The 468,863-nt window shown below is 44.2% G+C and overlaps 1 protein-coding gene across 1 annotated transcript; it reads right to left on the bottom strand.

The window, feature by feature from the left end:
- Positions 1–115,396: 115,396 nt before the first annotated feature.
- SYNRG (synergin gamma) lies at positions 115,397–419,234 on the bottom strand. Its single transcript, XM_040424188.1, is given in 20 exon segments — positions 115,397–115,819; positions 153,890–154,000; positions 176,787–176,935; positions 190,281–190,377; positions 191,869–191,922; positions 192,204–192,361; positions 196,324–196,854; positions 221,400–221,475; positions 221,477–222,318; positions 271,431–271,555; positions 310,812–310,933; positions 321,317–321,556; positions 323,058–323,254; positions 350,968–351,048; positions 356,514–356,625; positions 360,895–361,000; positions 365,708–365,838; positions 377,705–377,829; positions 401,554–401,594; positions 419,138–419,234. Coding segments are annotated over 20 exon segments (3,471 nt in total). The 5' UTR covers positions 419,179–419,234; the 3' UTR covers positions 115,397–115,687.
- Positions 419,235–468,863: the final 49,629 nt, after the last annotated feature.

The following is a 468,863-nucleotide window of genomic DNA, read 5'->3' as shown; positions in this document are numbered from 1 at the left end:
GTTCATAGTGTAATAATCGGTGAAAGGTCCTCTTTAAATAAAACATCCATGTTCTATGCTATGTCTACCTTATACCATAGGGGGCTGGCCAAAACAGGGAAGCCAAACGCTCTGCTGTCTCAGACAGCCCCTTACACTCAGATGGAGAGAACAGTTGTCCCTCTGACTGTAGTGGGCTTGCCAAAACAGGGGAGCCAAACGCTCCGCTGTCTCAGACAGCCCCTTACACTCAGATGGAGAGAACAGTTGTCCCTCTGACTGTAGGGGGCTGGCCAAAACAGGGGAGCCAAAAGCTCCGCTGTCTCAGACAGCCCCTTTAAAAAAAGTTTACAGTCCTTAAAAATATTGACCTTCTTGGTGCCATTGTCTGTCATAGGAACCCCAGGGCCGAAGTATGGATGTATGTGGTCCCTGAGGTTCCTCCGGAGCCACTTGGGGCTTGAACCTCCTTGTTAAAATCCCTCCTGAAGCGGTCCCAGATAGATCGCCAACGCGTGGTAACCAGTTTGACTATAGAAAAAAACATAAAAATAAAATTTAGCATGATGTAAGTAAAAGAACAATATAAATGTAGTAAAATACATATTGTTGTACTTACCATATTTCTTCTGAGCCGCCGCATTTAGATCCCCCTAGGTCTCAAAAGGTTGCGAACATATGTCCCTCCAGAGCCGCTGGGTCTGATGATGATCAGCCTGGTGGCGGTCGGAGTGGTCCCATAATGATGTACGCGCCTCCACCAGTTGGATGAGGAGCTGGTTATCGATGGTAGGGACCCCGAACTCCTCATCTTCCCTGGTGGAGCCTCTGGAACCCTGAAAAAAAGGAAATACAAAATTAACTGTAAATCCTAATACAAAATGCAAATTAGAACTACTTAATCAAGACTTACACGTCTACGACCGCCACGCTCATTTCCACGGACTCTGGAGGCGACTGGGGGATCCTCGCTGGCGGCTCTAGGTGCAGATTGCTGAAACCAAAAATGTTTTAACCAGAATGTATTTAAATAAAAAAATTGTTATATATATATATATATATATATATATATATATATATATATACACACACACACACACACACTTCTTGACAGCACCGGTCCGGGCTTGGTCCACCTCCCCTGGACGCTGGCGAGTCCACCACTGGTGAGCGGGCCCCGGCAGGTGAGCCGGCCACAGCAGGAGAGCTCTCCGATGATGATGAAGAAATCTACAGTATAATAAGAGCACATACTGATTAATGCAACGAATTAAACAGTACAAACTCCAAGCGTTGATTTTATACTTACCGGCCACTGAATACGACGGCGCCTTCTGGGTGGGTGTTTCCAATCTGTGGTTGGTTTCTTGGATGACATATGTACGCAACATAATACCAGACAAAATGCATATAACGTTAAAGGAACTTGTTTAGAGCACTATTTCCACATATATCAACAAAATATATATTTTTTTAATACTTTTTACAAGATATATTGGTGCTTGCCCACCTCAGAACTTTCTATACATTTTTCTTTTTTTTTTTTGACGACCCTAATAAAATGATTAAAAAAGTCAGACAGGAGACATAATCCCACCAAGTGCCATAATCACCCCCAGAGACAGCAGCCCCGCATAGTGTCTGCAGCCCCCCACAGTGCCATCAGCCCCCCAGTTCCAACCAACCCTCCCACAGTGTCCGCAGCCCCCACAGTTCCAGCCACACACACCCCCGCAGTGCCAGCCGACCCCCCAGTTCCAGCCCCCCCCCCCCGCAGTGCCAGCAGCCTCCAATGTTCCAGCCACCCCCCCCCCCCGCAGTGCCAGCCGACCCCCCAGTTCCAGCCACACACACCCCTGCAGTGCCAGCAGCCCCCAAAGTTCCAGCCACCCCCCCAGTGCCAGAAGCCCCCACAGTTCCAGACACACACATCCCCGCAGTGCCAGCAGCACCTCCGCAGTGCCAGAAGCCCCCACAGTTCCAGCCACAAACAGCCCCGCAGTGCCAGCAGGCCCCACAGTTCCAGCCACACACACCCGCAGTGCCAGAAGCCCCCCCAGTGCCAGAAGCCCCCACAGTTCCAGCCACAAACAGCCCCGCAGTGCCAGCAGGCCCCACAGTTCCAGCCACACACACCCGCAGTGCCAGAAGCCCCCCCAGTGCCAGAAGCCCCCACAGTTCCAGCCACAAACACCCCTACAGTGCCAGCAGACCCCACAGTTTCAGCCACACACACCCCCGCAGTGCCAGCAGCACCCACAGATCCAGCGACAAACACCCCCGCAGTGCCAGCAGCCCCCACAGTTCCAGCCACACACCCCCACCAGTGCCAGCAGCCCCCAACGCCAGTGCCAGCAGCCACCCCCAGAGCCAGTAGCCCCCATAAAGGCAGCCCCCACCCCCAGTGCCAGCAGCCCCCACTGTTCCAGACACACACAGCCCCCTTCCCAAGTGCCAGCTGCCCCCCCCCAGAGATAGATAGATAAATAGAAAAAAAGAAAGATAGACAAACAGACAAATCTTCATATACTTACCAGTGTTCAGCAAGTCGATAATCCAAGATGGCCGACGATGAGGGGAGGGACAGGAAATTACTAGGCATGCGCAGGCACGTGAACGGTTTCAAACGGATCTGTGTCAAAGCGGAGCCGTCCCCATTGACTTCAATCCGTTTGGCTCCGCATCGTCAGACGGCCATGAAGACGCAGCAAGCAGCGGAGCAGTGACCAAACGCAGCCCAACTGATGCATTCTGAGCGGATCCTTATCCATTCAGAATGCATTGGGGCAGAACTGATCTGTTTTGAACCGTTTGTGAGATCCCTGAAACGGATCTCACAAACGGAATTCAAAACGCCAGTGTGAAAGTAGCCTTAGTTTTACTCTCTTTGGAAAATATCATCTCTGTCTCCAGCTTGGCTGCTCTTTTACATATTCTATTTTTCCTTGTCGTCCTTCAGCAGCAGCACCAATGGGGATTTCTGATCCTCCTGAAAGACAAGACAGGAGATGTAAATTAACCCGATTAAACTTTTGGACCTATAAGAACTCCTAGTGAGATACTGCCCATTGTGGTTTTTTTTTCGTTCTTTTGGAAGAAGTGTCTCCCTGGATCAGGAAGACCACAGGATATGTTGGGAAGGTTTGCTTTTAAATTATATTCTCATTTGATAATATTCTATGGGCCTGCTGCATTTTAATCGGCTATTATTTTCTATAATGTTTAGCAGGATAGACTTTATGGCAGCCTACCTCTCAGTGCCTCTGGAGGTTTCCACCTTCCCCCTGCGAGCGTCAGGTGCGTGTGGGTCTCATGTGCAGTTACGCAGGGAGAAGGGGAGGTACTATTTAATCATAGTGGCGTCCTTTTGTACTGCCACCCTTGCTGCCTCTCTTCAAAGATTACTTCTGTGCTTGGTGCTGCCTCAAGTGTTACAGTTTGGAGAGGTTTCATCTCCAAGCCATGGTAACCTGCCCTGTTATGTCTGTCTCTGTAGTGCAGGTTTTGGGGCTATGTTTCTACAAGGCTATGTTATAATATCTATCTCTTGAGGTTGCAGTTGATCACGTAGGTGCCTGGTGTGTAGTGTCTTGCAGCACATTATGTTTTATATCTTAATTGTTTCTACTGGGACACTTTTTGGTGTTTTTTTACTCTCATTTCTATATAAGAGATAGGAATGGAGTAGAGTTATCTGTAACAGATCTACTCTGCCCAATTGCAGATGTCTAGGTACTCTGGTGAATGTAGTGCTCCTGGCAGGAAATCCTCTGGGAAAAGAAAACATGCAGCCTGCAGATCTTCTAATACACCTCTGCCAGATGGCAGTGAATATTATTTTTGCTCAGACTGCAGAGCAACTGATTTTCCTGTGAAAGACCAACCTCTTTCTAACAAAGATATGTTGCTTTGGATGAAGGATTTTGTGCATGACACATTTGCGCAATTTAGACAATCGGTTATATGTGAAAAGGAAGACCTACAGCCATCTAACAGAGAGGAGGTGTGTGCATCTCCCAGAGAGCCAGACTTATTAGAAGAATATAATATAATAGATGAAATCTAGACATCTTCCTCTGGAAAAAAAAAAAGTAATCAGGAGTTAAATCTCCTTCCACTACAAAAAATGTCTAGACTTTTTAAGGCATTGGATTCAGAAGCTGTAGTTCAGAGAGAGATGACGGAGTCGCTAAGAAACCCAGAGCATTTAAGGTTGACGGTATGGTAAAGAGACTGATGGCCAATGAATGGAAGACCCCTGATAAAGGGCCTATATTGAATAAGAGATTTAAAACGATGTGTATGATAGAGCCAGAAGAGGATAAACAGTGGGGGGATCCCCCTAAGTTAGATGTAGCGGTATCAAAGTTGTTTAAGCATATGCTAGTAACCTAGTGAGGATGGCTCCATTTTTTTTTGACCCGATGGACCAGAAAATAGCGCTTGTCGCAGGGGTTATCTCATGGCCTCAGCTCAAGCTAAGTCAGCGATTTCTTCCTATACAGTTGCGTAAAATCTCAGGTCCTGGCTTCTCCAGATGGAGAAGGACATTGATAAAGGAGTACCAAAGGATTATATTCTTTTTTTCTTTTAAAAGGATTGCCCTAGCCTCGGATTTTCTCTGCGATATGTCTGTTCAACAGGCTAGATCTTCTGCAAGATCTATGTCTCCATCGACAGCGGGCAGAAGATCTTTATGGATTAAACTGTGGGGGGCTGATGTTCTCTCCAAAAATACCTTGTGTTCTAGGGAACTATGTCCTAATAGACTGTTTGGTCCTGAATTAGATTCCTTGATGGAGAATCTCTGAGACAAAAAAGAAAATCTCTCCCTTATCCTAACAGGCGAAGGTGGTCTTCCTTTCATTCTTCTCTCAGAACAGATTGGAGAAGATCAGACAGAGGAGAAGCTTTAGTGGCAAGACGTGGAGCTTTTATAAAAGGCCAACCCAGCAGAGAAGAGGGTGTTCAAGAGGAGGCTTATCCAACAGCTGTGAGCTTCAGTTCTGATGTCAGAAGTATGCCTGTCGGGGGAAGACTGCATTTTTTCTACCCACAGTGGGAAAAAGTGGTAAAAGACCTGACATTCATCCCCCAGACAAGGTACACTATGACACCGAGATTGTCTACACAAAGACAACTCATATTAGAGCAGGCAATAATAGAATTCATTCACATGAAGTTACTGGAAACAGTCCCTTCATCAGAGATCGGGCACAGAGTTTACTCCACGGTATTTTTAGTTCCAAAACCTCAGATGAGGTGCAGGACCATTATAGATCTCAGATTCCTAATTCGGCTTATAAAGAAAAAGAAGTTCCGTATTGTTACGGGGATATAATGCAAATGCTTTATATAAAAGATAGGATCAAAGGAAAATTTTCAAAGGGAGTTGATTCTAGAGGTGGACATATAAAACACCTCAAAAAGAGATAGTTGTTAATTTAATTATGTTGTGCAATCAGTAAAATAAGGTACAAACGTCTATGCAAAAATATAAATGATTTATTATACAATGATTTAAAATGCAATCAAAGCTTAATGAATGTGATATGCAATAACACATAGTGATATGCAGTACCCAAAATTCGCCTCTAGATGGCTCTAATATGACTACCAGTGTTCCATATCACCTCTCAAACATAAAAATGTAATACAAGCGTCTCAACGACAATTATGAGATATACATTCAATAGTGATGAGGACAGATACGAACCCTTGCTCTGCTCAAACTATGACCAATCTCGGATATCGGTTAGTATTGCTACATAAGTTATAAATTATCAAGCCTGATATGACTATGGAATGAATATTCCAATCAGAGATTCCCTCTTATATCAATATTAGATCTTTTATTCAGTAATATGCATCTTTACTTAATAGTGATAATATTGATGTAGTACATCTAACATTACACATCCGCAATAAAGCAGGGATTTTCCTAAGTATCAAGCCAATTAATTCAATCAATACTACACATAATAAAGTTATACGTTACCGGAGAGTGCAGTTGATATGCAAAGTCTAAAGGAAGTCAGCTCTGAAGTACGTTCTGATCTTTGGGATTTTTCTCCTGGGGTCTCTCCTTTCTTTCCTTGTTTCTCTGTGTCCTGTGTCTTCTGTTGCTCCCTGTTGTTGTTCCTTTTCATTCATGCGTTGTTACCTATTCATGCAATGTTCGTGCAATGTTACCTATTCATACCTAGGCGGCACTATTGCATAAGCTACTAGCATCATCACTGTTTAGGGTTAACTGTCCAGGTCTTACATTCTATACACATAATATATGGAATCCTAAATCAGAGCTAAGGGATTAATTCTGACACAAAAAACAATTAAGGCATAGACTTTGTGGTACCATTTAAACTTTTCCAATACTCTCAAATTTATGTACCGATAAGAATATAATGGACCTTATACTCTCACAGACATGTGTGTCTCCTCTGTTACTCCAACGGTTGATTGATACTTAGTTAAAATAACACCATCTTCCCTGAACGAGGACTCATTAACACAGTCTACACTTTAAATTCCTCTCATCATGCTTGAGGAGTGTATGCGTTCCTAGTGAGAAATATATAAGATAATAGCTGCATTGACGTCCTTCATAATATTCAACAATATAAAACATACATATGTCCTATTGATTATCTTATACTAAAAACTTAAATGTTCATTTTATATATATATATATATATATATATATATATATACACACATATATATATATATATATATATATATATATATAAACACACATCACAGATTTTCTGCTTCATCAACAGACATTAAACTATAGGGATAATTAGCACCAAATGCATCTAGAAAATATCCTTATCTCAGTCATAAATCCACAAGGAGACAAGAATGACTCTTCTCAGATTGGTACATCTACAGAGAGAAAAAAAACTACATGAACTGTTTCCTTTCCATGAACCTCTTTTGGCCTACTTTAAAATACATACACAATGGTGACTATAACACAACATGGCCTATTATATATCAAATCCACTATAATTAGGATATTTTGATATAAATGTTATATACCTATGAAAAGGCAAGACAGTATAGAATCAATACAGTTGACACTAAACATATTGCAGCCTGGAGATTACCTTGCCACGATCTATTTAAAAGACGCGTAACTGCACATCCCTATACACAAAAAACACAGAAAATTCTTACGAATTGCGGGAAAACTCTATCATCTTCAGTTCACATCACTGCCCTTCAGAATCTCGTCAGCTACGTTCACAAAGGTTGTAGCAGCGAGTCTGAGAGAACTTGGGATTTTTATAATCCCCTATTTGGGCAACTGGCTGGTGAAAGCAGACAGCGAAGAAAGTGTCCAGCTACAAATTATTTTCCAGAGACTACAGTCATTGGGTTGAATCATAAATTGGCAAAAGTCCAACATAAAGCCAGCTTAACAAAAATAGTTTCAAGGATTTATCTTAGACACGACAATGACTGCATCTCTTTCTCCACAGAGAGTGAATGTTCTGTTACAGAACATACAGGTCTTGAGACAAGGCCGGTGTCACTTTGTCAAATGATGAAGACCTTAGGTCTCATGACAACCGCCAGTCGAGCAGTACCATGGGCGAGATCGCATATGAGACCACTGCAGTGGGAACTGCTGTGGAAATTAAATTGAGACCTCAATTCCCTAGACGAGACAACAATAGTTTCTCAGGAGCCAAGAGAGTCCTTGAGGTGGTGGCTGGCACTAAAGAATGGCAGATTATTTGCTCTACCGACATGCACCGAGATGACAGACGCCTCGATATCAGGATGGGGTGCTCACATGCAAGGCCAGTTTGTGAAGGGCATCTGGTCATTAATGGAGTGTTCTCTACCCTCCAATCTCAGAGAAATGAGGGTAATCTACAATGCACTCCTGCAGTTCCACTCCTCCCTACAGACGCAAGTGGTGAGAATAAAGTTGGACAATGTCACCACAGTCTCGTACATGAATTGTCAGGGAGGTTCCAAATCCTTAACTCTCCTCAAGGAGGCGGGACGATTCTGTTCTCTGTTCAAGGAGCACAATCCCTTGGCACTGGATGCCCTCTCAGCTCCATGGCACTTCAAGCTAGCCTATGTGCTTCCGCCCATTCCAATGATCCCAAAGGTCTTGCAAAAGATCAAACGGGACCATACTGGCCCAAGTGGGCATGGTTCACATCTCTGATAAAGATGATCTGCAACACGTTCTGAAAAATCCCAGAAATCCCACACCTGGTGACCCAGGGCAACAGATGTTGTCCACACCTGCGCCAGTTACAATTGCCTGGAAGTTGGCCACTCAATTTTGATTAAAGAAGGTCTTTCAGAAGCGGTGGTGAACACTTCATTACAGTCTAGAACACAGAATAGAAATAAGGTGTACCTCAGTGTTAAAAGAGCCTTTCTTGCATGGTGTGATAGAAATCATGTATCTGCAGAACATCCCTTGAATCAGGATATTTTGAATTTCCTGCAGCAAGGCTTTGAAAAAGGGCTAAAACCAGGAACGATAAAGGTTCAGACCGGACTTATCAGCTGCACTAGATAAGAAATTATCAAATGAGCCTCTAGTGCAAGGATTTGTGAAGGCAATACAAAAGATCAGACCCCAAGTCATAGCCCCGGTTCCGAAATGTGACCTTTCGATTGTACTAGACCAGCTGTGCAATAACCCTTATTGTGGAAATTTTATTATGCGGACATTTTACTTTAGGATGTGTGTGTGTTTTTATAAATTGTCATCTGTCTCCCTGTGTCTAATTTAGCCAGGGAGCGCTCTAGCAGAGGGTACTTTGGCTGAATCGGGACCAGTGGCAAAACCGTCAGTATGAAAACCTTCCCGTGGGCTTGGAGACATATCTGCCTTTAAGACATGCATATCTGCCTTGTCGGTATACTAGTACCGTATACTGACAATAGCCGTAGCAATGCCTCGCAGATAATTTCAAACCTATGGGAACCAGTAGAATGATCTTTATTAGATACTGATCACCTTTGAGCAGTATTGAATGAGGTCCATGCTGACAATGATGGGGGGTGGGCGGCCACCTGGCTGATCAGACAATGGACATGACTCATCCTTCCTTATACAGGGAATGGGCGTGTGCATTGTCTGCCTAGCCACATTGATTGCCCCGTCCTGTCCTTTGACATCACTTCCTGCATGTTATAACTTCCTGTATCCTTGTCTTGGGCCAGCCCCTTTTACACCTTTTGTTAGTAAATAAAAGGTGAGCAGACTGAGCAGGGCGGGAGGAGTTTGCTCAGAGTGAGTGTCCAGGGCAGGCCGTGGGTGAGTAGGAGCAGGGTCCAGCAGGGTCGGTGGTGTCCCCTCAGTAATACCCCGTGTAGGGCTAGCCGCAGGAGAATGGATCTGGGATATATCCCTCCCGGGAGTGTGCCTTGAGCCATTTAAAGCAGAGTAAGGCGCGTAGGTGCAGGCTTGCAGGCCTCTGTCTTCATTAGGCCCCAATCTCACCTGAGAGGCGGTGTCTGGAAACTCCGGCGGATACGGAGCTGCGTGGCCTAGCGGGGAACCCGGTAGGGCGGCGATTTCACTCAGGGAGGCCGGGGCTGAGCGACATGTAAACTGCTCACCCGGGTGCTGCACGCTGGTAAGCAGGGCCTCCGGAGTTGGCGCCGGAAGAAACGGCTGTGCCGCAGGCCGCAATGATGAGGAAGCGGCGGCCATTATGGGCGACTCTGGGTCTCCTTGCTGGGTGGAACGGAGGAACCGGCCTATAGAGTGCTCGGGAGGGACCGCGGGTTGGCTCCTCGACCTTCTCCCCTTAGTCATGGCCTGTCGGAGGTGAGTAAGAAGGAGCTCTCCTTACATGCGTCCTCACGCCGCCATGCCGAAGCCACGCCCCCGCAATTTCTTTTTTTAATTTACATTTTAATTTATTTATTTATTTTTCATTTTTATTATTTTCACTTTCTTTTTTTATCAAGTCCCTCTTGGATCATGAAGATCCTGTGGGGCTGATGGCTTTACTATACTTTGCAATGCTCTTGCATTGCAAAGTATAATACTATTAGATGCCCTGTAGGTGGCAACACCGGACGCCTTTGCAAAGCGTCCAGTTACCATGGCAACCATCGGGTGCTGCCATCACAGCGCTGCAGCCCCGATGGTTGAGAGAGGGAGCTCCCTCCCTCTATTAACCCCATGGATGCCGCAACCGCGGCATCCATGGGGTTACAGCAGAGTGTCAGCATAGATACCTATTCAACGATTGAAGCAAACGTATTATGAGGAAGGGGAAAAGGCGGGCAGATTGTTAGCTCTGATTACTAGGGCTCAGCAGCAATCTAATTACTTGGCAGCGCTGCGCGACGCGGATGGTACGGTGCAAGTGACCACAGAAAAAATATCCCAGGTACTGTCAGGGTTTTATCAAAACCTATATGCATCCAAAACTGTAGCCTCGGAAACTGACATAAAAAATTCTCCATCCCCTACGACTGCCCACTCTAGGTCAGGACCAGAGGGTACTCCTTGATAGCCCCTTTACTCTGAAAGAACTAGAAGTAGCGTTGGGAGACATGGCTAACAACAAAGCCCCAGGGAGCGATGGCCTACCTGCCGAAATTTATAAACAATTTGCCCCGGTTTTACTGCCCCAGTTACTGGAAGTATTTAATGAGGCTTTGCTGGTGGGCAAGCTGCCTGACACGATGAACGAGGTGATTATAGTTGTTATACCAAAGCCGGGAAAAGATCCGTTGGAGGCGGAATCATATCGGACCATTTCGTTGTTGCAGGCGGATGTTAAGCTGTTGGCAAAAATATTGGCTAACTGTCTTAACTCAGTCATTGCCTCACTTATAAACAAGGACCAGGCAGGATTTATGCCAAACATGTCGACCGCAGTGAATATCAGGAGATTATACTTAAATATTCAGGTGGGCCAGGTCGCGTTTTTTTACGGGAAATTGCATAGGTGTCTCCCAAAAGATAATAAGACGATGTACAAGAGGCATTATTGTGGAAAAAAAAAACATTTCTCAGCTTTTATTTACATTCGAGCAAAAAATACAAGATGTTCCGCACTGTGGAAAATCTCAGAGGACGTGGTCGGAAGCCAAAAGTGACACCTGTGCTGGCCAGGAGGATAGAAAGGTGGAAAAGAATCCAAAGATCACCACCAAGGCCATCCTGGTGAATCTGGGCTCTGCTGGTGGCAATGTTTCAAGGCAGACAATCCAACGGACACTGCACACTGCTGGGTTCCACTTCTCCAGATAAGGCACACAAAAGCTCGCTTGGCCTTTGCAAAAGCTCATCTGGACAAAGAAGAAGACTTCTGGTCTTCTATGTTATGGTCAGATGAAACAAAAATTGAATTGTTTGGTCACAATGATGTTTCCTTAATTTGGCGTAAAAAAGTAGAAGCCTTCAACCCAAAGAACACCATCCCCACTGTCAAACATGGTGGTGGGAACCTAATGCTTTGGGGGTGTTTTTCAGCCAATGGACCAGGGAGCCTAATCACAGTAAACGGCACCATGAAAAAAGAGCAATACATGAGGATTCTCAACGACAACATCAGGCAGTCTGCAGAGAAACTTGGCCTTGGGCACCAGTGGACATTTCAGCATGACAATGACCCAAACAACAACATTAATGTTTTGGAGTGGCCCAGCCAGAGTCCAGACTTGAATCCAATTGAGAATCTATGGAGGGAGCTAAAGATCAGGGTGATGGCAAGAAGCCCTTCCAACCTGAAAGAGTTGGAGCTTATTGCTAAAGATGAATGTGCAAAAATACATGTGGAGGCATGAAAAAGCTGGTCTGCAATTATAGGAAGCATTTGATTGCTGTAATAGCCAATAAAGGCTTTTCTATTAAATATTGAGAAGGGTATGAATAATTTTGGACTGGACACTTTTTGCTCAAATGTAAATAAAAGCTGAGAATTTTTTCCCCCCACAATAATGCCTCTTGTACATCGTCTTATCATCTTTTGGGAGACACCTATGTCATTTCCCGTTGAAAAATTACTTGCTAGTTGAATAAAAGTAACTTTAAGTCAAAATTTGCCAGGGGTATGAATAATTATGGGCAGCACTGTATGTCACTAAGACTCCATGATCCCATAATTAGCTCGTCTTCATCAGGAAACATAGGTTTTAATTGATGACTTAAAGACCTCTATTTTCTTACCAACAGTACATCAATATTCAAGGTGACTCTTTAGCTAAACTTTAATTTAGAAATATAAAATGTCTGACTAAGACAACATGGCGGACCATCAAATCTAATCCTGATTCTCCAACCTACGCTACATGTGTGGTTAGTACCACTCATTCCTACACTTAGGTAGATCACCTGATTTCATTGCCACCTACAAGCTCAATGAAACATGTAGAATAAGGATATCTTATTTTGGAAGCGGTCACTGAATTCGGTCCTACATGTGTCTGCAGCTGTGCGAGTCATATGTGAATGAGACAATACGCAACACTTTACATTGTTGCAGCACATTGAGGCACTGATATTTTGTTATCTAAATGCACCTTACAACAGTCAGGGCTCACAACGGATTGTTGCCTTACTACCCCCTGACTTGCTACACTATCATTGGTATGGTGCATAGAATGACATATTCACCCTGACATATTCACCCTGACAGTAAAGAGCGGATTAAAATTTCCCGCAACACGCTGCAGGGTTGAGGCACGTTTTTGACTTGGGGATTAGGTCTGTTCCTTCCAGACCTTTTTATCATTCTGGTCTGGTTTAAGGGTGAATACGCCAATATCCATAGATTGCACCCTTCTTTACAGACCCCTAAACCTGGTTACGATATTGGTAGCATTATTTCATAAGCTCCAAGATCTTCTTGGCTAAAGGTCCCATCGGCCTTTTTATGTATTATCACCAAAGGGTAAAGCCAGTCTTGTGCAGGCAGTGAGCTGATACTCAATGAGGCAGGGAACTGACTGGGTTTATACACAGTTGAGTTACATTATTATGACAACCAAATAATATTTAGAGTAACCGCCGTGTGCAGCAAGGACAGCAGCTAGACGGGCTGGGAGTGACTCAGTAAGGTCCTAGTAGGTTGTCTCAGGTGTCTGGAGCCATGCTGACTGCAGTGCATGCCATAGATGCAGGAGGGTGTGTGAAGGAATGAATTATACAGCAAACACAATGATTGGGGTGGTCTTATAGATGGTCAGTTAGGTTTAAGTCTGGGGAACTAGGGGGCCAAGGTAGTAATTGGAATGGTCATGCTCTTCCAACCAATGTCAGACATTTCTAGCTGTGTGACATGCCGCATTGTCTTACTGGAAGATCCCATTCGCCCAGAGAAGACAATCAGTATCTATGGGTGTGATCTGCAAGGATGGAGTCATACCCAAATTAGTTGAGAGTACCTTCCACATGGATGAGTAGGCCTAGAGAATGCCACAAAAAATTACCCAGACCATAACATTGCCACCACCAGCTTGTATTCTTCCAGCAATGCCTATAGGGTATTTGTTCTCTGTTGTTTCTCGCCTTCCATGCCAATGCCCATCCATTTGAATAAGCAGAAAATGTGGCTCTTTGGAGAAGACAACACTTTGCAAATCAGTGGAGATCCAATTCCGATACTGCTGTAAAAATTGAAGCCCTTGCTGCTAATGCAACTTCGTCAGCAGAGGTGCAGCGACCATCCGTCTGCTTCAGAGCCTCATATGTTGTTTTAGACACACTTCTGGTAGCCCCTAGTTCATTTTGGAGGTGAACTGTTCCACTGTAGCATGTTGTTCCGCCTTCCACACCTTCGTACCTGATGTTCACTTCTCACATCAATGGCGCGTGGTACTCTGCAGTTTCCACATCATTTATTCACAATGGTACCATTTGTCCGCTCATGATACACTTTAACTACAGCAGCATGCAAACAGTTCACAAAGGGTGCAGTTTCAGAAATACTGACACCATTGCTGAAAGCTGATAATTATCCCTTTAGCAACTCTGATAAACAGTCCCTTTTACCCAAAACAGCAACGAGGGATACAAGTGTAGACAGCCTATAGCACAACTTATATACTGTGTTTTTCGCCCTATAAGACGCACCGGCCCATAAGACGCACCAAGAGGACAATAAGAAAAAATATTTTTAATTAGACCTCCGGTCAGACCACCAATCAGACCCCCAATGTTAATCAGCCCTCAGCTAACAGCCCCAATCAGACCCCCAATTTTAATAAAACCCCAACAAGACCTCAGATAAGACCTCAGATAAGACCCCAATGTGAATGACCCCCAATCAGACCTTAGTTAAGACATCAGCCCCCAGCAGTCTCATATCAGCCACCAGCAGTCCCCATTGCCTCATATGAACCCACAGTAGCCCCAATTGCCTCTCATATTAGCCCCCAGCAGCCCCTATTGCCTCTCATATTGGCCCCCATTGCCTCAGATCATCCCCATATTGCCTCAAATCATCTCCCAGCAGCCCCATACTGACTCAGATCAGCCCCCAGCAGCCCCATATTGCCCCAGATCATTCCCCCAGCAGCCCCACATTGCCTCAGATTACCCCCCAGCAGCCCCATATTGCCTCATGTTTTATCAAATAAAAAACCCACTTACCTCTCCTGCCCTGGATGCAGCTGCTTCTCACCACCCGCGATCATCTTCCTCCTGCTGTCAACTGTGCTGGGAACTGGCGTGCACAGCGTGAGGTCACAGAGCACCCTCAAGCTATGCGCAGCCACTGCACAGCCGAGGACCAGGAAACGGTGAGTACAGAGCCTTCACCGCTTTCTGGTCCTGGAATCGCTCATTAGTATTAGCCCCATAATACGCAGGGGCATTTTCCCCCAACTTTTGGGGGGGGGGGAAATACGTCTTATGGGGCGAAAAATACAGTACGCACCAAGCCAGTTCATAATATGTGACTTCCTTCATGAGCTACGCACTGCCAACATTGGAAATAGGAAATGGTCATAATACCATGACTCAACTGTGCATAACAGACCAGCACAGTGCTGAAGCACAGAGTAGTCACAACAAAACTCTCATCACTGTCCATGACATGTATAGCATGGATTAGCAACCTCTGGCACCCCAACTGTGTGTATAAATGCACACTAGCTCAATTGTTCTTGGAACTCCTATAAAAGTGCATGGAGCATGTTGGGAGTTGGAGTTTGAGAACAGTTGCGGTGGAAGAAAATCAAATCTCAGAACAGACCCCAAATCTTCATCAGACCCCAATATCAGACCTCAGTTCAGATCACCACATCAGACCCCCCATCAGAGCTTAATTAAATAAACTTACCTCTCCTTCTCCTCCAATCTGCAGATACGACTGTCATTCCTGCACTCATCGCTCCCTGGTCTTTTTTAGCCCACGGTGCACTGTGATGTGACTGCATACAGTGTCAGGTCATAGTCAAGTGTCAGGACACGTGCACTGCGGAGCAGAGGAAGATTAGGGAGTGGTGCATATTAGTGAACAAAACACCGAAAATTAGCACCAAACACATGTATATATAAACATGAAAGAGTCTTTATTTAACATACATTAATTTAACATGTATAAAAATATACTTTATAAAAACAGCAGCAAGGAAGGGGGAAACCTTCAGTGAGGAAAAAACAACCCTAGAGGAGGCTGAGCGGTCAACACACAAGGGTATGTAGATTGCGGAGAGAAGCAACACACAAGCAAGCCAGTAAGACAATAGAAGCCATCAGACATAAAAATCCAAAAGTAAGGCATAAACAAACCTATGCGTGGAAAGGATAAGCAAATAACTACCAAAGAATGAATGTGGAACCCTCAGCCGCCTCCTCCCAACGTCGTTTCGCCAGTAACAACTGGTTTCTTCCGGGGATAAGAAACGATTACACAAACTCCTCTTTTTATAGCGTCTTCCCATAATCAAATAAAATAAAATTGGTATGAGATGTGTCCTGGAACAATGCTTTCCAATCAGGCATCGCATATCAGATCATGTGATTAAGAGGAGGGCCAAACAGGCAAAAAGGTATAAGACCTGGCATTAAGCAGCGATGATGCACTGATCACCAGGGGTACATGTGACCATTACATCAGTCTGACATCACCCAGGTCCTTAAACCATTATGAGTACTGGAGCATCATAGTTATAGTTATAAAGATTTATAAAGAAAGCAAGGCTACATGGACATCGCATCATTCATAAAGGGGTAGCAGGACAACTATAGATACAGCCAATGAATACACATATAAATGTTATATACACATATCACTGCAAGTTCCAAACCATAATAAAAGTAGCACACTGAATAATAAAATTGCAAACACATAGAGCACCTATAATCAGCGTTTAAACGCCACATCACCTGATCCTAGAGGGCAAAGAGAGGCCACTAGTAAATAAGTAAATAATTAATTGTTATTATTATAGTGCAAGAGAAGTGAGAGATGTGAATAGAGTGCACCGTGAAAAAGAAGAAGGGAAATGAAAGGAAGAGAAATAACTTTTGCCCTGTGCAGGAGAAAAAAGTATAAATATTGTCTGCCAATATCATCCTGTATATAGTGCACATATAAAACAAATATAAGTTACAATGTGTGGTCTATCATATTCAGAAGCATAATCAATACAAAAATACTCAAACCTATAACACACTCTGTTCAAATGATGCAAAAACATTGCATATATTTATAATTGTGCAAATTAATAGAAAATATTGATGAATAAATCATTTACATATGGTGACATAATTTATATAGTGTTAAAAACAAGTAGTTCATATATTGTATTAAAAAAAACGTATAACCGTTGAAAGTAGCGTGTGCTTTATTATTATATCCTATAATAAACCCTCCCTGACCAGGGAAAACAGGAACATGTCCGGCCGATTGAACGACCCCTCCACTAGAGCCCCAAAGAATACACGAGGCAACAAAAAGCCACGAAAAGGACTGCATACAGCTACGACTTTGTCCAAACTATCCATCCGGCCCTCCGAAACACACCACGGGCAAGTAGGTACTAAGGAAAAAAAAGAAAAAGGGGAAGACAATCAATTTAAAAGCATATGGAATTTAAAACAAAAACAAAGGGACTAGGATGACCAGAAAAAAAGAGCTCAAAGAAATATGTGTCCAAAAAACATCATATTATACACTCACCTAAAGAATTATTAGGAACACCATACTAATACGGTGTTGGACCCCCTTTTCCCTTCAGAACTGCCTTAATTCTACGTGGCATTGATTCAACAAGGTGCTGATAGCATTCTTTAGAAATGTTGGCCCATATTGATAGGATAGCATCTTGCAGTTGATGGAGATTTGAGGGATGCACATTCAGGGCACGAAGCTCCCGTTCCACCACATCCCAAAGATGCTCTATTGGGTTGAGATCTGGTGACTGTGGGGGCCATTTTAGTACAGTGAACTCATTGTCATGTTCAAGAAACCAATTTGAAATGATTCGAGCTTTGTGACATGGTGCATTATCCTGCTGGAAGTAGCCATCAGAGGATGGATACATGTTCTCATTCTGTTTACGCCAAATTCGGAATCTACCATTTGAATGTCTCAACAGAAATCGAGACTCATCAGACCAGGCAACATTTTTCCAGTCTTCAACAGTCCAAGTTTGGTGAGCTCGTGCAAATTGGAGCCTCTTTTTCCTATTTGTAGTGGAGATGAGTGGTACCCGGTGGGGTCTTCTGCTGTTGTAGCCCATCCGCCTCAAGGTTGTGCGTGTTGTGGCTTCACAAATGCTTTGCTGCATACCTCGGTTGTAACGAGTGGTTATTTCAGTCAACGTTGCTCTTCTATCAGCTTGAATCAGTCGGCCCATTCTCCTCTGACCTCTAGCATCCACAAGGCATTTTTGCCCACAGGACTGCCGCATACTGAATGTTTTTCCCTTTTCACACCATTCTTTGTAAACCCTAGAAATGGTTGTGTGTGAAAATCCCAGTAACTGAGCAGATTGTGAAATACTCAGACCGGCCCGTCTGGCACCAACAACCATGCCATGCTCAAAATTGCTTAAATCACCTTTCTTTCCCATTCTGACATTCAGTTTGGAGTTCAGGAGATTGTCTTGACCAGGACCACACCCCTAAATGCATTGAAGCAACTGCCATGTGATTGGTTGACTAGATAATTCCATTAATGAGAAATAGAACAGGTGTTCCTAATAATTCTTTAGGTGAGTGTATATTATAGATGGAGCAAAAGACATGTCTTCATTCAATCCCCTAGGTGTCGTGTAGTCAAGTTCGTGAATCCATCTTACCTCCTTCTGCGCCAATATTTTCTTCCAATTTCCGCCACGTGCTGTGATGTAAACACGGTCAATGCCTCTGACCCGAAACTTGGTACTGTCGCAGTTGTAAAATTGCTTGAAATGCCTAGGGATAGGTTTAAGCAATGTTACATCTTTCTCTTCCTTAGCTGCCTCTATACCTAGGACATGTTCCTGTGTTCGTCTTCTTAGTTCTCTTGTGGTCATGCCGATGTATACACACCGGCAAGGGCAAGTTGCCAAGTAAATCACCCCTAAGGTGTTTCACATGATGTTATGGGTGATAGTATATTGTCTATCACTCTTAATTAGGTTACAGAAATGTGAGGCCCTGTCGATGTTAGGACAGGCCACACATTTCCCACACGGGAAGCAGCCCCACTTGGGGCCCCTAGAACCAAAGCTTCTCTGTTGACAGGGGCCAGGATAGTAACTTTGGACTAAAAGGTCTTTTAGATTTTTAGCACGCCTATATGTAATCGAAGGGCGGAGGGGGAGAGACTTGTCAGGATGGGGTCAAGATGTAATACCTCCCAATATTTTGTTAAGGCATTTTGCATCAAGTGCCACTGAGGGTTATATGACATGATGAAACGTACCTTATCGTCTTGTATCTTATTGTAAGGTTTATGACGGTACACTAGTAGTTCGTCTCTTTTCGCCATCTTGGCCTTATTGTATCCTTGTGAGATCTTCATTCTGGGATATCCACAGTCTAAAAACCTCTTCCAAAGATCCTGTGATTGTGTTTTTCGAACGATTGTTCCGACTGTAAGGGATCGTCTCTTTTCAGGGGGTCACACTCACAGATATCTCACCAGACAATGGATTTTCATGTCCAAACTGTGCATTTATTTTGACAGTCTTCTTATAAAGGATAGTCCAGTTATACATCACTGGGTGGGGTGAGGTTCCCGCACCGCCAACACTTAAAACACAAATAAACTCCTGCCCGTCTAGGTGCTACCTGAACACAATACGTCCCTACCTCACTCATAGAGCTCAGTTCACACATGGACAACATATGCAGCTTTCCTCAGCCAACATCAATACTGCAGACTCAAGGCTGTGGCAACTCCAGTACCTTTTGGGGGAGTGTGGCCCAGTATTCCTCCAGGCGCTGGGCATGCAACCCTCGTTCTCTAGGTGTCGCTAGGTCCTCCAAACATCAGGCTATTCAAAGCCTTGTGGCCCCTCAGTCCTCCTGACTGAGACCACACACAGAGCCTCTGCTTCACAAAACAGTCTCGCTCTCCCTCCTCAGACTGACCTACTCTGAGGCGCTTTTTGCAAGCCTGATTACAGCAGGCCTCACCTGCGATCACCTCAGGTAGAAAGAAAAACCCGTATTGGAAGAGTGTGGACTGGGAACTCCCTCTACCAAGCCTAGCCACCAGTCCAAGTAAATCCAGCCCAGAAAATGTATACAAAAATGTCTCAGCAAACTATGCTTTGCTGAGACTACTGACACTCTCTGGATTTTATCTGTCTCACCCATCTGAGGTACCTGAAGTGGAACAACACACCTTCCAGCACTGTTCACATTACCACATATCCCCCCCCCCCTTCTTCAGACCGGAGGTCTGGGGATTTTCCCACATCGTACCATGCCCTCTGGAAGATGTGGTCAGTGTCACATATTTCTCTCTATTCTGCCACCCCCAGGCTAGCAGAGCTCGATTTTTCATAAACACTGACTTTCTACCTAGCAGACAGTGTCTAATGGACTCCTCCTTCTCCTCTTTGCTGCAGAACTTTTTCTTAGCTTTCTGGCTTGCTCCTTTTCCAGATTTCTTCTTAGGTCCACGACCTCTAACTTCTGCAATCTTTACAGCCGTGTTTTCCATGAGGAGCTCCCGCCTCCTCCTTTTGTTGGCTATCCGGCTGGTCAGTTTTATACCACCCTTTAGCCGCTCTGGTGTCACCTGGTGTTCACACTCGCTTTGTTTCTCTCTTCTATCAACAGATAACACTTCTCTTTTTTCTTTACTCCTCACAGGGTTTAGCTCAGGTTTGCCTTCAGTTTCAGAGTCTTCTGCTTCTTCAGTAGCTCTGCCCACTTCGGCAGACTCTTCTTCAGCCTTATCTTTGGTCTGTGGTACATCTGAGAATTTCTCCCACTCCAACTCATCGGCCTTAGCTTCTTCAGCCTTTGAGTCTCCTTTGGAGTCTTCATTCCCTTTGTTGACCTTCTCATCGTTCTCGGACACTTGCATTCTTAACCCCTCCTCCTCTTTCTCATCAAGGTTGGAGGTACTGGAGACACCAGGGTCCTCATCAGACTCTTCTGCTTCTGGAATTCCCTCCAGAGGGTCACCCAGGATATTATTCTCCTTTCGAGCAGGCGCTAGGAGAGCCATCTCACAGTAGTAGACAACATCTGTATACTGACCTTCTGTCTCCTCATATTTCTTGCCCAGCAGACCGCTGGCTTTCTGGAAGGCATTGACGGTAGAGGGGACATCTTTCATGACCCGGTCCTGGCTACTCACTGCCATGAATCTCTTGACTTCTGCCTCCACATCAGCTTCATCAACTTGTTCAGAAGAAACTTCTTCCATCTTCTCTGCCTCAGCCGGCAGTGCAGTACCACAATCTTCAGGCCCATTCCTAACAGGCTCTGACTTCTTGGCATCTTTCAGAGGATGCTCCTCTTCAGGTTTCTCATTTTCCTTTGATTGAGCCAACCTGTCATCTCGAGAAGCTCTTGCCTCTAACTCGACAAGCTTAGTCTTTCACTCATAGACGTTCTTCCCGACGTCATCCTTTGAGCTCATGAGATTCTCCATCTCTGCTCTAGGTCGCTTGCTCAGCCTCTCATATTCACCTCGCTCCTCAAGCGCTTCTTCAAGGGCTCTAACCAAGGTCTCCTTCACCCGAGCATCAGCCTCAGCTCGGTCACGTTTTTCGGCATATCGGGCCGAGCCGTATTTCTCTATATGAGACATAATTTGCCTCTGGTGGTCCAGGTCCACCATCAGATCATCAAATTCTCGCTGAAGTTTGTTCTTGGTTTTGCGCACAAACGTGATGTAAGCTCCCTGCTCTTTGGCATCCTGTTCCAGCTGCTCCCCGCTTTGCTCTGCTGCAGCAGCAGATGTAGGAGTACCACCATTCTCTTTTGGACACCCTGTGGGGGTTCTACCCAGAGTCTCTTTAAGCACATTGTCCATGTCTACCTCAGTTTTCTGTGCTTCTTTGGAGCCTTTACTCTACACCTGGATATCAGGCAGTAGATCCTTCAGCTCACTCATCTCTTTCTGATTGCAGCTGTATTGACACGTCTGGTCATCTACCACTGCCTGGTTATAGGTCTCAGTCACCAGGCTGACGACTCCCCACTTAACTCTCGTCACGTCAGGTATAACTATTGTCTGGTCACTACTAGCAACCACTTTAATTTCGCAAGACCTTGACCGGGTAGCTTCTTTCTCTGAGTTGCTATCGGCCACGGCACATGTGTCACCTATATTACTTGCATCATCATTATCAGTTCTGACCTCTAGGGGCACCGATGCGCTAATCCCCACATTGGACACTTCCCCAGCAACCATAAAACCCTGTGGGTACTGCATATCCACCTCTGGTACGTGTGGTACACCCTCTGGGCTCACCACATTAACCAGCATTTTTGTATCATATATATTTTTAGCAGGAAGGGGCACTTCTCTCCTGATCACATCCTGAAAGGGAAAAGGCATGTCATCATCATATACTTCACATGAACTCACATTTTCATTTTTCCCTTCAACTACATCACTGTTTTCAATGGTCATTTCCCTTACACGTTCACTTAAAGGGACAGGTACAAGTTCTGCAGGAGTTTTTGCACTCTCTGCAGAAGTGTCTCCATTACTCCACAACTCCCAAAACAAGGGGAAATCACAGCCCAAAACGACATCATGCGTAAGCTTATTTGCAACCCCAAACATATAAGTCCCAGTTCCCACTGGAGTCTCACACTCAGTGAGAGCCACCAGATAGTCCTTACTATCCGCATGATTGTTCCGCACATAGTCCCCAGCTACCAAGCTGGCATGTACCAGGCTCATCTGGCACCTTGCGTCCAACAACGCCTGGACTGAACTGCCATTCACCACAATGTTGCACATTTTCGGCGCAGTCTCTAGTCCCAGTGTCTCAACACCTCCTGGCCCAGCATATAGCAACTGCCGTTGGCTCACACCACAGTTCACGGTCTCTGAGGTACCAGGTCCCTGGTCAGTCACATGCCCAACCTCTAGAGCCATGCTCTCTGTCACGTGGTCTGCTACACCAGCAATTACAGGAACGATCTAACCCATTGTCGCCTCGGGTTCGTCCCTCTCACGTGCGATACGTCCATCTCCACAGTAGACATCATCCTTTTCCAGGATGTTGGGAACCTCCCATCTTGGATTGCTGGTCATAGGACAACCAGGTGCACACCTTCCCACTTGGCGACATCTCCAGCAGCACTCTCCCTGTTGCCGGACAGCTGCATGCTGTCGAGGTTGGTTGCTCTTAGCAACAGCATTAGGGCATCTTCGCACATCCTCTCTAGGACTCTGTACACCTTGGCAGAAAACACTTGAACTCTTGATAGCCGCACGGCTCTCCATCTCACTCTCTTTCCGTCGGTTGCCCTTGGCAACGGCATACACCACCTCTGCATCCAACCGCATCCTGAGAACCTGCAGTTCTTGGCTCCTGGTCACGAGGTCACTGCCCAGTTCCTCCGCACAGCGGTTACCATGGGAAACGCCTTAGGTTAGGACGTCTCTTGGTTTGTCCAACCCGCACATGAGCTTTTCCAGCTCCTGTTGCCACATCATTTGCCTTTGGCTAGCCTTCAGATTGGCCCACATCAGCTGCTTGGTGAAATCCTCCATTCACCCCATAGCAACAGATAGTCCTCTCTAGCAACACAGCAAAAGGAAAAGTCTCTTTTCTGGTCTTCTGGCCCTTTAAATCTCTGCACCACAGCAAAAAATAGTCCACAATAGCATGAGCAGCCCCTGCTCCACCGAATAAACAGGCTTCCGGCTCTTTAAACTCCAGCACAGCAGGATTCAGCAGCATCTGCTCTTTCTCTTGTTGTTGCCCCTAGCAACCGACTGTTGCCCTTTTCTCATGGACAACTTGCCCGCATCAGACACCATATGTAAGGGATCGTCTCTTTTCATGGGGTCACACTCACAGATATCTCACCAGACAATGGATTTTCATGTCCAAACTGTGCATTTATTTTGACAGTCTTCTTATAAAGGATAGTCCAGTTATACATCACTGGGTGGGGTGAGGTTCCCACACTGCCAACACTTAAAACACAAATAAACTCCTGCCCGTCTAGGCGCTACCTAAACACAATACGTCCCTACCTCACTCATAGAGCTCAGTTCACACATGGACAACATATGCAGCTTTCCTCAGCCAACATCAATACTGCAGCCTCAAGGCTGTGGCAACTCCAGTACCTTTTGGGGGAGTGTGGCCCAGTATTCCTCCAGGCGCTGGGCGTGCAACCCTCGTTCTCTAGATGTCGCTAGGTCCTCCAAACATCAGGCTATTCAAAGCCTTGTGGCCCCTCAGTCCTCCTGACTGAGACCACACACAGAGCCTCTGCTTCACAAAACAGTCTTGCTCTCCCTCCTCAGACTGACCTACTCTGAGGCGCTTTTTGCAAGCCTGATTACAGCAGGCCTCACCTGCGATCACCTCAGGTAGAAAGGAAAACCCGTATTGGAAGGGTGTGGACTGGGAACTCCCTCTACCAAGCCTAGCCACCAGTCCAAGTAAACTCCAGCCCAGAAAATGTATACAAAAATGTCTCAGCAAACTATGCTTTGCTGAGACTACTGCCACTCTCTGGATTTTATCTGTCTCACCCATCTGAGGTACCTGAAGTGGAACAACACACCTTCCAGCACTGTTCACATTACCACACGACGAACAAATCCTCTTAGCCGTCAGAAACTGACAGTATGGTATATTTTGAATAAGGTTTGATGGATGACACGAACTGGCGTGCAAAACCGAATTCGTAGACGTTTCCTTGTAAAAAAGGTCAATAGATATTTTCCCTGTTTCATCCACTAGGATGTGGGCGTCCAAGAAGTCCAGATGCGTTTTGTTGATCCTGTGGGATCACCCCTAAGGTGTTACACATGATGTTATGGGTGATAGTATATTGTCTATCACTCTTAATAAGGTAACAGAAATGTGAGGCCCTGTCGATGTTAGGACAGGCCACACATTTACCACACGGGAAGCAGCCCCACTTGGGGCCCCTAGAACCAAAGCTTCTCTGTGGACAGGGGCCAGGATAGTAACTTTGGACCAAAAGGTCTTTTAGATTTTTAGCACGCCTATCTGTAATCGAAGGGCGGAGGGGGAGAGACTTAGTCAGGATGGGGTCAAGATGTAATACCTCCCAATATTTTGTTAAGGCATTTTGCATCAAGTGCCACTGAGGGTTATATGACATGATGAAACATACCTTATCGTCTTGTATCTGATTGTAAGGTTTATGACGGTACACTAGTAGTTCGTCTCTTTTCGCCATCTTGGCCTTATTGTATCCTTGTGAGATCTTCGTTCTGGGATATCCACAGTCTAAAAACCTCTTCCAAAGATCCTGTGATTGTGTTTTTCGAACGATTGTTCCGACGAACAAATCCTCTTAGCCCTCAGAAACTGACAGTATGGTATATTTTGAATAAGGTTTGATGAATGACACGAACTGGCGTGCAAAACCGAATTCGTAGACGTTTCCTTGCTAAAAAGGTCAATAGATATTTTCCCTGTTTCATCCACTAGGATTTGGGCATCCAAGAAGTCCAGATGCGTTTTGTTGATCCTGTGGGTCAGTGTGATGTTACGGTTATTTTGATTTAGAATACCCACCAGCTCAGTGAATCCAGACTGTGGGCCCTGCCACACAAATGTCATCAATGTAGCGGGCCCCGTCTGGATCCCACCAATGATGTCTACAGTGTCTGTGAGAAACACCTCCCTCTCCCACAGCCCCAGGAACAAGTTGGCAAAGGACGGCGCACAGGCCGCCCCCATCGCTGTACCCTGGAGCTGCAGGTAGAAGGTGTCCCCAAATAGGAAATAATTATAGGTCAGGGCAAATTCCAACAGTTTCAAAATGAACTCACCCATATCATCATCTATGTCTGCCATTATCAGGAAAAAGCGGACTGCCTCATGGACAACATATGCAGCTTTCCTCAGCCAACATCAATACTGCAGCCTCAAGGCTGTGGCAACTCCAGTACCTTTTGGGGGAGTGTGGCCCAGTATTCCTCCAGGCGCTGGGCGTGCAACCCTCGTTCTCTAGGTGTCGCTAGGTCCTCCAAACATCAGGCTATTCAAAGCCTTGTGGCCCCTCAGTCCTCCTGACTGAGACCACACACAGAGCCTCTGCTTGACAAAACAGTCTCGCTCTCCCTCCTCAGACTGACCTACTCTGAGGCGCTTTTTGCAAGCCTGATTACAGCAGGCCTCACCTGCGATCACCTCAGGTAGAAAGGAAAACCCGTATTGGAAGGGTGTGGACTGGGAACTCCCTCTACCAAGCCTAGCCACCAGTCCAAGTAAACTCCAGCCCAGAAAATGTATACAAAAATGTCTCAGCAAACTATGCTTTGCTGAGACTACTGCCACTCTCCGGATTTTATCTGTCTCACCCATCTGAGGTACCTGAAGTGGAACAACACACCTTCCAGCACTGTTCACATTACCACACGACGAACAAATCCTCTTAGCCGTCAGAAACTGACAGTATAGTATATTTTGAATAAGGTTTGATGGATGACACGAACTGGCGTGCAAAACCGAATTCGTAGACGTTTCCTTGTAAAAAAGGTCAATAGATATTTTCCCTGTTTCATCCACTAGGATTTGGGCGTCCAAGAAGTCCAGATGCGTTTTGTTGATCCTGTGGGATCACCCCTAAGGTGTTACACATGATGTTATGGGTGATAGTATATTGTCTATCACTCTTAATAAGGTAACAGAAATGTGAGGCCCTGTCGATGTTAGGACAGGCCACACATTTACCACACGGGAAGCAGCCCCACTTGGGGCCCCTAGAACCAAAGCTTCTCTGTGGACAGGGGCCAGGATAGTAACTTTGGACCAAAAGGTCTTTTAGATTTTTAGCACGCCTATCTGTAATCGAAGGGCGGAGGGGGAGAGACTTAGTCAGGATGGGGTCAAGATGTAATACCTCCCAATATTTTGTTAAGGCATTTTGCATCAAGTGCCACTGAGGGTTATATGACATGATGAAACATACCTTATCGTCTTGTATCTGATTGTAAGGTTTATGACGGTACACTAGTAGTTCGTCTCTTTTCGCCATCTTGGCCTTATTGTATCCTTGTGAGATCTTCATTCTGGGATATCCACAGTCTAAAAACCTCTTCCAAAGATCCTGTGATTGTGTTTTTCGAACGATTGTTCCGACGAACAAATCCTCTTAGCCCTCAGAAACTGACAGTATGGTATATTTTGAATAAGGTTTGATGAATGACACGAACTGGCGTGCAAAACCGAATTCGTAGACGTTTCCTTGCTAAAAAGGTCAATAGATATTTTCCCTGTTTCATCCACTAGGATTTGGGCATCCAAGAAGTCCAGATGCGTTTTGTTGATCCTGTGGGTCAGTGTGATGTTACGGTTATTTTGATTTAGAATACCCACCAGCTCAGTGAATCCAGACTGTGGGCCCTGCCACACAAATGTCATCAATGTAGCGGGCCCCGTCTGGATCCCACCAATGATGTCTACAGTGTCTGTGAGAAACACCTCCCTCTCCCACAGCCCCAGGAACAAGTTGGCAAAGGACGGCGCACAGGCCGCCCCCATCGCTGTACCCTGGAGCTGCAGGTAGAAGGTGTCCCCAAATAGGAAATAATTATAGGTCAGGGCAAATTCCAACAGTTTCAAAATGAACTCACCCATATCATCATCTATGTCTGCCATTATCAGGAAAAAGCGGACTGCCTCATGGACAACATATGCAGCTTTCCTCAGCCAACATCAATACTGCAGCCTCAAGGCTGTGGCAACTCCAGTACCTTTTGGGGGAGTGTGGCCCAGTATTCCTCCAGGCGCTGGGCGTGCAACCCTCGTTCTCTAGGTGTCGCTAGGTCCTCCAAACATCAGGCTATTCAAAGCCTTGTGGCCCCTCAGTCCTCCTGACTGAGACCACACATAGAGCCTCTGCTTGACAAAACAGTCTCGCTCTCCCTCCTCAGACTGACCTACTCTGAGGCGCTTTTTGCAAGCCTGATTACAGCAGGCCTCACCTGCGATCACCTCAGGTAGAAAGGAAAACCCGTATTGGAAGGGTGTGGACTGGGAACTCCCTCTACCAAGCCTAGCCACCAGTCCAAGTAAACTCCAGCCCAGAAAATGTATACAAAAATGTCTCAGCAAACTATGCTTTGCTGAGACTACTGCCACTCTCCGGATTTTATCTGTCTCACCCATCTGAGGTACCTGAAGTGGAACAACACACCTTCCAGCACTGTTCACATTACCACACGACGAACAAATCCTCTTAGCCGTCAGAAACTGACAGTATAGTATATTTTGAATAAGGTTTGATGGATGACACGAACTGGCGTGCAAAACCGAATTCGTAGACGTTTCCTTGTAAAAAAGGTCAATAGATATTTTCCCTGTTTCATCCACTAGGATTTGGGCGTCCAAGAAGTCCAGATGCGTTTTGTTGATCCTGTGGGATCACCCCTAAGGTGTTACACATGATGTTATGGGTGATAGTATATTGTCTATCACTCTTAATAAGGTAACAGAAATGTGAGGCCCTGTCGATGTTAGAACAGGCCACACATTTACCACACGGGAAGCAGCCCCACTTGGGGCCCCTAGAACCAAAGCTTCTCTGTGGACAGGGGCCAGGATAGTAACTTTGGACCAAAAGGTCTTTTAGATTTTTAGCACGCCTATATGTAATCGAAGGGCGGAGGGGGAGAGACTTAGTCAGGATGGGGTCAAGATGTAATACCTCCCAATATTTTGTTAAGGCATTTTGCATCAAGTGCCACTGAGGGTTATATGACATGATGAAACATACCTTATCGTCTTGTATCTGATTGTAAGGTTTATGACGGTACACTAGTAGTTCGTCTCTTTTCGCCATCTTGGCCTTATTGTATCCTTGTGAGATCTTCGTTCTGGGATATCCACAGTCTAAAAACCTCTTCCAAAGATCCTGTGATTGTGTTTTTCGAACGATTGTTCCGACGAACAAATCCTCTTAGCCCTCAGAAACTGACAGTATGGTATATTTTGAATAAGGTTTGATGAATGACACGAACTGGCGTGCAAAACCGAATTCGTAGACGTTTCCTTGCAAAAAAGGTCAATAGATATTTTCCCTGTTTCATCCACTAGGATTTGGGCATCCAAGAAGTCCAGATGCGTTTTGTTGATCCTGTGGGTCAGTGTGATGTTACGGTTATTTTGATTTAGAATACCCACCAGCTCAGTGAATCCAGACTGTGGGCCCTGCCACACAAATGTCATCAATGTAGCGGGCCCCGTCTGGATCCCACCAATGATGTCTACAGTGTCTGTGAGAAACACCTCCCTCTCCCACAGCCCCAGGAACAAGTTGGCGAAGGACGGCGCACAGGCCGCCCCCATCGCTGTACCCTGGAGCTGCAGGTAGAAGGTGTCCCCAAATAGGAAATAATTATAGGTCAGGACAAATTCCAACAGTTTCAAAATGAACTCACCCATATCATTATCTATGTCTGCCATTATCAGGAAAAAGCGGACTGCCTCCAAACAGTATTTTCTTCTGCACTACGGTATTTGGTGCTGCTGGGGCAGTATTTTGTTCTGCACTGCAGTATGGCTGGCTCCGCCTACTTCTGTTATCCCTGCCTACGTGTTGTGGCCCTGTCCACTTGTGTTTCCCGCCTTCTGTCAGTTTGGACCCACCTATAACATGGATCCACTTTTAGTTTTTTTTCCAGGGCCACTTTACGTTCCTAGTCCTCCCCTTATCTAGAGCAGAGCTGGAGCAGACGATCCACCACACATCCAGAGCTCACAGGAAAAAACTATAACCCGCACAGGCCACTGGGAAAAGGAGGGACAAATAGCCTCACTAACAATCAAACCAGTACATCTGAGGGAAGGTGGATCCAGATCAACCCAAAACAAACAGAGAAGTCAGACATGTGCAGCCAATCTGACAGACCTCTGCACATTCACAGGGCAAGGCGTGACAGTACCCCCCTTCTACGGGTGCCCTCCGGACACCCTGGACCAACTTTATCCTTGTGTGCCCTGTGAAAGGCCCTCACCAGGTGGCTAGCACTAACATCAGTAGCCGGAACCCACATTCTTTCTTTGGGACCGTATCCCTTCCAGTGCACCAGGTACTGAAGGGAACCCCGAAGAACACGTGAGTCGAGGATCCTAGAGATCTCAAACTCCAAATTGCCATCCACCAGGACAGAGGGAGGTGGCAATGGAGATGGTTCCACATATTTCTTCAATAAAGACCTGTGAAACACATTATAGATCTTCCAGTTCTGCGGAAGATCCAGACGAAACGCCACCGGGTTGACAATAGCAGAGATTTTGTAAGGGCCAATAAATCTTGGACCCAATTTCCAAGATGGTACCTTCAGCTTAATGTTTTTAGTGTACAACCACACCGAATCACCCACACACAGGTTCGGACCAGTCATACGTCTCCTGTCATCCATCCGTTTATCTCTTTTACCCATCTTTTCCAAATTAACTTGGATCTTCCGCTAGATAGATGACAAGGCGGAAGAGAATCTCTCATCTTCTGGCATCCCAGAAGATCCAGTCCCAGAAAAAGTACTAAACTGTGGGTGAAAACCATATGCGCCAAAAAATGGTGACTTATCAGTGGACTCCTGTCTACGGTTATTCAAGGCAAATTCGGCTACAGAAAAGAACGAGGACCAGTCATCCTGGTTCTCGGCAACAAAACACCTCAAATAGGTCTCCAGGTTTTGGTTAGTGCGCTCTGTCTGACCATTCGACTGGAGATGAAAAGCCGAAGAGAAAGACAGTTGAATTCCCAGACAAGAGCAGAACGCCCTCCAAAACCTGGAAACAAATTGTGTCCCCCTATCAGACACCACCTCAGAGGGAGTGCCATGTAGTTTTGCAATGTTATCGATAAAAACCTGAGTGAGAGTTTTGGCATTGGGCAAGCTAGGTAACGGTACAAAGTGCACCATCTTATTGAAGCGGTCCACTACCACCAAAATCACAGTTTTCCCAGAGGAACTCAGTAAATCGGTAATAAAGTCCATGGACAAATGCATCCAAGGACGAGACAGGAAGGACAAAGGAAAAAGGGATCCTGAAGGCCGAGTGTGAGCCACCTTCGCACGTGCACAGGTCTCACAAGCTGCCACATAACCCTCCACACCCTTGCGCAATCCTGGCCACCAGAATCTCCGGGAAATAAGATCTATGGTGGATTTGCTTCCAGGATGTCCCGCAAGGACCGTATCATGATGTTCCTTGAACACCTTGTATCGCAGTTCAGCAGGAACAAACAACTTGTCTAGAGGACAAGAATCAGGAGCCTCCTCCTGGGCCCCCAACACCTCCATCTCCAACTCGGGGTACAGAGCGGAAACCACCACCCCATCAGCCAAAATCGGAGCGGGATCCTCCGAATCACTACCCCCAGGAAAACTATGTGACAACTAGAGTTGAGCGAACACCTGGATGTTCGGGTTCGAGAAGTTCGGCCGAACTTCCCGGAAATGTTCGGGTTCGGGATCCGAACCCGACCCGAACTTCGTCCCGAACCCCATTGAAGTCAATGGGGACCCGGACTTTTCGGCACTAAAAAGGCTGTAAAAAAGCCCAGGAAAGGGCTAGAGGGCTGCAAAAGGCAGCAAAATGTAGTTAAATCCCCTGCAAACAAATGTGGATAGGGAAATGAATAAAAATAGAAATAAAATAAATAAAAATTAACCAATATCAATTGGAGAGAGGTCCCATAGCAGAGAATCAGGCTTCATGTCAGCAGAGAATCAGTCTTCATGTCATAGCAGAGAATCAGGCTTCACGTCACCCAAAACTGGAACAGTCCATTGTCATATATTTAGGCCCCGGCACCCAGACAGAGGAGAGAGGTCCCATAACAGAGATTCAGGCTTCATGTCAGCAGAGAATCAGTCTTCATGTCATAGCAGAGAATCAGGCTTCACGTCACCCACCACTGGAACAGTCCATTGTCATATATTTAGGCCCCGGCACCCAGACAGAGGAGAGAGGTCCCATAGCAGAGAATCTGGCTTCATGTCAGCAGAGAATCAGTCTTCATGTCATAGCAGAGAATCAGGCTTCATGTCACCCACCACTGGAACAGGCCACTGTCAGATATTTTTAGGCCCCGGCACCCAGACAGAGGAGAGAGGTCCCATAACAGAGATTCAGGCTTCATGTCAGCAGAGAATCAGTCTTCATGTCATAGCAGAGAATCAGGCTTCATGTCACCCACCACTGGAACAGGCCACTGTCAGATATTTTTAGGCCCCAGCACCCAGACAGAGGAGAGAGGTCCCATAACAGAGATTCAGGCTTCATGTCAGCTGAGAATCAGTCTTTATGTCATAGCAGAGAATCAGGCTTCATGTCACCCACCACTGGAACAGGCCACTGTCAGATATTTTTAGGCCCCGGCACCCAGACAGAGGAGAAAGGTCCCATAACAGAGATTCAGGCTTCATGTCAGCAGAGAATCAGTCTTCATGTCATAGCAGAGAATCAGGCTTCATGTCACCCACCACTGGAACAGGCCACTGTCAGATATTTTTAGGCCCCGGCAACCAGACAGAGGAGAAAGGTCCCATAACAGAGATTCAGGCTTCATGTCAGCTGAGAATCAGTCTTCATGTCATAGCAGAGAATCAGGCTTCACGTCACCCACCACTGGAACAGTCCATTGTCACATATTTAGGCCCAGGCACCCAGGCAGAGGAGAGAGGTACCGTACCGTGGGTCCAGCAGGGTGGCAACCCAGTAGTCCGCACACGTTAAAATGTGGGCAACTCTGCTGTCGTTGCGCAGGCACTGCAACATGTAGTCGCTCATGTGTGCCAGGCTGCCAAGAGGTAAGGACAAGCTGTCCTCTGTGGGAGGCGTATCGTCATCGTCCTGCGTTTCCCCCCAGCCACGCACCAGTGATGGGCCCGAGCTGCGTTGGGTGCCACCCCGCTGTGAACATGCTTCATCCTCATCCTCCTCCACCTCCTCCTCGTCCTCCAGTAGTGGGCCCTGTCTGACCACATTTGTACCTGGCCTCTGCTGTTGCAAAAAACCTCCCTCTGAGTCACTTCGAAGAGACTGGCCTGAAAGTGCTAAAAATGACCCCTCTTCCTCCACCTCCTCCTGGGCCACCTCCTCTTCCATCATCGCCCTAAGTGTTTTCTCAAGGAGACATAGAAGTGGTATTGTAACGCTGATAACGGCGTCATCGCCACTGGCCATGTTGGTGGAGTACTCGAAACAGCGCAACAGGGCACACAGGTCTCGCATGGAGGCCCAGTCATTGGTGGTGAAGTGGTGCTGTTCCGCATTGCGACTGACCCGTGTGTGCTGCAGCTGAAACTCCACTATGGCCTGCTGCTGCTCGCACAGTCTGTCCAGCATGTGCAAGGTGGAGTTCCACCTGGTGGGCACGTCGCATATGAGGCGGTGAGCGGGAAGGCCGAAGTTACGCTGTAGCGCAGACAGGCGAGCAGCGGCAGGATGTGAACGCCGGAAGCGCGAACAGACGGCCCGCACTTTATGCAGCAGCTCTGACATGTCGGGGTAGTTGTGAATGAACTTCTGCACCACCAAATTCAGCACATGCACCAGGCAAGGGATGTGCGTCAAGCCGGCTAGTCCCAGAGCTGCAACGAGATTTCGCCCATTATCGCACACCACCAGGCCGGGCTTGAGGCTCACCGGCAGCAACCACTCGTCGGTCTGTTGTTCTATACCCCCCCACAACTCCTGTGCGGTGTGGGGCCTGTCCCCCAAACATATGAGTTTCAGAACGGCCTGCTGACGTTTACCCCGGGCTGTGCTGAAGTTGGTGGTGAAGGTGTGTGGCTGACTGGATGAGCAGGTGGAAGAAGAGGAGGAGGAAGTTGAGTAGGAGGAGGAGACAGGAGGCAAAGAATGTTGCCCTGCGATCCTTGGCGGCGGAAGGACGTGCGCCAAACAGCTCTCCGCCTGGGGCCCAGCCGCCACTACATTTACCCAGTGTGCAGTTAGGGAGATATAGCGTCCCTGGCCGTGCTTACTGGTCCACGTATCTGTGGTTAGGTGGACCTTGCCACAGATGGCGTTGCGCAGTGCACACTTGATTTTATCGGATACTTGGTTGTGCAGGGAAGGCACGGCTCTCTTGAAGAAGTAGTGCTGGCTGGGAACAACATACTGTGGGACAGCAAGCGACATGAGCTGTTTGAAGCTGTCTGTGTCCACCAGCCTAAATGACAGCATTTCATAGGCCAGTAGTTTAGAAATGCTGGCATTCAGGGCCAGGGATCGAGGGTGGCTAGGTGGGAATTTACGCTTTCTCTCAAATGTTTGTGAGATGGAGAGCTGAACGCTGCCGTGTGACATGGTTGAGATGCTTGGTGACCAGGTGGTGGTGTTGGTGGTACATCCCATGTTTGCTGGGCGGCAGGTGCCAACGTTCCTCCAGAGGCGGAGGAAGAGGCAGAGGCGGTGGTAGCAGCAGAAGAGGCCGAGGCGGCAGCAGCAGAAGAGGTAGCAGGGGGAGCCTGAGTGACTTCCTTGTTTTTAAGGTTTTTACTCCACTGCAGTTCATGCTTTGAATGCAGGTGCCTGGTCATGCAGGTTGTGCTAAGGTTCAGAACGTTAATGCCTCGCTTCAGGCTCTGATGGCACAGCGTGCAAACCACTCGGGTCTTGTCGTCAGCACATTGTTTGAAGAAGTGCCATGCCAGGGAACTCCTTGAAGCTGCCTTTGGGGTGCTCGGTCCCAGATGGCGGCGGTCAGTAGCAGGCGGAGTCTCTTGGCGGCGGGTGTTCTGCTTTTGCCCACTGCTCACTCTTTGTCTTTTGCTACGCTGTTGGCTCGGTCTCACCACTGCCTCTTCCTCCGAACTGTGAAAGTCAGTGGCACGACCTTCATTCCATGTGGGGTCTAGGACCTCATCGTCCCCTGAATCGTCTTCCACCCAGTCTTGATCCCTGACCTCCTGTTCAGTCTGCACACTGCAGAAAGATGCAGCAGTTGGCACCTGTGTTTCGTCATCATCAGAGACGTGCTGAGGTGGTATTCCCATGTCCTCATCATCAGGAAACATAAGTGGTTGTGCGTTAGTGCATTCTATCTCTTCCACCCCTGGGGAAGGGCTAGGTGGATGCCCTTGGGAAACCCTGCCAGCAGAGTCTTCAAACAGCATAAGAGACTGCTGCATAACTTGAGGCTCAGACAGTTTCCCTGATATGCATGGGGGTGATGTGACAGACTGATGGGCTTGGTTTTCATGCGCCATCTGTGCGCTTTCTGCAGAAGACTGGGTGGGAGATAATGTGAATGTGCTGGATCCACGGTCGGCCACCCAATTGACTAATGCCTGTACCTGCTCAGGCCTTACCATCCTTAGAACGGCATTGGGCCCCACCAAATATGGCTGTAAATTCTGGCGGCTACTGGGACCTGAGGTAGTTGGTACACTAGGACGTGTGGCTGTGGCAGAACGGCCACGTCCTCTCCCAGCACCAGAGGGTCCACTAACACCACCACGACCATGTCTGCGTCCCTTACTAGATGTTTTCCTCATTGTTACCGTTCACCACAATAAGAAGAATATTATTCAGGCCAATGTATTGAATTCAAATTCAGGCCTTTTTTTACAGACACCTAACACTATCTGGCTATCTATTTAGGTACCGTATTACACTAATACAGGCACACCAGTAATGACAGATTTAGCTGAATATAAATTTGAGGCCTATGATTTAGGCGCTGGGTGACAGGTATACGTTTACGGACAGAATTAGACTTGGATCTGCACAGTAGCGTGTGTGTGAAGTTATTGAGAATTACCCTATCAGCACCTTGAATCTAATATACCCTTTTAGGGATAGATTTAAAGTAGGCCTGATACAGCAGAAACCACTAATTTAGAGAATTGCAAAATTGGGAATTGTATTTCAACCCAGAACAAAAACTATGCTTTGACGGACACTAAATAACTTGACCAGCTAAAGCAGTAATGACAGATTTGGATGAATATAAATGTGAGGCCTATTTTTTAGGCGCTGGGTGACAGGTATACGTTTAATCACAGAATTAGACTTGGATCTGCACAGTAGCGTGTGTGTGAAGTTATTGGGAATTACCCTATCAGCACCTTGAATCTAATATACCCTTTTAGGGATAGATTTAAAGTAGGCCTGATACAGCAGAAACCACTAATTTAGAGAATTGAAAAATTGGGAATTGTATTTCAACCCAGAACAAAAACTGTGCTTTGACGGACACTAAATAACTTGACCAGCTAAAGCAGTAATGACAGATTTGGATGAATATAAATGTGAGGCCTATTTTTTAGGCGCTGGGTGACAGGTATACGTTTAATCACAGAATTAGACTTGGATCTGCACAGTAGCGTGTGTGTGAAATTATTGAGAATTACCCTATTAGCACCTTGAATCTAATATACCCTTTTAGGGATAGATTTAAAGTAGGCCTGATACAGCAGAAACCACTAATTTAGAGAATTGCAAAATTGGGAATTGTATTTCAACCCAGAACAAAAACTGTGCTTTGACGGACACTAAATAACTTGACCAGCTAAAGCAGTAATGACAGATTTGGATGAATATAAATGTGAGGCCTATTTTTTAGGCGCTGGGTGACAGGTATACGTTTAATCACAGAATTAGACTTGTATCTGCACAGTAGCGTGTGTGTGAAGTTATTGGGAATTACCCTATCAGCACCTTGAATCTAATATACCCTTTTAGGGATAGATTTAAAGTAGGCCTGATACAGCAGAAACCACTAATTTAGAGAATTGCAAAATTGGGAATTGTATTTCAACCCAGAACAAAAACTGTGCTTTGACGGACACTAAATAACTTGACCAGCTAAAGCAGTAATGACAGATTTGGATGAATATAAATGTGAGGCCTATTTTTTAGGCGCTGGGTGACAGATATACGTTTAATCACAGAATTAGACTTGGATCTGCACAGTAGCGTGTGTGTGAAGTTATTGGGAATTACCCTATAAGCACCTTGAATCTAATATACCCTTTTAGGGATAGATTTAAAGTAGGCCTGATACAGCAGAAACCACTAATTTAGAGAATTGCAAAATTGGGAATTGTATTTCAACCCAGAACAAAAACTGTGCTTTGACGGACACTAAATAACTTGACCAGCTAAAGCAGTAATGACAGATTTGGATAAATATAAATGTGAGGCCTATTTTTTAGGCGCTGGGTGACAGGTATACGTTTAATCACAGATCTAGACTTGGATCTGCACAGTAGCGTGTGTGTGAAATTATTGAGAATTACCCTATTAGCACCTTGAATCTAATATACCCTTTTAGGGATAGATTTAAAGTAGGCCTGATATAGCATAAACTACTTATTTTGAGAATGGCAAATTTGGGAATAGTTTTTCAACCCAGAACAAATACTGTGCTTTTACGGTCACTACAAATAATTTGACCAGCTAAAACAGTACAGATTTGGTTGAATAGAAATGTGAGGCCTATTTTTTTTGCGCTGTGTGACAGGTATACGTTTAATCACAGAATTAGACTTGGATCTGCACGGTAGCGTGTGTGTTAAGTTTTTCTGAATGACACTATCAGCACCTTGAATCTAAGATATCCTTTTTGAGATAGATTTCAAGTAGGCCTGATATATATAGCATAAACTACTTATTTTGAGAATTGCTAATTTTGGAATTGTATTTCAACCCAGAACAAAAACTGTGCTTTGACGGACACTAAATAACTTGACCAGCTAAAGCAGTAATGACAGATTTGGATGAATATAAATGTGAGGCCTATTTTTTAGGCGCTGGGTGACAGGTATACGTTTAATCACAGTGTAAAGGAACCCATATAATACAGATGAGCCCTTATGCAGCTTACTCCCGAACCCACAGCCGAAAATCCGAAATAAGGCGAATAGAAGATCCCAGTCCCCCAAACATGCGCCGAGACTCCATGAAGGGGTAAAATCAGTGTGTTTTATTAGCAGTTGAATCATCCCTTTTATGCCCTCCTCCCATGCAAGGTGTCACGGAACCATGAACCAGACGTACAACAAGAGATAAGTGAAAATAAGAAGGCTTTATTGAAAATAAAGCTGTAAAGCAAAAGTCCAAACGAATGGTGAAACCGAAGCAGAGTCTTTGAGAGGCCAGGGATCAGGAACCAGAAGGGTAGTCAGACGAAGCCAGGATCAGGAACCAGCAGGGTAGTCAGACGAAGCCAGGATCAGGAACCAGCAGGGTAGTCAGACGAAGCCAGGATCAGGAACCAGCAGGGTAGTCAGACGAAACCAGGATCAGGAACCAGAAGCAGCAGCAGTCTTAGAAGCATGTGAACACAGGAGGACCAAGCAAGGAACTGAAGCCACAGACCTCCTATATATATGAGCTAGGCATCCAGCTCCTCCCAGTGGGAAGGAGGAGCCGCAGGGTGGAAGGCTACAAGAAACCCAGAAACCAAGATGGCCGCCAGCACATGTCAAACGAAGGAGAACAGCAAGAAGGTAAGACCATGACAGTACCTCCCCCTCAAGGGCCCCTCCTCCGCGGAGCAAAAAACGGTTTCTGAGGGAAGCGTGCGTGGAAGGCTCGAAGCAAGGCAGGAGCATGGACATCTGCGGAGGGAACCCAGGAACGCTCCTCTGGACCATAACCACGCCAATGGACCAAAAACTGCACCCGACTGCGGACCAGGCGTGAGTCCAGGATATTGCTCACCTCATACTCCTCATGATTGCCCACTCGGACCGGACGAGGCCGAGGAACCGAGGAAGTGAAACGATTACACACCAGTGGCTTCAACAGGGAGACATGAAACACGTTAGAGATCCGCATGCCAGGAGGAAGCGCAAGGGCATAGGCTACCGGGTTTACCCTGCGAAGCACTCGGAAGGGACCAACAAAGCGAGGCGCCAGCTTGGGAGTGGGCACTCGAAGGTTGAGGTTGCGGGTGGACAACCATACACGGTCTCCGACCTGGTAGGAAGGAGCAGGCGCTCGTCTGCGATCAGCCTGGAGTCTCTGGCGCTGCGCAGAGGCCTCAAGGGACTTCTGGATCTGTACCCAAGAAGCACGTAGGACGGAAAGGTGATCCTCCACCGCCGGAATATCCTGGGGAGAGAATACCTCCGGTAACACGGCAGGTTGGAACCCATAATTGGCCATGAAGGGAGACGTCCCAGAGGAAGAGTTCACCGCCGTGTTCCTGGCAAACTCAGCCCAAGGCAGAAGGTCAACCCAATTGTCTTGGTGATCGGAGACATAGCAACGAAGGAATTGCTCCAAGGCCTGATTGGATCGTTCTGCGGCCCCATTGGACTGAGGGTGGTAGGCCGAGGAGAAGGAGAGATGAATCCCCAACTGGGAGCAAAAGGCGCGCCAGAACCTGGACACAAACTGACTCCCCCGATCCGACACAATCTCCTTGGGCAAACCGTGCAACCGGAAGACCTCCCTGGCAAAAATCGTGGCCAACTCTTGCGCAGAGGGTAACTTCTTGAGAGGAACACAGTGGCACATTTTGGAAAACCGATCCACAATCATGAGAATGACCGTATGGCCTCGGGATGCAGGGAGGTCCACAATGAAATCCATCCCCAGGTGTGACCATGGGCGCTCCCCGGTGGCTATGGGTTGCAGAAGGCCCAACGGAAGGTGCCGAGGGGACTTACTCTGGGCACAAACGGAGCATGCCGCTACATATGCGGCGATGTCGGAACGTAGGGAAGGCCACCAGAACAGACGTGAAACAGCCCAGGACAGCTGATTCTTTCCAGGATGCCCCGCGGTCTTGGAGTTATGGTAGGTTCGCAACAACCGAGTGCGCAACTCCTCAGGCACAAAACATCTGCCGTTGGGTCTCCCAGAGGGAGCACCAGATTGAGCCGCCAAAATCTGCTCACCCAGGGGAGAGGTCAGGCTGGTGCGAATGGCGGCCAGGATCTGATTCGGAGGTATGACCGAAGTCGGAATCGACTCCTCCCTGGACAGCTCGGAGTACTGCCGTGATAGGGCATCCGCCCTGATGTTCTTGGAACCGGGTAGGTAGGAGACCACGTAATTAAAACGTGACAAGAACAGAGCCCATCTGGCCTGACGTGGTGTCAATCTCTTGGCCTCAGAAAGGTAGGTCAGATTCTTATGGTCCGTCAGGATGAGAACCGGAACCACCGAACCCTCGAGCAAGTGCCTCCATTCTTTAAGGGCCTGCACGATGGCCAATAACTCCCTGTCACCAATCTGATAGTTGCACTCCGCGGAAGACAGTTTCCGGGAGTAAAACCCACAAGGAAGCAGAGGACCCTCTGGTGTTCTACGCTGAGACAGAAGGGCGCCTACTCCCGTCTCAGACGCGTCCACCTCGAGGACAAAGGGCAACCCAGGGTTGGGATGCGACAGAATCGGAGCCGACACAAAAGCGGACTTTAGGGCCTCAAAAGCTCGGATGGCCTCGAGCGGCCAGACCTGGGAATTACTGCCCTTCCTGGTCAGATCCGTGAGAGGCTTGGCCAGCATGGAAAAGTCCCTGATGAACTTCCGATAATAATTGGCGAAGCCCAAAAAGCGCTGCAGGGAACGAAGACCACTGGGCTGGGGCCACTGTAAGACAGCCGAAACCTTCTCAGGATCCATGGAGAACCCCTCAGCGGAAATGATGTAACCTAAGAAGGTTACCTGGGATCGGTGAAATTCGCATTTCTCAAGCTTACCGAACAGCTTGTTCTCTCGTAACCGTTGCAACACTCGTCTGACATCCAGAATGTGGGCCTCCATGGATTCAGAATATACCAAGATGTCATCCAAATAGACCACCACACACTGCTGCAACAGGTCACGGAAAACATCGTTGATGAATTCCTGAAAGACTGCGGGCGCATTGCACAACCCAAAGGGCATAACCAAGGATTCATAATGACCGGTCCTGGTGTTAAACGCGGTCTTCCACTCATCGCCCGCCTTGATCCTTACCAGGTTATATGCCGCCCTCAGGTCGAGTTTGGTAAAGACCGTGGCCCCTTTAAGGCGATCGAACAGCTCGGAAATCAAGGGTATCGGGTAAGCGTTCTTGATCGCGATGCGATTGAGACCCCTGTAATCGATGCAAGGCCTCAACTCACCGCCCTTCTTTTTCACAAAGAAAAATCCAGCCCCTGCCGGGGACGAGGATTTGCGAATGTGTCCGCGTGAAAGCGCCTCCCTCACGTACTCCTCCATGGCCACATTCTCCGCTACCGACAGTGGATAGACTTTGCCACGAGGAGGAACGGCACCGGGTTGTAACTCTATGGCACAATCGTATGGGCGGTGCGGAGGTAGGGCAACCGCGCGCACCTTATCGAATACATCCCGGTACTCCTCGTATTCAGGAGGCAACAGAGAGTCCGAGGAAGTACACAGCAACTTGACAGACCCATGGATGCAACTAGCCCCACACTGCGGTGACCACGAGAGGATCTCGGCCGATCTCCAATCGAAAGTCGGATTATGCTTCTGGAGCCAGGGGTACCCCAAGACCACCGAGTAGTGTGGAGACGAAATAACCTGGAGACAGACCGACTCTCTGTGAACGGCACCAATGGCTATCCCCACTGGAAGGGTCTCATGAGTCACGTGTGACGACAGAAGGGGTCTGCCGTCTATCGCCTCAAGAGCCAGTGGGGAACCTCGAGCCTGCAGAGGAATGGAATTGGCGGCAGCGAACACACTATCAATGAACAAACCACCAGCACCAGAGTCCACCAACGCCTGGGTCGTCACCGAGCCCCCGACCCAGGAGAGGACAACAGTGATCAGTGGTTTGTCAACACGGGAAACCGGGGACGAGGAGACTCCACCCAAGATCTGCCCCCGACAGGATCTCAGGTACGAGCGTTTCCCGGACGGTTCGGACATGTCAACCGAAAATGCCCACCGAGACCACAGTACATGCATCGACCCTCGCGTCTCTGGAGTACCCTCTCCCCCTCGGACAGGCGAGCAAACCCCAGCTGCATGGGTTCACCCCCAGACAAGTCATCCCCAGGAGGCGTGGGAGGAGAGGGAGGCACGGGTGGGACAGCAAACGTAGGCGCCAATCTGTTAGAAGACCTCCGCAGGCTCTCCTTAAAGGAAGGTCTCTCCCTGAGTCTGGTGTCAATCAAAATCAGGAAAGAAATAAGAGACTCGAGCTCCACTGGTAGGTCCTTAGCTGCAACCTCATCCTTCAAGGCATCCGAGAGACCATGAGAGAAAGCAGCGACCAGAGCCTCATTATTCCAGCCCACCTCTGCTGCCAGGGTACGAAACTCAATGGCGTATTCAGCTACGGATCGTGAACCCTGTCTGATGGACATAAGGAGCTTCGCAGCAGAGGCAGCACGAGCCGGCACATCGAATACCTTCCGAAGAGAAGCAACAAAACCGGAAAACTCGGCAACCACCGGATTGTTGTTCTCCCATAAAGGGCTGGCCCAGGCCAAGGCCTTGTCCGAGAGCAGCGAGATCAAGAAGCCCACCTTTGATCTCTCAGTAGGAAAGGCATGTGGCAGCAACTCGAAATAAATGCCCACCTGGTTAAGGAAACCTCGGCACTGAGTTGGCTCTCCCCCAAAGCGCTGTGGAAGAGGGGCAGAACCGGTCATACCCCGAAACACCGCAGGCGCAACAACAGGTGTCGGGGTAGACTCTGGCGCAACAACCGGAGCGGCAGTAGGAGCGGGCCCAGGAGCGACAACCGACCCATCGGCAACGGGAGCGAAATGAGCCGTGCGTTCAAGCAGGGTTTGCAACGCCACAGCGAACCGACCCAACAGGTGATCCTGCTGATCAAGTCTGGCAACCAGCATGGGTAGCGGGGATGGCCCTGTACCGTCAGAACTCATGGCTTGGTCCTAATGTCACGGAACCATGAACCAGACGTACAACAAGAGATAAGTGAAAATAAGAAGGCTTTATTGAAAATAAAGCTGTAAAGCAAAAGTCCAAACGAATGGTGAAACCGAAGCAGAGTCTTTGAGAGGCCAGGGATCAGGAACCAGAAGGGTAGTCAGACGAAGCCAGGATCAGGAACCAGCAGGGTAGTCAGACGAAGCCAGGATCAGGAACCAGCAGGGTAGTCAGACGAAGCCAGGATCAGGAACCAGCAGGGTAGTCAGACGAAACCAGGATCAGGAACCAGAAGCAGCAGCAGTCTTAGAAGCATGTGAACACAGGAGGACCAAGCAAGGAACTGAAGCCACAGACCTCCTATATATATGAGCTAGGCATCCAGCTCCTCCCAGTGGGAAGGAGGAGCCGCAGGGTGGAAGGCTACAAGAAACCCAGAAACCAAGATGGCCGCCAGCACATGTCAAACGAAGGAGAACAGCAAGAAGGTAAGACCATGACACAAGGGAGACACCCACAACAAATATGCATTAACCCATAACACAAGGTTACAACCCACATAGACTCCTCCCCTTGGCCCGTGATATAATCATGGTAAACCATGGTTAACATAATCAACACAGGCAGGACAATACACACAGAGAGACAATGGAACAGACATAACTTACTCAACGTATACAATGCCCCACCTTTTACAATACACATAGACGTTTAACATCCCAACAGGGCACGAATTAGTAAAAGTAAGCAGAAACCTCCCTTTCTCCACATAGCTCCCCCTTAGTTCCATGGGACGGCATACCCGCCTAGACCCTAACGGGTTGGCTTGGGGATGTCCGGTGTTAAACATAGTTTTTCCAGTTCTGTTTGCCGAGATAGCCCATCTGCATTGGCATTCTGCTTCCCTGGCCGGTACTGCATTGTAAAATTATAGGGTTGCAGTGCCAAGCTCCACCTAAGCAGTCTGGGGTTATCTCCAGCCACCCTGTTGAGCCAGATGAGGGGGTTATGATCCGTCATAACAGTTGAAGATCGTCCGTATAAATAAGGCTGTAATTTCTTGAGGGCCCAGACCATTGCTAAACATTCCTTCTCAACGGTGGCATAACTGACCTCTCTGGGTATAAGTTTTCTGCTCAGATATGCCACCGGATGCTCCAGTCCATCATCCCCCACTTGGCTTAGCACGGCTCCCAGTCCAAACATTGAGGCATCTGTGTGAACGAGAAATCTTTTAGCGTGATCCGGTGCCGCCAATACAGGGGTTTTACTTAAAGCAAGCTTGAGTTTCTGGAAAGCTTCCTCACACTCTGGAGACCATACTACCTGCCTAGGTAAGGACTTTTTGGTAAGGTCGGTCAGGGGTTTGGCTATGGTGCTATAATCTGACACAAATTTCCTATAATAGCCAGCGGTCCCTAAGAAAGCCATAACCTGAGTCTTGGTGCGGGGTTGAGGCCACTGAGTGATAGCCTCAATTTTAGCGGGTTCAGGCCTCTGCTTGCCTGACCCTACCCTATGGCCTAGGTATTGGACCTCCGCCATGCCCACATGACACTTTTCTGGTTTCAAGGTTAATCCGGCCTCTTGAATTCTCTTGAGTACTACCGAAATGTGCTCCAGGTGGGCCTCCCAAGTGCTGCTGTAGATGGCTATGTCATCTAAATAAGCACAGGCGAAGCCCTGAAATCCCTCTAGGAGCCGGTCTGCCATCCTTTGAAAAGTGGCGGGGGCATTCCTCATCCCAAATGGCATGACCTTAAATTGGTACAAGCCAAATGGGGTGACGAATGCCGACTTAGGAATAGCATCAGGTTCCAAGGGGATTTGCCAATAACCTTTGCACAAGTCAATAGTGGTCAAGTAATTCCCTCCTGCCATACGGTCTAATAGTTCATCTACCCTGGGCATGGGGTAGGCATCCGTAACTGTTCGGTCATTAAGCCTGCGGTAATCCACACAAAACCGCATGGTACCGTCTTTCTTTGGTACTAACACCACTGGGGAGGCCCAGGGGCTCTGAGAGGGTTCTATAACCCTTAGGTCTAGCATCTCCTGTATTTCCTTGAACATGCTATCTCTAACTGCCTCAGGAATTCTGTACGGTTGCTGTCTCAAAGGGACCTGACCTGGGGTCTCTACCCGGTGTACAGCCAGGGTGGTGTAGCCTGGAAGAGTAGAGAACATATCTCGAAATTCCTGCAATAGCTGGGTAGCCTGTGCCCTTTCCTCTGGCTTTAGCTCTGGCCCTAATCCAACCTGCTCCACCCCCGTGGGTTCTTTGTGGAGCAAATTGGGTAAGGGTATACCCTCACTATCCTCAAACGCCGGAGCGCATACGGCAGAGACCTCCTCTGGTCTCTCTAAGTAGGGTTTTAACATATTGACATGAAATGACCTGCGAATCCTTTCATTGTTACAATCTGTTACTATGTACGTGGTATCGCTGACCCGGGCTAATACTTTGTAGGGCCCTTGCCAAGAGGCCTGCAACTTATCGGTTTTTGTCGGTTTGAGGACTAGCACCTTTTGATCTATCTCTAGGATACGATCTCTAGCTCCCCTATCGTACCAGTGTTTTTGTCGCTGTTGAGCCGCCTGCAGGTTTTCTCTTACCGATTGAGTAAGGGCCTCAACTCCAAAACAAATGGTACTATAGGCGTGCCTGATTCCCCCATATCCCCTTCCCAGTGTTCGCGGACCAGGTCCAGAGGTCCTCGGACTCTCCTTCCATATAATAGTTCGAAAGGAGAGAATCCGGTGGATGCCTGGGGTACTTCCCGGTAGGCGAACAGTAGGTGGGGAAGGAATTTTTCCCAGTTCCGACAGGTCTCTGCGAACGTGATTAGCATCTGTTTCAGAGTGCCATTAAAGCGTTCACAGAGTCCGTTCGTTTGGGGATGATATGGAGAACTTAGTATGGGTTTTACTCCGCAGCTCTGCCAGAGCTGCTGAGTAACTACCGCCGTGAATTGGGTCCCTTGGTCAGATACTATTTCCCTAGGGAACCCCACTCTAGTGAATACCTGGATGAGAGCTTCAGCTACGGTTTCAGCAGTGATATTAGGTAGGGCTATAGCTTCCGGGTAGCGAGTAGCATAGTCCACCACTGTAAGAATATACTTCTTACCTGATGGACTAGGCTTACTAAGGGGTCCTACCAAATCTACTGCTACCCTGAAGAAAGGTTCCTCTATTATGGGTAGTGGGCGTAGTTTTGCTCTGGGGTGGTCACCCCTCTTTCCAACTTTCTGACATACGTCGCAGGTTCTACAATAATTTTGCAAATCTCGGGTAACACCTGGCCAAAAAAATGTCTGGGTCAACCTATCCCGGGTTTTCTTGATCCCTAAATGTCCTGCTAACGGTATGTCATGGCTAATCCGTAATAGCTCTGCCCTATATTTGCGGGGTACCACTAACTGCTTCTTTATTACCTGTCGGGCTCCTCCCCCTGCCCCCTCTGTTAACCGATATAGTAAACCTTTCTCCCATTGGAACTTCTCATGTCCTATGTCTCCCTGGGGATTATCCGCCTCCCTCCTGTACCCACTTAACGAGCTATCCTCCCTCTGTGCTTGCCCAAAGTCTGTGGGAGTGCCCCAATACATGTTAGGACTAGAATTTACGGCAGCATTATCAGTGCCTACCTGGTCATCCGAGGAGTGTGAGGTACCCATAGCGCGTGCCTGTTGTCTGGTGGAGACTGGGAGTGCTCCTGCTGTAGTCGGCTGTACAAATTGAGACGTCAAGCACCCCAAGTCATTTCCCAGCAAAACCTCTGCTGGTAGCTCTGGCATGATGCCCACCTCCACAGCCTTAGCCCCAGTACCCCAGTCAATGTGTACCATGGCGGTGGGTAACTTGTGAATAGCCCCTCCGGCCACCCTTACCGCCACAGATCGCCCGGTATGTTGGGACGGCTTAACACGGTGAGGTTGGACTAGGGTGATCGTAGCTCCAGTGTCTCTCAGTCCTCTGGCTTCCTGCCCATTAAGGGTCACGGTCTGTCGATGGTGTGCCCGGTTGTCATCTGCTGCTTGCACTGGATTGACCTCATGTAGTATGGACCAATTCTCAGATGGATTGCGGTCCCCCCCTTGTGTAGAATAGTTGTAATCCTCTTGTACACAATGAGCAGCTGCTCTTGTTGGAGGGGTTGGTGCTCGCCCCCATCGATCATTATAACGGTGGGGACAATTAGGTCTGATGTGTCCCACTTGCTTACACCCAAAACACATCGGTGCAGTTTTATGAACCCCAGTGGCGGTAGGTTGACTCACCGGTGGTACTGGTTTCGGTTGCTGTGTTGGGGCAGGAGTGTGATACTGTGGTCGAAATCCTGAGGCAACCCGGTTGTTATCTGCCCGTCTGCTTTCGTAAAATTCGTCTGCTAAACGTGCGGCTTCTTCTACTGACGGTGGTTTTCTGTCCTTGACCCAATCCCTGGTATCTGTAGGAGTGTGGTCAAAAAACTGCTCTAACAATATTAACTGTAATGCATCCTCCAGTGTAGTCGGCTGGCATCCCTGCATCCAATTACTGGCAGCGCGGTGCATGCGGAATGCCCACTCCGTGTAAGAGTCTTTGCCCTGTTTCCGTAGAGACCGAAATTTTCTCCGGTGTGCCTCTGGGGTAACTGCATAACGGGCCAACAATATCTCCTTCACTTTCTCATAATTTTGCATGTCTGCACCCGGTACCGCTCTAAAGGCTTCTGCGGCTCTGCCTGAAAGCTTGCTGCTCAATATCGCAGCCCAATTAGTGTTATCCACATCTTCTAATACACACTGTCTTTCAAAGTCCTGCAGATAATTGTCAATATCCATTTCACTTTCTATGAAACTTTTAAAAGCAGCATAATTTATCTTACGTGATCGCCCCATAGATGATCCTGGTAGTGACAATATATCCATTTGCGGTGATCTTTCTCTGGCCTCCCGTGCTTCCCGGCGGCTTTCTGCTTCCGAAGCTTGTGCCATAATCTGTACCACAATTTCTGGTGTAGGATTCGGTCCTATCAAACTGAGTCTCCATCTCACATCTTTCTGAAACTCTGTTTCCTCTGTGTTCGCCATTGGCACCTCGCTGTTTCGGTCGCTCTCCAGTAATTCGGCTATTATCGTGGCTTTCGGCTTGTTGCTTGCCACTATGCCTCGAGCTTCCAGCAGGTCTTTAAGTGTTGTTCGCTTCAGCCGTTCGTATTCATGCGCCATTCACTTTCTTTTCGGTTAAATGAAGTAAATCCATTCGGGAGAAATCCCGCTGCTGCCACCAGTGTAAAGGAACCCATATAATACAGATGAGCCCTTATGCAGCTTACTCCCGAACCCACAGCCGAAAATCCGAAATAAGGCGAATAGAAGATCCCAGTCCCCCAAACATGCGCCGAGACTCCATGAAGGGGTAAAATCTGTGTGTTTTATTAGCAGTTGAATCATCCCTTTTATGCCCTCCTCCCATGCAAGGGAGACACCCACAACAAATATGCATTAACCCATAACACAAGGTTACAACCAACATAGACTCCTCCCCTTGGCCCGTGATATAATCATGGTAAACCATGGTTAACATAATCAACACAGGCAGGACAATACACACAGAGAGACAATGGAACAGACATCACTTACTCAACGTATACAATGCCCCACCTTTTACAATACACATAGACGTTTAACATCCCAACAAGGCACGAATTAGTAAAAGTAAGCAGAAACCTCCCTTTCTCCACACACAGAATTAGACTTGGATCTGCACAGTAGCGTGTGTGTGAAGTTATTGGGAATTACCCTATCAGCACCTTGAATCTAATATACCCTTTTAGGGATAGATTTAAAGTAGGCCTGATACAGCAGAAACCACTAATTTAGAGAATTGCAAAATTGGGAATTGTATTTCAACCCAGAACAAAAACTGTGCTTTGACGGACACTAAATAACTTGACCAGCTAAAGCAGTAATGACAGATTTGGATGAATATAAATGTGAGGCCTATTTTTTAGGCGCTGGGTGACAGGTATACGTTTAATCACAGAATTAGACTTGGATCTGCACAGTAGCGTGTGTGTGAAATTATTGAGAATTACCCTATTAGTACCTTGAATCTAATATACCCTTTTAGGGATAGATTTAAAGTAGGCCTGACACAGCAGAAACCACTAATTTAGAGAATTGCAAAATTGGGAATTGTATTTCAACCCAGAACAAAAACTGTGCTTTGACGGACACTAAATAACTTGACCAGCTAAAGCAGTAATGACAGATTTGGATGAATATAAATGTGAGGCCTATTTTTTAGGCGCTGGGTGACAGGTATACGTTTAATCACAGAATTAGACTTGGATCTGCACAGTAGCGTGTGTGTGAAGTTATTGGGAATTACCCTATAAGCACCTTGAATCTAATATACCCTTTTAGGGATAGATTTAAAGTAAGCCTGATACAGCAGAAACCACTAATTTAGAGAATTGCAAAATTGGGAATTGTATTTCAACCCAGAACAAAAACTGTGCTTTGACGGACACTAAATAACTTGACCAGCTAAAGCAGTAATGACAGATTTGGATGAATATAAATGTGAGGCCTATTTTTTAGGCGCTGGGTGACAGGTATACGTTTAATCACAGAATTAGACTTGGATCTGCACAGTAGCGTGTGTGTGAAATTATTGAGAATTACCCTATTAGCACCTTGAATCTAATATACCCTTTTAGGGATAGATTTAAAGTAGGCCTGATACAGCAGAAACCACTAATTTAGAGAATTGCAAAATTGGGAAATGTATTTCAACCCAGAACAAAAACTGTGCTTTGACGGACACTAAATAACTTGACCAGCTAAAGCAGTAATGACAGATTTGGATGAATATAAATGTGAGGCCTATTTTTTAGGCGCTGGGTGACAGGTATACGTTTAATCACAGAATTAGACTTGGATCTGCACAGTAGCGTGTGTGTGAAATTATTGAGAATTACCCTATTAGCACCTTGAATCTAATATACCCTTTTAGGGATAGATTTAAAGTAGGCCTGACACAGCAGAAACCACTAATTTAGAGAATTGCAAAATTGGGAATTGTATTTCAACCCAGAACAAAAACTGTGCTTTGACGGACACTAAATAACTTGACCAGCTAAAGCAGTAATGACAGATTTGGATGAATATAAATGTGAGGCCTATTTTTTAGGCGCTGGGTGACAGGTATACGTTTAATCACAGAATTAGACTTGGATCTGCACAGTAGCGTGTGTGTGAAATTATTGAGAATTACCCTATTAGCACCTTGAATCTAATATACCCTTTTAGGGATAAATTTAAAGTAGGCCTGATACAGCAGAAACCACTAATTTAGAGAATTGCAAAATTGGGAAATGTATTTCAACCCAGAACAAAAACTGTGCTTTGACGGACACTAAATAACTTGACCAGCTAAAGCAGTAATGACAGATTTGGATGAATATAAATGTGAGGCCTATTTTTTAGGCGCTGGGTGACAGGTATACGTTTAATCACAGAATTAGACTTGGATCTGCACAGTAGCGTGTGTGTGAAATTATTGAGAATTACCCTATTAGCACCTTGAATCTAATATACCCTTTTAGGGATAGATTTAAAGTAGGCCTGACACAGCAGAAACCACTAATTTAGAGAATTGCAAAATTGGGAATTGTATTTCAACCCAGAACAAAAACTGTGCTTTGACGGACACTAAATAACTTGACCAGCTAAAGCAGTAATGACAGATTTGGATGAATATAAATGTGAGGCCTATTTTTTAGGCGCTGGGTGACAGGTATACGTTTAATCACAGAATTAGACTTGGATCTGCACAGTAGCGTGTGTGTGAAGTTATTGGGAATTACCCTATCAGCACCTTGAATCTAATATACCCTTTTAGGGATAGATTTAAAGTAGGCCTGATACAGCAGAAACCACTAATTTAGAGAATTGCAAAATTGGGAATTGTATTTCCACCCAGAACAAAAACTGTGCCTTGACGGACACTAAATAACTTGACCAGCTAAAGCAGTAATGACAGATTTGGATGAATATAAATGTGAGGCCTATTTTTTAGGCGCTGGGTGACAGGTATACGTTTAATCACAGAATTAGACTTGGATCTGCACAGTAGCGTGTGTGTGAAGTTATTGGGAATTACCCTATAAGCACCTTGAATCTAATATACCCTTTTAGGGATAGATTTAAAGTAAGCCTGATACAGCAGAAACCACTAATTTAGAGAATTGCAAAATTGGGAATTGTATTTCAACCCAGAACAAAAACTGTGCTTTGACGGACACTAAATAACTTGACCAGCTAAAGCAGTAATGACAGATTTGGATGAATATAAATGTGAGGCCTATTTTTTAGGCGCTGGGTGACAGGTATACGTTTAATCACAGAATTAGACTTGGATCTGCACAGTAGCGTGTGTGTGAAATTATTGAGAATTACCCTATTAGCACCTTGAATCTAATATACCCTTTTAGGGATAGATTTAAAGTAGGCCTGATATAGCATAAACTACTTATTTTGAGAATGGCAAATTTGGGAATAGTTTTTCAACCCAGAACAAATACTGTGCTTTTACGGTCACTACTAATAATTTGACCAGCTAAAACAGTACAGATTTGGTTGAATAGAAATGTGAGGCCTATTTTTTTTGCGCTGTGTGACAGGTATACGTTTAATCACAGAATTAGACTTGGATCTGCACGGTAGCGTGTGTGTTAAGTTTTTCTGAATGACACGATCAGCACCTTGAATCTAAGATATCATTTTTGGGATAGATTTCAAGTAGGCCTGATATATATAGCATAAACTACTTATTTTGAGAATTGTTAATTTTGGAATAGTTTTTCAACCCAGAACAAAAACTGTGCTTTTACAGTCACTACAAATAACTTTACCAGCTAAAACAGTACAGATTTGGTTGAATAGAAATGTGAGGCCTATTTTTTTTTGCGCTGTGTGACAGGTATACGTTTAATCACAGAATTAGACTTGGATCTGCACAGTAGCGTGTGTGTGAAATTATTGAGAATAACTTGGTGACTGGCTCAGCTTGCCCCTGATGTAGTATATGGCCAAAAAATAACCACACTATTGATGGTTAAATGCACTTGATGACAGCTTGACCCTGATGTAGGATATAGCCAAAAAATAACCACACTATTGATGGTTAAATGCACTTGGTGACAGGCTCAGCTTGCCCCTGATGTAGTATATGGCCAAAAAATAACCACACTATTGATGGTTAAATGCACTTGATGACAGCTTGACCCTGATGTAGGATATAGCAAAAAATAACCACACTATTGATGGTTAAATGTACTTGGTGGCAGCTTGTGCTGGCGCACCACAAGCCACAAAATGGCCGCCGATCACCCCAGAAAAAAGTGAATGAAAAACGCTCTGGGCAGCCTAAAAACAGTGAGCAATTGAAAAGCAGCAGTTCAATGATCCACAGCTGTAGATCGATCACTGAATGAAGTCTTTTGGAGGAGTTAATCACTGCCTAATCTCGCCCTAACGTCGCAGCTGCAACCTCTCCCTACACTTGTATCAGCAGAGTGACGTGCAGTGCTACGTGACCCAAGCTTATATAGAGGCTGGGTCACTTGCTGCACTGGCCAATCACAGCCATGCCAATAGTAGGCATGGCTGTGATGGCCTCTTGGGGCAAGTAGTATGATGCTTGTTGATTGGCTGCTTTGCAGCCTTTCAAAAAGCGCCAAGAAAGCGCCGAACACCGAACCCGGACTTTTACGAAAATGTTCGGGTTCGGGTCCATGTCACGGACACCCCAAAAGTTCGGGTTCGCTCATCCCTAGTGACAACGCATCTGCCTTGACATTTTTAACCCCAGGGCGAAAGGTGATCACAAAATTGAACCTAGTAAAAAACAGTGACCATCTAGCCTGTCTAGGATTCAGGCGCTTAGCAGACTGCAGGTAAGCCAAATACTTTTGGTCAGTATATACCTTAATAGGATGAGTAGCCCCTTCCAACCAATGACGCCATTCCTCAAAGGCCAATTTGATGGCCAGTAATTCTCTATCTCCTACATCATAATTTCCTTCAGCGGCCGAGAGTTTCTTGGAGAAAAAAAGCACACGGACACTATTTGCTAGGGGATGGACCCTGCAACAGAACTGCTCCGACCCCCTGCTTCTGATGCATCAACCTCCACGACGAACGTTTGAGACACATCAGGTTGCATCAGAATGGGAGCAGACGCAAAACATTTCTTAATAGCAGAAAAGGCCTGTAATGCCTCATCTGACCAGACAGAGAAGTTGGCGCCTTTTTTAGTCATATTTGTCAAAGGTTTTACAATAGTGGAATAATTCAAGATGAATTTTCTGTAGTAATTGGTAAAACCCAAAAACCGCATCAGAGCTTTCTGATTCTCAGGCTGCTCCCATTCCAGTACCGCCCGGACCTTTTCGGGTTCCATACGAAAACCAGTCAGAAAGCAGGTATCCCAAAAACGGTAGCTCCTGGACAGCAACACCTGTCTCGTGTGATCCTGATGGGTCTCCAAATCGGGTGAGTAAATTAGTATGTCATCAAGGTAAATAACAATGAACCTTTCCACTAAATGATGGAAAATATCATTGATAAATCGCTGAAAGACGGCTGGCGCATTAGTTAAACCAAAGGGCATGACAAGATTCTCGAAATGACGTTCGGGTGTATTGAAGGCCGTTTTCCACTCATCTCCTTCCTTAATTCTGATCAGATTATAAGCTCCTCTTAAATCCAACTTGGAGAACACCTTGGCTCCGACAATTTGATCAGGTCACGGACCGTAATGAGAATGAATTCCCGGAAATCTAAACACGGTTTAAGTGATCCTTTTTTACGAAAAAGAAGCCGGCGGTAACATAGCTTATTCAGCTTCCTAAAATCCCTATTATGTGAGAAAAAGGAAACCAGGCCCAAATGCATAGGCTCCTCTCCTGCCCTAGATTCAAACGTCATATTACCCAGGGGAATAGGTGGGACGGATCCACTTTCAGACGGGACCCCCCGCTTGAGAGGAATCTTATACCTCTCTCTAAGACGTCTATCAAGCCGCACTGCCAAAGACATGGCCGTCTCCAATGAATTGGGATACTCATGAAAAGCAAGGGCATCTTTCAACCTCTCAGATAGCCCCTGAAAAAACTGACTCCGGAGTGCAGGACCATTCCACTCCGAGTCAGTTGCCCATCTTATAAATTCTGCACAATACGACTCCGCAGTACGTTCTCCCTGTAACAAACTGTGCAACTTAGATTCAGCCATAGAGACCCATTCTGTGTCATCATAAATCAAGCCCAAGGCTCTTAAAAATTCATCGACCGACTGGAGGGATGGAACCGGTCGGCAGAGAAAAAGCCCAGGACTGCGCGTCCCCTTTGAGACGAGATATAATGATCCCCACTCTTTGATTCTCGTCATCAGATGAAATCGGCCACAGACAAAAATACAACTTGCAGGACTCCCTGAACCGAATAAAGTCATCACCACCCACTGAGAGCCTATTAGGGAGAGCGACTTTGGGCTCTAAGCAGACCTGATTTCCTCCAACGGCGCCAGATGCCAGAGCATTCTGACACCGTGCAACAGAACTGCGGAGGTCAGCAACCTCCAGCGATAATCCCTGCATGCGATCAACCAAAGCATACAGTTTTTTGGTGGGTTATAATGTCACGATAGGTAGGTAAGCGGGGAAATAACCAAACACAGGAAAACAAACAGAAAAAAATGACTGTAGCCAGTCCGATGTTACAGGCAGCCATCGTACACAACAACAAGGAGTGACAGAACAGCAATGCCATACAAACACAAATGCATCCATACTCAGACCCTGTTAACACACAAGGCCGCAGCCAGCATGCATCACAGAACCCGCATACATGGGAACACTCACAGTCAGTACACAAAGTACATGAAGCCAGCCTGCATGACACCAGTGACAGGAGACACAGAAATATGGAAGTGGGGAGACACAAACACAGGCAACAGTTCACACACACAACACTACAGCCAGCATGCAGCCCCAAGCAACCAGCACACACAGGTGTCAGCCTACAGCCAGTACGTGAGAGAGCATGCTGCCAGCCTGCACGACAGAACTGTCACAGTGAACCGAAACCCTGACCGTTCTATATCATGTTTCATTTGCATCATTCCAGAAAGGTCAATATAACGACAGAAAGCGGGGCCTACAATCTGGTACATATCACCCTGGGATGTGATTAAGTAATCTAGCACTATAGTATGTTGGTTGGTCACTAATGCTAGTTACCCAATAATGGTAGAAGCGATATTCAAGGCATCAAAAACATATATTGTCACATTTTCAAATAGCTCCGCCAACTTTTCTACATTGTGTGCATTTGTACTGACAATTCCTTAAGTGTCAGTGACAACCCAAATTTCTCTTGCGGTCAGTGGAGTATACTGGCCGGAAAGTCGGGGTCATGTGCATCCATGGAGACGTAAAAGACTATCCCACCGCCCTGGTGTCTCTAACCACAGGGGCTGGCAGATGGACAAAATTTACACTACGAACTTATAATAGGGAGAGACTTCCCGGCACTGTGGCCTACTATGAGAGTCACTGATACCCCTGAGACAGGGGTAACCCTAGCAGAGTGGCCCAGCTCAGGGGGGAGACCAGTACCCTGGAAACCTGAGACCAAAGGGCCAGCGGTAGGGGTGACCGCCACTTCAGTGAAAGAGGGGGAGACAACCCCGCTAAGTGTGATGGTGGGAGACGTGGAGGACTTGCCGCCGGGTCCTGAATTGGCAGACCTCCATGTCTCTGGGGATAATTTTGGTACCGACCAACGTCGGGACCCAACCCTATCCCGCGTCTGGGAAAATGTGAATGGTGAACCACAACAACCTGGGGCAGAGTCAGTGTTTCCCCGTTTTGTGGTTCATCAGGATATGTTGTATCAGGTAAACCAACTACGGGGGGAGCTTTTTGAACACTTGGTGGTCCCCAAGGCTTATCGCAAGCTTGTGTTTGCCCACCAACACGTTCTCGGGGGTCACCTGGGGCTGCAGAAAACTCAGGATCGTATTCTACAGCGGTTTTACTAGCCCAGCATATTCGAAGAAGTGGAAGAGTTTTGTAAGTCTTGCGCTACCTGCCAGATAACTACCCCCAGCCACATTTCCGTAGTCCCCTAGTACCTCTCCCGATTATTGAAGTACCGTTTTACCGAATAGCTATGGACCTCATAGCCCCAGTACTGAAGTCCGCCAGAGGGCATCAACACATCTTAGTCATTCTAGACTATGCCACTCGGTACCCGGAGGCGGTGCTACTGCGACATACCTTGGCCAAACTCATAGCTAAGGAGTTTATGGAGATGTTTTCCCGAGTAGGACTACCTAAAGAGGTTCTGACGACCAAGGGACCCCTTTTATGTTCAAGGTGATGAGGGAACTCTGTAAGTTGCTGCACATAAAACAACTACGGACATCCGTTTACCATCCGCAAAAAGACGGTCTGGTAGAACGGTTTAGCCAAACATTAAAAAATTGGTTGAAAAAGGTAGTGTCTAAAAATGGGAAGGACTGGGACCTCCTTCTGCCCTATCTCATGTTCGCAGTGCGAGAGGTACCCCAGGCCTCTACTTGGTTCTCGTTCTTCGAACTGCTATATGACAGACACCCTTGCGGTCTCTTGGACGTGGCCAAAGAGACGTGGAAACAACAACCCACTCCACATAAAAGTGTCATTGAGTACGTTACCCAAGATCGGATAGAGACAGTGTTGTCCCTTGTTAGGGAGCATATAGAGGCAGCCCAGAGGCGGGTCTATAATCGTTAGGCTCGGGTCTGGATCTTTAACCTGGGTGATCAGGTTCTGGTTCTGGTGCCAACCGTGGACAGTAAGTTCCTGGTTAGGTGGCAGGGGCCATATGAGGTACTCGAGAAAATTGGAGATGTAGACTACAAGGTACACCAGCCGAAGCAGGTGTACCATGTGAATTTACTCAAACCTTGGAAAGATAGGGAAACCTGTAAAGAAGACAGCCGGCAGCCGGGTTTTCTAGGAGATGAGGTATCGGCCCCTCTGTCTGATAAAAGAGAGGCGGTTGCCACAGTAAAAATTGCTGACAGCCTCCCCTCTAAACAGACTCAGGAGGTCAGGAAGTTTGTTAGTTGGAACATGGATGTGTTCTTGGACTTCCCTGGATGCACTTCCATAATCCAGTATGACATTGTCACTGAGCCTCAGGAAAAAGTCTGATTAAAACCATATCGGGTACCCAAGGCTCGGTTACAAGCCATATCGGAAGAGGTGCAGCTAATGTTGTAGCTAGACGTCATTGAGGAGTCTAAAAGTGAGTGGATGGGACTTTGCGGTTTTGTAATGACTTTTAAAAACTTAACAAAGTTTCCAAATTAGATGCGTATCCCATATGCCCTGGGTAGATGAGCTCATCGAGAGGTTAAGACAAACCCAGTATTTTTCTGTTTTGAATGGACCTCATGAAAGGGTACTGGCAGGTGCTAAAGAGAAAACTGCCTTCATCACACCTGAGTGGCTGTATCAATATAAGGTCTTACCCTTTGGTCTGCATGGCGCCCCCCGTCACTTTTCAGTGACTAATGGACATTGTGCTTCGTCCACATCGTCGGTAAGCTTCAGCTTACCTGGACGATATTGTTATCCACAGTATCGACTGGGAAAGTCACCTACCAAAAGTGCATTCTGTAGTGGACTCCCTTCGGAAAGCTGGCCTAAATGCTAACCCAAAAAATGTGCGATAGGGTTAGAAGAGACTAAGTACCTGGGGTATGTCATTGGGCGCGGAGTCATCAAACCCCAAGTGAACAAAATAGAATCGATACGGAATTGGCCCCAACCTGTCACCACTAGGCAAATAAAGTCATTCCTGGGAATGGTGAGCTATTACATGAGGTTTGTTCCCCGCTTTGCTACTTTAGCCGCATACCCTTGACAGGGCTCCTGAACGGACGAAAATCAGTGATGGTTCGCTGGGATGATCGGGCAGAAGAGGCTTTTGCCGCTTTGAAGTTGGCCCTGTGTAGGTCACCGGTTTTGGTGACGCCCAACTTCAAGAGGGAGTTCGTGGTACAAACGGATGCCTCCGAAGTAGGCCTCGTGCTGTACTGTCTCAGGAAGTCAACGGGGAGGAGCATCCCGTTGTCTTCCTAAGCCGCAAGCTTACCCCAGCCGAAACCAGGTACAGTATAGTGGGGAGAGAGTGCCTGGCTATCAAGTGGGCACTTGAGCCTCTCAGCTACTATTTGTTGGGGAGAAAGTTCCGCCTGGTGACTGAACACTCCCCTCTCAAGTGGATGAGCCAGATCAAAGAGAGATATGCCCGAGTCACCAGGTGTTTCCTGTCCTTACAGAACTTTAAGTTCTCCGTAGAACACTGGGCAGGCCACTTGCAAGGAAACGTGGATGCCCTGTCCCTAGTGCACTGTCTGGTGTGTGTTCACCCCTCAGGTTTGAACAAAGGGTGGAGGTATGTAAGAAGGTACAAGGAATCATCGTAGATGATAGGTATGTGTCACTGAGTTTCCTGGCCTCAGTAGAGTAGGAGACAGTTTTTTGTGTCAGCAGCAGTTACTGTTTGACACCTTGCTAGTTAGTATTGCTGGAAATAGCTGATCCGGGACGGCTCTTACTGGGAGTAGTCAAAGTGCTGGGTGGGTGACTACGCCCCACGGTCCAGGCCGGGTTTTGGCAGCACCTGGCTGTCCTTAAATAGGCAGCTGGGCTCAGCAGAGATGTCTCTGTTTTTGGGATCTGAGGCTTTGTGCCATGCTGGAGGGCTGAGAACCGCACGCTGGGGAAACCGGCCCCCTAAAGCCTGCTGTGGACTACTGGAGGCATAACTGCCAGCAAGATGACTTGTGTTAATGAACTTTCCATTGCATGTGAATTAACACCAAGACTGCAAAGTTACGTGCTGTTTTGTGCAATTGCCTCCAGGGTGAATAAACATTGACGTTTTGAGTTAAGAACTTGTATTTTGTCTTTGTACTGCGCCCGCTTACCCTATCTACCATAGAAAAATAATGCAATAATGACAGTCAGGTGGGAGCACATGTTATGAGCGGTCAGTGATGTGGGGATGAGACTGGTGAGGGTGACATAAGTGACAAACAGACATTAGTGGACACACGTGGGAGCCGGGTGAAGAGAGGGCATCATCATTAGGGGGTAAGGGTGGCAGCATGCTGATAAGCCAGCAGGGTGGAAGCAGTCGGAGATCTGGAGCCAAACACGCCCTGCGTAGACCATCTACTACTCAGGAGCCTATCTGTCAGGAAACAACTAGCGTTGCAAGGGGTTCATAAGGGCAGCAGCATGCAGTCAGCATGGAATGGTGGGGGTAAAATGCAGATACTTGGCAGTGAGGGAATTTTTTATCAAGTCGCTGAAGGACATTAACATGGAAATATGCAGGATATGTGTGCAGAAGGTGAAGCGTGGTCAGGGTGCCAATGTTGGCACTACGGCCCTGCATCAACACATGGAGTGTGTCCAAAAAATGGCCTGGGAAAACTGTGGCACTAATGTAGTGGTACAGCCTGATGCAGCAACCTCTGCATCTCCCAGCAGCCTGTATGCCTTCTCCAGCAGTCAGGGCTCCTTAACCTCAGCAGAATGTCAAGTATTTATTTCATATAAGATATGAAATCATAAAAATTATGATTTCATATTTTTATGAAATATGAAAATTGAAAAATGAAAAATTTAATTGGCGGACATATAAATGCCAGTTCTTTTATTGATGAGATCTAAAGTCAATTCGTGCAGCTAATGAAACAGGGTGCAATTAATTATACAAAATATAATTTATTACAAATATATACTGTAAAAATGGCATACAAATTAATACAAGGATAATATCAAAATTGATCACAAGATGGTGCTCCACCGTTTATGTCGGGCTCACTTAATTTACTACACCAAGTACAATACAATGTTACTCAAATTATTACCGATTATTGTACTGGTTATCAAAACATTATAATGCAACAAATAAAAAACAATAGAAATGAATCTGTGGAAAGTCCCTTATGCTCAATCAAAGCATATGGCAGTAAGAGACACCTTATAAATACGCCTGTTGGCCTAACTACGGATACTAAAATCCGATCAGACTCTGATAGAAATATTACAGGAATTCCAATGATGTGCACGTTCATAAAAATTTCCCATAAAATTACTGTTTTAACACTATTGACCCACTAATAATGGGGCCTCAACTATATGCCCAATGGAGCAATTTATAATTACTGCAAATGAAATAAATTATACTTTACCCCTGGCTTTGGGATAAAGAGCTTTTAGAAGGGACCCAGCTTTTCAAGATTTAGATCTGTCAGTTTCTTTCTGCCAGTCTCGGGTGTGTCCCTGGAAGAACTCCTTAGTGAAAGAATATATCCCGTCTCAATGCACCGTGATTTCATCCTTTGTCCCCGAAGACAGACATCTGGAGAACATGTCAGTGACACAAGCAGTATGATGTCAGTAACAGTTCTATTTATTGTTTTGTCATACAGGCCTTACAGGGAGTGCAGAATTATTAGGCAAGTTGTATTTTTGAGGATTAATTTTATTATTGAACAACAACCATGTTCTCAATGAACCCAAAAAACTCATTAATATCAAAGCTGAATATTTTTGGAAGTAGTTTTTAGTTTGTTTTTAGTTTTAGCTATTTTAGGGGGATATCTGTGTGTGCAGGTGACTATTACTGTGCATAATTATTAGGCAACTTAACAAAAAACAAATATCTACCCATTTCAATTATTTATTTTTACCAGTGAAACCAATATAACATCTCAACATTCACAAATATACATTTCTGACATTCAAAAACAAAACAAAAACAAATCAGTGACCAATATAGCCACCTTTCTTTGCAAGGACACTCAAAAGCCTGCCATCCATGGATTCTGTCAGTGTTTTGATCTGTTCACCATCAACATTGCGTGCAGCAGCAACCACAGCCTCCCAGACACTGTTCAGAGAGGTGTACTGTTTTCCCTCCTTGTAAATCTCACATTTGATGATGGACCACAGGTTCTCAATGGGGTTCAGATCAGGTGAACAAGGAGGCCATGTCATTAGATTTTCTTCTTTTATACCCTTTCTTGCCAGCCACACTGTGGAGTACTTGGACGCGTGTGATGGAGCATTGTCCTGCATGAAAATCATGTTTTTCTTGAAGGATGCAGACTTCTTCCTGTACCACTGCTTGAAGAAGGTGTCTTCCAGAAACTGGCAGTAGGACTGGGAGTTGAGCTTGACTCCATCCTCAACCCGAAAAGGCCCCACAAGCTCATCTTTGATGATACCAGCCCAAACCAGTACTCCACCTCCACCTTGCTGGCGTCTGAGTCGGACTGGAGCTCTCTGCCCTTTACCAATCCCGCCACGGGCCCATCAAGACTCACTCTCATTTCATCAGTCCATAAAACCTTAGAAAAATCAGTCTTGAGATATTTCTTGGCCCAGTCTTGACGTTTCAGCTTGTGTGTCTTGTTCAGTGGTGGTCGTCTTTCAGCCTTTCTTACCTTGGCCATGTCTCTGAGTATTGCACACCTTGTGCTTTTGGGCACTCCAGTGATGTTGCAGCTCTGAAATATGGCCAAACTGGTGGCAAGTGGCATCTTGGCAGCTGCACGCTTGACTTTTCTCAGTTCATGGGCAGTTATTTTGCGCCTTGGTTTTTCCACACGCTTCTTGCGACCCTGTTGACTATTTTGAATGAAACGCTTGATTGTTCGATGATCACGCTTCAGAAGCTTTGCAATTTTAAGAGTGCTGCATCCCTCTGCAAGATATCTCACTATTTTTGACTTTTCTGAGCCTGTCAAGTCCTTCTTTTGACCCATTTTGCCAAAGGAAAGGAAGTCGCCTAATAATTATGCACACCTAATATAGGGTGTTGATGTCATTAGACCACACCCCTTCTCATTACAGAGATGCACATCATCTAATATGCTTAATTGGTAGTAGGCTTTCGAGCCTACAGTATACAGCTTGGAGTAAGACAACATGCATAAAGAGGATGATGTGGTCAAAATACTCATTTGCCTAATAATTCTGCACGCAGTGTATATACAATCCATGCATACATAAGAGAATAGCTGCAGCTCTCATTACAATAATAGTAGTTCCTTTTACAGACTCTTGTTATAATAATGCTGACTAGAAACTTTTCCTTATAGAGACAGGAGGTACATGTAAATATAGTCACCCTTCAATATGATGTCACCCAACCTCCTGTCCTTCATACAGATCATACAGCTAATTCTTGTTAACCCTTCAATCCCCTCTTAAGTCATGAATATGACTTATCTTCTTTTTCTCATAGAGAGGTAAGTAGCATATGATTGTCCAGGATCTGTGGGTTTTGGACACATTCCACAAAACATCTGTATGAGGGAAGGGATACACTGGATGCATCAACATATGACAATCAAGGAAGCAATAATAATTATAATACTCATCGATAATGTTCTAAACCAACTCAAATCCGGCAGCCAGCTCAATAACCAGTCCCACCAAGAGGATGACTCAACATCTTTCCTGATATTATTAGCAATTTCATGTAACCCTTGTATATGGGACTGGATTGATCTGGAATGATCATCTAAATTAAAGTAACACATTCCTTTAAAATCTTGACATCCTATATTATGTTTCAGTAACAGATAATCTACAGCAAATCTAGTTTCTAGCACTGCTCCTCTTATGCCTTGTATATCTAAAAGCATGTCTGATAAGGCGATAGAGGTATTATTCAGAGATTTAGCTAAATCACATGCAATAGAATTTATAGTACGAGTATTATATATAGCCAGTCCAGGCACTCCTAATATAGAGGCGCCCAAACTTGTATATTCTGTACGGCTGAGAAGGGGTAAAGTAGAGTCACATTCTTCTGATAAAGTCTTGGTAACTGATCTGTAAGCTCTCCTGATAGGGGGTTGACTGGGAAGAGCCAAAGTCAGCCTGGATAACGCACAGGGACCTCCAATAACATTAGCAGGAATGTAATTGTAAATGTTGTTACCACAAGACAAAAACCATCCCTTAGGGAGCATTATATTATAGATAAAACTGGGAGTCCCAATGGTCTTATTACAACTCATGGAATTATCCAGGGAGCTAGCAAGTCTACTATTCTTTTTACAGGTGTCGTCAATATACTCATATACACTATTCTTAGGTAATCCACTTTTTATGTCTCTATCACAATATAAAGTCATATCCTGGGAAAAGGTAAAACCAGTTTCTGCTGCAGTCACGTTAATAGTAGTTATTCTAATATTATCCCTGCTATTTCCTAATTTCTGACACTCCCCACAGAGGTCATACACGGGAATAAAAGATTGTGTATTGTTAGCCATCGACCAGACTTCAAGGAGGGATTCATCGGGTGTAGGCACAGCAATAACACGTTTGTATAAGATCCCGTGGGCTCTGTAAGTCTTTAAGGCACAATGAACTAACATTTAGGGCATTTGCCATCCTGACTATACTATTCTGTTCAGAATAAAAGGGGACTGGAGCCAAGGGATCTTGCTCCTGAGCTCTTTTATATACTGGCCGATTATTTGGTGCACCGCAGAAGAAACTCATCTCCTCTGGGTGATAAATACATGTAATAAGCCAGACTGGCAAGAAAATGTTCTGGTTAAGCTGCCAGTTCGGTTGATGTACTGCTCCAAATTAATTAATGTACGTGCACGGAGAGATCAAACTGAGTCAACCCACAGCACGGAGATAAAACAGTATCTCTGGTTTATTTTCTGAAAACAGCAGACAATACATAGGTTTTACGACAGGAAGAAGTGGGAGGGGGGGGGGGGGTGAAAGATAGAGTATATCTTTTCTATTGGCTACGAACTCTATACTTTTCTGTAACCTTGACGGCCAGAGGGAATTCCTCCCCCCTCCCCCCTTGCTCGTGGGTGAAACCGTTACTTCTTCTTTCTTTGTAACTGCTTGCTTGAGCTGAACAGAAACCACAAAGAAACACATGATAAAACACAAAGTAAGATTCTAGTTTATAGGTGTTGGCTGAATGCCTGGCCGCCATCTTAGCTAAACATAGTCCTCAACAAGCAAGTATCCATTTTGTATCAATAGTCCATAACAGTCCCCCCTTGGAAACTTGATTGTAGACTTTCCCTTCGCCTAGCGAATCCCCTGGGCATACCATTCGTATCCTCTTCACCCGCAGTGGCGACAACCTACCCCTTATAGGTAGGCTCCCGGTTGCTCGGACTTGTGGTAATACCCGGGGATTCATCTCACCTTATCTCAGCCAGGCATCATTGTGAGGAGGGGGAGCTGTGTTGAACGATGTTTCCTTCTGTCCTTCCTCATCGTAGAGGAGCATAATAGGTCGTTCATCAGTTTTCTTCATTCTTTTTGAAAAGCGGGTCACACAAATAAGAACGAGCTTAATCACTACATATATCACCAATATTATTAGGGCTACCTGCAATATTACTTGGACAATTCCCATGAGCCAACCCCCAATACCTTTGAACCAGTTATTGGGGTTAAGGGAAGAGAAGGTATCAGACCACCATGTATCTTTATCAGCTTTATGTGCATCCAGCCATTTATCTCTTAAATCCGCCATCTTCTCTATATCCACCTTAACTTGCAAATTACCCTGCGGGTCTATGTAATGGCAACAAGAGGGTCCCACAATCTGGCACATACCTCCATCTTTAGCTGTAACATAATCTAGAACTAATGTGTGTTGGTTGGTGACGATGATTAACTGGTTTTGCACAATGTTTGAGGTATTCATAAGTCTCATCACCTCCCATATTTGGTCATCCAGGTAGTCTGTTGCTACTACCAGATGATCCCACATCTGCATTATCATGGGATATATGAAGATGGAACTAACAATTTTGTTGGTAATGCTCATCTCTACTACATGTGGCTTGCCATTTGGTCTGGGTGTGTTATCTTTGGCCCTACGATACAAGGTGTGTTTAGGTACTGCATTTATGTCAATTTCAGAGTGTGGTACTATAAAGGTAGCAGGAGTAAGCCTGGCGATGGTGCACAGTCCTGTGACATTCTCGGATAACCATTTGTATGCTGTGTCCACAAACTAAGTATATGTCGTCTGGAACTGCTACTGCTGTGCCATTGAATAATCGGGTAATTAGTTTGGCTAATTGTGTCCCTTTCGCCAACTCATATCCTTTTGACTGACTTTCGGTGTCGTTAGCTAATATACCTGTCCGGAGATCCTGTACAGTACGGTTGTTACAGGGCAGATCCTTTCCGTTCTCAGCATCTACACCAATACACTGCACGTGGCTGTCTGTTTTTGAATCATTGCAACCTTAGTGTATGTCTGGACTAAATGTCATACCTTTGGTTTGTACTTGGAGACAATAACAGTGTGTCCAGCTAGGAAAACATGTGACATTAGCCCAGTGTCCCTCTTGCCAAGGAGTAGAGCTATAATCTACCGAGGGTCCTGATCTGTTTATCATGAGCCATGGGGCATCTGCCCACCCTGCAACAGGTAAGGCTACTTCCCTGTCCTTGTTTGTACTGGATTTACCTTGGTGTATACTAGTGAGAAAGATGGTAGAATTAGACAGGTCAATCAGTTCAGAAAGGTCCAGGGGTATTGCAAAATAAGGCATACTGGTTGAACTCACGGGACTGTGGGTACAGATCCAACAATCTCTCAGAGTTTCAGTCTCCTTCAACCCCTGGACTAAAATTTGATGATGCCGTATCAGTGAATTGTCCCATTCATCACCCAGTGGCGTGAATACTGCAGATATGCCCACTGTCAAAGTCATGATCAGTATGTGAATCCTCATGGCTTATGGTTCCTGGGACGGAGGGACAGCCTTTACTCTTTTACAATGTGAAGCGTGGATCCAGGTGGGTCTCCCTTAGAGTTTCATAGAGGTTGGGGTGGTCAGCAACACCTGGTAAGGTCCCTCGTATCGTGGTTCGAGGGTGCTTCTGACGTGTTTCTTGACCACCACCCACTCTCCAGGTTTGAGAGTGTGGCTTCCCTTCAGGGAGTTAGGATCTGGAATGGAAGAGAAAACTTGTGCATGTATATTAGACAATTGCTTGCTCAAGGCTATCACATATTTTGCAACAGATTCATAATGCATTTGTAACTGTTGTGGGAAATACTGTCCCATTCTTGGCCCTGTTCCAAATAAGATCTCATATGGGGTTAGTTTGTGTGGGGGCCTTGGTGTATGCCTAACTGAAAAGAGGGTTATAGGCAAACACTGAACCCAATTAAGCCCCGTCTCCCTGGTCATCTTCAGCATTTTAGATTTTAACACCCCGTTCAATCTTTCGACTTTGCCGCTGCTTTGGGGCCTGTATGGGGTATGATACGCCAGGTGTGACCCTACCATCTTCCAGACCTCTTGGGTTAGACTAGCAGTGAATGCTGGGCCCTGATCACTCTCAATGACCTCAGGTACTCCGAACCTACAGACAAGCTCCTGCATCAGTTTTTTTGCAGTAGTGGTTGCTGTCTGGTTTCAGACGGGGTAGGCTTCTGGCCACCCAGAGAACAAGTCTATCACTACTAGCAGATATTGAAACCCTTGGCACATTGGCATCTGGATATGATCGATTTGTATCCTCTGAAAGGGATATAAGGCTTTCGGGAGACATTTTCTGGGAGTGGGCTCGGTTCTGCCAGGGTTACACTCTGCACAGATGAGACACGCTTGAGTATGTCTCACCAGGAGAGGGGTTATCCCTGGGGCCACCCATATTTTGTCAATTAGTTCTTTCATGATGGTTTTGGATTGGTGGGTGGGCCCATGGGCCACTGAGGCTATTAGGGGATAAAGAGCTCTGGGTAGGCAGACTCTCTTTCCTTGTGTCCATAGTCAAGATTCTTCTTCGAGGGCTGATTCTTTCAGCCAGATTTCCTTTTCCCTGGGAGTGGCCTGTTTCTGCATTTGTTTCAGTAGGTCCCATGTGATTTCTTCTTGTTCCAGGTCTTCCTGTGTTATCATAATCTGGTCTGACTGGACTCTTTCCTCTTTCACTGCTGCTTCCTTGGCTGCTTGGTCAGCTAGGGCGTTTCCTCTGGCCTCAGGGGTGTCAGCTCGAGTATGGGCCTTTACTTTGATCACTGCCACTTGGTTGGGCAGGAGTACTGCTGCCATTAGGGCTGCTACTGCTGCAGCATTCTTAATCGGGGTTCCTGCAGCTGTGATGTAATCCCGGGCCTTCCATATTAGTCCAAAGTCATGAACCACTCCAAAGGCATATCTAGAATCTGTGTAGATATTGGCGGTAGAGTCTTTTGCCATGAGGCAGGCTTCAGTGAGGGCAATGAGTTCAGCTTCTTGTGCTGACTGGTCTGGGCGCAATTGTCTTGCACACAGCACTTCTTCATGTTCACTTGTGACTGCCATGCCTGTATGGAACTTCCCCTTGTCATCGGCGTACCTTGAGCCGTCCACAAAGAGAATCCAATGAGGGTTTGTCAGAGGAGTGTCTTGGACTGATGGTGGTGTCCCTACTTCAGCTTCCATCATTGTGATGCAATCATGTTCTTGTTCCTTGTAAAGAGAGTCGGTTGAGGCCCATAGTAGTTCTTCCTGAAGATCCTCTTCAGCATGTAGATCAATAAAATCTTCAGAATCTCCATTATACTCCCCCCTTGGAAGAGGAAGGAGTGCAGCAGGATTGAGGATGTGGCACCTCTGAATGGTGACATTATCTGGCAGAAGCAAACTACACTGAAGCTGGAGGTGGCGCTGTGCAGTGAGGTGTTTAGGTTGAGTCTGCTGGAGGATGGCAGAAATGTCATGGGGAGCCAGAATAGTGAGGGGATGACCCAGCACAACGTCAGATGTGACGTTTAGAAGAGAGCTGGCAGCATGGATAGCTCTGACACAGGAAGGGGCAGCTCTGGCTACCGGGTCAAGACGCTTAGAATAGTAACCCAAGGGTCGATTGCGGCCACCATGAGTTTGAGTGAGGACTCCAGTGGCGTGACCTTGGCGTTCCATGACATACAGCCGGAAAGGAAGGTTGTAGTTGGGGATGCCAAGAGCAGGGGCAGATGCAATGGCGGCCTTCAATGACTGAAAAGCTTCTCCGGCCTCCATTGTCATCTGGAAAGGAGTAGCAGCATTACGAGTCATATAAGGGCTGCATGAGGACAGAAGCATCAGATATCCAAGACCTGCTTTAGGAGATGAGTCCCAGAAAGGTTTGCAGCTGATGAGGAGTGTCCGGGAGTTGGATGTCAGAGATAACCTTCTTCCTCACCTCAGTTAGGTGCTTGTGACCTTGAGAGATGCAATGACCTAGGAAGACAACTTTGGGGAGACACAGTTGTAGTTTGGCTTGTGAGACTCGACATCCAGCAGAGGCTAAAAACTGGAGAAGTGAGACAGATTTTGTTATGCAGATTTGGGGAGAGACCGCACAGAGGAGAAGGTCATCCACATACTGGAGGAGTTCCACATCCGGGTGATCTGCTTGCCAGGGTTGCAGAACAGAGGACATAGCCTTGCTGAAGCAGGAAGGGCTGTTTTGAGCCCCTTGAGGCATAACAGTCCAGGTGTACTGTTTGCCTGCATGTGTGAAAGCAAAAAGAAACTGACATTTCTCATGTAAGGGAACAGAAAAGAATGCATTGGCCAGATCAATGACAGTGAAAGTAGTGGCAGTGGGTGGAATGCCAGCAAGGAGTGTGTGCGGATTGGGGACAATAGGTGTCTCAAGAACAGTAGCCTCATTGACAGCTCGGAGGTCCTGCACCATGCGGTACGTTGGAGGCTGTCCTTATTCCCTTTTCTTCCGTACTGGGTAAAGGGGTGAGTTACAGGGAGAAGTAGTGATCTTGATTGCCCCATTCTGCAGGAGGGCCTGCACCTGGAGGGTAATAGCATCCTGTTGTGAGAAAGAAAGCGGATATTGCGCTTTGTATGGCAGAACCTTGGGATCCTTCAGGGTCACAGTGACCGGTGGGACATTGAGGCGTCCGATATCATGGGGTCCTTTGGTCCAGAGAGTATCGGGGATGAGGTGCAAAATGGTTTGCAGCGAATCCCCTTGTTCATATGAGTCAGCGTCCTGAAGTGTGGTTAATGCCATAAGGAGGCAAGTATCCTCCGGGTGTAGGGCTGTACCGAGGGTGACTGTTCCATCCTCTTTGAACTGTATGTTAGCCTGGATTTTCTGAAGAAAATCAGAGCCTAACAGATTGAAGGGGCATGTTTGGCTGACAACAAACTGCGACATGACTCCTGCAGGGAGGTGGAGTTGGGGGGTTTTAGTCCGGGAGAATCTAGGAGAAGTGACTGTGAGTGGCTTGGTCACAGAGTTATGTTGCACAACCCCCTCTAGTCCAGAACAAGGTAATTGAATGTCAGTGAGCCAAGAATGAGGTACGGCAGTCTCACATAATACACTGCGGGCTGCACCAGTGTCCACAAGAAATTAAAGTTCCTTCCCTGCAACCTCGAGAGTCACTCGAGGGGTGGGACCGGTAGGAGGGGTAGAGACTGTCATATATGGAATGTCCCCTCCCTGCACTGGTTTGCCAGCGTCCTATTGCGATGAAGGGGGCTGAGTGCCCCCCTGTCGCCGTTGATTGGTTGGCCACAGATGTTTGCTACGGCAGTGCCGTTTTATGTGTCCGGGCTTGCCGCACCCATAACAGACATAAGGGGGTGGGTGTTCTCCACCATCTTCTCCTGACATTACGGCTATCACAGCAGCACGGGTTTTCTTTGTGTTACTCTCTAGACCCTTTGCAATCTGCTCCAACATATCTAGTGTCAAGGATTTCCACTCGGAGCGACAGGTCACAAGGGCTTTGTTTATCTCTGGTCGTAGACCATCGACAAACGAGCAGGCCAAGAGTCTGAGATGAACAGGCTCATTCTGACTAAAACCCATGTCTTTGTAATTTTGTTTAATCCTCTGAGCAAATTTCTCGACAGTTTCAACTTTTTCCTGTGTCATATCCTGTAATGTCGTGGATTGGTCTGCTAATCTTGCTTTCGCCCATTTCTGTAGTTGTTCTATAAAGAATTCTCCAGACTCATGATCCCGGGGGTCAAAGTTAGCACCTTTAAGTTCAGGGATGTGGATTTGATCCATTATCAGTGTGGAGTATTCACCTGTCTTGTTTTCCACTATACTTTGCAGGTCCGACCATGTGCACCCATAGGTTTGATGCACTTGGGACAGTTTCCTGAAAAAGGGCATGGGATGGGTCTCAGGGTCAGGCAGTAAATTCACTATGGTGAATAACTGTTGTGGGGTGAAAGACACATATTTTGGTGGTCCCTGTGGCCGGTTAAGTGCTAGGGCTTCTTTCAGTGTCTCAAGGTTTCCCTGCTCAATTTTCTGTAAGTTCTTTTGTAACTCTGTAATCTGACCCTGCAGTATTTGATCTTGTGAACGTCGTGATGGGTGCACGACCATGGGCACAGTCCACTGTGGTGCCAGGGATAAAGTTGGCGGATCACCGTAGTCTGTCGGGGTACCCCGCGAAGGAGTCTGCATATTACCCGGTGCATTTTGTATGCCCATTGTGGATTCTGCAGCACCGTCTGCATCCCCCTGTTCTGCTTCATCAGGTTGCCCTCCTACCATTATAGGAGTAAGGGTGGCAGGTGAGTGTGGTAGCATGAATGTACCGTCCGGGTTAACCATGGGGTACAAGGTAGTAGGAAGGGGCAAGGGTGACATAGGAGTGACGGGGGGGTCCAGACCGAATGATATTAAAGGTCCGTTCATGGGCGTTGCCTGGGGACAAGATGGTGCTGTAGCTAAGACGGGAAGTGATGGGACGTGCTGGGGAGTAGTTACCAAGGTGTGGTTTTGTGGGTGGGGAACCCCACAGGGAAGGCACGTATCACGGGAGGAGGGATTCTGTTGACCACATGTTTTGCAAGTCCACCCACCTGCTTCCTTCCCGGCGCCATTATAGGGTGGTGGCAAGTCATGTATCAATGCAACACCAGGCTTACAGAAATATCTCTGTCTTTTCTCATCAAAATTTAGTTCCCCTCCGGTCTGTTAAAATTCTTTACTACAGTCCAACCACACACGGACCATGTCTGTCAATTTATCATCTTCTAACTTCCCCCTCTTCTCGTTTAACAACACTTGCCAGGTGGCACTACATAGGATGCCTCCTTTACAGACACTATAACTCTTCTCCAACTTAGTTAATCCTTTTATGAAACGTTTGCCTCTCCTGTCCGCCACGTACTGTTCAGGTGAACAGTAGCCCTTCGGGACACTTTCCTCATTTCCCATTATCTCTCGTACCTACTGAAGCCGCCTAAAGACCTCTGTATAGAGTAATCACTGGACGTGAAGACCTTTGAGTCCCGGTCAGCACACTCTGGGCTACCGCGAACCGCTCTCCCCCCTTCTGTGATCGTCCCCTTTATGGAGATTCGAGTCAGACACCGGGCTGAACTCCGATACAGGCACACAGGAGAACTCCGTGTCTCAGTCAGTGATACTTGTCAACAGGGTCTTCACAGCTTATAGGCACAACACAGTACATCAAGACTTTAAAAAAACATATGGGGTTCTTACTTTCATGCCCTCGAGGATGTCCCAGACTGCTGCCGCACCCCTCCCTCAGACGAACACCAAGAGGCTACACCAGGGGACACTTTATGGGCAAGATGACTCAATTTTCTTACCTCATATCACGGGTTGCGATCCCGGTGTCCGTTAGTGCGCCTCTCCTCGTCTGGTCTCTGGGGGTACGGGAACAGAGGGTCCAATCCTCGAGCCCCACGTTGGGCGCCAAAATTGTTCTGGTTCTGGCCAAGCTGCCAGTTCGGTTGATGTACTGCTCCAAATTAATTAATGTACATGCACGGAGAGATCAAACTGAGTCAACCCACAGCACGGAGTTAAAACAGTATCTCTGGTTTATTTTCTGAAAACAGCAGACAATACATAGGTTTTACGACAGGAAGAAGTGGGAGGGGGGGGGGGGTGAAAGATAGAGTATATCTTTTCTATTGGCTACGAACTCTATACTTTTCTGTAACCTTGACGGCCAGAGGGAATTCCTCCCCCCTCCCCCCTTGCTCGTGGGTGAAACCGTTACTTCTTCTTTCTTTGTAACTGCTTGCTTGAGCTGAACGGAAACCACAAAGAAACACATGATAAAACACAAAGTAAGATTCTAGTTTATAGGTGTTGGCTGAATGCCTGGCCGCCATCTTAGCTAAACATAGTCCTCAACAAGCAAGTATCCATTTTGTATCAATAGTCCATAACAAAAACACCAAGATTAATAATTATCAGCAGACAAACAAATCTCCCAGAATATTGTGGGGTCATCATCTTCAGCCTGTGGCAAGGCACTTTTCAGGGAAACTTCTTCTGAGTTCCCCTCTTTGTTCAGGGATTTCACACCTGCTTCACCCTCTTTGTCTTTGTCTGTCAGCGGAGAAGAAGCCCAAGGGACCCTTTTCACTCTGCTAGCGTGAATCCAGATTGGAGCCTCTTCTGCGAGAATCGCTGTTCTGGTGACTGCTACCACTCGGGTGGGTGGTCCAAACGGGAACTCAATCTGTTTTTGTCTTTTTGCCAGGCGCTGGACTATCACCACGTCTCCTGGTTGGAAAGGATGCGTAGGTTCCTGTGGAGAGAAAGGAGAGGCACAAGCAATATCTTGTTCAATTTGATCTAAGATTTATACAAGTTTCCTCACATATTCTGCCTGTACTACTTCTAGATCCCCTTTTTCTATCACAGGGGCCTTTGGACCCTAAGGATTGGGGAAGGTCTTTCCATTAGGACCTCAAATGGTGAGTAACCAGTATTCTTATTAGGCTGCATCCTAATTTCTGCTACATATAATACACCGTAAAACATAAGATTGCACCTTTGATCTAAGACCTAGTATAAAAAAATCTCTCTGAATGAGGTCAGTGGTTGCCTGTGCTCCCCTATGGCCAAGACCATGATACTGTGCAATTAAAATCGGGGCGCTTGCAACTGGGATACATGGCTTCCCCTCTTTGCAGATAAGACCCGTATTAGGGTCTTGTACTGCACCTACCGACTGCCATTCCATTTTGTCGCTACTGGGAGCCAAATCCTGGAGGCTGAGCAATAGAATGTCAGTAAGGGTAATGACTGGAACTAGGGAGGGCATTTAAACTGTTGCTGCCGTTCTAATAGCAGCCTCCTTTGCTGCCTGATCAGCTAGGGCATTCCCTTTAGCTATGTGTGTTTGGAGTCCAGTATGTGCCTTACAATGGAAAATAGCAACTTCGCTCGATAATTGGATGGCGGCCAGGAGATCATGTACTAGGGTGGAATGTGAGATTTGTCTCCCATCTGCAGCTATGAAGCCTCTCCTCTGCCAGATTACCCCATGATCGTGTACAACCCCAAAGGTATACTTGGAATCAGTGTATACATTTACATTATTCCCCCTCAAAAAGACAACAAGCTCTAGTGAGGGCAATCAGTTCATCAGCTTGGGCCGAACGTGGCTGCTGAGTATATGATATGAAGTTGAGGATTAGAGAGCAACAAAACTTCACATCCACTCAGTCTTTGTGCTGACATATGTTGCGTATGTATTTTCTTCAATAGGGCCTGAACATTGTGTGAGATATGCAGAGTGGTGGGATGACCTAGGGTGATAGGCGTGGCCATCTCAGCAACCATAGCACAGGCTGCCAAACTCCGGAGACACACAGGCATGCCCTGAACCTGTACGGGAACCACTTTTGAGAAAAAAGCAACAGGGCGGAATTTACCTCCATGATCCTGCGCCAGGACTCCTGCCATGGTTTTACAATTGTCCCTGGCAAATAAGTGAAACATCACGCCATAGTCGGGTAGGCCCAAACCAGGACTTTAAACTAGGGTTGTCCCGATACCGATACTAGTATCGGTATCGGGACCGATTCCGAGTTTTCTCGGCGGTACTCAGCCGCCGATACCCCGCCCCGATACATAAATAGAATACTATGGGCGTAACTATGGGCGGGGCCCGGTGCAGTCACTGTACTCTTACACCGGGCCCCGCCGCTCACCAAAGTATTTATAAACGTGAATCCTTATCCTGTTATTAAGTTGAACTAACGCTGCCCTCTCCCATGTTCCCCTGTATCCCCACAGCACTTACTTAAGCTTCCATAGCAGGCAGAGCAGACGGCAGCAGTAACGTCACTCACTGACGTAGAGCGCCTGCTCCGCCCACTTTATGAGTGAAGCAGGCGGAGCAGACGCGCGACGTCAGTGAGTGACGTTACTGGTGCCGTCCGCTCTGCCTGCTATGGAAGCTTAAGTAAGTGCTGTGGGGATACAGGGGAACATGGGAGAGGGCAGCGTTAGTTCAACTTAATAACAGGATAAGGATTCACGTTTATAAATACTTCGGTGAGCGGCGGGGCCCGGTGTATTGGGGGACACTGTTATGAGGGGGATCTGTGGATGACATATAGCAGTGTCATCCACAGATCCTCCCCATAACAGTTCCATCCACAGATCCCCTATAACAGCACCATCCACAGATCCCCCACCAAATAACAATGCCATCCTCAGATCCCCCCACCCCATAACAATGCCATCCACAGATATCCCACCCCATAGCAGTACCATCCACAGATCCCCATAACAGTGCCATCCACAGATCCCCCATAACAGTGCCATCCACAGATCCCCCATAACAGTGCCATCCACAGATCCCCCATAACAGTGCCATCCACAGATCCCCATAACAGTGCCATCCACAGATCCCCCATAACAGCACCATCCACAGATCCCCATAACAGCGCCATCCACAGATCCCCCATAACAGTGCCATCCACAGATCCCCCATAACAGTGCCATCCACAGATCCCCATAACAGTGCCATCCACAGATCCCCATAACAGTGCCATCCACAGATCCCCCATAACAGCACCATCCACAGATCCCCATAACAGCGCCATCCACAGATCCCCCATAACAGTGCCATCCACAGATCCCCCATAACAGTGCCATCCACAGATCCCCCATAACAGTGCCATCCACAGATCCCCCATAACAGTGCCATCCACAGATCCCCCATAACAGTGCCATCCACAGATCCCCCATAACAGTGCCATCCACAGATCCCCCATAACAGTGCCATCCACAGATCCCCCATAACAGTGCCATCCACAGGTCCCCCATAACAGTGCCATCCACAGATCCCCCACATGACAGTGCGTCATCCACAGATCCACAGATCCCCCAAAACGGTCACATGACATTTAAAAAAAGTATCGGTATTCGGTATCGGTGACTACTTGAAAAAAAGTATCGGTACTTGTACTCGGTCCTAAAAAAGTGGTATCGGGACAACCCTACTTTAAACCATTGCACATTTCAAATGACTAAAAGCTTGTAAGTTGTAACATGTCATCAGACCATTTGATGGAGTCAGGCATATCAATATTAGTGGCTTGTCTCAGAATATTATCATAGTAGGAACAATCAGCAATCCATTGGCGGCAGTAACCAATCATGCCAAGAAAGGTCAACATGTCTGTCTTGGTTTGTGGGCGGGGCAGACCCAGAACGGCGGTAATTCTGGCATGGCTGATTTTCCTCTCACCTTTACTGAGAACAAAGCCCAAATACTCAACACTTTCCATACACCATTGTAATTTCTTCCTAGAAACTTTGTGACCATTTTCACATAACCACAGTAGTAAACTAACACAGTCTGCCTGGCAGGCCTCCCGAGTAGAACTACATATGAGGAGATCATCCACATATTGTAGAAGGACAGAACCATGAAGGGCCGTCCAAGGGTGCAGTGTAATTTGGAGGACAATGGAGTAGACTACTGGGGAGTCTACATAACCCTGAGGCATTCTACACCATGTAATGTAAAAGCAAAAAGTGGCCGTGTCTCCTTGTCAACTAGGACAGAAAAAAAATGCATTCTTCAAATCAATAACAGAGAAAAACTCTGCATGGGCAGAAATAGCTGATAGCAGAGATGGTACGACTGGAACCACAGGGGCTATAGGTATAATAGCAATCTTATTAATAACATCTACTTCAATAGGTTCCTTTAACAAGGTGACCCCTACAGTCATAAAAGTGAACTGTTCCTCAAGGTCACTGTCCACATCATGATGTGTATGTTCAGGTTTGGGAAAACATTTTTTTGTGATCTAAGGCGCATGGGAGATATGACATCTCTAGTGTTAGAAATGTGTGAATTGCATTCTACATGTTCTCGTATCTCCAGGACAACAACTGGTCAATCCCAAACGGTCAGAAACTGCATTTTTAGCTCAGGAGCCATCCCCCCCTCCCTTTACTGCTGTCACTTGAAGCCTTGTGTATGTAATGGACATGAGGAGAAGGGGGGGAGGGAGCTGCGCTGTGGGCAGCGTCTGAACTATCACCCAACAGATGCTTTGAAGAAGAAGTGTGTACTGTGAAAAGGGACTCTAGAGTGTCAGCTCTCCTCCTCCTATATTTTTCCCTTTTGAGCCAATTTAATAATGCCTGGGCCTCAAAGTACTTTTTAATCTAAGTCATCTTTTAGAAGGGACGGATATATCTGTGGGATATTTCCTAAATAGTGAGGAGGGGGCTTCTGGAGTAAACTCCTTGTCAATTCTTTTTCTAACTCATGTTTCTTTTTTATATCCCTCCTGGTTCCCTGCCTTCTGCTTGTGAACCTTATGATTTCGTCAATCATACCAGTATGGTGCATAAGTAAGGCAATTTTCCCCTCTTGACTGCATATACTGCATGTCCCACTGGGGGTCTGGACCATAATATGGGTAAGCTTCAGTGTCACCCAAACATAACCTTTCTCACCATTTCTATATGGAAGGTGTCATTAGCCCCTTCCAGAGGGAACGAATTTATACTCTTTATTGCCTCTGTCCATCCTGGCATATTATCTACCCAGGGAGGAACTAAAGAATAATCAGTCCCACAGACCCGGGCTACATAATCCCTACATGTTTCTCCTACATTCGGAGGAGGTGGAGAGACCTTTCCTTGCTTTGCACCCATTACTTAAAACTTAATTGAGATGGAGGCAGAGCAAAATTTTCCCCAGGACCGTGAAGGACTTATGTCTATGCACAACCTCCTGCTCAACTGTCTGTTAGTATAATCCCTTAAAATAGTTACTTGCTTTCACCAGTTGCTGGGTTAGAAGGTCATCCAGGACACACACAATAAAGTTAGTACATTTTTCACAGTATCAATTACTGCTTACCTTCAGCATAAAAAGTACTTAATGCTTCATAACATCATAACATAACAGAAAGCAGAAGAAAGCGACAGAAAAGAAGCAACAGACAGGGGGTGACAAGAGAAATCAAGGTGCAGAGTCTATATGAAGTCTTCCCAAAAGCCTCTGGTATATCCTTCCCCAAAAGATATATCTAATAAATACTTCCCCAAAGATTTTTTATCTGTGTGACCTGGCCAGGAGTCTATTTACAGTCTATCTTTCCTAAAGACAGACACCATTATTTTTCATTCTATCTTCCCTAAAGACAGACACCATTATGTTTCATTCTATCTTCCCTAAAGATAGCTACCATATCTTTCAGAATGTCTAAAGCGGATTCAAAATAGAAGCAACAGAAAATTTTACGGAAAGTATCGGAATGTCCCCAGTCGTTAGACAGGAATGTTCCGTTACTTACCGAATTCCTGTATTTTATAATACACGGACGATCCCCCAACTGAAAGAATATATCCCGTCTCAATGCACCGTGATTTCATCCTTTGTCCCCGAAGACAGACGTCTGGAGAACATGTCAGTGACACAAGCAGTATGATGTCAGTAACAGTTATATTTATTGTTTTGTCATACAGGCCTTATATACAATCCATGCATACATACGAGAATAGCTGCAGCTCTCATTACAATAATAGCAGTTCCTTTTACAGACTCTTGTTATAATAATGCTGACTAGAAACTTTTCCTTATAGAGACAGGAGGTACATGTAAATCTAGTCACCCTTCAATATGATGTCACCCAACCTCCTGTCCTTCATATAGATCATACAGCTAATTCTTGTTAACCCTTCACTTAGGGTGTAGGGAGCTTTTTTTTAGGACTGGAAGTGGTGAAGATGTTCTGTGATCTGTGACGTCCTGTGGTACGTTCCTGACGTGTGAAGTGATGATGATGATGATGAATGAATCTTGTGCAGTGATCCCCTGATCTCCAAAACTGGATCAGATATTCTAATCCTAATCTATGCCCATCCCCTCTTGGATTAGGGATTTCCAATTAGATAAGGTGGGTGTGACGTATGTTAATCATGGGGATGATGTCATTTAATTGGCATTCCTTAGAAACTTCTGCCCATCTACCACTTGATGGCACTGTTGTTTCATATATGAAATTGAAATGTTCAGGAATGCCAAATGCACACATATCTAACCTGTTCACATGACTTTATTAACCTTTTCCCATTAACTCAACCAAAGAGGTACTCTGACACTTTGCTCAGACCGACTGGCGGTATTAGAAGTTTCCCTAATCCTTGAATTTATGGGGTAGATAAGAATACAATAGTCCTTAGAAAGTTTTACCCAGTTTGTGTATCTTAGCCATCCAAATGACTAATTAATTGCCGTCTAAGATAACTGAGCTCTTCTCTAAAATAACATCCTCTTAGTAGAAAACCAGCTTATATGCTTCTACAGAATATATTCTATTAATACATATGTGGCATAATATATATATATATAAAAATGGATACAATGATACATTATCAATAACTAGATATGAATATACAAACATTATATATATCATCAGTTAAAATATATTAAATTACATACAATCACATGTGAATATATACTTTATACTGGTGATTACATGGAATAACGCTGCATACCAGTGTCTTAAGCAATAACCTCGCTTGACCCCAGTTGTTAAGACAGTTTATGTGAGACCCATTATATTCTTTAAGATACCACATCTGTTTGCAATAACTTTTAAAACCATATACATTGCATAGAAAAAATGTGGGGGATTCAGTCAGCACAACCCTGTATGCAGGTGCACATCGCTATGGCGAAATACATATACAAACGCAAAATACAAATGCAATAGCACTCTGCAACCAGCACTCTGCCCTGCCTCTATGCTGGATGTTGAATGAGGCATTGGTGTACATTTTGGCCAAAGCGTAATAAGCCACTCACCACGTCAAGGTCGCCTCTATGAGTGGTCCCTAACATTAGTTCCTACCTGTTATGGGCCATGACAGCCACACAAAGTCCAGGGAGTGCAGGTACAGCATACACGCCAAGCACACTCTGATTTTAACCCTGTCTGGTGCCAATACAGCTTTCATCGGATCCAGGGATGCAAGTACCAACATGCATGCTGAGCCCACCATATACTTCTCCTGGAGCCAAATGGCTACTGGTAGGTGCTATATAAGCAGACTCAGTTTTATACTGACTTTAAAACCAGCCTCCAGGGCAGACTAACTGGTCAGGTGTGCATGACTGCATGGAGATCGCCACGCCTCCAATATATACTACAAAGAAAAAATGTGGGGGATTCAGTCAGCACAACCCTGTATGCAGGTGCACATCGCTATGGCAAAATACATATGCAAATGCAAAATACAAATGCAATAGCACTCTGCAACCAGCACTCTGCCCTGCCTCTATGCTGGATGTTGATTGTAACCATAGCTTGGCTAAAGTTCTTCTGGAGAACCTTATCTAACGCATGACTTGGATGGTCAACAAACTCAAAGATCCCATAGATCCTGCAAAACAGGATATAAGTTCGATAAAGGTTTGTTTTGATTCTCCATCTCCACATGAATGTTTAATAGGTTCCCTTTCAATGAACCAACTTCAAATTCCAATGTCTTGATAGAGATGGAATCGGCAACTGTCACACCGGTAGTAATAACAGTGCACACTACGCCAAAGATTTTGGCGGCTACGATTGCAAAAAAAATGAATAGCTTTGGTCTGTAGAAAACTGTTCTCTGGTTAGGGTTTTCCTTGCTTGTTCCAGGATCTGCGTAATCCGTTCTTGGAAATATCTGATGTGCATCTGATACCAGCTAGGATCCAGGCTGATGTAGACCTTCTGGGATAATATCCTCTTGTTCGTCAAGATGAACCCCACTGTATCTTGTAGCATGATTCCGGATGAAGGACCTGGCACAGCAATCGGCTCAGCATGGAACTCCTTCCCCAAGATCAAGACAACGTAGATAATGGCAATCTTTGATGACATCTTACGCCTATAAAATATTGTATGACACATATGAGTACATACATTTTCCAACTTTATCCTGCAAGAAAAGAGTTACTAATACCATATACCTCTGATTGGCATAAGTTCTTTTCTTGGACAGAGTAAGTTCTGGTTTCAGAGGTGAGTTAGGAGACATTTTGTTACAGAGGAACTGTATATCAGGATGGGTTAGTATGAGTTAAAGATGTATAATAATAGATAACACTTTTCCGTTCATACGATACCAATCCTTATTTCCGTCTTTACTCTTCACCTCTTTTCATCCAGCTTCTTCAATCTCTCGGAGTCATGCACTAGGATGACAAACACGTAGCTGATTAATGTGCACCCATTTTTCAATAAACTCATCCCCCTTAGGGATTTTGATCTTGTAGACCACTGGAGATAACTTGTCAGTGATGACATAGGAACCTTTCCAGGAAGATTGGAATTTTCTCTCCTTCACTTGATCCAGAGCAAAGTTATAGAGATACACCCGATCGGAAATTTGATACTCCTTCTGTGTAGTCTTCAGATCATAGTATGTCTTAGCACTCACTGCGGCTTTCTCTATATTCTTCTGGGCGAACGCAAAAGCATACTGAAGATGCTTGCGTAAATTTTCCACATACTGATGCGATGTTGTAGCATTGATCAAGTAATAGAGATACACCCGATCGGAAATTTGATACTCCTTCTGTGTAGTCTTCAGATCATAGTATGTCTTAGCACTCACTGCGGCTTTCTCTATATTCTTCTGGGCGAACGCAAAAGCATACTGAAGATGCTTGCGTAAATTTTCCACATACTGATGCGATGTTGTAGCATTGATCAAGTTATAGTCTGTTGTCTTATAAAGTAAATGCTGGGGTAACACCATCTTCCTTCCCGTGATCATCTCGAAGGGAGAAAGCTTAGTTGCTGCGCTTGGGGTGGCTCTGATGGCCATAAGCACCAAAGGCAACTTGACATCCCAGTCCTTACCAGATTCATTGACAAACTTTTTCAGGATGTTCACAATGGACTGGTTGTAACGTTCTACTTCGCCACTAGAGGCTGGTCGATAAGCTATATGTAGCTTCCTTTTTACCCCCAGGATTTCCCACATCTTTGTCATCACTTCACTGGTGAAGTGACTTCCACGATCGGATTCGATGCGCTGGGGAAGACCAAATTTAGAAAATACGTGGTTAATGAGCAGAGATGCACATACGCTTGAACTGCATGTTTTGTACGGCAAACATTCCACCCATTTGGTGAACAAACAAGTCACGGTTAACATATACTTGTTGCCTCTTGATGAGGTTGTTACTGGTCCAATGAAGTCAATTTGGATGTCTGACCATGGCATGGACATCCCCCTTTTCATCAGCGGTGCCCGATGAGTGGGTCCTTGTGGCTGGAATTGAGGGCAGATTAGACATCCCTGATAATATGTTCGCACATCTTGTAACATATGTGGCCAGTAAGCGTAGTCCCGTAGTAACTCGTATGTTATTTTATCACCTTGATGACCAGCTGTTGGGGCATCATGTGCATGTTGCAACATCAGACCTCGGTATGCTGCAGGCACTACCCATTGCGTGATACCGTTCTTAGAGGTTCTTATCAGCAGTCCATCCTGTAATGAGAATTGGGACTTACCTTTCATCAAAATTCATAACTCCTCCTTACCCACACAGTCTTCCATGGTTATGGGTACAATAATTGTATCCCCCTTTTGGCTCGCAATGAGATCCTCACCAGGGGAATCTTGGCTCCACTGCGCCACATTGGCTTCAGCTCCCTTTTGGGCCTGACTCCTTGTCATAGCATCCACTTGGATAGTTCCCATGAGGTCATCAACGTCAAAGACTTCTCCGTCAATGGCTGCTTGCTGGGCAAGAGAATCTGCTAGGTCATTCCCCTCTTTATCCACGCCTGGATATTTTGAATGACCTCTTACCTTCTTCCAATAAATGGTAAGACTGTGGGCGGTAACCATCTGATAAATTTTACAAAACATCTTACCATGCTTTACTGGCTTGTTATTACTTCTCACCATGTCGGATCTTTTCCATCCGGGAAAGTACTCCACAAAGCTGTTACGAATATAATCAGAATCTGTGATGATTACAAATTCCTTAACATCATATTTGATAGCCATTTGTACGGCTTTGTACACAGCAGTAAGTTCTGCAACCTGGCTGCTTTTGGAACCAACTTTGTATCCAACGAATACACCTAGGAATGTATTATTCCACACGACTCCAATACCTGCAACCAATATACGTTCGGATCCTTCATCGGCATGAAAGGAACAGCCGTCTACGTACACACATGGTAACGATTTGCAATACTCCTCTTCATAAGATTTATATGGGGATGATTGTTCCTCCAGGAAATCATTTTCCGTTGACTCACTTTTACGTTCTGTATTGGTACAGTCATGGAGTTCTGCTAATCCTTGAGCAACTGGGTTTTTATTATTTTGTTTGTACCTGATTTACAATGGCCATCCCATTAAGGACATTGTCCAGGCAGTTATCCTGCTGTTTGACAAGTTTCCATCTCTTATACGATCACTCTGCAAATATTGCAGTGGCTGGTGTGCGGTCTCCACAATGATCCTTTCGCCTTGGATAAAACTCCTAAAATATTGCTGAGCTCACACAGTTGACAATAATGCTCTCTCACAATTATTGAATTTTACCTCAACCGGTGACAATGACTTGCTGGCATAGGCGATGATCTTGTTTCGGTTTTCTTGTTTTTGGAAAAGAACTGCACTTATGCTTTTATCAGTGAAACCTGTTTCCACGAAGAAAGGTTTTCCCCCTTCTGGATAAGCAAGGCATGGAGCCTGGATAAGTTTGGCCTTGAGCTCGGTTACAGCTTGCTCATGACGCTCACTCCATTCCCATTTTACTCCTTTTTTTAGCAACTGCAAAAGAGGTTTTGTAATTTCGGCATAATTATCTATGAACTTACGTTAGTTCATCATGCCCAGGAATGATCTCAACTCCTTGAGATTTATAGGAGATTTTGTCTTGGTCACTGCTTCCACCTTACTTTTCTGTGGGTTAATTCCATCCGCAGTGACCTCATGACCTAGGAAATTAACCTTGGTCCGGCACTATTGAGCCTTCTGCAAAGAAAGTTTTACACCTGCTTTCCTCAGTTGGGTTAGTACATGCCTCAACTCCTGAATATGTTCCTCAAAAGTTGTACTTTTTATCAGGATGTCATCCACATTCTCGTTCAGCGGCATCAGGCATTGTCTTATGCATGAACACTGCAAACTCATTGCCCGCATTTATGTACCCGAAGGGCAGTCGGGTCCATGCATATTGTTGTTTGCCAAAGGTAAAGGCCAGTTTGTACTGATCCCTTTCATCCACCTTAATCGTCCAATATCCTTGTGCACAGTCAAGGGCAGTGAAGATTTTGGATCCTTGTATTTGTGCCAAACATTGGTCAATATATGGCACGGGCCATCCGGACATATAAACACGTTTGTTTAACTGTCTTAGGTCCGAGCAGAGACGAAATTGACCGTTAGGTTTGAGGACTATCGGATGATTGAATGAACTGTGTACTGGACGGATGATACCCATCTTCTCCAAGTTCTTGACGATTTCCGATAGTGACTCGTAAGCCGCCAGCGGTAGTCGATATTGTTTGACAAAAACTGGGGGTGCATCGGGATCTGTCTGGATTCTTGTAACGCGTAGGTCTGTTTCCCCACAGTCATAAGAATCCTTGGCGAACATCTCCTGGAACTCTGTGAAGAGCTCCTTTAACCGTTGACGCTTCGACTCTTCGGAGCATGCGTCAGCCATGGAGACTTGTTCTTCCACCCGCTCCTGAAATTCTGGGAAAATTTCAGGCTGACTTAACTCGTAAGCTTCTTCAAGCTCACTAGTTAAATTGTTCTGGGTGTAGCGTACCTTATCCTTTCCTTGCTGGTATGATTCATACTCTTTTTTCATCGATCTCATGTTTGAAAACCAATGATGACTCTTCGATGTGTCATGTACCTTCTTCAGAGCTGAAAGGATAAACAGAGTGGATGTTAAATAACCCCTCAGGGGTTGAGGAAAAATGTTGTTCCACTGTTTGTTCCTCTGTCAGGTATTCATCAGGAATTATTCCAATAACATAATTTTGGAATCCAAATGTGTAGTATTCCGAATCCATAGCTAAACCAATTACGGTGTCCTTTTGTAAGGATATGCTATGGGGAACCATGTTATGAATTACCATATGTAACGGATCCTGATGGATATTTATCAGGGGAGTAGGCTTTACCTTTAGGCCGAGTTGCTGTATTCTGTTGGATAAACAGATCAACGCGTCTGCGTTCTTCAGCTTCTGTCCCTTCTTTACTTTAATGGGGAGAAGAAATGGTTTGCATCCTTCAGGAATTTCAACTTTCTCAGCAACCATGATACTTACGGCATAGGGCATCTGTTGTCCCCATCGTAAGGCTTGTTCTACATCCTGGAATCCCTCTGGGTTTCCCGGCAATCTGGACCAAAAGGTGTTATTCACCAGGTCAATCTGTACGGCAAATCGGTGCAGGAGGTCATTACCTATATACATTTGATACCGTGGTTCATTTATCACGATGAAAACGTGCTCCGTAGTTTTACTTCCTATGGAGATAGACAAAACGCATCTTGCAACCACATTATGACTTTGGGAATCTCCATCCAGATCATGAACCCATTGGTCCTGTGGAGAGAAACTTTTAATCATTTTAGGATTGGTGACCTGTTTTAAGAGTCCTAGGCTTATGTAACTTGCTTCGGATTTCAAATCCAACTTGGCAAATTTCACCCGGGCTATATTGTTTACCTGTACGGGAATCAATAAATTGTCATTGACCTTTTCAATCTGTACAATCGATTGAACGTGCCTGGTCAGGTCCACGACTTCGTGATTCCCCCTTTCAAGAGAAATGGTTAATATATCATCATCCAGAGTTACCTTTTTGATTTTGTCCCTGTCGATGGTAATGATGTGAGCGGCACCATTGACACCTACTCGGGCTTACCATTCTTCAGGATTGTGACCTCCGGTATTTGATTGTTCCTGAAATGCACTTCAATATTGCTAGGTTTCTCTTCAATCACATGACAACTGCGTTGTGCTTGTGTGTTGCAAGAGTATTCATAGGCAATGGGTGCCTTCACCTGAGTCCATACTGCTTCATTAATGAAATCAACTATGGGACTCAATCTTTTTAATAAATCGATTCCTATGATCATCCGATCATATGGAAGATCCACAATCAATGTGGGATGTCTAATTGTTTTCTTGCCAATCTTAAATGTCAACCAGTATGTTCCTTTTACCTGTAAGGCATCTCCACCTACACTTATCAAAGAGCCATCAAATGACCTTAATCGTGGCTTCTTTGATGTTAAATCCAAAACCTGTTGGAAATAAGTGCAAGATAAAATAGTGGCTTGTGATCCAGTGTCTATTAAGCCTTTGATCGGTCCGATAAGTTCATTTTGGAGATATATATTCCACAAAGTATCGGCCATCCACCTGAAACAAATCACAGAGAAAGTTAGGATGTTTACCCATCTGCTGTCTGATAGGTTGACCTCTCTGCAGCTCCATGACCTCTGCATTCCTGAGTCTCCCAGGACAAGCTGGAGGAGCAGCGTTAGCCACCCCCCCTTTGGGATAAGCTGTGTGACACCACAAGTCACAGCTGGCTCACGGCTAGATGCTGGAACGATGGGATTACACACTGGAACAGACGCATGGTCGCAGGGATCGACATGATTAGACTGCAAGACAAATAACATACAAAACAATAGCTGATCTTAGGGAGACCAGCTACAGAGAACACTGTGGAGCCTCATTTAAGAGTCTCGACACAGCAATCCAAAGTGCAAAGCTCCCTGGGAAACAGTGATATGCAAAATAACCGTGGAGCCCCAGTTATGGGTCTTCAACACAGTGAAAGCCAGATATCCCTCAAAGGAAGGAAAACCGAGCAAAGGGGTGTCCCCATTACAGAGATCACCAAATCCACCATATTAAGTGGCCCCTATGTCAAGATCTCGCTCTTTTACAAGCTTTAAGGATGTGACGGGGAAAACCTAAGCCAGTTATCCATCCACAGACAGCTGTTTCGGGGTGTTACCCCTCATCAGTGTGGAGTAGGATTCTGGCTAACCTAACATATTAGACACCTCCTCCTTGGCCCCAATCTCAGGGTCAGGGGTACTGCAAGGAGAAATGGTAGTAGTAATCACATCAGATTCTTTCACACCCATTTTAATAGCCTTGCAGTGGCCTGGGTTCTGACCCGGCCCAATCTGCTTTATGATGTTAAACCGCTGGGACCGGCAGTTGCCCCTAAAAAAGATTTAGGCTGTTTTTCTGGGGATAACTGGGACAATTTACTTACCATGTCGCTCAGCTGGGCCACTTGCTCTACCAGCTGATCAAACCCGTTTGGTTTGGGCATATTTTGGCTTTGCTGGGCACCCTGGTTATCGGTAGGTGACCTACTCCTGGGTGAATTCGAGGATTCCTGCCTATCTTCCTTCTGTTGTCTGGGCCTATTATTCCAATACCTATAACCCTGGTAACCCCTATTGTTATAGGGCCTATATCCCTGGGGACCCCTATTGTAATAGGGACGGTAGTAAGACTTCTCATTAACCGAATTATTCCCCTCTGATCCATTTAAATTTTGGGGTTTGGTCTGTTTGGGCGGTCCTACCTGTTGTTGCTGGGCTTGTTGGGCAGGTCCTGTAGACTGAGGGAACCTTCATGGCTGGCTTTCAAATCCCAAGCTAGGGTTTACCTTAGCTTCAGCTACCTTTTGCTCTGGGGATTTTTTAAACCTTTTCTCATCTGTTGCATGGCACTCACTGATATTATATAGCGTGGTGGCAGCCATAACCAACCTATCCAAGGGGGCATCAATATCCAGATCTCTGGCTAAGTTAAGTTTGATCTGGGTTGGCATAGCGTCATAGAATAACTGTTTGAATTCTTCAGATTCCCAATTTGGGGATCTATACACTGCGTGCAGAATTATTAGGCAAATGAGTATTTTGACCACATCATCCTCTTTATGCATGTTGTCTTACTCCAAGCTGTATAGGCTCGAAAGCCTACTACCAATTAAGCATATTAGGTGATGTGCATCTCTGTAATGAGAAGGGGCGTGGTCTAATGACATCAACACCCTATATTAGGTGTGCATAATTATTAGGCAACTTCCTTTCCTTTGGCAAAATGGGTCAAAAGAAGGACTTGACAGGCTCAGAAAAGTCAAAAATAGTGAGATATCTTGCAGAGGGATGCAGCACTCTTAAAATTGCAAAGCTTCTGAAGCGTGATCATCGAACAATCAAGCGTTTCATTCAAAATAGTCAACAGGGTCGCAAGAAGCGTGTGGAAAAACCAAGGCGCAAAATAACTGCCCATGAACTGAGAAAAGTCAAGCGTGCAGCTGCCAAGATGCCACTTGCCACCAGTTTGGCCATATTTCAGAGCTGCAACATCACTGGAGTGCCCAAAAGCACAAGGTGTGCAATACTCAGAGACATGGCCAAGGTAAGAAAGGCTGAAAGACGACCACCACTGAACAAGACACACAAGCTGAAACGTCAAGACTGGGCCAAGAAATATCTCAAGACTGATTTTTCTAAGGTTTTATGGACTGATGAAATGAGAGTGAGTCTTGATGGGCCAGATGGATGGGCCCGTGGCTGGATTGGTAAAGGGCAGAGAGCTCCAGTCCGACTCAGACGCCAGCAAGGTGGAGGTGGAGTACTGGTTTGGGCTAATATCATCAAAGATGAGCTTGTGGGGCCATTTCGGGTTGAGGATGGAGTCAAGCTCAACTCCCAGTCCTACTGCCAGTTTCTGGAAGACACCTTCTTCAAGCAGTGGTACAGGAAGAAGTCTGCATCCTTCAAGAAAAACATGATTTTCATGCAGGACAATGCTCCATCACACGCGTCCAAGTACTCCGCAGCGTGGCTGGCAAGAAAGGGTATAAAAGAAGAAAATCTAATGACATGGCCTCCTTGTTCACCTGATCTGAACCCCATTGAGAACCTGTGGTCCATCATCAAATGTGAGATTTACAAGGAGGGAAAACAGTACACCTCTCTGAACAGTGTCTGGGAGGCTGTGGTTGCTGCTGCACGCAATGTTGATGGTGAACAGATCAAAACACTGACAGAATCCATGGATGGCAGGCTTTTGAGTGTCCTTGCAAAGAAAGGTGGCTATATTGGTCACTGATTTGTTTTTGTTTTGTTTTTGAATGTCAGAAATGTATATTTGTGAATGTTGAGATGTTATATTGGTTTCACTGGTAAAAATAAATAATTGAAATGGGTATATTTGTTTTTTGTTAAGTTGCCTAATAATTATGCACAGTAATAGTCACCTGCACACACAGATATCCCTCTAAAATAGCTAAAACTAAAAACAAACTAAAAACTACTTCCACAAATATTCAGCTTTGATATTAATGAGTTTTTTGGGTTCATTGAGAACATGGTTGTTGTTCAATAATAAAATTAATCCTCAAAAATACAACTTGCCTAATAATTCTGCACTCCCTGTATGCCAACCCATAGGCATTTTTGAGGACAGAGAGGAATTCACGGGGACTCTGATTGGGTCTACACGTAAAGTTATATATGTCCTGTTTTGCAGCAGTGGTGGTTCGGTATGGTCCGAATTCCAATTTAACCTCATGCAAAACACTTAGCCAATTTTGAACTCCTCTCTCCTTAAAGGATGTAAAGTAATGACGATATTTATCATCAAATGCCCATGGAAGGAATCTGATCCGGTCAGCATCAGAGTACAATTTTAAAGAATCCATACAGTTCTAAGTGATTGGCTATCTGAGAAGAACCTTTCTTGGAAAATTTGGATACTGTAGTATTTAAAAACTTAATTATGCTGGAGGAGCTCTGATCCTTGTCTGAATATTGGGATTTTTTTTCCCTAGAAACCACCTCAGCATATGTTGGTCGCCTGTGATCCTGTGGCAAGGAATAAGTCACATGCTTCCCCACATCACTGTCAGACTCACATGCACTTTCACAACTTTCATAAGACTCATACGACACAGGTGATTTAACCCTAACCTCTCTCCTCAGGGGAACATGTGGAGAGGAACTTCTAGGGGCTTCCATGTTGCTGGCGCCTAGTAAGGCAGTTACAGTTTGGAATGCCCGACTTAATTGGGTCAATGCCTCCTGTGTAATCATGGCATCACTTTCGGGTGGCTTAGGGTCTTGGATGGATCCTGCTTTAAGAGCATGTGATGATATGTCTAAATGCTGGGGCGTAAGATTTGGAGGGTCAGGAGATCCCACAGTATTATCTCTATTAGCATTAATCACAGTATGGCTTGATTTGCCCGTCTGCTGAATTTTGGAATATCGGAGGTGCAACTCCTCTAAGTCACTTTTTGCCTTTTGGTATACATCATGGCTATGATCAAGGTTGTATTTTAAGTCCTTGATCATGTCCTCTGCGGAATTTAGTTCTGCTTCTATCTGGGCTATATGGGTTTTCGTTTCCATTATGGATTCATATCTCTTTTGTGAAAGAGTACTGACCGCCAATAATGCATATAAAACAGGTGGCAATGCACATAAGAGGTGTTGGTCCCTCTTGGTATTATCATTTGCCAAATCCATATATGTCAGGTATCTATCAACTGTGCCCCCTAGTATCCATACATCACAACGTTCTGCAAAGGCTCTTATCCGCATCTCATTAATCCATTCATTCATGTCCACTTTAAACCGGGAATAAAGATATTTGATAATTTTCTGGATTATCTCTTCCGGGTATGATGAACTATCTGCTGTAGCATGGCCATTACCCGAGTCACTGCCTGTTGCACTCTAATCAATAACAACAATTTGACTTGCCAATAAGGATTAAGGAATATTTTCACTAATTGCACAAATTGGTTATAGAAATATCTCAATCAATCTCAGCAGTGCCTCCAAATATGTCAAGTATTTATTTCATATAAGATATGAAATCATAAAAATTATGATTTCATATTTTTATGAAATATGAAAATTGAAAAATCTAATTGGCGGACATATAAACGGCAGTTCTTTTATTGATGAGATCTAAAGTCAATTCGTGCAGCTAATTAAACAGGGTGCAATTAATTATATAAAATATAATTTATTACAAATATATACAGCAAAAATGGCATACAAATTAATACAAGGATAATATCAAAATTGACCACAAGATGGTGCTCCACCGTTTATGCCGGGCTCACTTAATTTACTACACCAAGTACAATACAATGTTACTCAAATTATTACCGATTAGTGTACTGGTTATCAAAACATTATAATGCAACAAAAAAAAAAAATATATAGAAATGAATCTGTGGAAAGTACTTTATGCTCAATCAAAGAATATGGCAGTAAGAGACACCTTATAAATACGCCCATTGGCCTAACTACGGATACTAAAATCCGATCAGAGATCCCACTCTGATTGAAATATTACAGGAATTCCAATGATGTGCACGTTCATTAACATTTCCCATAAAATTACTGAAGTGATGATGATGAATGAATCTTGTGAAGTGATCCCCTGATCTCCAAAACTGGATCAGATATTCTAATCCTTATCTATGCCCATCCCCTCTTGGATTAAGGATTTCCAATTAGATAAGGTGGGTGTGACGTATGTTAATCATGGGGATGATGTCATTTAATTGGCATTCCTTAGAAACTTCTGCCCATCTACCACTTGATGGCACTGTTGTTTCATATATGAAATTTAAATGTTCAGGAATGCCAAATGCACACATATCTAACCTGTTCACATGACTTTATTAACCTTTTCCCATTAACTCAACCAAGGAGTTCCTCTTTCTGACACTTTGCTCAGACCGACTGGCGGTATTAGAAGCTTCCCTAATCCTTGAATTTATGGGGTAGATAAGAATACAATAGTCCTTAGAAAGTTTTACCCAGTTTGTGTATCTTAGCCATCCAAATGACTAATTAATTGCCGTCTAAGATAACTGAGCTCTTCTCTAAAATAACATCCTCTTAGTAGAAAACCAGCTTATATTCTTCTACAGAATATATTCTATTGATACAAATGTGGCATAATATATATATATATAAATGGATACAATGATAGATTATCAATAACTAGATATGAATATACAAACATTATATATATATCATTGGTTAAAATATATTAAATTACATACAGTCACATGTGAATATATACTTGATACTGGTGATTATATGGAATAACGCTGCACACCAGTGTCTTAAGCAATAACCTCACTTGACCCCGGTAGTTAAGACAGTTTTTGTGAGACCCATTATATTCTTTAAGATACCACATCTGTTGGCAATAACTTTTAAAACAATATACATTGCATGCCAGTGACTTTCCGTGCCAGTTAAACTTATCCTGACCCTTTCTAGCCTATTCCAACAGAGTTCGGCCTCTTAAAGGTAATGTGAATCTCCATTTTGGTTCTAATATTGTCAGACCTTAATATGCAGATATAAATATGCCCGACAAAAAGGAAGCTGTTGTTCCTTCCCTTCGTCTATTGCTCCTGATGCTCCTCCTCATCATCACGTGTTTCGCCAGCAATCGGTCGCCGAGGCTTTGCAATGAGACAACAGTATGCATGCACTCATCCAACGGCGCAGAAACTGAACAAGCACCTGGACAAGTTGCTGGTACTGTAGCCCCCCTTTTCATGTTGTAGACATTTAAAAAAACTGATGGCTTGTGCCCACCCAAGGTGGAGTACAAAACTGTCATTACTTCTCTAAAAAAGCTCTACCAGCCCTGCACATGTACATTGAGCAGAAGGTGGGCCAATCCTTTAACCTGTCGGTGACTTGTATAGTTCATGCCAGCGCTGTCATGTGGAGCTGTAACTATGGCCAAGGACATTATATGTTCTTTACTTGGCCAGGTGATGGCAATGCTGCCTCCGTGTTGCAATTGTGCGCCAATGTTCTTCTCATCCTCCACCTTTTCCTCAGCTTCCACTGTAAACACAGTTCAGAGTAGTCCTCCAGCATACCACTTATGCAAAGCAAGGCATTGTCACGCAGTTCTGCACCTGGTCAGCCTGGGCGAACTGAGTCACAAGCTTTTCTGCCTGGCCAGTAGTGTGGCATCAGAGCGGGTGTTTAGTGCGGCAGGTGGAATAGTTTCCCCAAAGAGAACTCGCTTTTCAACACAAAATATTGAGAGACTAACCTTTAGAAAGATGAATCAGAACTGGATCAACCAGGATTTCCAGACAACAGTGCGTGATACAACAGAGTAGATCATTCTGGCAGTAATGATCTGACTGTAGTGTGCTGCCTCACCAGAACATTGTGACAAATGGCCTGTTATTTCTGCCGATGTCCTGCTGCCACAATTCTGATGCAGTCACCAACCTGATACCACACATCTGCTGCCTCTACTGCCAGCATCTTGTGCTGTTACTGCCACTGCTACTGCCCACCCCCCTCTGTTCTAGGGCTACCATTGTGACTCTTTGTGCTGTTGCCACCCTCACCATTCTGTTACGGGGCCAATAGTGTCCCTGTTTGGCTGGGTCCTGTCGTTTGAGCTTTCAAAAGGCCTCTATCACTTGGTCAATATTTTGCATCAGGATTTGATCATGATTTGGGAGACAAAAGCAGGACTTTTAAGGGTCTTAAACACAGAAGACATGCAAATATTTCCATTACATGTTATCTCTGTTTTGGACACACTCCTGTTTTTGCCTTACCAATACTGATCAAATCCTGATCCGTGTGATAAAGGCCATTAAAGACCTGTATGCAGAACTTCTTTTCTATCTGAATAAAGCCGATTTCAGAGCAAAGTGGCCAAAACCCACACAAATTGAGCATGGGGCCTCTATGACACAGTCAATATTTTGCATCAGGATTTGATAATTATTTGGAAGCCAAAAGCAAGAGTGGGTTCAAAACACAGAAGACATGCAAATATTTCTATCAAATGTTATCTCTGTTTTGGACCCACTCCTGTAACCTTAGTAATACTGATCAAATGCTGAACAAATACTGAAGGTGTAAAGGCGGATGCTCAAACTACAGGATTCGCTATTTTTGGGCTGTTCTTCTGACTTATCAGAAGAATGGAAAAATAAAGTGATGTCAACACAGCCTTACTGCTGACGCCCTCCACACTGTCACTTCTTTAACTTTGGGCTGCAGCGCGGTTAAGTCCACACCGCTATATTAGACCTGACGCTAACATTAGAACTGTAAATCGGAGGTCCCACTTCTGTTATTTGGTCAGTTATTTCCATTCAGGAGCCAAGCCTACTCTATGATTAGATATCAAGAATAGATCTGCACCTGTTCTGTGGGTTTGACCTGTGCCTGCTTTGGGATGACAAGTACAGACCAAATAAGTGAAGTGTGAACTAAGCCTAATAGTGAAGCACAGTCATTCTACATCTAACAGAAGGTATTTAAACACATGTGTTTGTGCTGACATAACATGGATTAAAAGAACCTTTTTTTTCTCCACTACATTATTGGCGCTGCCTCCATGTCCTTATTTTGTTCTACTAAACAGTCATTGGGACACCAAAAGGGACGTGCAGGTTTTTTTTTTCTTTACTGAAGGCTTCCATTGCCCAGGCCTCCTATCTCTATAATGTGTCATCATAGGATTTTCTCTTCTTGTAATATTTACCACCCCAATGGGCTTTGACCCACCCTATCAGAATAGAAACACCGGTATTAATCCACTCATTCACTTCATATAGGGATAAATTCCAGAAGTCTGGTGTCATTAGCTCCTCCTCAGAAAGAGGAACAGAAATGTAAAACATGTTACTGGAAGCTATTGGGGAATGTGTGCATATCTAGCAGTCAGTTAATTGGTCATTTGTATAATCACCTTATGATGCTTAATAAACATGTTGTCCTTCAAAAGGTCTTCAAAAGTCCAATAACTATTAGAATAATAATGCAGAACCTCAAGACCCACATGGTGGCTCTTCTGAGCTAGAGATATATTTTCAGTGGCTAGCATATATCCAGGTAGGTTTGCTTTAACTTCCCTGATGTTGGTATTGTTATCTGCACCTTGAATGGACCATCAAATTGAGGATCCAGACTTTTCCTCACGTGTTTCTTAACACATACTCAATCGCCAGGTTTGAGGGAATGGGTAGCAGCCACTGAATTCGGATCTGGAAGAGAATCATATACACGTTTATGTACAACAGTTAAATGATTTTGTAGGGCTCCAACATAGGCAGTGAGGTCTGAATTCAGCATCTGGGCCTGTTGAGGAAAGTATAACCATGTCTTAGGACTCTGACCAAAAAGTATCTTGTAGGGTGATAAAGAGGTGGTTTTCTGAGGAGCGTTTCTCACTGAATACAAAGCTATGGAGAGGCATTCTGTCCAAAGCCTTTTTGTTTCTACCAGGGCCTTCTGAATTCTTAATTTCAAGTTTCCATTTAATCGTTCTACTTTTCCACTACTTTGAGGATGATAGGGAGTATGATTTCTTGCATCACTTCCCCAATAAAATGGGTTCCACTATTGCTTTCCACAGTTTTTGGAGCCCCATATCTACAAACCACATCGGTCAGTATCTTCTTAGCTTCAGTCTTCGCTGTTGCTTTCACTACAGGCCAGACCTCAGGCCATTCTGAAAAGAGATCAACACAAAGACATATGTATACTGTTCTACCTTAGGTAACTGAATGTAATCAATCTACAGTCTCTGAAATGGGTAAGATGACTTGGGCATACAGTATGCCATCTTGGAACTTTCATGGGCCTCCCAGGAGTATTACACAAACATTATTTATACCAAGGCCAAAAGATAGGGTATTAGGCGTTTCTATTACTTGTATAAATTCACTGCCACAGGAAACGCTAAAATAAAACAAAAAACACTTTATTGGTGAACAATTAACATACATAAAAGGGTAGGGTAATTTCCTTCTAGCTTCAGTGTGAGGTGCTCGGCACAAAGAAAGGATATGTTTTTATATATTGTCGCAATATCCGGGCCAATGAGCAGTGCTATGTGACTCGGTTTCTCACGTTTAAATGCACTGAAAAAGCAGGGTATATGTCATATACCGTCACACTATCCTGACAGATAACCAATGCTATGTGTGACTCGGTTACTCACACTAAATGCACGGTGTTAACAGATTAGGGCCAATGCTGGGGGTATGTAACTGCAACTGATTTATGAGCCTACTGTTGGCCCCTATGTTCAGAGCCTAAGGACCTGCTAGGGTTTATAAAGATAATGTGCATAGTTGGTGGAAAATACAGACCCTTGACACATACTTGAAAAATAAAATTGTTCCAAAAGGTCTTAGAATCTCACTACTACCAGCAGTTCGGGTAAGATCGGCTGACTTTATACTCAAGTGGGAAAAAGAGTCAATTGAATCCTCTCTGCTTGATGGCCCGCTTTCTGGAAGAGGAAAAAGCTCTATTTGGAAAAAAAATGTGTAGTGTAGAGCTTCAGGAATAAATTGAGGCCATAAAAAAGTTTTCCACACATACTGAATTTGTCAAAAAAGAGCAAACACTTGAACAGGCTATCCAACAGTTCACTTCACAACTTAACGCAAACATTCCCAATATCTGAGGGATATCACTGATTTTAAGGAGGGACACCCGTTTGATTATATAATCAAACAAGCAGGGCTCTTGAAGTGGAAACGGAACCCTCATCCTTAGAGGGTGAATCCGACGATTCCTCCTTTAATACCCATCATACATCTTTCCCCTTGCCACAAAGAGGGAGTAATAGAGGCACGGGGAGTTTTTTTTTTTTAGGAAAGGGCCCTTCTCTATCGGCATACCTGTTGAGGGAACAAAAGTGCCAATAACAGGATTGTATCAACCCAAATTAGACGACCTCCAGATATTAAACCTCTCAGATGGGCAAGTCAGTATGGCAAACACAAATATTCTAAAGGGTTCTCTTTTTTTTCCAACTCATACTTTCAATCTATTCGAATGGGTTAAAAACCTTAACCTGTTTGTACATAAATTGAAATCGAGGAAATTCTTCGATAGTCATGATAGATGTCGGTGTGTAAAAATGGGAATTGAGATTGAGGATCTCCCTGACGTCACTAATCTAGCTGAACTCTTAGAGGAGAATGAGAGAGTTCCAGGAGAGAGGCCATTTACCAATTTGCGACCACCATCATATTTGAATACCCCTATTAATGACAAAACTCCATTAGATGTTTTTTTTTTATTAATAACCTACAAAGAAAAAATTAGCCCAAAACAGTACCCTAAAAATATAATAAAGCTTTATTGTGTATACAAATATCATAAAAAAAGTTTTTATTAAAAATAACATGATGCACGGACAGGTGGCAGAAAAAAAACATCCTCCAGAGACCACATAACTTACAAATGGGGGTGAATATGGAAAGGTGTGTATATTATATTGCATGGTCTGGACTACACCCACTGGAATAGTACTCTGTAAACAACATAGCTACAAATAGTTGGGGTCGCGCCCAACATTGACCACAATTTCAAATGGGCGAGTTTAAATATTGGTATTCGTTTTTTATACTCTGGTCTGGACAAAGTTATTACTATTTATTCCTGGCACTATTTGTAGCTATGTTGTTTACATAGGGCACTGGGAGCTACACACACCAAACCAGTGTTTATGTAGATCACATTTCAAGGCCTTTCATTTTTGCCCTGATTTTTACGGCGAAGACAACCCCAGACCATTCTAAAAGAAGCTTCTCACCACTCTCTAGGCTGTCATCAGGAGTCATTATTGAACCCTAAAAACAGGGCGGTTGCGAACGAACCAGTCCATATTGAGGCTACTTTCGATCCTGCCCATAGAGAGATACGAGATCTGTTGACCAACTACTGGGGAATACACTCCAACTTGACCTGGATGTGGGAAACCTAGTGGGGCTTGGTCTGGCCATAACATCTTGCAGTAGTCGCAACCTTAGGGACAGGCTTGTCCGCAGTTTCTTTTAAAAACCACAGCCATCTACCAGGCTTAGTACGTCTATCAAAGGCACAATTTATCTACTGTAGCTAACATTTGCATAGCAGCTGCTGCAGCATGCTCCTCAGTCTCAGAATACAAATATACATATTCACCATTCATCTGTATCCATGCCTCAGCTTTCTCTTTCACACCTTTCTTTGTTATCCACTTACCATTTCCATCTCTGAATTCCTTCCATTTAGTCAAATTTAAACATCTTCCCTTTGGCATTCTTTGTCAACTTCTCTATACCCTCTCGGAGATCTCTGCAGCGGTCATACCCCATTTTATTCACTTTTGGACCGGTGTGCCCCCATGATACTAATAGGAGTCGATGACACTTTCAATATACAGAAGCCCCTCTGGCTTCAATGACTGCGCACACCTACACTCAGGAACTCCTTTGTCTGACCTCATAGACAGTCTCACTCACAATCAATCTGGGGAGCCTATATACAGGTCTTATACCATTTATGTGTTAACTAATGTACCATTAATCCATCAACATAACTTTACTTGCTCAAACCAGTCTATGAAATGGTCATTAAGGGGGGGCGTGGCTAGTAGGCATGGCAGTTAAACGCAAGTTCTGAGAGCTCTGTGCTGCCAGATTACATCCCTGCTTATCCTGGCAGTGCTTTATCTTCCAGAGCTCCATCCTGGTATACTGTCCTCTGGGGGACCTGGTCTGCTCCTCTTGGAACCCTCGGCCCCCCTGGAGTGCAAGTGCAACCACCCGCCAGTTGGCGGCCTAAACACGGCCAGTCTCTGCCCGCCACTTGCAGGTCACTCGATCTGTATGCCCTGTTGAGAAGGGAAAGAAAATCACTGTATAGGCAGTGCAGTGTCCAAACCGCCTTTACCCGGGGTCCTTGCTTTGCACGAGTGCTTAGGCGCCATTATCAGGAGGATGAGCTCCTGATTCCTCCACAGCTCCTGAAAAAGGAGTCTTCCCGGTGGGAGTCAGAAATTTCCCAGTGGGAAGATGCCTAGGGAGCCACCTGAGTCCTCCTCACGGCCGCCATCCAGATACTGTAAGCAATGATTTCTCGATCCCAGAGTTAATTAACGTTGGGGGCGTCAAGTAGTTATGTACCTGGCTAATGACCACAGGTGCCCTCTTGACTCCTGAATTCAACTGCATTGCCATCCAAAGGCAACAGGGGTAGGGTGGCAGCTGGCATTGGCTACCAAAGCGGGGCAGCTTCTGAGGAGGTATTTTGTACTGTACTGTGGTTTTTGATGCTGCTGGGGCACCTTATTGCTTTGCATTATTGTCTTCGGTTTTGCTGGGGTGGTATTTTGTGCGGCAATATGGCATTGCTGGCCTGCCAATTTCTGTTGGCCCTGCTTTCTGTCAATTTGGACCTGCCTACAACATGAGGCCACCTACAACATGAGGCCACTTAGTTTTTTATTTGAGGGCCACTTTAAAAGGCTTTTCCAAGATTTCTTTTTTTTTTTTTTACTGATGACCTATTCTCTGAATTCATAGTAACATAGTTTGTAAGGCTGCAAAAAATAAATAAAATTTTTTTTTAATAAAAAAAATAAGAATAAAAAAAATTACATCTGTCTATCCAGGGGGGAATAATTCCCGACTCCAATCAGGCAGTCAGAATAACTCCCTCTCCAGAAATGTAATAACTATAACGTATAATATTATTACACATGTAGTATTAAACATTTTATAGTCATTGGCAAAGTTTTGCCACAGTATGATGTGTATAATGATGATTGGCTACCTTTTCCATAATGTTTTCACAAAATAAATGGGTCACTAGCTGCCTGACCTTTGTGTTTGGACCTGACCATATCTTTGTGTTGTGTCTGCTACTCTCCACTGATCACTGTATGCCTTTGTGCATTTCTGATATACAGAGAATTACTTTAACAGGAGCATTTTACTCTGTGGTGCAACAAATGGGGCATAACTACCCATTGAGTGTAATAAAGGGGCATAACTACTATGAAGGGGGCACTAAGGGAGCATTCTACTGCGTAGAAGCAGAAAAGGGGATAACTACTGTGTGAGAGAGCAAAGAGGACTGGGTGGAAATGGGCGTGTAAAGAAAGAGTTAGGCTACTTTCACACTTGCGTTCAGAGCGGATCCGTCTCGGGTCTGCCCAGACGGATCCGCTCATATAATGCAGACGTTTGTATCCGTTCAGAACGGATCCGTCTGCATTATAACTTAGAAAAAATTCTAAGTGTGAAAGTAGCCTGAACGGATCCGTCCAGACTGTACATTGAAAGTCAATGGGGGACGGATCCGTTTGAAGATTGAGCCATATTGTGTCATCTTCAAACGGATCCGTCCCCATTGACTTACATTGTAAGTCTGGACGGATCCGCTTGCCTCCGCACGGCCAGGCGGACACCCGAACGCTGCAAGCAGCGTTCAGGTGTCCGCTTGCTGAGCGGAGCGGAGGCTGAATGCCGCCAGACTGATGCATTCTGAGCGGATCCGCGTCCACTCAGAATGCATTAGGGCTGGATGGATGCGTTCGGGGCCGCTTGTGAGCCCCTTCAAACGGAGCTCACGAGCGGACACCCGAACACAGGTGTGAAAGTAGCCTTAGATGTATGGTTCAGTGTAAAAAAACATGCTGCAGAATTTTGCGCATGCCGCTGCTGTCGTCCCTAATTGGTCTTTTCAAAACTTGATAAGTATGGTTAAAGGGTGAAACTGAGCATGTGTGACCTAAGTAGGTATACATGCACATTACTAGAGGCGTCAATATAATTAACTAAAGAGAATATCTCACAACTACAGAATTTTTGTAACAGAAAGTAAATTATAAAAGTAACTCATTTTAATGCTGAATTATATTAATATAACACATAATAAAGGCACAACCCGTTTAAGCAGAAATGCTGTTCAACAAATATTGTGTGCTCCTTTATTTACTCTTATTATATTATTATATGTAGATTTTCACATTTGAAAAACACAAATAAAACTGTTAAACAGAAGTGAACAATAGTAACAAAGGTGTATTTGCACATTTTTTTTTCTAGATTAGATTCAGCTTTATTGTCTTTGGCAAGTACTAGTACACTGTTGAGCAAAAAGGTTACATTATTTTGAACTTTTGACTTTCAGGCTCCATATCTCACCATTACAGCTTTAAATGAGAGACTACCACAATTTTATAGACAATCATCCAGCTTATCAATAGCGGTATCTAGGCAAAGAAAATTGCCAAACTGCATCATGCGAGTGCTATGATAGTTGGAAGAATATGAAATAAATTCCATCCATTCCAAAGCTAAGAGGTGGCTGTCCAGGCAAAATATTGGAGTTAACAAGTTGGCTCATCACAAAGTCCATCAGTTCCGGTGCAACAAACACGGCAGTGGAGGTGGCTCGTATGCTTCATAATAGTGAGATCACAGATGTCCATGCAAGCACCGTGCAACACACATTAGACAAGTCTGGAATGGTGGCCTGAAAAAAGGTGAAGAAGTCTCGACATCAATATCGTCATAAGAAGCGTTGGCTCGAGTTTGCAAATAAGTATAAACAGTGGACAGTAGAGGATTGGAAACCGGTGCTTTGGAGCGATGAGACAAAAGTCAATAGACTGGGCTCTGATAGGTGCAAATAGGTCTGGAAGAAACAAGATAAAAGGGGTCTAACAGATTGAGAAATTGAAGGTACTGTTCAGTGGAGGAATCCTGATGATATGGACTTGTTTCATAGCCAAAGGCATTGGATACTTGAACAGGATTGATGGTGGGTCTCAATGCTGAGCTACATTTGAGTATCCTACAAGATCAGTTACTTTGTACACTCGAGTACTATGGGTAAAAAAAAAGGATGACATAGTGTTCCAGCAGGACAAAGACCCAAAGCATATATCGAGATTAGCGAAGAAATGGTTCAATGACACTGAAGTAGAGGTGCTGGATTGGTCCCCAGACCTCAATTCAAACACTTGTGGGTAGAGTTGAAAAAGCTGTATTCATACCCAAGTGAGTCGACCAGTATGCACCAACATTGGGAACGTGTAGAAAAGACCTGGGAACAGATTTCGGTTGAGACATGCTTGAATCTGATCAAGAGCATGCCCAGAAGGATTCGGGCAGTGTTGAAAGCCAAAGGTGGATTTAGAAAATACTAGCAAAATAATAAAAATGAAAACTTTGAATTTTAGGAGAAAAACAGTAACAATGCAGTTATGTGACAAGAATCTGCATAACTAATCATATGCTAAATAGTTGCGAGTTCAATTTATGCATAAGATAGCCAAGAGGATTGTCTATAAAATGATGGTAGTCTCACATTCGAAGCTGTAGTGGATGGTGAGATATGGAGTCTGAAAGTCAAAAGTTAAAAACATTGTTACCCTTTTGCTTGTCAGTGTATATAGGCAATGAAACACAGTTAGCACCTAACCAGGATACATAAACAATATTTAGTTGACTAAGTAGACTTTTCTGAATTCAGCAATATCACAGCTTCAGGGGAAAAAAAAACCCTCTTCCTTAATCTTCTAGTATTGCATCAATGACACCTATAACGCTGACCCCATGACAGGGTAGTTTGGATAATGACTGTCCTCTAAAATCGCTCTTCCTTGGCTCAATCATTGCTTATGACAAAGATACTCAAAAGGTAAATAAACACATATAATACACTGAGCAGTTTGCAGTTATAGAATAATTACTGTACCATACAGCAGTACAGTTAGTAAGTGTACTCTCAATGGTGCAGCGATACAAATCTACAAAATTCTGGGGGTTCAGACTACGGTGGTAATTGAGAAATCTTATGCTTACACCAGACACAATCTAACAGTTGCAATATTCATTTTAAGGGTGAATTACCAAATACAATGCAGAAAAAAACCTACTTAAAGAGGACCTTTCACCTATTCTTACCCTATGAACTAAGTATACAGCCATGTGGAGCGGCGCCCGGGGATCTCACTGCACTTACTATTATCCCCGGGCGCCGCTCCGTTCTGCCGCTATGCCCTCCGGTATCTCCGTTCCCTAAGTTATAGTAGGCGGAGATACCAGTCCCTAAGTTATGGTAGGCGGAGTCTGCCCTAGCGCTGGCCAATCGCAGCGCAGAGCTCACAGCCTGTGAGGTTATTTTCTCCCAGGCTGTGAGCTCTGCAATGCGATTGGCCAGCGCTAGGGCAGACTCCGCCTACCATAACTTAGGGAACGGAGATACCGGAGGGCATAGCAGGAGAACGGAGCGGCGCCTGGGGATAATAGTAAGTGCAGTGAGATCCCCGGGCGCCGCTCCACATGGCTGTATACTTAGTTCATAGAGTAAGAATAGGTGAAAGGTCCTCTTTAAAAAAGGTTTTCTGAGATTAGGAGAAAGGGTGTACCAATTTTAAAAGTGTGGTCATAAAATTGTTGATGTTTTATTCCCCAAATCATAACAAAAGGTTTGTCTAAACAAATCTAGGGAAGCAGAAGCAACTTCACAGAGACAGCAGGTTACACATCATAAACCCTTTACTGGCATTAGAGATTCCTCAGAGCCCCCTAGACCTGGTGGAGCCATTCGAAAGGTCAAGCAGGTAGAGGATACCATGACCTGTAGAAGGCGTCATGTATCAAAAAACATACAGATGAATAGTCATCAAAGAAATAATGGACCTAATCCATAATTTGGCCATGTGCAGCTCACGATTGGAATTAGGCCATCCAGCGACATCACCTGTGTTAATGTCACCTCAATCAGGACTTTGCAAGGTGTGGTAATTAAAGAACACCCCCCGAACTGCCACTAACCCCTCCATATTTGATATGCATGTGTATGGAACTTCATAATGGGTTTGGATGAAAGTAGCATGAAGTCACTATGATGCCTACAAGAAAATATGTCTTAGCGGACAAATTCTGAGCCAATAACTTACATTAGCCTATACACTAGCTTCTCCCTGACATTGGAGGCAGGGGGACTAGTGGTGGAATATGCTGGCCTTCTTAAGGTATGCGTCTCTGTCGCAATTGGTCATTTCTTTGAGGGACAACTCGTTTGATGATCTGCCCAACTTTTCTGCTACCCCAAGGCAACCAGACTGTCTTGTAACATATAAAGTTCTGTTTCTTTTATCCTTTTTCTTCTCAATCTGTTATTTGTTGCATTGTATTTGTATGTCATTGTATCATTACCTTGTTTAATAAGAACCTTCTTGTGTCCTAAATGATTTCACAACATCACAAGAAATGTTATGTATATTGGTGTAGTAACCCTGTGAATGGTAGAAAGAGTAGTGGGTTGGAGTGGGTAATTGTGAGTTAACTACACTGCGTGCAGAATTATTAGGCAAATGAGTATTTTGACCACATCATCCTCTTTATGCATGTTGTCTTACTCCAAGCTGTATAGGCTCGAAAGCCTACTACCAATTAAGCATATTAGGTGATGTGCATCTCTGTAATGAGAAGGGGCGTGGTCTAATGACATCAACACCCTATATTAGGTGTGCATAATTATTAGGCAACTTCCTTTCCTTTGGCAAAATGGGTCAAAAGAAGGACTTGACAGGCTCAGAAAAGTCAAAAATAGTGAGATATCTTGCAGAGGGATGCAGCACTCTTAAAATTGCAAAGCTTCTGAAGCGTGATCATCGAACAATCAAGCGTTTCATTCAAAATAGTCAACAGGGTCGCAAGAAGCGTGTGGAAAAACCAAGGCGCAAAATAACTGCCCATGAACTGAGAAAAGTCAAGCGTGCAGCTGCCAAGATGCCACTTGCCACCAGTTTGGCCATATTTCAGAGCTGCAACATCACTGGAGTGCCCAAAAGCACAAGGTCTGCAATACTCAGAGACATGGCCAAGGTAAGAAAGGCTGAAAGACGACCACCACTGAACAAGACACACAAGCTGAAACGTCAAGACTGGGCCAAGAAATATCTCAAGACTGATTTTTCTAAGGTTTTATGGACTGATGAAATGAGAGTGAGTCTTGATGGGCCAGATGGATGGGCCCGTGGCTGGATTGGTAAAGGGCAGAGAGCTCCAGTCCGACTCAGACGCCAGCAAGGTGGAGGTGGAGTACTGGTTTGGGCTGGTATCATCAAAGATGAGCTTGTGGGGCCTTTTCGGGTTGAGGATGGAGTCAAGCTCAACTCCCAGTCCTACTGCCAGTTTCTGGAAGACACCTTCTTCAAGCAGTGGTACAGGAAGAAGTCTGCATCCTTCAAGAAAAACATGATTTTCATGCAGGACAATGCTCCATCACACGCGTCCAAGTACTCCACAGCGTGGCTGGCAAGAAAGGGTATAAAAGAAGAAAATCTAATGACATGGCCTCCTTGTTCACCTGATCTGAACCCCATTGAGAACCTGTGGTCCATCATCAAATGTGAGATTTACAAGGAGGGAAAACAGTACACCTCTCTGAACAGTGTCTGGGAGGCTGTGGTTGCTGCTGCATGCAATGTTGATGGTGAACAGATCAAAACACTGACAGAATCCATGGATGGCAGGCTTTTGAGTGTCCTTGCAAAGAAAGGTGGCTATATTGGTCACTGATTTGTTTTTGTTTTGTTTTTGAATGTCAGAAATGTATATTTGTGAATGTTGAGATGTTATATTGGTTTCACTGGTAAAAATAAATAATTGAAATGGGTATATATTTGTTTTTTGTTAAGTTGCCTAATAATTTTGCACAGTAATAGTCACCTGCACACACAGATATCCCCCTAAAATAGCTAAAACTAAAAACAAACTAAAAACTACTTCCAAAAATATTCAGCTTTGATATTAATGAGTTTTTTGGGTTCATTGAGAACATGGTTGTTGTTCAATAATAAAATTAATCCTCAAAAATACAACTTGCCTAATAATTCTGCACTCCCTGTAGTTTAAGGTATCTTGTCGCTTAATATGACAAGTGGTGGCAGCTAATATACCTCAGATATGGATGTCAGATAGCTAAAGGGGGAAGATTTAGCCTGTGGCACATAGTAGCAGAGTGGGAGGTTGATGTTAAAATCTGGGTCGTGATCCTGACAACTGCTATTAACTCTTAAACATTCAAGTGAATTCAATACCAGGCATAGTCCATAGATACTCACAGTCAACCTCTGTAAGGCCCTGTGCACAAACATACAAACAGAGTGATCCAGCATGGCATCCGCTCAATAAAACCGGATCTTCTTTAATTCAAATTAACCCCTTCTACCCCATGCCAGTTTTCACCCTCCTGCCCAGGTCATTTTTTTGCAAATCTGACATGTGTCACCTTTGTGGTAATACCTTTGGAACACTTTTACTTATCCAAGCCATTCTGAGACTGTTTTATCATGACACACTGCACTTCATGACAGTCATACATTTGAGTCAATATATTTCACCTTTATTTATGAAAAAATCCAAAATTTACCAAAAATTTGCAATTTTCTAAATTTCAACTTCTCTACTTTTAAAACAGAAATTGATACCTTATAAAATATTAGTCATTTTATTTTTATTTGTGTAATGTGTAGGGGCAGTGACGCTGACCATTTTTGTAATATACTTTAATTACTGAAATCATACATTTCTGTTAGAAAAATAGCTCTAAAGTGGCCCATTTTGAGCCTTAGCAACACTCCTCTGTCTTTTGTTTACCTAAGGCTCTTTCACACGAGCGTGTCCGGATAAGGTCCGGATGAGTTGCGGCAAACCCGCGCGAGTAGGGTTTTGACTGCGATTGCGTTCCGTTGTTCAGATTTTATCGCGCGGGTGCAAAGCGTTTTGCACGCGCGTGATAAAAAACTGAATGTGGTACCCAGACCCGAACTTCTTCACAGAAGTTCAGGTATGGGTTCAAGGTTGTGTAGATTGTATTATTTTCCCTTATAACATGGTTATAAGGGTAAATAATAGCATTCTGAATACAGAATGCATAGTACAATAGGGCTGGAGGGGTTACATTTTTTTTTTTAACTCACCTTAATCCACTTGTTCGCGCAGCCGACATCTCTTCTGTCTTGTTCTGTGAGGAATAGGACCTTTGATGACGTCACTACGCTCATCACATGGTCCGTCACATGATCTTTTACCATGGTGATGGATGATGTGACGGACCATGTGATGAGCGTAGTGACGTCATCAAAGGTCTTATTCCTCACAGAACAAGACAGAAGAGATGCCGGCTGCGCGAACAAGTGGATTAAGGCGAGTTAAATTTATTTTTAATTTTTTTAACCCCTCCAGCCCTATTGTACTATGCATTCTGTATTCAGAATGCTATTAATTTCCCTTATAACCATGTGAAAAACTCACGCATTGCACCCGCGCGGAAAACTCGCCCGTGTGAAAGGGGCCTAACAGTGGAGACTTGCTTACAGTAATGGTCAGTTCGCAGTGTTCGCCAGGGAACACATGCGGGCTGCAATCTTTAGTGAGGTAGACAGAGTTTTTTCGCTAACACATCAAGGGTTAACAGACAAACAAAACTCAATATCTATTACCCTGATTCTGCAGTGTACAGAAACACCCCCCAAATGGTGGCAAACTGTTGTAAGGGCACACGGCAGGGCGCAGAAGAAAAGCAGCGTTGTATGGTTTTTGGAAGGCAGATTTTGCTGGGACATGTCCCATTTGAACCCCCTCAATGCACCCCTACAGTAGAAACTCCCAAAAAGTAACACCATTTGGAAAATACATGATAAGGTGACAGTTTTACTGATATTATTTTGGGGTACATATGATTTTTGATCTCTCTTTTTTTTGTGAAGTAAGGTAACCAAAAATGGCTGTTCTGGCACAGTTTTCATTTTTTGTTTTTTTACAATGTTCATCTGACAGGTTAGATCATATGCTATTTTTATAGATCAGGTTGTTACGGACGCGGTGATATCAAATGTCAACTTTTTTTTTTCAGTTTTACATAATAAAGCATTTTTGAACGCCTTATTTTGCCAATCGTCTTGTGCAGGGGCTCGTTTTTTGCAGGAAGAGTTGATGTTTTTATTGGTACCATTTTTGGGTACATATGATTTTTTGATTATTTAGTATTACACTTTATGGGGCAAGGTGACCAAAAAATTTGTTGTTTTGGCACAGTTTTTTTTTTTTACAGCGTTCATCTGGTAGGTCATGTGATATTTTTATAGAGCAGGTTGTTACTGATGTGGCAATATAAAATATGTATACTTTTTCTTATTTATTTAGGTTTTACACAATAAAAGCATTCTTGAAACAAAAAAATCATATATTAGTGTCTCCATAGTCTGAGAGCCATAGTTTTTTTTATTTTGTTTTTTGGCCAATTGTCTTAGGTAGGGTCTCATCTTTTGGGGGATGACGTGACACCTTTTTGATCACTTGGTGTTGCACTTTTTGTGAAGTAAGGTGACAAAAAATGGCTTTTTGCCACTGTTTTTATTTCATTTTTTTAACAATGGTTACCTGGGGGATTAGGTCATGTGATATTTTTATAGAGCAGGTCGTTACAGACGTGGCAATACCTAAGGCTGAGTTCACACTTCCGTTATTTGGACAGTTATTCCTCACAGAACAAGACAGAAGAGATGCCGGCTGCGCGAACAAGTGGATTAAGGCGAGTTAAATTTATTTTTAATTTTTTTAACCCCTCCAGCCCTATTGTACTATGCATTCTGTATTCAGAATACTATTAATTTCCCTTATAACCATGTGAAAAACTCACGCATTGCACCCGCGCGGAAAACTCGCCCGTGTGAAAGGGGCCTAACAGTGGAGACTTGCTTACAGTAATGGTCAGTTCGCAGTGTTCGCCAGGGAACACATGCGGGCTGCAATCTTTAGTGAGGTAGACTCACCCGTCCGGCGATGCACAGGTAAGCCCTTACCTGTGCCGGGAGTCGGTCTGAAATCAAATGCGGTCACCGGGAGCAGGCAGTTCCGAGAACAGCCGCCGGGGGCCTTCTTGGGGCTGTTCTCGGAACTGCCTGCTCCCGGTGACCGCATTTGATTTCAGACCGTCTCCCGACACAGGCACAGGTAAGGGCTTACCTGTGCATCGCCGGATGGGTGAGTCTACCTTACTAAAGATGGCAGTGCGCATTTGCGAACTGACCATCACTGCTTGCTAACAATGATCATGTTATGTAAACAGAAGACAGAGGAGCATTGCTAAGGCTCAAAATGGGCCACTTTAGAACAATTTTTCTAATAGAAATGCATGCTTTCAAAAATGTAAGTATATATAAAAAAATTGGTCAGCATCACTGCCCCTACTACACATTACAAAAACAAAAATAGAATGGCAGTTACACTTTAACATTCCCCATATGTCTACTTTATGTTGGCATCATTTTGTAAATGTCATTTTATTTTTTTAGGACGTTAGAAGGCTTCGAATTTTAGAAGCAATTCTTAAAACTTTTAAGAAAATTTCCTAAACTCACTTATTAAGGACCAGTTCAGTTATGAACTCACTTTATGGGGCATACATAGTAGAAACCACCCATAAATTACCCCATTTTAGAAACTACACCCCTCAAGCTATTCAAAACTGATTTTTACAAATTTTGCTAACCCTTTAGGTGTGCCACAAGAATTTAAGGACAATGGAGATGAAATTTCTACATTTCACTTCTTTAACAGATTTTCCATTTGAATAAATTTTTTCGCTAACACATCAAGGGTTAACAGACAAACAAAACTCAATATCTATTACCCTGATTCTGCAGTGTACAGAAACACCCCCCAAATGGTGGCAAACTGTTGTAAGGGCACACGGCAGGGCGCAGAAGAAAAGCAGCGTTGTATGGTTTTTGGAAGGCAGATTTTGCTGGGACATGTCCCATTTGAACCCCCTCAATGCACCCCTACAGTAGAAACTCCCAAAAAGTAACACCATTTGGAAAATACATGATAAGGTGACAGTTTTACTGATATTATTTTGGGGTACATATGATTTTTGATCTCTCTTTTTTTTGTGAAGTAAGGTAACCAAAAATGGCTGTTCTGGCACAGTTTTCATTTTTTGTTTTTTTACAATGTTCATCTGACAGGTTAGATCATATGCTATTTTTATAGATCAGGTTGTTACGGACGCGGTGATATCAAATGTCAACTTTTTTTTTTCAGTTTTACATAATAAAGCATTTTTGAACGCCTTATTTTGCCAATCGTCTTGTGCAGGGGCTCGTTTTTTGCAGGAAGAGTTGATGTTTTTATTGGTACCATTTTTGGGTACATATGATTTTTTGATTATTTAGTATTACACTTTATGGGGCAAGGTGACCAAAAAATTTGTTGTTTTGGCACAGTTTTTTTTTTTTACAGCGTTCATCTGGTAGGTCATGTGATATTTTTATAGAGCAGGTTGTTACTGATGTGGCAATATAAAATATGTATACTTTTTCTTATTTATTTAGGTTTTACACAATAAAAGCATTCTTGAAACAAAAAAATCATATATTAGTGTCTCCATAGTCTGAGAGCCATAGTTTTTTTTATTTTGTTTTTTGGCCAATTGTCTTAGGTAGGGTCTCATCTTTTGGGGGATGACGTGACACCTTTTTGATCACTTGGTGTTGCACTTTTTGTGAAGTAAGGTGACAAAAAATGGCTTTTTGCCACTGTTTTTATTTCATTTTTTTAACAATGGTTACCTGGGGGATTAGGTCATGTGATATTTTTATAGAGCAGGTCGTTACAGACGTGGCAATACCTAAGGCTGAGTTCACACTTCCGTTATTTGGACAGTTATTTCCATCAGTTATTGTGAGCCAAAACCAGTAGTGAAGCCTCCACAGAGATCAGGTTAAATGGAAAGATCTGCACCTGTGTTTTTCACCAGCACCTGGTTTTGGATCACAACAACTGATGGAAATAACTGACCAAATAACTGAAGTGTGAATTCGGCCTAATATTTATACTTTATTAATTTTTTTACACAATAAAAGCATTTTTGAAACAAAAAAAAGAAATGTTTTAGTGTCTCCATATTCTGAGCCAAAGTTTTTTTTTTTTTGGGGCGAGTGTCTTATGTAGGGACTCATTTTTTGCGGGATGAGTCATGGTTTGATTGGTACTATTAGGGGGGGGGATACAATATTTTGATCTCTTGGCGTTGCACTTTTTGTGATGTAAGGTGACAAAAATTGCGTTTTTTTGGCAGTTTTAATTTTTTACGGTGTTTATCTGATGGGGTAGATTATGTGATATATTTATACAGTTGGTCGTTACGCATGTGGCGATACCCAATATATGTTTTTTTATTTTCTTTTATTATAGATTTTTATTTTTACTTTATTTATGCCCCACTGGGGGTTTGATCCCTTCTGCAATGCATTACAATACATCTGTATTGTAATGCATTGCCTGTTATTGTATGAGACTGACTACACTAACAGGTTGCCTAGGAGACCCAGCCTGGGGCTGGATCTCGTAGGCTTTCAAAGAAGGCAGATCACGATGCCTCTGCAAGGCATTAGGCTGCCTTCTCACACATCGAGTCCCAGTCACCGCAGCACAGGGACCCAATGGGATCCCTCATCAGCCGCAAACACCATCTATGCCGTTGTCAGCGCTTAATCTGCCTGCATTGGCTTTTACAGCAGGCACCGGAGCGGTAATAGTACATCAAATTGTGGCAAGTCACCTGCCGCTATGATGTACTATTAAGTCATGTGTCATGAAGGGGTTAATGAAGATCCTGTTTTATTGAGCTGATGCAGTGCTGGATCAATCTATTTGGATGTGGCTTGTGTTCCAGCTCTATCCGTGTCACGCTTAGCTCAAAAGGAAGCAGAGAAGCTGTGAATCCACTGAAGCTCGTGCTGGGTGCAGAGTGTATCTGACCTGTACAAAAACAACCATTTTATCTGCTTTAAAGAGGACCTTTCACCTTGAAAAACATTGTGAACTAAGTATGCTGCCATGGAGAGCGGCGCCCAGGGATCTCACTGCACTTACTATTACCCCTGGGCGCCGCTCTGTTCTCCTGTTATCCCCTCCGGTATCTTTACTCACTAAGTTATAGTAGGCGGTGTCTGCCCTTGTCCTGTGGGCGTCTCCCCCTCCTAGGCTGCAGCGCTGGCCAATCGCAGCGCACAGCTCACAGCCTGGGAGGTTTTTTTCTCCCAGGCTGTGAGCTGTGCGCTGCGATTGGCCAGCGCTACAGCCTAGGAGAAGGAGACGCCCACAGGACAAGGTCAGACACCGCCTACTATAACTTAGTGAGTAAAGATACCGGAGGGGATAACGGGAGAACGGAGCGGCGCCCAGGGGTAATAGTAAGTGCAGTGAGATCCCTGGGCGCCGCTCTCCATGGCAGCATACTTCGTTCACAATGTTTTTCAAGGTGAAAGGTCCTCTTTAAAGTAGCCTGAAATCTGATGCTAGTATTCACATAGCAAAATAACAAAGACAGGTGCACTCTGCGGTCTTACTAAACCCTCAAACGGATTTTAAAATTGAGAGATTAGCCAACATGTCCTACGGTGTAGGACATGTCTGAGCCCGAGCACCGCGCCAAGGTTTCTCAAGTAGCTCGGGACCTAACACTCACCTACCTGTGCCATGTGGGCAATACCAGGGGCCAGTGGGCAAATTACAGGAGCATGAGGCCGACTCACAAACAACTCACCAGTTACCTCCAGCATGTAACCATGCTTGCAATGGGAGGAGGGAGGAGTCTGCGAGTCCCACTCAAGACTGGCTGATATGGCCCAGGCCTCACAGGTGCACCTAAATGTAGCCTGTAGATGGAAAGCAGGCACATTTAAATTCGAGTTTATACACCTCCAGGCATCTCTATATATACAAACTGAAAAGAATGGCGTGGTATTAAACAGGCAGGACATGTTGGCTAATCTCTCAATTTTAAAATCAGTTTGAGGGTTTAGTAAGACCGCAGAGTGCACCTTTCTTTGTTATTTTGTTATATTGAGTATCACATCCACATAATTTCTATCTTGTGTAGGATGTCTTTTGTGGTACTTGTGGTTCGCTGCAGGCATCCTCCACTGTATGCATTTTTGCTGGGGATCGTCATTAGCAACGGGCCACAAGTGCAGGATTTGCTCCCCTGTATATATATGCACAACTGCATGCGGGTTTGAGCATTTCCTGCCTGTTTAATACCACGCCATTCTTTTCAGTTAGTATTCACATAGGCAGACTGGAAACAGCAGTATCCTAGTATAGCTTGTTCCTAGCCACCTCTTCGGCCAATATATAACACAGTATCTCACAAAAGTGAGCATACCCCTCACATTTTTGTAAATATTTTATTATATCTTTTCATGGGACAACACTGAAGACATGACACTTTGATACAGTAATCATTGTAAAGCTTGTTTAACAGTGTAAATTTGGTTTGCCCTCAAAATAACTCAACACGCAGCTATTAATGTCTAAAACGCTGGCAACAAAACTGAGTACACCCCTAAGTGAAAATGGCCAAATTGTGCCCAAAGTGTCATTATTTTGTGTGGGCAGCATTATTTTCCAGCACTACCTTAACTAGAGTGTCACAGGTTGCCACTGGAATCCTCTTCCACTCCTCCATGATGACATCATGGAGCTGGTGGATGTTAGAGACCTTGCGCTCCTCCACCTTCAGTTTGAGGATTCCCCACAGATGCTCAATAGGGTTTAGGTCTGGAGACATGCTTGGCCAGTCTAGCACATTTTTTTACAGGTGTGTTTGGGGTCGTTATCATGTTACTGCCCTGTGTTTCAGTTTCAGAAGTAAGGGGATCATGCTCTGCTTCAGTATGTCACAGTACATGTTGGCATTCATGGTTTCCTCGATAAACTGCAGCTCCCCACAGCTGGCAGCACTCATACAGCCCCAAACCATAACACTCTCACCACAACACCATGCTCGACTGTAGACAAGATACACTTGTCTTTGTACTCCTCACCTGGTTGCCGCCACACACGCTGGACACCATCTGAACCAATTAGGTTTATCTTGGTCTCATCAAATCATAGGACATGGTTCCAGTAATCCATGTCCTTAGTCTGCTTATCTTTAAACTGTTTGCGGGCTTTCTTGTGCATCCTCTTTAGAAGAGGCTTCCTTCTGGGACGACAACTTTGCAGACCAATTGTATTGTGCGGCATATGGACTGAGCACTGACAGGCTGACCCCCCACCCCATTAACCTCTGCAGCAATGCTGGCAGAACTCATACATCTATTTTGAAAAGACAACCTCTGGATAGGACGCTGAACACGTGCAATTAACTAACTTGGTTGACCATGGTAAGGCCTGTTCTGAGTGGAACCGGTCTTGTTAAACCACTGTATGGTGCTGCATCTCAGTTTCAGGGTGTTGGCAATCTTCTTATAGCCTAGTCCATCTTTATGTAGAGCAACAATTTTTTTTTCAGATCCTCAGAGAGTTCTTTGCCATGAGATGCCATGTTGAACTTCCAGTGACCAGTATGAGTGTGTGTGATAGGGGTAACACCAAATGTAACATACCTGCTCCTCATTTACACCTGACCCCTTATCACACTAAAAAGTCACATGAGAAAATGGCTAATTGGGCACAATTTTCACTTAGGGGTATACTCACTTTTGTTGCCAGCGGTTTAGACATGAATGGCTGTGTGTTGAGTTATTTTGAGGGCACACCAAAAGTATACTGTTATACAGGCTGTACACTGACTACTGTACATGTATCAAAGTTTCATATTTTCAGTGTTGTCCCATGAAAAGAAGTAATAAAATATTTTAAAAAATGTGAGGAGTGTTCTCACTGTTGTGAGATACTGTATATATACACATGTACACCAGAATACAGAAAATGCAACATTGCTCCAGGCTAGAAAATGTTTCCCTTTGTATAAAAAAAACAAAACAAAGCAAGGGCTAGGTCTTAGCAGTGCGCCACACCAGGTTGACTAATGGCAAGAAAATATGGTTTGCAATCTGATGCATTCTCATGATGCATTAAAAAAAATTACATAAAATAAGGAGTTATCACTTTAAGCAAAACAAGATTTCTGAAATATGCTGCAAAAAAAAATCTTACATGTAGATTTTGCAGCAGACTTCTCTTATTCCATAGCAATGGGTTAAATACATGGCTAAAAAAATATACAACAGAGCATGTAGAGGATTTGAAAATCTGCAATGTGCTCACAAATCTGCATAATTTTCACATTTCTAAAGAGGACCTGCAGACTGACAACAGCCTTGTACATGGCTGTCAAACAACTGAGGGTTGAGGTTCCAGGGCTTACTGTAACCCAGGTTCTAAATCAGGTAACAGTTGGAGGGGTTTGCTATTGAAGTAAGCTGTCTTGCAGTCAATACAGGTATGATCTAAGCTTTGTGGAGAAGGATAAGAATATGGATAATATTCTGGAAACACACGGAAGAATTATTCACATACTTTTCAGTCTTTATTGTAATATACAGCAAAAGACAGGACAGAATGAGAGCATAGCACAGTCTGCTCAAAACTTACACAGCGAAGCAGATTTACTAATGAAAATGTGCATTCCACATTTGTTAAGTGTCTTACACATTTTATGCACTGAGCAGGACAATGGGTATAGACTATAATGTGACACGATGTCAAAATTATGACGAATTTCAGATGCAAAGTAAGCCAACTAATAGGTGGTATCAACTTAGACTAAACAGTCCAAAGTAATGCCAAATTTAACATCCAGTATCAGCTACTGCAATAAATCTGCCACATCTTTAGACTGTCTAGTCACATTGTCTAAACATTCGATAGAATTAGTAAATCTACCCCACTGTGATTTGACAAGTGTGGGGTATGATGAAATGTCATCTAAATAGATATATTATGAAATCAATCAGCATACCATTGCTTTGTCCTGTTTTTACTAAAAACAAACAAAACAAAAAAATGCAATAGAAACATGTTAACTGGCATATAACTTAAAGGGTTATTTAAAAGGTTCCCCAAAGTAGGAATAGTCAAAATAATAACAGAACATATGTTCACCTACAGTGCCACTTCTCCAATCCTCCCCTACAGACTTTATTTGGCTGCAGCATGTCCATATGCCCCATGTGACTGCTGCAGGAAAATCACTGGCATCAACGATCAATTAGTTAATGTCATGGCTGCAGCTAGATGCTAATTCCTGCCTCGTGGGAAATATTTTGTATAACTTAGACAACCCTTTAAATTATGGTTTATCTCATTTTGCTACATCATTGAACATAATATAGCGTTCACTTAACGTCACATTTCGAACTGGGAAGTAGTTGACTGCAGTGTATTAAATGAGATTATTAAAAGAGATTGTCAGGTACTACTACTACTACTTTATCAAAGTCTGAGACCATCCAGAGACACTGACATAAACAAAAGTGAATATTAGGAACTTATTTTTTTATTAAAACATTTAATAGAACCCCTTTAAAGAAGATCATATTAAAAGGAAAGCAAATTGCAATAAGTCTGTCAAACTATTGTACTAAATGGCAAACTAGGACTGTACTATCTGGCCGAAAGAATACAGCATACTCAGTTCTTACTATGCTGTATTCATGAACCAGTCACTTCCCTTGGCTCCTTCTCCTCCCTCAACATGACTGATGGCCACATACAAATATGTACATGAAGCTTTTTATATTGTTCTGATGTGGATGGAAAGCCTCCTTAATCATGCTTTGTCTCAACTTTACTTTTTGGATACAAACTGTAATGCAAAGCTGGTGATCTGGACAACATTTTCATTTATTTTTATATAGAAATTTGTATAGGCTCCAAATTTCTCCAAGTTTACTTCATGTAACACAACTTTACTACAGGGCAGTAGTCAAATAGTAGTGCATGGTTTTAAATAAATAAAATGACATTTACAACGCAAGTATAATTCAGAAATAAAAGGAATGTATTGTGATGAAACTTGCAGTGAGGATTATGAGGCCTCTTTATGTTGCAGAATTTTTAATTCATTTTCTGTAGATAAATGTAGAATTGCTTACTTTCTAGAGATCTCACAAGATGGTCTGAAGTCATAACTGCAAGGTAGCCTTAAAACAGTCACTATAAATTACAATAAATCTGGCAATAAAAGACCAGGAGGTTTAGGTTCAACACAGTTAATCCAGAAATTTGCACAACTTGCATGATACTGGTGGCCTCCATATGAAAGTTTAAAATGATCGGTTTCGGAATTAAATGCCTGTGGAAACAAAGCACAAATCAAAACCGTGCAAAGGCATTTAAACAGCAATGTATAATCAGAAAATAACATTTAAAATCGGGTTTTTATGAAAAAAATTGTTTTATCCAAACTGAAAAAACAGACATATTGCAAATAAGCCACTGGGAGCTAACACACAAGACAAAAATCGCCCATAGTCTGAGGCATATTTATCAGTTTTGCTATGTAGCTGGGACAGGGTCAGCAGAATTATCTCATTATCAATAGAGGGTGGGTATTTAAAGGGAATATACCATTTTATAATGTAGAGATTAGGAAATCATACAGCTTTCATATATACATGTGTTTACAAATGGTCACCTAGATTTCTTATGCCAGCACGGCAGCCTGTGTCACAGTAGAATGATAAATTAGCCCTGTGTAGTCCTTTGTAATACATTCACAGGCTAACTGAAAAGGATTAAACCTGGTGTCAGTAATGTAACACACACCATGGCACACCTGGCATTCAGTTAGTAACATAGTGAGTTTCATAGCATACCTATGCTTTGTCAATTTATAGGTCATATTCTTGGGAAAAGACAATAGAACTAATAGTCAAATGCTGGTGGTTTATTTGCATGACAAAGTTGCAGTGGTGGACTAAGGGCTGTATTGGACCTGGAGATAGTTGGCCAGATCACTAACAAGCGTTCTTAGGAACGCTCGTTAGCGATGATCTGCCTGTGTAAAATTGCAGCGGATTACCTGATGAACGAGCAAACGTATGTTCATTGGGCAATCACAATTTTTAAGCAGTCTAAAAAAATCTTTGTTTGTTGGTGGCAGATTGTGCTATCTAATCATGCTCTGCTGCCAGCAAAAAATTATTTTGTATGGGGACGAGTGATGGCATTAGCGATCGCTCCGACCCTTACTGTGGATGAGAACGCTGCATGTAATAGCAGTAGTCTCCTCCACTGACGAGTAGGCGATGAAAGCTTCCTTCCCTACAATAGTTAGCCTCATCTGCTGGTCTAATACAGTCCAAAGTACAGTGCCTTGAAAAGATATTCATAGCCCTTGAACTTTTCCCCATTTTTTTCACGTTACACCCACAAACTTAAATGTATTTTATTTGGATTTTATGTCATAGACCATCACAAAGTGGCAAATATGTGTGAAGTGAAAAGAAAATAATACATGGTTTAAAAAAAAAAAAAAAAAAAAAAGAACTATCTGAAAAGTGTGGCGTGCATTTGTATTCAGCCCCCTTTACTGACACCCCTAAATAAAGTACAGTGTGACCATCTGCCTTAAGAAGTCACTTAATTAGGAAATAGAGTCCACCTGTGTGTAATTTATTCTCAGTATACCTACAGCTCTTCTGTGAAGGCCTCAGAGGTTTGTTAGTGAACATTTGTGATCAAACAGCATCATGAAAACCAAGGAACACACCAGAGAGGTCAGGGATATGTAGAGAAATTGTGGAGAAGTAGAAAGCAGGGTTACGTTATAAAAAAAATTCCCATCTTACAGAGCACTGTTCAATCCATCATCCGAAAATGGAAAGAGTATGACACAGCTGCAAAGCTACCAACACATGGCCATCCAACTAAACTGACAGGCCAGACAAGGAGAGCACTAATTAGAGAAGTAGCCAAGAGGCCCATGGTCACTCTGGAGTAGCAGAAGAGATCCACAGCTCAGGAGGGAGAATCTGGGGTGGAGGTTCACCTTCCAGCAGTACAATGACCCTAAGCATACAGCCAGATCTACAGTGGAATACATTCATGTGTTAGAGTGGCCCATCTGAAGTCCAGACCTAAATCCCATTGAGAATATGCGGCAAGACTTCAAAATTGCTGTTCACTGACGCTCTCCATCTAATCTGAGCTTGAGCTCAGAAAAAGCTTTGCAAGGAAGAATAGGCAAGAAATTCAGCCTCTAGATGTGCAAAGCTGGTAGAGACATACCCCAAAAGACTTGTAGCAAAAGATGGTCCTATAAAGTATTGACTCAGGGGTGCTGAATACAAATGCATGCCACACTTTACATATTTCTATTTATTAAACATTTTGAAAAACTATGTATCATTTTCTTTTAACTTCACAAACACTTGCTACTTTGTGTTGGTCAATCAATAAGAATCCCAATAAAATACAACTAAGTTTGTGGGTGTAATGTGAAAAAATTTGGAAAAGTTCAAAGGGTATGAATACTTTTTCAAGGCCCTATATACCATAGGACCCAGGCTATTCCACAAACTTGGGCCCCCATCCTCCCTCCCCACAGCTGCTCTGCCATGAATATAGTTAACAAAACCAGTTTAAATTAATCTGTTGACAGAGTTGTGTGATCATGTTTTATTCTGTTTTTGGGAAGAGTGATGAACAAAACAGGACTTCTATAAGTTTTGTTTCAATACAACATTCAACATGTGGTATAATTGAGACAGTAACCTTATTCTGTAGATCAACACAATTATGGTGACACCACATTTATACTTCTTTTCTGTTTTACCATAATTTTTTTTTCATGGAGGGTTTGTTTTTTGTGTGGGGACAACCTTTAGGGGCACATTTATTAAGACCTGCGTTTTAGACACCTGTCTTAATAAAGCCCTAGCCTGGCTGTGGTTCCGCCGAAGTTATGAAGAGGCGTCAGCCTCTTCAGAACTTCGGCGGATTCTCCGCCAGTTCTAAATGTAAGACAGCTGGCAGCTCCCTTTGACGACCAATGATGTTCCAGATGTCAAACCTTAGTAGCACATTTAGGCTATGTAGGCTGCTCACAGCATCATTAGCAACATGCAGTCTGCCATTGCCCTGTTGAAAAACTGGTCCTGGTACACTTTGGAGAAATGGCCATACCACTAGTCTCATGTCATATTAATGTAATGCCGAGCTGTTAGTGTACCTGAAACTAAGACTGGAGGGGTCTGGCTATCTCACATTATGCCACCCCACACCATAATCCCAGGAGTAGGACCTGTGTGACGTTCTGTGAGGAATATGTATCATTATTTAATGGCAGCCATGATATTCATCTGATTCACCTTTGTCAGTGTACCTGCAAAATAAGTTCTTACTTCAACCCTCTGCTTGTTAGATATAAAAGGTAGTGAACTCCACAGGGATTCTGGCTTCAAGGAGGCCACATGCGTACGAATTCACACCTCAACTAGCCAGTACGGAGGCCAGCTAATCCTACAGTAAAACCTCTCTGGGTCTCAGCCCTTGCCCAGATCTATCATTTTCCCCCAGACATCATGGAACCGGCGGTTCATAAGGAATTATGAATCGCCCGTCCATCCCAGACAGAAGTCAAATATATTTTTGCAATCCTGGGGTAAAGACGAATATGCCCATGGTCATAGGTTGGAGGTCGTCCAGGGGGGTGCCAGGGAGAGGAGATATACATATCTCCCCACAGAAACTAAATAACGGTACCATGCTTGGACTCTACAAGTTTAAAAGGCTTGTGCCAGCAAGTGGGTGTGTCTTTCTCTGAAAGGAGGTCATATCGTGCCATGTGTTTGGAGAGACCTGGAAACTGCTGACATAACTGCCCCCACGTGACCACAGCCTAGGACTATTCCACCATCATAACCCAAAGGAACATTCATCTACCCGGTAACTGACTTGTACTCTGTGTAATCCTGTTTGTACCATACTACCTGTATTCGTAACCTCAGACCACTGTATATATTCGTTGTGTATAGTGTGTTATCTAGTGTGCCCTTAAGGCGATTAAATATATAATTTAATCTTGTGCTGTCTTGCATCTCGATCACGAATCCCCACATCCGTGTTTCGGCCTAGTTACAAGCTACAGTGGGTTGGTTTCTCACCCTATATAATCCCGTTAGCGGACCAGACTTATATCAAACGAGAAGCTGGGGCAGTGACCAGGCTCCCTCAGCTTGTTGCCTCTCTGTGCCCGTGTGGACAGGAGGAGTCGCTGTAAAGTGTACCAAGCTGACCTTACATGCTCCTCTGGGAGGGCGTAACGTCACGTCTTGGTAACCAGAGACCATACTGCGTCTTGTGAGCTCGATGTAGTTGCCGTCAAGCGGGCGTCGAGGTGTGGTATCCCCCACACGTTCCCTTGTGAAGGCCTCTTCATGGCTTGCCCACATGGTCTCAAGACCAATCTCTGGCTATAATTGCATCCAAGACAAATGTAGGACTCATCACTGAAGAGGACAGACCTCCATTCCCAACATGCTGTGGTGGCGTCAGGTAAACAGAAAACATGTAGCTGGACATCTGGCTCAAAGTCATGCAAACGATTTCTGACAGTGATGTCCAATTTTACTCGAAGTACAGACTGGATGCGACACCCAATTCATCTAATTAGATGATCAGTCTGTGCAGAGGTTCACCTCTGTGCACCTCTTGCTATCGTTTCAGTTTGTCGATAATCCCCCAACCACCAGGACACAACTTTTAACAGTGCTAATATCTGTTGGCATAGGTGCATGGCAATCTGATGGAGTGATAAACTAAGATTTCTCAGTTTAAGCATTCTGTCCCTTTCAGTTCGTGACAAATGGTGATAACTGGCACAATTATCCCACATGACTTGATCCAATTTTTGAGGTTTCATTTGGCTAAAAATCATTGTAATTATACACAACCAAATACAGATGGTTAAACTGTTATTATATATTATGAGCTAGACCCTTAAATTCAATAGTACTTAACAAATAATGGGTAGCTTTATAAAACTTAACGTTTAATAGTCTTAAATAAAATAATAGGCCCTTGAAGTTAAAAAGTGTTGCATTGAATACAACTAAAGAACTGCATGCGTGTGTTAACCTGCAGTGTGATCAAAAATAGGGAAGGGACCCGATATAGGGATAGTGATAATGATAGAGTGAGAAGAAGAGTTTAGACGGAAGGACACAATGCTGAGTCTCAAACCCTAAGGCCCCTTTCACACGGGCGAGTATTCCGCGCAGGTGCAATGTGTGAGTTGAACGCATTGCACCCGCACTGAATCCGGACCCATTCATTTCTATGGGGCTGTGCACACGAGCAGTGATTTTCACGCATCACTTGTGCGTTGCGTGAAAATCGCAGCATGCTCCTCTTTGTGCGTTTTTCACATAACGCAGGCTCAATAGAAATGAATGGGGTTGCGTGAAAATCGCAACCATCCGCAAACAAGTGCGGATGCGGTGCGATTTTCACGCACGGTTGCTAGGTGACGATCAGGATGGGGACCCGATCATTATTATTTTCCCTTATAACACGGTTATAAGGGGAAATAATAGCATTCTGAATACAGAATGCATAGTACATGGAGGGGTTAAATTTAAAAATAATATATTTTAACTCACCTTAATCCACTTTTTCGCGCAGCCGGCATCTCTTCTGTCTTCTTTTGTGAAGAATAAGACCTTTGATGACGTCACTACGTTCATCACATGGTCGGTCACATGATCCATCACCATGGTAAAAGATCATGTGACGGACCATGTGATGAGCGTAGTGACATCATCAAAGGTCCTATTCCTCACAGAACAAGACAGAAGAGATGCCGGCTGCGCGAACAAGTGGATTAAGGGTAGTTAAATTTTTTTTAACCCCCCCAGCCCTATTGTACTATGCATTCTGTATTCAGAATACTTTTATTTTCCCTTATAACCATGTTATAAGGGGAAATAATACAATCTACACTACAACTAAGCCAAACCTGAACTTCTGTGAAGAAGTTCGGGTCTGGGTACCACAGTCAGTTTTTTATCATGCGCGTGCAAAACACATTGCACCCGCGCGATAAAAACTGAACATCGGAATGCAATCGCAGTAAAAACTGACTGCAATTGGGTACCTACTTGCGCGGGTTTGCCGCAATGCACCGGGACGCATCCGGACACACTCGTCTGCAAGGGGCCTAAGTGTCCCTAATTCTGCCTGTATCTCCTCTCACTTTTTAAGCCCTAGAGCGTCCCTTCCTTAATTTAGACTGCCCAGCTTCGTCAGACAGATATGAACAGGTCCTGATCACTCCTGACGCCACTGATAGTCAAATACAAACAACTGACAGAGAATAAAGTTCGCAACACAGTGTTCCTGTCTGACTTAATCAGACCTATGTTAGTAAACACCAGTGTCACCCAACATAATAGGGACCTTACGGTATCCCTTTTAGTAATAAAACATTACCTGACGCGTTTCATCAGTAGTTACCAATTCCTCAGGGGACTAATATATACTTATGTCCACAAGATGCCAAGTCATAATTCGAATTGGAGTAGTCAAAATTCCAAAGATATATTGTATCAAATAATCACAGATCAGTTATAATCAAAGGTGATATGATATAATCAACCCAGATCAACTTTTATCAATGCTCAAAATCCATATAGTGTTCACTCCTAAACACTGAATCAGTCATTATGGTCAGATGTTGCCAATAAATGTTTCACTACTATTCAGTAAGGTGTGCCCAAGTGCTTTGCAGCAACAATTCGAAGGCACAGGATCACTATTTTGTGTAATTATCTGTTCAATGTTAGGTGAGCATTGTTCACAGAAGAATGGTGCGGGTGTCCTCCATGGCGTCCTGCGTGTGGCAGCAGCGGTATGAATACACGGGCGGCTCGTTTAAAAAGCCGCGCTCCTCTGCCCAATCCACGGCCCTTCTGCGTCACGTGACCCGATCACATGTTAAGTCATGTGCTCCTCTCGTGGTCACGTGATCCGACGGTTCCAGGAAGCGCTCTGGATGCAAACACACACTTACTACCTGGCAACCGCTCCACGTTACTGATGTCACAGGTGGGCGGGACAGTCGCAATGCATTAGGTTGACCTACTGGGCAAAGCTAGTCAATCCCATACAGCGCTCAATAATGAACATGCCCTGGGGATTCGCCAAGTTAGCGGTCCTCAGGGAGATATTGCAGAGTTTATAAGGCCGATTTCTTGTAATTTCTGCCATAGCAAAAATTACCTACAAAACGTACTTCTCCCAGCAGCTATCATATCGGGAAACCTAAAAATAGGTAATCATCCAGTTCATGATCAAAACCAGAGTGAATCACATCAGAAACATCAAAATGCGAGACACTGATTGCTTTATGGAGTATTGGGACAGGAGGGGAGGTGGTTCCAAATCACTGGTAGATTTGGAACACAATAAAAATTTAACTATTAAACCTTCTGACAAAAGAGGGAATATAGTTTTGGTGGACACGGCCGATTACAAAAAAATGTGTCAGGTCTTGTTAAGTGATAGAGAAACATATGAGAAACTGAGCGGAGATCCAAATACTCAGTTTCAGAAAGAACTAGCTCTCATTCTACGGACGGCGAAGGCAGAAAATCTAATCTCAGAGGATGAACTTGATTTTTTTAATAAAAAAACACCCTACGGTAGCCACCTTCTACAGTCTGCCAAAAATTCACAAAAGGTAATGTATCTCTAAGAGGACGCCCTATTGTGTCAGGGGTAAATAGCCTGACCCAAAACACGGGGGTCTATTTAGACCGCATTTTGGCACCTTTTGTGAAGACATTCCGTTCGTATCTGAGAGACACTAGCGATCTCTTGGGCCATCTTGAGAGAGTCTCACTGGAGAATGATACATCATTGCCCTCCATTGATGTAGAGGCACTGAATTCCTCCATTCCACATACATTAGGATTGAAAGCAGTTGAGACATTCCTCAGCACAAGAGGACGACAATACCAGTCTCATAATGTATTTGTACTGCGTCTATTGGAATTCATTTTGACGAGAAATAATTTCTTATTTGATGGGGTCTTTTACCTCCAGCTCAGGGGCACTGCAATGGGGAGTTCCTGTGCCCCATCGTATGCAAATTTGTTCCTGGGCTGGTGGGAACGAACCCTGGTATTCAGTGATATACCCCAGAAAAATATCACAAGAGTGATTACATGGGCCAGGTTTATAGACAATGTATTTGTCGTCTGGAAGGGTGAGGAAAAGGATTTTGTTGACTTTGTACAGGACCTGAACATCAATTCAATTAATATGAAATTTACATCAGAATTTAGAACGAATGTCCTCCCTTTTTTAGACATTGAAATATCAAGGGGCCCAGAGGGTGCGATTCAAACGAGAACATTCAGGAAGCCCACCTCTAAGAACTCCCTTTTATACTGGAGTAGTCACCATCCACAGCCTCTTAAAAGAGGGATCCCGATGGGGCAGTACCTGAGAATCAATAAGAACTGCTCCACCAGGGAGGATTTTAAACAACAAGCTGATGATTTACGATATAGATTTCGAGAGAGGGGCTATCCTGATTCAGTTCTTAGGTCAGCATATAGAAGAGCGTCTGACAGTAATCGTGATGAATTACTGTATCCCAAGCCCAAAAAGACAGATAATGGCCCCATACGTCTTATAGGGACCTTCGATGGGGCATCAGAAGAGGTGAAGGAGGTTCTGAGGAAACATTGGGAAACTCTTCAACTTGACCCTGATATCAAGGAAGTGATCTCGGAAACAGCAGTGGCTGTGTGGCTTGTCCACATATCACCCAGGGACGTTCCTTTAGGAGTAATGTCACGAATAAAGAATACCAGATTAGACACTTTGAAAATTGCCGCAGTAAGGGGGTGGTCTATAAGGCAAATTGTGACTGTGGCCTGGATTATATAGGCAAAACCACCCGCGAATTGCGGCGCCGGGTGGGGGAACACTTGGGTGATATAAGAAATAAAAGGGAGACACCGCTGGCGAAGCACATTAACAGTGTACACAATGGTGATTTCTCTAATCTTAAATTTATAGGGATTGAGGTAGTCCCACGACCAGGACGAGGAGGAGACTGGGACAGGAGGGTTCTTCAGAGAGAAACGTGGTGGATCTTTCAACTTAAGATGGTGCACCCAAAGGGGCTCAATGACCAATTGTCATTTAGCTGCTACATCGATCCTTGACCAACTGTCTGTTGCACAAGGGAGCCACCCAAAGCTCTAATAACCACCTCCCCTCCTGTCCCAATACTCCATAAAGCAATCGGGGTCTCGCATTTTGATGTTTCTGATGCGATTCACTCTGGTTTTGATCATGAACTGGATGATTACCTATTTTTAAGTTTCCCGATATGATAGCTGCTGGGATAAGTACGTTTTGTAGGTAATTGTTGCTATGCCAGAAATTACAAGAAATCGGCCTTATAAACTCTGCAATATCTCCCTGAGGACCGCTAACTTGGCGAATCCCCAGGGCATGTTCATTATTGAGCGCTGTATGGGATTGACTAGCTTTGCCCAGTAGGTTAACCTAATGCATTGCGACTGTCCCGCCCACCTGTGACGTCAGTAAGTTGGAGCAGTTGCCAGGTAGTGTATGGTTTGCATCCAGAGCGCTTCCTGGAACCGTCAGATCACGTGACCACGAGAGGAGCACATGACTTAACATGTGATCGGGTCACGTGACGCAGAAGGGGCGTGGATGGGGCGGAGGAGCGCGGCTTTTTAAACGAGCCGCCAGTGTATTCATAGCGCTGCTGCCACACGCAGGACGCCATGGAGGACACCCGCACCATTCTTCTGTGAACAATGCTCACCCAACATTGAACAGATAAGTACACAAAATAGTGATCCTGTGCCTTCGAATTGTTGCTGCAAAGCACTTGGGCACACCTTACTGAATAGTTGTGAAACCTTTATTGGCAACATCTGACCATAATGACTGATTCAGTGTTTAGGAGTGAACACTATATGGATTTTGAGCATTGATAAAAGTTGATCTGGGTTGATTATATGATATCACCTTTGATTATAACTGATCTGTGATTATTTGATACAATATCTCTTTGGAATTTTGACTACTCCAATTCGAATTATGACTTGGCATCTTGTGGTCATAAGTATATATTAGTCCCCTGAGGAATTGGTAACTACTGATGAAACGTGTCGGGTAATGTTTTGATTACTAAAAGGGATACCATAAGTTCCCTATTATGTTGAGCGACACTGGTGTTTACTAACATAGGTCTGATTAAGTCAGACAGGAACACTGTGTTGCAAACTTTATTCTCTGTCAGATGTTTGTATTTAACTATCAGTGGCGTCAGGAGTGATCAGGACCTGTTCATATCTGTCTGACGAAGCTGGGCAGTCTAAATTAAGGAAGGGACGCTCTAGGGCTTGAAAGTGAGAGGGGGATACAGGCAGAATTAGGGACACTTAGGGGTTGAGACCCAGCATTGTGTCCTTCTGTCTAAACTCTTCTTCTCACTCTATCATTATCACTATCCCTATATTGTGTCCCTTCCCTATTTTTGATCACACTGCAGGTTAACACACGCATGCAGTTCTTTAGTTGTATTCAATGCAACACTTTTTAACTTCAAGGGCCTATTATTTTATTTGAGACTATTAAACGTTAAGTTTTATAAAGCTACCCATTATTTGTTAAGTGCTAAAAATCATTGCTTACAATCTGGCTTTTATACTCCACATGCCCAGATCCTGGTGCAGTAATTTAACCCCTTCCCGACACATGACGTACTACTACGCCATGAAAGTCGGTGACTTACCGCACCTTGACGTAATAGTACGTCATAGTTAAATCCGGTCACCGCACCGCGCGGTGACCGGAGTAAGCTGACTGCACTAATCTGCAGTCAGCCATCTTAGCTGAAGAGGAGGAGGAGTTTTTCCACCCTCCTGCAGCCCCGATCTCTGCGATTGGCCGGTTACTGAAGACCGGCCCATCGCAGCGCCGGCAATGTATGGAGCTGCAGGGGGGCTCGGCTAGAGGTGGAATAGGCTGATGACATCAGCCCATGTCTCCTCCTAGGTCAGGGAGGGGACACCAGACACAGGTGTCCCTTCCCAGTGCTGCGATTGGCTGGAGCAACGCTTCAGCCTATGTCAGCGCTATACTACAATCAGCCAATCTGTGGTGCTGCTGGTGGCTGGGACGGATGTGATTGGGGCTGATTACATCAGCCCATGTCACCTCCGAGGTCAGGGAGGGGATATCAGACACTGATGTCCCCTCCCAGCGCTGCGATTGTCTGGAACAACGCTCCAGCCAATGGCAGCGCTATGTAGCAGAAAGAACTGTTGGTGCCTCTCTGCAGGCAGCCATTCTAGCTTGGTGACTGCTTGCAGAGAGGACCTGTGCCCCTCTGTGCTGCTCGTTGTCAGCTGCGACTTGCGGTACTACCACATAAATCTCTGCTTTTCACTCAGAAGAAGAAGAAAAAGAACAACATCTGGAACAGCTGTAGTGATCTTTGGCTCATCTGCAGCTGTTTTAGATCCCCATTCCCCGTCCCCCCCTCCGTTTTTTTTTTGTGGCTTTTTCAGCTCTGCACCACTTTTTCTGTGCGAGCTGTGACTGGCAAGTGCTGATCAGCACTTGTGTTTTTTTTTGGTGCCAGCTAGATATACAGTTAGGTCCATAAATATTGGGACATCGACACAATTCTAACATTTTTGGCTCTATACACCACCACAATGGATTTGAAATGAAACTAACAAGATGTGCTTTAACTGCAGACTGTCAGCTTTAATTTGAGGGTATTTAAAAATCAGGTGAACGGTGTAGGAATTACAACAGTTTGCATATGTGCCTCCCACTTGTTAAGAAACCAAAAGTAATGGGACAATTGGCTTCTCAGCTGTTTCATGACCAGGTGTGCGTTATTCCCTCATTATCCCAATTACAATGAGCAGATAAAAGGTCTAGAGTTCATTTCAAGTGTGCTATTTGCATTTGGAATTTGTTGCTGTCAACTCTCAAGATGAGATCCAAAGAGCTGTCACTATCAGTGAAGCAAGCCATTATTAGGCTGGAAAAACAAAACAAACCCATCAGAGATAGCAAAAACATTAGGCGTGGCCAAAACAACTGTTTGGAACATTCTTAAAAAGAAGGAACGCACCGGTGAGCTCAGCAACAACAAAAGACCTGGAAGACCATGGAAAACAACTGTGGTGGAAGACCGAAGAGTTCTTTCCCTGGTGAAGAAAACACCCTTCACAACAGTTGGCCAGATCAAGAATACTCTCCAGGAGGTAGGTGTATGTGTGTCAAAGTCCACAATCAAGAGAAGACTTCACCAGAGTGAATACAGAGGGTCCACCACAAGATGTAAACCATTGGTGAGCCTCAAAAACAGGAAGGCCAGATTAGAGTTTGCCAAACGACATATAAAAAAGCCTTCACAGTTCTGGAACAACATCCTATGGACAGATGAGACCAAGATCAACTTGTACCAGAGTGATGGTAAGAGAAGAGTATGGAGAAGAAAAGGAACTGCTCATGATCGTAAGCATACCACCTCATCAGTGAAGCATGGTGGTGGTAGTGTCATCGTGTGGGCATGTATGGCTGCCAATAGAACTGGTTCTCTTGTATTTATTGATGATGTGACTGCTGACAAAAGCAGCAGGATGAATTCTGAAGTGTTTCGGGCAATATTATCTGCTCATATTTAGCCAAATGCTTCAGAACTGATTGGATGGCGCTTCACAGTGCAGATGGACAATGACCCAAAGCATACTGCAAAAGCAACCAAAGAGTTTTTTAAGGGAAAGAAGTGGAATGTTATGCAATGGCCAAGTCAATCACCTGACCTGAATCCGATTGAGCATGCATTTCACTTGCTGAGGACAAAACTGAAGGGAAAATGCCCCAAGAACAAGCAGGAACTGAAGACAGTTGCAGTAGAGACCTGGCAGAGCATCACCAGGGATGAAACCCAGCGTCTGGTGATGTTTATGTGTTCCAGACTTCAGGCTGTAATTGACTGCAAAGGATTTGCAGCCAAGTATTAAAAAGTGAAAGTTTGATTTATGATTATTCTTCTGTCCCATTACTTTTGGTCCCTCAACAAGTGGGGGCTGTTGCTGCAAATGGGCCTGGTAAAAAAGATCCGAAATGAGACAATATTGGAGTTCAGATGTCTTGTACCACACTCCAATTTACAATATGGCCATATCCCGCTCAAGATTTGAATCCATTTTAAAATTCCTACATTATAATAACGCACAGTTGCCCCCCAAAATGACCCACATTTTTACAGTCTATTCAAAATAAGACCCCTCCTGGAGCACTTCACCTCAAAATTTTTATTTAATCCTTTATGCGCCCTGTAATATTTCCATATCTCTGATTTAGTCCACCTCACTTGCATACCCACTTTCCAACAACCACTACATAATCTTTTCTGTGAGACACCTGTTTGGTAAAAAGTACCCTCTCCACCACTAAAAATGTTCGTACAGGGGTGCTCTTTCCGAAATGGGGTCACTTCTTGTTTTTTTTTTTTATTTCTGGGGACCTCAGAAAATTTTTAAATGCGATATGGCAGTTAAAATCCATGTTTGCCAATTCAGGCCTGCAAAAAACATATTTTGCACTTTGCCTCTAAAGGCCTGCTGTGCACCAAAACAGCAGGCTACGAGCACATATGGGGTGTTCGCAAAATGGGGAAAATATACTGGGGTGGATTTTCTCCTTTAACCCCTTGTGAAATTGAAAAATTTGGGTCTGCTAGTAATTTTTAATTTTTACAAATGTGTGCTTTGAAATCCTCTCTATAGTATTTCTGCCTTCTGTGAGACACCTGTATGGTAAAAAGTACACTTTCCACCACTCAAAATGTTTGTACGGGGGTGCTCTCTCCAAAATGGGGTCACTTTTTATTTTTATTTTTTCTGGGGACCTCAGGAAATGTTTTAAATGCGACATGGCATTTTTGCCAATTCAGGCCTGCAAAATCCATATTTAGCTGTTTGTATCTAGAGCCCTGCCTTGCACCCATACATAATTTTTTGAGCACATATGGGGTGTTGGCGTATTCAGGGGTAAATGGGGAACAAAATGTGGGGTGCATTTTGTTCTTTTACCCCTTGTGAAAGTGAAAAATGTGGGTGTAAAGCAACTTTTTGGGGAAAAAAATGAAATTTTTCATTTTCACAGCCAAGCGTTTCCTAATTCTGTGAAACGCTCGATGGATCAAAGTGTTCTCTACACACCTTAAAATATTCCTTGAGGGGTGTAGTTTCCAGAATAAGGGTCACTTTTTGGGGGTTTCCAGTGTAGGGCCACCTCATGATGTCTTCACATGCGACATAGCTCCCAATTACCATTCTAGCTAAATCCGCTCTCCTACAGCCATATGGTGCTCCTTCCATTCTAAAGTCTGCTGTGCGCCCATACTTCAGTTTTTGAGCACTGATTCAGGGTAATGGATTTTAAATTTTGTTTGGCTGTTAACCCTTATTGTGTTGAAGAAAAAATTGATTAAAATTTAGAATCTGCTAAAAAAAGTTACATTTTGAAATGTAATCCCTATTTTCCTTTAATTCTCGTGGGGCACCTAAAGGGTTAACAAAGTTAGTAAAATCCATTTTGAATACCTTGAGGGGTGTAGTTTCTAAAATGGGGTGATTCATGGGTGGTTTCTAATATGTAAGCCCGAGAAAGTGACTTCATAACTGAACTGGTCCTGAAAAATTTGGGTTTTGGAAATAGTTAAAAATTTTAACTATTTGGAGGTATTACTATCTATTATACAAGTAGGGGAATTGAAATTGGAAAATTTGCTAATTTTTCAAAAATTCTGGTAAATTTGGTATTTTCTTTGATAAATAAAAATTATTAATGTTTTTACTCATTTTTACCACTGTCATGAAGTACGATATGTGACGAGAAAACAATCTCAGAATGGCCTGTATAAGTAAAAGAGTTTTAAAGTTACTACCACATAAAGTGACATGTCAGATTTGCAAAAAATAGCTGGTCCTTAAGGTGAAAATAGGCCCGGGGTTGAAGGGGTTAAATGTTGCGGAGTATATATATATACATACACACACACACACACACACACACACACACACACACACATCTACACACCACATACATTATGTAAATTGGATTTAAGTGTTAAGTGATTTAAAAACTATTTCCTGAACTCAGGTTCGGGAAATGGTTTTTTACAATACAAATAATTTAAGTACAAATTAATTTATGAAGTTATTGCGCGAAGCAATAACTTCGGCTCATTGGAGCCAATACATTCTAATACTGTACGGAGCTCTGCTCCGTACAGTATTAGAATGTATTGGCTCCCATAAGCCGAAGTTATTACTTTGCGAAGTCTCGCGAGACTTCACATAACTTCAGAAATTGATTTATACTGTAAAAAAACATTTCCCGAACTCTGGTTCAGTTCCAAGTGTATCATCCAAAGTTGATTCACTCATCCCTAATGGTGATGAAAAAAGTTTTAATTTTTTTTTTTCCAGTATTAAAACAAGAAAAGATACACAAATTTGGTATTGCCATAATCGTACTGACCTGGAGAATGAAGAGCACAAGTCAGTTTTACTGCATAGTGAACACTGTAGAAAGAAAACCCATAAAATTGTGGCAAAATTTAATTTTTTTCCCCAATTCCACCACATTTGGAATTTGTTTTCCCACTACATCATATGCAATATTGAATGGTAGAAAGTGCAACTTGTCTTGCAAAATACAAGTCCTAAAACGGCTATGTGACCAGAAAAAAAAAAGTTATGGCAGTTGGAAGGCAGGAGGTTAAAAATGAAAATGCAAAAAAGGAAAAATCGCCATTCCTCATCAGGAAGAGGTTAAATAGGCAGACTAATTACAAGTTGGAGGACTCTCCTTAGTTTAACCCCTTCTACCCCGGGCCAGTTTTAGCCCTTCTGCCCAGGCCATTTTTTGCAAATCTGATTGGTCACTTTATGTGGTCATAGCTTTGAAACACTTTTATTTATCCAAGCCATTCTGAGACTGTTTTCTAATGACACATCGTACTTCATAATAGTCATAAATTTGAGTCAATATGTTTCACCTTTTTCATGAAAAATAACAAATTTACCAAAAATGTGTAAAAATTTGAAATTTTAAAAAATTTCTAATCTGCTTTTAAAACAGAAAGTAATACCTCATAAAATATTTATTACCTAACATTCCCCATATGTCTACTTTATGTCGGCATAATTTTGTAAATGCCATTTTACATTTTTAGGACATTCGAAGGCTTAGAATTTTAGAAGCAATTCTTAAAATTTTTAAGACAATTTCCAAAACCCACTTTTTAACCACCTCAGCTCCCCTAGCTTAAACACCCTTAAAGAGGACCTTTCACTAGTTTAAAAACTAAAAACTAACTATAATCAGTGGGCAGAGCGGCGCCCAGGGGTCCCCCTGCACTTACTAGTATGTCTGGGCGCCGCTCCGTTCGCCCGGTATAGGCTCCGGTGTGTGCCGCTCCCTCTGTTGCACGGGGCAGAGTTTTTGTATTAGGGTTGTCCCTTGCTGCAGCGCTGGCCAATCATTGCGCACAGCTCATAGCCTCTGCCCACTGATATAGTTAGTTTTTAGCTTTTAAACTAAACTAGTGAAAGGACCTCTTTAATGACCAGACCACTTTTTACAATTCTGCACTACACTACTTTCACGGTTTATTGCTCGGTCATGCAACTTACCACCCAAATGAATTTTACCTCCTTTTCTTCTCACTAATAGAGCTTTCATTTGGTGGTATTTCATTGCTGCTGACATTTTTACTTTTTTTGTTATTAAATCGAAATTTACCGAAATTTTTGCAAAAAAATTAAATTTTTCACTTTCAGTTGTAAAATTTTTCAAAAAAGCTACATTTCTATATAAATTTTTCTCTAAATTTATTGTTCTACATGTCTTTGATAAAAAAAATGTTTGGGTAAAAAAAAAATGGTTTGGGTAAAAGTTATAGCGTTTACAAAGTATGGTACAAAAATGTGAATTTCCGCTTTTTGAAGCAGCTCTGACTTTCTGAGCACCTGTCATGTTTCCTGAGGTTCTACAATGCCCAGACAGTAGAAAACCCCCACAAATGACCCCATTTCGGAAAGTAGACACCCTAAGGTATTCACTGATGGGCATAGTGAGTTCATAGAACTTTTTATTTTTTGTCACAAGTTAGCAGAAAATGATGATTTTTTTCTTTTTATTTTTTTCCTTACAAAGTCTCATATTCCACTAACTTGTGACAAAAAATAAAAACTTCCATGAACTCACTATGCTCCTCACGGAATACCTTGGGGTGTCTTCTTTTCAAAATGGGGTCACTTGTGGGGTAGTTATACTGCCCTGGCATTTTAGGGTCCCTAATGAGGGAGAAGTAGTTTGAAATCAAAATGTGTAAAAAATGCCCTGTGAAATCCTAAAGGTGCTCTTTGGAATGTGGGCCCCTTAGCCCACCTAGGCTGCAGAAAAGTGTCACACATGTGGTATCGCCGTACTCAGGAGAAGTTGGGCAATGTGTTTTGGGGGTGTCTTTTTACATATACCCATGCTGGGTGAGAGAAATATCTCTCTAAAAGACAACTTTTCCCATTTTTTTTATACAAAGTTGGCATTTGACCGATATATTTATCTCACCCAGCATGGGTATATGTAAAAATACACCCCAAAACACATTGCCCAACTTCTCCTGAGTACGGCGATACCACATGTGTGACACTTTTTTGCAGCCTAGGTGCGCAAAGGGGCCCAAATTCCTTTTAGGAGGGCCTTTTTAGACATTTGGATTCCAGACTTCTTCTCACGCTTTAGGGCCCCTAAAATGCTAGGGCAGTATAAATACCCCACATGTGACCCCATTTTGGAAAGAAGACACCCCAAGGTATTCCGTGAGTTGTTTTTTTTTGGCACAAGTTAGCGGAAATTGTTTTTTTTTTCTCACAAAGTCTCCCTTTCCGCTAACTTGTGACAAAAAGTTCAATCTTTCATGGACTCAATATGCCCCTCAGCGAATACCTTGGGGTGTCTTCTTTCCAAAATGGGGTCACTTGTGGGGTATTTATACTGCCCTGGCATTTTAGGGGCCCTAAAGCGCGAGAAGAAGTCTGGAATATGGTGAGTTCATGTGAGATTTAATTTTTTGTCACAAGTTAGTGGAATATGAGACTTTGTAAGAAAAAACAAAAACAAAAAAAAATCAATTTCCGCTAACTTGTGACAAAAAAAAAATCTTCTATGAACTCACTGCGGCGCTATAAAGATCACTTTTGAGGGGCATGGCGAGTTCATAGAAGTTTTTTTTTTTTGGCACAAGTTAGCGTAAATTATTTATTATTTTTCTTATAAAGTCTCATATTCCACTAACTTGTGACAAAAAATAAAATCTCACATGAACTCACCATACCCCTCACGGAATCCAAATGTGTAAAATTTTTTAGACATTTATATTCCAGACTTCTTCTCACGCTTTAGGGCCCCTAAAATTCCAGGGCAGTATAAATGCCCCACATGTGACCCCATTTTGGAAAGAAGACACCCCAAGGTATTTCGTGAGGGGCATGGCGAGTTCATGTAAAATTTAATTTTTCGTCACAAGTTAGTGGAATATGAGACTTTGTAAGAGGGAAAAAAAATAAAAAAATCATCATTTTCTGCTAACTTGTGCCAAAAAAAAAATATTCTAGGAACTCGCCATGCCCCTCACAGAATACCTTGGGGTGTCTTCTTTCCAAAATGGGGTCACTTGTGGGGTATTTATACTGCCCTGGCATTTTAGGGGACCTAAAGCGTGAGAAGTAGTTTGGAATCCAAATGCGTAAAAAATACCCTGTGAAATCGTAAAGATTCTCATTGGAATTTGGGCCCCTTTGCGCAGCTAGGCTGCAAAAGAGTGTCACACATGTGGTATCGCCATACTCAGGAGAAGTAGGGCAATGTGTTTTGGGGTGTATTTTTACATATACCCATGCTGGGTGAGATAAATATATCGGGTCAAATGCCAACTTTGTATAAAAAAAATGGGAAAAGTTGTCTTTTAGAGAGATATTTCTCTCACCCAGCATGGGTGACGTGGTGCAATGATGGGCTCCGATATTTTCCTGACCTGAATATATTGGCGAAAGTCTCAGCTTTTAATATCTGCATTCATGACTAGCCAGTATAGTCAGTGGCATATCCGTTTGGTGCATTTTTTCTGTGATTTATATGATTGTATTTACATCCGCACAATGCTCCGTTTTGTGTAGGATGCTCTTGTGGTGCATGTGGACCGCGCCGACATCCTCCACCGTATGCATTTTTTGCTGGGGATAGTCGTTTGCTGCGGTCCACATGCGGTGGGGCTGCTCCCCCAATGTAAAACACGCTACAGTGTTAGGGGTTGAGCCGCTCCTCCAGTATTGCCACTATATTTCTGTGTTTTTGTACTTTTACATATACCCATACTGTGTGTGAGAAATATCTCTGTAAATGACAACTTTTTAATTTTTTTTATACAAAGTTGTCAATTTACAGAGATATTTCTCTCACCCAGCATGGGTATATGTAAAAATACACCCCAAAACACATTGCCCTACTTCTCCTGAGTACGGCGATACCACATGTGTGACACTTTTTTGCAGTGCGTAAAGGGGCCGAAAGTCCAACGAGTACCTTTAGGCTTTACAGGGTTGCTCACAATTAAGCCCCGCCCAAAATGCCAGAACAGTAAACACACCCCATAAATGACCCCATTTCGGAAAGTAGACACCCCAAGGTATTCGCTGAGGGGCATAGTGAATCCATGAAAGATTGAACTTTTTGTCACAAGTTAGCGGAAAGGGAGACTGTGAGAAAAAACAACAAAAAAAATTTCCGCTAACTTGTGCCAAAAAAAAAAAAACTTCTATGAACTCGCCATGCCCCACACGGAATACCTTGGGGTGTCTTCTTTCCAAAATGGGGTCACATGTGGGGTATTTACAGGGAGTGCAGAATTATTAGGCAAGTTGTATTTTTGAGGATTAATTTTATTATTGAACAACAACCATGTTCTCAATGAACCCAAAAAACTCATTAATATCAAAGCTGAATATTTTTGGAAGTAGTTTTTAGTTTGTTTTTAGTTTTAGCTATTTTAGGGGGATATCTGTGTGTGCAGGTGACTATTACTGTGCATAATTATTAGGCAACTTAACAAAAAACAAATATATACCCATTTCAATTATTTATTTTTACCAGTGAAACCAATATAACATCTCAACATTCACAAATATACATTTCTGACATTCAAAAACAAAACAAAAACAAATCAGTGACCAATATAGCCACCTTTCTTTGCAAGGACACTCAAAAGCCTGCCATCCATGGATTCTGTCAGTGTTTTGATCTGTTCACCATCAACATTGCGTGCAGCAGCAACCACAGCCTCCCAGACACTGTTCAGAGAGGTGTACTGTTTTCCCTCCTTGTAAATCTCACATTTGATGATGGACCACAGGTTCTCAATGGGGTTCAGATCAGGTGAACAAGGAGGCCATGTCATTAGATTTTCTTCTTTTATACCCTTTCTTGCCAGCCACGCTGTGGAGTACTTGGACGCGTGTGATGGAGCATTGTCCTGCATGAAAATCATGTTTTTCTTGAAGGATGCAGACTTCTTCCTGTACCACTGCTTGAAGAAGGTGTCTTCCAGAAACTGGCAGTAGGACTGGGAGTTGAGCTTGACTCCATCCTCAACCCGAAAAGGCCCCACAAGCTCATCTTTGATGATACCAGCCCAAACCAGTACTCCACCTCCACCTTGCTGGCGTCTGAGTCGGACTAGAGCTCTCTGCCCTTTACCAATCCAGCCACGGGCCCATCCATCTGGCCCATCAAGACTCACTCTCATTTCATCAGTCCATAAAACCTTAGAAAAATCAGTCTTGAGATATTTCTTGGCCCAGTCTTGACGTTTCAGCTTGTGTGTCTTGTTCAGTGGTGGTCGTCTTTCAGCCTTTCTTACCTTGGCCATGTCTCTGAGTATTGCACACCTTGTGCTTTTGGGCACTCCAGTGATGTTGCAGCTCTGAAATATGGCCAAACTGGTGGCAAGTGGCATCTTGGCAGCTGCACGCTTGACTTTTCTCAGTTCATGGGCAGTTATTTTGCGCCTTGGTTTTTCCACACGCTTCTTGCAACCCTGTTGACTATTTTGAATGAAACGCTTGATTGTTCGATGATCACGCTTAAGAAGCTTTGCAATTTTAAGAGTGCTGCATCCCTCTGCAAGATATCTCACTATTTTTGACTTTTCTGAGCCTGTCAAGTCCTTCTTTTGACCCATTTTGCCAAAGGAAAGGAAGTTGCCTAATAATTATGCACACCTAATATAGGGTGTTGATGTCATTAGACCACACCCCTTCTCATTACAGAGATGCACATCACCTAATATGCTTAATTGGTAGTAGTCTTTCGAGCCTATACAGCTTGGAGTAAGACAACATGCATAAAGAGGATGATGTGGTCAAAATACTCATTTGCCTAATAATTCTGCACGCAGTGTATACTGCCCTGGCATTTTAGGGGCCCTAAAGCGTGAGAAGAAGTCTGGAATCCAAATGCCTAAAAATGCCCTCCTAAAAGGTACTCATTGAAATTTGGGCCCCTTTGCGCAGCTAGGCTGCAAAAAAGTGTCACACATGTGGTATCGCCGTACTCAGGAGAAGTAGGGCAATGTGTTTTGGGGTGTATTTTTACATATACCCATACTGTGTGTGAGAAATATCTCTGTAAATGACAACGTTTTAAATTTTTATATACAAAGTTGTCAATTTACAGAGATATTTCTCTCACCCAGCATGGGTATATGTAAAAATACACCCCAAAACACATTTCCCTACTTCTCCTGAGTACGGCGATACCACATGTGTGACACTTTTTTGCAGCCTAGGTGCGCAAAGGGGCCCAAATTCCAAAGAGTATCTTTACGATTTCACAGGGCATTTTTTACGCATTTGGATTCCAGACTTCTTCTCACGCTTTAGGGCCCCTAAAATGCCAGGGCAGTATAAATACCCCACAAGTGACCCCATTTTGGAAAGAAGACACCCCAAGGTATTCCGTGAGGGATATGGTGAGTTCATGTAAAATTTTATTTTTTGTCACAAGTTAGTGGAATATGAGACTTTGTAAGAAAAAAAATTTAAAATAAATAATTTTCCGCTAACTTGTGCCAAAAAACAAAATATTCTAGGAACTCGCCATGCCCCTCACAGGTTACATTACTCAATGTTGAGTTAATGTAAAATTAAATTTTTTGTCACAAGTTAGTGGAATATGAGAACCTCAGGAAACATGACAGGTGCTCAGAAAGTCAGAGCTGCTTCAAAATGCGGAAATTCACATTTTTATACCATAGTTTGTAAACGCTATAACTTTTGCGCAAACCAATATATATACACTTATTGCATTTTTTTTATCAAAGACATGTAGAACAATAAATTTAGAGAAAAAATTATATAGAAATGTAGTTTTGTTTGAAAAATTTTACAACAGAAAGTGAAAAATGTCATTTTTTTGCAAAAATTTCGGTCAATTTCGATTAATAACAAAAAAGTTAAAATGTCAGCAGCAATGAAATACCACCAAATGAAAGCTCTATTAGTGAGAAGAAAAGGAGATAAAATTCATTTGGGTGGCAAGTAGAGTTGAGCGAACACCTAGATGTTCGGGTTCGAGAAGTTCGGCCGAACTTCCCGGAAATGTTCGGGTTCGGGATCCGAACCCGATCCGAACTTCGTCCCGAACCCGAACCCCATTGAAGTCAATGGGGACCCGAACTTTTGGGCACTAAAAAGGCTGTAAAACAGCCCAGGAAAGCGCTAGAGGGCTGCAAAAGGCAGCAACATGTAGGTAAATCCCCTGCAAACAAATGTGGATAGGGAAATGAATTAAAATTAAAAAAAAAATAAAAAAAAAATGAACCAATATCAATTGGACAGAGGTCCCATAGCAGAGAATCTGGCTTCACGTCAGCAGAGAATCAGTCTCTTCATGCCATAGCAAAGAATCTGGCTTCATGTCAGCAGAGAATCAGTCTCTTCATGCCATAGCAGAGAATCTGGCTTCATGTCACCCACCACTGGAACAGGCCACTGTCACACATTTAGGCTCCGACACCCAGACAGAGGAGAGGTTCATTCAACTTTGGGTTGCCCCGCAATATAATGGTAAAATGAAAATAAAAATAGGATTGAATGAGGAAGTGCCCTGGAGTAGAATAATATATTGTTAAGGGGAGGTAGTTAATATCTAATCTGCACAAGGGATGGACAGGTCCTGTGGGATCCATGCCTGGTTCATTTTTATGAACGTCAGCTTGTCCACATTGGCTGTAGACAGGCGGCTGCGTTTGTCTGTAATGACGCCCCCTGCCGTGCTGAATACACGTTCAGACAAAACGCTGGCCGCCGGGCAGGCCAGCACCTCCAAGGCATAAAAGGCTAGCTCTGGCCACGTGGACAATTTGGAGACCCAGAAGTTGAATGGGGCCGAACCATCAGTCAGTACGTGGAGGGGTGTGCACAGGTACTGTTCCACCATGTTAGTGAAATGTTGCCTCCTGCTAACACGTTCCGTATCAGGTGGTGGTGCACTTAGCTGTGGCGTGTTGACAAAACTTTTCCACATCTCTGCCATGCTAACCCTGCCCTCAGAGGAGCTGGGCGTGACACAGCTGCGTTGGCGACCTCTTGCTCCTCCTCTGCCTTCGCCTTGGGCTTCCACTGGTTCCCCTGTGACATTTGGGAATGCTCTCAGTAGCGCGTCTACCAACGTGCGCTTGTACTCGCGCATCTTCCTATCACGCTCCAGTGTAGGAAGTAAGGTGGGCACATTGTCTTTGTACCGGGGATCCAGCAGGGTGGCAACCCAGTAGTCCGCACACGTTAAAATGTGGGCAACTCTGCTGTCGTTGCGCAGGCACTGCAGCATGTAGTCGCTCATGTGTGCCAGGCTGCCCAGAGGTAAGGACAAGCTGTCCTCTGTGGGAGGCGTATCGTCATCGTCCTGTGTTTCCCCCCAGCCACGCACCAGTGATGGGCCCGAGCTGCTTTGGGTGCCACCCCGCTGTGAACATGCTTCATCCTCATCCTCCTCCACCTCGTCCTCCAGTAGTGGGCCCTGTCTGGCCACATTTGTACCTGGCCTCTGGTGTTGCAAAAAACCTCCCTCTGAGTCACTTCGAAGAGACTGGCCTGAAAGTGCTAAAAATGACCCCTCTTCCTAATCTTCCTCCTGGGCCACCTCCTCTTCCATCATCGCCCTAAGTGTTTTCTCAAGGAGACATAGAAGTGGTATTGTAACGCTGATAACGGCGTCATCGCCACTGGCCATGTTGGTGGAGTACTCGAAACAGCGCAACAGGGCACACAGGTCTCGCATGGAGGCCCAGTCATTGGTGGTGAAGTGGGTCTGATCCACAGTGCGACTGACCCGTGCGTGCTGCAGCTGAAACTCCACTATGGCCTGCTGCTGCTGCTCGCACAGTCTGTCCAGCATATGCAAGGTGGAGTTCCACCTGGTGGGCACGTCGCATATGAGGCGGTGAGCGGGAAGGCCGAAGTTACGCTGTAGCGCAGACAGGCGAGCAGCGGCAGGGTGTGAACGCCGGAAGCGCGAACAGACGGCCCGCACTTTATGCAGCAGCTCTGACATGTCGGGGTAGTTGCGAATGAACTTCTGCACCACCAAATTCAGCACATGCGCCAGGCAGGGGATGTGCGTCAAACCGGCTAGTCCCAGAGCTGCAACGAGATTTCGCCCATTATCGCACACCACCAGGCCGGGCTTGAGGCTCACCGGCAGCAACCACTCGTCGGTCTGTTGTTCTATACCCCGCCACAACTCCTGTGCGCTGTGGGGCCTGTCCCCCAAACATATGAGTTTCAGAATGGCCTGCTGACGTTTACCCCGTGCTGTGCTGAAGTTGGTGGTGAAGGTGTGTGGCTGACTGGATGAGCAGGTGGAAGAAGAGGAGGAGGAAGCTGAGTAGGAGGAGGAGGAGACAGGAGGCAAAGAATGTTGCCCTGCGATCCTTGGCGGCGGAAGGACGTGCGCCAAACAGCTCTCCGCCTGGGGCCCAGCCGCCACTACATTTACCCAGTGTGCAGTTAGGGAGATATAGCGTCCCTGGCCGTGCTTACTGGTCCACGTATCTGTGGTTAGGTGGACCTTGCCACAGATGGCGTTGCGCAGTGCACACTTGATTTTATCGGACACTTGTTTGTGCAGGGAAGGCACGGCTCTCTTGGAGAAGTAGTGGCGGCTGGGAACAACATACTGTGGGACAGCAAGTGACATGAGCTGTTTGAAGCTGTGTGTGTCCACCAGCCTAAATGACAGCATTTCATAGGCCAGTAGTTTAGAAATGCTGGCATTCAGGGCCAGGGATCGAGGGTGGCTAGGTGGGAATTTACGCTTTCTCTCAAATGTTTGTGAGATGGAGAGCTGAACGCTGCCGTGTGACATGGTTGAGATGCTTGGTGACGCAGGTGGTGGTGTTGGTGGTACATCCCATGTTTGCTGGGCGGCAGGTGCCATTGTTCCTCCAGAGGCGGAGGAAGAGGCCGAGGCGGCGGCAGCAGCAGCAGAAGAGGCCGAGGCGGCAGCAGCAGAAGAGGTAGCAGGGGGAGCCTGAGTGACTTCCTTGTTTTTAAGGTGTTTACTCCACTGCAGTTCATGCTTTGCATGCAGGTGCCTGGTCATGCAGGTTGTGCTAAGGTTCAGAACGTTAATGCCTCGCTTCAGGCTCTGATGGCACAGCGTGCAAACCACTCGGGTCTTGTCGTCAGCACATTGTTTGAACAAGTGCCATGCCAGGGAACTCCTTGAAGCTGCCTTTGGGGTGCTCGGTCCCAGATGGCGGCGGTCAGTAGCAGGCGGAGTCTCTTGGCGGTGGGTGTTCTGATTTTGCCCACTGCTCCCTCTTTTGCTACGCTGTTGGCTCGGTCTCACCACTGCCTCTTCCTCCGAACTGTGAAAGTCAGTGGCACGACCTTCATTCCATGTGGGGTCTAGGACCTCATCGTCCCCTGCATCGTCTTCCACCCAGTCTTGATCCCTGACCTCCTGTTCAGTCTGCACACTGCAGAAAGACGCAACAGTTGGCACCTGTGTTTCGTCATCATCAGAGACGTGCTGAGGTGGTATTCCCATGTCCTCATCATCAGGAAAAATAAGTGGTTGTGCGTTAGTGTATTCTATCTCTTCCACCCCTGGGGAAGGGCTAGGTGGATGCCCTTGGGAAACCCTGGCAGCAGAGTCTTCAAACAGCATAAGAGACTGCTGCATAACTTGAGGCTCAGACAGTTTCCCTGATATGCATGGGGGTGATGTGACAGACCGATGGGCTTGGTTTTCATGCGCCATCTGTGTGCTTTCTGCAGAAGACTGGGTGGGAGATAATGTGAACGTGCTGGATCCACTGTCGGCCACCCAATTGACTAATGCCTGTACCTGCTCAGGCCTTACCATCCTTAGAACGGCATTGGGCCCCACCAAATATCGCTGTAAATTCTGCTGGCTACTGGGACCTGAGGTAGTTGGTTCACTAGGACGTGTGGCTGTGGCAGAACGGCCACGTCCTCTCCCAGCACCAGAGGGTCCACTAACACCACCACGACCATGTCCACGTCCGCGTCCCTTATTAGATGTTTTCCTCATTGTTCCCGTTCACCACAATTTTGAGAATGGCAAATTTGGGAATGCTTTTCTGGGTTCAACCCAGAACAAAAAGTCTGCTTTTACGGTCACTACAAATAACTTGACCAGCTAAAACAGTGCAGATTTGGTTGAATAGAGATGTTAGACCTGTTTTTTTTTGCGCTGTGTGACAGGTATAGGTTTAATCACAGAATCACACTTCTATCAGCACGCTAGCGTGTGTCTTAGGTTTTTCTGAATGACACTATCAATACCTTCAATGTAAGATTTTCTTTTTGGGATAGATTTCAAGTAGGCCTCAAATACCAGAAACTAGTTATTTTGAGAATGGCAAATTTGGGAATGCTTTTTCAACCCAGAACAAAAAGTGTGCTTTTACGGTCACTACAAATAACTTGACCAGCTAAAACAGTGCAGATTTGGTTGAATAAAGATGTGAGACCTGTTTTTTTTTGCGCTGTGTGACAGGTATAGGTTTAATCACAGAATCACACTTCTATCAGCACGCTAGCGTGTGTCTTAGGTTTTTCTGAATGACACTATCAATACCTTCAATGTAAGATTTTCTTTTTGGGATAGATTTCAAGTAGGCCTCAAATACCAGAAACTAGTTATTTTGAGAATGGCAAATTTGGGAATGCTTTTTCAACCCAGAAAATAAAAGTGTGCTTTTACGGTCAATACAAATAACTTGACCAGCTAAAACAGTACAGATTTGGTTGAATAGAAATGTCAGGTCTATTTTTTAGGCGCTGGGTGACAGGCTCAACTTGCCCCTGATGTAATATATGGCCAAAAAATAACCACACTGTTGATGGTTAAATGCACTTGGGTGACACAGGCTCAGCCTGCACCAGATGTAGTATATGGCCAAAAAATAATCAGACTGTTGATGGTTAAATGCACTTCGGTGACACAGGCTCAGCCTGCAGCTGATGTAGGATATAGCACAAAATAACCACACTATCGATGGTTAAATGCACTTGGGTGACACAGGCTCAGCCTGCAGCTGATGTAGTATATGGCCAAAAAATAAACAGACTGTTGATGGTTAAATGCACTTCGGTGACACAGGCTCAGCCTGCAGCTGATGTAGGATATAGCACAAAATAACCACACTATCGATGGTTAAATACACTTGGGTGACACAGGCTCAGCTTGCAGCTGATGTAGTATATGGCCAAAAAATAAACAGACTGTTGATGGTTAAATGCACTTCGGTGACACAGGCTCAGCCTGCAGCTGATGTAGGATATAGCACAAAATAACCACACTATCGATGGTTAAATACACTTGGTGATAGCTCGTGCTGGCGCACCACAAGTCACAAAATGGCCGCCGATCACCCCAGAAAAAAGTGATCTAAAAACGCTCTGGGCAGCCTCAAAAAAGTGAGCAAGTCAATAATAGCACTTCAATGATCCACAGCTGCAGATCGATCACAGAATGAAGTCTTTTGGAGGAGTTAATCTGCCTAATCTCGCCCTAACGTCACAGCTGCAACCTCTTCCTATACTGATCATAGCAGAGTGACGTGCGGCGCTACGTGACTCCAGCTTAAATAGAGGCTGGGTCACATGGTGCACTGGCCAATCACAGCCATGCCAATAGTAGGCATGGCTGTGATGGCCTCTTGGGCCAAATAGTATGACGCTTGTTGATTGGCTGCTTTGCAGCCTTTCAAAAAGCGCCAAGAAAGCGCCGAACACCGAACCCGAACTTTTACGAAAATGTTCGGGTTCGGGTCCGTGTCACGGACACCCCAAAATTTGGTACGAACCCGAACTATACAGTTCGGGTTCGCTCATCCCTAGTGGTAAGTTGTAGGACCGAGCAATAAACCGTGAAAGTAGTGTAGTGCAGAATTGTAAAAAGTGGTCTGGTCATTAAGGGGGTTTAAGCTAGGGGAGCTGAGGTGGTTAATGACCCCAATTAAAGGATAAGAGGAAATGGCCCTGTTTCCATCCCTAAATTGTTCCTGGAGGGCATGTCTGATCTGTAAATATTTAAAAAACTGGGTGCGTACTATCCCAAATTGCTCTTGAATTTGGGAAAAGGAGCGTAAAATTCCACCTTGATATAGATCTCGCAATACAGTGATCCCAGATGTTTCCCAGGTATGTGTTCCCTCTATACCTTGTAAGTGGGGGAACAATGGGTTATCCCACAAAAGTATGGTGTCGGCCCAGTCTTGATATTGTCGTAATTTGGCATCTCTCCAAACCTGCTGCGCCAATCTGTGGATCTGCAACATTTGCCCCGATAGGGATCCGACTTTTTCTACCACTGGCCACAAATTGGATAGACCTAGGTATTGTTGCAAGTAGTACTCCGTATTCTGAAGGGGTTCCCCATTGACCCATTAGCTAGAAACCTCAGCTGTCCTGCGAGAAAATACAAATGAAAGTTTGGTAGCGCCGCACCTCCCTGTATCTTAGATCGTTGCAGTGTGTTCAAAGCAAGTTTGTGTCTGGCCTTTCCCCAAATAAAGTTAACTATTAGAGAATGAAGGTGGTCAAAGAAGCTCCGGGATATCGGGGTGCAAGCATGCTCCAACATATTTTCCCTTTGGGTAATGAGATCATTTTTATTAGGTTGATCCTACCCATGATGGACAAAGGTAGGGTTTTCCACACCTTAAATTTGTCAGTAAAGATGGCTTCTAAAGGGGCAATGGTCCATTACCTTGAGATTGTGGTGAACCTCGGACCAGTCGGATCGCCACAGTGGCATCAGGGCCGACTTAGCCCAATTTATATGTAACCCTGAGAAGTGCCCACATTTTTCTATGGTGGTAGAGAAATGTCCATCTCACTCATAAATAATATAAGATCGTCCGCATACAGACCGACTGTCCTCTCTCTCCCCTAGCGCCACCCCTTTAAATGTCAAGTCCTGCCGAATTCGTAAAGCCAGATGTTCAATGGCAATTGCAAACAGTAGGGGAGAGAGAGGACAACCCTGCCTCGTACCCCGCTGTAGCGTAAAAGAAGAAGAGGCCGTACCGTTGACCAGAATACTGGCCTCAGGATCCCTATATATTATTCGTACCCATTGTAAGAATCTAGGTCCAAAGCCAAACTTCTCCAACGTTTTCATTAGGTAGGGCCATTCCAATGAGTCGAAGGCTTTGGCCGTATCTAATAAAGCCATCGCCCATTGTCTGTCGTGATGGGTTCCAATTTGGGCTATGACTTGTGCCCTGCGGATATTACTGGAAGTCGACCTTCCTGGTATAAAACCAGTTTGATCGCTGTGTATTATGCTAGTTATTATTTTGTTCAACCCTTTTGGCCAAGATTTTTGTCAGAATTTTGTAATCTAAGTTTAATAAGGATATCGGCCGGTATGAGGCACAATCCAGCGGATCTTTGTCCGGCTTTAGTAATACTACTATTGACGCCTCATATAAGGAGTCTGGTAATTTGCCCATCCGCCATGCCTCTTTGAACAGCTCTTTCAGCTGGGGACCAAGGATCTCTACATATTTGGAATAAATCTCCAGGGGCAGCCCATCAGGACCAGGAGATTTCCCGTTCGCCAGACCGTTAATTGCCTCCTGTATCTCCTCCAGGGTTATATATTCCTATAACAAATTGCTGTTTTCGACTATTAGTGTTGGGTAAGCTATCTCATCTAGATAGTACTCAAGCTCCAGCTCCGAGTATGCCACTCGTGATTGGTATAGATCACAATAGAAGTCAGCAAAACCCGATACAATGCCTGGGGCGGAGTCTCTGATCTCACCACTTGGGATCTGTATGCGTAAGACTGGTGGAGCAGATGTATTTCTGTGGACTATATGGGCTAGCACTCTTCCTGCCTTATCTCCCAACTCAAAGGCCTGTTGTTTATAGAAAAATAACTTGCGGTTACTTTTTTCATGTAGATGGACCATGTACATCCTACCCTTCTGTAACCAATCCTGTCTATTTGCTTCAGAAGGATCCGAGACAAACCTTGCCTCGGCTTCCTTGACACAGACACTAAAGGGAGTCCTCTTTTTTCCGAACGTCCCTTTTAATGTAGGAGATGGAGGATTTAAGGCACCCCTTGAGATACGCTTTCAACGTATCCCACAGTAGCAAGGTATTCGTATCTACGTCCTGTAACTCTAGGAATATTTGTAATTGGTCTGGGATCCTATCTTGATCCTTCAGGAGGGTGAGCCAGAATGGATGTATTCACGTTTTCAAGCGAACATTGAACTGTGGAACATTGAACTGTGCTATTAAGGGTGCATGGTCAGACACACCTTGGGGGCCATGAGATATAGTTGATAGTTCTAAGTATACATCAGGGGAGCCAAATATGTAATCGATCCTGGATAATGCTCCACAAGAGGGAGTGAAACAGGAGTACTCCACAGACCCTGGATGTTTCTCTCTCCACAAATCAAACCACCCCATTTCCTCAATCCAGGCTGACAACAAAGTGGGCAGGCTGTAGACTGAGGAAGTCGGGCAAGCATGGAAATGATCCATATGGGAGTTCATGACCATGTTAAGGTCCCCCGTACATATTAATTTAGCATGCGGATACTGAGCCGCAAAGGTGGCCGCAGTCTGCAAAAGCGATAAATTAGCAGGAGGGGGATAGTAAATGTTCAGAATCACATATGGAGCACAGTTCACGTGTGCATACACAAAAATATACCTCCCATCCGGGTCAATCTCAACCGTATGCGGTTCCCATCTAATGGAGCGATGAATTAGAAGAGACACTCCCCTAGAGTGTGAGGTGCCATATGAGTGACTTGACCATTGAACCCATGGTTTCTGAAGCCTAGTGGCCGTTTCGGCCGTCAAATGGGTCTCTTGCAAGCTGAGTACAGGGAGTGCAGAATTATTAGGCAAGTTGTATTTTTGAGGATTAATTTTATTATTGAACAACAACCATGTTCTCAATGAACCCAAAAAACTCATTAATATCAAAGCTGAATAATTTTGGAAGTAGTTTTTAGTTTGTTTTTAGTTTTAGCTATTTTAGGGGGATATCTGTGTGTGCAGGTGACTATTACTGTGCATAATTATTAGGCAACTTAACAAAAAACAAATATATACCCATTTCAATTATTTATTTTTACCAGTGAAACCAATATAACATCTCAACATTCACAAATCTACATTTCTGACATTCAAAAACAAAACAAAAACAAATCAGTGACCAATATAGCCACCTTTCTTTGCAAGAACACTCAAAAGCCTGCCATCCATGGATTCTGTCAGTGTTTTGATCTGTTCACCATCAACATTGCGTGCAGCAGCAACCACAGCCTCCCAGACACTGTTCAGAGAGGTGTACTGTTTTCCCTCCTTGTAAATCTCACATTTGATGATGGACCACTGGTTCTCAATGGGGTTCAGATCAGGTGAACAAGGAGGCCATGTCATTAGATTTTCTTATTTCATACCCTTTCTTGCCAGCCACGCTGTGGAGTACTTGGACGCGTGTGATGGAGCATTGTCCTGCATGAAAATCATGTTTTTCTTGAAGGATGCAGACTTCTTCCTGTACCACTGCTTGAAGAAGGTGTCTTCCAGAAACTGGCAGTAGGACTGGGAGTTGAGATTGACTCCATCCTCAACCCGAAAAGGCCCCACAAGCTCATCTTTGATGATACCAGCCCAAACCAGTACTCCACCTCCACCTTGCTGGCGTCTGAGTCGGACTGGAGCTCTCTGCCCTTTACCAATCCAGCCACGGGCCCATCCATCTGGCCCATCAAGACTCACTCTCATTTCATCAGTCCATAAAACCTTAGAAAAATCAGTCTTGAGATATTTCTTGGCCCAGTCTTGACGTTTCAGCTTGTGTGTCTTGTTCAGTGGTGGTCGTCTTTCAGCCTTTCTTACCTTGGCCATGTCTCTGAGTATTGCACACCTTGTGCTTTTGGGCACTCCAGTGATGTTGCAGCTCTGAAATATGGCCAAACTGGTGGCAAGTGGCATCTTGGCAGCTGCACGCTTGACTTTTCTCAGTTCATGGGCAGTTATTTTGCGCCTTGGTTTTTCCACACGCTTCTTGCGACCCTGTTGACTATTTTGAATGAAACGCTTGATTGTTCGATGATCACGCTTGAGAAGCTTTGCAATTTTAAGAGTGCTGCATCCCTCTGCAAGATATCTCACTATTTTTGACTTTTCTGAGCCTGTCAAGTCCTTCTTTTGACCCATTTTGCCAAAGGAAAGGAAGTTGCCTAATAATTATGCACACCCTATATAGGGTGTTGATGTCATTAGACCACACCCCTTCTCATTACAGAGATGCACATCACCTAATATGCTTAATTGGTAGTAGGCTTTCGAGCCTATACAGCTTGGTGTAAGACAACATGCATAAAGAGGATGATGTGGTCAAAATACTCATTTGCCTAATAATTCTGCACGCAGTGTATATGTGGGTTATACCTACGGACATGTGCAAAAACAGACATTCTTTTACCCGGGTTACCCAACCCCCTCACATTCCAGGACATTAACGATAGGGCGGCCATATTGTATGTGACATATCTGGAAACAAATCTGCCCTTCTGCTGTGCTGCAGGAGAACTTTTCCACATCGAAACGCCAAGCACATATATAAGACTGCTTACATGTAGTGATCTACCACATTGTGCCCAAACAGAGTAAATAAACTGAAAATAGAACAAATAATGCCATAAAGTAACATTGAGATAGTATAAGCAATGCCAAATATGGGAGAATAACCTCCCTGTGGCTGAACAGTCAGGGACCTGCATAGTACAAGGTGGTGAAAGTCTATGCAGGTATCTGACCAGCTCCCTCTACATGATACAGATCGTGCTGACACCCAGCCAATAATGCACACATTAAACAATAAAACTCACTCCGGATCAACTGTGCGCAACTATTACGGAGTCCATAACGATATAACGGTGCCTGGATCGGATGACGAATTTCCTCAGACATCGCTGGTATTGTGCCCTGTTAGCTGAGTCCTCAGGCAAAGGGTGAGATGTCGGTGCCGTCCCACACATCAAGATGGCGACAATCTGTGCGACTTCTTAGCGATCCAATCATCCGCTTCCTTGGGATCCGTGAAGAAATTAGATTTTTCCCCTTCTACCACACGCAGCCTGGCGGGGTAAGCCATAGAGTATGGTAAGTTCATGTCGCGGAGCCTTCGTTTAACAGAGACGAAGGTCGCCCTTTTCTTTTGAAGCTCAGCGGAGAAGTCAGGGAACAAGGATACTTTGGCGTTTTCATACGAGATGGACTGCATCCGCCTTGCCTGGCTAAGGATAAGGTCTCGGTCTTTCCAATTTAACATGCGAGCCAAAGGTGGGGCCCCAGGTGGTGGTGGGCGAGCTGGAACCCTGTGGGCTCGCTCTACTGCATATGCCATAGAAAAGGCTGCCTCGTGGAAGGTAGACTTGAACCAGGTCTCCAAGAAGGCGGCAGGATCCGAACCCTCTGTTCTTTCGGGCAAGCCCAATATGCGCACGTTATTCTTCCTGGCCCTGTTCTCCAGGTCGTCACACTTTTGCTTCCATAAGGAGACTGAGTCTTCCAGGGCATGGATCTTGGCAGGTAAGGGACGGGTGAGGTCCTCTAGCTCAGAGATCCTCTCTTCCGCTCCCCGCACCTGTTCTCTGAGTTGTTGGACATCTTGTCTGAGGAGGCTCAAATCCACACGTATCTCAGCAATCTTGGTAGTGAGAGAAGTTTGGCAGGCCAAAATCGCTGACATAAGCTGCTCATGCGCCTCTTTCAGTGTAAGCTCAGGCGCCTCCGACTCATCAGTGGCTGCTTGTTGTGCCTCTTGTCCGCGGGTATGTTCAGTGCGAGGTGTACTGGCTGCAGCGGCGCCATGTTGGTTGTCTTGGCGCGCAAATTCTTTAAGGCGTTCTGCTGCTGCTTGAGCCTTGCTGGGTCCCATTATTAGGTACTGTGGAATCCCGTGGCGTTGCACACCTTGTAAGTTGCCAAGTTAGCAGTATCAACACTCAGGATGGAGCAGGATGGTAATCGGCAGTTGGAGAGCAGATCAGATGCAGCCGTTCATGCCGGCAGCTAGCCACGCCCCCCCTGGCATATGCCTTTTTGATCGCTTGGTGTTGCACTTTATGTGATATTGCGTGACAAAAAAAAAATGACTTTTTGGGCACGGTTTTTATTTTCTATTTTTGACAGTGTTTACCTGAAGGGTTAGGTCATGTGATATTTTTATAGAGCAGGTTGTTACGGACGCAGCAATACCGAATATGTCAACTTTTTTTTTTATTTCACTTAACACAATAATAGCATATTTGAAACAAAAAAAATGATGTTTTAGGGTCTCCATGTTCTGAGAGCTATAGTTTTTTTTATTTTTTGAGCAATATTCTTATGTAGAGGCTTATTTTTTGCGGGATGAGATGACGGTTTTATTGGTACCGTTTTGTGGGACATACACCATTTTGATCACTTGGTGTTGCACTTTTTGTGATGTATGGTGACAAAAATGTCTTTTTTTGACACTGTTTATTTATTTTTATGGTGTTTATAGAATGGGGTGGTTCATGTGATATATTTATAGAGCCGGTCGTTACGGACGTGGTGATACCTAATATGTGTGTTTTTTCCTTTTTTTTCTATTTTTTATTCCAAAATCAGGGGCGTTTTTTTACTTGAAACTTTTTTTTTATTAAAAACACCTTTGTTTTTTTTTAAAAACTTTATCTCTGTCCCACTCTGTCTCATCTGTATTGTAATGCATTGCCTGTTAGAGTATTACACAAAGTAATACACTAACAGGTTGCCTAGGAGACCCAGCCTGGGGCTGGATCTCCTTGGCCCCCGTAGAAGGTAGGTCCCGATGCCGCGCAAGGCAACCGATGGGCTCCCTCATCCGCAAAAAACCCTTCTACAGGGAGTGCAGAATTATTAGGCAAGTTGTATTTTTGAGGATTAATTTTATTATTGAACAACAACCATGTTCTCAATGAACCCAAAAAACTCATTAATATCAAAGCTGAATATTTTTGGAAGTAGTTTTTAGTTTTAGCTATTTTAGGGGGATATCTGTGTGTGCAGGTGACTATTACTGTGCATAATTATTAGGCAACTTAACAAAAAACAAATATATACCCATTTCAATTATTTATTTTTACCAGTGAAACCAATATAACATCTCAACATTCACAAATATACATTTCTGACATTCAAAAACAAAACAAAAACAAATCAGTGACCAATATAGCCACCTTTCTTTGCAAGGACACTCAAAAGCCTGCCATCCATGGATTCTGTCAGTGTTTTGATCTGTTCACCATCAACATTGCGTGCAGCAGCAACCACAGCCTCCCAGACACTGTTCAGAGAGGTGTACTGTTTTCCCTCCTTGTAAATCTCACATTTGATGATGGACCACAGGTTCTCAATGGGGTTCAGATCAGGTGAACAAGGAGGCCATGTCATTAGATTTTCTTCTTTTATACCCTTTCTTGCCAGCCACGCTGTGGAGTACTTGGACGCGTGTGATGGAGCATTGTCCTGCATGAAAATCATGTTTTTCTTGAAGGATGCAGACTTCTTCCTGTACCACTGCTTGAAGAAGGTGTCTTCCAGAAACTGGCAGTAGAACTGGGAGTTGAGCTTGACTCCATCCTCAACCCGAAAAGGCCCCACAAGCTCATCTTTGATGATACCAGCCCAAACCAGTACTCCACCTCCACCTTGCTGGCGTCTGAGTCGGACTAGAGCTCTCTGCCCTTTACCAATCCAGCCACGGGTCCATCCATCTGGCCCATCAAGACTCACTCTCATTTCATCAGTCCATAAAACCTTAGAAAAATCAGTCTTGAGATATTTCTTGGCCCAGTCTTGACGTTTCAGCTTGTGTGTCTTGTTCAGTGGTGGTCTTCTTTCAGCCTTTCTTACCTTGGCCATGTCTCTGAGTATTGCACACCTTGTGCTTTTGGGCACTCCAGTGATGTTGCAGCTCTGAAATATGGCCAAACTGGTGGCAAGTGGCATCTTGGCAGCTGCACGCTTGACTTTTCTCAGTTCATGGGCAGTTATTTTGCGCCTTGGTTTTTCCACACGCTTCTTGCGACCCTGTTGACTATTTTGAATGAAACGCTTGATTGTTCGATGATCACGCTTCAGAAGCTTTGCAATTTTAAGAGTGCTGCATCCCTCTGCAAGATATCTCACTATTTTTGACTTTTCTGAGCCTGTCAAGTCCTTCTTTTGACCCCTTTTGCCAAAGGAAAGGAAGTTGCCTAATAATTATGCACACCTAATATAGGGTGTTGATGTCATTAGACCACACCCCTTCTCATTACAGAGATGCACATCACCTAATATGCTTAATTGGTAATAGGCTTTCGAGCCTATACAGCTTGGAGTAAGACAACATGCATAAAGAGGATGATGTGGTCAAAATACTCATTTGCCTAATAATTCTGCACGCAGTGTATGGCGCGGTCAGCTTTTATAGCGATGCCGGCGAATACAGCAGGGGCCCGGCTATTAGGGACTGCGTGCCCCTGCAGTGATCGGGCGTGCACCGCTCAGTGCTCCGGTGCCCGCCCGATCACCTTCACCATGACACAATAGTACGTCAAAATGCGGCAAGTCACTTGCCGCCATGACGTACTATTACATAATATGTCGGGAAGGGGTTAATATGTCCCTATGGAGTACCATCATTTTTGTCCAGGCCAGTTTCATTAGTTTGCTTCTTAAAATTATTCTGTTGAACCATAATTCAAAAGCAAATCCTGATTTTCAGTAAAAAAAAATATTTATTATTACTTTTGTCAGTTTCAAGTTATTTCAGAGGTTATTGTGGGTTGTTCTGTAATGTCTTATTTCTTCTTGGGATAGACATTGTGTACAATGATATCTAGTTATTGTAGTATCTACATCAACATGAAATTATAAACTTTGTGCTGAGAAAGGAGGCAATCATTGAAATGGGTATTCCATCTCAGACAGCATGAGAATATGGCCCTGTCCTTCATTTGTCTAAAGTCATTTACTGCATTAACACAAACAAATTTACAGGGAACCTGTCATCAACTTTATGCTGCCCTCATCCAGAGCAGCATAAAGTAGTGATAGACGTGCTCATTTCAGCAGTGTCACGAATGAGCTATAAGTAAGTGGTTGCAGAGAACCAGCAACATAATCATTGCAGCACAGGCCTTGAAGAGAGTCAAATCTACCTGAGAAGAGTCAGTTATTCATAATCTCCTGCTCTCCCCACCCATTTGCTGATGATTGGCAGTCTTATAGGGAGAAAAGTAAGGAGAAGACTGTCAATCACCAGCAAATGGGCAGAGAGAGCAGGAGCTTATGAATAACTCTGACTCTTCTCAGGTAGAGTTGACTGTTTTCAAGGCCTGGGCTGTAATGATTATGATGCTGGTTCTCAGCAACTACTTACTTTTAGCTCATGAGTAACACACCCCTGAAATCAGCTCATCTGTCGTTACTTCATGCAGTCCTTGATGAGTTCAGCATAAAATCGATGACAGGTTCCCTGTCACACTCAATATACTGCTGTTTTCCCAAATAATGTAATGGTTAACAGTTTTTATGAAACGAAAAAGACATCTGCCTTTTTGGTACTCAGCTCCAAGCAATACAAAACTTTTTTTTTCTTAAGGATTAAAATGTACATAAACAATAAATGTATTTTAACATACCTTGCTTCGAGAGTCAACATTTAGCAAACATACACCGCATGCTAATTCTTGAGCATTTTTTATTCCTGGTCGTAGCAAACAAGAGGCAAAATCCAATGCACTTTCATCTGGCTGTAAAAAAACAACAAAAAACAAAAACAAACAAAACATAAAAATGTATTTGCGGCTATGATGCAAAAATATATAGACTGAAATTATGCACGCAAAATCAGGGAATTTACTGATATAAAACTAATTTTATAACATTTAAAAAAATTGATTCTTAGTTAATTTTGCGTTTTAGACCTGGGTGTCAGTATACTGATGGCAGAAGTGCTGTATTGTCTCTACAGAGCGGTGTAGCATTGTGTGTGTGTGGCCAAATGCACAAGGAGTGTAGAATGGTAAACCAGGGTTTTGTTTGACTACATGGTATGGTGGCTTTGATTAACAAAGTTTGTGAGAACATTTGGCAATCTTTGCGCACTGCTGTGGATGTAGATGCTGCTGCCGTCTATCTCTCATGCCTAGTATCACAGTAGACATGGAGGAAAAATAAAAAAAAAACATGTGCTGCACTGTTGCCTCTGCACCTATACTACTTGGCATGCATTAGTTTTTCTCCACACCTGATGTAAGAATGGGGTAGAAAGGAACGGTGCAGTGATACTTTAAAGGGGTTGCCCTGTGTTTTAACTGTCATGTTTTCATCAAATAATTAATTTTAGCATATGTTACTGCTGCAGCAGCATTATGCATAAAGCAATCTTTAGTTTCTTCACATACCACCGATTTCCTTGAATTTTCCCCTTAGTTATGGCTGTCTTAAATCCTCTCAAGATGGCTCCTCTGCCAGTTCTGAGGCCAAAACTGCCTTCACTTACTTCCCATACACACTTGCTGTAGCCAGCAGCTTCCTGACAGCCAATCAGATTGGATTACTGAAAGACACGCCTCCTCACTTTGAAGCCTAATGCAGGCATGCAGTGTGAAGGACCGCCCCTCTGACTTCTGTTTACATTAAGTTGGGAGACAGATGAGCCCTAGCAATGGTCTTTTAAGGGAGCAGTGGAAAGGGACATGAGGCATTAATGAAAGCTGTCATTATAAGGTAATTACAGATCTTTTAGCAATCACTGACAGACTAACTCAGGTACACATGCCTAGCTCTAATAAACTAGCAAATAAAAAATAAATATGACAGTTATCCTTTAATAATTTTTATTCCCCTTACCACACCTGTGGAGGGAAGCATACCTGTTCCCTGCCACTCAGTTCCAGCTCATTCGGTCGATCACTGCATTCCAGTTCCTGCTTGTAAATTTCCAGCAGAAAGGAGGGGGGGCATGTGCACAGCTGTAGCCAATAACTGGCCACATGGATTACATGTCTTCTGGTCATGTTGGAAGTTTACAAGTAGGGACTGGAGCACAGTAAATGCAGTGGGGGACTAAAAAAGTGGAACTGAGCTGCAGGGAGCAGGTGAGAATGCATCCCTCCGCAGGTCTGGTGAGAAGGGTGGGAGACAAAAAAGTGTTAAAAAGCTTGACAACTCCTTTAACATTATCAAAAAGCAACAGTAATATAGAATGCATGATGTGGCTACACACAAGTCAAACTATGGGGCAGCAGTTATATCAAACCACGGCAATAGGTCTCCGCATAAGCTGTATGCACAAAAGCTTAGGGTATTTTTAAATGAGAAAGCTTGGACTAGGGGAAAATGTGTGTTTATGGGTAAGTAACTGGCTCAGTGATAAAAAACAGAGGGTGGTTATTAACGGTACACACACGATACATGGTTATTAACGATACCACAGGGGTCAATATTGGGCCCTAATCTCTTCAATATATTTATTAATGATCTTGTAGAAGGCTTGCACAGTAAAATATATATTTTTTTTGCAGATGACACTAAACTGTGTAAAGTAATTAACACGGAAGAGGACAGTATACTGCTACAGATGGATCTGGGTAGATTGGAGGCTTGGGCAGAGAAGTGGCAGATAAGGTCTAACACTGACAAATGTAAGGTTATGTACATGGAAAGGAAAAATACATGTCACCAGTACATACTTAATGGTAAAAACACTGGGTAACACCGACATGGAAAAGGACTTAGGAATTTTAGTGGACAGCAAACTTAAAGGGGTTGTCCAGGTTCAGAGCTGAACCCAGACATATCCCCTTCATCCAGCCAGCCCCTTTTAGATGAGAATGGGGGCATTTCACACTCCGGTGCTCTTCTTTGCCCTGCACTGCATCTCGCAGGGGAAGGGCTTTTTCATTAGCAGTGTTCCCGGTGATGCCAGCGACACTAATGGGTGGGCTTTAGAGCTGCCCTAGGCTGTAAAACTGCTAGGGCAGTGCTAAAGCCCTGGGAACACTGATAGGCGAAAACTTCCGCCTAGCAGTGTATGTTTGTAAACAAAAAAGCCCTTGTCCGGCGCTATACAGGGCAGGGCAAGGGAGAGCATTGGAGAATGAAATGCTACGATGCTTATATCAGAGGGGCTGCCTGGGTGAAGAAGGGCATATCCCCTTTAACTGTAGAATCCAGTGTCAGGCAGATGCTGCTAAGGCCAATAACAAAACCCTTCCTGTATGTGGGCAAACATTACCCGCTGAAAAAGCTGGAAGCCCTGCCATGAGAGGCAACACAATGTTCTGCACAGAGCGCTGAGCTGTTAGTGTCCCTCGTATCACTACTAGGAGTGACTGACTGTCACATGTGATGGCTCCCCAGATCATCACATTAGCAGTTGGCGGCAATATGTCATTTTACAGCAAAGGTAGGATTGAAGCAATTACCATACTTGAACCTAGTTGTTGATGTATCCCACACAGTACCTGGGATTGTCACTAAATACAATATGGTTCCAGTTGTAGTAGTCCAGGTTTCTCGTTCACACCACTGATGCAAATGAAGGTAACAATAGCAGGATTTCAAAGTCAGGACACTTAATAGGTGCTGTGACACCAAATTTCCTTTTGCTAAGGTAATGGAAATGGTCCAGGCACAGACAAGGGTGTGCAATGGAGGTGTCACCTGTGTCTGGATAGTGGACAATGAAACTGTGGATTAAGCTATGCTCTCTACTGGTGGTCTGTTTGGGCCATCTACTCGCAACACCTCCTAATAGCTAAATCAGAACGGCCCAAATGGCAGGCAATTTGTCAACGCGACCATTCTGCTTATCTCAGTCCATTGATGCGCTCCCTCTCAAAGTCTGTCAAATGGGTAAAATGTATATGAGTGCGTAGTAGATGCATGTATAGCAGCCAACAATCTCTCACCCAGAGGTAAACTATCCAAGAGTAGGCTCTGAGAGCCTTTTTATATGGTAACTGGGGAGGCACTTTTTTTTTTAAACTATTTTACTAACAGAATAGAAAAGTACATACATTCCAGTATATATCGTAGTACAATAGGAATTAACAATACATACACTTGTCAAAAAACTTCAGATATGTCAATAATTCCATACATTCAGTCACCCATTGCACCATTGCCTCTTCCGTTGGGTATTCTTACATCCTAAGTGTCTTTCAATATTCCCATTAAACTGATTGAACCATGGATCCTCGAGCTGTTGATATAGCTTGTCGCAGTCTCGAGGATGAGTATTGAGTATGTGGGGATTCACACCACCGACCCCATACCTTATCAAATTTTTGTGGTTTATTACGGTGTTTAAACACCAGTACTATATATGGTAGAATCTGATTTATTTGTTGTTTCCATATGGCTAAGTTCGGTGTATTGGGATTGTATCATCTTAAAGCAATACATTTTTCGAGCCATGGATAGAGACTCCTTTAAGAATGTTGTCATATATTGATCCCAATTGTCTTCATTTAATATTCCCAATAGGCAAATTTCAGGGTTACAGGCTACCGAAACTGGCAACAAATGTGAGAAAAAGGCCGTCACTTCTTCCCAGAATGCGGCAATTGGACAGCACCTCCAGATCATGTGCCAAAAATCCACCTCCAGTTCCCCGCACCTTGGGCATGCAGTAGATGATGCTCTACCCATTTTGTACAGCCTAGTGGGTGTTAGATATGCTTCATGTATAATGTTTAATTGTATTATTTTATTATTGACTGCTGGCAACACCTGTAAATGCGATTCTAATAAATCTGCTATAGAATCTGTTGTAAGTATGGGTATCTGTTTCTTCCATTTTTCCATAATCCTAAGGGATTGGCGCTGACCTTTGGTTGCACTAGGTGTGAATAAATTGCTGATCCCAAACCTCTGGGTCCCTGAGTTTTAACTATTATTAGTGGGTATTTGGGGATTGTACTGCTTGCTGATGGAAATACATTTTGTATGACCGATCGTAGCTGTAAGTATGAAAAAAAAATGGGTTCTGGGGAGTTGATGTTTCTGGGATAGCGCTTCAAATGTCATTAACACTCCCTGGTCATATATGTCCCCTAGGGCTTTAACTCCCACCATTTGCCATCTGTCCGCCCCCATCACTGTCTGCATTTGTGGTAGTGACTGGTTAGCCCACAAAGGTATGTCTGAAACTACTTCTTTAAAATGGGTCAACACTTTTGCTTCCCTCCAGGTTGTTTGTGCCAACTAGTGTATTGGTAACAGTGGTTTCTGGGACACATTTCCAGAACTAACCATAGTGTTTTACAATTTAGGTACAGTTGTAAGAAGTATTCTGACATGGGCATTTTTTCAGAAGAATACCAGGTGCTGATGAGCCTCAATTGGCTTGCCAAATAGTATATGTAATGATCCGGTAGCGCCATGACTCCTCCTGTTTTAGGGTGTTTTAGTGTGTCCAAACTTAATTTGGCTCGGGATCTGCCCCAGATAAAAACCCTAGTCAGAGAGTCTATTTTTCTAAATACCAATTTGGGTATATGTACATCTGAATGTTGAAATGCATACATAGCTTTGGTTAGAATGATCATTTTGATTAGATTGATGTGGCCTGCCACCGAAATACGCAGAGTCCTCCAGTTTTGAAGTTTATTTAGTATATGACAAATTAAGGGATATATGTTAAATCTCAGGGCCTGAGAGTGTATTTTTTACTACACTGCTCAAAAAAATAAAGGGAACACTTAAACAACACAATGTAACTCCAAGTCAATCACACTTCTGTGAAATCAAACTGTCCACTTAGGAAGCAACACTGAGTGACAATCAATTTCACATGCTGTTGTGCAAATGGGATAGACAACAGGTGGAAATTATAGGCAATTAGCAAGACACCCCCAATAAAGGAGTGGTTCTGCAGGTGGTGACCACAGACCACTTCTCAGTTCCTATGCTTCCTGGCTGATGTTTTGGTCACTTTTGAATGCTGGCGGTGCTTTCACTCTAGCCCTGTGCTCTTCACAGATGAAAGCAGGTTCACACTGAGCACATGTGACAGACGTGACAGAGTCTTGAGACGCCGTGGAGAACGTTCTGCTGCCTGCAACATCCTCCAGCATGACCGGTTTGGCATTGGGTCAGTAATGGTGTGGGGTGGCATTTCTTTGGAGGGCCGCACAGCCCTCCATGTGCTCGCCAGAGGTAGCCTGACTGCCATTAGGTACCGAGATGAGATCCTCAGACCCCTTGTGAGACCATATGCTGGTGCGGTTGGCCCTGGGTTCCTCCTAATGCAAGACAATGCTTGACCTCATATGGCTGGAGTGTGTCAGCAGTTCCTGCAAGACGAAGGCATTGATGCTATGGACTGGCCCGCCTGTTCCCCAGACCTGAATCCAAATGAGCACATCTGGGACATCATGTCTCGCTCTATCCACCAACGTCACATTGCACCACAGACTGTCCAGGAGTTGGCAGATGCTTTAGTCCAGGTCTGGGAGGAGATGCCTCAGGAGACCGTCCGCCACCTCATCAGGAGCATGCACAGGCGTTGTAGGGAGGTCATACAGGCACGTGGAGGCCACACACACTACTGAGCCTCATTTTGACTTGTTTTAAGGACATTACATCAAAGTTGGATCAGCCTGTAGTGTGTTTTTCCACTTTAATTTTGAGTGTGACTCCAAATCCAGACCTCCATGGGTTGAAAAATGTGATTTCCATTTTTTTATTTTTGTGTGATTTTGTTGTCAGCACATTCAACTATGTAAAGAACAAAGTATTTCAGAATAATATTTAATTAATTCAGATCTAGGATGTATTATTTTTGTGTTCCCTTTATTTTTTTGAGCAGTGTATATTTACTCCAAGGTATTTAAAAGTTCTCCACTACCTTCAATCTCCCCACATGAGAAGAGCCTGTCCAGTTTGCTCTGCCCAGAGGCATATATACAGATTTCTCCCAGTTGATTTTTAAGCCTGAGAACTCCCCAAATTGATTTATCAATACTGTGGCTCCTCTAAGAGATGCGCTAGGTGATGACAGATATAGTATCAGGTCATCTGCGTATAAACCTATGCGGGCTTCTTTTTCCCCCATGGTTATTCCTGTGATGTCGTTACTGCTTCTCACCCTAATTGCCAATGTCTCTATGGCCAGGGCAAACAAGCGTGGGGACAGAGGACAGCCCTGTTTCGTGCCTCTATGGAGTAGGAAGGCTTCTGATAATTCCCCATTTATTAATAGTCTACTTATCGGTCTGGAATATAAAAGAGTGACCCATTTGAGGAACTGTGGACCAAATCCATATCCCCTTAGGCATTGATGCAAATAAGCCCACTCTATGGAATCAAATACCTTGGCTGCGTCTAATTTAGGCAAGAGCCCAGTCTGCATTCAAGGAATGTCACAATTGTGTAACCACATGAACCCTTCTAATATTTTCCATAGTAGACTTCCCCGGCATAAATCCCGTCTGGTCTGGATGGACCAGTGATAAAAGGACCCGGTTCAATCTGGTGGCTAAAACCCTAGTTAGAATTTTATAGTCTGCATTCAGCAGTGCAATGGGTCTATTGGAGCTGCAATCTATGGGATCTTTGTCAGGTTTAAGCAATAATACAATGGTGGCCTCCATAAAGGACTCCAGCAGACTTCCTGCTTCCAGTGCTGCTTGTAGAGTGGATAACAATTGTGGAGCTAAAATCTCTGAATATCTAGCATACACCTCTTTAGGGAGCCCATTCGGGCCAGGCGACCTCCCATTATTGAGATCCGCTATGGCTTCTGTTATTTCTTCTAAACTGATTGGCTGGTCTAGTTGGGCACTTTGAGTTGTGGTAAGTTTGGGAAGGGAGATACTCTCTAGGTATGTAGCTATCTCTATTTCTGATGTTGTTATGCTAGATCTATATAGTTCTTGGTAGAAATGTGTAGAGGTCTGAAGGATTGAATCTTGCATACTACACTCTTGACCTGCTGAGTTCCTAACCGATAATATTGTTGAAGATGGTAGATTATGTCGAATTAGTTGGGCCAAAAGTTTAGCTGATTGATTCCCTAGCTCAAATAGTTTCCTATCTGCTTTGTCTTTTAGTATAGTTAGGTAGTGCCTGCCTGCTTGGAGCCATGCATTTCTATTAGCGTCTTTTGGATGACTAATGTATTGCTGTTCCAGTATTTTACATTGGGATTCCATCTCCATCTCCAGGTGCTTAGTGTCTTTTTTAATGTAAGAAATGCTGGAGTGTAGGGACCCACAAAGAAATGCTTTTAGAGTATCCCAGACTAGGGGTGTATTAGGCTCATCTATGTGTATGTCCAAGAATTATTTTATATGGCAAGCTGTCCCATCTGCTGAACCCAACAAACTCAGCCAGAACGGATGTATACTCATCCTGTACATTACTGAGGGGGTGCCCCATATTAGAATGCCTAGCATTGGTGAATGGTCTGATATCCCCCTAGTTAATTATGATATGGAGCAGAGGTTTAATAATGCTAGCTCATTGCCTAGTATAATCTATATGGGATAGGGAGTTATGCCCACCGCTTTAGCAGGAGTACACCCTATATCTGGGATGTTTGGTCCTCCAGAAGTCAAACCACCTGAACTCAGTCAGGAATCTGTTAAGTTGTGAGGGGCTCCCTGTACTGGTTGGGTCTGCTATGTCCGTGAAGCGGTCTAGCAAGGGATCCATCATCATATTTAAATCTCCCATGCAAAATAATCTAGAATGCGGGTAAGTGGTTGCAAAGGTAGCCGCTAAATGTAATATGTGCATAGATCCGGGAGGGGGGTTTATAGATACCTAGTAATGTATATTGTACATTGTCAATTAGAGAGGGACAAAAATACATATCTGCCTTCTGAATCAACAGCAAAGTCTTTTACCTCCCAGCGCAATTGTTTGTGAATTAGTAATGATACCGCTCGTGAAGAAGAGGTGTGATAGGAGTGTGCGGCTCACTGGACCCAGGGTTTCTGGAAAACTTTAGAGGTTGTGCTATTCAGGTGTGTCGCCTGAAGATACAGGATTTGTGGGCTAGAATTCCAAATAAAGGACAATGCCATAGATCTCTTTTGTGGTGTACCTAATCCCCTAACATTCCATGATAAGATTTTTAGCTCGGCCATGGATTCAAAGGCAGACATTGGTTGTCAGATGTAAGGCTCAGCACAACAGATGGAAATGTAGACAGCATTACTACAAAAATAACTGCATCTAACCAATAAAACATTGTTGTTTTAAATTCAAACATGTCAGTAACGGTATACTAACTATGCATGTAGTGATAGCTCTGAAGTGACGTCTCACTCCAGAATACAGGCCAGTGGGACCGAGATGCTTCCACCTACGGTGGTTATTAGTAGAAGCATGCGGGCTGTGGCTACAATAATGGTATAACCATTGAACTAATCAAGAATAGAACTTAACGCCGTATAGCTTTGCCTAGCATGAAACTAGATATAATCATATAACCATCTAGAATATAATAAGTAAACTGAACCAGCTTGTTGCGATCAATTGTTGACTAGTCCCTAGGAATTGTGGGAATCTCAGCGTCTGGGGGATCTTCTACTTAAGATGATGTAAAGAAGACTGCTCTGTTGCCGTCCACCACTCTGAGCCTCGCTGGATAGTCCATGGAATATGGGCTATTCGCTTCTCTCAGGCGCCTCTTTACATCAATAAATGTGGCATGTTGTTTCTGCAGTTCCATGGAAAAGTCTGGAAAAATTGATACTTTGGCACCATCGTATTTGATTTCTTGCCGTCTTCTAGCCAGAGCAATTATCTTGTCCCTGTCTTTACAATTGAGGAACCTGGCAAGCATGGGACGAGGTGGAGCCCTGGCGGCGAAGGTTTCGATGGTACTCTGTGTGCCCGTTCCACTGCGAAGGCCGAGGAGAACTCTGCATCCGGAAAGAGTTCTTTTATAAATTTTTCTATGAACTCGTCAGGTGTACGGCCCTAAGCTCTTTCTGGCAATCTGATTATTCTGATGTTATTTCTGCAGAGCCTGTTTTCTAGATCGTCTTCTTTTTGTTTCCGAGACTCCGCTTTGATATTGAGATCAGATATGGACCATGGAACCGTGGTGGTAACATCTTCTATGCGTGAAATACTCTCTTCCACATGCTGTACTTTCTCCAGTAGGCTATGTAGGTCTTGGCGTAGCAGCCCCAGGTCAATTTTGACTTCATCTAGTTTCCCTGTGAGAGAAGTCTTGCACGCTGTTATGGCCTCCAGGACTTGGGTGGTTACTTGTTTGAGCATAGGCTCTTCTCGATCCTCCTCAGCGGACGCTGTTGAATCAGATGCTGTACTTGCCCTAGTGTGAACATTTCTCTGTGGCAATGGCAATCGCGTTCCTTTGTCAGGTTGTCTGGCAAATTCATGTATTTCTTTGTACAGACAGTTTATTGACCAGTGCGGTGATCTGCTTCAGTAATTTGGCAGTCTGCAATACTATTAAATAGTGTGCCCAGTTATATAGAAGAGGGTTATTGTGCCCTCTGCTGATTTAAGTGCCTGCGCCGCCAAGATGGCTGACTGGCGGGAAAACAGGGGTGCCTGTAGTGGTGGCTGGCTCTCACTCCTTCCTCGATGTTATTTCACCCGCTGCCTTCTTATGCTCCCCCTTTCTTCTCACCAACTCCGGAGCGTTCCTATGTTACTCCTCTCCGAAGGTGGATCGCGCTTCTTATCCTTCTCCCTTTGCAGGGCTCCCGTTTCGGAGCGCAGCTCAGCTTCAGCGTGCGCTCCGTCGGGTGGACTTCTCTGGCTCCAGGTATCGGGATCTGCTAGTGGGGCTTGATAAGGAGACTGGTACCAGTTAAATGGTGTTATGGTCAGCAGGATTTATCACAGAATGTAGATTTGGCCACGGAGCTCCCTTTAGCTGCGTCCAGCCATCTTGGTTGCTGGCCACGCCCCCTTGGGGAAGCACTTTTATACCCTCTTGTAACAAGGCCCAGTGTCTAATCAAACCAAACCTGTAATCATTTACTTATGTGCCTGAGCTGCATTAGAGTTTTTCCACATTTCTATACTTCTTTGATAGCACAATTGCAATTTAGAACTGACTAATTATCACTCATATTTTTTATATATTCTTTTGTATCTATTATTCCGTCCATTAACATTACGTGTTTAGCATGATTTATTTTGTGGGAATATTCTTTAGCCGTCCCGCCCCTCTGTGAAATTGTGTGTACAGCTTGACTCACTGTATTAAAATGCACCGGAGTCCCGGACATCCCCTCTACCTCCCCTTCATCAACTTGCGCGCACTGTTTTGGAGCATGTGATCATGCGTCAGTGCGCTTGCTAGCCCTTTCCCGTACGTGCTGTAGGTGAGTGGTTGTGCCTGGGGGTATGTTTTCCTGGGGCACGAGCAGCATGCGCCATGTAAGTAGATGGTGAGTTCATTAAAGGGGTTGTCCGAGTTATGGGAAAAAAAAATATAGCACTGTAAATCTGATAGTCAGCAATATATAATTATATATTAAGCTAAGGCCTCTTTTTTTCCCGTTTACATTACTTATTTGCGTACCGTATACGAACCATGATTTCAATTGATCCGCAAAAAAAAAAAAACGGAAGGTACTCCGTATTTCCGTTCCAATATAGAACATGTCCTATTATTGTCCGCATAACAGACAAGGATGGTACTGTTCTATCAGGGGCAGCTGTTCTGTTCCGCAAAAAACGGAATACACACAGACTTCATACGTATTTTTTGCAGACCGCAAAATACTGAAAAAGACATACGGTCGTGTGCAAGAAGCCTAAGCGAGTTTTAGGCAAAAAAAAAAATCTATTTTCTCATTTACCTGGTAATCTTCTGGTCCTTTGTTTACCTGTAATAACAACAATCTCTGAGGTTTTTCTCAATGATATTTGTGCCCCTCTCCCTGATCTGCAAAGGGAGTGAATATAAAGGCTGCCTTAAGTGAAATATCTGACTACTGGGATACTCAGCAGCATGTTGTATGTGTAGGACTACAAGTCCCAGCTGTACAATGACACTGCTGATAGACACAGGATATTCCCCCTACCTGTTCTTGTGCAATGCTCTGCAGAACTCCTCCAGTCTGTCAGCTCTGTGTCTGCAGAATGAGGAGGGAAGATACTGTGTCTCTTCATTGCCTGCAGCTACTCAGTAATGGCTCCAGACCTGAGTGTGTGCTGCAGAAGGGGTTAAGGTTTCCTGAAGAATCCAGGGAGAGGGCAGACGGCAGTGCAGGGGGCACGGCCAGCACAGTGATGTCTCCTGTACAGACACAGACCTGCTCTCTTAGGCTTGTGCACGAAACCTCACCAGAGCAGGCAGAGAAGCTGAAATCACAGGTCATGGGACCCTCAGTGAAATCTGAGAAAGGTGCCACTGCAGATGAAGTAAGTAAATTGTAAACTCCTTACATTTGCCTAGTTAGAAACTTATAAAGAACAAAAAAATAAGAGTGGGTTCACACTAGCGTTAGGGATTCCATCATGGCTTTCCGTTATAACGGAATGCCCAGACAGAATGCAAAATGGAAGCCTTTAAAAGGCATTCCGTTTGCTTTCCGTCCTAATAGAAGTTAATGGGAAAGCATAAGGGATCTGTCTGGGTCCATTATGCAAGACTGAAAACAAAGTCCTGTCGACCGGACTGTTTTCCGTCTTACATAACGGGACCCAGACAGATCCGTTTTGATTCCCATAGACTGCTATTAGGACGGAAAGCAAATGGAATGCCTTTTAAAGGCTTCCGTTTTGCATTCCGTCATAATACAAGTCTATGGGCAGAAGAACGGATCCGTCCTTCCGTCTTATGGATTCCGTTATTTTCCGTTATAACCATGTTATAAAAGAAAGCCATAACAGAATCCCTAACGCTAGTATGAACCCACCCTTACTCTGACAACCCCTTTAATACTTCTGCTGTGCATCTGGTGTACTTTTTAGCAATTGGTCTTTCTTCCTAATAAATGGGCATTAGACGAAGGCATCTGCAGAAACGCTCCTTGATTGTGAATGCAGCTTCCTCTTTTGACTTTAACCATAACCAAGGGTTAGTCAACCATAATCATGGGTCTATTTGGTCTTTTTAAATATATATTTTTTCCTTTGTTGCTTTTTTTTGGGTCACACCCACCTCTCACTAGTTGTTAAATTAAGTATTTTGGTTTGGTGCTGTATCTTGCCATTGCCATAAATCTTGATTGATAATAGTGAAGGCACAAGAGAGTGTATTCACCATATACTTTTTGACCAGCGATAGACCTCATAAATACATATGTATCTGTTTTATATACTCATTGTTGGGGCTTGTGGATTCCATTATTTGCAACTGTATGTTGTCTTATGTATTAGGGAATGTGGTCCTTCTTTATGCAGTGTGACTTATCTTTTATGCATTTTTTATGTGTTTTTAAGATATTCCAATAGCAAAATTGTAACATAATTAACATAGTAAAGCATGTTTTTCTTTTATATTTTTTGGGGCATATGCACAATTTTTGTTGTTTCTTTAGCTGGTGGTGCAGTCCGGTATGTATTTAGTTCAGGCCATAAGATAACAATCAATTCTCTTTAACTTTATTTATTACCACTTAACATAAGTATGGTTGCTTACTGCTCATTTTTGTGGTGTATGCCTCAGAGTTTTGCAGCAATTAGACATTTCTATCTTGGTGCATTATATTTTTTTGTCAATGAATGTATATGTATACATCTATATAAAACAAATAGGCCACATCACTGCAGTTGTAATGAAAAACCTTCAATCCATTTATTCAAAGCAGGTACAGCCTCTTCCAAAAATTCAACGTTTCGGCAGTCACAACCACCTTTATCAAGCATATAAAATAGCGTAAATTACATATATATACACTCCTCCCCACAATTCAATTGGTCATTACATCAGTGTTCCCCATATACAATCACCATGACAACCCCAAAATGCATCATGTTATTAGGTTACAGTGTGAAATATATTGATCTACATAACACATCTCTACCCAATAATGTATACTAAAACAAGGACGCATACGTATACTAAAACTATGATGACACATCTGTAACTCACACACAGGCTCTTTAACAATGGACACATTTATAATTATTTTACAACGATCGTAGACATCCTGCACAGGATGGGAGATTATGGATCAATATATGAACTCGTCCTGTTTTGGTATACACTATTTGGGTAGAGATGTGTTATGGAGATCAATATATTTGACACTGTAAACTAATAACATGATGTATTTGTCATGGTAATTGACTGTATATGGGGAACACTGGTTGTAATGAACAATTAATATTCTTGACAAAAGGTGGTTGTGACTGCCAAAATGTTTTATTTTTGTGACTGGATGTACTGTACCTGCTCTGAATAAATGGCTTGAAGGTTTTTCATTACAACTGCAATGCTGAGGCCTGCTTGTTTTGGATATTTTTCAGAGCATGTGAACCAACATTTTATAAGATGTGAACTACCATCTTGCAAGGAAGTGACTATTCAGTTCTTCCAGTGAGTTATCTCCTATCCCACTCATTACAGCGGAGCTTGAGTGTGTATTGCCGCTGTGATGCTGCTGACCACCAGGGCATAGTGATAGTGCCCATATGATCAGGCACTGTAATAGTACGGCATTGGACCGTTGAGGACTCCTGCCAATGTCATACTATAATATGTTTTCTTCCAGAACATTACTATACCTGTCCACAGTACGTGCCTGGTATTGCAGCTAAGCTCCACTACGTTGGATGTGACAGAGCTGCAATACCAGACAAAACCCACATACAGGTCTGGCACTGTTTTTGGAAGAAAGCAGCTACCGTATTTTTCGCCCTATAAGACGCCCCCCCCCCCTTCCCCCAAAAGTGGGGGGGGGGGGGGAAATAGCAGTGCGTCTTATGGGGCGAATGCTGCTGTTTACACTGATACACCGCCGACCGCATGCTGCACAGCGCGGTCAGAGGGGTATCAGCGAGGAGGGGCTGGGGGCCGGCATCTAGTTTTCTAATGGCAGCGGGGCCCGGTGCAGTCATTGTATTCTATTGCACAGGGCCCCGCTCACTGTACTAATAGTATCTAACTGCAGGCAATGTTTAACTATAGAATATCTTCAATCCAGCACCCTGTACTTACGTCCGTAGCAGGCAGGAGGCTGGGTGGGTGGGCACTGGCAGCGCAACTCAATACGTCACGCGCCTGCTCCGCCCACTTTATGAATGAAGCAGGTGGCACGGGCACGTGACTAGTGAGTTACGCTGCCAGTGCCCGCCCAGTCTCCTGACTGCTACGGACGTAAGTACAGGCTGCTGGATTGAAGATATTCTATAGTTAAACATTGCCTGCAGTTAGATACGATTAGTACAGTGAGCGGGGCCCGGTGCAATAGAATACAATGACTGCACTGGGCCCCGCTGCCATTACAAAACTAGTGTAGATGCCAGCCCCACCCCCTGTATTGGGGGTCATTCACAATACACAGGGACACTGTTATGGGGGGGGGGGGGGATCTGTGGATGACACATAGCATAAGATGCTATTTATCTGTCATCCACAGATCCCCCCATAGCAGTGTCATGCCATCCACAGATGCCCCCATAACAGTGCCATCCACAGACGCCCATAACAGTGCCATCCACAGACACCCATAACAGTGCCATCCACAGACCCCCCATAACAGTGTCATCCACAGATCCCCCCATAACAGTGTCATCCACAGATCCCCCCATAACAGTGTCATCCACAGATCCCCATAACAGTGTCATCCACAGATCCCCCATAACAGTGTCATCCACAGATCCCCCATAACAGTGTCATCCACAGAGCCCCCATAACAGTGTCATCCACAGATCCCCCATAACAGTGTCATCCACAGATCCCCCATAACAGTGTCATCCACAGATCCCCCATAACAGTGTTATTCACAGATCCCCCATAACAGTGTAATCCACAGATCCCCCATAATAATTCACAGGCTACCATTAGTTCAAAGCCCACCAAAAGCACACCTTTTGGTTCAAAATATTTATTTTCTTCCTCAAAAACCTAGGTGCGTCTTATGGGCCGGTGCGTCTTATAGGGCAAAAAATATGGGTATGTTTTTTTTCTAATCCTGGACAACCCCATTAAATTCAGCAATGTTTGCATTATAGTTTTTAAAATATATGGCAAATGGTATATGTTACTAATATAAAAAGGTATATACAGAAGCTGTAAATGTTTTTTTTTTACCACAGATTATGTTGCATGTCCATAGTAAAATTTGCATATTACACAGATGCTGTGGTGTGTCCTCAAATTTGCAGAGGAAAAGTTCCTCTGCTCTCATAGAATAGAAACATTCCACAATACAAAGAGAATTGAATTAACTAGATGGTGTCGTTTCTGAAGAAGAGAGAGATATAAGCAAAGTCTGTTTAACCTGGTTTATTAAAATTTGAACTGTGCCAAATTTAAGGACCCTGCCATTAACAGTCTAAGAGTGGCGGCAATTTAAATTTTCCCATATAAAACGAATGGCTGAAATGCGATTGGCCTCTGGCTTCAAAACTGTGAGAATGGCAGTATTTAAAAGTTTTACATTAAAGTCAATAGGTGAAATCTGATTGGCTGTTTTAGGCCCCACCCACTTTTTCTAAATTTTTACCGCAGTCACCCAGTGAGCAATTGTTCTAAGTTTGGGACACTTGGCGTTTAAACTGTGATAATAGCAGCAGTTTATCTGTTTTTCATGAAGGTCAATGGGTGAAATCTGATTGGCTGTTGTTTTCCCGCCCATTTTTTTTCCTAATTGTGATCCATATTGACTAACACGTTAAGGTTTGGGAATTATGGCATTTAACGTGTAAAAATGGCAGCAGTTTTATTTTTTTTCTACTGAAAATCAATGAATGAAATTTGATTGGTTGTTGGTGGCTCCGCCCACTTTTTCTAACCTTGAAGTAGAAACACCCAATGACCACATTTGTGATATTTGAGGTCCTTGACATCAATAATGTGAGAATGGCAGCATTTTACATTTTTCCCATTTAAATCAAAGAAATCTGATTATTTTTGGCCCCACCCACTTTTCAGAATTTTAATCCCAGTCCTCCGGTGACCATCTGTGCCAAGTTTGAGGACCCTGCCATTAACAGTCTAAGAGCAGCGGCAGTTTAAAATTTTCCCATTTAAACAAATGGCTGAAATTTGATTGGCTGTTGTAGACTCTGCCCACGTTTTATTAATTTTAACCCCAATCACCCAGTGACCCACGGTGCCAAGTTTGGGTACTCTGGCTTAAATACTGTGAAAATGACAGCTTTTTACATTTTCTCATTGAAGTCAATAGGGAAAATATGATTGTTGTTTGTGGCTCCGCCCACTTTTTAGAGTCCCTCAAAATTTTCAGGTTGACCCCATGACTAAGTGACCCAAGTTTGGCAAGTTAAACTTCAAAGCTGTATGAGTGGCAAAAGTTTACAATTTTCCAATGAAAGTCTAGGGCAAAAAGTGGGGTCTTCGGGGGGCCGCTCCATGGGCCCGGAGGGAGGGATCGGTTAACAAAGCACAAGCAACCTATTCGGGTATGTGTCGAACAAGTGTGCAAAGTTTGGTAATTGTACTCCTAAAACTGTGGGAGGAGTAGCGTATAGAAAATAGCTAAATTTTCATTGGCCATTGCTAGCTCAGCCCACTTTGGGTGTCCCCTCAAAATTTACCCTTTTATTTCGGTTGACACCAACAATATGTGGTCCGGGGTTTGGGGAGTGTAGCTTCAAAATTGTGCGAGTAGCAACGATTTGAAAATTTTCCCTGTCAAAGTCAATGGCAAAAAAGGGGTCTTCGGTGGTCTGCCGCAGGGGCCTGGCGGGTGGGATCGCTTATTAAAGCAGGAGTAGAGTATAGAAAAAGGGGGGCGGAGAAGAATAATAAAACTGAATTATAAGCTGAAACAATCTGAGAACAGTATGTGACAGGAGAACAGTATGTGACAGGAGAACAGTACGTGACAGGATAACAGTACGTGACAGGATAACAGTACGTGACAGGATAACAGTACGTGACAGGATAACAGTACGTGACAGGATAACAGTACGTGACAGGATAACAGTACGTGACAGGATAACAGTACGTGACAGGAGAACAGTACGTGACAGGAGAACAGTACGTGACAGGAGAACAGTACGTGACAGGAGAACAGTATGTGACAGGAGAACAGTATGTGACAGGAGAACAGTATGTGACAGGAGAACAGTATGTGACAGGAGAACAGTATGTGACAGGAGAACAGTATGTGACAGGAGAACAGTATGTGACAGGAGAACAGTATGTGACAGGATAACAGTATGTGACAGGCCTTTCAAGCCAACATAATAAACATACTTCTATATACAATACTGTTGTCCTCATTTTTTGTTGTTGCTCAAAGGGGTTGTCTGGGACTGAATAAAATTTACAGGGCGGCTGTAGAGGGGTTACAAGAAAACTAAAGCTCACCTTTTCAAAGTCGGACTGGAAATGGTGATGTGTCATATATAAGGAAGCTACAATAGTAATGGTCAGCACTCGATCTAAATGTTTGTGATGTTCGCTGGTAGGCAATTAACAATATTGTCACATAGGTAGATCCCCAAAATTGAAAAGAATTCTATTGCAGTTGCTGGGGATCTTCTTATGTGATATATAAGCATGTGACCACTGTGAGCCAATCAATGAACTGAAGCAGGGATATGGCAAATTTTTTTTCTTTTTTTTCTTTTAACCACTTTCCAACCATACTACAAACTTTTATTCAGTCTTGGACAACCCCTTTCTTGTGGACTGAGGATATTCCAAACAGGACATGTTCACATGCTAAGGCTCCATTCACAATTCTGCAAAATGGGTCTTGCGGAACGGGTGCGGACCCATTCATTTTCTATGGGGACGGAATGGATGCGGACAGCACACAGGTGCTGTCCGCATCCACATTTGCGGTGCGCGGCCCCGATCTTTGGGTCCGCAGCTACGCAAAAAGATAGAGCATGTCTTATCCTTGTCCGCAGCTTGCGGACAAGAATAGGCATTTCTATGGGGGTGCCGGGCTGGTGTGTTGCGGACCCGCAATTTGCGGGTCCGCAACACACCACGGACGTGTGAATGCAGCCTTAAAGGAATTAGGTGCAGATTCCTAACAATCCACTGCCAGTGCATGTGAATGCAATAGTTTATATCCTATTTACACGCTCACAAAAAGAAAAGTATGGCTGCAGAGAAGGATTTGGGTGCATTGTAGTAAAAGAGGTATGGACTCAGAAGACAGGGACGCAATATTACCACTTTACAAATCTTTGGTGTGATCTCATCTGGAATATGCAGTTCAGTTCTTGGCACCAGTCAAAAGAAAGGATGCCTTGGAGTTGGAAAAAGTAGAAGAGCAACTAAGGCTACTTTCAGACTCGCGTTTTGGGTGGATCCGTCATGGATCTGCAAAAACGGATCCATTACAATAATACCATTGCATGCATCCGGAATGAATGGATCCGTTTGTATTATCTGTAACATAGCCAAGACGGATCCGTCATGAACTCCATTGAAAGTCAATGGGAGACTGATCCGTTTTCTATTGTACCAGATTGTGTCAGAGAAAATAGACCATCCCCATCGACTTAGATTGTGTGCCAGGACGGATCCATTTGACTCCGCATCGTCAGGCGGACACCAAAATGTTGCAGGCAGCGTTTTGATGTCCGCCTCCAGAGCAGAATGGAGACTGAACGGAGGCAAACTGATGTATTCTGAGCGGATCCTTTTCCATTCAGAATGCATAAGGGCAAAACTGATGCATTCTGAGCGGATCCTTTTCTATTCAGAATGCATTAGGGCAAAACTGATCCGTTTTGGACAATTTGTGAGAGCCCTGAACAGATCTCCCAAACAGAAAGCCAAAACGCGAGTGTGAAAGTAGCCTAAACTGATAAGGGGCATGGAGGATCTATGGTATGAGGAAATATTAAAATAATTAAACCTATTATGGGGACATGACTAACCTATATAAATATACAAAAATAATTACAATAAACCATAAAAAAATATGGTGAAAAGCCCTTCCATGTAAAATTTCCTCAAAAGACAAGGGGATACTCATTCTGGAAGAAAATGTTTAGTCTCTGGAAGTGACTAGGCTTCTTCACCATAAGAGCTGTGACTCTGTGGATTAGTCAGCCTCAGGAGGTAGTCACAGCAGTAAGAGTGTGACTAGGCTTCTTCACCATAAGAGCTGTGACTCTGTGGATTAGTCAGCCTCAGGAGGTGGTCACAGCAGTAAGAGTGTGACTAGGCTTCTTCACCATAAGAGCTGTGACTGTGGATTAGTCAGCCTCAGGAGGTGGTCACAGCAGTAAGAGTGTGACTAGGCTTCTTCACCATAAGAGCTGTGACTGTGGATTAGTCAGCCTCAGGAGGTGGTCACAGCAGTAAGAGTGTGACTAGGCTTCTTCACCATAAGAGCTGTGACTGTGGATTAGTCTGCCTCAGGAGGTGGTCACAGCAGTAAGAGTGTGACTAGGCTTCTTCACCATAAGAGCTGTGACTCTGTGGATTAGTCTGCCTCAGGAGGTGGTCACAGCAGTAAGAGTGTGACTAGGCTTCTTCACCATAAGAGCTGTGACTGTGGATTAGTCTGCCTCAGGAGGTGGTCACAGCAGTAAGAGTGTGACTAGGCTTCTTCACCATAAGAGCTGTGACTCTGTGGATTAGTCTGCCTCAGGAGGTGGTCACAGCAGTAAGAGTGTGACTAGGCTTCTTCACCATAAGAGCTGCGACTCTGTGGATTAGTCTGCCTCAGGAGGTGGTCACAGCAATAAGAGTGTGACTAGGCTTCTTCACCATAAGAGCTGTGACTGTGGATTAGTCAGCCTCAGGAGGTGGTCACAGCAGTAAGAGTGTGACTAGGCTTCTTCACCATAAGAGCTGTGACTGTGGATTAGTCAGCCTCAGGAGGTGGTCACAGCAGTAAGAGTGTGACTAGGCTTCTTCACCATAAGAGCTGTGACTGTGGATTAGTCAGCCTCAGGAGGTGGTCACAGCAGTAAGAGTGTAACTAGGCTTCTTCACCATAAGAGCTGTGACTGTGGATTAGTCTGCCTCAGGAGGTGGTCACAGCAGTAAGAGTGTGACTAGGCTTCTTCACCATAAGAGCTGTGACTCTGTGGATTAGTCTGCCTCAGGAGGTGGTCACAGCAGTAAGAGTGTAACTAGGCTTCTTCACCATAAGAGCTGTGACTCTGTGGATTAGTCTGCCTCAGGAGGTGGTCACAGCAGTAAGAGTGTGACTAGGCTTCTTCACCATAAGAGCTGTGACTGTGGATTAGTCTGCCTCAGGAGGTGGTCACAGCAGTAAGAGTGTGACTAGGCTTCTTCACCATAAGAGCTGTGACTCTGCCTCAGGAGGTGGTCACAGCAGTAAGAGTTGGAGGTTTGATAAGGGCGTAGGTAAATTCTTACAATCAAACGTGTATGTACGTGTATATATACAGAATCCTGGCTTCGCACTCCTCTTCTCTTAATTTGCATGCCTTTGTTGCAATTGGACATATACTTACTATGTAATAACGAATGCATGTGGATTTTAAGTTCACTATTGCCACAGATTAGCTAAAGTACAATGGGGTTATTTTGCAGATGGATTTTACACAGATTATTTTATTAAAAAAACACAGCAGATATGCCACTGGCTTAACCACCTGGGATACTAAGATGAAAAGATGTACGGCTCTTGTGTGAGTGCATAGTGTAAAATTCCCATAGACCTGTATTGCATGTAACTGTCATCAGTCACTCTAAGCTGAATGTGCCTGCACTCATCAGATCGCAGATATTACACGGCTTAAAGGATAACGGTCATATTTTCACAAAAATTTCAATTTTCATATATGTTGTTGCTGTGGTGATAATCTATAATCACAAATTATTGTGTTCACTTACCACTTGTTTAATAAGATTCTGTCCATAGCAACTGCTCATTACAAGACTTCTTTCTAATTATCTTCTCAAGATGGCCGCCGATGCCCTTACCCTGAGGCTAAGACCTCCCTCCCTAACTACCCAGAATTCATTCGGCTCATCTCGGGAACGCGCAGCCCCACCCCAACCAATCGGCTTTCTCCAGACTTAAACACGCCCTCCTGCTCCTGAGTAGTTGATTGCGAATTTTTATCGCGAATATCGGCACTATCCCAGTCCGACGGGAGCGCAAACGCAGCGTTCGGGACTGCCGACTACTACGTCCTTCGTCTTCTGTATATAGAAGATAGGAGACGGAGGACACCTAGCTACGCTGTTTTAGCTGCACCACTGAAATTCCTGGGGGAGCAAAAAACATGCTGCAATTACTAGGTAATTCAATACCTATACAAAAGTATTAACTAGGGAACTAAGGTGTACTTATTGAGACCAATCCAATTACATTACAGAAATATATGACAGTTACCCTTTAAGTACCAGCTTTGAAGACTGGCTGGGAGTCCCTGGTTCCTTTGCCCTCCTCTCCTAGAGGAAAGAAGTTTTCTACATCAACACAGAAAAGGATTCTTTACTGTAAGAGCAATGAGACTACGAAACTATGGAGGTGGTGATAGCGAAGAGAGACCTGGGTGTATTTCTGGAGTGTAATAATATTACAGGTTATAGTTATTAGATTTCTGGAGAGGTCATTGATTCAGGCAGTTATTCTGACTGCCTAATTGGAGTTGGAAAGGAAATTTTCCCCCTAAATTGAGGAAAATTAGCTTCTACATCATGAAGGTTTTTTGCCTTCCTCTGGATCAACTTGCAGGATAACAGGCTGGAAGTATGTCTTTTTTTAGCCTTAGAAGTTATGTTACTATGTCATGTGACAACAGCAGATCACAAAATGTTCACACTATGGGGGAGATTAATCAAAACTGTTAAAACTGGCTAAGTTGCCCATAGCAACCAATCAGATTCCATCTTTCATTATTCAGAGCTCCTTTGGAAAATGAAAGGTGGAATCTGATTTCTTGCTATGGGCAACTAAGCCAGTTCTAATTTACACCAGTTTGATAAATTTCCCTCTATATCTCCATACAAGCAAGGCAATCTTTAGATATTAAAAGGATTTTACTACTGATGACCTATCCTCAGGATAGGTCATCAGTATCTGATTGGTGGGGGTCTGACACCCGGGACCCCTGACAATCAGCTGTTTGAGAAGGCATTGAAGTTCCTGTGAGCGCCGTCGTCTTCTCTGTGCTTATCTAGCACAGTGGTGTACATTGTATAGCGGCTTGCTTGGTATCGCAGATGTTCAGCCTTCACTTCAATGGGGCTGAGCGCGATACCAAACACAGCCAATATACAATTTACTGCGCTGTGCTTGGTTAAGCACAGGAGTGCCGGTGACTTCTCAAACAGCTGATCGTCAGGGTACCACGGGGTCGGAATCCCAACAATCAGATACTGATGACCTATCCTGAGGATGGGTTATCAGTAGCTAAATACAGGAAAACCCCTTTAATGTGTGGGTTATGAAACTATTTACATGCTGAAATGGCATACAAACCTACACAAAAACTTACCATGAGGGAGGCTAGAGACATGAATCCAATCAGGTTGTTCCAGAGCTTGTCAATATCTTTTAACAAGAACTGCAGTTTTTCACTGCACACTGCAGTAGATTTTATACCCAATTCGACTCGCTTGGTTACCCTGTACACCTCAATCACACCTGGATAAAGCAAAGCAACAATATGGGTAAAGCACTCGTTGGGCTGACAGATTTTTACAAGGACATGGTGCATAAAGAAGCAGTTAAAGGGAACCTGTCACCAGGATTTTGGGTATAGAGCTGAGGACATAGGTTGCTAGATGGCCACTAGCACATCCACAATACCCAGTCCCCATAGCTCTGTGTGCTTTTATTGTGTAAAAAAAAAAACTGATTTGATACATATGCAAATTAACCTGAGATGAGTCCTGTCCCTGACTCATCTCACGTACAAGACACATCTCAGGGTAATTTGCATATGTATCAAATCGGTTTTTTTTACACAATAAAAGCACACAGAGCTATGGGGACTGGGTATTGCGGATGTGCTAGCTGGCATCTAGCAACCCATTTCCTCAGCTCTATACACAAAATCCCGGTGACAGGTTCCCTTTAAGCTATCTAACGTAATAATGATTTTAAAGAGTACCTGTCACCTATAAAGACATGTCTGTTTTAGTAAACAATAACCGCTCTGGAGCATCTTTTCATATAGCTATGTTGTGCCATTCCTCTATTACTCCTGCTAGAGGTTTATGAATTAATTTGCAGCTGGGTGTTACCAATCTGATATTGTGAGCACTGATTGGAAAGTGCCATGTGCAAGGACACACTACCAACACCCTGTTGACAACTGATTCATTAACTTTTAACAAGAATGTTTTACGGTTGCTAAGTCAATAAACGGTTTACTAAGCATTGATAAAGACATATACAGATCACATGTATCACATACAGCATAAAGAAAAGGAACAATCACTTAACCTGCATTCATATCTTGGGAAAGATTAGACCAAGCAAGAGACAAGGTAGTTTTCACAAAAAGCACATTAATCAGGCACTTACAAGGTGATAGGGCATGACAGTCCACTGTGACACGCATTTACAATGAACTTTTTTTTCTGCTCTTCAGATGTCCCATGTGGAGCAGAAGAGCACACGCTTGACCTGCAGGACCCCTCGTTCTCTGGATGGGTGAGGCGCCCAGTGGTTGGACCCCCACTGATCAATTATTTATCCCTCATCTTAAAGTACCAAGCCTATTTATTTACAGGAATTTTTTTTGTGTTGGTGCATTCAAACAGCAAAAGTTTTTATTTATGGTAGTAGTAGCATATGAGGGCTTGTTTTTTTTTTTAAGTTGAGCTGAGTTGAGTTTTTCCAATGGCACTATTTTGGGGTAAATCTTTCTGGGTGGGAGGTTGTAAAAAATATTTGGCCATTGATTTTGTGTTTGTACTGTAAGGCTGGGTGATTATCCCCTTAATGAGCAGGCCTGAAAATTCAGGCCTGGTCATTAAGGGGATAATCACCCAGCCCTACCTGTGCTACATCATAATGGCAATACAAAGCCTCCACAGTAGCATGCATAATGCACAAAATGTGCCTCCAAAGGGAATGTACGGTCAGAAAATGACCTATTGCTAGTATCACATTTTTATATTAAACATGTTTTTATTTAGAAGTTTTACATTTAACAGGATTGGTGGTGGTCCCAGCAGTAAGACCCCCATGAGGGAGGTTTCCTTTAACCACCTCAGCCCCTATAGCTTAAACACCCTTAAAGACCAGGCCACTTTTTACACTTCTGACCTATCCTACTTTCACCGTTTATTGCTCGGTCATGCAACTTACCACCCAAATGAATTTTACCTCCTTTTCTTCTCACTAATAGAGCTTTCATTTGGTGGTATTTCATTGCTGCTGACATTTTTACTTTTTTTGTTATTAATCGAAATTTAACGTTTTTTTGGCAAAAAAATGACATTTTCACTTTCAGTTGTAAAATTTAGCAAAAAAAACGACATCCATATATAAATTTTTCTCTAAATTTATTGTTCTACATATCATTGATAAAAAAAAAATGTTTGGGTAAAAAAAAAAAAATGGTTTGGATAAAAGTTATAGCGTTTACAAACTATGGTACAAAAATGTGAATTTCCGCTTTTTGAAGCAGCTCTGACTTTCTGAGCACCTGTCATGTTTCCTGAGGTCCTACAATGGCCAGACAGTACAAACACCCCACAAATGACCCCATTTCGGAAAGTAGACACCCTAAGGTATTCGCTGATGGGCATAGTGAGTTCATAGAACTTTTTATTTTTTGTCACAAGATAGTGGAAAATGATGATTTTTTTTTTCTTTTCTTACAAAGTCTCATATTCCACTAACTTGTGACAAAAAATAAAAACTTCTATGAACTCACTATGCCCATCAGCGAATACCTTGGGGTGTCTTCTTTCCAAAATGGGGTCACTTGTAGGGTAGTTATACTGCCCTGGCAATCTAGGGGCCCAAATGTGTGGTAAGTAGTTTGAAATCAAAATGTGTAAAAAATGACCTGTGAAATCCGAAAGGTGCTCTTTGGAATGTGGGCCCCTTTGCCCACCTAGGCTGCAAAAAAGTGCCACACATGTGGTATCGCCGTACTCAGGAGAAGTTGGGGAATGTGTTTTGGGGTGTCATTTTACATATAACCATGCTGGGTGAGATAAATATCTTGGTCAAATGCCAACTTTGTATAAAAAAAATGGGAAAAGTTGTCTTTTGCCAAGATATTTCTCTCACCCAGCATGGGTATATGTAAAATGACACCCCAAAACACATTCCCCAACTTCTCCTGAGTACGGAGATACCACATGTGTGACACTTTTTTGCAGCCTAGGTGGGCAAAGGGGCCCATATTCCAAAGAGCACCTTTCGGATTTCACCGGTCATTTTTTACACATTTTGATTTCAAACTTCTTACCACACATTTGGGCCCCTAGAATGCCAGGGCAGTATAACTACCCCACAAGTGACCACATTTTGGAAAGAAGACACCCCAAGGTATTTCGTGATGGGCATAGTGAGTTCATGGAAGTTTTTATTTTTTGTCACAAGTTAGTGGAATATGAGACTTTGTAAGGGAAAAAAAATAAAATAAAATATCATCATTTTCCGCTAACTTGTGACAAAAAATATAATATTCTAGGAACTCGCCATGCCCCTCACAGAATACCTTGGGGTGTCTTCTTTCCAAAATGGGGTCACTTGTGGGGTAGTTATACTGCCCTGGCATTTTCCAGGGGCCCTAATGTGTGGTAAGTAGGTAAATGACCTGTGAAATCCGAAAGGTGCTCTTTGGAATGTGGGCCCCTTTGCCCACCTAGGCTGCAAAAAAGTGTCACACATGTGGTATCTCCGTACTCAGGAGAAGTTGGGCAATGTGTTTTGGGGTGTCATTTTACATATACTCTATGCTGGGTGAGATAAATATCTTGGTCAAATGCCAACTTTGTATAAAAAAATGGGAAAAGTTGTCTTTTGCCAAGATATTTCTCTCACCCAGCATGAGTATATGTAAAATGACACCCCAAAACACATTGCCCAACTTCTCCTGAGTACGGAGATACCACATGTGTGACACTTTTTTGCAGCCTAGGTGGGCAAAGGGGCCCACATTCCAAAGAGCACCTTTCGGATTTCACCGGCCATTTTTTTTTTACAGATTTTGATTTCAAACCACTTCTCAAGCATTCGGCCCCTAAAATGCCAGGGCAGTATAACTACCCCACAAGTGACCCCATTTTGGAAAGAAGACACCCCAAGGTATTTTGTGATGGGCATAGTGAGTTCATGGAAGTTTTTATTTTTTGTCACAAGTTAGTGGAATATGAGACTTTGTAAGGAAAAAAAAATAAATCATCATTTTCCGCTAACTTGTGACAAAAAATATAAAATTCTACGAACTCGCCATGCCCCTCACGGAATACCTTGGGGTGTCTTCTTTCCAAAATGGGGTCACTTGTGGGGCAGTTATACTGCCCTGGCATTTTCCAGGGCCCCTAATGTGTGGTAAGTAGGTAAATGACCTGTGAAATCCTAAAGGTGCTCTTTGGAATGTGGGCCCCTTTGCCCACCTAGGCTGCAAAAAAGTGGCACACATGTGGTATCGCCGTATTCAGGAGAAGTTGGTCAATGTGTTTTGGGGTGTCTTTTTACATATACTCATGCTGGGTGAGAGAAATATCTCGGCAAAAGACAACTTTTCCCATTTTTTATACAAAGTTGGCATTTGACCAAGATATTTATCTCACCCAGCATGGGTATATGTAAAATGACACCCCAAAACACATTCTCCAACTTCTCCTGAGTACGGCGATACCACATGTGTGACACTTTTTTGCAGCCTAGATGCGCAAAGGGGCCCACATTCCTTTTATGAGGGCATTTTTAGACATTTGGATCCCAGACTTCTTCTCATGCTTTAGGGCCCCTAGAATGCCAGGGCAGTATAAATACCCCACATGTGACCCCATTTTGGAAAGAAGACACCCCAAGGTATTCAATGACGGGCATGGCGAGTTCATCGAAATTTTTTTTTTTGGCACAAGTTAGCGGAAATTGATTTTATTTTATTTTTTCTCACAAAGTCTCCCTTACCGCTAACTTGGGACAAAAATTTCAATCTTTCATGGACTCAATATGCCCCTCACGGAATACCTGGGGGTGTCTTCTTTCCGAAATGGGGTCACATGTGGGGTATTTATACTGCCCTGGCATTCTAGGGGCCCTAAAGCGTGAGAAGAAGTCTGGAATATAAATGTCTAAAAATTTTTACGCATTTGGATTCCGTGAGGGGTATGGTGAGTTCATGTGAGATTTTATTTTTTGACACAAGTTAGTGGAATATGAGACTTTGTAAGAAAAAAAAAAAAAAAATTTCCGCTAACTTGGGCCAAATTTTTTTCTGAATGGAGCCTTACAGGGGGGTGATCAATGACAGGGGGGTGATCAGGGAGTCTATATGGGGTGATCACCCCCCTGTCATTGATCACCCCCCTGTAAGGCTCCATTCAGATGTCCATATGTGTTTTGCGGATCCGATCCATGTATCCGTGGATCCGTAAAAATCATACGGACATCTGAATGCATCCTTACAGGGGGGTGATCAATGACAGGGGAGTGATCAGGGAGTCTATATGGGGTGATCACCCCCCCTGTAAGGCTCCATTCAGACGCCTGTATGTGTTTTGCGGATCCGATCCATCTATCAGTGGATCCGTAAAAATCATGCGGACGTCTGAATGGAGCTTTACAGGGGGGTGATCAATGACAGGGGGGTAATCAATGACAGGGGGGTGATCAGGGAGTCTATATGGGGTGATCACCACAGTCATTGATCACGCCCCTTTAAGGCTCCATTCAGACGTCCGTATGCGTTTTGCGGATCCGATCCATCTATCAGTGGATCCGTAAAAATCATGCGGACGTCTGAATGGAGCTTTACAGGGGGGGTGATCAATGACAGGGGGGTAATCAATGACAGGGGGGTGATCAGGGAGTCTATATGGGGTGATCACCACAGTCATTGATCACGCCCCTGTAAGGCTCCATTCAGACGTCCGTATGCGTTTTGCGGATCCGATCCATCTATCAGTGGATCCGTAAAAATCATGCGGACGTCTGAATGGAGCTTTACAGGGGGGTGATCAATGACAGGGGGGTGATCAGGGAGTCTATATGGGGTGATCACCACAGTCATTGATCACGCCCCTGTAAGGCTCCATTCAGACGTCAGTATGCGTTTTGCGGATCCGATCCATCTATCAGTGGATCCGTAAAAATCATGCGGACGTCTGAATGGAGCTTTACAGGGGGGTGATCAATGACAGGGGGGTGATCACCACAGTCATTGATCACGCCCCTGTAAGGCTCCATTCAGACGTCCGTATGCGTTTTGCGGATCCGATCCATCTATCAGTGGATCCGTAAAAATCATGCGGACGTCTGAATGGAGCTTTACAGGGGGGTGATCAATGACAGGGGGGTAATCAATGACAGGGGGGTGATCAGGGAGTCTATATGGGGTGATCAGGGGCTAATAAGGGGTTAATAAGGGGGGGGGGGGGGGGTGTAGTGTAAGCACCCGGATTTCGATATGGTTTTCGGTCACTTATAATTCGGACTAACGTGTCCGATCAAGGCATCAAACAGGTAAATGTATAAATGAATTCAATACGTATATTCGATAAGTTATAAAAATATTCGGTACGTATATTCACTACGTTACCCTTCTACACGTCACTTGCGATAGAATCCGGTCTAGGAGGATCAAACTATCGCAAGTGACGTGTAGAAGGGTAACGTAGAAAATATACCTACCGAATATTTTTATAACGTATTGAATATACGTATTGAATTCATTTATACATTTACCTGTTTGATGCCTTGATCGGACACGTTAGTCCGAATTATAAGTGACCGAAAACCATACCGAAATCCGGGTGCTTATCGATAGCCTTAAGGGTCATTCATTGACATTCTACAACTACATAGTACTGCTAACCTTCGTTGCACAGACTACTCCTATAACCCCTTGTGGATTAGCATTCATTTTGTAACATTGAGGACTGGAACATACTGGTCTGTCATGACTAAAATGTGAGGACAGCCACAGCAATCCTCAATTTGCAAACCACTGCCTTTCTAAGAATTCTCGGAACATATGACTGCGCATATATATGTTTATATATTTCCATATATATTTACATTTTTTATTCATTAGTGTTTTATTTTAACAGAGTTACATCTAGTGGTCAATCTAGAGTTTTATTCAGGGTGATTAGATTGTGTAATTTAATGTATTGGCGCCTTTTATCAATTGTGATAGCAATTTGTGTTTTAATGTGGATGTAACTAAATAAATTTTCTAAATATATATAATAATATCCATTGGTTCGAGATAGTTGAGTGCCCCCTGACTATTTACTTTATTAAAAATATGGAATCCTTTTTTTGTACATAGCCGAGATACCGGTACTCTACTAGCTGCCTGTGGATTTTCTGTCTTCCATCAGTTGGGGAGCTGACAGGCTCCTTATCTCTGCTCTCTGACATTATAAACACTCATAGCTCAATCCTCATCTTACTGATAAGAATGTGGCTTAAATAAGTGTTTATGACCTCTCAGTAGTTTAGAGATAAGAGTTATTAGATGACTGGCACAAAGTGAAAGTAAAAGTAACAGTCACACAGTTAGAAAAACAGTTAACTCTTTGTGACAGAATGGCTCAATATTTTTAATAAAGGCCAATTGAAAATATGATTTTTAGGCAAAAATCTGTAAAATGCAATCATAAAAATAAAAATAAAATTGCCTCCAAAGATGTACATAGCCTATAAGAACAAGAATGGAGAGTCTGCCTGTGCAGGGGAAATGCCTAGCTTCTTGTAGCTTCCCTTTGAAAAGGAAAATCAGCTGTTTGTTGGGGGTGCTAGAAATGAAATCGATAGCAGGCAGATGACAATTTCAGCACATTCTCAAAGGGATTGGCTCTAATGGGGCAACCCCTTTATCACAAAACAAAATTATTACTTTGTCAAAATCATCATTATACATAGCACAAATGACTGTAGAACATTTAAAGGGAAACCAAATAGTTTCCCATGTGAATTATACCCTGTATAATAATGATGTCTGCACAGTGGGGTGGGCAGTTTTTTAAAATTCGGATAATATGGGCTAGGTTTGGGAGGAATTTTCTGCATAGTTCTCCATTAAATACATACAATTTGGGATTCAATAAAATTAGTAATTTGAGGGGGCGGAGCTTGCTAATGGCGGAGTAGGCAGCACGAGTCCTGGGCTCCCGAACATCTCCAACTCTCTCACAGCATACAGGACACAGCCGGCAGCCTAATCCCCATGAAGTAATGAAGGAGGAGACCCTCTTCCACACCTGCCCCTACAGAGCGCGATCCAGGAGCTATCTCCCTCTTTTTCACGCCAGTCAGCCTGCAGAGATCACAGAGGCTGACGTGCGCAGAAAGATGGCGGCGGCAGCGTCCGAAGCACCACTCCCCGCCCGTACCCAGCAGGCTCCCGCTAAGAAACACGGGACACAGCCAAAAAGAGACGCATTCCCCTGGATCGCCGGTCTCATATGCGGCATATGCATATGTCCAGGCACGTGGAGACATCACCAGGATCCTCTTCCCAGCAAAGAGGATCCCCGGCAGGGACCCCCAGGTCAGTAAAATCAACATGAGAAGACCAAAATCCTGACTGGGACTGGAAGCTGCACCTCAAAGCTCTCCCCACAAAATCAGAAATTGATGCCCTATTCGTGAAGTTGGAAAACTCTCACAAACAAGACATGGAGGCCTTACACCAAGATATTAAACACGTAGGGCAGGGGGTGGAGAAGATAGAAGGCCTACAGGAACAGATCCTCACAACTCTGGACTCACATCATCAAGTCCTAAATGACCATACAGAACAAATACAGGACATTTTATCCCACTTGGAAGATATGGAAAATAGAAACCGGAGGAACAACCTCCGAATAAGAGGGCTTCCTGAAAAAATACTACCACAGGACCTGGAAGCCTGGGCACAGGACTTCTTTGGTAAAATATTGAAGAGCGCACGTGAGCAACCTATTGAAATTGACTGAATACATAGGGCCTTGGGCCCAAAGACGGGCGAGCCATCCAACCCATGTGACATCATATGCAGAATCCATTTCTATAAAGACAAGGAAGCCATTCTTAAAACGGCAAGAAACTCAGAGGCAATCCTTTTTGAAAATAAGGAACTCATTCTACCAGATCTTGCGAGACGCATCTTGATGCTACGCAAAGCGCTGAAACCCCTTCTTGCCATTCTTAGGGACAACGACATAATCTACAGGTGGGGATTCCCGTTTCAACTGTTCGCTAAGAAAGAAGGGAAAACGGCTGTTTTCAACTCCTTAGCGGACTTGCCAAGACTACTGAACACCTTTGAGCTTCCACCCTTGGAAATCTATGACTGGCCCAGAGCAAGACCAATCTATTCCATGCCGTAACTCGACAGATGGCAGACATGACCTCCTAAGCAACGGAGATCTCGCAGATGACCGCAGACACCGGCAGATGGAGAACACAAATGACTTAATTTGTCATCTTCCTGGCTTTTTGTCTTCCTCTATTATGTTCACTTGTATACAGATAGATATTTAAGGATGCCATGTTAAGTAGAATCTGCTCTCAAGGTATAGGACCTGTGTTATATTTGTCCTGAATCATTTAGAGTTAGACGTTTTTCACTGTTGGAGACTAACTTGCAGGATAACAGGCCGAACTGGATGGACAAATGTCTTTTTTCGGCCTTATATACTATGTTACTATGTATAAGTAGGGTTGCCTTTTGGCCCTTAGCTTCTCCCACCCTCAATTAGCGAACACAGCATATAGTGCCGACTGTGAGGTCACCATTTAGGATAGCACTGAGTTGACCTAATCGGCTCTCCCTCTCTTTTTTCCACCTCTATTTTTTTTTCTTTCCCCTCTTTCTTTTTTCTCTTCTCTCCTTCATCAACTCTATCCCTCCTCATGAAAGCTATGTTCTTGCCCTCTCCACTTGGTTTCTGTCTCTTCCCTCATGTGTCTCCCCTTCAGGTGATGTCACCGTTATGGTTGGGAGCCCTGTCTAGCAAAAACTATGGTCCATCCACTTACCTGCCATGATGACACCCCTTTCATTGCACTTATAATGCTAAGGGTCTTAACAAACCAGAGAAACGTAGCCAAATTCTACATCGTTTCCACAAGAAAAGAGTCATGCTGACCATGTTTCAAGAAACAAATTTTAAAACTGCTTCTATTCCCAAATGCGAGAGCAGATACTACCCGGTTTGGTTCCACAGCCCCAAACCAACCAAAAAAGCGGGAGGGGTATCCATTGCATTCCACAAGGACTTCCACCCCACAGTCTTGTCCTCAGACATCAACCCTAGTGGCCAGTTTATATTTCTTAAGCTCTCAGTTGATAACTTCATTGTAACAATTACTAATGTCCATTCTCCCAACCAAGGAGAAACGACCTTTCGATCCAAAGTCTTGAAAAGATTAGCCAGATTCGCAGACGGTTCCTCCATCATCCTAGGAGGAGACTTCAACACGGTAATGGACCACTCCATAGACTCCTCAACAGGTAGGTCCTCAATCACCCCGATGTCCTCACGCATACTCAGGGCTCATCTCGCTGCACTCAGACTGGTGGACCTGTGGCGGGTTCTGCATCCAGGTGTCAGGGACTACAGTTTCTTGATTACTTATTTGTCTCTCACAAACTCCTAGATTCAGCTCCCCGATGCTACATGGACAACCATGCCCCGGTGTATGGCCTATTGTTCGACTGTCCCACACGCCCGCTTTCATACACCTGGAGTTAAATGATAATCTCTTGAATGATCTCTTGTGTGTGTCTGACATTCGAAAGTCCATAACAAATTTAATCAAAGACCACCAGATACTTCTGCCCCGCCCATGAAATGGGAAGCTCTCAAATGCGTTCTCAGAGGATTGTTCCGGTCCCATGGAGCTAGACTTAAAACTTCTCAAAGACTTAGACCACAAGGAGATTATAAACAAGACATCCCCTTCTGACCAACTCAAGGCAGATATTTCCTCCCTACATTAAGAAAATACGCCAGATATTAGATAAAAAATCCTTGTGTATTCAAGACAAAGTCAAGTATGGCTTTTACGAATACGGACATAAAAGTGGCAAGTGGTTGGCGAGGGCACTCCACCCCGAGATTACCCTAAAACATGTGTCATCTATAAACACGACCTGAATAGGGGCCTAGTACACACTCCAGTGGAGATAGCCTTCAAGTCATATAGGTTAGCATAGTAGGTCTGAAACTCGGAGGTTAAGTGAGAGGCCAAAAGTAGATTTGTCACGGAAGACGTGAGACATTATTTAAGTCAATATGGTCCTGCTCGCAATCCAGATGCCTCCTCCTCTAGCATGCAAGAGGATTTTAATACCTCAGAACTCCTACCCATCATTAAAGATCTCAAGAATGGGAAGAGTCCTGGCCCTGATGGTCTGACCCCACCACTTTTATAAAAAATTGGGGAAGAACTCACCCCAAAAATACTAAATGCATTCAATTTGATCTAAAAAAAATGCCCCTTTCCACATCAGACTTTACAAGCTCACATCACAGTAATCCACAAACCGGGCAAAGATGCCTCTTTATGCGCCAGCTACCGACCTATTTCACTACTTAATGTAGATTTAAAGATATACGCCAAACTCCTTGCCTTGAGGTATATCCACACATTCCTTGCTGCATCCACAGGGAACAAGTGGGCTTTGTCCCGGGTAGAGAGGCCCGAGACAATACACTAAAATCTATAGGCTTAATTGCTAGAGCGAGGATGCTAAAAACTCCTTTATGCTTACTCACAGTCGACACTGAGAAAGCATTCAACAAAGTAAATTGGGAATTTTTAGAAGAAACGTTAGCCCATATCGGATATCGGTCTAGGAGATAAAGTGCTAAATAGGATCATGGCACTCTACTCATCGCCGTCAGCTAGCGTACGAGTCAACAGCACACTCTCTGATGCCTTTAACATACGAAACGGGACACGGCAGGGATGCCCTCTCTCCCCATTCCATAAAAGGACTACAAATAGGCAAGTCCAAACATAAACTAAACTATCAATGTTTTCTAACGACCTCCTCATATACCTGACCTCTCCCAGACAGGGACTACCCTCGGTCCTTAGAGAATTTGAGACCTTTGGCTGTCTTAGCAACTTCATGGTAAATATCCAGTAATCAGAAATTCTAAACATTACCCTCCCACAGTGAGAAGTTACACAACTTAAAGAAGCTTTTTCCTTCAAGTGGGCCTCACATTCCATTAAACACCTGGTAGTCCACGTGTCAGCAGACCCCTCTCAGTTATTCAAGCTTAAATACACACCCATGCTCAGGTCTATCGAGGCGAGCCTTCTGAGATGGTCCTCTCTCCAGATCTCTTGGTTTGGCAAAATCAATACGCTTAAGATGGACATCCTACCAAGACTATTATATTTATTCCAGACATGAAATAGCTCCACATTTGGGTACTTTTTGGCTTCCATTGAAGACTCAGACTCAACTACTTAATTCTCAAGTCTCTCCACTTCTGCTGTTCTTGGCGAAAATTTGGGGTGGATTCCCTTCCGAACCTTAGTCCACAGAATACGAGTTCAACTAAGCTCAGAGACCTATTTAACACCAATGGTCTGCACACACTCAGCGAACTGTCCCATCTTATACCACACACTACTTGACGCTGGTTTCTTTATTTTCAATTACATAACTTTATCAAGTCTCTGGCACCTAGAATGCAGCTATGTACCTCTTTAACATATTTTGAGAAGCTGTGTGTAGCGGATTCGGCCCCAGACCATGCCATTTCTCTCATTTATAACATGTTGGGCACCAGGAGATCTGGGCACGGGGACTCAGAGACACCACCACTAGAATATAAATTTATGCATGCATGGGAAGAAGAGATAGGGACCACTCTCAGCAGAACAGTGGAAAAATCCCTCCTATTTACACATAAATCATCAACATCAAGTAGATTACAAGAACTTAACTATAAGATATTAACGAGGTGGTATATGACTCCGGTAAAACTTCACCAATTTTATCCTCTTGTCTCTGACACCTGTTGGCGGTACTCAAAAGGAGTTGGCACAATGCTTCATATATGGTGAGACTGCCCAGGAGTCGCTCCGTTGTGGCGGGAAGTTATCACCCTGTACAACTCTCTTTACCGGTCTACCATACATCTCTCACCTACAAATGCCCTGCTTTCTGTCTTCCCGGGTAGGACACAACAGGTTAAAAAAGACACTCTTAGATTCTTTATCATGGCAATGAGACAAATAATACCCCGCAGGTGGAGGTCGACTGAGAGCCTTCAGAAATTGACCTGGGTAACTGCTCTTGATGTCTTAACCCGCATGGAGGAATTGGGTGCAGAGGATAGAGGCACGGTGCCTGCCTTCATGAAAATGTGGGGACCATGGTTCCAGTTCCCCAATTCTTCTCAATTCTCATTTTGGCTAATCAGTGGCACTACAGCATAACCCATTACTTAAAGACCATCGCTCGAGACTTGCAGCTAGCTCTTCATCCTTCTCCTTCCTCCCTACCTACTGTTTCAGTCACGTCTCTTCCCCCTTATTTGTCTCTGTCAAATCTACACTTATGATGTTCAAAATATTCTATTAGATTGAAGAACATTGTAATTGGGAATTATCTCTCTTATGTATGCCTACATTGTTTTGCACTATACTTTGTACAGACTTTTCAGATTGTGTTAATGTGTATCCATACAATACCTTAGAAGTTCCTTGCTCTAGGGCAAATCAAGACACACAATCGTTTGTAATGTTTTATTCTTATAATACATCAATAAAAAAGAGATTGAACCATAAATTTGTAATTTGAAGTTCCTTTCAAATATCCATTGAATCTTACCTAACAGATATTCCATTCCATGAGCAGATTGGATAACTTCAGTACAAACAGAGGAACTGCTTATTCCATTGAGAGCATCATTGGCTTTCTTAACGACCTAAGAAATAAAAAATCATATGTAATTTTGCAAAATTTCTACAGTTTTCTTCTATAGCTTTCACTTTCACTGTATCTTCAGACTATTGCTTCCCTCTACTCAGTGACTGGACTGGTAGCTTATCTTTGAACTGAAGCTGATAAGAATTTGGCTATAATGGGTTTTATGAGCAGTTAGGGAAGTACAGATAAAGGCTACAGATGGAGTCACTGTGAAGCAGAAAGCAACAAACTGAAAGCTGTAGAGGAAAACCTTAGAATATTTTTAAACCCTTAGTGACCACTAATACACCTTTATACTGATATAAACAAATTTTTTTTTTTAGCTAAACAGCTGGCTTTAAAAGGTTTCTATCACTTCGTATGACATAATTAGCTCTCAGACACTAGCGATCCGCTAGTGTCTGCTCTGGCCAACCATCCTAATATAACAACTTTTGGGGCAGCCGTTTTGCTAAAAAAATAACTTTTATAAATATGCTAATGAGCCTCTAGGTGCTATGTGGGCGTCATTAGCACCTAGAGGCTCCGTCTACCTTCATACACAGCCACCGCCCAGCGCGTCCCTCCAGCCCGCCCATCTCCTGCTGAATGCGATCCTCCGTGTGACGCAGCAGACGAATTCTCGCGCATGCGCCGTGCGCGGCTGTATTCGGCGCATGCGCAGTGAATGTCTGACCGATTCCCTGCTCAGACATCTCCACTGCGCCTGTTCCTTGGAGCACTATGACGTCATCGGCGCAGGCGCAGTGGAGATGTCTGAGCAGGGAAGCGGTCAGACATTCACTGCGCATGCGCCGAATTACAATATCATGGTAATTATCAGGTCATTATATCATGAGCTTTCAATTATCTTTAATTTTGGATGAAGTATCTTATCAAGCTAGCTGTGGCAGCAACTAGTCTTTGTATTACAGATAAGCTCCCACCACATTTTCATTAGCATATTGATTATATAGCCATTGATAGTCATTAAAGGGGTGGTCTCACTTCAGCAAATGGCATTTATCATGTAGAGAAAGTTAATTCAAGGCACTTACTAATGTATTGGGATTGAAAAATGAATAAGGAGACAATATGGACAACCACATTTTTCACTGCTTGGTTCCAGTGGTTACGACCACCCTGTAATGCAGCAGCAGTGGCAGTGCTTGCACACAACAGGAAAAAGCTCTGGCCTTTCTGTGCTGGGGACCGTGGAAGTGGGCATATGTATGCATGGACAGCAGCTCCTCTACCGGCCACCTCGTATCTGCGCTGCATTGGTGGCTATAACCTCTGGTTACAAGCAGTGTATAATGTGATGGAAAAATGTATAAAGACAGCAAAGGAGGCAATATGGACAATCACAATACATTAGTAAGTGCCTTGCATTAACTTAGTCTACATGACGAATGATATTTGCTGAAGTAAGATAACCTCTTTAAGGGAATTATATTAGTGCATAAAGATATGAAGAAGCATTAAAGGCACAGAGAAACAACATACTTACTTGTAAGGCACTTTCTAAGCAACGTTGCCATTCATAAGCATATCTTTCACTCTCCTAATAAAATGATAGAATTATTAAATACACTAAGTATGCAGAATGTTTTCCGTGTTAAAATAATTCATTGTCTAAATGATTTGTATAGGTTTATACAGAGTGTTGTTTATAATAAAAGGTACAAGGTTATCCAACTGATGTCACTAAACCTCACTACACAATCAAAGGAAATTCCAGAAAAGAAAAATATTAGTTTGAAAAATATGTAAGATAAAGGAAACCGGAAGGAGCATATACGTTTTCAAAAAACTGCATATAAATGTGAACAGTTTAGTCTTCACCTCCACTTCTCCTGTAAGATCTTTGTACTTGTCTCGGATTACAGGTAAAGTAGGTTTCTCAGTAACAGTATGAGAGCGGTCTCTGAAAGGTTGCTCCACGACAGGTGGAATTCGATTTATTTCTTTGTCTCCAAGACTATGGCTCCTCTTATGAGATCCTGTATGGATATATGTCAGAAAAATTAATGCACAAACTAATAACAGAAATATACTGCAGACTGCCTGGTTTAGGCCTAAAAGGCACCTGACAAAACTTCATATGTTACATGACAAAACTAATATGATAACCATTACATTATTTATGCACACCAAACCATTTTTATTGCTAACATCCCATGAGTTAAGACTCATTCAAGCGACCGATGCTTAAGTCTGCAACTGATCCGCATTTTCTGTGGGTCAGATGTGGAGCCATTTACTTGGTATGTCCATTCAGCGGCACCCACAAAAAAATAGTTCTATTATGGGCTGGACGCACATGGCCGGTAACTGTGTTTTGCAGATCCATAAAAAGGTCTGCAAAAAGGATGTGGCCGTGTGCAAGAGCCCTTAGTAACATGCTACATATTCGCTCTCATTATGCAAGGAAAAACAGAGGAATATCTCCATGCAGATTACCCTTATTGAATCGGGATAATGCTACTGCAGATACTCAGCAAATCTAATTGCACTCCCACTACAGAATTTAATGAGTCAGGCTCACACTTCTGCCTTGGATCCTCTATTCAATCTGGAAAGTGTCAATTAGTATTTTACACATAGACCTATCAGAATGTCTTCTACAAGTAGAACATAAGGAGCTGATTTTCAAATAAAGTTATTTAAAAAATTTCAGATTTAAATTGTTATAAAACGTTGTTCAATTACCGCTGACCGCGACATAGAAGAGGTTTGTGTCGGGTGAGGGAGAGCATCGAGTCCCCGCACTGCTGTGGCGGGGACCTGATGCAACACAAGGCAGCCCGATGCCGTGCAGAGGCTGCCCAATGCCTTGCACGGCATCGGGAACTGCCTTCTACGGGAGCCGAGGAGATCCAGCCTCAGGCTGGGTCTCCTAGGCAACCTGTTAGTGTATGACTCAGTGTCATACACTAACAGGCAATGCATTACAATACAGATGTATTGTAATGCATTGCAGAGGGGATCAGACCCCCGAAAGTGAATGTCATAAATAAAGTAAAAAAAAAAGTGTTTTTAGTAAAATTAATAAAGTAATAAAATTAATAAAGTAAAAAAGAAAAAAAAAAACGCCCTTTTTCCCTTATTTTATAATAAAAAAAAACAAAACAAAAGCCACACATAACTGGTATCACCGCGTCCGTAATGACCGGCTCTATAAATATATCACATGATCCACCCTGTCCGATAAACACCATAAAAAATAAAAATAAAAACGGTGTTCAAAAAAAAAAAGCCATTTTGTCACCTTACAGCACAAAAAGTGCAACACCAAGCGATCAAAAAGGCGTATGCCCCCCAAAAAGGCATCAATAAAACGGTCACCTCATCCCGCAAAAAATGAGCCCCTACCTAAGACAATCGCCCAAAAAATAAAAAAACTATAGCTCTCAGAACATGGAGACACTAAAACATCATTTTTTTGTGTGTCAAAACTGCTATTGTGCTAAAGCGAAATACATAAAAAAAATATATACATATTAGGTATCGCCACGTAGGTAACAAACAGCTCTATAAAAATATCACATGACCTAGCCACTCAGGTGAACACCGTAAAAAAAAAATAATAATGTGTAAAAAAAAAAGCAATTTTTGTCACATTACATCACAAAAATTGCAACAGCAAGTGATCAAAAAGGCGTACGGCCCCCAAATTAGTACCAATCAGACCATCACCTCATCCCGCAAAAAATGAGACCCTACCTGAGAGAATCGGTCAAAAAATAAAAAAGCTATGGCTCTCAGACTATGAGACACTAAAATATCATTATTTCGGTTTCAAAAATGCTATTATTGTGTAAAACTTAAATAAGAAAAAGTAGACATATTAGGTATTGCCACGTGCGTAACGATTTGCTCTATAAAAAAGTCACATGACCTAATCCCTCGGTTAAACGCTGTAAAAATAAAAAAATAAAAACTGTGACAAAACATCAATTTTTTTGTTACCATGCCTCACAAAAAACATAACATGGAGCAATAAAAAATTATATGTACCCCAAAATAGTACCAACAAAACTGGCACCTTATCCCGTAGTTTCCAAAATGTGGTCACTTTTTTGAGTTTCTACTGTAGGGGTGCATCAGGGGGGCTTCAAATGGGACATGGCATCTAAAAACCAGTTCAGCTAAATTTGCCTTCCAAAAAACATATGGCGTTCCTTTCCTTCTGCGCCCTGCCGTGTGCCCGTACAGCAGTTTAAGATCACATGTGGGGTGTTTCTATAAACCGCTGAATCAGGGTAATAAATATTGAGTTTTATTTGGCTGTTAACCCTTGCTTTGCTACTGGAAAAAATGGATTAAAATGTAAAATCTGCCAAAAAAGTGAAATTCAGAAATTTCATCTCCATTTTCCATCAATTCTTGTGGAACACCTAAAGGGTTAACGACGTTTATAAAATCTGTTTTGTACACCTTGAGGGGTGTCGTTTCTAGAATGGGGTCATTTTTGGGTGTTTTCTATTATGTAAGCCTCACAAAGTGACTTCAGACCTGAACTGGTCCTTAAAAAGTGGGTTTTGGAAATTTTTTGAAAAATTTCAAGATTTGCTTCCATACTTCTAACGTTCCCAAAAAATAAAATGTCATTTTCAAAATGATCCAAACATGAAGTAGACATAAGGGAATGTAAAGTAATTACTATTTTTGAAGGTATTACTATCTATTATAAAAGTAGAGAAATTGAAATCTGGAAATTTGCTAATTTTTCAAAATTTTGGGTAAATTTGGTATTTTTTTATGAATAAAAATGTTTTTTTTTTAAACTTATTTTTACCACTGTCATAAAGTACAATATGTGACGAGAAAACAATCTCAGAATGGCCTGTATAAGTAAAAGCGTTTTAAAGTTATCACCACATAAAGTGACACATGTCAGATTTGCAAAAAATGGCCTGGGCAGGAAGGTGAAAACCGCCCCGGGGTTGGACATGTATCACTTTATGTAGTGACTTTAAAACGCTTTTACTTATACAGGCCATTCTGAGATTGTTTTCTCGTCACATATTGTACTTCATGACAGTGGTATATTTGAGTCAAAATATTTCATTTTTATTTATAAAAATAAAATAAAAAATTACCAAAAATGTTGAAAAATTAGCAATTTTCAAATTTTAAATTTCTCTGCTTTTAAAACAGATAGTGATACCTCCTAAAAATTATTACTTTACATTTCCCATATGTCTAATTCATGTTTGGATCATTTTATAAATGACATTTTCTTTTTTGGGCCGTTAGAAGGCTTAGAAGTTTAGAAGCAAAACTTTTTAAGAAAATGAACAAAATCCAATTTTTAAGGACCAGTTCAAGTCTGAAGTCACTTTGTGAGGCTTACATAATAGAAACCACCCATAAATGGCGCCATTTTAGAAACTACACCCCTCAAGGTATTCAAAACTGAGTTTACAAACTTTGTTAACCCTTTAAGTGTTCCACAAGAATTAAAGGAAAATGTAGATTAAATTTCAGAATGAATTTTTTTTAATTTATAACCCTGATTCTGTAGTTTACAGAAACACCCCATATGTGGTTGTAAACTGCTGTACGGGCACACGACAGGGCGCAGAAGGAAAGGAAAGCCATATGGTTTTTGGAAGGCAGATTTCACTGGGATAATTTCAAGTTGCCATGTCACATTTGATGCACCCCTAGAGTAGCCGGCGTATTCAGCAGGGACCTGGCTGTCAGTGACTGCTGGGTCTGTGCCGCTGATCAGGTATGCGCAGCTCCTGCACCAGCCCGCCGTACATGTACGGCGCTGGTCCTTAAGTCACGTCCATCAGCGCCGTACATGTACGGCGAGGGTCCTTAAGGGGTATAAGCTGCATGTGGATTCTGATATCCAATGTTTTAGATAATCTTAACTGCATGAAAACTCATGTACAAATACTAAATCTATAACCAAGTATACATACCAACTACAAGAGTGAATCCCACATACCTTGAGCACAAAGATCCAATGTTTCAAGCTCTGTCTTAATCATTTCTTCACTTGATTTCACTTTTCCTTGAGATGTGGCCAAGAGAAAGTCAAATTTACTTATTTTGGGTTTTTCACTTTGGAATTCCCCAAAATCATCATTATTTCGGAGCTCTAAAGCAACAGTAGGGCCTGAGGTGGTAATGGTGTCGGTACTAGGTGCCAGTGCAACTGAAGAAATACTGAGACCACTCAAAATGTCATTGTTTACCTTTGCAGTACACCCCTTCGAGCTTGCACCATCTTCTGAAGCTTGGATGTCACCAGAAAAAGTAGTTACCTTTGATATGGTTGTCATAGTGAGATTTTCACTACTTCCAAAGGAGGTTTCCTTTTTTGCAAACAAAGATGTGGAAGAGCCTGCACTGTGATCAGGGCTGAAAAAAAAGTCAGGCTGTTTTTTGGTTGCGTGTACGTTGTCCTCTGACCAGTCAGAAATTGTCAAACTGCTTAGTAGGGAGCAATTGTTGTCACTTGAGTCTTTAAAATCATCTACATGCAAAATGACAAAAAAAGAACGAATATGTAGGATACTGCTAAAATTATAAAAACCACTACCATGTAGTGGCAGAAATCATCACAACAACTTATATCTACAGCACATGCATTTCTCTTCTAATACTTGTTACCGAGATACTAAGGTGTAAAGAAAATAAGTCAATACTCACCTGACCGATTCCCCGCCACTTTCATTCTGAACTGTTAAAGGCTAAGAACACCTCTGAGGACGATTTTTTTTTTATGATTGCATTTTACTCATTTGGGCTGAAAAATCACTTTTTCAATTGGTCTTTATTAAAAATATTAAGCCGTTCTGTTACAAAGGGTTAACAGTTTTTCTAGCTGTTTGCATTCTATTTTCATTTTCACTTTGTGCTGGTCATCAAATAACCCTTATGACTAAATTACTAAGAGGTCATAAACACTTAGTTAAGCCACATTCTTATTAGTAAGATAAAAATTGAGCTTTGATGAGTGTTTAGAAGGCCGGAGAGCAGAGATAAGGAGCCTGACAGCTCCCTGTCTGACAGAGCACAGAGAAAATTCAGATCCTACTAGTAGAAAATCTCAGCTCTGTACAGAGAAAAGGACTCCATATTTTTAATAAAGACCAATAAAAATAAAAAAAATGTATAGCTCTTAATGTGTACTAATGCACTAATAAATAAAAAAATTGCCCCCACAGGTGTACATAGCCTTTAAGGTTACCCAAAGCATTGACCTCGACTGAGCAGTATTTTCCGAGAGAACAGGAAGAGAACAGTGGGGCAGCATGGAGCTTTGAAGTGGAGATGAGCACGGACTTATTTTACACATGGGGAACTTTTTTTTTTTTATATATAAACAGATTGACCACCCTTTTAATGAATTTTAGAATAGTGAATATTTCTAAACCATAGGCTTGCCTTTGAATTGCATTTTACATCTAGACATAGCTGGCTTCTGCTCTCATACACACAATCAAGAACTTCTGGTTCAGTGTCTGCACAGAGAATGTTCTGGTTATTTTCAAGTTTGGAAATTTGGTCACCACATAGTAATCTGATGCAGAAACCAAACTTTCACAATAAAACACATCTGCGTACATTGGATTAACTCTAATATATACATTTTGTCCTAATCAGCATAGTGGCAGCCTGTGAACGGGACGGAGGGAAAAAAAATTAGTGCACAGCTTGAGGAGGCAGTGTATGACACAGGGTGATCTCTAGGTTTGGTGCTCCTTCAGGCTCAGAAATTAAGTATTAGCTGTGCACTGAGCATTCTGTTAAAATCTATTTGGACAACATACAGTAACCATCTTATCTCTGCTTATAGGGCAACTTTCATACCACATTTTCAGTTTCTGGCATGGAATCAGTTTTTAACAGAAACCACATCGGTTTCAAAAACTGAAGCAAACTGAGGTTATGATGGATCCAACAAATAATTGATCTGCATCAGATTTTTTTTTTTTACTGGAAGGAATAGCACAGACATCTGCTTTTCCCATCCAGTTAAGAAAAACAAGAATGCAAAACAGAGAACACTTATACACTTTTGACATGTGTATTCTATAGAACCTACAGTATGCATCAGTTAACACTTTCACCTCCAGAGGATTTCACATTTTTGAGTTTCAGTTTTTTACTCTCTGCCTTCCTGGATCTATAACTTTTTTATTTTTCCTTTCATATAGCTTGTTTTTTGCAGGACTTTTCTCATGGCACGATTTAATATTGCATACAATGTAGTGGGAAGCGGGAAAGCATTCAAAATGGGGTGGGTTTGTAAAAAAAAAAAAAGAAAATTCACAGCTTTATGGGGTTTGTTTTTATTTTAATATATAGTTTTCTTGTATTTTAATACTGAAATAAAAAATAAACTTTAGAAAAAAAGATTCTTTTCATCGTCATTATGTCTACGTAGCTGTGTGAGGGCTTATTTTTTGCAGGGCAATTAGTAGTTTTTATTGATACCATTTTGTAGTGTGTATGACCCGGCAGCTATGGCCCTATCTTTAAAGACCCAACTTTCGCTGTACATGTATGGTGGTGGTCGTGAAGGGGTTAAACAATGGATACATTTAACAGAAAACAAAAGACCTAATGTCAATTTTCATCCCATTAGTCTGTAATTCTGACCTCTCATAAGCCAACTGGTTATCTTAACAGTATAGTGAAGGAAACTTGCAAATATATTTTTTGGAAAATAGTCAAACAAATATATGTAATTATGTAAAAAAAAAAAAAAAAAAGAAACATCCCTGCAGCCTAAGGCCTCTTTCACACTTGCGTTGTCCGGATCCGTCGTGTACTCCATTTGCCGGAAGTGCCCGCCGGATCCGTAACACCGCAAGTGAACTGAAAGCATTTGAAGACTGATCCGTCTTCAAAATGCGTTCAGTGTTACTATGCAGCCAGGATGCTATTAAAGTCCTGGTTGCCATAGTAGTAGTGGGGAACGGGGGAGCAGTATACTTACCGTCCGTGCGGCTGCCGTGGCGCTCCAGAATGACGTCAGAGCGCCCCATGCGCATGGATGACGTGATCCATGCGATCACGTCATCCATGCGCGTTGGGCGCCCTGACGTCACTCTGAAGCGCCCCTGGAGCCGCACGGACGGTAAGTACACCGCTCCCCCGCTCCCCACTACACTTTACCATGGCAAACAGGACTTTAGCGTCCTGGCAGCCATGGTAACCATTCAGAAAAAGCTAAACGTCGGATCCGGTAATGCGCCAAAACGACGTTTAGCTTAAGGCCGGATCCGGATTAATGCCTTTCAATGGGCATTAATTCCGGATCCGGCCTTGCGGCAAGTGTTCAGGATTTTTGACCGGAGCAAAAAGCGCAGCATGCTGCGGTATTTTCTCCGGCCAAAAAACGTTCCGTTCCGGAACTGAAGACATCCTGATGCATCCTGAACGGATTTCTCTCCATTCAGAATGCATGGGGATAATCCTGATCAGGATTCTTCCGGCATAGAGCCCCGACGACAGAACTCTATGCCGGAACAGAAAAACGCAAGTATGAAAGAGCCCTTAGCCACTAATTAGCTAGCTGCCAGTTTATATTTTAATAGTTTGAGCATTTTGGGACACAGCAATGCTAATGATTATTTTCTTTATTTTTATTACAGGGAAAGCGGTAATTTGAACCTGATCGCTGCGCGGGGAGCGCACAATAACGTCTTCACGATCCAGGAAGCAGGCACAATGATGTCATTAAATGCTGCCTGTGCCAAAATACAGTGAATGCAAGTGGAGACCACAAGAAGCTTGTGGCCGGAGTCAGGAGAGTTATTTTTTGTCGCTTGGGGCTGATCTGCAGTCTGCATTGATTTTTTTTGGTCTGGAGGACTGTATTAATTTATTAATTCATTCCAGGAGTTTCTTAATTTTGGGGACTCCTGTATTAGAGGTGGTTTTCCAAGGCAGAATTGTTTTATTTTCCATTTCACTCCACAAATAATATTTTTCCCATTTTCCAATACAAGATATACTAAATCAAATGGTGACATTAAAGTTACAACTTGTCCCTCAATAAAAATGAGCCCTCATATGGTATGTTAACAGAAAATTATAAAGTTGTGGCTATTGGATTGCAAACAAGGAAAGAAAAATAAATAGCAAAAACAAAAATTGTCCTAGTTCTTAAGAGGTTAAAAGACTACTGTATTTTTCAGACTATTAAGATGCAATTTCTTTCCCTCCAGAAGTGGGGGAAAAATAGCAGTGTGTCTTATAGTCCGATTGCTAAGGACCACTACCATTATGGAAGCAGTCATTAGCATGCAGGAGGCGCGGGATACTCAGCCCTGTTAAGTTTGAGTCTTGACCTGAGGTTTGAATCTATATTGGGGTCTGCTCTGGGGTTTAATGCATGGTGTACTGGTTACAGCAGACTGCAGAACATCCCATGCATCCAAAATGAAGATCAGCAGAAGTTAGAACACAACAACCATTTACATCTGTATATAATGCAGCAAGTTGCAGCGTTATACATGTAGTGTTATATACAGAACAAGTATTCTGATGACCTTCATTTTGCTGCATGCATGGTGTTCTGCAGTAGAACACCATGCCTTCTACAAAATAAAGATCAACAGTTGCAGAAGTTAGAACATGCTGTCCATTTACATCTGTATGTAAGGCAGTCTGTATCTCATTGCATTCCTCTGCTGCAAGTTGTTGGACTACGTTTACAGCCTTCAGCAGCCTATAGAAAGGACTGAAGGTACATCGTACTTCACAGCCAGGTAGCAATACAATAATAAAAAAACAAAACAAAAAAAAAAATTAAAATAATTCTTAAATTACTGCTAATAGTGGTAGCTACCGGGCTGTTCAGAGTTGTGAAGGAGAGTTGGTGTTAGCTGCAAACTCAGTCTATAGGAAGCATTTTTACTTGGGGTCTTCCTATTTTCGGCAGCCCCATAGAAATGAATGGAGGGCGGTCGCGCATGCGCATTGCACCCTCCAGTGCTTTCCCCGCTCCGTTCTCCGTGTAGGTGCGGGTCCCAGAGGTGGGACCCGCACCTATCAGACAATGGGGGCATATCCTAGTAATATGCCCCCATTGTCTGCGATGGTAAAACTCCTTTAAGTTTAATTAGAGACACTTTTTTGAAGAAATACATTAAAATGGTTGTCCATGATTAGAAACACCACCCGCCTGTCTATATGATATGGATATCATTGTAAAAAAGCATATGCTTCTTTCTAATCCTAGACAGCCACTTCTAATGTTTTCTTATAACACTGTTCATAGAGGTGGCTACTGGGCTGTATAGGCAACATTGTTAAAGTCAGAGTTATTTGAGGTTTCGGGGGGTATTGTGCAGTATCAGTGGAGGAAAGATGTACTAGAATAGCTTGATGACATCAAAGTATGTAGTACGGTCAGTCTATGGAAGAGGTCCATAAATTACAAGCTGACTTGAACACTCATGGGCATCCAACTTGGTAAATGAGATTCAGTGTGTAAATGTAAATATTTATCTGGCTAGTAATAATCTATGTGCATTATATGTCCTAGGGTGAGTAACACTGGGAGAGTCACTTGTAGAAAAGGATTTGGGTGTCCTTGTAGATGGTAGATTAAATAACAGCATGCAATGCCAATCAGCTGCTTCTAAGGCTACCAGGATATTGTCATGTATTAAAAGAGTCATGGACTCGTGGGAGAGGGACATAGTATTACCACTTTACAAAGCTTTGGTGTGGCCTCAACTGGAATGTGCAGTTCATTTCTGGGCCCCAGTCCATAGAAAGGATGCCCTGGAGCTGGAAAAAGTACAAAACAGAGGGAATAAAATGAAAAGGGGTGTGCTGGGTCTTAGTTATGAGGAAAGATAAAAAGAAATGTATTTATTCTTCTGAAAAGCCCCTACAAAAATATGATGACATTTTTCAGTCTATAGAGGTGACAAGGCTGCCTCACCATAAGAGATGTGATTCTGTGGAATAGTCTACCCCAGAATGTGATCACAGCAGGAACAGTTGACGGTTTAAAAAAAAAACAACAACTTAGAATTACATAACATGATTGCTTAAGTAAATGTGCAAAAAACTCTTCTCACTTCCCTTCTTTTAATTCACATCCCATCCATCCCTCGGTTGAACTTGATGGACTTATGTGTTTTTTCAACTCGTACTCAACCATATTCTGTGATATGTAAAGGAGTTTAAAGAACCTCTTACATTGAACATGGTGTGTGAGCTGCAGGCAGCTTGTTATAGAGCAAGAAGCGCTGAGAAGATTGATACCGTATATAGTTTTGTGGGAGATTAATTACAACATGTTTTTGTACATTTAAATTCCTGCTTATTATGGGCTTTGAAGTCAAGGAGACGGTCCTACCAGTAATTGACAGCTATCTCTGTATATGCAGTCACAAAGGAAGGCTGTCAATCACTGATAGGACCGTCACAGCTCAGAATGTGCAGGGATTTAAATGACTGAAATACAAGTTTTACTGAATCTTTTCCCATAAAACTATATCAATTTGCTTGGCTCCTCTTGCTCTATAACATGCGGACTGTAGCTTACATTGCATTTTCCGTAGGACACATGGATTCAAATAATCTGTTGGTGTTCTTCTGTTCACCATTGCCTTTCACTGCTTCAATCTTCTATGAAGTAATTTAAACCCAATGGACCTATTATTATGAGTCAGTGGGAAGGACTCTGATGACATGAATAAAAGTATATTTATTCAACACACGAAAGCTTGTAGTCTGGCTGCTTCTCCCTGGATAAACGGGTATATCTGTGGCTGAAGTGCAGAAAAAAAAATCTGTATACACACATGCCAAACTATGCGTCAGTAATATTGGTGCTCATAAATAATTCTATCTAACTTTATCAGAGATGGCGACAACAAGGTTCTTTTATGGTGGAAATATCCAATAACCAAAATAGGAGTACCAAGTTTAAAGGCACTGGGACGTTGGCAGTTTACTCTTCCAAACAATGCCGATGTAGAGTTGTTCTGCACCGTACATGAGGCCTATTATTCTGCAGGAAGAGTAGGACTGAGCAACTCTGAAGGCAGAGTGAGGGACTGCCCAACTGGCAGACGGGATACAGACAAATGAATGTTGCAGTTTTCTAGTGGGAATGACTGTGCTATGAACAATACCGGTAAATTGTGGATGTGCGACTTGCAAGCCTTAAGGATTGAATATTTAAGATGACTTGTGTGCACAACATGTACATGTTACCATCTAGACCAGTTGTGGCGAACCTATGGCACGGGTGCCAGAGGCGGCACTCAGAGCCCTTTCTGTGGGCACCCACACCCTGGGAAAATTCTATGGTGTACCAATATGCCTTAGACTTTTCCTGCCATTCTTCAGCGCCGGGTTCACTATGAATCGCACCGGCAGTGCACTGAATGTAGGCAGGCTATTATAGCTACATGATAAAGTACATGGAAGATATACTATATTGGACTGTAGTATTCAGGGTAAATTGCCGTGTTGGCACTTTGCGATAAATAAGTGGGTTTTGGGTTACAGTTTGGGCACTCAGTCTGTAAAAGGTTCGCCATCACTGATCTAGACGGTGATGTGCAGCAAAAATGGACTTTCAACAGCCAGGCACACCTATTTATACTCACTTTCTATTTATGTACTGATCATTGGAATGTGTATGGCAATTTATTTTTTATGATTGCATTTCACTCATTTTAGGCAAATATTTTTTTTTTTAAGTGGTCTTTATTAAAAATATTGAACCGTTCTGTCACAAAGCGTTAATTGTCTAGCAGTGTGAATGGTACTTTTTATTTTCAATTTGTGCCCGTCATCTAATAACCCTTATCTCTAAATTACTAAGGGGTCATAAGCTATATTCTTATCAGTAAGGTAAGAACTGAGCTATGAGTGTTTATAATGTCAGAGAGCAGAGATAAGGAGCCTGTCAGCTCCCTGTCTGACAGAGCACAGAGAACATTCAGATCCTTCTAGCAGAACATCTCGGCTTTGTACAGGAAAAAAGGATTCCATATTTTTAATTAAGATCAATTGAAAAATGATTTTTAGCTCAAAATGAGTACAATGTAGTAAAAAATAATTGCCCCCAAAGGTGTACATAGCCTTTAACATCCCTTTGGACTAACTGATCTAAATCAGGTTTACCAATGTTAGTCTCAAGGATCAGGGCACCATGACTCAATCAGCTAGTTTCATGACTTCCTAAACTTCTGCCATATAAAATGGGTATGTTCACTTATTGAGGTCAAACTAGGAATTTAGCAAGGGCATGGTATAAAAATCACAACACGTGACCACACAGCTTAAAAGTCGCAGATTGAATAAAAACACTGGCAGTTAGCTTAACATCTATAGCAATTTATTTATGAGCCAAAGAAAGAAATACACACGAGAACTGGATTAGGAAATGGATGTAGGGGAGGAACAAAAGCTGCTCCAATACCATGCTGTCAGGTTATAGCAACTGCAGTGAACATACTTCACCAGTAATCTCATTTAGAAACAAATATAGAAATACCAGAAAGATTGAAAAAATTAAAGAGAAACTACACATGGGTACAACAATCCCTTCCTTCAAACAGTGGAATTACAAACACAAGTGCATCAATGCCCTCACTTTTGCAGTGGTATAGGAACAAGGATAGCAGTTCTTCCCCGCTAACAGAAGAAAACAAAGCACATTATTAAATAAACATATTAAATACTCCTTAAATACATAAATACAATAAAGAACAATGGCATTTCCACCAATAAACAGCCCATGAAATCAAGGTTCATTACAGGGCAGGAAATATAAATACAGATCATGGCAATTCATAACGTATCCATACATAATCCATGAGAAGTCCAAAACTAAGAAATTAAAAATGGCACAGGATGTATGGTCAAAGGCACTATAATGGACAAATAATACTGTGGAAAAGGGGGAAGAGCTAGCAAGCAAATTAAATATGCAAGACAATGATACAAACAAAACATGGAGGGAAACATCACTAAGGGAAGCATGGAGCTAAATTACATGTACTGATGGCATAGAAATCATCATTAACATGCCTGCTTAGCTTTGGGCATCTTATTTCGATTAAGCGGGTGAGATAAGCAAAATAAGTAAATGCAAGACATCTATGGCAATACTTATCTTGAATGGAACAAAGGATTAGCCATCATAAAACTCAGACTGGCAAGTCCTGGTTTCTCCCAGTGGCAGAACCTTTGGGTTCTAACCATATGCGCCCCATTGTTGGTCAATCACAATGTTAAAAGATTATAGACGTGTGATTGGTGAAATTCTGACCTCCAGGATCCATACTCTTGAGAAGGTGGTGTCACAGCCCCTTCACTGCAGTATTGATAGAGCACTGAGCTAGCCTATGCAGCTGTATCTGATATCGTACCACTTACAGCCATACATATATGGACTTGCTGTTTTATGTTGAAGTCAATGGCAGCCAAAGAATTTTACGATTCTTGAAAGAAAATATCTGCCTAATTATGTGCTCAACGAAGGTACTATTAAAGGGGCTTTTAAATAATAAAAGATGAAAGACAGGAACGTTATTAAAATAAAGGAATGCATGCTAACAGTTTCAAACTCCCTTTGCTCCACCACCACCATTCTCTCTCACCTGGATGGGCTTGTTAATATGACTGCAGCAGTGACATGGCCAATCACAGGATGTATACGGATATTTTTTGCCCTTAATCTCAACACGGGCCTAGTCCCCGAAACGCTTTATTTGTACATTTATGTTTTACTTGCACTAAATCAAAAGTTCTTATCAATGAAAGCGCTGGTACCAAGATCCTTTTTTCACTTTAGGACTACGGTACATGCACATGTCACTGCTGCAGACAACATGATGTCATGGTTGCAGCACTGTGGAGAATCAGAGTGGAAAAAGGTTTGAACTAATTAGTATACATTCTTAAAGGGAACCTATCAACTTTATGGTGACCTCACTGAGGGCAGCATAAAATAGTGACAGAAATGCTGATGTCAGCGGTGTGTCACTCAGCAGCGAAAAGGAAGTGGTTGCTGAGAACCAGCATCATAATCACTGCAGCACAGGCCTTGAAAAGAGTAAAATCTACCTGAGAAGAGTCATGGTTATTCATAATCTCCTGCTCTCCACGACCCATCTGCTGATGATTGGAAGTTCTCTCCTAGAGAGAAAGGGAGAAAACTAGGTAGAAGCCTGTCAGTCATCTGCAGGTGGGCGGGGAGAGCAGGAATTCATGAATAACCAGGACTCTTCTCAGGTGGCCGGGACTCTTTTCCAGGCCCAGTCTGCAATGATTGTGATGTTAGTTCTCGTCAACAACTTAATTTGAACTTTTAAATGACAGACCGCTGAAATCAACACACCTGTCTCTACTTTATGCTACCGTCAGTATGGACAGCATAAAGTTGATGACTGGTTCCCTTGCCTTAAAATTTTTTTTACTCTGACAACCCCTTTATGTACCGCATGAACGGGAGTTTCAATTCACCTGAGGTATAAGAAACATGTGAAACAGCAATCAGAGGCAAGAACCAGCAAGTGGGGTTGTTGTGTTGACTGACAGCAATTTCTGATAATTATAGGAGGACCAAAATTCCTATAAATCTGCAGGTCCTTTACACACTCTGGAATTCCTACATCTGGCTGTGGGCACTTCTATTCAATGTAGAAGATGTAACACAAAATACATATTGAAATAAACAGATCACCTATTCATTTATTTATTTGCCAGAAAGGCCTGACATCTCAGATAAAAGGGACATCTTCTCAATAACATTTTCTGTAGTGTTCCTTTGCTTTCCAAATGCGAAATTAATTAACTTTCTAAATAGTCTTTATTTTGGTAGCGGCTCTGCTACTTCTGACATACATCCTGGCTGAGTTGGTTCTCGGCTTTAATGTGTAATTGTCATGTTTTCATCAAAAAATCTATGTTAGCATATGTTACTGCTGCAGCTGCATTATGCATAAAGCAATCTTTAGTTTCTTCACATACCACTCTTTTCCTTGAGTCTTTCCCTTAGTTACGGCTGTTTAAACATTTACAATATGAGGACCTTCTCAAGATGGCTCCTCTGCCAGTTCTGAGGCCAAAACTGTTTTCCCTTACTTCACATACACACTTGCTGTACGGTAAACGGAAGTTAAGGCTTGTTCAGACGACCGTGCCATTTTTTGCGGTCCGCAAATTGCGGATCCGCAAAAAACGGATGCCGCCCGTGTGCCTTCCGCAATTTGCGGAACGGAACATGAGGCCCATTATAGAAAGGCCTATTCTTCTCCGCATAACGGAAAAGAATAGGACAGGACTCATAATTTTTGCGGGGCCACAGGACAGAGTAACAGATGCTGACAGCACACAGAGTGCTGTCCGCATATTTTGCAGACCCATTGAAATGAATGGTTCCGTATACGGACCGTATGTGGAACGCAGAAAAAGACCCGTATACGGAATGCAAAATACGTTTGTGTGAACGAGCCCTTACTCTGTGTGCATTCCGTTTCCGTATGTCCGTATTTCTGTTCCGCAAAAAAATAGAACATAGAAGCATAACGGACAAGGATAGGACTGTTCTATTAGAGGACAGCTGTTCCGTAAAATACGGAATGCACACGGACGTCATTCGTATTTTTTGCTGATCCGTTTTTGCGGACCGCAAAATACATACGGTCGTGTGCATGAGCCCTAAGGCTGCAGTTTTTGTTCAGCCAATTCTCAGCATATGTGCCAGGTTGCTGTCCGGATCTCAGCCAGACCCCATTATAGTTTAATGGGGCTGGGTTGGAATACAGTGTGAATAGATCCCTAAAGGGGTTGTCCCTTTAGAAGAACGTATCCATTACCAACATGATAGGGGATATGTCTCTGATCGGCGGGTGTCCAGCCACAGCTGATCACGAGAACAGGGGATCATGTTCCATCCCTGCCATTCAACTCTATGGGACTGCCTAACATGGCCAAGCACTTATACTCCGCTATCTCTGGCAGTCCCATAGGCTTGAATGGTGCAATGGACAACTGGCTGCAGCAGAAGCCTGCCTCCTCAATCCCATGAGCAGTCAGACACAAAGTTTGTTAAGCCATGCCCCTCTGCTAAGCTAATTACTAGCCGAAAATTAAAGTGATCAACAAGAAAATTACCAGTGTTCTCTGCAGGATTTCTAGAAGACTGTTTCAGGAACACGCAGGAAATTCTTCAGACAAACTGCACTAGCAACTTTTCCTCACTTTTTATCACTAATTTCTACGATCAGTGATCCTACATACATACTGTTTTCCAAACATGGCTTTAGAGCCAAGACTGTGGGGACTGCAGCTATCTTTTAAGTCTGGAGGTGGTCATAAACAGACTCAAATCGAGCAAACATCTAATGTGTATCAAATCTTCAGCTGATGTAGGGGGACAAAAGGATCAGTCATGTTTAATTTCAACAGCCCCCAGAGGTGTCTGGCAGTGGTTTATCTCCCATTTCTCATTGACATAGCTGGCCATATGAGAGTTCAGCTGACTGCTACTGAAAATGTATGGCTTGTTGCCCATAAAGAAGCAAAGCGATTCATAGACCTGGAGAGGACAACTGCAGAGCTAAGTAAGTAGAGAGAAAAATGCTCTTGGGCACATACTACCTCTGCTAACCATAAGGAAAATATGCATCAGTTTACACTAAGGAAAACACAACAACAGGACAGAACTAGAATCTTTAAGCGCCCAACTGCAGATAAGCTTGGAGGTAGGACTGCTTCTGGAAAGATTAGAGGAGCAACATGGGCAGGTCACAAAAACCAAATTCAGGATAATGGGGCAGATTTATCAAAACCAGTGTAAATGAACTTTCTTAGTTGCCCATAGTAACAAATTCCACATTCCAAAGGAGATCTGAAAAATGAAAGGTGGAATCTGGTTCCTATGGGCAACTAAGCCAGTTTTCCATTATACCAGTTTTGATAAATCTGTCCCAAAATCTCCAAAACAGATATGTGGTTCGGACCGTTTTACACAACATAAATTCTACTAATCTCCAAAGTGGATGGTTTTATTGCAGTGAAAATAAAGTCTATGGGCCTGTCTAGATTCAGTCTCCTGAAGCAGGGAGTCTCCTTGTTCTAGCAATCTCAGTATTCAGACTCCCACCGATCAAAACCTTTGAAATGTGTCTAGGACATATCAAAAGTTTTAATCAAAACTCAGTGACCCCATAAGGCCACATGCACACGGAAAATCTGCAAGTAATACAGTACAGGCTATTTTTGGTGCGGATTTTGAAATCCGCAGCATGTCAACTATTTGTGCAGATACTCAGTGCAAATTTCACTCTTTGCAATGCAAAGCGCGATATCTGGGGCAAGTAACACATGAGGATTTTACTGAAAATCCACATAAACTATTCTCCTGCATACATGTACCTTAAGGCCCCTTGCAGACGAACGTTCCTCCCGCAGCAAGTCCGCAACACAGCTCCCGGCCTCACTTCCCACCACTGCCGGGGGTCACATAGCATTATATTAATTTATGATGTTATCTAACCCTTAGGCCCCTTTCACACGGGTGAGTATTCCGCGCGGATGCGATGCGCGAGTTGAAAGCATTGCACCCGCACTGAATCATGACCCATTCATTTCTATGGGGCTGTGCACACGAGCGGTGATTTTCATGCATCACTTGTGCGTTGCGTGAAAATCGCAGCATGCTACTCTTTGTGCGTTTTTCACGTAACGCAGGCCCCATAGAAATGAATGCGATTTTCACACACGGTTGCTAGGAGACGATCGGGACGGAGACCCGATCATTATTATTTTCCCTTATAACATGGTTATAAGGGAAAATAATAGCATTCTGAATACAGAATGCATAGTAAAACAGCGCTGGAGAGGTTAAATTTTTTTTTTTAAAACTCACCTTAGTCCACTTGATCGTGCAGCCGGCATCTCTTCTGTCTCCTTCTTTGCTGATTGCAGGAAAAAGGCCTGTGGTGAAGTCACTCCGGTCATCACATGATCCATCACATGATCTTTTACCATGTTGATGGATCATGTGATGGACCATGTGATGACCGGAGTGACGTCACCACAGGTCCTTTTCCTGCAATCAGCAAAGAAGGAGACAGAAGAGATGCCGGCTGCGCGATCAAGTGGACTAAGGAGAGTTTAATTATTTATTTATTTTTAACCCCTCCAGCGCTATTTTACTATGCATTCTGTATTCAGAATGCTATTATTTTCCCTTATAACCATGTTAAAATAATACAATCTACAGAACACCGATCCCAAGCCCGAACTTCTGTGAAGAAGTTCAGGTTTGGGTACCAAACATGCACGATTTTTCTCACGCGAGTGCAAAATGCATTACAATGTTTTGCACTCGCGTGGAAAAATCGTGCATGTTCCCACAATGCACCCGCACCTTTTCCCGCAACGCCCGTGTGAAAGAGGCCTTACAGTTCTGGTATGTATTGGATAACACTGGCATAATGCTGCCAATGTTATCCAATACATTCCAGAATTGTAAGGGTTACATAGCATCATAAATTAATATAATGCTATGTGAAGATGTGAATCACGTCAGTGCTGGGAGGTCAGGCCCGATGCTGCGATGGGGACTCGATGCTGGAGGAAAGCTTGTCTGCAAGGGGCCAACTTTGCCAACGAAGTGCCCACAAAAATGTGAAGCCGGTCCTAGTTTATTCTAATGTAGTGTCACAATGTCAAGTGTATTTTGCAATTTCTTAAACCAGTAAATGTTGGCAGTAGGATTGAATACATAAAAAGGATGCCACAGTTCAAAGAAGCACTCCCACAAAATATTTATTCTCTGATCTGTTAGAAAGGTACAGTGCTGCCCATAATTATTCATACCCCTGGCAAATTTTGACTTAAAGTTACTTTTATTCAACCAGCAAGTAATTTATTGACGGGAAATGACATAGGTGTCTCCCAAAAGATAATAAGACGATGTAAGAGGCATTATTGTGGAAAAAAAATATTTCTCAGCTTTTATTTACATTTGAACAAAAAATACAAGATATTCCGCACTGTGGAAAATCTCAGAGGACGTGGTCGGAAGCCAAAAGTGACACCTGTGCTGGCCAGGAGGATAGAGAGGTGAAAAAGAATCCAAGGATCACCACCAAGGCCATCCTGGTGAATCTGGGCTCTGCTGGTGGCAATGTCTCAAGGCAGACAATCCAACGGACACTGCACACTGCTGGGTTCCACGGATGCAGACCAAGGAGGACGCCACTTCTCCAGATAAGGCACACAAAAGCTCGCTTGGCCTTTGCAAAAGCTCATCTGGACAAAGAAGAAGACTTTTGGTCTTCTGTGTTATGGTCAGATGAAACAAAAATTTTATTGTTTGGTCACAATGATGTTTCCTTCATTTGGCGTAAAAAAGGAGAAGCCTTCAACCCAAGGAACACCATCCCCACTGTCAAATATGGTGGTGGGAACCTAATGCTTTGGGGGTGTTTTTCAGCCAATGGACCAGGGAACCTAATCACAGTAAACAGGACCATGAAAAAAGAGCAATACATGAGGATTCTCAACGACAACATCAGGCAGTCTGCAGAGAAACTTGGCCTTGGGCACCAGTGGACATTTCAGCATGACAATGACCCAAAACACACAGCAAAAGTGGTGAAGAAATGGTTAGCAGACAACAACATTAACGTTTTGGAGTGGCCCAGACAGAGTCCAGACTTGAATCCAATTGAGATTCTGTGGAGGGAGCTAAAGATCAGGGTGATGGCAAGAAGACCCTCCAACCTGAAAGATTTGGAGCTCATTGCTAAAGATGAATGGGCAAAAATACCTGTGGAGACATGCAAAAAGCTGGTCTGCAATTATAGGAAGCCTCTTGTACATCGTCTTATTATCTTTTGGGAGACACCCATGTCATTTCCCGTCAAAAAATTACTTGCTGGTTGAATAAAAGTAACTTTAAAGAGGATCTTTCACCGATTATTACACTATGAACTAACTATACAGACATGTAGAGCGGCACCTGGGGATCTCACTGCCCTTACTATTATCCCCGGGCGCCGCTCCGTTCTCCTGCTATGCCCTCCGGTATCTCCGCTCACTAAGTTATAGTAGGCGGAGATTCCAGTCACTAAGTTATGGTAGGCGGAGTCTGCCCTTGTTCTGCTCTAGCGCTGGCCAATCGCAGCGCAGAGCTCACAGCCTGGGAGGTTATTTTCTCCCAGGCTGTGAGCTCTGCAATGCGAATGGCCAGCGCTTCAGAAGAACAAGGGCAGACTCCGCCTACCATAACTTAGGGAACGGAGATACCGGAGGACATAGCAGGAGAACGGAGCGGCGCCCGGGGATAATAGTAAGTGCAGTGAGATCCCCAGGCGCCGCTCTACATGTCTGTATAGTTACTTCATAGTGTAATAATCGGTGAAAGATCCTCTTTAAGTCAAAATTTGCCAGGGGTAAGAATAATTATGGGCAGCACTGTACATTATGTAAATTATAGTGAAGTTAATCTTCTTACCAGTTACTGTATTTGTTAGTTATAACCTCCCTTCTGATGCACAGCTGTGTCATGTGACCAGCACTCTGATCTCCAACTGACACAGGACAGGGAGTCAATTATTTGTCTATTTATTCCTATTCATTCCATAGGAATACATAGAGAAACTGGATTCTTATCCACACATAAGATGCTGTTATTTGGAAAGTCAGTATTGGTCACCTGACACAGATGAGGATCAGAATGGAGGTTATAACTGGAGAGAGGATTACCTTTACTACAGTTTACATCACTTACCTTTCTAACAGGTCAGAGAATAAAAAATGTATATGGGAGTGCTTCATTAAAAAAAATTAAAAAAAGTTGCAGGAGCTTCACAGAATATAAACCTCATTGACCACATAACCCTACTGAAATAGGCATGAAACTTGGAGAAAGTAAACTAGTGTATATTTCTGGAAACAAATGGCATTGATGCATAATTTCTAAAGCATAAGTCCAGACAGAGTCTCTGCTGACATGCTGCTCAGTGCGTTTTTCAAAACTATAGTTAAAGAGGCTTTGTCACCAGGATTAACCCTATTGAACCGTACATACTGCCTGGTAGAGCCCATCATACTGATTAAAACTATAGCATTCTTTTGTCTGTACGATAAACAGCTACAGAGATATCAGCTTTTTATTCATATGCAAATGAGAATTTCGAGCACTCAGAGGCGGGGTTGAATATTCTGAGCACTGCTATGTAACGCCCCCAGTGCTCTGTGCTAGTATGAAAATATCACATACACTATAGCTTCACTACACGGAGATGTGCGCAGAAAGCTAATCTACATATATAGTGATTTATTCACAGGCACAATATATGATTATACAGACACCAGTAATATGGTGTTAGCTTATAGGCATAAAAAGACAGACATCTTTATGTGGTAATTATTATAGCTTAGTGGTTAAGTGATTGGTTTTGAATGTAGAGATTGCAGGTTTGAAAAGTCTATGTCCTTATCATATTGAGAATAATGTTTTTTTTTTTAGAAAGCTAATAAATATTACTGGCTTCTTTATAATTATATATTATGTTTGTGAATAAACCAGTAATAGGTTTTAGCAAAAAACCAACAAAAAAAATCATTTTTCTCAATATAGTAAGGTTTTATTATTATATATTATTTATTATAGTATAGCCTTTTAATATAGTTTTAAATAAAAGAAAAAAAAATAACATAAAAAAATGGATTTCTCTATACCACTGAGCTATAGCATTACCTCGTAGTGTTTCTATATTTATAAGTTAACATATATTACTGCTATCTGTATAATCATACATTGTACCTGTGAATACAGCAGTAATATGTAGATTAGCTTTCTGAGCAGATCTCAGTGTGGTGAAGCTATAGTACATAGTGATATGCTTTTGCTAGCACACAGCTCTAGAAACAGCTCTGCCCTCAGCATGTCTAGCCCTGTCAATAAATGTTAAGGGTGGGGAGTATGTAGAGTACAGGGGGTGTTACACAGCTGTGTTAAGAATATTCAGCCCCGCCTCTGAGTGCTTGAATTGCTCATCTGCATATGAATAAAAACTAATATTTCTCTGCAGCCATTTATCATACAGACAAAAGAAAGGTACAGTTTTAATCAGCATGATGAGACCTACAAGCCAGTATGCCTGATTTAATAGGGTTGATCCTGGTGACAGAGCCTCTTTAAAGGCACACCTTTGGGGGCACTTTTTATTTTTATTTTTTATTAGTGCATTGTACTCATTATGAGCTAAAATCATTTTGTCAATTGGTCTTTATTAAAACATGGCGTCCTTTTCTCTGTAGAGAGCAGAGATGCTCTACTAGCAGAATCGGAATTTACTCTCTTCTCTGTCAGACAGGGAACCGACGGGCTCCTTATCTCTGCCCTCAGACCTTATAAACACTCAAATCTCAATCCTTATCTTATTTAAAGGGACACTGACAGGCCCTATAAACATATTTAGTTATTCCTATGCAGTCATAGATCTATTAAAGTGTATTCCAATGATAGAAGAGTACCCCCTGTCCGCATTGTAAACCATGTAAAAACAACTTTATATTGATCTGTCAATCACATTTCTTTATGCCCAAGGGGCGTTTTTTCACATTTCTTTATGCCCAAGGGGCGTTTTTTCTCCTACCTTCGAGCCCAGCCGCGCCTCAACTATCGATTCCTAGCGCCGCCCAGCTCATTATTATTCACTGCGCTGGGCGGCTCTTACATTCCCCGATCCTGTCAGTTGCCGCGCATGCCGATAGATTCTTATGGGGCATCGGCCTCAATCGGACCATCTGCGCATGCGCCGGCACCTCCCAAGCCTGTAATTGAATCCAGCGCCCGAGAGAAGAGCGCTGGATGCAATTACAGCTTGGGAGGGTGCCGGCGCTATGCGCAGATGGTCCGATTGAGGCCGATGCCATAAGTATCTATCGGGCATGCGCGGCAACTGACAGGATCGGGGAATGTAAGAGCCGCCCAGCGCAGTGGAATAATAATGACTGGGCGGCGCTAGGAATAGACAGTTGAGGTGCGGCTGGGCACGAAGGTAGGAGAAAAAACGCCCCTTGGGCATAAAGAAATGTGATTTGACAGATCAATATAAAGATGTTTTTACATGGTTTACAATGTGGACAGGGGGTACTCTTATATCATTGGAATACACTTTAATAGATCTATGACTGCATAGGAATAACTAAATATGTTTATAGTGCCTGTCAGTGTCCCTTTAAGCCACATTCTTAACAGTAAGTGTTTATGACCTCTTAGTAATTTAGAGATGAGGGTTATTAGATGACCAGCACAAAGTGAAAGTAGAATGCACACAGCCAGAAAAACAGTTAACCCCTTGTGACAGAACGGCTCAAATTTATAATAAAGACCACTTGAAAAAATTATTTTTAGCCCCAAATGAGTAAAATGCAATGATAAAAAAATGACCACGGAGTTTGTACATAGCCTTTAATGTTCTGTGGGAAAAACAACAGCTATCTCCACAATTTTGCAGCTATTAATACAGTATCTGACAATTGGAGAACAAAAAAAATAAATACAGAAGGAAATGCTATAAAATTCAAAACATTATTCATCTTTCTAGTGCCTCGCAACAGCTCTCCCAGCTTACGTTTAGCATCCTCTGCAGGTCTCGTGCCATACTACCACCATTATGGCTCCAATTAATGAACCATGATAGCGACTGTTGAAATTTCTGAATGCTTGCAGAGGTCATGTGCCAGTTGCTTGTTCGGAGCATAGTCAGAGTATCTGCACTGGAATGGCAGAGGAGTTTTTTAATTTTTTTTTATATAACCCTTTAATGACCACAAAATTATGCAGGTAAACAGCAAGTTTATCTGCACAACAGTGCAGACAAAGCGGACCTGGTCATCCTTTCTGACACGATTGTGTTATTAAATGGGGAAAGCAAGTGGTTAAAAACAATTCTGGGGCATCTTTCCATATAAATGTTGTGCCATTTCTCTATTATTTTTCTAGAAGTTATGAATTGCCAGCAGTCGCAATAAAGGTCCAACTGGGTCTGTCTGGCAGACTGTATAACAGAAGATTGGCACAACAGAGTTATAAAACTAGAAGCTCCACAATTATTACACGAGAAAATGTATGTAGTTACTAAAACAACTCTTTAACAATCAACTTGAAAACCACACTAAACAGCATATTGGTGGGCTTTTCAGCACATTTGGTCGCCTGGCAGCAGCTCTGTGTCGCTTTCCCCCAAATTATAAGTACACAGCTTGCAAAGCCAGTAATGTTGAGAAAAAACACCTTGACCCACTGCACTATTGTTCTACAATGTTGACAAATGTGGAATACTGATATCATTTCACCTGGCAAGTTCTTACAAAAGGAAAATAAAGAAAAAAAACAAAAAAAAACAGACATGGGAGTGGAAATGGTTCTAAAAGTGCAAGTGTGAACACATAAGAAGCAGCAACAGAAATGTTAAAACATTTTAGTACCAAGAAAACAGAATCACAGTCAAATGTAACACTGATGTGGCTGCGGAATTAGTAGTCTTCAGAAGTACAATATTTGTAAAGTAGTATTACCACTTCGTAAAATACAAGTGAAAAGTAAGGTTATTTCAAATAGGAATACTGTAACACAAAACATGTTGGATATATATGCATGGGGTTAGGGTGCTGCCACACAGCGCAGTTGTGATGCATTTACTGGATTAACAGACATACATTCACAACACATTTATACAATTTAGCCAGTTTAGCAGCCTAATTAATCACTAGTGTTCTGCATAAGGGCCTATGCACGACCGCTGGTGTTTGTGCGGTGCGCAAATTGTGGATCATCAAAAAACACAGATACCGGCCGTGTGCATTCTGCATTTTGAGAGGCGGACACAATGTGGCTGGGCAAAATCCTCTGTGTGAGTGGGCAGTTTGAGTAGGGTTCACACAGAGGTTTGTTTTGCCACAGGTTTTGAGGCAGAGTTCCCTTCAGGTTTTTCAGCCAAAGCCAGAAGTAGATCAGGTAGGAGAAGTATAAGGGTACCTGTGTGGATTTGAAGCAGATTTCTACACAATGGCGAAATGCATCCAAGAAAAATGCAATAACTGACAAGCTGCAGATTTCAACATCCACACAGTAGGTCAATTTCCGCACCTAAGAAAAAAAACCAAATGCACAGCAAGCCGCATTGTGTACAGGCAACCCAAAGTGTCCCTGCACACGTTGCGATTATTCATGGGTTTTCCATGCAGATTTCCAGTTTTACCTGGAAATTTCAGCCTTTTCAAATGAAGGGGGAGATCTGTGATAAAACTCCATCAAATATATGCATCAAAAACAATGATGGGTACATAAACGCACATAAATCTGCATGGAAATTCGTGCAAATCTTCTGCATGTTCACCCGTGTGCAGGTACCCTAAGGGTACTTTCAGATGAGGATGGAAACCACGCTTTTTTCAGAAACTTTCCCAAGTCCTTCCTTTAGAATTCTGATTCCTGAAGGGAAATCTGCCTCAAAACCTGCTCCAAAAGACTCCATGCTACCCTTATTTAGTGTGGTCTCACCAAAAACCACCGCAGCAAGGCCATTTTTCTACGTACTAAAATTCTAAGGCTCACACATTTGTTGCAGACGTTTATCACAAAAGAAAAACAATGTGCCCAAATGCTTTAACAAAACAGGGCTTGAGAACCCTATTCACCTGCTATATGGATCTGGAGGCAAGCTGACTATTTTCCTCTAGTCTGGTGGAAATGTCAGAAATTTTACCCATCACTGAAATGACATGTTACACAGATACAGAAAATTGGCATCAAAATCAAGTCAATAGCTGAATGGAAAACATAAGGCTCTGCTCACACCACAATGTGTAGGGTTTCACAAGTGTGATAAATAGCATTTCATAAAGAAAAAGATACTGATCAGACAGAAACCTATGTGAATGGTTTCAGTGTATGCTTCTCTGTGGTGGGAATAGTGTCTTACATGGTTAAAGAGGACCTTTCACTGCTCCTGACATCTCTATTTTAATAGCTTCTTGCATTTCCCATGTAATAACAAATCTGGAGCATGTATTCTCATGTCTGTATGATGTCCCATTGCTCTATTATTTCTACTAGAAGTGATGAATGAATTGCTGTTAGCCTTCAGTAAGGGAACAGAGGGGAGGTAACCAGCACTGATTGGATAGAGTGAGTCTGTGCAGGGACACCCCCCAACTGGTTACCTCCCCTCTGTACCCTTACTGAAGGCGAATAGCAATTCATTCATAACTTCTAGTGCAAATAAGGCTACATTCACACGACCGTATAAATGGATCCGCATCCGTTCTGCAAACTTGCGGAATGGGTGCGGACCCATTCATTTCAATGGGGCCGCAAAAGATGCAGACAGCACACCGTGTGCTGTCCGCATCCGTTGTTCCGTTCCGTGGCCCCGAAAAAAAGATAGAGCATGTCCTATTCTTGTCTGCAACCACGGACAAGCTTAGGCATTCTCTATATAGCGCTGGCCATGTGCGGTCCGCAAATTGTGGAACGGACCGGACCGCAAAACACATATGGTCGTGTGAATGTAGCCTAATTAAGGAATGGCACAACATAGAGCCATAAGAATAGATGCACCAGAATTGTTAGTACGTGGGGAATGCATGAAGCTATTAAAATAGGCATGTCAGGAGTGGCGACAGGTCCTCTTTAAAAAACAGTAATGCCTGGCAAATACTGAAGTCAAGAATGCTTTCATACGCAATCCGTGTACAGGCCGAACATGAAGCAGCACTAATAAGGTATTTGGCATGCTACTCCCTTTCAGGGCTCATGCATATTACTGTTGCCTGTTTTGCAGTACGCAAACTGAGAAATAAATTTACCAGATGCTACAGGTTATATATAGCATGATTCAACTACTTTAGAGGACATACAAGAAAATCAAACAATTCAAGGCCTCATTCACACAAATACGGATACAAAATACAAACCAAAATATGTAAGCCAAAACTAGAAACGTAAGCAGAAAAAACTATAAGGGTACATGCACACGGCAGTGTCGTTTATGCAGATTTCCCCATGGAATTTGAAATCTGGATTGAAAATCCGCACAAACAATTAATATTCTGCGGATTTCTAAATCTGCACGGCAGTTCATGTTCCACATGTAAAAAAAAAGAGGAAAAAAACAAAACCCCTTGGTGCTAACTTTTCTGGTTAAATACACTGTGGATTTTCTTACAAAGATCCGTGTGGAAATATTGTGCGTAATCCGTACCGTGTGCATGTGGCCTAATAGAAAGATTTATATTCTAAATGTTTTGGAGCAACTCATGGTTTTAGTTTACAAAATACTGATACCGATGCTAAATACTGACCTAAATACACAGTCGTCCAAGTCACAGCTTGGCAACAAGATTTGTACGTACCTATTGAATACTATGTCCAATTCAATGAGCATTAAAGTACATTACTAAAGCACCCCTATCATTAGGCCATCTGCAGCCATATTAGGGGCAATGACAAATCAGAATGTTAGCTAAATCTACTAAATTTCTAGCCATTTTTTCTTATTCATCGGATACATTTTCATTTATGCCAGCTAAAGGAAGGTAAGTCCCAATGATTAATAAGAGTTAAAGGAATTATCCAGTGCTTTTAAGCCTTAAGGGCCCTTTACACCTGGCCAACAATTGAACAGATCATTGCTAACCAGTGTTTACTACTACTGCTCGTTAGCGTCGATCTGGCGGTGTAAATGCAAAACGCTCGTTCATCGGGTAATTGGATATTTTGTGTAGCACAAAAGATCATCGTTTCCCAGTTGCAGATCATGCTGTGTAAACACGATCTACTGTCGGGAAACCAACGAGACAGTATGGAGAAGAGCGATGGCATTCAGCGATCGCTCCTCCCCATACTCTCCAGAAGATTGGTGCATGTAAATGCAGTTCCTCTGCTAGTGATCAGCAGATTGTTGAGAAGGAATGCTTACTTCTCAACAATCTGCTAGATCGCCGTCCCATGTAAAGAGACCCATTATTCACCCATCAGTGTTTTGGTCAGTGATTTCCATCAGTGATTGTGAGCCAAACCAGTATTGGAGCCTCAACAGACATGAGGAATAAGGGAAGATCTGCACCTGGTTTTAGCTTAAAAATCACTGATGGAAAATCACTGACCGAACATGGATGTGTGAATAAGGGCATTATACTGATAGCCCAGGCTTAAGATGGGTCATCAATATCTGATTGGTGGGGGTTGGATACGCTGTTCTGCTGAAGTTTCAGCACCGGAATTACACAACTCATTCTTTGTGCAGTGGACGGAGCCTTTTTACTGCAACTCTACTTCCAATTGATTTAACTGGACTAGTGGCGCTGCAGTAACCATCTCCGTCCAGTACACATTGGCCAGAGCTGGCACTTCTGATGCCGAGTTCTGGCGCTGAAGCTTACTGCAGAACAGTTCTCAGGGGAGGGTCGGGGGTTGGATCCCCACCAATCAGATTACAAAAGGCCTGTCCTGAGAGTCAGTGAGGAATAAATTATACCCATGCGTTTCATGGATTATGCAAAGAAAATCAGATAAGTGAAAAGATGTAATAATGCTCCTTGAATAACTATCAATGGTGTATGCTAAGGCTACTTTCACATTAGCGGCAGCCTTCTCGGCAGGCGAACAGCCTGCCGGATCCGTGCAGCTGCTAGTGCACACGTGCCGCCGGAAGTCCGCTCCGGCCCTATGTCGTAGTTTTATTCCGGCAGCCTCTCGGCCTGTTGGGGCCGGAACGGACTTCCGGCAGCACGCGTGCACTAGCAGCAGCACGGAGCCGGCAGGCTGCTCACCCGCCGGAAACAGCCTGTTGCTACATGTGAAAGTAGCCTAACTGCACCAATACAACATGCAAATAGCTAAGGTGTTCTATTAATACTGGCATAAAGATATCCTTCATTCAATTTAACAGATCCAGAACTGAGAAATAACAACTGCGTGAATTTTACAATATCACCTACTGTCTTTATCAGACCTACTTCATCTTTTACCAAAGGCAATCTAACCCAATTCCTCACCTGCCGCGGGTGGATGCTGACCACTAACCGTTGGCAAATCCAGAGAACTATCAGACATAACATGCTTCAATTCCCCCGCCCATATCTGATAGCTTCATGTCAAACTGGATGGAAAGTGCATCTTCAGAATCATCTTTTCCAAAGCTGCTGCCACCAATAGAAGGAAGATCCAGTGACTTAATAGACACAGAGTCCTCTTTGGCTTGTTTAAGAGCCACAAACTTATCCACAAAGGACTTTTCAGGGTGGTCGCAAGTGGTGAACTTGTCATACTGGAAAGTAAAGTCATTATTTTTTGTAACATAGCTGAATCCTTTGACTCATCAAATGTCGTTTGAAGTACTTTCCAGGGAAAGTTTATCAAATAATTCGTATTTATTAAATGAACCTGATGACGTGGGTTGAAGGTTTTGGGGAACAGCAGCAGATATTACTGGGTCAGCCATGCTGGCTTCAAACTTAAAGACATCATATTTGTCATCACGGTTTTGCTCAACAGAACTGGTATTACTTGTCAGAAAATCAGCAAAGTCATTCTCACCACCAGCAGTAGTGTTGCTGGATGGCCCAAAGAGCGTAAAGTCTCCAAAGTCATCAAGTAGAGAGGAACTTTTAGGTGCAGTGACAAATGATGATGGTAACAATGGTGATGGAGATGATAATGAAAGTGGGGGGACAGGCAATGGTACAGGTTTGGATAAATGAAATGTCTTGGGAAAGCTTTTACTTATTACCAAAGAGGCGAATGAATCAAGATCAGAGGATGGTTTTACTTGAGTTGGCGATTTCTGCTGAGTGGCAAATGTAAGTGATGATTGGGTTTCTTTTAATGGAGTATCTAGCGGTGAGATGCTATCTGCAGTCTTAAAATCTGTGAAACCATCATCGACACCAGACTTGAAGTCTGTAAAACCATCTCCTGCAAAAACAAAATGGGGAAAATAAGTGAGGATTTAGGTCATATTAAATAGGTAATACTTTGTGTATATTCATCTATGGATGAAGCTACCAAGGGAGCAGACATAATTCGGTTGTTAAAGAGCCTCTGTCAGCAGGATCAACCTAATAAACCAGGCATACTACCCGCTAGGGTTAATCATGCTGATAAACCTTTTTGGCAGTATATTATTAAACAAGCTAAAAACAGAATATCTACATTTCTATCCATATTCAAATGAGCTTGTTTGAGCACAGGGGGACAGGGTCTGAATCCCTGGAGCACTGCCTGTGCCCCCCCCCCCCCCCAATGATTGACAGGGCTATATTTCAGCATGTCGAGGCTAGACCTGTGTCCTAGTACATATCATATACACTACTTACTACAATCTTATGTTGGAATATAGGTTTTCTATTCTCAGTATAGTAAGGCCTTTTATTATGGGTTAAATGAGGGAGAAAATCGCAGCATGTTCTATATTCTGCATTTTTCATGCAACACAGGCCCCATAGAAATGAATGGGTCTGTGTGAAATCCGCAAGCAAGTGCGGAATGCGGGTTGATTTTCACGCATGGTTGCTAGGAGATGATGTAAGTAGATTGAAAAGTCAATTTACTGTATTATTTTCCCTTATAACATGGTTATAAAAGGGAAAATAATAGCATTCTTAATACAGAATGCTTACTAAAATGTGGCTTTAGGGGTTAAAAAATAAAAAATAATTAACACCTCATTCTGTTGTTCGCGCAGCCGGCATCATCTTCTTTCTTCTTCTTTCAGGACCTGCCAAAGGACCTTTGGTGGTGTAATAGCACTCACCACGTGGTGAATGAGATTACGTCATCAAAGGTCCTTTAGCAGGTCCTAAAAGAAGAAGAAAGAAGATGATGCCGGCTGCGCGAACAACAGAATGAGGTGTTATTTTTATTTATTTTTAAACACCCCTAAGGCCACATTTTAGAAGCATTCTGTATTAAGAATACTATTATTTTCCCTTATAACCATGTTAAAGGGAAAACTATAATATACCAGAACACCTAACCCAAACCCGAACTTCAGTGAAGAAGTCCGGGTCGGGGTCTGGGTACCACAGTCAGTTTTTTATCACGCGCGTGCAAAACGCATTACACCCCCGCGCGATAAAAACTGAACATCGGAACGCAATCGCAGTCAAAACTGAACTGCAATTGCGTACCTACTCGCATGATTTTCCATGATCGCAGACGCAACGCACCTGACCTAATCCAGACACGCTTGTCTGCAAGGGGCCTTAGGCTCCATTCCACACGTCCGCAACGTGTTTTAACGGAGGCCGCGGATTCGCAAAACACGGAAAGCGGCAATGTGCATTCCGGACCGCACATTACTGCCACTAATAGAATATGCCTTAATAGGACATGTCTATTTTTTTGCGGAACGGAAGTGCGGATCAGCCATTCCCATGTCCGGCAGTACATAGTGCTGCCCCATAGGAATGAATGGGTCCGCAATTCCGTTCCGCAAAATGCGGAAAGAAATTGCGGACGTGTGAATAAAGCCTTACTGGGCTGCAACATGCTAATTTGCATATGAATAAAACCACAGATATCTCTACAGCAGTTTAATCTACAGACAAAAGAAAGGATATTGTTTTTCATCAGCGTGATCAACTATACCAGGCAGTATGCAAGTTTTAATAGGGTTGATCATGCTGACAGAGGCTCTTTAAGGGCATCCAGTAGCTACGTGGCCCATTTCCACTGAGAGGTGGACAGCAGAAAGAAGGAAAGAGATCAGTGGTAAAAATATAAGCAACAGTATAAGGGCTCATGCCACACAACCGTATAGCCTTTTTCAGTGTTTTGCGGGTCGTTTTTTAACGGATCAGTTTTTCGTTTCAGTAGCGTTTCCGATTCCGTTTTTCCGTATGGCATATACAGTATACAGTAATTACATAGAAAAAATTGGGCTGGGCATAACATTTCCAATAGATGGTCCCGCAAAAACGGAATGGATACGGAAGACATACAGAGTACATTCCATATGTGTTATTTATTTTTTTGCGGACCCATTGACTTGAATGGAGCCATGGAACATGATTTGCGGGCAATAATACGACATGTTCTATCTTGGAACGGAACGGAAAAACGGAAATACGGAAACAGAATGCACACGGAGACACTATAGTTTTTTTGCTGACCCATTGAAATGAAATGGTTCAGTATTAGTAACGCATACTGAACTCAAAAAAACGCCCAGTATACTGAATGCCAAAAACGTTCGTGTGCATGAGCCCTAAGACATAGAGACCAAAATTAATCTAACATGGTTGAAAATAATGGAAAAGTAAAATAGTCAATGTAGACTACTGTCACCTTTTATCAACACATTTCCAACTTTAGCACAAATATGCATTTCACACTGAAATCCATAGATTAGGGATGCTCAACCTGCGGCCCTCCAGCTGTTATAAAACTACAACTCCCACCATGCTCTGCTGTAGGCTGATAGCTGTAGGCTGTCTGGGCATGCTGAGGGTTGTAGTTTTGCAACAGCTGGAGGGCCGCAGGTTGGTCATTGCTGCATTAGATGGTATGACAGTGGGGGCTTAATGTATTTGATCTAGTTCTTATGAAATAGTTGCTATCCCTTTTATAATAATTTCTAGTGAAACGAAAAACCAGCATCTTACATAAAATCAAGACATCCTTTATTAAATCTTCAAAAGCAGCACAAAAGTAGAAGTATACCTTGCCTACATGTTTTGAGCCCTCTTGAGCTCTTGTTCACTCAGTATTTAAAAACATACACTAAGGTGAGTCAGTCTCAGCATTTTACCGAGCGCTGAAGATGCCTTTTCATAAAGAGGCTTCCAGCCACATCTTGTAACTACCCCAGTCCTTGACTATGTATATGGCCCTAACTATATCAGGTCTATCACCCTGCCTATCTGATTTGTTACAGGTGTCTTCAGCGCTCAGTAAAATGCTGAACACGGACTCTCTTTAGCAAACCTTCAGTTAGTGCTTTGTGAAGAAGACCCTTTTATTGAAACAAAGAAAAGTCAACAATTCTGAGTCCCAAGGCTGCACACCAGTGAATAAACACTCCTTATTATTATTCTTATTTATTATTAAAGCGCCATTCATTCCATAGCGCTGTACATATGATACAAGTTTACAGCCATAGTCATCAGACGTTACTGAGTAATATTACAATTCTAAGATAAATTATCAGACTGACCGTGATAAGCAAAGTAAGCCCGGCACCACTTACTCACTTGACTAACTATGACAGCATTAAAACTAATATTCGGTCATGGTGAGAAGTCATAGAACTAAGGATAGCAAATAAATACAATCAGCTGCACAGTGTCTGGAATCTGGATTAATACACAGCCTGTGTTTCAGGTTACAAAATGGTAGTTGCCATGCTGTAAAGCACAATCTGAAGTAGTATAGTTTGTTAACCCTTTCATGACCAAAGGTCATTGATGCCCCAGTGTCCAGGTCAAAATTTACAAATCTGACATGCGTCACTTTAAGTGGTAATAGCTTTGGAACACTTTTACTTATCCACGCCATTCTGAGATTGTTTCTCGTGACACATTGTACTTCATGACAGTCATAAATTTGAGTCAATATATATCTCCTTTTTTTTAAAAAAAAATCCCAAATTCACCAAAAAAAAGTAAAAATCTGCAATTTTCTAAATTTCAATTTCTCTGCTTCTAAAACAGAAAGTGATACCCTCATAAAATATTTATTACATAACATTCCCCATATGTCTACTTTATGTTGGCATCATTTTTGAAATTTTTTTTTTAGGACGTTAGAAGGCTTAGAAGTTTAGAAGCAATTCTTAAAATTTCCAAAACCCACTTTTTAAGAACTAGTTCAGGTCTGAAGTCACTTTGTGGGGCCTACATAGTGGATAACCCCATAAATGACCCCATTGTAGAAACTACACCCCTCAAGGTATTCAAAACCAATTTTACAAACATTATTAAACCCTTTAGGTGTTCCACAAGAATTAAAGGAAAATGGAGATGAAATTTCTAAATTTCACTTTTTTAGCAGATTTTCTATTTTATTACATTTTCTTCTTTAACACATTAAGGGTTAACAGCCAAACAAAACTCAATATTTATTACTCTGATTCTGCGGTTTACAGAAACACCCCACATGTGGTCGTAAACTGATGTAAGGGCGCACGGCAGGGCGCAGAATGGGAGGAGCGCCGCATGGTTTTTGGAAGGCAGATTTTGCTGGATTGGTTTTCTGAACGCCATATGTTTTTTATTTTTCTACCGATCGTCTTGTGCAGGGGCTCATTTTTTGCAGAAAGAGTTGAGGTTTTTATTGGTACCATTTTTGGGTACATAGGATTTTTTGATCATTCATTATTACACTTTATGGGACAAGGTGGCCAAAAAATTGGCTGTTTTGGAACAGTTTTTTTTTTTTTTTTTTTTTTTACAGCGTTCATCTGAGGGGTTAGGTCATGTGACAGTTTTATAGAGCAGATAGTTACGGATGTGGCAATACCTAATATGTATACTTTTTCTTATTTATTTAAGTTTTACACAATAATAGCATTTCTGAAACCAAAAAAATGATGTTTTAGTGTCTCCATAGTCTGAGAGCCATAGCTTATTTATTTTTTGGGCGATTGTCTTAAATATGGGCTCATTTTTTGCGGGATGAGGTAACGGTTTGATTGGTACTATTTTGGGGTATATTCGCCTTTTTTGATCGCTTGGTGTTGCACTTTTTGTGATGTAAGGTGACAAAAATGGCTTATTTTTTTACACCGTTTTTATTTTTTTATGGTGTTTATTGGACGGGGTTGATGATGTGATATATTTATAGAGATGGTCGTCACATTTTTTTTTATCATTTCCCTCTTGGATCTTGAAGATCCAGTGGGGCTGATGGTTGTATTATACTTTGCAATGCTCTTGCATTGCAAAGTATAATACAATCAGATGCCTGTAGGTGGCAGCACTGGACGCCTATACCATGGCAACCGGACGCCTTTGCAAAGCGTCCGGTTGCCATGGCAACCATCGGGCGCTGCGATCGCAGCAGCCCTGATGGTTGAGAGAGAGGGGGCCCCCTCCCTCTATTACCCCCATGGATGCCGCTACTGCGGCATCTATGGGGTTACAGCAGTGTCAGCATAGAGCTGACACACGCCGCTGATGGCGGCGGCTCAGGAATGGAGCCGCCGCCATCACACACACACAAGGGGGACCGCATCGGGGGCAGGGGGCAGCGCTGGAAACGGGGGAGGGGGGGGCAGCATTTTACTTACAGATCGGGGCAGGAGGGGGCGGACCGCTTCGGGGGGGCAGGATAAGATGATCGACACGAGAAGATAAAAGAGAGACAGGAGGCAGCGCCTCATGTGTGGTGTTGTCCAGTAAATTGGTAGGAGGTATGTATAGAAACTCTTACCAGATTGTGTTGTGAAGAAGTCACAACACCATTAGAAGCTTGTGCCGATTTTCCCGATCGGCATGCGGGGTGCCTGCGCTGCTGCCTAGGTTCCAGCCCGTGCTTGTGAAAGCATTCGTCGGGTAGAGATAGTTGTGCAGGAGGAGAAAAATACTGAACCTTTTTGGACGGCGCTGTCAGCAGGAATCGGATAGCAGGTAGGTAATGATAGATATAATGCTTTTTATTTTCAGTCTACGCGTTTCAGGGGCGGAGAGCCCCCTTCATCAGGACAATATACAGCATAAAGAGGCATTCACATGTAGCGATTATTTAAACACAAAAAAAGGCGCGTAAGAGACAACAGAGGTGGAGAATGGGAAGGGGGCGGGCGGTGGGCGTTTGTGTTAGACAATGAGGAACCCGTCTTCTAGAGTTTAATTCTATATGACCTATTTGCTAGTAGAATATGTAGCTTTTTCCTATACAGCAAATACATGGTTATATTCTAGTATACATTGGGGGATGACAAAGGTGGAGTGGTCAGAATGACCATGTTATGGGATGTTTTCGGCTGAATAGATCTCATACTCCTGCTTTTTTTTGTTAGGAGCCGGCAGCGGTAGTGTAAAGCATGGTGGTTTATTTTGTTTTGTATTCAGAATGGTACGGGAAGTTGGCAGGAGGAGTATTAAATGATTGGCAACTAGTATATAAGGGATGATTGATGATCACAAAAATGACTAAAATAGGGATAAAGATAAAAATGATAATAATAATAATAATAATAAAAAAATAATAAAAATAATAAATAAGACCAACAAGTAGGGGGTAGGGGTGTATACAGATTATACAGTGTAAAAATTACTGTGTGGTCTTTTTTGGGTGCATTCCTTGCACATCTTTGGAATACCCCAAAAAGACGGGTGTAGTGGGAGTTTGCAGATGTTTATTTTGCTTTCCTTTGTATTAATTTATATGTAAATGTTGTTTTTTTTTTTTGGTTTTTTTTATTTTTTTTTTTTTATTTTTTTTTAATTTGGTTTCTCATTTTGATATGGGATACGGGTAGAGGAAATACCAAGACAAATATCCTCCTGAGGTTTAGGAATCAAGAGTATCCATATCATGTGATGGTTGTATTGTTACTTTTTGGGACTGTATCCATTTTTGTCATGGACACAGTTTCATGTGTGTAAAATAACAAGGTATTTAGGCAGTGTTGTTGGCCTGCCAGTATATATTGCATAAAGGTAGTGTTTGCACTTGCGCAGTAGGACAAGACAAGACAGAAAAGGAACGAAGGGATTGAGCTAAAAGATGGTCTCATTTATTTCATTTAATCCCTGTGGCGCAAGGGTATCTAATTGGTACATCCAGTAGACTTCTCGTCGCTGCAGGGTACTAAAACGATTGTATGGGTTTTCTGGTATGTAGTCTATTGGTGTAATTTTGATTGGATGATTTTTTCCTTCTGATGTAGAGGCACAATGTCTGGAGAGGCTATGTTTTAGGTAGAGTTTCTGGATATTGTGTCTATGCTGGTTTAGCCTGCAGTGTAGCTCCTGAGTGGTGCGGCCTACATATTGAAGGCCGCAGCTACACTCGATTAAGTAGATTACGTAGCTGGATTGGCATGTTAGGTAATGCTTTATCGCAAAAGTGGTCCCATTTTTATTTGATGAGAAATGTGCACATTTATTGGTTATTACCTTGCAACATAGGCACCGACTTTTTCCACATTTGTAGCTACCTATTTTTTTCGGGGGTAGGGGTGGACCAACTGTAGTGGCTTTTTTGTGTTGTTTTGGCTTGCTGGGGGCGAGGAGGTTCTTAATTGTCGGGGCTCTCCTATAAATCATTCTAGGTTTGGGGGGTAAATGTTTGGCGAGGTATGGATCCTGTAGTAAAATATACCAATATTTGGAAAGGATTGTACGTATGTTATTGTTAGATGTGTTGAACTGTGTGACAAAATTTGTGTTCATTTTCGTCTGTATCCCTTGTCTTATTTTGGGCTGTAGGCAGGTTTCCTGTGTGTCTGTAGTGGTTCTACTGTAGGCATTTTTTATAAGCTTCCTCGGGTAGCCTTTTTCGATAAACCTTTTTTCCAGGATTTTTGCCTGATTTTTAAAATCGCTATCTAGAGTGCCAGTTTCGTCGAATCCGTTTATATTGGCTGTATGGGATGTTTTCCAACCATTTTTTGTTATGGAAACTTGAAAAAATTGATGTAGCTATTTGTATCTATGGATTTGAATAGGTTTTAGTGACCAATTTGTTGTTTCCGGTGGAGATAATGATATCCAAAAAATCGATCTGACTTCTATTGTATTTGGCTGTAAAGTTAATTCCCCAGCCTGTGTTACTCATAGTGTTGCAAAAGTGTGAGGCGGTGTTTTCGTCGCCATCCCATTTCATGAAAATGTCATCGATATACCTTTTGTAGTAAATGAGTTGAGTTAGTGATCCAAAATTTTATCGATTATGAAAAGGAAGCATTAAACATTTTGAATGATACAGCCTATTATGAAAAAGTGCAAAATAACCCCTTCCAGGTATAAACAAAGACCTCACAAAAATAATAAAGGATGCCCATGATAGAAATTATATAAATAAAAAGAAAAAAACTTCTTAATGCCTAGAGCCCCCTGCACCCCTTACTTTTATCACCTCCCAAAAATACATAAAAATGGAACACACCCCCCCGGTAGACCAATTGTATCAAACACCAAATGTGCCACAAGTAATCTCTCACACTACCTGGATCTATTTTTGCAACCGTATGTACGCACACTTCCCAGCTACCTCCATGATTCCAGCCAACTTATCCGGGAACTCAAGGACATCCCCTGGAAAGACTCATATGCATTGTTCACTATGGATGTCACAGCCCTATATTCTAACATCCAACATAATTTAGGCATAGAGTGCATAAAAACCATCCTAGAGGGAGATCCCACTCTAAAACCACCCCAAGTAAACTTTCTTCTAGAGGCCCTACGTTTTATTTTGGAGAACAATTTTTTTTATCTACAATGGGGTAACATACCATCAATGCAGGGGTACAGCAATGGGGACGAAAGTGGCGCCATCTTTTGCAAACCTGTTTATGGGGGAATTTGAAAGGCTACATATTTTAAATACCACACCCCCAATCCAACAACTCATTTACTACAAAAGGTATATCGATGACATTTTCATGATATGGGATGGCGACGAAAACACCGCCTCACACTTTTGCAACACTATGAGTAACACAGGCTGGGAAATTAACTTTACAGCCAAATACAATAGAAGTCAGATCGATTTTTTGGATATCATTATCTCCACCGGAAACAACAAATTGGTCACTAAAACCTATTTCAAATCCATAGATACAAATAGCTACATCAATTTTTCAAGTTTCCATAACAAAAAATGGTTGGAAAACATCCCATACAGCCAATATAAACGGATTCGACGAAACTGCACTCTAGATAGCGATTTTAAAAATCAGGCAAAAATCCTGGAAAAAAGGTTTATCGAAAAAGGCTACCCGAGGAAGCTTATAAAAAATGCCTACAGTAGAACCACTACAGACACACAGGAAACCTGCCTACAGCCCAAAATAAGACAAGGGATACAGACGAAAATGAACACAAATTTTGTCACACAGTTCAACACATCTAACAATAACATACGTACAATCCTTTCCAAATATTGGTATATTTTACTACAGGATCCATACCTCGCCAAACATTTACCCCCCAAACCTAGAATGATTTATAGGAGAGCCCCGACAATTAAGAACCTCCTCGCCCCCAGCAAGCCAAAACAACACAAAAAAGCCACTACAGTTGGTCCACCCCTACCCCCGAAAAAAATAGGTAGCTACAAATGTGGAAAAAGTCGGTGCCTATGTTGCAAGGTAATAACCAATAAATGTGCACATTTCTCATCAAATAAAAATGGGACCACTTTTGCGATAAAGCATTACCTAACATGCCAATCCAGCTACGTAATCTACTTAATCGAGTGTAGCTGCGGCCTTCAATATGTAGGCCGCACCACTCAGGAGCTACACTGCAGGCTAAACCAGCATAGACACAATATCCAGAAACTCTACCTAAAACATAGCCTCTCCAGACATTGTGCCTCTACATCAGAAGGAAAAAATCATCCAATCAAAATTACACCAATAGACTACATACCAGAAAACCCATACAATCGTTTTAGTACCCTGCAGCGACGAGAAGTCTACTGGATGTACCAATTAGATACCCTTGCGCCACAGGGATTAAATGAAATAAATGAGACCATCTTTTAGCTCAATCCCTTCTTTCCTTTTCTGTCTTGTCTTGTCCTACTGCGCAAGTGCAAACACTACCTTTATGCAATATATACTGGCAGGCCAACAACACTGCCTAAATACCTTGTTATTTTACACACATGAAACTGTGTCCATGACAAAAATGGATACAGTCCCAAAAAAGTAACAATACAACCATCACATGATATGGATACTCTTGATTCCTAAACCTCAGGAGGATATTTGTCTTGGTATTTCCTCTACCCGTATCCCATATCAAAATGAGAAACCAAATAAAATAAAATAAAAAAAAATAAAATAAAAAAAAAATAAAATAAAAAAAATAAAATAAAAAAAACAAAAAAAAAAAACAACATTTACATATAAATTAATACAAAGGAAAACAAAATAAACATCTGCAAACTCCCACTACACCCGTCTTTTTGGGGTATTCCAAAGATGTGCAAGGAATGCACCCAAAAAAGACCACACAGTAATTTTTACACTGTATAATCTGTATACACCCCTACCCCCTACTTGTTGGTCTTATTTATTATTTTTTTATTATTATTATTATTATCATTTTTATCTTTATCCCTATTTTAGTCATTTTTGTGATCATCAATCATCCCTTATATACTAGTTGCCAATCATTTAATACTCCTCCTGCCAACTTCCCGTACCATTCTGAATACAAAACAAAATAAACCACCATGCTTTACACTACCGCTGCCGGCTCCTAACAAAAAAAAGCAGGAGTATGAGATCCATTCAGCCGAAAACATCCCATAACATGGTCATTCTGACCACTCCACCTTTGTCATCCCCCAATGTATACTAGAATATAACCATGTATTTGCTGTATAGGAAAAAGCTACATATTCTACTAGCAAATAGGTCATATAGAATTAAAATCGACACGAAGGAGGCACAGATCGGTGCAGGAGGGGGCGGACCGCATCGGGGGCAGGACAAGAACAAGGAGGGGGCACAGATCGGGGCAGGACCGCATCGGGGGCAGGACATGAACAAGGAGGGGCACAGAGGGGGCTTCAGGACACATTACCGATTTCAGGCTGTGATCTGCAGAGCGCAGATCAGAGCCTGAAACCGGCATTTTAACACTGCCGCGATCCGATTGGTTAGTCTGCACAGACTAACCAATCGGATCAATTGCCGGCAAGGGGCCACTCTGATTGGCCCCTTGCCGGCATTACCGCACTGTATGCTGTCCGTGACAGCAGCAGGACAGGGGCAGAAGCTTAAATCCAAGCGCTTTGCAGCGCTTGGATTAAAGAGCTGCCAGAACGTGTATATACGTGGTAGCTGCACGGGGCATGTGCAGCTATCACGTATATATACAGATTGCAGTCGTGAAAGGGTTAAAGAAGGCCATATTCCCCATGCCTGAATTCGTTTATTTGGACAGTTGCTATGTTTATCTCGTCTCACATGGGATAATATGATTTATTTGGCATTTCCACATTGCTAAGTTGGGGGTAACAGGGCTGTACCAATGTAGTGCTATACATTTTCCTGCTATGAACATTGTTTGTATTAAACATATTTTTGTATAATTAATACCATACAACTAGGTCTAAATTAGTTCTAAAGATGATAAACGGGATACTCAATTACTATTATCTACACACCAAAAAAATGAGTAAACTTAATTCCCAAAAGTTAAAAATTTGATATTTATTCAATAACAAGATAAAAGGGCCCTCGTCTGTGTGGTAATGACTGGGTTTTTCAACAGGACAACGCTACAGTACACAATGCCTGCAGGACAAGGGACTTCTTCCAGGAGAATAACATCACTCTTTTGGCCCATCCTGCGTGTTCCCCTGATCTAAATCCAATTGAGAACCTTTGGGGATGGATGGCAAAGGAAGTTTACAAAAATGGACAATAGTTCCAAACAGCAGATGGCCTTCGTGCGGCCGTCTTCACCACTTGGAGAAATGTTCCCACTCACCTCATGGAAACACTTGCATCAAGCATGCCGAAACGAATTTTTGATGTGATTAACAATAACGGAGGAGCTACTCATTACTAAGTTCATGTTTGGAAGTTGGATTTCCGTTTTTTGTGGAAGGGGGGGGGGGGGGGGGGTAGTTTTTTGTTTTTTTGGAGGTGTGGTCCTAAACTTTTGATCAGCTGAAAAACAGCCTGTTTTAGTTTATTCGTTGTTTTCATTAAATTGAATGCTCAAAAAATGTTTTGTCTCACTCCCATTTCTTCTTGTTGCATGTTGAAGCTCTACTTGGAACCTTGTTAAGATCCAGCCATGCTAAATATGATTTTTTGCCATTTTTCAAGTGGTCTTAAACTTTTGATCAGGACTGTATAAATATATGCACTTGCACTTTGTAATTAACTTGGCTTGAGAAAGGTCGTTTTTGTCACCATCTACAGAGGAGTGCCGTGGATTTCTTTTGCTATTCATACACCCAGAATCAAGGGTTAAACTCGGGCACCCGGATTGCACGTACAAGGAGTGCTGCCCCACTTTTAAATTCTTATATATAAATATATATATATATATATATATATATATATATATATATATATATATATATATACACACACACACATATACACAACAAAGTATTAGTTTAAGGGTGTGCACACGTCTGCAACGATATTTTATTTTTATATTTTATCTTCCCTCCACTAGAGTTGAGCGGACACCTGGATGTTCGGGTTCGACCGAAATTCACCAAAAAGTTTGAGTTCGGGACTCGAACTTGACCCCGAACTCCATTGAAGTCAACGGGGACCCGAAATTTTGAGCACTAAAATGGCTCTAAAGAAGTCATGGAAAGGGCTAGAGTGCTGCAAATGGCAGCAAAATGTGGTTAAGAGCATGGAAAGTGCTCTGCAAACAAATGTGGATAGGGAAATGACTTCAAATAACATAAAATACGTAAAAAAAAAAAAGTATCATCTTGATCTAGGAGGAGGAGGTCCATATGGAGTAGAAGGTTGAGGAGGCGGTGGAAGCGGAGGAGGCAGCAAACACTGGTTTTTGTTTTTTAATAATATATATTTTTTGGTTTAAATTTGGGTAGACCCCAAAACATTGGGAAATAAAACCTGTGATAACCCCCTCCGGCCGTGCAAAACAAACGCTCAGACAATACACTGGCTGCAGGGCAGACCAGCACCTCCAAGGCGTAAAGGGCAAGCTCAGGCCATGTGCCCAATTTAGAGACCCAGAAGTTGAAGGGCGCAGATCCATCAGTCAGTACGTGTAGGCGTGTGCACATATACTGCTCAACCAAGTCGCACGTCTCCGTGACCTCCACGATCCAATTGGATATCTTCTCTATCAATTTTCGATGTTCTTTTTTGCGCCTACCATGGTGATCACGGGTAGCGGGGAATCAGGGCTCCAGGCCGGAGAGGGAGCCTGTGAAAGGGATACCACATCCAAGGGAGGTCAATGGATGAAATTAAATGTGATCGAGCGGAAATGTGGGACAAATTATTGTAGCCGAAGCTTCCGACTCGGGGAGCTAGTGACGATAAATAACAATACAGGACTCTTAAGATGCCCTGTTATTGGAATGATTAATAAAAAATTACAGGGAATGTCACTGGGGTATTTTGGATTTGGAAACGTTAGACAGGAGAGGCCCTGCTGCCGCTTTGTTGACTCTAGATAACTTCTGCCTGATAGCACGTCCCCGTGACGTCCATGATCCAATTGGATATCTTCTCTATCAACTTTCGATGTTCTTTTCTGCGCCTACCATGGTGATCACGGGTAGCGGAGAGGGAGCGTGAGAAAGGGATACCACTTCCAAGGGATGTCAATGGCTGAAATGTGATCGATCAGAAGTGTGGGACAAGTTGTTAAAGCAGAAGGATCGAATGAAAAGAGGTGGCACGCATCAATTAAAGACGAATTTTTGAAATTTAAGTCCCTGTCACCTATGCAAAGCAGGGGTTTATCATTGGCAAAAATGGGTTAGTGTCACCCACCAATGGAACAGACGATTTTGCAAAAATTTGGTCCCTGTCACCTATGCAGAGCAGGGGTTTGTATATGGCAAAATTGGTAAAATGTTACCCGACAATGTAACAGACAATTTTTTGAAATTTATGTCCCTGTCACCTATGCAGAGCAGGAGTTTATTCACGGCAAAAATGGTAAAATGTCACCCAAGAATGTAACAGGCACTTTTGCACCCTGCTCCGTCTTTTGCTGTGCTGGTGCCTCTGTGTGACCACCGCCTCTTCCTCCGAACTAGACAGGTCGCTCGCATGACCTTGATTCTATGTGGGGTCTAGTATCTCATCATCCTCCACATCATCTTCCACCCACTCTTTACCCCTGCCCTTCTTGTCGGTCTGCAGACTGCAGAAAGCCGCAGCAGTTGGCACCTGTGTTTTGTCATCATCAGAGACGTGCTGCCGTGGTCTTCCAATGTCCTCATCCTGAAACATAAGTGGTTGGACATCAGTGCACTCAATCTCTTCCACTTCTGGTGCAGGGCTATGTGGATGGCCCACGGAAACCCTGCTAGCAGAGTGATCAAAAAGCATAACAGACTGCTGCATGACTTGGGGCTCAGACTGCTTGGCTGATTTGCAAGGGGGTGAGTTGAAAGACAGATGGCAATGGACTGTAGGTGCCAACTCTGATCTTTCAGCAGGGGACTGGGTGGGAGACAATACAAAGGAACTGTAGGCACTGTCAGCCCCCCAATCTACTATAGTCTGTACTTGTTCTGGCCTCACCATTCGTACTGCATTAAATTCAGTGTAGACCGCAAATGTACTTTCTAGCGCAAAAGATGAGCATGTCACCCAACAATGTAACAGACAAATTAGTGAAATGTATTTCCTTGTCCACTAGACAAAGCAGGGGTATATCACAGCCAAAAATTGGTGAATTTCACCAAACAATGTAACAGACAAATTAGTGAAATGTATTTCCCTTTCCACTATGTAGAGCAGGGGTATATCCCAGCCAAAAATTGGTGAATTTCAGTCGACAATGTAACAGACAAATTAGTGAAATGTATTTCCCTGTCCACAATGTAGAGCAGGGGTATATTCCAGCCGAAAGTTTGGGATATGTATCCCAACAATGTATCAGACAAATTAGAGAAATGACTTAAAATAAAATACGCAAAAATTAAAAATAATAATCTTGAACTACGAGGTGGAGATCCATATGGAGTAGGAGGTTGAGGAGGCGGTGGACGTAGCGGTGTAGGTGGAAGCGGCGGTGAAGGAGGAGGTAGCCCACACTGGTTTTTGGTTTAATTTTTTTTGTGTTTAAATTCGGGTACACCCCAAAAGAGTGGGAAATATCAAAAATACAACAATGAGCAATTGCGCTGGAGTATAACAGTGGCTGGGTAAGGCCGGTATACATGTCTATTCTGTATAAGGTACGGACATGTCCTGTGGGATACATGCCTGGTTCATTTTAATGAACGTGAGCTTGTCCACATTGGCTGTGGACAGGCGGCTGCTCTTGTCTGTGATAACGCCCCCTGCCGTGCTAAACACACGTTCAGACAATACACTGGCTGCAGGGCAGGCCAGCTCCTCCAAGACGTAAAGGGCAAGCTCAGGCTATGTGCCCAATTTTGAGACCCAGAAGTTAAAAGGGGCAGACCCATCATTCAGTACGTGTAGGCGTGTGCACACATACTGCTCCATGTTCCTGAAATGCTGCCTCCTGCTAAGACGCTCCATGTCAGCTGGTGGTGCTGATTGTTGTGGCGTGCTGACAAAGCTTTTCCACATGTCGGCCATGCCAACCCTGCCTTCTGAGGTGCTGGCGGTGTCCCAGCTGCATTGGCGACCTCTTCCTCCTCCTCTGCCTTCGCCTTGTGCTTCCACTGTGCCCCCGCTGTCAGGTGGGAAGGCCACCAGCATCACGTCTACCAGCGTGCGCTTGCACTCACGCATCTTACGATCACGCTCCAGTGACGGAATTAAGGACGGTACAAGTTAAAATGTGGGCAACTCGGCGGTCGTTGCGGAGACACTGCAGCATGTAATCGCTCATGTGTGCCAGGCTGCCCAGAGGCAACGACAAGCTGTCCTCTGTGGGAGGTGTATCGTCTGTGTCCTCTGTATCCCCCCAGCCACACACCAGTGATGCCCATGAGCTGGTTAGGGTGCCACCCTGCTGTGAACACGGTTCCTCCTCATCATCCTCCAGAACTGTGCCCTTGCTGGACAATTATGTACCTGCCGTTTGTGGGTGCAAAGAACCCACCCTCGGAGCCACTTGTGAATGAATGGCCTGAAACCCTTGGAAATGATCCCTCTTCCTCCTCCTGTGCCACATCCTCTTCCATCATCACCCAAAGCGTTTTTACAAGGAGGCATAGAAGTGTGATAGTAACGCCGAGAATGGCGTCATCGGCACTGGCCATGTTGGTGGAGTACTCGAAACAAAGCAACAAGGCACACAGGTCTCGCATGGAGGCCCACTCATTGGTGGTGAAGTGGTGCTGTCCCGCAGAGCAACTCACCCGTGTGTGCTGCAGCTGAAACTCCACTATCACCCTTGCACTCCTTGTCGGTCTGCACACAGCAGAAAGCCACAGCAGTTGGCACCTGTGTTTCGTCATCATCCGAGACGTGCTGCGGTGGTCCTCCCATGTACTCATCCGGAAACATAAGTGGTTGGGCATCGGTGCACGCAATCTCTTCCACTTCTGGGGCAGGGCTATGTGGATGGCCCTGGGAAACCCTGCTGGCAGAGTCATCAAAAAGCAGAAGAGACTGCTCCATGACTTGGGGCTCAGACTGCTTGGCTGATTTGCAAGGTGGTGAGGTTAAGACTGATAGCCATGGGCTGCAGGTGCCAACTCTGATCTGGGTGGGAGACAATGTGAAGAAACTGGAGGCACTGTCAGCCACCCAATCTACTATCGCCTGTACTTGTTCTGGCCTCACCATTCGTAGTGCTGCATTCAGCCCTACCAAATAACGCTGAAGGTTCTGTCACCTACTCGCACCTGAGGAAGGTGTTTCACTTGTGCGTGTAGCTGGCACAGATCGACCACGTCCACTCCCTGCAACAGGAGCTCCACCAGCAGCACCACGACCGGGGCCACGTCCCTTATTTGACGCTCTCCTCATTCTTTGCGTTCACCCAAAAAACGAACAGATGGTTTATGTCAGGTGACAATGTAACCACCAATAGTCAACATTAAGTTCACTGAGAGTAAGGCAGTGCCGGTGTCATAAAGAGGAAAAATTTCTTGAGGTCACACAATAGTCACACTAATTTTATACAAGTACTTCACGGTCACAAATTTTTTTAATTTGTCAACCAACAACGTAACTGCAGTACTGACTGGTTGTATTTGACTCTGACAAATGAGGTAGGGTCTTGCAAAAAATTTGTATTTTTTTAAACCCAGAATATAACTGCAGTATTTAAAGTTTGTATTTGACTGTCACAAATGCAACAAAGGCCACAAATGTATTATCTTGCATAAAATGGGTGTTTTTTTAAACCCAGAAAATAATAGCAGTATTTAAAGCTTGTATTTCACTGTGACAAAAGTAGCAAAGGCCCCAGATGTAGGGTCTTGCAAAAAATGGGTGTTCTTTTAAACCCTGAATATAACTGCAGTATTTAAACCTTGTAGTTGACTGCACATATGCTGTGCTGGTGCACTGAACTTGCACAAAATGGCCACCGTCGACCACCTAACAGACGGATAAAAGTTTTTTTTCTGTGTCACTGGGCTCAGGGCAGGGTAAAAAAAAATTGTGCACTGCACCCACAAAACAAAATCGCTATAGATCGCAGAGTTAACGAGCACTTCTGATAACAGATTCTTTCCTATTCTCTCGCTCACAGCAGCAGCATCCTATCTCTACACTAGCCAGAGCAGAGTGACGTGCAGCGCTACGTGACTCCAGCTTATATAGAGGCTGGGTCACATGCTGCACTGGCCAATTAGTAGGCATGCCTGTGATGGCCTCTAAGGGCACACGAGTTAAACGCTTGTTGATTGGCTGCTTTGCAGCCTTTCTAAAGCGCCATTAACTCGCCGAACACCAAACTCAAACTTTTACTGAAAAGTTTGGGTTCGGGGTCCAAAAATCCTAAAGTTCAGGACGAACGCGAACTTTACAGTTCGGGTTCGCTCAACCCTACCCTCCACCTAAAAGATTTCAGTTTGTTCCAGGATGACCACTGTATGTTGAAACCGTTGTAACCCAAGTCCGCAACACTATGAAAAACCAGTAACTGTTTTCAAAGCCCAAAAATGTCATCCAAGAATAAGAAAAAGTGAAGTTTTAAGAAAAATAAGCAGATAACCAAGACATATATCAAGTTCTTAAACAGACAGAAATAGATGCTGAAGGCTGTAAATGACTTTCTATGGTGAGGGCAGGAGCTTCTTCAGGGCCTTGCATAGTACATACAAGTACCAGAAAAATAAAATGGAGTCGCCGCTCAACTGGTGCCCAAAGGAGCAGCTCATCTTGGCACAGACAGGGAACAGTACAGGTGTTTTATCAGTGAATTGGCAGTGTTGCTTGGTTGGAGTGAGTCTGAGGCATTGTATGTGCAGTCTAGGTTCAACTTACGATGGTCCAGAAAAGACCAATGTATGTTGAAAATATTGCATCCTTAACCCATTTAGGACCCTGCCATATTTCACCTTAAGGACCAGGCCGTTTTTTGGAAATTTGACTTTCACTTTATGTGGTAATATCTTTGGAACGCTTTTACTTATCCAAACCATTCTGAGATAGTTTTCTTGTGACGCATTGTACTTCATGATCGTGGAAAATTTCAGTCAATATTTTTCATTTTTATTTTTATAACAAAATGTACAAAAAAAAAATTTGAAAAATGTACAACTTTACAAATTTCTATTTCTCCGCTTTAAAAACAGATAGCGATACCTCATAAAATAGTTATTACTTTCCATTTCCCATATGTCTACTTTAGGTTTGGATCATTTTGTGAATGCCATTTTATTTTTTGGGGGACATTAGAAGGTCTAGGATTTTGTAAGTAAATCTTTAAGAAAATGTCAAAAACCCACTTTTTTAACACTTTCACGCTCAGCGCCGTACATGTACGGCGCTGGGCGGGTGTTTAAAGATGGCCCCTGCTCCTGCCTGCTGTGGGTGCCATAGCCGCGGGTGGCCGCCTGCTTCTTTTAGCAGACACACGCAGCTTATATCCGTAACTGGCAGTAATGCTGATTGCAGACATTTAACCCCTCAGATGCCGTGGTCAATCCTGACCAAGGCATCCAAGCACGCTGAAACCGAACGTGCGCTCCGGCTCCCCTGTGCAGCGAGCGTGTATGCAGCAGCCCCTGTCTTTATGAATGACAGGAGGCTGCTGCATAGTATTTCCTATGGAGCCCTTGCCTGTAATAGGGCTCCATAGAAAACTAGTAAAATCATCATAGATTCCAAAGCAAGTGCATTGGAATCTACGATAATAACATACAAACAAAAATACACATCATGGGTGTCGCAATGTGCGCTTCATGGATGTCGCTTAATTTTCTAAAAAAAATGTAATTAAATGAAAAAATTTAATAAGTGATCAAAAAGTCATACACACCCCAGAATGGTATCAATGAAAAGTTCTCGCCCTGCAAAAAATTAGACCCCATACAGCTCTGTAAACATAATTACAAAAAAAGTTATAGCAATCAATATATATCAAAACGCAAGAAAAACTACACATATAAGATATCCCCGGATTCGAACTGACCTGTAGAATAAAAGTAACCGGTCAGTTTTATCGCACATCGAACGTCCTAAATTAAAAAAAAAAACTTAAAACAGTGGTGGAATTGTTTTTTTTTTTTTGGGCAATTTAACCCAATTTGGAATTTTTTTTCTGCTTCCCACTACATGATATGCAATATTAAATGGTGGTGGTGTTGAAAAGCACAACTTGTTCCGCAAAAAACAAGCCTAAATATGCAAAAAACAAGCCTAAATATGTGAACAGACAAATAAAAAAGTTATGGCTCTGGGAAGGCAGCGAGCGCAAAAAAAAAACGCAAAAAAAAAAAAAAAAAAGAAGAGGTTAAGGACCAGTAGTTCAGTTATGAAGTCACTGTTGGGCTTACATAATAGAAACCATCCATAAATGGCCCCATTTTATAAACTACACCCCTCAAGGTATTCAAAACTGATTTTACAAACTTGGTTAACCATTTAGATGTTCCACAAGAATTAAAGGAAAATGGAGATAAAATTTCCGAATTTTACTTTATAGGCAGATTTTCCATTTTAATCCATTTTTTCCTGTACGACAGCAAGGGGTTAACAGCCAAACAAAATCAATATTTATTACCCTGATTCTGTAGTTTACAGAAACACCCCATTTGTGATCGTAAACTGCTTTAAGGGCACACGGCAGGGCACAGAAGAGAAGGAGCAATATATGTTTTTTTGGAGGGCCTATTTCACTGGGATAATTTTAAGTTGCCATGTCACATTTGAAGACCAGCTGATGGCACCATTGTTTTTTTCAAGGTATTCAAAACTGATTTTACAAACTTGGTTAACCATTTAGATGTTCCACAAGAATTAAAGGAAAATGGAGATAAAATTTCCGAATTTAACTTTATTGGCAGATTTTCCATTTTAATCCATTTTTTCCTGTACGACAGCAAGGGGTTAACAGCCTTACAAAATCAATATTTATTACCCTGATTCTGTAGTTTACAGAAACACCCCATTTGTGATCGTAAACTGCTTTAAGGGCACACGGCAGGGCACAGAAGAGAAGGAGCAATATATGTTTTTTTGGAGGGCCTATTTCACTGGGATAATTTTAAGTTGCCATGTCACATTTGAAGACCCGCTGATGGCACCATTGTTTTTTACAATGTTCATATGACAGGTTAGATCATGTGCTATTTTTATAGAGCAGATTGATGCAAAATAAAGCATTTTAGATTTTTGAATAGGGGCTTGTTTTTGCGGGAAGAGTTGACATTTTTATTGGTACCATTTTTGGGTACATATGATTTTTTTGATCATTTAATATTACACCTTTTGGGGGTAAAGTTTTTTTTTTTTTTTTTTTTTAACACCATTCAACTTAGGGGGGTAGATCATGTGATATTTTTATAGAGCAGGTCATTAACGGATGCAGCGATACCTAATGTCTATTTTTCTTTAATTATTTTAGTTTTACACAATAAAAGCATTTTTGAAAAAAAACATGTTTTTGTGTCTCTATATTCTGAAAGAAATGTTTTTTTTTTTTTTTTTTGAGCAGTTGTCTTATGCAGGGGCTCATTTATTGTGGGATGAGATGACTGTTTGATTGGCACATATGCAAACTGTTGTAATTTCTACACCGTTCACCTGATTTGGATGTAAATACCCTCAAATTAAAGCTGACGGTCTGCAGTTAAAGCACATCTTGTTAGTTTCATTTCAAATCCATTGTGGTGGTGTATAGAGCCAAAAATGTTAGAATTGTGTAGATGTCCCAATATTTATTTATGGACCGGACTGTGTGTGTGTGTGTATGTATGTATGTATGTATGTATGTATGTATGTATGTATGTATGTATGTATATATATATATATATATATATATATATATATATATATATATATATATATATAGCGCAGGACAACTCCTTTAACATTAAACATGAGAAATGTTACGTGAACCCTTTGCCGTTTTTGGCAGTCCCATAGTAATGAATGGAGGGCGGCCGCCACAGTGTGGTCCGCTATCCTTCACTTTGCAGGCTCTGTTTTAGAGATAGCTGCAGGGCCCAGAGGTGGGACCTGCCTGCAGCTATCAGACATTGAGAAACAGCCACTTTAAAGGAAATGTGTCATCAAAAAATATATCTGCCAGTTAAAAAACAGATAGCAGTACATATCATTTATTTCTAATGTGTTTTTAATTTCTGATTGCATATTTTTTTATTCTATTTCCTGAACATGATTATGGGGGCGGCCATATTGCCTGAGCTGTTCTTAACAGCATTTAGAAAGCATTAAAATTGCTTTACGGCAGCTACATGGGCGATAAACGCAATGGTCAGGAATAGGGATGAGCGAACTTCAGATTTTGAAGTTCATGTTGGGGTTGGGGTACTGTATATGCTGAATTGCGTTATGGATCCCGTTACCACGGACCATAATGCAATTCCATGACAGAATGCATAACGGAATCCCTTTAGAGGCATTCCTTTATTCATTCCGTCATAACAGAAGTCTATGGCCAGCATAACGGACCCGTCCGGTTTTCGTTATACTGGAGTCCTCTCCTGTGACCTGTCAGAGAGGTCATTGGGCAAGGAAAGAATAGATAAGCTCTGACAATCACCTATTGAAAACAGATCTATCCTATAATGCTTTAAGAAGGGAGCTCCAGCTTTACAAATCTGGTCCATACCCTTTGTGCCCAGGAAGCTGCTAACGCTTTAGTGGAATGTTCTACGAAACCTAATTAAATTTTTAGCCCTACAGAAGTATAAGCTAATTTAATTGCCCTAGTGATCTATCTAGCCAAAATATGACTGGCAACCTTCTCTCCTTTATTCTGTGCCTGAAACTGGACAAACAACCGCAAAGTCTTCCTCCACTCACTAGCAGCCTCCAGGTATTTACATACACACCTTCTCACATCTAAATTGTGAGACCTCTCCTCCCCAACATCCTAAGGGTTCTGACAAAAGGAGGGTAGGACAATCTTCTGAGACCTGTGAAAATCGGACACAACTTTAGGAAGAAAGGCGGGATCTGGTTTGAAGACAATTCTTCTAAAAAGTGTGGGGAGGGGAAGCTGACAAAGAAATTTCCCCTACTCTCCTAGCTGAAATTATGGCAACCAAAAAGGCCATCTTATAAGAGAGCATTTTAATCAGAATGGACACATTTGGCTTAAAGAGCGTTTGCTTGAGACTGGACAAAACGAAAAGATTTAAATCCCACGGAAGTGTAGAAACTCTAACCAAAGGCCTTAGTCTGGAGGATGCCTTAATAAATATTTTAACTCAAGGGTGGTCCCAAACTAACATAAAGGTCTAAGATTATTTTTAAGCCTTTCCTGTAGGAATTCAAGTATCAGTGGGATAATACGAGACATAGAAATATCCACCTCAATTTTAGTAAAATCCAAAAAAGCTTTTCAAGTTCTTAGATAACTCCCTAATGTTACTTGCTTCCTACTTACCTGAAGGGTGTTGATAAGCTCTTCCTGAACGGCCCCTAGACCTTAAAGGGAACCTGTCACCGGGATTTTGTGTATAGAGCTGAGGAAATGGGTTGTTAGATGGCCTCTAGCACATCCGCAATATCCAGTCCCTATAGCTCTGTGTGCTTTTATTGTCTTAAAAAAAACGATTTGATACATATGCAATTTAACCTGAGATGAGTCCTGTCCCTGACTCGTCTCACGTACAGGACTCCTCTCAGGTTAATTTGCATATGTATCAAATCGTTTTTTTTGACACAATAAAAGCACACAGAGCTATGGGGACTGGGTATTGCAGATGTGCTAGCGGCCATCTAGCAACCCATGTCCTCAGCTCTATACACAAAATCCCGGTGACAGGTTCCCTTTAAGGATTACCTCTCAATATCCATGCTGTCAGATGCAGCTTTCCGACCTCCAGATGTAAAAGAGGAACCTGAAATAATAAATCCTCTCTCTGGCAGAATCCAGCGGTCCGACACAGAGAGTTTCCTCAACCATGTGATCCACACCTTCTTGACCAATATGGGGCAATAAGGATTACTGTAGCCTCTTCTCAGGACGGAGACAGGGCATCTATGCCTAACGGACAATCTCTGGGATTTAGAGAAGAATTTTCTGCACTCTCTGTTCTCCCTGGAGGCAAAGAGGTCTATCAAGGGATCCCCCCCTCCCCCATTAGATACAGTACAGACCAAAAGTTTGGACACACCTTCTCATTCAAAGAGTTTTATTTATTTTCATGACTATGAAGGCATCAAAACTATGAATTAACACATGTGGAATTATATACATAACAAACAAGTGTGAAACAACTGAAAATATGTCATATTCTAGGTTCTTCAAAGTAGCCACTCATGTGTATTACTCATACAGATTCTGGGGCCTGTGAGATCCAGGGGGCTGGATCTCACAGGCTCGTCACCGGAAGGCATTGCGCTGCCTTCCATGCCATCGGGTCCCCCGCACAGCCCCATGGGGACCCGATGGCATCGCCCGGCCGCAATAGATAAAAGCCGCAAACCGCAGGTCTGAATTGAACTGCCCCCCGGGCATTTAGCCGAAGTGCCTGCTCAATGATTTGAGCAAGAACCGGCTTCCGATCACCGCCCGCTGCGCAGCGGTGATCGGAAATAAACAGGGCATACAGGTACGCCCTGTGTCCTTAAGTACCAGGACATAAGGGCGTACCTGTACGCCCTATGTCCTGAAGAGGTTAAAGTAATGATGGCCACTCGTTTTTCTTTACTTAGAATTTGTTTTATGGCAAGAAAAAAGCAGCTAACAGTCTATTCAGTAGGACTATCAGCTGTGTATCCACCTGACTTCTCCTCAACGCAACTGATGGTCCCAGCCCCATTTATAAGGCAAGAAATCCCACTTATTAAACCTGACAGAGCACACCTATGAAGTGAAAACCATTTCAGGGGACTACCTCTTGAAGCTCATCAAGAGAATGCCAAGAGTGTGCAAAGCAGTAATCAAAGCAAAAGGTGGCTACTTTGAAGAACCTAGAATATGACATATTTTCAGTTGTTTCACACTTGTATGTTATGTATATAATTCCACATGTGTTAATTCATAGTTTTGATGCCTTCATGAAAATAAAGAAAACTCTTTGAATGAGAAGGTGTGTCCAAACTTTTGGTCTGTACTGTACATTTCTGTACGAAAACTTCCTGATTCAGACACCAGTCCATCTGCCTGATCTCTGTCTGCTCAGGAAGTCTGCAGACACATTTGCTGATCCCTTCAAGTGTAACACTGAGAGAGACAGGCATATTTTTGTGTCTGAAAGTGTTTGAGACTTTATTCCCCCCTGCCTGTTCACAAATGCAGTAGCACGGTCAGAAAATATTTTTACATGCCCGTCCCTTTATTTGAGGTATATATTGGTTTAGTGCACATAGAGTTGCTCTTAGCTTTCTTGCATTCTGAGAGAAAGTTCACTGATCCTGAACGTATCCCAGAACAGAATGTGCTGCCCATCCTGATGGACTGGCATCTGGGGTGATAATCAGGGGATTCTCTCTGGACCATACTACTCCTGACCTTAAGTTCTATGGTAGCATACACCAATGAAGCGATTTTATCAATGAATCTCAGACCGGACAACTCTTTTCTAGGGAAGATTGGATGCCCACTGTGTTAGAATCTGGGAATGCAAAAACCTGGAATGCAACTGAGCCCATTTTACTGCCGGAATGCAAGATACTGACATAGCTTCCCTTATAGTCACTTCCCTGTGCTGCATCATAGCTTGAATTGTTTGAAGGATGTTGCATACATTCCTTTGTGGAAGGAAAGACATCTGGTATTTGGAGTCTAACTGGATCCCTAGAAAAGTACAAAGGCAATTTGGAGTTAGAGAGCACTTCTCCCAATTCACCAACCACCCCAAGTCCTCCAGGATTTGGAATTTTAACTTGTCGGGGGGAATGCCCTACTATGAAAAGATCGTCCAGGTAAGGAATTATAATAATCGCCATGCGCCATGACCTCCGCCATCAATTTGGTGAAAACCCTTTTAGCTTGGGATATACCGAATTGTAGAGCTCTGAACTGTAGGTGCAACACCCCTTCCTCAGACTGAACTGCTACTCTGAGGAATTTCTGGGATGACTGATGTATTGGCACATGGTAGTATGCATCTTTTATATCTATTGATGCCATTAAACAGTTACTGAATTGTCGATGATATTGACTCCATACAGAACTGTAAGATATAGGGTTGCATCGGGTATCGAAATTTCCCACTTTTATACTAGTATCGATTCGGTGCGCAGCCTAGTATCTCCTCTTATGAAAGAACATGGGTCTCGTTGCGCGCTATGTTCTGTGGCCAGACAGTGGGGAAGGAGGGAGGGAGTTCCTCCCTCCTATGACGTGGCCGCCGCTGAGCCCAATGAAATGAGCGGGCTCTGAAGCTGCCTGCACCACTGCCACCAATGAATGTGCAGCCAATTAAAGCAGGAGGGGGGACGGGGGAGGTATTAAACTGCTGCACCGTCTGAGCTAGTGAGCTCTGCGAACGGCAGCAGCCTCCTTCTGAGTATCGTATCCTCTCCAGCGTCAGCCCGAGCTCCATAGTCAGTGTGCACTAGTGCACTGAAAAGCAGCCAGAATAGCAGGTACCCGGCCCACACCCACACAGTGCAAGAGTGATTAGCCTGCCTAAAAATAAAGGCAGTCAAAAAACATATGTATCAGGCAGCCAGCAAGATTGGGGTTAATGTGACTCATTAAACCCAATCTTGCCACTACCATATTGTGCGCATGTCAGGCTGGGCACATGCTTTTGGACTGGACCACATGTGCCTCACATTAATAGTAAGTGATCCCCAAAGTACCATCTCACATAATGGGCAACATGGGGTTAATGCGAGTTATAGAATACAGACCACTTAGGCTACTTTTCCGGCAGGCTGTTCCGGCGGGGGAACAGCTTGTCGTATCCGTGCTAACACTAGCCCACCGTACCGCCTGAAGTCTGCTCTAGACCCATTTACTATAATGGGTGCGGGCTGGAGGTCCGGCCGCAGTACCGCAAACAGGTCGAGAGGCGACCAGACAAAAACTACAGCATGCTGCGGTTTATGTCTGGCTGCCTCTCTGCCGTACTGCAGCCGGACCTCCAGCCCAGCCCCATTATAGTGAATGGGTCTGGAGGGCTAGTGTTCGCATCGATCCGGCAAGCTGTTCCCCCGCCGGGATAGCCTGGCAGAAAAGGCTACCGCAAGTGTGAAAGTAGCCTTATTAATATGAGGCACATGGATTGAATTCTGTAGACTGTGCCAAATAGCAAGTGACTGTTCATGTAGCTCATGCATTAACCCCATGTTTCCCATTATGCAAGAATATGGATACTTGATAGGGTTATTATGAGGCACATGGGGGTTTTATCACTAGGATCAGTTGGACGTGTGCCTCACAATTACCCTATCATGTATCACCTTGCGTACACCAGTTTAGTACCACAACACTTAGGGCTCATTCAGATGGCCATGTTGTTATGCATATCCGCAAAACACGGATACCGGACGGGTGCATTCTGCAATTTGCCGACCGCACATAGCCACAACCGTAATAGAAAATGCCTATATTTGTCTGCGACTGCGGACAAGAATAGGACATGCTCTATCCTTTCCACAGAGCAGCAGAACGGAACCAAGGTTGAGGACAGCACAGCATACGGTGTGCTGTCCACATCTTTTGCGGCCTCATTGAAATGAATGGGTCAGCACCCGTTCTGCAAAATTGCGGAACAGGTGCGGACCCATTCATACGGCCATCTAAATGGGCCCTTAGAGTGAGGGCATATGGAGTGGCAATTTGGGACAGCAAACAAAGAACTGCTCCATCTGGGTTAGTCCATGTTCAGTCACACACAGTCTCATCGTGTATGTCAGTCCCTTCTTAGGGTCCATATCCGTTCAGCGATTTGTGCTGACAATATGTGCTGTCCGCATCCGCACTTCCGGATCTGCAATTCTGTTACCGAAAAAATAGAACATGTCCTATTCTTGTCTGCAACTGCAGACAAGAAAAGGCATTTTCTATTATAGTGTCGGCGATGTGCAGTCCGCGAAATGCAATGCAATGCAATTTGCGGACCGCAAAACACCTACGGTGTCAGAATGGAACCTAAAAAAATGAAGCAAAAATGGATCCTGCATTAGTGCATTTTAAACATTAGTTATGCACATATTTATTTATTTATTTAATGCATTTATATAGAGCTACTATATTCCGCAGCGCTTTACAGAAATTATCATCCAACTGTCCCCACTGGGGCTCACAATCTAAGGTCTCTATCAGTATGTCTTTAGAGTGAGTGTGGGAGGAAACCGGAGTACCCGGAGGAAACCCACGCAAACACGGGGAGAACATACAAACTCCATGCAGATGTTGCCCTTGGTCAGATTCGAACCTAGGACCCCAGCGCTGCTAGGCACCAGTGCTAACCACTGAGCCATCGTGCTTCAGCCATTTCCACCTGAGATTATTTTTATTTATTTATTTTTTACGGAAAAAAAATCTGACATGGTCATGCAGGAGTTTTCCCTCTAAAATAACAGATCTCGGACGGAAATGGCTGAAGCAGAGGCCAAATGTGCTTAAGGTCTCATGCACATGTTCCGTGCATTGGGGACTGCAATTTCCAATGCACGGGCAACATCTGCGCGGATTCCGCCGATGGATCCAGACCTATTATACTTGAATGGGTCTGTGATCTGTCCACACACTCTGCGGTGCAGAGGCATGGAGCGAGTTTCTCTCCAGTGAATGGGTTTGCATCCGTGGTGCGGGGTGCACACGGCTTGTTTAAAATGCACTTATACAGGATCTGTTTTTTACTTTATTTTTCTATTTTTCTGAAGGATAATAATATACACAGTGTCAGTGATGCGTGAACATGGCCTTATGTTCCTCACGGTATTCTGCTTTCTTGTGCATGTTGTCCGGCTTCTACATTTAGCCTGAAAAGAGCAAAACTTATGTGGGGGTGATGTATCAAAACTGGTATAAAGCAGAACTAGCTTAGTTGCCCACAGCAACCAATCAGATCCTACCTTTCACAGCTCCTTAGGAAAATGAAAGGTGGAATCTGATTGGTTGCTAACCAGTTCTACTTTACACCAGTTTTCATAAATCCACCCATGGAGTTCTTAGATTTTTAACCACCACCCACATTCATGGTGAAAGTTTGTGCAGTTCTCAGGCAAAATGAAACAGCTTTCCCTGGCCAGGACATGTGCGATCTATTAGAAAATCACAACAAAGAACGAACATATGTCACTCCTAACGGGTCCCCAGCACCACAATGTATATCATGTAGCAGCTGACCTCACACATTTACAACCCCAATCTGTGTGGATTTTTATGAAGAAGAGGTACGAAAGCAAAAAGTTGCAACTTATTCTCAACACTGCCACATATCTAGATCCAAGATTTAAGGATTCATCTGTGTCTATTGAAGATTAAGTAAAAGAAGAGCTTCTGCAGAGAACTTCCATTCTTCAGCTACCAGCAACTAGCGGAGCAGGACAGAAAGACGAAGAAGAAGATGCAGTGGCACAAGTCACTAAGAAAAAAAAAAAACATCTCAAAAGCTTTTTGGCTAACATTGCGATGGAAAAAAGGGGGTCAGCAGGTTGTTCTGTGGGTACCGAAGATATATCATCTGACAAAAGCCCTACAGCAATGCTTTGCAATGACTTCTTCTTGTACAAACAGATGAAAGAAATTAGTCCAGAAGACGACCCACTAGCCTGGTGGAGGAGAAATGCCTCAAGGCTACCTGTTCTTGCCCATTTTGCAAAAGCGTATCTAGTTGTGCATCAGAGCGAGTATTCAGTACTTTGGGCCTAAATCGGCAGTCCAAGAAGAATGAGATTGACTGAAGACCATATCAACACACTTGTTTTCCTGGCTAAGAACCTCAAATAGGCAAAGAAATTGCCAACCCAAGCTTAGTGTGTCATTTCAGAATATGCCATGTTTTAGTTTGTGTTATTTATTTTTTGTAGTTTTATTATAGCAGGGTGCATAGAAGGGTTTGTCTGGGATTTTGATATTGTTGGCCTATACCAAGATAGTGTCACAGACCCTCCAGTGACAGAGGTTAGAAGATCTGAGAGACTGGCTGCACGTTAGGCTGTCACATGACCTATCTGTTTTCACAGATTGCAGTGTTGTTGTTGGTAAGGACCACAACTCTGGTCTCAGGTGTAGCTTGTGGTCATTACTGCTCCTCTATTTAGTCTGGACTCACACTTCATACCATGCAGTTGATATTCTCTGCCTGGAATTGGAAGACCTTGTGTGTGGTCCTCATCTGAGTTCCTGCTCATCCATTTTCTATTGATAAGTGTACTCTTGGTATTTTGTTGCTCCCATTTGCTCGTTGTTTCGGAGACGCTGGTTCGTTCATCTGGGAAGGAACCAGTAGTCTCAGACCCTGTCACTAATCCTAGGGCTTTTCAGGGTTACTAGGGTCTAGGTTTCCGATGTATGAATATTCCCACCTTCAGGGTCTATTCATAGTGACAGGAGTCAGGGCTAGGTTTGGGGTTTCCTTAGGTTGTCACCATTTCCATTTCCCTAGCCTTGATGCCTAGTTCCTGGTCATTTTCCTTCTGTTGTCATTCTGGTGTTCCTTCCCTCCCCCTACACTGTGACAGATAGGTCATCAGTATCTGATTGGTGGGGGTCTGACTCCTGGCACCGCCACTTACTCTTGATCAGCTGTCAAGAGGCTGTGGCACTCTGGTGAACGCTGCAGCCACATAGTTTACCAGGCAGGCACAGACTCACCAGAGCTCCATCTCCTCTTCAAACAGCTGATCAGAAGGGGGCCTGCCAGGCGTCAGAAAATGGCCAATCAGCTACTGCTGCCCTGAGGATGGGACATCAATATCCCAAACCCTGACAACCCCTTTAATTTAAATTACTTGTTATGTACAAAAAGGGTGATAGTACCCAGCCTATGGGGGGGATCTACAGGAGAAGTGGAAACGAGACAATAGGCTTTATCTAAAGAGGACCTACCTCTAGTATAGGGATCAGCAATCTTCAGCTGCTGTGAAACTACAACTCTCAGCATGCAAACATGATCAACTGTTCTTCTAACTCCCACAGAAGTGAAATAAGCATTCTGTGAGTTGTAGTTTCTGAACAGCTGTAGTGTCGGAGGTTGCTGATCCCTGCTCTAGTATGACAGTGCTCAGTTTTAGTAATTTCAGTTTTTTGCAAATCTGGCTGCACAGTATAATTCAGGAAGACCATCTTTTCATACAACATATCTGGTTTACTCTTTATTATTCCTGCTGGAAGTTTATGAATAAAGGTGCAACTGGGTGCTACTAGTCCCATCCTACATGTACAGTCTGACACTGGCAGCATCATAGGGTTATAGACTGTGCCAGTCAGAGTGGGAGTCTTTGGAGGGACACTTGCTCAACTCGTAACACCAAGCTCCAATACAAACTTCTAGATGGAATAATAGAGGAATAGCACAAAGTTGAGTTTGTAAGAGATAGAATATATGCTCCAAATTATTTGCCTAAAGAGGAGTCGGGACAAGAGAGGTGAAGGTTCCTCGTTAGCATTGTTACATTGTCAAATTCAATATCGAACTCTGACAATCTTGTGCAGTATCTGGTGCAGGTTTTTCTGTTTAATTCAATAAACGGTTTACGTTTAAATAATCAACAAGCTTTTTTTGTTTTATTTTATTTTTGCGTGATATCGAATGGTATGGAGTATCGCAATACTTTTTTATGGTATCGAAATCGAATCAAAATTATGGTATTGTGACAACCCTAGTCAGATACATATTGAAGTCTTTTAAACTCAGAATAGATCAAAAAGTCCCATTTGGTTTCGGTACTAGGAATAGGGTTGAATAAAATCCCTCTCCCACTTTCTCTTGAGGTACTGGAGTGATTACTCCTTTTTGTAATAGTTCTGAAATTTCCTTTAGTAATGCTAGTGGTCTTGGAGAATTTGATCTTACGTCAGTTACTCTGACTTTTTGGAGGGGGACTTCTGAAGCTTAATTGATAACCCTCTTTTATGATACTTCTTATCCAAGAACTTGTCAAAATATTTTGCCAAGCCTGATAAAAGTAAGAAGCCCTCCCACCCCCACCCAGGACCTGGTATCATTGCTGATTAGGGTTTGTGGACTGGGATTGGGATCTGAAGAGGAGGCCAATAGATTTATTGCATTTTCTCCAATCCCCTGTTTTTCTCTGATATTTGGAATCTTCTTATCTTCCCCTAAAACAAAATGGCTTCCTTCCCTTTGAGAAGGTGGCCCCAGGAAAGCCTTTTTTTCTATCAGAGGCCTTTTCCAAAATGTTATCTAAGGTTGACACAAGAGAAACTTTCCCTGACATGGGTGGGTGCCATAGCTTAGATTTTGAAGCAATATCTCCTTTCCATCCCTTTAACCAGAGAGACCTCCAAGCTGAATTGTATAACCTTAAAGCATCTGCAGATGCGTCAGATATGAAATCCACCGGGTTTGTCAAAGTAGGTATAGCCTAATTGGGTGAACCATACTTTAAGAGATCTTGCGATCGAGGTTGCAGCAGTATTAGGCTTAAAGGATGAAGTAGAGGCCTCCCAGTTTTTTCTGAGGTATGCATCAGCTTTTTTACCCATTGGACCTTTTAGTGACTCAAGGTCCTCAAATGGTAAGGCTGTTTTTTTTATTAATCTTAGCCACCAGCACATCTACCCTAGGGACACTAATCCAAATAGAAACACCCTCTTCATTGAACAGGTACTTTTGCTTTACTGACCTAGGGATACAGAACTTTTATCTGGTTTATTCCACTCCCTATTCATTAGATCCTTAATATTTTCTAGTAATGGAAAGACCATAAATTTCCTAGGTCTGAGACTCTCAAAAATAAGGTCCTGTCTAGATATCGATTACCTCTCTTCTTCTAGCTCCATAGTGGATCTAACTGCTCTTAATAATAGGTCAGTATCCTCCACACCAAACAGTCTCCCCGTTTGGTCATCCTAGGATAAGTCTTCCACTTGCACTTCCTCCTCTGGGTCAGAGTCACCCAAGCCAGATTCCATTAACTGGACTTTTTTCGGCTTGGATGAATAGGGTAATTCTCTTTTAAACTGCTCCATAGATGAGCGAACCTCGGATTTAATCAAATCCTGTATGTTCTAGAATAAGGAAGGGGACTCCTCCACAACCACTTTATACAGACACGACTGACAACACACTTCCTGGTCCCGATGCTGCGTTCCGAAACTGCTGCTGCCTCCTGCTGCAGACACGATGCCATGTTTTTGCAGGAAGGAGGAGAGATAACCGGCTCCTTTACTGCTGGAACACCACCCAGCTGCAGCAGAAATGTGAAGATAAGGAGACATACCAGGCATCCCCTTGGGTAAATGAGGAAGAGGACCGGACTTAACAGTGGCTTCTAGTGGAGTCTTCCACTCACAGGTAATCTCCTAAGGTACCGATTTGACCAGAGACCCTGTAGCCCCAACTCTTGGATCATGGAGAGCTCCACCTTGTCCTATGGACAGGAAACAGGAAAACTGAGGAGGAAGAGGTGGATCATTTTAAAGATCTTGGAAAGATATTTATGACTTATCCTCAGGATAGCACAAAAGAAGTGTTGTAGAGCAGCACAAATGAACCTCTCGACCAATCACGGAATGCACCAGCCGCAATGGAACCACAGATCCACAGCAGTCCAAAGAACAATAATAGATAGCAAAAATCACAGCAGCATGTCCGGTGTGTCTGTTTATTGGAAGCCTAGAGTGCACACAAGTAAAGTACGACGTTTCGGCTACGCATGATAGAGCCAATCACCTGGAGGCTCAACCCAATCAACACATGTGTATGTATTAAAAGCAGCCCAAACTCCGGTCAGGCTGTCTGTTACTCATTATAATACAAATGTGTACCTGATCCATATTAGGAGTTTGGGCTGCTTTTAATACATACACATGTGTTGATTGGGTTGAGCCTCCAGGTGATTGGCTCTATCATGATATAGGAGTGGTCACTTATGTGTATTTATGGTTGCCAGTTTTATCATTTGTATACTTGATAAAGGCTACTGCGTAGCCGAAAACGTCGTACTTTACTTGTGTGTCCACTCTAAGCTTCCAATAAACAGACGCACCGGACATGCTGCTGTGATTTTTGCTATTATTATCCTCATGATAGGTCATCAGTATAAGATCTGCTGGGGGACTTCCGGTTACGGCGCTGGGATGTAAGGCGGTGGTGTGAGGAGCTCCGCAACACCCTCTCCCTAGACCTGCAAAAAATCTGCTGTACAGTCATCAGCGATTATAGAAGCTGTGGCTATACGTCCCCCTGTCATCTTGGAGGACATCACATGGAGATATTCGCTCCGGAGTAGCGGAAAACCGGCAAGTGTAAAGGGAAGGACCAAGAACGGTGAGAAGAAAATGGCGCCGGGAGACCACGATTTATTCATAGGAGATACAGAGATGAAAGCCCCAGAAACAATGGGATCCTTGTTAGACTATAAAACACTGGATATTGAGGTAGCTAAACATCTTGCCCCGGAGATTAAAGACTCCTTCATATCTGTGGTATCGGCTTCTTTACAAGAAATACAAATGGAGGTAGACTCACATTCCTCCAGGCTTGGGGAAGTAGAGCAAAGAATATTGAGTCTGGAGGATGAGTCGACTGGAGCGTATAATATCATAAAAAAGCTATCACAGGAAAATGCTACCTTGCGTGATCGCATGGAAGATGTAGAAAATAGATCTCGCAGGAACAACTGGCGGATCCTGAGTGTGAGAACGCATCAAACCCACTCACTTACAGAAACTATGTGAAGAAGAGATTCCGCAAGCTTTGGTTTTGATTGAGCTCAAAAGAGTAGAAAGAGCACATTGTGTGGGTCCTGCCAGGGCTGTAACCACTACACCAGCTCAAGGGTCCAAACCACAAACAAACAAGCCCAGACAGGTTATTGTAAAGTTTTTGGACTATAATCATAAAGAAGAAATCCTGAGAGCATTCCGTAACAGGAAAACTCCCCTGGAGCTACATGGAGAAAAACCTCTGATATTCGCAGACTACTCTGCAGATGTGGCAAGGAGAAGAAGGGAGTATAGTACGGTGCTCTCCACGCTATATGCCAAGATGATAACATTTCAGATGCAATACCCCGCAATATTGAATATACAAGTGGCGGGAGAAGCCCCGTATATATTCAAATCACCGAGTGAAGCAAGGAGCTTTGCAGAGGCCCAGGGATGGATGGCTGAGAAGGCATCGGATAAAGATAGTGCTGTGCCCAGGAAGTACTCGCCACAATGATGACGTCAAGGAAACACAGAAATGTTCAGGTATATATCTGAAACTTTTCTTTTTATAATGTTCCTTATTTTTATGTTCCCAATAGAACCCATCCTGAATCCCATATGTGTTCGGTCTGGCAGACAGAGTCATAAGGCATAAAAGTGCATAGCTGAGCTGGTGCACTTTAGACATATACAAAAACTGAAACAGAAACATATATAACATTTTAGTGAGAATGTCCTCAACTTGCATTTGGTGACTTAAACAACACAATGTAACTCCAAGTCAATCACACTTCTGTGAAATTAAACTGTCCACTTAGGAAGCAACACTGAGTGACACTCAATTTCACATGCTGTTGTGCAAATGGGATAGATAACAGGTGGAAATTATAGGCAATTAGCAAGACACCCCCAATAAAGGAGTGGTTCTGCAGGTGGTGACCACAGTCCTCTTCTCAGTTCCTATGCTTCCTGGCTGATGTTTTGGTCACTTTTGAATGCTGGCGGTGCTTTCACTCTAGTGGTAGCATGAGACGGAGTCTACAACCCACACAAGTGGCTCAGGTAGTGCAGCTTATCCAGGATGGCACATCAATGCGAGCTGTGGCAAGAAGGTTTGCTGTGTCTGTCAGCGTAGTGTCCAGAGCATGGAGGCGCTACCAGGAGACAGGCCAGTACATCAGGAGACGTGGAGGAGGCCGTAGGAGGGCAACAACCCAGCAGCAGGACCGCCACCTCCGCCTTTGTGCAAGGAGGAACAGGAGGAGCACTGCCAGAGCCCTGCAAAATGACCTCCAGCAGGCCACAAATGTGCATGTGTCTGCTCAAACGGTCAGAAACAGACTCCATGAGGGTGATATGAGGGCCCGACGTCCACAGGTGGGGGTTGTGCTTACAGCCCAACACCGTGCAGGACGTTTGGCATTTGCCAGAGAACACCAAGATAGGCAAATTCGCAACTGGCGCCCTGTGCTCTTCACAGATGAAAGCAGGTTCACACTGAGCACATGTGACAGACGTGACAGAGTCTGGAGATGCCGTGGAGAACGTTCTGCTGCCTGCAACATCCTCCAGCATGACCGGTTTGGCATTGGGTCAGTAATGGTGTGGAGTGGCATTTCTTTGGAGGGCCGCACAGCCCTCCATGTGCTCGCCAGAGGTAGCCTGACTGCCATTAGGTACCGAGATGAGATCCTCAGACCCCTTGTGAGACCATATGCTGGTGCGGTTGGCCCTGGGTTCCTCCTAATGCAAGACAAAGCTAGACCTCATGTGGCTAGAGTGTGTCAGCAGTTCCTGCAAGTCGAAGGCATTGATGCTATGGACTGGCCCGCCCGTTCCCCAGACCTGAATCCAATTGAGCACATCTGGGACATCATGTCTCGCTCTATCCAACAACGTCACGTTGCTCCACAGACTGTCCAGGAGTTGGCAGATGCTTTAGTCCAGGTCTGGGAGGAGATCCCTCAGGAGACCGTCCGCCACCTCATCAGGAGCATGCACAGGCGTTGTAGGGAGGTCATACAGGCACGTGGAGGCCACACACACTACTGAGCCTCATTTTGACTTGTTTTAAGGACATTACATTAAAGTTGGATCAGCCTGTAGTGTGTTTTTCCACTTTAATTTTGAGTGTGACTCAAATCCAGACCTCCATGGGTTGAAAAATTTGATTTCCATTTTTTAATTTTTGTGTGATTTTGTTGTCAGCACATTCAACTATGTAAAGAACAAAGTATTTCAGAAGAATATTTAATTAACTCAGATCTAGGATGTGTTATTTTTGTGTTCCCTTTATTTTTTTGAGTGAAGCAAGGAGCTTTGCAGAGGCCCAGGGATGGATGGCTGAGAAGGCATCGGATAAAGATAGTGCTGTGCCCAGGAAGTACTCGCCACAATGATGACGTCAAGGAAACACAGAAAGATCTTCATTGGCCGGACAAATTGTTATCTCCTCAACACAGATAGGAGCGGAATGGGGAAAAAGTCCAGGAAAAGGACTACAAGCCTTGGACAACAGTTAGTCTCCCAAGACAAAACGGGAGCAGAGACCGAATCGTTATGAGTCATTGGCGGTGGACTGATAAGTATAGAAAACTCATTACAAGTGTTGCAGCAGTATTGTAATGGATATTTGTTAGTCTGTTAACTTGCCTTCCATACAGGTTTTTTCTCTATGTAAGGCCTCTTTCACATGGGCTTGTGCGCCCCGTGGTCGTGCTGCGGGCCGCAATGCACGAGCACAGTCCGTGGGGCAGCCGCAGCGGATTGCGGACCCATTCACTTGAATGGGTCAGCGATCCGGCGGTTCCGCAGAAAGATAGCACATGATCTTTTTGCGGAACGGAAGTACGGGACGAAACCCCACGGAAGCACTCCGTAATGCTTCCGTAGGGTTCCGTTCTGTGCTTCCGTTCCGCACCGTTCCGCATCTCCGGATTTGCGGACCCATTGAAGGGAATGGGTCCGCATTCGTGATGCGGAATGCCCACGGAACGGCACCCGTGTATTGCGGGTCCGCAATACGGCAACGGGGCGCACACACCCGTGTGAAAGAGGCCTAAGCAACATTGCTCTTTTAAGGGTTCAGCCATATAGTGATTATACTATTGGGGAGGTTTTAACTACTGAGAATTTCAGCACTCAGGCAGAGAGCTCAAACGACAAGGTGATAGACAGGAAGGGGCATGTGATAGCAAATATATGGGGGGGGGGGGGATGGGAGAGGTGGTAATTTGGAAAAACAAATGTCTTAGTTCCAGAAAAAGTCAACTGACAGTCGGAAGATGGAGGACAGGAGAGGAGGAGAAAGTCACCAAATGCAAGTTGAGGACATTCTCACTAAAATGTTATATATGTTTCTGTTTCAGTTTTTGTATTTGTCTAAAGTGCACCAGCTCAGCTATGCACTTTTATGCCTTATGACTCTGTCTGCCAGACCGAACACATATGGGATTCAGGATGGGTTCTATTGGGAACATAAAAATAAGGAACATTATAAAAAGAAAAGTTTCAGATATATACCTGAACATAACAGACACACTATACAATAATGCGTATAATAACATGGAATGTTAAGGGGCTTCGTACCCCTGAGAAAAGATTGATGGTCCTGCGTCACCTTAAAAGTCTGAAGGTTGACATTGCATTGCTGCATGAGACGCATCTAGGTGCAGGAGAATGGAAAAGAATGTGTAAATTATGGGTGGGCTCCGCTTACAGTTCCCCAGCCAAAGGCAGAACGGCAGAGGTTATTACTTTAATACATAAATCTCTAGTACATAAAGTGCTCTCTGTAAAACCGGATGATGAAGGTAGAGTGCTACATTTATCTGTTGATACACCATGTGGCTTACTAGATATATTTAATATCTATGGCCCAAATAGTGATCAGAGAGACTTTCTTCTGAAACTGGAGACTCACATGGTGTCCCAATCAGCAGGATTAAGAGTGGTAGGAGGGGATTTCAATTCCGTACTCGACAAAGATATTGATAGGAAAAGAGATCTGAAGCTGAATAATCAATCCCGTTCCACAAAGTGTGATGATATGCTTGGTCCTTTCATAGAATCTGTAAACCTAGTTGACTCCTGGAGATGCATGCACCCTGAGGGAAGAGAATACTCCTTTTCTCATGCCCACTCCTCATGGTCAAGAATAGATTATATGTTTATATAATCTATTCTTGACCAGCCCTCATGGTCAAGAATAGATTATATGTTTATTAGTAAGGGTCATTTCATCAGAAATAAAGGAGATAATCATATCTGATCATGCCCCTCTAATCTTGACTTTAGCGGAAACTCAACAGAAAGGGAGTGATATTCTATGAAAATTTCCAACCTATTTAGCTAAAGACAAAGAATTTGCCTTACTCTTGAGAGGATGGTGGGGAGAGTATGAATTAGACAATATGGGTTGATGAAGCAGGAAAAATAACAACAGATCACAAATGTATAAATAGGATTTTGGGTAACTTTTACAAAAACTTATATGATGACACCCCTGATCCTATTCCACAGACCACAATACTGGATAAAATATCTCTCCCTAAAGTATCAGCTGAACAATTAGCTATTTTGAATGCCCCGGTGTCAGAGGGGAAGGTTTTGGATACTATCAAATCCCTAAATTCGAACAAATCACCAGGTCCTGATGGCTTGACAGGGGAGTTTTATAAACTGCTAAAGGACCAAATAGGGAGCATTTTAACAGCAATATGTAATTCTGCGCTAGGAGAGGGGGTCCTCCTCAATCACCTTCTCTGGCTTATATTAAGCTATTGCTAAAACCTGGAAAAGATAGCATGCATCCGGGATCTTATAGGCCCATTTCCTTGATAAATGTTGACGTAAAATACTATAAAAAATTATGGCAATGAGACTGGGTACCTATATGCCGACTCTAATAAGCCCTGTACAGGTGGGTTTTAACCAAGGCAGAGTAGCCGTCACTAATATACGAACGGTATTAGTGATCTTGGATAGAGTTCAGCACTGCCCCCACCAAGGAGAAAAGCCAGCACTGCTGACGCTAGATGCAGAAAAAGCTTTCGATAACGTGAGATGGAACTGGTTGGGGTCAGTGCTGGACAAACTGGGTTTTGAAGAACCTTTCCGTCAGTTACTGGGGTATATACACTGCTCAAAAAAATAAAGGGAACACTTAAACAACACAATGTAACTCCAAGTCAATCACACTTCTGTGAAATTAAACTGTCCACTTAGGAAGCAACACTGAGTGACACTCAATTTCACATGCTGTTGTGCAAATGGGATAGATAACAGGTGGAAATTATAGGCAATTAGCAAGACACCCCCAATAAAGGAGTGGTTCTGCAGGTGGTGACCACAGTCCTCTTCTCAGTTCCTATGCTTCCTGGCTGATGTTTTGGTCACTTTTGAATGCTGGCGGTGCTTTCACTCTAGTGGTAGCATGAGACGGAGTCTACAACCCACACAAGTGGCTCAGGTAGTGCAGCTTATCCAGGATGGCACATCAATGCGAGCTGTGGCAAGAAGGTTTGCTGTGTCTGTCAGCGTAGTGTCCAGAGCATGGAGGCGCTACCAGGAGACAGGCCAGTACATCAGGAGACGTGGAGGAGGCCGTAGGAGGGCAACAACCCAGCAGCAGGACCGCCACCTCCGCCTTTGTGCAAGGAGGAACAGGAGGAGCACTGCCAGAGCCCTGCAAAATGACCTCCAGCAGGCCACAAATGTGCATGTGTCTGCTCAAACGGTCAGAAACAGACTCCATGAGGGTGATATGAGGGCCCGACGTCCACAGGTGGGGGTTGTGCTTACAGCCCAACACCGTGCAGGACGTTTGGCATTTGCCAGAGAACACCAAGATAGGCAAATTCGCAACTGGCGCCCTGTGCTCTTCACAGATGAAAGCAGGTTCACACTGAGCACATGTGACAGACGTGACAGAGTCTGGAGATGCCGTGGAGAACGTTCTGCTGCCTGCAACATCCTCCAGCATGACCGGTTTGGCATTGGGTCAGTAATGGTGTGGAGTGGCATTTCTTTGGAGGGCCGCACAGCCCTCCATGTGCTCGCCAGAGGTAGCCTGACTGCCATTAGGTACCGAGATGAGATCCTCAGACCCCTTGTGAGACCATATGCTGGTGCGGTTGGCCCTGGGTTCCTCCTAATGCAAGACAAAGCTAGACCTCATGTGGCTAGAGTGTGTCAGCAGTTCCTGCAAGTCGAAGGCATTGATGCTATGGACTGGCCCGCCCGTTCCCCAGACCTGAATCCAATTGAGCACATCTGGGACATCATGTCTCGCTCTATCCAACAACGTCACGTTGCTCCACAGACTGTCCAGGAGTTGGCAGATGCTTTAGTCCAGGTCTGGGAGGAGATCCCTCAGGAGACCGTCCGCCACCTCATCAGGAGCATGCACAGGCGTTGTAGGGAGGTCATACAGGCACGTGGAGGCCACACACACTACTGAGCCTCATTTTGACTTGTTTTAAGGACATTACATTAAAGTTGGATCAGCCTGTAGTGTGTTTTTCCACTTTAATTTTGAGTGTGACTCAAATCCAGACCTCCATGGGTTGAAAAATTTGATTTCCATTTTTTAATTTTTGTGTGATTTTGTTGTCAGCACATTCAACTATGTAAAGAACAAAGTATTTCAGAAGAATATTTAATTAACTCAGATCTAGGATGTGTTATTTTTGTGTTCCCTTTATTTTTTTGAGCAGTGTATATAGAAAGCCACAAGCAAGGATTCACACAGGTGGATACTTGTCAGCACGTTTTGAACTGAAGAAAGGCACCAGACAGGTATATAAGGTAAATATGTCAAAATGTGAATTTTTGGATTTAGGGGGAAACACAGGTGAGAGGGGTACCATATTGCATAGGGATTGTGGTATTGCTCCTCCAAGAGACCACATCAAGTACTTAGGAATAAAGATAGGTTGCTTCCCTGCTTCCTTATATAATTTGAATTACAAACCCATACTAGAGAGAATATTATCAGACTCGAGAAGATGGTCCCAACTCCCATTAAATTTGATGGGAAGATGTCACTTAGTTAAGATGTCATGTTTTGCTAGACTTCTATATCCACTACAGGCGATTCCATGTTGCTAAAGCATAAGGATATAACAATACTAAAGTCACATTTTGTGACATTCCAATGGTCTGGAAAGAGGCCTAGGATAGGGCTAGATAAACTTAGATCTAAATTAGAGGGGGGAGTAAACTTTCCAAACGTGAGAGGATATAATCTAGGTTGTTTAATGAGACATATACTGGATTAGAGGAAAGGAACTAGTCATTATTCAAATTTAACACTAGTGAAAAGTATGGGGTCCCCATGGGACTTAATGGCGTTGGTGCATTCTCAGATCTCCGACTTACCACGGGAAATAAGAAGATCTATCTTACTTAGGGATACCATTATTACATGGAAAATCACGCGGAAGCTATTTCATCTATTTTACCAATATTCCAAGCACCTACCCTTATGGGGAGCAGCAGAGTTCCAGGAGGGTCAAACAGTTTGTTTTGGAGTTGGAAGGGGAAAGGAATAGAGAGAGTAGGAAACCTGATTCATGAGAAAGAACTAAGATGACATTAGAAGAACTATGTGATAAATATATTCTGAAAGGCCGTCAATATTTCCCATATAAACAACTCCTACATTTTTGCAGAGCAAAGTTGGTGGATATTAAAACGCTTTTGATACCCTCCTATCCTCAAATACTAAACATTCTTTCAGATCTTTACGCTTTTATAAAAACTAAGATACTTCCAGGGACATGTCATTCCATGTTCCAGGGATGGGCAAAACAATTAGCGATAAGAGACATAAGAAAGGAGATTCTTAGTGGGTGGACGGATTTTAGACAGCACATAATATCTGAAAACAGGAGAGAAACTCAGTTAAAAATCATGCACAGGGCGATTTATGCATTTACTATACCACCCTTGGCCTATAGGCCAGACAGACAAACAAAATGCTCAGAATAAAAATCTGACTTATTCCACGGGTTATGGGGCTGTCAAGAGTTGAAGGCCCTATGGGATGATAAATACACTTTACTCAAAAGATCTTGCTTATAAAAGGTAACGATAAATGGTACATTGATATTGTTTCATACGGGAGGAGGGGACTCAATCACTTTAACAGGAAGGGCTAGTCATTTACCTCCAATAGCGCACACTATTATTATGGCAACAAAAAAGTGTATTTTAACAAATTGGCTACTACCTCAGCCCCCATCCATAAGGCCTCATGCACACGACCGTATTTTTTTGCGGTCCGCAAAAACAGGTTCCGTTTTTCCGTGATCCGTGACCGTTTTTTCGTCCGTGGGTCTTCCTTGATTTTTGGAGGATCCACGGACATGAAAAAAGTCGTTTTGGTGTCCGCCTGGCCGTGCGGAGCCAAACGGATCCGTCCTGAATTACAATGCAAGTCAATGGGGACGGATCCGTTTGACGTTGACACAATATGGTGCAATTTCAAACGGATCCGTCCCCCATTGACTTTCAATGTAAAGTCAGGAGTTAATATACCATAGGATCGGAGTTTTCTCCAATCCGATGGTATATTTTAACTTGAAGCGTCCCCATCACCATGGGAACGCCTCTATGTTAGAATATACCGTCGGATTTGAGTTACATCGTGAAACTCAAATCCGACAGTATATTCTAACACAGAGGCGTTCCCATGGTGATGGGGACGCTTCAGGTTAGAATATACTAAAAGAACTGTGTACATGACTGCCCCCTGCAGCCCCCCCCTGTAGTTAACTCGTTGGTGGCCAGTGGGCCCCCCCTCCCCTGTAGTTAACTCGTTGGTGGCCAGTGGGCCCTCTCCCCTCCCTCCCCTACTGGTAAGTGACATGACCTGTCACTTACCAGTAGGAGGAGCTCCCGGCTGGACGCAGACATCGCAGCTCGCAGGTAAGTATAATGGTTCTACAAATTGCTAAGTAACCATGGCAACCGGGACTGCAGTAGCGTCCTGGTTGCCATGGTTACCGATCAGAGCCCCAGCGATTAAACTGGGACTCCGATCGGTACTCTCCGCTGCCACCAATGATAGGGGGGGAGATTTTAATTAGGAGGGGAGGGAGGGGAGAGGGCCCACTGGCCACCAACGAGTTAACTACAGGGGAGGGAGGGGGGGGGCCCACTGGCCACCAACGAGTTAACTACAGGGGAGGGAGGGGGGCCGGCCGCAGTGGCCACCAACGAGTTAACTACAGGGGAGGGAGGGGGGCCCACTGGCCACCAATGAGTTAACTGTAGGGGAGGGGGGCAGTTCTTTTAGTATATTCTAACCTGAAGCGTCCCCATCACCATGGGAACGCTCAGCTATGAAAAAGCTTTTATGCAGATGGATCTTCGGATCCGTCTGTATAAAAACTAACCTACGGCCACGGATCACGGACACGGATGCCAATCTTGTGTGCATCCGTGTTCTTTCACGGACCCATTGACTTGAATGGGTCCGTGAACCGTTGTCCGTCAAAAAAATAGGACAGGTGCATTTTCCGATTTTTCCACGGACCCATTGTAAGTCAATGGGTCCGCGAAAAAAAACGGAAAACGGCACAACGGCCACGGATGCACACAACGGTCGTCTGCATGAGGCCTAAGTCAAATACTGATAACTGTGAAGAAAGCATTATAGCTAGAACATACAACAGTCACACACAATAAAGAGACTCAGACAAGAAAATGGAAGTTTTTTATTATAAACTATTGTGATGACAAGGAGAGGAAGTCTTTAGTGGACCCCTTTAGATACACTAAATGGTATTTATTGGAAAAGTCAAAGGCACCATAGGGAAATTGGGAGAGGTAGCTCCCACTAAATAAGAATATCATAACATAATAACTACCTGATATAGGTTTTGGTTGCTAAGTCAAACAAGGTGGCAGAGTCAAAGGGCTTTTATAAGGTTATAAAATATCTAACAACTCATGTACGCATTGTTGAATAGCTAATTCATTTACAGATATACACTGCGTGCAGAATTATTAGGCAAATGAGTATTTTGACCACATCATCCTCTTTATGCATGTTGTCTTACTCCAAGCTGTATAGACTCGAAAGCCTACTACCAATTAAGCATATTAGGTGATGTGCATCTCTGTAATGAGAAGAGGTGTGGTCTAATGACATCAACACCCTATATGAGGTGTGCATAATTATTAGGCAACTTCCTTTCCTTTGGCAAAATGGGTCAAAAGAAGGACTTGACAGGCTCAGAAAAGTCAAAAATAGTGAGATATCTTGCAGAGGGATGCAGCACTCTTAAAATTGCAAAGCTTCTGAAGCGTGATCATCGAACAATCAAGTGTTTCATTCAAAATAGTCAACAGGGTCGCAAGAAGCGTGTGGAAAAACCAAGGCGCAAAATAACTGCCCATGAACTGAGAAAAGTCAAGCGTGCAGCTGCCAAGATGCCACTTGCCACCAGTTTGGCCATATTTCAGAGCTGCAACATCACTGGAGTGCCCAAAAGCACAAGGTGTGCAATACTCAGAGACATGGCCAAGGTAAGAAAGGCTGAAAGACGACCACCACTGAACAAGACACACAAGCTGAAACGTCAAGACTGGGCCAAGAAATATCTCAAGACTGATTTTTCTAAGGTTTTATGGACTGATGAAATGAGAGTGAGTCTTGATGGGCCAGATGGATGGGCCCGTGGCTGGATTGGTAAAGGGCAGAGAGCTCCAGTCCGACTCAGACGCCAGCAAGGTGGAGGTGGAGTACTGGTTTGGGCTGGTATCATCAAAGATGAGCTTGTGGGGCCTTTTCGGGTTGAGGATGGAGTCAAGCTCAACTGCCAGTCCTACTGCCAGTTTCTGGAAGACACCTTCTTCAAGCAGTGGTACAGGAAGAAGTCTGCATCCTTCAAGAAAAACATGATTTTCATGCAGGACAATGCTCCATCACACGCGTCCAAGTACTCCACAGCGTGGCTGGCAAGAAAGGGTATAAAAGAAGAAAATCTAATGACATGGCCTCCTTGTTCACCTGATCTGAACCCCATTGAGAACCTGTGGTCCATCATCAAATGTGAGATTTACAAGGAGGGAAAACAGTACACCTCTCTGAACAGTGTCTGGGAGGCTGTGGTTGCTGCTGCACGCAATGTTGATGGTGAACAGATCAAACACTGACAGAATCCATGGATGGCAGGCTTTTGAGTGTCCTTGCAAAGAAAGGTGGCTATATTGGTCACTGATTTGTTTTTGTTTTGTTTTTGAATTTCAGAAATGTATATTTGTGAATGTTGAGATGTTATATTGGTTTCACTGGTAAAAATAAATAATTGAAATGGGTATATATTTGTTTTTTGTTAAGTTGCCTAATAATTATGCACAGTAATAGTCACCTGCACACACAGATATCCCCCTAAAATAGCTAAAACTAAAAACAAACTAAAAACTACTTCCAAAAATATTCAGCTTTGATATTAATGAGTTTTTTGAGTTCATTGAGAACATGGTTGTTGTTCAATAATAAAATTAATCCTCAAAAATACAACTTGCCTAATAATTCTGCACTCCCTGTATAGGTTATTGTTATTTGATTGTGATATTACTTTGTAAAATCAAATAAAATGTTTTTTGGGGAAAAAAAATATCTGCTGGGAGGGGCAACACCGGGGATCTCCTCCAATCAGCTGCTAGAAGAAGCCTTGAGCGGCGCAGCCTCTTCCTTCCAGTGATATCACTGTACATCGCCTGTACATCACATTGCCTAGTTGCAGCTCAGCCTCATTCAAGTCAATAGGGCTGGGCTGCAATGACAAGCACCGCCAATTTACTGAAAACATGTTTACTCAATACATATGTACAACATTTACCATATGTTTACTTTATGTTTGTATTATTTTGTAAATGTCAGAAGGCTTAAAAAATTAGAATTAACTTTTAACATTTTCAAGAAATTTACTAAACTAACTTTCTATAGGACCAATTCAGTTATGAAGTCATTTTATGGGGCTTACATCTTAGAAACTATACCCCTAAAATTATTCAAAACTGATTTTACAAACGTTGTTAACTGTTTAGGTGTTCTACAGGTATTCGGCTACTTTCATAAATGCGTTTTGGTTTCAGGTTTTAAGATTCGGTAGAGGATCTGAAAACCTGATGCAGTCCTCCCCTGCATAACGGAAACGGAACAGATCTATTTTGTAGCCCATAGACTTTTATTATGACTGAATAAATAACTGAATCCATAACGCAATTCACCTTTAAACAACAAACGAAGTGTGAATGAATTTCATATGTGGAAATTCACTCATCGCTAGTATCTATGCTCATTTTATTATGTGCTGTTTCCTTGACACTCACCGTCCTGTTACCCCTTCATTATATTCTATCTACATTAGCCATTATCTGCCTGCCTCAGCCATGTACAGCTCACATGCTTTATTCAACTTCTTGAATCATCTCAACCCATCATGTCCCAGAGTGTAGGACAATAAACACTTTTACAAATCCCAGAACCATTTGCTCTCTCCTTATACTTTTGCTTCTAAGTTTAGGGGATCTCTCTCCTAACCCTGTTCCACCCTCTTATAATTTTAACTCCTTCCCAGTCACACATAGAAATCCTGCTAATCTCATTAACTTTCACTGTATGTCTTCAACTATGCACCCTGGAACTTGGGAACTTATGGTCAGTATGCAACTAACTCCCCTACATTCATGACCTCTTTCACGTTCTCTGGCCCTCATTGAAACTTGGATTCAACAATCTGCTTCCCCTGCTGATCTCTCTTATGGTGGCTTACATTTTCTTCATACTCCCAGACCTAAGAACAGACATGGTGGTGAAGTTAGCATACTTCTTTCTCCACAAGGCACTTTTCAGGTCATTCACCCAGCTCTTACTCATTACTTATATAGAAACATATTCTCATCTTTTAAAGTCCACACCCTTGGAATATTTCACCCACTCTCCTTCATCCCCATAGACAGCCCTATATCCCCAACTGCCTCCCAGCTTTTATCTCTAACCTGCTTTCATGGCCTTTCACAACTTTCTAACTCTCAGACCGTAAGACACTCAACCTGGTCTTCTTCAGGCTCTGCTCGGTTTCTGACTTCAACCCTGCTCTCACGTCCTCTCACCTCAACATTTTCTTCTTTACTATCGCCACTTCTCATCCATCTTAGCACACTCCTACTTATCACACATTCAGATGTCTACAACCCATTAACCTTCACAAACTTAAACTCTACAGTTATCATTGTCTCCAATCTCCTCCCTCTTGTGTCTTGATCTGGCTGCAAAACGGAATACTGACACTCTCAGAAGCACCTTGTATGAAGTGACACTTCTACACTCAGTTTCTGTAAACAGACAAAAGCAACCCTGATACACACCTCAAACTTACTTTCGCCAGTGATGCTCCAGGATTGCTGAACGCTTATGGAAAAAAAGGCATGCACCAGAAAAATTTCTCTATTACACATTTATAATTTATAATTCTGCCCTCTACTTAGCTCAACAGACCTATTTTACATCTCTTTACTATCCAATTAAAAACAGTCCAAAAGTGCAGGTGTCTATTACAGACCTCTCTACTTTAAAGAGAAAAGTGAAAACATCCAGCATAAAATGCCAGCCACCTTCATCGATCCCCCTCTCTACAGCACTTCTCCAGGTTTACTTTCTACATTCAATCCTGTTGCAGAAGAAGCCTCTATGATCCTCTCTTCTTCTTGCACTATTGACCCTATATCTTCATGCCTCTTCCAGTCTCTCTCACTAGCTGTCATTACCCACCTAAGTTAAATTTTTAACCCCTCTCTCTATTCTGGTATCTTCCCTTCCTCTTTCAAACATTTTGTCATAAGCGCATTATTAAAAAAAAAATATGGTATCAATAAAAACTACTGTTCATCCCGCCAAAGACGACCCTTCATACAGCTCCATTGACAAAACTATAAAATATTTATTGGGGTCAGAATATGGTGATGAAAAGAACACAAAGAAACACAACAAAAACTATATAAATATGGTATGGCTGTAATTGTACTGACCCAGATAATGAACGTAGTGGTCAGTCTTACCACATAGGGAATGCTGTTAAAATAAAACCTATAAAACGGCGGAATTGCATCTCCCCTCCTCATTTCAACTCCATGCGAGTGCAACCTTCTCTTATTTGTATACCAACTCACCATCAACCGTGCAGCGGCGAGCAGGTGCAAATACAAGCCACCCCACCCATTTCAATTAGACGGCTCATTCCTATACACTTGAATAGGAACAAGCTGTCCCATTGAAATGAATGGGATGGCTTGTAATTACACCTGCTCACCTCGGCACTATCGACGGCGAGCAGGTAAACAAACAAGGGAAGGCTGCGCTGGCATGGAGTTGAAATTGGAGGGGTAAAAAAGCAATTCCCCATTTTATGGGTTTTGTTTTTACAGCATTCTATGTGGTAAGAATGACTACTACGTTCATTATCTGGGTCAGTACAATTACAGCCATACCACATTTAGATTGTTTTTTGTTGTGTTTAACCACTTCCTTTCAATCAGCTGATCGGTGGGGTTGCCAGGTGTCGGATACATAGATGAACAATATTAACATTTCGGAAAAAGCCTTTAAAAGATATTACAAACGTTATTAACATCATTATCTCTACACTTTTTTAAAGGTGAAATGACAGTTAAATGTTAAAAGCCAAAGTCAAACGTTTATAGAATAGCAAGAAGTAAACACCTTTCCTCTATCCTTTAACTTCCTTCCATTACTGGCATAAGCTCTAAACACTGCATCAAAAACTGCAACTATAAATCCAGTCAAATGATTAATTGCATGAAATGTACCTGTAAAGTTACTGGTAGTTTCTGTATTGCTTTGCACGTTGAGGGTTTTGAATACTGCATATTTATCAGTCACAGCAGGGGTGCTTGATGTAGTTCCAGACACTGCAATTAGTGGAGTGGGTGCACTAGGAAAAAAATTGAATAAAGTTTATTTAATATAAGACATTCGCAACTTGAATCCTTGAATAGAGAGACAGCGTTTGAAGGTCCACAACTGAACACTTGGCAAGATGAATGCACTATAGAAAGGAGGGGGTCAAACACTAGGGGACAAGAAAAAGTGATGCGTGAGCAGGGCCAGATTAAAAGGAGGGCACATGGAGTACACAGTACAAGGCCTGCACCACTGCACAGGAAGGGGGACCTCCACATTCTAGAGCTGCCCTCCCTCAAGCATGCCTGCCCTCCCTCAAGCATGCACGCTCAGGGGAGTGGGAAGCTCTGGGTAGTGACACCTGCAGCACGTAGACAGAGAAGTATTCTACCGATGGGATGCTCTCTTATTCTGTTCTGTCCCTGTGTCTTGTTTCCATCCAGCTATGTAGAAACTTCAGTGTGGGGCGACCTGGGGGGGGTTTATATACATCTTGCTCTATTCCTGTCTTTACACTACTGGACAGACAGTCGGGGGGGGGGGGGAAGCAGACTGAGAAGACTAATCCTGCCAGGTTAGCTTACTGTACCTCACTTCCTGACCTCTTCTCCAATCTGGTTCTTGCTCGGCCACACAGCTATACTGCAAAATATCCCCCACTTCTTGACCAAGCTACCCTGCCAGAATGAGAAAAGTCCAGCTATCTGCAAAAGCTAAGGATATAGATTTGTATATACTAACTGGCTGTCTATCTTTGTAAACCTCAGTAACATAGATTGTTTTGCATGTAACTCCTTCCATTTCTTTACAGTGTGGATACCTTCAATGTGCATTCTACATTTTTATCACTGCAATCAACACAAAAAACATTATTCTCGTCAGTTTGATAAATCTCCTTTAATTGGGCACCACTGGCTGCCCATTTGGTGACCACATAGCACTGACAGTACAACTGATGAATAATCCATTGAGATAAGGGGGATTGCTGTCTGCCATCTACAAATGTACTAGTGACATAAGGTTTGATGGGTCTGATGAATCGGGGAGATGAATCCGGGAGGTACTAAATATCCCCTCCATACACACACACACACACACACACTTAATTTTCCTCTGTTCTTTAGTCAATGTTTATCAGGATCCGCTGCTTTTGATCCACAAAAGATTCCAATTACTGCTGGCCCTGTGTTAATCTTAGGGGATGAGATATAGTGCCACATGAGTAGTGTCTGCAACTCTGTATTCAGGTCCGGGCTCTCTTTAAGGTCTCCTGCACATGACTCATTAGTTAGTCCCCCCCTTACCCGGACAATCTCACCCAGTTGAGCCAGTACTCTCTGCTCTGCACTGATGAGGGGCAAACACCCCAAAACAGCTGTCTGCAGATGAGGTGCTGACCTATTTAATATCCAAGTCATGTCTCAAGGCTTATTTTAAGAGCTGAACACTGACTTATGGGATAGCTGCCTTTTACATCTGGTGGCATTAGAGGCAGAGCTTGTTAAGAGCTCATTTGCATCCCTTCCCTCCCATTAGTTAGTCCAGCATGTTCCACAGATGCTCAGTTGGATTCAAATCTGGTTGATTCGGAGCCTTGGTCATATTCCTCACATAAATTTTTTGTGGTTTGGCAGGGAGTGTTACCCTACTGAAAAAGGCCTCCACCAGCTTGCTTTCTTAAGGTATGTTCCCACATGGCATAAATTATGTAGATTTGAGTGCAGCAAATTTTCAGCATTGTGGATGGCAGGAGCATGTGGCAGCATGAATGGTGTAGGTGATCGAAAGAACAAACTGCGGTTAGCTAGAAATCAGACTGTTGTACAGGGAGCTGTGAAGAGACCTCAAAAAAGGAGTGAGCTGAAAAGGTTTGCAGTCTTTGGCTGATGGAAGAAATGACTGCTTCAGTGGCAAGCTATAAAATATATGAGTGGGAGCAGCACCTGGCATTTGCCATGGTTGGAAACAGTTTTCAGTAAGAGGCCAGTCTTGAGATGTTTGTACATGGCAACACGCCATCATTGTGAGATTTTTGCTCTCATAACCTAAAAGGTAGTTTGGTGATGAAAGTAATGACTGACCATTGAGGATGCAATGAAAATGAATATTCCCTTACGTCCTACCAGCAGCACAGATGGGGTTAACTGCCCCCCGTGGACTGGTAGGACCGGCAGAATTTTTAATGAGCCCAAAGAATAACCAATAGAAGAACTCCAGCTCCCTTAAAGGGAGGGGTTCACCCCCCAGCCCACCGTGTTTTTTTCTGTCCTTTGGACAGGTGGACTGGCGAAGCTCTCCCTCTCTGGGATTTGGAGACCATTACCACTATGTTTTTTTTGGTCTCTTCTTGTTGCTTTTCTCTGCGCTTCTTTTTTTCTTTTTCCTTCTCCCCCATTCAGCTGCTATGTCAGCGTTACCTGGGGGCGGTGTTCCTCTGGTGACATTAGGCTCCCCTCCTGGATGCATCGGCTCGTTCCGATCCGGTGTGGTATGGGCGCCGCCATGACCGGAAGCGACGCGTGGTTGCTGGCGGCGTCACTTCCGGTCTTTCGGCTGATCTCGATTTTTTCTCTCTTTGCTTAAAGCAAATTAGTCTGACAGCCGGAGGTTTTTGTTCCCACAGGAGGGGTGGGCCATGTAGAGGCAAATTAAATGTCTTTCTTTACCATAGTAAGGTTTTAAGCAAATAGCTTTACAATGACTCCTGGGGAGAGCTATTCCCTACTTAAGCTCCATGATAGCTTCAATCTGTCTCTGGTTGCGCTGCTTTAACAAGCTAGCTCCAGAGTCTCCTGCGTTCAGTGAGATATTTTGCTATCATCCGAATTCTATTCAGCTCTATCATAGTGCTTGACTTTGCTCCTCTGGTTCGTGCCGCTAACTAATGTTTGTTTCTCCCTTCGTTTTTAGGGATGCTTTTAATTTTCTTCTTTCGTTTCAGCTATGGCTTCTCCCAGAGAGTCAGACCAGCAACGGAAGTCAGCGGCCAAGAGGAAACACTTGGCCTGTTACGATTGCAACACGCCTCTTGACGACAGTTGCCCTTTTTCCAGGTACGACAGCTGCCGTTCCGGCACTGCTACAGAACCTACTATGCAGGACATGTACCAGTGAGCTAAAACTTACGTAGACGACTCCATCAAGGGTGTCGTACGCCTGCTAAATGAGAGGTTACCGGTTCCCTCTCAGACTCTGATGGAGGTTGTCGCTTCCACTGACAGACCTATGCCCCTTTCTGTGGGGTCATCATCCTCTGATGAGGAGGAGTCAACTTCATGTTTCTTTCCACCCAAAAAGACACAGAAGCTACTAAAGTCCATCAGGTCGGGGGACCATGATGTTGACGTAGGGGAGTCTTCCGATCCCGCCTGCCGGACCCAGCGGGTCTTTAAGGCAGATGAGACCCTTCTTTCTGTGATGCGCACAGAATGGAAAAAGGCGGAGAAAGGTCCAGTCCTTACCCGGAAATTTAAGTTAATGTTTCCGATGGCTAAACCCTTAGTGGAATCATGGGGTTCCATTCCTAAGGTGGACATGGCGATAGCCAAATTGTCCAGGCGCACTTTGGTTCCTGCAGACGATGGGTCTAGTCTGCAGGACCCTCTAGATAGGAGGGCAGAAGGTACCCTAAAAAGGGGCTACTCGGCGGCCGCAGCCTCTGCCTCGACATCCATTGCAGCCACAGAGGTCTCTTCTTTCTAGATTGAATCAGATCCAGACGGATGTCGACCAAAGTGTCTCTCGGGACGATATCCTCGCCGCCTTCAAATCCGTCAATCTGGCCATGGATTTCCTGTGTGACACATCCCAGCTGAAATTGGCGGCCAAAACAATGGCTCTAGCGTCTGCTGCTAGGAGACCTCTGTGGCTAAAGCCCTGGAATGCGGACAACGCATCCAAGTATAACCTCTGTGGGCTTCCCTTCGAACCGAACCGTCTATTCGGTTGAGAGTTAGACACCATCATGGAGGGTCTCTCAGATAAAAAGGGGAAGAGTCTCCCCCAACAGCCCTTTCGGGGCAGGGGTAGACAAGCTCGCGGGGGCCGACCCGGACAGCAGGCTGGACGTAGAGAATGGGGAGGGCCATCTAGAAAGTTCTCTAGACGCTCCCGTAAACCCACCAGGGAGGCAAAACCCTCCTGACTATGGGCCTCCCAGAGGCTCTTGGATAAACCCTGCTACCCCTGTCGTTACGCCTCTAGATTTTCCCGTACCCCTCCCTCACCTTTCTCTTTTCCAACACGTATGGGCCCAGGAAATCTCAGATCCCTGGGTCCAAAGTATAGTAACTACGGGCTATCTAATAGACCTTGTTTCTCTCCCCCCAGAAAGATTTATTGCTACGCGCAATTTTTTCCCGGCCAGACAAGGGATCATAGAGTCCTATATCCAGGACTACCTTTCCAAGGGAGCCCTGGAGGGGGTACCGGCAGGGGAGAGGGGTCTAGGGATTTATTCTCCAGTATTTCTCGTACCCAAAAAGACAGGAGATCTCCGGATGATCATAGATTTGAGATTCCTCAACCGCTTCGTAAGGAAAACCAGGTTCCGCATGGAAACCATAAGGTCAGTCAGCCCCCTCCTCAGCCCTGGGGACGTGATGGCTACTCTGGACCTCAAGGATGCTTACCTCCACATCCCGATCCATCCTTCCTCCCGGAAATTTCTCAGGATCGCGGTCCAGATTTCAGGAGTGCGCAGGCATTTTCAATTTGCCACCCTTCCCTTCGGAATCTCAGCTGCCCCCCTTATCTTCACCAAAGTGGTAGTATCGGTGGTGGCAGCTCTGAGACTCCAGGGTCCGACCATTGTTCCTTACCTGGACGATTGGCTTCTTCTTGCCTCTTCCCTTTACTCTCCCATCATCTTTGTGTCGCAATTTCCTTTCTGCTCCGGCTAGGCTGGATTATCAACTGGCAGAAGTCGAACATGAGCCCTTTAACTTCTATCCATTATCTAGGATTCGTAATCTACTCTCTGGAGATGTCCCTCCAGTTGACGCCAGAAAGAAGAGCGCGGATTCAGGACCTGGCAAGGTTCCTTTACGTACCACGACGAGTCTCCATACGGACTCTCATGAAGATGTTGGGGCTCATGTCAGCGGCTGCGGATGCAGTCCCTTGGGCTTTATGGCACCTCCGACCTCTTCAGTCGGAGGTCTTAAACAAATGGAACGGCAGCCCTGCGGGGCTAGATTCCCTGTGCTCCCTATCCATCCAAACCCGGAATTCCATCAGGTGGTGGTTCCATCTACCAGCAGGGAAGTCTATGACCCAACCAGTTTGGCTCATATTGACTACCGACACGTCCCTTGTAGGCTGGGGCGTCCATTTAGACAGATCCCCGGTTCGGGGATCTTTGTCTACTCAGGAGCGGCATCCTTCTTCGAATCTCCGCGAGATGCGTGCTATCCGGCTAGCCCTCCTTCACTTCGCCCCTCAGATTCGGGGCAAAGCACTGAAAGTTCAGTCAGACAACATGACTGCCGTGCTTTACATAAACAAGCAGGGAGGCACAAGATCTTTACACCTTCTTTCAGAGATTGGGGTAATTCTGCGGTGGGCAGAGCTGAACCTATCCCACCAATCTGCCACTCACATCCGAGGCTCCCTCAACATTATCGCGGACCGCCTATGCTGCGGCTTACCGACCATGGAGTGGTCACTGCATCCGGAGACCTTCAAACAGCTAGTCCTCAGATGGGGTATGCCAGAGGTGGATCTCATGGCAACCAGGTTCAACGCCAAGGTACAGAGGTTCTGTTCCCTATACAGGGAGGACAACCCCCTGGCGATAGATGCTCTGACAATACCGTGGAGGTTCAGGCTGGCATACATCTTCCCTCCTTTTTCCATGATTCCGAGGGTATTGATGAAAATCCGTCAGGATCAGGCTTCGGTAATAGCCATCATACCATTTTGGCCCAGGAGATCCTGGTTTACCCAGCTCATTCAGATGAGTTGGGGACAATATTGGAGACTCCCCCCTGAGCAGACCCTGGTGTCGTGGGACACTCATCTCTGCCCAGATTCAACCTGACAGCCTGGAGGTTGATCAGTCCCTTCCCAGAGTGGTTGGGCTCTCTGAGTCGGTCCTGAGAACTTTGTCGCATTCCAGAGCAGAGTCTACCAAGAAGGCCTACTCCCGAATCATGAGGATCTTCACCTCTTGGTGCAACTCCAACCAGGTGGCGTTTGCAGATCCGCCCCTCTCAGAGATCTTACAATTCCTCCAGGATGGGATAGACAGAGGTCTCTCCCCATCTACCCTGAAGGTCCAAATTTTTGCTATCTCGGCCTGTCTCAACAGGCCATAATCTCGGGACCCGCTCATCAAACGCTTCCTTAAGGGAGCGGAAAGACTGAAGCCTACAATACTGAAACCCGTTCCCCAATGGAATTTGTCAGTAGTTCTCAGGGGGTTATCATCTCCCCCCTTTGAACCCTTGGAGGAGGCAAGCTTTAAATTTCTAACACTCAAGGTGGTCATTCTTCTGGCCATAACCTCAACCATAACAATTTCAGAGCTGCAAGCTTTCTCCGCTTTACACCCATACACCATGTTCTTACAGGATAGGGTCCTTCTAAAATTTCTACCTTATTTTAGACCTAAAGTTCCAACCTTTCAAAATATCAATCAGGTAATCTCTCTACCTGTATTATTCTCCGCCTCCTCCTCTGATGTTCCAGTCCGACATCCACTGGATATATCGAGATGCCTCCAGATCTATGTGGATAGATCCAGAGAATTCAGGATAGATGAGAACCTCTTCATCCTGTTTGCCGGTAAGTCTAAAGGCCGTAAGGCGTCTAAAACTACTATTAGTCGCTGGGTCAAGGAAGCCATTAGGGAAGCTTTCACCTCCCAATCCTTAGATCCTCCAGAGTTTGTGAGGGCCCATTCTACTAGGGCCGTAGCTACCTCTGTCACGGAGAGAAGTCTTCTCCCCTAGAGTTGATCTGTAAGGCAGCTTCCTGGAGCTCTGAATCAACCTTCATCTCTCATTATAGAATAGATGCTAAGGTAGCAGAGTTTTCGGCCTTTGGGCAGACAGTTCTTACTTCTGCCAGGCATGAGGACCCTCCCTAGGGGATTCTTCTTGCAATCTCCCCGTCTGTGCTGCTGGTAGGACGTAAGGGAATCGTTAATTTCTAACGATAATTTGTTTTCCCTTAGTCCTAACAGCAGCACACAAATTTTCCCACCCTAAAGTACTTTCTTGTTATAGACACGGTGGGCTGGGGGGCGAACCCCTCCCTTTAAGGGAGCTGGAGTTCTTCTATTGGTTATTCTTTGGGCTCATTAAAAATTCCGCCGGACCTACCAGACAAACTTTTGTCCCAGAAAGATAAGGAAAATTTATTTTGGTGGGCAAGAGATAGAGATGCCCAAACTGGAGATTAATGGGACTCAAGATGGTATATGAATGGTATATCCGGATTACTATATAAAAAAATAAAATAATTGGATTGCCACTGTTTATTTAACCCCTTCAGGACCGAGCCATTATCCACCCTAAGGACCAGGCCGAAGTTTGGAAATCTGACTTGATGTGGTAATAACTTTGTAAGGCCCCTTTCACACGAGCGAGTTTTCCGCGCGGGTGCAATGCGTGACGTGAACGCATTGCACCCGCACTGAATCCTGACCCATTCATTTCAATGGGTCTGTGTACATGAGCGTTGTTTTTTCCACATCAGTTCTGCGTTGCGTGAAAATCGCAGCATGTTCTATATTCTGCATTTTTCACGCAGCCCTGGCCCCATAGAAGTGAATGGGGCTGCGTGAAAAACGCATTGCATCCGCAAGCAAGTGCGGGTGCGATGCGTTTTTCACTGAAGGTTGAGATGTTGTTTGTAAACCTTCAGTTTATCACGCGCGTGATCAAAACGCATCAAAACACATTGCACCCGCACGGAAAAAACTGAACAACTGAATGCAATCGCAGACAAAACTGACTGAACTTGCTTGCAAAATAGTGTGAGTTTCACTGAACGCACCCTAAACGCATCCGGACCTAATCTGTCACGCTCGTGTGAAAGGGGCCTAACACTTTCACTTGTTCAACCGATTTTGTGAATGTTTTCCTGTGACACATCATACTGCATTTTAGTGGTAAATGAGTCGATAAATTTTACCTTTATTTCTTAAAAAATAAAAAAAAATTCCCCATTGGTATGTATTAGTACCGGATCCGGCATTAAAATTGCCGCATTGATGGATCCAGTCTTCCGTTCTGCGCATGTTTAGACCTTTAAAAATGTAAAAAAATAAATACCTGATCCGATGACACCGGAGAGACGGATCAGATACTGCAATGCATTTGTTAGATGGATCCGCATCCGGATCCATCTACAAATGGTTTCTGTTTGCATACAGCTTGCCGGAATCCAGCAATGCAAGTGTGAAAGTACCCTTAACCCTTTAAGGAAAATAGGAGACATTTTAAAATGTCACTTTTTTGCAAATTTTCCATTTCAAAACAATTTTCCTGTAAAACAGCAAGGTTTTACAACTAGGGATGAGCGAATCGACTTCGGAAGAAACATCCGAAGTCGATTTGCATAAAACTTAATTCTAATACTGTACGGAGCAGGATCTCTGTACAGTATTAGAATGTATTGGCTCCAATGAGCCAAAGTTATTGACTTCGCGCAATAACTTCATAATTTGTTTGTACTGTAAAAAACTATTTCCCGAACTCTGGTTCGGTTCCAAGTGGTACTTTGGAACCGAACCAGAGTTCGGGAAATGTTTTTTTACAGTACAAATTAATTTCTTAAGTTATTGCGTGAAGCCTCTCGAAGCAATAACTTCGGCTCATTGGAGCCAATAAATTCTAATACTGTACAAAGCTCCTGCTCCGTACAGTATTAGAACAAAGTTTTATGCAAATCGACTATTTACAACCAAACAAACCCCAACATTTATTACCCTGATTCTGCAGTTTACAAAAACCACACCGCTGGGCTCAGAAGGGAAGGAGAACCAAATGGGATGGAACTGGGAAAAAAACAACAACTCAATTCTACCACAGTTTTGTGGGTTTTGTTTTTATGGCGTCCACTATGCGGTAAAACTACCACATATGTTAAAGCTAGATAGCAACACAATTTTTTTCTTATCAGGGGGGAAACCATCTTGCCTTAAAACTGCAGGAGTTTATGTTTTTTTTTTTTATATAATGATAATGGACATGGAAAATTAAAAACATCAAAAATTCTTGAAAAGTATCTTAAACATAAAAACGGGATTTAAACAATAGCTTATTTTCTGATGACACATTCCCTTTAAATACTTAAAAAGCAAAAAAAAAATGTAAAAAGTATTTATATTTATCACTCATTTTTTGCAGGACAATCTGTAGATTTTTTGAAGAACATTTGGGGTGTGTAAGACTTTTTCATCACTTTTTATTCAATTTTTTGGGAGGTAATGTGCAGGGGGAAAAAAGCTAAATCAGCCATTTTTATTTTTCCCCCCAGTTACCGTATATACTCGAGTATAAGCCGACCCGAATATAAGCCGAGGCCCCTAATTTTACCCCCAAAAAATGGGAAAAATTATTGACTTGAGTATAAGACTAGGGTACATATAGCATCTTATGCTGGTCCCCCTCATGGCCCTATGTGTCCCCTCATGTGTCCTAAACTGCGCACATAACTGGCTTTGTGTGTAAAGTATTTTACTAGTGTGTAAAACAAGCTCTCTCCTATTGATAACATGGCCGCCTCTGTACTCACTGTCACTATGAATGCACTACAGCGAGCGGGAGCGAGCTGGCCGGCGTGTGACTGACGTCACTTAGTAACGCTCCTCCCACTTCAGGAAGCAGGAGCGTTACTAAGTGACATCAGTCACGCGCCGGCCGGGCCACTCGCTGCAGTGCATTCATCGTGAAAGTGAGTACAGAGGCTGGACCTGTTATGAATAGGAGAGAGATTGTTTCACACACTAGTAAAATACTTTACACACAAAGCCAGTTATGTGAGCGGGGCCCCTTCATATATAATCACAGCATTTTCGGGTCGGCCAAATCGCTCCTACTGGGAGCTTAACAGAGGTGCCCCGCGGACGTGCTGGGAGCTGACCGGAGCAGCTGTAAAAGGTAAGTAACAGCTTCTCCGGCCCCCAACATGTCATGGTCTGTATTATGGCAATGTAAGTTGCCATAATACAGACCTAGACTCGAGTATAAGACGAGGGGGCTTTTTGAGCACAAAAATATGTGCCAAAAAACTCGTCTTATACTCTAGTATATACGGTACGTCATTTACCGTATGTGATAAGTTTTTATATTTTAATACTACAGGCGTTATTGCACGTGGTGAGGCCTATTATGTTGATCTTTTTTATTGTTTAAGTATTTAGATTTTATAGAAGGGAGGGGGGTGATTTGAATTTTTAGATATTTATGTTTTGTATATTTTTGAAAAACTTAAAAAAATAGCAGGAACACCCCCACAAGACCTGCTATTAATAAGCTGCTCAGACAATCAAGCCAAGTTAATCTGGTACTTGCCAATGTCACTCATGGTTACGCTTGACCATTTTTTTCTGCTTCCAACACATCAGCTTCAAGAACTGACCGTTCACTTGCTGCCTACTATATTATTACTATTACTACTTATTATTAAAGTGCCATTCATTCTATGGTGCTGTACATATGAAAAGGGGTATACAGAGGTCGCAATAACGCCCGTACAAGCGTCATAGACGCCTATTCAGGCCATTTTACTCCTTGAAAAAAGACTCATGCGTATTTTTACGCATGGTCTTTTTCTAGTTAGGAGCGCTGTATCAGGTGTGCCAGGTGGGCGCAGTGTATGGCCGCGCCAGGTGGGCGCTGTGTATGGCCACATCAGGTGGGCGCTGAATCTCTCTGTGGTATGGCAGAAGTGGTCTTATGTTTTTTTTTTTCTTATTGCTATTTCTGCACAGAAGACATTATAGAAGAGACTAGTAATGGTTTCCCCGCAGAAATAGCAGCCTCATAGTTATGTAGGACTATGTATTATATAAGTGAATTACCGCATAATTTTTACTCCTCCTCCGCTGCATTTGTATTTAGGCATAAACTATATTCACTTAAATTAATGTGTTAATTATATTCATTGGTGGCGGCCCCCCAGTATTATAACTATTATAATCATTGGTGGCGCAGTGGCCACAGGCCCCCCCCATTGTTATAATCATTAGTGGCAGTGGCCACAGGGTCCCCTCCCCTCCTCCTCATTGGTGGTGCAGTGGCAGCTTCTGATTGGAGCCCCACCAGTGTAATTGCAGGGCTCTGATCGGTTGCCATAGCAGCCAGGATGATACTGAAGTCCTGGCTGCCACGATAAGCTCCCTGCTGCTGTGTGTACTATGCAGGAGAGTGTGAAGTCCTTTTCACCCTAATAGATCTCTATGAGGGTGGAAAGGACAAGGGATTAAAAGATCCCAGGTTCTAGCCCCTAGGGGGACTAATAGTTAAATAACTAAATAAAAAGTAAAAAAAAAAAAGTATTAAATTTTTTTTTTTAAATCACCCCCTTTCCCAATTTTAAATATAAAATATATAAACAATAAAAAATAAACATATTACATATCACCACGCCCGAAAAAGTGCGAACTATTAAAATATTTAAAAATATCGCCTATGCGGTGAACAACCGAACAGAAAAAATAAAAAAAGTGCAATTTACCATTTTTTTGTCAACCTGTCCCCCCAAAAATAGGATAGGACTGTTCTATCATGGTCCAGACGTTCCATAAAATGCGGAATGCAAGAGGCTTTTTTGGTGTTTTTTTCGTGTGGTATCGAGTATCGCAAAACTTTTTTATGATATCGAAATTGAATCAAAATTTTGGTATCGTGACAACCCTAGGTAAGGCATGTCTTTTTTTTTAATTTATTTTTTTATTATACCGTAATTGGGGGCATGGCCTGACGAGGAATGTGAGCAGACGTGCGGCGCTCGGCTCCTGGCTGAGAATCCTGTATTTTACCTTTTACCCCCGCTCATCTGGGGTTTTCATAGCCACAGATCGGTCTGAAGCTGGTCCCCTGTGCCCCGCTCGCCTCCTGCTGCATTATGAGGAGTCAGAAAGCAAAAGAAAAGGAGGGCAAGGACAATGATAGCGCTACTCCGGCAAAGCAAAATGGCGCCGGACAGGCACCGAAGCCGTCGGATGTGGCGGCACGTCTAGAGCGATTCGCTCACACAGCGGAACCAACGACTCCTGCTCCGATTCCTGAGGCTCAATCTGCTGCCGATAGCCATAAACTTACCTGTGCCTTTCTCCAATGATGACTCCTCGGCTGAGGACATTGAGGTCAGTAATGTTAAGATGGCCGCTGGAGCGCCTGAGCCTACCATAAAAGATGTATTTTCAGCGATGTCACAATGCAATCTTGCACTGGCTGCGCTCACTACTAATGTGGGAAGGATGTGCGGCAGGATGTGCAGCAAGTTAAAGAATGCATAGGCAAAATGGAGGGTTGCTTAAGTGACCTGAAAGACCAGATGCCACCGGTTAAACATGAAATGCAACAGGTGATTCACAATGTTACCATGCTTATCTCCAAAGCTGATGATATGGAGAACAGATTGCGCCAGAATAATGTACGCATGATTGGTGTCCCTGAACGTACTGAAGGCGCTGATGCTGTAGCGTTTGTGGAACAATGGCTGACAGAGAAGATAGGCAAAAACAAGTTGTTGCCACTTTTTGCTGTGGAACGCGCACACCGGGTTCCGTTTCGCCCTCCACCACCTGGGGCGTCAACGCGTCCTTTGCTGCTTAAAGTTCTTCATTTGCGAGACCGTGATGCCATATTGCGAGGCGCTAGAGACTTCGCCGACCTTACAATCAATGGAAACCAGATCGCTCTATTTCCTGACTTTTCTGCGGAAGTCCAGAAGAAGCGAGCACGTTTTCTTGATGTCAAACGCCGGCTGCGACAACTACAACTACAGTATTTCATGATATACCCCGCTAGACTGCGGGTGGTAGCGAAGGATAAATCACACCTATTTGAGGATCCAGCTGCAGCTTGTCAATGGCTGGACTCTGTTAAAAAAGGTTCTATGTAGCGGTACCTGAACTGGTCTGTACTATAAGTGGTTATGTTGATCTCTGATATCTCTCCTCTTGCTTTAGGAAGATGGGCAACCGGGGAAAGTTAATCTGCCATTACATTGTTTGCTGTTTATTCCATGTTCTGTAATTGAAGGTATACTGGGCATATTTTTGCATTTCTGATGGCCGGAGCCTTAGTTACTCTGTTACTCCAGTTAGCAATTAATAGCTATGCTAAAGCGGGTTAATACAAAATTTGCTGGTAATGCCGGGTTTAGAAGCTGAGCGTTATTGCTGAATAATATATTTCTGATATTTCAGGTTTGATCATATTTCTTGATTCAGGAATTTATTTTCCCCAGTTCCTAATTTATGTGGGCAATGCCTATATTAGTTACTCTTTGGGTGGGGTGGGATGGGTTATACAGTTGTTTTCAAAATTATTCAACCCCCACTGAAATTTTGTGTTTTGGCCAGTTTGACATTGATTTTGATCATTTCAGTCATCTTGTTTACAATTAAATCAAAGAGGCACTTGTAAGTCAGACAAATAATAACATAACATTTATAATGAAATAACCACAAATCTCTTTTCTGTGCTCACATCATTATCAGTTTTATTCAACCCCCAAGTGACATTCAATCTTAGTACTTAGTACAACATCCTTTTCCAGTTATAACAGCTTTTAAACGTGATGCATAGCTTGACACAAGTGTCTTGCAGCGATCTACGGGTATCTTCGCCCATTCTTCATGGGCAAAAGCCCCCAGTTCAGTCACATTCTTAGGCTTGCGCACTGCAACTGTATTCTTTAAGTCCCACCAGAGGTTCTCAATCGGATTTAAGTCTGGTGACTGCGATGGCCACTTCAAAATGTTCCAGCCTTTAATCTGCAACCATGCTCTAGTGGACTTGTAGGTATGCTTGGGATCATTGTCCTGTTGAAAGGTCCAACGTCTCCCAAGCCTCAGGTTTGTGACGGACTGCATCACATTTTCATCCAATATCTCCTGGTACTGGAGAGAATTCATGGTACCTTGCACACGCTGAAGCTTCCCTGTACCTGTAGAAGCAAAACAGCCCCAAAGCATGATTGACCCCCCCACCATGCTTCACAGTAGGCAAGGTGTTCTTTTCTTCATAGGCCTTGTTCTTCCTCCTCCAAACATAGCGTTGATCCATGGGCCCAAACAGTTCTAATTTTGTTTCATCAGTCCACAGAACACTATCTCAAAACTTTTGTGGTTTGTCCACATGACTTTTGGCATACTGCAGTCGACTCTTCTTATTCTTTGGAGACAGCAAGGGTGTGCGCCTGGGAGTTCTGGCATGGAGGCCTTCATTACGCAGTGTGTGACTTATTGTCTGAGCTGAAACTTCAGTATCCACATCTGACAAATCTTTTTTCAGTTCCTCAGCAGTCACACGGGGACTTTTCTCCACTTCTTCTTATAGCCATTGCCCTTCTTGTGAAGAGAAATCACCTCTTCTCTTGTCTTCCTGGACCATTCTCTTGACTTCACCATGTTTGTAAACACACCAGTAAATGTTTAGAAGGAGCTGAGTATCACAGTCCTTTTAAATCTGCCTAATTGGTGCTTATTATGCTTGATTGCTGCTCCTTGACATCCACAAGTGTTTTCAATACCTGATCAAAAACATTTGAATGAACCTCTGTTCTAAGAGTGGTAGTCTTTAAGGGGTTGAATAATTGTGTCAATGAAGAAATCACAAAAAAAAACATTTAATACTGTATTACAAAAACAATTGATGTCATTTTAGTTGCATTTGGTTCTTTAACCTCCTCAGGACCGCCGTACGCAGGATTGCGTCTTTGCGGCGGTCCTGTTGTTCTGGGTGGACGCGCCGGTGCGTCCTCTCGCGAGACGCGAGATTTCCTGTGAACGCGCGCACACAGGCGCGCGCGTTCACAGGATCGGAAGGTAAGCGAGTGGATCTCCAGCCTGCCAGCGGCGATCGTTCGCTGGCAGGCTGGAGATGTGATTTTTTTAACCCCTAACAGGTATATTAGACGCTGTTTTGATAACAGCGTCTAATATACCTGCTACCTGGTCCTCTGGTGGTCGATCCAAACAAAGGGGACCACCAGAGGACACAGGCAGCTCAGTAATATGTTGCACCAAGCACCACTACACTACACCCCCCCCCCCCGTCACTTATTAACCCCTTATTAGCCCTTGATCACCCCTGATCACCCCATATAGACTCCCTGATCACCCCCCTGTCATTGATTACCCCCCTGTCATTGATCACCCCCCTGTAAAGCTCCATTCAGATGTCCGCATGATTTTTACGGATCCACTGATAGACTGATCGGATCCGTAAAAATCATACGGACGTCTGAATGGAGCCTTACAGGGGAGTGATCAATGACTGTGGTGATCACCCCATATAGACTCCCTGATCACCCCCCTGTCATTGATTACCCCTCTGTCATTGATCACCCCCCTGTAAAGCTCCATTCAGATGTCCGCATGATTTTTACGGATCCACTGATAGACTGATCGGATCCGTAAAAATCATACGGACGTCTGAATGCAGCCTTACAGGGGAGTGATCAATGACTGTGGTGATCACCCCATATAGACTCCCTGATCACCCCCCTGTCATTGATTACCCCTCTGTCATTGATCACCCCCCTGTAAAGCTCCATTCAGATGTCCGCATGATTTTTACAGATCCACTGATAGACTGATCGGATCCGTAAAAATCATACGGACGTCTGAATGCAGCCTTACAGGGGGGTGATCAATGACAGTTGGGTGATCACCCCATATAGACTCCCTGATCACCCCCCTGTCATTGATCACCCCCCCTGTCATTGATCACCCCCCTGTCATTGATCCCCCCCCCTCTGTAAGGCTGCATTCAGTCTTTTTTTTGGCCCAAGTTAGCGGAATTTTTTTTTTTTTCTTACAAAGTCACATATTCCACTAACTTGTGACAAAAAATAAAATCTCACATGAACTCACCATACCCCTCACGGAATCCAAATGCGTAAAATTTTTTTGACATTTATATTCCAGACTTCTTCTCACGCTTTAGGGCCCCTAGAATGCCAGGGCAGTATAAATACCCCACATGTGACCCCATTTCGGAAAGAAGACACCCCCAGGTATTCCGTGAGGGGCATATTGAGTCCATGAAAGATTGAAATTTTTGTCCCAAGTTAGCGGAACGGGAGACTTTGTGAGAAAAAAATAAAAAATATCAATTTCCGCTAACTTGTGCCAAAAAAAATAAATTTCTATGAACTCGCCATGCCCCTCATTGAATACCTTGGGGTGTCTTCTTTCCAAAATGGGGTCACATGTGGGGTATTTATACTGCCCTGGCATTCTAGGGGCCCCAAAGCGTGAGAAGAAGTCTGGTATCCAAATGTCTAAAAATGCCCTCCTAAAAGGAATTTGGGCCCCTTTGCGCATCTAGGCTGCAAAAAAGTGTCACAAATCTGGTATCGCCGTACTCAGGAGAATTTGGGCAATGTGTTTTGGGGTGTCATTTTACATATACCCATGCTGGGTGAGATAAATATCTTGGTCAAATGCCAACTTTGTATAAAAAAATGGAAAAAGTTGTCTTTTGCCAAGATATTTCTCTCACCCAGCATGGGTACCGTATTTATCGGCGTATAACACGCACAGGCGTATAACACGCACCTTCATTTTAAGAGGGAAATTTCAGGAAAAAAATTAAAATTTGAAATAAAGAACTTTGAAGCAAAATAAGGGTAGCTCAGAACTTTTTTTAATTATTATTACCACTTATAAGGTAAATAATGTAAAAGGACAGTAAAAGCAACTGTTTTAACAAAGAAACTTGGATATTCTGTTTTTACAAAAGTTTACTCAGAAATCGCTATCTGGGAAACCAAGAAACTCTTCATCTTCACTGCTATCTTCAAAATCGCAATGAACACTGCTGCTTTCACTGCTACTATCTTCATAAATCAGCTCATCTTCTTCACCATTCAAAGCATTACTTATGCCACATTTCTTAAAAGATTTGATAACAATATCTTCTTTAACTGCGTCCCACGAAGTCTTTATCCACTGACAAACTTTTGAAATGCCAGGTCTTTTCATTCGCCCAGAATTCGTAACTTCATGTTGGTTTTTATCACACATGTATTTATTCCATTCTTCACGCATAAAGGCTTTGAAGGGCTTGTTAATGCAAACATCCAATGGCTGCAATTGTGATGTAAGTCCTCCTGGAATGACTGCTATTTCTGTTTTGCACATTTGAAATTCTCTCTTTGTTGGTTCTGTAAGATGAGATCTGAATGAGTCCAGTACTAACAAGGATGGCTTCTTTAACAAAGCACCTGGGCGCTTCTCCCACACATTTCTAATCCAAAGCTTCATGCCTCCTTCATCCATCCAACCTTTGGGATGAACATGCACCTGTATGCCACTTGGAATTTTCTCCTTAGGCAAAGTTTTCCTTTTAAAAATGACCAATGGTGGCAGCTTGTTTCCATCTGCAGTGACAGCAAGGACCACGGTATAATGATTTTTTTCATGCCCTGAAGTTTTAATTGTTACTGTCTTGGCACCTCTTGCTTCCACAGTTTTGTTTGAAGGAACATCGAAGGTGAGTGGTACTTCATCCATGTTGCCTATTTGACCAATTTCAAAATTTTGTCTTTTCCTTTGTTTGATAATAAAGTTATGAAAATTTACTATCTTCTCTTCATAATCATCTGGCATACGCTGGGCAATCCTGGTTCTTGTTCGCATCCGAAGCTCATGCCTCTTCATGAATCTTTGGCACCATGATGCTGTTCCTTTAAAATCATGTATTTGCAACTCTTTGCTGATTTTCACTGCTTGAATAATGATCATTTTTGTTGATATAGCAATACCAGCTTTTCTATGATTAAGTACAAATTCCTTCACCTGTTCTTCTAATTTTGGCCATTTAGCAATACCGCGTCGAAAATTGCATTTTGTTTTTGATAATGTCTTGAGTTTTTCTTCCATTTTTCGCCACTCTCGTATTGTGCATTCTGTTGGTGGCTCTCCAAAATGCCTTGCTGCAGCCCTATTTCCATGTTGCTTGGCATATTCCACAACCTTCAACTTGAAAGCAGCTGTATATGCTCCACGCTTTTGTTTTAAATCCATTAGGGATAGTAGTAGGGAAATACCGTAAGTACGGTTATGAATGCAGTTTTTTTCAGCGTCAGAGTGTCAGGATGAGTCACACTGCAGTGGTATAGGTACCGTACTTTTTACCTAAGTTTAAATAAAAAAAAAGAGTAAGGTAGTATCAGGGGTGTGTAAATTTACGGTACATTCTGCACAACACCAATCATAAGTAGTGAGGCATTTCCCAAACGTCAGCTTCACATACACACGCTACCTATGATTGATGATGTGCAGCGCTGGATCCTGTGTGATGAGGGGGGGGGGGGGGGGTCCAGTTTTTGCACATATGGGAATTAGCATGTTGTATACCGTAATTATTTTATAGAAAAACAGAGAAATGGACCTCCCTGCGCTCCCTTGGAGTAAGGTTAGAGTAAAGGTCAATGTGTCACCAGTGGGTGATACTGGACATAAGTGCAGGAAATACAATCTAAACGGCTACTGATGCTGGGTGAAAGGGCTGGATAGACTGGGGAGGCGACAAAGAAGGGGAGGGGGGACAGTGTGCAGGCAAAGTGTAGAGGCAAACATGCTACACTTTGCCTGCACACTGTCCCCCCCCCCCCCCTTCTTTGTCGCCTCCCCAGTCTATCCAGCCCTTTCACCCAGCATCAGTAGCTTGTATTTCCTGCGCTTATGTCCAGTATCCCACGGGTGACACATTGGCCTTTACCGTAATTATTTTATACTGTAATTGCCGTACCATATATTTTATCGGTTAATACCGACAGTTGTTACGCCGTACACTATACTTTACTTGTACCTGACGGGTACAAGTTCTCCTGCCTCAGACAGCAAACTCTCGCGAGTGAGTCTGCAAACTCTCGCAGAGCGTTACCGTGGTTACGCTCCGACGGCCGCGAGAATTACCATACACGTGAGGAAGGCGCGGGTTGCCTGCGCTTGCCGTTGCCTACCGATTGCCGGATCACACTCCACACGCTGCTACCGATCCACTCGATCCACTCGCTGCTGTGCGGTATGTACCTACATTATATCGGCGGTGTATATGGAGTATACTGTAAAAACATGGCTTATTTCGGCATTATATCGGCGTATAACACGCATACATCATTTGCCCCCTATTTTCAGGGGAAAAAAGTGCGTGTTATACGCCGATAAATACGGTATATGTAAAAAGACACCCCAAAACACATTCCCCAACGTCTCCTGAATACGGCGATACCAGATGTGTGACACTTTTTTGCAGCCTAGGTGGGCAAAGGGGCCCACATTCCAAAGAGCACCTTTCGGATTTCACTGGTCATTTACCTACTTACCACACATTAGGGCCCCTGGAAAATGCCAGGGCAGTATAACTACCCCACAAGTGACCCCATTTTGGAAAGAAGACACCCCAAGGTATTCCGTGAGGGGCATGGCGAGTTCCTAGAATTTTTTATTTTTTGTCACAAGTTAGTGGAAAATGATGATTTTTTTTTTTTTTTTTTTTTTCATACAAAGTCTCATATTCCACTAACTTGTGACAAAAAATAAAAACTTCCATGAACTCACTATGCCCATCAGCGAATACCCTGGGGTCTCTTCTTTCCAAAATGGGGTCACTTGTGGGGTAGTTATACTGCCCTGGCATTCTAGGGGCCAAAATGTGTGGTAAGGAGTTTGAAATCAAATTCTGTAAAAAATGACGAGTGAAATCCGAAAGGTGCTCTTTGGAATATGGGCCCCTTTGCCCACCTAGGCTGCAAAAAAGTGTCACACATCTGGTATCTCCGTACTCAGGAGAAGGTGGGGAATGTGTTTTGGGGTGTCATTTTACATATACCCATGCTGGGTGAGAGAAATATCTTGGCAAAAGACAACTTTTCCCATTTTTTTATACAAAGTTGGCATTTGACCAAGATATTTATCTCACCCAGCATGGGTATATGTAAAAAGACACCCCAAAACACATTCCCCAACTTCTACTGAATACGGAGATACCAGATGTGTGACACTTTTTTGCAGCCTAGGTGGGCAAAGGGGCCCACATTCCAAAGAGCACCTTTCGGATTTCACTCGTCATTTTTTACAGAATTTGATTTCAAACTCCTTACCACCCATTTGGGCCCCTAGAATGCCAGGGCAGTATAACTACCCCACAAGTGACCCCATTTTGGAAAGAAGAGACCCCAGGGTATTCGCTGATGGGCATAGTGAGTTCATGGAAGTTTTTATTTTTTGTCACAAGTTAGTGGAATATGAGACTTTGTAAGAAAAAAAAAAAAAAAGAAAAAAAATCATCATTTTCCGCTAACTTGTGACAAAAAATAAAAAGTTCTATGAACTCACTATGCCCATCAGCGAATACCTTAGGGTGTGTATTTTCCGAAATGAGGTCATTTGTGGGGTGTTTGTACTGTCTGGCCATTGTAGAACCTCAGGAAACATGACAGGTGCTCAGAAAGTCAAAGCTGCTTCAAAAAGCGGAAATTCACATTTTTGTACCATAGTTTGTAAACGCTATAACTTTTACCCAAACCATTTTTTTTTTACCCAAACATTTTTTTTTAATCAAAGACATGTAGAACAATAAATTTAGAGCAAAATTTATATATGGATGTCGTTTTTTTTCAAAATTTTACAACTGAAAGTGAAAAATGTCATTTTTTTGCAAAAAAATAGTTAAATTTCGATTAATAACAAAAAAAGTAAAAATGTCAGCAGCAATGAAATACCACCAAATGAAAGCTCTATTAGTGAGAAGAAAAGGAGGTAAAATTCATTTGGGTGGTAAGTTGCATGACCGAGCAATAAACTGTGAAAGTAGTGTAGGTCAGAAGTGTAAAAAGTGGCCTGGTCTTTCAGGGTGTTTAAGCACTGGGGGCTGAGGTGGTTAAAAAGTCCTTGTAAGATTTCATTCTGAACACAATTACAAATGTACACTAAATTCCCTAAAACCCTTTACAGCATTGGGGATTGAATAATTTGGAACACAACTGTATGGGTTTTTGAGACTTTATGTTCTAGAGACAATCAGATTCCTGTGGATTGGGAGAAGGCAGTGGTAGACAAGTTATTTTATGGTTCAGGAGTATAAATGGGTACCCTTAAAATAATCTCATGGAATTTGAGGGGGCTGAATCAATCCATTAAACGCAATGCTGTATTTCATGTTCTTCAAACCCACCAACCGGCAATCTTATGCCTCTCTGAAACTCATCTTCTCCCTGAAACGACACGTTTTGTTCATAGGGCTTGGGTGGCGCAGAGCTTTCACTCTACCCACTCTGCACAATCAAGGGGGGTGAGTGTCTTGGTACATAGAACCCTCCCCTTTAGCTCTAGAGAGGTTTATGTGGTTGATTTAGCGTCTCCCACTCCCGCACCACCTCCTCGTCTCATTCCCTCTCTGTTGGTGTCCCGCAAGGCTCTGTCCTAGGACCCCTGCTCTTCTCTATCTACACTTTTGGCCTGGGACAGCTCATAGAGTCCCATGGCTTTCAGTATCACTCCTACGCTGAAGACACACAAATCTACCTCTCTGGTCCAGACATCACCACCTTACTATCCAGAATCCCACAATGTCTATCTTCTATATCATCCTTCTCCTCTCGCTTTCTAAAACTTAACATGGATAAAACAGAATTCATCCTCTTTCCCCCATCTTGCTCAACCCCCCCAACAGACCTATCTATCACGATCAATGGCTGCACACTCTCCCCGGTCAACCAAGTCCGCTGCCTTGGAGTGACCTTGGATTCTGCCCTCTCCTTCAGACCGCACATCCAAGCCCTTTCCATCACCTGCCGCCTCCAACTCAAAAACATCTCCCGCATCCGTGCTTTCCTTAACTTTGAATCTGGGAAAATGCTTGTACATGCCCTCATCATCTCCTGTCTAGACTACTGCAACACTCTACTCTGTGGCCTTCCATCTAGCACCCCTCCAATCTATCCTCAACTCTGCTGCCCGACTAATCCACCTCTTACCCTATTACTCCTCTGCCTCTCCCCTCTGCCAATCCCTTCACTGGCTCCCCATTGCCCAGCGAATTCACTTCAAAGTACTAACAAATACATACAAGGCCGTCCATAACCTGTCCCCTCTCTACATCTCTAAGCTACTTTCCCGATACACCCCCACACGCACTCTCTGATCCTCACAAGACCTCCTTCTCTCCTCTTATCGCCTCTTCCCACAATCGCCTCCAAGATTTCTCCCGTGCATCCCCCATACTCTGGAACTCGCTACCCCAACAGATCAGACTCTCACCTACAGTGGAATCCTTCAAAAGAAACCTGAAAACCCACCTCTTCAGACAAGCCTACAACCAGTGACCCTGCTGCCTCCATACCGCCATGACCAACTTCACCCACACCTACTGTGTCCTTCTCCCATACCATGTAACATAGTAACATAGTACATAAGGCCGAAAAAAGACATTTGTCCATCCAGTTCGGCCTGTTATCCTGCAAGTTGATCCAGAGGAAGGCAAAAAAAAACCTGTGAGGTAGAAGCCAATTTTCCCCACTTTAGGGGAATAAAAAATTCCTTCCCGACTCCAATCAGGCAATCAGAATAACTCCCTGGATCAACGACCCCTCTCTAGTAGCTATAGCCTGTAATATTATTACGCTCCAGAAATACATCCCGGCCCCTCTTGAATTCCTTTATTGTACTCACCATCACCACCTCCTCAGGCAGAGAGTTCCATAGTCTCACTGCTCTTACCATAAATAATCCTTTTCTATGTTTGTGTACAAACCTTCTTTCCTTCAGACGCAGAGGATGTCCCCTCGTCACAGTTCTGGGGATAAATAGATGATGGGATAGATCTCTGTACTGACCCCTGATATATTTATACATATTAATTTGATCTCCCCTCAGTCGTCTTTTTTCTAAAGTGAATAACCCTAATTTTGATAATCTTTCAGGGTACTGTAGTTGCCCCATTCCAGTTATTACTTTAGTTGCCCTCCTCTGGACCCTCTCCAGCTCTGCTATCTCTGCCTTGTTTACAGGAGCCCAGAACTGTACACAGTACTCCATGTGTGGTCTGACTAGCGATTTGTAAAGTGGTAGGACTATGTTCTTATCACGGGCATCTATGCCCCTTCTGATGCAACCCATTATCTTATTGGCCTTGGCAGCAGCTGCCTGACACTGGTTTTTGCAGCTTAGTTTGCTGTTTATTAAAATTCCTAGATCCTTTTCCATGTCAGTATTACCGAGTATTTTATCATTTAGTATGTACGGGTGACTTGCATTATTCCTTCCCATGTGCATAACTTTACATTTGTCATTGTTAAACCTCATCTGCCACTTCTCTGCCCAAGCCTCCAATCTATCCAGATCCCTCTGTAGCAGTATACTGTCCTCTTCAGTGTAAATTACTTTACACAGTTTAGTGTCATCTGCGAAAATTGATACTTTACTATGCAAGCCTTCTACAAGATCATTAATAAATATATTGAAGAGAATAGGGCCCAATACTGACCCCTGAGGTAGCCCACTAGTGACAGTGACCCAATCTGAGTGTGTACCGTTAATAACCACCCTCTGTTTTCTATCATTGAGCCAGTTACTTACCCACATACAGACGTTTTCTCCCAGTCTGAGCATTCTCATTTTATATACTAACCTTTTATGTGGTACAGTGTCAAATGCTTTGGAGAAGTCCAGATATAAGACATCCATTGATTCGCCGCTGTCAAGTCTAGAACTTACCTCCTCATAGAAACTGATTAAATTAGTTTGGCATGACCGATCCCTCACGAAGCCATGCTGATATGGCGTTATTTGCTTATTCCCTTTGAGATGCTCTAAGATAGCATCTCTCAGAAAACCTTCAAACTGTTTACCCACAACAGATGTTAAACTTACCGGCCTATAGTTTCCAGGCTCTGTTTTTGGACCCTTTTTGAATATTGGCACCACATTTGCCATGCGCCAATCCCGTGGGACATTCCCTGTCAGTATAGAGTCCGCAAATATCAGAAATAAGGGTCTGGCTATGACATTACTTAATTCCCTTAGGATACGGGGGTGTATGCCATCCGGTCCTGGCGATTTGTCTATTTTAATCTTTTTAAGTCGCTGATGTACTTCTTCCTGGGTCAGACAGGACACTTTTAATGGGGAATTTATTTTTACATTCTGCATGTCATCTGACAGTTTATTTTCCTCAGTGAATACATTGGAGAAAAAAATATTTAACAGCTTTGCTTTCTCCTCGTCGCTCTCTGCGACTCCCCCCTCATTACTCTTTAAAGGGCTGACACCTTCAGATTTATACTTTTTAACATTTATATAATTGAAGAACATTTTAGGGTTAGTTTTACTCTCTTTGGCAATTAATCTCTCGGTCTCTAGTTTGGCCGCTTTTATTTGTTTTTTACATGTTCTATTTTTTTCCTTATAATTTTTCAGTGCTTCCGTGCTACCCTCCTGTTTTAGTGATTTATATGCTTTCTTTTTGTCATTTATTGCTTTCTTTACAGTTCTATTTATCCACATTGGTTTCTTTTTGTTCCTTAACCTTTTATTCCCATAAGTATGTACCTCTCACAATGAGATTTTAGGATGTTTTTAAAGATATCCCATTTTGTGGCTGTATTTTTATTTTTGAGGACTTTGTCCCAGTTAGTTAGGCCTATGGCCTCTCTTAGCTGGCTAAATTTAGCTTTTTTGAAGTTTGGTATTTTTGTTCCTCCCTGTAGAAACGCTCTTTTGAATGATAATTGGAAGGTTATTACTTTATGGTCACTATTTCCCAGGTGTCCACCAACCTGCACGTCTGTTGTTCTGTCAGGCCTATTGGTTAACACTAAGTCCAGTATGGCCGTCCCTCTAGTCGGGTCCTGAACCAGTTGGGAGAAGTAATTGTCTTTGGTTATTGCCAAGAACCTGTTTCCCTTATGAGATATACAAGATTCAGTTTCCCAGTCTATATCTGGGTAGTTGAAGTCCCCCATAATAACCACCTCATTACGATTTGCCGCCTCGTCTATCTCGTTTAGTAGTAGATTTTCTGTGGACTCTGGTATATTAGGCGGTTTATAGTAAACTCCTATTAGTAATTTATTGTTGTTTTTAGCTCCATGTATCTCTACCCACAGTGACTCCACATGTTCATGTCCCTCACTTATATCTTCACGGAGACATGGAGCGGTGAGAAGGTTAGTCTATTCACTACCACTCTTGGTCATATTGCGGTCCGGCGATATATGCGATTTGGACAAAATCTGTATCGTTGCACAGATTCATATCGTCCATATCGCATATATCGTCCACCCCTACCGACAACCTGGACTTATATACCTCTTCATAATGAACATGAAAAACACCCATGATATTGTCATCACCCGTTACCAAAGAGCCCAGCGCATTTGTAATAGCCGACACACAGGATCGGCCGGATTGAGACTTCACTATAGTGGCTAACAGATGACCAGCACTTTCCCCCTCCATAAAAGAAAGTTGCTTTTTAAAGGATAACTGTCACCGCGCTGTACTGTAGTTCCCAGAACGTGGCGTACACACAGCGTCAGCCCGCTGGCTGACGCTGTGTGTGACGTCAGGTCCTGCAATGCATGCTGGGAAGAAGACGCGACACCTGCGGAGTGCGGACTGCCGACTCGCCGAGCACCCTGGCCTGCAGGATAGGTAAGTATTAAGTATAGCGATTCTGGGGGGCAAATGCCACATGGGGGCTGATGGCACTGGCTCTTCTGGGGAACATATGGCAGGCAGATGATGGCAAATGCCACATGGGGGCTAATGGCACTGGCTCTTCTGGAGGACATATGGCAGGCAGATGATGACAAATGCCACATGGGACTGATGGCACTGGCTCTAGGGGACACATGGCAGATGATGGTAAATGCCATGGGGCTTGGGGATGATGGCGCTGGCTGGGGTACATGTATGATGACACTTGGGCATATCTATTTACTAGTGAGATTGCCTGGACTACATGCTGCATGAGCTAGTCCGTAGGTCATATCACAGGTGCCACGGATGGAAGTGACTTTTTTGGATCCACCTACGTTTGGGATCCCTACGCATTGTGTCCCCACAATAGGTGGAACGTCATCCATTTTGATCTATAGGGACTCACAAATCCATTACCTCTGATTAGTACTGTATGTGCGGTGCTATTTATGTTTATTGTGTTTTATTGTGTTTTTATCGTACTATGTGCCTTACCCAGGGTTATTAAATATCTTATTCCACACGTCCTCTGTTGTCCGGTGCCCCCTGATATTTGAGTGCCCCTCCATACGTTATATCTACATACCTCTTGGACTTGGGTGATCTTTGAGGAGTGCACCTACCCATAGTGGTTTCCCAGGTGAGTCGTCATTGTCCAGCCTTCTATACATGTATGATGATGGCAAAGGCATGGGGCTGATTATTTATATAAAAATATTGTTTTTAGAAAGCAAATAGCAATACGTTAGTAATAGTATAAGAAGGTTTGGTCTTAGAGTACTCGATTAATACTCGATTGCTAAAATAATAATTTCCTGCAGCCCAAGCTGTGCAACTCGCAAGCATGGAGGAGCTTACACCAGTTACACGTGGGGTGGAAGAGGAGCAGGTGGCTTGTAAAGAAGACCGGTGCGATGTCGGTCATATGGACCTGGTTTGGGTTTAGGAGTCTGATGTTGAGCAGAACAATATAATCTGCAAACTATGCTGGGCGAGAATAATAGCGAAGAGAGGGAATACAACAAATTTGTTTTATATCTCAAAATGAAGCACGTTTTGGAATACAAAGATAGCCAAAAACTGCGCCCTCCACAAACGGCCAGTCAGTCAAGTGGAAAGAAAAAAGGTGGCCCTGCCCACCAGCAGACCGATATTTTAAAAGCATTTTCTAAAGGGACTCCGTATGACAAAAAAAATCAGCGGTGGATTGAAATTACAAATGTCATTACCCTGTACCCGTGTAAGGATATGGTGCCGTTTCTTACAGTGGAGAAAAGCGGCATTCAGAATATGATTAAGACACTCGATCCACATTACGAGGTACCTAGCCGCAAATACTTTAGCCAAACAGAAGTGCCCAAACTGTATGACAAAGTCCGCGAGCAAGTGAAGAAAGAACTATGGAGCATAAAACACTATGCAACTACTACAGACTTGTGGTCAAGTCGCACAATGGAGCCTTACATTAGTCTCACAATCCACTTCATCAATGACTAGTGGAAGTTGTGCAGCAGATGCCTACAGACATCTTATTTTCCAGAGGATCATACGGGCGAACTGATATCTCAGGGATTAAAAGAAGTGCTGGAGTCATAGGGACTTAAGAGTTACAAGTCTGCATAACCACCGACAATGGCGCAAATATTGTGAAAGCAGTGGAATTGAACGGCTTGACAAGACTGCAGTGCTTCGGCCACAGGCTCCACCTCGCCATCGGTAGGTAAATGTTTCTTTTAGTCCTAGACTAGTTCAACATTATGCAGGGGTTGTTGACTGTGCTAATAATATCTTCCAATTTTGTCCTTAGAGAGAAGTGTGAATGACGCCCGTGTTGAACATACAATTGGCAAATGCAAGAAAATAGTGAGTGCCTTTTCTTACACTTGGAAAAGGAAAAGACAAATGGCTAATGCCCAGGCTGAGCCTCCTCACCGCCTTACCACTGAAACACCAACAAGATGGGGGTCTCGACAACAGATGATTCAGCGGCTGCTTGAACAAGAGAAGGCCATATCACAGGTCCTGAAAGCAGACAGGAAAACCAGGCAACTGGTACCCACCTGGCAGGACATTGATGTGTTAGAATCTATGAACAAGACCCTCAATCCCCTGTTGGAGTTCACAGATGCTCTGTCTGGAGAAGAGTATGTGAGTGTCGTATGTGAAATCTGTGCTCCACCTTCTAAACACCACAGTTCTTCCTCTAGCTGATGATGACATTGACACAGACCTGACGAAGGACATGAAGAGAGCCATCCTTAAGTATTTAAATGAGAAGTACTCAGACGCTGAAACTGACGACCTCCTGGAAATGGACTCCTTGGTCGACCCACACTTCAGATCATCATATATAGCAGATGACCGAAGAGAGTTCATCTTCACAAAAGCAGCAGCAGAAATTCAGGCACTGCTAGAGACGCAAGCTGTGTCTGCCACAGAGTAACCACCATCACACACAAGCTCAGGAGCTGATGGAGTAGGCCAGAGAGAACCCAAGAGGAGTAAATGAAGTCTGGGCAGCTTTTTCAAAAAGGCATCCACTCAGCCTGGCCCAGCTGCCCTCACTGGCAGAAAAGCGATTGAAATTGAGCTTAAGAGTTACCTGCAGGCACTGGATGTAGAAGGAGAAGCTGACCCACTAGAGTGGTGGAGGCTGCATCCGGCAAATTTTCCCAGGGTGGCAAGCCTAGCCAAGAAATACCTTTGCATTCCTGCCACAAGCGCCCCCTCAGAAAGGGAATTCAGCACCAGTAGCAACATAGTAACAGCAACATAGTAAGGCTACTTTCACACCTGCGTTTGGTGCGGATCCGTCTGGTATCTGCACAGACGGATCCGCACCTATAATGCAAACGCTTGGATCCGTTCAGAACGGATCCGTTTGCATTACCATGAACAAAAAAAAAAAATAAATTTTTTTTTGTTCATGATAATGCAAACGGATCCGTTCAGACTTTACATTGAAAGTCAATGGGGGACGGATCCGTTTGAAAATTGAGCCATACTGTGTCAACTTCAAACGGATCCGTCCCCATTGACTTACATTGTAAGTCTGGACGGATCCGTTCGCCTCCGCACGGCCAGGCGGACACCCGAACGCTGCAAGCAGCGTTCAGGTGTCCGTCTGCTGAGCGGAGCGGAGGACAAACGCTGCCAGACTGATGCATTCTGAGCGGATCCGCCTCCACTCAGAATGCATTAGGACTGGACGGATCCGTTCGGGGCCGCTTGTGAGAGGCTTCAAACGGAACTCACAAGCGGAGCCCCGAACGCTAGTGTGAAAGTAGCCTAACATGCCACCGATCTGCACTGAAGCCCGAGACTGTGGACAAACTTGTGTTCCTGGCAAAAAACCTTGTCTGATGTACAAGAAGTTTAATCACTGCACGCAAGGAGCATAAACACTCAAGTTCAGTCACGTTTGTATTTGCACTACATATTGATTTGCAAGTTTGCAATTTCGTTGTATATTTAAAGGGAACCTGTCATCAGCTTTATGCAGACCTCACTGAGGGCGGCATAAAATAGTGACAGAAATTCTGATTTCAGTGTTGTGTCACTCATGCGCTAAAAGTAAGTGGTTGCCCGAGAATCAGCATCACAATCATTGCAGCACAGGCCTTGAAAAGAGTCAAATGTACTTCAGAAGAGTCATGGTTATTCATAATCTCCTGCTCTCCCCGCCCATCTGCTGATGATTGGCAATTGTCTCCTAGAGAGATAGGGAGAAAACTAGGTAGAAGCCTGTCAGTCATCAGCAGGTGGGCAGGGAGAGCGAGCAGGAATCCATGAATAACCATGATGACTCTTCTCAGGAGGCCATGACTCTATTCCAGGCCCAGTCTACAATGATTGTGAAGTTGGTTCTCGCGAACAAATTACTTTTAAACTACACAGACCAATTAAATCAACTCACCTGTCTCTACTTTATGCTGCCGTTAGTATGGGCAGCATAAAGTTGATGACAGGTTCCCTTTAAAGGGTTTCTACCACCACATTTTGACCTAATTAGCTGTCTGACACTAGCGATCTGCTAGTGTCTGCTGTACGTAACCATGCTATTTTAATACCTTTCAATGCAGCGGTTACACTAAAAAACAAACTTTTATTGCTATGCAAATGAGCCTCTAGGTGCTATGGAGGCGTCTTTTCAGCACCTAGAGGCTCCGTCTACTCACCATGTCTGCCGCCCAGCTTGTCCCTCCAGCCTGCCCATCTCCCCTAGATTGACAGCCTCCATCGCATCCATCGTGGCCGAATTCTCACGCCTGCGCCCTGTGCGTCTGTATGCGGCGCAGGCGCAGTGACTGTCGGACCGCTCCCTGCGCCGGCATCTCCACTGCGCCTGCGACGATGACGTCAGAGTGCTCCCAGGAACAGACGCCCGGCCTCCAGGAGAGGCACAGGCGCAGGGAGCGGTCTGACAATCACTGCGCCTGCGCCGAATACAGACGCACACGGCGCAGGCGCGAGAATTCGGCCGCGATGGAGGCTGTCAATCTAGAGGAGATGGGCGGGCTGGAGGGACGAGCTGGGTGGCAGACATGGTGAGTAGACAGAGCCTCTAGGTGCTGAAAAGACGCCCCCATAGCAACTAGAGGCTCATTTGCATAGCAATAAAAGTTCGTTTTTTAGGGTAACCACTGCAGAGAAAGGTATTACAATAGCATGGTTAGGTACAGCAGACACTAGCAGATCGCTATTGTCAGACAGCTAATTAGGTCAAAATGTGGTGGTAGAAACCCTTTAACAGAAAATAAACCTGTTGAACTTGAAGGGTTTTTAGTTCAAATATGTGCAGCTATATATTTTTGTGCAATATAAATAAGTAATCAGGACAGGAGGAAGAAATGTAACGTTTATTTTTTAACATTTTGCACTTTATTTTCAACAAATTTGTGTTTTACTAACACTTTACTTCATCTTTACATTGTTTGGAAAAAGATCTGTTACTGTTTCACAATACACATTAACCCCTTCCCGACCTTTGACATACTGTTACGTCATGGGAACCACTGAGTTCCCGCAATTTGACGTAATAGTACGTCATAGTGATCGCACGGGCACCGGAGCGGTGCGCGCGCGATCACTGCAGGGGCCCGGCAGTCCGTGGTAGCAGGGCCCCTGCAGGGCCGCGGTCCGCACTGACCGCGACATAGAAGAGGTTTGTGTCAGGTGAACGATCGCATCGAGTCCCCGCACTACATCGGGAACTGCCTTCTATGGGAGTTGAGGAGATCCAGCATCAGGCTGGGTCTCCTAGGCAACCTGTTCGTGTATGACACTGAGTCATACACTAACAGGCAATGCATTACAATACAGATGTATTGTAATGCATTGAAGAGGGGGGTCAGACCCCCAAAAGTGAATGTCAAAAAAAGTAAAAGGAAAAAAAAGTGTTTTTAATAAAATTTAAAAAGTTATAAAATTAATAAAGTAAAAAAGAAAAAAAAAGCCCCTTTTCCCTTATTTTATAATAAAAAAAAAAAAAAAAACAGGAAAAAAAACTGAAAAAAACCCAAAAACCCACACATATTAGGTATCGTCGCGTCCGTAATGACCGGTTCTATAAATACACTGCTCAAAAAAATAAAGGGAACACTTAAACAACAAAATGTAACTCCAAGTCAATCACACTTCTGTGAAATCAAACTGTCCACTTAGGAAGCAACACTGAGTGACAATCAATTTCAAATGCTGTTGTGCAAATGGGATAGACAACAGGTGGAAATTATAGGCAATTAGCAAGACACCCCCAATAAAGGAGTGGTTCTGCAGGTGGTGATCACAGACCACTTCTCAGTTCCTATGCTTCCTGACTGATGTTATGGTCACTTTTGAATGCTGGCGCTGCTTTCACTCTAGTGGTAGCATGAGACAGAGTCTACAACCCACACAAGTGGCTCAGGTAGTGCAGCTTATCCAGGATGGCACATCAATGCGAGCTGTGGCAAGAAGGTTTGCTGTGTCTGTCAGCGTAGTGTCCAGAGCATGGAGGCGCTACCAGGAGACAGGCCAGTACATCGGGAGATGTGGAGGAAGCCGTAGGAGGGCAACAACCCAGCAGCAGGACCGCTAACTCCGCCTTTGTGCAAGGAGGAACAGGAGGAGCACTGCCAGAGCCCTGCAAAATGACCTCCAGCAGGCCACAAATGTGCATGTGTCTGCTCAAACAGTCAGAAACAGACTCCATGAGGGTGATATGAGGGCCCGACGTCCACAGATGGGGGTTGTGCTTACAGCCCAACACCGTGCAGGACGTTTGGCATTTGCCAGAGAACACCAAGATTGGCCAATTCACCACTGGCGCCCTGTGCTCTTCACAGATGAAAGCAGGTTCACACTGAGCACATGTGACAGACGTGACAGAGTCTTGAGACGCCGTGGAGAACGTTCTGCTGCCTGCAATATCCTCCAGCATGACCGGTTTGGCATTGGGTCAGTAATGGTGTGGGGTGGCATTTTTTTGGAGGGCCGCACAGCCCTCCATGTGCTCGCCAGAGGTAGCCTGACTGCCATTAGGTACCGAGATGAGATCCTCAGACCCCTTGTGAGACCATATGCTGGTGCAGTTGGCCCTGGGTTCCTCCTAATGCAAGACAATGCTAGACCTCATGTGGCTGGAGTGTGTCAGCAGTTCCTGCAAGACTAAGGCATTTATGCTATGGACTGGCCCGCCCGTTCCCCAGACCTGAATCCAATTGAGCACATCTGGGACATCATGTCTCGCTCTATCCACCAACGTCACGTTGCACCACAGACTGTCCAGGAGTTGGCAGATGCTTTAGTCCAGGTCTGGGAGGAGATCCCTCAGGAGACCGTCCGCCACCTCATCAGGAGCATGCACAGGCGTTGTAGGGAGGTCTTACAGGCACATGGAGGCCACACACACTACTGAGCCTCATTTTGGCTTGTTTTAAGGACATTACATCAAAGTTGGATCAGCCTGTAGTGTGTTTTTCCACTTTAATTTTGAGGGTGACTCCAAATCCAGACCTCCATGGGTTGAAAATTTGATTTCCATTTTTTTATTTTTGTGTGATTTTGTTGTCAGCACATTCAATTATGTAAAGAACAAAGTATTTCAGAAGAATATTTAATTAATTCAGATCTAGGATGTGTTATTTTTGTGTTCCCTTTATTTTTTTGAGCAGTGTATATCGCATGATCTACCCTGTCCGATAAACTCCATAAAAAAAAAAAAAGATAAAAACTGTAAAATAAAAAAAGCCATTTTTGTCACCTTACATCACAAAAAGTGCAACACCAAGAGATCAAAAAGTCGTATGCCCCCAAAATGGTATCAATAAAACCGTCACCTCATCCCGCAAAAAATGAGCCCCTACCTAAGACAATCGGCCAAAAAATAAATCAATACTATAGCTCTCAGAACATGGAAACACTAAAACATCATTTTTTTTGTTTCAAAACTGCTATTATTGTGCTAAAGTGAAATACATTTAAAAAAAATATACATATTAGGTATCGCCATGTCCGTAATAAATAGCTCTAAAAAATATTACATGACCTAATCACTCAGGTGAACACCGTAAAAAAAAAGTGAAAAAAATAAAACATTTTTGTCACATTACATCACAAAAATTGCAACAGCAAGTGATTGAAAAAGGTGTATGCCCTCCAACATAGTACCAATCAGACTGTCACCTCATCCCTCAAAAAATGAGACCCTACCTAAGAGAATCTGTAAAAAAAAATAAAAAAGCTATGGCTCTTAGACTATGGAGACACTTAAATATGATTTTTTTTTGCTTCAAAACTGCTATTGTGCTAAAGTGTAAAAAAAAAAAAAGTTAACATATTAGGTATTGCCATGTCCGTAACAAACAGCTCTATAAAAATATCACATGACCTAACCACTCAGGCGAACACCGTAAAAAAATTTAAATAAAAGGTGTCAAAAAAGCCATTTTTGTCACATTACAACACAAAAATTGCAACAGCAAGTGATCAAAAAGGCGCCCCCCAAAATAGTACCAATCAGACCATCACCTCATCCAGCAAAAATTGAGACCCTACCTAAGAAAATCGGTCAAAAAATAAAAAAGCTATGGCTCTTAGACTATGAGACACTAAAATGTCATTATTTCGGTTTCAAAAATGCTATTATTGTGTAAAACTTAAATAAATAAGAAAAAGTAGACATATTAGGTATTTCCACGTGCACAACGATCTGCTCTATAAAAAAGTCACATGACCTAATCCCTCAGGTAAAAGCTGTAAAAATAAAAACGGTGCCAAAACATCCATTTTTCTGTTACCTTGCCTCACAAAAAACGTAATATAGAGAAATAAAAAATCATTCTGTACCCCAAAATAGTACCAATAAAACTGGCACCTTATCCCGTAGTTTCCAAAATGTGCTCACTTTTTTGAGTTTCTACTGTAGGGGTGCATCAGGGGGGCTTCAAATGGGACATGGCATCTAAAAACCAGTTTAGCTAAATTTGCCTTCCAAAAACCATATGGCGTTCCTTTCCTTCTGCGCCCTGCCGTGTGCCCGTACAGCAGTTTATGATCACATGTGGGGTGTTTCTGTAAACCGCAGAATCAGGGTAATAAATATTGAGTTTTATTTGGCTGTTAACCCTTGCTTTGCTACTGGAAAAAATGGATTAAAATGTAAAATCTGGCAAAAAAGTGCATTTTCCATCAATTCTTGTGGAACACCTAAAGGGTTTAACAAAGTTTGTAAAATCAGTTTTGTATACCTTGAGGGGTGTAATTTCAAAAATGGGGTCATTTTTGGGTGGTTTCTATTATGTAAGCCTCACAAAGTGACTTCAGCCCTGAACAGGTAGGTCCTTAAAAAGTGGGTTTTGGAAATTTTCCGAAAAATTTCAAGATTTGCTTCCATACTTCTAAGCCTTCTAACGTCCCCAAAAAATAGAATGTCATTTAAAAAATTATCCAAACATTAAGTAGACATATGGGGAATGTAAAGTAATTACTATTTTTGAAGGTATTACTATCTATTATAAAAGTAGAGAAATTGAAATTTGCTAATTTTTTTAAAAATTTTGGTAAATTTGGTATTTTTTTTATGAATAAAAATGTTTTTTTTAACCTATTTTTACCACTGTCATTAAGTACAATATGTGACCAGAAAACAATCTCAGAATGGCCTGTATAAGTAAAAGCGTTTTAAAGTTATCACCCATAAAGTGACATGTCAGATTTGCAAAAAATGGCCTGGGTAGGAAGGTGAAAACAGGCCCGGGGTAGAAGGGGTTAAAAATTTCTTGAAAAATTTTGTCATTTGTATTTTTTGTATACATACAGAAGAAAATAATATAATCGCAATATATAATCGCACATGCTTCAAATTATATCGCAATATAGATTTTAGGCCATATCGCCCACCCCTAGTTGTCGGTCACCCAAGGGCAAAGGGAATGGTATTTACATTAGATCCAAAAGCCCCAGTTTGTCAGAAACAGAGGGAAATGCTAGATGGGGACATTCAACTAGAAGAACTAGAATTGGTGGTGCAATCTCTCCCCAATGAAAAAGCGCCGGGTGGGGATGGTCTGCCAGGGGAATTTTATAAAAAGCATCAAAAGGTTTTGCTTCCACACCTTCTAACTGTTTTCAAAGATTCTTAGACCCCTTTCACACGGGCGAGTATTCCGCGCGGATGCGATGCGTGAGTTAAACTGAACATAGGAACACAATCGCAGTCAAAACTGACTGCAATTGCGTTCCTACTCGCGAAGGTTTGCCGCAACGCACCGGGACGCATCCGGACACGCCCGTGTGAAAGAGGCCTTATAGGGCAGGTGTATTACCAAGCTCTATGAGAGAAGCTGTTGTGGTGGTACTTCCCAAACTTGGTATTTTTTTTATGAATAAAAATGTTTTTTTTAACCTATTTTTACCACTGTCATTAAGTACAATATGTGACCAGAAAACAATCTCAGAATGGCCTGTATAAGTAAAAGCGTTTTAAAGTTATCACCCATAAAGTGACATGTCAGATTTGCAAAAAATGGCCTGGGTAGGAAGGTGAAAACAGGCCCGGGGTAGAAGGGGTTAAAAATTTCTTGAAAAATTTTGTCATTTGTATTTTTTGTATACATACAGAAGAAAATAATATAATCGCAATATATAATCGCACATGCTTCAAATTATATCGCAATATAGATTTTAGGCCATATCGCCCACCCCTAGTTGTCGGTCACCCAAGGGCAAAGGGAATGGTATTTACATTAGATCCAAAAGCCCCAGTTTGTCAGAAACAGAGGGAAATGCTAGATGGGGACATTCAACTAGAAGAACTAGAATTGGTGGTGCAATCTCTCCCCAATGAAAAAGCGCCGGGTGGGGATGGTCTGCCAGGGGAATTTTATAAAAAGCATCAAAAGGTTTTGCTTCCACACCTTCTAACTGTTTTCAAAGATTCTTAGACCCCTTTCACACGGGCGAGTATTCCGCGCGGATGCGATGCGTGAGTTAAACTGAACATAGGAACACAATCGCAGTCAAAACTGACTGCAATTGCGTTCCTACTCGCGAAGGTTTGCCGCAACGCACCGGGACGCATCCGGACACGCCCGTGTGAAAGAGGCCTTATAGGGCAGGTGTATTACCAAGCTCTATGAGAGAAGCTGTTGTGGTGGTACTTCCCAAACCGGGCAAGGACCCTGCTTTGGTAGATTTGTATAGGCTTATCTCTTTTAACGGTGGACATAAAACTGTTAGCTAAAGTACTCGCTAATAGACTTTTGACTGTTATCTCATATTATTCATGAGGTCCAGTGTGGGTTTATGCCTGATAGATCCACGTCCTTAAACCTCAGACGGCTATTCCTCAATCTCCAGATGGTGGGCGCAGGGGGGGAGGGGTGTCCTGCGGTGGTTTCACTTGATGCTGCCAAGGCTTTTGACAGTGTCGAGTGGGACTATCTATGGGCAGTCATGTTAAAGCTGGGGTTTGGCCCTGTATATATTGGTTGGGTGAAATTAATTTATAGTCAGCCGAGAGCTAGGCTAAGAATTAATGGGAAACTGTCCCTGACGATGGCATTGGAGAGGGGCATCAGGCAGGGTTGTCCCTTGTCGCCCCTCCTATTTGCCATTGCGATAGAACTTTGGGCATGCATTCTGCGCTCTACTCCTATGATTCGAGGCTTGGGTAGGGGGGGGATGTAGAAGAAAGAGTTTCGCTTTACACGGACGATATGTTGTTATATGTAGGTGATCTGGCTGCATCCATTTATCCCATTATCTCCTTAATATCAGACTTCGGGAAACAATCTGGTTTAAATATTAATTGGAACAAGTCTGTCATTCTCCCGCATTCCCCCCTTCCGCAAGCTCTCTGTTTAGATCATGTAAATTTGAAAGTGGTCTCATCCTTCAAATATCTGGGCATCAATGTTTCGGTTAACCCCCAATTGTTTATTACAGATAATCTGCAACAGTTAATGGAGAAATTTAAAATGAAAACGGATGCTTGGCATAAACTCCCTCTCTCTGTAATAGGTAGAGGTAACCTTCTTAAGATGATTTTCATGCCGCAGCTACTCTATATCCTACACAACTCGCCAGTTTGGATACCCATGCACCATTTTTATAAGCTACAACAGATATTTCGTCTGTTGCTGTGGGGGGAAAATAAATGTAATAGAATCAGGTATGAAACTTTACAACGCGATAAAGAAATGGGTGGATTGGCCTTGCCTAACCCCTTCCTTTATTTCCTAGCGGCGCAGTTGCAGCATTTTAAAGGATGGGGGGCACTGGGAAAGGTTGGGAGGACTGCGGAACTGATAAAATGGGTGTCCGGGTTTTGCCCCCCTATGTCGATTTTGGAAAAAAACATATCTAACCCCGTCAAATCCCTTCCAATTATTAAACTAATGAGGAATTTTATAAATATCTCCAGAGGCACGCTTTAAGCTCACAATTTAAAGGGTCTTTAGTGCGATTTGTCTCCCACCAAATACTTACAAAACTGGTAGAATCAGGCTCTGCAAGGGGCGCTATCTCTGGCACTTATAAAGAACTCCTAGGTGAATATTTAAAAAAATTCCCACTTAAGATTAAAGTGAAATGGGAAGAGGATGTCGGTCCTATCACTGATACCCAATGGGAAGACGTACTTGCACTGACTCCAACGCTGTCCCTCAGTGAAGCTGCTAGATTGTCACAACTTTTTATGTTACATAGGATCGATAGAACCCCAGTTTTTCTATGGAAGTTGGAATATAGATCGGATTCTTCTTGTCTGAGATGTGGGGGGGGGGGGGGAGGAGAGAGGAAAGAGGCTGGTATATTCCATATGCTGTGGAGCTGCAAAACATTACAGAGATACTGGACAGGTGTTATTAATCTGATAAATAAAATTTATAGTGCCAGCTTTTCACTGGATCCTAAAATGTGTCTGGCTTATCATGGTTGGAATTAATAGACTTCTGCATCAGGCACGTAAAACTCTAGCTGCTAAGTGGATGTGGCCGCTTCCCCCGAGCGTCTCTGAATTTACTGCAAGGATGAATGTGGTTATCAGGCTAGAAAGGGGGATATATATGAAGCGTAAATGTCTTTTTAAGTTTGAAAATATTTGGGGTCCTTGGATAGATAAGTCGGGAGTTTGTAGCCCATGGTTATCCCTTCATAGTGGGCTCAGGGTTATTATGGGGTGACTTTAGTGGGGGTTATTAAAGGCTGCTTATAAGGGTACTTTTCTGGTTTTTACCTGTTGTTACTTCTATTAAATGGTATATTAGTCTGCCACTGCCTATACTTCTCTGTAATCAGTTTTATATACTGCATGGTCGGGACTTGGTCCCTAGATATATGACAAATGTTGACATTTTTAACGAATGTCTCAACTCAGGGGATGGGGGGTTTTGTGTTGGGGTTTGTATACAAAGAAATATTTGGATGTTAGTCGCTCTGAGTTTTGTAAACAATATCATTGTATTGTACTGGATGAAGCAATTGACACAAAAACTTGTGATATGTCATGGTTTATTTTTCATAACTGAATAATTATCTGATTTAAAAAAAAATTATACTTAATTATATGTATTTTAAATTTGCCAACTAAAAATTTCATTTGGCTCCTAAATTTTTCAGGTTAGGATCCAATGGCTCCTTGATATTTTTTTTGTCTGGAGCGCTGAATAATGTGACTCAACTGTGTAGAACACAATAGTCATGTTAGAAGCAGCTTTACTAGAGCTTGATCCTACACTGCCAAAGAATTTTGTAGGCTTATCTAGGTCCAGGAGAGGCAAGTCCGATACCGTTAGGTTCCCATCTGCGGAAGCCACCTTGTCATTGGTAGTTTGGCCAGACATAATTTTGATTTAAAAAAATAGGCACAAAGAGGTTAAAATTTCAAAATACTACATAAATTTCTTACCTGCTAAAAGAAGAGGTGGATTTCACATTATTACTCTGGAAATCAGAGAAAGAATCGTCTATCGATCCAGATTTAGAAGCATCTTGAAAATCTTGGAAATCATCATCATCTGCTTTAAATAGCTATACAAGTAACAAGAAAGACACTTGTGAGATAGCACTCCTTTAAAGCTATATCTACCATGGCAACCATTATTTTTCCAATCTCAATGTGTATAAAATAAAAAATGAAGCAACTTTGCAATCAGTCTTCGGCCTCATGCACACGACCGTTGTGTGTTTTGCGGTCCGCAAATCGTGGATCCGCAAAACACGGATGGCACGGACAGCCTTCAATATAAATGCCTATTCTTGTCCTCAAAGCACGGACAAGAATAGGACACGTTATATTTTTGATTCGCATCTTTTGCAGCCCCATTGAAGTGAAACCCAAACAACGGCCGTGTGCAGGAGGCCTTCATTAAAAATTTCTTATCACTTTGTATACAGTATAAAGATCCTATACAAAAACAACAAAATCTGCTGCTTACTCCCCCTTGCATGTAGAGGGCAGACAGAAGGGAGGATGACCGCAGGATCAGACTAAGGCCTCGTTAACACGACCGTTTTTTTTTTTCCGTTTACGGGCTGTTTTTTGCGTTCCGTATATGGAACCATTCGTTTCAATGGTTCCGCAAAACAAAACGGAATGTACTCCGTATGCATTCCGTTTCCGTATTTCCATTCTGTCGAAAGATAGAACATGTCCTATTATTGCCCGCAAATCACGTTCCATGGCTCCATTCAAGTCAATGGGTCCGCAAAAAGACGGAACACATATGGAAATGCATCCGCATGTCTTCCATATCCGTTCCGTTTTTGTGGAACCATCTATTGAAAATTTTATGCCCAGCCCAATTTTTTCTATGTAATTACTGTATACTGTATATGCCATACGGAAAAACAGAACAGAAAGACGGAACAGAAACTGAAACACAACGGAAACAAAAAACGAAACAACGGATCCGTGAAAAACGGACCGCAAAACACTGAAAAAGCCCTACGGTTGTGTGAAAGAGGCCTAAAGGTCCTTTTACACGGACCGAGATTATCAGGTATGAGCATGTGTATAAATGCTGGTTCCATATAACTGGGCTGTGTAAAAGGTGCCGGAGATCCCCTGACTAGTAGACCCACATTCACTGGGCGATCGTGTCATTCTCCAGTACTAAAAATCATTGTTCTTGTGAAGCAAATCATACTGTCTAAACAGCATTGTGCTACCCAAAAAAGTGATTTTCTACTGGGACAAGTGATCACTGCAATGATTGCTTGTCCCACACGGCAGAGATGATTGCTGCATGTAAATTCAGCCCTCGTCTCTGCTCACAATCATTCATCAGGCATGGCTGGTTCACTACCAATAATTGCTTGATACATAAGATTATTTGGAGAAGTAACACCGATATTGAACTGCTTCTCAAAACAGTGTCTTGTTAAAATTTTAAAAGGGTTATCCGCGACGCTTCTGATGCCCGCATGGCCGCCTATGCATCTCCACTAGGTAGGCTTGTCCCTGCTAATGGCCATCAGAAGCAATGTGGGTGGCAGGGAGCAGGGTAAGTATAACTGGTATGAGGGGCATTTTGGGGGGCATTATAGGGATTGGATAACCCCTTTAGGACACAGCCTTATTTCACCTTAAGGACCAGGCCATTTTTTGCAAATCTGACCAGTGTCACTTTAAGTGGTGATAATTTTAAAACGCTTTGACTTATCCAGGCCATTCTGAGATTGTTTTTTAGTCACATATTGTACTTTATGAAACTGGTAAATTAAAGTGGGGCTATCCCAGGTGGGCTATACCCTCTCCACAGGCACGAGGCTATTCAGTTTCTACCAAAAGCAGTAGGAGAGAAAAGAAAAGCAAGGAACCAACAACTCCTGTACCGGGAAAGATCAAGAGACCAGCCCGGAGAAGAGGAAGTAAAAACATAGGGTGGGATCTGTGTCCCCCAATGCCTACTACGAGAAAAGGATTTTACAGTGAGTACAAAAAAATCCAATTTTCTCGTGCATGGCATTGGGGGACACAGCACCATGGGACGTCCCAAAGCAGTCCCCGAGGGTGGGAAAAGAACAGCCATGCCACCAGTTGGGCATAACAGGTGCAGGAAAACCATGTGACCCAACAGGAAAAAACACGGAATGGGCAAGAGGTTCCATAACCAGGAAGAAACCTCAAGGAAGAAGCAGTGAAGACTGCCAACATCCCAGGACAAATGCCTGGAAAAAAATCCAAATTGCAAGAAGGCAAAAGGGAACACCGAGCTCAGCCAAGGGCTGGAGAAAAAAAATTAGGACAGCACCGCGTGTTGGAACTACCTAACGCTCTAAATTGTCTCAGACCCAAAGAGCGAAAAAAAACTGTGGCCAACCCCTGACAGGTCAGGGGAGAAAGGAAACAGGGAAGCACTGGAGGCCAAACGAGTGAGGAAAGCCATAAGCAAGGCTCACATGTGAAGGGAGCAGGTCTCCTCTCACCGCAAGTTAAGCACCCTATTGAAAGGTGAAAACCCAAGGCTGCTAGAGGAAACCGCCAATCCTTGGGGAAGGAGGGGGTTGTAGGTAAAGGCCAGGAAAAGAGAATGATAAGACCTGCGTCCCAAAAACAGGAGACGAGGCGCGAGCCTTTGAAAACAAGATATCACTGAGAAGCGTAAGACCAGAGAAAACTCTGGGCATATGAAGTATCAGGGAAAAAAGGAACCAGATACAGGCCCAGGAAATCTCAGCAGGGACACACTGGACTGAGAGACATGGGAGTAGAAGGAGAGTACTCCAAACAGCCTAAGGAGGAAAGGTTCTACAAAAGGAGGAGGTCCCTCCCGAAGGAGACCATACGTCAGAATTGCAAACCGTAGCACTGAACCACTCAATACCAGGTACTTGGCGTGGGAGGATGGGAAGAGAGACCCGAATCCCAAGAGGACCACAAGGCTGTTCCCTTTATGGGTTCTAATAATCAAAGAAAAAGACAGGTGCACACTACAATCAGGTAGGTGCAATGACAACTGAAGGAGGCCCTCTATTTCGCCTGAAAAAAAGGGAAACAGGGCCGCATAGTACACCATAGAGCCAGACAGGTGTAACGGCTGCAGCATTAGAGACGGTGCAGGAACTCTACCTATGAAGGGAGTAAGATGGCTGTTTGGTGTACACTATGATGAGGTAGGTGCAATGGCCACGGCAATTGGAGGAGGCCCTAATATCTCGTCCGGTAAGGGAGAGAAAATGCCACATGGTACACCATAAAGCCAGACAGGAGTAACGGCTACAGCATCCGGAGATGGTGCAGGTACTCTACCTATGAAGGGATCAAGGTGGCAGCTTGGTGCCCACTAGAACCAGACAGGGGCAATTCTACGGCAATTGAAAGTGGCCTCTATATCTCGCCCGTAGGGAGAAATGTTGCCGCATGGAACACAATAGAGCCCGCCAGGGGTATTGGCTACAGCATCTGGAGATGGTGTAGGTACTCTACCTATGATGGGAGCAAAGTGGCTGGGAACAGACAGGTGCAATTGCTACGGCAATTGAAGGCAGTCTGTATATCTCGCCCGGAAGGGAGAAATAGTGCCGCATGGAACACCATAGAGCCAGCCAGGAGTAATGGCTTCAGCATCTGGAGTAGGTGTAGGTACTCTACCTATGAAAGGAGCAAGGCGGCTGGAAACAGACAGATATAATTGCTTTTTACTCACCAACCTACAGAAGGCGTTTGCCTGAGCTAACAGCTTGCCTAGAACAGGAACCCCCTGTAATGAGGTAGAGTGGCGAACACCAGCACCAGGATGGGGACCCTGTGGAAACACTCAAATGTGTAGAGCATAGCCCCTGGTATAGGGGAACCAGGAAGGCTTGTCAGGTACAGCCTTTGGCAGTGGTGCAGGTACCCCCCTGTTAAGGAGAAGGCATACGTACCAGAGACACCATGTAGGTGGCTCAGTATGCTAAACACGGGGACGGCTGCCTTACCTGTGCGGTTGAATACCTGTGCAGTCATGGGAGCACCATCCGAAAATCCACTAGAGGGGATACCAACCCTGGGTAGGAGAGGTTCCTCCGTGCACGTTAGTCTTGACCTCCCAGAGGGCTTCTGTATGGAGGAAGACCGCCTGATGCTCTGTTTCGAAGGAATCGGTGCAGAGGTGTCCCCAGAGGCAACGGATGGGGTGACAGGAAAGGATTCGTCACCAGCCTCAGGCCTGTCCTGGGGAGGACCCGAGGATGCCGAGGAGGGGTGGAACCCTGTTGAGACCACCCAAGGTTTTACTGTGAGCTACCCCTTGCCGGACCCGGTATCTGAGCGTGCCCCATCTGCAAGGAGGACCCTGGTAGGGCAGAGGTGGCCGCAATTTGGGTAGGTAGCGGTCCAGCGACTCCGCCATGGATTGGGAGAGTCGGACAAGGTTCCCATGGCTTTGACAGGGAGGGAGCCCATTCAGGGGGGGGACCTACACAGAAGGATTGGTCAGGGAACGCGATGGGGTCTGGGAAGAGGTACTGGACACAAGCAGGGACAGGCTGACCGCATGGCAGCCTTCGTAGACAGCGGCCGCACGTGAAAACAAGTGGCGATCCAAGGAGAGGCTGGGAGAGGAGACCCTCATAGAGCAGCCAGCAGAGGCTGTCTTATCTGGACCCGGATGCCATGTTCCCCAAAGAGGTGCTGCAGCAGCTATAAAAGGTGGTCAGGAGGGCTGCAGGAGAAATAAACCAATTGAGGGCGGGGGGGGGGGGGGGTAGCCACCCCCTCCAACAGAAAACCCATGTTAGACCAAGAAAGGGTGGAGGAGATAGCCCCTCCCGAGGGCAGGCCAGGGTCAGAAAAGCCCGGGAAGCAAGGAGGAGTGGCCGGGAAGATCGCGGCCTAGCAGGCCCAAAAGCCGGGGCCTCGATTTATGAGGCGGCCGGGAATGGAGCGAGGGGGGCGGGGCGAATCGCGGCCGACCGAGGGCCCTCCGGACCCACAAAACTAGGTGAGGACGGTAGGGGGGAGAAGCGACGCCTGGGGATGGGCGGATCAGGGCAAACTGAGCACCTGGGAGCCGAGAACGGGCCATGGAAGATGAGGCCTAGTCCCGGCAGAAGCCGGGGACTAAAGTAGCGGGGAAGGCCGGGGAGAAGACTGTGTGGCCAAGGAGGAGAGAAAAACCAACCAACCAAGGGGGAAGAGAAAGGAGGGGAAACAAGAATATAACCCCCCCACCAAGAAAAAAAAAGGGGGGGGGGGTTGGCTTGGAGCAAGATGGAGGCTTCCCAGGACCCCCAGCTAAGGTGGATCCCACCCCCCTGGCCACAGGAGGGAACCTAACCCTGGGGCAGGGACACCGGGACAGGGGAATATACTCACCGTCCGATATACTCACCATCCGATGTCTTCGGGCGCCGCAGGGTCACCCCTTCGGCAGACTCAACACGGGAACAGTGAGAATGCCGGCAAGCCACTGCGGATACAGTCTGTGGGGAATGGCTGACCGGCGATGGTACCGAAGTATGTGCCTGCAGGGGGGGGGGGCAACTAAAGTGGAACACGATGGAGCCCCAGCCTGCAGCAGGTATAACGGTGGAGATCACCGAGACCTGCAGAAGAGAGAAAAAAAAATAATAAAAATAAAAAAACAGCAGGACCTGCAAAAGAAGCAGGGCAGGTCTGCCTCCTACGGACACTAGACTAAAATTGAATAGCCTCGTGCCTGTGGAGAGGGTATAGCCCACCTGGGAGGAGCCAACACTTTTTGTGTCTAGTGCCTCCTAGTGGTAGTTGGACGTATACCCATGGTGCTGTGTCCCCCAATGCCATGCACGAGAAAATAGTTATTACTTTACATTCCCCATATGTCTACTTCATGTTTGGATCAATTTGGGAATGATATTTTATTTTTGGGGGATGTTACAAGGCTTAGAAGTTTAGAAGCAAATCTTGAAATTTTTCAGAAATTTTCAAAAACCCACTTTTTAGGGACCAGTTCAGGTCTGAAGTCATTTTGTGAGGCTTACATAATAGAAACCACCTAAAAATGACCCCATTCTAGAAACTACACCCCTCGAGGTATTCAAAACTGATTTTACAAACATCGTTAACCCTTTAGGTATTCCACAAGAGTTAATGGCAAATGGTGATAAAATTTCAGAATTTGGATTTTTTGGCAAATTTTAAATTTTAATAAATTTTTTCCAGTAACAAAGCGCCGTATGGTTTTTGGAAGGCAGATTTTGCCGGACTGGTTTATTTACACCATGTCCCATTTGAAGCCCCCCTGATGCACCCCTAGAGTAGAAACTCCATAAGTGACCCCATCTAAGTAACTACACCCCTCAAGGTATTCAAAACTGATTTTACAAACTTTGTTAACCCTTTAGGTGTTCCACAAGATTTAATGGGGAATAGAGATACAATTTCAAAATTTCACTTTTTTGGCAGATTTTCCATTTTAATCCATTTTTTCCAGTAACAAAGCAAGGGTTAACAGCCAAACAAAATGCTATATTTATTGCCCCGATTCTGTAGTTTGCAGAAACACCCCATATGTGGCTGTAAACTACTGTACGGGCAAACAGTAGGGAGTAGAGAGAAAGGTGCGCCGTATGGTTTTTGGAAGGCAGATTTTGCTGGAGTGGTTTTTTTGACACCATGTCCCATTTGAAGCCCCCCTGATGCACCCCTAGAGTAGAAACTCAATAAAAGTGACCCCCATCTAAGAAACTACACCACTCAAGATATTCAAAACTGATTTTACAAACTTTGTTAACCCTTTAGGTGTTCCACAAGATTTAATGGGAAATAGAGATACAATTTCAAAATTTCACTTTTTTGGCAGATTTTCAATTTTAATAATTTTTTTCCAGTTACAAAGCAAGTGTTAACAGCCAAACAAAACTCAATATTTATGGCTCTGACTCTGTAGTTTACAGAAACACCCCATATGTTGTCGTAAACCGCTGTACGGGCACACGGCAGGGTGCAGAAGGAAAGGAATGCCATACAGTTTTGGAAGGCAGATTTTGCTGGACCGTTTTTTTTACACCATGTCCCATTTGAAGCCCCCCTGATGCACCCCTAGAGTAGAAACTCCAAAAAAGTGACCCCATTTTAAAAACTACGGGATAGGGTGGCAGTATTGTTGGTACTAGTTTAGGGTACATATGATTTTTGGTTGCTCTATATTACACTTTTGTGAGGCAAGGTAACAAGAAATAGCTGTTTTGCCACAGTTTTTATTTTTTTGTTATTTACAACATTCATCTGACAGGTTAGATCAGGGCTTGACAAATTTCCTTGGAATCTAGGAGCCAGCTAAAAAAGTTAGGAGCCAGGCGGAGCCGCGTCATAAAGCCCCCAGTAGGTGCCCCCATAGTGCTTCCCCCCCACTTCTCCATAGAGCCCCCCCAATAATGCTGTATACCATGTTACATATACCGCCGCTCTGTCCCCGGACCCTATTGACTATAATGGGGACGGGGGTGGAGCTCCGGCGCAGCATGGCAGTTCGCGGTGAGAGGCCGCCGGACTAAAAAGTTGGACATGCAGTACTTTTACCATGCACTGCCGTGCTGCGCCAGAGCTCTGCCCCCATTATAGTCAATGGGGACAGAGCTGCGGTCCGGCGAAACAGCGGAAGGACGGATCTGACAGGGTGAACCGCCTGCCAGATCCATCCTGCCGCAAGTGTGAAAGTAGCCTTAGTTCTATAGCTACTGAATGAGACAGAAGAAGGGATGCCTTTAACATATAGATCTCCTTGAGAAGCCAATTTGATCCTAAAGGGTTAATTCACACTGTAATCTAAACTGTGTCCTGTCACTGTCTTATCACTGCTGCAAAAGCATCAGCACAGCCTCAGTGTAACCTGTTCTTTTAAAGGGCTTCTGTCACCCCACTAAAGTGATATTTTTTTTTGGGGCTAGTTAAATTAGTTATATAGCGATATATGAAAATATAATTGTGTTACTTACATTGATCCAGCAGTTTATTCAAAAAACGAAGTTTTATCATATGCAAATTCGGTCTCTACCAGCAAGTAGGGCGGCTACTTGCTGGTAGCTGCTGCAGAAATCCGCCCCCTCCTCTTGTTGATTGACAGGGCCAGCCGGGATCTCCTCCTCCGGCCAGCCCTGTCGGCATTTCAAAAATCGCGCGCCTGTGTTGATTCGGCGCAGGCGCTCTGAGATGAGGAGGCTCGTCTCCTCAGAACTCCCTCAGTGCGCCTGCGCCGATGACGTCTTCTATTTCGGTGATGTCATCGGCGCAGGCGCACTGAGGAGACGAGCCTCCTCATCTCAGAGCGCCTGCGCCGAATCAACACAGGCGCGCGATTTTTGAAATGCCGACAGGGCTGGCCGGAGGAGGAGATCCCGGCTGGCCCTGTCAATCAACAAGAGGAGGGGGCGGATTTCTGCAGCAGCTACCAGCAAGTAGCCGCCCTACTTGCTGGTAGAGACCGAATTTGCATATGATAAAACTTCGTTTTTTGAATAAACTGCTGGATCAATGTAAGTAACACAATTATATTTTCATATATCGCTATATAACTAATTTAACTAGCCCCAAAAAAAAATATCACTTTAGTGGGGTGACAGAAGCCCTTTTAACTCAAAGAATCGAATGAGTCACTAACTAAGTCGGATCTTTAGATTCTTTTAACCTGTGACTCATTCGATTCTTTCTTACTTAGACTCCCTGTACTTGTGTCAGTGACTCAGAGCTGCTAGTGCTTGCCTTGCCTCAGCTCTGATTGGTTGGTGGGCGGGGAGGGGCTGGCAGAAGCAGCTTACACTCTAGGATCAGATTACACTCCTCCCGAGCCCCTCCCCTCCCTGCTGCCAGCGTCTCTGCTATTGTGTGCTGTGACGGAGCTGTTTCAAACGGTGCTGCCTCCGGACAGAACGGCAGCTCCGCACCCATCGCCCGGGCACCTTTGAAAACGGGCTGACAAATACCCAAGCGCCAGGACTAAATTCCTGGTCGCCATGGCGACCTGGCGCCTGGGATTTGTCGAGCCCTGGGTTAGATCATGTAATATTTTTATAGAGCAGGTTGTCACGGACGCGGCGATACCTAATATGTATACTTTTTCTTATTTATGTAAGATTTACACAATGATTTCATTTTTTTTAAACAAAAAAAATCATGTTTTAGTGTCTCCATAGTCTGAGAGCCATAGTTTTTTCAGTTTTTGGGCAAATATCTTGGGTAGGGTATGATTTTTGCGGGATGAGATGACTGTTTGATTGGCACTATTTTGGGGTGCATATGACTTTTTGATCGCTTGCTATTACACCTTTTGTGATGTAAGGTGACAAAAAAATTGCTTTTTTTACACCGTTTTTTTTTTTACGGTATTCACCTGAGGGGTTAGGTCATGTGATATTTTTATAGAGCGGGTTATTACAGACGCGGCGATACCCAATATGTATACTTTTTTTTATTTATGTAAGTTTTACACAATTATTTCATTTTTGAAACAAAAAAATAATAATCATGTTTTAGTGTCTCCATATTCTGAGAGCCAGTTTTTTCAGTTTTTGGGCGATTATTTTACGTAGGGTCTCATTCTTTGTGGGATGAGGTGACGGTTTGATTGGTACTATTCCTTTTTTGGGAAGTAAGGTGTGCAAAATTTCAATTTCATCATAGTTTTTTATGGCGTTCACCGTGCGGGTAAAGTAACATGACCGTTTTATAGATCAGGTCGTTACGGACACGGTGATATAAAAAACATGTGTAGGGAATTTTATTTTTTTTAATCAATGATAATTGTGTTTTTAGATTTTTATCACTTTAAAAAAAAAAAATTAGACCCAGACCCACTTTGTTTTTGAAGATCCAGTGGGTCTGATGTCTGTATAATACAGTACACTATATAGTGTACTGTACTGTATTTTCACTTTACAAAGTCTAATTAGACTTCCGCCTTTAGCAGAAGTCTAATCAGTACCATTGACAGCTGGACGTCTGTGAAGGCGTCCGGTTGTCATGGTAACCATCACTCACTGCCACAGCAGAGCAGTGGGTGATGGGGAGGGAGGGGGCTCTGCAAACCGCTCGGCTATCCTGAGAGAGGGGGCGGGCGAATGATCGCATGCCTTCCCGCCCCCCTAAGCACCCCCCTCCCCTGCGCTCGCCGGCAGATAACAAAGAGGGCAGCGGGGGGGGGGTTAAACATTAAAATAAAGGTTATTTGAAGTTTCTGATCCCCCGCGGTCTGTCAGAAACTTCCGAAACCGCTGCAAACCGCAGGTCTGAATTGACCTGCGGTTTGCTGCGGCGCATTTAGCCAAGGTGCCTGCTCAATGATTTAAGCAGGCACCGGGTTCCGATCACCGCCCGCCGGTGATCGGAACTATACATGATGTACTGGTACGTAATAAAGTTCCAGGACAACATGCCGTACCGGTACGTCATGTGTCCTGAAGAGGTTAATGTGCACCATACATGAAGCAAGAGGTTAAATTGGAACTTACCGGTTGAGCGAACGAGGATGGCATGAAAGCCTGCTTTGCAATATCGCCCAAAGCACTTGATGTACTTTTCAGTGTTGGCTGGCTAATTTCAACAGGTTTAGCCACAGAAGGCCTTGATGGTGCTACGTGCAGTGGATTCATGGTGCTTGGAAAAGTTGGTGGAAAGCTACTTAAATTTGGTATAGGTGCACGTGTAAACTGATTCAGCATATCCACGTTCAAGGCACAGTCTCCCCTCTGCTTGTAAAAAAAATAATAAATGAAAGATAGCATCCATTAACAATTCTGCGCTGATCAATTTTTTATATATCTTTACATTGGTTCTCATGCAGAGCAACAAGTCCCCTCCATAGGCATAGAATTAAAAGATAATGTGCTGGCTGCTTGCAGTGAACACTTGGATTACATTACCTATTCAATCTGATGACAAAGGCGCAAAATAACTGCCCATGAACTGAGAAAAGTCAAGCGTGCAGCTGCCAAGATGCCACTTGCCACCAGTTTGGCCATATTTCAGAGCTGCAACATCACTGGAGTGCCCAAAAGCACAAGGTGTGCAATACTCAGAGACATGGCCAAGGTAAGAAAGGCTGAAAGACGACCACCACTGAACAAGACACACAAGCTGAAACGTCAAGACTGGGCCAAGAAATATCTCAAGACTGATTTTTCTAAGGTTTTATGGACTGATGAAATGAGAGTGAGTCTTGATGGGCCAGATGGATGGGCCCGTGGCTGGATTGGTAAAGGGCAGAGAGCTCCAGTCCGACTCAGACGCCAGCAAGGTGGAGGTGGAGTACTGGTTTGGGCTGGTATCATCAAAGATGAGCTTGTGGGGCCTTTTCGGGTTGAGGATGGAGTCAAGCTCAACTCCCAGTCCTACTGCCAGTTTCTGGAAGACACCTTCTTCAAGCAGTGGTACAGGAAGAAGTCTGCATCCTTCAAGAAAAACATGATTTTCATGCAGGACAATGCTCCATCACACGCGTCCAAGTACTCCACAGCGTGGCTGGCAAGAAAGGGTATAAAATAAGAAAATCTAATGACATGGCCTCCTTGTTCACCTGATGTGAACCCCATTGAGAACCTGTGGTCCATCATCAAATGTGAGATTTACAAGGAGGGAAAACAGTACACCTCTCTGAACAGTGTCTGGGAGGCTGTGGTTGCTGCTGCACGCAATGTTGATGGTGAACAGATCAAAACACTGACAGAATCCATGGATGGCAGGCTTTTGAGTGTCCTTGCAAAGAAAGGTGGCTATATTGGTCACTGATTTGTTTTTGTTTTGTTTTTGAATGTCAGAAATGTATATTTGTGAATGTTGAGATGTTATATTGGTTTCACTGGTAAAAATAAATAATTGAAATGGGTATATATTTGTTTTTTAAGTTGCCTAATAATTATGCACAGTAATAGTCACCTGCACACACAGATATCCCCCTAAAATAGCTAAAACTAAAAACAAACTAAAAACTACTTCCAAAAATATTGATATTTGATATTAATGAGTTTTTTGGGTTCATTGAGAACATGGTTGTTCAATAATAAAATTAATCCTCAAAAATACAACTTTCCTAATAATTCTGCACTCCCTGTACAGCCAGACACACCTAACTGACTCAAACTGGGATCTGTCAGGCTCTGTTGTTTTGATGTAAAAAATTAAGCTGCATGCAGTGCTATTCTTTTCTGTCCACCTCAAAAGTCAACCAAAACAAGAGATGCTGATAATAGTTACCTGTGCAATTCCAATCATAGCAAGGACAATATACAGTTCTTCTTTTGTTAGTTTTCCAGGAGTTGTCTTATTTGCCATTGCCCAAATCTGCCCTAAAGTTTCCCGAGGAAGCCCAGATGACAGGAGAATTGGATACAACTTGACTGTATCGATCCCTGATGTAGAAAGTGTTGATTCTAAAATATTCTTGTAAAGATCTATTTGGGATGGTGGAAAAAGTTTAAAAAGTGTAAATGTACAGATCATATGTAATTCTACCTTTCACATGTACGCAAGAAGTCATTTGAAAAAAGCAACCTTGACTGAGAGTTTTCAAAAATCCAATTCATTTCTAGGACTAAGGCCTCTTTCACACGGGCGTGTGCGCCCCGTTGCCATATTGCGGACCGCATTTGCGGATCCGCAATACACGGGTGCCGTTCCGTGGGCATTCCGCATCACGGATGTGGACCTATTCACTTCAATGGGTCCGCGAATCCGGAGATGCGGAATGGTGCGGAACTGAACCACTACGGAGTGCTTCTATGGGGTTTCGTCCCGTACCTCCGTTCCGCAAAAAGATAGAACATGTCCTATCATTTTGCGGAACAGCCGGATCGCGGACCCATTCAAGTGAATGGGTCCGCGATCCGCTGCGGTTGCCCCACGGACTGTGCTCGTGCATTACGGCCCGCAGCACGACCACGGGGCACACACACCTGTGTGAAAGAGGCCTAAGTGTTTTTTTTTTTTTTTTAAAGAATAACTAAGCTTTTAAACAACTTTATTTAAAAATGTAAATATCCCAAAAATATTTTTGTAATACAATTTATTAATGGAATTTGCTTTTGTGCTAAAGAAATAGGCAGCTGAACTTGCTCTCTCCTAGGTGCTTTAGAACAGGGCTCCAGACAAAAAAAATATCAAGGAGCCATTGGCTCCTAACCTGAAAAATTTAGTAGCCAAATTAAAAAATTCTGTCGCCAAATTTAAAATAGATATAATTACGGTATAATAAATTTTTTTTTTTAAAAAAACACATGTCTTACCTAGGGTTGTCACGATACCACTTGATTTCGATACCATAAAAAAGTATTGCGATACTCGATACCACGTGAAAAAAAGAAAACACCAAAAAACCTGTGTACATTCCAGATTTTATGGAACGTCTGGACCATAATAGAACAGTCCTAACCTAATTTTTGTCGGGACAAGGTGACAAAAAAAATGGCAAATTGCACGGTTTTTTAAAAAATTTTCTGTTATGGCGTTCACCGCATAGGAGATATTTTTAAATATTTAAATAGTTCGCACTTTTTCGGGCGTAGCGATATGTCATTTTTTTAATGGTTTATATATTTTATATGTAAAATTGGGCAAGGGGGTGATTTAAAGGTGCGGAGGAGGGGTTAATAGCGGCGGATCGCAGCGCGCAGTCATAGAGGCTGGATGCCGGGTATGGGATATGGCCGGCACCCCCAGCCTGCGTTTGTATTCAGGCATAAACTATATTCATTGGTGGTGCAGTGGCCACAGCCCCTCCCCTCCTCCTTGCTTCTATCAGCCCATTGGTGGCAGCAGCGGTACAGGGGGGAGGGACTGCCTCCTTCTCCCCTGTGCTGTTGAGAAGAACATGGCACGCGCTGTCAGTTTAGTGTGAAAGCGGCAGAGCAGCGGAGGGTCTAGGCGCAAATGGCGATACGACTACAAAGTCTTGTCGCCATTTAGCAATTCTAAGTCGCATTGGCGACCATTTTGGTCGCCATCTGGAGCCCTGTAGAATCGCTACATTTGTACAGATTCCACTGTACTGTGGAATGGGGCCGCAGCAAGCACTGTACGGGTCGCCACTCCTGCCTAGGTCCGCTGATCTTGGCACAGCACTTACCGATGCGATATGCCAGGATTTAGCTGAGCAAAGCAGGCTCCTGCCTGAGCCTGCTCCACTTACTTCAAAGTCCTGAATAGCACATTTACAGAACAGCTTTCAGCTGCACGAAGCAAGAGCCTGCTCTGTGCAGCTGAAAGTTCTCCTTTAACAATGTGTTATTCAGAGCTTTCAAGTAAGGCTACTTTCACGCAAGCGTTTTGGCTTTCCATTTGTGAGATGCATTCAGAGATCCAAAACAGATAAGTTTTGCCCTAATGCATTCTGTATGGAAAAGGATCCGCTCAGAATGCATCAGTTTTGCCTCCGATCAGTCTCCATTCTGCTCTGGAGGCGGACACCAAAACGGATCCGTCCTGGCACACAATTTAAGTCAATGGGGAAGGTCCGTTTTCTCTGACACAATCTGGCACAATAGAAAACGGATCCGTCTCCCATTGACTTTCAATGGTGTTCAAGACGGATTAGTCATGGCTATAGAAGACATACTACAACCGGATCTGTTCATGACAGATGCATGCGGTTGTATTATTGTAACGGAAGCGTTTTTGCAGATCCATAACGGGTCCGCAAAAAACGCTAGTGTGAAAGTAGCCTAAGTGAAGCTAAATCTGGGCATGGCGCATCGATAAGTGCTGTACCAGGATTTTGCCAAGATCAAGGGGCACAGGCAGGAGTGGTGACCCGCTTGCTGTGGCCCTATTCCACAGTACAGAAAATCCCTACACATGTACACTGCTGACACGTCATCGGTGTACAAAAGTAGTGATTCTAAAGCGCTTAACACCTTAAGGACCTGGCAATTTTTTGCAAATCTGACATGTGTCAATTTATGAGGTAATAACTTTGCAGCACTCTTACTTATCCAGGCCATTCTGAAATTGTTTTTTCGTGACACATTGTACTTCAAAATAGTGGTTAATTTGTGTCAATATGTTTCACATTTCCAGAACATTTAGAAAAAATAGCATTTTTCAAAATTTTAATTTCTCGGCTTTTAAGACGGATAGTTCTGACTTAACATTTCCCATATGTCTACTTTATGCTGGCATCATTTTGAAAATGTTATTTAATTTTTTAGAACGTTAGAAGGCTTTTTACAACCCATTTTAAAAATGTTCCCAAAAATTTCCAAAACCCACTTTTTAAAAGGACCAATTTAGTTTGAAGTCACTTTGTGGGGCTTAGGCCTCATGCACACAACCGGTTTTTTTTCACGGTCCGCAAAACGGGGTTCCGTTGGCCCGTGATCCGTGACCGTTTTTTCGTCCGTGGGTCTTCCTTGAATTTTGGAGGATCCATGGACATGAAAAAAAAAGTCTTTTTGGTGTCCGCCTGGCCGTGCGGAGCCAAACGGATCCGTCCTGAATTACAATGCAAGTCAATGGGGACGGATCCGTTTGACGTTGACACAATATGGTGCAATTTCCAACGGATCCGTCCCCCATTGACTTTCAATGTAAAGTCAGGAGTTAATATACCATAGGATCAGAGTTTTCTCCAATCCAATGGTATATTTTAACATAAAGCGTCCCCATCACCATGCGAACGCCTCTATGTTAGAATATACCATCGGATTTGAGTTACATCGTGAAACTCATATCCGACAGTATATTCTAACACAGAGGCACCTGATCTCTTACAGGGGGCTGTGATCAGCACAATTAACCCTTCAGGTGCCGCACCTGAAGGGGTTAATTGTGCGTATCATAGGCCCCTGTAAGAGATCAGGGGCTGCCAGGCAGCAGACCCCCCTCCCTCCCCAGTTTGAATATCATTGGTGGCCAGTGTGCGGCCTCCCCCGCCCCCCCCTCCCTCTATTGTAATATCATTGGTGGCCAGTGTGCGCCCCCCCCCCGCCCCCCCTATTGTAATATCATTGGTGGCCAGTGTGCGGCCTCTCCCGCCCCCCCCCTCCCTCTATTGTAATATCATTGGTGGCCAGTGTGAGGCCCCCCCTCTATTGTATTAATATCATTGGTGGCCAGTGTGCCTCCCCTCCCCTCCCCCCCCCCCCCCCGATCATTGGTGGCAGCGGAGAGTTCCGATCGGAGTCCCAGTTTAATCGCTCTGGGGCTCCGATCGGTAACCATGGCAACCAGGACGCTACTGCAGGCCTGGTTGCCATGGTTACTTAGCAATATTACAATATTAGAAGCATCATACTTACCTGCTGGCTGCTGCGCTGTCTGTGTCCGGCCGGGAACTCCTCCTACTGGTAAGTGACAGGTCTGTGCGGCGCATTGCTTAATGATCTGTCACTTACCAGTAGGAGGAGCTCCCGGCCGCTCACAGACAGCGCAGCAGGTAAGTATGATGCTTCTAATATTGTAATATTGCTAAGTAACCATGGCAACCAGGCCTGCAGTAGCGTCCTGGTTGCCATGGTTACCGATCGGAGCCCCAGACGATTAAACTGGTACTCCGATCGGAACTCTCCGCTGCCACCAATGATCGGGAAGGGGGGGGGGGGGGGGGGGGGAGGCACACTGGCCACCAATGATATTAATACAATAGAGGGGGGGCCTCACACTGGCCACCAATGATATTACAATAGAGGGAGGGGGGGGCGGGAGAGGCCGCACACTGGCCACCAATGATATTACAATAGGGGGGGGGGGGGGCGCACACTGGCCACCAATGATATTCAAACTGGGGAGGGAGGGGGGTCTGCCCCCTGCTGCCTGGCAGCCCCTGATCTCTTATAGGGGGCTATGATATGCACAATTAACCCCTCAGGTGCAGCACCTGAGGGGTTAATTGTGCGGATCACAACCCCCTGTAAGAGATCGGGTGCTGCCAGGCAGCAGGGGGCAGTCATGTACACAGTTCTTAGTATATTCTAACTAGAAGCGTCCCCATACTATGGGAACGCCTCTGTGTTAGAATATACTGTCGGATTTGAGTTTTCACAAAGTGAAAACTCATCTCTGAAAAAGCTTTTATGCAGACGGATCTTCGGATCCGTCTGTATGAAAGTAACCTACGGCCACGGATCACGGACTCGGATGCCAATCTTGTGTGCATCCGTGTTCTTTCACGGACCCATTGACTTGAATGGGTCCGTGAACCGTTGTCCGTCCAAAAAATAGGACAGGTCATATGTTTGGATCATTTTGTGAATGACATTTTATTTTTTTGGTGACGTTAGAAGGCTTAGAAGTTTAGAAGCAAATCTTGAAATTTTTCTGAAAATTTCTAAAACCCACTTTTTCAGGACCAGTTCAGGTCTGAAGTCACCTTGTGAGGCTTACACAATAGAAACCACCCAAAAATAAAGAAAGAATTAATGGAAAATAGAGATAACATTTCAAAATTTCACTTTTTTTTGCAGATTTTCCATTTGAATGAATTTTTTCCAGTTATAAAGCAAGGGTTAACAGCCAAACAAAACTCAATATTTATGGCCCTGATTCTGTAGTTTACAGAAACACCCCATATGTGGTCGTAAACTGCTGTACGGGCACACGACAGGGCACAGAAGGAAAGGAATGCCATACGGTTTTTGGAAGGCAAATTTTGCTGGACATTTTTTTTTTTACACCATGTCCCATTTGAAGCCCCCCTGATGCACCCATAGAAACTCCAAAAAAGTTACCCCATTTTGGAAACTACGGGATAGGGTGGCAGTTTTGTTGGTACTATTTTAGAGTACATATGATTTTTGGTTGCTCTATATTACACTTTTTGTGAGGCAAGGTAACAAGAAATAGCTGTTTTGGCACCGTTTTTATTTTTTGTTATTTACAACATTCATCTGACAGGTTAGATCATGTGGTATTTTTATAGAGCAGGTTGTCACGGACGCAACAATACCAAATTGGACTACTTTTTTGGGTTGTTTGTTTCAGTTTTACATAATGCATAAAAAAAAAATTATTCTTTAGTGTCTCTACATTCTGAGAGCCATATTTTTATTTATTTTTTGGGCGACTGTCTTGTGTAGGGGCTCATTTTTTTCGGGATGAGATGACGGTTTGATTGGCACTATTTCGGTGTGCGTATGACTTTTTGATTGCTTGCTATTACACTTTTTATGATGTAAGGTGGCAAAAAATTGCTTTTTTTTACACTTTTTTTTTTTTTTTCGGTATTCATCTGAGGGGGTTCGGTCAGGTGATATTTTTATATAGAGCAGGTTATTACAGACGCGGTGATACCTAATTTGTCTCCTTTTTTTTTTTTATTTATGTAAGTTTTACACAATGATTTCATTTTTGAAACAAAAAAAAATCCTGTCTTAGTGTCTCCATAGTCTGAGAGCCATATTTTCTTTTAGCTTTTTGGTCGATTGTCTCATGTAGGGGCTCATTTTTTGCTCACTTTTATTACCTTTTTTGGGAAGTAAGGTGGGCAAAATTTCAATTTCATCATAGTTTTTATTAAAAAAAAAAATTATGGCTTTCACCGTGCGGGGAAAGTAACATGACCGTTTTATTTTAATCAGTAATAAATGTGTTTGTTTTTTTTTTCACTTTTTTTAAAAAAAAATTTGACCCAGACCCACTTCTTGAAGATCCAGTGGGTCTGATGTCTGTAAAATACAATACAGTACACTATATACTGTACTGTATTTTCACTTTACACTTCGTCTGATCAGACTTCTGCCTTACCATGGCAAACCAGAAGCCTGTGAAGGCGTCCGGTTGCCATGGTAACCATCACCCGTTGCCACAACAGAGCAGCGGGTGATGGGGAGGGAGCACAGCAGCCCCTGATGAGAGGGGGAGGGAGCTCCCTCCCTGTTAACCCCTTCCATACAGCGGTCCCTAAGCACAGATGTCAGCCGTTTCATGCAGAGTGTCAGCAATGAGCAAAACCCTCTGCTAACCGCTCGGCCATCCTGAGAGAGAGGGTGGGCGGATGATCGCGCTTCACTGAATATGACAATTTTAGTCAAACGAACCTGTACGCCCAACAGTTCATTGCTCAACACCCAGGTTCCTTTTTGGCTAGGGCCGGTGGCTGGACTCCGGTCAGTGCAGCCGAGATGAGGACGTTTTGGGGCCTCGTGCGGCATATGGGCCTAGTCAAAAAACCCAGTGTCAGGCATTACTGGAGTGGGGACGTCCTCTACCCGACCACACTTTACAGTACGGCCATGACACGTACCCGGTTTGAGGCCATCCGGAAATGCCTGCATTATGCAGATAATGCAGCATGCCCCCCCAAGGTGATCCTGCCTATGACCGCCTGTACAAAATCAGGCCGGTCATCGATCACTTTGGGGCCAAATTTTTGGAGGCCTATGTACCTGGAAGGGAAGTCGCTGTTGAAGAGTCTCTCATTGCTTTCAAGGGGAGACTCATTTTCCGCCAGTATGTTCCCTCTAAGCGGGCGAGGTATGGCGTGAAGCTGTACAAACTTTGTGAGAGTACCTCAGGGTGTGTACGAGGGGCGAGATTCCCATATTCAACCCCCAGAATGTCCCCCCCACTCCGGGTGTTAGCGGGAAACTTGCGTGGGACCTTATGCACACACTGCTAGATAAAGGTTACCACCTGTACGTGGATAACTTTTATACTAGTATCCCCTTGTTCCAGTGCCCTTACCAGTGGAAACCTGTTGCGGGTCAGATATAAGGACAAGAGGGATGTCCTTGTACTGTTCACAATTCACGGTAACGGCATCACCCCTGTCCCTGTGCGAGGTAACGCGGCAACGGTCCTCAAGCCCAATTGTATCGTCGACTACAATCGGTATATTGGAGGAGTTGATCTCTCTGATCAAGTCCTCAAGCCATATAATGCCATGCGCAAAACCCGGGCATGGTACAAAAAAGTTGTGGTCTACTTGGTACAGGTTGCCTTGTACAACTCTTTGGTGCAGTTCTATGAGGCAGTCCTCAAGGCCCTGATCTTTTCTGACCAGGAAAGAGCAGGCCGGAGTACCTCGGGAACTGGAGGCGCCTGGATCATCCCTGGCCAACACTTTCCAGGTGTGGTCCGCCATACTGGAAAGAAGGGACAGTCCCAAAAAAAGTGCAGAGTGTGTCACAGGAGGGGGATACGGAAGAACACCACCACTCAGTGTGACACGTGCCCCGATCATCCGGGCCTCTGCATTGACGGTTGCTTCAGGGAGTACCACACTTCCATGGAGTACTAAATTTATAATCCCCTTCCCCAATTTTAATTCCATTTAGCAACTGACAATCGGAAAAAAAACTATGGTTCTCAGACTTGAGACACTAAACTAAAATAAATGAATAAAGTAGACATATTAGGTATCGCCGCGACCGTAAGAATCTGCTCAATAAAAATACCCCATGACCTAACCCCTCAGATGAACACGGTCAAAAAAATAAAATAAAAACGGTGCAAAAAAAAGGTATTTTTTTTGTCACCTTACATCATAAAAAGTGTAATAGCAAGCGATCAAACAGTCATATGCCCCCCAAAATAGTGCCAATAAAACCGTCCTCTCATCCCGCAAAAATCGAGCCCCTACCTAAGATAATCAGCTAAAAACAAAAAAAATTAAATGTCTCAGACTATGGAGACACTAAAATGTTTTTTTTTTTGTTTATAAAAGGATAATATAGTGTAAAACCTAAATATATAAATAAAAAAGTAGACATATTAGGTATTTCCGCATCCGTAAGAAGCTACTCTATAAAAATACTCCATGACCTAACCCCTCAGATGTACACGGTCCAAAAATTTTTTTTAAATGGTGCCAAAACAGCTATTTTTGGGCAAATTTTCCATTTTAAACCGTTTTTTCCAGTAACAAAGCAAGGGTTAACAGCCAAACAAAACTTCATATTAATTACCCTGATTCTGCAGTTTACAGAAACACCCCATATGTGGTCGTAAACTGCTGTATGACCAAACGGTAGGGCGCAGAAGGAAAGGAACGCCGTATGGTTTCTGGAAGGCAGATTTTGATGGCCTTTTTTTTTTTTGCACCATGTCCAAAAACTCCATAAAAGTGACCCCATTTGGTATTCAAAACTGATTTTACAAACTTTATTAACCCTTTAGGTGTTCCTCAACAGTTTATGGAAAAGGGAGATGAAATTTCAGAATTTCTATTTTTGGTAACCTTGCCTCATAAAATGTAATATAGAGCAACCAAAATTCATATGTACCCTAAGAATAGTCCCAACAAAACTGCCACCTTATCCCGTAGTTTCCAAAATGGGGTCAGTTTTATGGAGTTTCTACTCTAGTGGCGCATCAGGGGGGCTTCAAATGGGACATGGTGTAAATAAACCAGTCCAGCAAAATCTGCCTTCCAAAAACCACACGGCGCACCTTTCCCTCTATGCACTACAGTGTGCCCGAAGAGTAGTTTATGGCCACATATGGGGTGTTTATGCAAACTACAGAATCAAGGCAATAAATATTGAGTTTTGTTTGGCTGTTAACCCTTGCTTTGTTACTGGAAAAAATTGATTAAAATGGAAAATTTGCCCAAAAATTGAAAATCTGAAATTTTATCTCCATTTGCCATTAACTCTTGTGGAACACCTAAAGGGTTAACGACGTTTGTGAAATCAGTTTTGGATACCTTAAGGGTTTTTAGTTTCTAGAATGGGGTCATTTTTCGGTGGTTTCTATTATGTAAGCCTCACAAAGTGACTTCAGACCTGAACTGGTCCTTAAATAGTGGGTTTTTAAAAATTTCTGAAAAATTTCAAGATTTGTTTCTAAACTTCTAAGCTTTCTAAAACGACCACAAAAAATAAAATGTCATTCCCAAAATGATCCAAACATGAAATAGACACATGGGGAATGTAAAGTAATAACTATTTTTGTAGGTTTTACTATGTATTATAGGAGTAAAGAAATTGAAACTTGGAAATCTGCTAATTTTTCCAAATTATTGGTAAATTTGGTCTTTTTTAATAAATAAAAATGTAATTTTTTTTACTACATTTTACCAGTGTCATGAAGTACAATATGTGACGAAAAAACGGTCTCAGAATGGCCTGGATAAGTCAAAGCGTTTTAAAGTTATCACCACATAAAGTGACACTGGTCAGATTTGCAAAAAATGGCCTGGTCCTTAAAGGGTTTCTACCACTTCGTTTCACATAATTAGCTGTCAGACACTAGCGATCCGCTAGTGTCTGCTCTGCCAAACCATCCTAATATAATTGCTTTCGGGGCAGCCGTTTCGCTAAAAAAAAGAACTTTTATTAATATGCTAATGAGCCTCTAGGTGCTATGGGGGCGTCATTAGCACCTAGAGGCTCGGTCTACCTTCACAAACTGCCGCCGCCCAGCGCGTCCCTCCAGCCCACCCATCTCCTCCTGAATGCGATCCTCCCTGTGAGCGTATGTATTCGGCGCATGCGCAGTGAATGTCTGACCGCTTCCCTGCTCAGACATCACCACTGCGCCTGTTCCTCGGATCACTATGACGTCATCGCGCAGGCGCAGTGGAGATGTCTGAGCAGGGAAGCGGTTGAACCCGGTCCTTAAAGGGAACCTGTCACCAGTTTTATGGTGTCCTAACTAAGGGCAACATAAATAAGTGACTGATTCTCTTAGCACAATGCTGGGTCACTTTCTTTAATTGACCCAGTCAATCTGAAAACATCTTGTATTGAAAAGCTCCAGCTGATAACGATGAGTCATGAATATTCATGAGCTCCTGACTCTCCCCGCCCACCTGCTGCTGAATGACAGTTTGTTTCCATATGAATCAGCAGCAGGTGGGCAGGGGAGTGGCTATAGCTCTGAATTAAATATACGCTGGACTCAATGACATCACGCCGGACTCAAATCAGCTCATTAGCATGCGGCATCTTTGTGTGTATATTATGAGATAACCATCTGTCACACCAGTAAGTGAATACATCTAAGGTACTTTTTAGTAGTTAATGATTGTATATAATTAGTTAGATTATAATCAAATATCCATATGACAGGTTCCCTTTAAGAAGTTAACATTGACTACCCCTTTAACAGTGAACTCCACAGTGCCCGCCCATTTAACAGTTCCCTCCACAGTGCCCGTCCCTTTAACAGTGACCTCCACAATGCCCACCCCCTTAATAGTGCCCGCCCCCTTAACAGTGACCTCCACAGTGCCCGCCCCTTTAACAGTGACCGCCCGCTTAACTGTGACCTATTGGCTGATAAGGGACATGTGACCGTGTGTATGGCATATGAAGAGAAACACTTACAAGCTTGTATTGGCTAATGCAGATAATTTCTTGGGAATATCTCAGAAACAGTATGTCCTAGAGAGCCGAGACCCGGTCTAAAACCTTCCTGGACATCTGATGTACCTGTGTGCCAAATTTGGTGAAGATCGGTCCAGTCGTTTGGTCGTGCATAAAGAACGTCCAGACAGACAAACAGACGTCTAGACAGACAAAAACTCATTTTTATATATATAAGATACTAGCAAAAGGACACGGCTTCGCACGGGTATATTTCATCTATTTCATTTTACGTTTCCGTGTGTCATAAAAAGATATCAACAGTTTCCCCCATAACAGTGATCTAAACAGTACCCGCCCCTTTAACAATGACCTCCACAGTGGCTGCCCCTTTAACAGGGACCTTCACAGTGACCGCCCCTTTAACAGTGACTTTCACAGTTGCCGCCCCTTTAACAGTGACTTTCATAGTGCCCGACCCTTTAAAATCTGTGATCTCCACAGTACCCGTCCCTTTAAGCAGTAAAGAAAAATGGCTGGGTTGTTATGGAAACCTGGAATAAAACTATGTTTATGGCAGTTGGGATTTGAAGAGAAAGACTTGCAGGCTTGTATGGGGGGGGGCAAATTTTTGGGGAATATCTCAGGAACGGTACATCCTAGAGAGCTGACACATTCCCTAACACCTGATGTACCTGTGTGCCAAATTTGGTGAAGACCGGTCCAGTCGTTTGGTCACGCATAAAGAACGTCCAGACAGACAGAAATTCATTTTTTTTATATATAAGAGACTAGCAGAAGGACCCGGTATATTTAATCTATTTCATTTTATGTTTCCGTGTGTTGTAAAAAAATATCAACAGTTTCACAAATAACAGTGACTTTCACAGTTGCCGCCCCTTTAACAGTGACTTTCACAGTTGCCGCCCCTTTAACAGTGACTTTCACAGTTGCCGCCCCTTTAACAGTGACTTTCACACTGACCGCCCCTTTAACATTGACTTTCACAGTGGCCGCCCCTTTAACTGTGACTTTCACAGTGGCCGCCCCTTTAACTGTGACTTTCACAGTGGCCGCCCCTTTAACTGTGACTTTCACAGTGGCCGCCCCTTTAACTGTGACTTTCACAGTGGCTGCCCCTTTAACTGTGACTTTCACAGTGGCTGCCCCTTTAACTGTGACTTTCACAGTGACCGCCCCTTTAACAGTGACTTTCACTGTGACCGCCCATTTAACTATGACCGCCCCTTTAACTGTGACTTTCACAGTGACCGCCCCTTTAACTGTGACTGCCCCTTTCGGCAGTAAAGAAATATGGCTGGGTTGTTATGGAAACCTGGAGTAAAACTGTGTTTATGGCAGTTGGGATTTGAAGAGAAAGAATTGCAGGATTGTATTTGGGGTGGGGGATTCATTTTTGGGGACTATCTCAGTAACGGTATGTCCTAGAGAGCTGAGACCCAGACTAAAACCTTCCCGGACACCTGATGTACCTGTGTGCCAAATTTGGCGAAGATCAGTCCAGTCATTTGGTCACGCATAAAGAACGTCTAGACGGACAGACAGAAACTAATTTTTATATATATAAAAGAGACTAGCAGAAGGACCCGGCTTCGCACGGGTATATTTCATCTATTTCATTTTATGTTTCCGTGTGTCGTAAAAAGATAGACAGTTTCCCCCATAACAGTGACCTCTACAGTACCCGCCCCTTTACAATGACCTCCACAGTGCCCGCTCCTTTAACACTGCCTGCCCCTTTAACAGTGACCTCCACAGTGCCCACCCCTTTAACAGTTACCGCTCCTTTAGCATTGACCACCCTTTTAACAGTGACTTTCACAGTGGCCGCCCCTTTAACAGTGACTTTCACAGTGGCCGCCCCTTTAACAGTGACTTTTACAGTGGCCGCCCTATATCTATATATATATATAACGTATATATGTGTGTGTGTGTGTGTATGTATGTATGTATGTATGTATGTATGTATGTATGTGTGTGTGTATGTTCTGCGAAAATGCAACCATCCATTTCAACGAAACTTGGTATACACATCCCTTGCTACCTGGAAATAAATATTGTGGGGGTCTCGGCTCTCTAGGACGTGCATTAGCCAATACAAGCCTGTAAGTCTTTCTATTCATATGCCAACTGCCATACACACGGTCACGTGTCCCTTATCAGCCAATAGTAGCTCGCAGGCCCTTACTCTCCACATACACATAGCTTTACTCCAGGTTTCCATAATAACCTGGCCAACCCAAGTCGAATGACACATAGGGCACAACAACGCTGCTACATGCATCCATCTTGGATGGATTTTTTTGCAACTGTCGTGTCGCAGTCGCAACATGTCGCAGTGCGACACCATAGCCTATCATTATAAAAATTGTGGAGACAAAAAGTCGCACAACACATGTCGTCGTGTAGCCCTAGCATTAAACGGGTAGGGCCCTGTGGAGGTCACTGTTAAATGGGTGGGCACTGTGAAGATCATTGTTAAAAAGGCGGTCACGGTTAAAGGGGCGGGCACTGTGGAGATCACTGTTAAAAGGGGCAGGCACTGTGGAGGTCACTGCCAAAGGGGCGGCCACTATGAAGATCACTGTTAAAACGGGCGGGCACTGTGGAGGTCACTGTTAAAGGGGAGGTGTCACGTCCATGTTTATGGTCGTGACTCCTGATCCGCATGCTGTTGCCTGCGGTTTTGGTTTTATTGTTCAACCACTGGTGAGTGCTGTTAATATGTTGCCTCACGTGTAGTTGCCGCTGGCAACATGATTGTACTTGGCAGTATAGCAGCCTGAGCGGTTGCTAGGCAGCTTGCTGTCAAACCTGGTTGGGTGTGTGTGTATGTATGCACTTTGTATGTCTGGTGTGCACAAGGTTTATGTAGGTGTGCACTGTGACACTTCCCTTCACTTGTGGCTGCCCGTGGCAACGTGTTGTATTGTGTACATGTGGTGGCAGTGTCTCGGCCTTCTGGCTGACTCCCAGGACATGGTTGCCACGCATGTCGTTGCCTGCGGTAACAGCTGCAGTGTAATTGTTTATTGTACACTTCCCCTTTAAGTGGCTTTTTCCCTTGCCTGGTGTAGGAAGGGTTAACTCCCTTCTTAGTGTGTGAACACTGGGTGTGTGTGTGGGTGTGGCCACTTGGGCTATTTAGCTTCCGCTGGATGCCTGTATCTGAGGGGTACTTCAGCCATGGTTAGCTGGAGGCATCCTTCTGGTTATATACCATCTGCCAGTGAGGGCCACCCTTGTGGTCATAAACTTTATGTCTGATGTTTGAAGATGTCTTTATGGTCTTTCGGTTTATTGCAACTATGGATGTCCTGGTTACCTGTGTGATATGTGTTGTGTTCTGTGTCCTTCATATGTTTGTGGACAGCAGTAGTTATGCACGGGTTCCAGTCAGCGTGGCTGTGGCAGGCAGATTTGGAACTGCTTTAGTTCACCTGCCATATTTATAAGTTGTATTTGTTTCCCCTTCCTTGCAGCTTGGCCTGTGAGACTCCTGTTCGTCCGCATCTAGGAGGAACAGGTCATCTTACCCTGATCCTAGTTCAGGGCCACCCTGAGGGCTAGTAGGGACCCCAAGGTTCCGGAGTATGAGCCCTCCTACCATCAGGGTCGGCTCATACAGCTAGGAGTCAAGGTCAGAACTAGGGACGTAATAGGAGGTGACCTGCTCCCTGATTCCTGTCCTGGCCTAGCAGCGACCATCATCTTCAGTCATCGCACGGCTGTGGGTTTTCCCCATCCTCAGCCGTGACAGTCGGCCACTATGAAGGTCACTGTTATTAAAGGGGTGGGCACTGTGAAGCTCACTGTTATTAAATGGGCGGGCACTGTGGAGATCACTTATTAAAGGGGCGAGCGCTATGAATGTCCCTGTTAAAGGGGTGGGCACTATGAAAGTGACTGTTAAATGGGTCCTCAGTCTTAAAGGGTCAATCACTGTGGAGGTCACTGTTAAAAGGACGGGCACTGTGTAGATCACTGTCAAAGGGGCGGGCACTGTGTAGATCACTGTCAAAGGGGCGGGCACTGTGTAGAGTTCACTGTTATGGGGAATACTGTTGATATCTTTTTACGACACACGAAAACATGAAACGAAATATACTTGTGCGAAGTCGGGTCCTTCTGCTAAATATATATATATATATATATATAGATAGAAGACAAAAATCGGACTGCACTCCAAGCGTATCTTCAAAAAATGTGTTTTATTCACCCATTTGGTGGCAAAAGCGACGTTTCGGCTCAAGCTTGAGAAAGGCTCATGCTTGAGCCGAAACGTCGCTTTTGCCACCAAATGGGTGAATAAAACACATTTTTTGAAGATACGCTTGGAGTGCAGTCCGATTTTTGTCTTCTATAAGTGGGTAAGCACCTTTTACCGTACTTGGACATTGCACCCGTCTATTTTTCCATACTTCTCAGGGTGGTGCTGCCAGTGGTTTCTTTATATATATATATAAAGCTAGCCTACAATACTAATATCTATATTTTACAATTTTTTTTTTACAACAGCGCTTGAAAAATCAGCGCAGGAAGGTGTTTTCACGCTCTATGTCTACATGCGTGTTTATGTGTATATATGTATATAGATCTACCTAACACACACATATACATAATATATATATATATATATATATATATATATATATATATATATATATATATATATATATATTACGGCACTGGTAAAAATGAGTGTGGAAAGTAGGGTGCACGTCCCAAGGGGAATAGGCTTCTTACCCCAATTTAATCACCCAGAGGTGCAACGTTTCGGCTCTGCTCTTGAGCCTTTTTCAAGCAAGGTTCACTTTTCTTCATCCAACGGAGTGCCGCTCGTTTTTCCAATATATATATATATATATATATATATATATACATACACACACATATATACACTGCTCAAAAAAATAAAGGGAACACTTAAACAACACAATGTACCTCCAAGTCAATCACACTTCTGTGAAATCAAAATGTCCACTTAGGAAGCAACACTGAGTGACAATCAATTTCACATGCTGTTGTGCAAATGGGATAGCCAACAGGTGGAAATTATAGGCAATTAGCAAGACACCCCCAATAAAGGAGTGGTTCTGCAGGTGGTGACCTGACCACTTCTCAGTTCCTATGCTTCCTGGCTGATGTTTTGGTCACTTTTGAATGCTGCTAGTGCTTTCACTCTAGTGGTAGCATGAGACGGAGTCTACAACCCACACAAGTGGCTCAGGTAGTGCAGCTTATCCAGGATGGCACATCAATGCGAGCTGTGGCAAGAAGGTTTGCTGTGTCTGTCAGCGTAGTGTCCAGAGCATGGAGGCGCTACCAGGAGACAGGCCAATACATCAGGAGACGTGGAGGAGGCCGTAGGAGGGCAACAACCCAGCAGCAGGGCCGCTACCTCCGCCTTTGTGCAAGGAGGAACAGGAGGAGCACTGCCAGAGCCCTGTAAAATGATCCCCAGCAGGCCACAAATGTGCATGTGTCTGCTCAAACGGTCAGAAACAGACTCCATGAGGGTGATATGAGGGCCCGACGTCCACAGGTGGGGGTTGTGCTTACCGCCCAACACCGTGCAGGACGTTTGGCATTTGCCAGAAAACACCAAGATTGGCAAATTCGCCACTGGCGCCCTGTTCTCTTCACAGATGAAAGCAGGTTCACACTGAGCACATGTGACAGACGTGACAGAGTCTGGAGACGCCGTGGAGAACGTTCTGCTGCCTGCAACATCCTCCTCCATGACCGGTTTGGCATTAGGTCAGTAATGGTGTGGGGTGGCATTTCTTTGGATGGCCGCACAGCCCTCCATGTGCTCGCCAGAGGTAGCCTGACTGCCATTAGGTACCGAGATGAGATCCTCAGACCCCTTGTGAGACCATATGCTGGTGCGGTTGGCCCTGGGTTCCTCCTAATGCAAGACAATGCTAGACCTCATGTGGCTGGAGTGTGTCAGCAGTTCCTGCAAGACGAAGGCATTGATGCTATGGACTGGCCCGCCCATTCCCCAGACCTGAATCCAATTGAGCACATCTGGGACATCACGTCTCGCTCTATCCACCAACGTCACGTTGCACCACAGACTGTCCAGGAGTTGGCAGATGCTTTAGTCCAGGTCTGGGAGGAGATCCCTCAGGAGACCGTCCGCCACCTCATCAGGAGCATGCACAGGCGTTGTAGGGAGGACATACAGGCACGTGGAGGCCACACACACTACTGAGCCTCATTTTGACTTGTTTTAAGGACATTACATCAAAGTTGGATGATGCGAACCGCAATATATCTGCGGCAAGTCTCCACTTTGCCATGGTACATGGTGGAGATGTCTCATATATGTCAGCACAAGGTATCGAAAAAGTCAAAAAACCTTTAAGAGGTGGCGACAGAAAACGCAAGCTTTTGAACAGAGAATCTTATTGGATTTTCCAATTAGAAAGTCGCCAACCTCATGGTCTTAATAAAAGACTTGACCTCATCTTACAATATTAACCCTCAATTTATTGTTCATCCACTATTCATCCCTTTCTTATATTCTTTACCCCGTTCCTTTATTCTTCTGAATATGTCATTTTTCTGAATATGTTGTTTTAATGAACCACATCAATTTTCGGTATGTTTTTAATTAAGTGCAGACTTGTGGATGGAAGTGGTTGACCCTCACCCTAATTACCTCAGGTGAGGAAGTTATTCCCTCCCCTCTATAAAAACACCTTGCAGTGTATTTGAAATTGTCATGAGTAAGGGCTGAGATTGTATTGTGCCCGAAACATGTAGACCTGCATTCTTGTACCTGGATTTTATTGAATATTGAATAAAGCCTTTTGGATTACCACGAATACAAGCTGGACCAACCAATCTTTTTTCTTCATAAGTGTGAAAGTTAGTCAGACGGATCCGTCCAGACTTTACATTGAAAGTCAATGGGGGACGGATCCGTTTGAAATTGCACCATATTGTGTCAACTTCAAACGGATCTGTCCCCATTGACTTACATTGTAAGTCTGGACGGATCCGTTTGGCTCCGCACGGCCAGGCAGACACCCGAACGCTGCAAGCTGCGTTCGGGTGTCCGCCTGCTGAGCGGAACGGAGGGCAAGCGGAGCCAGACTGATGCATTCTGAGCGGATCCACATCCACTCAGAATGCATTGGGGCTCTACGGATCCGTTCGGGGCCGCTTGTGAGAGCCTTCAAACGGAGCTCACAAACGGAACCCCAAACGCTAGTGTGAAAGTAGCCTTATTCACACAGCACTAGGGAAGGGGTATGGGTGTCTGAAGGGATTAACTCTGCACCTGAGCGGGAAGGGCAGGCTAATCCACAGCTCCGATCTCTTCAGCACTGGAGAAGAGAATTACGAGCAACTCCTATCTCCTCAGCACTGCAAAGGGGGGTTTAGTGCACCGAGGGGGAATGTCAGGCTGCAGCTCCGATCTCCTCAGCAATTAGGAGTATACTGCTGAGTATTTATAGCTATCGATCTCTTTATAGCACACACTCTCGATCTCCTCAGCACTGTCACAGTAATGACAAAACGGAGAAGATCGGAGTTGAAATAGGCACCTTTAGCTGTGATTGGTCAGTCTGTATTGACTGACCAATCACAGCGATCATCAGACGGGGACAGCTGTGATTGGTCACAACACCTGTGACAATAAACTGTGAGAGCTGTTGTCACTGTCCTGTCACTGTGCGTTTACTCACATTGACAGTTTAACCCTTTCAGGACCAAGCCATTTTTCACCTTAACCACTTGCCATCTGGGCCATTTGCCCCCTTCCTGACCAGGCCAAATTTTGCAAAACTGACATATATCACTTTATGTGGTAATAACTTTGGAACGCCTTTATTTATCCAAGTCATTCAGAGATTGTTTTCTCGTGACACATTGTACTTCATGATAGTCATAAATTTGAGTCAAAATATTTCACCTTTATTTATGAAAAAATTCCATATTTACCCAAAAATTTGAAAAATTTGCAATTTTCTAAATTTCAATTTCTCTGCTTTTAAAACAGAAAGTGATACCTCATAAAATATTTATTATTTAACATTCCCCATATGTCTACTTTATGTTGGCATCATTTTGGAAATGTCATTTTATTTTTTTAGGACGTTAGAAGGCTTAGAAGTTTAGAAGCAATTCTTCAAATTTATAAGAAAATTGCCAAAACCCACTTTTTAAGGACCAGTTCAGGTCTGAAGTCACTTTGTGGGGCCTACATAGTGGATATCCCCATAAATGACCCCATTGTAGAAACTACACCCCTCAAGGTATTCAAAACCGATTTTACAAACTTTGTTAACCCTTTAGGCGTTTCACAAGAATTAAAGGAAAATGGAGATCAAATTTTTAAATTTCACTTTTTTGGCAGATTTTCCATTTTAATCAATTTTTTTCTTTAACACATCGATGGTTAACAGCCAAACAAAACTTAATATTTATTACTAGGGTTGTCCCGATACCGATACTAGTATCGGTATCGGGACCGATTCCGAGTTTTCTCGGCGGTACTCAGCCGCCGATACCCCGCCCCGATACATAAATAGAATACTTTTTTTTTTTTCCGCAGAATCCTTATCCTGTTATTAAGTTGAACTAACGCTGCCCTCTCCCATGTTCCCCTGTATCCCCCTGTATCCCCACAGCACTTACTTAAGCTTCCATAGCAGGCAGAGCAGACGGCAGCAGTAACGTCACTCACTGACGTAGAGCGCCTGCTCCGCCCACTTTATGAATGAAGCAGGCGGAGCAGACGCGCGACGTCAGTGAGTGACGTACGTTACTGGTGCCGTCCGCTCTGCCTGCTATGGAAGCTTAAGTAAGTGCTGTGGGGATACAGGGGAACATGGGAGAGGGCAGCGTTAGTTCAACTTAACAGGATAAGGATTCACGTTTATAAATACTTCCTTCGGTGAGTGGCGGGGCCCGGTGTATTGGGGGACACTGTTATGAGGGGGATCTGTGGATGACATATAGCAGTGTCATCCACAGATCCTCCCCATAACAGTTACATCCACAGATCCCCTATAAGTTACAGCACCATCCACAGATCCCCCACCAAATAACAATGCCATCCTCAGATCCCCCCACCCCATAACAATGCCATCCACAGATATCCCACCCCATAGCAGTACCATCCACAGATCCCCATAACAGTGCCATCCACAAATCCCCATAACAGCGCCATCCACAGATCCCCCATAACAGCACCATCCACAGATCCCCATAACAGTGCCATCCACAGATCCCCCATAACAGCGCCATCCACAGATCCCCCATAACAGTGCCATCCACAGATCCCCCATAACAGTGCCATCCACAGATCCCCCATAACAGTGCCATCCACAGGTCCCCCATAACAGTGCCATCCACAGGTCCCCCATAACAGTGCCATCCACAGGTCCCCCATAACAGTGCCATCCACAGGTCCCCCATAACAGTGCCATCCACAGATCCCCCCACACAACAGTGTCATGCACAGACCACCATTAATTCAAAGCCCACCAAAAGCACAACTTTTGGTTAAAAATATTTTTTTCTTATTTTCCTCCTCAAAAACCTAGGTGCGTCTTATAGTGAAGTTTAATATTTGTATATATATATAGGTCTCACTTGTGTTATTGGGCAACGGGATGTTGGGGGTCAGCAGTCATGAAACAACAATGTTGTTCTATGAAACTGTACGATTTTTTTTTTTTTTTTTGATGCGGCCCACATAAACTTAAATTTTGTTTTTTTGGCCCATGTTAGCCTTTGAGTTTGACATGCTTGCTGTATGCTATTTAATCTTTCATTTAGTTGGCGCAGCTGTCCCCTTTTCCTGGAACCCAAGAAAGGCTTCTTATTCATGTTTCTGTTTTTTTTTTTAAAAAAGGCACTGCAGTGATTAAATAAAATGAATACCACCAAAATAAGCTCTATTTGTGTGAAAAAAAAAAATTATAAAAACAAAAAAAAGGAAAGTACGGTGTAGCATGACTGCGCATTGCGCAAATATCACTCAAAGTGTGACAGCGCTGAAAGCTGAAAATTGGCCTGGGCAGGAAGGGGTGAGAGTGCCACTGCCCGATAAAAAAGTAGTTAAACAATGGATGCTTATTTTTTTTATTTTGCCTTTTTCACCCAAGGTCGTGCAAATTATCAACTCCTTTCAGTTCACACTGCACAGAGACACCAGCAGAATGTCAGCTGTGTGGAAGTATTTTAAAATTAATGAGGACAACCGACGGATTGCAGAGTGTAAACTTTGCTCTGTAAAATTATCGAGAGGAGGTACAAAAATCAGCTCTTTCAATACCAGTAATCTGATAAAGCATTTGAAAATAAAACATAAAACTGAGCATGCAGAGTTTACCGCCAGCACTAGCACTCAGCAGCCAACTTTGCAACAAACTTTTGCCAGAAGAGAAAAGCTGTCAAGAGACAACCCCAGAGCTGTAAAGATAACAGATGCCCTCACCAAATTTATTATTTTGAATGATCAACCTCTTTCCGTTGTTGAGAACATGGCTTTTCAGCAATTTCTTAACGTGTTAGAGCCAAAGTATGACATTCCCAGTCGCCACTACATAACGGACGTCATCTTACCAAAGATCCATGGTGCGGTTCAAAAGCACATTACCATCATGTTGCAGAACGACATTAAGGCAATTAGCTTCACAACAGACATCTGGAGCAGCAGTGTGAGTCCACTGTCTCTTATCAGTTTAACGGCGCAGTGGATAGACGGCGAATTCTCTCTGCATCAGGTCATGCTCCATGCTACAAAATTTGAAGGCTCCCACACCGGTCAAGCAATTGCCAACATATTTGAGGAAATGCTTCAGAATTGGGCAATTCCAAAAAGTTTGGTTCATGTTGTGGTCCGGGACAATGCCAAAAACATGATAAAGGGTATGGAAGATGCTGGACTTCCCAGTATTTCATGTGTTGCGCACACATTGCAGCTTGCCGTCACAGAGGGACTGTTGTCACAGCGCAGCATTTCAGATGCTGTGGGAGTCGGGCGCAGAATAATTGGCCACTTCAAGCATTCTACTCTGGCATACTCTCGGCTGCAGGACATCCAGAAAGACCTTGGTCAGGCAGTAAAAAGACTCCAGCAAGACGTGCAAACTCGTTGGAACAGCACATTTTACATGCTGAAGAGTCTATTTGAGCAGAAACGTGCCCTTGGAGTCTATTCGTCTGAACATGAGCTCCCTGCCACCATTACTTCAAACCAGTGGAACCTAATAGAGAAGTTGCTCAATATCTTGGCTCCATTTGAGGAGATGACCCGCCAAGTCAGTTGTTCTGATGCTTTCGCCTCTGATGTTATTCCTGCAGTAACAGTGCTACAGAAAGTTTTGTCAAAAGTGTATGACGACCAGGGCATCAAAACAATGAGGAGCACTTTGCTTGCTTCTTTGCAGAAGCGCTTTTCTGATACTGAGAGAAACCCCCTTTACTCTATCGCAACTTTACTGGATCCAAGGTATAAAGATCGATTTTTTGGTAATTCAGAAACTTCCAGGGAGGCAAAAGAAATGTTATTACAGGAACTGCAAAACTTTTTTGATGAGACAATAGTATCTGAGGATCATGAAGAACAAGCTTCCAAAAGACCTCACTGTGACCAGCCAGGTACCAGTCTGTCCAGTGTATTTGCGGAAATTGCTGGTGAAGGTTCATCTACATCGGAAAGCAGTGCTCCAAAAGCTGCTACTATACAGCTGGAAGCTTACCTGGGAGAGATCACCATACCTCATTCAGAGAAACCCCTGAAGTACTGGGCAGTTCACAAAGTGAGGTTTCCAACTCTGGCTAAAATGGCCCAAAAATTTCTTTCTGCCCCATGCAGTAGCGTTGAAAGTGAAAGACTGTTCAGCTTAGCGTCCAACGTGCTTACTGATAGCAGAAACAGGCTAATGGCTGAACATGCAGAGATGCTTTTATTCCTTAAAAAGAACTTGCCACTAACTTTTGACAAATAATAATTCTATTACCTATATTGCCGTTAATCCATCCCATAATGTTTGTTCCCCATGTTAAACAATGCACTGTTACAGTTTTTTGCTGTTTTGCACTTTTAGTTGGGTTGTGATTTAACATGTGTTAGTTATTGTTGTTGTTAATATATTTTGATGTTGTAAAATATATTTTTGGGATTTATCAACATGTTCTTTGAAAATTCTTTGAGTTTTGTAGTTTTATACTACTGCGTGACAAGCAAATAAAACAGTTTTATTCTTTTAAAATGTCTTGAGTTCATAGAGTTCTTCATAATTCTAAAGAAAATATCCTTAGTCTGTATTGTGGTTTGAAAACGGTCACATGACATTTAAAAAAAGTATCGGTATTCGGTATCGGTGACTACTTGAAAAAAAGTATCGGTACTTGTACTCGGTCCTAAAAAAGTGGTATCGGGACAACCCTATTTATTACCCAGATTCTGCGGTTTACAGAAACACCCCACATGTGGTCATAAACTGCTGTATGGGCACACGGCAGGGCGCAGAAGAAAAGGAACTCCACATGGTTTTTAGATGCCATGTCCCATTTGAAGCCCCCTGATGCACCCTTACAGTAGAAACTCCCAAGAAGTGACCCCATTTTGGAAACTAGGGGATAAGGTGCCAGTTTTATTAGTACTATCTTTGGGTACATATGATTTTTTGATCATTCATTATAACACTTTATGGGGCAAGGTGACCAAAAAATTGGTTGTTTTAGCACAGTTTCTATTTATTTATTTTTACAGCGTTCACCTGAGGGGTTCAGTCAAGTGACATTTTTATAGAGCAGATTGTTACGGACGTGGCGATACCTAATATGTATACTTTTTCTCATTTATTAAAGTTTTACACAATAATAGCATTTTTGAAACAAAAAAATTATGTTTTAATGTGTCCATGTTCTGAGAGCTATAGTTTTTTTATTTTTTGAGAGATTTTCTTATGTAGGAGCTAATTTTTTGCGGAATGAGGTGACGATTTTATTGGTACTATTTTGTGGGACATACGCGTTTTTGATCACTTGGTGTTGCACCTTTTGTGATGCAAGGTGACAAAAATTGCTTGTTTTGACACAGGTTTTTTTTTTTTTTTTTTTTTTTTTTTTTACGGTGTTCACCCGAGGGGTTAGGTCATGTGATATTTTTATAGAGCTGGTTTTTACGGACGCGGCAATACCCAATATGTATACTTTTTTTTATTTTTTCTATTTTTAACTTTTTTTTTTCATTCCTTACTTAGGGACTTTTTTTTTTTTACATGTGAAACTTTTTATTTTTTTATTTTCAACCTTTTATTTTTATTTTTTTTATTTTACACTTTTCGTCCCCCATAAGGTCATACAAGACCTCTGGGGGACATTTACTTCACTTTTTTTTTTTTTCCACTGTTGATTTCTCCTGTAACTGGGGCTGACATAGTAGCCCCAGTTACAGGACAAATACAGCCCTAGAGAGGCTGTACAGCAGCAATCCAGCGCTGTACAGCCTCAAAGCAGGGCTGATCGAGGTCTCTGAGAGACCTCACACAGCCCCTGCACTCTCCGGTCACGGCGGTCACATGACCGCCGGGCCGGAACAGGAAGCGCATAGCGCTTCCTTCTCTGCATACACAGCGCTCGGTGAGCGCTGTGTCTGCAGCGATCCGGAAGGCCGGGACACCTGGGCACTGTCCCTGCCTTGTCTTAGGGTTGCCCTGCTGTCACTGACAGCGGGCAACCCGATCAGCAGCTGCACGATTAGCGTGCAGCTGCTATTTCTGAAAAGACGTTTTAAAACGTGCTTTCAGAAATAGACGTCCACCCATAGGACGTTTATATCCTATGGGTGGACGTAAAGCAGTTAAGGACCAGGCCATTTTCAGCAAATCTGACATGTGTCACTTTATGTGGTAATAACTTTAAAACGCTTCTACTTACCCAGGCCATTCTGAGAATGTTTTCTCGTCACATATTGTACTTAAAGGGAGTCTATCACCTCCATATGTCCATATACAGTGCTTACATTGAAATTTGCTAATTTTTCTAATGTTTTTTGTAAATTAGGTATTTTTCATAAATAAAAATGAAATTTTTTGACTCCGTTTTACCACTGTCATTAAAAGGGAGTCTGTCACCTCCATATGGCCATATACAGTGCTTACATTGCCCTATAGCACACCTATACATGAATGTTATGGTACCTTTGTCTTTGTCTTTAGACTTGCAGAAGCTGGAAAAACGAACTTTGATTGATATGCAAATCAAACGCCACATTGCCGCTGGTTTTGTGCCGTTCGCCGGAGCATGCGCAGTAGTTAAAGCGATGCCGTGCCAAAAATGGGCATCACAGTGCGCATGCTCCGACCCGGCGAGGCAGTGCACAGTTGCGGGATCTCGGCCGGACCTTAGGATGACGCAAGGGAATAGGAGGGCGGGCATATGCAGAGGCTGGGGTGTGGGAACAATGAAAAAAGGCAGGGCAGCCTGGGCACCAACACAGTGAACGCCGCCCCTGGGCACTTGCCCGAGTGCTCATTTGCATATCAATCAAAGTTTGTTTTTCCAGCTTCTGCAAGTGTAAAGACAAAGACAAAGGTACCATAACATTCATGTATAGGTGTGGTATAGGGCAATGTAAGCACTGTATATGGCCATATGGAGGTGACAGACTCCCTTTAATGACCGTGGTAAAACAGAGTCCAAAAATGTAATTTTTATTTATAAAAAATAACTAATTTACAAAAAACATTAGAAAAATTAGCAAATTTCAATTTCTCTAATTTTATAATAGATAGTAATAACTCCAAAAATAGTTATTACTTTACATTATCCATATGTCTACTTCATGTTTGGATCATTTTGTGAATGCCATTTTATTTTTTAGGGACATTAGAAGGCTTAGAAGCAAATCTTGAAATTTTTCAGAAAACCCACTTTTTAAGGACCAGTTCAGGTCTGAAGTCACTTTGTGAGGCTTACATAATAGAAACCACCCAAAAATGACCCCATTTTAGAAATTACACCCTCAAGGTATTTAAAGACGATTTTACAAACTTTGTTAACCCTTTAGGTGTTCTACAAGAATTAATGGAAAATGGAGATGAAATTTCAGAAATTCACTCTTTTGGCAGATTTTCCATTTTAATCCACTTTTGCTAGTAACAAAGCAAGGGTTAACAGCCAAACAAAACTCAATATTTATTGCTCCGATTCTGTAGTTTATAGAAACACCCCATATGTGGTCGTAAACTGCTGCACGGGCACACGGCAGGTTTTTGGAAGGCAGATTTCACTGGGATAATTTTAACCCCTTCCCGACCAGCGCCGTAATAGTATGGCACAGCGGGACGTGACTTGCCACCCAGCGCCGTACTATTACGACCCGCTGATTGGGTGAGTGCAGGAGCTGCGCCCGCCCGAACAGCTGCAGAGGACCGGCTCTTTCCGTTAGCCGGACCCCTGCTGTATGCCAGCGCATTAACCCCTTCTATGCCGCGGTCAGTGCTGACCGAGACATAGAAGGGGTTTGCTGCGGATGAGGGAGCCCATCGGGTCCCCGCGCTGCTGTGGCGGGGACCCGATGGGTGAGAAGGCAGCTCGATGCCGTGTAGAGGTTGCTCAATGCCTTGCACGGCATCGGGACTTGCCTTCTACGGGTGCCCAGGGGATCCAGCCTCAGGCTGGGTCCCCTAGGCAACCGGTTAGTGTATTACTGTGTGTAATACACTAATAGGCAATGCATTACAATACAGATGTATTGTAATGCATTGCAGAGGAGATCATACCCCCAGAAGTTAAAGTCAGAAATAAGGTGAAAAAAAGAAAATTAAACACAGCGCTTTTAATAAAAAAATATAACGTTTCAAGTAAAAAAAGAAAAACGCCCCTTTTCCCCTGATTTTATAATAAAAAATTGAAAAAAAAGAAAAACACACATTAGGTATCGCCGCGTCCGTAACGACCGGCTCTATTAATATATCACATGATCCACCCGTCCGATAAACACCATAAGAAAAATAAAGTAAAAATTGTGTAAAAAAAAAAAAAAAAGCCATTTTTGTCACCTCACATCTCAAAAAGTGCCGGTCGATACGGACGCGGCGATACTTAATATGTCTACTTTTCTTTTTTACTTTATTTCAGGAAAAGGGCACTTTTTTTTTTTTACATGAAACTTCATTTTTTCCACAACTTTTAAGGGTCTGATCCCCTTTACAATGCATTACAATACTTCTGTATTGTAAAGTATTGGCTGTAAGTGTATTACACACTGTAATACACTTCAGCCATCTTGCCTGTGAGATCCAGGGGGGTTGGATCTCACAGGCTCTCCCGGAAGGCAGCCACGATGCCATCGGGTCCCCATCACAGCAGCGCGGGGACCCTGCGGTCAGCGCTGAACGCCGCAGTGCAAGGGTTAATGCGCCGGCATCGGGAGATTTCACCGCCGCATACAGCAGGGGTCCGGCTATCAGTGACTGCCGGATCCCTGCCGCTAATCGGGGGGGCACAGCTCCTGCACCCGCCCGATCAGCGTGCCGTACATGTACGGCGCTGGTAGTTAAGGGGTTAACTGCAGGATGAAAAAGCTCGTGCTAGTGCATGAAGTACCTGCAACTTAGGACAAGCATTCTTGTCCAAGGTCCTGAACCTGTTAAGAGAGCCCAAGTTCAGCTGCCTATTTCTTTAGAAAAAAAAAAAAACTGAAAAAAAATTCTAAAGTATATTACAAAAAATCTGTAGGACATTAATAACATTTTTTAATAAAGTTGTTTAAAAGTTGAGTTACTCTTTAAATTATGAAAGTCTATGGGTGAGAGATTGAAGAACTAATGGAATCTGATGTCTATTTGTCTAACAGAAATTATTTAAAGGAATCAGCAGGTAGCAAGGAGAAAAGATAACTAGAAGAGTTTCAATGGAAATACCTGGTACAAGACTGTCATTGTAAATCCAAGAAGGCAACATTGCCTCAATGGCATCTGGTTTTGGAAACACAGCAACATTCACTGAAATAGAGAAAAATATAAAAACACACATTAGGGTGAATATATAGAAAAAAAAAAAAGAAAGTTGATTGTTCAATCTCTCCATTTGGACTTTGCAACAGTTTTGATAGCACTCACTTAACACCATTTTAACAACTTCACATCTGGGCCATTTGCCCCCCTTCCTTGCCCCCCTGATGCACCCTTACAGTGGAAACTAGGTGATAAGGTGCCAGTCTTATTGGTACTATTTTGGGGTCCATATGATTTTTAATTGCACTATATTAAGTTTTTCTTGTGAGGCATGGTAACCAAAAAATGGCTGTTTTGGCACGTTTTTTTTTTTTTTTACAACATTTATCTGACAGGGTAGATCATGCGCTATTTTTATAGAGCAGGTTGTTACGAACGCAATGATATCAAATATGTCTACTTTCTTTGTTTGTTTCAGTTTTACATAATAAACCATTTTTGAAAAAAAATTATGTTTTTGTGTCTCCATAGTCTAAGAGACATAGCTTTTTAATTTTTTGACCAATTGTCTTAGTTAGAGTCTCATTTTTTGCGGGATGAGGTGACAGTTTAAACATAGAAACATAGAATGTGTTAGCAGATAAGAACCATTTGGCCCATCTAGTCTGCCCAATATACTGAATACTATGAATAGCCCCTGGTCCTATCTTATATGAAGGATGGCCTTATGCCTATCCCATGCATGCTTAAACTCCTTCACTGTATTTGCAGCTACCACTTCTGCAGGAAGGCTATTCCATGCATCCACTACTCTCTCAGTAAAGTAATACTTCCTGATATTACTTTTAAACCTTTGCCCCTCTAATTTAAAACTATGTCCTCTTGTAGCAGTTTTTCTTCTTTTAAATATTCTCTCCTCTTTAACCTTGTTGATTCCCTTTATGTATTTAAAAGTTTCTATCATATCCCCTCTGTCTTGTCTTTCTTCCAAGCTATACATGTTAAGGTCCTTTAATCTTTCCTGGTAAGTTTTGTCCTGCAATCCATGCAGTGCTCCAGATAAAAAAAAAAAACCTAGTAGCCATTGGCTCCTGAACTGAAAAATTTAGGAGCCAAATTAAATTTTTAGGCGCCAAATCAAAACCAAATCAAAATTTTGGTATCGTGTCAACGCTACGCCGATCAGAACGCGTAGGGTTGTTTCGATACCAAAATTTTGATTTGCTTTCGTCACCATAAAAAAGTATTGCAATACTCAATACCGCGCAAAAGAAAAAAAAAACACCAAAAAAAGCCACGTGCATTTCGCATTTTATGAAATGTTCGGCCCATAATAGAACAGTCCTATCCTATTTTTTGGGGTGACAAGGTGACTAAAAAATGGCGAATGCTCACCGCATAGGAGATATTTTTAAATAATTTAATAGTTTGGACTTTTCGGACACAGCGCTATGTAATATGTTTATTTATTTATTGTTTATATATTTTATATGTAAAATTGGGAAGGGGGGGGGATTTAAACTTAATATTTTAGGGTACTTTCACACTAGCGTTTTTCATTTCCGGCATAGAGTCCCGTCACAGGGGCTCTATACCGGAAAAGAACTGATCCGTCATATCCCCATGCATTCTGAATGGAGAGTAATCCGTTCAGTTTGCATCAGGATGTCTTCAGTTGAGTCATTTTGACTGATCAGGCAAAAGATGAAACCGCAGCATGCTACGGTTTTATCTCCGGCGGAAAAAAAACGGAAGATTTGCCTGAACGCCGGATCAGTCCTTCCGGTCTGCGCATGCGCAGACCGGTAAAAATGTGTAAAAAGATACAAGACGGATCCGTCTGTCCGCATGACAAGCGGAGAGATGGATTTGTTCTTGCAATGCATTTGTGAGACGGATCCGCATCCGGATGCGTCTCACAAATGCTTTCAGTTACATCCAGATCGGCGCAACTGCTTCCCGGATCACACTGCCGCAAGTGTGAAAGTAGCCTTAGGCCCGCGCGGCTGCAATGCGTGATGTGAACGCATTGCACCCGCACTGAATCCGGACCCATTAATTTCTATGGGGCTGTGCACATGAGCGTTGATTTTCACGCATCACTTCTGCGTTGCGTGTAAATCTCAGCATGCTCTATATTGTGCGATTTCCACGCAACGCAGGCCCTTTAGAAGTGAATGGGGCTGCGTGAAAATCGCAAGCATCCGCAAGCAAGTGCGGATGCGGTGCGATTTTCACGCACGGTTGCTAGGAGACGATCGGGATGGGGACCCGATCATTTTATTATTTTCCCTGGTTATAAGGGAAAATAATAGCATTCTGAATACAGAATGCATAGTAAAATAGTGCTGGAGGGGTTAAAAAAAAGAAAAAATAATTTAACTTACCTTAATCCACTTGCTCGCGCAGCCCGGCTTCTCTTATGTCTCCTTCTTTGCTGATTGCAGGAAAAGGACCTGTGGTGACGTCACTCCGGTCATCAGATGATCCATCACCATGGTAAAAGATCATATGATGGATCATGTGATGACCGGAGTGACGTCACCACAGGTCCTTTTCCTGCAATCAGCAAAGAAGAAGGAGAAGAGATGCCGGGCTGCGCGAGCAAGTGGATTAAGGAGAGTTAAATTATATTTTTTTTAACCCCTCCAGCACTATTGTACTATGCATTCTGTATTCAGAATGCTGTTATTTTCCCTTATAACCATGTTATAAGTGAAAATAATACAATCTACACAACCCCGATCCCAAACCCGAACTTCTGTGAAGAAGTTCGGGTACCAAACATGCCGATTTTTCTCAAGCGCGTGCAAAACGCATTACAATGTTTTGCACTCGCGCGGAAAAATCGTGCATTTTCCAGCAACGCACCCGCCTCTTATCCGGGCCAAAAATATGACGCCCGTGTGAAAGAGGCCTTAGTGTTTGTGTTTTTGTTTTTTTTTACTTACTATTAGCCCCCTTAGGGGCTGGAACCCTTGTCCTATTCACCCTTAGGCCCCTTTCAGATGGGCGAGATTTCTGCGCGGGTACAATGCGTGAGGTGAACGCATTGCACCCGCACTGAATCCGGACCCATTCACTTCTATGGGGGTGTGCACATGAGCGGTGATTTTCACGCATCACTTGTGCGTTGCGTGAAAATCACAGCATGCTGTATGTTGTGCGTTTTTCACGCAACGCAGGCCCCATAGAAGTTAATGGGGCTGCATGAAAATCGCAAGCATCCGCAAGCAAGTGCGGATGCGGTGCGATTTTCACGCATGGTTGCTAGGATGAAAGTCTATTCACTGTATTATTTTCCCTTATAACATGGTTATAAGGGAAAATAATAGCATTCTTTAATACAGAATGCTTAGTAGAAGGTCAATATAATAAACATTATATACACCCCAGTATAATAAACACTGGTAGCACTGTGCTCATCACATGATACATCACATGATCCATCACCATGGTAATGGACCATATGATGGAGCTCAGTGACGTCACCACAGGTCCTGAAGAAAGAACAGGAGATCGGCAGCTACGCGATCAATTGGAGGAGGTGAGTTAAAATATATTTATTTTTTTAACCCTCATTGGCACTGCCCACTGCGCCACCAATGTTTATTATGTTGGGGGGCGCACTGCGCCACCAATGAAGATAACTGACCTGTTAATACAAATACAGGAGGCGAGTGCCGGAATCAAATAAGCTGCACCCGACCTCTATGAACCGGAGCTGCGATACGCTGCAGTTAACCCCTCAGGTGCAGCTCCCCGTCATAGAGGTCGGGTGCCGGCTATTTGATTCCAGCACCCCCCTCCTGTATTTGTATTAACAGGTCAGTTATCTTCATTGGTGGAGCAGTGGCCACAGCCTCTCCTCCTCCTCCCGTCTCTTCTTATTGGCGGCGGCAGCACAGGGGGGAGGGAGAGACTCCTTCTCCACTGCGCTGCTGAATAGAACATCGGCGACGGGGCAGAGAACTATCATCTCCTGTGCCCCGCAGCTGTATTCAATGGGGTCTAGTCGCAAATGGCGACAAGCCTAAAAAGTCTTGTCGCCATTTGTAAATTCTAAGTCGCATTGGCGACCATTTTGGTCGCCATCTGGAGCCCTGCCTTGTACTAGTTTAGTAGCTTTTCTCTGAACTCTCTCCAAAGTATCAATATCCTTCTGGAGATATGGTCTCCAGTACTGCGCACAATACTCCAAATGAGGTCTCACTAGTGCTCTGTAGAGCGGCATGAGCACCTCCCTCTTTCTACTGGTAATGCCTCTCCCTATACACCCAAGCATTCTGCTAGCATTTCCTGCTGCTCTATGACATTGTCTGCCTACCTTTAAGTCTTCTGAAATAATGACCCCTAAATCCCTTTCCTCAGATACTGAGGTTAGGACTGTATCACTGATTTTATATTCTGCTCTTGAGTTTTTACACCCCAGGTGCATTATCTTGCACTTATCAACATTACATTTTAGTTGCCAGATTTTTGATCATTCCTCTAGTTTTCCTAAGTTTGGTTAAATTTTGTGGGATATATGCCCTTTTGATCACTTGGTGTTGCACTTTTTGTGATGTAAGATGACAAAAATGGCTTTTTTTTTTTTACACAGTTTTTATTTTTTTAGGGTGTTCATCCGAAGGGTTAGGTGATGTGATATTTTTATAGAGCTAGTTGTTACGTACGCGTCGATACCTAATATGTATACTTTTTTAAAAAAAAATTATTTTAACACACTAGCATTTTTTAAACCAAAAAATTATGTTTTAATGTGTCCATGTTCTGAGAGCTATAGTTTTGTTTTTTTTTAGCGATTTTCTTATGTAGGGGCTCATTTTTTGTGGGATGAGGTGACTGTTTTATTGGTACCATTTTATGGGACATATGCCTTTTTGATCACTAGGTGCTGCACTTTTTGTGATGTAAGGTGACAAAAATGGCTTTTTTTAACTTTTTTTTTTTTTTTTTTTTTAATGGTGTGGATCATGTGATATTTAAAGAGACGACCGTCACGGACGCGGCAATACCAAATGTGTCTATTTTATTTATTTATTTTCTATTTTTAACATTTCTTTTTATTTCCTTACTTTTTTTTTTTACATGTGAAACCTAACTTCACTTTCCTTAACCCCCCCCCCCCCCCCCTTTGATTTCTCCTGTAACTGTGGCTGACATAGTAGCAACCCGCTCTGCGGCTGCACGATTAACGTGAAGCTGCAATCTCTGAATGGACGTTCAGAAACGTCCATTCAGAGATAAAGATCCACCTCCTGGATGTTTATAGTCAACGTGCGGACAGGAGGTGGTTAAACTTCGATCTCTCTCATACTGCCACTGTATTACGGATCCATGTTGTATATGGCATCTATAGAAATCCATGAGCCAAAGATGTACCTCCTTATGGAGGCAAGCAAGTAGACAATTTATTATTATTTTTTTTTAAATCATGGATGCATATGCATTGTTTCTAAGGGAGAATACACAGTAGAGGCCCAAATGTTTTTAACCTGTAACCAAATTACCTGGTTTTAAGGAATGCAATACAGATGGCGGGTGCATTTTTGCATCTCTGGAAAATCCATCCAAATTTCCCTTAATGGCTTCCATTGCATCATCTCTGCATTTTTCGGTGGTCTAGTGAAAGAAATCTTAATTTGCAAAACATGTCCCACTCACAATGAACAAATATTAAGTGTAAAAAAATGACAATATAACAGTCCTTGGTTTTATTTACATACACCAAAACTTGCTCATCTTTGCAATACTAATCGGCACTTTCAACATTAGGGGGACATTTTCTAGATGCTTTACTGATCTACAGACTCCTTGCTGCATTTTAGAATGGTGTACAGCAGCACCTGCTAACACGTCTGTTCTGAGGTTAGCCAGTTCCAGTGCAGAACGCTTACTAAATCAACAGCACTCAGATCAGGCCACTGCAAACCATATGCATATGGCCCCATGCACACGATTTTTTTTTTTTGCGGTCCGCAAAAAGGGGGCTGTAGGTCCGTGATCCGTGTCCGTTTTTTCTTCCGTTGGTCTTCCTTGATTTTTGGAGGATCCACGGACATGAAGGAAAAAGTCGTTTTGGTGTCCGCCTGGCCGTGCGGAGCCAAACGGATCCGTCCTGATTTACAATGCAAGTCAATGGGGACGGATCAGTTTGACATTGACACAATATGGAGCAATTGCAAACGGATCCGTCCCCCATTGACTTTCAATGTAAACATTGACTTTTAACTTGAAGCGTCCCCATCACCATGGGAACGCCTCTATGTTAGAATATACCATCGGATTTGAGTTAGATCGTGAAAACTCATATCAGACAGTATATTCTAACACAGAGGCGTTCCCATAGTGATGGGGACGCTTCAAGTTAGAATATACTACAAACTGTGTACATGACTGCCCCCTCCTGCCTGGCAGCACCCAATCTCTTACAGGGGGCTGTGATCCGCACAATTAACCCCTCAGGTGCCTCACTCCCCAGTTTTAAATTCATTGGTGGCCAGTGTGCCCCCCCCTTCCTCCCTCCCCTGTATTACATTCATTGGTGGCCAGTGCGGCCCCCCCTCCCTCCCCTGTATTACTGTACATTCATTGGTGGTCAGTGGGCCCCCCTCCCTCCCCTGTATTACTGTACATTCATTGGTGGCCAGTGGGCCCCCCCTCCCTCCCCTGTATTACTGTACATTCATTGGTGGCCGCACTGGCATACAGGGGAGGGAGGGGGGGCCGCACTGGCCACCAATGAATGTAATACAGAGGAGGGAGGGAGGGGGGGCACACTGGCCACCAATGAATGTAATACAGGGGAGGGAGGGAGGGAGGGTGGGCACACTGGCCACCAATGAATTTAAAACTGGGGAGGGAGGGGGGTGTGCCCCCTCCTGCCTGGCAGCACCTGATCTCTTACAGGGGGCTATGATCCGCACAATTAACCCCTCAGGTGTGGCACCTGAGGGGTTAATTGTGCGGATCACAGCCCCCTGTAAGAGATCGGGTGCTGCCAGGCAGCAGGGGGCAGTCATGTACACAGTTCTTAGTATATTCTAACTTGAAGCGTCCCCATCACTATGGGAACGCCTCTGTGTTAGAATATACTGTCGGATCTGAGTTTTCACGAACTTTAAAAGTGAAAACTCTGCAATCCGTCTGTGTGAAAGTAGTCTACGGCCACGGATCACGGACGCGGATGCCAATCTTGTGTGCATCCGTGTTTTTTCATGGACCCATTGACTTGAATGGGTCCGTGAACCGTTGTAACACGGATCACGGCCTCGGATGAACAACGGTGCATTTTCCGATTTTTCAACGGACCCATTGAAAATCAATGGGTCCACAGAAAATCACGGAAAACAGAACAACGGCCACAGATGCACACAATGGTCGTGTGCATGAGGCCTATAACATATATCTGCATTTGGATGAGAAAGCAGGCAAAAGTAACTGAAAAGGAGCATAGAGCATTCAGGGGGTTAGGGAGGAGGGGATATATGTGTATACTGCACCTTGGTAGCTTGCAGTACATCCCTTCCTTTATACTCTATATTAACCACTTTATTACCAAAGTGTTACCCCCTTTCTCACCAGGCCAATTTTTGAGTTTTAGCAATGGGCCTATCTAACTGCAAGTAACTAATTTCTGAGCCAACCTATATGTATTTGATATTTTTCATGAGACATCTTTGTTCTGTGCCATTAGAAGACAGATAATATTTGAAAAAAAATATTTTTTTCCTTTCTTAATTATTTTTTTTTTTGTTACAAAATATGAAGACAAAACATTTCTACATTTTTTAAATAGAGCAAAAGGAAAAAAATGTGTGTATGTCTGTTTTACACACACAAAGTCTGCTATGCTTTTGCTAAAACTAGTTACTATAGCCATAACGTTTTATTCTCTTTTTCACTTTAAAAAAATTAAGTGAATGAAAAAAAATTATAAACTTTTTTATTTTTAGGAAAAAAGTGAATATAATAGGATGATTATTCCTCTTTTCTCTAGCTCACTTGTCCCCTTTGTTGTATATACAGAAATAGGGATGAGATAAATCATATCATTTTCATAAGAGGGTGGAAAAATTAGAGAGTGCACATTTGGTTTACTCTGTTACAAGAAAAAAGGTCAGGAATCCTCTTTAAAATTCTGCATAATTTTTAACACTATTTTGAACCTAGCCATTTTATTGGGTGCTTTTGAGGTGGATTTGACACGGAATTTGTGCTAAGAATGGACATGTCACTCCTCTATTCAGTCCCACTGTTTTTAAAACTGCAAGTGGGAAAAAAAAAGCTCCATGTAAACTATATGGGTTTTCCCACTAAAAACAACTGGGAGGTGTACTACGCATGGATTTTAGGTATAGAATCCATGCCAAAATCTGCAATGAAAAAACACTGTATGAACTCACCCATAGGGTCCTATCAGAAGTGGCAATATTACCCCAGAGGGATAGCACGATCGTTTGTCCCTATTCAGTTTGGACATTCCCTGCTGCTTGTTTGTCAGCTAAAATCTGTCCTGCTTACATTGAGTAAATGATTGTGAATGGGCATTCAGCAGCCAGTTTAAGGCTGGGGCTACACGGAGACGTGTTATGCAACAGTTTCTACAACCAAACTGCAGCTCTACAAAATAGTTGGGCAACTGCAGGGAGCAGGCAAGTCATGCGATTTAAGATCTGCTGGCTCTACTGTACTGCTTGAAGCTTCTATAACGTTGGAAAACACTAAACACAAAGATAAGGCCACATATGCATCACCCCAGGTTTCTTAGGCAGCAGGTTCACTTGCTGGAGAATGCAATAGTCTATGGGAATTCACTGTCAACCAAAGGACACACATCCCTTGAAGTAGAAAAATAAATAGCGACAAGGTTCAAAAACAGAGAAGATTTTTTTTTACACTTACTGTAAATCTAACAAATGAAGCGAAAATGAAATTCACAACACACATCCTTTACATTTTTGAAACAATAAACAAAGCAAGGAAGGTTGTAAATAAAACATGCACATGGCATAGCGTAGTAAACTGTAATACAGAGCAAAATCTTTCTACCAGGAGACCAAACAGCAATGCCATAAAGTAAAAGCAGAACTCCCACAAAAAATGTTCATTCTCTGACCTGCTAGAAAGGTACATGATGTAATCTGTAGTAAATGTACTCTTCTTATCAGTGCCGACAATTGTGAATTATCCCCTCCCTTCTGTTTCTGACCTGTGCCATGTGACCAGCAATCAGACACTCCAAATAACCCAGCATCTTATGTGTGGACAGGAAGTCAATTTCTCGGTGTATTCCTATGGGAGCCTCAATGTCAGACTCATAGAAATGAATACAGAACTAACCGACTTCCTGTCCTGTGTCAGTTGGAGATCAGAGTTGCTCACATGACACAGCTAAACATTAGAAGGGAGGCTATAACTCACAAATATGGTAACTGATGAGAAGATTACATTCACTACGGATTACATTATGAACCTTTCTAACAGGTCAGAGATTAATATTTTTTTGTGGGGGGGGGGGGTTCTATGGAGTCTAAGGGCTTGTGCACACAGTCGTGTCTGAATTTTGGTCCAAAATAAATAAATAAATCCACATCAATAGAAATGGCTATTCTTGTGTGCAAACAACAACATGAATAGGACTTGTTCTAATTTTCAAACTGAAACATGGATCTGCAAAAAAATGTGGTCATGTGCATGAGCCCAAAAAGATATCCAGTACAGCACCCAGCTCTGGCATGTAAAAGGACTCTGGTGGGTCTAGTTTACCGATTAGGAGCACTTGCTCAGTACTTCAAAGTTGTCTCTTGATGTGGAAGGGCTTTCTTTAAAGGCAAATCTGCTTAAAAGCTTGGCACACTACAGATGACAAATACTAATCTGAAATCTTACTTTGGGTTTTACACTGCTTAGCAATCTCAACTTTTGCTTTTGTTCTTCAAACTGTCGTCGTTTTCTTTCTTCTTCTAACATTTTTTGCTGGTGTTCAAATCTTTTTCTTAAAAAGAGGAAGAAGCCAGAATGATACAAAAACATTAGAATCTTTATTTCAGCTAGCATACATCATTCAGCGTCCTGCTCTATTTTAGCCTCACTGGCAGCTTTAGGTAGCAAGGCAACTCACAGCTCTGAGGATGAAGATGTTCACACTAACTTCCAAATCTGCAAGTCTGGATAAGCCTACATGCACACGAACGTGGTTTGGTTCCGCATCCGAGCCGCATTTTTTGGAGGGCTCGGGTGCGGACCCATTCACTTCAATGGGGCCGCAAAAGATGCGGACAGCACTCCGTGTGCTGACCGCATCCTTTGCTCTATTCTGTAGCCCCACAAAAAAAAATAGAACATGTCCTATTCTTGTCCGTTTGCGGACAAGGATAGACATTGTTACAATGGATCTGCAAAGTAAACAGATGCCATCCGTTTTTTTTTTTGCGGATCTGCAATTTGCAGCCTGCAAAACACAAACGTTTGTGTGCATGTAGGCTAAAACTGAAGCTGTAAAGGGTGCTGGCACACCGTGCAGTTCTGACATGCAGTTGGGATGCAGTTTTTTTATTGTAGCTGAAATTGATTAAATCATCTCCACTATGCAGAACACCAGGGTTCAATGAGGCTGCTAAACTAGCTAAATTGAAAACTGCATCTTGAATGCATGTCAGAACTGCACTGTGTGCCAGCACCCTAAAGAGTTCAAGCTAACACCTGGTCAATTGAAGCTGCAGACACACAGCGGAAGATTTACTACTGAAAATGTGCCAGCGCAATTTGTGAGTACACGCTTTGCACTGCATTTATCAAGTGTTTTTTAACACTTTGTAACCTTCCAACAAGGTGGTATGGCTTAAATTTACCTCCATGTGCAAAAAAAGTCTCCTAATCGTTGTGATTTTTGGAGTAAACCTAACTTATAGGTGGCATAACCATAGTATAAAGATGTAACAGATTTATCAGCTGGCATCAGCAGATGGGATACTCTGAAAACTAGGGCATGCAAAGACTATGGGGGTCATTGACTAAAGACAAGCACTTCGAATGGCAACATTAGTAAAATGCTCACTGATGAAAGATGCAACCAATTTATTAAAAAATTATTAGGTGCAGGTTTGTATTCAAGGCCGCAGAGCTGATGTGCCTTTACAAAGCAAGTAAACACTGCAGCAAACCATTATCCTCAGTAGTCATATGCCCCATACTGCCGAGGACAGTGAACTGCTTTAGCGGTCACATGCAATAAACCCGCAAGTCCCTGCTGGTGCCTTGTATATGTTACAGGCAATGTATGAAATCATTATAGTATAGAATGCCTAAAGTATTCAGACAAAGTATAAAATACTTAATATTTCACACATTTCCTAAGCATTCTATATAATAGCAAACCGGTAAAGTATAAAACAATCTATCTAAAGATAGTTGTAGTCAGGCAAACTGGCAAAGTAAAAAAAATAAAAAATACGCCTTCTAGAGGTAGTCACACAGTGACAGCACCATAACATCACCCAGATACAGTGACAGTACCATAAAATCCCCCCAGTATTGGCACAAAGAATTCCCCATACATAAATATAAATGTTATTCCTCCAGCCTTCCTTGTTGCAACAAGTGAGGACAATACTAGTCTCTCTTGTTTTTCACTAAAAGTTCTGTTCTTCCACTATTTTATAACAAGTGTAGTTAATTTTTCATTTCTTTCATGTATTCACATCAATGAAGGCTTCTTAAAGGGGGGCACCCCCAGCAGATTTGTACTTCTGAAACTGGTTGAACTGCTGCACGTGCACTTGGCATTGTTTTTATTTACATTTTACACAGCATTCCAACTTTTTGGGGAATTGGGGTTGTATTATATAGAGAGCCCCTGTCAGCATGATCAACCTCATTAAACAAGGCATACTGCCTAAGAGGGTTGATTATGCGGATTAAAACTATACCTTTCTTTTGTCTGTACGTTAAACAGAACTTCAAAGATAAGTGTTTTCTATTCATATGCAAATAAGCACATTGGAGCACTGCTTATGTAATATCCCTGTGCTCTGCACACTCCCCCGTCCCATTGATTGACAGAGCTAGACAACATGCTGAGGGTAGAGTTGTGTCCTAGAGCTGTGTTCTAGCATGTACATATCATATGCACTACTTACTATAGGCTTACCATGCTGAAAATAGAGGTTTTCTAGGCTTGTAAAGCTAATACATATTAATATTTTCTTTATAATCATATTGTGCTTGTGAATAAACCAGTATAGAAAAACACTCTTCTGAATGTGATAAGAGTATAGCCAATATATAAGTGGCCAGCCTTGCATGTAGATGGTTCAAATCTCAGTAGAAACTTCTAGATTTTCTTCTTCAGTTATATATTTTTTTATCTCCCTCATTCAACCCATAATGAAAAAAAAAAGTCTATAGCCTTACTATATTGAGAATCTATGCTTAGAAAGCTAATACATATTGCTGGTGTTTTTATAATGATATATCGTGCCTGTGAATAAACCGGTAATGTGTATTAAAGCATAGAAAACCTCTATTCTCAATATAGTAAGGCTATAGCCATGCTTAAATGGGGAGGGGGGGGGGGGGGGGAGAATAACTAAAGAAAAACTACAACTCTCTCCTGGGAATAGAACCTAGGACCTCTACATGCACGGCTGACCACTTATATATTAGCTATAGTCTTAACACATTCAGTAGAGTGTTTTTCTATACTTAGAAGGCTAATACATATTAATGTTTTCTTTATAATCATATACTGTGCCTGTGAAAAAAAAACAAAAAACAGTAACATGTATAAACTTTCTAGGCATAGAAAACCTTTATTCTCAACACAGTAAGATATAGAAATTAGTGTATGTGATTTGTACACGCTAGGACACAGCTCTGCTCTCTGCATGCTAATTTCTAACCCTGTCAATCAAGGGGAGGGGGGAATGTGCAGAGCACAAGGGTGTTACAAAAGCAGTGCACCAATGAGTTAGCCCCACTCCTTGGTGCTCCAACATTCTCATTTGCATATAAATAAAAATGCAGATATTTCTGCAGCTGTTTAATCACATAGATAAAACAAAGGTATTGTTTTAATCAGCATGATCAACTCTAGTGGATCATGCTGACAGAGACTCTTGAAGGCATTTAATGGAGTTGGGGCGGATTTTAGGGTAACTTTGACAAACTCTTTAATTTTTTAAGTCTATAGTAAAACATAAACGCTATGTGGCTCCTATTATAATCAATAGGAGCTTTGCAACATAGGTTTCCTGTCTGCTAGTTTCCTGGGAGACAGAAAGTGTGGCTCATTCCATCCAAAGCGGTAAGAAGTGGTACATTTTTTAAGACATATAATGGCAACCTGCTGATGGATTACTGAATTGCAAGCACGGTCACCACTGATGGATTATAGGGTGGTCTTAAACATAAAAATGAGCAGTGTATAATGTGATGGAAAAATTATTCAAGCCAGCAAAGGAAGCAATATGGATAATAACAATACATTAGTGAGTGTCTTGTATTAACTTTCTCTACATGATAAATGCTATCTTCTGAAGTGAGACAACCCCTTTAACTGCACTTATGGTCTCCGCATTCAACTTTCACATAGACAATGTCATGTTCACTGCACCAGCCAATGACTGGCCTCAGAGGTGATGTGTTTCCAAGTGACATGTCACTGCAGGATCAAGTGCCGTTTGGGTACATGTCACAGCTGACGCCAGTACTGGATGCCGTGGAGCATGTGGCCCTTTCAGTGAGAAGGTGACAGGCTGGGACCGGAAGTGCTGTGAAGGCAACCTGGAAGCCATGTAGCCGGAATGGAGCAGCAGGGAGAAGAGAAGTATGCAGTTTGTCACAGGTACTGCTGGGGTGGAAATAAAAAAAATAATAAAAAAATGAACAGAAATTGGCTTTTTTTTTTTAAAGGGTTGTGCAGGTAGAATATATTGATGACCTATCATCAGAATAGGTCATCAATATCTGATCTGCATCGGTCCGACACTCAGAACTGCCTCCTCTTCTTTACACTACATGTTGTCTCCCTTGCAGCAGCTGCGTACTGTAATTAGAAGTACTTGCTCCATTCAAGTGACTACTTCCGGGAAGGCGAGCATTGTAATGAAGAGAAAACAACGGTCGCATGGATCAGTGCGGGTGCTGGGTGTCAGACCCCTGCAGATAAGATATTGATGGTCTATTTGGAAGGAACTGTTCTTTACTCATAACGGTCTGCTTGTCTGTGGAAGGAAAGAGGTGCATTTACAAGCAACAATCGCCTCCACTGTACAGGGACGAGCAATGGCTACTGCAATCAGTTGGCCTGTACAGAGTCACTATTTCTGAGAAGCAGACTGCTATTTACAGAAATGATGATTTAGGAAAGGAACAAGCCTTTTTCTCACTCACCAATTGGGTGATCTGCGGCATCTTCACTTATAAACTGATAGTGTCCCTTTGAAGGGGTTTTAGATTATTTTGATGACCTATCCTTAGGTCTGACGCTCCACCGATCAGCTGTTCTGCAGTAGTTCTCGCATCAGAACTGCCGCTCCGTACTCTGCGTGTTGGATACTCAGAGTGTTGGATACTGCAGCGTTGCTACCATTCACTTCAGTGGGAGCAATGTTGCAGTTACCAGCTCTGTCCGCTACACACATTTAGATTACACAGGTCTGGCTTAGACAGACAGGAGACAGACAGACACAAACAAACTTACTGTTGTTCTTCTACAAATTGCTTCTGCATGTCTGGAGTGTAAGCTGGACCTGGAGGACCCATTCCTAAAAATCCAGCCTGTCCTACAAATGTCATTGCAGTAGGCTGCATTGGACCCAATGGTAATCGACCCTGGTAAAAAAAAAAAAAAAAAAGTAGGATTGTTTTACTTTAATGGGTAAAATGACAAACTTTTTTTTCTCTCCATCTTTTGTTTATTCAAAAATAATAAATATAATCTCCCAAGTTAAGGGTACATTCACACGACTGTGTAATCCTTTCCGTTTTGCGGTCCGCAAATAACGGAACAGTGTTTCCGCATTTTGCGGACAAATGACTTCCGTTTGTGTTCCGTATGTCTTCTGTTTTTTACGGTCCGCAGAAAATGGAAGGAAAAAAAATAAAAAGAGAGAGAAAAAAAATGAATCATTAAGGCCTTCAAAAATACGGAAAAGGATCCGCAAAAAACGGATGACATACGGAAACCTTTCCGTATGTCATCCGCAATTTACGGATCCATTGACTTGAATGGGGCTGCGGATCGATCTGTGCGGACAATAGTAGGACAAGCTTCATATTTTTGCGGACTAGAAATGCGGAAACACGGATGCAGACAACATACTGAACGTTGTCCGCACATTTTATTCACCCATAGAAATGAATGGATCCGCATCTATGCGGATAAAATTATCCGGTCGTGTGAATGTACCCTAATACCTAAAACCCACCCACTTCCCTCACCAGGCTGCAGGAGGGGAAGAAAAACACATTAGGACAATAAACAGAAATATTTTTTCCAAAGCTCCCAATAATTACTAATATCTTTCTCCTTACCCCTAGGCATATCTGATAGCATATAGCAAGCTTTCTATATGATGTTCCCACTGCTGCACCACTGGACATTGACAGACCTACAGTTTTGCATTTTAATTCTATGGGCTAAAACCAGGCCTCTAAGAGCCATCAATTCATTTTCTTTAGGATTTTTGTACCCTAGAATACAGTTTACTGGATCCCTTGGGATCTCATCATTGAACACAACTTCTAGCCTGTGAAGTACATTCCCCAATAGGGGTGCAGCTTAGGACACCTTCAAATCATATTAGTTAAAGGGATTCTCTGGGAATTAAGAAAATACTTAAATATTACTTTATGATACATATATTCCCAAATACCTTCCATGAGTTATAATGGCTAGTTTTGTCTAGGGAGCAATCATTAGGAGAAATAAAATGGCTGCCATCCTATTAGTACACACAAAATCTGTCCTAATCATACAGAAAAGCCTCATGCACACGTCCATGGAACACGGACCGTGAGATACCGGCCTGGATTCCTGCTGAGTGCCTTGAGTAATTTCCAGCAGGCTGTGCCTCTCTGGTGCAGCCTGCTGATCAATGTCAGAGTACCATTGACATTAAAATGCAATGCACTATAGGGATAATGCATTTTAAAATCTATCAAAAAGCTGTCTGTTATAGTCCCCTTGTGGGACTATTAAGTGGTAAAAAAAAAAAAAAAAAAAAGTCACATTAAAAAATTACGCTTTTTTTTCCCATTGAAAATACGCATTTTTTTTCCATTGAAAATACGCTTTTCAATTAAGAAATAAAAAAAATTAAAAAATCTCCCCCATATGTTTGGCATTGTAACGACCCAGACTACATAAATATAAGGTAAATTATCCCCTATGGCGAACGACGTAATAAAAAAAAAATAAAAAAAAGTTTTATTTGGTATCACTGTAATCGTACTGACCCAGAGAATAAAGATATTATGTTATTTATACCGAAAAATTAACGCCGTAAAATTTTGTACAGCACACATCATGCAGATCCCAAACCACAGAGACTCCACAGTTTCACTGTGAAATGGAGGATAGTCCACACCCAGCTGAGACTGCTAGCTGGGTTATCCCTAACCAAAACCCGGCCTGGAACGTGGGGAACAGCCACCCACCCTGCACTTTGGCTGCTCCCAGTAAGAGCCGGATCGGCTTTACAGCCACACTAAATAACCAATAGTGTCAGTCAGCACTAGCTGCCGCTGACAATTAAAATTACCAACTCTTAACTCACCGAGGCCAGGAACCTCGGTGACACATATCTTCCGTCAATGACGGCCCCTTGCGCTTTCCTACATACCTCCCCCCTTTGTTCAACCCTGAGGGGGTGAACACCCGCCAGACAGTGTACCCGGGACAGGGCATCTGCATTTCCCTGTAACCTGCCTGCCATGTTCCATGGAAAACTTAACGTTCTGTAGAGACAAAAAAACACCTGGTGACCCGAGCATTCCTCTCTTTGGCTTGGCTCATCCACTTGAGAGGGGAGCGGTCGGTCACCAGACGGAACTTTCTCCCCAACAGAAAATAGCGGAGAGACTCGAGTGCCCACTTGATGGCCAGGCAGTCTCTCTCCACTATACTGTACCTAGTCTTGGCTGGGGTAAGTTTGCGGCTCAGGAAAACAACGGGATGTTCCTCCCCATAGATGTTCTGAGAGAGTACAGCTCCGTGGCCTACTTCAGAGGCATCGGTCTGTACCACAAACTCCCTCTTGAAGTCCGGCGTCACCAATACTGGGGATCCACACAGGGCAGACTTCAAAGCTGAGAAAGCCTTTTCCGCCTGCATATTCCACTGAACCATCACTGTCTTGCGTCCTTTCAAAAGGCCTGTCAATAGTGCAGCGACTGCAGCAAAATTGGGGACAAACCTCATAGTACCCCACCATACCCAGGAACGACTTAACTTGCCGAGTAGTGACAGGCCAGGGCCAATTCTGAATTGCCTCAATTTTGTTTACCTGAGGTTTAATATTTCCGCGCCCAATTACATACCCCAGGTACTTGGTCTCTTCTAACCCTATTGCGCACTTTCAGGTTAGCGGTTAAGCCAGCCTTCCTAAGGGAGTCTACTGCAGCCTTTACTTTAGGTAGGTGACTTTCCCAGTCGGTGCTGTGGATAACGATATCGTCCAGGTACATCGAAGCGTACCGACGATGTGGATGGAGTACAATGTTCATTAGCCTTTGAACTATGGCTGGAGCGCCATGTAGACCAAAGGGTAATACCTTGTACTGATACAGCCCCTCTGGCGTGATGAAAGCCATTTTTCCTTGGCAGCCTCCTTTAAGGGTACCTGCCACTACCCTTTGGCGAGTTCCAACACAGAAAAATTCCGGGCTTGGCCTAACTTCTCAATAAGCTCATCCACTCGGGGCATGGGATATGCGTCAAACTTGGACAACTCATTCAGTTTGCGGAAGTCGTTACAGAACCGCAATGTCCCATCCGGCTTGGGTATTAAGACTTTTGGACTGGCCCATTCACTTTTTGACTCCTCGATGACACGTAGCATTAGCTGCACTTCCTCCGCGATGGCTTGTCCGCCGAGCCTCAGGTACCCGGTATGGTTTTAACCGGACTTTTGCCTGAGGCTCAGTGATAATGTCATGTCTGATTATGGAAGTGCGTCCAGGAAGGTCCGAGAACACATCCGTATTTCTCCCTGGCTTCCTGAGCCTGTTTAGAGGAGAGGCTGTCAGCAATTTTCACTGTGACAGCCGCTTCCCTTGCTTCAGACAGAGGGACCGAATCCGCTTCCCCTAGAAACCCTGGAAGTGGGCTGTCTTCCGTACAGGTTTCCTTATCTTTCCAGGGTTTGAGCAGATTCACATGGTACACCTGCTCGTGCTTTCGCCTCCCCGGCTGATGTACCTTGTAGTCTACCTCTCCAAGGAACTTACTGTCTACGGTTAGTACCAGCACCAATACCCGATAACCCGGGTTAAAGTTCCAGACCCGAGCCTGCCTATTATTGAACCTACTCTGGGCTTGCTGCACTGCCTTCATATGCTCCCTAACCAGAGGCAACACTGTTTCCATCCGTCCTTGCATTTGGGTGACGTAATCAAAACAACACTTTTGTGCGGTGTGGGTTGTTGTTCCCACGCCTCTTTGGCCACGTCCAACAGACCGCGAGGGTGTTTGCGTATAGCAGTTCGAAGGGCGAGAACCCAGTAGAGGCCTGGGGCACCTCTCGCACTGCGAACATGAGATAGGGCAGAAAAAGGTCCCAGTCCCTCCCATCCTTAGACACCATGTGGCCCCCAAAAACATGTTGGCGGGCTAACTCCAACAAGAGCTTGCGATACGCCTTGGGCACCACCAGCTGTTCAATATGCTGCCCCCATAGTTGATTTACCCAGTACAGCATCTCCTGTTGAACCACAAAACGGGGGAACATAGACTCAGCCCCCGGGTGTTGCGGCTCACCCTCAACTACTACCACATTTTCCCAGACTCGAGATAGAGTCGGGTCCTGGTGCTGTGCTGTACCAAAATTATCCCCAGAGACATTGAGCTCAGGACCCGGCGGCAAGTCCTCCACGTCTCCCACCATCACACTTAGCAGGGTTGTCTCCCCCTCTTCCACCGAAGTGGCGGACACCCCTACCGCTGGCCCTTCTGACTCAGGTTCCCAGGGTTCTGATCTCCCCCCCTGAGCCAGGCCACTCTGCTAGGGTTACATCTGTCTCCCGGGTATCGGTAAGGCTACTTTCACACCTGCGTTCGGGTGTCCGCTCGTGAGCTCCGTTTGAAGGGGCTCACAAGCGGCCCCGAACGCATCCGTCCAGCCCTAATGCATTCTGAGTGGACGCGGATCCGCTCAGAATGCATCAGTCTGGCGGCGTTCAGCCTCCGCTCAGCAAGCGGACACCTGAACGCTGCTTGCAGCGTTCGGGTGTCCGCCTGGCCGTGCGGAGGCAAGCGGATCCGTCCAGACTTACAATGTAAGATGACACAATGAAGATGACACAATGAAGATGACACAATATGGCTCAATCTTCAAACGGATCAATGTAAAGTCTGGACGGATCCGTTCAGGCTACTTTCAGACTTAGAATTTTTTTCAAACTATAATGCAGACGGATCCGTTCTGAACGGATACAAACGTCTGCATTATAGGAGCGGATCCGTCCGAGCAGACGGACCCGCTCTGAACGCTAGTGTGAAAGTAGCCTAACTTTCGTATACGGCTATAGTGCCGGGAAAGTCTCTCCCAATTTTTTGAATTTTTTTTATGGTCAATACATTTTTATTGAGATTTTCAAAAAGAAACAAAATTACAGCTCACAGTTAAAAACATGTAAACAACTTAGAGAGAAAGAAGATAAGAGAAAATAAAATACAAAGTATAAAAGATATCAGTACAATACAATGTACATATGGTGTCCAAAGTGGAGTCTAACGATTCCAATTAATGTTCCAGCACACAGCAGTGAGTGCTACTTCCTTATAGCAAAAGAAAACCGAGCATGAGGAGGCAGTATCCCATCAGCGGCAGAGCAGTCGAGGGAGAGACTAGAAATGGGTGGGACGGGAGAAATAGGTTACCGCAAACATTCAGGTAACGCAGTTACAAATCTGCTAGATAGCCATGGGACCCAATGATTGTGTGATGAATGCGAGCAGAAGACGAGAGGCCAAATACCATTTCACAATGCATGTGGTGGTTAATTGATTGAATTACATCAGTTATTGAAGGAGTATGCGCCTGTTTCCATTGTCGGGCGATGACATTACGAACAGCGGACAGAATATGAGCCACCACCCAGTGCACCTTTGGAGCAACTTCCTGCCCAGCCTAAGGATGGAAAGAGGAGGGGTAAGGGCAAGTTTAAAGTCAGTAGCCTTGTGAATCAGGGTTTCCACTTTATGCCAAAATATACGAGTATATGGGCACACCCACCACATATGCAGAGGGGTCCCTATGCTTCCGCATTTCCTCCAACAAAGAGGTGAGTAACCCGGCGAGCAATGAGCTAACCTATTAGGGGTCAAATACCACCACAATTGGATCCTTCTGGCTTGCTCAACATAATTTAAACATTTAGAGCATTTGAAGGACCAATACATTTCGGCCTTCCATTGAGCATCAATAAACCTGACGTTTAGCTCTTGTTCCCACCTGATCATGTATGGCTGTTTACCACCCGCTTGTCTTAAGAAAAGCCCCGAATACAAAGATGATAGTCTAAGGCGGCATGGTGTGACAGCTGAAAAGTATGCTTGACAGATATTAGTGCTAGCGTGAGAGTGGGGTTGCGAGAGGCTATTTAGCAGGTGTCTGATACTGAGAAATTGGTAAAATTGAAAGTGCGGGAGAGAGTAGGTAGAGTGTAAATACTGAAAGTCTACCAGGGATGAGCCTGAGTATAAGCAGCTGAGATGGTGTATCCAGCTATTGGACCACACTGTTAGGTCCAGCTCCGGGGTATGATATACTAGTGAAATTAGGGGAATTTTTTCCCTTGGGATGCTGAATAGTTTTAGAGCATCCGTGAGATGTGACCAGATAAATAGCGTTGCTTGCATTGTAGACAGAGGAACATTAAAACAAAATCGCTTCAAGCTGTAAGCAGCTAGGAGAGCAGGCAGGGATTGCTGTCTAGTGTATGTCTCTTCTATTTGCAACCATTTTTGAGACGCGGACGGGGACCACCATTCCAGCGCTTGTTCTGTCAGATTAGCTAGATAGTATTTGTAGAGGGAGGGGACCCGCAAGCCGCCCAATTTGATAGAGGGGTAAAGGGAAGCTTTCGGGATTCTGGTGTGCTTGTTTTGCCAAATAAACTTGGAAAGGTCCGTTTGGAGTTGAGTTATGAGTTTTTTAGGTATTTGTAGCGGGAGAAACCTGAAAAAATATAACACTTTTGGCAAGGAAAGCATTTTAGCTGCATTAATACGCGCCATCCAAGAGAGCAGAACTTGTGCCATATGGGAATAATCAGCCTGTAGCTCTGCCCGCAGGTTTTTGAAGTTAATGGAAATTGTTTCTGCTACACTACGGGCAAGTTCCACCCCTAGGTATGTAACAGACCTATCCTCCCATTGAAAAGGATAAAGTCGTTTTAGCCTGCCCACGGAACCTCCCGGAATAAAGAAATCCAGAACTTTAGTTTTAGTGATATTGAGCTTATAGTACGAGCATTTTGAAAACTTATTCAGCACGCGTGTGAGAGCAGCTAAAATAACTTTCTGGGTTTGTTAAGGTCAGTAATACATCGTTAGCATATAATCCGATCACATGGGACGTGTTGCCTATTTTAATTCCCTCAATTTGGGGACAGGTTCTAATTGTGGCTGCCAGAGGCTCCATTATCAGCCCATATATTAGCGGCGACAACGGACACCCCTGCTGTGTTCCATTAGAGATACTGAACGAGTCGGACATAAAACCAGAAGGCTAGTACTTTGGCGGTTGGATTTGTGTATAAGCCAGGGCTCGACAAATCCCAGGCGCCAGGACGCCATGGCGACTAGGAATTTTGTCCTGGCGCCTGGGTATTTGCCCCTGCTTGAAAATAGGCCCAGCACACCAGCAGCCGGGCGCAGCCACTGAAGGGTGAGGACCGCAAGCAAAATGAAACCTTTTTTTTTTTAAGTCACTTGCGCTCGGACTGCCACCCTGCCCGGACCCCTTAGCTTTCGGCTCCATCGTGGTTTGGCCACTCTCTCTCGCCGTCTATCGGTCGCAGTGTGCTGATGTCGCCGTGCGTCATCTCCAGGGCAGATAAAAATGGCAAAGCCTTTACCAGAGCCCGGCCGGTACTTATGTCCGGCAGACATCAGAGCCCGTGTCCCGGTGAGAGAGCCTCGGCAGGGGGAAGAGGAGTTAGTGCAGGGGAGGCAGAGCGGGAGCACAGGTAGCGGCGCTGCACTCGCTGACAAGTGGAGGAAAGACGATCAGCCCATCATCATTCCTCCTGCTGTATACAGCAGGGGACATGATCGGGCAGCGCAACATCCCAGGACACCAAGTGCTGCCAGGTCCCTGCACGACTGGCTCTGCGGCGGTAAATGATGCGCTCTGCACTTATCCGGTAGGCTCAAAGTTTGTAATGTCTGTTGGCCTCGAGCACGGCCATGAACCCAGCGGGGAGCTGCATACCTGCTGCCGTCATTAGGCCGGAGCTCCTGCTAGCCACAACTGGTGGCCATTCCTGCACTGTGCTCCATCCCTGCAGTTACCATTCGGCCATTTCTTAGTTCTTTCCCTTTCTAGGAAAGCTGGGTGACAGCCTGTATACCACACAGAAAGCCTGGTAGCAGCTCCTAGGAGAGCTGTGTGGTATACAGGCTGTGTCACCCAGCTTTCCTGGTCTCCTGAAGAGAATATATCTCAGTCTTGGAAAGCCGGGTTGCAGCTCCTATGAGAACTAAGACTACTGAATGGCCAAATCATCTGATGACTTCTCTATATGTTCCCATACTGAGATATATTCTCCTCAGGAAAGCTGGGTGACAGGCTGTATACCACACAGTTCTCCTAGGAGCTGCCATAAGACTCCTGAATGGCTAAATCCTCTGATAACTTCTCTATATGTTCCCGTAGTGAGATATGTTCTCCTCAGGACTAGGAGACCAGGAAAGCTTGGTGACAATCCATGAGAGACCTGGAAGGCCCCCGCAGTATTCCTAGGATAATTCCAATGGAAACATTTTCCACAGAGGATTACCTGTTGTGGATTTTTATCAAACTCTACATGTAGCGTGTGGATTTGCTGTGGAATTCAGCCACGATCAGTTACACATGGTGAAATCATATATTACCACGGTGCGGATTTGAAATGTGCACAGTAGGTTCATTTCCGTGTGGATTTTATGAAGTGTGAGGATTTTGGGTAAAATCTTATCCATTTTGCTGGTATTTGCTGCAATACGCTGTGGATTTCATAGCTGCAGTTCTATGAGATGAATGAGCCCGGACCAAACATCCTGGGGAAGGGATCTCAGTTCTGTCAGCTGCAGCACAGGGATTATACACACAGTGACGTCACAGCGCAGGGATTATACACGCAGTGACGTCACAGCGCAGGGATTATACACACAGTGACGTCACAGCGCAGGGATTATACACACAGTGACGTCACAGCGCAGGGATTATACACACAGTGACGTCACAGCGCAGGGATTATACACACAGTGACGTTACAGCGCAGGGATTATACACACAGTGACGTCACAGTACACTGATAAACACTGAGGAGATGCGGCACACAGTGACGTCACAGTACACTGATAATAAACAATGCCCATGTTGTTTGGTTCTAGACTTCTTTATATGTTAATTTAAGAGGTGTTATTTTTGTCGCTGAAAATAAGGCTTTATAAAAAAGGTATAAAAAAAAAACCCGGCTCCTAACTTTTTTAGCTGGCTCCTAGATTCCAAGGAAATCTGTCAAGCCCTGGTATAAGCCCAAAACAGCTGTCAGGATGTTTCCACGCATACCGAATGAGTGGAGCGTCTGACCCAGAAACCCCCAATGCACCCTATCAAAGGCTTTTTCTGCATCTAGGGAAATGAGCATTGTGGGGTTCCTGCCGGCCACCGTTGACAGAGGGACCAGGGCAGTGGGATAGTCCTTTAAGTCCCCATGAATGCACACAACGACTTTTCGGCCAGTATACTTGGCGGGCTGCACCAAGGCAGCTCTTACCAGGGACACCAGACTCCCTGAATTCAGCAGTGCCACCGCCAGGGTGTCCCCCACTTCCACCTGGCACAGGAGGCTATTGTCTATAGTCTCGGAGGTACCTGTGGCACACAACTTCCTGGCATACAAGGAGTGGCGGTAGCCACAGTTAGTATCCATAGGTTCACCCCGATGGGGACAGTCAGTTCTTATGTGTCCAGGCTCGTGACACCGCCAGCAGACAACCGGGGCTGCGTCTGCAGGGGGTACGTCCCAGGCGGGTTTGGCTGGCACCAGTCGCCAGGTTTGGAGTGGAGATTCCCGGGGTTTGACTGGCCCCCTCCCAAAAGAACTCCCCTGCAGATTTCTGGTGGCCTCATAGCGCTCCACCATGTTGACCATCTCCAAGGCATCCGGAGACACCTGGCCGATCCAGTGCTGGAGAGGGTATGTTGGCCGATCCAACATAGCAGTGGGAGTCAATGTCAGGCTGCAGCCTTTTTTTGCAATCGGTGCAGCAGATCATAATATTGTGGTCTGGCGGGTTCAGCCGGGTTAAATTCCCACTGATGCACCCGCTGGGCCCGGACCAACACATTCACCCCAAGTCTCGCCAGGATCTCACCTTTTACTGTCGGGTAGTCGGCTGCTTGATCATTGGGAAGATCAAAAAAAATACTTGCTGGGGACCAGACGCCAGGAACGGAGCGACGACCTCAGCCCACTGGTCTCGGGGTAACTTTTTCCTCACGGCCACCTTTTCAAAGACCGCCAGATAGGTCTCGACGTCATCCGATAGGGTCATCTGAGGAATCGCCGCGCGGACAGCTGTCCGGCCATCGTGGACGTTCTGGGACGCTCCTGCCGCTTGCAATGGCATTACATGTTGTAATAACAGCTGGTTCGTTTCCTGCTGCTGCTTGTTAGCCTCCCGCTGCTGCAAGTTAGCCGCCACGAGGGCTTTCACAACCGCCTCCATTTTGTCAGGGGCCTCGGGTCGCAACCTTGCCGGCTTAATATACGACATGCACTTGTGCACGGGAAAACAAAAACGTTTTGGCCTTCAGACCTGCCTCACTGCGTTTGCCCGCATCCAACATTAAATGTGGGGATTCGCTCTAGTAGGCAGATTAGCGGACGCAGTACAGAGGCAAAAACAAAATCTTTGACTTAAAGGGACACTGACAGGCCCAAAAAGCATATTTAGGTATATATATGACAGTACAGGTCTTATAAAGTGTATTAGAATCATCTAAGTATCCCCCCTGTCCACCTTATAAATACAGTAAAATGAAGTTTTATAACCTGCTTGAATCGTGTTCAATCTGCCCAAGGGGCGGCGTTTCATCTCAACTTGCGCCCAGCCAGCCTCGCCCCAACTGCCGTTTGAAGCGCACTAATCATATCGCGCCTGCACACTAATTAACCCCTTTTGAGATGTAACAGAGCAGCGCTCTGAAGCGCTGCTATGAACTGTGCCCGGCGCATGCGCATAAAGCAGAGGCTGCATCGGCCTCTGAGAATCAGACTGTGCGCAGGCGCGATGCGATCCCGGCCAGTGAGGGTGCCGGGCACATGCGCTGAAGATGAGCCGGAGGCCGATGCCCATAGTATTGGGCATGCGCCGGATCTTGCGTCAGGGACACTAGTAGCTGCCCAGCGAAGTGAATATTGATGAGCTGGGCGGCGCTTCAAACGGCAGTTGGGGCGAGGCTGGCTGGGCGCAAGTCGAGATGAAACGCCGCCCCTTGGGCAGATTGAACACGATTCAAGCAGGTTATAAAACTTCATTTTACTGTATTTATAAGGTGGACAGGGGGGATACTTAGATGATTCTAATACACTTTATAAGACCTGTACTGTCATATATATACCTAAATATTCTTTTTGGGCCTGTCAGTGTCCCTTTAAACAGTGCAGTGTTTATTCACACAAACAAAAATGACAGTTTGTCGTCTTGGTGTTCATTCACACCATGACAAGTCCACAGAACAAAAAGCATTCACCCTATCAGCAGTTTTGGCAGTAGCAGTCCCCAACAGGCTTTAGGGCCTGTTTCCCACCAATGCGGCTCTCAGACCTTTAGTACAGCACACATCATGCAGATCCCAAACTACAGAGACTCTACAGCTACACTGTGAAATGGAGGATAATCCACACCCACCTGAGACTGCTGGCTGGGTTATCCCTAACTAAAACCCGGCCAAGAACGTGGGGAACAGCCACCCATCCTGCACTTTGGCTGCTGTCAGTAAGAGCTGGCCTGGATCGGCTTTACAACCACACTAAATAACCATTAGTGTCAGTCAGCACTAGCTGCTGCTGACACTTAAAATTACCGGCTCTTACCTCACCGAGGCCAGGAACCTCGGTGACACATATCTTTTGTCAATGACGGCCCCTTGCGCTTTCCTACACCATGTAAACCAAAAATTTGTAAAGCTCAGCCATTTATTGTCATATCACAAAAAAAGTGCACAAAAAGAAATGTATAGGATAAGAAAAACAAATTTACCTGCATAGCCATGGCTCTTTGGGGAATCTGAGGGCTGTATCCAATGGCCATGATATTTTGCACATTTGGTTGCATTACAGGTACCATAGGAAATGGAGCAGCTTGCTGTTGAACAGGCATCAAACCTTAAGAAATGAAATATATATTTACCATTAAATGCGTACAAGGATGTGAAAAAAAATATTAAAACTAATTTTCCAACTATGAAAATTTAAAGGGAACCGGTTATCAACTTTATGTTGCCTTTACTGGTTTCAGCACTCTGCATTTTTAAAAAGCAACAAAACAGCAATGCTTAAACCCATCCTAGACGGGTTAAATAAAAAAAATATGGCTTTCAGAAAATGCAGATGCAAAAACATTTTTTTTCAAAAATGCTTTTTATTGTGCAAAACTGGAAGAAATAAAATAAAATTAAAAATAGACATATTAGGCATGGCTAAATCTTTAACAACCAGCTCTATAAAAATATCACATGATCTAATGATCAGGGCTCTCACACAGTCCAAAACAGATAAGTTTTGCCCTAATGCATTCTGAATGGAAAAGGATCCGCTCAGAATACATCAGTTTGCCTCCGATCAGTCTCCATTCTGCTCTGGAGGCGGACACCAAAACGCTGCCTGCAGCATTTTGCTGTCCACTTGACGAAACTGAGCCAATATGGCACAATAGAAAACGGATCCGGCCCCTATTGACTTTCAATGGTGTTTAACCACCTCAGCCCCCAGTGCTTAAACACCCTGAAAGACCAGGCCACTTTATACACTTCTGACCTACACTACTTTCACCGTTTATTGCTCGGTCATGCAACTTACCACCCAAATGAATTTTACCTCCTTTTCTTCTCACTAATAGAGCTTTCATTTGGTGGTATTTCATTGCTGCTGACATTTTTACTTTTTTTGTTATTAATCGAAATTTAACGATTTTTTTGCAAAAAAATGACATTTTTTACTTTCAGTTGTAAAATTTTGCAAAAAAAATGAGATCCATATATAAATTTTGCTCTAAATTTATTGTTCTACATGTCTTTGATAAAAAAAAAATGTTTGGGTAAAAAAAAAAAAATGGTTTGGGTAAAAGTTATAGCGTTTACAAACTATGGTACAAAAATGTGAATTTCCGCTTTTTGAAGCAGCTCTGACTTTCTGAGCACCTGTCATGTTTCCTGAGGTTCTACAATGACCAGACAGTACAAACACCCCACAAATGACCCCATTTCAGAAAGTACACACTCTAAGGTACTCGCTGATGGGCATAGTGAGTTCATAGAACTTTTTATTTTTTGTCACAAGTTAGCGGAAAATGATGATTTTTTTTTTTTTTTTTTTTTTTCTTACAAAGTCTCATATTCCACTAACTTGTGACAAAAAATAAAAAGTTCTATGAACTCACTATGCCCATCACGAAATACCTTGGGGTCTCTTCTTTCCAAAATGGGGTCACTTGTGGGGTAGTTATACTGCCCTGGCATTCTAGGGGCCCAAATGTGTGGTAAGGAGTTTGAAATCAAATTCTGTAAAAAATGACCGGTGAAATCCGAAAGGTGCTCTTTGGAATATGGGCCCCTTTGCCCACCTAGGCTGCAAAAAAGTGTCACACATCTGGTATCTCTGTATTCAGGAGAAGTTGAGGAATGTGTTTTGGGGTGTCATTTTACATATACCCATGCTGGGTGAGATAAATATCTTGGTCAAATGCCAACTTTGTATAAAAAAAATGGGAAAAGTTGTCTTTTTCCAAGATATTTCTCTCACCCAGCATGGGTATATGTAAAATGACACCCCAAAACACATTCCCCAACTTCTCCTGAGTACGGAGATACCAGATGTGTGACACTTTTTTGCAGCCTAGGTGGGCAAAGGGGCCCATATTCCAAAGAGCACCTTTCGGATTTCACTGGTCATTTTTTACAGAATTTGATTTCAAACTCCTTACCACACATTTGGGCCCCTAGAATGCCAGGGCAGTATAACTACCCCACAAGTGACCCCATTTTGGAAAGAAGACACCCCAAGGTATTCGCTGATGGGCATAGTGAGTTCATGGAAGTTTTTATTTTTTGTCACAAGTTAGTGGAATATGAGACTTTGTAAGAAAAAAAAAAATAAAATAAAAAATCATCATATTCCACTAACTTGTGACAAAAAATAAAAAATTCTAGGAACTCGCCATGCCCCTCACGGAATACCTTGGGGTGTCTTCTTTCCAAAATGGGGTCACTTGTGGGGTAGTTATACTGCCCTGGCATTTTCCAGGGGCCCTAATGTGTGGTAAGTAGGTAAATGACCTGTGAAATCCGAAAGGTGCTCTTTGGAATGTGGGGCCCTTTGCCCACCTAGGCTGCAAAAATGTGTCACACATGTGGTATCGCCGTACTCGGGAGAAGTTGGGGAATGTGTTTTGGGGTGTCATTTTACATATACCCATGCTGGGTGAGAGAAATATCTTGGTCAAATGCCAACTTTGTATAAAAAAAATGGGAAAAGTTGTCTTTTGCCAAGATATTTCTCTCACCCAGCATGGGTATATGTAAAATGACACCCCAAAACACATTCCCCAACTTCTCCTGAGTACGGCGATACCAGATGTGTGACACTTTTTTGCGGCCTAAATGCGCAAAGGGGCCCACATTCCTTTTATGAGGGCATCTTTAGACATTTGGATCCCAGACTTCTTTTCACGCTTTAGGGCCCCTAGAATGCCAGGGCAGTATAAATACCCCACATGTGACCCCATTTTGGAAAGAAGACACCCCAAGGTATTCAATGAGGGGCATGGTGAGTTCATAGAAATTTTTTTTTTTTGGCACAAGTTAGCGGAAATTGATTTTATTTATTTTTTTCTCACAAAGTCTCCCTTTCCGCTAACTTGGGACAAAAATTTCAATCTTTCATGGACTAAATATGCCCCTCACGGAATACCTTGGGGTGTCTTCTTTCCGAAATGGGGTCACATGTGGGGTATTTATACTGCCCTGGCATTCTAGGGGCCCTAAAGCGTGAGAAGAAGTCTGGAATATAAATGTCTAAAAATTTTTACGCATTTGGATTCCGTGAGGGGTATGGTGAGTTCATGTGAGATTTAATTTTTTGACGCAAGTTAGTGGAATATGAGACTTTGTAAGAAAAAAAAAAAATATTCCGCTAACTTGGGCCAAAAAAATGTCTGAATGGAGCCTTACAGAGGGGTGATCAATGACAGGGGTGTGATCAATGACAGGGGTGTGATCAATGACAGGGGTGTGATCAGAGAATATATATGGGGTGATCACCAGTCATTGATCACGCCCCTGTAAGGCTCCATTCAGACGTCGGTGTGCGTTTTGCGGATCCGATCCATCTATCAGTGGATCCGTAAAAATCATGCGGACATCTGAATGGAGCTTTAAAGGGGTGTGATCAATGACAGGGGGGTAATCAATGACAGGGGGGTAATCAATGACAGGGGGGTAATCAATGACAGGGGGGTAATCAATGACAGGGGGGTAATCAATGACAGGGGGGTAATCAATGACAGGGGGGTGATCAGGGAGTCTATATGGGGTGATCACCACAGTCATTGATCATGCCCCTGTAAGGCTCCATTCAGACGTCCGTGTGCGTTTTGCGGATCCGATCCATCTATCAGTGGATCCGTAAAAATCATGCGGACGTCTGAATGGAGCTTTACAGGGGTGTGATCAATGACAGGGGTGTAATCAATGACAGGGGGGTGATCAGGGAGTCTATATGGGGTGATCAGGGGTGATCAAGGGTGAATAAGGGGTTAATAAGTGACGGGGGGGGGGGGGTGTAGTGTAGTGTGGTGCTTGGTGCAACATATTACTGAGCTACCTGTGTCCTCTGGTGGTCGATCCAAACAAAGGGGACCACCAGAGGACAAGGTAGCAGGTATATTAGACGCTGTTATCAAAACAGCGTCTAATATACCTGTTAGGGGTTAAAAAAAAATCACATCTCCAGCCTGCCAGCGAACGATCGCCGCTGGCAGGCTGGAGATCCACTTTCTTACCTTCCGTTCCTGTGAGCGCGCGCGCCTGTGTGCGCGCGTTCACAGGAAATCTCGGCCATCGCGAGAGGACGCGCCGGCGCGTCCACTCGGAATGAATCAACCACCTCCAGGACGCGTCTGTGCGTACAGCGGTCCGGAGGTGGTTAAGACAGATCCGTCTTGGCTATGTTAAAGAGGACATTTCACCGATCCGGACATTGTGAACTAAGTATGCTGACATATACAGCGGCGCCCAGGGATCTCACTGCACTTACTATTATCCCTGGGCGCCGCTCCGTTCTCCCGTTATGTCCTCCGGTATGTTCGGGGACTTGGTTATAGTAGGCGGAGTCTGCCCTTGTTCTGCTGGGCGTCTCCTTCTCCTAGGCTGTAGCACTGGCCAATCGCAGCACACAGCTCACAGCCTGGGAGTTTTTTTTCTCCCAGGCTGTGAGCTCTGCGATGGGCCAGCGCTACAGCCTAGGAGAAGGAGACGCCCAGCAGAACAAGGGCAGACTCCGCCTACTATAACCAAGTCCCCGAACATACCGGAGGACATAACGGGAGAACGGAGCGGCGCCCAGGGATAATAGTAAGTGCAGTGAGATCCCTGGGTGCCGCTGTATATGGCATGATACTTAGTTCACAATGTCAGGATCGGTGAAAGGTCCTCTTTAAAGATAATACAAACAGATCCATTCTGACACACAATGTAAGTCAATGGGGACGGATCAGTTTTCTCTGGCACAATAGAAAACTGATCCGTCTCCGATTGACTTTCAATGGAATTCATAACGGATCTGTCTAGGCTATGTTACAGATAATACAAACGGATCCGTTCATGACGGATGGATGCGGTTGTATTATTGTAACGGATCCGTTTTTGCAGATCCATGGCCTGGTCAGAAGGTGTTGAATAACTTTTATTATTAGGGAGAAAGAGAATGAAACAGTAATTTCAACATTATTTTGTGAAATTTATTTACGGCATTCACGGTGTGGTATAAATAACACAACTTTCTTATGTGGTTCACTACAATGATAATAATGCCACATTTCTATACATTTTTTTTTTTCCTTCCTTCTTTAGGCTGTCCTCTCCCCAACCGCCCTCCCCTCCTCTTCCAAAATCAAGGGGAGATGAGAAAGCTGCTTTAAATGCTCATATCTCTGGGTAGGTAGTAGCTAGAGAGATAGATTATATTGTTTGGAAGCTGACATTCCAAGTGTCCCAAGGGTGTCACGACCTATCGCTGACCCTGTTGTTCCTGGGGTCAGAAGGTTGCAGTGGGTGGCTACTCACTCAGTTTCAAGAGATCGCTCCATGACCTAGTGGTGGGAATGGATTCTAGTCCAGGTTTTCCTGCTTAGGTTTGCAATCCTTTTTGTCCCATTTAGGCATCTGTAGCTTTTCCTTACAGCTGTTCTCTGTCAGCCACTCCCAGCTACTATATATTATCCCTTTCTGCTTCCCTTATGCCATATATAGACCTTATTTGAAGATCTTCTATTCTGACCTCTGGGGGAGTTGGAGTTGCTGTGGAGGTGTCGGAACTAGAGCTGTTAGATCTTCGGTTCACTCCTGTTGTTGTCTCCCTTTGAGGATTGTTTGTGGTGTTTGTCCTTTCCCTGTTGTTACCCTAGGTGTCAGTAGTGAGGACTATAGCTCCCACCGCCCTATTCACTATCTAAGGATTATTTCAGGGACGAGGCACGTGATCAGCGTACGGGTTAGCAGCCCCTCAGGGCAGCCAGGTGCCAGTGCTAGGTGAGTTAGGGGTCACCACTCCCCTCCCCTCTGCGCCACACGTCGGTTACCTGCCATATCAGACGTGATGCCAAGCTTTCACAATACCTGAATGACAGCATTATGTTCACTATAAAAATGCTAAAAATGACAGTAAAAGCAGGTTTTACCGTGTTTATTCCCGACTAGATATCTGCCGCTTCTGTTCAGCTAATGCTGCAATTTTGGTCTTGTATGAAAGCCTGGAATACCAGCTTTCAAATAAGACTAGACCCATGCCTCAGCTGCTACTAATCAGTAGATATCAGCAGCTAAAGCAGCCCCCACTTCCTATTCTGCCCTAGCTGTGCTTGGGAAAAAGAGTTAGGCCCCTTGCAGACGAGCGTGTCCGGATAAGGTCCGGATGCGTTGCGGCAAACCCGTGCGAGTAGGTACGCAATTGCAGTCAGTTTTGACTGCAATTGCGTTCCGTTTTTATCGCGCGGGTGCAATGCGCTTTGCACGCGCGTGATAAAAAACTGAATGTGGTCCCCAGACCCGAACTTCTTCACAGAAGTTCAGGTTTGGGTTCCAGGTTGTGTAGATTGTATTATTTCCCCTTATAACATGGTTATAAGGGAAAATAATAGCATTCTGAATACAGAATGCATAGTACAATAGGGCTGGAGGGGTTAAAAAAATAAAATAAAAAAATAAAACTCACCTTAATCCACTTGTTCGCGCAGCCGGCATCTCTTCTGTCTTCTTCTTTGAGGAAAAGGACCTTTGAGGACGTCACTGCGCTCATCACATGGTCCATCACATGATCTTTTACCATGGTGATGGATCATGTGACGGACCATGTGATGAGCGCAGTGACGTTATAAAAGGTCCTTTTTCTGTGCACAGCAAAGAAGAATACAGAAGAGAAGCCGGGATGCGCGATCAAGTGAATTAAGGTGAGTTATATTATTTTTTTATTATTTTTAACCCCTCCAGCCCTATTGTACTATGCATTCTGTATTAAAAATGCTATTATTTTCCCTTATAACCATGTTATAAGGGAAAATAATAATGATCGGGTCTCCATCCCGATTGTCTCCTAGCAATTGTGCGTGAAAAATCGCACGGCATCCCTACTTGCTTGTGGATGTTTGCGATTTTCACGCAGCCCCATTCAATTCTATGGGGCCTGCGTTGCGTGAAAAACGCAGAATATAGAACATGCTGCGATTTTCACGCAACGCACAAGTGATGCGTGAAAATCACCGCTCATGTGCACAGCCCCATAGAAATGAGTGGGTCCGGATTCAGTGCGGGTGCAATGCATTCACGTCACGCATTGCACCCGAGCGGAAAACTCGCTCGTGTGAAAGGGGCCTTAAAGGGGTTATCTGGGTTCAGTGCTGGTACACTACTACGCGGAGGCTTCCGTCCAGCAGTGTTCCCGGTGACTTCACCGGCTCTGATGGGTGGGCTTTAGCGCAGCCCTAGCCATTTTGCCAGGCTCATTACCACCAGTCCTATGGAGAGCCTGGTATGTCATGGGATCTCCTAAAGTTACTTTTGTTTTTAACGTTTTCCTTAGGCAGCGATTTGGTTTCAATTTAAAAAGTACAAGTACATTCTTTCATTAGATTGCAATTTGTAATAAAGTAGTGGATTTTTATCCATTACAATATACAGTTTCATTTCAATAAATTAGATCATCAAAAGTTAAATTTATTTCAATTCAAAAAGTGACTCATATATGGGAACCTACTATATATAGCACATATATTGGGAACCTAAAAAAATATAAAAAATAAAAAAAAAGGTAAAAATTCAAACCACCCCCTTTCTCCCAGAATACCAAAAAATAAACAAACAATCAAAAATACAACATCTTAACCGCTTGCCGCCACGCTAACGCCGAAAGGCGTCATTGCGGCGGCTCCCCCAGGCTACGCTAACGCCAATAGGCGTTATCTCGCGTGAGCCGAGATTTCCTGTGAACGCGCGCACATAGGCGCGCGCGCTCACAGGAACGGAAGGTAAGAGAGTTGATCTCCAGCCTGCCAGCGGCGATCGTTCGCTGGCAGGCTGGAGATGTGTTTTTTTTAACCCCTAACAGGTATATTAGACGCGGTTTTGATAACAGCGTCTAATATACCTGCTACCTGGTCCTCTGGTGGTCCCCTTTGTTTGGATCGACCACCAGAGGACACAGGTAGCTCAGTAAAGTAGCACCACTACACTACACCCCCCCCCCCCCCGGTCACTTATTAACCCCTTATTAGCCCCTGATCACCCCATATAGACTCCCTGATCACCCCCCTGTCATTGATTACCCCCCTGTCATTGATTACCCCCCTGTAAAGCTCCATTCAGACGTCCGCATGATTTTTACGGATCCACTGATAGATGGATCGGATCCGCAAAACGCATCCGGACGTCTGAATGAAGCCTTACAGGGGCGTGATCAATGACTGTGGTGATCACCCCATATAGACTCCCTGATCACCCCCCTGTCATTGATTACCCCCCTGTAAAGCTCCATTCAGATGTCCGCATGATTTTTACGGATGCACTGATAGATGGATCGGATCCGCAAAACGCATCCGGACGTCTGAATGAAGCCTTACAGGGGCATGATCAATGACTGTGGTGATCACCCCATATAGACTCCCTGATCACCCCCTGTAAAGCTCCATTCAGATGTCCGCATGATTTTTACGGATGCACTGATAGATGGATCGGATCCACAAAACGCATCCGGACGTCTGAATGAAGCCTTACAGGGGCATGATCAATGACTGTGGTGATCACCCCATATAGACTCCCTGATCACCCCCCTGTAAAGCTCCATTCAGATGTCCGCATGATTTTTACGGATCCACTGATAGATGGATCGGATCCGCAAAACGCATCCGGACGTCTGAATGAAGCCTTACAGGGGCATGATCAATGACTGTGGTGATCACCCCCCTGTCATTGATTACCCCCCTGTAAAGCTCCATTCAGATGTCCGCATGATTTTTACGGATGCACTGATAGATGGATCGGATCCGCAAAACGCATCCGGACGTCTGAATGAAGCCTTACAGGGGCGTGATCAATGACTGTGGTGATCACCCCATATAGACTCCCTGATCACCCCCCTGTCATTGATTACCCCCCTGTCATTGATTACCCCCCTGTAAAGCTCCATTCAGACGTCCGCATGATTTTTACGGATCCACTGATAGATGGATCGGATCCGCAAAACGCATCCGGACGCCTGAATGAAGCCTTACAGGGGCATGATCAATGACTGTGGTGATCACCCCATATAGACTCCCTGATCACCCCCCTGTCATTGATTACCCCCCTGTAAAGCTCCATTCAGACGTCCGCATGATTTTTACGGATCCACTGATAGATGGATCGGATCCGCAAAACGCATCCGGACGTCTGAATGAAGCCTTACAGGGGCGTGATCAATGACTGTGGTGATCACCCCATATAGACTCCCTGATCACCCCCCTGTCATTGATAACCCCCCTGTAAAGCTCCATTCAGATGTCCGCATGATTTTTACGGATGCACTGATAGATGGATCGGATCCACAAAACGCATCCGGACGTCTGAATGAAGCCTTACAGGGGCATGATCAATGACTGTGGTGATCACCCCATATAGACTCCCTGATCACCCCCCTGTAAAGCTCCATTCAGATGTCCGCATGATTTTTACGGATGCACTGATAGATGGATCGGATCCACAAAACGCATCCGGACGTCTGAATGAAGCCTTACAGGGGCATGATCAATGACTGTGGTGATCACCCCCCTGTCATTGATTACCCCCCTGTAAAGCTCCATTCAGATGTCCGCATGATTTTCACGGATGCACTGATAGATGGATCGGATCCGCAAAACGCATCCGGACGTCTGAATGAAGCCTTACAGGGGCGTGATCAATGACTGTGGTGATCACCCCATATAGACTCCCTGATCACCCCCCTGTCATTGATTACCCCTCTGTCATTGATTACCCCCCTGTAAAGCTCCATTCAGACGTCCGCATGATTTTTACGGATCCACTGATAGATGGATCGGATCCGCAAAACGCATCCGGACGTCTGAATGAAGCCTTACAGGGGCGTGATCAATGACTGTGGTGATCACCCCATATAGACTCCCTGATCACCCCCCTGTCATTGATTACCCCCCCTGTAAAGCTCCATTCAGACGTCCGCATGATTTTTACGGATCCACTGATAGATGGATCGGATCCGCAAAACGCATCCGGACGTCTGAATGAAGCCTTACAGGGGCGTGATCAATGACTGTGGTGATCACCCCATATAGACTCCCTGATCACCCCCCTGTCATTGATTACCCCCCTGTCATTGATTACCCCCCTGTAAAGCTCCATTCAGACGTCCGCATGATTTTTACGGATCCACTGATAGATGGATCGGATCCGCAAAACGCATCCGGACGTCTGAATGAAGCCTTACAGGGGCATGATCAATGACTGTGGTGATCACCCCATATAGACTCCCTGATCACCCCCCTGTCATTGATTACCCCCCTGTAAAGCTCCATTCAGATGTCCGCATGATTTTTACGGATGCACTGATAGATGGATCGGATCCGCAAAACGCATACGGACGTCTGAATGAAGCCTTACACGGGCGTGATCAATGACTGTGGTTATCACCCCATATAGACTCCCTGATCACCCCCCTGTCATTGATCAACCCCCCTGTCATTGATCAACCCCCCTGTCATTGATCACCCTCTGTAAGGCTCCATTCAGACATTTTTTTGGCCCAAGTTAGCGGAATTATTATTTTTTTTTCTTACAAAGTCTCATATTCCACTAACTTGTGTCAAAAAATAAAATCTCACATGAACTCACCATACCCCTCACGGAAACCAAATGCGTAAAATTTTTTAGACATTTATATTCCAGACTTCTTCTCACGCTTTAGGGCCCCTAGAATGCCAGGGCAGTATAAATACCCCACATGTGACCCCATTTTGGAAAGAAGACACCCCCAGGTATTCAGTGAGGGGCATATTGAGTCCATGAAAGATTGAAATTTTTGTCCCAAGTTAGCGGAACGGGAGACTTTGTGAGAAAAAAATTAAAAATATCAATTTCCGCTAACTTGTGCCAAAAAAAAAAAAATTCTATGAACTCGCCATGCCCCTCATTGAATACCTTGGGGCGTCTTCTTTCCAAAATGGGGTCACATGTGGGGTATTTCCAAAATGGGGTCACATGTGGGGTATAAATACCCCACATGTGGGGTATTTATACTATTCTAGGGGCCCCAAAGCGTGAGAAGAAGTCTGGTATCCAAATGTCTAAAAATGCCCTCCTAAAAGGAATTTGGGCACCTTTGCGCATCTAGGCTGCAAAAAAGTGTCACACATCTGGTATCGCCGTACTCAGGAGAAGTTGGGGAATGTGTTTTGGGGTGTCATTTTACATATACCCATGCTGGGTGAGAGAAATATCTTGGTCAAATGCCAACTTTGTATAAAAAAAAATGGGAAAAGTTGTCTTTTGCCAAGATATTTCTCTCACCCAGCAAGGGTATATGTAAAATGACACCCCAAAACACATTCCCCAACTTCTCCTGAATACGGCGATACCACATGTGTGACACTTTTTTGCAGCCTAGGTGGGCAAAGGGGCCCATATTCCAAAGAGCACCTTTAGGATTTCACAGGTCATTTACCTACTTACCACACATTAGGGCCCCTGGAAAATGCCAGGGCAGTATAACTACCCCACAAGTGACCCCATTTTGGAAAGAAGACACCCCAAGGTATTCCGTGAGGGGCATGGCGAGTTCCTAGAATTTTTTATTTTTTGTCACAAGTTAGTGGAAAATGCTGATTTTTTTTTTTTTTTTTTTTTTTTTCATACAAAGTCTCATATTCCACTAACTTGTGACAAAAAATAAAAACTTCCATGAACTCACTATGCCCATCAGCGAATACCTTGGGGTCTCTTCTTTCCAAAATGGGGTCACTTGTGGGGTAGTTATACTGCCCTGGCATTCTAGGGGCCCAAATGTGTGGTAAGGAGTTTGAAATCAAATTCTGTAAAAAATGACCTGTGAAATCCGAAAGGTGCTCTTTGGAATATGGGCCCCTTTGCCCACCTAGGCTGCAAAAAAGTGTCACACATCTGGTATCCCCGTACTCAGGAGAAGGTGGGGAATGTGTTTTGGGGTGTCATTTTACATATACCCCTGCTGGGTGAGAGAAATATCTTGGCAAAAGACAACTTTTCCCATTTTTTTATACAAAGTTGGCATTTGGCCAAGATATTTATCTCACCCAGCATGGGTATATGTAAAATGACACCCCAAAACACATTCCTCAACTTCTCCTGAATACAGAGATACCAGATGTGTGACACTTTTTTGCAGCCTAGGTGGGCAAAGGGGCCCATATTACAAAGAGCACCTTTCGGATTTCACTGGTCATTTTTTACAGAATTTGATTTCAAACTCCTTACCACACATTCGGGCCCCTAGAATGCCAGGGCAGTATAACTACCCCACAAGTGACCCCATTTTGGAAAGAAGAGACCCCAAGGTATTCGCTGATGGGCATAGTGAGTTCATGGAAGTTTTTATTTTTTGTCACAAGTTAGTGGAATATGAGACTTTGTATGAAAAAAAAAAAAAAATCATCATTTTCCACTAACTTGTGACAAAAAATAAAAAATTCTAGGAACTTGCCATGCCCCTCACGGAATACCTTGGGGTGTCTTCTTTCCAAAATGGGGTCACTTGTGGGGTAGTTATACTGCCCTGGCATTCTAGGGGCCCGAATGTGTGGTAAGGAGTTTGAAATCAAATTCTGTAAAAAATGACCAGTGAAATCCGAAAGGTGCTCTTTGGAATATGGGCCCCTTTGCCCACCTAGGCTGCAAAAAAGTGTCACACATCTGGTATTGCCGTACTCAGGAGAAGGTGGGGAATGTGTTTTGCGGTGTCATTTTACATATACCCATGCTGGGTGAGAGAAATATCTTGGCAAAAGACAACTTTTCCCATTTTTTTATACAAAGTTGGCATTTGACCAAGATATTTATCTCACCCAGCATGGGTATATGTAAAAAGACACCCCAAAACACATTCCTCAACTTCTCCTGAATACAGAGATACCAGATGTGTGACACTTTTTTGCAGCCTAGGTGGGCAAAGGGGCCCATATTCCAAAGAGCACCTTTCGGATTTCACAGGTCATTTTTTACAGAATTTGATTTCAAACTCCTTACCACACATTTGGGCCCCTAGAATGCCAGGGCAGTATAACTACCCCACAAGTGACCCCATTTTGGAAAGAAGAGACCCCAAGGTATTTCATGATGGGCATAGTGAGTTCATAGAAGTTTTTATTTTTTGTCACAAGTTAGTGGAATATGAGACTTTGTAAGAAAAAAAAAAAAAAAAAAAAATCATCATTTTCCGCTAACTTGTGACAAAAAATAAAAAGTTCTATGAACTCACTATGCCCATCAGCGAATACCTTAGGGTGTGTACTTTCCGAAATGGGGTCATTTGTGGGGTATTTGTACTGTCTGTCCATTGTAGAACCTCAGGAAACATGACAGGTGCTCAGAAAGTCAGAGCTGCTTCAAAAAGCGGAAATTCACATTTTTGTACCATAGTTTGTAAACGCTATAACTTTTACCCAAACCATTTTTTTTTACCCAAACATTTTTTTTTATCAAAGACATGTAGAACTATAAATTTAGAGTAAAATTTCTATATGGATCTCGTTTTTTTTGCAAAATTTTACAACTGAAAGTGAAAAATGTCATTTTTTTGCAAAAGAATCGTTAAATTTCGATTAATAACAAAAAAAGTAAAAATGTCAGCAGCAATGAAATACCACCAAATGAAAGCTCTATTAGTGAGAAGAAAAGGAGGTAAAATTCATTTGGGTGGTAAGTTGCATGACCGAGCAATAAACGGTGAAAGTAGTGTAGTGCCGATTTGTAAAAAAGGGCCTGGTCTTTAGGGGGGTATAAACCTGTGGTCCTTAAGTGGTTAAGCAGCGTCTCATCCAAAAACACCCGTAATAAAATCTAAAAATACTATACGGTAAACAAAAAATAAAAACTGCCGATTTGCTATATTTCATCATTTTACCTCTTAAAAAAAAAAAAAATATGTTATAAGAAGGGATCAAAGTCACACTGAAAACTGCATCAATAAAAACTACAGTTCATCCCGCACAGCTCCGTAGACATAACTATAAAAAAGTTATGGTGGGCAGAATATGGCGATGGAAAGCATACTTTTTTTTTTCCCCCCCGAAGATTTTTTAGTATTTATACACTAAATTAAAACTATATAAAAAATAAAAAAAGTGGTATTGTTGTAATTGAACTGACTGGATAAAAAAAAGGGCATGGGTCAGTTTTACTGCACATCTAAAGATGGCTGAAAAAAGCCTGCTTTTATCCAATTTCACACCATTTGAATTTTTTTTCCAGCTGCCCACTACATTGTATGCAATAGTAAATGGTGCCATTAGAAAGCTCTCGTCATGTTTGCCGTGCTGCGGCCGCACCTCCGGCCCGCGCTCATCATAGTGAATGGGGCCGGGGCAGACTTTTGCAAGCATAGTGGACTTTTGGTAGCACGGTCTCGGCAGGCTGCTCCCCCATCAAAATAGGCTGCCGGAAAAGGCTACAGCCAGTGTTAAAGTAGCCTTAGGCTACTTTCACACCTGCGTTCGGTGCGGATCCGTCTTGTATCTGCGCAGACGGATCCGCACCGATAATGCAAACGCTTGTATCCGTTTAGAAAAGATCAGTTTGCATTATTTAAAAAAAAAAAGTCAAAACGGATCCATCAATTGAGGACGGATCCGTTTTTAATTGCACCATATTGTGTCAGTGAAAACGGATCCGTCCCCATTGACTTACATTGGAAGTCAGGACGGATCCGTTTGGCTCTGCATCGTCAGGCGGACACCAAAACGCTGCAAGCAGCCTTTTGGGGTCCACCTCAAAAGCGGAACGGAGACCAAACGCAGCCAAACTGATGCATTCTAAACGGATCCTTATCCATTCAGAATGCATTGGGGGTGAACTGATCCGTTTTGGGCCGCTTGTGAGAGCCCTGAAACGGATCTCACAAGCAGACCCAGAAACGCCAGTGTGAAAGTAGCCTTAAACTGATCAATTCCATTAATTGTCTATGGGGACAAAACTGATTAGGAAGCATCAGTTCAGTTGAGTTTTGGGGCTGCTTACAAAACCATTGCAAGCAGCTTTTTTGTGTGCAGTTTGCAAACCTGGACAAACCTGATCAGGCATGAAAATCTATGTAAGTCAATGGTGCCTGATCCATTATTTTCGGAACACTAGCGTTAATATTTTCCGGTATTGAGATCCGTCAAAGGGTCTCAATACCGGAAAACCGTAATTAGACTTATCGGTAATTCTGTTTCCTTGAATCAACCATGACGGCTACAGATGACATTGACCCCTTGACCTCTGTACGGGAAGGAATACACAGAGATAGATAGTTTAAAAGCCTCCACCCACTCTCTCCCTTCAGTGTTTACCTAAGTCAGGGCTCGACAAATCCCAGACGCCAGGTCGCCATGGCGACCAGGAATTTAGTCCTGGCGCTTGGGTATTTGTCAGCCCGTTTTCAAAGGTGCCCGGGCGATGGGTGCGGAGCTGCCGTTCTGTCCGGAGGCAGCACCGTGTGAAACAGCTCCTCAGTCTGAGTCAGCTCCGTCACAGCACATACACAGAGTGAGACGCTGGCAGCAGGGAGGGGAGGGACTTGGGAGGGGTGTAATCTGATCCTAGAGTGGAAGCTGCTTCTGCCAGCCCCTCCCCTCCCCGCCCACCAACCAATCAGAGCTGAGGCAAGGCAAGCACTAGCAGCTCTGAGTCACTGACACAAGTACAGGGAGTCTAAGTAAGAAAGAATCGAATGAGTCTCAGGTTAAAAGAATCTAAAGATCCGACTTGGGGCTCATTCAGACGGCCGTATGCTGTCCGCAAAAATACTGAATGCTATCCGTTTTTTTGCGGATCCGCAAAAAAAATGAAACATGTCCTATACTTGTCCGTGAAAATCAGGACATGGCCCCATTGAAGTCTATGGGTCCGCAAAAATACTGAATGCTATCCGTTTTTTTGCAGATCCGTTTTTTTGCGGATCCGCAAAAAAACGGATAGCATTCAGTATTTTTGCGGACAGCATACGGCCGTCTGAATGAGCCCTTAGTTAGTGACTCATTCGATTCTTTGAGTTAAAAGAACAGGTTACACTGAGGCTGTGCTGATGCTTTTGCAGCAGTGATAAGACAGTGACAGGACACAGTTTAGATTACAGTGTGAATTAACCCTTTAGGATCAAATTGGCTTCTCAAGGAGATCTATATGTTAAAGGCATCCCTTCTTCTGTCTCATTCAGTAGCTATAGAACTAAGGCTACTTTCACACTTGCGGCAGGATGGATCTGGCAGGCTGTTCACCCTGTCGGATTCGTCCTTCCGCTGTTTCGCCGGACCGCAGCTCTGTCCCCATTGACTATAATGGGGGCAGAGCTCTGGCGCAGCACGGCAGTGCATGGTGAAAGTACTGCATATCTAACTTTTTAGTCCGGCGGCCTCTCTTCGCAAACTGCCATGCTGCGCCGGAGCTCCACCCCCGTCCCCATTATAGTCAATAGGGTCCGGGGACGGAGCGGCGGTATATGTAACATGGTATACAGCATTATTGGGGGGAATCTATGGAGAAGTGGGGGTAGAAGCACTATGGGGGCACCTACTGGGGGCTTTATGACGCGGCTCCGCCTGGCTCCTAACTTTTTTAGCTGGCTCCTAGATTCCAAGGAAATTTGTCAAGCCCTGACCTAAGTGGGTGTTTTCAAGTATTTAACACTATAAAAAAAAAGTATATAAACTCAATTTTTTTTTTATATATGTCAGGGCATGGGATCGCACAGTAAAACAGAGGGCACCACGCATGCGCAAGACTTCGGAAAGCGAAGCTGAATTGCGGGCTGTCACTCAAAGGCAAGAGGGGGCGTGGTTACCTTGACCTGAAGCAAGGAGGCCGCTGCCCCCTTGACTTCAAGCTGACATGCAAATTAGCGCGGACGGAGGATAAAAGATCGTTTTCTGACCTTGTGCAGCATCGGACTGCAGGATGAAAAGTATGATTAGTATCACACTGCGGGCTACCCTGAGGTACTGCTGGCGGGTTTACATGCATTTAGGAGGTGACAGGTTCCCTTTAAGGGAGGTAATATATACGAGCCATCATGGTAGATTCAAGGAAACAGAATTACCAGTAAGTCTAATTACGGTTTTCCATTTCATCCACCATGATGACTACAGATGAGAACTAACAGATTATACAGTAGGGGGGCTACTGCTTGCAGACTTTTCTGGCCGAAGGTCAGATCTGTAGAAGCAAAGAGATTTATCTCAGATAATGTTTTATGAACGTATTTATACTAGACCATGTAGCGGCCCTACATATCTTATCAAGAGGTACACCAGCTTTTTCTGCCCATGAAGAAGCCATCGCTCTGGTGGAATAGGCTTTTATTTTAGTAGGACATATAAGACCAATTAGGGCGTAACAGCAGGATATTTTTTTTTTTATCCAGCGACCTATGGATGCTTTAGAAAGCTTCTTCCCTTTATTGCAACCTGCGAACTGAATCAAAAGATTGTCATCTTTCCTAAAAGCTTTATTGGCTGCCAGGTACTGGATAATAGTTTCCCTTGCGTCTAAAAGATGGAATTGTTCTTCTGTAGGGTTTTGTGGGTCACTATAGAATGACGGTAAGATGATTTCCTGGTCTCTATGGAAGTCAAAGAGCACATTTGGAAGGAAGCCCGAGTCTAATTTTAGCACTATCCTGTAAGGAAAAATTGAAAGATAAGGTTCTTTGCATGAGAGGGCCTGTATTTCCCCCAGGCAGTTAGCCAATGTTATGGCTATTAAGAAAGACGGTTTAAAGGAGAGATGTTTAATGATAATGTCCGGGATAGGGGCAAAAGGCGATCTTGTCAACCCCTTTAGGATTAAATTTAAATCCCATTGAGGAACTTTAGGAGCTAATGATGGTCTAAGTCTAAATAATGCTGCTCTTATGAAACTTCTCACCCATCTATGATCGGCTAGATTTGTATCATAGAATGCCCCCAGGGCGGAGATCTGGACTTTTAGGCTGGGTTCACACTTGAGCGCATTTTATATGCGCGTTTAACGCGCGTTTTTATCGCGCGTTTTTATGCACGTTTTTTGCAATAGTAAACACGCGTTTGACGCGCGTTTGTGTGATTGACTGCAGTGTCCTTTGGCCACAAACGCGCGTCAAAACGCCCCAAAGAAGCTCAAGAACTTGTTTGAGCGTAGGGCGTTTTTCAGCGCGTTCAAACGCGCTGTAAAACGCTCAAGTGAGAACCAGGGCCATAGGGAAGCATTGGTTTTCAGGTGTTGAGCGTTTTACAGCGCGTTTGAACGCGCTGTAAAACGCTCAAGTGTGAACCCAGCCTTAGAGTACTTGGTCTAAAGCTAAGGTCTAGTCCTTTCTGAAGAAAAATAAATAAATAATTGAATACATGGGGAGGACATATTCGGAGAGTCTTCTCCCAACCAACTACAGTTACTCTTCCAGATTTTTAGGTAGATAGCTGAGATAACCTTTTTTCTACTAGCCTTTAATGTTCAAATAACCTTGTCCGAGAGCCCCTTACTCCTCAAGACCTCGCTCTCAGGATCCAGGCTGACAGTTTGAAAAGACCGGGATTCTGATGAAGGATTGGGCCCTGAGACAGAATGTCCTTTTGAAATGGCATTACCCAAGGCTCCTTCTCTAGCATATGCTAGATTCCATGTTCATTTTATTGAAAAAGCATCTACTGCCCATGGCCTCTCTCTGGGATCTAAGGAACAAAAGCGTTCGACTTTTGCATTTTTCTTTTAGGACAACAGGTATATCTCCGGCCTGCCCCATTTTTCGGAAATTTCCTAAAAGATTCCTGGATTTAAAGACCATTTCCCAGGGTCTAGGGTTTTTCTGCTCAAGAAATCCGCCTCTAGATTTTCTGATCCCCTGAGATGAACTGCTTTAACCTGTTTAGGACATAGGGCGTACAGGTATGCCCTGATGTCCCGGTACTTAAGGACACAGGGCGTACCTGTACGTCCTATGTATTTCCGATCACCGCCGTGCGGCGGGCGGTGATCGGAACTGGGTGCCTGCTCAAATCATTGAGCAGGCACCCGGGGTCAACGCGCGGGCGTGACCCCCCCGTGTCGGCGATCGCCGCAAACCGCAGGTCAATTCAGACCTGCGGTTTGCAGCTTTTACATGTTGCGGCGGGGCCATCGGGTCCCCGTGGGGCTGTAGGGGGGACCCGATGGCATGGAAGGCAGTGCGATGCCTTCCTGAGGCATCGGCGCTGCCTTACGGTGACGAGCACAGGCTGGAAGCTGTATGAATAATACACACTGTATTACTCATACAGCTAATGCATTCCAATACAGAAGTATTGGAATGTATTGTAAAGGGGATTAGACCCACAAAAGTTGAAGTCTCAAAGTAGGACAACAAATAAAGTGAAAAAAAAGTTGAAAAAAATAAGTTTTCCCCCAAAAAATTAAGTTTCAAGTAAAAAAATAAAAAAAATACGTCATTTCCCCAAAATAAAAGTTAAAAAAATGTTGCTAAAAAATAGGGGGGGGGGAAGTTGACATATTAGGTATCGCCGTCTCTATAAACATATTACATGACCTAACCCCTCAGATGAACACCGTAAAAAATAAAAACTGTGCTACATAAACCATTTTTTGTCACCTTACATCACAAAAAGTACAACAGTAAGCGATCAAAAAGGCGTATGCCCACCAAAATAGTACCAATCTAACCGTCACCTCATCCCGCAAAAAATGAGCCCCTAAGACAATTGCCCAAAAAAAAAAAAAAATATATGACTCAGAATATGGAGACACTAAAACATCATTTAAAAAAAAAAAAAGCTGTTATTGTGTAATAACCTGCTCTATAAAAATATCACATGACTTAACCCCTCAGATGAACACCGTAAAAAAAAAAAAAACGGTGTAAAAAAAGGCATTTTTGGTCACATTACATCACAAAAAGTGTAATAGCAAGCGATCAAAAAGTCATATGCACCCCAAAATAGTGCTAATCAAAACGTCATCTCATCCCGCAAAAAATTAGACCCTACCTAAGATAATCGCCCAAAACTGAAAAAACTATGGCTCTCAGGCTATGGAGACACGAAAACATGATTTTTTTTTGTTTCAAAAATATTGTGTAAAACCTACATAAATAAAAAAAAAGTATACATATTAGGTATCGCCGCGTCCGTAATAACATGCTCTATAAAAATATCACATGACCTAACCCCTCAGGTGAATACCGTAAAAAAAAAAAGTGTAAAAAAAAAAGCTATTTTTTGTCACCTTACATCACAAAAAGTGGAATAGCAAGCGATCAAAAAGTCATACGTACCCCAAAATAGTGGCAATCAAACCCTACCCAACATAAATCACCCAAAAACTGAAAAAACTATGGCTCTCAGACTATGGAAACACTAAAACATGATTAAAACTTAAATAAATAAAAAAAATTGTATACATATTAGGTATTGCGCGACCGTGACAACCTGCTATATAAAAATACCACATGATCTAACCTCTCAGATGAATGTTGTAAATAACCAAAAAAAAAAAAAAAAAACTGTGCCAAAACAGCTATTTCTTGTTACCTTGCCTCACAAAAAGTGTAATATAAAGCAACCAAAAATCATATGTACCCTAAAATAGTACCAACAAAACTGCCACCCTATCCAGTTGTTTCTAAAATGGGGTCACTTTTTGGGATTTTCTACTCTAGGGGTGCATCAGGGGGGCTTCAAATGGGACATGGTGTCAAAAAACCAGTCAAGCAAAATCTGCCTTCCAAAAACCGTATGGCATTCCTTTCCTTCTGCGCCCTGCCGTGTGCCCGTACAGCAGTTTACGACCACATATAGGGTGTTTCTGTAAACTACAGAATCAGGGCAATAAATATTGAGTTTTGTTTGGCTGTTAACCCTTGCTTTGTAACTGAAAAAAAAAATATTTAAATGGAAAATCTGCCAAAAAAGTGAAATTTTGAAATTGTATCTCTATTTACCATTAATTCTTGTGGAATACCTAAAGGGTTAACAAAGTTTGTAAAATCAGTTTTGAATACCTTGAGGGGTGTCGTTTCTAGAATGGGGTCATTTTTGGGTGGTTTCTATTATGTAAGCCTCACAAAGTGACTTCAGACCTGAACTGGTCCCTAAAAATTGGGTTTTTGAAAATTTCAAGATTTGCTTCTAAACTTCTAAGCCTTGTAACATCCCCAAAAAATAAAATATCATTCCCAAAATGATCCAAACATGAAGTAGACATATGGGGAATGTAAAGTAATAACTATTTTTGTAGGTATTACTATGTATTATAGAAGTAGAGAAATTGAAACTTAAAAATTTGCAAATTGTTTTAGATTTTTGGTAAATTTGGTATTTTTTATAAAAAAAAAAGATTTTTTTTTTACTCCATTTTATCAGTGTCATGAAGTACAATATGTGAAGAAAAAAAAACAATCTCAGAATGGCCTGGATAAGTCAAAGCGTTTTAAAGTTATCACCACATAAACTGACACTGGTCAGATTTGCAAAAAATGGCCTGGTCCTTAAGGTGAAAATGAGCCCGGTCCCTAAGGGGTTAATGGATAGAAAAAAATAATAAATTCTGCCCAAAAAAAAAATCTTCTCCGCTAAAAGTTTTAAACTTGGGGACCCCTGATGTTTTAAATAAGCGACAGTCGTAGTATTGTCCGAAAATATTTTTATGTTTTTAAGTTACTTTTAGAATCTCCCAGACCGCTCGCAGCTCTCTGTAATTTGAGGATTTATTTACTTCCATAAGGATGGATGGTTGCTCTTACTTTAAAAGATCACTAATGCAAGATTTGCAAAGTTTCTTTTTATAGCTTTCAGGGAGTTTTTTTTTGCACAAGTGGCACACTTAATATATTTTGGTTTGATTTTTGTTTCTTTCACTCCCTCCACATGTGCCTCAAGCTCCGCCCCCTCCGGCCTTGTCGGGAAACAGAGAGCCGTTTCCTGGCCATACTCCCTATTCGGCATGCAGCGTCCCGCTCTCTCTCCGATCTGTTTCCTCACCAAAGGGAAGGGCAAGGAGTGAAAAGCAGGCCTCTGATATCAGGGACGAGAGTCACCCCAAATTTCCTCTGCCCAGCTTTAGCAGCCGCTGCAGAAGGGCAAAGGAGAAGATTGGAAAACCAACCTCCCGTTCCTTAAAGGAAGAAAGTACACCGTAATTTAAAATAAAATAAGAAACTCTTCACCTCCCCTTAGGGAGGCCTCTCTGTGCAATGCCCCCTGAAGGGAGAGAGTAGGTTGGGGCTTTTAAACTCTCTACCTCTGTGTATTCCTGCCCCTACAGAGGTCAAGGGGTCAATCTCATCTGTAGCCATCATGGTGGATGAAATGGAAAAAAACGCTTCCGTTTTGTCTCCATGCATTGTCAATGGGGACAAAATGTAACTGAACAGAACGGAATGCTCCAAAATGCATTCTGTTCCGTTCTCATTGCTTTCCGTCCTGGGATGCGGAGCAAAACGGATCAGTCATCGCTGGATCCAGTTTTCCGGTCTGCGCATGTGCAGTCCATTCTAGCTTTGAAAAAATTAAATACCGGATCCGTTATTCCGGATAATACCTGAAAGATGGATCCAGTATTTCAATAGTATAAGTCTAACGAATCCAGAAAAAAAAAAAACGGCACTGCCTGCCGGATTCTTCTAACGATAGTGTGAAAGTCAAAGGGGGACAGATACGTTTTCTATTGTAGCAGATTGTGTCTTGCATTGGGGGTCATACCGGATCTGTCTTGCTCCGCATCCCAGGATGGAAAGCAAACTACAACATGTTGCGGTTTGCTCTCCGGTATGGGAACCCAACTAAACATTTTGGAGCATTCCGTTCTGTTCAGTTTTGTCTCCATTGACAATGAATGGGGACAAAACTGAAGCGTTTTTTCCGGTATTGAGCCCCTATGACAGATCTCAATACTGGAAAACTAAAATGCTAGTGTGAAAGTAGCCTAACGGAAGCGTTTTTGCTGAACCCTGCCGGATCCAGCAAAAACGGTAGTGTGAAAGTAGCCTTACAATGATTTTCATGCCTGATCAGGTTTGTTCAGTTTTGATTTAATACAACCGGATCCGGTCAAAACGGAGCTAACCGGATGTACTAAATGAAACAGATCTTTTTAATTCAGATTTGAGATGTGAAAGTAGCCTTAGGCTACTTGAGGTAGCCTTTTCCGGCAGGGAAACAGCATGCCGGATCGGTGCTACCACAAGTCCACAGTGCCGCCAGAAGTCCTCTCCGTCCCCATTCACTATAATGGGGCAGGCCAGAGGTCCGGCCTCAGAAGGGCAAACATGCCGAGAGGTGACCGGACAAAAACCTTAGTGTGCTGTAGTTTTATTCCGGCCGCCTCTCGGCACGTTTGCCGGAAGCGGTCTTCCGGCGGCGCGGTGGACTTGCAGTAGCACGGACCTGGCAGGCTGTTCCCCTGCCGGAACACGCTACCGCAAGTGTGATCAGCGCTAGTCATGAGCAATTTATCAGCCTGTGTAAACAGATGCAAATACAATGTCCTTGATGACCCATGATGCCTAGGTAAAACCCCACCAACCACTATAACCATTTGATGAGTAATGGGGGCCTTCTGACTCTCCCCAACAACAGATGTTGCAAGCAATAAAGATCAGGCAGTTGGATTTCAACATGCACAATCCATTTTGTTCTCATGGAGATAAGTCACCCACACATACCTGGCAGTGGCTTTTCTCTATGTGTTCAGCAAGCATGCTTGGCCGTGTCAAGATTTTATGTATATGGAGGAGTCAGAAGAAATCAAGCTCATTTGGCCAAAGCTGTCCAATGGATATGTCCAGCCCTTGTGTAGCACTTTTATTGCAATATGTTTCTGTCAGACAAGGTGTACAGGGCACACAATAGTGATTGTAGACCACATATTATTTACTAACCTTGAGATGATCCAATTCCAGAAGCCAAGGGAAACACAAAGCTGTAAAAATAAATATATATAGTAAACAGTAAGGCATAGGCTTAATGCAAATGTGTCACCAAACTAGAGTTGTTGCGATACCAAATTTTTGATTCGGTTTCGATACCATGAAAAAGTATTGCGATACTCGATACCATTCGATACCACGCGAAAAAAATAAACAAAAAAAGCCACGTGCATTCCTCATTTTTAAAAATGGCGAATCGCGCAGTTTTTATTTTATTTTTTCTGTTCCGGCATTCACCACCTAGATTTTTTTTTTATATTTTAATAGTTTGGACTTTTCTGACGTGGCGATGTAATATGTTTATTTATATATTTTATATGTGAAATTGGGAAAAGGGGGGTGATTTATACTTCATATTTTAGTGTTTTTTTTTTTTTCACTTTTTATTTAATAACTATTTCCCCCCTTAGGGGCTAGAACCTGGGATCTTTCATCCCTTTTCCTATTCACCCTGATAGATCTCTATCAGGGTGAATAGGACTCCACACTGTCCCTGCTGCTCTGTGCTTTGTGCACACAGCATCAGGGATGTTACCATGGCAACCAGGGCTTCTGTAGCGTCCTGGCTGCCATGGTAACCGATCGGAGCCCCAGGCTTACACAGCTGGGGCTCCGATCAGAAGCTGCCACTGCACCACCAATGAGGGGGAGTGGAGAGGTCCCTGTGGCCACTGCCACCAATGATTTTAATACTGGAGGGTTGAGAGGGGCCGGCGCACTGTGCCACCAATGATTTTAATGGGATGGGGGGATTGAGGGGGAGGGGGTGCACTGCACCACCAATGATTTTACCCCTTTATACAGGAGGCGGGTACTAGCAGATCAGCGGCAGTTAACTGCCGCTGATCGCAGCTCCCTGTCAGGGGCAGGGTGCCGGCAATGCGATTCTGCTGCCGGCACCCGCCTCCTGTATGTGTTAAAGACTGACTACTGTATATGAGTCCAGACTTTCACTATTAGGCCACACAGAGCGGCGCCCAGCGATGTCTCAGCACTCACCATTTAGTCCTGGGCGCCGCTCCGTTCGCCCGCAGTGCCCCATTACTGTCTCCTCTCCTGCTCCACATGCTGCTGATTACTATCGGAGCGATGGGAGGAGACATCAGCTTCACTAGTGGGCGTTCCTTCTCCCTGGCTGTAGCGCTGTCCAATCGCAGCGCAGGGAAAAGGAACGCCCACTAGTGAAGCTGATGTCTCCTCCCATCGCTCCGATAGTAATCCTATCATTGGTGGCGCAGTGCGCCCGCCCCTCCTCCGCCCCTCTCTTCTCATTGCCGCCCCTCCTCCACCCCCTCTCTTCTCATTGCCGCCCCTCCTCCGCCCCTCTCTTCTCATTGGTGGCAGCGGCAGCAGCACAGGGGGAGGGAGGACAGCTTCCTTCTCCCCGTGCTGCTGAGAGAGAACATGAGCGCGCCGATAGCAGCGCGCTCATGTTCAGAGATACTAGACTGCGCAGAAGCGCAGCCCAGTATCGAAAAAACGGAAATCCCGGTATCGTATCGATACCGGGACAAAAGTATCGATTGGGTATCGAAATTTCGATACCCGCAACAACCCTACACCAAACATTATCTGCCAATTAAAACCAGATAGTAACCCATCTTTTTTCTACTCCGTTTTTATTTTCTGATTGCAGATTTTTTTTAATTTTATTTCCTGAACATTATTATGGGGGCTGCCATCTTGGCTGAGTTGTTCTTAACATAATTTACAAAGCATTAAAAAAATTTTAAAAATTGCTTTACGGCAGCCCCATGGTCCATAGACACAATGGACAGGAGGGGACCTCATTGACTTCTATGGGAGAGTTTTCTGTGCATGCTCTGTGACCTGTGCAGAGGTTTTTGTACAAGAAAAATAGGAATTAGACTTACCGGTAAGGCTACTTTCACACTGGCGTTCGGTGCGGATCCGTCTTGTATCTGCACAGATGGATCCGCACCGATAATGCAAACGCTTGTATCCGTTCATAACGGATCCGTTTGTATTATTCATTTTTAAAAAAGTCTAAGTCAAAACGAAACAGTCTTGACTTATATTGAAAGTCAATGGGGGACGGATCAGTTTTCAATTGCACCATATTGTGTCAGTGAAAATGGATCCTTCCCCATTGACTTACATTGTCAGGACGGATCAGTTTGTCTCTGCATTGTCGGGCGGACACCAAAACGCTGCAAGCCAAATTGATGCATTCTGAACGGATCTTTTTCCATTCAGAATGCATTTGGGCTGAACTGATCCGTTTTGGGCCGCTTGTGAGAGCCCTGAAACGGATCTCACAAGCGGACCCAGAAACGCAAGTGTGAAAGTAGCCTAATTCGGTTTCCATTGAGTCTCTCATGACAGCTCAACATGGAGGATGTTCCCCTTTGACCTTCTTGGGACAGGAAGCAGAGAGGTTAAAAAGGTCTCTACCACCTCCACCCACCAGTGTTTTCACTACACCAGGATAGATGCAAGCGATTTATTAAAATCTTTAGAAGATTTTATATAACATATTCACATAGTAGTTAGTAAGGGAGGGAATGTACGTGTGCTGTCATGAGGGACTCTCTGGAAACCGAATTACCAGTAAGTCTAATTTCTATTGTCCAGTTCATCCCTCATGACAGCACAACATGGAGACTTTCCAAATTATAATTTAGGGGGAGGACCAAGTCTTAGGACGACATCTCAGATATTTAGCAATAGATAAAATTATCATTCCATTTGATAGCAGAACTTGTGAACCCAGTCGTAATTCTGAAATGTCACTTATCTGCATTCTTGATCAACAAATCTACCTCTGTTTATAGACTTAAATACTTAATTAAAGGAATAAAATGTCTTATTAGACATCGTCCATAAAAAGAATGTCCTCTACCTCTAAGCGTAGTCTATATGGTAAGTACCATTGTGTAACTCGCTCTAAAACCAGATAAAATCTTGTAACGTCAAACGAGTAAAAATTTACTGTAGACCCCCATTGCAGTTCATTACCATTTTTTTTTTATTTTTTAAGAATACTTTCATTCATCTCTTACCAAGCTGCAACTTTCAGGAGAACACTGAACCCCCATCAGATAACAGCATTGGGTGGATTTGAACCCGCAGCCTCACAACTGAAAAAGACACCCGTGCTGACCACTGAGCCACCACTCAGCTCAGCAAAACGCAGACACCGGCAATGTGCTTTCCGCATTTTGTGGACCGCACATCGCCAGCTCTCTCATAGAGGTGCCCTTGAGGTTATGGGTATTAGGTACAATAAAGGCAAGGGTCCGTAATGTTCTTGACATCAGCACCCTTAGGTTCAATTAGATAGAACAACACAGAGAAAGTTTAGTTGGGCATAAGTTGTTCCTTAAAACTTCAGGCTGACTCATACTATATCCAAGTGCAGAGTATACTATACCCTATATCTCACAAGGCCAGTACACATATATGTCTTGTACGCCTTGAATTAAATACCATTTCTATTAATATTGTCTACATTGTGTAAGGAGGAATGTGGCTCCCAATATAGATTTGCGCTAAACTGTAGATCGAGAATAGGCATTGTAGGAGACTCCACTTACCAAATGGTATTACAGTGCATAGATTGAACTACTAATCATCTCCCCTAGGCTTTCTGTAATCTTTCTGTCGCCCTGAGCTCGTACCTGAGGTCTTCACCTTAGGACCCCTATAGCATTAACTTGCCTATCTAGTTACTTTTATGTGTCAGGGCACCAGTAGGAGGCAAGAGTCAGCCGGCCGTGCCCAGAGGCAAGAGTCTCAAGGTAATTAGAACTGGTGAGGTAATCCTGCCTGGTTAAACACAAGCCTGGTTTACTTACCTGACAAATAGTATGCATGGTTTACTTACAAATCTGGAGTGTGTGCTGCTAAAGCAAGCACCAATAATGTCATGCAGCTTCTGCCAACACTTGCATACGGAGCGTTGGTAAAGAAAGAAGAAAAAGCCCCCTTCTAGCTGCTGACTGTTTCAGGCGCACTGAGGCGCGATCCTGCTGAACTCTCCTAAGGAACAGCGGATCTAAGCTTCCATAAACCCCCAGCAGCCTTTTAGGCCAGTTTTCTTTTGTGTATCCCATGGGACTTGCGTCCTAACTCTTCCTAAGGGGGGAAAAGAAAGAGAAAGAGAAAGAGAAAGAGAAAGAGAAAGAGAAAGAGAAAGAGAGATTTCTATAGTCCGCTCTATCTTTCTGGACAAACAGGGCAGGGAGTGTAACTTTCATAACCCTGGACGGGGGAATCTGTACCGGTCTCCTGCTTTCCAGATACCTGGACCTCCATGAAGTACAACTGACCGCCTCAGCCAACATCATATAAATGGACTTACCCAATTTGGTCCACCCGCGCTGCCACACTGCTCCTCCTCCTCCTGGGGGACTCATTCCAAGGAAGAGTCGACCCCCATGCGAGGCCTCCAAGTACCAAGGCCTCCAGCATGCGATGATGTGCGCCGCCATCTTTTTCCGGCACACGCATCGGGACGCGCATCTAGAGGAGCGTAGGAGCCGCAGCCGAGCCCAGAGCTCCCACAGAAGAAGCGGTATCGGCTTCCCCGATACCGCGGTGATGCATGCTGTACCATACCAGCTCTTTCACAGAAGGTGCTCCAGCCCTCTAAGGTACCAGGGAAGAGCTAGGGGACCCCTTCCCAGAGAGGTGATAACCTGGGCTACCGGAGGCTGAGAGGAGAGGCATAACCCCCCCCCGACCCAGCCTCAGCCCTTCCTAATTTTTCTTCAAGCTTCATCCCTGAACAGGGACGCTCTCTGCTCCCTATCCCCGTAGCGTACCACCACACTGGTGGTGGGAGGGACCTTTTAACCTTTCTGCTTCCTGTCTCAAGAAGGTCAAAGGGGAACATCCTCCATGTTGTGCTGTTATGAGGTATGAACTGGAAATAGTAGATAATAGTAGACAACCATCTATTGTGATTGGTGGAACCTGTCTTATCTGTACAAAGAGGGGATATCATTGCAGACAGGGTTAAAGTGAGTTAACTGCAGTAAAGTGATCTGTATAAACCAAGAAGTGGCGCCAATTATTAGACATAGTGGCCATTGTGAAAACGGTTTTGGTTTTAGTTTGAATACTGTATAAAAAAAAGTGACATGGAAAATAAAAAAAAATAAATTATTTAAAAACATGTTAAACATAAAAAATGTAAACAGCAGGTCATTTTCTGATGACACATTCCCTTTAACAGCTCATGAAGTAAAGTTTATTAGAAAGTTTCTTAGATTTGTCTCCTTTGCAGAGGCCGCACAGTGTAATTACAACTGTTCATCCCATTCAAGTGAATGGGAAGAGCAGCTGCTATTACACTGCACTGGCTCTACAAGCAAGACAACATGCAGGCAGACTTGCACAGGAACTCCCACCGATATGATATTGATGACCTATCCTTAGTATTACAGCACTGCACAACCCCTTTAAATGTGTATTCCAGCAGATCACATCCCTTTTCACTAGGTGATATATGAGTATTACACTCACCGGTAATCCGGTTTCCTGGAAGTCTCCATGACAGCTCATCCTGAGACTGACTTTCTCTGATAGGACAGGAAAAAACACAGGTTAAAAACCCCACCCCTTCCCCTCATCGCCAGTGTATTTTAACGGAAACCAGGATAAAAGGGTAGAACTTAAAGGGGTATTCCCATCACAATGATCACTGTTAAATCTGTTAATGACCGTGATCATTTTTGTAAATACATTTTATTACCCAATTCCCACCCTTTTTGAGAAAATAAGTCCCCTCTTACCTGATTGTTGTCTTTCGTCTCCCATACCCGCGAACGCGCACGCCGTCTCTGTACTATACATATACAAGCCAGGAATAAGTCACCATGGCGCATGGAGGGGGCCCGACACCCGGAACCCCCGCCGATCAGCTGTTTGAAGAGAAGGCGCGCGCGGTGTCAGCGCTGCCTCCTCTTCACTGTTTACCTTCTAGCCGTTGCATCTGCAGTGGTGAGCAGGTGTAATTACCTTGGGACCTGTTTCAATTCCTGAGGATAAGGTCCTGTAGAGGTCACATGTGGTATTGTGCCCAGGCAACCGCAGGAATGCAGGATGAGAGGCGTCCTAGCATATTCATGCCTTCTCTGATGGAACAAATAGGGCTCTTCAAGAATTGTTGGATTCTGAGCTTCAGGTCCTGGACTTTTGGAAGAGGTAGAAAGGATTTCTGTAGGACGGAATCTAGAAGGATGCCCAAAAATATTCTTCTGTTGTCGGGAAGGAGGTTGGACTTTTCCCAGTTGACTATCCAGCCCAGGGACCGAATATGAGAAAGGACCACCTCAAGATGGGAATGAAGGAGATCCGCATTTTCTGCTATGATTAAAAAGGTCGTCCAAGTATGGAATTATTAATATTCCTTTCTGGCTTAGGGAGGCCACTACTTCTGCCATGACTTTGGAGAAGATGCGAGGGGCAGAAGATATTCCAAAAGGAAGGCATTTGAACTGGTAATGATGGATCTTTTTCTCCAGCTGAACTGTGAATCTTAGAGATTTCCTTGACTTTGTGTGAACATCCTTGAGGTCTATTGTGGCCATCATAGCTCCCTTCTTGATTCACAGCAGATCTTACTGTCTCCATCTTGAATCTGCGATGAGTGATAAATTTGTTTAGTGGCTTCAGGTTTATTATAGTCCTGAATTTCTCGATTGGTTTTCGGACTAAAAATAATGGGGAATAGTGACCTCTTCCTATTTCTCGGCTGGGAACACATTGCACTGCTCCTAGGCATAATAACTCTCTTATGCAGTCGGACACAAAGGACACTTGAGATAAGGGGAGCCGAGTTAAGGTGAATTTTTATGGAGTAAGAGATTCCAATTCTATCACGTAACCCTCTCTTATAATTTTAACAATAAAGGGGTCTGTGATGATCTGCTCCCAGGTGTGTATAAAAGAGCTGAGTCTTCCTCCAACCCGGATGGCGTCATTGTTTGGAAGAGGAGGAAGGATCCCCCTTATTGGGATTGAAAAGGAAATTCCTTCCTTTCCCTCATTTTGTATAGCTCCACCTTCCTGATTTCCCTTTATCTGTTTTGGAATTCTGATGTTGTGGTCTATTCCAAAAAAAAATGCCTCATATTTTTGGATCTGTCTTCGGGAAACCCTCTTTTGCGGTCAGTGGTGTTTTCCAGGATTCTATCCAAGTCAGGGCCAAAGACATACTAGGCCATGGAACAGGAGAGAAATCAGCTTATTCTTGGATGTCATATCACCCGACCAGGCTTTCAGCCAAAAGGACAATTCTAATGGTATTGGATAGGACCGCTGTACGGGCAGATAATCTTATGGACTCCGCTGGGCGTCTGCTAGGGGCAGAGGGGTTAATAGCGGCGGATCGCAGTGCACAGTCATAGAGGCTGGGTGCCGGGTATGGGATATGTCCGGCACCCCCAGCCTGCTTTTCTATTAAGCATAAACTATATTCATTGGTGGCACAGTGGCCATAGCCCCTCCCCTCCTCCTCCCCGCTATCAGCCCATTGGTGGCAGCAGCAGTACAGGGGGTATATACTGCCTCCTTCTCCCCTGTGTTGTTGAGAACATGTCAGTTTGTGAAAGCGGCCGAGCAGCGGCTGGTCTAGGTGCAAATGGCGACAAGACTACAAAGTCTTGTCGCCATTTAGCAATTCTAGGTCGCATTTGCAACCATTTTGGTCGCCATCTGGAGCCCTGCCACAGGCTTGTACAGAAGGCACTAGGCATGATGGGTGCATCACTTCATCTGCCTCTCTTCTTACCCTGATGCACCCATCACTCTAGAACAGGGTAAATCTGGACTCAGACCACATGACCTTCTTCCATTGCTCCAGTGTCCAATCTTTATGCTCCCTAGCAAATTGAAGCCTTTTTGTCTGGTTTGCCTCACTGATTAGTGGTTTTCTTACGGCTGCACAGCTGTTCAGTCCCGATCCCTTGAGTTCCCTTCGCATTGTGCGTGTGGAAATGCTCTTACTTTCACTATTAAACTTAGCCCTGAGTTCTTCTGTTTTTCTTCGATTTGATTTCACCAAAATTTTAAGCGATCGCTGATCATTCAGGATTTTTTTGCTGACACATTTCTTCCTCGAATACGATGGGTCCCCACTATCCTTCCAGTTTTTAATAATGCGTTGGACAGTTCTTAACCCAATTTTAGTAGTTTCTGCAATCTCCTTAGAGGTTTTCTCTGCTTGATGCATGCCAATGATTTGACCCTTCTCAAACAGACTAACATCTTTTCCACGACCACGAGATGTGTCTTTCGACATGGTTGTTTAAGTAATGAGAAGCAACTCATTGCACCAGTTGGGGATAAATAACTTGTTGCCTGCTGAAAGATAAATCGCCCATGCAGTAATTATCCAATAGGATGCTCATAACTATTTGCTTAGTAAAATCCAGGTGGCGATTTTTTTTTTTTTGGACAGGTAGTGTATTATGGGTGTATAGCCTCATGGGGACACCTTTGTAGGTCATAAGTTATATATACAGGGGTACCCTTGTGACTATTTTGTGGGCTATTTCGTAGGTGTTAAAATAATGGAGAGAGACATACTTTTTGAGTGAGAAATGGGGAGACGGTGACCCCTATCTTCAAAAAGGTACAAGCAGTGGAGGTGGAACTCCCACCTATCAGAGACTAAAGAAGACCTTTCACCAGTCCTGACATTACCATATACATACCTGGCAGTGTCGGGCATATTGATGAGATGTGATATCACTCACTTATTTTTCTGTGGGCTGTTCCATTGCACCGCTGAGTCCCTAGTTCTCTTTTGCCGCCCTGTATGTAAATCCATACTATCGGAACAAGGTGAAAAAGACTGTCATGTTTCTCACGCGCTCCGCTGCGATTGACCAGCTCACAGCAAGGAAGAAAAGAAAAAAAGTGCCCTTGAGAAACACAGCCGTCTCCTCCTCCCTGTACCGATGGTATGGATTTACATTGAGGAAGGAAAATCAGAACAGGAGGCACAGCGGGGGAACAGAACAGCCCAAACGGGGAAAGAAAAAGTGATATTACAAGTCATCAATATGCCCTACACTGCCAGGTATTTATATGGTAATGTCGGGAATCAGTGAAAGGTCCTCTTTAATGGCATATCATTTTGATATGCCATTAAGAGATGGTAATGCCCTTTAAGATTTACCACATGTTGCTAGCAGATAAGACTGCATGTACAATTTGTCAGGTCTTCTTTAACAAAGAATTAAAAAGGGAAGGAAAATAGATATTTACTCTCACTCAAGATTTCAAAACAAAATTTTCACTTTTACGTGCAACATTAGACTGGGTTCACATGTTTTTCCTCTACGTTTAGCGTGTACATCAGGAAACCTCCAAACATACACGTTAAACATTTGCACAGGGCTCCGTTAGTCAGACGGAGGCCAAAAGAGAGTATCCTTTCAACCTCGTCTGATAAAAAAGTATATTGCAAAAAAAGACCAGTATATAGTAGACTGGGCTACTCAATACTGTATTGTCCTGTGAACAAAAAGACCAGTTTAGGAGATGGCTATATTCTGCTAAGGAATTCAATGTAAGGGGAAAGTAGTGAGAGCACTGTGTGGGGGACAATGACATACACCTATACAGCCTTCAGTCAGAGGTATGCAGGGCTCCAGATGGCGACCAAAATGGTCGCCAATGCGACTAAGAATTTACAAATGGCGACAAGACTTTGTAGTCTTGTCGCCATTTGCGACTAGACCCCATTGAATACAGCGGCGGGGCACAGGAGATGATAGTTCTCTGCCCCGCCGCCGATGTTCTATTCAGCAGCGCAGTGGAGAAGGAGTCTCTCCCTCTCCCCTGTGCTGCCGCCGCCAATAAGAAGAGACTGGAGGACGAGGAGGAGGAGAGGCTGTGGCCACTGCTCCACCAATGAAGATAACTGACCTGTTAATACAAATACAGGAGGGGGGTGCTGGAATCAAATAGCCGGCACCCGACCTCTATGACGGGGAGCTGCACCTGAGGGGTTAACTGCAGCGTATCGCAGCTCCCGGTCATAGAGGTCGGGTGCAGCTTATTTGATTCCGGCACTCTCCTCCTGTATTTGTATTAACAGGTCAGTTATCTTCATTGGTGGCGCAGTGCGCCCCCCCCCCCCCAACACCCCAGTATAATAAACATTGGTGGCTCAGTGCGCCCCCCCCAACACCCCAGTATAATAAACATTGGTGGCGCAGTGGGCAGTGCCAATGAGGGTTAAAAAAATATATATATTTTAACTCGCCTCCTCCAATCGATCGCGTACCTGCCGGTCTCCTGTTCTTTCTTCAGGACCTGTGGTGACGTCACTGAGCTCCATCATATGGTCCATTACCATGGTGATGGATCATGTGATGTATCATGTGATGAGCACAGTGCCACCAGTGTTTATTATACTGGGGTGTATATAATGTTTATTATATTGACCTTCTACTAAGCATTCTGTATTAAAGAATGCTATTATTTTCCCTTATAACCATGTTATAAGGGAAAATAATACAGTGAATAGACTTTCATCCTAGCAACCATGCGTGAAAATCGCACCGCATCCGCACTTGCTTGCGGATGCTTGCGATTTTCACGCAGCCCCATTAACTTCTATGGGGCCTGCGTTGCTTGAAAAAACGCACAACATAGAACATGCTGCGATTTTCACACAACGCACAAGTGATGCGTGAAAATCACCGTGTATGTGCACACCCCCATAGAAGTGAATGGGTCCGGATTCAGTGCGGGTGCAATGCGTTCACCTCACGCATTGTACCCGCGCAGAAATCTCGCCCATCTGAAAGGGGCCTAAGGGTGAATAGGACAAAGGTTCCAGCCCCTAAGGGGGCTAATAGTAAGTAAAAAAAAAAACACAAACACTAAGGCCTCTTTCACACGGGCGTCATATTTTTGGCCCGGATAAGAGGCGGGTGCGCGATTTTTCCATGCGAGTGCAAAACATTGTAATGCGTTTTGCACGCGCGTGAGAAAAATCGGCATGTTTGGTACCCGAACTTCTTCCCAGAAGTTCGGGTTTGGGATCGGGGTTGTGTAGATTGTATTATTTTCCCTTATAACATGGTTATAAGGGAAAATAACAGCATTCTGAATACAGAATGCATAGTACAATAGTGCTGGAGGGGTTAAAAAATATATAATTTAACTCACCTTAATCCACTTGCTCGCGCAGCCCGGCATCTCTTCTCCTTCTTCTTTGCTGATTGCAGGAAAAGGACCTGTGGTGACGTCACTCCAGTCATCACATGATCCATCATATGATCTTTTACCATGGTGATGGATCATGTGATGACCGGAGTGACGTCACCACAGGTCCTTTTCCTGCAATCCGCAAAGAAGGAGACAGAAGAGAAGCCGGGCTGCGCGAGCAAGTGGATTAAGGTGAGTTAAATTATTTTTTATTTTTTTTAACCCCTCCAGCACTATTTTACTATGCATTCTGTATTCAGAATGCTATTATTTTCCCTTATAACCATGTTATAAGGGAAAATAATAAAATGATCGGGTCCCCATCCCGATTGTCTCCTAGCAACCGTGCGTGAAAATCGCACCGCATCCGCACTTCCTTGCGGATGCTTGCGATTTTCACGCAGCCCCATTCACTTCTATAGGGCCTGCATTGCGTGGAAATCGCACAATATAGCGCATGCTGAGATTTACACGCAACGCAGAAGTGATGCGTGAAAATCAATGCTCATGTGCACAGCCCCATAGAAATGAATGGGTCCGGATTCAGTGCGGGTGCAATGCGTTCACCTCACGCATTGCAGCTGCGCGGAATACTCGCCCGTGTGAAAGGGGCCTAAGGCTACTTTCACACTTGTGGCAGTGTGATCCGGGAAGCAGTTCCGCCGTTCTGGATGTAACTAAAAGCATTTGTGAGACGCATCCGGATACGGATCCGTCTCACAAATGCATTGCAAGAACGAATCCATCTCTCCGCTTGTCATGCGGACAGACGGATCTGTCTTGTATCTTTTTACACATTTTTACCGGTCTGCGCATGCGCAGACCGGAAGGACTGATCCGGCATTCAGGCAAATCTTCAGTTTTTTTTCGCCGGAGATAAAACCGTAGCATGCTGCGGTTTCATCTTTTGCCTGATCAGTCAAAATGACTCAACTGAAGACATCCTGATGCAAACTGAACGGATTACTCTCCATTCAGAATGCATGGGGATATACCTGATCAGTTCTTTTCCGGTATAGAGCCCCTGTGACGGGACTCTATGCCGGAAATGAAAAACGCTAGTGTGAAAGTACCCTAAAATATTAAGTTTAAATCCCCCCCTTCCCAATTTTACATATAAAATATATAAACAATAAATAAATAAACATATTACATAGCGCTGTGTCCGAAAAGTCCAAACTATTAAATTATTAAAAAATATCTGCTATGCGGTGAGCATTCGCCATTTTTTTGTCATCTTGTCACTCCAAAAGATAGGACTGTTCTATTATGGGCCGAACGTTTCATAAAATGCGAAATGCACGTGGCTTTTTTTGGTGTTTTTTTTTTTATTGAGTATCGCAATACTTTTTTATGGTGACGAAAGCGAATCAAAATTTTGGTATCGAAACAACCCTACGCCGATCTGATCGGCGTAGCGTTGTCACGATACCAAAATTTTGATTCGGTTTTGATTTGGCGACTAAAAATTTAATTTGGCTCCTAAATTTTTCAGTTCAGGAGCCAATGGCTACTAGGTATTTTTTTTAGTCTGGAGCACTGGGTATGTTTAAGTCCTTCAGACGTACATTTGTGATGGAAGGCTGAAAACTCGATGTGAACCCAGGTTTTAATTCTTTCAAACACAATGTAATTACTTGCAAGTGTATGCCACAGGAAAGAGTGTTTTAAAAGGGGTTTTCTGGGGTGGGCCCATTATGTCATGTATGCACCGTCTCAGTCACGTGATGCAGGTACAGCATCCAGGGGTCAATTTATCTTCACTAACTCAACCTTTCAATAAACTTCTACTCAGGCTGCAAGCTGTGGATGAACTGCGCCCCAACCCCATTACTGCCACACGCAAACACTCCCAGCCTGTCGTGTCGGCAAGGGGTCAATTGACCTTCACACAAACTTGCAGTCACCTTACACCTAGGCCTCATGCACACAACTTTTTCATGGCCATTTTGCATCAATGTGTGCATCCATTTTCTGGCCGTGTGTCCGTTTTGCATCCGTTTTTCATGTCCGTTAAAAACGGACATGATAAACGGATGCATTTGACCCACCTTTCTGAGAACACCAACAGGACGGTAGGCCCCCAGCTAAAATAATGTCCCCCATACTGTAGGAATTTTTTTTATTTATTTTTTGCTGCCCCCAATGCCTCCATGTAGGCCCCTAGCTAAATAAATGTCCCCCACAATGTTTACAATTTTTTTTTAAGTGCCCCTAGCTTTAATAATGCCCCATCTTAAATAATGTCCCCCATAGTGTGTTTATTTTATTTATTTTAGGGACCCCAGCTTTATAATTTCCCCCATGGTTTATATAATGCTCCCATAGTGTCCGCCAGCAAAAAAAACTTTAAAAAAAACGGCCATGTGAATAGCTAATAGCTAAAAATGGCCGTGTGAAGGCATTTACTTAGACGGCCATCACACGGCCATTTTTCATGTTGTGTGCATGTAGCCTTAGGCCTCATGCACACGACAGTATTTTTTCACGGTCCGCAAAACGGGGTTCCGTTGGTCCGTGACTGTTTTTTCGTCCGTGGGTCTTCCTTGATTTTTGGAGGATCCACGGACATGAAAAAAAAGTCGTTTTGGTGTCCGCCTGGCCGTGCGGAGCCAAACGGATCCATCCAGACTTACAATGTAAGTCAATGGGGACGGATCCGTTTGACGTTGACACAATATGGTGCAATTGCAAACGGATCCGTCACCCATTGACTTTCAATGTAAAGTCAGGAGTTAATATACCATAGGATCGGAGTTTTCTCCAATCCGATGGTATATTTTAACTTGAAGCGTCCCCGTCACCATGGGAACGCCTCTATGTTAGAATATACCATCGGATTTGAGTTACATCGTGAAAACTCATAGCCGACAGTATATTCTAACACAGAGGCGTTTCCATGGTGATGGAGACGCTTCAAGTTAGAATATACTACGAACTGTGTACATGACTGCCCCCTGCTGCCTGGCAGCACGCGATCTCTTACAGGGGGCTGTGATCAGCACAATTAACCCCTCAGGTGCCGCACCTGTAGGGGTTAATTGTGCGTATCATAGCACTCTGTAAGAGATCAGGGGCTGCCAGGCAGCAGACCCCCCTCCCTTCCCAGTTTGAATATCATTGGTGGCCAGTGTGCGGGCTCCCTCTATTGTATTATCATTGGTGGCCAGTGTGCGCCCCCCCCCCCCCCGGCCCCCCCTTCCTCCCTCTATTGTATCATCATTGGTGGCCAGTGTGCGGCCCCCCCTCCCTCCCTCTATTGTATCATCATTGGTGGCCAGTGTGCGGCCCCCCCTCCCTCCCTCTATTGTATTATCATTGGTGGCCAGTGTGCGCGCCCCCGCCCCCCCCTCTATTGTATTAATATCATTGGTGGCCAGTGTGCGGCCTCCCCTCTCCCCCCCTATCATTGGTGGCAGCGGAGAGTTCCGATCGGAGTCCCAGTTTAATCACTGGGGCTCCGATCGGAGTCCCAGTTTAATCACTGGGGCTCCGATCGGTAACCATGGCAACCAGGACGCTACTGCAGTCCTGGTTGCCATGGTTACTTAGCAATATTAGAAGCATCATACTTACCTGCTGCGCTGTCTGTGACCGGACGGGAGCTCCTCCTACTGGTAAGTGACAGATCATTAAGCAATGCGCCGCACAGACCTGTCACTTACCAGTAGGAGGAGCTCCCGGCCGGTCACAGACAGCGCAGCAGGTAAGTATGATGCTTCTAATATTGCTAAGTAACCATGGCAACCAGGACTGCAGTAGCGTCCTGGTTGCCATGGTTACCGATCGGAGCCCCAGCGATTAAACTGGGACTCCGATCGGAACTCTCCGCTGCCACCAATGATCGGGGGGGGGAGCCACACACTGGCCACCAATGATAATACAATAGAGGGGGGGCCGGCACCTGAGGGGTTAATTGTGCGGATCACAGCCCCCTGTAAGAGATCGGGTGCTGCCAGGCAGCAGTCATGTACACAGTTCAAAGTATATTCTAACTAGAAGCGTCCCCATCACTATGGGAACGCCTCTGTGTTAGAATATACTGTCGGATTTGAGTTTTCACGAAATCGGATCCGTCTGTATGAAAGTAGCCTACGGACACGGATGCCAATCTTGTGTGCATCCGTGTTTTTTCACGGACCCATTGACTTGAATGGGTCCGTGAACCGTTGTCCGTCAAAAAAATAGGACAGGTCCTATTTTTTTGACAGACAGGATACACGGATCACGGAGGCGGATGACAAACGGAGCATTATCCGAGTTTTCAACGGACCCATTGAAAGTCAATGGGTCCGCAGAAAATCACGGAAAACGGAACAACGGCCACGGGTGCACACAACGGTCGTGTGCACGAGTCCTTAGGCTGCAAACTGAGCAAAAAACAAACCCCAACAGTCAGACAAAATTACACACTGCCACCAACTATCAAATTCTGCTCTCCAGCAGTCAAATCGTTACTGTAATTTCAGACGAGCATGTCCAATGTGGAAAACATGCTCTGTGGGAACGCAATTTCCCATTATGGATACTGCTCCTTTTACAAGACCACATGGCATTATACGCTGTGTCTCTCTTTCAGACCTTACATCTACCTACAATTGTACTGAAATTATGCTATCAGTATAAAGCCTCATTCACACTTCAGTGTTTCACGGACATGTGCTGTACACGTTCTCCACGGACAGCACACGTCGCCATTCATTTTAATGTGTGTATTCACACATCAGTGTTTTAGCGCGGTACGTGGGTCAGTTTTTTCAGCATGGATGCATGCTCTATTTTATCCGTGTTCACAAATCCATCACACCCATTATAGTCTATGGGTCCGTGAAAATCACAGATGCAACACGGATGTTATCCGTGTTTCACAGATCATTAGGAAGAGATGCTTTGAAAATTAGTTTTCAGCTGTGCAGAGTCAGTGAAACACAGATGGCACACAGACAGCAAAAAACTGACCCAACACGGATCCTTCACTGACCACCTGCTCATGGATTTGAGCACTGAAACAGATGTGTGAATGAGGCTTAATTCAGAGACACCCACTAGTAGTTCGGAACCGAAGCCGAGTTCGGTTTCGAATTTTTAAAGTGGTTTTCCGCTTTATAAATCAACTACCAAAGTTATTCAACAAAGTCAAGGGCGGCTGTCGGCTTATTGGAGCCCATACATTCTAATACTGTACAGAGACGGATCTACGTACAGTATTATTCCAAAGTTTTGAACAAAGAGACTTCAGATGAAGCATCTGAAGCTTGCTTCGCTCAACACTAGTCATCAATATCAGATCGGCAGGGGACCAACACCTATACGACCAGCTATACGAGGAGACAGCATGTGCAGTGTGCACGTGCCATCTCCCTGCTGCGATCTATGACAAAGAAGCAGCGAACAGGAAGAGACACACTGCGCAAGCTGTCGCCTCATACAGCTGATACACCTGAGCATAGGTCATCAAAATTAAAAGACCACACAACCCCTTTAAACTTCCCTTTATTCAGCACAATATGAAAATGCCTGATGGGGTCCGATGTCATGAATAAGAAATAAGGCTCTGTTCACACCTATTCCTTATCTGTTCTGGAAGAAATGGGTGCCAAATAAGCACAGAACCTGACGCAACCAACCTGTCACTATAGGGTTTCTCTGCTAAAGCGAAGAGGATTTTCAGGCTTGTGCGCTGGTACCTCTAAACAGAAGGGTGCTAGTGCATTTGCACCCCCGGGGCCCTAGTGTCTTTACATGGCCGATGTAAGGTGAACGTGACACTTTTTTGTTTTAAGTTTACAAGGAAGTTGTCCATTAAGTTACAATAACATGATCTGCTCGCCCCATGTTGAGGTCAGTGGGGCCTGTGACTTGCCACCATCACCACATGTCAGGAGGATGGAAACACTGAAATGCCAGTGGGGAAGATTTTGAGGTCTTGTGATTTTAACCTATATCCAGCCTGCTTCCACATATTTGGAGCTCTTTTACATTTCTTCCCTGCTTTTGTCGGTTTACTTGTCAATTAGAGACCTGATCCATCAGTTCAGGAAATCATGCGTCTGTACATATACATTCATTCATTCATTCAGCTTTCTTATGAAACAGGATCAGGTGCAGCTATCAGGAGCCGCAGGTATATGAGGTCACCCAGCTAACGGGATCAAAACGAAGACCCCCGATGTCACACTGGAGAGAACACACGCCCAGCCGCTGGCAGGTAAGGGCGTCTTCATCTATAGATACCTGAGGCCACTGCCTTCCTTCATTCTACTGATTTCTGTTTCTCTATATAAACTGGCGCACTAAGCCCCTGCCACACACTAAACGGAAATCACATAACCAGTGTACTCGCCTGCCACTGCCTGTGCCCCCAGCTCCCGGTCTCATTGCCATCCTTGCGTGCTGTAAATAGACACCGACACCACTTCCGGCAACAAAGGACTAGTCACTTCCGGTTTCGAATAGAACACGACTGTTCATGTTAGAAAATAAGTTTCAAAATGGCGCTGGACGCGACGTCTGACATGTATTTATGAACAGCAGTTATGCACAAAAACGTGACCTGGGGGATTTAGTTCACTTCATAGCCACATGTTAGAGGATGTATGGGCTCCCAGGAGGGGTAGGTCACCCTGTACCTTCTACCTGTCACAGACATGCCAACCTGCAAAAACTCATTTCAGGGAGGTGCACTTCTCATTTCAGGGAGGTGCACTTCTCATTTCAGGGAGGTGCACTTCTCATTTCAGGGAGGTTTTCTTTTTTTTTTTTTCTTTCACAAACTTTTTATTACATTTTCCAAACCTATGCAGTATCTGCACACTTTGCTCTATGGTGTGGAGGACTGGGCTCATTACCCTGCCCCAAATTATCATATTTATGTATATGATTAAAGGGATTCTGTCACCACCTATAAGTCCTGTGAGCTAAACATCTGCTCATGTCCAGGGTAGCATTCTGATTTCTAAGGTGGCCTTATAAAAGCTATTTGTGGCTTTATTCTGCGCAAAAACAGGTTTTACTAACCTGTCAATCATTGAATTAAGGCGCCCAAGCAGGGGAGGTCTGTGGATGCATGGTGCCCGGCCGCACGCATCGCCGTTCGTGCCCAGCACCGCCTTCTACTCCTCATTGCCGCCTCTCCCTCTCCTCCCGCTTTGAGATCCCGCGCGTGCAAGAAGGGGACACTGCTACAGGTTGCCGGAAAGGTTTACTGCGAGTAAACTAGAGATGGGAAGTTCGGATCTTTCACATGAATCGGTTCATTTGAATCAGTTCATTCAAATGAACCGATTCATGAATCGAATCTTTGGTTCATTCGCTGAGCTGACAAGAAGCAAGTGAACCGAAGCTTAGGTTGCGCAATGCGCATGCGCGGATGCTTTGATTCACTTGCTGACTCGCTGAGTCGGCTCTTGGTCTGAGTCAGGAAGTTTATTCTTTAAAACCCTGTGTGTAATTATCTAACCCACTGTAGGGAAAAAAACAAGCATCCAGGGGGTGTGAATTTAACACTGGGGTAAATAATATAATTAAAATGGAGGGTTAAATGTGTAAATGTATTTAAAAAAAAATACATCTCTCTCAATAGTTATATAGCTACTGAATGAGACAGAAGAAGGGAAGCCTTTAACATCTATATCTCCTTGGGAAGCCAATTTGACCCTAAAGGGTTAATTCAACCTGTAATCTAAACTCTGTCCTTCATCGGTCTTTCTCAAGCAATACATTTTATTACTTGAGAAAGACCGATGAAGGTCGAAACGTCGCATTACCATGCTGTTTTGTGAATAAATCACCACTGGATTTACTACACTGGCGAGTGCTGCAGATTTTTGCATTTTTCTAGACGTTGGGACCATAAGCCAAGATCCCTATCTGCGTGCACCACCTCTACCTTAAAGGTATCTTGAATGGCCTTTCCTATTATGGGATAAGTAGTGCTGCCAAAATCTCTGTGTATACTAAACTCTGTCCTGTCACTTCTCTTATCTCTCTGCTGACTGCCCGTCTGTCCCTTAACCTTATCACTGCTGCAGTCTGGTCATCAGCCTCAGTGTAAACTCGAGTGACTCACGGTTCTTTTAACTCGAAGAATCGAATGAGTCTCTAACTAAGTCGGATCTTTAGATTCTTTTAACCTGTAGACTCATTTGATTCTTAGACTCCCTCCTGTACTGTGTGTGACTCAGAGCTGCTTGCCTAAGCTCTGATTGGTTGCAGGCCGGGGTGGGCGGAGAGGGGAGGGGCTGGCTTCCACTCTAGGATCAGATTACGCTCCTCCCTGCTGCCAGCGTCTCTCTGCTATCTGAGGCTACTTTCACACTTGCGTCTTGCGTTAGGTCCGGATCCGTCTGGTATCTGCACAGACGGATCCGCACCTATAATGCAAACGCTTGCATCCGTTCAGAACGGATCCGTCTGCATAACAGCTTTTTCAGATCTGAGTTTTCACAATCGTGAAAACTCAGATCCGACAGTATATTCTAACACAGAGGCGTTCCCATAGTGATGGGGATGCTTCAAGTTAGAATATACTAAGAACTGTGTACATAACTGCCCCCTGCTGCCTGGCAGCACCCGATCTCTTACAGGGGGCTGTGATCCGCACAATTAACCCCTCAGGTGCCGCACCTGAGGGGTTAATTGTGTGGATCTCAGCCCCCTGATCGGGTGATGCCAGTCAGCAGGGGCCAGATCCCCCTCCCTCTCCAGTATTAAAGCATTGGTGGCCAGTGCGGCCCCCCTCCCTCCCCAGTATTAAAGGCATTGGTGGCCAGTGCGGCCCCCCCCTCCCTTCCTCCCCAGTATTAAATTCATTGGTGGCCAGTGCGGCCCCCCTCCCTCCCCAGTATTAAAATTATTGGTGGCCAGTGCGGCCCCCCCTCCCTCCCCAGTATTAAATTCATTGGTGGCCAGTGCGGCCTCCCCTCTCCCCCCCCTAATTAAAATCACCCCCCCCCCCCATCATTGGTGGCAGCGGAGAGTTCCGATCAGAGTCCCAGTTTAATCGCTGAGGCTCCGATCGGTTACCATGGCAGCCAGGATGCTACTGCAGTCCTGGCTGCCATGGTTACTTAGCAATTTTAGAAGCATTATACTTACCTGCGCTGTCTGTGGCCGGCCGGTCGCTCCTCTTACTGGTAAGTGAAAGGTCTGTGCGGCGCATTGCTTATAGCACAGACCTGTCACTTACCAGTAGGAGGAGCGACCGGCCGGCCACAGACAGCGCAGGTAAGTATAATGCTTCTAAAATTGCTAAGTAACCATGGCAGCCAGGACTGCAGTAGCGTCCTGGCTGCCATGGTAACCGATCGGAGCCCCAGTGATTAAACTGGGACTCCGATCAGAACTCTCCGCTGCAACCAATGATGGGGGGAGAGGGGAGGCCGCACTGGCCACCAATGAATTTAATACTGGGAAGGGAGGGGGGCCGCACTGGCCACCAATGAATTTAATACTGTTATGTTCCTACCTGTTATGGGCCATGACAGCCACACAAAGTCCAGGGAGGGCAGGTGCAGCATGCACGCCAAGCACACTCTGCTTTTAACCCCGTCCGGTGCCATTACAGCTTTCATCGGATCCAGGGATGCAAGTACCAACATGCATGCTGAGCCCACTATATACTTCTCCTGGAGCCAAATGGCTACTGGTAGGTGCTATATAAGCAGACTCAGTTTTATACTGACTTTAAAACCAGCCTCCAGGGCAGACTAGCTGGTCAGGTGTGCATGACTGCATGGAGATCGCCACGCCTCCAATATATACTACAAAGAAAAAATGTGGGGGATTCAGTCAGCACAACCCTGTATGCAGGTGCACATCGCTATGGCGAAATACATATACAAACGCAAAATACAAATGCAATAGCACTCTGCAACCAGCACTCTGCCCTGCCTCCATGCTGGATGCCGAATGAGGCATTGGTGTACATTTTGGTCAAAGCGTAATAAGCCACTCACCACGTCAAGGTCGCCTCTATGAGTGGTCCCACTCCCTAACACTAGTTCCTACCTGTTATGGGCCATGACAGCCACACAAAGTCATGTACACCTGACCAGTTAGTCTGCCCTGGAGGCTGGATTTAAAGTCAGTATAAAACTGAGTCTGCTTATATAGCACCTACCAGGAGAAGTATATAGTGGGCTCAGCATGCATGTTGGTACTTGCATCCCTGGATCCGATGAAAGCTGTAATGGCACCGGACGGGGTTAAAAGCAGAGTGTGCTTGGCGTGCATGCTGCACCTGCCCTCCCTGGACTTTGTGTGGCTGTCATGGCCCATAACAGGTAGGAACTAGTGTTAGGGACCACTCATAGAGGCGACCTTGACGTGGTGAGTGGCTTAGTACGCTTTGGCCAAAATGTACACCAATGCCTCATTCGGCATCCAGCATGGAGGCAGGGCAGAGTGCTGGTTGCAGAGTGCTATTGCATTTGTATTTTGCGTTTGTATATGTATTTCGCCATAGCGATGTGCACCTGCATACAGGGTTGTGCTGACTGAATCCCCCACATTTTTTCTTTGTAGTATATATTGGAGGCGTGGCGATCTCCATGCAGTCATGCACACCTGACCAGTTAGTCTTGCAGTTGATGGAGATTTGAGGGATGCACATCCAGGGCACGAAGCTCCCGTTCCACCACATCCCAAAGATGCTCTATTGGGTTGAGATCTGGTGACTGTGGGGGCCATTTTAGTACAGTGAACTCATTGTCATGTTCAAGAAACCAATTTGAAATGATTCGAGCTTTGTGACATGGTGCATTATTCTGCTGGAAGTAGCCATCAGAGGATGGATACATGTTCTCATTCTGTTTACACCAAATTGGGACTCTACCATTTGAATGTCTCAACAGAAATCGAGACTCATCAGACCAGGCAACATTTTTACAGTCTTCAACAGTCCAATTTTGGTGAGCTTGTGCAAATTGTAGCCTCTTTTTCCTATTTGTAGTGGAGATGAGTGGTACCCGGTGGGGTCTTCTGCTGTTGTAGCCCATCCCCTTTAAGGTTGTGCGTGTTGTGGCTTCACAAATGCTTTGCTGCATACCTCGGTTGTAACGAGTGGTTATTTCAGTCAACGTTGCTCTTCTATCAGCTTGAATCAGTCGGCCCATTCTCCTCTGACCTCTAGCATCCACAAGGCATTTTTGCCCACAGGACTGCCGCATACTGGATGTTTTTCCCTTTTCACACCATTCTTTGTAAACCCTAGAAATGGTTGTGCGTGAAAATCCCAGTAACTGAGCAGATTGTGAAATACTCAGACTGGCCCGTCTGGCACCAACAACCATGCCACGCTCAAAATTGCTTAAATCACCTTTCTTTCCTATTCTGACATTCAGTTTAGAGTTCAGGAGATTGTCTTGACCAGGACCACACCCCTAAATGCATTGAAGCAACTGCCATCTGATTGGTTGACTAGATGATTGCATTAATGAGAAATAGAACAGGTGTTCCTAATAATTCTTTAGGTGAGTGTATACTTTCATATACATTCTTGGTATATCTAATGAATTTTTTATATATGCACACATTTATATTATGATGATTAACCACTTCAGCCCCCCTAGCTTAACCTGCTCAGGACCGCCGTACGCAGGATTGCGTCCTGGCGGCGGCCCTGCTCTTCTGGGTGGACGCATATACGCGTCCTCTCGCGATAGCCGAGATTTCCTGTGAACGCGCGCACACAGGTGCGCGCGTTCACAGGATCGGAAGGCAAGCGAGTGGATCTCCAGCCTGCCAGCGGCGATCGTTCGCTGGCAGGCTGGAGATGCGATATTTTTTTAACCCCTAACAGGTATATTAGACGCTGTTTTGATAACAGCGTCTAATATACCTGCTACCTGGTCCTCTGGTGGTCCCTTTTGCTTGGATCGACCACCAGAGGACACAGGCAGCTCAGTAAAGTAGCACCAAACACCACTACACTACACTACACCCCCCCTGTCACTTATTAACCCCTTATGAACCACTGATCACCCCATATAGACTCCCTGATCACCCCACTGTCATTGATTTCCCCCCTGTCATTGATCACCCCCTTGTAAGGCTCCATTCAGACGTCCGTATGATTTTTACGGATCCACGGATACATGGATCGGATCCGCAAAACACATACGGACGTCTAAATGGAGCCTTACAGGGGGGTGATCACCCATATAGACTCCCTGATCACCCCGTGTCATTGATCACCCCCCTGTCATTGATCACCCCCCTGTAAGGCTCCATTCAGACGTCCGTATGATTTTTACGGATCCACGGATACATGGATCGGATCCGCAAAACACATACGGACGTCTAAATGGAGCCTTACAGGGGGGTGATCACCCATATAGACTCCCTGATCACCCCCCTGTCATTGATCACCCCCCTGTAAGGCTCCATTCAGACGTCCGTATGATTTTTACGGATCCACGGATACATGGATCGGATCCGCAAAACACATACGGACGTCTGAATGGAGCCTTACAGGGGGGTGATCAATGACAGGGGGGTGATCACCTCATATACACTCCCTGATCACCCCATGTCATTGATCACCCCCCTGTCATTGATCACCCCCCTGTAAGGCTCCATTCAGACGTCCGTATGATTTTTACGGATCCACGGATACATGGATCGGATCCGCAAAACACATACGGACATCTGAATGGAGCCTTATAGGGGGGTGATCAATGACAGGGGGGTGATCACCCCATATAGACTCCCTGATCACCCCCCTGTCATTTATCACCTCCCTGTAAGGCTCCATTCAGATGTCCGTATGTTTTTTACGGATCCACGGATACATGAATCGGATCCGCAAAACACATACGGACATCTGAATGGAGCCTTATAGGGGGGTGATCACCCCATATAGACTCCCTGATCACCCCCCTGTCATTGATCACCCCCCTGTCATTGATCACCCCCCTGTAAGGCTCCATTCAGACATTTTTTTTGGCCCAAGTTAGCGAATTTTTTTTTCTTTTTCTTACAAAGTCTCATATTCCACTAACTTGTGTCAAAAAATAAAATCTCATATGAACTCACCATACCCCTCACGGAATCCAAATGCGTAAAATTTTTTAGACATTTATATTCCAGACTTCTTCTCACGCTTTATGGCCCCTAGAATGCCAGGGCAGTATAAATACCCCACATGTGACCCCATTTCGGAAAGAAGACACCCCAAAGTATTCCATGAGGGGCATATTGAGTCCATGAAAGATTGAAGTTTTTGTCCCAAGTTAGCGGAAAGGGAGACTTTGTGAGAAAAAAAAATAATAATAATTTTCCGCTAACTTGTGCCCAAAATTTTTTTTTTCTATGAACTCGCCATGCCCCTCATTGAATACCTTGGGGTGTCTTCTTTCCAAAATGGGGTCACATGTGGGGTATTTATACTGCCCTGGCATTTTAGGGGCCCTAAAGCGTGAGAAGAAGTCTGGGATCCAAATGTCTAAAAATGCCCTCATAAAAGGAATGTGGGCCCCTTTGCGCATCTAGGCTGCAAAAAAGTGTCACACATCTGGTATTGCCGTACTCAGGAGAAGTTGGGCAATGTGTTTTGGGGTGTCATTTTACATATACCCATGCTGGGTGAGAGAAATATCTTGGTCAAATGCCAACTTAGTATAAAAAATGGGAAAAGTTGTCTTTTGCCAAGATATTTCTCTCACCCAGCATGAGTATATGTAAAAAGACACCCCAAAACACATTGCCCAACTTCTCCTGAATACGGCGATACCACATGTGTGACACTTTTTTGCAGCCTAGGTGGGCAAAGGGGCCCACATTCCAAAGAGCACCTTTAGGATTTCACAGGTCATTTACCTACTTGCCACACATTAGGGCCCCTAGACTGCCAGGGCAGTATAACTACCCCACAAGTGACCCCATTTTGGAAAGAAGACACCCCAAGGTATTCCGTGAGGGGCATGGCGAGTTCCTAGAATTTTTTTTTTTTGTCACAAGTTAGCGGAAAATGATGATTTTATTATTATTTTTTTCTTACAAAGTCTCATATTCCTCTAACTTGTGACAAAAAATAAAAACTTCCATGAACTCACTATGCCCATCACGAAATACCTGGGGGTGTCTTCTTTCCAAAATGGGGTCACTTGTGGGGTAGTTAAACTGCCCTGGCATTTTAGGGGCCCGAATGCGTGAGAAGTGGTTTAAAATCAAAATCAGTAAAAAATGGCCGGTGAAATCCGAAAGGTGCTCTTTGGAATGTGGGCCCCTTTGCCCACCTAGGCTGCAAAAAAGTGTCACACATCTGGTATCACCGTACTCAGGAGAAGTTGGGCAATGTGTTTTGGGGTGTCTTTTTACATATACCCATGCTGGGTGAGAGAAATATCTTGGCAAAAGACAACTTTTCCCATTTTTTTATACAAAGTTGGTATTTGACCGAGATATTTATCTCACCCAGCATGGGTATATGTAAAATGACACCCCAAAACACATTGCCCAACTTCTCTTGAGTACGGCAATACCAGATGTGTGACACTTTTTTGCAGCCTAGGTGGGCAAAGTGGCCCACATTCCAAAGAGCACCTTTCGGATTTCACCGGCCATTTTTTACAGATTTTGATTTCAAACCACTTCTCACGCATTCGGGCCCCTAAAATGCCAGGGCAGTATAACTACCCCACAAGTGACCCAATTTTGGAAAGAAGACACCCCCAGGTATTTCGTGATGGGCATAGTGAGTTCATGGAAGTTTTTATTTTTTGTCACAAGTTAGTGGAATATGAGACGTAAAAAAAGGAAAAAAAAATCATCATTTTCCGCTAACTTGTGACAAAAAATAAAAAATTCTAGGAACTCGCCATGTCCCTCACGGAATACCTTGGGGTGTCTTCTTTCCAAAATGGGGTCACTTGTGGTGTAGTTATACTGCCCTGGCATTCTAGGGGCCCTAATGTGTGGTAAGTAGTTTGAAATCAAAATGTGTAAAAAATTACTTGTGAAATCCTAAAGGTGCTCTTTGGAATGTGGGCCCCTTTGCCCACCTAGGCTGCAAAAAAGTGTCACACATGTGGTATTGCCGTATTCAGGAGAAGTTGGGCAATGTGTTTTGGGGTGTCATTTTACATATATCCATGCTGGGTAAGATAAATATCTTGGTCAAATGCCAACTTTGTATAAAAAAATGGGAAAAGTTGTCTTTTGCCAAGATATTTCTCTCACCCAGCATGGGTATATGTAAAATGAGACCCCAAAAAACATTGCCCAACTTCTCCTGAGTACGGCAATACCACATGTGTGACACTTTTTTGCAGCCTAGGTGGGCAAAGGGGCCCACATTCCAAAGAGCACCTTTCGGATTTCACTGGCCATTTTTTACAGATTTTGATTTCAAACTACTTCGCACGCATTTGGGCCCCTAAAATGCCAGGGCAGTATAAATACCCCACAAGTGACCCCATTTTGGAAAGAAGACACCCCAAGGTATTTCGTGATGGGCATAGTGAGTTCATGGAAGTTTTTATTTTTTGTCACAAGTTAGTGGAATATGAGACTTTGTAAGAAAAAAAAAAATCATAATATTCCGCTAACTTGTGACAAAAAATAAAAAGTTCTATGAACTCACTATGCCCATCAGCGAATACCTTAGGGTGTCTACTTTCTGAAATGAAGTCATTTGTGGGGTTTTTCTACTGTCTGGGCATTGTAGAACCTCAGGAAACATGACAGGTGCTCAGAAAGTCAGAGCTGCTTCAAAAAGCAGAAATACACATTTTTGTACCATAGTTTGTAAACGCTATAACTTTTACCCAAACCATTTTTTTTTTTTTACCCCAAAATTTTTTTTTTATCAAAGACATGCAGAACAATAAATTTAGAGAAAAATTTATATATGGATGTCGTTTTTTTTGCAAAATTTTACAACTGAAAGTAAAAAATGTCATTTTTTTGCAAAAAAATCGTTAAATTTCGATTAATAACAAAAAAAGTAAAAATGGCAGCAGCAATGAAATACCACCAAATGAAAGCTCTATTAGTGAGAAGAAAAGGAGGTAAAATTCATTTGGGTGGTAAGTTGCATGACCGAGCAATAAACGGTCAAAGTAGTGTAGGTCAGAAGTGTAAAAAGTGGCCTGGTCATTAAAGGGACTCTGTCACCACTTTCTAACCCCCCCTTTTAAAAGTATTGTTCTCTCCATGGCGCCCTTGTGATTACAAAGGTGTTGTTATAACATAAATTCGCCGTCTCGTTTTGATAAAAATACCTTTTATCTAACCTGTCAATCTTGTGGATAAGGTGCCCAGGGCGTTTCTGAAGCTGCCGCCCGCCGCCGCCGCCGTTGGTGCTCAGCTCCTCCCCTGATCCTTTCAGCGCCGCCTGAATGTTAAGAAATCCGCCTCCGGCTCTCGCTCAGTGCCCCCTCCTCCTTTTCAAAGATCCCGCGCGTGCGCACAGGCCTGTGCCTGATGCGCCCGTGCGGACATTTAGAATCAGCCTCATTGAACGAAGTGCGCATGCGCGCACTTCGCTCAACCTCCTCATAAGACGAGCACTGCAGCTAGCCACTCAGAGCCTGCGGCTCCATACAGCGCTTGGCAGGCTCTGAGTGGCTGGCTGCAGTGCTCGTCTTATGAGGAGGTTGAGCGAAGTGCGCGCATGCGCACTTCGCTCAATGAGGCTGATTCAAAATGTCCGCACGGGCGCATCAGGCACAGGCCTGTGCGCACGCGCGGGATCTTTGAAAAGGAGGAGGGGGCACCGAGCGAGAGCCGGAGGCGGATTTCTTTACATTCAGGCGGCGCTGAAAGGATCAGGGGAGGAGCTGGGCACCAACGGCGGCGGGCGGCAGCTTCAGACCTTCAGAAACGCCCTGGGCACCTTATCCACAAGATTGACAGGTTAGATAAAAGGTATTTTTATCAAAACGAGACGGCGAATTTATGTTATAACAACACCTTTGTAATCACAAGGGCGCCATGGAGAGAACAATACTTTTAAAAGGGGGGGTTAGAAAGTGGTGACAGAGTCCCGTTAAGGGTGTTTAAGGCTGACATGTCAGCCTGCAATTGTGGGAGGGGCGTAGGCGCGCTTAAAAGGAGGCACGCCCTCTCCTCATTTGCGTGTGTTTTCGGTGCCCTACCCTCCCTCCCCTTTCCTTTCCATACTCCTCAGGGTAGGCCCCCTTTTAGGCTTACCCGCGGCATGGCTAAGGGCACCTCTCCAGCCATATTAGTTAGGCAGGTTGGTTTTCCTCTGTCAGGTCTCGGCACGTTCGGGGCGCTAGCTCTCTGCCGTAGCCATGACCACAAATTACATTATAAGTAACAAAGTGTGTATGCTTTTGGGCCGGCCATTTTGTATAAAGTAACTTGAGGTTATACAAAGTAATTTATTAGTCACACCAGAATCAAGTTCCATGGGGGTAATCTTTATAATCCTGGTTGTGATGAAGAGGATATGTCACCTGTGTTTTTCTGGTAATGGTCTAGAACAGGGGTAGGCAACCTCCGGCACTCCAGGTGTTGTGAAACTACAACTCCCAGCATGCATACTTGCTCTGCTCTACTCAGAACTCACATAGAAATGAATGGAGCATGCTGGGAGTTGTAGTTTCACAACTGCTGGAGTGCCGAAGGTTGCTGATCCCTGGTCTAGAAGTTGATGTAGCTAAACGGATTTCCTTACTTTAACCACTTCACATCTGGGCCATTTTCCCCCTTCCTGACCAGGCCTAATTTGGAAATCTGAGATATCTTACTTTATGTGGTAATAATTTTGGAACGCTTTTACTTATCCGAATCATTCAGAGATTGTTTTCTCGTGACACATTGTACTTCGTGCTAGTCATAAATTTGAGTCAATATATTTCACCTTTATTTATGAAAAAATCCCAAATTTACCAAAAATGTAGAAAAATTCGCAATTTTCTAAATTTCTATTTCTCTGCTTTTAAAACAGAAAGTGATACCTCATAAAATATTTATTACTTAACATTAGAGTTGAGCGAACACCTGGATGTTCGGGTTCGAGAAGTTCGGCCGAACTTCCCGGAAATGTTCGGGTTCGGGATCCGAACCCGAACCCCATTGAAGTCAATGGGGACCCGAACTTTTGGGCACTAAAAAGGCTGTAAAACAGCCCAGGAAAGAGCTAGAGGGCTGCAAAAGGCAGCAACATGTAGGTAAATCCCCTGCAAACAAATGTGGATAGGGAAATGAATTAAAATAAAAATTTTAAAAATAAAAATGACCCAATATCAATTGGACAGAGGTCCCATAGCAGAGAATCTGGCTTCACATCAGCAGAGAATCAGTCTCTTCATGCCATAGCAGAGAATCTGGCTTCATGTCACCCACCACTGGAAGAGGCCACTGTCACACATTTAGGCCCAGGCACCCAGGCAGAGGAGAGAGGTCCCGTAACAGAGAATCTGGCCTTATGTCAGCGCAGAATCAGTCTTCATGTCATAGCAGAGAATCAGGCTTCACGTCACCCACCACTGGAACAGGCCACTGTCACACATTTAGACCCAGGCAGAGGAGAGAGGTCCCGTAACAGAGAATCTGGCCTTATGTCAGCGCAGAATCTGTCTTCATGTCATAGCAGAGAATCAGGCTTCACGTCACCCACCACTGGAACAGGCCACTGTCACACATTTAGGCCCAGGCACCCAGGCAGAGGAGAGAGGTCCCGTAACAGAGAATCTGGCCTTATGTCAGCGCAGAATCTGTCTTCATGTCATAGCAGAGAATCAGGCTTCACGTCACCCACCACTGGAACAGGCCACTGTCACACATTTAGGCCCAGGCACCCAGGCAGAGGAGAGAGGTCCCGTAACAGAGAATCTGGCCTTATGTCAGCGCAGAATCTGTCATCATGTCATAGCAGAGAATCAGGCTTCACGTCACCCACTGTCATGGTCTTACCTTCTTGCTGTTCTCCTTCGTTTGACATGTGCTGGCGGCCATCTTGGTTTCTGGGTTTCTTGTAGCCTCCCACCCTGCGGCTCCTCCTTCCCACTGGGAGGAGCTGGATGCCTAGCTCATATATATAGGAGGTCTGTGGCTTCAGTTCCTTGCTTGGTCCTCCTGTGTTCACATGCTTCTAGACTGCTGCTGCTTCTGGTTCCTGATCCTGGTTTCGTCCGACTACCCTGCTGGTTCCTGATCCTGGTTTCGTCCGACTACCCTGCTGGTTCCTGATCCTGGCTTCGTCTGACTACCCTGCTGGTTCCTGATCCTGGCTTCGTCTGACTACCCTTCTGGTTCCTGACCTCTGGCTTCGCAAAGACTCTGCTTCGGTTTCGCCATCCGTTTGGACTTTTGCTTTACAGCTTTATTTTCAATAAAGCCTTCTTATTTTCACTTATCTCTTGTTGTACGTCTGGTTCATGGTTCCGTGACATTAGGACCAAGCCATGAATTCTGACGGTACAGGGCCATCCTCGCTACCCACGCTGGTTGCCAGACTTGATCAGCAGGATCACCTGTTGGGTCGGTTCGCTGTGGCGTTGCAAACCCTGCTTGAACGCACGGCTCATTTCGCTCCCGTTGCCGATGGGTCGGTTGTCGCTCCTGGGCCCGCTCCTACTGCCGCTCCGGTTGTTGCGCCAGAGTCTACCCCGACACCTGTTGTTGCACCTGCGGTGTTTCGGGGTATGACCGGTTCTGCCCCTCTTCCACAGCGCTTTGGGGGAGAGCCAACTCAGTGCCGAGGTTTCCTTAACCAGGTGGGCATTTATTTCGAGTTGCTGCCACATACCTTTCCTACTGAGAGATCAAAGGTGGGCTTCTTGATCTCGCTGCTCTCGGACAAGGCCTTGGCCTGGGCCAGCCCTTTATGGGAGAACAACAATCCGGTGGTTGCCGAGTTTTCCGGTTTTGTTGCTTCTCTTCAGAAGGTATTCGATGTGCCGGCTCGTGCTGCCTCTGCTGCGAAACTCCTTATGTCCATCAGACAGGGTTCACGATCCGTAGCTGAATACGCCATTGAGTTTCGTACCCTGGCAGCAGAGGTGGCCTGGAATAATGAGGCTCTGGTCGCTGCTTTCTCTCATGGTCTCTCGGATGCCTTGAAGGATGAGGTTGCAGCTAAGGACCTACCAGTGGAGCTCGAGTCTCTTATTTCTTTCCTGATTTTGATTGACACCAGACTCAGGGAGAGACCTTCCTTTAAGGAGAGCCTGCGGAGGTTTTCTAACAGATTGGCGCCCACGTTTGCTGTCCCACCCGTGCCTCCCTCTCCTCCCACGCCTCCTGGGGATGACTTGTCTGGGGGTGAACCCATGCAGCTGGGGTTTGCTCGCCTGTCCGAGGGGGAGAGGGTACTCCGGAGACGCGAGGGCCGATGCATGTACTGTGGTCTCGGTGGGCATTTTCGGTTGGCATGTCCGAACCGTCCGGGAAACGCTCGCGCCTGAGATCCTGTCGGGGGCAGATCTTGGGTGGAGTCTCCTCGTCCCCGGTTTCCCGTGTTGACAAACCACTGATCACTGTTGTCCTCTCCTGGGTCGGGGGCTCGGTGACGACCCAGGCGTTGGTGGACTCTGGTGCTGGTGGTTTGTTCATTGATAATGTGTTCGCTGCCGCCAATTCCATTCCTCTGCAGGCTCGAGGTTCCCCACTGGCTCTTGAGGCGATAGACGGCAGACCCCTTCTGCCGCCACACGTGACTCATGAGACCCTTCCAGTGGGGATAGCCATTGGTGCCGTTCACAGAGAGTCGGTCTGCCTCCAGGTTATTTCGTCTCCACACTACTCGGTGGTCTTGGGGTACCCCTGGCTCCGGAAGCATAATCCGACTTTCGATTGGAGATCGGCCGAGATCCTCTCGTGGTCACCGCAGTGTGGGGCTAGTTGCATCCATGGGTCTGTCAAGTTGCTGTGTACTTCCTCGGACTCTCTGTTGCCTCCTGAATACGAGGAGTACCGGGATGTATTCGATAAGGTGTGCGCGGTTGCCCTACCTCCGCACCGCCCATACGATTGTGCCATAGAGTTACAATCTGGTGCCGTTCCTCCTCGTGGCAAAGTCTATCCACTGTCGGTAGCGGAGAATGAGGCCATGGAGGAGTACGTGAGGGAGGCGCTTTCACGCGGACACATTCGCAAATCCTCGTCCCCGGCAGGGGCTGGATTTTTCTTTGTGAAGAAGAAGGGCGGTGAGTTGAGGCCTTGCATCGATTACAGGGGTCTCAATCGCATCACGATCAAGAACGCTTACCCGATACCCTTGATTTCCGAGCTGTTCGATCGCCTTAAAGGGGCCACGGTCTTTACCAAACTCGACCTGAGGGCGGCATATAACCTGGTAAGGATCAAGGCGGGCGATGAGTGGAAGACCGCGTTTAACACCAGGACCGGTCATTATGAATCCTTGGTTATGCCCTTTGGGTTGTGCAATGCGCCCGCAGTCTTTCAGGAATTCATCAACGATGTTTTCCGTGACCTGTTGCAGCAGTGTGTGGTGGTCTATTTGGATGACATCTTGGTATATTCTGAATCCATGGAGGCCCACATTCTGGATGTCAGACGAGTGTTGCAACGGTTACGGGAGAACAAGCTGTTCGGTAAGCTTGAGAAATGCGAATTTCACCGATCCCAGGTAACCTTCTTAGGTTACATCATTTCCGCTGAGGGGTTCTCCATGGATCCTGAGAAGGTTTCGGCTGTCTTACAGTGGCCCCAGCCCAGTGGTCTTCGTTCCCTGCAGCGCTTTTTGGGCTTCGCCAATTATTATCGGAAGTTCATCAGGGACTTTTCCTTGCTAGCCAAGCCTCTCACGGATCTGACCAGGAAGGGCAGTAATTCCCAGGTCTGGCCGCTCGAGGCCATCCGAGCTTTTGAGGCTCTAAAGTCCGCCTTTGTGTCGGCTCCGATTCTGTCGCATCCCAACCCTGGGTTGCCCTTTGTCCTCGAGGTGGACGCGTCTGAGACGGGAGTAGGCGCCCTTCTGTCTCAGCGTAGAACACCAGAGGGTCCTCTGCTTCCTTGTGGGTTTTACTCCCGGAAACTGTCTTCCGCGGAGTGCAACTATCAGATTGGTGACAGGGAGTTATTGGCCATCGTGCAGGCCCTTAAAGAATGGAGGCACTTGCTCGAGGGTTCGGTGGTTCCGGTCCTCATCCTGACGGACCACAAGAATCTGACCTACCTTTCTGAGGCCAAGAGATTGACTCCACGTCAGGCCAGATGGGCTCTGTTCTTGTCACGTTTTAATTACGTGGTCTCCTACCTACCCGGTTCCAAGAACATCAGGGCGGATGCCTTATCACGGCAGTACTCCGAGCTGTCCAGGGAGGAGTCGATTCCGACTTCGGTCATACCTCCGAATCAGATCTTGGCCGCCATTCGCACCAGCCTGACCTCTCCCCTGGGTGAGCAGATTTTGGCGGCTCAATCTGGTGCTCCCTCTGGGAGACCCAACGGCAGATGTTTTGTGCCTGAGGAGTTGCGCACTCGGTTGTTGCGAACCTACCATAACTCCAAGACCGCGGGGCATCCTGGAAAGAATCAGCTGTCCTGGGCTGTTTCACGTCTGTTCTGGTGGCCTTCCCTACGTTCCGACATCGCCGCATATGTAGCGGCATGCTCCGTTTGTGCCCAGAGTAAGTCCCCTCGGCACCTTCCGTTGGGCCTTCTGCAACCCATAGCCACCGGGGAGCGCCCATGGTCACACCTGGGGATGGATTTCATTGTGGACCTCCCTGCATCCCGAGGCCATACGGTCATTCTCATGATTGTGGATCGGTTTTCCAAAATGTGCCACTGTGTTCCTCTCAAGAAGTTACCCTCTGCACAAGAGTTGGCCACGATTTTTGCCAGGGAGGTCTTCCGGTTGCACGGTTTGCCCAAGGAGATTGTGTCGGATCGGGGGAGTCAGTTTGTGTCCAGGTTCTGGCGCGCCTTTTGTTCCCAGTTGGGGATTCATCTCTCCTTCTCCTCGGCCTACCACCCTCAGTCCAATGGGGCCGCAGAACGATCCAATCAGGCCTTGGAGCAATTCCTTCGTTGCTATGCCTCCGATCACCAAGACAATTGGGTTGACCTCCTGCCTTGGGCTGAGTTTGCCAGGAACACGGCGGTGAACTCTTCCTCTGGGACGTCTCCCTTCATGGCCAATTATGGGTTCCAACCTGCCGTGTTACCGGAGGTATTCTCTCCCCAGGAGATTCCGGCTGTGGAGGATCACCTTTCCGTCCTACGTGCTTCTTGGGTACTGATCCAGAAGTCCCTTGAGGTCTCTGCGCAGCGCCAGAGACTCCAGGCTGATCGCAGACGAGCGCCTGCTCCTTCCTACCAGGTCGGAGACCGTGTATGGTTGTCCACCCGCAACCTCAACCTTCGAGTGCCCACTCCCAAGCTGGCGCCTCGCTTTGTTGGTCCCTTCCGAGTGCTTCGCAGGGTACACCCGGTAGCCTATGCCCTTGCGCTTCCTCCTGGCATGCGGATCTCCAACGTGTTTCATGTCTCCCTGTTGAAGCCACTGGTGTGTAATCGTTTCACTTCCTCGGTTCCTCGGCCTCGTCCGGTCCAAGTGGGTAATCGTGAGGAGTATGAGGTGAGCAATATCCTGGACTTACGCCTGGTCCGCGGTCGGGTGCAGTTTTTGGTCCATTGGCGTGGTTATGGTCCAGAGGAGCGTTCCTGGGTTCCCTCCGCAGATGTCCATGCTCCTGCCTTGCTCCGAGCCTTCCACGCACGCTTCCCTCAGAAACCGTTCTTTACTCTGCGGAGGAGGGGCCCTTGAGGGGGAGGTACTGTCATGGTCTTACCTTCTTGCTGTTCTCCTTCGTTTGACATGTGCTGGCGGCCATCTTGGTTTCTGGGTTTCTTGTAGCCTCCCACCCTGCGGCTCCTCCTTCCCACTGGGAGGAGCTGGATGCCTAGCTCATATATATAGGAGGTCTGTGGCTTCAGTTCCTTGCTTGGTCCTCCTGTGTTCACATGCTTCTAGACTGCTGCTGCTTCTGGTTCCTGATCCTGGTTTCGTCCGACTACCCTGCTGGTTCCTGATCCTGGTTTCGTCCGACTACCCTGCTGGTTCCTGATCCTGGCTTCGTCTGACTACCCTGCTGGTTCCTGATCCTGGCTTCGTCTGACTACCCTTCTGGTTCCTGACCTCTGGCTTCGCAAAGACTCTGCTTCGGTTTCGCCATCCGTTTGGACTTTTGCTTTACAGCTTTATTTTCAATAAAGCCTTCTTATTTTCACTTATCTCTTGTTGTACGTCTGGTTCATGGTTCCGTGACACCCACCACTGGAACAGGCCACTGTCACACATTTAGGCCCAGGCACCCAGGCAGAGGAGAGAGGTCCCGTAACAGAGAATCTGGCCTTATGTCAGCGCAGAATCTGTCTTCATGTCATAGCAGAGAATCAGGCTTCACGTCACCCACCACTGGAACAGGCCACTGTCATACATTTAGGCCCAGGCACCCAGGCAGAGGAGAGAGGTCCCGTAACAGAGAATCTGGCCTTATGTCAGCGCAGAATCTGTCTTCATGTCATAGCAGAGAATCAGGCTTCACGTCACCCACCACTGGAACAGGCCACTGTCACACATTTAGGCCCAGGCACCCAGGCAGAGGAGAGAGGTCCCGTAACAGAGAATCTGGCCTTATGTCAGCGCAGAATCTGTCTTCATGTCATAGCAGAGAATCAGGCTTCACGTCACCCACCACTGGAACAGGCCACTGTCACACATTTAGGCCCAGGCACCCAGGCAGAGGAGAGAGGTCCCGTAACAGAGAATCTGGCCTTATGTCAGCACAGAATCTGTCTTCATGTCATAGCAGAGAATCAGGCTTCACGCCACCCACCACTGGAACAGGCCACTGTCACACATTTATGCCCAGGCACCCAGGCAGAGGAGAGAGGTCCCGTAACAGATAATCTGGCCTTATGTCAGCGCAGAATCTGTCTTCATGTCATAGCAGAGAATCAGGCTTCACGTCACCCACCACTGGAACAGGCCACTGTCACACATTTAGGCCCAGGCACCCAGGCAGAGGAGAGAGGTCCTGTAACAGAGAATCTGGCCTTATGTCAGCGCAGAATCTGTCTTCATGTCATAGCAGAGAATCAGGCTTCACGTCACCCACCACTGGAACAGGCCACTGTCACACATTTAGGCCCAGGCACCCAGGCAGAGGAGAGAGGTCCCGTAACAGAGAATCTGGCCTTATGTCAGCGCAGAATCTGTCTTCATGTCATAGCAGAGAATCAGGCTTCACGTCACCCACCACTGGAACAGGCCACTGTCACATATTTAGGCCCAGGCACCCAGGCAGAGGAGAGAGGTCCCGTAACAGAGAATCTGGCCTTATGTCAGCACAGAATCTGTCTTCATGTCATAGCAGAGAATCAGGCTTCACGTCACCCACCACTGGAACAGGCCACTGTCACATATTTAGACCCAGGCAGAGGAGAGAGGTCGCGTAACAGAGAATCTGGCTTCATGTCAGCACAGAATAAGTCTCCATGTCATAGCAGAGAATCAGGCTTCACGTCACCCACCACTGGAACAGGCCACTGTCACACATTTAGGCCCCGGCACCCAGACAGAGGAGAGGTTCATTCAACTTTGGGTTGCCCAGCAATATAATGGTAAAATGAAATTAAAAATAGTATTGAATGAGGAAGTGCCCTGGAGTAGAATAATATATTGTTAAGGGGAGGTAGTTAATATCTAATCTGCACAAGGGATGGACAGGTCCTGTGGGATCCATGCCTGGTTCATTTTTATGAACGTCAGCTTGTCCACATTGGCTGTAGACAGGCGGCTGCGTTTGTCTGTAATGACGCCCCCTGCCGTGCTGAATACACGTTCAGACAAAACGCTGGCCGCCGGGCAGGCCAGCACCTCCAAGGCATAAAAGGCTAGCTCTGGCCACGTGGACAATTTGGAGACCCAGAAGTTGAATGGGGCCGAACCATCAGTCAGTACGTGGAGGGGTGTGCACAGGTACTGTTCCACCATGTTAGTGAAATGTTGCCTCCTGCTAACACGTTCCGTATTAGGTGGTGGTGCAGTTAGCTGTGGCGTGTTGACAAAACTTTTCCACATCTCTGCCATGCTAACCCTGCCCTCAGAGGAGCTGGCCGTGACACAGCTGCGTTGGCGACCTCTTGCTCCTCCTCTGCCTTCGCCTTGGGCTTCCACTGGTTCCCCTGTGACATTTGGGAATGCTCTCAGTAGCGCGTCTACCAACGTGCGCTTGTACTCGCGCATCTTCCTATCACGTTCCAGTGTAGGAAGTAAGGTGGGCACATTGTCTTTGTACCGGGGATCCAGCAGGGTGGCAACCCAGTAGTCCGCACACGTTAAAATGTGGGCAACTCTGCTGTCGTTGCGCAGGCACTGCAGCATGTAGTCGCTCATGTGTGCCAGGCTGCCCAGAGGTAAGGACAAGCAGTCGTCTGTGGGAGGCGTATCGTCATCATCCTGTGTTTCCCCCCAGCCACGCACCAGTGATGGGCCCGAGCTACTTTGGGTGCCACCCCGCTGTGAACATGCTTCATCCTCATCCTCCTCCACCTCCTCCTCATCCTCGTCCTCCAGTAGTGGGCCCTGTCTGGCCACATTTGTACCTGGCCTCTGCTGTTGCAAAAAACCTCCCTCTGAGTCACTTCAAAGAAACTGGCCTGAAAGTGCTAAAAATGACCCCTCTTCCTCCTCTTCCTCCTGGGCCACCTCCTTTTCCATCATCGCCCTAAGTGTTTTCTCAAGGAGACATAGAAGTGGTATTGTAACGCTGATAACGGCGTCATCGCCACTGGCCATGTTGGTGGAGTACTCGAAACAACGCAACAGGGCACACAGGTCTCGCATGGAGGCCCAGTCATTGGTGGTGAAGTGTGTCTGATCCGCAGTGCGACTGACCCGTGCGTGATGCAGCTGAAACTCCACTATGGCCTGCTGCTGCTCGCACAGTCTGTCCAGCATATGCAAGGTGGAGTTCCACCTGGTGGGTACGTCGCATATGAGGCGGTGAGCGGGAAGGCCGAAGTTACGCTGTAGCGCAGACAGGCGAGCAGAGGCAGGGTGTGAACGCCGGAGGCGCGAACAGACGGCCCGCACTTTATGCAGCAGCTCTGACATGTCGGGGTAGTTGCGAATGAACTTCTGCACAACCAAATTCAGCACATGCGCCAGGCAAGGGATGTGCGTCAAACCGGCTAGTCCCAGAGCTGCAACGAGATTTCGCCCATTATCGCACACCACCAGGCCTGGCTTGAGGCTCACCGGCAGCAACCACTCGTCGGTCTGTTGTTCTATACCCCCCCACAACTCCTGTGCGGTGTGGGGCCTGTCCCCCAAACATATGAGTTTCAGAATGGCCTGCTGACGTTTACCCCGGGCTGTGCTGAAGTTGGTGGTGAAGGTGTGTGGCTGACTGGATGAGCAGGTGGAAGAAGAGGAGGAGGAAGCTGAGTAGGAGGAGGAGGAGACAGGAGGCAAAGAATGTTGCCCTGCGATCCTTGGCGGCGGAAGGACGTGCGCCAAACAGCTCTCCGCCTGGTGCCCAGCCGCCACTACATTTACCCAGTGTGCAGTTAGGGAGATATAGCGTCCCTGGCCGTGCTTACTGGTCCACGTATCTGAGGTTAGGTGGACCTTGCCACAGATGGCGTTGCGCAGTGCACACTTGATTTTATCGGACACTTGTTTGTGCAGGGAAGGCACGGCTCTCTTGGAGAAGTAGTGGCGGCTGGGAACAACATACTGTGGGACAGCAAGTGACATGAGCTGTTTGAAGCTGTGTGTGTCCACCAGCCTAAATGACAGCATTTCATAGGCCAGTAGTTTAGAAATGCTGGCATTCAGGGCCAGGGATCGAGGGTGGCTAGGTGGGAATTTACGCTTTCTCTCAAATGTTTGTGAGATGGAGAGCTGAACGCTGCCGTGTGACATGGTTGAGATGCTTGGTGACGCAGGTGGTGGTGTTGGTGGTACATCCCATGTTTGCTGGGCGGCAGGTGCCAATGTTCCTCCAGAGGCAGAGGAAGAGGCTGAGGCGGCGGCAGCAGCAGCAGAAGAAGCCGAGGCGGCGGCAGCAGCAGAAGAGGCCGAGGCGGCAGCAGCAGAAGAGGTAGCAGGGGGAGCCTGAGTGACTTCCTTGTTTTTAAGGTGTTTACTCCACTGCAGTTCATGCTTTGCATGCAGGTGCCTGGTCATGCAGGTTGTGCTAAGGTTCAGAACGTTAATGCCTCGCTTCAGGCTCTGATGGCACAGCGTGAAAACCACTCGGGTCTTGTCGTCAGCACATTGTTTGAAGAAGTGCCATGCCAGGGAACTCCTTGAAGCTGCCTTTGGGGTGCTCGGTCCCAGATGGCGGCGGTCAGTAGCAGGCGGAGTCTCTTGGCGGCGGGTGTTCTGATTTTGCCCACTGCTCCCTCTTTTGCTACGCTGTTGGCTCGGTCTCACCACTGCCTCTTCCTCCGAACTGTGAAAGTCAGTGGCACGACCTTCATTCCATGTGGGGTCTAGGACCTCATCGTCCCTTGCATCGTCTTCCACCCAGTCTTGATCCCTGACCTCCTGTTCTGTCTGCACACTGCAGAAAGACGCAGCAGTTGGCACCTGTGTTTCGTCATCATCAGAGACGTGCTGAGGTGGTATTCCCATGTCCTCATCATCAGGAAAAATAAGTGGTTGTGCGTTAGTGCATTCTATCTCTTCCACCCCTGGGGAAGGGCTAGGTGGATGCCCTTGGGAAACCCTGGCAGCAGAGTCTTCAAACAGCATAAGAGACTGCTGCATAACTTGAGGCTCAGACAGTTTCCCTGATATGCATGGGGGTGATGTGACAGACCGATGGGCTTGGTTTTCATGCGCCATCTGTGCGCTTTCTGCAGAAGACTGGGTGGGAGATAATGTGAACGTGCTGGATCCACTGTCGGCCACCCAATTGACTAATGCCTGTACCTGCTCAGGCCTTACCATCCTTAGAACGGCATTGGGCCCCACCAAATATCGCTGTAAATTCTGCTGGCTACTGGGACCTGAGGTAGTTGGTTCACTAGGACGTGTGGCTGTGGCAGAACGGCCATGTCCTCTCCCAGCACCAGAGGGTCCACTAACACCACCACGACCATGTCCACGTCCGCGTCCCTTATTAGATGTTTTCCTCATTGTTCCCGTTCACCACAATTTTGAGAATGGCAAATTTGGGAATAGTTTTTCAACCCAGAACAAAAAGTGTGCTTTTACGGTGACTACAAATAACTTGACCAGCTAAAACAGTACAGATTTGTTTTTTTTTTGCGCTGTGTGACAGGTATAGGTTTAATCACAGAATCAGACTTCTATCTGCACGGTAGCGTGTGTCTTAGGTTTTTCTGAATGACACTATCAGCACCTTCAATGTAAGATATCCTTTTTGGGATAGATTTCAAGTAGGCCTCATATACCAGAAACCAGTTATTTTGAGAATGGCAAATTTGGGAATAGTTTTTCAACCCAGAACAAAAAGTCTGCTTTTACGGTGACTACAAATAACTTGACCAGCTAAAACAGTACAGATTTGGTTGAATAGAAATGTCAGGCCTGTTTTTTTTTTGCGCTGTGTGACAGGTATAGGTTTAATCACAGAATCAGACTTCTATCTGCACGGTAGCGTGTGTCTTAGGTTTTTCTGAATGACACTATCAGCACCTTCAATGTAAGATATCCTTTTTGGGATAGATTTCAAGTAGGCCTCATATACCAGAAACTAGTTATTTTGAGAATGGCAAATTTGGGAATAGTTTTTCAACCCAGAACAATAAGTCTGATTTTACGGTGACTACAAATAACTTGACCAGCTAAAACAGTACAGATTTGGTTGAATAGAAATGTCAGGCCTGTTTTTTTTTTGCGCTGTGTGACAGGTATAGGTTTAATCACAGAATCAGACTTCTATCTGCACGGTAGCGTGTGTCTTAGGTTTTTCTGAATGACACTATCAGCACCTTCAATGTAAGATATCCTTTTTGGGATAGATTTCAAGTAGGCCTCATATACCAGAAACTAGTTATTTTGAGAATGGCAAATTTGGGAATAGTTTTTCAAACCAGAACAAAAAGTGTGCTTTTACGGTCACTACAAATAACTTGACCAGCTAAAACAGTTCAGATTTGGTTGAATAGAAATGTCAGGCCTGTTTTTTTTTTTTGCGCTGTGTGACAGGTATAGGTTTAATCACAGAATCAGACTTCTATCTGCACGGTAGCGTGTGTCTTAGGTTTTTCTGAATGACACTATCAGCACCTTCAATGTAAGATATCCTTTTTGGGATAGATTACAAGTAGGCCTCATATACCAGAATCTAGTTATTTTGAGAATGGCAAATTTGGGAATAGTTTTTCAACCCAGAACAAAAAGTCTGCTTTTACGGTGACTACAAATAACTTGACCAGCTAAAACAGTACAGATTTGGTTGAATAGAAATGTCAGGCCTGTTTTTTTTTTGCGCTGTGTGACAGGTATAGGTTTAATCACAGAATCAGACTTCTATCTGCACGGTAGCGTGTGTCTTAGGTTTTTCTGAATGACACTATCAGCACCTTTAATGTAAGATATCCTTTTTGGGATAGATTTCAAGTAGGCCTCATATACCAGAAACTAGTTATTTTGAGAATGGCAAATTTGGGAATAGTTTTTCAACCCAGAACAATAAGTCTGCTTTTACGGTGACTACAAATAACTTGACCAGCTAAAACAGTACAGATTTGGTTGAATAGAAATGTCAGGCCTGACATCCAAGTGTCATCTACTGAAGCCAGAAGTCAAATACTTAGGGCATATCGTCAGCTCTGAAGGTGTTAAACCGGATCCAGAGAAGATAGCCGCAGTCCGAAATTGGCCTACTCCTACTACGGTGAAGGAGGTAAGAAGTTTCCTCAGTTTCGCAGGATATTACAGACGTTTCATTCCTCACTTTTCCCAAATTGCAGAGCCAATATTGGAACTTTTGGGAGGGCATCCTAAAAGATACCAGAAAACTCCAAAACCAGTTGAATGGAACACTGAAAGAGAAATTGCCTTCCAGCTCCTGAAAAAGAAGTTAACAGAACCACCAATCTTAGGTTATCCAGATTACCAACAGACATTTCATCTTTACACAGATGCAAGTAAGAAAGGCCTGGGAGCTGTTTTGTCACAAGTACAAGAAGGAAAAGAAAGAGTCATTTCCTACGCTACTAGATCTCTTAGAGGTGCTGAAAGAAACTAACAAAACTACAGTTCCTTCAAATTGGAATTTCTCGCACTCGTGTGGGCTGTCACAGAAAAATGTAAAGATCATCTTGCCGCAACACCCTTCGTGCCCTTCACTTATAACAACCCACTAGCACATCTTAACACAGCCAAGTTAGGAGTGTTGGAGCAAAGATGGGCCTCACGCCTTGCTAACTACAATTTTACCGTAAAGTACAGAACAGGAAAAGCAAACGAAAATGTGGATGCATTATCCCGTCTGCCGACCAAAGAAGACCCTACTTCACAAGAAGATGTTTGGGAAGAGGTAGAAATGCCATCCTTCTACAAAGACTTTGCCCACCAAGACATCATCACTGTCAAAGGGAAAAAGGTTTTCAACCTTCAACAACAAGTGGTTCCAAAATCCCATGTAGACAAAGAAAGATGGATCAAGCTACAAAATGAAAGCAGAGTGTTAGGTGAATTGCAAGATTTCTTCACCAGTGGAAGAACCCCTGAAAGAATCCGCAGGAAGAATGCTGATCTAGAATTGTCAAAACTATGGAGACACAGAAAACACCTCTTTCTTCAAAAGGGCCTACTATTAAGAAAAACTTTAGACCCAATTACATGGGATCGTCTATACCAAATCCTAATACCACGCCGTGATGCAAGAATCATTCTGGAGATGTACCATGATCAATCAGGACACTTTAGCGTGCAGAAAACAGAGGCCACCATCCATAGAAGATTCTATTGGATTGGGATGAGAGGAGACATTGAAAAATGGTGTTGAGAATGTTCTACCTGTGCTGTTGGAAGAAATGAGAAACATGACCAACATTCAATTGTGAGCAGAACACCATTAGAAATAGTAGCAATTGATCATGTGAAGTTGGAACCAAGTCGCTCAGGTTACACATATGCTATGACCATCATTGACCATTACACAAAATTTGTTGCAGCCGTGCCTGTCAAAGACTTGACCGCAAAAACAACTGCAGATGCTTTCTGGAAACATTTCTTGTTGCCATATGGATGCCCAGAGAGAATCCTCACAGATCAGGGATCTGCCTTTGAATCACAACTCTTCAAAGAACTGTGTACCTTTCACAACTGTCAGAAAATCAGGACCACAGCATACCATCCCCAAGGGAATGGACTTTGTGAAAAGATGAACCAAACCCTAATTGAAATGTTAAGAGCAGTCCCACCTGCCACAAGAAATGATTGGCCTACTTTATTGCCTCAGCTGATGTATACCTACAAGAACACTATTCATTGTTCTACTGGCTATACACCCTACTACCGTACCTTATGTTTGGCCGACAAGGTACATTACCTGCTGACCACACTTTGGGCGTACAAATGCCTGATGCAATCAACCCACTACCAAAAACTGATTGGGTGACTGAACACCAAAGGCGTTTGATTGATGCACAAGAGATTGTTCAACAACGCATGGGACATGCCCATGAAAAACAACAGAAGGACTATAACCAATCTGCCAAGGCAGAACCACTCAAAATTGGTGATCGTGTGTGGTTAAAAAATAACCATTGAACCAGCAAACTAGATAGTAAATGGGAGAGAGAACTTTACACCATTACTGCTATTCTAAATCTAGAAACTGATACGTACAGTAGGTGAACCCGATTTTGTGTCAATCTCGCTGTATTTCTCGGCGAGATTGAGCACATACGAGCCCCATCGCGGGAGCCAGCGCCGAGCTGGCTTGCCGTGATGGAGAGCAAGCGCGTCATAGAAGCGACGGGAGATCGGACTTGGATTCCCGCCAATTCTACACGTGTGCGGCGTTTGTTATGAATCCTGAGGGGGAAGTCCCCGCCGGATTTTAAATAAAAATCCGGCCTGGGTCCCGCCCTCAGGAGCATACCGGGCCCTTAGGTCTGTTATGGGTTGTAAGGAGAGCCCCCCCTACGCCGAAAAAAACGGCGTAGGGGTCCCCCTACAATCCATACCAGACCCGTATCCAAAGCACGCTACCCGGCCAGCCAGGAAGGGAGTGGGGACGAGCGAGCGCCCCCCCCCCCCCCCCCCCTCCTGAGCCGTACCAGGCTGCATGCCCTCAACATGGGGGGTTGGGTGCTCTGGGGCAGGGGGCGCACTGCGGCCCCCCCACCTCAGAGCACCCTGTCCCCATGTTGATGAGGACAGGGCCCCTTCCCGACAACCCTGGCCGTTGGTTGTCGGGGTATGCGGGCGGGAGGCTTATCGGAATCTGGGAGCCCCCTTTAATAAGGGGGCCCCCAGATACCGGCCCCCCACCCTAAGTGAATGAGTATGGGGTACATCGTACCCCTACCCATTCACCTGCAAGAAAAGTGGTAAAAACACAAATAAACCACACAGTGTATTAAAATATTTTATTTTTCTGCTCCGGAGGCCGCCCCCTGTCTTCTTTATTAGCTCTTTTACCAGGGGGGGGCTCTTCTTCTTCCGATATCCTGACGGGTCTTCTCCGCTATCCGGGGGGGTCTTCTCAACTCTCCGGGGTTCTCCTTCTGTCTTCTCCTTCTGTCTTGTTGTCTCCTTCTGTCTTCTGTCTCCGGGGGGGGCTCTTCTTCTTCCGATATCCCGACGGGTCTTCTCCGCTATCCGGGGGGGTCTTCTCAACTCTCCGGGGTTCTCCTTCTGTCTTCTCCTTCTGTCTTGTTGTCTCGGCGCACCCCGATTCTTCGTCTTCTCTTCTTGTTTTCGCCTCTCTCTGTTGTTGACTCGGCGCACCCCGGTTCTTCGTCTCGCGAGACGAAGAATCGGGGTGCGCCGAGTCTCGCGAGACGAAGAATCGGGGTGCGCCGAGTCTCGCGAGACGAAGAACCGGGGTGCGCCGAGTCAACAACAGAGAGAGGCGAAAACAAGAAGAGAAGACGAAGAATCGGGGTGCGCCGAGACAACAAGACAGAAGGAGAAGACAGAAGGAGAACCCCGGAGAGTTGAGAAGACCCCCCCGGATAGCGGAGAAGACCCGTCGGGATATCGGAAGAAGAAGAGCCCCCCCCGGAGACAGAAGACAGAAGGAGACAACAAGACAGAAGGAGAAGACAGAAGGAGAACCCCGGAGAGTTGAGAAGACCCCCCCGGATAGCGGAGAAGACCCGTCGGGATATCGGAAGAAGAAGAGCCCCCCCCGGAGACAGAAGACAGAAGGAGACAACAAGACAGAAGGAGAAGACAGAAGGAGAACCCCGGAGAGTTGAGAAGACCCCCCCGGATAGCGGAGAAGACCCGTCGGGATATCGGAAGAAGAAGAGCCCCCCCCTGGTAAAAGAGCTAATAAAGAAGACAGGGGGCGGCCTCCGGAGCAGAAAAATAAAATATTTTAATACACTGTGTGGTTTATTTGTGTTTTTACCACTTTTCTTGCAGGTGAATGGGTAGGGGTACAATGTACCCCATACTCATTCACTTAGGGTGGGGGGCCGGTATCTGGGGGCCCCCTTATTAAAGGGGGCTCCCAGATTCCGATAAGCCTCCCGCCCGCATACCCCGACAACCAACGGCCAGGGTTGTCGGGAAGGGGCCCTGTCCTCATCAACATGGGGACAGGGTGCTCTGAGGTGGGGGGGCCGCAGTGCGCCCCCTGCCCCAGAGCACCCAACCCCCCATGTTGAGGGCATGCAGCCTGGTACGGCTCAGGAGGGGGGGGGGCGCTCGCTCGTCCCCACTCCCTTCCTGGCTGGCCGGGTAGCGTGCTTTGGATACGGGTCTGGTATGGATTGTAGGGGGACCCCTACGCCGTTTTTTTCGGCGTAGGGGGGGCTCTCCTTACAACCCATAACAGACCTAAGGGCCCGGTATGCTCCTGAGGGCGGGACCCAGGCCGGATTTTTATTTAAAATCCGGCGGGGACTTCCCCCTCAGGATTCATAACAAACGCCGCACACGTGTAGAATTGGCGGGAATCCAAGTCGGATCTCCCGTCGCTTCTATGACGCGCTTGCTGGGATGTGCTGTCGCTATCCCAGTGAGTGCGAGATCTCGGCACCACATCGCCGAGTATCAGCGCGACGCTGTCGTGCTGAAAACACAATCTCACAAACACCTACTGTATGAGATTACCCAAGAGGAAAAATCCCGGGTAGTACATAGAAATCGCCTAAAATTGTGCCTTAACCACCTCCCGACCGCCTAACGCACGGATGCGTCCGGAAGGTGGTTGATTAATTCCTCCTGGAAGCATCCGTGCGTCATCTCGCGAGACGCGAGATTTCCTGTGAACGCACGCACACAGGCGCGCGCGTTCACAGGATCGGAAGGTAAGCGAGTGGATCTCCAGCCTGCCAGCGGCGATTTTTTTAACCCCTAACAGGTATATTAGACGCTGTTTTGATAACAGCGTCTAATATACCTGCTACCTGGTCCTCTGGTGGTCCCTTTTGTTTGGATGGACCACCAGAGGACACAGGCAGCTCAGTAATAAGTAGCACCAAGCACCACACTACACTACACCCCCCCTGTCACTTATTAACCCCTGATCACCCCATATAGACTCCCTGATCACCCCCCTGTCATTGATCACCCCCCTGTAAGGCTGCATTCAGATGTCCGTATGTTTTTTACGGATCCACGGATACATGGATCGGATCCGCAAAACACATACAGGCGTCTGAATGGAACCTTACAGGGGGGTGATCACCCCATATAGACTCCCTGATCACCCCCCTGTCATTGATCACCCCCTTGTAAGGCTGCATTCAGATGTCCGTATGATTTTTACGGATCCACTGATACATGGATCGGATCCGCAAAACACATACGGACATCTGAATGGAGCCTTATAGGGGGGTGATCAATGACAAGGGGGTGATCACCCCATATAGACTCCCTGATCACCCCCCTGTCATTGATCACCCCCCTGTCATTGATCACCCCCCTGTAAGGCTCCATTCAGACATTTTTTTGGCCCAAGTTAGCGGAAATTATAATTTTTTTTCTTGCAAAGTCTCATATTCCACTAACTTGTGTCAAAAAATAAAATCTCACATGAACTCCCCATACCCCTCACGGAATCCAAATGCGTAAAAAATTTTTGACATTTATATTCCAGACTTCTTCTCACACTTTAGGGCCTCTAGAATGCCAGGGCAGTATAAATACCCCACATGTGACCCCATTTCGGAAAGAAGACACCCCAAGGTATTCCGTGAGGGGCATATTGAGTCCATGAAAGATTGAAATTTTTGTCCCAAGTTAGCGGAAAGGGAGACTTTGTGAGAAAAAAAAAAATATCAATTTCCGCTAACTTGTGCCAAAAAAAAAAAAATTCGATGAACTCGCCATGCCCCTCATTGAATACCTTGGGGTGTCTTCTTTCCAAAATGGGGTCACATGTGGGGTATTTATACTGCCCTGGCATTCTAGGGGCCCTAAAGCGTGAGAAGAAGTCTGGGATCCAAATGTCTAAAAATGCCCTCATAAAAGGAATGTGGGCCCCTTTGCGCATCTAGGCTGCAAAAAAGTGTCACACATCTGGTATTGCCTTACTCAGGAGAAGTTGGGCAATGTGTTTTGGGGTGTCATTTTACATATACCCATGCTGGGTGAGATAAATATCTTGGTCAAATGCCAACTTTGTATAAAAAATTGGGAAAGTTGTCTTTTGCAGCCTAGGTGGGCAAAGGAGCCCACATTCCAAAGAGCACCTTTCGGATTTCACAGGTCATTTACCTACTTACCACACATTAGGGCCCCTTGAATGCCAGGGCAGTATAACTACCCCACAAGTGACCCCATTTTGGAAAGAAGACACCCCAAGGTATTCCATGAGGGGCATGGCGAGTTCCTAGAATTTTTTATTTTTTGTCACAAGTTAGCGGAAAATGATGATTTTTTTTTTTGATTTTTTTTCCTTACAAAGTCTCATATTCCACTAACTTGTGACAAAAAATAAAAACTTCCATGAACTCACTATTCCCATCACAAAATACCTTGGGGTGTCTTCTTTCCAAAATGGGGTCACTTGTGGGGTAGTTATACTGCCCTGGCATTTTAGGGGCCGAATGCGTGAGAAGTGGTTTGAAATCAAAATCTGTAAAAAATGGCCGGTGAAATCCGAAAGGTGCTCTTTGGAATGTGAGAAATATCTTGGCAAAAGACAACTTTTCCCATTTTTTTTATACAAAGTTGGCATTTGACCGAGATATTTATCTCACCCAGCATAGGTATATGTAAAATGACACCCCAAAACACATTGCCCAACTTCTCCTGAGTACGGGGATACCAGATGTGTGACACTTTTTTGCAGCCTAGGTGGGCAAAGGGGCCTACATTCCAAAGAGCACCTTTCGGATTTCACCGGCCATTTTTTACAGATTTTGATTTCAAACTACTTACCACACATTAGGGCCCCTAGAATCCCAGGGCAGTATAACTACCCCACAAGTGACCCCATTTTGGAAAGAAGACACCCCAAGGTATTCGCTGATGGGCATAGTGAGTTCATGGAAGTTTTTATTTTTTGGCACAAGTTAGTGGAATATGAGACTTTGTAAGAAAAAAAAAAAAATCATCATTTTCCGCTAACTTGTGACAAAAAATAAAAAATTCTAGGAACTCGCCATGCCCCTCAAGGAATACCTTGGGGTGTCTTCTTTCCAAAATGGGGTCACTTGTGGGGTAGTTATACTGCCCTGGCATTCTAGGGGCCCAAATGTGTGGTAAGTAGTTTGAAATCAAAATCTGTAAAAAATGGCCGGTGAAATCCGAAAGGTGCTTTTTGGAATATGGGCCCAGCTCCGCAAAGGCTGTCCTACTTTTTTTTTTAATTAAAAAAATCTGTTCTTACCAGTTTAATCTCTGTTTTGTCCCCTATCAGGGGCCGGTGTATGGAATAGATTTTAGGAACCGGGAGATGGAAAAAGATGGTTGGTCGGTCCTCTTACTTCCAATTTGGGGCACTGCGCGTGCGCCGTGCAATGTACTGTGCTACCTTATATGAGTGGTATGTTAAGTAGTACTATTCTTATCAGTTTAATCCCTGTTACGTCCGCTATCAGGGGACGTGTATCGAATAGATTTTAGACAACCGCAAAGAGTTGTCAATAGTTGACACACTCATGACATAAATTTTATTCCTCTATGCGTCAATCTTGGTGTAGTGATGACTGTGCTCGTGCGCATGTTTGGGAGATTGCAGGCGATGGTGGTTTTTCAAAGCCTATGGTCGTGCTGAGGTAGTTCAGTGACAGTTAAGTGACCCAGAAAACAATGATTCTGCAGTGTGGGCCCATTGTTGGCCTAATAGGCTTTAATGATCACCTTAGATGATCACAAAGAAAATTGATGTTTTTTTCTATCAAAATTATCCAGCCGATCGCTTTTGGTCTGTTCACAATGAAGCAATGACCTTATCATCTGGGGTGTGCCAACATTGCCAACACACTCATAGAGGTGATCGCTTCATTGTGATACTCAAGCCCCTTCACCACAACAAGGTAACGATCACGAAGGGGAATTGACATATGTATGTGGCTTTTTTTTTAATTTGCAGCCACAGTGCAGCACCAGAGGCCAGAAAAATTAGGCATGTACACATGCCTGAAAAATTAGGTATTGTTGCAGCCGCTGCTGTAGCAGTGGCCGGAAAAATGTATGTTTTTTAGCAGAAAGTGCACTAAAACATTGCGGCTTGAACCCTAGTTGGTGGCGGAGAAGTCACGCAAGTCATCCGGCATGCAGAGATTAAATACAGCAGCGTGTGGACCATTTTTAGCCCAAGGCATCTCATCAGGCCTATTTTAGTCAAATGCATCCCCCACTGTCAGTCCCTTCGGGATCTATGCCTCATTCATCTTAATAAAGGTGAGGTAATCTAGACTTTTTTAACCTAGGCGACTTCTCTTCTCAGTGACAATACCTCCTGCTGCGCTGAAGGTCCTTTCTGACAGGACACTTGAAGCGGGGCAGGCCAGAAGTTCTATCGCAAATTGGGATAGCTCAGGCCACAGGTTAAGCCTGCACACCCAGTAGTCAAGGGGTTCATCGCTCCTCAGAGTGTCGATATCTGCAGTTAAGGCGAGGTAGTCTGCTACCTGTCGGTCGAGTGGTTCTCTGAGGGTGGACCCCGAAGGGCTGTGGCAATGCGTAGGACTTAAAAAGCTCTGCATGTCCTGCATCAACAACACATCTGTAAAGCGTCCTGTCCTTGCCGCGTGGTCATGGGGGAGGAGGATTACTTTCACCTCTTCCCCTGTTAGATTCCCGTTGTGCTGTGACATCACCCTTATACGCTGTGTAAAGCATACTTTTTAGGTCTACTGGCGAAACGGCGTTGGGTCAGGAGTCGGCCGAGAGATCTTTGCACCACTCAGGGTATGTCTAATTTTGTTCCTTTCATCTTAACCTCAATCTCTATAATCGCCTCCTTTGCATTTTGTTTGGGGCGTTGCTTCTATGAGGTTCTGAGGTATGCTGTTTTAGCTAGCATTCTTTTTCCCTGTTATTTCGTGCATTGATCTCCCGGCCTCTCCTTGGGTCCTGCTCCTCATCTGTGTGTCCCGCCTTGTGCTGCCTTTTTTATTATACATGTATGTATTGTTCATATATATTTACAATAAAGTTTTTGGGATTTTCATATATACGAAAGTCAGTTTAATTTTTTGGTGATTAATACTTTTAAACTTGTTTTGGAACTGCTGCATCCTTTCCGACTTCCGGTATATCGGTAACATTTCAGCCACTTTCTGCTTATACCGGGGGTCTAGTAGCGTGGCCACCCAGTACAGGTCGTTCTCCTTCAGCCTTTTTATACGAGGGTCCCTCAACAGGCATGACAGCAAGAAAGACCCCATTAGCACAAGGTTGGATGCCGAGCTACTCATGTCCCGTTCCTCGTCCTCACTGATCTCATTGAAGGTCTGTTCTTCCCCCCCAGCCACGTACAACACCACGGGTACCAGATAGGTGACAACGAGCACCCTGGGACGCCTGCTGTGGTTGGTCTTCCTCCTCCTCAAAGCCACATTCCTCCTCTGACTCCTCTTCCTCAGACTCCTCTTCCAGCATTGCCGCATGTCCAGCAAGCGATGCTGATAACGCTGTTTCTGGTGGTGATAGTGACCACAACTCTTCCTCTTCACGCTCATCTACGGCCTGATCCAGCACTCTTTGCAGGGAACGCTCCTGGAAGAAAACGAATGGGATGATGTCGCTGATGGTGCCTTCAGTGCGACTGACTAGGTTTGTCACCTCCTCAAAAGGACACATGAGCCTACAGGCATTGCGCATGAGCGTCCAGTAACGTGGCAAAAAAATACCCAGCTCCGCAGAGGCTGTCCTAGCATCCCGGTCATACAAATACTCGTTGACGGCTTTTTCTTGTTGGAGCAGGCGGTCGAACGTTAGGAGTGTTGAATTCCAACGTGTCGGGCTGTCGCAAATCAAGCGCCTCACTGGCATGTTGTTTCGCCGCTGAATATCGGAAAAGTGCGCCATGGCCGTGTAGGAATGCCTGAAATGGCCACACACCTTCCTGGCCTGCTTGAGGACGTCCTGTAAGCCTGGGTACTTATGCACAAAGCGTTGTACGATCAGATTCAACACATGTGCCATGCACGACACATGTGTCAACTTGCCCAAATTCAATGCCGCCAACAAATTGCTTCCGTTGTCACACACCACTTTGCCGATCTCCAGTTGGTGCGGGGTCAGCCACTGATCGACCTGTGCGTTCAGGGCGGACAGGAGTGCTGGTCCGGTGTGACTCTCTGCTTTCAGGCAAGTCAACCCCAAGACGGCGTGACACTGTCGTATCCGGGATGTGGAATAGCCCCTGGGGAGCTGGAGGGGGTGCAGTTGATGTGGAACAAGACACTGCAGCAGAAAAGGACTCAGCCGAGGAGGTTAGCGAAGAGGATGGAGTAGGAGGAGTAGAGGAGGTGGCAGCAGGCCTGCCTGCAAGTCGTGGCGGTGTCACCAACTCCTCTGCAGAGCCACGCATTCCATGCTTGGCAGCCGTCAGCAGGTTTACCCAATGCGCAGTGTATGTGATATACAGTACAGACCAAAAGTTTGGACACACCTTCTCATTCAAAGAGTTTTCTTTATTTTCATGACTATGAAGGCATCAAAACTATGAATTAACACATGTGGAATTATATACATAACAAACAAGTGTGAAACAACTGAAAATATGCCATATTCTAGGTTCTTCAAAGTAGCCACCTTTTGCTTTGATTACTGCTTTGCACACTCTTGGCATTCTCTTGATGAGCTTCAAGAGGTAGTCACCTGAAATGGTCTTCCAACAGTCTTGAAGGAGTTCCCAGAGATGCTTAGCACTTGTTGGCCCTTTTGCCTTCCAGGTCACCCCGAACCATCTCGATTGGGTTCAGGTCCGGTTACTGGGGAGGCTAGGTCCCCCATCACTCTCCTTCATGGTCAAATAGCCCTTACTTTCAAAGTTTTCCCAATTTTTCGGCTGACTGACTGACCTTAATTTCTTAAAGTAATGATGGCCACTCGTTTTTCTTTACTTAGCTGCTTTTTTCTTGCCATAATACAAATTCTAACAGTCTATTCAGTAGGACTATCAGCTGTGTATCCACCTGACTTCTCCTCAACGCAACTGATGGTCCCAACCCCATTTATAAGGCAAGAAATCCCACTTATTAAACCTGACAGGGCACACCCGTGAAGTGAAAACCATTTCAGGGGACTACCTCTTGAAGCTCATCAAGAGAATGCCAAGAGTGTGCAAAGCAGTAATCAAAGCAAAAGGTGGCTACTTTGAAGAACCTAGAATATGAAATATTTTCAGTTGTTTCACACTTGTTTGTTATGTATATAATTCCACATAGGTTAGTTCATAGTTTTGATGCCTTCAGTGTGAATCTACAATTTTAATAGTCATGAAAATAAAGAAAACTCTTTGAATGAGAAGGTGTGTCCAAACTTTTGGTCTGTACTGTACCTGCCCTGACCGTGCTTTGCAGACCAGGTATCAGTGGTCAGATGGACCCTTGCCCCAACACTGTGTGCCAGACATGCCATGACTTCCTTTTCTACAATAGAGTACAGGTTGGGGATTGCCTTTTGTGAAAAAAAAATTCGGCCGGGTACCTTCCACTGCGGTGTCCCAATAGCTACAAATTTTTTGAAGGCCTCAGACTCCACCAGCTTGTATGGTAAAAGCTGGCGGGCTAAGAGTTCCGACAAGCCAGCTGTCAGACGCAGGGCAAGGGGGTGACTCTGTGACATTGGCTTCTTACGCTCAAACATTTCCTTGACAGACACCTGACTGTGGGCAGATGAGTAGGAACTGCTGAAGGTGAGAGGCGGAGTGGCGGGTGGTTGAGAGGGGGCAAGGAGGACAGCAGTGGTTGACGTGGCTGAAGATGCTGAACCAGGAGGAGGAGGGTGGCTTTGAGTTTGTGTGCTGCTTGTACTCATCGTGTGTTGATCCCATAGGCGTTTGTGATGTGAGATCATGTGCCTTCGCAAAGCAGTTGTACCTAGGTGGGTGTTGGACTTTCCACGACTCAGTTTCTTTTGGCACAGGTTGCAAATGGCATCGCTGTTATCAGAGGCAGACACACAAAAAAAATGCCACACTGCTGAGCTTTGCAATGACAGCATTCTGGTGGTGACAACAGCATGCGTTGATTGGCATGGTGTCTGGCTGACCCCGGGTGCCGATACATGCTGTCTGACTGTGCCACTAGCTCCTTGCGACGACCTCCCCCTGCTTCCAACTCGTCTCCTCCTCCTCTCTGTCTCCCCATCTGAACTTTCCCCCTGTTCTTCTTCTTTTCGAGCGGGCACCCATGTGACATCCACGGACACCTCGTCATCATCAACCGCTTCACTTGTATCTGACAACTCGGCAAAGGAAGCAGAAGCGGGTACATCATCATCATCATCATCACACCGTACGTCCATGTGTGTAATGCTGCCTGACTGAGACATATCCCTGTTATCTACATCCTCTGGCAATAATGGTTGCGCATCACTCATTTCTTCCAACTGGTGTGTAAATAACTCCTCTGACAGATCAAGTGAAGCGACTGTGGTGCTAGTGTTGGTGGTGGCGGCAGGCGGGCGAGTGGTAACTTGAGAGGTGCCCGAAGCTGAGCTGGAGGAGGATGGTGCGTCAAGCTTCCGAGCAGAAGCTGTAGAAGATTGGGTGTCCTGTGTTAGCCAGTCAACTACATCCTCAGAACTTTTTGAGTTCAGGGTACGTGGCCTCTGAACACTGGGCATTATTCTAGGCCAAAGGAAATCACAGCACCACGACCACGACTGCCCCTGCGGGGTGGCCTGCCTCTGACTGTCATTTTTTTTTAGATTAGTGGTACTATGCATGCAAGGTACTGTGCCACCCGATATGAGTGGTGGGCAGTGGGCACAGTACAGTCTGTGGGCCTGACACACACTGGCAGGCAACTGCAATTATATTACAGAGAAAAAATTGTATTACTTTTTTATCTGCAAGCTACTGTGCCACCAGATATGAGTGGTGGGCACTGGCAGTGGGCACAGTACACTCTGTGGGCCTGACACACACTGGCAGGCAACTGCAATTATATTACAGAGAAAAAATGGTATTACTTTTTTATCTGCAAGCTACTGTGCCATAGAGATGTCCCGAACTATTTGCCGGCGCCGCGGCGGGCGAACATATGCGATGTTCGGTCCGCCCCCTTTTCGTCATCATTGTGTAAACTTTGACCCTGTACCTCACAGTCAGCAGACACATTCCAGCCAATCAGCATCATACCCTCCCTCCCAGACCCTCCCACCTCCTGGACAGCATCCATTTTAGATTCATTCGGAAGCTGCAGTGTCACAAATTTGACTAAGTTGTAATCGCAATGCGATTAATACAGGTTATATTAATCGCATTGCGAATTCAACTTAGAGCTGGGTTCCTAATGGTTGTTGTATTGCTAGAATATAACGAAGATTGAGAATATAGTGCTATATTCGTTATATTCGTCAATTCTAGCAATACAACCATTAGGAACTCAGATCTAATTTGTAATCGCAATGCGATTGATACAGGTTATATTAATCGCATTGCGAATTCAACTTAGAGCTGGGATATGCTTGCCTAACCCATTTTATTTATAGGTACAAGAAGTACAAGAATGTGAGTTATGGCATTATTTTCCCATGCATGCTTTTCCCTTTTATATCTTACAGGAAAATACAACATCGAGTCAAGAATGTGTTGAGGTCGACTTACATTTTACCATGGGGGTAATGCAGCGTCCCTCTATGTGTGTGTGGGCACTGCTTAAAAGTACTTTTCATCTTGTCAATGGCATTATGTTGTATTGTGGTACTTTGTATAAATGTATCTGCAAAATCCCTGTTACCAGGCAGATTAGGTGTAATTTATACATCCCACCACTAGATGGGGATATAGTTCAGGTCTAATATTTACCTAGTTCAGGCCTAGTTAGTCAGTTCAGTGGAGTCAGTTCAGTGGAGCCCAGAGTTCAGATTAGTGGAGACAGGTCAGTGTGGAGATCAGTTAATAAACTGATACTGAGAGCGAAAGAGTGCAGATCTAGCACTTCTGCTCTAATGAAAGCTTAGTCCAGAAAGGGACAAGGAAAAAGACTTATATACATCCAAAGGATAAAAGCCACAAGTCAGGCATCAAAGACCTTTGGGATATTCAGGTGAAGGATACCAAAGCCTCCGGCAACCTCACCCAAAATTGCACTGATATTGAAAATAACCCACTGCTCCAAACTAAAACCTGAAAAGCCTAGAAACAGTGGATTTGCAGAATCAACTCTGTAACATCAAGAGACTACATTTTTTGTACTGCTGCAACCAAAGTCACCAAAAGTAAAAGTTTTGAGTTGCATCTTACCACTGTCTACCTCCTTATTACCACTATTTGTTGTACCACCATTAACGGTAATGGCGTCATGACAAAAACCATCAAGGGACTCAGCCGCAACAAGCACCCTAAGCACCCCTAACATCAAGGGCACCTCAACCACCATCTTGGCTGATGCTTCCCTACCACAGAGCATGCCCCAGAGGATTTCGTGCTGTCCACCTCAACACTGTGCTGCCAGCCCAGGGAGGCTTTCTGCTAACCGTGAGTAAACTGATGAATTGTGTGCTATATTTTGGCCCCTCATCTGTCCACCGTGCACCTCACGTGTTTCCCCTGCGCTACTGGCTGGCTGCACTCCTGCTCCAGAACAGATATTGTGCTCTATGGAAGATAACAGACACATAGCCTCTCAAGCAGGGATGCACGCACTGACCCCCCCCTCTGGGGTTTCGCTACCTTATACTGCTGACAGTTCTGATCTATCTCACCAGCAGCTCAACTCGCTACCTCAGAGGGCTCCTAGGTCTAGAGAGATCACAGACCAGACACCTGAGGAGATGCCTAGGCTCTTGCCGGCAGAGGGCTCAGACATTCCGCGGATCTTGGGGTCTAGATCCCTTTCCAGGCACCGATCAGTCTCATCATAAAGTTCTGCAGATCCAAATACCCCTAGATCACCTCCTCCTAATTGGTGGTCCCATATACAACAGCTTCCAACAAAGCAGGACTTTAAAGCCCTAATATCAAAAGTTAAAGACGCCTTTAAAGCCGAAGTGCAGGCTATCCGAAAAGACGTCCAGAATATCGGTCTCCGCCTCAATCAGCTGGAATAAGACCACAATACTGCTAGGTCAGTGATCTGCCATGTTCAAGACTGCACTTCCTCACAGTCTCTCCTTCTACGGGACCTACAGCGACATGTAAAAGACCTGGATAACAGGGGTAGACATCACAATATAAGGGTGAGAGGGATTCCTGAAACCAAAGAAAGCGAATATGTTCCTGCAATACTGCATCATATCTTCAACACTATCCTGGACCACTCATTAACCCACCACATCAAGATGGACTGGGCACATAGGGCCCTTCGCCCTAAATCTTTGAATGGACTGCCACGAGACATAATATGCTACATCAATGACTATACTCTGAAAGAAGAAATAATGTCTAAAGCCCGCTCAATACGCTGCTTGGACTTCAGAGGTTCACCAGTGTCCGTGTTTCAAGACCTATCATGGATAACGCTTCAGAAACGCAAATAATTAAAGCCACTGCTTGAGGCGCTTTGCCAAAATGCCATTCCATATCGATGGAGTTTTCCCTTCAGCCTTACAGCTAGGAAGAATGGAACTACAGCAGTCCTCCGTTCCCCAGAAGATCTGCACAAATTTTGCACTCATCTAGACGTCCACCCTCCGTCCTTGCCCAACTGGGAGACCCCTACAGACCTTCCTCCACTCCCACCGACCTGGTCTGCAGTTGTCACATGCAAGCGGCGTATGAAGCCACCGACCGTACCTGTCACGGAAGGTGTACAGAAAACTAGAAGACACAAAATGAAGATCTGACTGACTTGATCCAAAACTAAGGAACCAAAGGGATAGCCCTGCAACAGACCTGGCTCTCTCCCTAACTGCTCAGCCTATGCAAAAATCTCAATGGTAGATGATCGCATATCCTCGTACCTCGACTGTATAACACCTGGACTCCCTATAATAGTGAGGGGACACGACCACCGGCTCCCTACACTTGATACGGAGGGAGTCAGGGTCACCTGGGGTCCAGCAAACAGGGAAATACAAATGAATGAACAAAACTTATCTGTAGAAGACTCAGTAGTAGCATCCAGCATGCATACACTCTAGGAAGTTGTATAAACCGCAAAGTGATGCAGTATGGGAAGGGATTTAAAGGGATGCAATCAGTGCAACTACATGACAGCTGAGAGAGGCTAACGAGATGAGAAAATGAAAGCAAAACAAAAAGGAACCTCAAGGAGGAGGTTCTGAAGGACGTCTGTCAGAGCTTCTCAGATGTCTGGTGGTGACAGTACCACTCCTTCTACGAGTGGACTCCGGACACTCAGAGCCCACCTTCTCAGGATGGGACCTATGGAAAGCCCTGATGAGACGAGTGGCCTTAATGTCCGTCACTGGGACCCACATCCTCTCCTCAGGACCATAACCCTCCCAATGAACGAGGTACTGGAGAGAACTGCGGACAACACGAGAATCCACAATCCTAGAGACCTGAAATTCAAGATTACCATCAACCACAATCGGAGGCGGAGGAGGAGGAGGCAAAAACGAGGGTACAATGGGTTGGACATAAGGTTTTAATAAGGACTTATGAAAAACATTATGGATCTTCCAAGTCTGAGGAAGATCAAGACGGTAGGCAACAGGATTGATGACGGACAAGATTTTGTAAGGCCCAATAAACTTAGGACCCAACTTCCAGGAGGGAACCTTCAATTTGATATTCTTAGTAGACAACCACACCAGGTCACCAACATTCAGGTCTGGACCAGGCACACGTCTCTTATCCGCCACACGCTTATATCTCTCACTCATGCTCTTTAGATTATCCTGAATCTTTTGCCAAATCGATGACAAAGATGAGGAGAATCTGTCCTCATCAGGTAAACCAGAAGACCCCTCTCCAGAGAATGTCCCAAACTGCGGATGAAACCCATATGCACCAAAAAATGGTGACTTATCAGAGGACTCCTGATGACGGTTATTTAAAGCAAACTCAGCAAGGGACAAAAAAGAACACCAATCCTCCTGATTCTCCGCCACAAAACAGCGCAGATATGTCTCCAGATTCTGATTGACGCGCTCTGTCTGACCATTCGACTGCGGGTGGAAAGCAAAAGAGAATGACAACCGAACCCCCAAGCGAGAACAGAAAGCCTTCCAGAATCTGGAAACAAACTGTGTGCCCCTATCAGAGACTATGTCTGAAGGAATACCATGCAATTTGACAATGTGATCAATGCGCCAATGTGATCGCTGCGCCAGCGTCTTAGCATTGGGCAAGCCAGGAAAAGGAACGAAATGCACCATTTTGCTAAAACGGTCCACCACCACCAGAATCACAGTCTTCCCCGAGGAACGAGGCAGGTCCGTAATGAAGTCCATGGACAGATGTGTCCAAGGACGGGAAGGAATGGGTAACGGAAGGAGAGGACCTGATGGCCGTGAATGAGGGACTTTGGCACGAGCGCAGGTCTCGCAGGCTGCCACAAAACCCTCAACCGACTTACGAAGCGCCGGCCACCAGAATCTCCGAGCGATGAGATCCACTGTGGCTCTTGCCCCCGGGTGCCCAGCAAGGACAGTATCGTGGTGCTCCTTAAAAATCTTGTGTCTTAAAGCGAGAGGCACAAACAACCTCCCAGGAGGACAAAGATCAGGAGCCTCTGACTGGGCTACCTGAACCTCTGCCTCCAATTCAGGATAAAGAGCAGAGACCACCACACCTTCAGCCAAAATGGGACCCGGGTCTTCAAAATTCCCACCTCCCGGAAAACAACATGACAGGGCATCCGCCTTCACATTCTTAACCCCAGGGCGGAAGGTGACAACAAAATTAAACCTTGAAAAGAACAAAGACCATCTGGCCTGTCTCGGGTTCAGACGCTTGGCTGACTCCAAGTAGGCCAGATTCTTATGGTCAGTAAACACTGTAATAGGGTGTCTGGCTCCCTCTAGCCAATGGCGCCATTCCTGAAAAGCTAACTTGATGGCCAACAACTCCCTATCTCCCACATCGTAATTTCTCTCTGCGGAGGAGAGTTTCTTCGAGAAAAAGGCACACGGTCGCCATTTGGCAGGAGAGGGACCCTGAGACAAGACCACACCCACACCCACCTCAGAAGCATCAACCTCAACTATGAAGGGTAGAGAAATATCAGGTTGTACCAAGATGGGAGCGGAAGCAAAACTCTCCTTGATATTAGAAAAGGCCTTACGCGCCTCTACCGACCAGGAGGAAAAATCTACCCCCTTTCTAGTCATATCAGTGAGTGGTTTAACAACAGAGGAATAATTCAAAATAAACTTCCTGTAATAATTGGCAAAACCCAGAAAACGCATCAGCGCCTTCTGATTCTCAGGAAGCTCCCACTCAAGCACAGCGCGGACCTTCTCGGGGTCCATGCGAAAACCAGAAGCGGAGAGAAGAAACCCCAGAAATTGAATTTCTGGAACCGCAAACACACATTTTTCCAGTTTAGCGTACAATTTATTCTCCCGCAGGATGAGCAAGACCTGACGTAAATGTTCCTTATGAGTTTTGAAATCAGGAGAAAAAATCAAAATGTCATCCAGATACACTAATACAAATTTCCCCATTAAATGATAAAAAATGCTGTTCACAAAATGCTGAAAGACGGCTGGAGCATTCATCAAACCAAAAGGCATAACCAAATTCTCAAAATGGCCCTCAGGGGTATTGAAGGCCGTCTTCCATTCCTCTCCTTCTCTGACCCTGACCAGGTTGTATGCCCCTCTTAGATCCAATTTGGAAAAAACTTTAGCCCCCACAATCTGGTTAAACAGGTCCGGGATCAGAGGAAGCGGATAAGGGTCACGAATTGTGATACTGTTCAGCTCCCTGAAATCCAGACATGGTCTTAAAGAACCATCTTTTTTCTTAACAAAGAAAAAACCAGCGGCAACAGGTGACTTCGAGGGTCGTATGTGTCCCTTTCTCAGACTCTCAGAGATATAAGCACGCATAGCGACCCTCTCAGGTTGGGAGAGATTGTATAAACGAGATTTAGGCAGCTTGGCGCCTGGGGTGAGATTAATAGGGCAATCGTACTCCCTGTGAGGGGGCAATTCCTGAACACCACTCTCAGAAAACACATCCGAAAATTCAGAGAGAAAAGATGGTACAGTCTTAGTAGAAACCTCTGAAACAGATGTCGTGAGGCAATTCTCTCTGCAAAAGTCACTCCAACCATTTATTTGCCTCGCTTGTCAATCAGTGGTGGGGTTATGTTTAGTGAGCCAGGGTAGCCCCAACACTAGAGGAGTAGGCAACCCGTTTAGGACGAAACATGACACATCCTCAACATGAGTATCACTCACAATCAAACGGATATTGTGAACTATACCCTTTAACGATTTCTGAGAAAGTGGAACGGAATCAATAGCAAAAACAGGTATATCCTTTCCCAAAGTGCATACCTGGAAACCATGAGTTATAGCAAATTGATTATCAATAAGATTGACAGCTGCTCCACTATCTACAAAAATCTCACAAAAAATATTCTTGCTCTCTAGCGCCACCCTGGCAGGTAGGACAAAACTACAAGCAAACGGAAAACCTTCCATTTTCGCATCAACCTTGCCAATAGTAACAGATGGAACGTTTTTAGAGGATTTTTTTCTTTTTGTTTCTTTATTACTCTCAAAAAACTGCCTGAATCTCCTAGAGGGACAAACATTTGCCAAATGATTTATACCTCCACAACAGAAACAAACCTTTCCATGAGAGCTGAATCCTCTATTGTCAGAGGCAAGCAAACCCAGCTGCATGGGCCCCTGCTCAGAAGGGATTGAGAGCGACTGAGACCCCTGTGCACTGAATGAGACCGCCGCACTGTCCTTGGACTGAGTATGACAGGAAGTAGTGATCTCTCCTCTCTCTCTAAGACGCCTGTCAATACGAACGGCCCGAGACATGGCAGAGTCCAAGGAGGTAGGTCTCTCATGAAAGGCAAATGCATCTTTCAATCCCTCTGAAAGACCATGGCAAAATTGACTTCGGAGTGCAGCATCATTCCAACCAGTATCAGCTGCCCATCTCCGAAATTCTGAGCAGTATATCTCTGCGGATTGTTTACCCTGGCATAAAAGACGTAGTCTAGACTCAGCCAGAGCAATACGATCTGGATCATCATATATCTGACCCAGGGCTAAAAAAAATTCATCCACTGAACGGAGGGGCCGTGCCCCCACCGGCAACGAAAAAGCCCAAGACTGAGCGTTATCCCTGAGCAGCGAGATGATGATCCCCACCCTCCGCTCCTCATCACCAGAGGAATGGGGAAGTAAGCGAAAAAGGAGTTTGCAAGCCTCTCTAAAACGAACAAAATTCTCACTACCCCCGGAGAATGTATCCGGAAGCGAGATCTTAGGCTCAGAACAAACTCCATGAACGCAAGCAGAAACGGTCACCTCAAACTGAGAGACAGTTTTCCGGAGATCTTCTACCTCCAGTGAAAGACCCTGCATGCGGTCAATCAAGGTTGAAATCGGATTCATGCTTAAGACGGTTTTGGCGGTTTATAATGTCACGGAAGGTGTACAGAAAACTAGAAGACACAAAATGAAGATCCGACTGACTGGATCCAAAACTAAGGAACCAAAGGGATAGCCCTGCAACAGACTTGGCTCTCTCCCTAACTGCTCAGCCTATGCAAAAATCTCAATGGTAGATGATCGCATATCCTCGTACCTCGACTGTATAACACCTGAACACCCTATAATAGTGAGGGGACACGACCACCGGCTCCCTACACTTGATACGGAGGGAGTCGGGGTCACCTGGGATCCAGCAAACAGAGAAATACAAATGAATGAACAAAACTTATCTGTAGAAGACTCATTGGTAGCATCCAGCATGCATACACTCCAGGAAGTTGTATAAACCGCAAAGTGATGCAGTATGGGAAGGGATTTAAAGGGATGCAATCAGTGCAACTACATGACAGCTGAGAGAGGCTAACGAGATGAGAAAATGAAAGCAAAACAAAAAGGAACTTCAAGGAGGAGGTTCTGAAGGACGTCTGTCAGAGCTTCTCAGATGTCTGGTGGTGACAGTACCTCATTGATGACTACAGCCAGAATTGTTCTACCAGATGCTTCACCTCCATCGTTGGACTGTTGATAGAGTATCAGTATTTTCTTATGGCTACTTCGCTAGCCCCACCCTATTGACTTACTGAAGAGGGTTTACATTTCACTTTAATGTTGTGGAGTCTTGCTAGGCATGGCTCTAACTCATAGTTTCCTTTATTAGTGCTTGACGGTACCTCTTATGGCTCCAGTTATGTTCCCGATGAGTCTTAGTTGTATTTGGCCTATTGTTATTCCTGGGCCTCAACTTGGGACTCCAAAAGAAACCGCATGTTTTACTACTTAATTCCGATATTTTTCAGAATTTCTATTTGATAGTATTACCTAACAGTGGTTGTATTATTGATGTCTTTATCTTTTGTTTTTTGCGTTCCCTTCCCATAATTTATTCTGTTCTCTGCTTTGTTCTCTCCCTCCTTCTCCAGAGATACCCTTTAATCCTAACTGGACTAGCTGTGGTGATGCTGAGCAGCCTGGAGATGGACCCGATGAGACCCAGAAAATGTGGAAGACATTACATACCCCTCCTTAATTTGCAGCCCAGGGTTTTTATCTTCCAAAATGGTTAGGTTTTTATCTCTAAATATTAAGGGACTGAACTCACCCTCCAAGCGGAGACTCGCTCTTCAAGAGATGAGTAGGTCTAAGGCGGAGATAATTTTTCTCCAGGAAACGCATTTATCGGGAACGGGGTCAGTAGCGTTCGCAAAGCACTGGTTCCCTACATCCTACATGGCGAATGTTTCGACCAAAACTACGGGAGTGGCCATATTAATAGCTAAGACGTGCCTTTTACAGGTTGAGAGGACAGAGGCTGACGCACAGGGTCGCTACCTTATCCTCCATGGTATCTTATATGGCAGGAAGGTGACTTTATGCAATGTATATGCGCCTAATTCAGGACAGATCTCCTTCCTTACCTCTGTCCTTGAGGCCATACCATAACACGGCCTTAACCGCCTCACGACCGCCTAACGCAGGGATGCGTCCTGCGGGCGGTCGTTTTGTTCCTCCTCGACGCACCGGCGCGTTATCTCGCGAGACGCGAGATTTCCTGTGAACGAGCGCACACAGGAGCGCACGTTCACAGGATCGGAAGGTAAACGAGCTGATCTACAGCCTGCCAGCAGCGATCATTCGATGGCAGGCTGTAGATGCGATTTTTTTAACCCCTGAAAGGTATATCAGACGCTGTTTTGTTCAGAGCGTCTGATATACCTGCTACTTGGTCCTCTGGTGGTCCCTTTTGCTTGGATCGACCACCAGAGGACACAGGCAGCTCTGTAAGTAGCACCAATCACCACACTACACTACACCCCCCCGTCACTTATTAACCCCTGATCACCCCATATAGACTCCCTGATCAACCCCTGTCATTGATCACCCCCCTGTAAGGCTCCATTAAGACGTCCGTATGTGTTTTGCGGATCCGCAAAACACGGACACCGGCAATGTGCTTTCCACATTTTGCGCATCCGCACATTGCCAGAACTATATAGAAAATGCGTTTTCTTGTCTGCAATTGCCGACAAGAATAGGACATGTTCTATAGGCTCTACAAAAAACGCAGTGTTCGCCCGATCAGGCCTGATCTTGTGCGCACAATTGCGTTTTTTTCTGATCACTGCAAAAACACCGTAAAATCGCTGCGGCGCTATAAAAAGATCACTTTTGAGGGGCATGGCGAGTTCATAGAAGATTTTTATTTTTTTTCGCACAAGTTAGCGGAAATTGATTTTTTTATTTTTTATTTTTATTACAAAGTCTCATATTCCACTAACTTGTGACAAAAAATAAAATCTCACATGAACTCACCATATCCCTCACGGAATCCAAATGCGTAAAAATTTTTAGACCTTTATATTCCAGACTTCTTCTCACGCTTTAGGGCCCCTAAAATGCCAGGGCAGTATAAATACCCCACATGTGACCCCATTTTGGAAAGAAGACACCCCAAGGTATTTCGTGAGGGGCATAGCGAGTTCATGTAAAATTTTATTTTTTGTCACAAGTTAGCGGAAAGGGAGACTTTGTGAGAAAAAAAGAAAAAATATCAATTTCCGCTAACTTGTGGCAAAAAAAAAAACTTCTATGAACTCGCCATGCCCCTCACGGAATACCTTGGGGTGTCTTCTTTCCAAAATGGGGTCACATGTGGGGTATTTATACTGCCCTGGCATTTTAGGGGCCCTAAAGCGTGAGAAGAAGTCTGGAATCCAAATGCCTAAAAATGCCCTCCTAAAAGGTACTCATTGGAATTTGGGCCCCTTTGCGCACGTAGGCTGCAAAAAAGTGTCACACATGTGGTATCGCTGTACTCAGGAGAAGTAGGGCAATGTGTTTTGGGGTGTATTTTTACATATACCCATGCTGGGTGAGAGAAATATCTCTGTAAAATGACAACTTTGTATAAAAAAAATGGGAAAAGTTGTCTTTTACAGAGATATTTATCTCACCCAGCATGGGTATATGTAAAAATACACCCCAAAACACATTGCCCTACTTCTCCTGAGTACGGTGATACCACATGTGTGACACTTTTTTTTGCAGCCAAGATGCGCAAAGGGGCCCAAATTTCACAGGGCATTTTTTACGCATTTGGATTCCAAACTACTTCTCACGCTTTAGGGCCCCTAAAATGCCAGGGAAGTATAAATACCCCACAAGTGACCCCATTTTGGAAAGAAGACACCCCAAGGTATTCCGTGAGGGGTATAGTGAGTTCATGTAAAATTTTATTTTTTGTCACAAGTTAGTGGAATATGAGACTTTGTAAGAAAAAATAAATAAATAAATAAATCATTTTCCGCTAACTTGTGACAAAAAATTAAAACTTCCATGAACTCACTATGCCTATCAGCGAATACCTTAGGGTGTCTACTTTCCGAAATGGGGTCATTTGTGGGGTGTAGAACCTCAGAAAACATGACAGGTGCTCCGAAAGTCAAAGTGCGTAAATTCAAATTTTTGCACCATAGTTTGTAAACGCTATAACTTTTACCCAAACCAATAAATATAACTTATTGCATTTTTTTTTATCAAAGACATGTAGAACAGTAAATTTTGAGAATAATTTATATAGAAATGTAGTTATATTTGAAAAAATTTACAACAGAAAGTGAAAAATTTCATTTTTTGCAAAAATTTTGGTCAATTTCGATTAATATAAAAAAAAGTAAAAATGTCAGCAGCAATAAAATACCACCAAATGAAATCTCTATTAGTGAGAAGAAAAGGAGGTAAAATTCATTTGGGTGGTAAGTTGTATGACCGAGCAATAAACCGTGAAAGTAGTGTAGTGCAGAATTGTAAAAAGTGGTCTGGTCATTAAGGGGGTTTAAGCTAGGGGGGCTGAAGTGGTTAATAATTGGAGGTGACTTTAACGTACACTTCTCGGATATAGCCAATAGATTAGCGTTATATTCCTCCCCTCCTTCTCAAGCTTCCTCCCGTTTAACTAGGCAATTCCGTAAACTCATACATGCCCATTCCCTATACGACTTATGGAGAATTGATAACCCCACTGCGCGTCAATACTCCTTTTTCTCCCACCAACACCAAACTCATACGAGAATTGATTATTTCTTTGGGAATATACTGACCCTCCGAGCACTGACTTCAGCGACATTAGGTCCCATCTCCTGGTCGGACCATGCCCCTTTGAGCTTGGATCTGAATTGTGAGGCTCCGTCCCCGAAACGCACCCATTGGCGTTTAAATGAAACTCTATTGTACAATGTAATCTCGAGGGAGGAATTGAAAACTCACTTAATCAATTATTTCCAGATTAATGCACCCTCAGTCTACTCACTTGGAACTTTGTGGGAAGCCCATAAGGCAGTCTTTCGGGGATGCTGCATCTCAATGGCTTCTAAGATCAAAAAAGACAGAGATAGTCACTATAGAAAATGCCTAGCAGATCTGCACCAGGCAGAGCAAGACCTAGCCACCATCGAAATCCTTACTGAGGAGGATTCTGGATCTCAGAAGCCAACTCAAATTAATTGCACTTAATAAAACAGAGAAGTTACTGAGATATTCCAAACAGCGTTTCTTCAAATTCGGCAATAAACCCCACACGTTATTAGGGAAACAATTGCGTGACCGGGAAGCTACTACTACCCCCCTGGGTATAAAGGAATGCGTCGGGCACTCAATACTTTGACCCGGAAAAAATATCAGCCATTTTCCAATCTTATTACACTAAGTTGTATTCCCTCCCTTCAGAACTCCCTAG

The sequence above is a fragment of the Bufo bufo genome, chromosome 3 (genome assembly GCF_905171765.1).
Source record: "Bufo bufo chromosome 3, aBufBuf1.1, whole genome shotgun sequence".
Lineage (NCBI taxonomy): Eukaryota > Metazoa > Chordata > Amphibia > Anura > Bufonidae > Bufo > Bufo bufo.
The sequence above is the reverse complement of the archived record's forward strand: the minus strand, read 5'-3'. Positions and strand labels throughout refer to the sequence as shown.